Here is a 555,119-nt window from a genome sequence, read left to right on the forward strand (position 1 = left end):
GCTTCTGTATTGGACTGCTTTTATAGCTGTACCATGTGTCATGTTTCTTCTGGAAGCTATCCACTGGTTCATTATTAATGATTATTATTACTAATAATGGACGTGAAACCCCCAAATATGGCACCTTCACATTTGAGAAAACCCACAAAATCAGGAAGGTTACTATCTGACCTCCTCCTGCCCTTTCCCCCGAAGCGGGTCATAACACCCTTATTTGAGAGGTTTCCTTTCTATACTGAGAGGAAAGAAATACCCTTATTTCTGAAGACACAGGGACACAGAGAAGAATCTCACAAAAAGGCCTTGCAAAGTCCCCCCCAGCTTATCATCATTAGATCATACCTCCTGTGTCTAATCATACTCCTCGACTACTTACCTCTTCATCAAACCTAGCATAAAAATTACAGGTTTACCCTTTTCTTTGAGTCTTCACTTCCTTATGACGGCCCCTGCATTACATAAAACTTTCATTAAATAAACTTGCATGCTTTTCTCTTGTTAATCTGTCTTTTATTCAAGGTGCCTCAGCCATGAACCTAAGATGGGAAGGAAAGAGATTTCTTTTTCCCTACACTGTTAGCTTATTATAAAATACTTCCATTTTATCCTTCCTTTCTGTTAGCTTTGGGTATGTATATTGTTTGATTTTCTGTATTAGTGGTGCAGGTAACTTTACACCAGGTGTGGGGAACACTGTGCCTTCAGGTACCCGCATGGCTCTTTCCCATGCCACCTCTCAAATGTCCTTCTTCTTCAACATCCTCTCTGGCCACCTATTTAGCTCTTCCTGCCTCCATTTCCAGAACCCCCAGGCCCCTAAACCTGCACAATATGTTTCCTTTTCTCAGGGCATTTATCATCCTCTAACAAAATATACAACTGGCTTGTTTATTGTTCACTGCTCCTCCTACTAGAATGAAAGTCCCACAAGGGCAGGGACTGTCTTTGGTCACTGACATTTCACCTGCCTGGACTTTCTGGCACATAGAAGGTGCTTAGGTAGTGCCGCCAATTGATTGCACACATGGGTCTGTGAAGTTCATTTTAGGACTGTGAAGGGGGCTGCACTAGATCAAGGGGGTTCCAAACTCTGGGTCAGCTTCTGATAAATTTTTCTCTGGACCCTATCGACATGTGAAAAAATAACAAGTTTGAGGGTAGAGGAATCTCAGCCACCAGCAAAGGGACACCCATAAAGTGTCTTTCCTTCCTTGCTGGAGGGAGTTCTGCTGCTGTTGTAAAGACCTAAGTGCTTACGGTTCTGCCTCCACACACCTCCCAGGGAGCCCAGAGACACCACTGGCCCATCGGAAAACTTTTCCTTCCTGCCCCTGGACCTCCTCCCTTCCTACATCAACTCCAACCCTGAGCCCCTCCCCACATCCTCACTAAGTAAAGACCATCCATCCCCTCTCCATCTCCCTGGGACGATCCAGTTTTAATCCCCTTTCCTGCCAAGAGCTGAATCTTAACAAAGGCCAAGATTCCCCCAGGGGAACTGCTCAGAGCTAAAAACCAGCTGTTCAATAACACAAAGGACGAGTAGCCCTTTCTGAGAGGAGGTAGGGAAAATCACCCTCTTGGCTCTTATTGCAGACACCAGAAAGCTGTGGGCAATGGCTACATTAAATTTTTATTATGATCCCATGCATGTTTGCCCATTTGTATGTGTGTAGGAGTGTCCAGTTGCCACGTGTGCTTTCTTGAGAAGTATTGCTTTATTCTGATGTGTTATCATTCTTACTTTTTCACCTTAAAATGTCCTGTTTGCAGAGAGAGGTGATTAGGAGCCAGACAGCCTGGGTTCAAAAGCTGGCTCTGCCATTCATTAGCTGTATGACCTAGGGCAAGTTACTAAGCCTCTCTGTACTGCTGTTTCCTCTTTTATCAAATGATTCTAAGAATATCATCTACTTCTTTTAAAAAAAATTATCCAATGACACTTGTTAAAGCATGGTAAGGCAGACTTTATTCAGAACCATCACCATATGTATAGGGACCATGGCCATGGTATTTTGCAGTGGGGAGAGAGATTGAGCTTAACTCTGAATACAAGATGGACAGGAGAGAATTTATAACTAAGAGCAAGGTGGGTTCAGTGGATGGAAAATAACAGAGAGGAAACATCAGGGATAAGGGAGATTCTGGATAAATTGACCTAACAGAATTCTTGCTGAAGGCAGGCCAGTGTGATCAGACATCACCTGGAGATGATGGAAGATGAGGAACCTGATACTGAGATATTGAGGTTGATCATATATCAAGATGGGGGTTTATGAGTCCATTTCTGTTGCTTATAACAAAATACCTGAAACTGGGTAGTTTATAAAGAAAATGAAATTTATTTCTTACAGTTTTGGAGGATGGGAAGTCAAAGGTCCAAGGAAAACTTCTGATGAGGGCCTTGTTCTGGATGGGAACTCTCTACAGGGTCACATGGCAACCAGGGTGTCGCATGGTGAGAATGGGTTGAGCAAGAGAGAGCTAATCTTCTCACTCTCTCTCCTTATGAGGCTATCAGATCCACGCCCACTAAACCATCAACATGAATGGATCAATCCATTCATGAGGGCACAGTCCTCATGATCTAATCACCTCTTAAAGGCCCCAACTTCTATCACCATACTGGGGTCAAATCCAACATGAGCTTGGGGGATCATTCAAACCACAGCTCTTGCTAAACTAACTTAGTGGGGTTCTTCACTAAAATTGAATTTTTCAAAGAACTGCATAGTTGGGTCTAAGGGAACTTTCAGGGGCCTGACTAAAGTTTGGCCAAGCAAAGAATTTTTGTCACCTCCAACTCAGGCCTGGGACTACAGTAGGAGAGGCAGGGCACCCAGGATGCAACATGTCATAAGACTCTCACTCTCAGGGTTTTGCAAGGGCAGGGTTCTTAAATGTAACATCCTGGGCACCAGCCCACCACCCTTTTCCCCTTCCCCTCTTATCTCACCCTGGCCCTTGCCCAGCTTTTAGGGTTGTTAGGAGAACATAATGAGGTCATCTTTTAAAGCATTTTGGGCAGTGCTTGGAATATAAATATTTGTCAGATACATTAATTTTAAAAATTGAATGTTTGTGTTAGTAAATGGTAATGTTTTCTTGTTCTTTTCATATAATTTTCCTAATGTTGGCCACATAAAAAAAATTGGGGAGAGTAACATCAGCAAGATGGCAGACTAAAAGACGCTACTGCTCCTCTCTCCCACAAAGGCAGACAAAACAATGAACAAATTACATTTAGATGAAAATAACTAAAGGAGAGTACTGGAGTATGTCAAAAGTGCATCAGAAATGATAGTGAGCACAGAAACTCAGGATAGCCACATAGAGAATGGGAAGAAACACATGGCTTTCACCACCCTGTTCCCCAGACAGGAGCAGCAGAGAACCAGGAGGAACTTCTCCCTGTAGGGAAAAGGTAAGTGAGAGGACCCTAGCAGCCCCCATCAATATCTTGGGCACTTACCCCTGTGGACCCCAGTAGTCCTCACAGGCACTAAGCCCAGCTGAGGAGACTGCTTCAAGTTCACAGCTGTGCTCTCCCAGAGGAGCCGACACTGTGCCCTGCCTTGCATGGTCTATGCAGCTACTGCTCTATGTCATCTTGGAACTGGAAGTGCTACTGGAGGTTGTCTTGCCTCTCATCCCAGAATCTAAGCCATCATTGAACCACCTCCACCAGTGGCACAACATTTCCAAGCTGACCACCTGTTATACCTTGCCCTGAGGGGCTGAGTGGCCCAGTTAGAGCTGTGCCCTGCTCCCTCAGGACTGAGTTGAAGCAGCATATCACCAGCTGGGAAATTGTCACCTTGGCTGAGAGCTACTTGGCCAAGCTTAGCAGCTGCACATCCTGGGACTGAGTTGACATGATACCCAAAGTCCTAGGGAAACAGAGCAGTGACTGAGCTAAGACAACCTACCCTACAGGCCAAACAACTCTAGTACCTTGCTTTCCCGGAGCTGGACTAGCTCTCTGGAGACTAAGATACCAAGACATCCCTTTCCATGGGGAGTGGAGTCAGCACTGTGTTGTTCCAGGACACAAATAACAACTGTGCCTCACCATTCTGGGTTCTTACTGCTGCTGCACTTGGCCCCACAGAGACTGAGATATTCCCAAATGCCACTGTCTGGGGGGCTAGAGTCATCACTACATGGTGTGTCACCCTCTGGGAACCAAGTGACAACTGAGCCCCGTTAGCTCTGGATCCCAAATTGCAGTCCTACTATGCTCCCTGGGCCAAACCTCCAGAGCAACCCTTCTCCCCCAGAGTTGAGACAGTGCTGTGTCCTGTCCCCCAGGTACAAAATCACAGCTACAACCCAGCCCACTGGATATCCACATGGCTCTCTCCCATGCTCTCACCAGGGGGCCTCAGAGTCACAGATCCTGGCACTGTGGGCAATCTACATCAAACCCTGCCACAGAGAGTGAACCTGCATGCCATGACCTAGTGCCACAATAGGTTTACAAGACCCTGAGCTCAGGCTCCTGTCTCCTCAGCAGTTCTGAGCACCTGTGCATGGAACCTAGCGCTGCTACAATTGCTTGTAGGTTGGGTAAAACCTGACACCAAGAGAAATCCCCTTGGTAAAGTCTCCTCGTTGTGAGAAAAATGAGAATAGGGGGATCCCCAAAGTCCTTGCCACCAAAGACCTTAACAATGTATGCTACCACTGCCACTGACAAAATCTTCTACAGCATAAGTCACTGAGGCACCCACAGTTATCAGTGACAATGATTGCAGCTGAAGAAGTTGCCCAGAGATTCTACCATTGCATTTATGAGGAACAAGAATCACCACACCCTTCCCAACAAGCGCACTAAGACCCAACTGCAGGTGAAAGACTGTCTATAAAAGCCACTCTGTAAAGTTTGGAAGGGGTGGTTATTTCACCAAATGCACACACATCAACACAGGGATACAAGAAACATGAAAAAACAAAAACTATGACACCACCAAAGGAACACAATGATATGCCAGTAACAGACCCCTTAGAAAAGGAAGTCTATGAACTGGCAGAAAAGTAATTCAAAATAATGATCTTAAGAAAACTCAATGAGATACATGAGAATACAGATAGGTAATTCAATGAAAAGAGGAAAACAATCCATAATTTGAATGAGAAATTTAACAAAGAGATAGATATAATTAAAAAAGAACCAAGCAGAAATCTTTCAGAACTCAATGTATGGAATTTTTAAAATACAAAAGAGAGCTTCAACAGCAGACTACAGCAAGCAGAAGAAAGAATCTCTGAACTCAAAGATAGGTCATTTGAAATCACCAGTCAGAGAAAAAATGAAGAAACAGAAATACAATATAAAAAGAGTTAAAAGAGCTGGCTAGTTAGCTCAGTTGGTTAGAGCATGGAGTTATAAAACCAAGGTCAAGGGCTCAGACCCCCTACTGACCAGCTGCAAAAAACAAAAAAACCAAAAACAAACAAAAAAACAAAAAGAAAAAAAGAGTGAAGAAAGTCTACAGGAATTATAGGACTCTAATAAGCAAACAAATATTCAAATTACAGGTGTTCCTGAAGGAGAAAATAAGGCAAAAGTCATTTGAAACCTACTTAATGAAATAATAGCTGAAAACTTTCAAAGTCTTGGGAAAGATATGGACATCCAAACCCAGGAAGCTCAAAGGGCCACAAATAGATCCAACTCAAAAAGGTCCACTGCAGGGCACATTATAGTAAAAATGTCAAAAGTCAAAGACAAAGAGAGAATTCTAAAAACATCAAGAAAAAAGCATCACATGTAAGGGAATTTCTACTAGACTAACAGAAAATTTCTCAGCAGAAACCTTACAGGTCAGTAGAGAATAAGGTGATATTTTTAAAGTGCTAAAAAAAAAAAAAGCCAGCCAAGAATACTATACCCAGTTAAGCTATCCTTCAGAAAGAAAAGAAGAAATAAAGTCTTCCACAGACAAGCAAAAACTGAGGGAATTAATCATCATTATACCAGCCTCACAAGAAATACTCAAGGGAGTTTTATATCTAGAAGTGAAAGGACAATAACTATCATTAGGAAAACATGCAAAGGGACAAATCTCACTGGTAAAGCAGATACGCAAAAGGGAAGAGAAAGGAATCAAACCTTATCACTACAGAAAACCACCAAACTGCAATGATAAATGATAAGAGAGGAAGAAAGGGACAATAGATATACAAAACCAGAAAATAACCAATGAAATGATAGGAGTCAATCCTCACCTGTCAATAATAACCATGAATGTAAATGGAGTATACCCCCCCTTATAGAAGATATAGACTAGCTGAATGAATTAAAAACAAAGAACAAAACAAACAAACAACACAAACAAAAAACACAAAAAACAAGACCCCACTGTATGTTGCATACAAGAAATTCACTTCATCTGTAAAGACACACATAGACTGAAAGTGAAGGAATGGAAAAATATATTCCATAAAAATGGAAACCAAAAATGAGAAGGAGTAGGTATACTTACTTCAGATAATATAGACTTTAAGTAAAAAACTGTAGAAAGAGATAAAGAAGATCATTATACAATATTAAAGAGGTCAAGTCAGCAAGAGTATATAACAATTGTAAATATATATGCACCCAACATTCAATCACCAGATATATTAAACAAATATTAGTATATCTAAAGAGAGAGATAGACTCCAATACAACAATAATTAGGCACTTCCACACCACACTTAGCATTGGACAGATCATCTAGACAAAAAATAATTTTTTAAATTTCTTGAAACAAATGAAAGCAGAATCACAGTATACCAAAACCTGTGGGCTATAGTCAAAGCAGTACTAAGAGGGAAGTTTATAGCAGTAAACATCTACATCAAAAAAGTAAACATCTACATTACATCATCTACATCTACATCATCTACATCAAATAAACAATCTCATGATGCATTTGAAAGAACTATAAAAACAAGATAAACCTAACCCAAAATTAGTAGAAAGAAAGAAATAATAAAGATCAGAGCAGAAATAAACAAAAGTGAGACTAAAAAATAGTACAAAAGATCAATAAAGCAAAATGTTGTTTTTAAGAGATGAAATCAACAAACCATTAGTTAGACTAACCAAGAAAGAAAGAGAATAAAATAAAATCAGAATAAAATTGGACATGAAAAAGGTATCATTACAACTGATATCACAGAAATGAAAAGGATTATTAGAGATTATTATTAACAACTATGTGCCAACAAATTAGAAAACCGAGAGGAAATGGATAAATTCTTGGACATTCACAGTCTACGAAGATTGAACCAAAAAGAAATTGAAAACCTGAACAGACCAATGACAAGTAGTATGATTGAATCAGTAATAAAAAGTCTTCCATTAAAGAAAAGCTCCGGACCTGATGGCTTCACTGCTGAATTCTACCAAACATTTAAAGAATAATTAATACCAATTCTTCTCAAACTCTTCCAAAAAACTGAAGAGGAGGGAGTTCTTAACCCTTGGCTTGGTGTTGTCAGCACCACACTCAGCCAGTGAGCGAACGGGCCATCCGTATATGGGATCCGAACCCGGGGCCTTGGTGTTATCAGCACTGCACTCTACCGAGTGAGCCACGGGCCAGCCCCAGAGGAGGGAGTTCTATGAAACTCATTCTATGAGGTCAGCATTATGCTGATACCAAAACCAGACAAGGACACAACAAAAAAAGAAAACTATAGCCCAATACCCCCGATGAACATAGATGCAAAAATCCTCAGCAAAATACTAGCAAACCAAATGCAGCAGCATATTAAAGAGATCATTCACCATGATCAATTTATGTATGATTTATCCCAGGGAAGCAAAGTTTGTTCAACATACACAAATTAATAAACATAATACATCACATCAACAGAATGAAGCACAAAAACCATACGATCATCTCAATTGATGCAGAAAAAGCATTTGATAAAATTCAACATCACTCCATGATAAAAACCCTTAACAAATTACATACAGAAGGAACGTACCTCAGCACAATAAAATCCATATATGACCACTAACATCATACTGAACAAGGAACAGCTAAAAGCAATTCCTCTAAGAACTGAAACAAGACAAAGGTGTTCTCTCTCTCCACTCAATATACCATTCCAATACCATTGAATATATCAGTCTAGAACCATTTAACCTAGTACTGGAAGTTCTACCCAGAGCAATCAGGCAAGAGAAATAAATAAAGGCATCCACACTGGAAAGAGGAAAGTCAAACTGTCCCTGTTTGTAGATGTCATAATCTCATATATAGAAAACCTAAAAGCTCCACCAAAAAATTATTAGAATTCATAAAGGAATTCAGTAAAGTTGAAGCATACAAAAATCGATGTACAAAAATCTGTAGTGTTTCTATACACCAATAATGAGCAAGATGAAAAATAAATCAAGAAAGTAACCCCATTTACAATAGCTACAAAAAAACAAAAAACAAAAAACAAAAAAACCTAGGAATAAATTTATCCAAGGAGGTGAAAGATCGCTACAAGGAAAACTATAAAACACTGATGAAAATAATTAAGGAGGAAACAAAGAAATGGAAAGACATCCCATATTCATAAATTAGAAGAATTAATAGAGTGAAAATGACCATACTACCAAAAGCAATCTACAAATTCAATGCAATCCCTATCAAAATACCAATGTCATTCACAGAAATAGAAAATACAATCCTAAAATTCATATGGAACCCAGAAGACCCCGAATAGTCAAAGCAATCCTGAACAAAAAGAACAAAGCTGGAGGCATCACATTCTGTGACTTCAAAATATACTACAAAGCTATAGCAACCAAAACATCATGGTACTGGCATAAAAACAGACACACAGACCAGTGGAACAGAATAAAGAACCCAGAAATAAAGCAATGTATTTACAGTCAACTGATTTTTGACAAAGGTGCCTAGAGTATTCATTGGGGAAAGGACAGTCTCTCCAATAAATGGTGCTGGGAAAACTGGACATCCATATGCAGAAGAATGAAACTAAACCCCTATCTCTCATCATATAAAAAGAAAATCACCTCTGTGGATTAAAGACCTTAACATAAGACCCCAAACCATAAAACTACTAGAGGAAACCATAGAGGTAATGCTTCAAGTCACTAGACTGGGCAGACTTAATAAAAAGGACTCAAAAGCACAGGCAACAAAAGCAAAAATAGACAAATGGGATTATATGAAACTAAAAAGCTTCTGCACAGCAAAGGAAATAATCAACAGAGTGAAGAGACAATCTGCAGAATGGGAGAAACTATTTGCAAGCTATTCATCTGACAAGGGATGAATATCCAGAATATACAAAGAACTCAAACAGCTCAACAGCAAAAAACCAAATAATCTGATTAAAAAATGGGCAAATAGACTTTTCTCAAACAAACAAACAAACAAACAAAAAACCAACCAAACAAAAAACATACAGTTAGCCAGTAGTGCTCAACATCACTAATCATCAGGGAAATGCAAATCAGAACCACAATGAGATGTTGTCTCATTCCAGTTAGAATGGCTATTATCAAAAATTCAGAAAAAAAAAAATGCTGTCAAGTATGAGAGAAAGGGGAACTCATATGTTGTTAGTGGGAATGTAAATTAGTACAGTCGTTATGGAAAACAGCATGGAGGTTTCTCAAACAACTACAGCTAGAACTACCATGTGATCCAGCAATCCCACTACTGGGTATAAATCCAAAGGAAAGAAAAATCAGTACATCAAAAAGTATGTCTGATTCCAAGGTGGCTCATGCACATGGCTGTTGGCAGGAGGCCTCAGTTCCTCCTACATAGGCCTCTCCACAGGGCTGCTTGTGCATCCTCACAACATGGCATCTGGCTTCTCCCAGAGTGCGTAATTCAAGAGAGAGAAAGAAAAACGCAGAAGCAGCAGTGTCTCTTATGACCTAGCTTTGGAAGTCATATACCATCATTTCTACAATAACCTATTGGTTACACAGATTGGCTCTACTCAGTGTGGGAGGGGGGAATACACAGTGGCATAAATACCAGTGGGTGAGGACCATTGATGGTCATCTTGGGGGCTGGCTACCACAAGTACCAAACTCAAAGGGTTGCTGGGGCGATTAAAAGCATTAATATATGGAAAGGATTCCAGACCAATGCCCTGTATACAGTAAGTGATCATAGATATTATCTTTTGTTAATATTGGCCCACAAGGTAGGAGTTTCACTATTTATCCCCGTCATCATTTTTAAGGTAAAAATCCTTCCATCTTCCATCTAGGATGCCCCTCAGAATCACCTGTGGAATTTTCAGTTGAATACTGCCTTTTAAAACAATTTTAAATGGTTTTTGAATTTATGAAAATTGTAATGCTTGTTCAAACTTTACAAAAATATGTATAAATATAATTGTTTCTAATGACACAGAAACAAGAAGAATAAAAAATAACATTTCTCTTCATTACCCTGTCCTGCTCCCCTTTCCAGAGGTAATCACTTTTAAGTATATTCTTCTGACTTCTTTATCTTAATTTATAGACATGTTTTACTAGTATTAAGTAAATGGGATTATTATGTATATAAGGGTCAATGATTTAAAACTGTTTGAAGTTTATCTTGGAATCATGCATGTTATATCAAGGCATTTAGATGACAGCCCCCTCCAACTCCCCATGTCACAACCATTATGATGGATTTTTTTCTAGGGCATAGGGGAAATTTTCATCATTTGTGATTCCACGTAGGATGGACTAGTGGAATCACGGCATAGACTGATGCCCAGGTAGGTCAGCTGGCTTGACTCCATTTCAAATCTACAATGCAATATTGGGGAAAGTGTTTGGACACTGAAGTTAAGACAGGCCTGGATTTGAATGCTCGTTCTGATGCTTACTAGTGGGATGCTATGGGTAAATGTTTCCCTCAAAAGTTCATGTACTGGAAATTTAATTCCCACTGTAACAGTGTTAAGAGAGTAGGAAATCCAATTATTGTATTTGAAAAGTGTGGCCTTTTAAGAGGTGATTGTATTATGAGGACTGCCCTGGTAAATGGATTGGTCCATTCATGAAGTAATGGACGGGGTTCTGATGGTTTTACAAGGAGAGCCAGTAAGAAATTTAGCTCTCTCTTGCTCAGCTCATTCTCACAATGTGATGCCCCGCGTCACTGTAGAAGAAGGCACACGCGTCCCGTGGACCATGGACTTCCCAGTTTCCCACACCATAAGAAATTAATTTCATTTCCTTGTAAATTACCCAGTTTCAGTTATTCTGCTATAAGCAACAGAAATGGACTAACACGTGGGGTGACCTACGGCAAGTTTCGTTTTTCTTTGTATCTCTTTATCTCTCGGTTCCCATATTTGCAAAGCCACCTTATGGAGATGTTAAATGAGGTCACACAAGATGTCAAGTGCGGGGGGGGGGGGGGAACTCCTAGCCTGAGGCGCTTAGTCTAGGTTAGCTCCCTCTTCCTTAGTCTAGATTAGCCACCGCATCTTCTGAAAAGATTGCGGATCTTCCCACAAGGGGGCGCAGGTGAACAGGTGTGAATGCTTACAGCTGAATCAGAGCATGTCCCTGCCCTCGGAGGCTCAGAAGCCACCTTTGTATCTCTGCAGTGTGTAAACACCATCCTCTCAGGAGATGGCAGAATAAAATTGTGTCTTGGTTATAACGAGATCTCCAGGGGTTGGCCACAGCTTTGCTCTGCCTCTGAGGAGCCTGCCTTCTGGTTACTATGGAATTTTCATAGCCACTTTCTTCCCGAAAGCACTAAGTCAAATCCCTTTTGTGACCAGGAGTCACCACCTTTAAAATAGATACTTCCTAGTCTTTCTCTATCAGGTTCACTGAAGAAATTTGGGCACAGTCAGTGACCATTCAAAAAATACTTGAATGAACACAAAGTAACATGCTTACATTTTAAAAATTTATTTTCTTAAACCAGCTAATCATGACATTCCAGATCTTATTCAATGCTCAGAACCACCCTATGAGGTAGGTACTATTATTATCCCCATTTGATAAATGAGAAAATGGAGACCCAGAGAGGGCTAGCAACTTTCCCAGCGTCACACAGTTAGGAAGTGTTAGAGGCAAGTTTCAAAGTCTACTCTGTCCAAACTACACAACTTTTGTGCTAACCACTGCACATACAGCCTTTCTGCATGAAGTAAAGACGACTGGACTTAGAAACAAAAGACATGGTTGAATCACAGTTTTTTTTTTTTACCGCTGAGTAAATTGATCCCGGGCAAGTCCTCTGGTTTTATGTTTCTCCATCAAAAATTGGGGTCTGGGGAGAGTATGAATCTTAACTCTACTAATATCTCTCTCATGAGGTTGTGTAGGTGTCAATGTGATAACAGGTGTGAAAGTGCTTTGCAAACTGTAAAGCGGTGCACACACATGTAAAGGGTGTGCAACAAGGTTGAAGCTGCTGATGATGGTGAGGAACCAATTAGTCAGGGGCTGGAGGGTCCTCACTGCATTTGTCGATTGGTTTATGTCCTTCTTTCTTACTCTTAGACCCAGTGACTGTATTCATTCGACAGATTTTGAGCACCTACTATGTGCCAGGCACTGTCCTAGGCACTGGGGATTCAACAGCCAGAGGACAGAACAGAAAAAGCCCCTGCCCTCATAGAGCTTCCGTTCTAGTGGAGGGAGGAAGACAGGACCCACATGCACCTATGATATGTCAGGGGGGATGAGGGCTCTGGGAGAAAATAAAACAGGAAGGAGATGGGAGAACCCGGGCTGGGGGCAGGGTGCAGATGTAGCTGGAGTGATGAGGAAGACCTCACTGAAAGGTGATATTTGAGTCAGACATGAAAGAGATAGGGAGTGGGTTATGCAGATTCAGTGAAAGAGATAAGGGAGTGGGTTATGCAGATTTTAGAGGGAATGGCAAGTGCAAAAGCCCTGAAGCAGGACTATGCCCAGAGCGCTCTAGAACAAGAAAAGTCAGTGTGGTGGAGATGACTGTGTGGGGAATATGGGGGATGGGTTCAGAGGAGTAATGTGGACAGAGCATGGAGGGACTCGCAGGCCATTGTAGGGACTTTGGCTCTTACTCTGAATCAGGTGGGAGCCACTGGAGGGATTTGAGCAGAGGAGGGGCAGTATCTGAGTGATAACATCAGCATCACAAATAGCATCACGCTGGCTGCTGGGTTGAGAATATACTGTGGAGGGACAAGGACGGATGCAGGGAAACCAGAAAGAAACCAGTGCAGCAATCAAGAGACGATGGTGGCCTGAACCAGAGAAGTGGTGGTGGACATGGTGAGAAGGGGTTAGATCTGGACATAATTTGAAGACTGAACCATCAGGATCTGCCGACAGAGCAGATGTGAGGTATAAAAATAGGAGAGGCAATAAGGATTTCTTTAAGATTTCTGAGATGAGCAACCAGCTGGAAGAATGCAGCTGCCATTTTCTGAGTGGGTAGATTGTGGAAAAGCAGGTTAGAAGAGGAACTCTTGGGAGTCAATTTTAGCCTTGTTAGTTTTGGGATGCACCCTACTTTTAAGTAGGAGGATGGATTCTGATTCTGCAAGGTCAATGCAAAAAAAGTGTGCTTATAGAAATGGGAGGAATTTATGGCCATTTTGCAATATATCATAGCCTGTAAGGAGGTCACAGTTATTAGCATGTAATTAAGTTTTATTTTATTAACAAGCACTGCATATATAATATTACTCATTACATATGCTACTCCTTAGAGCCTCACAGCAGCCCAATGCAGTAGTCCTATTACTGTCCTCCTTTTACAGATGAATAAACTGAATCCCAGAGATTAAGTAATTTGCCCGAGATTGTAAAACTAGTAAGGATAAGCAGAACTGTAATTCAAAGTAGTCCAGCTTCAGAATCCCTGCACTTGACCACTACATTAAGTAATCAACTAATGGAATTATTCTTCAGTACATCTTGGCTGTTACTGTCAATCACTGTCATCAATTCTATTCATAAAGCAGAAAAGCTGGGTAGAGAACTGCACTATATAAAATAGATTCAAACTTGCCCTGTCACCTGCTGCCCGAGGGCCTTTGCACGGGCTGCTTCCCTCCCCGGCTCACTTGTTTAACTCTGACTCAGATGGTCACTGAAGCATCATTTCCTTAGGGAAACCTTCCCTGACACTCAGGAAATCCCCCCAATTATAAATTCTTACAGCCACCTACCCCTCCTTGGCTGCAGTAATGACAATTACATTTACGTCATCATACATTTTTAAAATTGTGGTTAAAAAACACATAACATTAAACATCTTAGTCATCTTTAAGTGTGCAGTTCAGTGCAACAGCTCTCCATGTCTATTAAACGCTAAGTCTCTCTTCCCCTTCTCCCAAGCAGTTGACAATCACCTTTCTATTTTCTGTTTCTATGATTTTGACTGCTTTAAGATACTGTATATGAATAGAATCATACAGTACTTGTCCTTCTGTCACTGGTTGATTTCACTAAGCATAATGTCCTTGAGGTTCATCCATGTCGTGGCATGTGTCAGGATTTCCTTCTTTTTGAAGACTGCATGATATTCCATTGTGTGTATGGACCACATCTTCTTTACCCATTCATCTGTCGATGGATATTTGGGTTGCTTCTAACTCTTGCCTATTGTGAATAATGCTTCAATAAACATGAGTGTGCAAATACCATTTTGAGATCCTGCTTTGAAATTTTTGGACATATACCCAGAAGTGGGATGGCTGGATCAAATGGTGATTCTATTTTCAATGTTTTGAGGAAACTTCCTACTGTTTCCTACAGTGGCTGCCCCAATTTTTCATCCCCACCATCAGTGCATAATTTCTCTGAGTTCTCACCAACACTTATTTTCTGCTCTTTTGATAGTGGCCACTCTAATAGGTGTGAGGTGACATCTCATTGTGGTTTTGATTTGCATTGATCTTATGATTAGTGATAATCATAAGATAATTTGCATTTCTCTTACGATTAGATGATATGGTTAGTGGCCGATGTTTTGAAAAGCGCAGCCCTGGCCGGGGCGCCTTCTGGGTCCTCTGGGTGCCCGGAGCACCCAAGCCGACATCGGCATCTGGTGGGCGCAGAATGGAAAGAAAGAATGAATGCAGACTCCTGGCAGTGAACAGAGGTCTCGGATGCCAGCAGGCGTCCTAACCCAGCACTCGACGGAACTCGGCTCAGTTCCAAGAAGAAAGCGATCGGCCCTCCAGGCAGGAAGTCCGGCTCCAGTGCCAGGGCGCGCCGCCTGCGGGCTGCCCCAGCCCATGTCGCCGATGCGACCCGCCGGCGAGCAGACGCGGCAGCGGCGGGAGCACCAGGAGCAGGGGACGGAGCTCGGGCTGGGAGGTGAGGTGGGTCCGCCAGGACTCGGGGCCAGCGCTGGGACTGTCAACCGGGAAGGGGCATCTTGGGGGAGCCCCCTTCCGGGCTCCGAGAGGGGATCGACGGGAAGAACAGGGCGCCCGGGCGGGGTGTGTCCCCATCGCGGGGCAAAGCGGGGTGGCTAGATGTGGCAGCTGTGGCGGGGGAGCAGGGAGCCAGCGGGGTGGGGTACGAGAATGCGGGGAGAACCACTCCGGACGGGAATCCGGGAGCGGGTGGGCGCGGCGGTGGTTCCAGCCACAGACTGCAAGCGCAGACTGTCTGCGTTAAGAAAGCTACTGAGGAATGCACACAACCCTCCCCTCAGCCCCACTCCTCACCCCTCACCTCCCACCAATGCAGCCCGTCCCACAGGTGCAGGAAGGAAAGAAAAATTGCACTCGCTAACCCTGTGCCTGCAGCGACGTGGGTCAGAGCGCCGGCTTTGGAATTGCACTGTTTATATGCTGTGCACCTCGGGGCAGATTACTGATATTGTGAGGCACCTTCCCACAAGAAATGCACTTACAGGCCACTCATGCAGAAAAGGGCAGTTTACTCACTCCAGCTGGCCAGCGTCTGTCTCCCACGGGGCAACCAAGGAAGAGCGGCATCGGGCCTTGGTCTTGTGGGGTTTTTAAAGGCAAAAACTACATCCCGTTGGCACACGGGTTTGTTCAGGTGCACAAAGCAAGCTAGGAAGCTAGGTCACAGAAGCCAAGAATGAGCGTCCGAGCAATCAAGCGTACAACTTTTCATTGTGTATGTTCCCAAGTAATAGTTCACTGTGTATGGTTCCTGTTCCCATGTAATCGTTTACTGTGTGTGGCTCCTGTTTCTATGCAATTGTTTTTGTTTCTATGAGAAGGTCAATGGGGTAGTCTGTAGGTCAGACAGCGGGTAAAATGGAGTTACTTAGGTTAAGCAAGCAATTCTACAGAAGCAGATAGCGTAGGTTATGAGGGTGGGGGGGGCTCTATTTCACTTACCCTCTCTGGGCTCCAATTTCCACCTCTGTAAAAAAGGGCTAAAAGTAGGACTTCCCTCAAAGGGTTTCTGTGAGCATTCTGTGTGCTGGGGGCCCAAGAATTGCTTCCTAAATGTTTGATGTTGTTATTTCCCCTGGGGTAGTTTCCTGAGACAGGGTTTGTTCTCCTAGTCTCATTTTACCCATCAGGAGGTTCCGGGCTCAGACAGTGTATTAGTCCGTTTCTGTTGCTTTTAACAAAATACCCAGAACTGGGTGATTTACAAAGAAAACAAAATTTATTTGCTTACAGTTTCTGAGGCTGGGAAATCCAAAGTCCATCTGGTGGTGGTGACGGTGACCCAGGGGTCTCACATTGCAAGTTGGAGGAAGCAGAGAAAGAGAGACAGATTCTCCTCTTTTTTAAAAGCCCTCAGAACCATACCACTGACCACCACTATTAATCCATTCACTATTGCACAGTCCTACAATCCAATCACCTCTTCAAGTCTCCACCTTTCAATTACCATAACAGGATTTCCCTCCCTCTTAACAGTCACCGTGGGGGCTAAGTTTTTAATGCATAAAATTTGGGAGGCATCATTCAACCTTCAGGGAGTTTTGGGGGGACATTGTTCAATCTACCACAAACAGGCTAAGTAACATGCACATAGCAATTAAATGGAAACAACAGGATTTGAACTGGGAAAGTCAAACTCCCGACACCGGAGGTTAACGTTTAATCCAGATCCCATCATTTCCTGGAAAGATGAATGTGGTTGATAAGCATCTGCTGCTGCTGCTTCTTTTTTCCTTTCTTTCTTTTTTTTTTTTTTTATTAATCGTGGTGGCTAAACCCCTTTTCCTTTCTGTGAAACAGGTACAATAACACTAGCTAACCTAGAGTGTTGATGTGAGGATTGACTGAGCTAATACACCTAAGTGCCTCCTTACTAGTGTGTGGGTACCACAAAAGAAGGATTTCTTTATGTTTTGTTTGCAGATACATCCCCAGTACCTTGCACATAGTAGATACTTAGTGAAGACTTGTTGAATGAATAAGGGGCACATACTACTTTTTATTCTTAACAACGAGCCCTGCTAGTCCCAGACTACTGATGAGGAGACTGAGGTTTAGAGACGTGGGATAACTTGCCCTTTGTTACATGGGTGGTCCACAGAGAAGTCAAGCTTTGAACCAAGGTCTATTTGATCAGAAGTCTGCATGGTCTTGACATACAATTCAAGTTCCATCATCTCCTAGCAGGGTGAATGTGGCAGTTCTTTAACTCCTCTGTGCCTCAGTTTCCTTTTCTCTGAAATGGGGACAACAGTGGTACCTGCCCCATATGGGTTTTGGGAGATTAAATAAAGAGGAAGCACTCAGAACACTGCCTGGCACTAAGCAGGTCAGTAAACATGAGCTACAGTAAATGCTGTCCTCCACACACGAGTGAGGGATGGCGCAGCAGCGTGTCCATTTAGAGCAGGCAGAGGAAAGCGTGGGGATAGCAGGGGGCAGAGGTGACCAAGAAGCTTTCCTGCCTTCTGAGTAGTCCACAGAACTAGGCTCCTATTTGTTCTCTGGGAACTTCCTGAGAAGCCCCCCATGCTCACTGCATTGGGAGGGGTGTCACCCCATATCCCTGCTCTCCATCTAGGGCACCAGGACCCACCACTTTCTGTTATACAAAGAGAGCACAATGTCCTCTCCACTTCAGTTCATTCCCAATTGCAGCAGATGAGGCTTTGGGGGCAGGATTTCAGGTGAGGGGAACAGTTGTGCAGTGGTTTTTCTACCTAGGCCTGGGTTCAAATAGTATTTCTCAATAATTAATATTTCTAGGACTTTAGCAAGTTGCCTTCTTTTTTTATTTTTTAACATATTTATTTATTATTATTATCTTTTTTTTTTAACATTCTAAGATGTTGTTGTGGAGGAGTTGGGAGGGAGGAGGAGAGGGGAGAGGGGAGGGGGAGGATGTGGGGGAGGCGTGTGTGGTTGAGGCCCTTGGCACTCCCCTCGTTCTGGCAGGAGGCTTCTGGTGGTGGCTCTGTTGTGGCCGGGCTTGATGCAGGCAAATTGCCTTCTGAGCCTCAGTCTTCTCAACTGTAGAAGGGGGACAATAAAGGACCTCATAGGGTTGTTGGAGGAATAATCTGAATTTATGTCTAGAAAGCATTTAGCACAGTGTCTGGCACATAATGTGACAGCTATTATTATCACTCATATTATTTGATGCTTGACATTCCTTTCCATTCCCTTTCTTTGAACCTCTTCTCATCTACAGAGTCTCACTTTGCCTGTCAAATCCTTGGAGAGTTTTTGTTCTGATAGGACAGGTGCTGCCCTTATATGTGCCAGGGCAGTTTCTGGGGACAGTGAAACTGGCATGTGATGGGAAGAACACTGTGCTCTCTGCTTAGTGTACTTTAATGTGGGCACTGGGTGGGGGAGGGATCCTAGCTTTTTAATATAATCATAGTCATTTACATCTGTTCTGCTTACTATGTGCCAGGCATTGTGCTAAACCCCAGCTCTAGTGATCTATAGAACTTGGCCTCCAGAGCCAGACTGCCTGGGTTCAAATCCTGCCTCTGTCACTTCCTAGCTGTGTGACCTTGTGCCAAGTTACTTAATCTCTCTGAGCTTTAAATGACTCATCTGTAAACTGGGATGATTATAACAGTACCTAACTCCCAGGGCTGCTGTGAAGATTAAATATGATCAACACATATATGGTTATAAGAACAATGTACGAGTGATAAATGTTGGTCATTTATATATATTATAATTAAGCCCATTTTACTGCTGAGAAAACTGAGGGAGGTTCAGGGAAATTAATAGCCTGCCACACAGTTATCATTTCTTCTCTTGCATCTGCCTATTTCTTTCCATTTCCACTGCCAGCATCTTATTTCATTCCTCCCTCATTCTGCACCTGGATTCCCTCATCAGGCCCTATCTAGAATTCCTGCTTCCTGTGTCTGGGACATCCAGTATCTGCTGCTTCTAGAAAGTTCTCTCTCCTTCACTTCCAAAGCTTTGGAAGTTCCCCAGTGACCTTGGAAATGGTTCCCTCCTTTTAACTTTTCCTATGCTTTTATCTGACTACCAACATAAATACAAGTTATTTTAAAATTTTATTTATAACATTATTTGCATAGGAGGTGAAAAACTCTGTGAATCTATCCCTTGGTGATAGAGTTTCATTGTATGTTGCTCCAGGTTTTTCCCCTACTCCTAGATATAGCAAGAGAGATGATTTTTACTTTAACAAAAATGGGATTATACTATTCAAACTGTGTGCAACTCACAGGAGAAAATTTTTAAGATTTAATTTATTTTTTGAAAAAGTTACACTGCCACATGGTATAAAAATACAAAAGATGTCTAAGCAAATATTAAAAAATCTCTCCCTTCATATCTATCCCCAGCCACTCAATTCCTCACTCCAGAAGCAACCTCTGTTGCCCATTTACAGTCCACCTGCAGGCAAAGCAAGAAAAGTGTAATTACAGTTTCTAGGGCAGAATATATGTGACATAAACTGAAATATGTAAAAATATTGTGTCATTTCTAGAAAGGAAGAAAACTCTATTACAGAAAATATTGAGGTGTTAATTTCCTTGTCTTATGCAATGGGGCATCAGGAGATACTGACCAAAGTTCACGGAACTTTATATCCTTGATAGCAGTGGTTCACAGCTGGGGACAATTTTGCCTTCCAGGGGACATTTGCACACTCCTGAAGACATTTTTGGTTGTCACAGCATGCTAGGGGAAAGGGGGATGTATGGGGTTAGGGGTGCGCTACTGGCATGTAATGGGGAGAAGCCAGGAATGCTGCTAAATATCCTACAATGCACAGGACAGTCCCCCACAACAGACAGTTGTCTGGTCAAAATGTCAGTAGTGCCAAGGTTCAGAAATCCCGACATATAATTATAAAAAGATCAGAATTACGGCTTTGTCCTTTTGGCTCAGGCTCCAGGTGGACTCAGCTCCACGTGATCTGGTGGGTAGAACTTTTCTATCCGGTGCTCTGGGAGCCCCACACTGCCGGGTAATTTATAACTCAAGTCTCTGTCACAGGAGAAAATTCCATTTCTCCTTTGGAAAGCCACTATTTTACATTTATTAGGAAGTCTAACATGAGGGTACTTCAAAAGGTTCACGCAAAGATACATACCATCTTTTAATCCTATTCTTTCACGAACTTTTTGAGGTAACTTTGAATGTCAAAAGTTGGGGATAGTAACTACAGGCCCCCAATTCTTCTTGTGAATTACAAAATAGCATTTTCTTTTTTTCTTTTAAATGATACTCAGATTCAAAAGCCATAGGAAGTGGAGCTTGTTTGTTCTGGAATTTGTACAAATGTGGAAATATTATTTTTCTCTGTCAGTGTTTCTTTCCCTATGAATTCCTTTGCAGAAATGACCCTCCCGGATGATGAGCATGTCAGCAGCTGGGATTTTACCCCTGGGAACATGAGTCTTAGGTGGCTAGAAATAACCTGAATGGTAAAAATAGTTCAGCCTTTTTCAAACGTTAGTCCAAGGAGTCCTTACCAACACTCTGAGGAGGTAGAGTACATTGTGCCCATTTTGCAGCTGGGGGAGGGAAATTGAGGCTCAGAGGGGTTGAGGCATTAGAGTCTTAGAGTGCTAAAGTCATGATTTGAATTCAAGTAGGCCTGCCTTGAAATGTGGACTGGTTTCTCACTGCCTGTCCTTTATCTCTGGAATGGAAGAGACGTGCCCTTGGTGATCCTAATTACTGAATTGAACGCATCTGGTCAGAATGTTGCCCCAGGGTATGTATCTGTAGAACAAAGTGGGGGTATCTAGTAGAACATCACGTTCCAGAAGAATGCTTTGTTGGATAAATGGATTCGGGGAGTCTCTTTCCACATGGCCTCACTCTCTGGGGTAAAAAAAAAATCAAAAAACAAATTATTGATTTCCTTATGGTGACTGAGAAACAAAATAATCTCTAGAAAAGACTTTGCTCTTTTTATTACACTGATGCTAAAAGAATTTCAATACAGGGAGGTGCTGGGCTTGAGCCAGAAAGAAATACATTATCTGGGACCCAAGTTAGGGCTTCATCTTTGCAAACTCAGTGCACAGAGGTCCTAGGTGCAGCTGTGATGTTGGGTGGGGGGCGGGGAGGAAGACTGATTTGCATTTTAACCAGGTGAGACCTGGTTATTCATTGGCCAGAGAGGAAAGAGATGATGACCAGAATGGCATAAAACTGCCACCAGCTGTGTCAACAATCCTTCCCCTGGAGCTGGGTGATGTCCAGTCCAGCTGTGTGACCAGCAAGGAGTGTCGTGTTTAGCAAAAAAAAGATAAAAAGGATCCGCTGTCTGTCTTCCTGACTTTGGACCACGGAGTGGAGAGGACATTCCTACAGGACTGAGGGCAGGTAAGATAGGATGTTTCAAAAGAGTGGGGAGGTCACAGAAATAGTGGAGAATGCTTGGGAATGTGTCACGGGAGAACACGGCTGCTGTCCTGTTGCTTATTGCAGGATGCAGGTACAGAACAGTGGCACAGTGAGTATTTGTTAGAGGAAAGAAAGACTGAAAGGAAGTGGGAGCCAAGAGAGAGCATATTGGCTATGAGAACAAGCTCTAGAGCTCTTTGCTTGAGCTGGGATCTGGGCTACCTCGGGTCCTAACTGTGAGACTCCGGCTGAGTTATTGCACCTTTCTGGCCTCAGTTTTCTCGTCTGTAGCATGGATGGTATGCTGCAAGCTCCCGCCTCCAAAGGTGGATATCAGCACTAATGAGAAAATATGGTGTGCTGTAAGTACTTAATAAATGTCACCTCTATGTCCTTCTCCTCCTTCTTGTTCTTCTCACCCTCCTCTTCCTCTGATAACAGTGATGTTGACGACGATGATGATCAGAGTTCAGGGTCTACAGTTAGGTACAGGTTTGAATCCCATTCTGCCTCTGTGTAGCTGGGTGACCTTGGCAAATGACTTAATGTCTCTGGGCATCAATGTAGTCTTCATAAAATGGGAATAATAAAACCTCCCTATAAAGTTGATTGAGGATTCGATTTCTAATGATGTGAAGAGCATAGCACTTTGCCTGGCACACACATAAGCACTCCGTAAATGGGGCTGTCTTTATGCTTATTATTATGATTGTTATTGTTGTTGTTTGACTAGATTCCTTCTGCACTGGAGAGGGGAAGAGGAGCCCAGTGGAGCTGGAAGTCAAAAGTGAGGTTTATAGTTATGTTTTGCCAGGAAAGGTTCTTCCTGCAGGAGACAGGGTCAGGCCAAAGGTTTGACTTCATAAAAGTTCAGCTAATCACTTGGTGAATTATGTCTGATTTCCCAGAATGGGATGGCAAAATGGGGTAATTATATTTTTGCTGCGGTTATTTTCAGCCACCTGAGGTTCAATGTTCCCAAAGATAAATCCCAGCTGTTGGAATGCTAATCATCTGGGAGGGTCATTTCTGCGAAGGAATTCACAGGGAAAGAAATATTCATAGGGAAAGAAATAATATTTCTGTATTTGTATGAATGCCAGAACAAAGAAGTCCTGCTTTTGGTGGCATTTAAATCCGAGTGAGTATTATTTAAAAGAAAAAAAGAAAATGCTATTTCTGTAATTCACAAGAACTGGGGCCCTTAGTTACTGTTCCCAACTTTTGATGGATTAGCACACCCAGTAAATGCAAAATAGTGGCTTTCCTAAGGAGAAATGGAATTTTCTTCTGTGGCAGAGACTTGAGTTATAAATTGAGTGATCAGAGGAAAGTCCATAAAATGTGAGGAGGTGAGTAGTGGTCTCAAGAAGATGGTTCAGTTGCCCCAAGAACTGTCATTTCTGGGGTGAGATGATGGCAACTGGCATCGTGAGCCTCTCAGGACATACGGATTGCAAGGTTCTGCCTGCCAATCATTGTGCAGCCGAGCCAAACTGGAGCGAGAGCCAAAAGGACAAAGCATTAATTCTGATCCCGTCTTTACTGACAGTGTTGATATTTTATCCATTATTCTTTTGCATTTGTTTTTATTCTTTAAAATGTTGCGTTAAAATATTATTTATCTTGATTGCTGGGATTTTTTGCCCCTTTTAAATTTGCATCCAGGCCAGTTCCTATCTTATTCTCCATCCTACTCTGCTGGCCCTGCTGCGAATAGCACTGGATCTAGAAATTTCCCAAGCTTGACGTCATACATACCAGCATGCGCAAAAAGGCAGCAGAATGCGAGAAGTGAATGTTGAACAAATCGGAGTTGAAAAAGGGATAATTCACTTCCCTGAGGGGGATTAAAGGCGGGATATTGTATTCCAAACGAAACACCAGTACACCGCTTCCAAACCACTATCCCGCTGTCCCCGTTTACTCATGAGCCGTGATTGCTCAGAAACCTCCATCTGTCATTTTTCATATTTTTAAGTCCTTACTTAATTTGTGTTTTTTATTTGGACATCACATTTTTTATTTTCAAGAAGCCGTAAGTAAGATATATATGTGTCAAAAAATATTTCAAATGATGCAAAACAATAGAAATAAAAGTTAAGTACGGGACTGGTCGGTTAGATCGGCTGGTTAGAGGCCAGTTTCGTGGTCATGGGTTCAGATCCCCACACCAGCCAGCCGAGGGAAACAACAACAACAAAAAAAAAATTTAAGTGTTTCCTTCTCCCGTCTCTTACATACCAAATCTCACACTGCGGAGGTAACCGCTTCTAATCATTTCTGGTTTTAGTTCTTTCACTTGTAACCACCAACAATCTAAATCATTTCTTGCTTTGTCATTTGTAGAAAGCATGTGATGACTCTGTTATATGAATGCTCCGGAATTTAGCTCACTTACACTTTCTCCCCTGTCCTTTCTCTTCTCTTCCTTTTTCTGTTTTTGGTCCCTTCTTGTTTTGTTTATTATTATTATTATTTTATTTGTTCCTTTTGTAGCTACAACAAATCAGGATATCTTAACTTTTGCACAATTGTAATGTTGGATATATTGTCATTTTATTGTGGGGGGATTGTCCTGTGCATTGTAGGATGTTTAGCAGCATCCCTGGCCTCTACCCACCAGATGTCAGTAAATGCCCCAGTTGTGACAACCAAAAATTTGCCAGACTTTGTGAAATGTCCCCTAGGAGGCAAAATCGCCCCCAGTTGAGAGCCACTGCCAAAGAAAATATACTTAGAGTTCTAGAAACTTGGACAGCATCTCCTGACTCCCCACCTTATTATAAACTATAATGACATGTTTCCTGCATTGTAGGTTTGAATATTAGGAAAAAGCAAACTGTTTTCTCCTTCTATACTCTCAACAGAAAACACTTCTCTGATCAGACATGTGGGTTTTTTCCACACTGACCAATTCTCCAACACCAGTGGGGTGCTCCACAATTTAATTCAATTCTGACACTCTCAACCTGGAGTTAGCATCAGACCTCATGGGTTAAGGACTCAGTGTCACAAGACTGCCTCTTCTTCAGATGCCAACCGCAAGTCCTGGCCTCCAGAACTTCTGACCAACCAGCGATAAAGTAGAGGTTTCCATGACTCCTTGGGTTCAGTCGTTTGCTAGAATGACTCACACAACTCAGAGAAACACTTATGTTTACCCATTTATTATAAAGGATATGATAAGGGATACAGGTGAACAGCCAGATGAAGAGGTACATAGGACATGCTCCAGAGGGTCCCAAAATGTAGGTGCTTCTGTCCCCTAGAAGTTGGGGTGTGGACGTATTCACCAACTTGGAAGCTCCTTGAACCCTGTAGTTTAGGTATTTTTAAGTAGTCTTCCTCAATAGGTATGATCAATTATTAACTCGATCTCTAGCCCCTCTCCCCTCCCTGGAGGATGGGACGTTGAGTTAAGCAGAAAGTTCCAACCTTCTAATCATGGCTTTGGTCTTTCTGATGACCAGTCCCACATCAAGACTCATCTCATTAAAACAAATGACACTCTTATCGCTCAGGAAGTTCCGAAGGATTGGGGACTTTATGTCAGGAACAGGGGTCAAAGACCAAATATTAGAATGTAAGGTTGTCCTAGTACCCCTATCAATCAGGAAATTACAAGGGTTTTAGGAGCTCTGTGCCAGGAACCAGGGACAAAGACCATATGTATATTTCTTATTATAAATTACAATATCACATAGGTGGATTGTAAAACTTGAACAGTAATATACCTGGCTACAAGGCTATGGTTATGTGCCTTATAAGGAAGTTGGACCCACAGAAAAGGACATTTAACTCTTTGTTACTTAATCTGAACCACTGAAAGAAGCTGATTCTAAGGTCCAGGTGAATTGAGTTTTCTTTTCCTGAGCTTCCTGAAATACTCACAGTCAGGTCGAAGTTCACTTTGTTCATATCTGGATCTGACTTTCTTTACAGTTTTCAGAGGATTGCTTGTTTGTGAGTTTCTGTTTGTCTTTAATTTTTGTTGTTGACAGAGAAAACATACAAAGCCTTGGCCACTTCTGCGAGGTCACCCCGGTTCTCCCTTATCCTCTCTGTTGGGTGGCATAATTTGGATGGATTGCTTTCTAGGCCCGGGGCACAGCTGTTATGCTGGGATTTCTTTCCATCGTCTTATGAATGTTATCCCTTCCTTTTTCTCCAGTTTCTTCTTTGTCTTGCTTTAGCTCATCCTTAAGCAATTTTTAAAGAACAAGCACATGTTAATTTTCTTATGCTTTAAGCATCTGCTAATGTCTCTGTTTTGTCTTCAAACTTGCTTTGTGGTTTTGCTGGGCACAGGATTTCAGGGTGAGGTCATTTTCCTTAAGTACTTTGAGGGGACAACCCCATGGACAGTAGTATCCATTGATATTGATGTGATGTCTGATGCCAGTCTGACTTATTCATTTGTAGGTAAAATCATTTTATTTCTGAACACTTCCAGGATTTCCTCTTCACTTGTGAAGTGTGATGATTTACGAGGATGTGTTTAAGTATGGGTGTTTCTCATCAGTTCTTATCCACGAGATCTCTGTTGGATAAGACTAAATTCTTTACTACATGGTGTCCATCCTAAAATCAAAGGGCACCCTGTAGGCACCAGGATGAAAGCGGCTTGCTTGTTCTTTAGCAAGCCCTGCTTCACAGACTGCTCCAGTTGTCCCCACCTGCCTGCTCCGAACTTGGTGCCTTCCTGCACTCCGCTGAGTGGAACCTTCCAGCTCTGCCCATCTTTCTATGGTGCCTGTTTTGGTCTATGGTTTTCCCCTCCCTGGCTTATCCATCAATGATTCATCCATTTACTTTCTGTCTTCTGGAAATTCATCATCACTGGTCCGATGGTTTCCCCTCTCTTGCCTTGTTTTTTACATTATTACACCTTCTCTGTAACTTCACTGGACCTATGAAGGGAGGAAAGTCCAGCCTGTGGACTTAGTCTGCCACCTTGAATCAGAATACAATTTCTTTTGTTATGTGCTAAACATGCTTTGATATTTAACATTTTGCTGCTTCATCCTGAGCCACTTCAAGGAATTTGTCATGTGACCAATTAAAGACAAATCAACTTTGTCACGTGGCTCAATGAAGGTACCCAGAACCTGGGGTTTGGTAGACCCAGGTTCTGGCCCTGATTATGGACAAGTTATTTAACTTCAGTCAAGTCACTTCATATCTTTGGAAACTGTAAAGCACAGGGGTGCCAGTTTGGGAATCAGACTGCCTTGGTATATATCGAAGTTCCACCCCTTACTGGCTGTGTTTCCAGGCCAAGTTGTTTAACCTCTCTGTGCCTCAGTTTCTTTCTCAGTAAAATAAAGATAATAATAGCACCTATTCCTAAGGGTATGATAAGGTTTTAACGGATTAATGCCTGTAGGTTCTTATAACAGTGTCCGGTACATACATATTAGTTATTTTGTTATCACTGGCTTTTGTTTCTGTTTTCCTCCCTGCAAATCTGGAACAAAATTGGGTTGCATTATATAATGTTTGTTTAAGTGGGCATTATAGTCCCAAAAGGAGGATCCCTAGCTATAGGGGGCATTAAGCTTTATAATTTTTCACTGCTCGCTCCTGGGAGAATTCAGAGCACACTGACAATGGGGAAGGGGAAGAGGATGGGTTTTGTTAGCCCACAGGTCTCCAGGAAGCAGAGGTTCCTTGTTGGGGAGCAGAGGAGCCCACTCCTAGCAGGTCTCAGCTGGTGCAAAAGTTGGGATGTGCACCTTGAGTTATTCCTGGCTCTCCCAGACAGGGGGATCCTTGTTCTTCTGGGACAATCCAGCTAAGCAAGAAGGAGCCGAGCTGCCGAGGCACAAGCAACCCATGAATCCACTTTTCTACTCCTGCCTCTCTGCCTGCTCCTTCCTGGCTGATCTGCAGGGATTCTCAAACTTTGGTGCATAGAAGAGTCACTTGGGAAACCCAATAAAAAGGCAAATTCCCAGGTCCCACCTTGGACTTACTGAATTAAAACTTCAGGGAATGGGACCTGGGCTAGGATGGTTTTCCTGGGACTGAGGGGGCTCCCAGGATACAAAACATCTACTGCTAACCCTGGAGAAGTCCTGGACAAATGGGGATGTGTAGGTCACCTGACAATCCATGGGCCCTCATCTCTGGTAAGCTCCCAAGTGACTCTGAGGGAGCACCCAAGCCTGATGCTCCCTTATGCACCCCGATTAATGATGCTTTAAGTGTTGGAGTTCTTTTAGGTTCTATCCCACACTGTCTTTACCTCCCCAAGGACTGCACTGTCCACTGTGGAAGCCCCACAGCCACTTGTGGCTATTTAATTAAGTTAATTGAAATTAAATAAAATTAAACATTTAGTTGTTCAGTTGCACTAGCTACATTTTAAATATTCCATATTTACATGTGGCTGGTGGCTGCCATATTGGACAGTGCAGGTAAAGATGATTCCACTGTCACAGAAAGTTCTATTGGACAGCATTCCTCTAGACTGAGATTTCTCATCTTCAGCACTATTGAAATTTGGGGCCAGACAATTCTCTGTTGTAGGGGGCTGTTCTACATGTTGTAGGATGTTTAGCAGTATCCCTGGTCTACATACTAGATGCCAATATCACACTCCCTGCCCCAATATCTGGAGACATTTTTGGTTGTCACCAATATTGTCCAGATATTGCCAAATGTACTCTCAGAGGCAACATGGCTTCTGGTTGAGAACTACTGCTCTAGATTCATGGCATTCATCAGTCTCTCTCTAAATCAAAGTAAAAGCCAACTCCACACCCTGCACTTCAAACAGAGCATTGCACCTGAATGCAAACCCTGTATTGTGATTCAATCAGACAAGCCAGCTTTACATCTTAAGGCCTGTGAACTTCCCTTGCTTGGGAACAGTCTTACATCCAAGAAAGTTTTGTTACACAGTGGCATTTGCATAGGAAGGGCTTCGAGTTATAGTGAGGGTAAGACCCCCAGGAGGGGCTTAGTCCATGGATTTCCTTCCAAGATAGGATTCTAGTAAGAGAGGCAGTATCTCAGCTGATGGAATGAGATTTGTAGGGCTTTAAAATAACCCTGTGAGAGTCTTCCCATTCATTCCAGCTTTTTCTTGAATTTTACTTGTGGAAATTAATTGGTGACTCTTACCAACTCTTTCATCTCAAATTTTCCAATTCTTATTTTAAAAATATATTAGAATGCATCTTAATCCAGTATTATAAGAAGCATTTGATACTTCAGTGTTAAATGCTACACATTAGAGCATTTTTTTGATGGATTTTTGCCATGTCCAAGTGATGCCTTTCGTGAGATTAAAATTCCTTTTCATTTTCTAGCTTCTGACTCTTTTTTACTTAACAAGCTAAAATATCTTATATTCTCTTTGCATTCACAAGATATAATTATCTTCTCTCAGGAGTTAAATAAATGTCTTGAAAATAGTGTATTCCTCGGAGAAGGGAAAACATAAAAAAAGAACTGAGAAGACGTAACTATTTTGCTATATTTATATTTTCCTCTCCTATTCATTGCTTTGATATTTGCTGTGTTGAAGTCATAGACCTTATTCTCCAAAGGATCCAAACGCATGGCTGTAATGTGCCTGACCCCAAGACAGAAACTCTCTCTGAAAAGCCCCATGGGTCTCACACTTACAAGTGTTTAGTTACAGGAAAAGCTTTTGTTGAATGATTGAAGGTGTTGCCCTCGCATGCTTTTTACCTTACCTTTATTTCCTGGTTCTAAACGTGACACAGATGAAGGAATTCCAAGGCATTTATTTGCATTGGCATCGAGGCTAATAGTCAAAGTAATCGTTAGGCTATCATGGCAAGCCCGGGAAGAACAGTAAAGTACAAGCAGACAAGCAAAATCAGCGTCTTCACTGAAATGTGCATGTGTCTGTGCGATGAATGGCCTGTTGCCTGGGCAACCGCTTGCGGAGGTATGGCGGCCATCACCTTTAGGTTGAAATTGTCTTTCCAAGATCAGGTGCCTGCAAAGAAATTGAAGCTTCCAGAACCACTAGTGTGAAAGTTTGGTTGAAATGAGATGCCTGGGAATGAGCGATTTTCTTCTTTTTAAATTCTTTTTCTTCCGCTTTCAATAATTTTTAGAATTACAGACTGGTATTCTGCGTGTGCATGGAGGGGATGGGAGGATGATACAATTATATTATTGTATAATGTTCATTGTATCCCAAACTTTATTCATTTTTGACCCTCTTCTTACTGTGCATACTGTTATTTATCAATTTTTTTTTACTTAATAGATTTATTATAAAAGGAAACATGTCACTATTGTCAATAGAAAACTTGTATCGCTTGCTTATATAAACAACAGTACTTCCAAAAGTTCATGGACAAATGAAATTAAAAGGTATACAAATCTTTCCATGAACTTTTTGAAGTACTCTAGGATAAGTGACTGTATATTTATATACATACATCCATTCAGGGAAAACAAAACCATGTTATTGCATTCCAGCTAGATTATGCTGAGTGAAAGAAGCCTGTCTCCAAAGGTTACAGACTGTGTTGTTCTATTTCTATGACATTTGGGAAAAGGCAAAACTATAGGGAGAACAGATTGGTGGTGGGCTAAGGGTGGGAGGGGAGGTTGACTGCAGAGGGCTATGGCACGAGGGAATTCTTGGGGTGATGGAACTGTTCTGTGTGCTGATTGTGGTGTTGGTTACCCAACTCGCCATACATGTATTAAAATGCATAGAACTATACACCAAAAAATTTATAGTGTGTGCTCATTTAAAAATAAAATGATTAATTTCTAGTCATAAGTTGTGGCCTTGTGAAAGTTCTGAGCTTGGAGCTTTGCTCTGTCTTTGTTGAAAAAGAGACCATGGCAGATTTAGAGAGGTGTCGAAGACCTGTTAGCACCAACTGAGGCTTTAGTTGTTGATTAGAAATATTGAATGGGAATTAAAAAGGAAGGAAATATCACTGGGAGAGTCCTTGTTATTTTCCATGAAGAAAATTATTCTTTTAAGAATTCCTGAACTAAATGGAAATCATCATGTTGAAGAAATACCTGCACTCCCATGTTTATTGCAGCTCTGTTTACAATAGCCAAGAGTTAGAACCAACCAAAATGTTCATCAATGGACGACTGGATAAAGAAAATGTTTTATGTATACACAATGGAATACTATTCAGCCATAAAAAAGAATGAAATTCTACCAATGGCAGCAACAAGGATAAGTGTGGAGAAAATTATGTTAAGTGAAATAAGCCAGACACAAAAAAGAGAAATCCTACATGTTCTCACTCATAAATGGGAAGAAAGAAAGAAAGAAAGAGAAGAAAGGGAAGAAAGGAAGAAAACAATAATATGTTGAACTTTCAGAAAGAGAGAACAGAACTGTGGTTATTAGAGGGGGAAGGGGCAGGGGGAGAGGGTTAGGGAGAAATTGGCTAATGGACACAAAGAATGAGTACATTTTGTAATGACAAATATGCCACCTATCCTGATTTGATCATCACATATTGTACACAAATACTTATAGTCAACTCTGTACCTCATGAATATGTATAATCAATTATGTTTCACTAAAAAAAGTACATAAACCTCCAAAAAGGAAAAAAATAATTCTGAAATAATTTCAAACCCTCAATTTATAAACAGCATGTGTTTAAAGGGAAGGAAATATTCTTCCCGTGCCAAATATGAACACAGGCATGAGAAGTGACAGTCTGCACAGGACCCCTGTCCCAATGGCTGAGGGTAGCAGCTACCAAGAGGGACACCAGGTGATGGATGAGATGATTGAGAACTTTGTGTGGCACCAATCATTCATTTATTCACTTATTCATTCAACAGATATTCATTGAGAGCCTCCAACTTGCCAGGCATGGTGCTAAATGCTGGAGATAGAGTGAGCAGATAGAGTAACCCCTGCCCTCACAGAGCTGTCAGTCTAGTGGAGGACAGATAGAGAATAATAAACACACAATATTCATATATAATTGCAAAGCAGTATGTCCTATAGGAAAAAGGACAGGATACTAGAGAGACACTCTCAAAGGGAACAATTTGGATATGGAGGAATAAAGAAAGCCTCTCTGTGAAAGTAAACATTTAAGTTGAGACCTTAGGGCCGGCCTGTGGCTCATTCGGGAGAGTATGGTGCTGATAACACCAAGGCCACAGGTTCGGATCCCGTATAGGTATGGCCAGTTCACTCATTGGGTGAGCGTGGTGCTGACAACACCAAGTCAAGGGTTAAGATCCCCTTACCGGTCATCTTTAAAAAAAAAAAAAATAAGTTGAGACCTTAAAGGAGTTAACCAGGCAGAGGGGAGGGAAAAGCAGTCTAAGCAGAGGGAACAGTGTGTGCAAAGCCCATGACCCAGGACAACAGGCCAGCATGTTTGGTACAGGGGTCAGCAAAGCTCAACCCAAAGTGCAAATGCAGCCTATGAGCTAAGAATTGGTTTTATATTTTTAAATAGTTGAAAAACCCAAAAGACTGATAGTATTTCATGACACATGAAAAGTATATGACATTCAAACTTTAGTTTCATTGGAACACAGACACACCTATTCAATTACATGTCATCTATGGCTGCTTTCACCCCACAACAGCAGAGTTGAGTAGTTGCAACAGAGACGGTCTGGCTCACAGAGCTTAAAATATTTACTCTTTGGTCCTTTCCAGGAAAAGTGTTTTGACCTCTGATTTACAGCAGAATGAACAAGGGAAGAGGTAGGCAGGGGCCAGCTCATGGAGTACTTTTTGGACCATCATAAGGAGTTTAGATGTTATACTAAATTCAGTGAAAAAAATTGAAGACTTTTTAAGCTGGATTGAAATGGAGGCAGGAGAATTACTGAGTCTTTTTTTTTTTTTTTTTAACTATGCCCTACAGTCTAGTTTTTCTGGAGCCCCTGAGAAGTACCTTCTTCTGGATCAGTAAGGGAATCCTCTTTGCTGTCTTTTTATTTATTGATTTATTTTTTGGTTGCTGGTTGGTCTGGAGATCCAAACCCTCAATCTTGGTGTTACGACACTACACTCTAACCAACTGAGCTAACTGGCCAGCCCCCTCTTTGCTGTCTTTTAAAACCCCATGTTTTGTCTCCCCTTTGCTCCTTGGCACCCTGGTAGAAGAGGTAGGCACGAAAATATCACATGTCAGCTGTCTTTATCGGGTAGAGGTGGGGTTTGAAATGTGCTAAGGGATATTTGTGTTTTTTAAAAATTTCCCTTTCTTGCTATGGTGAATGTCTATCCAACAGTTTAATGACAATTTTATTATGCTGGCTTTCATGCTTTAAATAAATAGTACAATTCAAAAACTCAATAAACTTTCTAGCCAATTTTGATTTATTTTAAAGCTTCCATAGCTTATTTGGAGTTTTGGGGAAAAAGTATTCACAAAGTCAGTTTATTCCAGCTTTTTTTCTCCTCTTTTCCCCTCCACAAAACACTTTAGTGTTTGACTCTTTTTAAAAAACTGGTTTTCATTTTGAAGGACCATATGATCATCTCTATAGATGCTGAAAAAGCATTTGATAAAGTTCAGCACTCATTCATGACAAAGACCCTCTATAAGTTAGGTATAGAGGGAAAGTATCTCAACATAATTAAAGCCATATATGACAAACCCACTGCCAGTATCATCCTGAATGGGGAAAAGCTGAAAGCTTTTCCTTTAAGAACAGGAACTAGACAAGGATGCCCACTCTCACCACTCCTATTCAACATAGTGTTGGAAGTACTAGCCAGAGCAATCAGAGAAGAGAAGGAAATAAAGGGCATCCAGATTGGAAAAGATGAAGTCAAACTGTCCCTGTTTGCAGATGACATGATCCTATATATCGAACAGCCTAAAACCTCTACAAAAAAACTGTTGGAATTGATAAATGATTTCAGCACAGTAGCAGGATACAAAATCAACACACAAAAATCAGTAGCATTTCTTTTCTCCAATAGTGAACATGCAGAAGGAGAAATCAAGAAAGCCTGCCCATTTACAATAGCCACCAAAAAAATAAAATACTTAGGAATTGAGTTAACCAAGGAGGTGAAAAATCTCTATAATGAGAACTACAAACCACTGCTGAGAGAAATTAGAGAGGATACAAGAAGATGGAAAGATATTCCATGCTCTTGGATTGGAAGAATCAACATAGTGAAAATGTCCATACTACCCAAAGTGATATACAAATTCAATGCAATCCCCATCAAAATTCCAAAGACATTTTTCTCAGAAATGGAAAAAACTATTCAGACATTTATATGGAACAATAAAAGACCACGAATAGCCAAAGCAATGCTCAGCAAAAAAAATAAAGCTGGAGGCATAACACTACCTGACTTTAAGCTATACTACAAAGCTATAATAACCAAAACAGTATGGTACTGGCATAAAAACAGACACACTGACCAATGGAATAGAATAGAGAATCCAGAAATCAACCCACACACTTACTGCCATCTGATCTTTGACAAAGGCACCAAGCCTATTCACTGGGGAAGGGACTGCCTCTTCAGCAAGTGGTGTTGGGATAACTGGATATCGATATGCAGGAGAATGAAACTAGATCCATACCTCTCACCGTATACTAAAATCAACTCAAAATGGATTAAGGATTTAAATATACACCCTGAGACAATAAAACTTCTTAAAGAAAACATAGGGGAAACACTTCAGGAAATAGGACTGGGCACAGACTTCATGAATACAACCCCAAAAGCACGGGCAACCAAAGGAAAAATAAACAAATGGGATTATATCAAACTAAAAAGCTTCTGCACAGCAAAAGAAACAATTAAAAGAGTTAAAAGACAACCAACAGAGTGGGAGAAAATATTTGCAAAATATACATCTGACAAAGGATTAATATCCAGAATATATAAGGAACTCAAACAACTTTACAAGAAGAAAACAAGCAACCCAATTAAAAAATGGGCAAAAGAGCTAAGTAGGCATTTCTCTAAGGAAGATATCCAAATGGCCAACAGACATATGAAAAAATGCTCAACATCACTCAGCATCCGGGAAATGCAAATCAAAACCACATTGAGATACCATCTAACCCCAGTTAGGATGGCTAAAATCCAAAAGACTCTGAACGATAAATGCTGGTGAGGTTGTGGAGAAAAAGGAACTCTCATACATTGTTGGTGGGACTGCAAAATGGTGCAGCCTCTATGGAAAATGGTATGGAGGTTCCTTAAACAATTGCAAATAGATCTACCATACGACCCAGCCATCCCACTGTTGGGAATATACCCAGAGGAATGGAAATCATCAAGTTGAAGGTATACCTGTTCCCCAATGTTCATCGCAGCCCTCTTTACAATAGCCAAGAGTTGGAACCAGCCCAAATGCCCATCATCAGATGAGTGGATACGGAAAATGTGGTACATCTACACAATGGAATACTACTCAGCTATAAAAACGAATGAAATACTGCCATTTGCAACAACATGGATGGACCTTGAGAGAATTATATTAAGTGAAACAAGTCAGGCACAGAAAAATACCACATGTTCTCACTTATTGGAGGGAGCTAAACATTAATATATAAATTCACACACACACATACACACACACACACAAACCGGGGGGGGGGGAGGGAAGAAGATATAACAACCACAATTATTTGAAGTTGATACAACAAGCAAACAGAAAGGACATTGTTGGGGGGGAGGGGGGGAGGGAGAAGGGAGGGAGGTTTTGGTGATGGGGAGCATTAATCAGCTACAATGTATATCGACAAAATAAAATTAAAAAAAAAAAAAAAAAACTGGTTTTCATTTTGAAATGACTGTGGTTTGGGGAAATTCTTGCCTCTTTCCTCAGTTTTGTTCATTGTTTTCCTTTCTGTAAAGAAGGCTTCTTTTTACCGGACCCAGACTTGTTTTTTTTGTTTGTTTGTTTTCTATCTTTAATACGGGAAAACCTCTCTTCCTATTTCTCCTTTCTTCATTGATTTTTTAAAATAAAGAAGTAAATTAAATAGTCAGTCAGTTAGTCCACATGGGAAATGGATGAGCGTAGTTAAGAATCCATTTGGCTTATCAGGGCAGTGGGGGACAGAGGGCCTCAGCCACACCCCCACCCCCCCTCTGGACACCTGCACCCATCCCAGTGACGACCACCAAGTCACAGCAGGAAGCACCCCGGCCTCTGGAGCCAGGTGGTGGGAGGGCCAAGGGCTTAGGCCACACCCCTCTGACATCTGCATTCAGCCCAGCAATGACCAAGCCAGCACTGGAAGTCCCTTGGTCTCCCCTGCAGGAATGAGGGGGAGCCATGGGCCTCAGCCACACCCCCCTCCTTCCTCCTTCTCCCACCCTATTTCCTTCCCCCTTCCCACCCAACCACTCTGCAACAACATCTTAGAATGTGAAAACAGATGGAGCCAGGGACCGACCCTCCCTCCCACAACCAGGCAAGCAAGGAGCATGCCAAAAACACCACTTCCATGTGACCACAGCCACCACAATAGCCATGGCCACTGCAAAAGCGGCTGGATACCACAACCACTGTGCAGATGGCCCGCCAGCCACTCCAGTGCGTTGACACAAGGAGAGTCACCAGCAGAGACCAAAGAAAAGAAGAGGATGTCTCTCTCCACAAAGCCCATTCCAGAGTGACAGAAGCAGCATCTGCTCTATGATAATACTGGGGGACCTGAGCACACCTCTCTCAGCATTGGACAGATCATCTAGGCAACAAATCAACAGAGTAACCATTACTCTCTCAGAGGGAGAGAAGAAATCTAGGGTTATCAGTGGTGGGAGGGGGGAGGGAGAGAGGGATAGGAAGAGATTGGACGAGGGGCATAAAGAATAAGCACAATTTGTAATAACGTATATGCTAATAATATTGCTGTGATCAACATATGTCAATGTTGAACACCCAAAATATGTATAATCAATTATGATTCAATTAAAAAAAAAAGAATTTATTTGGCTTGTGTGTAAGTCGCTCTGCCCACTTACCATTTGTGAGAACGCAGAAGAGTTATGGAATCCTTTAAAGCCTCAGTGTCCTCCTCTGTAAAATGGAAACACCAAGCCTCCTCAACTTCTGAACATGACGTGACAATTAAGTGAGGGTACGGCTGGCTCAGCATAGGCCGTGGCAGTTGTTATGTCTCAGAAGTACACATTTTCTCACTTCATCTATTTCACTTCCTAATCCTGGTTTTACTTTCATCTAAAATGTCCACTGCTTTTCCTTTAATGAAAAGGTCTCCCCTCGGCTTTGCTACCTTTTTCTTTTTTCCTATACATTTTTCTTAACACCATGACTTGGAGAGTTGGAAAAGTCCTTTTAGGTCTTTGCGTGTTAATCTCAGCTTAACTCAACCATTCTCACAATTAGAAATGGGAGTGGTGATTTTGTCCCCAGAGGACATTTGACAATGCCTGAGACATATTTTGGTTACAACTTGGAGTGGATGCTACTGGCATCTAGTGGGTAGAGGCCAGGGATGTTGCCAAACTTCTTACAATGCACAGGACAGTCCCCACCACCCAGAATTATCCAGCCCACAGTGTCAATAGCGCTGAGAATGAAAAAACCTAGTTTCACTGAGGCTAATCCTGGAATTCTTGTTTTTCTATGTTAGCTTCTTGCACTGCCTACTTGCAAGCAACATATGTGACTGGGGATAACCCAGGGAAAAGGAAGAAATACCAATTTGGGAGAATATTCCTGGTTGTCCTTCTGCAATGACGATGTGAAAATGAACAGGATACTCACCTGCAGGTGGTGGAAATTAGTACAGCTACTTGGGGGAGCAACTGGGCCACCTCCAGTGAAACTGAAAGCACCCCAACCGAACAGCCCAGCACAACCACTTCCAGTCCTCTTCCTTAAAGGACTTTCCACAAGTGGGTACAAGGAGACTCAGATGGGATGCACATTTATCACTGTTTGTAAAAGTGGAAAACGGGAAACATCCTCAATGTCCAGGAGCAGGAGAAGGAAGTATGATGTATGTAGTAGGGTTATATAATGGAACAGTAGACAACTGCTAAGATGAATGAACATCTAGATTGATGTGTGGACACTAGCTATGGTTACTAGAACTACCAACATGGATTGATTTCAAAACCAATTTTATGTTTAAAAAAAGTAAGTTGCAGAAACTATATAGCATATGATATTATACATATACACACACACACAACACACATAAGTTATATATAAAATATATATTTTATATTTTAAACACTACATGTATTATACATTATAGAAAAATTATATATTAATATATAAAATATATATATTATATACATAATATATGTTATAATATATATAAAATATATATAGGGATGGCTGGTTAGCTCAGCTAGTTAGCTGGTTAGCTTAGATAGTTGGTTAGAGTGCAGTCTTATAACCCAAGGTCAGGGGTTTGGATCCCCATACCAGCCAGCTGCCAAAAAAAAAAAAAAAAAAAAAAGATACATATATATATATAACTTTTATGCATGAAACTATAGTGTTGTCACTTATTGATACTCATATACGTGGTTGTGCTAGTTTCTTAAGGCTGCTGTAGCAAGATACCACAAACTGAATGGCTTAAACAACAGAGGCCAGAATTGTCTCACAATTCTGGAGGCCAGATGTCCAAAATCAAGGTGTCAGCAGGGTAGCAGTTCCCCTGAAACCTGAAGGGGAAGGATCCTCACTGGCCTCTCCCAACTTCTGATAGCCCCAGACCTTCCTTCCCTTGTGGCAGGATAACACCAGTCTTCACTAGGTCTTCTTCCCTCTGTATGGGGGTACTTCCAAAAGTTCATGGAAAGATTTGTATTATCTTTTAATTTTATTTTTCCATGAACTTTTTGAAGTGCTCTCATAAGTGTCTGTGTCCACACCAGTCATACTGGATTAGGGCCCACCCTACACATCTCATTTTAACTTGATTCCCTTTGCAAAGAACCTACTTATAAATAAGGTCGTATTCTGAGTTACTGGGGACTAGGACTTCAACATACCCTTCTGGGGGGACACAGTTTGACTCATAACAGTGGTCAAAATCTAAACAACATGATAGTGGTGGCTTCTGGACAAGGAAGAGGGGGGAAATGGTGGGAAATTGGATTAGGCAGAGGTATTAGAGAGCTTTAGCTTTACCAGTAATGTTTTATTTCCTTGATAAAATAAACACAAGTCTGGAATTAACATGAAAAAGTTTAGTATTTGTTAATATTTGTTTGATTGCTCTCTATACTTCACTGTGTCTGTTTCTTTCAAGTTATTAAGAGGGAAGAAAATAAGAAAGCATTTGAGCCAGTGTTTCCCACTTGCAAATGCACCTGACAGGTTTGTAGAGTAATGAGATCATTTTTCATATAAGTCAAAGTCATCTGTCTTCCAGTTTTTAGGACTCTGCTGCAACCAGAGGCTTGAAATACTATATTCACACTCCAGACCAGCACCAGAAATTGTAACCTTCCATAAATGGTCCATAGCCCCACTCCTATTCAAAGCCAGCCTGAGAGAAGACCCAAAGACTTGTGACCCCAGCGGTACCTAGTAGCATCTGCAGACCGAGTTGGTTTGTGCAAAGATTGCAACTATTTGGGACAAAGTGAGAAAAATGGGGGTAAAGAAGAAAGTTATCATGGAGCTAAATTTATTCAATTAAATAGACGGTCCTTCCTTTTGAGATCAGACCCCTCTCTCTTTTTTAAATGTTGTAAAATGTTTTATGCGGTGGTTGTAGTCAATTGTGATAGCTGTCATTGCTTTTAATGCCCTTATTTGGCAAAATAAAATGTTAGTATCCCTAGATTCTTTCCTCCCCACCCCCAAAATTTAAAAAAATTTTCGTTTGGTCTATTTTAAGTTAAACGAATGGAACTAGTTAAGAGTTTCTATAGAATCACTTTCATAATTTTGACAGGGTCTTAATGTATGTATATTATATCATTTACAGGATTGTCACTAGCATAAAGAGCGTTGATTTCATTTAGGTGAAAGGTTTACCTTGTCATGTGTTGGCATGACAAAATTCACCCCACCTGCTTTTTTTTTTGCCACTGGCCGGTGTGGGGATCCCAACCCTTGACCTTGGTGTTATAACACCATGCTCTAACCAACTGAGCTAACCAGCCAGCCCTTTTCCTCCTTTACAAGATAAAACATACAGTTGAAATGAGAGGCTGGGATCTCCCTTTGTCCCTTATGGGGCGACTTCCTGCATTTGGTGCTGGTGACGTTTGATGTTTTACAAGGCCTTGACCTCTCTTTCCTGTCTTTCAGGTAATAAATGTCCACAATTAGCAAAATTAACCTCTGGACAGTTCACAGTCTGCATGGCCTCAATGTTCTAGCCTGGGCCTGGGACAGGAGATGGGAAAAGGAGATTAGAGACAAGACTGCACATAGATTTAAAGTGTTCTTTTTGACAGCTCCATGATAGTTCATTGTGCAGATGTCCTGTGACTGATTTGGCCCATTCTCTGTTGATGGGTTTTTGGATTGTTTCTAATTTTTTGTTGTTGCACACAAAGCTTGGCCCAATACCCCTTAGGGATTCCGAGTCCCTATGCTTTGTGAGAAGGCTTTGGCCTTGTAGAACAGAGCCGGTGGGTGTCTGGCTTTGGCTTACATTGACTATAGTCTGGGCGAATTAAGAGGCAATAGAGAGCCAGATAAATAGCTTGAATGCGATGTTATCCAGATCCTAGGATGTAATTTACCTCCTGAAGATTCCTGGACTAGCTGAGTGCCAGACACGAGATTGTTAGGATGACCTATTCAAACCAGGAGCCGTGAAACATCAAATAAGGAATCCCCGAAAACAGCCTTAGAGGACATGTCATTACTTGGAAATGTGATTGAAAACCATGAAAACAGTAAGAATCCCTAAATGGGATATCCAAAGGGGGACTCCAATAGATGGCTCAATAACCCATACCGGGGAGGTGCTAGGGAAACAAAAACCAGGAAGAAAAAAAAAGATAGTACACTTCTTGTGCTTGTTTCAAGGCAACAAGCAAAATTATCATTTCTTTGAACAGGCAGAATATTTCATTTATCCCTCTAACAGTTAACAGGAAGCTCAGAGTAAGCTTCTTAGAAGGCCACTCCCGCTACATTTGACCATCAATACTAGTTCCTTGTAATCATTTCCTTCTCTCTCTCTTGCTCAACTCTTTTCTGTAAACTTGGCCTTTTGTTTGTTTAGGAATCTGTTCCATTTCAGGTGGTAGTGATTAGAACATCATTTGTGCCCAGATTATAAAAATGACATACAATATTCAAGCCCTTGTGAAATGACAATAGAACAGAGAGTTCTACCATCACGTATAAACTGTCTGTCTAATCTATTTATCCGTCTATATAATCTACCTGTCCATCTATCTGTCTATGCATCTGTCTATCCATTTAATTTAGCCATCCACCTGTCTATTCTATCTATCCATCTATCTACTCTATCTGTCCATCTGTTTATCTAATCTGTCTGTCCATCTAGCCATCTAATCTATCCACCTATCTATCTAATCTATCTATTCATCTATCCATCTAATCTATGTGTGTGTGTGTTATATGATGTATATACATATATATTATATATGTAGATATACAAGGGTACTTCAAAGTTTGTGGAAAAATAGAATTGAAAGACTATGAATCTTTCCATGAAATTTTGGAAGTACCCTTGTATAATATATTTATATATATATGAGTAAATATATACATGCAATGTATGTGTATACGTAATATTTGTGTGTCTGTATACAAGTGTATTTCAAAAAGTTCACAGAAAGATTAGTATATCTTTCAATTCTATTTTCCACAAACTTTCTGAAGTACCTGTGTGTGTGTGTGTGTGTGTGTGTGTGTGTGTGTGTATTTGTCAAAGATTCAAAACAAAGACCAAAATGATTTGCATCGGTCAGGCTGGGCTAAGCTCTGCAGCATCAAACAAACAAACTCAAAATCTCAATGGCTTAACACATTAAAGTCTGTTTCTTGCTCATGAAAAGATGTGGGTTGGAAGGGGCTGGGGTGGGCTGCGCTCTATGTAGTCATGCAGCAACCCAGGCTGGTGAATGGGTCCCCATCTGGCATGTCACTGGTTGCCACGGCAGGAGAAAAGGGAGCTAGATGGTCATGTTTGGCTTTTAAATAGTTTGGCTGGGAAGTGACATAGTCACTTATGCTCACAGCCCATTGCCTTACTGAAAGGGGCTGCTCATCTCCCCACAATGACCTGGAGGGGACCCCAGGGTCTCTTCGCCACTCTACTTCTGCAGCTCATTGTGGAGTTGTTACAGCTTCTGAGCACTTTGTTTGCTGGTGACCCTGAGCCCTGGCTTCATTGTGGTGTTATCTGATCCCTTTGGAAGGGCTCTCATGATAAATTCTTTGCAGACATTGATCCTGGGAAGAAGTGCGGCCCTCTGGAAAAACTGGTATTATTTTCTCTTTTTCACAAAGAATAGAAGTATTATTAGATAACCGTCATGACTCCCTTTTAATCTGGACTAATAAGTAGCTCACAGCAAAATTAAGTTCTCAGTTACAGTCACTATGTCAATGTAGAAATTTTATAGGATCGCTCCTTCCTCTACCTGACTATAAGACATTTCCTATTTCTTTAATCATGTCCTGCATGAATATATGATTTTTATTCTCCACCAACTCCTATCTCTTTTGAAAGTTGCCAGGGTTTATATTATACATAAACAAAAGTAGTGATAAATAATAGCTTCTGTTCAGTGAATGTTTCCTTGATGCCAGCTGTTTTATATGCCTTATCTCATTCATTCCTTGCAATAACCCCATGAGATGTTATTGTCAGTATTGTAGGAGTGATGAAACAGTCTTAGAGAGGTTAAGTGACTTGCCCAAGTTCACACAGATAGCAGATGGAAACTAAACTCAGTTCTACCTGATGCCAAGGGCTGGATTCCTAACCACTTTTATTTTACAGTGTCACATAGACAGATGATCCAATTCAGGTAATATGTCCTGTCTTAACCTAGTTTTTGTTTCCATTAATTCAAATTTTCTGTGATCTCTATATAAGAAAATTGGAAATATTTGTGAGCCCAAACCTATGTTTTTTTAAACTGGTATAAATGGTCCCTTAGAAAAATGGAAGGTTTTATGTTATGGCTTCTGGTTTAGGTCTTTTTCACTTCTATTTTCTTTTTAAAATGTAGGAGTAATATATTTACAGAGAAGTGCACAACTCTTAAAGTATACAACCTGATGAATTTTTACACACACACACACTATTTACTTATTGTGATGTTGAATGACATTTGGGTTGTTTTCAATTTTTGGCTCTTATTTAAAAAGTTTCTGGCAACATTCTTGTTGTCTAATGGTAGATATTCCTACTTCTCTTTGGCTGGTATAGTTGTATCTGTTTTCAATTTCTTGAATTTACTAAGCATCCTTTAGCATGTTAGATGTCACAGCTTGGGTTTTGGTAGGTCATGGAAGTTCCTAGCACATAAATATATTAATTTCTAGTCTTATAATACAAGTAGACAAATGGGTTCAATTTCTGTGTTATGGAAAAATTATTTGCAGGCAGTAAAAAGTAACTAAATAAATAGATAAAAAGAAAAAAATTGCAATAAAACATAGCATTTAGTCTTCATAGCACTACAGTTTGTATAGATGTTTTTGTTTGCAAAACTTGGCCTATTAGTCAGAACGCTTCCCTTTCATTAACAAATGACAGAAACTGAACTCAAACTAACTTAAGTAACAAAAGAGAATGTAAAGACTCAGGTATCCAGTAGTTGGCTGCCTTCAGGTATGGCTGGATTCAGGCACTTCAATGATGTCATTGGCATCTGGTCCTTCTTTCTGTCTGTCTCTGGGCTCTGTTCTCCTCTCCGTTGGCATTGGTCTTAGGCAAACCTTCTCCACCGGTGACAACTGGCAGTTTCAGGCTTCTAACTTCCTAACTCCAAGTTCAGCAGAAAGAGAGAGCTCCTCTCTTTCCTACACTTCTGACAAAACTCCCAGAATTGAGTCTCACTGGCTCTGACTGGGTTGTATGTCCTGACCCAATCTCTGTAGCCAGGAAGAAAGCAATTCTGATGCCCACACCTGGCCCACAGGGACTAAGAGCAGGGGAAAGGTGTTACTAAAAAAAAAGAAATGTTACCACACAAGAGAGAAATAGACACTGATGAGGGACAAAATAAAGAAAAACAGACTTCCATTATGTTGAGAAATTGGCATTGAGTTGGCAAATGAACATTCTGAGACTATAGGTGATGGCAGAAAGTTAATATTGTCTTTACCTCTGATTACTGGGATTATGTTGTTTACATAGAGATAAACTTGTGAAAATTGGCTGAGCTTCAAAAATGTTCCACTTCCTTCTTCCTTCAAAGATATCACCATTTATCTAATTATGCTGGCTTGAAACTGTGGGGATAGGTTGGTCTTTTATTTTCCTTAATTCTCACCGTTCCAGTATTGGATCAGCCAGCAAATCCTACGGATTTTTCCTTCAAATTTTCTTTTTTCTTTTTTTTTTTTGTCTGTTGGCTGGCATATTAATCTGTTTCTGTTGCTTATAACAAAATACCTGGAGTTGGGTAATCTGTAAGAAAACAAAATTTATTGCTTACAGTTTCTGAGGCCGGGAAGTGCAGAGTCCAGGGAACATATCTGGTGAAGGCCTTGGTGGTGGCGACAGTGACCTAGGAATCTCACATGGCAGAAAATAGTGGAGCAAAAAGAGAGAGGCTCTCATGTGCTCTCCTTTTAAAGCCCTCAGAACCACACCCCAACCATCATTATTAATCCATTCACTAGGGCATGATCCTACAATCCAATCACCTCTTCAAGGCCCCACTTTCAATTACCATAATAGGATTTCCCACCATCTTAACATTGTCACAGTGGGGATCAAGTTTTGAGGGGACACTCAATCCAAGACAGCCAGTACAGTGACTGAACCTTTGACCTTGGTGCTGTCAGCACCATGCTCTTACCAAGCTAACCAGCCAGCCCTAAATTTTCTTCTCTACTTGTTATTTTCTACCCTATTCCCACTGACACTACACGAGAAGCTCCAGGATTACCTTCTATCCCCTAAGGAAATAAGAGCACCTCTTTCCCAGTAAGTCTAGTCCAGGTCCTGGAGGGACTGACTTGGCTTATGTGCCCATTCCTGAGCCAATCCCTGTGGCCAGGGGGATGGTGGACAGTGATTGGCCAGGCCTGGGTCATGTGACCATCTTGGAGCCAGGCAGGAATGTAATCAGCCCTCCCTGTATCACCTGGACCAAGAGTGGGGGAGGGGACGATGCCCAGAGGAAAATCAGGGCATTGATGCCGGAAAAAGTGGTAATGAGTAATAGATAAGTAAAAACAACACTCAGCTCACTTAGAAAATAAAACCCCATCACTTACGATTTGAAAGTATGCTGTGTCTATAGATTAGAGCTCATGGAACCCATAAAACTGTATTTTCAAACTGGAAGTGGTCATAGCAATTCTCTCCTTACCCAAGTCCCCTAGTTTCCATTAACAGTTCTTCTTTTGTGTACACATACTGATTTATGCTTTGAATCCTAGAACCACAAGTACCATCAAAATGCTCAGAAAGCCCTTGTTCCTTCCAATCCTTCATTCATTGCTCCCTGTATTGGTCCATTTCTGTTGCTTATAACAGCATACCTGAAACTGGGTAATTGAAAAGGAAATCGGTAATTGGTAAAGAAATGAAATTTATTTCTTACAGTTTGGAGGCTGGGAAGTCCAAGGTCCTGGGAACACATCTGGTGAGGGCCTTACTCTGCAGCAGCTCAGGGTATCACATGGCAAGAAAGGGCTGAGCAAGACAGCTTACCTCCTCACTTGCCCTCCTTTTGAAGCCATCATAACCACGCCCATTACTCCATGAATGGACAGTCCATTCATGAGGGCACCATCCTCACAATCTAATCACCTCTTAAAGGCCCCACTTTTCAAATACCATAGTTGGATTTTCCACCCTCTTAACACTGTTACAATGGGAGTCAAGTTTCCAATACAGGAACTTCTGGGGGACACATTTAGTCCATCACACTCCTCTCCCCCATAACTGAGGGAATGTACTGTTCAAGGTATAAGATAGGCTATATATGTGAAAGACTCCAAAAAACAATGTTTTAAACAAGATAAAAGTTTATTTCTCCTTACATACTAGTCTGGGCTTATATGATGACTCTGTTCTGTGAAGTCACCAGCAACCCAGGCTCCTTCCATCTGTCGTGCTATGGTGGGTGCATGGCCCATTATTTCCACATTCCAGCCCACAGGAAGTAAGAAGATAGCAAAAGGAAGGGACAACCCCTTTCCTTTAACAGCACAACCTGGAAGTGTCTATATCATTTCTGCTCACATACCATTGACCACTCTTGTGTCCATGTCTAGGTGCAAGGGAGGCTGAGAAACATAGTCTTTATTCCGGGCAGCTGTGTATCCAACTATGAAAGAAAGAAGAACAGATACTGGAAGAGAACCAGCAATCTCTACAGGGACGAAAAGAAAAAAAATCTGACTTTTTCCTTCCTTTTTATCTTTCAGGTTATAAAAAGGTCCCTGAGTAACTGCAAATGCAGGAATGTTTTAACGCTTCAGGATAAAGAGTCTGTACCAACATGTCTGCCTACTACAGGAATAATGGGTATGAGGGAGATCCAGATTACCCTGACTATTCGGGGTCTTGGAACAATATGCAGGGGTATTCAAAAACTCAGAATTATCCAGATTTTCCAGGTCCTCTGGACAAGCCAGACTACCCCCACACCAGGAACAATCCATACTCTGCAGGATCCAGAACAAGTTCAGACTATTCCAGTTTGCTAGCAGAACCAGACTATCCTGGATCTCCCAGTAATCCAGACTATCCTAGCACCAGGAACCATCCATATTCTGCAGCCTCCAGAACAAGTCCAGACTATGGCAGATCTCTGCCAGAGCCAGATTATATTGAATTTCAGAGCAATCCACACCACTCAGGATCATCCAGAGAGCCAGGATACCATGGATCTCCAGAAAATCCTGATTTTGCAAGTTCCAGAAGAAGTGGAAACTTTGCAGTATTCAGAAAAAATTCAGATTCTTTTGGCTCCTTGGGAGAACCAGACTACACTGGAGCTCAGATCAACCCTAACCATCTTGTCCCCAGAGCCAATTCCGACAATCCAGGCTCCAGAAAGGATCTAGAGTATGCTGGTTCCAGAATCAATTTATTCACAGACTCTTGGGGAAAGCCTGATTATCCAGGTGCTGAGAATCAACCTAACTCTCCATATTTGGAGGGGGAACCAGACTATCCTAATGCTGAGAACTATCAGAACCCTCCGAAGTTTTTGGGGAAACCTGCTTACCCAGATGCTGAAAATTGTCATGATTATGGCTCTTCTGAGACCCTGGAAATGACCAGGGGGTAAGTTCAGGTATATCCTTTCTTTGAGGGTGGGGGTTGAGTGCTAGATCATCAAGTCAATGGATCCTGCCTGGTTGGTGTGGTTTAGATTAGGGACACATATGTTTCTATGACCTGAAGTTGTGGTGAAAGTCTCATATCTACCTGTAGACCTCACCTAAGCCATAGACTCATCCTGAGGCTTCAAGCCCTTACCTGGACTTAATCTTTCATCGTTTCTTTCTTGGATTACCTCTCTGCTTTCCCACCTCTTCCTCATCCAATCCCTATAAGACATCTAGATCTCCAGCATTTTGACTACATTCCCACTACATTGCCAATCAGGGTTAAGACTTGATAGTCATGAATCCAAACATCTTAACCAGAATTACATCAACAGTAATGAATTTCTATCACAAAAATCTTTTGAAGATCTAACTCTATAAAGTCAATTTAACTGCTCATTAGTTTTTTTACAAAAGATGTTTGGGCCACTCTGAATTTTTTTCACTTTTATTTTTATTTTACTGAAATCATTTTTGTCAGAATTGATTACTTTTCATTTGAACTTTATGGCAGATTTGATTCATTGATCTTCTCCATTGTTATTTTCATCAAATTTGATTGATTATAGTTTTCACCATTGTCACTATTCCCTTAAGGCCAATTTTAAACATTGAGTCCAATTTTTCCTGGTTCAGATTCTATAGATCTAAATTTTGTCTAAAAGATTTTAATCTTCTGTCAATTTTTGGTCACTGACAAATTCTACCAGGTGTGGTTGTGGACATTAACAGCATTAGTTTGGGTAACTTAGTTCTACCAAATTCAGTTTTTCCTGAGGTAGTTTTTTCAGTGCTCATATTGCTAACAAGATGTGATTTTTTACTCAGTTTTTTGCTTAATCTATAACATATTTTACCATGTGAATTTTTAACCAATATGAGTCTTATTTTGCATTTATTATTCCTCCTTGTAATATTTATGAATTTGATAAAAACTGATAGCTTGTATTTATCTCTAGGAACAAGGATATAGGATTTGGGTGTGAAGCAGTCAAAATCCTTTTAGGAACTAAATAGTAGGGACAACAGGACCAGGTCAAAATGTCCTCCTTGGTCTTATCTCCCATTGCTTTATTTATCATTCCAAAATATACCTTAGTTCCTGCCACTCCTCTCCTTTTCATCTTCCATGGGAACTCATAACTCAGAGAGAAATGTCACCTGCTTCACTTATAGAACATTTATGAATGAAGATACGCTGTGCTAAGGTAAGACGCCAGCCAAAGACCAGTCTGACAGATCTCCTATCTCCTCCTTGCAGTATTAGTACATTTTTGTTGCTTATAACAAAATACATAGGACTGGGTATTTTATAAAGAAAAGCAAAATTTATTGCTTACAGTTTCTGAGGCTGGGAAGTCCAAAGTCCATCTGGTAGTGGCAATAGTGACCCAGGGGTCTCACAATGCAAGATGGTGGAAACAGAGAGAGCAGAGAGAGACAGACTCTCTTCTCCTTTTAAAGCCTTCAGAACCGTGCCCCTGACAACCATTTTTAATCCAATCACAACTGCATGGTCCTACAATTCAATCACCCCTTCAAGGCTCCACCTTTCAATGACCATAATAGGATTTCCCACCCTCTTAAAAATCACAGTAGGGGCCAAGTTTCTAACGCATAAAACTTGGGGGACACAATTCAAGCTTTAGGGAGTTTGGGGGGGACATAATTCAATCCATTACACCTGCCTTAACCCTATACTCTAGGGCAGTGGTTCTTGACCTTGGCTGACCCTTTGAATGTCTTGATTACCTGGGGAACTTTAAAAATAATACAGATGCGTGGGTCCAACCTTCAGGGCTTCTGTTTTAATTGTCTGGAACAGGGCTTGGACATTGGTATACTGTATATGTAAAACAGAGAACCATCACTCCAGGTTAATTGATTTTTATAGCATTTGCTTTATATATTCAGCACTTTCTGGCCTTACGTATTTACTTATGCTGTTCTTCATCCTTAGAAAGCCCTCCCCCAACTATATATGAATTTATCCTTCCAATCCCTGCTCACATGATTCTTTTCCATGTAGATTACCTCCAAAACTCCCAGCCAGAATTCTTCTCTCCTTCCTCCAAACCCCTTGGGCCTATCTTCTGATACTCATCAGTTTCTACTTGTATTATAGTAGCCGTGTCTAAGAAGCTGTACTGGATTGAACTGGGAGCTTCTTGAGGGCAGATGCCCACCCCATGTATCCTCACTTCCTAGACCACACCTAATGCATAGCTGGCATCTAGTCAGCATTTGCAGAATGGATGGACGGATGGTTGGACAGATGGATGGATGGGGAACTGCCCTCACAACACTACTGAATGGATAGTGATCCATCATTTGGGATTTCAGGGTGCTTGGCAGAAAATCTTCAATCCAGCCCTCATTTCATCTCAGGGGCGACGGCCCCTTGGGCTTCCTTGGGAGAGAGAATGAAGATTACCCCAAAAGCATTGAAATGACATCCATGGAGATGGTAAATCCATACAGCTGGTCTCTATCAGGTGTTCCTGGAAATGGCTATGGTAAGCATTTGTTAAGATAAGGATCATATTCTGGGGAGAAAGTAAAATCCAGTGGACTTAAGAGTGCAGTCATTAAGGAGTCATAGCAATAGAACAATTGGCTTATCCTTGCCCCCCTAAACATCCTTCTTAAGTACAAGAGTTGAGAACTTAGTGTCTAGAGAAGCCAAGTGTCATCAATTATCAAAGCAGGCCAGGTAAGAGGTGTGGAAAATGGGGACCTGCATACCCTGTCCCTACCCGAATGGCTGATGTTCAAGTCCCACCCATTGTGTTATGTGGGAATGTGGGCTTAGTGTGGTGAGACCCTCAGGATTTTCAAAAGAAGCCAGAGATTTAGTTTTTTACACGAAACCTTCTGATTTGTACATGCTCCACAATAACTTATGAAAATTAAAAACACTGTGTTGGGCAAACTAAATCACTTTTGTGTGGGCTGCCAGCAGCCACCTTTAGTGCAGCACATCCTACAGGTGTTTGCACAATCAGCGCTCGTGTACTCCAAACCAAAGGAAGGTAGCAAGCAGACTATCAATATGTAAAAAGTCATGCTATCTTCAGAATCTGTTGTGTGTAAAGGTAAGATGCTTAGATCCAGGAGGCAAAGGAATTCCAAACAGTTCTCACCTTCCAGGAGGAAAAAGAGACTTGTTACCTTTTGTAGGAGAAACAAAAACAAAAAAAATTCCAGGCAATATATAGGAATTTAGAGCCTATAGAGGTCAGAAAAGGGAGGGAGAGTTCAGCCAAGAATAGGAGGGACCCAGTGCTGGGGATGCAGATGGGGAGTCGACCAGCCTTGAGGGATCAGGTGGGGGAGGTTTAGAAGAAGGCAGAGAGGAGGGGACAGGATGCTAGTGTCCTGTGCTAGTGAAAACCACTGACTGTTATACATTTGCACAGAAAATATTTATTCGGGAGCCCAAACATCAGTTGTTTAGCCCAGGGCTATTTTAAACCTGTATTCCATGCATTCTCAATAGGGGGCAATAGCTATCTCAAGGGGGGAGTATTAAAATTTTGTAGGGGAGGATAATGAGGAAAAATTTCTTAAAAGACTCTTTAGGGGGCTGATAATGAAAATAAGATTGAGAAGCACTGTCCTACCCCAACACAAGCAGAACTAATAATGCCGAACAAGTTTGAAGTATCTCCTATGCCCTGGAGACACTGGTGAGCTCTTTACTTATATTATCTTGTTTAATCTGCACAATCACCTTTCAGAAAGACACTGCCACTTTCCTTGTTTTAACAGATGGGAAAACTGAGGCTCAGAAAGAAATGTGCTCAAGGTTACCCAGCTACTAAATCGATAGTCAGGATCAGAATCCGTCTCTCTGACCCAAAGTCTGACCTCTTATTTACCCTGCGTTACTGCTGGGTTGAATCAGGGCAAATACAAACAGGTTCCTGACTGCCAAGCTCTAAAGAACACTGGAAATTAAAATGCTTTAAAAAAAAACCAGTCAAGTGTGGCTTCCTTCTTTGGGCTCTGGGCTCCTTTGTAGGACAGAGGTTGTAGCCCTCTGCAATCAATTGTCCAGTGTCACCCCATCCTGATAAACAATTAATTCCTTAAGAAGAACATATATATATGTTTGTGTTCTAAGGCTCAGTTCTAAGCTCAGTTCTAACCAACTGAGCTAACCAGCCAGCCCAGAAGAACCCATATTAGTCTATGTATCCTCCAAGGCTCTAGGTGATTTTCTTAGTGTCACAGTGTCTAGTACTACAGTGTCCAGGTAGTATATAGTAGGTGCTTGAGAAATGCTAACTGAATTCAAAGCAACAACTATAAGAGTTGTATCAGTTAGCTAGTGCCATAGGAATGCTGCATAACCAACAACTCGAAAAACCCAGAGTCATGCAATAAACAAGCATTTATTTCTCACTCACACATCTGCAGGATTGGTTGGGGATTGGCTGAACTAGTCTGAATTTGGCTGTGCTTGGCTCCAGGATGTGAGTTCTGCTTAGGTCTAGTGTCTTTCTTCTTGAATCAGTGAGCTACCTGAGGCATTTTCTTCCCATGGCATAAGCTGGAAGTGCTTGAAGTAGCAAGCAAAAACACACAATGTCATTAAAAGCCTTGGTTTGGAACTGGCATGCTGTCATTTCTGCCATATTCCATTGGTAAAAGCAAGTCATGTGACCCAGCCCAACATCAATGGAGATGGCCGTGGTGGGGGAGGTCTAATATTTGCTGAACAACAATTAATCCACCACAGTAGTTAGTATATATTAAAGGTTTACTATGTTCCAGGATTATTGAATCACTTTACATGTATTAACTGATTTGATTCCTCCAACAATCCTATGTGAAGTTCCTATTATTACTCCTATTTAAGATATTGGAGCTCAGAGATGTTAAGTAACATGCCCAGGGAACGTACAGCTAGAGATTAACAGGGCTGGGAATTATTCCCAGGCAAGAAGTTCTAAAACCTCATGTGATGTAATTTTGTTCACATCAAAATGTGCTCCATTTTCTCTGTTGAGGAGTTTACCTTTAATGTCTATCATGAGTTGAATGGAAATATATTGGTATGTGGCACCATTGTGTAGATGCTGAGACTGGACTGTGTCTTAAGGCAATCATGCCATATTTCAAATTTACTCATGTGTCATCATAAAATGCTAGAGCTGGGAGGAACCTCTGTATTCACCTAGACAAGTGGTTTTCAAACTTTGTGTTGTAACTCATTAACAAGTTGTAAAGTGAATTTTTGAAAATGAAATAGAAAAAATGGAATGGAATAAGAATATGTCAGAGTGCAGTTTATGCATTCAAGCAAAGGATTGTTTTATGAAACTTTTTCAGTTGTATATGTATACATGTGTACTGGATCTCAGCATATAAATTATTTTTAACCATGACTTATAGTCAAACAAAAACCATTGATCCAAAGAATAAAAATAAATAAAGAAAACAAACAAAAGAAACCCATTGATCCAAGCTGATTATATTTAACAGCACTGTTTTTGTATTTTCATCCCATTTTCCACTGAAGTTCTTAATCATTAATCTACTAGAGCTTAGTCTCAGTGCTTACTAACCATCACTAACCATTATGGGCACATTACAACTATTACATGCTCAGGAATACCTTGTGTGGAGGGATTAATTTACAATGTCTCTCCCCTCTTCATTCCAGTGAACCCTGCTTATGTTGGTGAAAGTAGCCCTGTCTCTGCTTGTGTAAACACCTATTTGTCTGAATGTGATTGGCACAAGTCACCCCAAGGTAAGGCTTAATGGGCAGTGACCAAAAAGTCAGCTCTGGAGAAGAAAAACGTTGAAGGCAGTCCAGACATGGTCATTTCCTTTTGGCCTCTGGTGTGCTAACTGATGCAGTACTTGCTTAATTTATCATAATAGGGTTTTCTTTGAGACATACAGTTTTCTTCTCTTCTGGGCATCAAGTTGTCTTCATTAGGAATCTCTGGTTGTAAGTGACAGAAACTCAACTCAAATGGGCATTATTAGCCCAAAGGGAATTTATTGGCTCATGTGGTGGGAAGGGTATGGGGGAAACCTAAAGAAATGAAGGTAGAATTACCTTCCAGCACCTAGTACATTGCCTGGCACGTAGTAGTTATTTTAGAGATGTTTGTTGGATTAATTTGCTGAATGAGTTACAAAAATCAGGGCCACAGAGTCTGAAGCCAGAGGTTCAATGCCCACCATTTTGTTTTTAGTTCATTTTTCATCTGTACTTGATTCAGCTTCTCTTTAAGCTTGACCTCATCCATCTCCATCACAGTCAGGCCTTTTCCATGGGCCAGAGATCATGACCAATGGCAGGCCCACATACACAGCCCTCAGCTTAGCAACCTCATTAGAAAGTCTTTTTTTTCTCCCTGGGTCTGTCCGTCAGTCATGGGGAAAGACTCTGACCAGCTCTGTTTGGAGCACATGCCCACACTGGGACCAATCATTTTTATCATAGAGGACATGATTGGGTTACCTGAGTATCCTGTGGCTAATGTCCGTGTTGGTCGGGACAAGGTGCATTGATCAGAATTTTTCTGAATTAATCATACAATTATGATGGCAGAGTATGGAAGCAAGTGGATTGGGAAAAGACAGAAGGGTTTGAAATCCTTTAGGAATCTCTCTAAGGTTCTCCATGTGCAGGGATGAAGGTCTGATCAGAGGCAGAGACCAAGAAATAAAAATGAAGCAACAGAGGAGAAAGGCTAGGAAATGCTGGAGCCAAAGAGAAAGTGTGTGAATAACAAGAAATACACTAATGGGGTACTCTATATAACAATGCAAATTGAGGGACCACATGACTTAAAATTCTCTCTCACCTTCCAGCCCCATAGCCTATAAAATAATCATTAGCCTCACCATTCGAGAGCCTTCTCAAGGAGGTGTATATCATTCATAAGAGTTGGGTACTACTACTTGGGAGGAAAACAGTGGGGATATCAATGATTACACTCTCCATGTGGTTCCCACTGGAGCAGAGAATGGCTTTAACTATCAAGGAGAAGAACTGCCTTTGAACTTCCCAAGACTGCTCTGCCTAGCCAACATGAGGTTTGGGGACCCTAGCAGAAGAGTCTCCAAAAAGCAGAGAGAAGTAAAGAAAGAGAGGACGCAGAGATGATCCCGGCTTTCCTCATTTTGCTTTGTGTTGGTTCTGATTCTCAAGCCATGGGCAATTAATTGATGGACAGCCTCTTGATAAAGTGTAGCTTTGATGGATTATGCTGTGCATCTAGGAAGGATCTGGCACATAGTAGGAATTCATAAACATTCACGAATGAATGACATATCAGCATCTTGTTACAGGAAGTGATTAAGATCTTGTGCTTTGGCTTCAGACTAACCTGGGTTTGACCCCGCAGATCTACTGCTTGCTTAGTTTTGTGACCTTAAGCAAATTACCTCATTGAACTTTAGCTATAAAATGGGGTTGATTTTAGTTCCTACTTCTCAGGGCGATTGTGAAAATTAAATGATATTCTCTATTTAAAGTACTTGTCCTGAGTAATGGCAGGCGTCATTATTGTTAACTATTAACAATAGTTATTGGGGAAAAGGAGTACAGTACTTGAGTTCTAGTCCAATCCTGCCATTTAATGAGAGCGTGATGTGGGAGGTGGGGAGGAAGTTGTTCAGTTCATCTCTCTGCACCTCAGTTTCTCCAACTATTAAACAAGCAACTTGGCCTAAGTGATTTCTTTTTTTTTTGGCAACTGGCTAGTACGGGGAACCAAACCCATGACCTTGGTGTTATAAGCCTGCGCCAACCAGCCAGCCTTGCCTAGATGATTTCTAAATCAGGTCTATTGGATAGAAATTGTGTTCAGGTGCCTGGCATTGAAATGGAAAAGTGACTTAGCAATAAAGGGATTATTTTTTTTTCTCATGTAACCGAAGTGTGGAGGATATAAGTCCAAAGTTTGTACAGCAGCTCTACCCACGAAGTCCTCAAGGACCAAGCCTCCTTCTGTAGCTTCATTCTTGACCATCCTTAGCAGGTGAATGTTCATGTTCTTGTTTTCGAAATGGCTGTGTCCAGGCACAAAGGAGGAGGAATGGTAGAGGGCAAAAGGTGAACCCAGGTAAACCGTCCCCTTTTAAAGAGCATTCCTGGAAGTCTCATAACTCATTGGCTAAACCCGGGTCACAGGTTCACCTTTAGCTGCAAAGGAAGCTGGGAGAATTTTAACAGAGCGCAGTGCCTGCACAGAAATGGGGTTTCTGCTGGTGTTAGTAAAAGGGAGAACGGATATTGGGAGCTAAACAATAGCCGTGTCCACCACCCCAGGCAGTCAGGAGATAATGACTGAATCATTGTAAACCCATCCGAACTGATGTAGGTATATAAAACTATAAATATAAAATATACCCCTTACTGGCCAGCCGCCAAGAAAGTACAATATAATAAAATGTTCTAGGCCAGAGGCCTTAAATTAAAAAGAAAATCTTTCCCTTTGATTATGAGTCATTTAGAAGGATCTCTGCCTTCTGTTTCTAGAATTCCATTGTCTTTAATGGAGAATTCTGCTTCCGATTTCTTAGCTGCCAAGACAGAATTCTCTGCAGAAAAATGCAACTCGTCCCGAGGAGACCTCTCTGGGGGTAGATGTGGGAGTTATGTTGTGATTTGCATGGGGCTGACTTTGGTGATCTCATCTTGGCATTTGTAAAAAACGTGAATGGTGCGTCCCTTTGTGACTGCCATCACTTTTCCGTGGGGAGCCCTGACCGTGCTGGTGTGACTGCTGTATGAGGTCTTTGGAAGCCCAGCCCAGTGGAGGATAAGACTTGCAGGGGACAAGAGATGCTATCCGAAGGGCAAGTGAATGAAATCATTATAGAGATTGAGAATGCTCCATCTGGTGTCCAAAGCCATTCATCCTCAAATCAGACTTCTCAAGAAAAGACCCTGGTAGACTCAAGCTTTAGCATAGCTTCATCAATATCTGACATCGATGCCAGAGACTCTCAGATTTTCAGCAAGAGGAATGACAAAAAGGGCAACTGGTTGTTACCATTTTCAACATCTTTGAATGAGTCGCTTTCTCAGACCCTTCATAGCCCAGAATGCACGGGTGTAGATACTCCTTGTACTTCCTATGAAACCATTCAAGGTAGTAAAACACTGGGGAACAGGAGTTAGGGAGGTGGCTAAGAAGGGTTCCAAATTGTCCACAGGGTTTTTTACTTATAAGACATCAAGTAATGTTGAAGGTTTGCTAGGTGAACTAAGGATGCTCAGGACAAAGGAAGGGATCGCTTTGAGACCTCCCTACTAACAAGAGCTGACCCTGATCAAGCTTATTTTTGTGTCTGATGCTCTGCTGAATGCCTCCTTTATGTTACCCATTGAATTTAGTTTTGTTTACTTCCCACATTCCACCCCTTTGAGGCAAGCATTTCTATTTGCTTGATGAGGAAACAGGTTCAGAGAAATTCAGTGACCTGGCAGATCTGGGATCCACATGCAGGTCTTCCTGAGTCCTTAACCATTGGAATGTCCCTTCTTGGTCCCATACCTCCCCACCATCCTTCAAATAGGATGCCTTTTAATGCCAAATCCATCATGAAGCCAGGTCTTAGCAGAGACCTCCCAGCATCTCTGCTTCCGAGGCCAACAGAGCAGCTGTTCCTGCTTTACCCCATAATACTGCACCATGAAGTCTAGCAGCTCTAGTTAGAGTACTGTGTTGATAACACCAGGATCAAGGGTTCAGATCCCTGTACCAGCCAGCTGCCAAAAAGTGAATAAGAAAGCCTAGCAGCTCTCAGTGATTTCTGTGAGCAGAAAAAATTCAGTCACACCAAAGCATTTTGTGGATTTAGCCCTTTATTGAAGATTGGGGTGTCATAGGTCACGCACTGTCTTGCTGCATCTCTGTGTTTTCCCCTTTTCCCCTGTTCTCCTTTCTTTCTCTCCATCTATTCTTTTTTCCAGCTCAGGAGAGACACAAATTCCTCATCTTCCACAGTGTGATTTGGTGGCCTTCTTTGGGGGACTCTCCCTCTACCTCAACTATATGGTTAAAGTGAACAGGGCACTTCATGAAGAGTTCCAGCTCAGGGATGTGACCAAGGAGCCTGCTCCCTCTGCCTCTCAGCCATCTCCAGCTCATCTTTGCCCCAGCCAGTCCCCCACTGGTTTCCCTCACTGGGACAAGATGGTGATGGCTGTTTCACGCATCATGTGCAGACCCAGTATTCAGAGGAAAAAGGAGCTGTCTTGTTTTTTGCTTTTTGGGGGAGAAGGAAGAAACCTTTTCCAATAAACTTTCCAGCAGACCACCCCTCAGAAAACATTGGCCAGCACTGTGTCACACACCTATGCTGAAACCAGTCACCTGCAAGGGGGATGGGACTGATGGGATTGGCTTAGACTCAACGAGACCTGCCCCTTGTGCCTGGAGATGACCTTCCCTGAGGAAGCTCATGGCCTGTGAGGCAGGTGGGGAAGATTTCAAAACACAATCAGGATTCTATTAACAAGGGGAGGAATGAATGACTTTGGGGTAGGCGACCAACAGCATCTGCCACACTAACCAGAAATGTGAATTCGTGAAGGAAGTCCTTTCAGAAAGGTAGAAGAGCGTAGGACAATAGTCAAGGAATGTGCAGAAGGCACTTGACCTGGAGTTCAGGGGCAAAAGGAAGTAAGCTGGGGTATTAAAGAGAGAAGAGACAGACCCACCAAGAATGCAGGATCTTGCTGGCTTTGCTAAATGTTTTTGTCATGGGAAAGAGAAAAACACTGCATCGGAATAGAGTACAAATGTTACCATTTGCTTTGGCTTTGAGCTTTAACACATGTATATTTTCTTGATGTCTCTCTTGGTGATCTTTGGAATCCCCAGGTTCATATATTTTTCTTTTCTTGTGCTTTTATAAAAACATGCTCTTACTTTGACGCCATATTTTAAAATGTTATGATTCTGTTCAAGAAAAAGAAATGAAACTTGGTTTATTTTCTTCCACAGCACAAAAGTTAATTGCATCTCTGATACCCATGACATCTAGAGACAGAATTAAAGCCATCAGGAACCAGCCAAGGACGATGGAAGAGAAGAGGACCCTTAGGTATGAATCAAAGGCTTTTCTTTTTCCCCAGATATCACAGGAAACTCCATCTCCTTTTGTCCCATCTTGAAAAGATAAGAAATTAATAAATGCAAAAGAAGAGACAGATCTTTCTGAATAATCTCTGTAGGATTACATAGACACTCCTCTGTCTAGGAGCGGGAGCTTAACTCCCACCCCCTCGGCTGGAGTATGGGCTATGCTTGGTGACTTGCTTCAAGACAGTAGAGGGTGGAAAGGGGGGGAAGTAACTTTCTAGTGGGTAAGTCTCGCTAGCACTACCTTGGCCAGGTGCTCGAGGTTAATATGCCCCCCCCTTGATAAGTCATCCCTCGATAAGTCCAGTAACGAGAAGGGCATGTCCGCTCTGTGGTACTCTCTCCTAAAACCTATAACCCGAGTCTAACCAGAGAAAAACATCAGGCAAATCCCAACTGAGGCACATTCTACAAAATACCCAACCAGTACCCCTTGAAACTGTCGAGGTCATCAAAAACAAGGGAAGTCCAAGATACTGTCATAGACTAGATGATTCTAAAGAGGCGTGACAACTAAATGCAATACAGTATCCTGGATGGGATCCTGGAATATAAAATGGACATCAGTGGAAAAACTAGTAAAATCTGAATAGTCTGGAGTTTAGGGAATAGTAATGTACCAATGTTGGTTTCTTCATTTTGACAAACCTACCATGGAGATGTAACATGTTAATGAGGGAAACTGGTGAGTGGTATATGGGAGCTCTCTGTACTGTTTTTGCAACTTTACTGTAAATCTCAAACTACTCTAAAATTAAAGGTTTACTTTTTAAAAAAAGGAAGACCTTAGGGGCTTTCTAACCCCAGGAATTAAAAAACAACAGTGAGGGCATTTTAGACTTCAGACTTCATATTTATTAGTTCTTGATCTTTTTTTCTTTTAGCAATTTATAATACATAGTTGGCAAAAACTAATAGAGTGGATGTAATGATTGCTAATAAGTAATTCAATGGTTCTGTTTTTCTGAGGTTGCAAAGATAAATTTCAAAGCCTGGCAGGAGAAATAGATATATCAACAAGCGACTTGTAAAAACCTGAAAGGAATGATACAGTCTGCTGGGGCAAAATGGGGAGGTGGGGGTATTTGAACTCAGCCTTGACATGGGGGTGGGCATTTGAGGTGGACCAAAGAAAGCCAGGAAAGTACCAGAACAAAATAGATGTGGTGAGTTCATGGAAGTATAAAAAGACCAACTGTGATTATCTCTCTCAAAACACTTTCATTTCACACTCTGAATTGCTCCCTCTCTCATGGAAGCACCCCAAAGACCTTTCAGCAGGATTTCTTGACCTCAGTGCAAATGACATTTGGGGGCTGGATCATTCTTTGTTGTGGGGGCTATCCGGTTCATTGTAGGGTATTTAGCAGTATCCTTGGTTGGCCTCTACCTGGTAGATGCCAGTAACACGCACTCCTCTCCCCCTCCCCTGTCTGACAACCAAAAAGTCTCCAGACATTGCTAAGTGTCCCCTGAGGGGGAAAATCACCCCAGGTTGAGAACCACAGACTTATAGGAACACCCCCAACCCCGTGCTATCACCTGTCCTCCTCCCTTCCCTTTGCTTATTTCTTTCCAGCCACCCTGGCCTCCTCACTGTTCTGTCCCCCCCTTGGGGCTTTGTGTGGGCTGTTCCCTATACATGGGCCATCCCCTTATCCAGACAACTAACTTCAAACAGTGTGATGCTCAGGTATCACCTATTGCAAATTGTAATATGTTCCCCACCCCAGCATTTCCCTTCTCTTTACCCTGCTCTGTTTTTTCTTTTTCTTTCCCGTAGTACAAATCACCTTCTAATACACTACATGGTTTACCCATTTTATTATTATATTTATTGTTTATTGTCTTTCTCTTCCAACTAGGATGTCACCTCCACGAGCCGGGGAGATTGGTTTCTTTTGCTTATAGCCTGGGACCATGCCTGGCACATTGCAGGCATTCAGTTACTATTTCTTGAATAAATGTATGACAGCACTGGTGTCTCTCATTTTCTCCTGCCATTCCCCACAGGAAAATAGTTGACAAAGAGAAAAGTAAACAGTCCCATCGTATCCTTGAGCTTGACTGCTGTGCTCAGTGTCTGAACTCTGTTTTACGGGTAAGTCAGCCTTTATTGCAGTCAGTAAAATGGGCACAGCAAGTGGGTAAAAACCAGGAAGGCGGAGAGTGAGGGTGAAAGGGGACCCAAGGGGAAGAAGAACCAAAATTCAGGGCTGTTTTGTTGGCAAGAGCCATTGGGTTAGTTTAGATGTGGGGAAGTGAGGTGGGTGTGAGGAAGGTCTAAGAGGTCACTGAGTTAGTTAGCCAGTGTGGCCATTGTGAACGTCACCTTCTTCAACAGCAAACCTGGGAAGGTAATAATAGAACTGCCTTGGAGTGTGGTTGTGAGGATTACATGAGATAACCTTTGTAAAGGTACTTAGCATGGTGCCTGGCACATCATGCTGTTCTAGAAATGGTGGCCGTTCTTGCTATCATGGCGCCTGATCAGGAGGTATTTATTGAGTGAATATCAAGCCACCCACTTTGCGTCCTGACCCCAGGCTTACCGGAGATCCAAGAACAGCCTGTCAGAATTCCTAAGTTACATCAGCCCGTGGCAGAAGACCCTGAAGGTCATCGGAGGCAAGTTCGGAACCAGCGTCCTCTCCTATTTCAACTTTCTCAGGTGGCTTTTGAAGTTCAACATTTTCTCATTCATCGTGAACTTCAGCTTCATTGTAATCCCTCAGCTTACCGTGGCTGAAAGGAACACCCTCCAGTTCACTGGATGGGAGTTTTTAACTGGGACGGTAAGTTCCTCATTTCCCTGACCCCAAGTTCAGCACCTCGGAAACTGAGGGACAGACATTGCTGCTCACCTACCCAGACCTCTCCTTTTGCCTGCAGGTTAACTGATGGGGAAAATGGGTGTTTAAAATGTTTTTTCCTCCCAAAGTAACATACACGCAACATAATGGAATTTCTGTCTCCAGAAGTAACCACCACTAACAGTTTGTGTTGTACACAATCTTTTCTGCACATCTGTGGACACAACTATTCATGCACATAGGCATTCTTTTCTTTTTTTCTTATAAAAGTTGAATTATTGTCTATGACTTTTTTTTGCACCTAAGAATATGTGGTTTGACATCTCCTTTTGGTGTTCATAGACCTATGTTTTCTTTATTTTTAATTTTTACTTCTACAAAATACAACGGTCCTTTTAGAAAATTCCTACTACAGAAGAGGACTAAGAGAAAGTCCATTTTACTTTTTTCCCCTCGTCTCACTCCCCAGTTCAGGGTGAATCTTTGTAGACTGTTTTTTCTTCCTATATAAACATCTATCGATGTATTAATTGATAGATGAATAAATAGATGAAAGATAAATAGGAAGATGATAGGTATGGAAATAATCATTCTTTTAAAAATAAAAAGAGGGACTGGCCGATTAGCTCAGTTGGCTAGAGCATGGTGTCATAACACCAAGGTCAAGGGGTTCCGATCCCTGTACTGGCCAGTCACCAAAAAAAAAAAAAAAGAAGAAGAAAAAAAAAAAAACAAAAACCCAAAACATAAAAAATAAGAAGAGGATAGGATTGTAGTTCAAGTCTTGTTTAACAACTTTTTTTGATTACTATATATCTTGGACATTTTTATAAATCTAAATTATTCTTTCTAACAGCAACCGTAGTTTATTTACCCAGCTCTCTACTGAAGCATGTAATCCCTGCTTGTGAGTTTACCTTCTTGAAAGGCTGTCTGCCATTGGGATTCTGTAGAGCAGAGACACACAAACTACAGCCTGAGGGCTAGACACAGCTTGCCACGTGTTTTTGTGCCTCCTGCAAACTGAGATTTGTTTTTATATTTTTAAATGGTTGAAAAAGAATCAAAAGAAGGATAACATTTTGTGAAACGTGAAAATGATATGAAACTCAGAGCTGGCAGATTAGCTCAGTTGATTAGATCATGGTACTGATAACACCAAGGTTCAGGATCTGATTTCTGTACCCGCCAGCTGCAAAAAAAAAAAAAAAAAAAAAAACAAAATCCGAAATTCACATTTCGGTGTCTGTAAGTAAAGTTCTTTGGGAACATGGCCACATGCATTCCTTTATCTGTGGTCTATGCTACTTTCATGCTCCAACTGCAGAACTGAGGAGCTGTCGGAAGGGCCATACGACTTACAAAACCAAAAATATTTATTATCTAGCCCTTTACAGAAAAAGTCTACCAACACCTGCAGAAGAATGTTCAAAGTAAGGTTCTTCCGTTTGTCTATTTTTTTTCTTTTTTCATTAAAAATTTTCTTTGGGTAGATGCATTAGTATCGAATTCTTGTGTAAATTTCTCCTGCATTTTTCTCATTACTAAGTATGTTTTGTATATTTGTATATAGGGAACATTTTATTATGAAAAATTTTAAACATATAGAAAAATAAAGAGTAGCATAATAAACACCCATATACCAGCTATGTAGATTTAAAATTGCCGTATTTGTTTTATCTTGTTATTTTTGGAAGTATTTTAAAGTAAATTATAGACATCAGGACATTTCACTGTGAAATTCTTCAGCATGTATCTCTGAAAAATAAGCACACTTTCCTGCAGCCACAATATCACTATCACACCTAATAAAATTAAAAATTAATGTCATCTAAAATCCAGACCATATTTCAATTTTCCCCAAAATGTCTTTTATAGCCTGTTTGTTCAGACCAGGATTTAATCAAAGACCAGACTTTGCATTCTGTTGTTCTTTTCCTTTAAATCTCAATTAATCTAAAATAAGCTCTCCAGCCCCAGCTCCCCTTTTTCTTGACATTGACTTGTTGCAGAAACATAACCAGTTGTCATACAGGTTCCAGAGTCCTACCTTCTGGTATTGTCTGATTATTTTCTCATGGTTGCTCTAATTTGTTTCTCTGGCTTCTTATTTCTTGAAAACTGAAATGTAGACCTAAAACCTTGATTTGTTTCCTATTAGACATGTTTGATCATAACACCTAACAGGTGACAGAGATACATAATGCCTGGCAGTCCTGCTCTTGGTGAAGTTTCACTTGGTCGCTGGATACAGGTGGTGAGGGCTGGATCCTTCCGTGGTAAAGTTATGTAGGTTTGGGATTTCTTTCCAGCTCTGAGAGCCTAGTGATAAAATGTTTATATTCCCAGTGGCCTCAGGTATCTCTTTCCTGGCAAACTAAATGTCCAACTGGCAAAGATTCTTGCAGGCAGAACAGGTCACCTCTGCTGACCATAGTCATTGTTCACCTTTTTCTCGAGAGGTGCACCTGACTTAGGGTTTATTGTCCCTTTCAGGATTATTTTAGGGACACAGTGATGTTCTATGGCTTTTACACTAATGCCACCATCCAGCACGGGAGCAGTGGAGCCGCCTACAACATGCAGCTGGCCTACATCTTCACGATTGGAGTGAGCTTCGTCATCTGCTTTTTCAGTTTGCTGTTCAGGTACACAGTCTCTGCATTTCCTGATTCTGAGGTTCATTTTAGATTTTGACAAAATCCAAGAAACTCAAAAATTACCCAGGAAACAGTTTCTCTACAATTTTGACTTTCTATGGCTGTCTGATCATTCCTTGTTCTGCAACATCAAATATGATGTTTTTGTGCGCTTTTAAAGAAATTGGTCAGTCTGAAAATGAGAATGTGATGATCCAAGTGATTATATGGACAGAATAGGACAGGAATGGATGGTCGTCAAAGAGGAGATACAGATGGAAGACATGCACGTGAAAAAGTGTCCAACGTCTGTCTTAGTTTTCTAGGGCTGCCATAGCAAAGTACCACAGACTGGGTGGCTTAAACAATAGAAATGTATTTTTTCATAGTTCTGGAGGTCAGAAGTTCAAGGTCAAGGCTCTGCAGGGTTGGTTTCTCCTGAGGCCTCTCCTTGGCTTGCAGGTGGGCATCTTCTCACTCTATTTTCATGTGGTCTTCCCTCTGTGCGTGTCTGTGTCCTGATCTCTTCTCATAAGAACACCATTTATATCGGATTAGGACCCACACTAATGACCTCATTTTAATTTAATTACTGCTTTAGAGATCCTGTCTCCAAATACAATCACATTATGAGATACTGGGGTTTAGGACTTCAGTGTATGAAATTTGGGGAGATACAATTCATCCCATAACAACCTCACTGCCAGCACAGTAATTTACACTAAAGTCAGGTCTCATTTTGTCCTTTCCAACTAATTAGCGTTTCTTAAGTTGCTATTACTGAGTGGTGGCAAATTCCAGAAAGGCAGTGCCCATTTTACTCAGCATTTATTACATGCCAGCCTCAGTGCTAAGTGCTTGCTGGGCCTGATACACCTCCCATGATAATAACAGCTGCCTTTATTTATTTATTTACTTACTTATTTTGGGGGGCAGCTGGCTGCAGCTGCCTTTACTGAGTGCTTATGCTCTAGGCTGTGAACGGGCTCTTGTCTTGGGCTGTATAATGCCCCCTCACCCTCCAAAGATGTCCATGTCCTAATCCCCAGAACCTGTAAATGTGTTACTTTATATGGCAAAAGGGATCTGGCAGATGTGATTAAATTAAGGGTCTTAAAATGGAAAAATTATCCTGGATTATCCAAGTGGGTCCTGTGGAATCACAAGCATCATTATAAGAGGGAGGTAGGAGATCAGAGAGGGAGAGAAAGGAAAGATGCTGCTCTGCTGGCTTTGAAGGTGGAGGAAGGGGCCACGAGCCAAGGAATGAGGGCTGCCTCTACAAGGCCGAAAAGGCAAGGAAATGGATTCTCCCCTAAATCTTCCAGAAGGAACACAGCCCTGCCAGCACCTTGATTTTAGCCCCGTAAGACCCGTTTTTTGACTTCTGACTTCTGGAAATATAAGATAATAAATTTGTGTTGTTTTAAGCCACTAAGTTTGTGTTAATTTGTTACAGCAGCAATAGGAAACTAATACAACTTTCATAATAACTCTGTGATTTGGGTACTGTTATTATCCCCATTATACAGATGTAGAAACTGAGGCTCAGAACAGAAAATAAGACAAAGATCTCACAGTTGGCAAATCCAGAATTGTAAGCCAGGCCTGTCTGTTCCCAAAGCCAGTGTTGTTAACCATGATGTTTGTGATCATGCTGTTCCAGGCAAAGAGCTTGGGGCTAACTTTTCCATGTTACCTTTCACCATTAATGATAGGACTGTCCTTTGTTTAATCCACACACTTCCCGATGCTTGTCATAATAACCCTCGGGTATTTTGGTTTCTTCCTTCCCTAGCATGGCAAAGTATTTCCGGAACAACTTCATTAGCCCCCACATTTACTCCCGAGGGATCGCTAAACTTATCTTTTGCTGGGACTTCACTGTCACTCATGAAAGAGCTGTGAAGCTAAAACAGAAGAATCTTAGCACTGAGATAAGGGTAAGACAAGCTCACTTTACACAACATCTTCCTGCAGCCAATCTCCTTCCCTACTTCAGTATGTCTGTAACTTTTCTTAAAGTAATGATTAGTTATTTTTTTTTATTGCCCACAAGATTGGCAAAAAAAATTTAAAATATTCATAATGCCTAGTGCTGGTGATGATGTAGGGAAATGGGCATTTTCACATGACATGGTGGCTTTGCAATTGTTACGACCTTACTGGAGGCCAATTTAGCAATTTATATCAACATGTTAAATGTATACACTTCTTGACCCCACAGTTCCAGGTTTAAAATTTTATCCTAGGGCAGTGGTTTTCAACTCACAGTAACTTTGCCTTTCAGGGGCACATTTGGGAAAGTCTGAAGACTTTTTTTGGTTGTTATAATGGGGAGGTGTGCTACTGGCATCTAGTGGGTAGAGGCCAGGGATATTGCTAAACATCCTGCAATGCACAGGACAGTCCCCACAGCACAGAATTATCCAGCCCCAAATGCCAGTACTGCAGAGGTTGAGAAACCCTCATCTATAGAAACAAACTCATTAAAAAGAAAGAGCACACAGACTTTGTAAATAATGGGGCTTTGACCACAGGGTTGCAGATGTTAACTTCTTCCTTAGTGTGGATACCCAGACTTATTCTTCAAGCAAGAACTCTGTGACCTCAATGTACTTTCCTCAAGAGCATGGTTCCAATCTACCAGTCCCATCTGTTCCTCTAAGATGGAAATGTTTGATGCAGTGATGGGGGTTCTTGGCCCATTTGAGATTCTCCCATGGGCCTTCTATAGGTATTATTTCCCCTCCTTCTCACCTGTGGATCTGGACTGGGTTTGCACCTCTGGCTGCAGCAAGTGTTCACCTGGGAATCTTTGCTAACCTTGAAGGTGGAATCTATGGGTCGACTTGACTTTCTTGCATTTCTAGGAAAACCTGTCCGAGATCTGTCAGGAGAATGCCAAGTCGACGTTCAGTCAGCAGCTGACCCGCTTCTCTGCCCGCATGGCAACCTGGATTGTCTCTACTGGAGTGGCCATTGCCTGCTGTGTAGCTGTTTATTATCTGGCTGAGCACAACTCAGAGGTGACCCGAGAGGCAGGAACACCAGGGTCCAGAGCAAAGAACCAGCTTGGGATGTGGGAGGGGGATTTGTGGCCAGCATCAGCACCAGAAGGAAGCTTAAGAAAATGCAGAACATCCCTTCCTTCCCCAGCCCAGGCACTCAGAATCTGTATCTTAACAAGATCCCCAGGTTGGGTGTGCATACCACAGAGCAAGAACGAGAAGCTTTGGGCTAGTGGACAGGTGGAAACTTTGGCCACAGACCTGGGATCAGGTTCTAATTTCTTCCTTTATTATTATATCTTTTTTTTTGGTAGCTGGCCAGTACAGGGGTCTGAATCCATGACCTTTGTGTTACAGGGCTGTGCTCTAACCAACTTAGCTAACCAGTCAGCCCCTTATTATTATATTCTTAATGCCTCCTGCAGCACCTGGCACAGAGTAAACACTCAATAATTACCGTGAACTGATGGCCCTGGCAATTGATTTAATCTCTCCAAGTCCCAGATTCCTCATCTGTCAAGCAGGAATGATCCTACTTGCCTTTGCAGGTGTAGGGTCAGGACTAGAGAAAAGTTACGTGCAGGGTCTACCCAGTGGCTGGTACCATGGGTGATAAAGGAATGTCATGATTTGAGCTCTGAGAATAATTAGCAGGTGGCCTGGGCAAAGTATTGTTTTTCGGTAGGTATCAGCTTTCTCCTCTGGAAAATGGAACTAATTGTGTCCAGTTTGCCGACCTCTAGAATTCTGGTACAGCTTGGTCTGATTGTGTCATTTTCTCTAATAGCTTCCCATTACACTCAAAATAAAATCTATCCTCCACAGTGCAGCTAACAGATCTTTTATGATCTGACCCCTGCCTTGCATCTCTAGCCTTAAAACCCCACAACCTCCCATATTCTACACCAACAATGCTGAATGGTGTTTGTTCATCTTGAGGTGAGAAACATGCAGTCCATTCTCCACCCCTACTTCCCTTCAGGGGGCAAACTCCTCCCCCTCCTCTAGACCTTAGCATGCATGTCACCTCCTCGAGGAAGCCTTCCCTTACGACCACCACCACCCTCACTAGGCCGAGTTGGGTGCTGCAGATTCTGCAGGCTTCTCCTGTGTGCTTGTCGCACACAGCTTTGAAAATACCTCTTTATGCATCTGTTTCTTCTGGGCCCCCGGCCTTAAATCTAGTACAGAGAGTAGGTGCTTAACCCAATGGATGAATAAGTGAGTGAAAAACCAGCCAAAAAAATGGGTGCAGGATTATACAAACTGAAGAGTTCGCAACTAGCCATATTAAGGTCTGCCTTGAAAGAAGGGAAATCGAGTCACAGTCCTCAGGGGCCTGGCATTGCCTACTTAGGGTGGAAGCCATGTCCAGGCAGCTGTTTGAAGAGGACTTCTGAGTTTCCTTTTCACATTGAAGGTTTTCTCATGCCTACCTGAAGTGGAGGCGGCAGCTAAGGAAGAGAGGAGGTAGAGGTGGGATAATTCACGTTGTTTGAAATCTGCTGTATGCCAGTCAGTGTCAACCTTTTGCACAACTCCAGTGGTTGCCTTTCATTGGTGACTACAATTCCACATGAATGGTGTCCCGGCTGTGTTGTTTAGCAGCCCTGGTCCAGACGTTGCCTTATTTGATCTGATTTGACTTTATTAGATTTAATTCTTGCAATGTCTCTATAGGTTCTGTGATCATCTCTCCATTTTGCAGATGGGGAAAAGAGGCTCAGAGAAGCTAAGCATCTGACCCTAGACCTTGTAGCTTTTTAAGTGTGGGGAGGGGGGCAGCATTTGAACCCAGGTTACTCTGGCTCCAAAGATATTACCAAAAGTGTGGGTGGTGGTTTCACACCATCCAGAGGTAGACGGAGGCAGGGTCAGGCCTTGGTGGGGGGAAGGGGTGAATCAGCAGGTAATTCCACTGGAATCTCTTACCCTAAGACCCGTGGAGGAAGGGGTCCTTTCCCAACCTCATGCAAAGGTGCAGCGTGGGCTAGCAGAGGTGCCCCCTTCCCCCTAATTTGATACTCAAGGACAGGGGAAGCCTGATGAAAATGAAGCCCACACAGGAGAGGGCAGGAGAAATTCCAGGTGGTCAACACCCTTGTGCTGTAGCTCCAGTAGACCCAAGTTTTTGCTTCAACAGTGAGGGAGCAGCTCCTCATTGCCCCAGGCATCTTGGTAAAGAAAGTCAAGTCACAGAATGAGTGAGCTCGGGTCCCTGAGTCAGACACACCTAGGTTCAGATCTGCCACCTCCTTGCTGGGTGACACTGAGCAAGCGTCTTCACCTCTCTGAACCTGAGCTAGCATGGCACAGGCTAAATGCTAAATAAATGATAGCTTAATAGCTCCTCCCCAGAGGAGCTACTTCTGGGGTTTTCTCATGGTGTGGGTCTTCTGAGTGAGGTACAGAGGGGTCCAGCGTGTGCTCAGCATCTCAGTTCTCTCCTCCATCCCCTGCAGTTCCTGAGGAAGCACCCGAACCACGGGGCGGTAGTGTTACTGCCTTTCCTCGTGTCCTGCATCAACCTGGCCGTGCCCCGCTTCTACTCCATGTTCGGGCTGGTGGAGAGGTACAAGACGCCGCGGCACGAAGTCTACATCGTACTGATCCGGTAGGTGTGTGTGTCCCGCCCAGTGCCAACCTCCATTTCCAAGGGTTATGCTTGAGTATCAGAGTTCTGTTCTCCAAAGGAAGGAATTCCCAGAGCGTGTTTGTGCGGTGTGGGCTCATAGCCGTAAAATCTGAAGAGCCCTGAGAAAATACAGTTACCGAGTGCATATGCTTTTTGCTCAAAGTAATGGCTTACCTTTTGCAATTGCTACCAGCCTGAGGATTAATGTAGTTTTCAAGTATGAGATGTCCAGAGGCACAGGCTGTGCACTGCACAAATGTTCCTGACTGAGGAGTTGTGCGGGGACTGAAATCAACCAGTGTTACCCTTAAACTGTGAGTCCTGGCATGGGCTGGGAGGAAGAGGTGCATTTTTGTAACTCAGCCACCCAGAGGTGGGAGAGTGCTTTTGGCAATTCATTGGCTCAGAGGGGGGACCTTTTTGTGATTCCCACAAAGGCATCATAAGTGCTAAAGGTGACCCCAGGGGGTTGATAAACAAAGCCTAAAACTACCCAGATATTGTTCTTACAGCTTCTCCTGGCTAGTTCCTTGACTCGTTTCTGGTTATGGTGGTGTTTATAAGAATGGGTCTCTACAATGCAGATTGGGCTTCTTTACTGATCAAGCCTAGAGCCCTGGCTTTACATGGCCTCTGAGGTCTGGCCGCTGACCAGCTCTCCAGCCTCATTTCCCACCTCTCTCCTTCTTGCCCACTGTCCCTCTCCGTCACTGGCCTCCTAAGTGTTCACAGACACATCAGACTATAGACCCACCTCTGAGCCTTTGCACTGGCTGTTCCATTCTTGCTGTCTGGAACACCCTTCCCACAGACAGCCGTGTGGCTTGCTTCCTGGCTTTATTCTGGCTTCTGCTCAAACATCACCCTCTCAGAGAACTCTTACCTGGCCACCTGTTAAAAGTAACAGCTCCTCACCACCCTTTCTCTCCTGCGTTATTGTTTTCTTACCACTTCCTGAGATATATATATATTTTTTTTAAATTTATTATTTTCCTCCCCCACAGTTTATGGGGGAATCTTCGCCTTATTATCAGTGCCTGGGACGCAATAGGTGTTCAAGAATAATTGGCCAATGAATGAATGAGCAAATCAATCAGTCAGTCAATGATATTCAATTCATATTATGAAAACTCCAACCTTAGGGTATGGGTGATGCCTATACCTTCATTATTCCCCCACATCCTACCCACTGGTCCAGGGTGCCACTTTCTTAGGTATAGAGGGGGAAATATTAGGTCTCATTGTTATGGCACAACCTTGCATACTGGGTAAGATAAGCATTAAATACCATCTACCTAATGATGGAGTTGTAAAGATTAAGGTGTGTGTCATGGGAGCCCCAAATCTGAAAGGGCACTCGTGTGGTGTTTGCGTACTCCAAAGAAACTCACCCAATATTGCAATAGGTAGAGACATTGGTTTATTAGACTTACGAGAGGTGCTGATGGCAGCCAGTCAACTAGAAATCCATGCCACCATGGGGTACATACAACAGTTATATAGTGAACAGATCAAAGGAGAGGTGTAAATCGCCTGCTTATGTGTAGACCTTCACCCAACTCAGAGACGCAAGAGATCTGGCTGAGTAGACAAGTTCACCCCTCCTGGCACCAGAGTAGTTAACACTAGTGTTCTAACCCCATTTACATGCTAATTAATTTACTCCAGCTGCTTCCTATGGTCTTGGTCTTCCATTTGTTCTTAAAGGAGATGTGCCTTTCCTTGGGTAAACTACCTTGGCCAGGGGTGGTTTCCCAGGGAGGAGGGGGAACTCTGGTGTGCAACGAAGGGGGGATACAAGTCTACATCCAGTATTTACCTTACAAGGGGTGATTCAATAAAGTACCTTTGGTCAACACCCAATGAATATTATGTACATTTACTATTGTTATAACGGGAAGTGAAATCAAATGTTTGGAGATGAAACAAAAGAGAGTGTATGGGTCAGAATAAACTAGATTATGCTGCAGTAACAAACAACCTCTGAAACCTCAGTGGCTTAGAGCACAAAGGTTTATTCCTTGCTCATGTTACATGTGCTTTGTGGATGGGCAGGAGGGATGCAGGCTGAGAGAGCAGGGAGCGAATGTGTTGAATGTTGCTGAGTGCCGTTCCAAAAGGAAGACGGTGAATTCTGGAGGGTCGCACACTGGCATTAAGTACTCCTGCTTGGAAGTGACTCAACGTGAAACACATCACTTCTGCTCTCCATTCTTTTGCCAGAACTAACCAGATAGCCCCGCCCAACCCCAGGGTGGGGTAGGAATTTCTAACCTACCATGTGACCAACTGGTAAACAGCACAAAAGACTGCCATGGAGGCTAATGACAGTTGTTTTCTCTTCTGTTATTTAGCAACATCTTGCTGAAAATATCAATCATTGGAATTCTTTGCTACTACTGGCTTAACATCGTAGCCCTGTCTGGTGAAGAGGTGAGATTTCTATGCTGTTCTGCCTTAAGTTTAGTGGCCTTTGACCACCAGGGAGGATGTTTCTCAAGAGCCATCACTCCCTCTATTTGGCACTAATCCCTTGTGGGAAGAGAACAGAAGCCAGTCTGGAAGGCGACATGAGGCAGGAGGGGTCTCAACAAAAAAGCTCAAGTTCTAGAGTCAGGAAGATCTGATTGACCAGCTGTGTCATCTGCAGCATCACTTAATCTATTAAGCTTCAATTTTCTCATTTGTAAAATGGGGATTAAATGATATCATGTATGTATAAGTACAGTGCTCAGCATGTGATGGGCATGGAACAGATGGTAGTAATTGTGACATAATCTGTCCTAACAGCCTTGGGGTTTTGGACAGGATCCTATTTGATCCATGATGTTCCATTTTTCCTGTGATATCCTGGCTTTACCGATCTGCAAGCATGTAAGTGCTGGCATAACAATTATGTCCTAACCCTGATGATTCCTGGCTCTCCATCATGTGACGACAGCTTCTCTATCTTCCCTTGTCTCAGAGGATGGGTGCCTGATCCCTACTCTGAGAGTGGTGTCTCATGTGGATCCAGGAACAAGCTACCCTCTCTGGACTTCTCATTGGGGTTCCTCTGCCCTCATAACTAGTTCCCCCATGAGAATGGGCCTTCACATCACACAGTCATCCTTAGCTGATGGCCCTCCTGTGCCCTCAGGTACCTGGGATGCCCTGGGGTTGGAAGTGGAGTGAGGGAAGCAGGGGACTCTCCAACTCTCTGTCATCCTTTGTCCTTGAGCTGTAAAATAGCGCTGCTGTGTCCAGGCTCAAACCATTTTACACGAACATGGCACCCTCAGCTTCTCTCCCTAATTATTAAAGAGGTTCAAAACCAGCCCTCCACGTTGGTCTGGTTAGAGCAGACACTAAGTTATTCTTCCATCCATCCAACTATTCATCCATCCATGTATCCATCCATGCATCCATCCAATCAACTTTCCATCCATCCATCCAGTCATTTATCTCCCTATCCACCCCGTAACTTCCCATCCATTCATCCATGCTCCATTTATTCACCTGTTCATCTGTGTATCCCTCCATCTATCCATCCATTTACCCATCCTTGGACTGTGCACCCAAAACTTCCTTCTCCTCTTCCAGCCAAATCTAATAGGTCTATGAGCTTATAGCACTTGACTTCCTGCAGAGGTTACTTACCACCAGTTTCATAAACTAATTCAAACTTTCAGTTCACACCAGCTTGCTGAACCTCTAAACCACTTTCTTCATTAAGCAGATAATAACTGATTTTTCATAAGGTCAATAAGCTAAAAGAGTGGAGGCATTCTTGGCCATTGATGCTTCCTATTCTACTGAAGAAACTGATTAGCCCTGGCTGAGAAACGGGGTCCAGAGGGTATTGGTCAGAGATGAAAAGTTTTAAGAGGAGAGATCACGAGAAGGGAAAGTTTTGTTACATGTAGAGGGCAAGCTGTAATGGGGGATGATGGAGCACAGAAAGAGAATACACGCCCCAGAAAAGAAACCTGGTTGCTTTTTTGCAGATGAAGAGTGGGTCTGATTTTCTGGGTACACAGGACTCTTGAGCCACCAGCCATGTCCTGAGTACATGGAGCCAGGAACAGATGAGAACTGAGCTGCAGCAGCAAACAGCTGTTTCCTACAACCTCACTCTTGTTTTCCTTCCAGTGCTGGGAAACTCTCATCGGCCAGGAAATTTACCGGCTCCTTCTGATGGATTTTGTGTTCTCTTTAGCTGATTCCTTCCTGGGGGAATTTCTGAGGAGGTAAATATTTGTCAGTCATGAGTAATTAGTACCTGTTGCTATAAACAGAACCTGATTCCTGGCTGAGCGGGAAGGACAGATTCCTTATGGACTCAAAGTATGCCTTGTTCTAAGTTTGCCTATTGTCCTTTGGGATGTCACTCTCTCCTAAATTAACTGAAATTTCACTTTAACCTGACAGTCCTGTTGTCATAGTTCATTTGGTTCAGCTGAACTTTTACAACCTTCTCTTAAAAAGACAAAAAATTCTAGAAATAAAACAGACACTGAACCATTTGAAATCTTATCCAGTGTAGGTAATTTTAATATTCTAATGTATATTCCTCCAGATTTTTCCATGCACACATTGCTCTGTGTGGTGTATATTATACAATACTAAATAATTTTCCAAAACAAAAATGAGATCACACTGCAAAATCATTGTGGAGTTTGCTTTTGTGAATTTATCACTATGCGTTAGCATCTTTCCATGTCAGTACCTATAGATTTATCTCATTGTTTTGATTTAATTTAATTGATGTACTAATTTTTATTTTAGATAGCAGGTGTACAGAGTTGAGGCCATCATTGGCCAAGTGTGGTTCTTTTTTATTTGTTCATTTTTTTTTTTAATAACATGATGAGCATCTTTTTCCTTATAGACATTTAAGTATTTTTGCAAGCTCTTTGGGTGACAAGATGGCATGACACAGTGCCGGTTCTTTCCTCAGTGGGGAGATTGAATGCCAAATTTCCCCACTCAGTCCTGCCAAAACTCACTTTTATTCCAGCCTCTGTCCAGGGCCTGGACATAAAGGTAAAAAAGGATTTTTTGACAGTACTTTTTTTATTGATAACTCCTCCTTATGAAGAAATCAGTAAGGTCTCAAGTTTCCCCAGAGTAATTGGAGACTTTGGTTTCTTCCTTGTGGATTTACCAAACAGGGAAACACTGTTAATTTGATAGCAATACTTGGATTGGGAGGTGCTGAGTTTATCTGGTTCATGAAAAATGGTGTAATAAGCAAAGAGTGGTATAAATAATAGGTAGAATAATTTAAATAATCATGGTAACAGATGTTCTCTAGAATTTTTTAAACCACTTTAGCAGTATCCCTCTTGACTGCATCATGTAATTTCCATTTTCCCTCAATTCCCTCAATTATTTCTCCAAATTACATACTTGGAACTTTTTAAAAATTTGTAAAGAAACGTATGACTTTATTCCAAACTGGCAAGGGTCTCTTTGGTGATTGTCCTAGTCTGTGAGGAATCTTTTGAAGGAGGGAGTTACGGTTTGGGTACTAAACTTAGTATGTTTTCACAGAATCATTGGGATGCAATTTATCACAAGTCTTGGCCTACAGGAATTTGACATTGCCAGGAACGTTCTAGAACTGATCTATGCACAAACTCTGGTGTGGTAAGTTTTGAGACTCTGCAGGATGCCCAGTGGTTCCCACCTGCCTGTGGACGTGGAGTTTCAGTGGAAAGGCCTTAAATCTGTTTTTTTACAAAGCTGTGTGGATGGTGCCAAATCCAGCCAGTCTGAGAGCCATGAATGTAACATGTAGACTGTTCTTTTGCTTTATGAGACCCTGAGGACTTCAGACAAGAATAAGCATTGAGCAGGGATCCCAATCTAGAGATCTGCAGGTGGTGTGGAGCCTGCAGGTGTGTTGTGCTTGTCCCACACACAGCTTTTTCTAAACATCTGAATTAACCACTGCTGTAGTCTGAATGTTTGTGTTCCCTCAAAATTCATATGTTGAAACTTAATCACTAATGTGATGGTGTTAGGAGGTGGGGCCCTTGGGAGGTGATTAGGTTATGAGAGCAGAGTTCTCATGAATGAGATTAGAGCCCTTATGGAAGAGACCCCAGAGACATTCCTTGTCCTTTCCACCACCTGAGGACGCGGTGAGAAGGCACCGTGTATGAACCAGAAAGCAGGCCCTCACCAGACACTGATTCTGCAAGCACCCTGATCTCAGACTTCCCAGCCTCCAGAACTGTGAGAAATAAATTTCTGTTGTTGATGAGCTACCTGATTTATGGTATTTTTGTGATGGCAGCCCAAATGGACAAAGACAACCACCAATATTTAAAAATCAGAAGATTTCACATAAAATTTTTATTTCTGGCTTCTCTTCAGAAAGATCTAGCCCATCTCCCATCCTGGTAACATGTGTCTGGGCCTTGGACTGGGGTGAATATTTCTAGTTCGCCACAGTCTCAACCTTGAACTGTTGTCTCCCTAGCACTGATTTGCCATTTCTCATTGTCCTTATGCCGTTAGTTTTGTTGTGGTAGAAAATGGTACTTTGCATCCATTTCTCAACAGCAGTGGGAGAATACAGAAAGGCAGAGAGGTCTGTGCATTCCTTATACTTGGCCTGCTTGACTGATATACCATCCAGAAAAAAAAATTTTTTTTGGCAGTTTGCTGATTAGGGGATCCAAATCCTTAATCTTGGTGTCATCAGCACCATGCTCTAACCAACTGAGCTAACTGTCCAACCCTCAAAAAAAATTTTTTACAAGCTCACCCAGAAACTTTAAACCAATAACCAGTAACTATTTTTCCCTTACTAATTTTAACATGATGGATTTAATACCAGAATTCTGCATGGTGTATCACATTCCCAGGTTCCATCTGCTGGGAAATTGCTAACTTGAAAGTAATGGATTTGGAGTTGGATAAACCTGGATCCTGGAGCTAGGTCTGCCACTTACTGAGGTCACTGAGCTTTTCCGAGGCTCAGTCTCCTCATCTATAAAATGCACATAATAATAGCTGCCTCCAAATTGTGTTGAGGGTTAGATGCCATAACAGACAAAAACTGCTTTGCAAACTCCATTTTGCCATATCACTGGAAAGTGTTTTATCTTCTGACTCTTTAAAGTTGTCCTGAATAATTTTCCTGTCCTCAAATAACTGACTAATGTCAATGAATTTGATTTTTAGAGATAGTGAGGACTTCTCTTCGGTAGTTTAGGTGATATACTTCCACACTGTCCCGTCTTCCTCTGGCAATTTGGCAGCTTACAAAGGACTTTCACTACATTATTTCAAATAACAGAATGCCTTTGGACAAGTTACAACTCTCTCTAAACCTTAGTTTTTTAATCTTTCAATGATAGAGGTAATAGTAATGTTTAATAAGTATGGATATTATAACTGTTATTATCCTTATGAACACTCCTTTTTTTTAGTTATAGTAAAAAAAATGCATAATGAATATACTCACATTGTTGTGCACCCAACCTTCTGCAAAACTGAAACTCTAAACCCATTAAACAACTTTTTTTTTTTTTTTTTTTTTGGCAGCTGGCCGGTACTGGGATCTGAACCCATGACCTTAGTGTTATAAGGCTGGGCTCTAACCAACTGAGCTAACCAGCCAGATCTCTCATTAAACAATTTCTCATTTCTTCCACCCCCACTTTTGGCCCCCACCATTCTACTTTCTGTTTCTATGAGTCTGACTCATCTATCTACCCTCATATAAGAAGAATCATACAGTATTGGATTTTTGTGACAGACTTATTTCATATATCATAATGACCTCAAGGTTCATCCATGTTGTAGCATTTCCTTTATAAGGCTGGACAATATCCCATTGTATGTATATCCTGTACCATATTTTGTTTATCCATTCATTTGTCCAGGGACACTTGGGTTACTGCCACCTTTTGGCTATTATGAATAATGCTGCTATAAACATAGGTGTGCAAATATCTCTTTGAGATCCTGTTTTCAATTCTTTTGGATATACAGTTGATCCCTGAAGAACAGGAGTTTGAACTGCACTGGTCTACTTATACGTGGATTTTTTCCAATAAATATGCTGAAAAATTTATTTTGTGACAGTTTTCCTTACGATTTTCTTAATAAGATTTTTTCTGTAGCTTACCTTATTGTAAGAATACAGTATATAATACATATAACATACAAAATATTTGTTAATTGACTCTTTATGTTATCAATAAGACTTCCCGTCAACAGCAAGCTATTAGCAGTTGAGTTTTGGGGAAGTTAAAAGTTATACATGGATTTTTGACTGTATGGGGAGTTGGCGCTCCTAACCCCTGTGTCATTCAGGGGTCAACTGTGTACCCAGAAATGGAACTGCTGGATCACATAGTACTTATGAGCACTGTTAAGATTTTTATTTTTAAAAAAATAATGTGGATACATTATATGACACAGGATAATAATAATATAGCTCCTTTTATTGAGTGCTTACTTTGGCCAGGTTTTTAAATCCTAGAGCCTGAGCCCTCATATTATGGACCATTTGATGGAGGTTCCTAAGGGAAATGTCAGTATTAAGGGGGGAGAATTTACAATCAAAAATGACCATTATTACTTCTGTTCCTCTGAGGTTTTTGTTAATAAATCATGACTAAGCATAACCAAAAACAAACATATCTTTTCCTTTCTCTGTGGCAATTATAGATTTAACCTCTGTGGGTTTTAGGAGACTATTGCCTTTGATGATGGGTTTTAAAAGTAGATAATATAATGGTAAAAAAAGGAGTGTATGTTAGGGACGATGACAGAGACAAGGAAAGGAATGTGTTTTCCAAACTTTAATCTTTTCCACAGCAGCCTTTTTTTTTTTTGGCAATCTACATGTCACCTGTACTATTATCCATTTAATCTTTTCTTTTAAATTGTTTGCCTTTTTAAAAATTCAAATATGCTTTTAAAGGAGTCTTTCTTTTACAGTCACAAACAGAAAATTAGTGCCATTTGACAGCAATCACAAGTAACTGGAAAGGTAAAAGCAATCCCATCCCAGACAGTCATTACATTCTGGCTGGATGCTGCTATCTGCCAAAGCTCTCAGTCTAAAGCTTTCTCCTTTTTTTAAGAAATGGGAGATTGGCAAGTGTTAGGAGATAAAGACAATCTAGCACAAACTGAGATTTTTTTTCTGGCACGGAGGAGCACTGAAGGAGAGTTGGAAAGGATACGCTGTTCTCATTTGTAACTCGATGCAGCTTAATGCCTTATCCCTATGGGACCTCAGACCTTCTTGAATGCCACGGGGCCATAGAGAGGAAGGATGGGGCTGTGAGCAGTAGGGTATGTCACACATTTGGGGCATGGTACGTTCGGGCATTAGGAAGGCTGAAGATGGTTTAGTGGCTGTGTGGATGGGTTTTTTTGCAAAATCTTTGTAGTGCTGGGAACAGAGCAGATGTGGATACTAGATATGGCGAGAATTTGCCTGGCTGGCTGTGATGGAAGCAGTCTTCTGTATTCCTTTGCTTGGGCTGCCACAACATAGTACCACAGATGGTATGGCTTAAACAATGGCAATTCATTGTCTCACAGCTCTAGAGGCTAGAAGTCTGAAATCAAGGTGTGGGCAGGGTTGGTTCTTTCTAAGCCTCTGTCCTTCGCTTGTAGATGGCTGAACCTGGATCTTCATATCTTTCTGTGTGTATCTGTGTCCTAATCTCCTCTTCCTTTAAGGACTTCAATCATATCAGAATAGGACCCACCACAATGACCTCATTTTACCTTAGTTATCTCTTAAAGACACTGTCTCCAAATACAGTCATGTTCTGAGTTACTGGGGGTTAGGACTTTGACATACGAATTTTGGGGGGACACAATCCAGCCAATAATACCCTCTTTCCCTTCCCTCTACACCCCTATATCTGCCCTCATGCCCCAGGTCTCCCCGGTCTCTAACACTCACCCTCTATCCTTCACAGGATTGGAATCTTCTTCTGCCCTCTGCTGCCCTTTATCCAAATGATTGCTCTTTTCATCATGTTTTACGCCAAAAATGTGAGTCAGCCCCAAATTGCAACCAATCAGCTTTGCTCAGTCACATATGACCTGGTGGTGGTTGGAGCTGGGGAAGGGGCACTGGGACGGTATCAGAGGCTGGTGCTTGGGGCAGGGGGGTCCCTCTGGCTGCTCCTCTGGCTGCAGATGGAAGGTGGCTGCTTCTCTCTCTTCAGATCAGCCTGATGATGAATTTCCAGCCTCCGAGCAAAGCCTGGAGGGCCTCACAGATGATGACTTTCTTCATCCTCTTGCTCTTTTTCCCGTCCTTCACCGGTGTCCTGTGCACCCTGGGCATCACCATCTGGAGGTAAGAATTGGTGGTGTTGGGCGAGGTTTTAGAGACTGGGTGGGTGTTTGTTTTAAAATGAAGGTTTTATTAATATTCAGGTAGGGTGAGTCGAATAGAACAGGAGACAATTGTTATTGAAAAAACAGTTTGTTATTAGTAATTCCCAAGAGCAGAGGGCTCTCCATGTAGGACCACGTGGGGAAGCACCAGCATTGGTCAGGAGGCAGAAGGAGCGAGGGGAAAACTTGGCAGGACGCTTTATTGTGGTTTCTGTGGTAAGGAACGTGCAAGGCAGGTTAAGCAGGCTTAGGATTGGTTAGTGTGAATAACTGCAGAAGGTTCTGGAGTGTGAGAGCTGTCCTGAGATGCCTCTTGCCTGGCCTTGGGGTGACCAGGGCCAGGAATCTAGGGGCCTAGAGTGTAAGAGCCTGATAAAAAAGATGATTTGGGGTGTGAGCTCTGGATTGGTTGACTTGCATATTTAAGGCATGATTTACAGGCTAGCCCTGGGAAGGACAGTCTCCCCAGGGTCAGTAAGACCCCAGATGCCAGAACATCAGAGGAGAAAGACTTACTTAATACAGTGCTTAATCCAAGTTCCCTTGGTAACCAACAGATGCTGAAATCAAGGGAGGGAATAAATCCTAGTTTGGTCATCATCCATTAAGTGCCTATAATCAGGAATAGTTTCATCACTTCTGTCAAGTACTAAAGCTTCCCAGAATGGGGGAGGCCAGTTCCTCCACACCCAGAACAGAACTTCATCTAAGTTAACTGGAAGGCCCTGTCTGATCCAGCTCCCTCTTACCTCTCCAACCTCTCCTCTCTTTGGCTCCTCTGTGCTCCAGCTCCACGGCTCTTGCTCCATTCCTAGCAGCCAGCAATCCCTCATCCCCCATGGGAAGGGTCTTCTGTTTGAAGTGCTCTTTCTGTCCACCCAGATTTTCAGCTCCGAGGTCATCTCCAAGATCTGATCTTCACAGCCATCCTCGTCTACTTTTCTCCCTCAGGGCTGAGTTTCTTTCCTTCTTTTCATCATTCACAGTCAGAAACACCTTTGTTTGAGTCTTTGTTTAATTGTTTCCTCATTGATTGTCCATCTTTCCCACTAAAATGTAAGCCCAAGAGGACAGAGACTATGTGTCTTGTTTAATATGGAATCCCCAGGGCCTACCTCAAACAGTGCTTGGTAGAAGGGCGGGCAATAAACCTTGGTAGAATGAATGAATGAATGAATGAATGAATGAACAAGGGAGTTGACTATTAGGATACATATGGAACTGGAGACATCCAAAACTCAAGCAGTTTCAGGACAGGCCACTCTGTTTCAAAATGTTCTTGCTTCTTTTGTCATATTTCTTTCTTCCTAACTAATTCCATCTTGCCCTCTAGTTTTTGCCCATTCCTAAAAATTGATTGTACGTGATCATCATTGCCATGACTCTAGCTTCTATAGCTAACAAGCTTCCCTCTTGATGTTTCTTAATTCAAATTCCCAAGAAATAGAATCTGACTGCCCCCATTCATTTCTTCAAGCCAAGATACCACAGAGGTCACTGCCTAGCCTTTGGATTGGCCACTGTTGTATCAGGTGATACATCTGGTCCAAGAGCTGGTCCTCAGAGTACAGGTCAGGTCAGCAGGGCTGTGAGTGAGAGGGTTTCTTTTGGAAGGGGGATGTAGTTGGAGCAGGCAAGAATTGCTGTTTCCAGGCCCAAAACTTGGAAAGGACACCCAATTCTAGAGTAACTATATTAGTCTCTTGCTAGAGATGTTTTTTCATCCCTTGTTTTACCAGGTTAAAACCTTCAGCTGACTGTGGCCCATTTCGAGGTCTGCCTTTCTTCATTAACACCATCTACAGCTGGATCGACACTCTAAGTAGAAAGCCTACCTACCTGTGGGTTGTTTGGATTTATCGGAACCTCATTGGAAGTGTGCACTTCTTTTTTATTCTCACCCTCATTGTGTTGTAAGTGGGAAACTAGTGGGGGAAATCCAAGAGCTCTTGAGGGACACTCTATTAATATGAGATGTGGTCTGCCCTCAGGATGTTTGGTTGGAAAACAAAGGACTAGAGCACAGCTCAGTGTTCTGGATAATCCTGACTCTACCCTTGAATATGTGGTTTTTTTAAAAAGTTATTTAATATCTTCTTGCTGTTTTTTTTTTTTTTTTTTTTTTATTCTATGAAGAAAGCAATACCTGCTTTGTCCCTCTTAAGAGATGACATGAGAATAACATGAAAAAGTGTATGTGGGAATGCTTAGAAAATTTATGTGTGATTCTTTCTGAAACTGTGGTATGTTAAAGTGGTTTGAGCATTATTGATACGCAAGATATTGTGCTTTAATTTTCAAATTTAAAAAGATCAATTTCTGACTTCTTGTGAAAGAGTAGATTTGCTGACACTAGGCCTGTTTTCCTACATGGAACAATTGGTTGACTGACATAGGGTTGTCTCTCTTTAGAAGCTTAGCTCTGCTGGCATTTGAGATTGCAGCTCCTCATGTAGAGAGACACAACTCAAAAGTACAGACTATTGGAATTGGTTGATGTAGATTGTAGAGCAACATCTAAATTTTATAGGTGGGAGTGATAAGATTACAAGGATAGGATGACTTGCTGAGACAGGTTCCAGGCTGCAGAGCCTGTTAATGGCAGAGGAGGCTAGAACCTGGGTCTCCTGGCTCTCAGTAATGCCCACCCTCTCTTCCTGACACCAAGCTATCAATGGCCTCCTTAGAATACTGAGTTCTCCTGGTGGCTTGCTCCTTCAAATTTCTAATTCATTGATCTGCTCTGTTTTGACTCACACTTGTCAGAATGTTTCAAAATGTGTGAGGCTTTTTTTTTTTTTTTTTTCTCACACTAATCAATTTTCCAACACTTTGGGCACCCTGGGGGTCCTACAATTTAATTCAGTTCTGACACCATCTACCTAGTATTAGCATTAGATCCCACAAGGGCTCAGTCCCACAAGGCTGCCTCCACTTCAGATACCAGTTGCAAGTGCCAGGTCATCATCTGTACTTCTTACCTACCAGCTATATAAATATGAGGGTTTTTACAACCCTTTCCTCAGGTTTGATAATTTTCTAAAATGACTCATAGAACTTAGGAAGGCATTTTACTATTACTGGGTTATTATAAAGGATACAACACAGAAAGAGTGAAATGGAACAGATACTAGGGCAAGAAATGGGGGAGGAGTGGTGTGGAGCTTCAGTGCCCTTTCCTAAGTAGGCATGATTGAGTAAATCAATGGCCACTGATGATTAATTCAATTTCCATCTCCTCTTTCCTCCCCAAGATTATAAGGGGGAGAGGGACTGAAAAGCCCAACTCCTCTAATTTATACCTAGGTCTTTCTGGTGACTAGCCCCCAGCCTGCAGATACTTAGGTGTCCTAAGCCACCAGGCATCTGATTAGCATTCAAAAGACACTTACACTCTGGAGGTTCCAAGGGTTTTAGAGAGCTGTGTTCCAGGAACCGGGGATAAAGACCAAATTTATGTATTTATTACACTTGGAGCTTGTTATAAATGCAGAATACCAAGTTCTACCCCAGACCTACTAAATCAAAATCCACCTTTGAACAGAATCCCAGGAAATCCGTATTACATTGAAATTTGAACTACACTGTCCAAATTCACAAACTGGCTGCACATTAGAATCATGAGCATGTTTTAAATGCTGATATCTAGCCCCATGCACAGAGTTGCTTGATTAATTGGTCTGAAGAGGAGCCATGGTATGGGTCTTATTTTTATCTTCCAGGTGATTCCATGTGCAGACAGGTTGAGAATCATTGCTCTAGTGTAGTTAACCTATAACTCGCCCTGACACAACTTTTCAGGAACACATTTAGGCCAAAATCAATATGCAAGCAAATATTGCAGTTCCTTTGCACCCAACCAAAATTCAGAGCCTACAAAGCATTGATAAGAATGTCTGTCATTCTTTCTTTTCTTCCCTTCTAGAATCATTACCTATCTTTACTGGCAGATCATAGAAGGAAGGAAGATTATGATCAGGCTGCTCCATGAACAGATCATTAATGTAAGTCCCATCGGACCCCTCCCACCTTCTTTTTAATACTTTGTAATGGAAATTTCCAAACATGCAGTCGGCCCTCTGTATCCATGGGTTCCACATCCATGGATTCAACCAACCATGGATCGAAAATATTTGAAAAAAATTGCATCTCTACTGAACATTTGAAGACTATTTTCTTGTCATTATTCTCTAAACAATACAGTATAACACTATTTGTATGGTATTTACATTGTATTGGGTATTATAAGTAATCTATGGATGATTTAAAGTATATGGGAGGATGCTCATAGGTTATTTGCAAATACTTGGCCATTTTATATCAGGGACTTCAGAGATTTTGGTATCCATGGTAGGTCCTGGAACCAATCCTGCACAGATACTGAGGGATGACTATACTCCAAAACAGAGTGGTACAATGAAGCCCCATATCCCCCCCACCCAGCCCCAACAACTATCAACATTTGTATACTCTTATTTCATCTACACTCTCTCTTCCCTGCAAATCTCTGGATTCTGTTAAAGCAAACTTATGCTTTATAAATTTTTTTATCTATTAAAACTTTTATATGCATATCTATGTCATAAAGACTTTTTAAAAACATAAGAACAATATCACCATTACACCTAAAAGAAAACTTACCAATAATTAATTACTATCATTTACTATCTGGTCAATGTTCAAATTTCCCCAAGTGTCTTTTTATGGTAGAGTTGTTTAAATCAGGATCTGAAAAAAGGTCACATATTGCATTTGGTTGATATGCCTAATTTTCTTTTAGTCTATAACTAATCACTACTGCCCACTTTCTCTTGCCTTTCTCTTATTAAGAATCCAGGTAGTCTTATATTTCCCACATTCTGCATATATCTGATTTGCAATCTTGGGGTGTTGTTTAGTATGGCTTTTCTCTCTTTTTTTTCTTTGTTTTTTCTGTAAACTTGTGGTGAGATCTAGGGACCCAATTAGATCCAACTTTTTAGGTAGAATACTTCATAGGTGATGCTATGCCCTTCTGTGACATCGTCTAGAGACAGATGATGTCTGATTATCTCTTTTTCTGTGATGTTAAAGTGATCAGTGAGTCCAAGCTTTGTTCTCCTCATCTATCTGCCATAGAGCTCCCATTGGCCTTCCACCTAATGGCTTTAGCAGCCTTCAATGAGTAACGTCTAGAAGATCCATTTATCTCATTACGGATTACAACATAGTAATACTCTAATTCTATAATTCTTCCTGCATTTATTAGCTGGAATTCTATTTTTTTTAAAAAGAATTTCTGCTCATTAGTAATTTGATTGCCTTGAAATGCAGTTCATATAGAAAAGGCAGAGTAAATGTGTGGTTATTTCCCTTTATAGCAAACCCTTGAATAACACAGACTTGAATTGCACATGTCCACTTATATATGGATTTTTTTTCTCAATAAATATATTGGAAAAGTTTTGGTCAGGCTACTTAACTGTTTGGTTAGGTATGTCATTCCTAACCAAACAGTTAAGTAGCCTAACTAACAATTGGCTATGAGTAGTTAAGTAGTTATATACTTAACTACTTAACTAGTCCTTAAGTAACAGCAGGGCACCCACCACCCCATGGGACTTGAAGCAGTGTGTTGCAGCTGTGACCCAAGGGAAAGCAAGCACACTAAATAGTAGTTAAAGTAGTTAAGTAGTTAAGTTTTGGGGGAGTCAAAAGTTATGTGTGTATTTTCAACTGCACAGGGGTTGGCATCCTAACTCCTGATTTGTTCAAGGGTCAACTGTGTTTACTGGTTTTCAAAATGATAAATCAGTGTCCTAATGTATTAGTTTGCTAAAGCTGCTGTAACAAATTTCCACAAACTTAGTGGCTTAAAACAGCAGAGACTTATCTCACAGTTCTAGAGGTTAGAAGTCCAAGATCAAGGTGTCAGTGGGGCTGGTTTCTTTTGAGGCACTGAAGGAGAATCTGATCCAGGCCTCTCTCCTGGCTTGTGGGTACTGCTGGCAACCATTGGTGTTCCTGGGCTTGGAGCTTCATAACTTCAGTCTCTGCCTCTGTCTTCACAAATCCTTTTCTCTTTCTCTGTTTCTCCTTCTCTTCTCTTCTAAAGATTTGTCATTGGACTTAGGGTTCACCCTAATCTAGGATGATCTCATCCCAAGATCCTTAACTTAATCACATCCGCAAAGACCCTATTTCCAAATATGGCCATATCCACAGGTCCTGGGGTTCGACTTGGACTTTTCTTTTTAAAAGGGGGACACTATTCAACCCTCTACACCTAGTAACCTCCAAATATAGCCAATGAAGATTTTAAAATTATAATAAATTCGTGGTTTAAATATATTTTGATATCTTTGAATTAGTCATTTTTTAAATGCTCAAATAGCTTTATCCTTTGCTAGTGGAAACCCTTTGAATTAGTTTCTGGGTTTTTTGACATAACTCTAGAAGTCTTTGATAGCTTCATTATTTTCTGGAAGGACAAGATATTCCAGGCTCATCTTTGTTCATTTCCTGTCCCAGAACAGGAATCAGCCATTTCTTCAAGGAGTCCTAGTGAAATGGTATTTAGAGACCAAAGTCTGGGCACAAGGATGCTCATTACCACCGAGATGGTTCCCTTTTCTTCTAAGTACCCACATAACTATGACATGAGAGCTTGTGTCAAAGAGCACAGGAAAGAAGCAGAACTCCCCAGTCTTTGGGGTTCTTTTGGAATGTAAAGAAAGGGCATAGATTACTTATGCTCTTTTTCTTCATTGTCTTCAGAAACATCAGCAGCATTTTTCTCACCCAGAGCTCTGTATGGTTTGGGCAAGTACTATGAAGATCTCAACACAGGAGGGATTTTATTCTAAAGCCTTGGGTTGTAAGGACAGTGCCAGGTAAACTGGGGAGATATTTGGATGGCATCTTTGAAGGCACAATAGGCATCACCATAGCATTATCCTGTCTACTTGGGAGTCTTGCCCAGAGGATGGACCACATAGTCAGGGACATTGTCTCCAAAAGAACTCAGACAAAAAGGCTGGGAATAGGCTCTGCAACACCCCTTTTCCACATGTGATCACCTACATCAAACATACCTGGATGCTTGTTTAAAAATGAAAATTCCTATCGCTTCTCAGCCTTTTGGCTAAGATCAAGTGTAGTAAAAATGAAAATTCCTGCTACCCCTTCACCCAACCACTAATGGCAACAGATAACATTTGTTGAGCACTTTCATGATGCCTGGCATTATTCTAAGTGCTAAACAAAAATTCTTATTTAATTTTAACTACTCTGGGGCACATACAGTTCTTTAAACTTCTATTTTAAAATTAAGAAACTGAGACTTACAGAGTGAAGTGACAGAACTAGTAAATGGTGGGATTTGAAGCAAGCTGCTCCAAAGCTTGCACTCTTAACTACAATACAGTTTTGCCTCTCTACATAAAAATCTGTTGCGTAAATCATAGGAGATGGCATTTTTGCACACTCTCTAGGTAATTCAAATTCATGTTAGAGTGTGGAAACAGCTGCTATGCACCAGAGATTTCTAAACAAGTTGGCTACATCCAAGATAGTTGGGAGACTCATTAAAAATACCAGCTCCCAAGGACAGCTCTTTCTTACAGAAGAATTCCAAATAATAAATGTAGAAGGAATGAGGAAATAGAAAATCTTCTTGAGGCAAGCACCACAGTAATAACCATGATAAGCAAGATCCACCAGTGGATGCTAAAATTAGCGGATGAAAGTTTGAGAAACAGAGTCATGGGGATGAGACCACCATGATTGATTTAGACTGGACAGACAACCAAAGGTGCTTGCTCACCCACCTAAACACACAAGTGGAATATTCTACTCTCTTATTTGCAGTAGGGGTTCACAGGAAAGTGATTAAACCCTCCTGGGGGAAGACATGCCTCCTTCGCTTCTTTTCCCAATTTGGAATTATTTATCTCCATCAACAGAGATAACTTTGCCAAATGAAACACACTTGATGTCCTTAGGGGCAGAGGTCTAGGCTCTGGCATTTTCAGAAGGACAGGGCTGATCCAGGCTCAGAACGGGCTGGGAATATGCTAAGAAGTTGCTTCTAGCAGCAGGCTAGAGAAGGCTCCTGTTCAAGCCTGCTAGGAAAATTGCTTTGCAGGAGAATATTACAATGCAGGACGGTTCTGGGGGATAATTTGGCTTTGCTATGAAATGTTTCATTTCTTTCATCAAGAGAAAACATGGTAGCAATCTCCATCCAACTTCTGGGACCCTACCTGCCCAAAAGTCAACCTTCTTTTCATCAATTGCTTCTCAACCCCACACCATCATTCATCTGTGTTTTTGTTTATGCTTTATTTCTTGGCAGGAAGGCAAAGATAAAATGTTCCTGATAGAAAAGTTGATCAAGCTGCAGGATGTGGAGAAAAGAGCAAACCCCAGGTCACTCATACTGGAAGGGAGGGAGACGGAGGTGAGGCTGGGGGCTGTTTTGGGAACTCCTGGGACATGGATTGCCCCCTTGTGAAAAGTACATCAGGGAACTAGAGACCAGGCTCTTGGGATCACATAAGAGCCCTTCACTTTCTGTGTTTAAGTGTTTCTGTGTTGTTTTTTTTTTAAAACAATACTCACTCACTCAACACTTTCCATGCCTGGACTTGTTTGAGGAGCTGGGGTTGGGTGAACAAAACAAAGCCCCTGACCTCACGGAGCTCACATGCTTGTTTTATAGACCCCAATAATACAGAAGTATATCCCACTGAGATGAAAACGTGCCCTGAAATCTCATCCCACTATTAATGCTTCCGTGCATATTCTTCCAGATCTTTTCCCCTAGGGATCTGTGAACATACCTGTGTCTACTAACACTTTAATGAATTTATATGTTACAAAATGGGGCTATATTACACAAACAGTATTATAATCCCCCCACACACTTAATGCCATATCTAGGCCAATGTTTCGTTCTGTACATACTTGGATATTTGGGTTGTTTCCAGGTTTTTAAAAATTTTTTATTAGCATATTCATCATTAAAAATCAAATCATACTAATTCTTTATGCCCCTTATCCAATCTCTCCCTTTGCTCCTTCCCTCATGTTTCCAGGTTTTTTAAATACTAAATACAGTATGTAAGGAAACATTTTTGTTGTAATTATTTTACGTGAATATTTCTGCCACAGGGAAGAAATATCACTATCTGCATGATAATGTGAATAAGACACTGCTTTATCAATCTTTTAAAAAGATTTTACTAATTTCATTCCTACCAAGAGGATAATAAAGATGCCTGAAACCCTGCTCTAATTCCAAAGCCCTTGCTGGCTGCGTTGGTGTCCTGGAAAATATGAGTAAACAGCAAACTCACCTTAATTCAAATGTCACTAATTTTGGAAGTTGCGACCTTGGCAAAAGTGATGGCCATGTAATTTACTATCTGTACGAATTAGTGCTGTCATCACGATTTAGGTGGAGAATCTAGAGGCCCAACTCTAAATTCTCTGAGGGCAGGGACCACGTCTGTATCCTTGTCACCCCAGATCCTAGTATATTACCTGGCATATTGTAAATGCTCAATGTATGTCTGTGGAGTAAATGAACGAATGAATGAATGAATGAATGGAATCTGTCATTAAAAAGTGAAACATGTTTGATATCTATGGCTGAGGCTTGGTCTTAATCTGTCCCCCCTTAATTTGAAAATGGTGGGGGGGCTCACAAGTTGTACCAACGATGCAACAAGACCCAAGGTCTACATTCTCTTCCAGTGATGTGGCTGCTCGTTTTCTTCCTTTTCAGCAAAAAGGCCCTCTGCATTTGGGGGAACATGATGCTATGCCTGGTGAGTAACCTAACTGGCACAGAATGAAACACTAATTTGTCCAGGTAATCTATCCCAAGGTAGAGGGTTAGAATTGCTCCCTTATCACGTTGCTCTTTCAATTGCAAACTCAACCCAAACTGGTTTAAGCAAAAATCCAAGAATAATTCTTAGTTAAGGCATGGCCTAAAGCAGGAGCTCACGATGTCACCAGAAGCTGGTCTCTTTTTGTTCACTTCTTTTCCATGTTAGTTCCTTTTGCAAATAGGCTCTTGCTAATAATTGCAAGACAGCTTTATCAACTTCCTGTATCTTCTCAGATTCAATCTGGTGGGAAGGGAGTGGCAGGCACAGAGTTGTCACAGTGTTTCATTGGATCTGAATGGGTGGTGTAGACACACATGAATCAGTTGCTATGGCCATGAAAATGTGACGATTGCCTTGGACAGATATGAGTCACATGCCACATCTGTGGATACAGGTGGTGCAATAGTTCAGACCACAGGGACTGATCGTAGGGCAGGGTGACTTCCCAAAGAAAAGTGGGATGATGCCAGAAGGGAAGCGAATGCTGGGGAGGAAACAAACAAACCCATTTGTCTTTCGGGTAGCATCTACTGATGATGTCTAATTATGGGTATGCAAGTGGGGGATTACAGAAACTAAAAAGGAGGAGGGAAGGTGTGAGAAGCAAGGTGTGAGAAGCTGTGGGATCTTGAAGGCCACTTTGGTTTTTTGCTTGTGGAGATAGGGCAGTGTGTGTCTGCATTAACTTCTTCCTGTGTCCAACCCAGACCTGCGATTTAGGCGATCGGTTCAAGAAGATAATTCAAAGGTCTGATGACTGTTGTGGTAGCCAGACACCAATCAAATAAGGAAAGAAGATAAAAATGGAACAACTTCTTCCATGCCAGCTGGGCTTTGAGGAACTTCCCAGAAGAGGAATCCAAGCCGTTAGCCAGGAGTGGAAACTTATCACAGTGTAAATACCGAAGTAAAGTTATGCATTCCCTGCTATTTCTTATACCTGGATTGCTGACTTTTCAAGACTAAATATTTGGAATTTTCCAATAAAGACTGTTGTAATATTGAAACTAGCCCACAAAAACCTGGAAAGAGATAACCTGGGAATGGTTTATTTTATGTTTAAGAAATGTGTGTATGAATGATTGGTCTTTAGGAATCTCTTTTCCCAGACCTCCCAGACCTGGCAAAAGTTTAGAAACTCGTGCTAAGAAAAGTGGACCAGCCTGAATAAAAAATGATCCTCAAACAGGAGTGAAGCCTTTGAATTGTGGAATCTGCATTTGTTTGTGACTTTGAGCTAAAAACATCCCCATGTCACACAAATGTAAAATACAGAGGTCTCATCTCTGAAATTTATTGCACGTCAAGTAGATGATACATCACCATCAAAGTCTTGTGTTGAACCAAATATGAAATCAGTGGTGATGTGTGGAATATGTGTGTGTGCATATGTTATGAATTTGTGTGTGTATATAATTTTTTTTGCAGATTTGACAAATGACTCACAAGGCTATTCCTAAAGCTGAAGGGTCCAGCAGAAAGGTGCAATTACCGAATCACACAGGGGAGAGGAGACTCCTCTGAAGTAACCGCTCTGATGAGATCTAATTGAAATTGGATTTAGAAAGCATTTAAGATACACGCGAAACAAAAGCAACCAATCAGTGCTGTCATTGATTCACTTTTTTATTCACGTATTTATTCTTTAATTCACTTCATCAACAATTAATTTCTTTTTGTATCCTCTTTAGTAGTGGTTGCTAGTAGTGTTCATTCATTCATTCATTCAACAAATAGGCCAGATGGTGGTTGAACAACATGGTGAACAAGTCTTGGTGCTTCCTGTCTAGCAGATTAATTTAGACATGAACTTAACACTTAAACAATAATTAGTTGTAATTGTGATAGGTGTTCTGAAGGAGAAGCACAGGGGTTTAGGGAGAAATGTCTGTGGGATTGGTAAAGGTAGCTCGTGGAATTGATGTTTGAAGTGATTTTTTTTCCCTCTGGGTCATCTTAATGCTATTTGTGCTGCTTTGGCTTCTACACTGCAATGCAAACTCGCTCTGGAAGCATCACTTCTGCTTACCATGGGCTAAGTGCTTCTATCTGGAACACATCTCCATTCACCTCCACCCTTTGTCTCCACTTCAGTGCAGCCCTGCTTCTCCTGGAGATGTAAACGCAGTGGAAAGATCTAGTCTGTAGGTCTCATGTACACATTGGATGGGAGAAAGATGTTTTTTCAACACTTGGCCTTGAGAGATGTATTCATTTGCTAGGGCTGCCATGACAAAATACCCCAGACTAGGTGGCTTAAACAACAAAAATTTATTTTCTTTTGATTGTGGAGGCTGGAAGTCCAAGATCAAGGTGTTGGCAGGGTTGATTTCATTCTGACGCCTCTCTCCTTGGCTTGCAGGTGGCCACCTTCTTGCTGTGTCCTCACATGGCCTTTCCTCTGTTTACAAACCTCTCAGGTGTCTCTTTCTGTCCAAATTTTCTTTCTTATAAAGACACCAGTCAGACTGAATTAGGACCCACCCTAATGGCTTCATTTTAACTTGATTATCTCTTTAAAGACCTTATCTCCAAATACAGTTACATTCTGAAGTACTGGGGATTAGGACTTCAGCATATGAACTTTGGTGGGAGGACACACCAACTCTAATCACTGGGAATCTTGCTGTAATGCAGATTTTAATTCCTGAGGTCAGAGATGGGGCCTGAGAGTCTGCATTTCTAGCAAGTGCTGAAGGTCTGAGGATCACACTGAGTAGTATGGTTTTACAGTACTTCCACATTTTAAAATTTTATCTTCGTAACAATAATATTACACTGTTAACATGTTTTTCAAAACATTATCACTTTTTTTTTTTTTCTCATTTGAACCTCATCACATTATCAGCGTAAGACAATTAGGGCAAATACTCGTATTTTGATTACCACTTGACAGATGATGAAAATTTAGGCACTCATAGGTTAAGTGATTTGTCTAAGGTCTCATAGCTAGTTAGTGACAGAATTGAGGACTTTGGGTATCCTGGAAGCCCGTTTTGGGTCTGTTTCTCTACATGAGCAGTTCTCAGACTTGAGTGTACATCAGAACCACATGGAGGGCTTGTTAAAACACAGATCACGGGCCGGCCCGTGGCTCACTCAGGAGAGTGCGGTGCTGATAGCACCAGGGCCATTGGTTCGGATCCCATGTAGTGATGGCCGGTTAGCTCACTGGGTGAGCATGGTGCTGACAACACCAAGTCAAAGGTTAAGATCCCCTTACCGGTCATCTTTTAAAATAAATAAATAAATAAATAAAAATAAAACACAGATCACTGAGCCTCAACCAGAGTTTCTAATTTGATAGTTCTGGTGTGGGATTTGAGAATTTGCATTTTCAACAAGTTCCCCATAATGTTGGTGTTGAATTAATATCTGAAAAGACAGCATCTTTTGAGAACCACTGAGCCTGGGTGATACACAACGTCGTCTTAATATTTGATGTTCTGATTGTTGGATTTTGAGCATAATTTAAAGTTTGGCAATAGAACAAATGAGGTCATTAATCTGCAGTATCTATGATCATAGAATTCACATAAGCTTACCCTACAGTAAACATCATTCCATGCTAACACAGGTCTAAGTAATTGTGAGGCAGGACAAAACAGACACACACCCCAGGGAGGCTGCTCATGAATATTCAGTCTGGATTGGCATTAGCCACCTCGTTTTGCAGTTAATGAACCCATAATGAGCTCACAACAGCTTAACCACGCTACCAATCAGCATGCTACACCTAGAACTTTGCAGTTTTTGAACAGAAACTTAAAACCACCAAAACCTGCACACTAGGAAGAACAAAAGTGCAGACTAAACCAAGGACAAAGTTAAGGGAAAAGTGACCCCACAGCACATGACCAAAACCTTCAGAAACTCAGGAATTCAGGACAGGAAGCTGATACAACTTTGCATCAGCCCATTAGGGCTTAATTACCCTAGATCCTCCTCCATGGCCAAATATTCCTCCCGTGAGTTAGGAGAGAGGAACACTTCCATCTCAGAACAACAGATAAGCCCTCCCCTTAAGAATCCACGGTGTGTTCTTCCCTTGCAAAGATGCCCATGCACTCTCCCGTGCGTACTTTTGCTTTGCAATAAAGCCCTATTGTTTGTTTCAACTGTCTGTCCCTCTTCCTTTCATTGTACTGGTAGGTGCTCCCCACAATGAGGGCTCCTCTTGGTCCTTTTCTTCACAATTTGACCAAGAACCTGGGACTGCTGACTGGTATCAGTTGGACACTTCACTAACCTATACCCTTCCTTGTTCTCAAAGCTGTGGTTTATTGTCCTGTTGAAGCCCTATCCCTACTTTAGGAAATGGTAGGTGTAATTTTATTGAGAAATTTGTATTCAATAACAATACTTACAGGCTGGCCAGTTAGCTCAGTTGGTTAGAGTGTGGTGCTGATCATGCCAAGGTCTGGGGTTCATCTCTGTACCAACCAACCAAAAAAAAAAAAAAATTACAAAATACTTACATCTTGGTTTGATTCTTGTTGAAACAGGATTGCAGACACCCATCTCCAAATAAAAATGAATATTGTATAATCAAGAAGCAGTGGATTCCTTAAGCCTTTTGAGGTAGCCCTTTGTTGTCATCTATGTCTCTGACATCCTGAGGCACAGAGGGGCAGTCCAATGAAAGCAGAGTATGTGATTTTAATCTATATTGATATTCTCAGAAAGAATACTATCATGACTTTGGCTAGCCCCTCGATGCTGCTGAATCCTGAATCATTTATCTACAGTCCTAAATTTTCATCTCACTCTAGGTCTAACTTGTTTCCTCAAGGAAGTTTCCACTTGGATATCCCATAATTAATTCCTTCAACAAACATTTATTGAGCATCTACTATGTGACTGGCACTGTAATAGGTGTTGGAAATAATTAAGATGTTTCTCATTATTGAGTCCTTGCTATGGGCCAGACATGATGATAAACAAGGGTTAAGCATGGGCTCTGGAACCAGATCACCTGGGTCTGAATCTTTTTTCTATCACTGCTGTGTGACTATTTTTTTGTGGCTGGCTGGTATGGGGATCTGAACCCTTAACCTTGGTGTTACAACACAGCATTCTAACCAATTGAGCTAAACAGCCAGCTCTACTATGTGACTTTAGGCAAGTTACTTAACTTCCCTGTGTTTTGGTTTCCTTTACTATAAAATGGAATTATAGTGGTACCTACATTATAGTGTTGTTGCAAAGAGTAAATACATGAAAAGCATTTACAACAGTGTCTAGTACATGGTAGTCAGTCAGTAAATGTTAATTAACATGCATTTTACATGCACTCTTCCATTTAATCACAGTCACCCCATGAGGTGGTACTAATACTACCTCTATTTTATAGATAAATTAAGCAAGTTGCCCAAGGTCATATAGCTAGTAAATTGCTGATCAGGAATTCAGACTTAGCTTTCTCTGATCCCAAATCCTAAGTTCTATTAAGCCTTCCAAGGAAACGCTTAATAGTACTTATTAACACCTTCTTTCTTCACCCAAACTTTCCACTCTTTGAGGCCCTGACCACCTTAGCCTAGAACCTAAATCCATAATTGGGCCTGGATAAGTCAAGGGCAAAATGGATTTGGGACAGAAGTTGAGACACAGAGCACCTAGCTCTCTAGAAGCGAAGAGACACAACGGAAGGGATATTATTAACTCCACATTGCCCCCAAGAGAAAGCCTTCCCTGTCAGTTGCTGTGCATCCTCAGTAGTTACCCCAGGTTGCATTCAGTCCACAGACATGTTTTCTTTGGTCACTTTTTCCTCCCTCCAGTCACTCGAGTCATAACATGCCATGGAGGTACATGCAATTTAGACATTTGTTGCATTGATGGAATAAATCTTTGTTGTTAATTTTAAAATACCAGAAAATTCTTTGCAAATGTTGATTGAAAACATTCCAAGTCCTAGGTATCATGCCCCTGCCAACACTAACTGTAGCAAAAATCAGTTTGCTTCTTCCACCTAGCTGTGTGGACTGGGGACCTCCCAAAACTCATACTGCCTGGCTGCAGCAAGTGTGAGGCTGGTGACCGATCAGAGGGATTGCAGGAGGGAAGCCATGGCTGAGTTGTGGCCTCTGATAAAGGTCACAGACGGGGTTGAAAGGTGGGAGGGGGTGAACTAGAGGAGAGAGACAGCTGTGCCATTTTTTAAAAATTCAACTTCATTTTAAATATTGCTACTTAAGTTCACAATAAAACTACTGAAGTTCACATGGGAAAGAGCAGAGTTGGGACAAAGGGCTGTACATGAGAAAGGCAGACATGGTGAGTAGTTAGAGCAATGGCTCTGGAGTCAGACTGACCTGGATTTGAATACCAATTGTATCACAGACTCGGAGACCCTGGGTAAGTGACTTTAACTCCGCAGTGCCTTGGTTTCCTCATCAGTAAAAAGAGAATGATAACACCTTTCTAAGATTTTTGTGAGGGCTGAATAAAATAACGCATATTAAACCCCTTGTACATTTCCTGGCCAACAGTAAACAAGAAATCTTAGTTATCAAGAGATCAGGCTCTGCTACATCCCCAGCTGTGTGATTTTTAGCCAGTTCCTTTCCTTCCACAGGTTTTAGTTTTCTCATTTGTAAAATAAGGATAAACCTAGATGTTCTTGGAAGTTTCTTCCAGTTCTAATTGTCTACGATCATCTGTTGTCGAGCTTCCTAAAAAGCCTGGAAAAGTGCAACTCTGCCCCCTGGTGGTTTGTAGCTCTTATTGCAAGATGCTGTAAAAAATTCCTCAGATGGGTTTCAACACTTCCCTACCATTTTGGTTGCTGCACATTGAGGCCTCACTGGATGGTACATAGTGGCTTCCCCAAATTCCTTACGCCTTAGTATATGATGCCTGCCACACAGTTTTCCTTTAGTGCTCCCTTTTAATGATTTTATTAGTATAGTCACAAGTTTGACATCTACAGTACTCTGTTAACACAGCTGAATACAAATATCTGAAATAAGTGAATTACTTAAGTGTGGCCAGTTTTAAAATGTCAGCTCTGAGTGATCGTGCATGTCCCATGCATTTAAATCTGCATCCCCAAATTGTACAACTCGGTCTACGCCTATCCTCACTGGGTCTTGGTGTATGCCTCCACCAGGATGGGGCAGGAGCTGCTGTGCCATTTTTCAGACCCAGATTTTCAAGAGCAACAGTGTTGAACGCAGGAATTCCATGGAGTGCTGTGGCCACACTGGGCTTTGCTTTGGTTCAAGTAAAAATGCAATTACCAACTATTGCTTATGTGAGCAACCAAATCCCCCTGGGCTTGGGCTAGCACAAAGGGCATTTTCATATCCCTACATGAGGCCAGCAGGCATTTTCTAAACCTGGGTTTCTTCCCCAACGTAAATGTCTAGAACTGAGGTGCGCAGTCTTCCAACATGCTGTCGGTGATGTAGCTGGAACCAAGATGGGATTCATAGTAACTCTTTTCATCAAAGGTATTAACAGTCCAACCAACAACCTGGATTCCTTTAGCTGACCACTTCTTCAAGTAGTTCCTGGAGAAAGAGGAAAAAACAATCCTGTTAGAATAATGACCAAGTGTCCCTGGAATCTATAATGCTACTAAATACGATGTTCACTGAGTACCAAGAGTGCTTAGAAATTGCCTCCTAACTAGCCCCCACACTGCAGTCACAGGGAGTGTTCCAAAACCCAGCATGCCGTGAACCTCCTCCACATTGTCCCAGCTTAAAACACTTCAGCGGCTTGCTAATGACCCCCATCCACCCACAATGCCCTTGACACAGACCACTGAAATCATGCGTGGCTTAGCCCCTGTCTCTTTGGCCTCATCTCACACAACAGTCCCCCTTTTCTTTTCTGTGCTGCAGAAAGACCCATGCTCCTTCCTGACACGATACTTGTTTTTGCACGTATTTTTTCCCTCTGTTCAGATCCCCCCCAGTTCCTACTCACCCTCCAGATCTTCCTTGAAGATGCTTTCCCTGACTACACAGACTCGGTTAGATTACATAGTCTATGCACACTGTTCTCTCCCACACAGCATGTATCTTAGCTGAAATTTTATATTTATTGGATTTTTACTTGATTAGCATCTCTCTCTCCCACTCAACTATAAACTTTGTGAGGGCAGAGACCATGGCTTTGTTTCTTCACCACTGCATCTTGAGCTTCTTAGTACAGTATCTTGTAACACTATAGGCACTCACCAAATATTTACTGAATGCCTGAAATAATATGAAACTTACAACGCTAATTAGCTGAAATATACAGTTATAAAACTGCCCGAAGAAAGATTCGGAGATTGCTAGCAGTTGGGGAACAGAAAGTTTCTTGGAAGAGATGGAGCCAAGCCTAGGATGTACAGGAGAGTAGCAGGAAAAATGGCAGGGGTCAGGTTGTTGCCCATGGGATGTCTTCACTGTGGCTCTGCCCCAGATCCTGTGCTGGCTTTCAAAAGGAGGCAATCACAAGAACTGAAATCCTTCTCTCACCATAGTTTGTTAAGTTCGTTTTTTCTATGAAATGCACTAAAAAACTAAGAATATCTGATCAATCTGTTTTGGAAACAGTCAAATATGCCTGAACTCTTCCCATCTAAGAAGCTAGTGGCATTCCAAGGCCACGTGGGCTTTATAGGTCAGAACCAATTCAGGCTGTCCACTTTGTGAATCCTTCTTTTCCAAAAAGAGCATTCAGGAAATGTGTCAGGAGAAGATTTTAAAAACCTTCCAACTTACGGGGATACAAAATCCTTTTGTATGAGGAAAGCTGAAATTCCACACAGGTACCACAAGATATTATGCAGGCTCCAATCAAGCAAAATGTCCATTATCACAAACATAGAATGTTTCCAGACAGCATCATAGCGTGGTTTCCCATCTCCTGTATGGCTAAGACTCCATGGTCTGTGAGTTAAAGCTGTTATTACATTCTGATCTGTTTGCCTCATCTGAAAAAGAATTTTGGAAAATAAAATAATTGTCATATTTTAAGACTAATATTTTTCAATAGCATAGATTTAGCCAGAGGGCTCATTCTGATGTAGGGGTCATTTTTGGTACCTTCTTCCCACGTCTACTAAGTAAGTCCTCTATCATAAACCCTTTGAGAAAATAATGTAATGGATGTAAAGTGTTTAATATGTTGTGTAACTGAGAACACCTTTTTTCTCACAATCCTAAAAGAATGGCAATCCTATCTTTAAAATGAGAATATGCTCCACCCTCACTGTAAACATTTTAAACGTATGCTCTGTTGGTCACTGTTGAAGAACGCTACAGAACCAATGCATTATTTTAGAACCAACTCATTATTTTTGGTAAACGGAAAGATTAAGCATTTATCCTGCCTACTGGGTAACTAAATAGTAGAGAGGGAGAAGTTTCTTTTTATACATGTATTCTAGCTAATATATAAAGAAGAAATGATAGAATTAAAATATCATCTTTTTACAACCTTGTAGTAAATTCACAGATCTGTTCATTGAACATCAACAGCAGCTAACTAACAACAATGATAAAAAAGTCAACCAGATGTTGTGTGCCTCCTGATGGAAAATCACTCTCACCTATAAAATTATCTTGCCAAGAATAATCAACCCTAATCTGATTAAGCCTCTAGCTCTCAATACCAATTTTCGGGAAATAAAGAAAAGAAGAAATTGTTAAACTATGTCACGGCATGATCAGCAAAATCCATACTTGGGGTAAACCCTACAAAACAATCTGGTTTCTTCAACAAATATATCACAAGAGGGAAGAAAAAGACAGAGAACTTGCAGATTTCAAAACTTAAAATTATAACATGCAGACCTTATTTGGGTCCTGATTCAAATGAACAATTCATAAAAAACAAACAAAAAACCATTTATGACATTTCTGAGACAAGTGAAAATTTCTTTCTTTCTTTCTTTTTTTTTTTTTGTCTTTTTCGTGACTGGCACTCAGCCAGTGAGTGCACCGGCCATTCCTATATAGGATCTGAACCCGCGGTGGGAGCGTCTCCGCATTCCCAGCGCCGCACTCTCCCGAGTGCACCATGGGCTCGGCCCGACAAGTGAAAATTTATACATTGACTAGATATTTGAAATTAAAGACTTACTGTTAATAGCTTTTAGATAAGCCAAATCCATTGTGACTATGTTTTAAAAAGGCATCACTTTTTAAAGATACTTAATGTAAATTTTATGGGTAAAAGGATTTGCTTCAAAATAACATTAGGGAAGATAAATATGGGTATGGATAAAACAAGCTGGATCATGGTTAAAGAGGAGTTCATTGTACTATTCTTTTTATGCATATTTTAAATTCTCCATAATAAAGAGTGTTATTACTGCTGTTACTTAGTAGGGCTACATAATTCTTTTCTGTTTTGAAAATGTTTTCCAAAGTAATTGGAATGAGCCTATAAGCAAGATAAAAGAAGGGGCTAAAGAGGAATCATGGCATTTTAAAATGGGATATGAATACATTTCTCTTTTTGAATTTCTCTTGTTAATTTAAAATGAGGGCTTCTTGGGCGGGCCAGTTAGCTCACTTGGTAGAGCATGGTGCTGGTAACACCAAGTTCAAGGGTTCGGATTCACTTATTGGCCAGCTGCCAAAAAAAAAAAGAGGAAGACCTTCTTAACTGTGACCTTTATTCAGTTCAATTTAGCAAGTATCTATCTTATGTAGCCCATTGCTATTATCACCACCAACTAACCTAACATTATGTTCAAGAAAAATCCCGAATTTTACCTTGTAAATAACATCTGGCAAGAAAGAACAAACCATACTGTTATTGTACAGTTGAGGAAATTCCATATATATTTTCTTTAGTGCATTAGTAGCCTGTAAAACAGAGAGATTCATATATTTAAAATCTACTGAAATGTGACAGTCCTAACCAACAACTATTACATATTAAGCACAACCCTATCAAATAAAGCAGAAGATTACTAATGAATGGGAATGTTCAAAGAATTGGGAGACTTCATTATCCACTGGGATACATTTTAAACAAGTAGTAAACAGGGAAGAAGCTGGAGTCCTGCTGCTTTCCTGCCTTGTGGAAAGGCTTGCTTCTTCTGTCATGCTTTTGGAAAGTAAGGCAGGCTGTTGGCCAGAAGCAAAATTTTAAAATCCTTTCACTATACCCTACTTTAATCACTAGGAAAAGTGCTTTCATACCCATAACTCTATCACCTTCTGCCTTTCCTAGATGAAGCATAAGCCAAACAGCCCGGGAACTTCAGAGGGGAGATTTTCTCAGTCAAAGGGACTGAGAATATACATCAGACACCAGTGAGGGAGAAGCAATGGGACGAGGTGGGAAACTGGGAGGAGTTAGGAGTCTCCCAATTCTTCCCCAAATGAACAGAAGTTTCTCTTTGTAGGAGTCCAGCTAACAATGAAGAAGAAATGATAGAATTTAAATACTGACATTTTATAACCCCTAGTGAATTAACATCAATAGCAGCTAACAACAACAACAACAACAACAACAACAAAACTCAATCAGACATTATGTGGAACACAATGCTGCTGTGTCATAATCCTTGAAATACCACTCGTTTTTGGAATGTCACACACACCCATAACCAAATATAAGCTTCAAAATGCATTCCCCTCAAAATAAAAAAGAACACATCTTCACCTACATTACTTATTTAATTCTCACAACAACCCTATGTAGTAGTTTCTTTTATCATCCCCATTTTGCCCACGAGGAAACTGAAAGTTATCAAAGTTAAGGTTACCCTGTAGTAAGTGACACAGCTCAGTCAAGGTCTGTTGGACTCCAAAGCCCATGATCTTGGCTACTGTGCTCCAATAGCTCCAATCTGTTGCCAATGTTTGCCCCTCTATCCTACCATCTTGGTGAATTAGGTCACCATGTTCTACCCAATCTTGGCTGAACACCTGTGAGCATCCATCCAGAAAACTCAAATAGCTAGATGTTTTTTTTAAACATTTCTTCTTCTTTTTTCTTACTCTAAGAGAATAAGCATGAAGGTCAGTACATCACGGGTGAAATGGAGGACCTATCAGTGTTCCCAAATGTGGGCCAGCCACATCATGGAAAACTTGAGGTGCTCATTAAAAATACATGTCCCTTGACCCCTAAACATTTCCAGAATCTTTTCTCTGGGTAGTATGGTCCAGGAATTTGTATTTTTAAACAGGATTCAGGTGATTATGATGCAGACCTATTGAAAAACCTAGATGTATACAATTATCAGCTTATCAGAATAATAAATTAGTTACCATTCTCCTCTTTTTTCAAAAATAGGAGTTTATGTAACAAAATTAGAGTACATAGGCTCACATTTCAGGTTTTAACAACTGGTTTCAACTATATCCTGCAATTAATACAAAAAATTGGCATCATCAGAATTCTTAACCAGTAGATGGTCATTACTAATTATAAATATTGCCTGGGGAAAACTACTTAAGTTGCCCAACTGAGGAAATAAGTATTTGTATTCGAAAAGCTGGTTGTAAGAGAACAAATGTAAGATGAACCATATTTTCCCACTGATTTACATTGTAATAATATGTCTTTATGCATACGTATATGTTCTAAAATTTAAGCAAAATTTTATTTAGGAATGTCATATGTATTTGAAGAAAATATAGTAATTTTCTGATAAAAATATAACTACTCAAATCACTGAATAACGAAACTATACATAAGAAATAGAAATCATCCAGAGGGATAAATCTATGTAGGAAACATATATTCTGTAGCTCTTAAAAGCTTTAAATACAGGAATTATCTTTCAGTGCAGTCCATAGTTGTTCATCTAAAAAGTCCTTAATTATTAGCCAGATGCAACTGTTCTTGTGTACAACTCCTGAATTTCTTTTTATGTGGTTACTTGAGTGGTTTGTTCCAGAAGTGCCTCTTTGCTGTTTATGTAATATATTTTATAAATGCTTTATGCAAATAAAAGAAACTTGACTCTTCCATTTTGTGTTGGTTGTAGAATATCAGGAGTTGTTAAAAGGCCCATAAGAGGTTAAAAGGTTAAAAAGTTCCATATTTACTATTTCCTTAAAGATGTGGATTTTTGCATTGTACACTTCCATTAAGCAAATATAATTTGTAAAAGTAATTTAAGAAAAAAAAATAACAAAATATAAAGTTAATTTTGGAAATGACTAGCAATTAAATGTCTTTTTAACAAAGTGGTATAAACTATACCTTATTTGCATGGCCTTTGACATCAAAGAAGATTGTGAGGTTATAATTTAGGCACTCTGCAACAGCTTCCCTCAGGGTAGGGATCTTTTCATTAGGGAAATCATTCCTATAAGAGAGGAAAGAGAAATAGAACATTGTAGGAAAAAGAGAAAAAGATAAAAGTTTAGTGAAAGACATTTTGCAAATGGAAAAAAGGAGATTTCCTTTCTTTAACCATATCAAAGTCCAAGGATAATTTACTATAGGTACTTAAACCAAATCACAGATATGCATGATCATAGAAAAGCAAAGAACAAAGATCAACAAAAATCATTTAATTTTTAGGAAATCACTGAATTTCCACTGAATTAATAACATAATTAGTAACCTTACTCGCCAAAGAGCAGAGTATATTAACATCTTTGGAGAACTCAAGAGATTTAATTTCAAGACTGTAATTTTCCTAATAGAACTCTATGCTGGAGAAATTTCTAGGAATACATAAATCTGTTAATTGGATTGTTGTGCCTTTAAGTGCAACTGTTGAAAATAAGTGATTTTCTGATAAAGAAAATGGATATTAAGTGCCTGATACATAAGAAATCAGTTTTTCCCTCATAATGAAATTTCACTCTACATGACTTACCATCTACTAATTCAACTATATTATTTCAACTGTAAGATATTGGTTTAAAAAAAGGATAAGGATATTTAAATGTTACAGGCAATTCTGCCAGCCGTTCTAGTCAATGAGAGTGCAAGATGGGAGACCCGAATCTGCTGTTTCTTTGGCCAATCTTAGTTTCCATGCCTCCCTTGGGATGAGCATCTCACTACACTAGGTAGAATTCTACAGAAAATACTTATTTTTCCTCTAACATGGTCTCTAAACACAAGTCAATTACTTCATTTGGTGTTCAAAGAAAGCACAACCTGATCCACCCGTGGAGCAGACTGGTTGTGTTAAAGATTAAAACGGTACACTGACTCCGACATGGTGCCTTCTTATAGAATTTTTTAAGGATGACCCTAAGCATTTTTTGCTTTAACTATAAACTTTGAACCTGACATCTTATTAGCTACAATGTTATTGTAATATTAAAACCAGTCTTTCCCTTGAATACAGCAGAGCAATGAAACATTGTTCTGTAATGAACCATTCCACCAGCCTGGACTCAGAACTTTCAAGTGTTATCAATATTCTTTCCAGCCTACAGTATGATTTTCTGTGGCTGACTTTCATTTCTTTCAGATCCTAGGAAAATAAGGTCTGAATCATCTTTGAGGGAGACCTATAATTAAATTCCTGGGTCAAACACTCAAGGAGAATGATCAGTGTCCAGGGAATTGATATTACATGAATAACAGTGATAATACATTTTTTAGTATTAGAAAGAAGAGGAGAACTTAAAATTCTGAAGTATATTACCAGTGTACCAATTCTAAGAGTGTTTATAGCTGTTAATGAGGGGAAGGGTGTAGGTCCTGGGGTCATAGAAATTGGAGAAATGCTAAGTTAAAGGTAAAAATTGATTGATGTGGACTGTTTAAACCCAAGAGGAGTATCCAGAGTATAGTGTTTGATCTTATTTGATCATAGAACCCTCTTCTTTTGGAACATCTTATAGGACTAGCTCTGGTATATATACTTTGGAAGCTACTCATATAGTTATAACTACATGAGGAGGGATTAGATTAGACATCTGTAAGAACTTTCACTCTTACAGGGTTGAGGGACACTGGAGGCAACCAGAAATTGGATGGTATGGTGGACATTTCTTTGGACTGAAAATTGGGATATCTAGATACTAATTTTGCCATCTTTAGCACTAGTCATTTGCCCTTATTTAACTTTTCTGGGATTATCCCTAATGGCAGAATTGATCTAGATCTATAGTGTCCACTATGATAGCCACATATATCTACTTAAGTTTAAATTTACATTTATTAAATTAAAAATTCAGTTCCTCAGTTGCACTAGTTACATTTCAAGTGCTCAACAGCCATGTGTAGCTGCCATATTGGACAGCACAGAATATTTCCGTCATTGCAGAAAGTTCTATTGGACTGTGCTATTCTAGATGATTTTTAGGATATTTCTATTTCTAGAATTTTACTATTCCTTAGAAGTTTGTTATAAAAATCTGAAGAGTTAAAAGGGCTAGGTTAAAAGGTGGTATTATTACTTGGAGATTTTAAAGAACATATAATTTGTTTCACGGTGCACCTGAACGCAAGAAGTTTGACAAGCAATTGCTTCCAGTCTCACAATTCTATAATTTAAATGACAGTAGAAAGTAATTGTCATGTTAGTGACTAGACAGAGTATTTAAAAAAAAAATTTTTTTTTTTTTAGACAGAGTATTATCTTGAGAATAATTCCAAGGCCAAATTTGGCCTCAGCGGGAAAGATTAAAAACATACATACCATATTTCTGTTGTTCCTGGTACCTGCTCGTTACTTGGGAAACCTGTCTATTGTTCAAAACAAAACAAAACAAAACAAAACAACTCTCCTGGAGCAGAAGATGTAATTAGAAGGTGCCAGTGTCTACCTGTGATCTCCAATAAAAGCGAAAAGATAGGTCTAAGCGACAATGAACTACTTACCTGAGTCTGTGATTTGCCGCAGGATTAAGCTTCCTAATTTGCTCAAATGTCAAATCACACAATCGGCCAGTTCCATCAGTCGTCCTGTCTACTGTGTTATCATGCATCAGGACAGGGATCCCATCAGAAGTAAACTCAATGTCCAACTCCACACCTGTTGCTCCATTCTTAGCTGCCTTAACAAAAACATCAACAATATTGTCAAATGGCCACAAACATCATTTTGCATTTAAACACTCAAGATGAACAAGGCTGGCTAAATAGACAGCTGCTCTTCCTGATTCCTTTTGCTTCCCCTACCAAACAGCAACCCTGGCCTGTCTCTGTTTTCCATAGATGTTAACCTTGCCTCAACTCCTACACTTATGGACTCCTTAGAAACTTCAATTTCCCCAGTCTTCCTACTCTCACATCAGCAGATGGGGAGACTTAAGGAAATTAAGTTTTTTCTAGATACTTTAACTACTTGGGTCATCAATGGCTGACAAATATTTAGACAAATTCCACTGTTTACCTATACTCTCTGTTGGCATAGCACCTCTGATGATTCCCCTGTCTGATGATTAGTCATATATTTCACTACTTTGGCATAAACAATACGAGTCAGGTTTTGTTGGTTTAACTCCATCGGCTATAATAGACACACAAAGCCTGCTTCTAAGGCTTTGTGTGAGCAGCACTGGCTGTTGGCCAACAAGTTAGTGAAGTATATTAGAATTTATCTGCAAAGAGAATTTGATCATTAAATTTTATGAGCCATGCTCCTCTGAGACACACTGTTTAATGTTTGTTTCCTTCGCTTCCTCTCCCAATGAAGATGTAAAATGCTCATTACGATCAAGATTTTTAATTTTTTTTTTTTTCAAGATTTTTAATTAAAAAAAGTTTTTTTAAGTCATCGGCCATTGCAAACATACATAGTATACAGTAAAAAAACACATACCAATTGTTAACATTTTGTCCTATTTGCCCCCCCCCAAAAAAACTGTATTATTTACTGAGCTTTTTCTATTTGCCAGGCACTATTCTCAGCACCACACTCTCCCAAGTGAGCCACGTGGGCCGGCCCCCTTGCCAGGCACTATTCTAAGTGCTTTAAATGTACTAACTCATTTGATACTCACATTCCTGTAGCAGGTACTATTAATATTCCCATTTTACAGAAGAGGAAACTGAGGCAAGGAAAGATTAAGAAACTTGCCCAGGGTTACACAAGCTAGGATGTGCTATAGGCAGGCTGCACTCTTGACCATTATAACTTTACTATCAATGCTACAGAAATAGCTAAAATTCTCCCTTTCATTCTCCTCCGTTCTTCTCCAGGTGTAATGACCATCTTAAAGTTGCTGTGTATCATTTCCATATCTCTCCCTCATAGGTTTTTATATATTTACTACACACTTAAGTACCCACAAACAACATACCGCACTGCACTAGTGCATGGTAAGCATTCAATAAATATTAGCCATTGTTATTTATTGTGTCCTTTTAAATACATTTTTAAAGGTAATATAGTCAAATTTATCAATCGTGTCCTTTACGGGTGGAGATTTTTCTCATTTAATCTTTTCCTACCCTCATATTATAAAGATATACAACTATATTTTCTTCTAAGCTTTTATTTTCACATATATGACCAAAATATCCGACCCCTCCCCACAAATCCCAATTCCATCACTAACTGGCTATGTCATCTAGATGAATTATTTATCCACACTAGCCTCAGTTTCATCATTTTTCAGATGAGACTTCTTAAATGATCCTGAGAGTTGTTAGGAGGATTTAGAAATAAGGCATGTAAATTACCAAGCTTGGAACCTGGCTCAGAGTTGGCACTTCATATAAGCTATTACGATTAAAAAAACAAGTGTAGTGAAAAAGTTATTACAATAATTCTTACATCTATGCTCGTTGAAAGGTTTTTACAAGGTTAAAATGTATATATTTTCTAAGTTAAAGATGGAATCATGTAGTGGTAAATCAACATGAGTAACAGATTTTATAACATAAAATAAAATCATATTTTCAGTATACATAGTGCATCTCTCTCACTATAACAGAAATGTTAGTTATCCTATTCCTTGATGCCAGCTCTATATTTAGGTTCAATTATATTTTTATTCATTAGGGGCATCTTCATTTGGCTACAACACAAAAAATAACAATAGTGAGACATGGTATTTTAGCAAGAATACTAAAAGTAATCAATAGATTATTTTTCTTTTCTGAGTAGTTTATTAAGGCTCTCAATAAAACACAAAACAGGGCCGGCCCCCTGGCTCACTTGGGAGAGTGCGGCGCTGGTAGCGCCGAGGCCCTGGGTTCGGATCCTATATAGGGATGGCCGGTGCGCTCACTGGCTGAGCGTGGTGCAGACAACACCATGCTCAGAGTTGCAATCCCCTTATCAGTCCAAAAAAAAAAAAAGGCAAAACAAAAGTTCTATGAAAGAAACACTACATTAGAGTTTCTTAGACCAGATCCTTGAATGATTGCATTTAACTTTCTTTACCAATACTTCTATGTTATTCCAGTTATTGAGACAAAAAAATGAACCCCTGGTTCTAATTCACATATTGATATATATTTCATACTAATATTTTCACCTATTTAAAAAAATTATCTAATAATATTTTTTCTTCTAAACACACAAATTTAACACAATCAAGTTTACATAAATGTCATGATTTTCTTAAATTTTTATTTCAAATGCTTGAAACTATAGTAATATGGTTTAATTATAATATAGTAATAGTTCAATAACAGAATAGTATAGTGGAGTATAGTAATAGAAATCTGATCAATGGTTGGCTTGGGGCAGAGGCAGGGGTGGGGGTTGAGAAGGAATTTTTTTAGGAAATGGGTTGAGGTGGTAGTTACCCAGGTATATATATTTATCAAGTACACTTAAAATGTGTATCTTTTATTATACATGAATTATACTTTGATAAAGTTGATAAATGAGAATGTTTGCCTTAACAATTCATTATATTTAAATAGCCTTAAAATATTTCATTGAAAAGTATCTTTTAAATATCCATCCCTATAACTTGATACACAGAAAGAACTTAATTAGTGTTTACTGACCATGAAGAAAATCACAGATTCCACTGCCAGAATACAGAGTGGCACAGGGCTTCTTACAGAGATTTTTTTCTAACCTGACCACGTTCAGAATCACAATCCTTCTTTATTTTTTAACTTTGAGATGTAATTCACATGCCATTCAATTCACCCACTTAAAGTGAACAATTCAACGATTTTTTTTAGTACATTTACAGAGCTGTGCAACCATCATCACAATCAATTTTTGAACATTTTCATCACCCCCCAAAAGAAACCCCATACTCATTAGCAGTCAGTATGAATTTCTCCTTCCCTAGCCCCCAACTAGCAACCACTAATCTTTCTGTCTCCATGGATTTGCCTATTCTGGACATCTTATTTAATGGAATTATATAATATGTAGTCTTTTGTGACTGGCTTCTTTCACTCAGCATGATGTTTTCAAAGTTCATCCATGCTGTAGCATGTATCAGGACTTCATTCTTTTTTGGCTGTATAATATTCCATTGTGTGGATATACCACATTTTATTTATCCATTCATCAGCTCACAACCACTTGTGCTGTTTCCACTTTCCGGCTATTATGAATAACACTATTATGAACATTCATATACAAGTTTTTGCACAGATGCATGTTTTCAATTTTCTTGGATACATACCTAGAAGTTGAATTACTGCATCATACAGTAACTCTATGTTTAACCTTTTAAGGAACTGCCAGATGGTTTTCCCACTGACAGTGTATGAAGGTTCTAATTTCTCCACATCCTTGTCAACAGTTGTTCTCTTCTTTTTGATTATGGCCATTCTAGCAGATAGAAAGTGGTATTTCATTGTGGTTTTGATTTGTATTTCCCTGATGGCTAGTAAAGTTGAGTATCTTTCCTCAATGGACTTACTGGCTATTTATCATCAAAATCCTTCCAACAAGTAGGCAGTGAGTGCCTGTTATGTACCAGGCACTGTTCTAAGCAGTGAGATAGTGATGCGGAAGAGAGAAAAAGATCAAGGGTCTTACATTTTAGTGGGGAGAAACAGATTACAAACATGTTACAGGTAAATTACAATAGTGATAAACATTTTTTTTCCTATAGTAATTACCACCTTTCTTTCCATGACAATACTATCTCCTGTATGTTACCTCATCTGACCTCTCTGAGTTTAAGTTAAAAATGTAAAACACATTCTTCAATATCTTTAGATTTATTTTTAAATAGGAGACTAGAAAACGTGCTCTTATTGTCTCCCTTCCATCACAAAGAATCAAGAGGAGAGAAGCTTAAAAGTTTATCTTGGCTACACACAAAAATTCACGTGCCTTCCACTAACTCAAAAGGTGCTCTCCTGACCTACTTCCTTCTTAAGACTTAAATTTTTTACCTTTACACTGAGATGATTTTAAAGAATTAAGCCATGTTTAGATTCTTGACATAAATAGCTTCCATTTGCCGAGGTCTTACCAGGCCTTACTTTATGTGGATTAGTTCATTGAATCCTCACAACCTATTTGGTAGATACCATTATTATTCCCATTTTACAGATGGGGAAACTGAGGTCAGGGCTGAGACTCAGGTGAGGAGAGGTGCCCTTGCTTGCAGCACCCTAGTCATGACCCTGACTGGGCCACAGGAAGCTTAAGTAACTTACTTATTACAAAATACTGTCTGTCCCTAGCTGAACAAAGAAACAACAGGCAGTCCAAGTTTCTACATCTTGGAACATATTCTAATCTATGACAAAGAGCACTGGGACTTAGCATCAGAAGGCTAAATTCTATAAGGAGCTATGTGCATTTGAGTTAGAGTTTTTCCACTCATTCAATGTTAAAACGTCTCAAAGAAATGAGAGGATAAGATATATTTACACAGATGCAAAAGTACCTAATCCACTAAAAAGTTCTCTTACTATGCGTGTTGACATGAAGTCAGGAGACTGCCAAGAGCTAGGAGTTATCAACTAAGTGCCTTGTGAAAAAAAGGGAGGTGAAAATTTATCATGAGTCTGGCTGCCAGAGTTGTGTGGGTGTGAATGTGTATTTTGGGGCGGGGGGAGTGATAAGGAGGTGACTCAAGTAATTTAGAGGACAAGCAAAGACATCTGTGAAGTGTGATCCACTTAGAACGACCTCAATTACTGATCAAGACCTTCCCTGACCTGGCCCATTTCCTACTTCATTCACACACCAGCCTCTGTTCTGTTCCTTGAAGTCAGGCCACATACTGCTTCTTCTGTTACCTGAACATCCCCACCCAAAGAATTTGGCGTTTCCTTTTCCTGGAACACTTTTCCCCCAGAACCCATGGCGGGCTCCTCATAATTGCGGTTTCCGTTCAAATGTCATTTCTTCAGAGACGATTCCACTGACTACTCTGTCTAAAATAGCATACTCCGCCCCCGTCATTCTTTATCACGTCATCCTATTTCTTCATTGCACTTTTCACTGTCTTTGTCTCTTATGTTTATTTGTTTAAAGCCTGTCTCCCCCCTCCAATGCCAGCTCTGTAAAGCGCGAACTCTTTCTGTCTTGTTCGTGGCTGTAACCTCAGTGCCTGGCACGTAGCAGTTAAGGAAATACCGGTTGTATTCTATAGGTAGCTGAAATAGGGAGATTCCTATCACTGCGAGCGATCAAGGATCACCGGAATGTATTCCTTCGGACGAATGGAGAGCTGGGAAGGCAGGCTATCTATCGGGGGAAGGCCGCGGGACCTTTCGAAGGACAGCAGAAGTCCGAGCTCCCAGGAGGACCAAGGGGCACGAGGCGTGGGGGACTCACCTGCCGAATGGCCGCCAGCGTATTCTCGGGCGCGTCGTGGCTGCCGCCGCGGTGGGCGATGGCGGATATGCGGTCCCGGGGCTTGAGCACCTGCAGGGCCCTGCGCGAGGGCACCGGCTCAAAGCTGAAGACGCGCAGCAGGACGTAGAGGCTGCCGGTGAAGAGGCAGGCATTGAAGGGGCTGCGCGTCACCAGCAGCAGCAGCAGCAGCAGGAAGGAGAAGGGGCCCAGGAGGCCCCCCTGGTCCTCCCACAGCCACATGCCGGCGCCCGCACCGGCACGGACGGGAGTCCCGGGCCCGCCGGGCTCCCAGGACAGAAGAGCGAGAAGCGAGGGAGGAGCCCAAGGAAGTGGCCGTAGCTGGCACCCTCCGAGGGGACCAGCGCCGCACTATGGCGGCAGCGGACACATCCCGAGAGGAGCTGACCGTCCAGCCAATCAGGGCCCGGCTCTCCAGCGCTAGGGGGCGGAGCTGATGTCATGGCAACGGGGGGGGGGGCCAGGCCCCAGGCTCCTGTTCCAAAGCGGCTTTGGGTGATAGGGGGTCGCGACATTATCCACGGCGTTCAGACTCCGTAGAGGAGAAGGGGAAGGGGACGAGGCGTCTTACGGCTGAAAGCTGGAAGGGATCTTAGTGACTCCTATATCTGCCCTTTATGTTCAAAGGAAATTGAAGTCCAGGGAATCTTGAAGGGGCAGGACGCTTAGACTATTTATTCAACTCAATTCATGATGTGTCAAACACTGGTCCAGGTGCTCGGGACGCAGCAGTGAACGGGGTGTCTGCTCTTGTGGGACTTAATTCTCGTGTGGGCAAATAACAATGTTAGCAAGTACAGCTAACATTTACAGAGCACATACCATGCCCCTGGTACTGTGCCAGCAAACACTTTATATGTATATCTTATTTATTCTCACAACGGCCTCAGTAGGTAAGTATTACCTCAAGGAGACTGGTTTCTGTCGACTTTAGGACTTTCTAGATTCTGAAGGAATGAAAGAACATAGCAAAGGAGGCACAATTGAATTATAAAACTGAAAGGGATTTTAATGATTCCCTCATTTTATAGACGACGAAACTGCGGAAAGGTGAGGAGGACTGAGCAATTAATGGCAGGATTAGGACTGACATCAAGCCACTCCAGTGGCTTATGACATTTTCACTGCTATTCATCTTCCTCATCTTCTTCTGCGGGGTTATGTACCAGGCCCTGTGCAAGATTTATCTCAATTGTGCCTCTCAACCATCCTTTTGATAAGCACTTTTAAAACCCCATTTTACATATGCAAAAATAGACACTGGCAAGAGGATCAGTAAGAGAGACAGAAGGTAAAGCTGAGTTAGGGAATGGAAAAGAACCACTAGATCATATTTTGGAAAGTTGGTAACATGTTATTTAGATAGGGAACTTTGGCAAAAGAGTCAGGGCTTTTTCTGCCATCTTGAACCTGTTATCTTTTTCCCCTGGAGTAATTTCCCACTGATTTGCAAAAGGGTACGGACGTCTTAAGGCTTCTTTCCAGTTGCCATCTAGGAGTCAGCAATATTTTATCTACAGAGAAAAAAAATTGGTAAATATTTTATGTTTCCCAACAACCACACAGAAAGAGATTATCTCTATACAGATAAACAAAAAATGGCAACTTCAAGGAACACTTCACGGGGCTTCAGACCCTGAGCATAGTTCTATAATAAAGTATAATTGTACAGTTGCTGGCTTGCAGTGAAGACTACATTCCCAGCGTGCACCGCGCTTCCGTAAGTACTACGTCCTCTATAGCGGGAGCGCAATGCACCTCGGGGACTGTAGTTTTCTGGAGGTGCAACCGTTGCAACTGCCCGGGAAAGCGACCACCGGAAGTACCGGCCCTGAGAGGTGGAGTCTGGGAGGTGGCGGCGGCGGCGGTTGCCAGGAGCCCGCTTTGCAGCCTGAGACCCGTAATATGGCGGGGAGAAGGAGAAGGCGGCGGCGGACCGAGCTGCGCTCTGTCGGTACCATTTGAGCCGTTTGCTTCCTGGCAAGGCCCGTGGCGAGGGGAGAAAAGCTGACGGGGCCGTGGGGTATCAGGTGTGTGCATGAGGAGGGGACTCGACCCTTAGCGGATCCGGGCTGAGAGGCGACCTGGCGACGCGGAATTGGCGCCCTGAGAAACTGAGAGCGGGCTGGGTGCTGGGCCCCCGGGCCGCGAGCCCCTGGACGGGCGCCGGGTATGGGGAGGCTGGTGCCCGGGGCCGGCGGCTCCGGGAGCTGAGATGATGCTGGGATGCTGGCACCGCCCGGTGGGCCCTGGGATGGAGCCTTGTCATCAGAGGAGGTGGGCGTGGGGCGCTGGGGTGAGGACAGAGGTTGCCCGGCGAATAAACTCTGGCCGGAGCCGCAGAATCCCCAGAATCCTGGTAGTAAAACTGTTGGGGGCGGTTTTCTTTTCCCTTGCCCGGTGCTGGAGAGGGAGGCGACCCCGGGGCGTGCACTGGCCATTTCGGAATCTCGGTTACCAAACCAAAGCCCCTAGGAGCGCTTTTTACTCCGCCTTTGCGACTCTGGGGCATAGGCGTGAGGATAATAAAGCGTGTTCTCCTGATCGCCCCTGCTGCTGCTAAGTGGTTCTCACCCTTCGCTTCTCCTATCTGGTTTTAATCCCAGTCCCCTAGCCCCAGTTTGGGCAAACGGCAGCCGCCTAGAGATTGATTTGATGGGGAGGGGTCTGGAGACAGCGAAATGAAGAAGTTGTTCCCCTTCCCATGTTTGCTTTTGTTTTTTTTTTTTTTTTTTTCCGTTTGTGTTTTTTGTTTGTTTTTTGGCAGCTGGCCGGTCCGGGCCTCTTTCCGTGATTTTAAGTTATATCTAATCTTACTAGAAACCAAACACTGTTGCTGCCCGCCTGGAGTTCATAGTCTGATGATAAAAATCATCATTATCCTCTTGGTAAAAAAAACTAGTCCCCATTTATTGTTGCTTTCTGCATGTTCTGCAGTATGCTAATTGCCATACATGCATTAGCTCATTGAATTCTCGCAAAATCCCTTTCAGACAGATACCGTGATGATCCCTGTTTTACAGATGAGGGAACAGAGACCAAGAACATACAGCTAGTATGGACCTGAATAAGAAATCTTACCCTTTAGTGTTTCTATAAGAAGTTTATGTTTTGAGGGGAATGATGGGCAAGGAACCAGCTAGGATCTGAAAACATAGCAGAATCTGTTTTGTGTTACTTTTGCCGTTTCCTTCAGTGACATTTCTGGCACAGCAGTGGTAGGAAGCGGATAGGACCATGAGTTTGTGGGGTTTGCAAACAGGCTCATTTGGAAAAGGGTCAGTAGTACTCTATGGTATAAATGGAGAAGACAAGGCATGTCTGAACCTGTTGCAGCTGACAGATTATTAATGGAAGTGGACCAGTACTGCCTGATGGTCAAGTATGGGGCAGTAGATTTGTGGTTGGGGTGGCCTTTTAGTCAAGGCTCCCTTAAAATAAAACCTTGCTGACAGTGGTAATTGTGGTGTGAGAAACATACTGCCCTCTTGCTTAATCATGGGATGTGGACTGCTCACTTTTTAAATGGTTACCTTTGCAGTTTAGAGTACCGGTTTCTCTGGGAATAGGGTCATCTGTGAAACTACTGTTCTGTAAATTTCAGTCTTCTTTGCTAGCTTCTTTTTTCTCCTGGTTTACATTATTGTTTGAGCTAATTACCCTAATTCATTTATTCAATACTTTTATCAAGTGCCTACTGTGTGTTGCACACTGTTCTGTGTAATGGGGACTCAGTAAGCAAGACTGAGAAGAGAAGGTCCCTGTGCTTATGGAGCTTACGTTTTGGTGGAGGAAGACAGACAAAAACCAAGGAAATAAACAAGATAATTTCAGTTACTGGTAAGTGCATGGAACAGCAGGGTAATGTGATAGTGACTTAGGCAGGGTTAATTTAGATGGGGTAATCAGGAATGGCCTCTTTGGGGAGAGGACATTCAAGCTGAGACTGAAGGATAAGAAGGATCCAGTCATGCCCCAGGATCATTAGGTAATTTCCATAATCTTCATATTATTACTTGTATCTGTATGGTTAATGCATTGTCAAATGCTGTAAATTATGCTGTAATAATAACATATTACTGTACATCTGCAGGATGTAGGATGTACATGTACTATTTAAGGGATGTGAATAACTTTCTTAAATAGTGAGGCATATCTCTATGATGTTGAAAGAATAATAAAACTATTGCCATAAAGGTATTTCCTTAAATTTCCCAGACCTTTAAAATTGAATTTCATACTTTGCTTGTGTATACATAGAAAGTACATTACATTATTTGTATGAATAACCTATTCACATTCCCTGAAATGCCATATGCATGGGTTGTATTAAACAAAATACTTTGAAATATTTTAGTAGAAATGAGTTCATTAGAATTTCTCTTACGTCTTAGCTACTGCATATTGTGCTTGTTAAGATATCATGTCAGTTGAAACTAGACCAAAAAATGGTTATGAAGTAAGGTGTTTTGTTGTTTTTTTACCTTTGCCTTTTTTATAAATATAAACTTGCAGAATAATCTTATTCACAATCTAGAGAACCATTTTTTTTGAGATTAAACTCTCACTTTGCATAGGCTGAACATAGAACTGATTACAATTGGTGGAAGGGTAAGAAGAAATATTGCTACTAAGAAAACTACCAGTTGGTCAAATGTAGCATATATCTTTTTTTTTCTCTAATCTGATCATAATTTTGAATATGCTTTTTCTTCATTTGTAATTGCAATATAATTTGTCTCTAACACTTTAGTGTACTGAATTTTTAAGTACTTTGAGGCCTAGGACAGTATACTATTCTATCTTATTTCATCTTTGCACATCCCACACCATGAGTTGAATTTCCCTGCCCTCTCTTTTGTTAAGTAGTTAATTGTTTTAAAATGAACACTTAAAGGAACATTATTGTATTAGGTTTTCTGTTTTCATAATTCAAACCCTTTCTGGTTATGATTCTGATGATGTCTCTCTTTTTATTTTCCCTTGCTTATTTAAAGGAAACAGTGCTACACATAATGCTATGCAAACAGGCAATCGATAAATATTAAACACTTGCTAAACGAATTAATATGTGGGCTAATCCTTCCTGGTTACCTTGTATTTTCATAACCACCATCACTATTTCTCAGAAATTATGAAATTACTGTGCTGATTGTTTTGTAGTTTGGTGATGGCTCCACTTTTCAACAATAAGATACAATTAATGCCAGAGCCAATAGATCTTTTGTTTTTCATCTCTGAGTTGGCTGGTGCCCATGGAGTCAAAATACAGTCTGAAAATATGCAATTAATAGCCTCGGAACTTCATAATAGAAATTAAATGTAAATATTTTCTTTTATTTATATAGCCCCCTTTTTTCTTTTTGCTACAAAAGCATTTCTACCTTTGACAGAGTTTTTCTCGTGCTGTGTAGATAAGTCCTGTTAAAGAAAATATAATATCCTATTTTACAGTCTGAAGTTGGTAAAGTGGTACAGAATTTTGTTTCCTTTAAGAAGATTTCACTGTGAGTTCCTAGTACTTTTCTAAACTAGTCACATTTAAAGATTGATTTATGTGCAAAATGTTCAGAAATATTTAATATATGAAGCAAGTCTTAACTGGACAGGGTCTAAAGGTGTTTTCCTGTACCCAAGAATTAGCTTCTGATCAGTGAAACAATTCTGAGAAGGCCAGTTCTCGAAATTGCGAATTCTAGGAATATTTTGTGCTCTCAAAATTTGCCAGATTATTAAGATCTCTTTTTCTCAGCACATTAAAAATAACACTTTTTTCTCTTGTAGTGTTATTGTGGGAAAATGGAGGAATATGAGAAGTTCTGTGAAAAAAGTCTTGCCAGAATCCAAGAAGCTTCTCTTCCCACAGAGAGCTTTCTACCTGCCCAGTCTGAAAGTATCTCACTTATTCGCTTCCATGGAGTGGCTGTGCTTTCTCCATTGGTAAACTTTCTGTGTTTTTGAATAATTTTTTTTCTGTAGTGAACCACTAAGACAGTTCACGGAAAAACAAAAGAAAGGCTTATAAACGTTTGAAAAGATGCCTAAATCCTTATGCATAATTAGAGAAATAAAAATGAATTAGTGTTTTTTACCTAATCTTGCAAATCTTTGTCAGATTTGCAAAAATCTGACAAGACCTACTGTTTCTTAGGTTGGGGGGAAAATGCACTTTCAATGCACTTTTGCTGAAATTGTCAGTTCATTCCGTTTTTGGGTGAATAGTTTCATAGTGTTTATCAGAATCTAAAAGTGTACACAACCTCTGACTTTGCAGTTATATTTTGGGGAATATCCTACAATTACACTCATGTGTGCCCAAAAGAAATATGTACAAGATTATAGTAACATTGTTTACGATAGCAAAAGATTAATGAACAACCTAAAGGCCCATCAGTAGTGGACTAGTATAATTGTGTTCCGTTTTATAGAATCTCATACATGCCATTAAAATAAGCAAGGTTATAATAAAAAAAGAAAAAAATGTACAAAAAAAAAGAGAACAGAAAAAAATTTAAAAAATAAAATAAAATAAAATGAGCAAGGTAGATCTAAATGTGCAGGCATGGAAGGATCTCCATGATCTATTACAAATTACTGCATGCAACATGCTATCAGAGGCAGTGTAGAGTAGTGGTTAAAAGCCCAGGCTCTGGAGCCTTCTGGCCTGGGTTCAAATCATTGCATTGCCATCTACCTGCTGGGTGAACTTGTGGTCCATTATTTGTTAAATGGGATAAAAATAGTGCCTACCTCATAAAGCTGTTTTGAGGATTAAATGAATTAATACATGTAAAATGCTTAGACTACTACTTGAATCATAGGAGGTACTCAATATGTTAATCGTTTGGGTTTTTAAAAGGATGGCATATTCTTTCTCTGAAGAGAGGTAAGAGAAGATAGGATAGTAGGGAAGACACACTTCTCATTGTATACCCTTTGATACTAACTGAATGTTTTTTAAATGCATGTGACTTTATTGTAAGTCAGAAAATTAATATTACTGGAAAAAAGTGAGTTTAAAATTTTTCTTTGTATAACAGGAGTTAAAAGACCAATATTTTAGGTTAAGTTTTTATGTAATTTCAAATATACAGAAAAGTTGAAGTATAGTTCAAGGACTACCCAAATATCTATCACTTAGATTCAACATTTTTGCCATCTTTGTTTTATAGTGTTTATCAGAATTTGTGTTTGTGATTTTTATATATGTATGTGTGTGTGTATACATACATACATTTTAAAAAATTGCCTAGCCATTTGAAAATTGCATACATATGACACTTCTCTCCTAAATATTTTAGTGTATATCTCCTAAAAATAAGGACATTCTCCTTTATAAAACCAATACCATTACCACACCTGAAGAAAATTAATAATAAATTTTAACAGCATGTAATATTCTATTCATATTCAAGTTTCTCCATTTGTGCTCAAATGTCTTTTATAGCTTCTTTAATCTCTTTTATTCTAGAACAGTCCTTCTACTTCCTTAAAAAAGTTTTTTTTAATGATATTGAATTTTTGAAGAGACCAGACCAATTGTCTTGTAGAATGCCTTATATTTTAGATTTGTATAATTGTTTCCCCATGGTAATGCTTAATTTGTTCCTCTAGGCCCTGTATTTCCTATAAACTGGAAGTTAAGTCTAAAATTTTGATTAGAGTCAGGTGAAACATTTTTGGCAAGAATTCTTTGGAGGTGATAACATGAACTTCATATTAAATTGAATCAGAAGTTATGTAATGTTTACTTGTCTCTATTAGTGATGTTTAGTTTAACACTTGCTTACAGTGGTGACTGTGAGATGGCTCTTTAAAAGTATGCATTTTCCCCTTTTAGATTAGCAAGTAAACTGTGTAATGATTTTTGGTACCATGCAAATAGGAAAAAATTTTAAAACAACATGTTTATCAGCTATTTGATGACACATTGCTTGATTTAATGTGGACCAAAACGTCCGAGGCTTGTGTATGGTCAATGACTCCATTAGTTACTTACTTATAAGCAAAATCTGATGTTTATGGATCCAATCCACACTTTCATGTTTTTGGGGGTTTTATTTTGCAGCTGGCCGGTATAGGGATTTAACACTGGACCTTGGTGTTATAAAGCACCATGCTCTAACCAACTGAGCTACCGACCATCCCTATATTGTATTTGATAGATGAATATCGCAACATTGGAATAATTTTTTTATGACATGTTTTCCATTTGTACAAGTCCAAAATAAGTCTTGACTCTTAACACAGTGACTAAGCTTCCTAAGACTTAATAATTAAGATTTAAATCCACTATAAAAAGATGTAATGCTTGGAAGCCTTCAATTTTTTAGGTACATTATATTTTTTATTGGAGAGTACAGTGAGGTGGAATAAAAATGTGTTCTGATTTTGTAGGCAAATAAAACATTATCTATTTCTTTCTCTTTTTTTTTGGCAGCTGGCTAGTATGGGGATCCCAGCCCTTCACCTTGGTGTTACCAACACTGCTATTTCTTTTATCATTAAACTTTTGGACATTTTCTTGAGGCAGCCATGAGGTAAAATGTGCACAGATTAGAAGATTAAAAGCTGAAGGATCTAATTGACCCAGTAAAGTAAGATTTTACCAAATGAAAAGCTCAGCAGTGGCCAAAAGGGCTAATTTTATCTCTTTCATTTTAGAGCATTTGATAAATGAACAGGTATTTTTTTTTCTTTAACTTTTTTTTCAATTGAGAATAATTTACATACAATAAAATGCATACAGTTATATGCCTGTATAACTCAAACCCATGTAGGTCTCGCTGGCCCCATCCCAGTCAATACCCCCAGTCACTGTTTGGATTTCTTTTGCTATAGGTTAGTTTTGCCTGTTGCACATATTTTTAGTCATTCTGATTCATAATTTCCTGATTTTATGATATTTTTATCACTGAGAAATAATTACACATTTATGATGTTTTACAGCTTAACATTGAGAAAAGAAAGGAAATGCAACAAGAAAAGGAGAAAGCACTCGATGTAGAAGCGAGAAAGCAAATTAATAGGAAGAAAGCTTTACTGAATCGTGTTCAGGAGATTCTTGAAAGTGTTCAGGTGTGTAATTTCAGCTCTTTTAGATTATAATCATAAGGTAAGCACTGAAGATAATTTTTCAGAAATATATTTGTACTTAACTAGGTAATTACCAATATACTTTCACTATTATGTTTGAGAAACATCATAGTTTGTGATATTCCATTTTAGTTACTCCAAAGAGAATTCACTTGCTTGTCAGTGATGTCTGGTACTTGAATCAGAGGGTACTTAGACAATGGAGCCATACACTGAATATAATTACTTTTTGTTTGCATCTTATGACCCTAAAAACATCAAATTCTCAGTGACAAAATGGTAGAATTGGCCATTGTAGTTTACCTCTGAACTAATCAGGCTATTGACTAAGTGCCCTTGTTCTCATTCTCTGCTAAATAAATAACTGCCCTCAATTTTTGTGTGTGTGAAAATTCTGCTCTTAGATACACAAAATGCAATTTAGATTAGATCAATAGAATTGCCTAGATACATCCTACATCCAAATTGAAACACATCCATACCATTTGCAATTATTTTTTTTAGATTAATTTAAATTTATATAAACAATTTGTTTTAAGGTCTGGATCATTTCATGCTAAAAAGAGAAACATGAATTAGATTGAACACATAATTCATGCCATATATAGTACTGTTTCGCTGGTTGCATCTTTTTGTTTTCTCATAATCTTAGGTATTTGTGGTTTGTCTGTGTAATTCATACTAGATGATCACACATGTATAATGAATTTTAGGGTATTTCCCACTAATCACTACCTTCATTTCTCTGTGGGTAGTATGAAGTGTGTGTAGTAGTTTTCAATTTGCATAATTAAAATTACTGTCCATATTAAGCTTAAAAAATATAATGTGTAGTGCTAATTTAATAGTAAGAGGTAGGTTTTTTCTTACTAGATAGTTCCTATTATTGAAACAAAAATGGCATATTATCCTTGGTCCTTTGAGGGAAAATATCAAATATACTACTAATAAAATTATTGTTGAGTCTGACTTTCTGTTTAAAAGAGCATGTACAGTGTTGAACTGTAATGAATTAATTATTCAGATAGAGAAATTCTGTATAATACAAATAGATTTCTAAGGTCTGCTTTACCTGTAAAACCTATGATTCTATGTTAGTTTTTTTTTTGGTTTTTTTTAAACTTGTCTTGTTTGAGTGGTATGCAAAAAACATAGCTGCTGAATATCACAAATGTGAAATTTGAAATATTTTATATAAGGAAATAATCTGTTTTGCTTAAACCTATGAGCATATTCATGGATTTCGTGAATCTATATGTCCCTTTCAGCTTATTTTGTTCCAGAGGTTGTGACTAAGTATGCCTCGTTGTACTGTTTATTGCATAGTACCTGGAAACCGTTACATGTCTTGGGATTTGTAAGGTAAAACAGGAGGGCCATATGGTCTAGGAAAAAAACAAGCACATACAAAACAGACTAAAAATCTTTTAATATTCAGGATTTTGGAGTCTGTGTTCATATGATAACATGATAATGATTTCTGCTAGTTACAAAATTATATACTTATATAATCCTTAGAAACCATCCTTGTTCACTTTTCTTTTGCAAAATCGGATATTTAGATACAGAATATAATTTTATTTTTCCTCTTGGGTCTCATGTGTAAACAGTTGTTCTCTTATTAATGTCAATTTTTACCTATTTTGCTTGTTCCAAAACATTAACAGTTTGCTGTGAACTCAACAATTAGTTAATCTAATTGAATTTTGTCTTAATAAACTGAGTTTTAAGTTGAAATATTTCTTATTTCTAAGTAATTTAAGCTACATGTCTGAGCTATTATTTACTACAAATTTGCCTTATTTTATGGAGGAGTTTTAATTAGACTTTGGAGTAATTAAGTGGGAGGTAGGAATCTTATTACTGAATTATTTTTGCACAATCAATGTCCTGGAAAAGTTTGTCTTTTTTAGAAAAGGAATCATCTACGTAAGATTTTTAATTGCTTGCTATTTATTGCATATATTATTATCCTTACATGACATCTATCCTACTAGGAACAACTGGTGATGTTTAAAACATGTATCCAGAAGAATGATAAGGAAAATGCTTCCATTCAGAGATTAAATTGTACATGGATATATGAACATGTATATATTTCATATTTGTATCAGATTTGGTAATTTTCTTTTTTTGTTTTAATAAATAGTCTGGGATAATCAATAGATGTTTTTAATAGTAATTTGAGCCCATGTGATAGAGGATACCATAGAAACCAGTCATCTTTGTTTTTGTGTTTTCAAATGTGAGTTCTGAATCTTCAATTTCAGTTTTATTTTAGAAAACAATGAAATCAAAGGCTTTTTGTGCAATCAGGAAATATTAATTATTAAATTTCCCTTTTCAGGCTAGAAAAGCACCTGATGCCAGTGATTTTGATCAGTGGGAGATTGAAGCAGTTTACTCTAATTCAGAAGTCAGAAACATGAATGTTCCTGCTACATTTACAAACAACTTGCCAAGCCCTACTGAACACTCTACAGTAGCAAAGCTTGAAAAGATAACTGAAATTTTGTCACTGGAAAATGAGGACCAATGTAAAACTAATGGGGTAGACTTAGCTAGAGATTCAGAAGGATTTAATTCTTTGAAGCAATGTGATAATTCAGATATTAGACACACAGAAGATGAAGCTTCTCCAAAGACCTCAAAAACTCCACAAGAGACTCTTATTTCTGATGGTCTTTTCTCAGCAAATGAAGAACAGGATCCATCACTTCTGGCAGAAGTCACCCCGGATCCCTACATAATGAGTCTTCAGAACCTGATGAAAAAGTCAAAGGAATATATAGAAAGAGAACAATCTAGACGCAGTCTGAGAAGCAGTATAAAAAGGAGTGTTAATGAAAGTCATTCAGACAAAGAAAATGAAGCCGTTAAGGTGACTGATTATGTAAAAGAGAAGGCCCAGTTGATAGGCAAACACTGTGGCTCAATTATTCCTGACAAACCAAGCCTTAATAAATCAAATGTTCTTCTCCAAGGTGCTTCCACTCAAGCATGCAGCACGAATATGTCAGTTTTAGCTAGCTTTTCTAAAGTGGACATACCTATACCAACTGGCCATTCCACTGTTCTAGATTCTGATTCTGATTTTAAAGCTATTCCTACTTTTGTTACTGAAAATAATATTATCAAAAGTCATACAGGTTCATATGCCAGATTACCTAGTCCAGAGCCAAGTATGAGTCCTAAAATGCATCGAAGGCATTCCAGGCCATCATCAGCATGTCATATACTTATAAATAACCCAATAAATGCCTGTGAATTAAGTCCTAAAGGGAAAGAACAGGCAGTGGATATAATTGTTCAAGATACTGACGAAAAAACAAATGTACCTGAAACCGTGCCAAAGTTACCAACTGATTTAACAGGAGTTTGTGCAAGCAAGGTTTATGTCAGCAAAAATATGCCTGAAGCCATTGAGGATATGGTTTTAGGTAAATCAAATCAGGTATGTCAATCTTCAGGAAATCAGTTAGAAAATAAAGTTACTCATGGACTTTCTGCTGTGGAAGATCAATTAATATCTGATGAGAGAGGAGCACACAAAATGAACAGTACTTGTACTGCGGTGTCAAAATTGCATGAACCTTATGCTACCAGTCAGTGTATAGCAAGTCAAAACTTTGGAACTGTGAGTGGACTCAAGTCAACCAGTATGTTAGAGAAAAACTCCTGCAATTTACAAATGGAACTGAATAAGTCTTATGATGTAAAAAACCCATCCCCTTTACTAATGCAAAACCAGAATACCAGACAGCAGATGGACATACCTATGGTGTCCTGTGGAAATGAACACTTTTTGGATAACAGTTTTGAGAAAGCTAAACGGAGACTTGATTTAGATATTGATAGTTTGCAAAAAGAAAACTGCCCTTATGTCATAACTGGAATAGCAGAACAGGAAAGGCAACATTTGCCAGAAAAAAGATACCCTAAGGGATCTGTTTACATCAACAAAAATAAAATGTTAGAAAGTAGTTCCAAAGGTAAGGAAACTGAAGTGTTTGATACCTACTGTACAGAAGATAATTTTATTTTAATACTTTTAATTGACATTTTACAAAAGAAAAAATTGTCTTCATCTGTTCCTAAGGGCACTTAATTTCATTTATCTTGTTAGAGGGTATATAATTAGCTACAGTTTATTGCCATTTGATAGCCTTTCTTAAAGAATTTTATTTGAATGATGAAGCTTTCATAGTCTACTTGGTGTTATAAAGACTATTAGTAATGACTGTAGGCAACAGTTTTTGCATGAAAAAATCTTTCATAGTTTTAATAACAGTGTATTGCTATGAGGTCTTCCTTTTGGACTTCAGTTTCTAATGTTTTTGTGAGTTTGCTCATTCATTTATAATGAGATCTTCATGTACTTGGCCCTTCAGTAAACCCTTTAACATCAAATTAGAGAAGGTATCAAGAATGGTTCTTTATTGATAAAAAGTATTATTTCAGGTTTCTCTTGCATACAGTGTTAGCCACACCATGTCTTTCTTCTTCATTAGTCTTTGTTGTCATGGTTTACAATTCATTACTGATACAGAAGACATAAATCAAATAAATTAACTTCTTAGGGCTTACGGGAAAATAAGGGTTGGGGCAGACCACTTAACCTGGGCAACTTTCTAAGAGCTATAATAAAAGTAACAATTAGTACTTGGGGATCCAACTTGGATCCTCCCAGTAGACAACACAGTATGGCTAGAGGTTGCCTCAGTGAATGTCAAAAGTACACAAAAACAATGGAGTGGCAAGTCTGGCAGTACCTTAGTAAGCATGCGCAATGAAGCCAGTCACCGAGGTGGCCGGAGTAGCTGTCAAAGCAGGCAGGGGAAGCAGTGCAGTGCGCAGTGTGCCTCACCGCTTCCTAGTGAGTAACCGTGCGTAGGCACAATGATTCTTCTTAATACATGTTTTAGTTATTACCTAAAATATCTGGACTTTTAATATCCTATCTTTTTTGGAACCGCAAGCTGAGAAAGCTTTACACCGTCAAAGGGACATTTACTTTAAAAATCAAAACGAAGCAAAACCACAAGCTACAATACCAGAGATCCTAGAGAAGGATAAGAATCAAAAGAATAAATAGCAGTGAGATGCAGTTGAGGACCACATCTTGGAAGTTAATTATGAGTCAGGAGAATGTTGCCTAAACATAGAGTCTTGGCTTCATCAGTTCAGATCTTGATGGGCTGTGGTGAATGAGTGGGGAAAGGTGATGAGACACAGGCCTTTCTTTGTTGCGTAGCAGGAAATAAGAGTGGCAAATGATAATGTGGTTCAAAGTGGAGACCTGGCTATCGTGACTGTGTTATGGCAGATCCAGGAATACTTTCTGGTCAGAAGCATAATTTAAATTGATGGTATAAAATATCAGATATTAGACTTGTAGTGAATTTTCTAAACTTGAAGGGGACATGTTTCTTTTCAGAAGGCGAGGAGATACTAAAAAGCAGGATGTTAGCTTTTGAAGAAATGCGGAAGAGACTAGAAGAACAGCACGCCCAGCAGTTATCACTACTCATCACTGAGCAGGAAAGAGAACAGGAAAGATTACAAAAGGTGAGGAATTAAAATGTAGGGGGATAGGACTGGTAAGTGAAATTTAGCCAAGGATACTTATGAATTTTGGTCATATATAAAATACTTGTAATTTTTCCCCATGTGTATCTTAATCTAAGGGGTCATTGATTTTGATACATGGATAGTATTTTTATTGTCAAAATATGAGATTTAATATTTAGATGCTTACCTAAAAGTAATTGCATAATTTATCAAAAGGAAACTTTACTGATCCTTGATTCAAAACTTTTAATATTTTTAAAAGGTATCTTACAGATGCTGAAATACACATTCTGCAAGAGCTATTATCATAAAGACACTTGTTATAAGGTTATTATAGTTAGTATCACACTTGAAAATCAATTAAATGAATTTTCAAATTCAAATAATTTTATTTGACGGAGGAAAAGTTGAAATAAATAATAATTTGCTGATAATTGCACATATTTTGGCTAAGCCTAAAAGATACTATTTTGGGATAATTAAACAAAAGATCTAGCATGTTGTAATAAACTATTAATTTACAGGAAATAGAAGAACAGGAGAAAATGTTAAAAGAGAAGAAGGTGATTACAGCCGAAGCCTCTGAATTGGATATTAACAATACGGTGGAGTTAGAATGGAGAAAAATAAATGACTCTAGTTTGCTAGAAACAATGCTATCTCAAGTGGATTCCCTCCATACTTCAAATTCAAATAGTTCTGGTAAATATTTAAAAATCCTTTTCCATTTGAAAAAATTATCCTGCATAAGGATAATTATTCTAAAATAAGACATTTTATTTGGCATACTTTAAATTCTAGCTCCTTTCTTTAAGTAATTCCATGTCCAACCCACTGCTGTTTCCCACTTGCTTAGTAACCAGTGAAAAATGAAATGATAGCAGGTCAAGGACTGGTGAGCAGGTGTTCGCGAGAAAAGACGACCTTAGCAAGGAAAATATCAGGAAATTCGGCTCAGAGCCCAGTCTTTGTTCATTCATGCAGCAGGTGATATGCTTCGAGTGAAAACAGTTTGCTATCTCCCGAGTGATCTTGAATTACCTCTAATTCCCCAGTCCCTGTGAGAGCTTATCTTCACATCTTCAATTATCCTGAGATGCTGTTTGTGTTGAAAAGATCCATCTGTTACATAAGCTTAATGTCCATAAAATTTTAAGTTTGCATGTGGATCAGTTTCAGAGGCATTGTTATTCTTAATGAATGTCACAAGTGTTTATTTGGATGTTCTGAATATTCTGATTGTATGACATCAAGTATAACACTATGTGTATATTTCTCTAGGTTTCACAAATTCTGCCCTACAATATAGCTTTGGTTCTGCAAATGAAGCACCATTCTACCTCTGGGGATCATCAACTAGTGGCTTGACCAAACTCTCAGTAACAAGGCCTTTTGGAAGGGCCAAAACTAGATGGTCTCAGGTGGGCAAACTTAGTGATATATGTCTGTCTGTGTCTGTTTATATTTTTTTAAGAGCTACATTATCTTAGGCTGTACAAGTAAGCATCAGTATTTTTGCCATACATCAAATAGCTTAGCTTTTAGTAGAGGTGATACTACACAGAGCAAACATGGTAGAGGAATTTAGTTCACTGTAAGAGATTAAGAAAAACAATTGAGTGTAATGCTTGCATTCTTAAAACATTGTATCTGTCTTGTTTCTCCTAGGTTTTTAGTCCGGAAGTACAGGCAAAATTTAACAAAGTAACTGCAGTGGCAAAAGGATTTCTTACTCGTAGGCTTATGCAGACAGATAAGCTGAAGCAACTTCAACAAACTGTAAAAGTAAGATTGTCGTAAATTGTATTTCACTTTTGTCTTAGTTTCTATCAGTCTTGTGATAGCTGAGCTGACAGCATAGTTCAGAATTTGGGCAGATCAAACATTTTTTTAGTCACTGTAATATAGGTAATTTCATAAGTCTGATTATAAATATTACTTAGATACTCTTAAAAATAATATGTAAATGAAGTTGTTTGTGTGTTTTTGTTTCACTTTAAAGTGAGTACTATTTGACTTTTAATAAGTAATAGTTTTATGTTCTTAGTAATTTAGTATTGAGCAAGAAGAAGAACAAAAGGAAACTCCAGTGATCAAAAATCTTTCTAAAGAAATGTTTGTGAAGGAGCATTTTTTTTTTCCAGGATACTATGGAATTCATAAGGAATTTTCAGTCAGAAGCACCATTAAGGAGAGGTGGTGTTTCAGCACAAGATGCTTCACTTCAGGAAAGAGTGTTAGCTCAGGTAAGTGTACACATCCCAAAGGCTTTTAAGAAATGGAAATGTTGTATATCTCTCTCTCATTTAATCACTGAAAATAGGTTTTAATGAAAACTACTTCAACCTTTTCCCCTAAATAAAAGAAGTATACATAGTATTACTGAATTCTAACCTTATCTTTTAAATGCATACAATATTTTCTTCTTTGGAACCTAGTTACGAGCTGCCCTGTATGGTATTCATGACATATTCTTTGTAATGGATGCAGCTGAAAGAATGTCTATTCTACATCATGATCGAGAAGCTCGCAAAGAGAAAATGCTTAGGCAAATGGTATGTTATGTGATTTTCTAATGGATAAGGGTCTTCTGGGCTTTGGGTAATTGATACTAAATGTCATTCTTTATTGACTTTAGCACTTTTCCAGCAATTCTTGAGCATAGCTTATTCCTAGGATTACCAGCAGCATTTAAACCTGTAGGCAAATTTGAAAGATTATATAATGAAAGAATTACATATTGTTTTGTGATTGGATTTTGGAGTTCGGGTTTCAAATATTTTGCTTGGATGGCTTATGAAAAACTATCAGCTACTCTTGATTGAATTTCCTTGAAACTATCATATGGATTTTGTCTTTTCTGAAATCAGAGTTAGAAAACAGACTACAAATTAATTTGCAGTATATCAGAATGTGGCGGTCTCTGGTTTGAATCAATGATCTTAGTGTGTTTGGCAAAAGAAAAACCAACAAAATTTATTGGGAGTAATAATTATTTAAATTTTAGAATTGGACTGCTTCAATTGTGAAAGAAGAGTACGTTAAAGTTAAGATGTTAGTAAAGAGAGGCCTTCCCATGAAATTTGGGATCATTCTATTTTATAATATAGTAGTATTTATTGGTACTAGTAGGGTTTTATGTTACTTTTATATTTTAAAGGATAAAATGAAAAGTCCACGAGTGGCTCTTTCAGCTGCAACACAGAAATCTCTTGATAGGAAGAAGTACATGAAGTAAGTTTTGTCCTATCTTGTCACATTAATTATTATAAAACCAATTAATTTTAGTAATCTATTGGTCTATTTGCATATTCAAATTAGAAATAAAGAACAGTTAACTTTTCTGCAGTTGAACTGATAGAAATCCCTTTTTCATATAGAGATTTATAAATTAGGTGGTAAAATCTGATTTCATCTTTAGATAAACGTTTTAATTACTAAATTTGTCAACATTCAACTTGTGTAATTGATAGCCAATCAGCCATTCTTAAAAATAGTTAATCCTTATATCCAATGTTTAATCTTATAATTTTTAAATATATTCTTTTTATGATATCCTAAAGATTTCCTGGGAAGAAAAACTTAAAGGAAAGATTGTCCCAATTATCTTTTTAATATTCTTCTTTCTTAAAAGTAGACTTTAATGTACTTATTACAGGTCTTTCAGTAGTACACCAACTTCTAGATGATAATTTGTTTCTGTCATCCCGTATCACATTTGTAAGCATGTATTTTCTCTTCTCTAAATACATTGTTTGTGTCCTTATTTTTATATTGTGTTAGAGCTGCTGAAATGGGAATGCCAAATAAGAAATTTCTGGTTAAACAAAGTCCTTCTGAAACAAGGTGAGAAAAATCAATCTTAGTGAGAAGCTTTTTTTTTTTAAAGAAAAAATTTTATAAATCCCAAACTTCCTTTTTGTTGTCTCTAGTCTGTTTTACATCAGTAGAACACTCCTTGATGAGTTGGAAGACCTCAGGTGCTCAGGATTTATATTAATACCTAGTCACATGTCAGACCAGATGTTCCTGGAGATTTTTGTAGTACATGCTATCTCTGGTGGAAATTTGAACTTGGTATGTCTTGAGTTCAGTCCACATTCCAGGGGATCTTTGATACTTATTTTAAAACCTAGAAAGCTAACAATATTTCTGAGCTGTTTTCTACTTTTGTAAAATGAGAGTGATATTTTCTTCTCTCACATGTTTGAAAGGAAAAGTTGGCTTTTGTAAAGTATATATGTAAATTATTTAAAGCACAAGAGTTAATGCATATGTTGGACATCTCTTTTCTGATATAAACCTAAGGTTTGGGTTCTTGGTGAGCAAAATATAAGTACCATATTAATGTGCTTTGATCAATTTGCTTTGCTTTGTGGTAATTATAGGCCATATCATTGCATGGATGACTTTCACCTCACTGTCATCATCTTTCATCCATTGAAAGAAAGTGGGAAAAACAGAGTTTATCCTTTTGAATTAATTTTTTATTTAATTTGTCAACAGAGTCCTTCAGCCAAACCAAGGACAGAACGCACCTGTTCATAGGCTACTTAGTAGACAAGGGTAAGAATGCCACGAACACACACATGGGTATTTAAAAATATTTAAATCAAGATTAGCTTTGAGAGGGAAGAAAAAAGAGGGAAAAATATAGTGTTTTTTATATAAAGGATAACTATTTTTCAAACGTGATTTTTTTTTTTTATAGCATTGGGAAGATCTTTAAAAGTTTTGTCTTGAAAGATAACCCTCTTGGTGTACTGTTGTATATTTAATTATCATCTTATGTTGGCATGTTTTTATTTTTCACTTCATACCATCTTACTCATTAAATATCTTAAACATCCATATAGTAAGTTCAGCATCACCAAGGTGATTCTCCAACAAAGTATAAGCCATGGTTACAGTCTCTGCTGAAGCAAAAGTATAGCTTTCCTTACTGTGTGCATGCATGAGACTTAAATTTTTTTAAGCTGGTTTGTGCTTTGAACAGTTGATTCAATGTGGTTGCTTAATTTGAATTTTGAACATTTAGACCTTCATGCAAGTGACTTATTAATTTTTTTATATTCGATTAGAACCCCTAAGACATCAGTGAAGGGGGTTGTGCAAAATAGACAGAAGTCTTCACAGAGCAGAGTGCCTAACAGAGCGCCTGTTTCAGGTGTGTAGAAAATGAATTCCTGAAGCCCATTCAATAGAGAGAAGTGCACAAGCTGCCCCATAACTCAGGCAACACAAGTGGAATACATTGTCTTTCTTTGCCACCATAATTTTGGCATATTCCTGGTCATTCCTATTGTGTTAGTATTTTGTGGCAATCAGGAAATCTTAGTAAAACCGTGTTTCCAGTCTTGATTTCTGTAATAATTCTATGGAAAACACTATGTATTTTTTATTCTGGAAAATTTATAGAATTTTCCATGCTAAATTCAGAAAACCTGTTTATAGATGAGTAAAAGATAATCATCTGATGTCTAAATTGATGCATGTCTGTTCAGCTTTAGGGAAGTGTGTCACCCAAAAATATTCATATCTATGCCTTAGGGGATGAAAAATTTCTCCTGACCACAAGATCACATGTGAATATGCCAGGTGGGAGGAGGTCTTAATCTTTTGCTCAGTAAGAAGTTTGAGCTAAATTTCTCCTTATGAAATTTCATTATTTCAGGACTATTTAAGGGCAAAACTAAAAACCGTATTTTAAAATTTTATTTATGGTGGCAAGAAGACAAATTCAGTGTTCAGCTAAAGCAAAGCTCCTAACCAAATGCTTTAATATTTTTTAGGTATCTTTGTTAAGACACTTTGATTAAGCTCACTAAAAATGATGTGATCCATTAAAAATACTTTCAAAATGCTGTGCTTTAATTATACTGCTTCCTAAAGATTAAAAGAAACTTAATTACGAGGCAATGAAGATTAAACCTGTAATCAATTCTAATATTTACATCAGTATACAATAGGCAAATTTTAGTGCTTTTATTACTAAGTAATTTTCTCTAAATTAGGAGGGAACAAGCAGCATAAGCAATTTTTTGTTATTTGTTCATGTAAGTTCAGAGGGAACGGGCTATTGATCATAACTTTGAACTGATCGCTGACCTTTTACGTGTATGGAGTGAATATAATTCATAAGGTCACATATATATATATAGGAAAATTTAAAAGGTCATATTTTGGAAATCACTATGACAATCAATGGAGTTTTTAAAAAGAGGATTACGTAGTTGAAGATCCTGCTTACTCTAGTCAGAATCAGCTAGTTTGGAAGAACCCAGACCAAATACAAGATCTGTTGCTTATAAAGTCATGTGGAATTTTAAGACATTGTCCATTTTTCCCATGTTAGTGTTATATATTGTGACAAATCTTACCTAGTTGGAAAATCATTGAGGAATTACTGTTGTTGTTTTGCCTAATATCAGTTTGCCCAAGTGGCTGCTCTCCATGTTCTTTTCTCATGCATTTCATCTCCACTCTTTGTCATTTGTGAACTTATAAGCAAAGTAGAAATTACTGTTTCTGTTCAGTAATACTCAACAGTATAAACGATGAACAGGCAGTCAGTATAGTTAATAACATACAATAAAGTTCCACATTTAGAACTATTAAGGTTTAATTGCATTGCAACATAATTATTAATACAAATGAACTTAACCCTTGAATTAAATATACAAAAATTAATACGTATCTTAAAAGTACAAAAATTCTTTCCCGTTTTTTCTAAAGATTTATTATACATGAGTGCATATTCAGACAAGTGAAAGAGGCTCAAAAATTCTATTCTTTTACATAAACTAAGAATTTAGGATATTAACTGATTAAAATGTTAACTATGAATCTGAACATTCACAGTTGCTCTTAAAAAGACTACTCTTTCCTGCTTAGATTTTTAATGACCTGGATTATGTTTCAGATAAATTGGAAATTATGCTTTGATTTGATCTACATGGATACAAACCCTTTATTAAGCAATTTTAAGAAAACTTATTTTTGTTAGGTCAATATCATACTCTTCTAGTCTGAAGTAGAATTCTAAAGTGTTAAAGTATACTGCAAAGGATTTAAAGTTATTCATAAGTTTTTACAAACTAAATTGCAGTCTCTGATGTCATGTTTTAAAACATATTTCCTCATTTGATGTATTGTGCTTGACTAAAGAGTTTATGCTGAAATTCAGAATCCATTAATCAAAGCAGAGTAGGAGGTGGTTATGCAAAATAACAAATCAGGTGGAATTGGGTTCTCAGAGTGTCCACTTCTAGCTGTTACTTTAGGCAGGTACTCTCCTATGCCTCAGTTTTATTATCCTTCTAATGGTAGTTACAATTTCTACCTCAGGATTATTACATTTCAGGATCAAATATGATAATATATATTGCTTAGCTCAGTTCCTAGTATATAATAAGTACTCATTAAATGGTAACATTATAGAAAAACTAACATTGAGAAATAATGTTAGTTTTGCTCTATTTTTAGGAGTATATGCAGGAAAAACCCAAAGAAGGCGGCCAAATGTTGCGACAATTTAAGAAGACAACATTCATTAGGATAAAAAAGGGGGAGAATTATTATCCATATCATTTTCCTGGCTCAAGACTTTGTATTTAACCCTGACTCTGTTTACACAGGCAAAGTGACATCAAAGGGCTCAGCAATTATCTGGATAATTTAGTCAGTCTGGCCAATTCCTGCCCCACACCCCCATTTTCCTCTTAATATTAGGTTTGGGTGAAGACAAAAATGTGTTTAGTAATTGCCTCATCTCTATGCTTAACCTATAAAACATAAGTTTGTTTTATGTGCTCAGATGTCTACAGAGACCCTTTTTGTAAACTTAAAGGACATTTGGATTTATTTTTACAAAATATTGAAGTGATATGACAAATTATAAATAAGTTGTAAAACAAATTTCATTCATTTCTGCCTACTGATTGCTGAATTTGATAAACAAACTAGACACTTCTATTCAAGGGGGAATTATTGTAGGAGAATGTTTTTCTCTGGTTTTATAACTTTAAAAACTAGGATTAGTCTCTCAGTGTCCATATTCTTCAATTTACATGCAGTATAACCACTTACCTGCTGATTCTGGTCCACCTAAAATCTGCTACTAAAGTAGCTGTGGGTCCTGTCAACAACTAATTGTCTTACAGAAATGTTAGGTTTCACAGATGTAACCCTAGTACCATTTGAAACATTTGTACTAGATAAGATCTTTTTATGGAGGGTAACAAATTTGGGGAAGATAGCACAATCTTCATGAATGTAGCACTTAATGCATTATTACATCCATTTCTGTAAAATAAGAATAATGTGTTGCATGCAGTTATATTTTCTATTTAGTCTGTACATTTTGTTTCTTCATAGTATGCTTTTTCTGGCATGCTTGATTTAGGAGAGAATAAAGGGCTACAGAATATAATAATAAATCTGTATTTCAAATGGAATAGTAATATTGCCTAGTTAAAATTCTGCATTACTTAAAGGCACTGATGGTTAAGGTTTTTCATCATTAACATATTCATTTAAAGTATCAACCAAAAAATGTTACCAAGAGAACATGATTTTATGAAAGAGAATGTCACTGTTAATTTATCATGCCATTTCCAAAAAGGTCTTTGTGCATCTCACATAAAATTGGGACTATGTATATTTAATCTTTCTAACTTGAGTTTTAAAGAGATACTGGTATTTTGAAAATGCAGCGTATTTATATTCTTAATATCCTTTTAAGAATATGGAGATAAAGATTGTTTCTTTGATTTTCTGTTCCATTTAAAATTTAACTTTTACATTGAGTTGTAGACAGAAAATAACCTACTCTGGCTGTAAACTTGATTTTCTTTATTGAGATGTATCATTTATTGAATGAGTGAACTACAAAATTAGAAGACAGTCAAAAAAATCTGAGTTACCAATTTTTTATTTGTAGGCAACATATATCAAATTATTATCTTCTTAATATGATAAACTGTTTTATCATTCTGAAAACTCAGGATACATCTTACTTATATAACAAAGATAGACGCTAAAAGTTGTGTGTATACTAATGCAAATTAGTTAAAACAAATAGCATGTTTTGGAGAAAGTTAAAACTAGTTTTAGATTAAGGATGAGAAACTTTAGTGTGTTTTTAATTTAAAGGTAAAAGTGTGTGTGTTTTACACATTTTAAATTTTTCACAGGTTTTTCTCATAAAAGTGCCAGACACTTTTGCTTTTGATGGATTTTTATTTATATACATTATTTTTATTATTATTATTTTTACTTTGAGTGGAATGTCCTTTAATGTAAATTGTATTTATTTTTATACTTTAATTTTCACTAGTTTTGCTTCTAGGCAAAAGGCAAAATAAACTTTTCATCTCAAAGGAAATCCAGTTTGATCTTTTTTATTAATCAAGGAAAGGAATATTAAGGAATAGTTATTGAAAAGTATCTGGCCCAAACAATATTGTAAAATGATCATGTTTTACAATTAAAAGTCCCACAAAAGGTATATACCTGTACTTAATATGTGACCTTTACCAGTGTTTAGTTCAGCATTTCTGTTTGTTTGCGGGTTTCTTTGTATTTCTTTGTTTTATTTTTGTGTTTCTCAGTTCAGCATTTGAGTTTGCATGAGGTGGACTTTTCAAAAGGCAAAAGTTCACTAGAGCTGGAAATGTCTTAGCTTATTAAGAGCTAGAAGCCTACTAAGGAGTGAATGGGGAAGTAGAGGCAGAAGAGAGCATGCCAGGGTTGAAGCTCACATCAAAGCTGCTAACTTGCACAGCTTTAAGAATCCTGATCTTGTTACTACCTAATCATCTAATGCTAGCATAGTGACATGCTTATTTTCACCTGTTACTGAGGAGATCTTCCATTTGATAATCTTCAAGGCCATGTGGGAAGAGTCCCTCACTGTCCTCTGGCCATCCTTAAACTCTTGTTCACTTCATACATCGGGAATAGTGGATATGACTGGAAACTCCTTATTACTCATACTGAGCTGAAAACTGAAGGACCCATTCTGGAGATAAAGATCCTTTTCTTCCCTCAGAAGTCATTGTCCCATGAACAACCACAGACTACCACCCCTGAATAAAAAGTAACAGTTATAAAAACATAAGAAAATGGAGTTGGAATGCTTCATCCCTCAGGGACCATAGTGGGTATCTATGTAGTTTATAAAAAGTAATTTTAAAAAACAGAAGAGACCTATAGTCATTGAATACAGCAAGTCAAACTGGGTTACGGTACGGTAGAATCACTTCCGTGGTGAGGTTCAACAATAGCTCTGAGGGCAAAAATCATGTCTTTCAAAAATTATACTTGACAATAAAATATTACCTTTTCACTTATTTATCTATTCTCTTCCTTCTTTGGTCAGTGGTTCTCTATGGCCATCAGTTGGTTTCTCAGTTTCTTGAGGATGTTGACAAAGGTGCTTCCAGAACCATGGTTTTGCTTTACGGTGGGGAAAATCCCTTAGTTGTTCATACTTTCCATAAATTTAACAACCTGTTTCAGGATTACTTCTGTTACTGTTTCATATACATGATATAGCAGGGGTTTGCTTGAATATGCCTAAGAGCACATGACACTGCCTCTGCTCTACTGCTTCCTGAATTCTGTGGCACTCTTCCACCACCCACAATTGGTACAGTCCCTCATATCCAAAGGGACCACCTGCAGCAGTGCCACCTGGGAACTTATCAGAAATGCAGAAGCCCAGGCCTGGCCCCAGATCTACTGCCCCGGAGCCTGCATTTTAATACCATCCCCTAGGTAAATGGTGTACACATTCAAGCGTGAGAAGCACGCTTTATGATAGATTGCACAGCACGTTGTCACGGTGAGAAGCACTCTGAAAACCCAAAGATCACAGAAGTACAATATGCTGCTTTCGCTGGCCTCATAAAGTACAGCTTCTGTTGGGTGCTGACCACGTGCCAGGCATTTTATAATCGTCTCCCTTCACCTTAAAGTCAGAGTTATCCTAATGTCACAGATGAAAAAACTAGGACTGGGTGGAAAACTACATATTCCATCAGATTTGAAAGTACATTCTAATTGCCTTTTCCAGAGGAACCGTTTTGACAATGTAGTTTTCTGACCTGTCAGAAAAGACACTTGAGAAAAAGGAAAAAAGCGAGGATCAAATACTGCTTTGGGATTGACCAGCCGTCTCTTCCATTACTCTGGTTTGGAGTTAGAGTTCAAATCTTGGTTCAGGCACTAAGAAGCTTTGGGCAATTCACTTTTTGTTTGTTTCAGTTTTCCCCCAAATAATGGTATTTATTTCAGAGGTTTGTAGTGAGGAAAGGATGAAGAGTGCATGCAAAGTGCTCAGCACAGTGCCTGACACAAGCAGTGAGCATTCCGTAAATGGTAGCTGTTTTGAAAATATCCTGTGATTTATCCACTTTGTAAAAAAGCACCTAAATTCTGTGGCCGAAATAGATATCCATCTTCACAGAAACCTACAGCTTTGCTAAGTGGGGTGAAATGCTAATCCCAATTTCCCCATTTGGCCTACCTCTAGTTAAGTTCCATTTAATCCTATTTGGATCTAGGGCAACCCTTACACACCTAGGTTGTTGGTTGTGGAAGGGGGATACTGGAAGTCCCAACTCCCACAAAGCACAGAGGGAAAAGCGGAGGCCTAGAGAAGGGCGCGGCTTATCCCGCCGAACAGCGCATCAGCCGCAAAGCCACGCGCCGGCTGAACCCGAGAGCTTCCTATCCGCAGCAGTGGGTTGTGTCTTCGCTCCACCGGTGTCTGGAGTCTTCTCCTCCCCTAGAGGGCGCAGGTGGGCTGGGCAGCCGACAGCACAGTCGTGCCCCTCCCCATCATGGCGCTGGTGGGCGGGTTGTCCACCGGAGCGGTCAGCTGTCCCTTACGACCGTGGCGCAAGGAAGTTCTGCGGCCCTCACAATCATGGCGCCGGCGGACGGCGCAGCCCGGGATCTGCGGGGCTGGCAGCTGCCCCTCACAATCATGGCGGCCGGGGCGGCGCGGGGCGGGGTCTGGACGGGAGAAGTGGGTCTGCCAGCCCCAGAGTGAGCGGTCATGTGACCGGGAAGATGGCCGCCTTTCCCTGGTAAGGAAGACGCGGCAGGTGGGCTTTGGGGAGGGGCTGTCTTTAGTTGTCCTTGGCGTCTCTCTGTCTCTATGAGCACTGGCCTCTCTGTTGGGTCTTGGTGGCCTCCCACCCCACCCCGAGTCGTCTGGACCACAGAATCCCCGGCCGCTGCCGCGGTCCAGAGCAACCTGAAGCCGGACCGGTGGGTTCTTGGTTCTCTCCGAGTCTGTCCCTTCCCCGCGCCTTCCACGGCCCCCTCTCCATTCATTCCCTAAAGAAAACTCAAGTTTCCAGGCTTCCGTTTCCCGAGAAGTCCCGCGGGCTCTGGCGGCGCTGGATGAGGAGAATGGTGGACTCAGCTCTTGAGTCTGGACGACTCGGGAGACCTGGCTGTTGGTCTGTTTCCTGAGATACTCAGTTTCTCTGTTGGAGACTTTCTTTTCTCATCTGTGGAATAGCCGCCATTCATCCTACTCTGCGCGGAGCCGTCAGACGTGTTGCTTGGCCTCAGGAGCTGACAGTATAACGGAGCAAACACTCAGTAGAGGAAAGACCAAAGAAGGCACTCGGACGAGGGACCCCCCTGGGGACTCGGAGAAAGCTTCAGAAAGGAAGTCTTAAATTGGGTCTTGAAGGATGAATAGGAGCTCCCCATGCAAGAGGGAGTGGCGTATGCCGAGGTTGACAGGCCTGTGGGGCTCTAGTGGCTGGAGTAGTGTCAACTTAACTAAACAGATTCTCCAAATATATTGAGTTTATTCGGGAGTGCGCGAGGGATTTGCAGATCCGGGCTTTGCAGGCTATGGGGACCATAGGCATATCCAAAAAGGTTGAGGCAAGGGAAAGCTTTTAAAGGCAAAAAAGAAGAGTACATGTGATTTGTTTTGAAACAAGGAGAACATTAGTTACAGGGGCTTATCGCAGGAGTTGATAGCAGTTCACTAGTGGGCTAGGCAAGTGTTCTCGTGCATCCGGCTAGCTGTCCTTGTAACTAATGTAGTAAGCTCAGCTTAGAAAGTCTTTGGCAAAAGTTCTGGTTACAGGCATATGTGCCTAAGAGCCCTTCCGAGAATTTTGTCATAGGTATGCCCTCCCTTCTGAGCCTCCCGGTTATATTTATTTTTGTTAGAGTTTGACACAAGTGACACTATTTTGATTCTGACAACTATCACAGTAGCTAGGGAGTGACTCCCGCGGGTGACAGGTGTGCATGAAGAACTGGAGCAAGTTGTGATGCTGATGGTGGGATTATTGGGGGACGAAGGATCTCTCTTGCCTCTCAAAAAGGGAGACAATTTTCTGATCTTTCTCTGAATGTTGTGAAGTATCTTATTGAATGAATGAGTGAGTGAGCAAATGAAAGAATGTACAGCTTTAGATCTTAGAAGTCAGGTACAACTTTCCGGTTTTATACTGTTTACTCCGTATTCCTTCAGTTGTCTACTTAAGAGCCCACTTTTTTGACACTAAATCAGCATTAGATACGTCTGAGCTTTTCCATGCCTTGAGGTTTTTTTTGGCCTAGTCATGCTGGCTTGACCAAAAGACTAAGCATTGTTTTGAGACTCAGTAAGGCTAAAGGACTGAAAACAAGAGAAACGTTTGGTTTCAATGAATTTGTCTGGAATTTGTAATCAGAACATCCAGGACGATGCTGTCTTAATCTCTGCATCCCAGTATCTTTGGTATTTTTATTTTAAGTCACACAGAGAGAGGTGTCATAAATCTTAGTGTCTAGGGTCTCTGTAGTTCCTTATCTGGCTATGCTCTAAACATTTCTCGGTGTGGTAGCTCATGGTCATCTTTCCGTTTCCCCACTAGACTCCTTAAAAGTTAAAAGGACTGAGTTTTGTCCATCATTGTATCCCCGGTGCCTAGAACAATGATTGAAGGTTCTCCATAATGTTTATAATGAATGAGGAAACTGAGGAGGACCACAGAGGAGAATGTGTTTCTGTCATTAAGTTTACATTTATCAAGTCCTTATTCTGTATCGGACACTAGGATAAGTGCTTAACATGCAACATCTCATTTAATCCTCATAACCCCATTTTTCAAATGAGGAAACAGAGGCAGAGAGATTAAGCAGTTTACTTAAAGTCATACAGCCCACCGGAGAGCTACTCATTATTGTCAGCTGGACCCCAAATCTAGATCCTAGGCTGAGGATTCTGGGTTGCAAGACTCCCCAAGTCCCACTTCATTGTCATGAGTCATCCCAAAATGCCTCTTTTTACCCACACTTTTTGATATCCCTGATATATTTTGGCCTGGCCTCAGATCTGACGTCCTGTAATACTCTAGATCACATTTCCTATTCAATCTTGTGGTGACAGCACACTTGAAAATACCCGCCTTTGGAGTTGGAATTTCTCCATCATTTTAAGCGTTTTGGGTGAGGGAAGAGTAATATTGTGACTGTTGGAGAAAAAGCTGTGTGGTCAGATCAGATTATGTAGTTAGTAACTGAAAAATGAATTGAGAATTAAAATTGTTGGCAAAAAGCATTTAGTGGATTTTGGTGTTTTTCCAGTATAAAGAGATTAATTTAGTAAATCAATGGAATTTCTACGTATTTGTATTATCGGAGTTAAATGATTTAAAAATACAGAGTTGTCAACCATTAATGTGCATATAAATCACTTTGGGATTTGTTACAGTGCACATTGATTCTGTAGGTCTGGGGAGTTTCAACACTGCCCAACTGATACCATTGCTAATGATCTGTGGACCACACTTTGAGTAGCCAAGGGCTAGACCCAGCCAAGAGTGGAGGTGTGAAATGATGGTCTTTTTTCCTGTAGCAGCTGCCAGGGAGCCAGAGGAGCCCCTTGCATTGCTGGGGGTTGAGGTTATGGGGAATTTTTACCAGCTACGTCTGCTATAGTAGCAGGAAAAAGAAAAGTAAAGATTTTTGAGAAAATGCCCACTAGAGGTCACTGTTGGCCTTACCAAAGACCTAGGAATTGAATAGGATGCTTTAATATCTTAAACTACAGGAATGCTAAGGATCAGAGAGCACATTTGAGGAAATAATGGAAGAAGTGATAGAAAATCAAAATGTAGTGATTTGCCACAGGCTTTCAGAAAGGGAAAACGTTTTCTTTCCCTTTTTTTAAAAAGATTTATTTTTAGAAGCAGTATTTTTTTCCAAGAAATCCTTCTCACAACTTTTCTTCTTTTTTTTAAATAAAATTATTCCCAAGCTTGATCCTTTTAAGAAAAGTAGACAATTTTTGAAGTTTTCAAGATGACCTATAGATAATCTATAGAACTATTGAATCCATCTCTGTGAGGCTTCCTGAAAGTTCTTTTGGCTGCTTTGCTCAGCCTTTTGTCTCACACCAAGAATTCACAAATACACTGAGAGAGAAGGCTGGGCAAGGAGAGTTGGATTCACCTCAGTGAGTCTCCCTTGGTCCTGGTGTCTGGCCTTACAAGTCCAGTGTGGTTTGGTAGTTCTTTATACCTTCAAAGAGATTTAAAAAAAAATTTTTTTTTTAAATTTAGTGTTTCTTGTTCTTGTTAGGAATATTGTTCTAATATCGTCTAAACCACCCCATCATCCAGAAGTCACAGCAAAAGTGTTTAGTTGTTTTAAGCACCCCCATCAACTAAGTGGTTTCTGTTTTTTATGTTTACCAGGCATTCCAGGAATAGGAACTACAAAGCTGAATTTGCATCATGCCGATTGGAGGCTGTACCATTGGAGTTTGGGGACTATCACCCACTGAAACCTATAACTGTAAGTTTTGTCAAGGATCTCTCTAAATGATATTCTTATCCCTGAGTCTTTTCTGTTTTGCCAGTGGTAGCTACATTTGCATATTTAAATCGATCATTTCTTCTCTGCCCCCCTTTTTTTGTGATGTTGACCTTGCCTGCCACCATTTTTATTCCCCTTTCTTCTCTTAGTGAGATTGTCATGGGAATGGGATGACCTTGTTCCTGATTTGGATGTGTCAACTAAATATATCTTGCTTCCTGAGTTTCCTATTTGAAATATAAAGAATCACTCTAATTACCAGTGTAGGGTGCTGTTCTGAATAGCATTTTAGTTCACCTTTGAGTTTATTTAAAGAACAATGAAAGCAGGCAAGAGACATAGATGGCCCCTCTCGGCTGAGTTAGTACTCTTTTATTAGCAAGTAATAGAAATTACGAGGAGATGTGATTGACATCTGGACACAGAGGACGTAAAGTTCCTTAATGGCAGAGGACCTGAGAATGCATGGAGATGATTACATAATACAGAAGATCACAAGACTGAAGTTTGGTCTGCTGGGGCCCCTCAAACCCCCATGTTCTTGAGTAGCTGTGGCTGACCCCACCAGTGAGTTGGTTCTATTTTCAGGAACTCATTCCCCATGTGGTGACAGACTAGCTGCAGCATCTCCAAGCTTATCCTGCTAGCTTAGCAACATCAACAGCAGGGCGATTCTCTTCTGGAGCAAGTTTCATTGGCCTGGTTGTGTTACATGTCATTTCCTGAACTGACCTTGGTGACCTAGGGTATAGAATATGCTGATTGATTGGGTTAGGTCTAATGCCTACCCTGGGAACTGGGATCAGAGTCTACCCCACCAGTCATGCAGGAACCGAGAGTGGAGGAGGGCTGCTTTCCCAAAGACAGTTTGGAGTGTTGAGCCTGGTAGGTGGAGGAATGGGTGCCACGCAGACAAAACCAACTAATGTGCACCAATGGGAGGTGCTTCTCTCCCTGCTGTACTAGAGTTCAACTCAACTCAAATGCCAATTGCCCGGAGTCAGTGTCAGACTCCACAGGTTCAAGGGCAAGGTCCTCGATAAGACTCCCATCACTGTAGATTCCAGCTGCAAATTCGGGGCCACCCGCACTTCTGACCAATTGGCTACAAATCCAGGTTTCCCATGACACACTCTCAGGTTTGATAATTTACTGGAATGACTCACAGAACTCAGAAGAGTGCTGTACTTATGACTGCAATTTTATTATAAAGTGTACAGTGCAGGACCAGGCAAATGAAGAGACGCACAGGCGAGGTTGGGAGGAAACGCAGCGCTTTCAGAATCACCCACGTCACCTGGGAAGCTCCACTGGGGAGCTTACACAGGCGTGACTGACTGATTCTTTGCCATGTTATTGAACTTGATTTCTGCTCCCCAGAAGGCAGGCTGATATCACCTGGCTCAAAACCTCAACCCTCTAATCACATGGTTGGTCTTTCTGGTGACCAGCCCCTGTGCTGAGTCATCTTTTTGGCATAAACTCAGGTGTGATCTAAGGGGCTCATGAATAACAAAGACACTCTAATTACTCATGAAATTCCAAGGATTTAGAGTCTTCTTTCTGGGAACCAGGGACAAAGGCCAGTCTATTTCTTTAATTATACAACAGTCTCTCCCCTTTATTCCTTACGTCCTATCCTTTTCCCTTTCTCTTTGAAGGTTAGTTTTCTCTCCTTCCCTGTGGATACATGTCCACAGTGGCCATCATCCCCTGGCCCCTGAGTTGTCATAACTTCTTCATTTAAAAAACAGTGGGGCCTAACTATCCCTTTTAGATGTCGATCCTAAATTTTCTGCAGAGACCGATTCTGCTTGGATCCACTCACCTGAAGGTTGTATCTGGTGCAGTCGTCTGCAGTCGGGGAGGGATGGGAACCAGTGGAACAGAAACATGGCTTCAGGCCCCACCATCCCCACCGCCCTCCACACATACACCAAGAGGTGTTGGGAGTTCTCCAGAAAGGAAAGAGTTGGGTATTCAGTCCTTCTCAGTGACTGTGCAAGCCATCCAGACTGTCTTCAGCATGCAAATTTGACCTTCACCTAGGTCATTGCTGCCAGGTGAGTCACCTGATGATCCTGTTAAAATGCAAATTCTGATGCAGTAAGTAGGCCTGGGGTGGAGCCTGAGGTTTTCTCTCTTCTATGAGCCTCCTGGTGATGTGGATGCTGCTTGTCTGGGGACCACACATTGAGTATTAGGCCCTACAGGAATGCAGTCATATCACTGGAAAGGAAAACTTCTGTATTCTCAACACTTCTGTCACCAAATGTGTGGCATTTTCCCTCACAATAAAGAATTCACCAACGACTCCAATCAGGTATCCTTCAATTAGTTTCTGATACTGTTAGAGATAGGAAAAGCCAAAGCATTGTTCCTCTGTACTCACAGCCAACACAGAACAGTTCTGTGACCCCAGATGTGTGGGGTGTTTTCCCTACACACCAAGCAAGCAGTTCTCCAGCAGACACCAGCTGGGTGTCCTCCAATTCAGTTCAATCCTGACAGTACCTATCTGGAGATAGTGTCAGATTCCACAGGTTGAGAGCCCAGTCCCACAAGACCATCCCCACTTCAGATGCTAATCGCAGGTCCAGATTGTCACCTACAGTTCAGACCAACTGGCTATAAATTGGGGTTCTCATGACCCCCTCTTCAGGTTTGATCAATTTGCTAGAGTGGCTCACAGAGCTTGGGAACACCTTACTTTCATTTACTGGTTTTTTATAAAGTGTATTACAAAGAATATGCATGGCTCTGCACCCTGTCCTTTTAGGTTTTTATGAAGGTTATATTATGTTACACTTTTCTCTGTGTAACTGAGACAAAAAAAAGAAAGAATCACTCAAAGTACCAAGAATGAGGCCTGGAGGGACTGCAGCCCATCAGGGGAGCAGCAGCTGCGATTCAAAATCAGCCTTTCTTTTTATTGACAAGACAAGGAAGTTTCATAAGAAAAATCAGTTGATTCAATCGTCAAAGAAGGACATAAAAACAGCCAGTGTTATAGAACTAAATTATGGCTAAGTATAGCTTTAAACAACTGAAACTAGTAACAGCAGTAAAATTAACAATGTGACATTCCAGAATGCAATTTGTAAAAGGCTAAGTCCATACACCAAACAGCTTGTCCTTAGCAAACATTTTCTTTTCCACATATTTCCCTACAGTGATTTCCTTAGCACGTTTAAACAGCATTCAAGCAGTTTCCTTAGCATATCTTAAGAACAATCAGTAGGTTAGATAGTCAATAGTCCTTCGAGCTGGAATCAAACCAGCGACCTAAAACAGTCAAAGTACACAGTCCCATTCCTAAACAGTGATTAGAATTGATTAGATGGCTTTTGCCAAACTTATCTGTGGATTATTGTCCCCTGCTCGAGGGCTATAGCGCCATGCATGCATTTACCTAAAAATCCTATTCTAAGATCAAAGGAGAAACAAGATTTCTAACCCCTCAACACCATTACGTAGGCACAATGAGGTCATTGGCCATTGGTGATTGAATTCAAGACTTTGGCTCCACTCCCCTCCCTGAAGGTTGAAGGGTGTGGCTGAACGTCCCTACCTTCTAATTATACTTTGGTCTTTCTCCCCCATCCTGATACTGTCTAGGGTCACGAGTTATCTCATTAGCATAGAAAAGGCACTGTCACTTCAGAGATTGCAAGGGTTTTAGGAGCTGTACATCAGGAACAGACAAGACCAAATACAATCATGAGTCACTTACAGGGATACATTCTGAGAAATGTGAGGTTAGGTGATTGTGTTGTTGTGTGGACATCATAGACTGCACTTACACAAACCTAGATGTATAACCTACTACACACCTAAGCTATGTGGTATAGCCTATGGCTTCTAGGCTACACACCTGTACAGCATGTTTCTGTACTGAATACCGTAAGCAGTTGTAACACAGTGGTATTTGTATATCTAAACATAGGAAAGATACAGTAAAAATATGGTACTAAAATTTTAGGGGACCACCATCGTATTTGTGACTAACTGAAACTTCATCATTGACTGAAACTTTATGCAACATGTGACTATGTATTTCACAATATCACAGATACTAACTACTTGGAGTTAGTGCAGACCCCACAGGTTAAGGGCTCAGTCTCACAAGACTGCTCCCACTTCAGATGCCAATCACAAGTAGTGGATCCCCAGGTTACCCACAACTTCCATCCAACTTGGCTACAAATTGGGGCTTTCTCAGTTTGACATTTGCTATAACACCTCATAGAACTCAGGGAAACGTTTACTTATATTTACCAGTTTCTTATAAGGGATGTTACCAAGGATACAGATGAGCAGCCAGATGAAGAGGTACATAGAGTGAGGTCTGGGGGTGGGACACAGAGCTTTCATGTCTTCTCCAGGTGTGCCAGCACCTTGATGTGTACTTGTTCACCAACCCAGAAGCTCTCCCACCCTGTCTTTTAGGGATTTTTAAGGAGTCTTCCTCACATAGGCATGGTCGATTATTAACCCTCTCGCTTTCCTGAATGGTGGGCAGTGAAGTCAAATGTTCCCAGCTTCTAATCATGGCTGGTCTTTTTGGTGACCAGCCCCCATTCTGAAGCTATCCTGGGGCCCATCAGGAGTTGCCTCATCATAACAGAAGACGTTCCTGTCATTAGAAGGAAATTCTAAGGGATTTAGGGGCTCTGTGTCAGGAACCAGAGTCAAAGACCAAATATTAGAACAAAAGATGCTCTTAGCAAGCCTGTCATTCAGGAAATCACAAGGGTTTTAGGAGTTCTGTGTCAAATATGTATTTCTTATTATGTTATAATCACCTAAATCATAATAGCCCCATTCCTTCCTTCTGTTGAAAGATAGGCACATTAAAATTTTATGTGCTCAAATAAACAAGTTTATTTGAGCTTTCAGCAATTCGTGAGTTGGGCAGCACCAGACCACAAGCAGTTCAGGGATCCAACAAAGGGCTATGAGGGGAAAACATAAGGTGTCCTCTGAAGCAAGACAAAGAAAATATTTGATTGGTTAAAGTGGAAATTCCCTACTTAGAGGTTAGTTGGTGGTTTCTGATTCATTGAGCTTTCATTTAACGCTTTACCTTGAGTTGGGTTTTGGTTTGCTTACATGGGAACCCAAGGTACTGGAGTCATCTTGGTCCAATGGCCTCTCAGTTAATTTTTTTTAACACTTCCTAACCGCACTTCCTACCTTCCCTTTCTTGACAGCTGTGATTCCGAGGCATGCCAATTTTTCACAAAACATAAGCATCCTGGCAGATTGATAAATCTCTGCTACAAATGAACATCTATTCAGCTATCAGAATGACAGAGAAGAACCCATGTGAGTGTGTTTCACTGGGGAAAGTCATAGGACACCTGCATTTAACCTCCACAAATTTTCTCTGCAGGTCACAGAGACAAAGACAAAGAGGGTGAGCCGGAAGGGAAGCACTTCTTCCACATCCTCCTCCTCCTCCAGCTCCATGGTGGACCCACTGAGCAGCGTCCTCGATGGGACTGACCCCCTGTCCATGTTTGCTGCCACTGCAGACCCGGCAACCATGGCAGCTTCCTTGGTAACATTTCCCAGCTGCATTGTCCAGCTGGGGGGTCGGTTTTGCAGGTGCAGGGGTGGGTGCTTTTCTGCTCCTTGTTGTTTGTAAGTTGCACAGGGATTGCAGGGGTGCATTCTGTTGGTAGCAATTCAAATCATCCAGTCGTCCCCAAGGTACCACTTAAAGAGGAGGACATTGCCGGTAAGAGGTGGGTGTAGATATGGGAAGTCTTTTTCTTTCTTTGAAAACATCTTAAAATTTATTCTTTATTTCACTTTCATTCTTTTTGTAATTCTTTTTTACAAAATGACATGAATAATTTGCGATTTTTTTTTTTTTTTTTTTTTTTGAATGGTTGCCCAGTACAGGAATCTGAACCCTTGACCATGATGTTATCAGCACTGGGCTCTAACAAAGTGTATTAGTCCGTTTCTGTTGCTTATAACAAAATACACAGAACTGGGTAATTTTTAAAGAAAATGAAATTTATTTCTTACAGTTTCTGAGGCTGGGAAATCCAAAGTCCAGGGAACACATCTGGTGAGAGCCTTGGTGGTGGTGACAGTGATGGCAGAATATCACATTGTGAAATGGTGGAGCAGAGAGACTGACAGACTCTTGTCTCTCTTCTTTTAAAGCCTTCAGAACCATGCCCCTGACTACCATTTTTAATCTGTTCACTGTGGCACGGTCCTACAATCTAATCACCTCTTCAAGGCCCTACCTTTCAGTTACCATGATAGGATTTCCCACCCTCTTCATAGTCGCAGTGGGGGCCATGTTTCTAAGACATGAAACTTGGGGGAAACAATTCAAGCTTCATTGAGTTTTGGGGGGACATAATTCAATCCACTATACCAAGTGAGCTAGCCTAATTCTCTAATTTTTGATGTAATAGTCAAACACTACAGCTGAAGTCCTTGTATTAGTCCGTTTTGTGTTGCTTATAACAAAATATGTGGAACTGGGTAATTTGTAAGAAAGCAAAATTTATTGCTTACAGTTTCTGAGGCTGAGAAGTCCAAAGTCCATCTGGTGGTGGCAACAGTGACCCAGGGGTCTCCCACTGCAAGATGGTGGAAGCAGAGAGAGCAGAAAGAGAGACAGACTCTCCCCTTCCTTTAAAGCCCTCAGAACCACGCCCCTGACCACCATTTTTAATCCATTCACTATTGTATAATCTTACAATCCAATCACCTCTTCAAGGCTCCACCTTTCAATTATCATAATAGGATTTCTCACCCTCTTAACAGTCACAGTGGGGGCTAAGTTTCTAATACATAAAACTTGGGGGTCAGGATTCAAGCTTCAGGGAGTTTTGGGGGAAAATAATTCAATACATTACAGTCCTGTAGACCAATCCCCTTTGTTTCATTCTCCACCCTGGAAGTTATGGTGTTATCAATGTAATGAATATTCTTCTTTAGCCTTTTCTTTGTATTTTCATAAATAATTATAACAGCAGTTTCTGAGCATTCCCATACATACTCATATATAAATAATAACAACAGTAATAATAATTGTGTCAGCTTACAGCACAGCAGGCATTTTCTAAGTGCATTTCGTGTTTAGTTACAGACTGCCCTTTGAGAGGCATTGTATAGAGGCTGTCGTGGAGGGTTGGAAATGTTAAGTCACATCCAGGCTGGGGTTCAAACCCGGCCAGTCTGATTCAGAATCCATTCTTTCAGCTCTCATCCTGTGCTGCATTCCATACATTTATTTACCATTTTTACATAAATTGAACCGTTTCTCTGCAACTTTTTTTTTTTTTTTTTTTTGGCTTGATAATAAGTCTTGGAGAACTTCTTATTAGTATGTTTAGAACAACCTTGTTATTTTGAGCAGTTGCTTGGTAGTCTCAGCACCTGCTCTAACAAAGTGAGCTAAGTGGCTGGCCTTCTATTCTAAAGAATAAGTGTGACATGTTTTAATTCGCCTTTCCTCTACTGCTGTACACATAGATGATTTCTGGTTTTTGCTGGTATAAACAGTGGGGTAGGTACCATGTTCCTTGAACACGCACACATCTTGGTGTGTGTGTGCAAGGATCTCTGCAGGATAGATTCCTAGAAGTTTGTTACTGGGTTAAGGCAACACGTATTTAAGGTTTTGATGGCACCAAATTGTTCTCCAAAAGGGCTTTACCAGTCTATATTCCCACCACACATTTTCCTGTGTCCCTGCCAACCTAGATATTATCAATCATTTTAACTCTCTGCCTTTCTGATACTTGAAAATGGTCTCATTCAGTATGCCTTTCCTTGATTCTTAATGAGTTCGAGCATTTTTTGATATGTTTATTGGCCATTTGTGATGAAATGACCTGAAATTTTTTTAATCATAGTAAACCTTTATTTATTTATTTTTTTCTGGCAGCTGGCTGATATGGGGAACTCAGCCCTTGACGTTGGCATTGTTACAAGGCTGAGCTCTAACCAGTTGAGCTAACAGCCAGCCCCCATAGTAAACCTTTAGACAGATCTATTTTATTTCACAGTGAGGGACTATCTGCCTTCTGCTTATACTTTTTTTTTTTTTTGAAGATTAAAATGATATTGCTGCTGAAGAGATTTTCTTGCCTTTCCTTAGGATAGCTCCAGAAAGAAACGTGATAGAGATGATAACTCCTTCGTGGGATCGGATTTTGAGCCTTGGGCCAACAAACGGGGTGAAATCCTTGCCCGGTACACGACTACAGAAAAGCTCTCTATCGTGAGTACCAGGAGACTTTCTCACAGGCTCTCTATAAGTTTCTCTATCTATGTCAATGGTAGATGAGAGAAAATGTGCTGATTGGGTTTTAAAAAAAAGAGGTATTAAGAATTAGAGATGTGGCACAGTTCGGAGGAAGCATTGGAACAACAGAGTCTTATCTTTGGGGGAGATTTGAGCTATGAAGTGAGGAGAGCGCCATGCTGGAGAAGGACAGTGTTGCCCAGTAAGTCCTGGTTTTCTCCCAGAGCTGAAGGTTCACTATTTCTTTGGGTGGCCACTAGGTGAAGTCATTGGCTTATGCCTGAGGACAGGTATGAAGTGAGAGGTTTACCCTCTACTTGGCAAGTTTCTCCCATAAGGAAAGGTTTGGGAGAGCTGAGACCAACCAAGGGAAAGCAGGTTATTTAGGATTAGGTTCAGTTGCTTATAACGAGAGTCCTCCCTAATGACATAAACAAGAGTGATGCATCTCTCTCCTTATACCAGGAAGAAGTCTGGAGGTGGGTAGTGCAGGGCTGGTACAGTAGCTCCAAGGCCATCAGGGTGTCGGCTCTTTCTGTCTTGCTGCTCTGCCACGTTTAGTGTCATCTCATGTCCAAGTTGGTAGACAGAAGGAAGAAAGGGAAAGAAAGACGTATCCCCTCCCATTTAAGGAGACTTTCTGGAGTCCACCTCAACACTTCCAGTTGCATTTGTCTTGAAAGTAGTCGGAGGCTGCACGTAGATGCAGGGGAAGTTGTGAAATGTAACAGTGCCCATGTAAAAATCGGGGCTGTGACTAGGCGGGAGGGGATGACCTGAGTGGGCCACTAAGGCTTTGCCACACACCTCTCCTCTCCCTCTTTATCCCAGGGCCTGTACTCGTTAAGCAGAATGAGAGACCGAATTGGTGGACTATTTAAATCTTTTCTTACTGTTTTCTGAATGCATAGACTTAATTTAGAGCAGTGATTCTCAGCCAGGAGTAATTTTATCCCCCAGGAGTCATTTGGCAATGTCTGGAGACATTTTTGGTTGTCACAACTCTGGTGGTGCTACTGGCATCTAGTGGGTGGAGGCCGGAGATGCTGTTCAACACCCTACAGTGCACAGAACCATCCCCCACGAAAGTGAGTTACCTGGCCCCAAATGGCAGTAGTGTGGAGGGTGAGAAGCCCTGATTTAGGGTAAGTTAAAAATAGTTCGATTGTATGACTCCGCTGTTGTATCAAGAATTTTAGTATTTGTTGGCTCACTTTGAGAGCCTTAGATTGAGTAGAAATTTGAATCTCCAGTGGTTTTTAGTGACCCATATTTTCCTTCTTTGAATATATATTTGTCTTTCATTTGGATAAGTAGATGTCTTTGTTGGAAAATGATGGCTATATTGCCTTAGATTTTAGAAATATTAATGAATTTTATATCTTTGCAGAATCTGTTTATGGGATCTGAAAAAGGTAAGATGAATTTTTTATTGTTGTTTTGATGAGAAAATTCTGCCATTACCTTTAGTTTAATCTTACAAAGGAAAAGGAAAGCTTGTGTTTTGCAATCCTGATGTTTAATTCAGTTGAAGCTGTTATTTTTTAGATTTGTATAGTCATAGACTGAAAATACATATTTTTGTTTTCTCTTTATTGTGTTTTTGTTTTGGCAGCTGGCCAGTATGGGGATACTAACCCTTAACCTTGGTGTTAAAACTCTATGCTGTAACCAACTGAGCTAACTGGCCAGCTCCTTAAAATACATATTTAGAGGATGAATTAAAAAAAGACCAAAGAAGAGGGCTGGCCAGTTAGCTCAGTTGTATAGAGCACAGCCTTTGTAACATGGAGATCAAGGGTTCAGATCCCCTTACCACCCAGCTGCAAAAAAAAGGCCAAAGAGGTTACTAGGAGTAAAACAAAAGCTCACTGTTTGATTTTAGAGTTACAAAGGTGTAGTCTCCCCCTCATAGTGCTTCCTCCTCGTGCTGGGGAATTGCTTTAGAGGTCCTTTCCTTTGCCTTAAGTCTTTGTCATTGTGAAAATGCAGATATGCTGGGGAGGGGGTCAGCACACTGTGTCATACCCACCACTGGTCCTTGAACACAGCAGTTTTCAATTTCCTCTGCCAGGACACACAGTCTGAAGCTCTGGACCTGGGTGTCTCCATCTGCTGTGCAGCAGGATTACCTGAGGAACTTTGATGTAAATACAGATCACTGGTCCCGACTTGTTGCATTAATTTTATAGGATGGGACCCTGAAATTCCTTTTTTTGAAGCTCCCAGGTGATTCTGGAGCAACTGACCTAGGTCACATACTGCTGGGGTGCAGATCGCTGGCAGGGCAGCTGCAGCTCTCCCCTATTTCCTGCAGGTTGAGACTGTATATTAGAAATCAAGAGGGTGGGAGCATCTTTGTCATGGTTATGACTTTGACCCCAGGCCATAAAAGGTAAATCATACCATCGCATATCCACATATCACTTTGGAAAGACTAAGTAGATTGACAATACCAAGTGCTGGTGAGAATGTAGAGCAGTAGGAACTCTCATACAATGCTGGTGGGAATGTAAAATGACACAACCACTTTGTGGGACGCTTTTGCTTTGTTTGTTAAATTTGAAGATGAGTGCTGTGGTCTGAATGTTTGTGTTCCCCCCAAATTCATATGTTGAAATCATAACCCCCAAAGTGATGATATTGGGAGATGAGCCCTTTTGGGAAGTGATTAGGTCATGAGGGTGGTATCCTCATGAATGGGATTAGTGCCCTTATAAAATACGCCCAAGGGAGCTCATTCGCCCCTTCTAACCATGTGAGGACACAGCAAGAAGGTACCATCTGTGAACCAGAAAACAAGCCCTCACCAGACACTGAATCTGCCAGCACCTTGATCTTGGCCTCCAGAACTGTGAGAAATGAATTTCTGTTGTTTATATGCTACCCAGTTTATGGTATTTTGTTATAGTAGCCAGAACAGATTTTAGACAATGAACCAACCCTTTAATCCAGCAGTTCTGCTATTAGGGTATCCCCTAGGTCATGGGTTGGTAAACTATGTCCTGCAGGCCAAGTCTGGCCCACTGTCTATTTTTGAAAAATAAAGTTTTATTAGAACACTGTCTTACCAATTTGTTTACATATATCTGTGCCTGCTTCTGTGCTATAATAGCAGAGGTAAGTAGTTGCAGTAGAGATTGCATGACTCACAAAGCCTAAAATATTTGTGTCAGGTCCTTTACAGAAAGAGTTTTCCAACCCTGCCTTAGATTATAGATATTTCTTAACCATCTCTGTGGCTCAAGGACCAGCAACAGTGATGTTACTTGGGAGCTCATTAGAAACATGGAATCTTAGGCCCTGTCGCAGACCTACTGAGTCAGAATCTGCATTTGAACAAATCCTTAAGTGATTCTTGTACAAGTTTGAGAAGCACCGCCCTGCAAAATTCATGCATATTTGAACCAGGAGGCGTGCACAGAAGTATTCATAGCAGCATTGTTTGTAATAGCCCAAACATTGAGAGTAGAATGAAGAAGAAAATTGGGTTGTGTTCACACAATCAAAAGTACTAAACAGCAAAAAAGAGTGAACTACAGCTATATGCCACAGGCATGGATAAGTAGGTAAATGTCATGAACCAATGACTATAAATGAAAGCAGCAAGGCAATATAAGGCCTGGGTGGTGGTTATAAAGGTTTTATAATTATTTGTTAAAATGTTCATATACATACTTTTCATATGTGTTATATTTCAGAATGAAAGTGAAAGTAGAAACAAGGTACAAAAAGGCAACTTATTTGGAAACTTCATTACTGTTGTAGTTGTCAGTAATTAAATAATTGCACCATGCTGTCAGCTGATCATAGACTTAAACGTGCATCAGCACCAGAGCTGTGAAATCAGTGCCTTAAAAGAGAATAAACTTTAGTTCCTACGTGTGGGTTTGGTAGGGAGGAGCCATGTGGACCTCAGAACTAGAGCAGCAGTCCCCTTAAGATGGAGGGTTCTGGAATAGGAGGCAGTGGAAGACATCAGCCTGCTGGCCAAATCACCTTGCCCTGAGGCTGGCTTGTGACCTGGAGTCCTTTTCTTCATTGCTGTCCCCTAGTCCCTGCTGATGGCAAGAACTATGCTGACATGCTGGAAGGAGGCATAGCCCGTCCTGCTTGTAGGAAGAGAGGGCTTTGAAGCCCTGGCGTTTCCACCCCTGGGCAGACAGTGAGATGGTTGTTTTGTTAGTATAAGGGCACAACAGTTCTGCACTGTGAGGATGAGTCTGAGAGGGCCTTTTGTTTGAGGAAAACAAATGATGGATTTTTGGCATCTTTATCTGGACCGCCTTTCTTTAGGAATAAACAGATGGTACAGTGCAAAGTTTGTAAATATCGAAGGTAGTATTTAACCTTTTCAAGCCTGGCCCTGCTGTGCTCCCAGAGGCAGCTTCTAAGTGGCAAATGTTTCTGATGGAACTTTGGTGACATGAGGAAGTTGCTTTCAAAATATCAGAGTTTTCTGTAATAAAATTGTTTTCTGGCATCTTTATTCATGATGAAGTGTAGAGTGAAAGATGCCTTTCATCAGGGAGAAGAGGGGTATTGGTACAAGAGAAATGCCACCTCTGTGACATGAATCCATTCTATTTAGGCAAAGCTGGGACTGCCACATCGGCAATGTCGGAGAAGGTTCGGACCCGCTTGGAGGAGCTAGATGATTTTGAGGAGGTGAGCAAGACATTCGTTGAGTGCAGGGAGTGGAAGGTGCTTTCATTCCTCTGCCAAGTAAGAGCAATCTCAGTGGCTGCTCTTGGATGAATTCTGGAGCTGCACGTTATACTCTATCCCCCTGAGGCACTGACTCCATCCAGGGAAAGATGCCAGTTGCACATTTGGCCGTGCTCATGGGGACCTGACTTGGGCTGGTTTTCAGAAGGTGTCTTTTCTCGTTGTGATGCCTGAGGAAGCCCAGGTCATCTGGGGACAGTGTCTAACAGTAAAAACCAACTGGAGTCACTCCCCTGCAAAGCAGCCTTGTGCAGTATAAAGACCATACGTTGCAACAGAGGCTACATATGGCCGCTCTGCTGGTTGGATATGGCCCATAGGAATCATTTAATTGGCCTACATGTACTTTGAAAAAATGTGAAAAACTTGCCAAGTCTTAAAAATTGGTACATTTAATAGACAAATGCAGATTTCTGGCTTTTCCTGCACAATTCCACCTGACAGCTGTGGGCCCATATTTTTGCATTTGACCAGGTCATGCTCCATGTCGGTTAACACAGTCCTGCCTGTCCTGATTCGCTTGCACGCATTACTAGCCTGGCCCCTGGAGACAGTTGAGTTGTGTCCTCTAGAATATTATTTTGAGAAGCAGCATGGCAAGGTGGGTAAGAGGACAGACTGTGGAGCCAGACTGCTTAGGTTTGAATCCCAGCTCCACCCTTTGGTAATTCTGTGATTTTGGACGAGGTGTTTAACTGCTCCATGCCTCCGTTTACTTGTCAGTAAAATGGGAATGATAAACAGTATCTACCCAGAGGGTTGTTACAGGGATTAAATGAGTTAATGTGTATGAAGTGCTTAGAACGGCACCCAACATGCAGCCTTTGCTGTGCACGTTTAGCTGCTGTTGCCATTGTTTTCCTGAGTCTAGAGGCTGTGGCTAGACTGCTTACTAACAGGGTGGTCTTGGGACTTCACCTGTCCTGTACCTGTTCCTTCATCTAGAAAATGAGGAGGAAGGATGGTTGGATGGTTGTGTGGATTGAATGAGAGTGCTTTGAAACCACAAAAGGCCATGTCATGGCAGTTGCCACTGCCCTGTTCTGCCTCTTGCCCCTTGGTGCTGGGTCCTCCCAGCTCTGAGACCAGAGTGCTGTGTGTTCAGTAGAGTCCAGTAGTCTGATATCTTATTTCCTAAGTCAGAAATGACACATTTTGAGTTGGAGTGCTCAAGAGCCTCAGTGTGCACATCATCAGCCAACCTTGGCTGGTAGTCAGGACATTGCTGAGGGCTTTCATCAAAGCTCTTTAGTCTGTGAGTATCTGAACGTCACTGGAGCTGGCTTAAGTTGAAAATGGGGGCTGTATGGGGAGGAGACAGGAGCACTGCCCCTAACCCAAGGGCACTGGCCTGGAACCAGGAACTGAAGAGCTACCCTCTGGGCTCTGGCATGGCAGCTGTCCTCTCTCTCAGTTCTGTGTAGCTCCTTGTTGCTGATTCTCTCTCTAGTTCTCCTTCATTTTTTTTTTTTTTTTCACTTGCTCTCAACCAAAAGGCCCAGAAGCAATTCATTTTTTTTTCTGCAGACTGGCTTCCATGCTTCTCCCTGTACACAGCAATAGTTGCCTGCCCTATGGCTTCCAGGTTAATATATGTTAGTAAGGATAAGGCTAAGTTATGTTGTAGTAACATATAAATTCCCAAATCTCAGTGGCTTAATATGATATAGATTTGTTTCTTGCTCACATAACACACCAGGTACAGGTGACACCCATGGCACCCTCTTGTGATGCTGCCATATCGACATTTGGCTTCCAAGGTTGTCACAGCAGGGACTGAAGGGAGGGTAATTTTTCCCTCTGTGAATGGACACGTGTCACTGTGCTCACAGTCCATTCAGCCAAATTCATCACATGGTTCCTCCTACTGCAAAGGGGCAGGGAAGTCCCTACCTCATAGTTTAAGTGACCAGTTGGGATCAGTCCAAATTCCTTGAACCTTCTACTCTTATTTCTTTAAGAGTTCTTCACTTTGGATTCCAGGAAATGCACATATAAGAAGGTTTGGTTCCTGGTCCCTCAGGTGTGTTAGCATGACCCTCACTCCTGTGAGCTGTGTGAATAGCCTTTTAACCATAGCTGAGGATTAAGCAGCACTTTCTGTGGGCCAGAGACTGTGCCAAGTCTTAACCTACATTGTCATTTCAGCCATGGGATGATCTTGCTCTCTTCTTCTTGCCATGGGGTGTTGCTGTGGTCTTCCCTCTGTCCTGAATATTCTCTCCCTGGTTTAGTTACCACCACCCCCGTGTCTAGTTAACACCTATACTCCACTGAAAGTGTGTCTCAAGCACCACTTCCTCCAACTAGCCATTCCTGACCACCCAGTCTACAGTCCATTCCTTTGTTACCGTATTTCTTTCATTCTGAGATGAATTTTTCCCCTCAGGTTTGAATATCTCTGAAATAGAGGTGTTTCTCTCAACTGGTGCAGGTCAGTGATCAGCGTATTTTTTAGTGGCACGTGGAACAGTTGTACTTCTTTCAGTGGACACCTCAGATTCAATGAACTATATGTGTCCTCATAGAATTGTGTTTCCTCTTGGGCATTTACATCAGTTTGTGGTCATGTCCATCTCTTCCTCAGTACCTTAAGTTTCATTAGTGCAGAAATAATGTCTGTTTGCTTGAGCATCTTGAACAAAAGTGTCTTTGTCTTGGGCAGCTGGTACCATGCCTGGCACACGGTAAGGAGGTAAGTACTGCTATCCCCATTCACATATGAGGCTAGGGAGGAAAGCGGCTCACCCAGAATCCCACAGCCATTGAGTGGCTGAGCTGAGAGGTAGCTTGGGTCTGACTTGCCTCTAAGGCCAGTCTCTCAACCACTGCACTCTGCCCATCTTTTGCAGAAAATTCAAAGAACCTCTTTGATTGCAAAACAAAACTGTCAATCCTGGTGGGGAGATGAGGAGTATTTGGAGACTGAAGCTCAGCCAATACTCAGTATTCTTCATAGGAGTGGTGGTCGAACAATGTTTTTTCTTCTGTGTCTACACCGTCTACTTTCTTCCCACAGGGATCCCAAAAGGAGTTGTTGAATTTGACTCAGCAGGATTATGTGAACCGCATAGAGGAGCTCAACCAGTCGCTGAAGGATGCCTGGGCCTCGGACCAGAAAGTGAAGGCTCTGAAAATAGTAATACAGGTCAGGCTAGTGATTTCCAAACCCCCCAAAAATTTTCTATGTAAAAGTCCTTTGTTTGTAATTAGGTTTTCCAAGGCCTGCCTTCAGGGTCTCACCCTCATTTTTTCATCTCTTGCATTTTCACATCCTCTGAAGGGCTAGGACTATGAATCTGTGTTTTTATGAAATGGCTAATCCCAGGACCACCATGTGCAGCAGCACAGGTTGCACACTACACAATTCCAGGAAGCACTTTTCCCCCTAGATTACAGAATTAGTGATACTCCCTGGGTTGTGCAGTACATTGACCTTGGTACAACCCCTGACACATTTATGATTTGTACACACTAAAGATTGAGCAACTGTCTTTTGGGTTTCCTTGACCAGATTGGCTTGGTGTCTTTGGAATTAATGGTTATGTGTCTCTGATGTATGTATTTTTAAGACATACTCTGCATAATTATTTGATAAAGAAAACACATTTACAGTATTACATGTGGTACATTTGTTGAATCCTTTTTTTTTTTTTTTTTTTTGATGAGTTTATTGATCCAATGACAACTATTGGATCACAAGAGCAATTCCTGTAAGGAAAACAGCTTACTCTGTTTCTTGGCCCTAAAGATCATCCTGTCTTGAAAACACATGCTCAGAAGTACACTGTAAAAACAATAACACATGCTTGATAATTTTCAGAGCAGAGTTGAAGGATTTCTGAACAGCCATTTGAGTTCAAAAGGACAAATCCCATTCCTCTTTGATGTCATGATAATGTGACACTTGTTTTCTCACCTGTTTCTTGTGAGAGATGGTTAGGAGAGTCTGGGAGTCTTTATACAGGACACTTGAAGTCTTTTAAGATGACTCCTTGTATGGCAGGGGTGATTTTTTTCAGTGTTTTCTGACAGGAGGCAAACCCAAGCCCATTGCTCTTCAATCACTGCTGTTAGTTTACAAAGTAAATACTCCTGAAGAATGGTCCTCTCATCCTAGATGCACGTGATGGGATTGCTCGCTGAGTGGCTCAAGTGAGAAGCTATCTGAACTAACAGATGCCTCTTCAAAATGTTTTCATTGGCAGCATCTCCCCATAGATTATTATAGTATAGAACTGTGACTTTTAAGAGTTTTACATCTGGAGGAGATTTGATTCATGTTTTCTCAAACAAAATCACAAGAGTGTTTAATTAACTCCATATCTGGTTAATAGTAATGATTCTAAAATACTTTAAAGACTGCCTTCTTTACCCAAAAAAATAATCAAGGTATAGAGTATGGAGAAATGAGCACAGTTTATCTTATTCTGCAGTGAAGTTTTTTGGGGGGATGGGGTTTGGCTGCTTTATTGAGGTATATTTTGCATATAAAGTCCACCCATTGTAAGTATATAATTCAGTGATTTTTAGTAAATTTATAGAGTTGTGCAACTATCATGCAACCTACTTTTAGAACATTTTCATAACTCCCCCAAATTCCCTCGAGCCTGTTTGTGGTCAAACCCCACTGCCACACCCAGCTCTAGAAAACTACTGATCCGCTTTCCGACTATAAATCTGCCTTTCCTAGATGTTTCATATAAAAGGGATCATTAAATATGTAATCTTTTGCATCTGGCTTCTTTCAGTTAGCATAGTGTTTTTGAGGTTCCTCCATGTTGTAGCATGTGTCTGCAGTCAGCTCCCCCATCTGTGGATTCTACATCTGTGGATTCAACCAACTGCAGATTGAAATATTTGGGGGGAAAAATTACATCTGTACTGAACATGTACAGACTCTTTTCTTGTCATATTCCCTAAACAATGTAGTATAACAACTATTTACCTAGCATTTACATTGAATTAGGTATTATAACCTAGAGATGATTTAAAGGACACAGGAGGATGTGCATAGGTTATATGCAAATGCTATGGCATTTTATATCAGGGACTTGAGCATTTGCAGATTTTGGTATTTGAGGAAAGTTCTGGATCCAATCTCACACAGATACTAAGGGACGACTATGTTTTGTTCCTTTTTACTGCTGAATAGTATTTCATTGTGTGGATAACCACATTTTGTTTGTCCATTGACAAGTTGATGGACATTTGGGTTGTTTCCACTCTCTGGCTCTTTCTGTGTAATGCCGCTATGAACATTTACGTACGAGTCTTTGTGTGGACTTATGTTTCCATTTCTCTTGGGTAAATTCCTAGGAATGGAATTGCTGGATCATATGGTAAGTTTAAGTTTAACTTGTTGAGAAACTGCCAAACAGCTTTCTAAAATGACTGTACCATTTACATTCCAACCAGCAGTTTGTGAGCATTCCAGTTCCTCCACGTCCTCTCCAACACTCATTGTTGTCTGTCTTTTTGATTATAACCATCCTAGTGGGTTTGAAGTGGTTGTTGTGGTTTTAATTTATATATCCCTAATAATTAATGATGTTGAACATTTTTTCATATGTATATTGGCCATCTGTATATTTTCAGTGAAATATCTATTCAAGGCCCACCCATTTTTTTAAAATTGTGTTATCTTCTTGTTGAGTTGTAGTAATTCTTTATATATTCTTGATATAGGTTCTTTATCAAGTATATGATCTCCCAGGCTGTGTCTTGTCTTTTAATTCTCATAATGCTGTCTTTTGAAGTGCAGCAGTTTTTAATTTTAACAAAGTCTCATTCATCAATTTTCTCGTTTTAGCTCATGTTTTTGAAGTTGTATCTGAGAACTCTTTGACCAACTCAAGGTCATGAGAATTTTCTCCTATGTTTTCATTTAGAAATTTTATAGTTTTAGCACTTATATTTAGGTTTAGGGTCTATTTTGAATTAATTTTTGTGTATGATATGAGGTAAGGGTCTAAGTTTAATTTTTTCTATGTGTGTGCAGTTCCAGCAGGCTGAAAACTATCATTTTCCCTATTGAAGTATCTTGGTACTTTTATCAAAAATAAATTGACCATAAATGTAAGGGTTTATTTGTGAATTCTCAATGTTTATTCCATTGATCTATAATCTATCCTTATGCCAGTTCCACACTGTCTTGATTACTGTATCATTATAGTAAGCCTCGAAACTGGTTAGTATATAAGTCCTTTAACTTTGTTGTCCTTTTTCAAAATTGTTTTGGCTATTCTGGGTCCTTTACATTTCTGTATGAATTTTAGGACCAGTTTGTCAATTTCTATAAGAAAAACCCTTCGGGGATTTTGACAGGGATTGCATTGAGTATAAAATAGTCTTCTGATGCATAAATTATCCCATCTGTAAATCGGTTCTTTCATTTTCTTTTTTTATTATTATGAAAGGTGTTGCTGTGAACACTCTTGGACATGTCTGCTGGTGCCCATGTAAAGCATTTCTCTAATTAAGGGCACATACCTAAGAGTGGAATTGTTTGGTCTCAGGCTGTGTGCCTTTTCAGTTTTACCAGATAATGTTAGCCTATGTTCCATAGTAGCTGTGGCAATGGGAGAATGAAAATCTGTGCTATTCAACATTCTGCCACCATTTGGTATGAGCAGACTTTCTATTTTAATTTTCCAGTTTAGGAGGTAATAAGATCATATTTTATTGTGGTTTTAATTTGCAGTTCCCTGATTACTAATAAAATTGAACATCTTTTCACATGTTTGTAGGACATTGGGATTTCCTTTTCTGTAAAATGCCTTTTCTGTAAAATGCCTTTTTCTTTTGCTCATTTTTACATTATGTTATTTGTATTTTTCTTACTGAGTTTTAGGATTTTTAAAATATATTCTGGATAGTAATGGTCTCCTTCCTTCCCTCCTTTCTTCCTTAGAACTCAGCCACAGGTCATCTTTTAATTTATCCATTTGTTCTGGTTATTCAAATACATCTTTCTTAAAATCTTAATTTTAGAAACTACTAGTGTTCTAGAATTTTGCTAATTGGAAGCAAATGAGAAACACTCAATTGGTATTTTTCCACCAATGTTAGTAATAACACATTAGTTTGATAGCATGTATTTCAGGTATAGTAATTTATCAGTCAGTTGTTTAGTAAATGTTTATAGCAATGATTCTCAACCTTGGCTGTACGTTAGAATCATTTGGGAGCTTTAAAAAATCCCACTGTCCAAGCTGCACCCCAGACCAGTTTAATCAGAGTCTAGGGGGTGGGACCCAGACCCAGTAATGGGACCCAGGCACCATTACTTTTAAAAGTTCCTCAGATGATTCCAAAGTTGAGAACAGTTAATTTATCGGATGCTTATTCCATTCAGAGCTACAGATTTTGTGTGATATATGAACCCAGTGTTTCTAACCTAGTTTGTGCATAGCAATCACCCAAAGCCCTTGTTAAAAATACTGATTCCCTGCTGCTTCCGACTAGAGATTTTGACCAGTAGGTTTGGTGTGGAGCAGAGAATTTGTATTTTAACACATACTATTAGACAAGTTTAGGAAACTGTATCAGGGCTTTAAAAATGGTGGCATCCTCAAAATAGTGATTTAAAAGATAATTTCAATTCATAAGATTATTATGGCTTTAACAGGATTAAAAAGAATTCTGGTTCCCGTTGTCCTTTATAAGATATATGTACTGTAAAGCCAGCTTGGGAGAAAATCAATGCACAGATGTTGGGGAAGCTCCAGCTGTGTTTAATTTGAAATCTTCTGTTTGAATTTGCTCTCTTGCCTCAGCAGCAGGCAGTAACTCATCTCTGAGTGGCTCTGCATGCGAGGTTGTGAGTAGGGACCCAGGAGATGTCACATCCCTAGGAACTGAGAGTTGTGTATTGCAAACAGTCTCTAGGATCCAGAGTTGGTTGTTTTTCCAGTCCTGAAATCTTATGGGACAATTGTTTAAATTGGAACTCTCATAAAGGGCATACAAAAATCACAAAGTGAGGCATCAGGAAATGGAATTTCCATGTGCATCCAAATGCCACGTTTGGTGTCAGCACCATTGTTTTAACAGCTTACATCTTTTCTCCCCAAATAACATCTGGGCTGAAAGAGGATGTTTCACAAATCAGACACATTGTTTACTTTTAGGCGTGTAATGCTAACGAGAAACTTGGTGAGTCCAACAATTTAGATATTGGGTAACAACGCCAAACTGAAAACACATGTCAGCCTAACTCTTGACATGGTGACTGTTCTAACCATTCTCTGCATATTGGGTATGCATATTGGAGGACCCTTTTTAAATATCCAAAAATGTTTTATTTTTAACTGACATTTTGCTAACTGAGTGTCAGCCATTGGAATGATAAAATATAGCAAAGTTATTTAATTCCTCATGTTGACTTTTGAATGTGTGAAGACTTTAGGGCATTACATTTAGTTATTCAATGTAAAGGTAGCTTTTTTGTTTCTGATTATAACAGATGACATAATCTGGGGTGTTTGGAGCCATGTTGTGTGGTGGCCATCTTCCCTTAAGAGTCTCGAACATGTCAGTGGCCCTGTGGCATGGGTGAGAGTGTAGGGATTGACCAATTTCCTGCGAAGCTGAAATGTTCCCAGTGTTGAAGATCATTCCAGGGTAGCATGTACTCTTTGAAGCTTGCCATGCTTCCTCTTAGAGGGAAATTCAGGAGTGAGTATACATAATCTAGTTAAGTTTAAGAAGCATTGGAGATTTACTTATGAGGCCATGTTATAGGAAAGAACATTTAAGAATCCAGACAACCCTGAGAGAGACCAGAAGAAGCCAGGCTGGAAAGCAGTTGGAACAAAAGTTGGGTCACCTGAGAGGACTGTGACAGGAGAGTTGTCATTCACTGTGTCTTTGAGTGCTGGTTCTGGTTCAGTGTTATGAGCGGGACCCTTCTGGATAAGATTTCCTCGGTCCTGTGGCCTTCCTGAAGCAAGGTGATAGTGGCTTTCCTTAAGAGACTATGTTGTGAGAAGAGCTGGGCCTCCTTTGTCAAAAGCACATGGTTTTGGGCTGACCCCGTGGCGCACTCGGAAGAGTGCGGTGCTGGGAGTGCAGCAGTGCTCCCGCCGCGGGTTCGGATCCTATATAGGGATGGCCGGTGAGCTCACTGGCTGAGCGCAGTGCGGCCGGTCACAAAAAGACAAAAAAAACCCCCCAAAAAACCACATGGTTTTGCTTATCATTATATACCAGTGCCTAGCACATTCTTAACTTGTTTATAGAAATCATTAATTTTCCAGTTCTGGAGTGTCCCAACCAAGTCAGACCTGCCAGAGTGAATTTTCTTTTTTCTCTCTTTCTAGTGTTCAAAGCTTCTTTCAGACACCAGCGTTATTCAGTTCTACCCAAGCAAATTTGTCCTCATCACCGACATACTTGATACATTTGGTAAGTACCAGTCATACTCGTCTTAGATCTAGGAAATGTGTCTGTTTGTCAGGAGCTGGGTGGTAGAGTTGCTTTAAAATAGGTTCTGCCGTGGTTTAAGTAATTCAGTAAGTCGTGAGGGAGAGCAAACCATCCCCCCACGCCCGTGAACAAGGGTGCTGTTTTTGAAAGAATCTTAAATTTTTTTTTTCTAATCTTCTGATAGGCTAGGCAAGTGAGCGGGGCAAGTTATGGAGCTGCTCAGCTCCTGTCTAAACCAGCTCCCTCATGATGTCCATGTCCTGGGCATCTGACACTCCCTCTATTCAGAGCTGAACTCGGCATCTCTTCCCGTGCTTTCCCTACTCCCATGGGGTTCTGTCTCAGGAAATGGCACTGCTATGTACCCAGTTGCCCAGGCTGGAAACCTGAGAGTGTTCTCCCTTATGCCCATATCCAGTAACCAAGTTCTTCAGCCTCTTAAGTCTCTCCCCACTGTGTCCATTTTTCTCTGTCTTCACTTAATCCTAGCTACAGTCCTCTCCTGCCTGGGTGACAGCTGCTGTCACTATGAGGTCTTCCTCCACCACTGGGGCTGCCCCTAGTCCCACACTCCACACCACAGGCAGAATGATATTTTGGAGCCTGGTAGAAAGGTCTAGACTGAAGAGAATAACCTGGAAGAGCAGGAGGCCCTTATGCTACTTGGCAATGGTCATTGGCCAGAACATGCCGCTAACAGTTTGCCTAAACCATGCAGCTCTCTGATCTGTACGTGGCGTTCAGCAGCGAGGTGCCCCACAAGATCTAGGAAACGGTCGCTTTCAGAGAGCTGAACACATAGGAGATCAAAACAGACATTCACTGTCTTACCAAGGAGAGAACAGTGGGCTCTCAACCGAGCAAGTCTTGTCTGTAACCTCTTGAAAGATTTAATGTGTCAGAAAACAAAACATCAGTCAGAGAAACCCATTCAGTCCTGTTCAGGAGATGGGGACCTGAGTGTACTAGCTAAAACAGAAAATCTAAATAGTTTGGAAAAGGGGGTATTTATTGGCTTATGCTGAAAAGTCCACAGGTAGTTTCTGGCTTCAGGTACTGCTGGATCCAGGAACTCAAATATTGTCATCAGGACCTGTCTCTCTCTAGTACTTTCCCTCAGGCTGGCTTCATTCTCAAACTTTACAGGGCACTCTCAGCTTCTGTCAGCTTTACTGCTGGTGGTCCCAGTGCAAGGAAAGAGCTTCTTTCTCCAAGCATTCCAACCGAAGTCCCAGAATTCCATCTCACTGGCTCTGCTTGGGTCACATGTCAGTTCCTGATCCAGTTGTGATATTTGGGGGATGAAATACACTGATTATCCAGCCCTGGGTCACCCCAAAAGGAAAGAGGTAATGCAGTTACCAGAAGAAAGGGGAGTGAGTGCTAACTGGGCAAGAAGAAATGTCACAGCTGAAAGATAGGACCTGCTGGGTTCAGATGACCTGGAGAGGTAGCATCAGGCACTCTGCTGGGCAGTGGGGATATACCAGCAAATTGACGAGATAGAAGTCACTGCCTTTGTGGTGCTTATGTTCCAGTAAAAGATAGAGAATTGACAGAACAACTAAGTCTACCCAAGTGTATGTTAGGTGATGGTCAGTGCTATGGAGAACAAACAAACAGGGTGGGGTGAATGGGAGCGGAGGGAACTGGGTGAGGGACCCAGGGGTGTAAAGAACTGTGAAGAGGCCAGGGTAGCTGGAGTGGGTGAGCAGGTGAGGAGAAGGGCAGGAGCTGACATGGCCAGAGACATAGAGGGACTCTGGGCCGCTGGAAAGACTCTGAGGGCTTGAGGAGCCACTGGAGGGGGTTGAGCAGAGGAGGGAGGTGATTTGATCTGGGTTTTAGCAGACTCCCTCTGGCTGCTGTGTTGAGACTAGACTGTAGGGACAGGGTGGAGGAGGCAGCATGGCTAGGACTTCAGGTGAGAGGTGAATGTGGCATGGCCCCAGGAAGGCCATGGAGACACAAGGAGCTGTCCAGAACGGATGGGCAGGCTCTCAGGATGGAGGTCAAGTCATACACTACTCGAGCACACAAACTACCTGTAGGGAGCAAGGACATCAATCAGCTATGTCTGGTTCTCCCGTCAGTCCAGTTTATCCTGCTGAATTAGCACTTTGGCCTTCTGGTTTCCCTCACCTGCCTCCTGCAAATTTCTTTTGCATGAGTCAGCATACTGGCTCGAGACTAGCTCTGGGACATGGTGAGATACAGTTTCCACCCTGCAAGGTTGGCCAGACCCAATCAGTGCATTCACCTTGCGAGAACTTTGGATGGCTACTCTGCTTCTCCCCACTACCCCTGCTGGTGGCACCCAGCCCCACACCTCAGCAAGCAGGTCGTAGTGCAGATGTCTGCCATCCTTGGGCCGCACTGTTCTAGGTGCTTTACAGATGTTAAGTCACGTAGTCTACCTAACAGCCCAATGTGGTAGGGCCTGGTGTTATCTACATTTTATAGATGAGGAGCCTGAGGCACAGAGAAGTAATGTATCTTGCCCAAGGTCACTTGTTTAATGAGTGGCAGAGCTGGGACTCAAACTTGGCTCTTTCCGCAGTCAAAGCACCTGCTTTATTTCTTTTGTACACTGACATTGCTCATGGGGAATGTTCCGCATTCCACAAAAACTAAGAATTCATATCCCTTCGACCCAGCAATTTCACCTCTGGGAATTCATCTTATTTGTAATAGTAAAAGATTGGAAACAACCCAAGTGGCCATCAGTAGGAAAACAGTTGAATAAATTATGGTGTATCTACATAATGTGTAGGAATGAATGAGAAATGAGGAAGGGAACGCCCTGCAGGTGTATTGTCAAGTGGGAGAGTCAGGATACAGAACTGCTATGGAGTGTGTTACTTTTTGTGTAAAAAATTCACAAATATAAGGTCATATTCACTGTGTTAGCCTAAAGGAACGTTAGAAACTACCCAAGAAACTAACAGAAGTGGTTGCTCTCGGGGGGGTAGTCAGGGCAATGAGGTGGATGGGATTAGAAACTTCACTCGTACCTTCGTTGTGAGTTTTTGTGAATTTTGAACTGTGGACATGTTTTACCTATTCAAGACCAAATGTTCTAACAAAGGACCTGCTTTCAGCAATCCCTAAAGTCCCCTGTCCTTCCTGTCCACTTCGGAGCAGTGTTCTCAGGGGTGCTGTTGTCTGGATCTGTTGTGAACAATATTCCTCAGGACTATTGAGGCAGCCTGCATCGACAGGTGCTCAAGCAGACTTTGTTGTGCTCTGGGGCTAACTAGTTTTCACTTTTAACAAAAGGAGCATAAGCCTGCCTTGCCTGGGTGGCAATCTGGAGTCCTGAGGTCAGTCTTTTCATGCACTGTCATCACTCTCTGCTCATAAGAAGATACATGTCAGTTCAGGGGCAGGTGCTTAATGGTTGTCGTCACCATAGACAGAGGGTCGGGGCATCTTGCTGTGCAGGGACACAGGATGCAGCCTGGGCACTCACGGGGTGACATGCACAATGGGAAACGTGTGCCTGGTATTGGTTGGGTTTTCACTAGAGGCAGCAGGCACAGATGTGGGCTTCCGGCTTCTGTGCTTGTCTCTCCTTCTTTCAGGGTTGTGGGAACTTCAGCCTCAGTTTCTTCACCCTATGAAATGGGATTATCATAGACCCTGCCTCCAAGGGCTTCTGGAGGGAATTAAATGAGAGTATGCGTAGGAAGCCTGCAGTGGTTTTCCCCTTCTAAGAGCTTACTGGCAGGATCAGAGTAAACATCTTTGAATAGTTCCTGGGACAAAAAAGTGCTCAGAAAATGGTAGCTGTTATCACTGTTGTTTATCTATTTTAGTGTCCCTGATTTATAAGAAAGTGAATCAAGAAAGGAAATAAATCTAGGATCGGGTATTATTTCTTAAGACAGTTGTTCACTAGCTTAACAAAAGAAAAATAGCTTGTTTGGGCAAAAATGATTTTGTAGTTAAAGGTCTCTTAGAATATGAAGGTGAAATATAAAAATTATATATATATATTTTCTTAAAGAAGTCTAGAGAGATGGCAAGCTTTTTGTGTAGGAAGTAAAGGTATTTTGTGCTAAGTCCATTCCCTGCACCATAGGGGTGAGAAATTACTCAGCTGTCCAGCGTGGCTTGTTCTGTCATAATCTGAGGTAAAACTGCACACAGCCCCAATGCTAGGGTATTGCAGGCATCACAGGGAAGGCCTCTTTGCACCAGGTGTGGCTGCTGTGTGGAGCCCATGGCCCCAGGTAACAAAAACATGTCCTGGCAGAAGGAAAAAGGCGGGTGGCTTTGAGAACTGGGGCTGGTTCTCTAAGGCTTCCTGGAGCTTCTAAGTGGAACTGATGGTTTGGAGCAGCACTTCTCATCCTTGGCTGCACGTTGAAGTCACCTGGGGAGCTTTAAAAACATTCCCAGTGTCCCAGCTGCACCCCAGACCCTTTATATCAGAACTTCTGAGGACAGACACAGACATTCACATATTTTCACGAGCCCCAGATGCTCTGAGTGCACCAACAGGTTTGAGAAACACTGTTTTAGAGGAAGGAGGGAGGCTTATTGCTGTTTCTGGAGATCCTAGATCCCAGGCAAGTTTTAGTTCAGAGGTGTACTGGCATCTGCCTAAATCAGTGGTTCTCACACTACAGCATGTATAAAGATTTCACAGGGAGGTTATTCAAAATTCGTATTCCTAGACCTCACTCTCTAAAATAATCCTTTTCAGAAGCTCTAAAGTGGGCCTCAGTAATGTTAATTTTCAACAAGTCTTTGGGTGATTTTAATGCAGGTAGTCCACACTGGGAGAGGCACCTAGGTGGTACCTCTTAGCATGGCTGGCTTCCTGCACTTAATCCTAACCTTGTGTCATCTTGTGGTGAGATCATTTGTTCCCATGTTCTTTGACCAGAAATGATCCTTGTAACTTTCCTGTCTCTTCTTCCATGTATGGGCAGGATTTGTTGTTGTTTATTGCCCTCAATGATGGGGTTATGGAAAAATTAACAGAAAAAATTAACAGAAGAAAATACTTTTAAATTGAAGGTGAATTAGGAGCATTCGGTAGATGGATAAGAACTGTAATTTTTACCCCCTCTATATTGGTAACATTTTCCAAAATACATGCACAGAATAAATAAAGCTTTTTGTACTACTTTAGGGCTCCAGACTACCTACCTGTTTTATGGAACATAGCCATCTCCATTCGTTTACATATTGTCTATGGCTGCTTTTATGCTACAGTGGCGAAGTTGAGTAGTTGCAACAGTGACCTATGACCTACAAAAGCTAACATGTTCATTCACTTATCCAAAACATATTGAGTACCCAGTATATGCTAAGCATTGATCAGATACTGGGGATATGTCAGTGAATAAAACAGGCACAAATCTCTGCCCTCATGGAGCTTGCATTCCAGTTGGATCTCAAGTTCTCATGCTTCCAGGCACCAGGCAGGTCATATCAATGAGTAAAGCATGCTGATGATGAGGGACAATAGGGGGCAGTGGAGACTGGCAAATGGGGTACTGTATATGTCATTTCACAAGGCAGCTCCTAATCCGCACTAGCTGTGTGTTACCCTGTAGGGATATGAGCACATTTTTGGCACATCTTATGTAAAGAATCAGGAAATCTGGTTTTTCATGTGCATTCGCCCAGTTTTTACCTATTGATAACTCATTCAGAAAATGTTAAAACACTTTGTGGTTCAAACAAAACTGGTCCAGCCTCTGGGCTGCCCATTTTCACCTCTGTTGAGAGAATGGAGATTCTTGAGGCTCCTTTGGCCTTTCAGTTAAGACTCCAGAGGGTAACATGGTCACTTTCCTGCCTCTTTCAGAAAGTAAAATCCCCTATTTCCTTTAAAATAAATAAATAAATTTTTTTAAAAAAGAAGTGTTGCTTAAAATTTGTCCCACTAGGTGGCAGCATACTATCACAAGTAAAAGCGTGCCTGGGAGATATCTCTTGTCCCTAATTAACAAATGTTTATTTAGTGTTTGCTCCTGAAGAGTGTGGTCCTAACACCATCTGTCCTTCTCCCTGCAGGAAAACTTGTGTATGAGCGCATCTTTTCCATGTGTATGGACAACCGCAGTGTCTTACCAGGTAATGTCATAGCCATTCTGTGATGTCATTCTGCCCTGCAGTCAGGATTAGAAGGTTTTTATCAAGTCAAGATGCATTGAGACCTGATAAGTTTTTAATTTTTGGTGTATTAAAAGTAAAAGAAACACCTTTGAAGATTTCTGATCATCTCAGTCTTCTAAAAATATTAGGTTTTCATATGGGCCTGTCTAGGAATTTGGGCAAGTAATTTGAGTCTGCAAGAATGAAAAAGTACCACAGTTAGATTCTGCTGAATTTTCAGACCAACTGACTTTCTTCTGCTGCTTGACATTTTAATGTTTTCTCTACACATCTTTCTTAAGAAGCAAATTTTTTAAAAAAACTTTATATATATTAAAAAACAAAAATTTTAAAGAAACAACTATATATAGTTATATATATTAAAAAACAACTTTATATATATTAAATCAATAGCAACAGCTGCCTTGACTCTACAATTTATTCTCAAGTTCTGTTTGCATTAAATTTATTGCCCATCAATTTTAAGTTCTCAGGAGGTTATAATGGAACAAGTGGATGATGAATTTCATTTGCCATATAAATGACAATGATGATGTGACTGGCAATGCAGGACTCTCTGCGGCAGTTTCCTTTTCCTTTCCCTTCTTTTAACTTGCAAGCACTGCTGTAAGGAGACATCCTCATCCGTATGGGCTAGAGGGACCAGCCTGTTCCATCCTCACTCTACCTCATCTCCTCCTGGTGGTGGTACTTCCCCAAGAGATGAAGAGAAGGGGTCAGTGACAATAACCCATAATTTAACCTTCCTTCACTGACTATATGAGTACAAACAACGTTTTAGGGCCCATTAAGGAAAAATTACTAATAACTGACTCCCTACCTAAACTCTAGAAGTTCAAAATAAAAGGCTGTTTTCATATTCACTTCCAGTCCTTGTCTAAATATATTAATTTGCCCTTTTATCACTGAAATTCTTCCCTTCCCAAATATCTATTTTTTTTCCCTTGAGCAATGCAAATCAGGCTTTTGTTTTTTTTGCAGATGATTTCATCATTATTTCTTTTCTTTCAAGGGCTGACCGGTTGGTTAGAGCACAGTGTTACAACACCAAGGTCAAGGGTTTGATCCCCATCCCTGTCACAGCCAGCTGCCAAAAAAAAAACAAAAAAAACAAAACCAGTTAAAATCTTTATCTGCATGTGTTTTTTCTGGTTCCAAAAACCTGAAAAGGAAAGGGGCAGACTTTTCTCAAGATGTTGGTGATCTGGGGAATGACTCTTAACTATAATTATGTAGAAAGCTTTTGAAATCTACTGTACAGAATTCTGCCTAGAGAAGTTATGTATAAAGAGAAATTCATGACATTTGTTCCCATTCTTTCCATTCGAATCAAGTTCTGACTAGTGAATTTAATACTTGAGCTCGTTGCCTTCAGGAGTTTTAACTAAGGTATAGTTCTTATGAGTTCAGAAAGATAGCAGTGTCTTTTGGGGTCATAAAGAGTGTGCACTACCAGATGTGGTCATTTCTTCCCAACCTTTCTTAATCCAGCATATATGCGAAGAGCCCATCTACTCTGAGTGATAGAATCATTTTATTTTGAGCTTGGGAGAAACCATTTGGGTTCTCATCATCATCATCTCAGCATTCCCATCTTTGGCTCTTCCCTATAACTGACGTGGGCCCATCAGGATAAGCAGTGGCCTTAACTGGCCTGGCCTTTCAGGCATATGCTAAGACAATGTCGCATCCCTATAAGCACTGTTATGTAAAGAGACCTCTCACTGCCAGGACAGAGACTTGGCAAATAAATGAAAGAGAACTAGACTCATTGGTCTCCTGCCGCCTCCTAAAATATCCGCAGAAGTTCAGGGTTGAAAAAAGAAGCACCATAAAATAAAAATAAGTGGGGACAAGAAGGAAAATCTTTGCTCTTTGTTACGTCGCAGTCCCTTCTGAATTAATTTCCAAATTCTGAATTCATTCCGCGTGTAGCAGCCCCATTCTAATTATGGCATTCCTCTGCTCAAAACCCTTCAGGGAGTTTCCATTGCACTTAGACAAACTCTGAAACCCCTCACCAAGGCTGCACCCCTGCATAGGCTGGCTTGTGATGCCTACTCGTCATTGGCTTGCTTTCTGTTCTTTGACCATGCCAAGGTCTTACCTACCTCAGTGCCTTTGCACATGCAGCTTTCTCTCCCTGGAATACATTTCCCCCATATTAAGTATACCTGGCTCCCTTTTGTACTTCAGGGTCCAGCTCAAACGTTGTATCTGTAGGTAGGTGCCTTCTCTGATCACCCTATCTAGTGAGCACCCCCACCTCTCACTCAAGTTGCTCTCTATTCCAATACCTAGTTTTGTAGCTTTCATAGTACTGACTGGTATTGGACCTTATTATGTCAGATAATATATAATATTCACCTGCTTATTCTTTTTCCTGTTTATTCGTCTTCCCTTACTGGAATGTAAGCTTTATGAAGGCAGGATCTGCCTCATGCACTGTAACACTTCCTTCAGTTGGCTCCTAAGGCATTTGTGTTGAGCAAATGAAGAAAGGAATGTAATATTTAGTTTGCTGTAAGACTATAAATTTCTGCAGAACATAATCCTTTCCCTAAATTATTTCTTAAGCTGGAAGGAAAGCCTAAAGACTTTGTGTCGGTATCTGCTGATTGATGGATAGCTTGAAGTCAGTGTGTGTATACGAGGCAACTTGCCTTTAGTGAGTTTATAGATCACGCCAGAGACCTATTTCTGCTTTTGGATTTCAAGGCACATGATACAGTAATATGAAGGGAAATTAACCCTGCCCTCTCCCAAAAGACAAGGCTGATAAGTGAATTTAAGGATAACCCTTATCTTTTCCTGTATGGATCTCCTGAAACTCAAGAAAAAAGTTACTTTATGTGTATGGGTTCAGCCCAGGAAGGAGAAAATGGTGATCTCCCGTGCTTTTGAACGTAGTAAGTGAATAGTTCTCGAATGAATGAAACATGCCAGACATCCAAAAATAGATAAATACTTGAGATTTGCAGTTTCAGCATATCTGCAGTTGTGATTAGTGACTGTTTTCTGCTAGAGGAGTACCTAGAGGTTTATCTTTTTTGATGATTCCACATGAATTTTGATCACCTTAATCATATACCACCACGTGGCAGAATCAGGGATGAAAAATGACTCATTGCAAAACAGCATGAGAGCTGACAAGCTAAGAATTATTTGCTGTGTTCTAAAGTAGTTAACTTCTCCCTTTTTGATTGAATCCTAAAAATATAAAACACACCCAGTGGTGGGATGGGGCTCCAGGCTTTGCTGAAATCATTTAGAAGAGATCATTTTCATGTGAGAGTTCAGCAGTGGGCTTTGATGGTGTTAAGTTTTGTTTTTTCCTTCATTTTCCATACTCTCTTCCATTCCTTATTAAGATGTATGTCATGTCCAGAACTGTGAGAAATACGTTTCTGTTGGTTTTTGTAAGAAAATGTATGTCAAGATTAGGCTTGGGTGCCAGTACCAGAAAACTCAAAATAATAATATCGAGGTCAGGGCTGTTGGGGCAGCTAGCCCATGGTGCCCTAGATCCTCACTGCCTCTCTCCTGTGCCCTCATGGTTCAGGATGCCACAGAGGTTCCAGTTATTGCATCTGTATTCCAATCAGCAGGCAGGAAGAAGGAGTGAGGCAGGGCAAGCCCTTCCCTGCAAGATATTTCTCAGAAGTTGCACCTCTGTTTACATCCTGGGACCAGAACTTGGTCACATGACCACATCTAGCTGCAAGGATGGCCATATGCCCAGCTGAAAAATGAGAGTTCTATTATTAAAGAGGAAGAGAATAGATAATGGGGTGAACTGGCAGTTTCTCCACAAGGTGACTTGAGTCTTGGAGCCAGGATTGAGCTGGCAGCCTCACTCTGGCCAGTGTCTCATCTCAGGCCTTGCCTTCATGTCTGGCCCATGCGATGCTTAGAGCAAAGCTAAGATCACATTTCACATTACAGTTGAGGACCCTAAAGCATCTGGAATTCTCAACAATGCTGTCAGAGTGTCTTAGTCCGTTTCTGTTGCCTGTAACAGAATACCTGAAAGTGGGTAATTTATAAAGAAATGAAATTTATTTCTTACAGTTTTGGAGGCTGGGAAGTCTAAGGTCCAAGCAGCACACCTAGTGAGGGCCTTCTGGGTGAAAACTTTCTACAGGGTCCTGAGGTGACCAGGGTGTCACGGGGCAAGAATAGGCTGAGCCAGAGAGCTAAACTTCTCACTCACTCTCCTTATAAAGCCATCAGAACCACACCCATGACAACCCATTAAACCATCAACCCTTTCCTCCATTCGTTCAGAGGGAACAGTCCTCACAATCTAATCACCTCTTAAAGTCCCCACCTTTGAAATACCTTAATCAGATTTCCCACCCTCTTAGCACTGTTATGATGGGAGTCAAGCTTCAATGAGTTTTGAGGGGATATTCAGTCCGGAGCACAGAATTACTGGTGGGTACACCAAGAACCTGTGGATTATATTAGAGACAGTGGCTAAGCATGTAGGCTGTGGAGCCAGATTGCCTGGACTGAAATCCAGCCCATACACTTGCTTGCTGTGTGCCCTGGACAAGTTGCTAAACTTCTCTGTGCCTTGGTCTTTGCATGTGTACAGGAGGAAAGTAAAGTACATACCTCTGAGGGCTGTTGTGGGGATTAGGTGAGCTAATGTCAGTAAAGTGCTCTGAACAGCACCTGGCACTTAGAAAGCCTGGGTGTTATGTACACTATTGTCGACATCAGTTATTTTCTAATAATGATATTTGGAAGGAAAGACACGGAGGAACTGAGTATGCTGCCCCCTTTCCTGCTCCATGGTACCGTTTTCCTATCCCAGAACTCATAGCAGCAGCAAAAGATGCTAAGATTCAGGAAGGCTGACGGGTACTGCTTCTGTGTTACAGATCACTTTTCTCCCGAGAATGTAAATGACACGGCCAAGGAGACATGCCTCAATTGGTTCTTCAAGATTGCTTCCATCAGAGAACTCATTCCAAGATTGTATCCTTTTTGTGTCTGATGATTTTAAAGATAGGCTAAAAGGGTTGCACTGTTAATAGAAGGCATATTGTGGGATACCCTGAAATTCCTGTTGAAAATCTGGTCCCATTATGGTTGTAAGTCTGAGAATGGGCAGGCCACGTGGTAGAAGCTTTTGGACCTGTGCTGTCTCCAAACAGTGTTTTGTTTTTCACTTTGAATAAGATGCCAAGTATTAGGCTTTTCTTTCCTTGAGGAACATTCTCCCATTAATTCTCTCAATTAAAATGCTTCATCGTTATGTGGTTTCTCTAGTTTCAAGAACTTGAAAGGAACAGCGTTTTTGGAACAAATGCCAATATTGAAGAACAGAGAATGTGACCTATACCCAAATTATATCTTAGTTATCTAAAGTTCATTCTTTCCCCTTTAAGCCTTGATTTGAAATGCTCAAAACCCCGTTTAAATTACAGCACACAACCATGAATCAACACATAACATTCTCCGAAATGTATTTTAAACAAGTATGAAACCTTGAGAACTGTATATAGAAACCACAAGCCACTAGCTCACTTCATTCTCTGGTTTGTGGAGGTCCATGAGGGCCCCTCTCCTAAGACCTGCCTAGGTCTGTCTGTTCATGAATAGTTTAGCCTTTTCTCCTAAGGAAACAGGCTGTCTGGAAAATGTCTTTCTTAACGGAATGTTTTTGTAGTTATGTGGAAGCATCCATCCTGAAGTGTAACAAGTTCCTCTCCAAAACGTAAGGCTCTTCTTTAATGTCTAGAACCACAAAATTTCTAAAAATCTCTCTTTCTTTCTTACACACACACACACACACACACACACACACACACACACACACACACACACACACACACACACACACACACACACGCTAATGGCAATGTAACAGGAGCTATCATTCATTGATTGCTTAGTGTGAGGCAGATCTGCTGCTAAGCTCCATCTGTGCATTTTCTCATTTAATCCAAATGAAAACTTAATGAAGTAGAGACACTGTAACACTAGGTGACCACACTAGTTGTCGCGGCTCTATTACCTGCCGGTAATCCTGCGCTGATTGGGCCAATGGTTAAGCTACAACTGGGTCTGGAGCTCCCAGACCCCTCAAGCCCATTCATAGACTGGGTCACAAACCCTTCACACACCAGGCTGGGTCACCAAGACCCCTTCACGCAGTTCTATAAGCTAGGCAACTGGCCATATGGTCCTTGGAAGCTGCAGGTCTGGAAAAACATGGCTGTGCAGGGTGGGCGCCCGAGGCAGTAAACACTAGCCAAAGCGGCGCCATGCGGGCCTACTTACTCCACCCACACTCGGTGTTTACCGAACGACCCTAAACTGGTTCCGAGGTGAGGGGAGCCTGACCAAATTGTTCCATTTGCCCAACAATCCACCCCTTCAGGGTCCCTCGCTGTACAATCTATGAGTTCAGAATCTTCCACAATGTTCCCTTAGCAAGGGTAAATGACCCTTACATTTACATAACCTGTTGTCCATTCAATATGCCTTAAGGTTTGCAGTTCTGTCCTTTTAACTGTCAGCTGCATGTGTGTTTAGTAGTCACCATTGGTGTGATCCTCCATGCAAATCCTGCAGTCATACCGATGGGCAGTTCTATGCATATTCAGCAGGCTGCCACATTGATTACGTGACTCTGGTGCTGTGCCTGCAGCCAGAACACTACGGGCGAAAAGACAGAAGAGTTATTGGTACCAGTAGGGGAAGTTCTCGCCCCTCTGGTAAGATACATGCCAGTTTGCCATCCTGAGAAAGGATGGTTGCAGGAATAGGTATCTTACCTGGCTTATGATACCATACTTTATCTGCTAACACTATTGGATATGTAGGTTCTACATGTAACAGTATAGGGGAACTCATAATTGGCCATAATGGTAATACAAATGTGCCCTTTGGAATAGAGCACTCATCTGTTCTAGGCCGTGTCACCTTTACTTGAGGAGGCCAGGTACCTGTCACCCAAAGTAAAACTTGTAAGCCTTCCTCTAATCCTTTTCCCCAAGGCCCTGTTAAACCTACCCAGCGTATACGGGGGGCTTTTATTCTCCAAGGCCATTCCCATTGTGCTGTCTGTCCCTGTTTCAGACAGGTTGGGGCTGGTAAGAGAATATTTCCATTTTTACCATATTCTGGCTTCAAAAGCTTATTTTTAGTAGTGATTTGCAGCTGTATAGGTGCTATAGCCCTATGCAACAGAGCTTCCACTGGAGAGGGTATGCCCTTGTGGGGTCTCATTTGGAATTGTCAGCCATAATCGCCATGCTCACCCCTTCAGGGATGGGGGTTGGGTAGATAGCCTTAGTCCCTTTTTTAAAAGGCCATTGTACCATTCATCACTTTCTATAACTATAGGCCGACCATACATAGCTGTAAGGCTATTCAGTGCCTTCACAGTGTTTACTTGGTCTGGGACCTTACAAGACCATACAAACAGAAGACCAGTAGCCGTATCAACAGCTGTGAAGATGTATCTGAAATTCTCTGACCTTGACAGTGGTCTGACAAAGTACACTTGCCATCGAGTCAGGGGCACCCTTCCTCGAGTTGTTTGTCCATCTGTATGGGGCACCTGCTGGGGGTGTGGACTCCTTTGAGCACACACTGGACAAACACAACAGGCATTCATTACATCTTCCCATTTTATAGGCAAGGCCCATCTCTGAGCCGCCATCCACATGGTTTTACTGCCAGCATGCAGCATTCATTGATGTAACCACTGGGCTACATCAGTATCTGGGGCTCTCTCCAGCCATCTTACCTTAGCCAAGGCATCAGCTTCATCATTTCCTGGACTGGCTAAGGGGAAGTGTCCTGTGACATGGAAAAGAGTTACTTCTTTCTCATGCCCCAATTCCCATAACTCTTGCCACATGGCTTGTCCCCACAGGGGACAGTGGCCTACCATCCACTGTTGATATTTCCAAGTAGAAATCCAAAGGGTTAAACCTTTGTACACAGCCCAGCTGTCAGTACAGATGGTTAATGGCCTAGGCTCATTTTTTATCGCCATCCATACTGCTCTCAATTCAGTCCAGTGACTACTTTGCTCTGTACCATTTTCAAACCACATGATATCTGTTTAAGGCTGGACAGCAACAGCTGTCCATGATGCTGAAGGTCCCATGCTAGAGCCATCTGTATACCAAGCTTGCTTTGTGATAGGTACCTGTCCCTCATGGACAGGTGTAGCCTCCACCTCCATGGGTAACAGTTGTGTCAGAGTTTCCTCCACAACCTCTACTGGGCCTAGCACAGTTTGCGATTCTTTGGACAGAGGACTCGTTGATACAGTGCTCCTTTGTTCTAGATATGCTCCCCATTTAGACAGAGTGGGAGTCTGAGCTACACCTGTTCTAGGGCTGGTTCCCCATGTGCACAGCCAACTTATTGTGGGGTATGTCGTCCTTACTAGTACTTTGGCAGTTCCTGTGATAGCTTCAATGGCTATCAAGGCAGAATACACAGCTTCTAACTGCTTTTCTATTAGAGTGTAGCGCATTTCAGCACCCTTCCAGAGCTGAGACCAGAATCCTACAGGTGTGCGGAATCAGTCTTGTTTCTGCCACAAACCCCATCCTAACCCCTCTTGGGTTATATGTATGTCTAACTCAGATGGCTGAGTGGGGTCAGCCACTTGTAAAGCTTGTACTTGCTGTATTGCCCTTTTCGTAGCCTGATAAGCTTGTTCTACTTCCTCACTCTAATCCCGGAGGGCTCCTTTCTTTGTCAGTGCATATAGTGGGAGTGCCATTTGGGCCATATGGGGTACAAAAGCTCTCCAATACCCCAAAAGTCCCAAATATGTTGATAGCTGAGCTACCGCTGTGGGTCGAGGGTATGCCTGTGTCTTATCTATAATAGCTTCTGGGATGAGCCTTACCCGACCAGACCACTCCCAGGAATTTGACTGACAGTCTAGGTCCTTGCACTTTGGCTGTGTTCGCCGCCCACCCACATTGTTCCAAATGGCTCAGCATAGTTGGAGCTGCCTGGGTTAAATCTGCAAGAGAATCAGAGGTTAGTAACACATCATCAGTGTAGTGAAACATTGTAACTATGCTGGGCCTAGTCCACTTGGCTAGGTCCCCAGCCACCAAACCATGACAGATGGTTGGGCTATGCAGATAACCTTGGGGCAGTACTTGAAAGGTCCACTGTCTTCCTTCCCATGTGAAGGCAAACTGATCTTGGCTATCAGCTGAGATTGAAATGGAGAAAAAAACATTTGCAAGGTCCAGTACATAATGATGTAAGTCCCCAGCTGAGTCATCAGCTGATCCATCAAGTCATGAATTGAAGGCACAGCTGCATGCAAAGGAGGCACTACTTTGTTCAGTTCTCGATAATCTACAGTCATTCTCCAGGTACCATCAGTCTTTTTCACTGGCCATACCGGAGCATTAAATGGGCTCTGAGCCGGACAAATAATGCTAACTTTCTCTAACTCCAATATAGTGGCACTTACCTCCACATGTCCTCCTGGTAGGCAATACTGCTTTACATTAACTACATGTCTTGGCTTGGTAACACCTGTGATGCTTAGCAATCCTCATAACACAGGCTTTACTGTCCGTATTCGCACCTGAAACTGTCCACCTGTTGTTTGCAGGTGTAAACCATAAAGTACCTCCATACCCGAGATGTATTCAGCTACAGGGGATATATATATACAGTTTATACATGAGGGGGTAATCTTCCTATGCCCAGTGGCAGTGACACGGCTTTGACCTCAACAGTATGTCCTCCATAGCCATCTTTACAAACTGTGGCCCCTGGAAACTTATCTGGATTGCCATATATCAGGCTACATTCTGCACCTGTATCCTCCAAAGCCAAAACACGCTGCACATTTGTCCTCAACCAGTGTATTGCCAGTTCAACATGAGGCCTCCGGTCCTCGCCTGCCCCCAAAAGACGAGCACCTTGGCCTGCTCCCTAATCAGAATGGAACAGTTCATCCACCTCCTTGGGAGCAACCAAAAAATCCTTTGAACCCGCTGAGGGTACCTTGCTACCTGTTTCCCGATATTTGGTGAAATGCTGTTCAGGGCACAATTGTTGCCACAAGGCAAACAGAACTGCATTTGGCTGCCGGTCAATTTTCTTTTTATCAACCCCTGCTGCAAGCAAGTCAAGCCACATCTGCTTACGGCTAGTCTTGCTTGGTCCCTTTGGGATAAAATCCCAAGCATTTCTTAGGGTTTGGTCTTAGCCACCTTTCAGACCCCTTTTGCTTGTCTGCTGTCCTCTACTTCACCCAAGCTGGCTATCATGGTTGTTACCTCATATATAGGACGACCAATGTATGGGGCCAGTATGGCCATCAGTGACCCAAAGGACATTGACGGGGCATTCTGCAGCACTGTGTCTCTCATGCTGCCTGTAAAGTTCTCATTGTCAGGGCCATGAGTGTTCACATTAAACATGGATTGCCTCATCCTCAGCTCTTGAATGATTTGGACCAGCTCATCATACGTTTGCCTTTTACTAACAATCTTGGGCAGTTCTCCAGCATTTGCCCACACAGTTCAGGCAGCTGCATTCACCCAGTCCATCAAGGAGTGATTACCTGGCCCGGGTGCATATCTGCGGCTATTTTGCAGCCATTGCCTAAGGGACGGGTGCGCGGTGATGGAGGCCAGTTTCTCCATCTCCTCACCAGAGCATATCACACTATCCACCCCTAGGTCAACTGCAACAGTCAAGCAGCCAGGGTCTCCCCATGTTTCTTCCTGAATTGTCTCCCCAAGTGAACCAGTTCAACCTGGGTATACGGTACACAGGTAGTGAACTGGGTCACCTGTGGATCACCCACTGGTTGTTCGTCTGGTCCCATAGGCTGCTTGTGCCTCAATTTCTCGTGCACAACAGGTTGTGCCTGGTGTGAGTGGCCAGTTGCCACACATTGTCCTCTGGGACATTTATCCGTGCTTCCAACGACTCTGCTTTCTGCCTTGGATCTGCCAGTTGCACATCATCCACCAGCAGCTCTGCTTTCCTCTTCAAATCTTGATCAACTTGCAGCAGAGTGAGCAGCAGCCAGGCTCCAGTCAGCAGAAAAGTGGCCACTGGGCACCACACACTCAAAGACAGCCACATTTCCTCCCCCTCCCAAGGAATTTTCTGCCATAGTACCTGGCCTTTGCTGCCTTGCAGTACAGTGTGCAGCAACCAGGTCCCGGTCAACAGAAAGGTGGCCATAGGGCACAGCATATTCACAAATAGCCACATTTCCTCCTTCTTCCAAGGGCTTTTAGCTTCTGTACCATCTCAGAGTCCTGTTGTAGGCTATACCAAATGTGGCGTAATCCTGCCCGACTACACCAATTTGTCTGGCTTCTGCTAAGTTATGGCTAAGGCCTGGTATCCTCACGGAGCCAATTATCTAGCTCTTAATCGTGTTCGTGACACCAATTGTAAAGCTAGGCCACCATGCTAGTTGTCGCAGCTCTTTTACCTGCAGGTAATCCTGTACTGACTGAGCCGATGGTTGAGCTAGGGCTGGGTCTGGAGCTCCCAGGCCCCTCGAGCCCATTCACAGACTGGGTCACAACCCCTTCACACGTCAGGCCGGGTCACCAGACCCCTCCACACCAGGCTGGGTCACCAGACCGCTTCATGCAGGTGTATAAGCTAGGCAACCTGCCACACGGTCCTTGGAAGCTGCAGGTCTGGAAAAACATGGCCACGCAGGGCGGGCACCCAAAGCAGTAAACACCAGCCAAAGCTGCACTGTGCGGGCGCACTTACTTCACCCACACATGGTGTTTACTGAATGACCCTGAACCGGCTCTGAGGTGAGGGGAGCCTGATCAAATTGTTCCATTTTCCCAGCAGGCACCATTTTAATCCCCATATCACAGAGTGGAAAACTCAAGCTAGAAGAGGTGGGATGAACAGCTCTTGGAAGATCGGCCCAAGTGGATTTGAATCCTGGCTGTGCTGTTAGTGGCTATGTGGTCTTGAGCAAATTTTTTAGTGTCTCTGAGCCTGAGTCTCTTCTCCTGTGAATGTGGCCCTGAGAAGAGGTCTGTGAGGGTCCTCTGAGCTGCACGTGAACACCAAGAGTTACATGTGACACATAGCAGCCCACGCTCCACGTGCTGGCTGTTGCTGTTGCAGATGGCGATGATTAAAATCTTATTGTCAGAAGCAACAGCCTTTGCCCTCAGGGGCTTAGGCCTCATGCTGTCCTGGTTCATCACAGGCGCTGTTTTGAGTTTACAGAGTTTGGGGAAACCAGATCTGCTTTCTGCAGAGCTGGTGAAATGCTGAGTCATGTTGGATAGCTAGGTAATAAACTCTTTGAAGCCTGGGACTGACTCATGGTGCTCCCAGATAACTATTTTGATTTGATTTAGAATTTATCCTAAATGTGTTTGATTTAGATCTAGGGATGCCAGGGACAGTTTGGGGGGATAACATGGGTGCTGAAGAAAACACCATTTTGCTTTACCAGTTAGGAGAGGATAATTCCTTAGGCAGAGGGAAGTCCTGTGTCACTGGAGAAATAACTCATGATTCACATTGATGGGGGGTATGTCTAATGCTAGCCTGAGTTACTAGGAAGGGACAGGGCACAGGATAGTAAATCAGGGCCAAAGGAATGTAGATATGGAGAGACGACCAGTGGATGCAAAATAATTGGGGGATAAAAACTGTTAAAATTAGCAAAATAAATGTGACCTTGAGCAGGAGAAAAAGTGAAGGTTGGCCTCCAGAACTGAGCAAATGATAAAAATGAAAGAAATCATTCAGTGCATGAATTGTATCAGGAGAAAATGACTGTTGTTACATTGCATCAGAACTCTGAAGCTTGGACCTTGGTTTGTCCCTGAAACTCGATTTTCCCCTCCCCTAAATTTAGGAAGTTTAGCTTTATCTTAATTTTGAAAATAAAAGAACAGCGAGTTCTCACGTGGATGTAACACTGCTCTCTTTTTATCTCTAACAGGGGAATTTCAGAGTGCCTGCCTCGATTGACGTGCATGATTAGGGGCATCGGGGACCCCCTGGTATCGGTGTACGCCCGAGCCTACCTGTGCCGGGTAGGTCTTGCTTGAGTCACCTCGTGCACAGATGTGGCTGCCTCCTGTCTCCTTACGGTCACCTAGTGCTTCTCCCTCCCCATCCCCTCACAAGGCATTGAAAGGAGGACTTTATTAGCTGCTAATTTTAGAACACGGCTCTTCCACAGAAAGTAGAGCTGTAGGATTTCTTTTAAAAATTAATTTTAAAGTAGACCAACTTGACTGTAACTCTAATTAGGGGGCATTTAAGGTCATCTTCTTGCAAGTGAACTGGTTTTCAGAATTAATTGTCTCTCAGTTCTTGCTGGGAAGGAGGCTCCCAAGGCCTTTCAGATGATAGGTTGCCTTTCATTGACTTGAGACATGCTTTCCTTTTGTCTTGAATTTGATTGTTTTATTAGTTTTTTGTCTTCCTATCAAAGAGTTGGTTCAGAGTGTGAGTTGGTGAGGACCCTGTGTCCCATGCAAGGGCAGGCCTCAGGGTCTGGCTGCAGAGTCCGTAGCCTGGCCTGGGAGTGCTGCAGGCCTGACTTAGGCAGCTGCTCTGATGGGTATTGCGGGGGCATTGCTGATTGTAAATCACTTGGCCTTTCTCTCCTGTAGAGCATCATGAGGCTTCAACTTAAAACTGTTCAGGTTTTTGTTTATGAAAAATAAAACCCATGGAGAGTATACGGTCATTTTTCTTCAGCCCACTGGGGGATTTGCCTCTGCCAGGGCTTTCCTAGCAGTGTGCATCTTGCCTGCTTGTCCCACCAGCATTGTGTACCTTTAGAGAGGGCTTGTTGTCCCTGATGAGCCCCAGACTTCCTTGAGGACAAAGCTACCCCTCTGAGTGGTTATGCATGTTATTAAATCAGAAGGTGAGAACACGTAGCCTGGGATTTGTGTCTTCTACATGAGATGTAGCAAATAGCAGAAGCCCTGTGGTCTGAAGTATCAGAAAAAATTCAAACAGCCCTGTAGAGCTAGGGCTGGGTCTGGAGCTCACAGACCCCACAAGCCTGTTGTCCAGACTGGGTCACAAACCCTTCACATGCAGGTCTCTGAGCTAGGTGACCGGAAGAAAGGTCCTTGGAGCCTTGGTTGAAGAAAGAGTAGTCTTTATTTCTGCACACACACATCTCAGAGCTAGGCAGTCCAAAGAGAAACTCAGAAACTCAGCTACTGCTGGCAAAGTCTGAAGAAAAACTGAGCAGCTGCCAGCAAAGTAAACATGCTCTCTTTTTAGACGTGAGCTCTCTGCCAGCCAGCAGTTCATGGCTGCTGCTCCACACACTCTCTAACACACAGTAGCAACAAAACTAAAAAGATACATTGGTGCGCATGCACACTAACTCCACCCCCCCCACACACAATTTATTTACAAAGAATGTGCTGCACCACACCCAACCAGACCTAAGGTGAGGCGGGGGGGGGCCTGACTAAACTATTCTGTTTTCCCAACAAGCCCCTGCCCTCAGAATGAACTGTAGACATCCATTATGAAGGACACTTTTTAAAGGTCTGCTTCTTGGGCCGGCCCCGTGGCTCACTCAGGAGAGTGCAGCGCTGGGAGGGCAGCAGGCTCCCGCTGTGGGTTCGGATCCTATATAGGGATGGGCGGTGCGCTCACTGGCTGAGCATGGTGCGGACGACACCAAGCCAAGGGTTGCGATCCCCTTACCGGTCACAAAAAAAACAAAAAACAAACACACACAAAAAATAAAATAAAGGTCTGCTTCTTGATACGGAGAATGAAAGAAAAGTCTGTTTAAGGGCACCCGACTCCCCTCTTGTAGCAGAGGCCAGAGTGTGTATGCATCGCCCCTGCTTGAAACTTGGGGTGGATTCTTCATCCAGGAATATCAGCTGTGTTTCTAAGAGCTTCAACTTTTGAATGCATTGACACTCGAATACTCTTCGTAAGTCAGTGTTTGCTGAGAGCTTGTTGCATGCAAAACTCTGCTGGATTGTATGGGAAAGATGAGAGGATGTCATTGTTGGCATATTTGGAGTCTGCTCCCTTTTGCCTCGAAGAACATCATAAATTCTCTGAACTCACCTTGACATCAGTTGGATAATAGGATAATAAAGACTGGAATCATACTATGTCTTAGGATGATGATTCTGGTTACTAAAGAGAAATCAGTTTTAAAACTTGAAGGTGCATGAGCCAGGGAAAAGGTAATGTTTGTTGCATATAAAGTGCCCATGAATGGCACATGCAACTTGAAATGACAGTGGCAATGAGGAGAAGATGAAGAGGACAAAGCAGACCCATCTGAGAAAGACTAGTAATGGAATACGCTCATCTGGTGATGTCATTTTTGTCAATCCAGGCAGTGCGTCAGCTCCCCTGGGTGGACAGTTACTAAAAGTCTTTTGACATAAAAAGAATGAGAGACAGCCTGTGCATTCATTAGTAAGGATTCTTTCAGTTGTAAGTGGCAAAAACCCGATTGATACTACTTAAAGCAAAAAGGGGGATGTATTAGCTTGTGTATCTGAAGAGTCCAGGGATAGTGCAGGCAGGGCTAGATCCAGGGCCTCAGGGAACACTGTCAGCAGTCAGCCTCTCCCTCTATCGCTCAGCCCTGCTTTCCTCTGGGTTGGCCTCATTCTGCTCTTTCCATATGGTGGCCCATAGCAACTGAAGGCTTCTGTCCTACCAACTGAGGAACCCCATTGGAAAGAGAGTGTCTTTTCCCCAGAAGATCCAGCCAGAATCTCAGGGCCAGTTCTCAACAGACCACCCTGGGTCACTTCCCATCTCTAGACCAGTGGCTGTGGCCATGAGATGGGATGTGCTTACCCACCAGGCCTGGGACATGTGCTCATTCCCTGGAATTCTGGGTGAGGTGGGCCCAGCTCCACCACAAACTTCATGGTCTAAGAGGAAGTTTTGATTCCCAAAAGACAAATCCAATTTGCTCCGACCAGAAACAGAGGGAGTGGATACCAGGCAGGCAGAAACAGCAGATGGAAATCATGAGCAACTTACCCTTGCTGCTCTGGCAGAAATCTTTAGACCCAAGCAGATTTCCAAGCTGCTCTTTTGGCTTGATGCGAAGAGATAAACAAAACACAAAAGCAGCGAGTGGGCAGAGTGTGGGGGGAGATTGAAGCTGTTTATTAAAGGAAAGTATGATTAACTCCTCTTTGAAGTCACAGCCCCTTCAACATGTCTCCATTGCTTGTGCACCAGGCCAGCCTCTGCTGTCGCCTAACAGATAATTAATGCCTTTTCTATGATATGGTTAAGTGGAAGGAAAGACAGTAGAATCAGAACAAAGTAGAACTGGATCTGATGTTTGTTGTTAGTATTTTTTTTTTTTTTAATCTATGTGTTTGTTCTTGGAAGCATCACTTTTTGTACCCAAGAGCCTTAGAACTGCTCTTGAAATTTTACACCCTGGTGGTTCTCGAACAATTCTTCCCAAAGGAATCGATCACCACCATCTGAATAAAATCATTATTGTTAACTGTCCTGATCTCTGGGTAGAGGGAGGTGAGTGGGAGAAATCTGTCCCCATTCGAAGAAATTGAGTCCCAAGAGAGCAACTTTCCTTATGAAGTTGCTCTTATAGTTAAGCAGCAATTTGGAATTAAGGCATCTCTGAGGAGCTCAGTTTAAGGAATATTATGATGTTTTGTTTTCAACACGAGCTCCTCTCCATGGCTCTTACCCTCACTTTTCCATCCAGCTCCTTCTCTGGCCACCTTCTCTGTGATTAGCAAATTTAGCTAGGAGTGTTACTATCTGTTTTTTAAACAATGAACTCAGGAGCCCCAATGGATTACAGCATTGCTATGCCTCTTGCTATCTTATATAAAATTGCTTAAAATATATTAAAATTTACATCTGTTTCCATGACTGTCTTAGCAAAGAATGAATCATGCAGCTTTTAACAATGCAGCAGTGGCCACACAACCTCTAAAATTCAAGCTGACTCTTACATGTTGTAATCTTTTTGCTTTATCTGATAAGTACAACCACATGTGTGTTTATCATTTTTTTGAGAGGAAGAGAATATTGTATATACATAATCTTGAGAGTACATTGCTTCTTAGTGCTGGATTGATTTATTCGCTTGGTCATCTCTTCAGAAATACATTCATTATCTTTGGGAAATTGAAAAGAGGATTATTGCAAATATTGCCTGTTTTTCATTAAAAATAGCTGCTTTATATATATATATATATATATATATGTATATGCAATACATGTTTTTTGAATAAGAAAACAAATAAGCAAAAATAATAAAAGTTAACTTTCCAGGTTTTTCTTCTGTCTGTACATAGGCGTATATATATTTTTTAATTGACCAAAATGGCATCATACTGTACATATTATTTGCAACCCAGTTTTCCATTGTCAAGGTAATATTTTGTTTGGCTGCAGGTGGGAATGGAAGTGGCTCCACATCTCAAAGAAAGCCTAAATAAGAACTTTTTTGACTTCCTCCTTACATTCAAACAGGTAAGAGAACACCATCAGAACAGCTAATTGATATAACAGTTATATGATAGCAAGTTCACAAAACCCAGTTGGTTTTCCAAGCTGGAAATGCATTAAAGCTCTGTAAATGTGCAAATTCTGGAAAATTACAACTGGTGGCTGTTGGAGAAAATTAAAATGTGTTGATTGTACTGAACAAGCAGAGAGAATTAATATGCATGTGTTAACAGAAATGTGTCCAGTTGATCACTCTTTCTTAGTGTCTGCTGGCTCCATTTTTATCAGGTTTCTTCTTTCCACAGTGCACATTCTCAAACCAGCTCCGCTTGGTGACCTGGGAAACTTTGTGTGTTTTTTCTAGTTTGAAAAAACAACTGAGAAACCAGGCTGTTTCTCTTGGGGCTGTCCACATACTTACAAGTGTGCCCAATCAGTAAGTTACACACTCTTTGTCGTATGATTTCCCCCCTCCTTTTCTAAGTGTTTATTTGGTCTCCTGTAGATTCATGGGGATACGGTCCAGAACCAGCTGGTGGTCCAGGGAGTGGAGCTCTCATCCTACCTGCCCTTGTACTCGCCTGCCATGGACTGGATCTTCCAGTGCATTTCCTACCACGCACCCGAGGTAACTGCCAGATAGCTTCAGTGGAAGGTCACCTCCAAGGATGAACACCAGGGCTCCTTTCCTCTTTCTTGTGAAGACCCCTGCACTGTGTGCCCTGTGATGTTAACAGAATGACCACAGCATTGTCAGCCCCAGCCTGCCTTTATGGAGGGCTCACCATTGTGTCTGGTTCTGTGCTAAGTCTTATCCCTAGATTGTCTCGGTTAGTAACTCTGGGAGGGGGATGTGGCCACTCAGAGAGGCCAAATACCTGCATAAGGTCACACAGCCAGACAGTGGTGGGAACTGGACGCAAACCCTGGAATCTGCCTCCAGGGCCAACAAGGTTTATTGCCTCTTGAGTTACCTTAATGTGCCCCTTTAATGCAATAAATAATGCAATAATGATGCAATAAAGTCAGTACATAAGGTAATATTTTCTCCATTTACAGAAGGAAAGTAAAACTCAGACACTTAATTGGTTTTATAAGATTCCTTTTTTTTCTTTGTTCCTTTTTTCTTTTCTTTTTCTTTTTTCTTGCCAGTTGAAATATTGTCAGGAATTAAAGTGACGTCAGAATCGTAGCAGAAATATTATTTTTTTCTTCCCTGGTATTGAGAGGCAGTTTCAGTAGAACACCAGTTGAAATTGTCATAACTGTAATAGATGAAGCTTTCATTGTGTTCCCTTTGGTGGTTGGGAATTCTGCAGGAAAAAAGGGAAAGAGGACTTGCTACAAACAAGCATACACAGAGCAAAGCAAAACTCAAAGCCATCTGCCTTTTCCTAGATGCTGCCAACACATACTGCAAACCCCAGAAGGAGAAAAAAAGGACATGGCTGAATAAACAATCCCTCTTTTAAGAATTTATTCTGTAGAAATAATTAGATGAGTATATAAACATTTAACTTATACACACACACAGAATTGCTCATGGTAGTGCAAAATCGAAGGCAACCATCAGGGGATTGATTGGTTAAGGTATGGTATATACATTCAGTGGAATGTTATGGGCCATTTAAAATGATGGAGACCCATGAAGATCAGTATGTACTGACATCACAGTGTTCATAATGTATTGCAGAGTGGAAAAAGGCAGTTATACACATTGCTAGGTGTGTTGTAAGTGGCAGTGTGGCCTGGTCTTCAGATGTGGGCTCTGGAGTCTCGGGGTGCCTGGGTTTCCGTTACGGCTCTGTTACAACTCTTGTGATAAAGTAGTGGCCGAGTAACTTATTCCTAACCACTCTGAGGCTTCTTTCTTCATCTGTAAAATGGGACCAATAATAATCACTCCTGTTTTCTAGTCTGTTGCATGGATCAAACAAGACTGCATTTATGGTGCTCAGCATAGTACCCCACGCCTAGTACTTACAAACATGATTTTTATTTCTGCACGAGAGAGTTGGGAAGGAGATATGACCAAATATCACTGGAGGGTGAGATTTTGGATCTTAACTTATTTTTCTTTGCCCATCTGTGTTTTCTAACCTTTCAGTGAATATGCACTGCTTATATTTTTATTTTTTCAAATTCTAAAGTATGAGGAGAAAAACAGGGACATCTTATATTTCAGGTGAATTTTCTTACATTAATTAAATTGATTTTAAAGAAAGCCAGTATAAAGCAAAGATTGTTTGAAAATTTGCTGCCCTTTCTCTATGATCCTCAGCATAGTTTAAGAAACCACATGCTGGCCCTCCTTTTCCCCAGGGAAGAGGTACCATGAACTTGACTGTAGCAAGCAAGCTGCCCTAGCTGTTCCACTGAGTGACTGAAACATACAAGCAGGACTGACGTGTTGAAAATGAGAACGCTTATTTTTTCTCCTTATTTTAATAAAAGGCAAAATCAGATTTAAAACAAAAGGTACGTGTCATAAGCCATTGTTCTTTTTATTTTAAGCTCCAGTAATCTTAAAGGATGGCAGAAGCTGAGAATAGAGCTTTCCTGGGGAGTAAAGCTCTAGGAAATCATTATTGCACTAGACTAAGTGATTAAAAAATCAGGTCACCTGAATAATAATAAACCGATTCTTGGGGCACTTAAATAAGGGACTTGCAGTGTCTTGTTAAAAAAATTCTGTCATTTTCAAGATGCAGAAGAATTGACACCGGTATGGAAGGTGGTGTTGAAGATGCGTGTAACAATTTGACACCTAAAAGCTCTTTGTCAGTGGCTGGATACACACGAGTAGAGCCGTGTGTATTTTTAAGAGGCCAAGCCTCCAAAGTAGTAGATTGTAAAGTCTAGCAGAAGCAGTTGGTAATATACAAGGCAGGCTGGAGAGAGAGAAAGAGGAAAAACACCTTCGGTTGTGAATATCCGATATACAAAATTACAAATTGAAATTGAAAATTGAAAAAAAAAATTGGAGTATGTGTTAGTCTATTCATATTGCTGTAACAAAGTGCCACAGACTGAGTAGCTTATAAACAACAGAAGTTTATTTCTCACAGTTCTGGAAGTTGTTAGTGCAAGATCAGGGTGCCAGCAGAGTTGGTGTCTGATACAGGCCCTCTTCTCTCTGTATCCTCACATGATGGAAAGACAGCTAGCCAGCTTTCTGGCTTCTTCTAAGGGTACTGATCTTATTTGTGAGGGCTCCTCCACTTTCATGACCTAGTTACGATACCTCCCAAAGGTGTCAGCTTGTAATGCCATCACACTGGGCATTTGAATTTTGAGGGGTTACCAACATTCAGTCCATAGCTGGAAGTCATTATTCAAAAATGCCTTTTTATTATTTGAAGACAGGAATATTTTCCCTCATACAATTAAAATAAAATTATAATAGACAAAAATGGATTTTTGCACCCAATTTCAGGCACATTCTGTACAGAAAGAAGCAACCATTTCATAAAACCTGCTTTTAGGCAGTAGAAACAGATCCCTTGAAAAGCTCCTCATTATTGTCACCCAATAGCTATTTGTTTGTTGGTGGTGAGGTGTAGAGGAAAAAAAGCCTGACCCCTGACACCAGGGTGTGGAAGGTGTGGAATCCTGTGACCCCTGGCTGAGCTGTCAGTAGAGGCTGGGCCAGGCAGCTGGGCAGACCTGAGTTCAAACAATGGCTGTGTCGCCTTAGGCTACTTTAGTTCCCTTTGCCTCAGTTTTGCCAACTATAAAATGGGTCTAATAATAGAACATTCCTGTAAGGGCTGTTTTGATGGTGACTGTGATAATGCACATCAGAACGCAGCCAGGGCCTAGCATGGTGTAGGCACCAGCTATATGGGGGTGGCATTGTAGTTATATGTCACTTGGGGGAAGCTGGGTGGTGGGTACCAGGACCTCTCTCTACTATTTTTGCAGTTGCTTATATGTCTATAATTAGTTCAATATAAAAACGTTTAAAACAATCCATCAATTAAGGGCAGTTCGAAAAATGATGTTATATCCATGGTGTGAATTCTTCAGTCATTAAAAGGAGTGAGGTAGGTTTGTGTGTACTAACATGGGAGGAGAGAAGCCTATCCTAGATTCTTGAGTAAAAAAGGCAAGGTGCATCTTAATATGTACAAGATTATCCTATTTTTGTAAAATTAAAATACCCCCCTCCCAGGCTTTTTCAATAACAATTATATATTCAGAGGTCATAGGCAAAGTTCTAGAAACATAAACACCAAACTGTTGACAGTGCTGATTACATCTTTCTTGATGCATGTCAATATTGTTTGAACTTTTGTACATAACCATTTCTTATTTTTATAATTTTGATAAAAACAATGAAATGTTACATAAATAAATGACATGTCAGGACAACAACAGCAATAACAAAAGCCTAACACAAAGATAAGTGCCCTAAATAAATGCCTGCCTTATGCATCTTCTGAAACTTCATGTTCTGATGTGCATGAAAACTAAATACTCTGAGCTGCAAGTTTTTCATTGGTTTGTCCCAGCCAAAAAGACTTGTTTCAATCTCAGTCTGCTTTGAACTGTTGTTCATCTTGTTCTTGCCAAAGACAATCAATCCTGTCACTTCTCAGAAAAAAAAAAAAATTAATAACCTCGAACAATTCTGCTGAGATTTATAACATTTGGCTCCTTGGACCACTTGTGGTGTCCCTATATGATGACAGAGCCCTTTTATTTTTTTAAAGTTATGTTCTTGGATGTGTTTGTAATGCACTCATCTTTTCTAAAAAAGAGAACTTTTTAAGCATTTGTCTCATCTTAATGGCCAGAATCTTTTGTCCATATGTTGGCATTTGCCCTAGTTCATGTTTTTGGAAATGGTAGGCCAAGATACCTATTTGTGAGTGTGTATGTGTGCACACACGTATGTATATGAGAGAGAGGATAAGCCTCACGAGGGCACAGGTTTCTGTCCATTTTCCTCACGATCCTATCTCCAGTTCCTAGAATAGAGACTAGTATATTAAAGTTGCTCCTTAGGTAGATGCAGAATGATTATTTGTGCATTTTGGGAAGTATCAGTGTGATAATTATATAACATATCTCATTTCCTTTCCCAGAAAGCACTTTGGTATTGGTCTTCAAGAATGACTGTTAGATGTAAATACCTTATGAGTGTGTTAGGGAAGCTATTTGTGGTATCATCAATTTTATCATCAGCTAGGATGTTTCTGGCTGCAAAGAACTAACACCTACCTAGCCCAGCCTGCAGTATAATTCTGTGTCCTCTCCCATACCAAGGCCAGGCCCTGGACCAGGCTGTTCCAGTCCATCTTTTTGCTCTGCCATCCCTAGCTAGTAGCAAGGTGGCTGCAGCTGCTCCAGATATCACATCCAGATGTGACAGCAGCCAAAGGCAGAAGGACTGGAAGTACTCAATTCCTTGGGTTCCTGTTTATCAGTGGAGAAAGCTTTCCTCAAAGTCCCTGGAAGATTTCCTGTCCCGTCTCAGTAGCCAGAAATGGGTCAAGTACCCATCTTAAAACCCACCACAGGCAAGGGGCATGAGACTACCATGAGTGGTTTGGACCTATATTAGTCTGCTCAGGCTCCCATAACAAAGTACCACCCATACTTAAATGACAGACATTTATTTCTCACAGTTCTGGAGGCTGAAAGTCCAGGATCAAGGTGATGGCAAAGTTTGGTTCCTGGTGAGGCCTCTCTCCTTGGCTTGCCAAGGGCTGCCTTCTGGCTGTGTCCTCACGTGGCCTTTCCTCTGTGCAGGGGCATCCCTGCTGTCTCTTCCTCTTTTTATAAGGACACCAGTCCTGTTGGATTAGGACCCCAACCTTATGACCTCATTTATCCTTAATACCAGCTTAAAGGCCATATCTCCATGTACAGTCATGCTGAGGGTTAGGGCTTCAACTTTTGAATTTGGGGGGAATTTAATTCAGTCCCTAACAGGAGCCAACCTGATTGATGTGGGTCAGAGAGAGAAATCTGGATGCAATCAGGGTTCTGGTTTGGGGATACCAACAGTATCTCCACAGTCAGCTGTCACTTTAATTATTCAGGCAACAACCTACACGCAGAGGGACATGGCCGGAAAGGGTGGAACTGCAGTAAAGAAGGCTCATGTTTTATATGTTGACTTTGAGGCCAGACTTGGATACAAAACTCATTTCTACCACTTACGGAGAAGTGGCTTAACCTTTCTGAACTTTGGTTTCCTCATCTGTAAAATGGGGATAATATTACCCAGGTATCACAAGACTGTTGTGAAGAGATTGTGAGAAAAGAGAAGTAACACACTTAGTCTGGCACCTGGGGCATGGTCAGCGCTCAGTGTCATAGCTGCTATCCTTTTATTAGCTCTTTTGTCTCAGGGTTGACCTTGTCTGTGCCATTCAATACCTTCCCCAAACCACTGCCCTAAAGGATACTTCTTCCATTGATTTTTTTAAAAACAGGAGCTCTTTTAAAGCTATGTAATTGCCTTAAGATAGCTCCAAAACCATTAACAGTATTCCAGTGAGCAAAACACCTCCTTCCTTTGGGGGAAAAATATGCTTCAAAATGCATGGAGAGGAAACGAGGTGAAGAGCATGGCCTTTGACGCCAGTCTGCTCGTGTTCCTGTCTCGCTGGGTCTCTCGCTGTGTGAACTTGGGCAGACCACGTTGCTCTTCCGTGGCTCAGTTCCTCATCTGTGAAATGGGAGGATAGAGCACCTTGCTCGTGGGTGGTTAGGAAAGAGAGGCGAGATCATGAGTGCCGAGTGCCTCACAACAGGACCAGCAGGCAATGAGCTCAGGCCCAGTGTGTGCTGCTTGTGTCACCAAGTGCACACCTCTTGCAGAGGGGAAGACCATGGAGTTGGGGGAGAGGTGGGGATTAAAGTGCTTTCCATTCTTGCTTGTCCCCTGGGGTGCAGGAGGTGCCTCTCTCACCGTCCTGTAGTGACCTTACAGCATGAAGTGACGGGGTGATGCCACTTTTATCCTCCATCTGAGGACAAGCAGACCCGAGCTTGGCAAAATCAGTGTTGGCCCAAAGACTCGCCAAGGGTAGTTGGTGAGGCTGGATTTGAACCAAAGTGTGCCCTACCCCAGGACCTCAGCTTATATACATTACACTAAATGCCACAAAAGTGGATTTTTTTCCTCCCCCACCCTCCCCATCCCTACCAGGCACTGCAAATTATGTAAATGGACATGTGAATTCATTTAATTTAGGGTATTACTTTTTTAGAAATGTTGCTTTAGATCCTTCAACCTGATTTCTTTGAAATTATTTTTAACTTATTAGGCTCTGCTGACTGAGATGATGGAGAGATGTAAGAAACTAGGAAACAAGTAAGTATTTTAAGACTCAAAAAGCATGAGTTTGAAAATAGAGTCTGCTGCTTTTTTTTTTTTTTTTTTGAGCTTGGCATGCTTATGTGGACGAGAGAGCTGACAGGCAGAGTAGATAGCGTGGAGGTTTAGAATGCCAGAGTTAAACTGCCTGGCCTCAGATCTTGGCTCTATTCTGTCTTAGCTTTGTGACCTTGGGCCATTTTCTTGACCTCGGTGACTCAGTCTCCTCATCTGTAAAATGGGGGTAATAATAGTCCTTCCCCCAGGGATGAACTTGATCTTCTCATCCTCTCTGCTCTTCTTTTGGTGGCAGATGTGTAAGCAGCCTTGAGTGGGTTTTGTTCACCACTGTGTCCCTAGTGCATAGAACAGTGCTTTTCATAAGATATGTGGATATACAAGGTACTTCAAAAAGTTCATGGAAAGATGTGTATTTTAACTTTCTCCATGAACTTTTTGAGGTACCCTCACAGCATAGGGATCAATATTCTTACTTAATGTTTAGTTTTATTAGGGCACCTGCTTGTTGAAATCTCACTCTTCTGTTTAAATGGATTGGATCAAGACCGCAGTGGTGTGTCAGACTTGCAGAAGGAAAGAACATACCTAGGGATACAAAATGGAGTGGGGAAACGGGGATAGGGAGGGAGGTTGGGACTAATTAGGGGGATAATTAGGTAGGGAACACGAGGTATAATCACAATTTGTGGTAATGGGCATGCTGCCAGTATTACATCTTAGGCATGAATGGTGACAATTTGCCTTGTACCCTATGAATATTCATAACCAATTAAAAAAAATGTATCTAATAGGGGAATTAAAAATAATAAAATAGCAAAAAAGAAAAAAAAGGAAAGAAAAAGAAATGGATTGGATTGCTTTCTGGTTACCTTTTCATTTACTACCCACCCATCCACCTACCAACCCATCTATCTCCCCATCCATCCACCCACCTATCTACCCATCCATCTGTCTACCTACTCGTCCACTTTCTCATCCACCCACCCAGTTAATTCAATATTTATCAAGTTCCAAATGTGTATGTAACACTGTGTTAGTCTCTGGAAATTACCTTTTTACGCCAGTCTTTTTTCACCCTTACCACTAAAAGGCTATCAGTCCATCCCAGCAATATACATCCTAAAATTAAAGCAACTTCCATAAAGAGGAAGCTAGTTGACTTGGGGCATCCGTGTCTTGTAGTGCCTTGCTGTTGAATTCTGTGATGTCAGCCTTTCGGGCCGAGTTCATTGCCACAAGGTCTATGGATTTCATTGGCATGATTAAAGAGTGCGATGAGTCTGGTTTCCCCAAGGTAAGCTCTTGATTTCATGCTCAGTGAGACAATGAACAAGCAGTGTCCCATCTGATAGCTCTCAAGGGAGGGCATCCAGCTTTGGGGGTAGTGTGGCCAACAGGAGAACAAGGGAACGCTCTGTTTCTGAAGAACGCCATGGAGGATGAGTTAGAGATAGGGATTGTTAGACATTGTAATTGCTGTGAGAGAGGCCGCTGTGAGGTCCAAATCCATCAAATTAGCTCACCATGAGTATCTAAAAAAGACTTTGGTCTTACACCTTCACTCACTCTTTATGAAAAACTTTGTCCAGTGGAATATTATGACCCACAAACTAGTCCAGTACATAGAGCCAACTCTTTATTTTGAGATTCTCAGTGTAACTTGGGTAGATCTGTAGTAGATTTTCCAGAAGAGGTGGCTAGAAGACTAACCCTGAGCTGGATTAAATACATTTTCTTTCTTTCTTTTTTTTTTTTTAAGCCTCAACTTACTTTGATTTAAAATCTCCAGTAACATAATGGTTTAAATTTTTCTTAGCATCTCCTTTTTCGCTCACTGGGGTTAAACTTGACCTTGGCTGATCCTCCTGAGAGCGATCGACTGCAGATTCTCAATGAAGCTTGGAAAGTTATCACTAAATTGAAGAATCCACAGGTGGGTGACCATTTAGACCTTAGATGGACTGCTTGTTGTCCAAATTATGTAGTATACTCTTTCTTTAAAAAAAAAAAAAATCTTTTAACTAATCATACTTCTGGGGTTTTTTTAAAAAGAAATCTTTTAATTATATTATTTGTTAGTCTATAATGGTGAACCGATACCAAAGATGTATTTCTGTTTTTTGTATCCCAATTATGTCTCATTCTTGAGGCCTTAAGGTACGCTAAAAGTATAAAATTACAAATATTTGAAACTTTAAAAGACCTATGACTGTGCAAAGAACATACAAAATGCAACTGTCTATAGTATCTTGATTTGAAAGTACCGACTTAGTAGGATGTCCCTAAATTGGAGATGAACATTCGAGCCAGTATTTAGCAAAATGGAATTCCAATTTCTGGCCCTAAGCTGAAGTATACTCCAGGTGTTGGAAATGTTGGAATGATAGACCAGCTGACCTTACTGTAATGCATGTAGTGATGGCCATCAAATTCCAGATGTGGGTATCATGGCTACCCATCCTTTTAGGCAACATGTCAGTAATTGCTGTAGCTGCCAGTAGGGAAAAAAGGTACTGGTTGTCTTCGCGGCTGCAGGAACAACTGGACAAACTTCATCGCACCCTGCACTGTCCTTCTCCTTCTGGCAGCAAACAACTGAATATGGATATGTAGCATTGGAAACAGTCACTTATCAAGAAGGAAAGAGTAAAGTGGGCACAGATTTAAACCCCTTGCTAGTCGCCACATTTACAGTAGTAGTGCACTAATAATAGTGATATAACTTAGAAAAACTAGAAACTTATTTACAAAATTATATACCTGTGGGTAGTTTAGCAAAATCACTAAACTTCAGCTGTTAAATTCTCTGTCTAACTTGGATTGGCTAACTAAAACAGCTTATTTAGAAGTTTAGCAGATCTATTGTACAGCATGGTGACAGTAGTTAATGCATTGCGTACTTAAAAATTGCTAAGAGAGTAGATTTTAGGTATTCTCGCCACAAAAAATTAAGTATGTGAGGTAATACATATGTTAATTAGCTTGATTTAGCCATTCTGCAATGTATACATATTTTAAAACATGATGTTGTATGCCATAAATATGTATAATCTTTATTGGTCAAAAAAGAAACCCAGCTTATTCAGGATCTTTAAGTGAAAAGCCTCTGGGCCGGTGGTGCCTGTACTTCGTGCTTCCAAGCAGCCTTGCTCCAAAAGGCAGTAATTTGTGGTTTTCTCCAATCTTTATAAGTTTACCTTCTTAGAATTTCAATTAGATCTTGGATGTTCCTGGCTTTTCCTGTGTTAATGGAACTACTATTTTCTTCTCTCCGTATTTCTTCTTTCTTTTCCTGAAAGTGTTAGAACAGAAGAGGTATACTTGCTGGCTTCATTTTTCCTTGACCTCTATTTTCCCAGTTGGGTGTTTTCCTGGGCAGGCAGACTGGCTCAGGTGGTCACTGTCATTTCCATAGCTGTCCCATCATCTATGCGTGGGGCCCTCTCCTACTTGAATCTAACACGTAACTTCTTACTTAATATCTTTAATGCTTTCCTAACCTTTTTACAACATCTGCATCACTCTCTGCAGGACAAGTGGTTTATTTTTTAAAGGCAACAAGCCAGTTTTTTCTCAGAACTTGCAAAAATCACATTTTAAGCAAAGTTTGAGTCTTCAGTCAGATCTCCCATCAGTTCCTCTACTGAGGTGTGGTGAGGGCTCCCACTGTTATCCACAAAGTACTGTCCTTTAATTTTTTAAATTCTCTAAGCATGGTAGAACTTCCCAGATTTCCATCTTGGCCCAAGACTGGAATGAGAGCCTAATTAGTTTCAGGCAACTTAAATTTTTCTGTAAGTTGCTTCTTATGGTGAAATATATCAGTGGCCCAGACTTTTCTGTAGATGAACCACTTTTGTAATTCTTGTCCCTTGTCATTTAATTGTCAAAGCCCTTGAAGGGATTTGTACATGATGAACTTTTGCCATACAATAAACTGTATTGTGCTTATTGTAAAAACATTTTTACTTTTTCTTTGTAGGACTACATTAATTGTGCTGAAGTGTGGGTAGAATACACCTGCAAGCATTTCACGGTATTTGGGGCTGTGGGCTTGCTTTTGAAAGAATTGTATTTTTTCCATGTGTATAATAGTGAATGAATCTAGTTTAGGCATTTTACAATGGCAATTGTACTTATAATTTATAAAAATTACATTCTTTATAATAAAGTGTGATGGAGTATTAATGTGTATAATACTACAGAAGTGTTCTATGCTCCCAAATTTCCATGTAGATTTAGGAAATGGTGCATTAGACAAAGTTAAACAGTTTTTTCCACCATATGATGCCTTAGAAGCTTAAATGCTGAAGTGCGTTGTAGCTTTCCATGGGGGTCTAGTAATCAGCATTTCCTAAACATATTTGACTTGCATGTAATTTTTTTCCTAAGCATTTAGGAACATTTCCTTCCCTAGGCACAGACTAGAACCACAGTTTGGTGAATATGGGGCTTGTCAAAGAGCAGAGACTTTAGACTGGGTTCAGATCCTGTTGCCAGGGTTATTTATGTTAACCAACTTTTAAAAATTGAAGTATGGCACTGCTGTGGTCTGAATGTTTTTGTCATCCCAACATTCAGATGTTAAAACCTAATCCCTAGTGTGACAGTATTAAGAGATGATTATATCATGAGGGTGGAGCCCTCATGAATGGGATTAGTGCCCTTATAAAAGAGGCCCAAGGGGGCTCTTTTGCCCCAACCACCATGTGAAGACACAAAGAGAAGGCACTGTCTATGAGGAACGGGCCTTCACCAGACCCCAAATCTGCTGGTGCGTTGATCTTGGACTTCTCAGCATCCAGAACTATGAGAAATAAATTTCTGTTGTTTACAAGCCATGCAGGCTATGGTGTTTGGTTATAGCAGCTCAGATGAACTAAGGTGAGCACCAAAAATTGCACATTATAAGTTTGTGGCTCACTGAGTTTTCACAAAGTACACCCGTATAATGACGTCTAGATCATGACATGGGAAACAGCTTCCTCCTTAGAAGTCCTCAGCTCTCCTCCCAACCACAGCTCCCATCCTTTTGGGGAGTTGGAGACAACCCCTGTCCATTACATAGGCCCATTATGTAGACCAAAGGTCAGCACACTTTTTGTGTAGAGGGTCAGATAGTAAATGAGGCTTTGCAGACCATACAATCCCTGTCACGACCTTCAACTCAGCTGTTGTAGCACAAAAGCAGCCACATACAGTATGTAAGTGAGCCTGGCTGGGTTCCAATACCCTTTATTTATGCACACTGAAATTTGAATCTTGTATAATGTTCACTGTAATGAAATACTATTCTTCTGGTTTGAATGTAAAAACTTACATTCAAAAACATTCTTAGCTCACGGGCCATATGAAACAGGTACTGGGCTGGATTGGGCTCTAGCTGGCTGACCCCTGATATAGGTGACAAAAGGGAACAGTGAGCAGCTGGGTCAGACAGCTGTTAGTGGCGAGGCTATGCTCTACCCACAGTGCCTCACTGCTCTCTCTGGGTGTCTGAGAGAGGGGCCTGGGACAGACAGGCAGAAGGTAGCATGGCTGATTTTACCACCACTCAGGGAAGGCAGGAACTATTTAAAGCCCCAGAACCTTTTAGAACAGTGTCTAGTCCTGACTTGGTGAAGATGTGGCCATCTTTAGGGCCGTTGTACTACTAGACCAGGTGATATGGGTGGGATTTCTCCCCTCATATTATTTTCAGCAGAATATTTGAAACTGTTTCCTGGAAGATGTGTGATATATTTAGTCTTTCCCCCAGGAAAATGGTCAGTTGCCATTCAGTGTCTAATACAGGTTTGATTTATTTTCCCCACTTAGAAACGAGAGGTGAACACTGTTTTAGCTGATGTCATCAAGCACATGACTCCAGATCGCGCGTTTGAAGATTCCTACCCTCAGGTAACAGATTTGTGTTTCTCATTTCAACACTGTTAGGTATTTTGTTCTGTTGAATTAAATAGTCGATTGCATGGGTCAGGCCAGAAAGTCAGATAATCCTTTGTTTGAATCTTAGCTCTGCCAGATCCTAGCCATGTGCCCTTTGATCAGTTACTTTGTTGTACCTTAGTTTTCTTACCTGTGAAATGGGGATAATAATAGTCCTACCCCCAGAGTTGTTGTGAGGATTTGGTGAGATGTGATAAGGGAAGCCCTGACACAGGTGCTTGGCACATGGTAAATGCTGAATAAGCATCGTCATCATCATTGTCACTAGCAAGTAAGGTACCTATGTTTTTCAGTTAAATTGACTTTTTATTTGGAAATAAATTTAAGCTTATAGGAAGGTCGAAAGAATAGCTCCCAGTATTCTTTACTCAGATTCACTAACTATTAACATTTTGACACGTTTGTTTTACCATTGTTGTTAAATGCATGTGTGTGCACATGTATGCACACATATACATATATATATGTCTGTATGTATGTAAATTTTTTGTGACTCATTTTAGAATACATTGCATACATCATGCCACATCTTTACTTTTAGAGTATAGTGAGTTTTTTCTAAGAACAAGGACATTCTCCTACATAACCATAGTTCCAGTATCAACTTCAGGGAATCTAACATTAATACAGTACTGTTATTTACTCCACAGTCCCTACGCTGGTTTTGTCAGGTGTCTCAGTGTCCTTTATGGCAGGTTTTTTTCCCCCTGCCAGTATAGAATCCAACTCAGGATCACTTAGTATTCCCTTGATCTTGACATAATTATGATTTCCTTTTTTATTTAATAACGTGATCTTCTGGTACTGCTGCCTGAGATTGATTTTGAACTGCACTTAGTATAACGCAATTACATATTCTTGTAAGAATTTTAATATTTTGCTAATTGAAGAATTTTTCAGCATTTGCTAATTAAAATGGTTCATTATAACAACATATTGAGCAGCCACTGACTCCTGACATTTTTCCGGGTGTGATGAAACATCATATGGCTATGTGTGGTGCCTGGAGCATACTAAATAAATATGATTGAACAAATAAAGTGTGTAGAGGAGATGGGTTATCGAACCCTCTTAGATTGTCAAGACTTCACAGGAAAACTGAAGTGCATTAGAATTTTTGTTGAGGAATTTGCAGAAGACCTTGACTGCTAGGGATCCAGTTAATTGAAAACTTCAAATAGCGTGACTATTTTAAAGCAGTTTGTTCTGAAAGAGGGGAATTTTACTGTAGTATAATTCTGTCATATCTAAAAGCAACTTACCAAAGATGCCCTAGGGTCACCCCAAATTCAGAACAGCCACCCATATCAGCAGTGGGCCCCTTGTGTGAAAAGCAGGCCACGTCAAGAAAAGTAAAACTTCAGGGGTCTGTGGAGAACTGGTTTATTCCAGCTCTAAGACAGGGAAGTACAAGATGAGCCTGGGACATTTTTGTGTGTGTCAGAAAGTAAGGAAGTGATCAGAAAACTGATGGCAACATGTAAATAGGATACAGGAGCAGCTTAAAGGGGCTCTCATAGGGTCCCAGTTTGAGCCTCACAAGACATTAGGACAGTAATGGATTATAACCCATTGAATAAAATATGAATCCAGGAATCCATTCTTATGATGAATAGACAAATAAATAGACAAGGGGAGAGATGGACAGGAGGTGCCAATTGAGCAATGTGGAAGAAATGGTAGAGTTGGAAATTCACTATTTTGCAACCATCGTGGTAAAGACAGGAATCGTTAACCTTCAGTGCACGCTAGACCCGAGGGGAGTAGTTTGAAGAGCAGCCAGATATTTGCATATCTCAAAGGGTCTTTTCATAGTGAGTATTAATTGCAAGGGGGAAAATAGTGACTGTACTACACAGAAATTGAACAATTCTTGACCAACTAGTTAACATTCATATCATCAATGAGAAGCAGATGGCCATCATGCACCTGTGGATGTGCTACCCTGAGATAGACAGTGTCACCTATGTAGCATTTTAGTCGAGAATGCATAAGCTGAATCTAATCATGACGGAGCATCAGACATACCCAAATTGAGGAGCATTCTATAATTCTTCAAAAATATTGCCCTGAATGGCAAAGACAGGCTGAGGAAGTGTTCCTAAATAATACAGACCACAGAGACATGAAAAGGAAATGATGTTCACAATCCCAGACCAGATACTGCAGAGAAGGGAGGAAAAATAATGCCGTAAAGGACTCATTGAGATAATTGGCAAGATTGGAATATGGATGATAGATTGAAGTATTTTGGTTATATCAGTGTTAACTTTCCAGGATTCGCTAACAGCAAAGGGAAAATGTCAGAGAGTATGATATTCTCAGGATGCAAAATAAAGTACTAAGTGGAGAGGGACATGATTCATGCAATCCACTTTCATATGGTTCAGGAAGAAAATAGTATGTCTTACACAGAGAGAACAATAAAGCACATTTGGCAAAATATTAAACTGGTGGTTTTGGGTAAAGAATATATGGGAATTCTTTGTATTATTTTTGTAGCATTTTTGTAAGTTGGAAATTATTTCAAAATGAAAAGTTAAAAATGTTCATGGAGAGCATGTCTACAAATTCTACCATTAGATGGATGGATAGGTGAGGAGATACAGCAAATGTTGTCTTTTGTGGAATCAGGTGATGAATAAATTAGTGTTTGTTGTATAATTCTTACAATTTTCTTTATGTTTGAGCACTTTCATAATGAAATATTGAAGGATGAATCACAGTTAAAAAATGTTACTTTATTATTTTTAAAAAAAATCTTGTTGTAAAGGGGTTACTTGCTTAGTGTTTCCAAAACTATTTTATATTTTAACCAGACAATATTGCATTATCTTATAATGCTGTTCCTTAGAACATTGTTGATGATGAAGTTTAGAAGTCCTTTATTAATGTCTTTTGCTTGACTGACCTAGTAAACTGCCTAATTACAAAATGGACTCATAATACATCTTCATATTCTATGTCTTTAGAAAATGAGAGATTTTCTTTGCACATAATTTAAACAGCAATTTTTCAGTGTAAATAAAGTATTTGTCAGTAAATTTTCTTCATAGCAACTGGGGCAGGGAGTTATATTTTATTGAGAAACAGTATCTCCTTGGTTCTCCTGGACCAAGTCCCTGTCATCCTTTTGGTCAAGACTGTGTGCATCTTGTGTGGGGTGCAATGAACATCAGTACCTAGGCATTTCTGAAGCAGACTTCATATATGGTGCCACCAACCTTGGGAACACCATGGCCTTTGACGTCACTGGCAAACTTGGTCCAAATCCTATCTACTGAAGTAGTCAAGAAATACAGGGCCATGATGGACTAGACAAGGGGTCAGCAAACTATGGCCTATAGGCTGTATGTAGCCTACCAACAGTTTTTGTGAATAAAGTTTTATTGGCACACAGCCATACCCATTCTTTTACATGTTGTCTATGGCTGCTTTTGTGCTACAGTAGCAGTGTTGATAGTGATTGAATGTAGGCCCTTTATATGTAAGCTTGCCCACTCCTCAAATAATAACAATAGCTGATGTTAATGGAGAGCTTTCTAAGGGCATGGGATGTTCTGAGCACTTTACATGAACCTCCCATTTAACCCATACAGGTATTGATTTGATCTCAGTTTTACAGATGAGAAAGCTGAGGCCAAGGCAAAGTTGCTTCCACAAGACTGCAGAGTAGGATGTACAGAGGAAGACAGGCAAACTCAGCCTGAGACAGGGCCTAACCTAACCTTAATTCCCATTCTTTGAACAATCCGGGCATACCTTTTTATAATTGTAATTGCAAGTTATGAAAGATAGCTGCTTTTTAAGAAAATATCCAAGTTGTATTAAATAAGATGTGTTTTTTTGTTTTGTTTTGCAGCTTCAGTTAATCATCAAGAAAGTTATCAACCACTTCCATGATTTCTCAGTTCTTTTCTCAGTGGTAAGTAACATTTCTTAATTATCTTTGGAAATTTTTATCTGGGTCAGAGATTCTCTTAATGTCTCAGTAATGTTTTCGTAGCTCCCCAGGCCAAAGAAATACTCAACAGTTTCTTTCATAAAGTTGTTAGGTCTAATCAACTTAATAAGTATTTATGTCCTAACAACTTAAACATCCTTTGAAAAAATAATATACATAAACTGGAAGAAAACTATCTTTCTGTTTTATTCGTTACTTGCTAATGAGATGTGTGCACCTGTTGGGTGCTACACAACTTGTCAAACCTTGAAACCACATTGGACATCCTCATCTTCATTTCCTCTTGGACAATGGTTCTCACATGGGACTTGCTTTTTATCACGCAATCTAATGTTGAAACTGCAGTATATCAAGCAAGTAGTTGTCTTAGTGTCTAACAGTGTTGAGATTTACTGTTTCCCTCCAAAATTTATAATATTCTACAACGTCTCTTGAGTTTGCCACAGTGCCCTGGGCAAGTAGGAATATAGGTGATTCTCTGATTAGTAACTTTCTCTGTCCCTTCCCTTAGTGTCCTTCTTCCAGGTTCCAAGTTTTTTGTTTATTTTTAAATAATAGAAGGTGGGCTGGCTGGTTAGCTTGGTTAGAGTGCAGTTTTATAACACCAAGGTGAAGGGTTCAGATCCCCTTACTGGCCAGCCACCAAAATGAATGAATGAATGATGAATAAATAAATAAATCTAGGCCGGCCCGTGGCTCACTCGGGAGAGTGTGGTGCTGATAAATAAATCTAATACTTATTGGATGTGTAACCATACTCCAAGCATTGTGCTGAAACCCACAAATTCCTTCCAGTAACTTAAATTACATGTAGAGTGTTTTCTTTATTTTTTAGGAAAAATTCCTGCCATTTTTGGACATGTTCCAAAAAGAGAGCGTGCGGGTAGAGGTTTGCAAATGCATCATGGAAGCCTTTATCAAGTGAGTGCAACACGGGGTAATGGAAGCTTTATTCCCAGTGCCCTTGTGCAACCTTGTGATGAGAAATTAGTTCACATGCTCTGAGGCCTAATAATGTGTATGTATTTCATACTAGAAGCAACATTAGAAAGAAAGCCACGTCAAGAGCAGCAGTCATGATAAAAGTTGGTAATTAGTGCTTGAGAAGACAAACTAGAAAGTATTATAGCATGAGCCTGGCCAGCAGGTACATTTTACTTAGATATGTTTTTGGAAGGAGCAGTGTTTTGATGAACTGCCTTGAGAGTAAAATGTGAAAGGATAAAATTAAAGGCACACTTACAAAGGTACCAGTGCTGGAAAGCTTTTCATCCTTATTGTTACTAATTTGTGATCAGTTTTCAAATTTAGTTTCTTTAATTTTATTAAGTCTATGTTTGCCCAAACTGCCTACTGCTGGTAATACGTAAAATAATTTTAAGGGAGTGCATGGAAGAAAGGTTTTTATTTTAAAAGTTATGTATTGATTTTAAACTTACTAGACAGAATGTAACTAATTTATTTAATCAGTGATTTCAGGTATGTTATTTTTTATGAACAGGTTAAATAAAAAAAGTAAAAGTTGTTTAAAATGTTAAGTATGTAGATATGGTTCAGTTTGGAAAATTGAGTTTTATGTTGCTCGAATATGTTTTAAGCTTTTCTCGTTATCTTTTTAAAAGATTAATTCCTTCCTAAATAATAAAAGTAGTTAATTCATAATTGACATGCTTGGAACAAATATACCTACTTTACTTACATGGAGATTTGTTATGAGTTTGTCCTTCAGATTGTTTGGAGAACCAAATTAATAATTTTGCCTGGCACTTAACACAGTTCCATACAGGTAGTATACAACTTCAGAAGGTGTAAGAAACATAGTAAGAAAACAGGTTTGCCCTTGCCTGGCTTGGGAAGAGTAGCAGTTTCACTGTGATTTTGCGGTTAGGAAAAGTTATGATATGTGTGGAAGAACAAACTTATTAATTAAAGAAGAATTAAGAGAAAACCAGAACATTTCCCGTTGCTGGTAAACTGGGCCGTGTGAAATGCCAGCCAGATAATTTGCTGTTTCTCAAAATATATACAGTAGGTAAGAACTAAATCCATGTTCTCATTGCTGTCAGTGGATAGAACTTTTACCACTGTCTTTAAATGTCTCCTAGGCATCAGCAGGAGCCCACCAAGGACCCCGTCATCCTGAATGCCCTTTTGCATGTTTGCAAGACCATGCATGACTCTGTGAAGTAAGACATGCCTGAAGATGAAACATAACATAGGTTGGGTCTTAATACCATGTAACAGAACATTAGGGATTGACTGCTCTAAACTGTCACTGTGAATGATATTACTTCACTGAGTCTATTAAGATTCTTGCTAATGAGGACATTGCAGGCCAGGAGAGGAAGGATGCTGAGGGGTGACATTCTTGAGAAAATGAGATGGCAGATGTTTTGACAAAAAGATTTCTGTTGGGGAAAAAAGGCCGATTTCATCCAAGTAAACTCAAACTCCATGTCTACTGGAGATTTCTGCCAGCAGCAGATAGTATAATAATGAGCTCACTCATCCAGTAACATAGCCTTTTCATTTTATCTCATCATTAGCTAATTATTTGAAATTGAAATGAAATTAGTTATGTTTCTTACAAGAAGGAGGCTCAGACCTATCCACGGACCTTACCTTTTTGTTAAAGGCTCTGTTATCACTCCTTTGCTTTCTAGTTTTTAGTTTTTTGGTTTTTTAAGCATGTTTCCATTTGACTGTGCTTAAGATAGTTCCTGCTTATTTGTGGCTGAACTTTTAGTCCCCAAAGAATTTTTAAACACAGCAGCTTGATTTACTGGGAAACATTACAAGAATTGAGAAAATTGTTTTGGAACTTAACCGTCAACAAGATGAATTGTATTTCTTTTCTTTTTTCTCTTTTTCCTTACTTTTGGAATCTTTATTTCCATGACTCTTTGTGCTTTCAAATTTATGGGTAGTTATAAAAATCAAAATATCAAGACTTTTTATAAAAAATTAAACCAGTAGAATTTAGTTGGACAAAAATAGAAATAAAGGCACAGCAAACATCCAGAAAGGCACTTATATTCGTTGGATATTGGTTTTGGGCTTAAGTCAAATAGAAGGCTTATTTCTCGTTTACTTAAAGTGTGACTAGGTAGAGAGACTAGAAGGTCGGGTAGGGAACCCCTTCTTTTGAACATCATCCAGGATGCAGGTTTCTTCTGCTCTGCTGTTCCTTTGGGGTGTTGTCCTTGTCTCTCTGCTAGAAGCTGGCCTACCTCGACCAGCCTGTGGACATTGGAGGACAGCAGCTTTCTTTTAGGGACAAACTTAGAAGGCTCACACATCACTCACAGTTATATCCCATTGTCCAGGACACATCCCATTGGCCATACCTCGCTCTGAAGGAGGCTGGGGAATGTCTCAAAGAACAAAGGGGACATTGCATATTACAAGACAGTATGCAATCTTTGCCAAAACTTATTTTCCCCTAGAACAAATCAACAAACAAAAACTTTGATTCCTGTTTTCTCTGAGCTCTTACATTAAAACAATAAATAAATTTGGGGAACTATTTGTAGGCTTTCACATGTATATCAAAACTATAAAGACTTGACATTTTCTTACTTATATTTACATTGAACTTTCTATTAAATAGAAGCAACTGAGATGGTGATTTGCTTTAAGATGCATCCAAGAATTGAGGTGGATGGATGGATGGAGAGGGGAGTGGATAGTTATGTGATAAAACAAATTTTGTAAAATAGTAATGGTAGGATCTCGATGGTGGGTATATGAGTGTTCACTGGAAAGTTCTTTCAACTTGGCTGTATGTTGGAAGCTTTTTATAATAATGTATTGAACAAAACTCTGAAATACAAAATTTGGTATTAGACCATACTGCCTAAATTCCAAAGAAGAGAAAGCTACCTTCTGTTTTCCTGTTAATCATGACAATGGCATCTTTGAAGGAGATGAGAAACACATTTAAATTATGTCGATTTTGTGTATATATTTTTATCAAAAGAAAAATATACAGCCTACAGGGAGATTTTTAAATCTAGAAAATGCAAAACGTTCTTAACTGTTAAACTGCTTACCTCTCGTGTATTTTTTCTTTTAGAGACTTTCGTTTATTACCTCTATGTTAATTATGTACGATCATTGATTTTAGTGCACTCACTCTTGAGGATGAGAAAAGAATGCTGGCATATTTGATTAATGGATTTATAAAAATGGTAAGTATTGGGGAAGAAGTTTCAGTGCACTTGGAAATGTGATGTAATTGTTTGTCCTTGTTCCGGTGAGAGCAGTTACTGTTATGTTCCCTGGTGCTTTTCATTTTTATTGAGATAAGGTGAAATTAGAAAACATTTTACATTAGCCAGGACTCCCCTGGGGGCAAAAAGAGCCAAGACAAACTGACTTAAGGAGAAAAAGGTGGGGAGGGATGGAGGAGGAGATCTATTGGCTCATGTGACACAAAGTCCAGAGACGGGACTCTCTGAAGGTATTCGTGATGTCAGGACCTGCCATTGGTGTCTGTCTTGGGCTTGCACTCTGCTCTGTTGGCTTCCCTCTGAGACAGGCTTGCTCCCCACCAGAGCTGCAGCTTGACACTCCCAGCTCTGTAGCCCAGCAGGAGGGACTCCAGCAGAAGTCTTGGGATTGAGTCTCTTTGGTTGCACTTGGGACATGGGCCCAAATATACCGACTGGCTAGACCTGGGAGACATGCACACCTGGGTGACCCTAATCATGTGGACTGAGAGTGGAGGTGAAAACTTTGCTGGGTGGGCAAAAGGCCAGATGACCACTCTCCATCTGTTTTAGTTCTCTGTCACTGTGTTATTGCTGCATAACAACTCACCCCAAAACATGCTAGCTTAAGTGTTTTATTAGTTCTTACAATGCTGTGAGTTGGCTGGGTAGCCAGGCTGCCCATGTGGTGTTGACTGGTATGGCAAGATTGGACTGGAGGATCCAGGATGGCCTGCCTCTCGAGTCTAGGGCCTTGGCCTCTGCTGTTGGCTAGGGCATCTCAGTTTCCTTACACATGGCCTGCTTCTCTGCACTGTCCTCTCTTCATTTGGGAGTCTCAGTTGAGGTCTCTTACACAGTGCTGGCATCTCTGAGGGCACAGACAAAAAGCTGCAAAGCCTTTTAATTTTAAGGCTGTGGCTTGGAAAACAAGCAGTGACCCTCAGGTCATTCTGCTGCATTCTATTGATCAGAGCAATTCACAGGGCCAGCCTGTGGAGGGGAGGGGAAGAGCCCCTGCCTCTTGATGGGAAAAGTCCAAAGGGACATTGCAAAAGGATAAGCAGAGTGGGAGGGATTACTGCAGCCTTCTTCAGAAACATCCAAACATTACACCATCCCAGGCCAAACAATCTTTGCCTTAATTTTCACCAACTGCTCCCAGCATCTTCTGTTTTAGTAGAAATGTCTGGACCAAAACTGACCAAGCTGAGAATGATGAGATCACTTTGAAAATAACCTTGAAAATGTGACTTGTTCAACAACGAGGGTTGATTGAACTGTCCACCTGACTCTTTGGGTCAAATATCAATTTTGATGAAAATTTAGGATTAGCCTTTTGATTCCCATGTTAGAAAATGGACCTATGGATTTTACTGGGTGACTCTCCTTTGCCCTTGGTTTATGTACTGATCATGTGGTATTTATCCTTTTATGGTTTTTCCTGAAAGTCACTGAATTATAATGGAAAAGAATATAAGGAAATAAGATGCGAAACCTGATAGCTATAATGGAAATAGCAAAGTTAAACCTCCTTTGGACAAAAATGATTGATATAGCCATAAAGTTTCTCCTATTAACCAGCTGTTCATAAATTTGAAGAAATAGGACAAGTGGGGATTTTTAATGGTGGAGAAACTTCCTTCCCTGGCTCCAGCAGCCACCAGGAAGCTGCTGAGATTGGATCTCCATCCGGATGCAGAAAGGTTTGGCTCTTATTAGGGAAAGCCCCCTGACAAAGACTCCCAGTAACCAAGTTTATGTTCCGTGAAAAGGCCGCACTACCGCAGCTGGCAAACAAAATTCCATCATTCCCTTTCCAGTGGTTTCCTTCTAAGCATGGAAAATCCTACTTACATTTTGAGCTTCTGTTTTATATTCTTGGGCTTTTTATGTTCTAGTCCAATGCCCATGTCATAAAGATGAGATGGTAAAAGTAATATTTCAGTTATACGCTGGTTGAGATCAAGCCTTTCTAGTTAGAGTATATTCCAGTGTGTGTTATGTGCATGTTTGCTTGTGTCCCTCTGAAGATAATATTGTCCCTTTCAGCACCTTTCTCCTTGATTCTAGGTTTCCTTTGGCCGTGATTTTGAACAGCAGCTAAGTTTTTATGTTGAGTCCAGGTCGATGTTTTGCAATCTGGAACCCGTTCTTGTTCAGTTGATTCACGTAAGGATTTTCACTTGTTTGTTCTCTCAGTAAATCTATATTGACCATCTATATGCCACCCAATCTTAATCTGGGATTCTTCTGGCCCATATTGCTGTTTTCTAGGGTACAAGAGGGTGTTTCTCAAAGGTTAATAAAATCTACAACTTTGCTTAAGTCTTTGGATGGTTTTATTGACCTTTTTTCCCCCTTAAATTTGCATATTCTCATTTCTGCATGGCAACAGCAAAGAGTTAAGTGATTTATACTGATTAATTATAGAAATACTAACCTGGAGTCTCTTGTTGCCTAACCAGAGGTTCTCAGTTTTCTTCAGTCATGGCATCTCTCTTTTCATGGTGCCCCCAGACCAGAAGAAACAGTAAAGTTCTATTAAGAAGTTGGTTTAGATAACTTTAGTTATTATGCCCTAAAAACTTGATAACCACTTAAAAAAATAATATACATAAATAAAAAAATATATATTATTTTTATTTCATTCTCCAATAACCATAATCACTGATGAGGTATGTGTACCTATTGAGCGCTGCATAACTTCTCAAACCTTGGAAACAGATTGGACACTGCTACCCTTATTTCCTGTTTTCCATTGATTTTTTTTCCACTTTTTTTTTTTTTTTTTGGCTGGCTGGTATAGGGATCTGAACCCTTGACCTTGGTGGTATAACACCAGGCTCTAACCAGCTGAGCTAACCAGCCAGCCCCCTCTTCACATTGCTTTTCACACAGTACTTGCTATTTATCACAGCTGCCACCAAAACCCAACTTTCACAAAGGTGTGATGTGGCCACAAGAGATGTAATGCAGCCCAGTGTCACATCTGTGAGCAACTTCACACCAGTGCTTTGCACAATGTTCAACAATTGGGTATTGCTGTGTTTCCCTAAAATATGTGGTGAGTTTGCTGCAGCACCCTGGGGTGCCATGGTACACAGTTTGGGAACCATAGGTTCAAACTTTCCTTATCTTTGAAAAGGTTCCCTAAGGCTCTTTAATTGCTTCATGTCTATTCAAGGAGAACAGCCTTTTAATGAATTCATTTGCTGGTTAGCAGATTACATAGCACAACCAAGCTTAAGACCTAAATATAGAATACCTCATCTGTACAATCAGGGTGGGTACTGATACCCGCCTCATAGGGTTGTGAGGATTAAATGACTTAATGAATGTGAAGCTCTTAGAATAGCATCTGGTACACTGTACGTGATGATGTGGCCCCTGTTACTGTTGTTTTTAATGTTAGTATTGCATAGCTAAATTGTATGGTCTGCTCTCAAATTTGGAGGTTTCTCTTAAGATCTCTAAAATCTTAAGCTTAGAGTGTGGGATTTCTGGAAATGGATTAAGTGAACCCTGGCTATTCATAATCCCTGGTGATTTATAATGCTGATTGATAGGCATGACTAACTTGGCAAGTGCCTTTTGTGCTACCTTCTTGGAGATATTTGTTCATGCCAAGACTGAATCGGGCCTGATGACCCCTTTGGCATTTCCGGGTTCAGTGCTAGGCGGTCATGGTTCCAGTTAGCTTGTTCTCATTGACTTGTGTGTTGTTAACATTCAGATCTCTATGGAAGATGTTAATCTGAACCACCCATCATTTCACTTCCATTTCTATTTTATTTATACAAATCCAGAGTGTGAACCGGTTGGCAATGGAAACAAGAAAAGTAATGAAAGGAAATCATTCCAGAAAGACAGCTGCCTTTGTTCGGGTATGTTCTAAAGATAAGTACTCAGATTTTGAACTCCAGTGGGTTGTTTAGTTTGCAGGTTACTAAATTGCTATTCCAGAAAAAGACAAGTATGTCATCATAAGGGTGGTTTAGTATTGAGTTTTCACATTAATTTTTTCCTAGGATAATCAATTTTCTTAATGTTTTCAAAAGAAGCAATCATGGCCAGCCACCAAAAAACAAGAAAAGAAAAGATCAGAGGAGTCTGAATTTTAATATATGTTTTGGGGAATTGGTTGAGAGATGGATTTGTATTTTTGTCTGCCAGCTGAATGACCTCTAATTTTCTCTAACATAATAATATGTTGTTATAATATGAAATATTTATCTAATATAATAATAATATAATATTACATAAAATAATATTTTGGCTGTAACTGGAAGGCTTGGTATCTTTTTTTTCCTCTTACAAGAGTTATGCTCAAGTTTGAAAAAAATTTTCAGCCTCTTGAGTCTGCAGCTCAGAATTTAAACAAACCAATACTTATCTATGTCTTTAAAAATGAAATCAGAATGAAACTGTTACAACAAATACTAAGCCTCCTGGCCCTGCCTTTTCTCACCTCTTGAATCTTTTTAGCAACATTATTTCCTGACTACTTCCATATTCTTAAGTAATTGGTTAAAATGGCTGCTGCTATTTTTATCAATATTGGGTATTATCAATTTATGTCACACGATGATGAATGAGGTTGCATATTTCATATGCCATCGTGCCCCTCCCCTCCCCATCCTCCCAAAGAGTTGTCAGTTATAAGAGAGTTGAGAGGGGAACATTGGGGCCCAAAATGGGGGGACTAGTTATTGAAGTGTTTTTACTTGGAAGTACATGATGGGACAAAACAGGAGCATTAATCTGCGAAGATGGCCTTGCCAACCTCACGGGCTGCGGTCCTCCCCTTCTTTCTAGGCCTGTGTTGCCTACTGCTTCATCACCATTCCCTCCCTGGCAGGGATCTTCACACGGCTCAACCTCTACCTGCATTCTGGCCAGGTTGCCTTGGCCAACCAGTGCCTCTCCCAAGGTAAGCCCACCATTCTCCCATCTCAGGCACGCCCTTGCTGCTTAGGAAAGCTGGCTCAGCCGCACGCGTGCGTGCGTGCGTGCGTGTGTGTGTGTGGAGAGAGAGAGAGCAATTCCTTTAAGGAGAAAAGAGAAAAAAGTGGTCAGTAAATGATGAGTTTTCAATCTGTTGCTCTTGTAGGAAGCACACCAGACACACACACGTTTACAGAGTCAGACAGACTATAGAGCATAGATACCTTCCTGTAAGAACCTTCTTAAATCTCAGGCTGGGTCAGGCAGCTCAGACATCCTGGGCTAAGTATGCGTACAGAATTTAAGAAGTTAGGACTGCTTAACCATAGCAGATTCATGTTTATTTTTTGTTTTTTGTTGATATTTGTGTGTTTGAAACCCCAGGGACACACGAGTAGATTCTAATCTGTGTAGAATGAATACCCAACAGCTTGCTGTTACGGATGAAAAGTCTGCTCAAGATGAATTTTTCTGTGCTAGGCACGCATGGAAGCCGACACTGAGGCCAGGATGCACGGGGGTATTTATTTGGGTGGAGGAGATCCCAGCGAGTATCAGAAGGGCGGTGGGAGCTGAGACGGGAAGATAAGTAAAAGTGCACTTGCAAGCAGGTTACTGCTGTAGGCAGCTGAGCTTCAGGCCCATTTGGGAGATGGTGTCAAATACACCTCAGTGTGACCCCACCTGAGTGGGGAGGAAGACAGGTATTTACCCTTCACTCCCATCTGTCATCGGCTGAGTGCTCCTTCTGGAACATTAATTCCCTGGCACTCTGGCCTGCTGCACACTTGAGCCATGAGAATGCCCTCAAGCAGGGAGTCCCAAGTGTTTGCCGCAGTCCACCCTGGTCACCGACTGCAACGGTTTGTGCCAAGAGCGTGTGGGCAGAGCCCCAGCAGGTTGGTGGCCAGGGATTCATCCAGCAGGCCATAACACAAAGCATCAAAGAAATCTTGGTGCGCCATTTATGTAACATTTGTTATGCGGCACGGAGTGCCTGATTCCATCCTCCTAACGGCCACATGAGGCCGGTCCTGTGGTTGGGGCCTCATAGCCCAGATGAGAAATGGAGGCAGGGAATGGCCAAGTAGCTTGCCCGAGTATGTCCACTCGTGAGTCACTGAGCCAACATTCAGCTCCGGATCTGCCTAACACAAGGTCACCATTAAGTAGACTGGATGTCTTCAGTGCAAACAATCGGGAAGCTTGCATGAATATCGGGGCACCATATGAGGTAGACTGATGTTTTCAGTGGTGGTTCACCCCTGCCCCTACCTTGCAGATTACGCTGGAGCAGTGCTTTTCTACTTGCTGCTGTTGGCTCTGGAGGATATTCTGGGCCAATTTGGAGAGTGGTCACTCATTCCCCTGTTCTTTTGACCCTGAGCATGGTGTTTCTGGTGGTCATCTATATCTGGATTCAACTGGGGCCTCTGGGCACAGAAGTCTTCAAACATGGTTGCTGTACATATATTCATCCCTTTAAACTCTGCTTGGTTTTGCTTTCTGCTCCTGGAGGACTCCTATAGTTTCCCAGCAGCATGTTTGAAGTTAAACCAAACACCATGCCTCTGAGTCCCCACAGGACCCTGCTGCCTTCTGTCCCCATCTCCCACCATGCTTTAGCCATACAGGCTTTTTTCTGTTCTTGGAACATATTAAGCTGTCTCCCAATTCAGTCTTTGCACTTACTGTTCCCTCTTTCTAGAATGATCTTTACCTAGATATTTGCTTTTTTATTTTAATTACAAAGCAGATGGTGAGAATCAAGCCAGAGCTCCTTACGGAGGCCATTTCTGACCACTCTAGCTAAAGTGTCCACCCCTCCTCAGTCTATCCCATTCTGTGCCGTCATCCTCATTGTCATCATTGTGCATACCACAAGCTTACATTTTCTTACTATGCCTCCTTGTTTACTTGTTTGAGACACCCCCTGTCCCCACTAAAATAGGCACCAGTCCTCATTGTGTGCTGGTAAATGCGGAACTTTTTCCGAGTGCCTGCTTTGGTGAGGATGGTAGATTAGCAAGAAATAAAATAAAACAAAAATGAAACAGCCACCACCAAAAATCTGATGACATGCAAAATGAAAATTAGAAGACACTTTCTTGGATGTTAGAAATTTTAAATCTTTTTATAAACTTGTTCCCTTTCAGAAAGCTCCAGAATAGTAGACCCAGGTGGGAACACCTGAGTTTGGTTTCAACTGCAACATTAGAAACAGATTGTGAGCTGCAGATACCAGAGCTGTGGACTGCGAGTGGAGGCTCTGAAGCCTAGATCGTTCTTCTTCCAGCTTTATAAAATCAGGACCATGATTTTGAATGTTGTAGATCTTATGACTGGATCTTCTATATAGCTTCATGCCATTTATTTAAAAAAAAAAAAAAGTAACTAAATAAAGGCTCCCCCCTCAACAAAGATTTGCTGCTCTCAAGAGCTTTTGGAGGAGATCTGTGAATGACTTTCTCCCTCTTGGGCTGCCCCAAAATGCCCTTGGTCTTCACCAAGGGATAAGCCGTGTAACAACAGCCCCAAATACTGTGCACAGATCAAGATGGTGCCCTTATTGTCAGAAGAGAGTTCCTCGTCAGCTTCACCCCTCACTTTAAGCTACGGCAGGGGAGCAGGAATGTGGTATCCACTTCAAGTTTAATAATTTATCTGATGATTTTTGCTCGAGTCTCTAAATGCTGTGGCACTAAACCTTAAAAGCCTATTATTGTTCTTTTGAAAGCCACACGCAGCAGTTGCTGGCCAAAATAAATAATGCATTCAATTACTGAGAATGGGAAGGCTAAATATAAATTAAATGAAGCTTGTGGAAATGGGCTGCTCTTGTCTGCCTCCCTAGACATTCTCCCTTTTCAATTGGTTATAAAATATCCCCCTGCCCCCAATTCATTTTCTTGCCTGTCTCAATCCAGCCTTGATTGTATCTTCTTTACCAGGCTGTGGCTTTGCCAGGGCTTAGTCCAGCCAAAATCAGCTCCTGTTGAACCCTTAGTCAGGCCAGTGCAGGACGCCGACAAAGGCTTATTACAGGGGAGGCCCAGTTCTGTTCTTCTGTGCACGCTGGTGCTGTGTGTAGCATGGATCGTGCAGGGATTTGTCATTAAATACTCTTGCCCCTCGCCCCAGAGTATTTAGGAGAAACAAAGGACTTGCAAATCAGGTGTTTGGCCATATACTTCTCATATGATCTAGAGGTGTCCTCAAAATGCCTGTTTATCTTTTCTTTTAGCCCTTTCACTAGATAACTTCTCACCCTTGTTTGTCAGTAGCTCTTTCTGGAAGGTTTTTACCAAGCCACAGCAAGAGCAAATTCTTTTGCCCTTTATTTTTACCTTAGTTCTTTTATCTTCACAGTTTCTAATCTTAAAAAGGGGAGTATTTTATAATGGATGGAATATTTAAGGTGGGTCTTAAAAGAGGAACATATGTTTATGGGAAGGGACAAGGAAGGAACAGTTGGCATTCCAGGTAGAGTCAGTGGCCTGAGCGGAGGTGTGGAGATGCAGAACAACATGGTATATTTGGCTGAGAGCAGGATGTTGATTTGAGGCCCTGATTGATGGTGACTTTCAAGTCCCCCAACTGCAATGGTCACAATCCTGAATCTACCACTTATGAGTTGAATCCCTTGGACAAATCAGCCTTTCTGTGCCTCAGTTTTCCCATGTGTACAGTGGAGATGATAATAGTGGTCCCTATCTGTTGAGGATTAAATGATATAATGGCCTTAGAGCACTTGGCCCACTGGCACACAGTCGCTGCTCAGTGAGCTCTATCTTAGTATAATATCTCTCAAATAATGAAAGTATGCCATGCAGTTTGGGGAGCTAACTATATACATTGGCAGCTCTGTAGTTTCAGAGTTTTGAAAGCCAACTTATTTCTCATATGCAGAACTTTGAGGTATCTATGGGAAAGCTAATCTTCGTTTCAAGTTTAAACTGCTAAACGACATTGGAAATAAATGATCTGCAGTTCCTCCAAAGCTAAAACAGAATAGAGAGAAAAATTAAAGCAAAAGAGTGATAAAAAGAAGGACTTTCATTATTATCATTAATATTAATGCTGTCCCCTCCCTCTAAAGAGTTCTCTTCCCTTCTTTTAAATCTCACTTCCTTTTTTTTTTTTTTTTTTGATGTTATTACTTATATATTTGAGGTTATTTATTTATTTATTTTTTTTTTACATTTTATTTTGTCGATATACATTGTGGCTGATTATTGCTCCCCATCACCAAAACCTCCCTCCCTTCTCCCTCCCCCCCGTCCCCCCCAACAATGTCCTTTCTGTTTGCTTGTCGTATTAACTTCAAATAATTGTGGTTGTTATATCTTCTTCCTCCCCCCGGTTTTTTTTTTTTTTGTGTGTGTGTGTGTGTGTGAATTTATATATTAATTTTTAGCTCCCACCAATAAGTGAGAACATGTGGTATTTCTCTTTCTGTGCCTGACTTGTTTCACTTAATATAATTCTCTCAAGGTCCATCCATGTTGTTGCAAATGGCAGTATTTCATTCGTTTTTATAGCTGAGTAGTATTCCATTGTGTAGATGTACCACATTTTCCGTATCCACTCATCCGATGATGGGCATTTGGGCTGGTTCCAACTCTTGGCTATTGTAAAGAGTGCTGCGATGAACATTGGGGAACAGGTATACCTTCGACTTGATGATTTCCATTCCTCTGGGTATATTCCCAACAGTGGGATAGCTGGGTCGTATGGTAGATCTATTTGCAATTGTTTGAGGAACCTCCATACCATTTTCCATAGAGGCTGCACCATTTTGCAGTCCCACCAACAATGTATGAGAGTTCCTTTTTCTCCGCAGCCTCGCCAGCATTTATCGTTCATAGTCTTTTGGATTTTAGCCATCCTAACTGGGGTTAGATGGTATCTCAATGTGGTTTTGATTTGCATTTCCCGGATGCTGAGTGATGTTGAGCATTTTTTCATATGTCTGTTGGCCATTTGGATATCTTCCTTAGAGAAATGCCTATTTAGCTCTTTTGCCCATTTTTTAATTGGGTTGCTTGTTTTCTTCTTGTAAAGTTGTTTGAGTTCCTTATATATTCTGGATATTAATCCTTTGTCAGATATATATTTTGCAAATATTTTCTCCCACTCTGTTGGTTGTCTTTTAACTCTTTTTAATTGTTTCTTTTGCTGTGCAGAAGCTTTTTAGTTTGATATAATCCCATTTGTTTATTTTTCCTTTGGTTGCCCGTGCTTTTGGGGTCGTATTCATGAAGTCTGTGCCCAGTCCTATTTCCTGAAGTGTTTCTCCTATGTTTTCTTTAAGAAGTTTTATTGTTTCAGTGTGTATATTTAAATCCTTAATCCATTTTGAGTTGATTTTAGTATACGGCGAGAGATATGGATCTAGTTTCATTCTCCTGCATATGGATATCCAGTTATCCCAGCACCATTTGCTGAAGAGGCAGTCCCTTCGCCTCACTTCCTTTTATTTATTTTTTGCATCTTCATCCTTCAGAGCTTAGTTCACAGGCCATGTCTTTAGGAAAACCATCCTTGCCCTCCTCAGCCCACCAGACAGACAGAAAGTCAGGCCAGGTTATCCCATAAGATGTATTGTCCTTACACCCTGTGCTTTTCCTTCATTGTACTTGTCACCATTGTTATTTAACAAGTAAATGTGCAAGTAATTGTCCGCTTTTCCGCCAGGAGAGTGTCAGCTCCAGGAGGTCTTAGACCTGTTTGGCTCACTGTGCTGTCCCTCGCTGCTGGCACGTTACCTACCACATGGGTGCCCAGTAAATGTTGAATGAGTGAATGGTGACCATATGAGAAAAGTGACATGGTAACAAACCTTTCACAGTGTGGACAACAGCTTAAGCAACAGCTACTATTCAGAAGAGAGTCCCATCCAAGCCTTCGAAGTATGTTTAAATAATTCGTTTTTATATTTATAGAAAAAAGAAAACAAATTGGGTTCAAACATATGCTCAGGCTCATAGACAAATGGAATGAAGCTGTGGTGCTGGTCTGGTCATGAGGAACATGGGGAAACTCAGCATGATTGCTCGAAGTCCTGCTCTTAGGAAGACCCTGGATACCACCAACTGGAACAGCTGATGGAAGTAGCCAGGCAGTAGTGTGAAAGAGAAAAATAATCTTGTATCTCCTCTCCCTGGACAGTGAGGAGTGGCTTGTGAAGGAGAAAAATGGTTTCCATCCACTTACCCAGTCTTTGGGATTTATGTTTAAGGTCATATCTACTAGTTCTGTTAACAGAGAACATCCTCTGAAGAATATATTCTTTTGTTTGTTTTGGCAGCTGGCCTGTATGAGGATCTGAACCCTTGACTTTGGTGTTACAACACTGTGCTCTCACCAATTGAGCTAATCAGCCAGCTCAAGAATATGTCTGATGTGACTATTTGCTCAAACTTTGATGCCTCTTTGGCGAATGTGGATGAAGTAGGTTATTTTAGCTGGAACAGTTCACAAGCTTGTTACCTACATTCATATGTCTGCGTGTGATCCTTTCACCTTCAGGAGCATAAGGGCCTGGGATGGATGGCAACAAAGTGGAAACCACAGAGAAGGGGCACGGGCTGGTCTCTCTCTTAAGATATCTCACCTTTTTATCATAGCAAGCGCCTGTGATTTGCTTCCTCCTGTCGGCATTTCTTGGTCATTTGTTATAGGCAAGCCACTGTGCCAAGCACTGTGTCTGAAATAGGGACGCACTTAAAGAGACTACATGCTAGTAGGGAGGAGCAAATCTGTTTACAATTGTATGAGGCAGCATGTAACGAATGTCGTGCAACATGTACATAAAATGTGGCCAGGGAATTTTTGAGCAGAGAGAAATGACCTTTGGCTTGGAATAGCAAAAAAGCTTCGCAAAAAAGGTAGCATTGAAGAGCCTGGAAGGTAAGGGAGGATTTGGATGTGCTGAAGTGAGGCGGAGGGTATTCTCAGCTGGGGCAACAGTGCAAGCAAAGACTTGGAGACTGGAAAAATAGTACATCTGGAAGGAATGAGTAGGAGATAAGTTGGGAAGATGGAGGCTTAATTGTTGACAGATCTGAACTCTCAGCAAAACAGTTTAGTTTTATGCAGTGCATATGATTAGAGAGGTGGTTTATCTTCCTTTTACAGATGAGGAAACTGAGGCTCATGACTTGTGTAGAAGCATTCAGCTAATAAGTGGCCTTTTTTGACTTCAAGTGCTCTCCTATCCCCTGCCTCCTTGTAGTTAGATTAAGTCCTCTATACCATAGTACAAAGTTTTATTTCTAATCCCAGGGGTGTGTGGTTGCTCGAGACCAATTATAGATTGGACATCAGATAAACTTATTTAGGAAACAAAGAACCAGAATTAAGATAAAGAATACCTGATGCTTTCTGCTTAGGGAAATCCAAGCCAAATTTTCATGAAGAGACAATCACAACCTCATGTGACTACCGCAGGGATGACAGGGATGACAGAAGGTATGTCATCCCTGCAGTATCCCAGAGATAGGAGTTAGGTAACACATGGGCTGAGTGTGCTGGGCTCAGCAAGAGAGCTAGCTCTGAACAATTCAGAGATAAAAGAGAGAGAATGACCATGCAGGGGCCTCCTGATGGTACTGCTGAAACTAGGAAGTACTGTTTATGTCCCGGTGGGACTTTTCACATTAAGTGTTGGTATTCAGCTTGAAATTAAAGGGCATTCTTCAGAGACCAGGTGGCAAAATCAAGGTTCGATTAAGCTGTCATTGATAACAATTAAGCGTTAATGAATAAGGTATTTAATTGCCCCTAGGCATTCATATTTCTTTAAATTTTGCTCTATATACATGTCACTGAAATAGTGGCCCTTAATTCCTCAAACTTAACGGCTTTAATAACAATTTCTATTATAAAAATACAGTCTAGCAATAAATTGTGTTAAATCTCCATGTGTAAATTACCTGTGGATAATAACCTGGCTATTAGGACCATGAGTCTTTCCCAAAGACACTCCTATCACTTGGTAACATCATTGCAGACACAGAGCTCTCAGGAATAGGATATGTACTGATGTTGCATTTTTTATGTTAGTTTCCATTATATTGATATTGTAAGTCCAAACCTAAGCCTATATAGAGGTGGAAAATGTTGAAGACTGATAAAGATATTTTACAGTGGGGTTTGTAGGCGTTGAGAGAGAGTGAATAATTCTTATAGCCAGAATCCTGCTTTAGTAAACTACATTCAAGGGATGGGAGTCTTCAACCCTTTGGAATGTTATATTTTAAGAGATTGTGATGTTTCCATTCCTAGATTTCCCTGGACTAGGACAGCTGTCCATTTGAGTTATCTAGGGGGGCACATGGTGGACTGAAGATCTGAGAGCGGTGTGAATTACCTTTGAGGTCTTGTTTAGCCTTGGGAGTTTATGACTCTGACAAGTAGTAAAGATTTCCATTAGCGCCAACCTACTGCATTATTTAAAAATCAAAACACCATCTCTGAAGGTGGAGTAGGTTATCACTTCTTGGCTGTCTCTCATGATTCGTGTACTGAATCATATTCCACATCTCCGATGCTAAGAACACAAAAGAATGAACTTATATCTGTAGGTGGTAGTTAAATCTGAATTTATTTTACATAGATGGGAGGGTGTTTGGGGAGATTGCAACCTGTGTGTTATTTTAAATCTTAATGATTTTTATTATAAAAATTCAGAATGCTCATTTGAAAAAATTCTAACAGTACAGAAATGTAGGACTATTAAATAGTAAAAAGCGTGCTAGCTGATTAGCTCAGTTGGTTAGAGAATGGTGCTGATAACACCAAGGTCCAGGGTTCGATCCCTGTACTGGCCAGCCGCTAAAAAAATAAAATAAAAACATAAAAATAAAAAAGTAGAAAGCCCACTTAAAAAGTCTCTAATAATATGCTATGCCTCTCCCACCCCCTGCAGAAAAAAATTCATTCACTGTTAACAATTTGGACATCTTTCTGGATTTTTTTCTTCTATATATCCATTAAAAAATATTGATTCTTACATTCTGCCTTTCTATTCGGCCTTCCTTCCCCTCCTCCTTCCTTTCCAGCCCATCTATCTATATTCTCACATGTACCTATACATGCAACCCCCCCTCCTAGAAATGAGAGGGGATTCTATCTTCTACAGTGTTTTTCATAGGCTTTTTTTGCTTATCATTAAATCTTGGGCTTCCCCCCAACTCATGTCAGTACATGCAGATCCCCACCCTGTTCTTTGTAATGGCTGTTCATTACACCTATTGAAAAATATTTGGACTCTTTCCAAATTTTTGCTCTTGCAGACAATGAGCATTTTGAAGCTTTCTGACAGTTTTTCAGTTCCGAGCATTTTGAAACTTTCCGACAGTTGTCCAATTGACTGATATTTTAGTCTCTCAGAACATGGTACCTTATTGTTCAGACAGAGACGCATTTGGAGCCTCAGTACACAAACAGATACTACTGGGGTTCTTCAGGTAGACTTGCCCGTGGGAGGCCACTGTCCCCTGAGTTATCTACAGGAGCCGGAGGAGGCCCCAGAGCACAGTGTGAAAGCTTTCAAAGCCTCAGGTAGAAGAATCTTCACAAGTGGAGCTGTTGGAGAGCTTGACCCTGGAAGTAGGGCTCACTTCACGGAGGAGCTAATCAGAGGGGAACTTTCCTGGCACATTCACTGGTGGTGCAGAGCAGCACCCTGGGTGGGTCCCCACAAAGTGTGTGCCACCCTGCAGCTTAGCACTGTGCCTTCTACAAAGGGGAACCAGGGTGGGCTCTCCTTAGAACAGCAAAAGTGTTGGAGTCTGTGCAGTGTGTGGGCCCCTTCCCCACTCCCACCCCCAACTTGCCATACTCTGGTGAAGAATGAAGGGAGGGATGACCAGTTAGCTCAGTTGGTTAGAGTGCAGTGTTATAACCCCAAGGTCAAGAGTTCGGATCCCCTCACTAGCCAGGCACCAAAAAAGTGGAGCCTGACTAGCTCACTTTCTGTTTTATACATTTCTATAACTGAAAATTTTACAATAAACTTGTATTTCCTTTGTATGCTCAAGAAAAATTATTTTTAGAAATGTAAATTAAAATTTCAGAACAGGAACCTAGCAGTGAGTGAAAGGTCCCAGTCTCCTTCACCCTCATCCACCACTCCAATGTCACACTTAGCTGTTTTGTCATTCATCCCACCTGACCTTTCTGGTACAACTTTTTTTCCTTGCGAAAATAGGCTTATGCTGTATACAGCCAGCCGTATGACTTTTTGTACTTAGATGTCTTTATGCATCAAAACATATAAATCTTGTTCTCTTTATTAGCTATGTGACTTTCTCGGTGTGACAGTGCAGTACTTTCTTTAACTAGTCCTTTATTATCTGGTCATTTTCAGTTTTTTTTAACTGAGCTTAGAGTTGATATGAAGATATCTTTATCCAAACAGAACAATTGGTCCAATTATTTACAGTAGCTAGGCAGCATGGGTAATTCAAACATACAGTTCGCCTAGTACATTCAACTGAGTCCTTATTTCCAGCTTCTCTTCGCATCTCACCTTTTCCCATGGTCATTTGCTTATGACACACATTTTGGAGTCCATTCTGTAGGGTTTTACTGGCTTTGTGGTTTGTTTGTTTGGTTTTTTTCCTCTTTGTGTTTGGGTGTATTTAATTTTTCCCTGTCCTTGCAGAAGTTTCTGGAATATCATGTTCTTTTCAGTGTTCTGCAGACCCTTTGAACCTGCCCAGGGTAAAAAACAGGAGAGCCTGAAACCTCAGATGGAAAATGATCAAGTGTTCTGTGATAATCGTCTAACCAGCATCCCTGGCCTCTGCTCATTACCTGTGTGAAATGATGAGGCTGAGGTTAGCTGTGGCCAACTACTGCTGTTTGCTTCTGGCTGAATGTTTCCAGATTAAATATTTCAGAGCAGACCATTCGCCTCCTTGGAAAGCTAGCCCTGTTCTGCATTTATTTGAAGGATTTAGAACAAGTTTTTTCAAGCCTGTTTACACTTTGTAGCTATAAAAAAGAAGGAAGATGTACTTTATGTGCAATAATGGAATAATCTCTAAGATATGATGTTAAGTGGTGGGGTGGGGGTTTGCAAGATGGTGTCTATTGTATGTGATCTCTGCATAAAAAGGAAGAAAGGAAAAGGAAAGGAAAAATGTATTTGCTTAGACACATACCCAACCAGCAGAAAATATTCTTTGCCGCTGGAAAGGTGTCTTAGTTTGTTTGTGCTGCTGTAACAAAATTTATTTCTCAGTTTTGGAGGCTGGGAGTCCATGATCAAGGTGCCGGCTGGTGAGGCCCAGTCTCTCTGCTTCCAAGATTGCACCTTGTGGCTGCCTCCTCCACATGGACGAATGCTGTGTCCTCAAGTGGCAGAAGGGTGAAAAGGGAACAAGCTCCCTCTGTCAAGCCCTTTTATAGAGCACCTAGTCCTAATCACCTCCTGAAAGCGACACCTCTTAAGGCTGTTGCATTGGGGATTAAGTTTTAGCATGAATTTTGAGGGGACACATTTTGCTTTGCCTCCCACGGATTTGTTACCCCTTTTCCCCTGGGTGACATAGCCAACAAAGATTACTCAAAGCCCATCTCTTCTGAGCAGTGAGAAGCCCCAAAGGGGTTAATCTCCTGGAACCCTTAAGAGAGGCATTCCTTCCATTTGGGAAATTAACCCCAAATTGGGGTCTGTTCCCACATTTATTCTCCAGACCAGGAAGTTACAGGAAGAGAACATAGGTGGGGTTTTTGCTAAGTATAGTTTAACAAGTTTAACAATAGAAGCTGGTAACATTCATTAAAGCAAGCAAGGTGACATTCCATAATGGAATTTGCAAGAAGTTAAGTTGATCCACCAACAAAAGCTTGATCTTAGCAAACATTCTCTCTCCTAACTACAATTTCCCAGTATCTTTACATATCAATCAGTAACCTGTCTGTCTTTGAACCAGTAACCTTGCTGTGTTACAGTTCTTTATCTTACAACAGAGACTATAGCCTGGGGAAAATTTTATGTCTTTTGCAAGGTCAACATTTTACATGTACTTTTAAGAAGTTAAGCTAAACCTGAAACTGCAAGAAACTAGGCCCTGTGAAATATATTTGCTTTATAAATATTGGTGTACTGCACAGACACAAATCCTCAAACCATAGCAGAAGGGGACCCAGGTGGCTGGGGACAGGAGTGAGGAGGAAACTTCACTGCATGCTTCCTTTGGAATTTTGAATTATGTAATTATTAGTACTCAAAGATTGTCTTTTAAAAGTTAGACTTCTGGCTGTACTGTGGATACTCTGGTTCAATACATTTAGGTTGGGCCCTGGGAACCCATTTTTTAAATAATAGCTTTATTGAGATATGACTTGCGTGCCATAAAATTCATCCCTTTAACGTGTAGAATTCGGTGGTTTTTAGTATATTCTCAGAGTTATGCAGCCATCACCACTAATTCCAGAACATTTTCATCACCCCACAAGGAAATCCCATACCCTTTAAGCAGTCATTCCCCATTTCCCCTCCCCCAGGCTCCTGGCAGCCACCAATCTACTTACTGTTTCTATGGATTTGCCTAGTTTGGATATTACATATAAATGGAATCTTACAGTGTAGGCCTTTAGGACTGGCTTCTTTCATTTAGGATGATGATTTCAAGGTTAATCTGTGTTGTACCATGTATGGATATATGTAAACATCCATGTAGACTTTGGGGAACTGCTGGACTGTTTTCCAACATGGCAGCACCATGTTACATGCTCATTTGAGGACTTGGAAACCTGTATTTTTAGCAAGGACCCAGTGATACTTAGGATAAAGCAAGTTTGTAAAACAAACTGCAGGGACTCGTAGTCCCTTTTACTGTGAGTACAGGGATGGGGGCTGGGTTTGATCTGTGTGCATTGCCCCTCAGCGCCGCAAGACATGTTGATTATTAGACAGAAAGCAGCAACAGATTGCTGGTCAGAAGGGGAGCCTCTGCCCCAGGAAAGACAGGTCTCAAATAGAATGAACTGTGAGTCTGGGGTTAGCCAGGCCTGAGTGGTTTTGTTGTTGTCATTTGTTTGTTTTAAGATGGGATATGGAAAAGAAACCTGATGTCCCATGAAACCTCAGAAGATTTACATGGAGGAAGGCATAACATGTAGAAGCGGGTTTGAGTGCTTGCTGGTTTTTCCTTCACCCAGTGGAATTAGTACAATATTCTTTATGATCGAGAATCTGATTTCTCCATTTTCCATAGGTCTTTTTTTTTTTGGCAGCTGGCCGGTATGAGGATCCAACCCCCCAACTTTGGTATTACAACACCACGCTCTAATCAACTGAGCTAGCTGGCTAGCCCTGTAGGTCGTTCTTTTTTCAAAAAACGTATCTAACCCATTTCATCTTGAATTATCTTCCATGGCTTTTAATAGCCACAAAATAAAATATTATATTGGGTCATCCATGATTATTCCAAACTTTAAACTGTGAGGAAAAACTGTTTTCACATACAATAGGATTTGAGTTCTCATTTTTAAGGTAAAATTGAGAAGTATCCCAGGCAGTATTTTCTACGTGGGGCAAATATTCTGAGGATAGGAATAAAAATCTGCTTTGGAACCCTGCATGCCCCAACCCTTAAATAACTGTTTAGTTTAGCTCCCTCCTGGGGTGGTTGAGAGGAGCCAGTGCCTAGCACAAAGCTGCTCTGTCTTTAATGAGGCATAATGATAGGCACATTCTCTGGGGGCCACTTGGTAACAAACACACAAATAGAAAACAAATAAATGGTCTTTCAAGTTGCTCTGAGCAGAATTTTAGTTCTCACTGAGAAGAGTTCTTTGCCTGGTTTCATGATGTACTTAATGACTCTCCTGGAAAGCAAAGGCCGCAGAGGCGTGGGGACCCTGGGCTTTTCCCGCAGGGGGAAGACAGCCACTCTGTGGAGTCCAGGTGCCTGCCTATACTAAGTGGGTAATGTCAGGGGTATGTTCTGTCCTTTTTCTTTTTTATTGTGGTCAAGTATACAGGACATAAAATTTACCATTTTAACGATTTTAAGTGTATAATTCAGTAGCACTAAGTACATTCACAGTGTTGTGCCAATATCCATTTCTAGAACTTCTCCAGCATCTCAAACAGAATAAAACTCTGTATCCATTAAGCAACAACTCCCACCCTTCCCATCCTGCTTTCTGTTTCTATGAATTTTCCTATTCTAGATACTTCATGTAATTGGAATCATACAATATTTGTGTTTTTGTGTCTGACTTCTTTCGCTTAGCATAATGATTTCAAGAGCTCTATCCATGTTATAGCACGTGTCAGAATTTCCTTCTGTTTTAAGGCTAAATAATATTGTATGGGTATACCACCTTTTGTGTATCCATTCATCTGTTAATGGACATGGGTTATTTCCACTTTTTGGCTACTGTGAATAATGCCATCGTGACCATTGGTATACAAGTATGTTTGAGTTTCTGCTTTCAGTTCTTTTGGGTACATACCTAGAAATGGAATTGCTGGATCAGATGATCGTTCTATGGTTAACTTATTGAGGAACCACCAAAGTGTTTTCCACAGCAGCTGTACCATTTTACATTCCTGTCAGCAGTGCACAAGGGTTTTGGTTTTTCCACATCCTTGCCAACACTTTTTTTCTTTTTTAGTTGCCTTCCTAATCTTATGGGGGGTGGTCAGTTCAGCTGCTCGATGCCGTGTTGCGTGCCCTCTGCTTGAAATACGGGGGTGCTGGAAGGAGGGACCATTACACTGTAATGCTCACTAGATACTCCACCTTAAAGCCCAGCTGAGGCCATGCCTTACTCAAAAGGAGGAGAGTAGAGGTGCACTTTGGGAGCCTGAAAAGGTGGTCAACCCAGCCTACCAGGAGCTCCTAAACTGAGAATGCTGCATATTCTTAAGTACTTCTCATTTTATTTCCCAATTTATTTAAGGTGACTTTACACTAAAAAGCTTTTGACACGATGAAACCAGAAATCAGAAGCACAGATTAAGTCATGAAGGGCTAGGATTGTAGAAGAATTAAATCAGAAATGTAGGCTAAGGTGAGCTTTTCCGACCAAAGAGGAAAACTAGCTCTCAACTTCCCAGCAGTCAAAGCAAAGAGAGAAATGCAACAAACTACACAACTTTGCTAAAAGGACAAAAACTGATCAGGAAGGGCACTTTCTCTTTCTCTTGGCTTTGGCAGGCCTCGTTGCACAGAGCAGCTGTATTGAGAGAGGTGCAGAGTTTGAGCTTTGCAGTATGACCTGGCTTCAAACCCTGCCTCTCTGTTCAGTTTTCACTTGTAAAATGGGAAAACAGGACATCACAGCATTATCGTGACTATTACATGTAAGGTGAACTCTATTCGCATCTTAGCACAGTGTGGCGCATAGTCAGCTTTCATGTATTCGGTGCAGCTGCTACTTCTTATTCCACCACCTCTGTCTTGAGTGTTGCAGCCTCCCCTCTGGCCTCCCTGCCTTTGTCTCTGCCTTCTCCAATTTTCCTCCATGCTCTGCTAAGAAGCTCTGGCTTATTTCCTTTTTATTACAAAAGGTTTCCCCAGCCTAAGTGAACAGACATAATTCTTTCCCTCAATCCTCTCTGTTGTGACTTATATATATATATTTTCTTTCTTATTGTTTTCTTTTAATCGTAATAAAAAACACATAATATAAAATTTACCTTTTTAACCATTTTTAAGTATACAGTTCAGTAGTGTTAGCTGTATTCATATTGTTGTGTAACAGATCTCTAGAACTTTTTCATCTTGCAAAACTGAAACTCTATCCCTGTTAAACTACTCTTAATTTCCCCCTCCACCCAACACCTAGCAGTCACCACTCTACTTTCTGTTTCAAGATTTTTACTACTCTAGTTATTTCATATAAGTAGAATCATACAGTGTTTGTCCTTTTGTGACTGGCTTATTTCACTTAGCATAATGTCCTCCAGGTTCATCCCTGTTGTAGCACCGTGACAGGATTTCCTTCTTTTGTAAGGCCAAGTAATATTCCATTGTATGTATACAAATATATACATTTGGGTTTCTTTCGCCTCTTGGCTGTTGTGAATAATGCTGCAATGAACGTGGGTGTGCAAATACCTCTTTGAGATCCTGCTTTCAGTTCTTTTGATATATACCCATAAGTGGGATTGCTGGATCATACGATAATTCTATTTTACTTTTAGTTTTTGAGGAACCTCCAGACTTTTTCATAGTAGCTTCACCGTTTCACATTTCCATCAGCACCGCACAAGTGTTCCAATTCTCAACATCCTCATCAACATATTGTTTACTGTTCCTCTGATAGTGGCCATTCTAATGGGTGTAAGGTGATATCTCATGGTGATTTTGATGTGCATTTCTGTGATGCTTACTTATGTTGAGCATCTTTTCATATGCTTATTTGCCATTTATGTCTTCTTTGGAGAAATGTTTATTGAGGTCCTTTGCCCATTTTTCAGCTGGGTTACTTGTTTTTTTGTTTTTGAGTTGCAGGAGTTCTTTATATATTCTGGATTTTAACCTCATATCAGATACATGACTTGCAGACTTGTATTTCTTTAGAGAAACACAGATGTGATTATGTTGCTTGGCCAAATGAAAGTGGGATTGGTGGCCTTTAAATTCTGCTCAGCTCAGTCTTTTACCATGCCTGGGTGACTTTAACCTGGCCATTCACCTTTTGAGCTCATTTGCTCAGAAATGGGGGTGGAAATAATTGTACCTTTCTGTAGGACTGCTAGAAGACTAAGAAGGTGAACTACGTAAAGACAGGTTGTAGGATCTCCTATGTGTTCTGTAATCAGTGCCATTTACTACAGTTTGTCACCATGATAGAAGACTCATGGCCTCTGACTCTTTATGGAAGGTTTATTTACCAGGACCAATATCAAATGCCTTTTCCCTGAGTCCCATATTTAATCTCCCTCCCAAATAAGATTGACATCAGCTGCTTCATATCTTGCTTCGACCAAAGTACATGACACCCTCCCAGTAAATAGGTGTCAGTTAGTGTGACCTTAGTCTCATCACCACGGTTATGTTATCGACTCTTGCTCTCGCTTTCCCACCTGTGTATTCACAGTGTGCATGAGAGTACCCTGTTCACAGTTAGTACTTCATAAATTTGCTTAGGGGATTGTGGGAGAGGTGAGGGCAGGGTTCAGGAGACAGCCTGTCTAGGAAGCTTCCAGAGCAGAGCTAACTTTATATGGAAAGCTCTGTGAGGAGTGTCTTTCCATGATGTTTTTTCTTTCCCCTCTTTGAAGAAAGAAGAGAAGGTGAAAACTCACCATCCATCTCCAGGCACATACTCTTCTCGTTAGACGTAGGCCTTTGTTCCAGGGAAGTCGGCGTCTGTGGTTGTGGCCGCCCTTCTGATGCGCTGGGCAGGCCTCCAATTTAACTCAGGATGCTGTACCCCTCTGCAGCGTTCTCCCTGCTTCGCTGGAAGGTGTTTTGGGGTAGAAGTGTATTTGGACCACGAAAACTTTGATCTTGTCAGGTAGTGTAAAGTTTCATTCATCAGGTCAGTGTTTTGCCTGTTTTGACTTTGAGGCTTTTTTTAACAGTTGATACTTTGGCAGTTCAAGAAAGAAGTCTCTCCCTCTCCATCTTTCCCCTACCTCCAGTCTTTCCTCTACCTCCAGTCTTTCCTTTCTCCCCATCCTTTCCACTCTGCTTCTGTCCCTCCCACTTCCTTTCCTTCCTTTTTCCCACACTTTGAAGTCTTGTTTTTACAGATTATCTCATATCTCTTAACATATCATTTCCCAAGTGATTTTGTGGATCTACTACTCAATCAGAACTCTCTACAGCTGTGTGTGTGTGTGTGTGTGTGTGTGTGTGTGTGTGTGTGTGTGTGTGTGTGTGTGTGTGTGTGTGTGTGTGTGTGTGTGTGTGTGTTTCTTTAACAAAAATGGAGTGCACTAGAATAGATTCTGACAGACAAGGGTTTGAGCTGCAGCTCTAACACCAATGCTGGGACTTCCTGCACACACAAGAGGCTCTTGTAAGACGAATCGCTTCTCTTCCCACACCTCATTTCACATCTGTGAAGTGGGCCTGATGACAGCCCCCTCCTCACTTGGTGGACATGAGGATTCAATGAACCAGTCCACGCTGAGCTCTCAGCTCAGGCAACTGTCATTTCTAGACTTTCTATAAAAACTTGCCACCTGCTTTTTTCATTTAATAATCTAAAGGCAATTTAACTGAGTGTCTTTGAGCTGAATCACTAGTAGCCACAGCAATGCTCTCATCCGGATGTTCCACCAAGTCCATTATGGTCTGCAGAGACCCCCCTGTCATGACCTGCCCCTTTACTGGACCCTCAGTGTGGCCTGACTTCCATGTAACCCTCAGGACTGGCCTCCAGCCATCTGAAGAAAGCCAACTGTGAATTTTCCAGAATTCTCATACATATACTTGTCTTCTGTCTTGCAGCCGATGCTTTTTTCAAAGCTGCTATCAGCCTCATTCCAGAAGTTCCAAAGATGATCAATATTGATGGAAAGATGCGGCCATCGGAATCATTCCTTCTGGAATTCCTCCGTAATTTCTTTTCTACTTTATTAATAGTGCCGGTATGTTTCCACAGAAGAGCCACAGGAGATGTTTTTCTTGACTTGCCTTATAGTATATATATTCTTAGCCCTAAAAGTGTAGGAATGTTCTGTCTAACATTTATGTGTTGGTTTTCTGGTTAGATGTTTGAATTGCTCAATGAGTTTTCTATTTATGCTGTATCTGGGCTATATTACTTGATGTGTATTACTTGAGGCAAGCTCTCTGGTCTTGTGGGTAATTGATCCTCTGGAACCTAATTACCTCCCAAAGGCCCCACCTCCAAATACCAGCATAATTGGATTAGGGTTTCAATATATGAATTTGGGAGAAACACAGACATTCACTCCATTGCACTGTCTATACTGTCAGGGTAGGGGTGTTGCTTAGTGGTTATGGGTGCAGGCCTTAGGACCAAGATACCTGGGGTATAATCCCAACTTCTCCTCCTCTTAGCTCTGCAGTCCTGGATAGTCACATAATATTACTAGGCTGCTGTTTTCTCATCTAGAAAATGGGGATAAGAATAGCATCTACCTGTCTAGGGTGTTTTGAGGATTAAGTGAGTGAATACACACAATGTGGTCAGAACAGTGCCTTGGCACATAGTACTATAAAAGGTTATGGGGTGGTGAAGTTCTTTTGATGGCAAGTAATAGAAACCAAAACAAGATAGCAGAGGTCAAAAGGGACATTGTTGTAAGGATGCTGGGTTTCTTGTGGAATGTAAGAGATGAGCAGTCAGGCTTGGGAAGAAAGGAATCAAAGCCACTGTAGGGACCCAGCAATAGGAATCCTGTACCCTCTCCCTGGGAGGGGTTCTTAACCCATGTTCCACCTACCCAATGGGGACCTGGCAGAATAACCATGAATGTGGGTGAGGAAAAAAATTACATTTTTATTTTCCCAAACTGAGTGAAATTTACCTTTCACTCAATTAGGAATTACAATCAACAAGCCACAGTAGTAGTAGCAGTAGCTGGGACTTTGTCACCAAAAAATCAACAAATATGTTCATATCACTTGGCAGGTGTGAAAGATATTCCAGAAGATTGTTTATGCTCTTCCTTCCTGAAAAAGGACAGTAGTTCTTAGGCCCATTGCTAAGTCAAGAGGCAATGGATTATAATATCACAAATACATTGAAAAATATTTTGACAACTGTATTTTTGTGTAATTGGTTTCCTTTGTAGTCTTAGATATTTTATTTTTTGCATTGAAAATAGTACTCTGAGGAGTCCATAGCCTTCACCTGGCTGCCACAGGGTCCCTGGCACAAAACAGGTTAAGAATCCCTGGTGGAGCCAAATGTGCATGGGAATCACTGGACGCTTTTTAAAATGCAGATCCCTGGGGCCCGCTCCCAGAGAGTTTCACTCAGTAAGTTGAAACAGGCCCCTAAATCAGCATTTTTGAAAGCCCCCTCAGTGATTCAGGTGCAGGTGGTCCTAGGACCACACTTTGAGAAACTTCACTCTTGACTTGGGCCATAAAAGTGACTCAGCTCCCATGGGTGAGAGCTCCCTTTTGGGATGATGAAATATCCTAAAATTCATTGTGATGTTGATTGCACAACTCTGTGAATATACTAACAATCATTGAATTGTACATTTTTAAATGGGTATATTGTGAATTACATATCTCAGTAAAGCAGAGAAAAACTGATTCAGCTCCCGACTCTCCCTGTTCAAATTCCAAGTTCTCAAGAGAGAGGATCAGGAGGCCGGGCCCAGAGGCTGCAGACAGGGCTACAGGTTGGGGACCTCCCCATCCAAAGGCCCCACCTCCAAATACCAGCACAATTGGGGCAGTCCAGAGTTAGCTGGGTACAGCCACAGAGCATCTTCTAGAGGCCTTCACTGACACTTGATTTCAGTGTTTTCAAATCCCGCTATTAGTACTTTATTCAATTTCTTGCCTCTTGGATAATCTTATTTGTCAAGTGAGAGGACAGAAGAAAATCAGGGTTTCCAATGAGGAGGTTGATAGAAAGCATTGTTCATTGCTTAATTAGGATGCATTTACCTTTTGCATATAGGGTTTTCTGCATGTTAAAAATAACTGGAGTCTTTTTAAAAAGCTTTATCCTCAAGTCAGATGTTCAGTCCTGACCCGATGACTTCATAGCTCTGGGAACTTGCGAAAGTTTTGTAGCTCCTCAGCGCCTCGGTTGTCACCTTTCTAATATGTCTTCAAAATGCCCACCTCGCGGGATTGCTGGAGGGTTGAATGAAATGATAGCTTTGAAAGTGCTTTGTAAACTAGAAGCTCTGTCCCTGGGGCTACAAACTGGTGGCAGGAGGGTGAAATCCTGCCCACAGACATGCTTGCTGGCCATGTAATGGTGGCAAACATTTGAAATGAGCTTCCCGCTTTTAAAAATTGGTAGATGACAGAAAAAACCTAAATTTTTAGCTCTCCTTGAAAAATCAGGTCCTACACGGGGCAGCGGCTCCCCCAGGAGGCCAACTGGCCAGGTCACAGACAGGGGAGTTCCCTGAGAAAGTGCCGTTTGAGCTGAGATCTGAAGGAAGACTGGTGAGTAGTTAATTAGGTGCAGAAGGAAGCAGAGAGGGCATTCTGGGCGGAGGGCACAGTGTGGGGAAAGGGAAGGAGCACTGTGTAGCAGAGGGACTAGAAAAGAGTCACAGTGATTAGCACAGGGAGGATGCAGGGGACACCCAAGGAACTGGTGAGACAGACAGGGGCCTGTTGCTGCTGGAGCAGCTGGGCAGACAAGATGAAGAGTAAGCTGGTCCCTGATAGCCTGCCATCAGATGATGACCTGTGTGCTCTCATCTTCCCTTGCTGTCCCACCCCCTCCATTTCCCCAAATCCCCCTCTGAATGTCTGTGCTCAGCTGCCGTCTTTGCTGCCATTCATCTTGGCCCTCCTGGGAAGTTAGTTGCTTCTAGGGTGTTACTGCTTTTCCCAGGATATTAGGTAGAATTCCTGCAGACCAGAGACCCAGGGGATATTGCTAATGGTGGGGGGCAGGCCATGTGGGAGGAAGGTTTGAGCTCCTGCCATTGCCCCCTGGGAGCCACCTGGTCAGCATTTTTTACTCTGCCTGGGAGGTAGCCTTGCCAGGGACACCAGAGGAAACCTTTTCCCACTGGAAGTGCCATCTGAATCCAGGGTTGCTGCCTTTTAAAAAAAATCTGTGTCTGCCTTGCTTCAGTTGTTGGCAATGAACCATTTAAGTACAACTTTTTTGAAAAATGTTCCAACCACTGAAGCATGCATATGGCGTGGAAAGTTTTTCCCTTGTGCAGAAAGTTGGAAATAATCTCTCGCCTCTTTGTATGAGCGAAAGCTCACGGACATGGCTCACTCCAGACCTTTATGTCTCTACCACCCCTTGCTCCACCTCTTTGAAGGTGTGTTGAATGGTCTCCCTCAAGAGTTACGGTATTTGTGTTGAAATTAAGTTACTGGAAATTCAGACCATTGTCTATTCCCAAGGCAGATCTTTAAATAAAATATATTTTTGAACGTGCACATAGCAGAACAAAATAACCTTGTTAGGAACAGCTGTTGTGAAGGAAGACTGTAGTAATTTCCCAGCTGAGACTGACTGTAAATGGAAGGCAGACCACGGCAAGAAGTCGCCACAGCGTAAGCGACTTTGATGTGTGTGTAGTTTGAGGCATTCAGACTTTGCTGAGCATCGCATGTCCTCTTGCTTGCTCACATCCTAAGAGAAATTCCTGTAGATGTTAACGGCTTGTACAAACCATCTGCCACCTCTCCACCCCGCTTCTCACCCAGTGGAAGCATTTCTGCTGCATATACACACGTTCATGTTGGATTAGGCCACTCTTAATTCCCACCTTCCTCAGCTACAGCACTTCTCATACTCCATGCTTCTAGTCAGAATAGTTGACTATTGCATGTATATTTCACTATGTTTTCCCCAATTCTCAAGCTCTGTAAAGCCAGAGACATGCCTAGTTCATCTGTAGAGGGACAATGTAAACATAATGTCAGTAGCTAGGAATGTCCACTCTGGAGCCAGACTGTTGGGGCACGGACTTGGGTCCCCCACGTACCAGCAGTGTGAGCTTGGGCCACTTCACTTCTCTGTGTGGCTCATTCCCCATCTGTGAAATGGGGGTATATGATAATATGTTTCTGGAACATAGAAAAGCTATGGCAGCTACCATAAATCTTAGCTATTGTGACTCATTTTTGTAGTTACCTCAGTGCCTGGCACATAGGAGGTACTCAGAAAATGAAATCCACTCAGCTTTAATTACCCATTGCCTGCCACATGCTCAGCACTGTCCCTGGAGCAGGGACAGGGTTGAATTGCACATCATCAGGGGGCACCACTAACAGAATACAGTATGTAGCTGGGCAGCCTTGGCAGCATATTGACAGACACAGCAGATGAAGTACCTGTCCTCCTGGAAAGGTGATAGGCCATCATGAAAGAGAGAGAAATAGGCAAACCACGCGATACTGTTGGGCAGTTAACCAAGGGAATGAATAAAATCATTTCAGATGGTGGGAAGTGCCTTGAAGAAAATAAGCCAGGATGGTTTGTGATGAAGAGAGACTTGTGGAGGCAGTCAGGGGGCTCTGGAATGACAATCAGGAGAGGACTTGATGAGGAGCCAGCATGGAAGAGGAGGACTCAAGGCTGTTAGGGAGCTGGCCAAGCCCTGGGGGCAAAGATTCCACCCAGAGGAACAGTCAGGCAGGAGGCTAGAACATCCCGGAGGTGTGTGCCGGCCCCCTTGTGGTGTCCTTTGCCCTTCTGTCCTGCTGTGTGTGTGGGTAGGTGGGGGCTGGCTTCTGGGGACTGCATCACCTGGCCTGCCTTCCTTCTTTCCTTCCTTCTGGCTTCTAGCTCTTTCAGCCAACAAGAGGTGCTGACAGCAGAGTGGAGAGCAGGAGAAAAGTGAGGTTGGAGTATTCCTCCCCAAATGTACCTTTTTGGAACTGAATTGAAGCTGCTCTTTTTTTTTGCATCCTGACACTTCTTTTAGATGCAGCTTAGCATCTGAGAAATGCTGTTTGCTTATAAACTCTGTGACTTTCTCTTGGACTTCTCCTCTCCCAAGAGATCGTCCTCAACTTGGCTGTTAACATTACTGAACGTCCTAAAGAGCAAGGCTGTACTTAATATTGGTGCCTCGAGTGGCGACAGTGATCATTTGGGACTTACCCAGTGTAGGTGGCTTCTGCTGTTGCATCTGCCATGAGACACACAATCTTGCTTTTGTAGTCAGCAGAACAGGACTTACTTTTTTTACTGCTATGCACAGAAAAACAAGAGTATAATTTTGGAAGTAGGCCATTAAGTTGACAGGTAGCTTTGCTTTCTCAGTCCTCAGGCCGAAAAAGGGAGGCTCTCAAGCTTATTTGCCCAGATGAGTGTACTGATTAGTGGGAAAAACACTTTGTTGTTTTCCTCTGTATCATTTAACCAGGCTTATGAGTGGGCCTTGCCTTTGGAAAGTCACTGGCACTTTAACTTCTCTGCAGCTGCTAAAGGGATGGCCCTGGGTTTCTGTGTTGAGTTGGTTTTTCTCCTAGTTTCATATCTAGGATTATTTCTCCTTTTTTGGTTCTTCGCTAGGATCATCCTGAACATGGGGTCCTGTTCCTTGTCCGAGAGCTCCTCAACGTGATCCAGGACTACACCTGGGAGGACAACAGCGACGATAAAATCCACATCTACACCTGCGTCCTGCATCTACTATCCGCCATGAGCCAGGAGTCCTATCTCTACCACATAGACAAAGGTAGTGGAGGACCCTCCCTGCAGACCTCGCTGTGCTTGAATTTCATGAGAGGCAAACGGAATGTTTTCATTTTCTCTTTTGTTTGTTTTCCCCTTGCATTTTACCTTCCATGAACTTCTAGTCCAGAGTTTCACTAAATTTGCCTGATTTAAGAATTACCAGGGGCAGCTCTTTTTTTAAATCTTTTTTTTAGTTTTGGCAGCTGGCTGGGATGGGGATCTGAACCTCATGAGTACAGATTCCTGAGCGCCATCCTGCCCCTTCTAAATTAGAATCACTAAGAAGAGGCCTGAGAATGTGTATCTTTAACAAGCACTTGAGATCATTTTGACCATCAGACAAGTTTGGAGAAACACTCTTTTGGATCAAAATAATCCAGAATGATGGCTAAATATATACATGTGTGAGCTTCATCCCAGACCTGTTTCTAACCAGTGTCTGGTGGGACCCTGGCATGGGTGTTTGTAACCTGCTCTTCAGGTGATGCCAAGGCTCAGCCAGCCCTTAACTCAGGTGCTCTGGAGGAAAGAGATTACCTGCTACTGGCCTTTTGAACTTGCTGGTACAAATTTGGGAACTGCTTCTTCATGTCCTGGACATTACATGGGACAGTCCCAATTCCAGGCCTTCTTTCACTGAGCCTAACTGTCCTCTTGCTTGTAAGACCCTCAGTTCCAAGTTTTGGTTTCCAAAAAATGGCCCTATTGTTAAAAGCTGCTTTGGCCAGTAATTGTATACCCTAGAGTTTAAAAAACTGTCTCTGCACTTGGAAATTGTAGTGAATAAATTTGGCCATCTGTCATCATTCTCAGAGGCTTTCTCCAGGTGGGATTAGGAGGCTGACGATAAAGGTATAAGTTAGGGAGACTGGTTAATGTTGAGAATATGGCTACTGTGACCTGACACCTCCCACATGCCAGGCACTATCGCCCACTCTACAGGCCTTTTTCTCCTTGTAACAAGCGTTTGTGTCTCTGTTTTACACATAAGCAAGGGAAGACTCAGAGAGACAATGTGATTTACTCAAGCACTCCTGGCTAGTTAGCGATGGAAGTGGAATTCACACCCAGAGCTGCAAGACATACATTGTGCCGCTTCCTTGATTACAAATCACAATGTTTTAATTAAAGTATAACATATGACATACATATAATAAACTATAAAATTCAGTGAATGATCACAAAGTGAACACACCCAGGTAACCTCCACCCAGATCTAGGAATAGAAGACTACTAGTTCCCCAGAACTCTCCTGCATGCCCCGTTCCACTCAGCACCCCTGACTGGTGCTCCACTAACAGTACCTCCTCTCCAAAGGCTTGCCACTCTCCTGACTTCTAGCATTATCAATTAGTTTGCCAGATTTTGAATTTTATGTAAATGGAATCATTTAGCAATCATTCTTTGGTGTCTGGCTTCTTTTACTCAGTATGTCTGAGATTCATTTTTGTCATCGTGTGTAACTGTGGCTCATCCTTTTACGTTGCTGTATAGTATTCCATTGTGTGAATATACCAGAATTCATTCATTCTCTGTGGATGGACATTTGCATGTTTCTAGTTCCAGTTTACGGTTATTATGAGCAGTGCTGCTATGAACATTCTTGAACTTATTTCTTGGGATACATTCCTGTTGGCTGTCTGCCTAGGGGTGGAATTGCTGACTCATAGGATTTGCTTATATTCACCTTTTGGAGATACTGCCTCACAGTTTTCCAAAATGGTTATACCAGTTGACATGCCCACTGGGCATGAATGAGGATTCCATTTGTCCTGGGTATGGTCAGTCTTTTTTATTTCAGCCACTCTGATGAATGCAATTTGCATTTCTCTGATGGCTAATGAGGTTGAGCCCCTTTTCCTATATTTGTTTACATTTGTATTTCCCCTTTTGTGACATGTTCATTGAGGGTTCTGAACAATAGAGACAGGTTTGAGGACCAGACAGGGACATGGAGGTGGGCCTGTCAACCACAGGACCTGTCAGAGGAGCCCGTTCCACCCTGCCCTCTCCTCTCTCCACTCTTCCTCATGCAGTCAGTGAATCCTCCCTCTGAATCAGACTGCCAGAGGCAGATCGCTAGCAAAGGGAGTGAGATTATATTTGGTAGGCAGCAGTCTAGTTTTCTAGCTTTTAGAGATGAAATCAGGAGGATGGATTTTCTTTTCCTTCTTCGGAGCCCAGCTGTGTGTACTTTGGATGCACAATTGTGACCTGACAAGCATCTTAGTGGGAGAGACCCAGGGAGCTGCAGGAGGCTCTGCAGGATTTGGGGGCTCTATTTCCCACTTCCTTTCTTATTCCAGGCAGGCCTTTAGACAATGTTGTCACAGCTTAGAACTTCTGAAAAAACAGAGGATAAATAATGTTTGCATTTATGAAGGATGCCTCGGCTGCTTTCTTTACAGAGTAATAGAAAGAGAATGTTCTGACATTACCTATGGCAATAACTCCAGTGGCTTTCACTCCAGCTTGCCGAGAATGCGCGTGTTTGATGTGGCAGTGAAGAATATTCTTGGATACCGAATGTTTGTTTATTTAATGTGCAGATAGAATATACCTTTGTTGGAAGAGTATAAGCCAGGAGCTTCTGTGAGGCCATCACAGTCCCCTTCACTCTTATTCATCACCTGCCAAGCCTTCGAAGCATTCAGGTTTGTGACCCCAGGTTCAGACAGATGCAGAGACCATGAGCTATTTTTGGTGGCCCTTTGCCAAGGACATCATCTCTCCCCCTTGTGACAGCCTGGACTCACAGGCCCATTCTACACTCTGGCCTGACCAAATTACTTCTAATTCTCCAATTCCTTCTTTTCTCCTCTCTCTCTGACCACCAAGTGTTAGCATGGAGAACTCATCTCCCCGCTCCTGACCCCCTCTTACCACTTTCTCTAGTGCATTCAACCTTCAGAGCTCAACCTCTCACCGGTTTCAGAATTCCATCCCAAGCCCAGATTTTAGGATCCCATGACCCCCATATGGCCCGTCCTGGCACACAGCACACACTATTGTCATTGCTGTTTGCTTGTCTGTGTCTTCTGATAGATTGTCACCTTCCCAGCCCAGAGAGTGGCGAGGAGCAGGCCCTCCTCATTCCATGGGGGCTGTGTGTGAGCTAGCGAGATGCCTGCTGTGGACACATCTCTGCCCCTCCGGGTGATTGGCCCTCCCTTCTGCTCCAGTGCAGGGCTGGTCAGACAAGAGTAGACTCCAACCCAGAGGAAGACTGGGAATTTATGCCAGGAACTATTCTGGGCCTCAGCAGTAGATGTGAGAAATTCCTTCACCAGCTGTGGTTCTGCTGCCCTGCCAAATCAGGCGGTGGTAAATGGCTGAATCAAATTCTTTTAAGAATAACTTGCAAGAATAACTACCATCTTCTACATCAGAGGCAACACAGCAGCCAGAGCTGTCTTAGAAATCCCGGGACTAACCCCTGCATTGACTCCTGGACCCTTCACTACCAAGCTGGTGGCAGTAGGCCTGGGACAGTATCCCCAAAAGAGTCTCCATAAAAGGGCATTCAGGACTGGATTAGGTATCACCTGCAGACAGAGAAGCTGGGGATCACGGGAACCAGTTCTCCTTATTTTTAGCCAGTGTGTCTGCAACCTGCTTTCAAATGGGTCAGGTGTGTGTGTGTGTGTGTGTGTGTGTGTGTGTAGAGAGAGAGCAAATGAGACAGCTTGCACTAAAGTAGCAAAGTGTTCTCGATTGGTGATTCAAGGTGAGAAGTAGGCAAGTATTCTTAGCAGTGTTTTTTTCTACTTTTCTATAGCTTTAATATTTTTCAAATTAAAAAGCTGGGGAGGTGCTGGTTGGTTAACTCAGTTGGTTAGAGCATGGTGTTATAACACCAGGGTCAAGGGTTCGATTCCCATACCGGCCAGCCACCAAAAAAAAATATATATATATCTGGAGAAAAAGGAAAAATGACGAGTTACTATTCCTGAAATATCAACTAGAAATGAACATAAAGCATCCCTGAAATTATTTTATCAATTAGTTTATTACTATATGCTTACACCTGCTCTCTCCCCCAAAAGATTCAAGACAGATTACAGGAAATACATAAAATAATGAAATATAATTTTTAAGTTAAAAAATTTGGTTCTTAGGAAATTGTAAGTTAGGAAATATTTATAGATATAATGTCAAGGGGCTCTACGATGTATACTTTTTTTTATTAGCAATGTATTATAACTATCTTTTTGTCATAGTACATTGTAGCAATAGTAGAACTGTAGAACATGTACTTTTACACCACAGAACATTTAATCAAAACTCTGCTGATAGACAGTACGTTGCTTCTGGTCTCATTGTTATAAACACCAGTGCAGTGAACATCACATACATGCATCTTTGTGCTTCTGTTGGATTATTTTTTTAGGATAAATCTCTGCAGTGGGTTTTCCAAGTTAAAGGACCTGGACTTTTTTTTGTACTAAGACTTTATTTATTTAATTTTCTGTTGTGGTGAAATATACATAACAAAATTTACCATTAGGTGCACAATTCAGTTTAATCAAGTACATTCCCAGTGTTGTATAACCATTACCATTATCCATTTCCAGAATTTTTTCATCATCCCTAACAGAAGTGCTGTACCCAGTAAGCAGTAACTCTCCCATCCCCTCTTCCCCTGACTCCTGGGTTACCTCTGTTCTCCTTTCTGTCTCTATGAATTCGATTACTTTAGACACCTTATGTGAATGGAATCATACAGTATTTGTTCTTTTGAGTCTGGCCTGTTTCACTTAGCATGATGTTTTCACAGTTCATCCATGTTGTAGCATGTGTCAGAGTTTCCTTCCTTTTTAAGAGTGAATAATATTCCATTGTATGGATGTACCACATTGCTTATCCATTCATCTGTTGATGGACATTCGGACTGTTTCCACTTTTTGGCGATCATGAATAATGCTGTTTCATGTACGCATATCTGTTTGAGTTCCTGCTTTCAGTTCTAGAATGGGAATTGCTGGATCAGGTGGTAATTTATGTTTAACGTTTTGAAGAACCACCATGTTGTTTATTTTTCACAGCAGCTGCTCTGTTTTACATCCCCACCAGCAATGCACGAGAGTCCAATTTGTCCTTATCCTCACCAATGCTTGTTTTGTTTTGTTTCATTTTGTTAATAATAGCCACCCTAATGGGCATGAAGTGGCACTGGACATTTTTAAGGCATTTTATACTCCCGCTACTACTCCAAACTATTGTCCTCCCACCAATATAGTTTTTCCAGACCTACATCAAAATTGAGTATTATTTTTTCACCATTGCTAATATAAGTGATTTTTTAAAAACCTAAAAAGTTCTTCTGTGGCTTTAGTTTTCTGTTCTTTGATTACTAGTGAAGTCTGGTTTTTTCCCCATAAAACTATAGGCCAGCTAAATGTATTTCTGATGCATTGACTGTTGATGTGTTTGCTTATTTTCCTATTAGTAATTCCAAGAGGGATCACTTTATTAAAAGCTCAGAGGCCATCCCTGGACATCGTACCTTGGCTTTTCTTGGTCTTCATGACAAGTGTCTGTTGAACATGATCCCCCATTTCTGTAGCTCATAGCCAGTGGTCTGGTGAATATTTCTGTATAGACACTGTCAGGTGGCTGTGACTTAAACACCAAGATGGGTCTGTCTGTTGCAGCTTTTGCTCTCAGTCTTACCTGTCTGCAAATGAAACCTTGTGCCATTTGTCCTAGACTTGTACAACTTCACAGACCCTTCTGTGTTTCTCATAAATATTTTCACTTCTGAGTCGTATATATATGAGACAGTAACCTTCCCACTTGTTTCTTAGAGACAGTGCTAAATACTCTTTAAATGGGGCGAGAAAAGCACAACAAATTACATTCCAGCAGATAAGCAAGCTCGACTGAACCAGATTCATTAAAACTGTCCCTAAACTACAAAACCAGATTAGCCCGGTGCACGTGTGGCCATTTGTGCACAGCCACACCCTCCTGAGTCACAGGCGTGGCCCCTGGTTGATCAGATGTCACTTCACCTGGGACAATGGCCCTAATTGTACCAGATCAGAAGCAGCGGGAGCTGCCATGGCCATTTTCCTCCTTCTGACCACTCAGCATGGCATGGGGCTCAGATGCTGAAGCCAGTTGTTCACTCTGGGTTGAGACAACTACGCTCGGTCACGTACAAGTCAGCTGGGATGAAATCAACTAAAAACGGATCTGGAGAAAAGGAGCATAAGCTCACGTGAGTGTGCAGGGAGAGAACCAACTCTGCGAGGCAGAGGAGGTGGTTTCGTAATGGACTCTATGCTTTGTAGCAGGCTGGCCCTAGCCCAAAAAAAGAAAGAAAGAAAAGAAAAAAGAAAGTAAGCAACTTGAGTGTCCTCAGTAGGGGCCACCTAAATACATTCGGGTCCATCATGCAGTGGGATACTGTTCAGCCATGGTGAGCAAAGCAGCCGATCTGTACATGCTGATATGGAAATATCTCCAAGATTTACCATTAAGTGAAAACGGCAAAGTGCAAAGCAGCGTGATGTCCCTCCTTACCCAGAGTGGGCCATGCTTCGTGTGAGAGTCGGTTGGCAGGAGGAAAAGTAGGAGGGAGGGAAGACTCAGGCTGTCCTTGGCTGGATTGGTCTTACTGTAGGCGGTGGTTGTCATTGGAGGTGACCAGGCAGAGAATGGAGGATTTTTTGGCAAGAGACATCGTCAGAGGGATTCCAGCTTTGAGAGTAGTTGAGATAGAGAACGTTATGGCTAGTTTTGAGGACCGGGGGACAGAGCAGGCAGTTGGGTACAGAGGTTAAGAGCTTGGGCTTTGGAATCAGACCTCCCAATTTAGGATCCCAGCTGGGACTGCCTCCCAGACTCAGTTTCCGCACCCATGAACAGGAAATGTTAATATTATCTCTTTTACATCCTGGTTATGAGGACTCTGCAGTAACACGAGGAAAGCGCTTAACCCGGTGCTGGCAACTGCTCTGATGGTCACTGTGATATTGTTGTCGCCCTCTACACATGGGGGGGGGACACTTCCACACCACTGATCTCTGGCTCAGACTGTCCTGCAGGCCAGGTGTTTTCTTTGTGATTCCCAAGGCCCCAGGCCCAGTGGGAAATTTTGGCCATTTCCATTTGCCCTACCGTGATTTCCTGCCATCTGCTGACACCATGTAACACATGGCTGCCTCTCCCTGGCCAGGATGGCCGTGGGCTTGGGCCTTTCTCACTGCTCTTGTTTGTTCCATCAGTCGACTCCAATGACAGCCTCTATGGGGGAGACTCGAAGTTCCTGGCAGAAAACAACAAGCTGTGTGAGACGGTGATGGCTCAGATCCTGGAGCATCTGAAAACCCTGGCCAAGGACGAGGTAGGTGCCTACTGCACGTCCCCCACCCACCCTGGCTCTGAAAGCACGAGTTTCCAGGATAGTTTGACATTGGTTCATTCTGGATAGGAAACTGTTTCATGGGAGTAATGAGTTCATGTGCAAACCATTTACCAAATGCTTCAGGGCCTTTGCCCCTGCCCTTTTCTCTGCCTGGGACATTCTTCCCCCAGGGCTTCCCTGGGCTCTTCCTTCTCATATGCATGTCTCAGCTCAAAGTGCGTCCTTCCCAACCCCATCTCAAGTAGCCACCAGCTGCCTACATGCCTCTGATGTGTTGCCCCTATGGTGCTTGATCACTGTGAAATACTGGATATATTTGTCCACTACGAGTCCTGCCTTCCCCACTAGGACATATGCTCCATGGGCACAGGGACCTTGTGAGTCTTAAAGATGTGGCTGTGCCTGAACGACCAGCATCTCAGGCACACCTGGTCTCTGGGATCCATCTATTGACCACCATCCCATCCCCCACACCTCAGATCGAGCCTGGCATACAGCAGGTGCTCTGTCAGTGCATGGTGAGTGAGCAAGAGCATGTGCTTTCTACACCTGAGCTCTTTCAATGCCCACCACACCCTGTGAGGTATAGGAGTTATGCTTAGTCTCACTGAACAGAAAAGGAAACTGAGGCTCAGAGAAGCTTATCCAGAGCCCCTGGTGTTCGCTCTGGTTGTGATAGAACAACAGGGATTCTTGCCCAGATTCCTAAGCATGAACCCTTAACTACTACAGTGCCCTTCATACATGGCCTTCCCACTTTGAAGAACTGGCATGTGGTCCTGATCTAACAGTAGTAGGCTCTGTTTTTCCAGCCTTTCCTATACGTTAAGTGTAGTATCAAGAAGTTTTCACGCGTTATTTTATTTATTTATTTATTTATTATTTATTTATTTTTTTTAAAGATGACCGGTAAGGGGATCTTAACCCTTGACTTGGTGTTGTCAGCACCACGCTCAGCCAGTGAGCGAACCGGCCATCCGTATATGGGATCCGAACCCGGGGCCTTGGTGTTATCAGCACCGCACTCTCCCGAGTGAGCCACGGGCTGGCCCAAGTTATTTTATTTAATTCTCACAACAGTCCCTTTACACTTTACAGGTGAGGAAGTTGAATCCTAGAGTGGAATATGGTCAAAGCAATTTTCCAGAACCCCTGCTCGTATCCACAGACTGTTTTTCTTTTTATCAGATGCTGCATCTTTTGCATTTTCAGAGCATTTTATTTCTATATTTTCCATATAGACAGGTGATTGTTTTCAATGTAATATCTGTATAGCACAATCTAATTCACTACCTGGTTCCCTTCCAATATGCTGAGCATGGCTTCCATTTTTGCAGCTTTGGCCCAAACATGTGAGAGATGGATCCCAAAGACCCTCCTGTCTGAGGCTTGGCCGACAGTGTTAGTCATTCAGACTTAGGCGTGGCTTCATTATTGTGGTCAAGGCTGATTGATGTGGAGTGGTCAAGGTGAAGGCATGGGGGAGGTTGCAACCCAGGACATCTGTGTACGTATTCCAGCAAATGTTCTCCAGGGTATTCAAGCAAGTGCTGCAGAGAGTGTGATTTTTTTCTGGATTCCATTCCCCAGTGGGCTGTGGCAAGTTCAGGAGTGCTGCCTGAAGGGCCTGCCCTAGGGTTAAGCAGTCCAAAGGACAGAGGTCTAGATGCCCAACAAAAAATTCAGAACCACTGTTGCCCTGAGGGCCCTTAGCTCCTCATAGCTCCTCATAGTGCTCTCTCTAGGGAGAGGAGGGTATGTGAGTGAGTCCCACTGATCCTCAGTGAGTGGACCCACTGCAGGGGCAGATTAAAGAATGGAGCACACTTAGCTGTCTGTGGAAGCAGCAGCACTGGAACCCCAGTTTCTTCTTCAGAAAAACTAGTTTATTAAACCAGTGAGTATCAGAAGAGGCACTTCCCCTCCCCTGCCTGCAAGGCCTTTTTACAAACATGTGCAAACTCTCCATGAGGGCTGTGAATCATGCTTCTCTGTCTCTGCTTAGGTGGTTTTCAGAAGGGTGCCCTTTCTACCGTCCATGAGAAATGGAAGCCCATCACCTTCAGTTTGCAGTTGTTACACTAACCAGATCCTCCTGCCTACCCCCTTGAAAAATTCTTATCATCTCCCCTGATTTCTTAAAACCATTGGCTCTGGCTCCATCTTGTAGTCCAGGAACCTCTTAGAGCAATGATGTAGGTTTGTCAAGCTGTACCCACAAAAAACTTGCCACCTGGTTTGGAAATTAATTTCTTCACTCTGTGGCAGCAGGCTGCGTTTAATCAGAGGTGGCCACTGACAGCATAAATGACCGTAGCCTGGAATCCCCAAGCTCAGAAAAGAAATAGAGCCAAGAACCATGTAATTTGCAACTATTTTTATTTAGCATTTATGTGGCTTTTTCTCTTGATGGTGATAACAGCTCTGAAACAATTCTGAAAGAATAGCAAAGCTGGAATGTGTCTGAAGAACATTTCACCTTGTGTACTTCATTGAAATTGTCCATATATGCACATTCATTTCACCTTGTGTACTTTCATTGAAATTGTCCATATATGCACATTCATTAGAAAAATGTGGGTGTACGAAGCTGAAAGTGAACACGTCATCATTTTAACAGTGTGATGTGACGTTCAGCACAGGCATCCACATTGGGGTTCTCTGGAGTCTGCTGATCTCGAGTGCGTAAAACTTGGTGCCCAGCCTATTCCAGGTGGGAGATCCGGGTTGGGTTCTGTCCACTTGGCAGAGAGAGCACCAGTGATGGTGCTGTTCCTGAGCGCCTCATCTCTCAGTGCTGGTAGCAACCCTCCTTCCAAAACTGCCCTCTCCGTCCATGTGAAGGAGCCAACCTTGTTTTTATCATGAGCTCTGTGAAGTTGTTTGGGTGTGGTGGAGCTGGGAACCATGCCAGACCCTTAGAGCTTCCTGGAAATGACGATTCTCATAGGAAAAGAATGAGAAAAAATGCTCTTTTCTATTTAAAACCTCTGTGCAGAGAGGAGGTGGCTCAGGTCCCTGATTTGGTTCTCTTACAGCATGCTCGGGTTTTTCTAGGTCTTTGAGTATTTGAATATTGAGGGATGCTTTCCCATCCCTCAGACCCATCTCTAATGATTTCATTTTTAGATGGGCTGTGGCATATAAAACCCATACAAATTGAGCTTTTTAAAGTAACATGCTTATTGAGAAGATATGGAACAGAGAAATTAGCCAGTTCGATATTGTGTTCCTTATTTGACTTTTTAAATAATCTCTCCTATTTCAGTGAAATGTAGTTAAAGGGCTTCTCTCAGATGAGACTCTTTTAGTTGGATTTGAAGTAGAATTTTCTTTTAGCTTGATCTTCTAGATCTAAGCAGAAAACGGGCCCTCCTGTTCTCCCAGGTGTCAGATGAAGACCAGTTTAAAAGGGAAGCAGAATAGGCTCAGGTTCCTGCTTGGGGCAGAACCACATTATCTGATGAAACAAACGAAGCCAGGCAGGCAGTTGCCAGCCAGTTAGCAGGGCTGTGCCCAGTAGGTGCTGGCACTATCACTCTTTGCCAAGGTGCTCTCCCTGGGCCTGTGGGCTTGGGCAACACCTGCTCCCCAAGGATTAGGCTCTTCGTGGTCGGCTGAGCTGCTCCTGTGACTGTCACCCGGTCTAGGCTCTTGCCAAATCAGGTCAGTTGGGGGAACCCAAGTTTCTTGTCACTCAGCCACCCCCACCCAACTGTATTTGAAGCTGCTCCTGGGCTCTTTTATCTTTTTACTAAAAAGTCTTTCACTTCTTACCTGGGAGAGGATGGCAGGAGAGGGGAATAAGTTGGCTCTGCAGTTAGCACAGAGTCTGACACTCTGGAAGCTCCACATGAAATATCTGCCGAAGGATGACAGATAGGTGGTTGATAGGTTGGTTTTATCCACCTAGAGTAGTTGAGAAGCAGGAAAAAGTGTTTTGGTCTAAGCCAGATCAAGCCATTCCTACTCCCTGGGTGAAGCTGAGTAGCTGAACTTGGCAGGCAGCATTGGGCAAGTCTCTTAGGCCCTTCTGAATCTGGATTTCTAACATGATGCTAACCACTCCAGGTGGAGCTGGACACCTGGAGCTCAAATCTCCCTTCTGTACATAGTAGCTGTGGTCCTTGAGCAAGTTCCTAAACCTTTCTGAGCTTCAGGTGCTTCATCTGCAAAATGGGAGTGTATGAGTTCCCTATTGCTGCCATAACCAATTGCCACAAATACAGCATCTTAAAACAATATCCATTTGTGACCTCACCGTTTGGTAGGTCAGAAGTTGGTGCTGCCTGGGCTGGTGTCTCTGTTCCAAGTTTCGCAAGGCCAAAGTCAAGGTGTTGCTGGCTGGACCTTCCCAGGAGGCACTGGGAAGAATCCACATCCATGTTCATTCAGGCTGTTGGCAGACTTCAGTTCCATGCAGTTGTAGGACCAAGGTCTTTTTCCTTGCTGGTTGCCAGCTGAGGGTCCTTCGCAGCTTCTAGAAGCTGCCTGCATTCTGTGGCTCCTGACCCCCTTCTTCCCTCTTGAAAGCCAGCCTCGGTGGGTCGAGCCCTCGTAATGCTTCAAATCTCTCTGACCTCCTTTCTGCCTCATCTTTCTTCTGCTTTCTCTTCCTCTGCTTGCCTCTGACTCCGGCCTGGGAAATTTCTCTGCTTTTCAGGGCTCAGGTGATTAGATTGGGTCCACCCAGATAATCCAGGATAATCTCCCTACCTTAATTCCATCTGCAAAGTCCCTTCGCAGCAGCGCCTGGATTCGTATTTGAATAACCAGGGGATGGGAATGTTAGAGAACAGCTCTAGACTTCTGCCTACCATGGGGGGTTATAAACCTGCCTGCCACAGTGAGTTGTGAAGATTAAATCAGGCGAGTTGTATAAAGCCCAGAGCAGAATTGCTGGCACACTGTCAGGGCTCCATATGCACTAGCTGCCAGGGAGCAAAGCAGGTGTGCGGGGCTCCCGGAAGCACTGACGTTCTGCCAGGCAGGACCACAGAAGAAAGGCCTGGGGCATCAGTGCTCTAGCATCCAGCATAGATCTGTGGTCTCAGCTGGGCCATGGGCTTCCTGAAACAGCAAATGCCCACGTGTTGACTTGACTTTCCCAGGTTGCCCTTTTGCCTCTGGGAAGTTGTATCCTTTCTCCTAGGCCTGTTATATTTTGGAGATTTATTTTCCCTTTTGTCTCTACCATTCAACACTGGGGTTCAAGTTTGGTCTACCCTGGTATTTTGGTCAGACTATTTTTGGTAAGGCACCTCTTACATCAGTCAGATTACTGAGCAGGAGAGGAAAGATCTGGTATTAGGGTGTAAAATAGTTCTTATAAAAGCTGGACGTGGGCAACTAGTGGTGGGGAGCTGTTTGTGGGGAGCCATTATTTGGTCTTTTTTATCAGCATCCAAGGGGCAGCACTAGAGACTGCAGCTTTGGGCAGTTTGAGGTCACCTCCAAAAGAGACATGCTAAAGCCCTCGTTTTAAATTGTCCTTGCACAAAGCAAGGCTTCTCACTGCAGGGTTGTGTTTCATTCCTTGGCCCCACTGACAGCTGAGTCTCTTCCAGTTTGTGAGTAATGACCATGTGTGAGGCCCAGAGCTAAGCACTTAACATGCATCAGCCCGTTTAACCCTCATTTACCTGATGGGGGAGAGACCGTGCTCTTCTGTTACGGATGAAGCAGCTGGGACTCTAGGAGGTTAAGCAGCTTGCCCTACAGCACGTATGTGGCAGGGTTGGCACTGGAACTGGGCACGACCTACCCTAGAGTCAGCACAGTCCAGGGCATCTCTGGTGGGCCCAGCCTGAGCCCCAGTGCAAGGCAGTAACTCCCTTTTCTATTTCAGGCCCTGAAGCGCCAGAGCTCCTTGGGCCTTTCCTTCTTTAACAGCATCTTGGCCCACGGGGACCTGCGTAACAACAAGCTGAACCAGCTCTCTGTCAACCTGTGGCACCTGGCGCAGAGGCACGGCTGTGCGGACACCAGGACCATGGTGAGACACACAGAGGGCCCCTCACCAAGCCCGTGAAGCACAAGATGGACAGAGCACAAGTGGCCTCGACACGGCGTTGAGGCCTGGACCTCAAACAGCCTAAATCTCCCCTTTTAGAAAAGCCCCAGGCCCGGGAATTCTGCTGGATCACTTCCTAGCACTAAAAAGTATAGCATTAAAAGTTTATTCCCTCTGAATAAAAACCACACATATAAATTCATCAGCCATTCTTCGTCATAAGTTGCAATCAAGGAAGTTTTATTTTAAAGACTTTGTTTTCTTCCCTTCCCTCGTCCTTCAAGACTCCCTATTCTCTCCTAAGAAGCATTAGCTTGCATGATGGCTGATTCGTTGGAACCCTGCGCTCCGAGGGTAGAGATTTATGAACCAGAAAGGAGATGAATCTTTCTTTTTCTTTCAGGTGAAAACTCTGGAATACATCAAGAAGCAAAGCAAACAACCAGACATGAGTCATCTGACTGAGCTGGCCCTTAGACTCCCTCTGCAAACGAGGACTTGACCCCTAAGCCCATCCCCCAGGACCCAGGGGGTTGTGGTGCCAAGTCCAGAAAGACCTGATTTGCTGCCCTGAACTCTTATTGGAAGTTAAGTTTTTTGTTATTTTACTTTTACATATACATACATTGGTATAAGCTTTGGCCTCTACCCAGGTTCTTCTGGGTAGTGAAGAAGCAGGAGTTGTCACAGCATTAAAATCTAATCTTGTTCGCCAAGCAGCACTGTCTTAGTGTTTCTTTGCACAAGTGGCCTTGAGGGTCTCAGTAAGCCCCAGAGAAGTACCCAATGGGCGTTGAGCAAGAAACAAAAGCAAGCAAGTATCATATTTTCAGGAAAGGCGGTTTTTTCCCCGTAGTTCAGAAAAAGAACTGTGCCACTGTTGCAGACACATTTAATTCCAGCCTTTGTACCCTCAAGTTAGAGTGTGCCCAAAGTCTGGAATTGAATGTTGCGTAAACCATCTTGGAGGATTTATAAAAGGCAGATGTATCGCTCAATTAACTCTCTTTTCCTAGCAAAAGAAGCTCTTGATTGGACTTAGAATTGTTGGTGGATCAAAGGAGGAAAGTGAAGTCAAATTTGAGATTTACTGTGGCTTCAGTGGAAAGTATACTGTAACTAAATAAATGTCCTGAAGGAACATTCATGTTTTTGATGGTTCGTCTAATTCCTTCTGGCTCTCATCCTCCAGAAGAAAGAGAATTTGTCAAAACATATTAGCCTGGTTTACTTTGCAGCCATAATTCTAAACAGCATGGATTCTGGCTACTTTTCTACCACCAGTTTGGGGACCCTGATTCTCCCGTGACTGCTGGTGAGCTTCCACCGACATTCTATTTTGAATCAGTAGGAGCATTAATACTGACTGGCGATGCACAACCTAGAACCCATTGCCCATGAAAGTGCATCCACATTGTGGATTAAAAGTGCTCCAAACTGTTGTGCTTCTGCGGGGTATACACTGGACACAGATTACATTTCATCTTTACTCTGAAACACAGGGTTACAGTTAACACACAGTTAACCTCAGAAAGTAAAAGCGGCTAAAATATTTTTTAAAGATAAATTTATATAAACTCATGGATAGTTTAGGGCCAAGAATAATGCTGTGGATTTTCTGGCCAACTTGATGACAATCACCCCACCCCAGCCAAGGAATTCTGTTGAGAAAACAGCCTCCGTAAAGAACAGCAGACACTAAAGGATGCCTCTTTTCCTCCTCTTTAATAAACAAAACATACAGAAACTCCAAAAGCATTGTGGTATTGCTCCAATACTCCCAAGTGGCCTTTGTTTAACAAATTCCATTAAAACCATTTTATATACTACTTTTACTCTATGATGCTATTTAAATGTAAAACAGTTGGCAAATTCATAGATTGTGCTCTTCAAGTTGTTTCCACTTAGAGCTGTACACGTTGGACAGCATTAGTTCCCAATGCTGGGCCAGTGAATTCTTATTGCTTTTACGTTAACCTGAACTTGAACTTTCACATTAGGTCAAGTACACATTACACCAGAATCATATCGCCTTGCCCACACAGAGACTTAGATTTTATGTTCTTGTGTGCAGTTTTCCCCAGCTCATTACTAAACCAATAAGCCAGTCTCTGAATACCACAGTCTACACAAGATGAAGTCTACTATTAGGAAGGACAGCGCAATAAAAAAATCCAAGCAAGAATTTTAAGAAATGAAAGAAACTTCTAAGTGAGACCTGTGTTAGTTTTCTGTTGCTACTTTGACAAATTATCACAAATTTAGTGGCTTAAAACAACACAACTTTATCTTACAGTTCTGTTGATCAAAGTCCAACTGGTCTCAATGGGCTAAAAATTGTCAGCTGGGCTGCATTCCTTTCTGGAGGCTCTAGGGGAAAGTTTTCTTGCCTTTTCTGGCTTCTAGAGGCCACCCACATTCCTTGGCTTGTGGCCCCTTCCTTCCCACCTTCAAAACCAGCAATGGCTGATCAACTTTCTTACAAGTCTCTTCACTAACTCTTGCTCTCTACTACATTTAAGGACCCTTATAATTACACTGGACCCACCCAGACAATCCAGGATAATCTCCCTATTTTAAGGTCAGCTCATTAGCAACCGTAGTTCCCTTTTATTTTGTAACCTAACATATTCACAGGTTCCACAACTATCTTCAGGGGGCAGGGGGCTTTATTCTACCTACTGCAATTCTGAACAGTTCTAATAGTTCACAGAGCTGAATACACAACTTCTTTTAGGAGAGAACTGAGCCCATTTGGCAAAGACTTTGGTGGGCCAGACTAGTTGTAGGAAGGTGGTCCCAGGGCAGGGCCTGGTGGGCTAAGGCAGACAGAACAAGAATCAGACTAAGACAGACAGCTGGAGAAGGGCAACTGTAAGGAGGAAAGGACCTTGCCATAGAAAAAGGTTCAGTGAGGGGGCTGACTGGCTAGCTCAGTTGGTTAGAGCATGGTGTTGTAACGCCAAGGTCAAGGGTTCAGATCCCCATATTGGCCAGCCACCGAAAAAAAAAAAAAAGTTCAGTGAGAAATCCCCAAGGGGCCAACAGCCAAGTTTGAGATCAGGGCTAGGAAAATATTTACTAAGGTCTTGGCTGTGCCGTCTGCCAGACCTCCCCAGCCTCCATCTCCCCCAAATTCCCATGCCTTGGAGACAGGCTGTGTTCTACACAGTGTCAAGACATGAAGGAGAACATGGGAAATCACACTAAAAACTTTGACAGCTTGGGGATGGCACTGGACACAGGAAAGGGAGGGGCAGGGATAGCTCAAACCAGTGTTAGTTCACAAAGGATGCGATCCCAGCAAACATCAGAAGCACAGAGTGATTCTTCCAAGCCCCGCAGAATGCCCCAGGACCAGGACCTACTCATCTGAGTGAAAAGCAAAGAGAAAAGGCTAAGTTCATTCTGAGGACACTCAGCATCTTGTCTTGGCTGCCCAACCTTCTCTGGATACAGACTTTACGTTCTCATCTACATAGAAAAGCAACAACCCTTCCCCTGAGCAAAGAAACTCATAAGCCAATGGCGATATGTTGAATTAAAAAGTCCAACCCAATTACACAGACTATTGACACTTGGACAAAGGCCTGACCTGACTATCTCACCTCAGTGAGAGCTGTCAAGTCACCAAGGATTGGATGGAGGCAGGACAGTGGAAGATCAATCATCTATTCTCCAGAATCACACAAGAGATGGCTGAGCGCAATCATTTTTGAGGAGCTAAGTTACACCCAAACTGTAGTGTGACCTCTCAAGATAAAAACTATCAGAGTAGAAAAGGCTGATCCCTTTTACACCGAGCGAATTCCTATAGTGTTACGGTCAGGAGATGTGTTCCTGTCGGGGGAGGAGGTGCTAAGGAGGAGATAGCTCAGATGCAGAACGCTACCTTCTAAGCACTGAGGTGGCCTCTTCCATCATGAAAGGCCAAGTTCATGTTCTGAGGGAAGGGGCCCAAACGGGTCCTTGCTAGCACCCACTTGTAGGACTATTGACCTGGCCAACACTTGTGGGTCAGGGGTCAGAGGTCAGAGCCCAGGTAAGACCAGTTGTCTAAAGTGCCAGTAGTCCGGGCAGTAGTGGACACCATGCTTATCTCTCCAGCATCAGCTTCTCACTCTTCTTGACTTTCCCTCCCATGTCAGGGGCTGGTGCAGGAATGGGCATATGAAACAAGGTCCCTTGAGGGCCTTCTGGAATTTTCCTTGAACCAAAAAAAGAAGTTTTTCTTTTTCCTCTGGAACGTTCTAGGGAACCGATAGCCTGGAATTGCTACTGTCATCCTTCTACCAGTCTGAAGCTAACACAGGACAATGGAACAGAGAGAAAACGAATGTTTCCTTGGTGAGCTGCTGAATCAGCCCCCTCCATCAGGACCTCCTGCCACTGAGATTTTGGATTTCCTGGCTGGTAAGGCCTCCTACCTGGGCTGGGATGTCCTACAGGAGGTGTTCAGGCCAAGTAATGTGAAAGTGTCCCCATCAGAACCTGTATTTGGGGATGCAAAAAGCTGGGAGAATGGAAAGAAGGTGGTCACATGTCACTTGGATAACTATACCTGGAACTGTCCGAGGCTTGCTGTGGAATCCAGGCTTGGAAACACTGTCCCTGCTGTTACTGCTGAGGCAACTTCATGTGCTACCCCCCATGGGTCCTGTGCCTCCTTGCATTCATCCTCCACCACAGAAGTCACCTGGATTCTCTTGCTTGTGACCCAAAGGAATCTAATAGAACACAACCTGGGAACTTGCCATTGGTTTATTTGCAGGACTAACTGCTCTCTAAAATAATATGCCTTATTCAGGATCTAGTTAAAGCACAAAAAGTCCAATCCAAACTTAGCACTTAGGATCGAAGGATGGCAGCTGGAAAAGGCAAGACTGGCTTAGAGGCACATTTCCCAGCACCAGAGGCGGCTCAGCCACATCTGCTTGGTGCCCACTCAGACCCCTCTTTGCCTGCAGCTACTCCAAAATGGGGCAAAGGAAAATGAGCTTTCCAGTCATTGTTTTTCATTAATTAATTCCACTTCCTGTTTGAGATTTAGACATGTCATAAAATTTGTTTCCTCAATCAGAAGACATTTTAATCCCCAACGAGTGTTCTGGGTGAGATTCCCAAGGAGGGATATTCCGAGTAATGAATAGTGACTTGGGGTCGAGGTATAGAAGTATAGCACTTGGCACTCACTGGCTGGGTGACCCCAGGCGATTTTACTACTTTATCCGTGAACTTCAGTTGCCTCATCTATAAGATGGGGATAATAACAGCACCCATTTCATAATTATGAAGATTAAATACATTAATGCAAGGAAAACATGCCAGTATGTGCCTGGCACATGCTGAACACCCAACAAGTGTTACCTACCATCATTTACACACGCCAGTGTCTTCGGATAGGGATGGAATGTTTAACATGGACAATAGTAGGTTTTAGACACTCACTTGCTCTCTTGGCTCCTGAAACATGAGCTGTCCCCCACCCCAGTTTGTCCAAGCCCATCAAGATAGTTGTCCTTAATCTTTGCAGGTGTGTGATTTGAGACAATAGTCAGAGGGCTGTCATCTGCAAGACTGAACAATGAAAGGAATTTTGGCTGTTGTGGGGGACAGGACACTAGAGTTTAATCTTCCAACTTGATTGACTTGGAAGCATTCCTGTCGATATAAAAGATTTTGTTTGGGGCAGTAGAGAAGCCGAGGCCGGCCCCTCGGTTGTACTTCCAGCTCATGGCCCGGTCATAGTCCTGCTGCAGGTTCTGCTGCAGAGTGTCAGCTGCCTTCTTGCTGAGGGCCATGTTGGGCCTTCCAGTCGTGCGAGGAGGGTGGCTGAATGAAGGGGAGAGATTTTTAAAGCCACCCATAAGTTTGAGAAATTTCAGTTTCTGTTGATCGTCTTCAAAACTAGCAGTGTCCCACTGGCCAAATCGGGTTCCCTGCAATAAGAGGAAAAAGGTGGTTATTTTCCTTGATTCCAAAATCCTTTCCTTCCCCTGACCCCAGCCTTCCCAGGCAGGACTCAGCTGACTAAATGTTTGCTATGAACCAGGCACAGCGCTAGTAAGTTTTATTAATCCTAACAAGAGCCCTATGAGGAATACTGTTATCCCCATCGGACTGATGAGGAAATGAGGTGGCAGCTTAACTAGAGACACACAATAATTAGTAACCTGCCGGACTCCAACTCAGGTCTGGCCAACACCAGAGCCCACATTTGCACACTGAGCTGCCTTTCTGTTTTACTCCTTCTTCCCTAACTCCCCTCACCTCACCTCAGCGCACGCCTCACCACACAGCACACCTCACTACAGAGCACACTTCGCCCAGAACACAAGGCACTGCACCTCCCCCACAACACGGGCACTTCATCTCAACTCAGCACAACACAGCACACTTCACCCATGACATGGGACACCTCACCTCACCTCACCACAACACAGCACACCTCACCCACAACATGGGGCACCTCACCAGCTGTCCGCTCATCTGTCAGTCTACCATTTCGATCAGTTGGAAGGTGGAGAAGGGCAAGTGTGGATCTGAAGTGCATTTCTCCTCTCAGAGGCCTGCATTTTACATCTGCATTTACATTTTACATCACTGAGGTGAAGGGTCACACAGCTAAGTCAGAGGCTGAACCAGCCTAAGAACTTGGAGGTTCCAATTCCAGCCAGAGTGCTCCACCATCCCTGCACAAATCCCCCAGGTACAAGAAAATGCAAGGGAGCCCCTCCAGACCCCTACCTTCCCATCTGTGAGAAAGGCAAGAAACCCAGCTCCTCCAGAAGACCGTAAGAAATCACACAGACCAGGGGTGAAGCCCGACCTGTGTGACCCTGATCAAGTCATCTAACTCCTCTGAGCCTCAATATCCTCATCTATAATATGGGGGTGTGACATACCCCTCCTAGGGCTTCAGTTGGGCTTAAGTCAGATTTTTATGGAAAACCCAGTGCATAACACTTGGTATATTTTAAGTCCTTGATAACCAGTTAGTCTATCCCGCCCTGCTGAACTCCACACTGCCTGGGAACTTTCCACTTGCAGGCCAAACGCCAGCCTAGCACTTATTTCTAGGTCGGCTTTGGTAGGACAAAAAGAACCAGTCATCACTACAGCTGCCCCGAATGAGCAGGTGACACTCGTCCCAACTGGTGGCCCAGTTGCAGGAATAGTTACAGCTTCCCCAGCCTGCAATTTCTAGAGCAGAAGCCACCTGTGACAGCTCCACACCGGGTCTGAGGAGAGCGCAGCCAAGAGGCCACTGGGCCTGGGTGGGCTACTCTCCCGAGAGCTGCTGACCCACCCACGGGGGCACCTAGTCAGTCTGGAGTCCCTGCCACATGCCTCAGTGATCAAGTGGCCATAGGTCCTGAGAGGCAGTGCCACTGCAAGCGTTCCCAGCAGGCCTCAGCCCCTGTGTCCCAGGATCACTCTCCTACCACCAGGTCCTTCCAGGTACAGCCAGAGGCTACTGGCTCTGAATGATACTGACCCATTTCTTGCCTTCCTTAATCAAGGTGTCCCATCAGCTCTGCTCAGCTGGAGAGGGTGGAGAGAATGGAGGCGCCCAGAGAAAGACACATAACAGAGGCCCACTCCAAACCTGTGGGCCAGGGTATGAGTCCCATTTTACCAGTGTGGAAACTGAGGCTCAAGAGGGAAGGGACTTGCCTAGTCTCACAACCAGCAAGTGGCAGAGCCAGTAACTGCTCTGAGATCTTTTGATCGAAACCAACTATTCTTTTCTGCACATTGTGAAGGCAAAAGACAGAGCATGAGGGCAAGCCTTCCCGCTTTCCTTCCCTCCCAAGTCCAACCTGTTCACAAGTCCTGCTGGCAGTGCTCCGAGGTCAATCATGAAGCTGTTTTCTCTCTGTACCCCCTGCCACCATCCCCAGCCTCCTAACTGGGCTCCCCACCTCTCCTGTGCAAATGCCCTCCAGCGGCTTCCGCTGCTGGGCAAATGCCCTTCTCACCCGTGTTTAGCTGCTGGGTCGCCTTCCTGGCCTTCTCCACAGACCACTCCAAGCCCTCTTCTGCCTCTGGGCTCTGCACTGGTTGTGGCCCCCACTGGAACACTCCTCCCTGCCTTCTCAGGGCTAGAACCTCCACATTCTTAAAGTCTTTAGACAAGTGTCACCTTCTCTGGCACCCCACCCCCGGCCTCTCTCTAGCTCACTTTTCTGTCTTCTTTCTCCCTGGCACTATGACTGTCTGAAACAATCTTCCTTTGTCTATTGTCCATTTTCCCACTATACCATTCCCTCCACCAGCCACTAGACTATGAGCGTGACAATGAAGGCTCACATCTGCCTCTGTGGCCAGCATCTAGCACACAGTAGGAGCCCAGAAACAGGATGAAGTTATTCAGTAGAATGACTGGGAGCCAGAGCCACCTGTCGAGGCCCAGCATGCCAACCTAAGCAGCTGGGCTGTGTGGTCCTCACACTGTCCTCCTGCCTGTTCTAGCTTCTCAGGCCTGGTTTGGAAATTTCCCATTCAAACTGGATCTTGAAGCCAGTCTTAAGAGAGGCCTACCACGGCCCCTCTCTCACCTTTGCCTCCTACCCCTTTTCCTGGCAGCCCTCTGAGGACACAGTGCACTGCTGGAAAAGAGTAGGTCACAATGTGTCCTCAGGAATTAATCCGTGGGACACCCACCAACCCAGGGTCAAGACAGAGGTTTGGGTGGCTTACCTTGCTTGGCCAGCTCTCCAAGAGGGAGGCAAGCAACCCTTTCAGAAGGAAAGAAATGAGCTTGGGACAAACTGCTGCAAAGGGAGCCAGCAGCGGGTTGGGGCTACCTCTGGGGCTTGGCTGGACTTGGTCTTCCCACTCCTCTGATCATGCTGCGGGGTGAGGGGAAGGGCAGGCCACCACGCATGGCCCCGGCACCAGACTTACTGTCCACTTCCTGCTTTCAGAAGCCTCTGTTTTGCCCGACTCGCGATCGATCTCTTCTTGCAAGGCCTTTCGCCTCACCTGAGCAAGAAAAAACAACAAAAGAGTAAGATGAGACACAGAAGTTTTCCTCTGAACTTGAAACCCAGGACAGAGAACAGGCCAGGGGGGAGGGAGGGGGGCAGGGGTATGCAGCTTTACTCTGCTACAAACGACGTGGGAGGCTTTTGTCAAAAGTATCCTCTAAGCACCCTGAGGGTCACAGTCCCTTGGCCTAAAATAGATAGGCCTCATTTATCCTCCTTAGCCAGGGTTTCTTGAGAACAAATTTTCCTAGAAATGGAAGCTTACCCATCTTCACCATTAAAACATGTTTTATGTGTAATAGCCATTTGAGGTGGAAACTTTCTGGAAACACAATGCCAAAGCCCTGTCTTCTTCTGCACAGGATATTGTAGTTAACTTTCACGAGCCAGGCAAAGGCTAGTCTGAATCTCAGCACAACCATTAACTAGCTGTGTGGCCTTAGGTAAGTCATTTAACATTGGTCTATTTATCCACAACAGACAGAAGTATCACCTTGCTTGGAGGGTAAATGGAAGAAATAGAAATATCTACGTAAAGAATCTAGTAGCTGGGTGGGCCACTAGCTCAGTTGGGTAACGCACAGTCTTATAACACCAACATCATGGGTTTGGATCCCCATACTGGCCAGCCAAAAAAGAGCCTAGCAGGGTGCCAAGCACACAGTTGGTCTATCTTATACATGACTGCTAGTATGGCTAAGGCCACCAGTGGAGCACCCTGCTATTCGAAATATAAGCTTCCAGGCCTTATCCTCCCTCCCAAGGGTTCAGGTGCAACTTTGGCTGCCCCAGTTTGTGCCTTTTCATCTGCCACAGGCTGTGAAATGGGGTGACCATTTATGTAGTTTAAAACTACATAAAACAAGAGTCAAACTGACAGCAACTAGATGAAAAGGAAAATGAAGGAACATCCCTGCAGTGGAATCATGTGACAGATGTGCAATGATGACAGATGTGCATTTGCCGAAATGGAAAGCAGTTCACAGTTAAAGGATAAAAGTTAAAAGAACAGTACACATAGTCTTAAAATTACACATACGTAGTTATAAGGGAAAAATCTGGAAGCATACAACATAGTTAACAGAAATTATCCCTAGGTGGTAGGATTTCAGGTGGGAGTTTTTTCCCCAAGTATATTTCCCATTTTTTAACATAATAAACTTTTAGTATCTTACGGGAAAAACAGAGGGAGGGGTTCACATACACTGAGGCCATCTCAGTCATTCCAAATGGTTAGAAATTTTCTTAGAAATTATATTCAATAGGCACAAATAAATACAAAGCACAGGCAGGCCTTGCCCATACGAAATGCACGGGCACTGTGGCTGTTCTGGGGCCTAGGAAAGGAGCTGAGGAAGGGCCCAGGGCCTGGATGAGTCAGGGCCTGTCTCTGGCCTCTGCACGTGGCCACCCGGTCACATTCCAGCAGTGCTGCCCTGGCAAGCCAAGTATGACTACGACCTGCGGAAAGGCTGGTAGGCTTCCGTTTCTGGGGGCCAGCACTTTGTGCCAGGCCCTGGATGGAGGCTCAGTCACTGATCTCCTTGGCCTCACTATGAGGTCTCCTCCAGACCTGGGCTTGAAGTCTTCTCCAGGAAGAGTCCCCCAGTGCCCTAAAGCAGGTTTGGCACTTCGGTATTTCTAGGTCTCTCTCCTCATGCTCAGCCCACTTCTAAATGCTTGCTCCATTTTCTCTCTCTCTCCCAGAGCACAAGGGCCACGGGACAGGGGCCATCTGGGCCTCACACCCTCACACTCTGCAGCTTCTCTCACAACACTGACTCAGCTCTCAGCAATTCCTTGCTGATGAAACATGAGGACGGCAGTCAAGGTAACGCCGCTGTCTATTAAGCACAGATACGAGGCCTTCCAAACACGACCTCATGTGGTCTTCACAGCAACCCGTGCAGCATGTACTGCCATGATTCCTACCCCAGAGGGGAGAAGTGAGGGTCAGTGAGCTTAGTACCTGGCCAGGTCCCCTGTTTAGTCATGGTCCAACACCAGGCCTATGCTAGGCCTCTGTCTTGCCAAGCCTTGGGGTCCAGGGTCATAAAAATACCCCACTTCCAGAAAGTCCATTTCCACATAGGACAAATTTGCAAGGGGATCTGGGCACGACGAAAGTTGGTTCACAACAGAACAACTTCTCCTCTACATGTTCCTGAATTAGCCCAGGAGGTGGCAACCTGAGGGCCTGGCTGAGCATGTGTCCCCCACCCCAGCTGCAGGGTCTGAGGGACATGCCCCCCACCCCACTGTGGGTTACAGGGAATGACTAGGTGGGCCAGGCAGCTGGAGGGGTCTCCTGGCATGAAGTATGGGAGGGTGTGAGTTCCCTGCTCTGGAGGTGTGCCACTGAAGCTGGCCAAGTGGACTTTGGAGTCCCTGGTGTCGCTGAGACCAAGATCTTGCAGCCTGGTAGGTGACAAGCATACCTCTGGTGGGAGAGGGGGGAGTAGTGGGCAAGAGGCACGGGAGGGGCACAAGGAAGACCTGGGCCATACCTGATCTATGTGCATCTCGTCCATGTTGCCTTTCTTTTCCAACACCACCTCTAAGTCTGTGTCTGGCTCCTGCGCGAGAGGGCAGAGGTGGGTAAGGTTCCAGCATACAAGGAACAGCCTCAGCCTCAGCAGCCCAGTGGGGGCCAGATCTCGACAAATCGCAGAAAAGACCCCAGACCACAGTATCACCCCAACCCTAGCCACCTAGGCAACATCTCCCAGTCGACAAAGCCCTTCCCATCCTTTCTCTTCCATGATTCTCCAGCCCAAAATGGTGACAGAATGAAGAAACTGAGGCTCAGGAGAGGTAAAGTAACCACAACAAGGTCACCCCATGGCTCAGGGACAGGGCTGATTCTCCTGACTCTGGGCTTGGTGTTACCTGTCAGAGGAGAAAGGCCAAGGGCCTGGCTGATAGCAGGGGGGTGGGGCTGGCAGGCCCAGGGAATGCAGGGCTGGCTCAGGAATCTGCCAACAAACCAACCACTCGATCCCACCCAATGCTCTCCTCCACACTGCCACCACCAGGTCATGGTCACCACATTCTCTCCTGTGTGGACAACGATGACACTCTCCAACTTCTGTTTCCCTACCGCCACCCCTGGTCCAATCTACACTGCCATTCAATGCGCTGTAACAGCTCAAACAAATCATGTCCCCTCCCTCCCGCAAGCCCACTAGGACTCCCATCTTGTTCATATGAAAATCCAGGCTCCCTATCACTTGGCCCCTGTCCACCTCAACTCTACCATTGCCCAGTTCACCCAGCGCCCTCTGCCAGGCTGCTGCATCCCTCCAGGCCTCTGCGCTTGCCACTCCCTCCCAGGGAAGGCCAAGGCCCACGCAGGTGTCAGCTCCTGTGCTGTGTCCTCACTGGGCCTACCCTGACCATCAGCTCTCAAGACATCCTCCAACAGCAAGACCTCAGGCCAGACACTTTCCCCTGGTCCCTTGGTAATGACATCTGCTGATATTTCACGCATCCTTCCTTTAAGTGTGCCCTGCGGGGCACCTGGTATCACACAAGTGATGATCCACAGGTGACTCTCTTGGTTCGCATCACCTGTGCAGACCCGAGAGACGTGTGCATCTGCCTGACTCTGCAAACTGCTCTGGCAGCTCAGAAAGTCCCCACCATGGGAGATGGTATGCAGAAGGGACTACATTTCTTTGGGCTCCAGAAAGGGACTCTAGATTCTGATGGGGGTTGACCTCCAAAGCCTCTAGGGTTCCTCCTAGCCCCGAGTTTCTGAATGAAGGAGGATACTGGTGACAAAAGTCTAATGGACTAGCACAAAGCTGGGGTAAATCCAGCAACCAGAGCTAACTCCTGTCGACTCCCAACATGGAGGCCACCCCTGCCCTCCCCAACCCTCACTGGCCACAGACACCCTCCTGATGACCCAGCTCCAGTGGGCTCATCCCTTCAGTCGGTATTAATGAGCCCCTTCCTCGTGCCAGGCCCACCCGTCAGCCATCATTACTACACTGCTTAAGGGCAACAGGACAGTGGCTGGTCTGAGGTCACCCAGCTGGTTGGTGCAGAGTTGGGAAGGGAACCCAGAGCTTGTTCTAATGGAAGACAGTCATTTCTTGGGCTATAATAACACTGGCTTCTGTGAAAGGTTCCATAGGGATGTATGTAACCCCAAGCTCAGAAGCCAGACTGTGTGGGCTTGAATCCCAGCTCCTCCTCTTACCAGCAGGGTGACCTTATTTAGCTCGCTTGAGATTCAGTTTTCTAGTCTGTTAAATGGGGATAACCACAGCAGCCAGCTCAACCAGACTGGTATGAGCATGAAACAGGTCAATACGTGACGAGCACTCAGCACAGTGCCATGCATACAGTAAGCACTCAAGAAACATGAGCCACCAGCCACTCTGATGGGCCAGTCATCTGCTTGGAGGACATCTGCCACGAAAGCAGACATATACCATGCAATAGGACACACACCATCCTGTTTCTGCACACATGTCCATGTGCACACTCTGAGGACAGAAATGGTGGCCTGGACCTATGGAGGCACAGCTGGGAAAGGCTGGGGGTCTCCACCCTCCCCTCCTCCACTCAAGGAAACCTGTCAGGATGGAGAAAGGGGGTCTCTGTGGTTTTCACCAGGCCATCTCCCATTCCCTTACTCCTGGGAACAGGATCCCACTTCTCCTTTCAGAAACTGCCTCCCCATCACCTCAGATGGTGCACTTTAGGTGGGACTGACACCCTCAGCCCCTCAACCCTGGTTTCAGATCAGGGCTTCTGGCTGGAGTGACCCAATTGAGGCCTATGAGAACAGCCCTGGGGCTTTTCCTGTAATCATTCTAGAGGGACCACTCTTCTTCCTTTTGGCGGTGACTGAGCTACTGGGATGAAAGTCTGGAGCTCCTGGGGACACCTTGCCATTGGGTGGGGGGTGGGGAGTGGGGAGGAAAACTTGGAGTAAAGCCAGGATAGAAAAAAATACAAAGCCCAGAGCCAAGGAAAGCCATACAGGCATCTCGTGACATCCCAATCTATGTGTTTCCTAAAGTGCATATACCGAGCTCAAATAGTAAGCTCAGATGGCTACAGGTACAATGTTATCTCAAACTATTTGGACCCTGAGTTATGGATAGCAAGTGGCAAGAGTTCAGAAAGCAAGGGATTCATCTGAAAAAGTGTCCCAATTTATTCAAATCCTGAGTGGAGACAGTAAAAACTTGAGTAGGGTTTTGATAGCAAAGGATACCTGTATTAGTGATGCTATTACACAAGCCCCTGGATCCAGCCATGCCTGAAGTTAGCTTCCAATGACATGTGTCCATTAACCCCCTTTTCTGGCTGAACTCAATTTAACCAGGGTTCTGGCAGCTAAAAGCATGAGTGCCCATGCATGTGCAAACATGCACACACACACCCCCAACTCCCACCCTCATTCTTCCAATTCAGAGTCATTTCTGAAGGAAAACCTACCTCCTTCCAAGGGTCTCCTGCCACCCTGCTCTCTTTCTTCTTCTTTTTCTTCCTTTTTAGAGGCAACTCCTCAATGACCGGCTGCTCTCCCTTTTTCTTGGACTTCATCTTCTTTATTGGGGCCTCATGGCCATCTCCAATTGGGATGTATTCTGGAGCCTCAACTTTGACTGGCTTCTTTTTACTTCCTTTCCTAGGGCTGCTGTTCACAGAACTAGAGAGCTTGGAGGAGACTAGGAGGGTGTCTCTCTCCTGGTGGATTTTTTTTTTCTTCTTCATCTTCCCACTGTGATCCCTGGGGGTCCCCTGCTTCCGTTTCTGCCCCAGGGCTGCCTGGTCCTCACCCTCCTTCCCCACTGGGCAAGCAGACAGAGCATCCTTGGCCTCACAGAACAAAGGGTCCCGGACAGAAAAGGCTGCAGTGTCCTGGGCCTTTTTTTCCTTCTTGCGTTTTTTGAGCTCCTTGCCAGCTCTGGCCACCTCCTCACTCTGTCTGGGGTCTGGGGAAGTCTTCATGCCTGAGCCATGGGACACGGCTGGAGATAACAAGGACTGCCTCTTCTTTTTCTTCTCCCCAGTGAGGTACTCCAAGTGACCGAGGGCCTGCTTCCTGGGGCTGGGTGACTTCTCTGTCTGTCTGATACACAGTGTAGTCTCAGATTCTAGGTGCTCCTCATAAAGGGTGCTGTGGCCCTTCTTTTTCTTCCTTTTCTTCACTAGAAGGATCTCAGGTGCCTGCCCTTGGGCTACATTCTTAGAGGGGGATGTGGCTCTTACAGGACAAGCATCAGCGAAATAATCGTTATTTTTTAAAATTGAGTATTGAGTCTCTGGTTCTTTGACTACCTTCTTCTTTTTTTTTTCCAGGAGCCCAAGGCCCAGGTCTACTTTGTGGGTCCTGGTGATCATTTCTAAAAAAGAAATGGTACAAGTTATGCCCATACCAAGCCACTCTGTGTTGAATTCTACTAAGCACTGCCAAGAGTCACGCTTCTTTGAGTAGGTGGTCTGAAATATTAGGGGGAAATGGTCATGATTCCTTATGAAGCAAAAGGAAATATGATAGAAGTAGCACCAAGTTTAAATTCAGACAGTGCTAGGTTCAAATCCAAATCCCGGTCTCACCTTGAATCAATCACCTTACCTCCTTGAGCCTCAATTTCCCCCTCTTTAACCTCAGAGTCCAGAGGGTCCACACTGGAAATGGCTCTCTCTTAGCAACTTCAAAGAGCCAGGCCAGGCCTGGACTACAGCTCAAGTTCATTCACAACCCCCTCCAGGAGCACCTGGAGAGTCACAGTAGTAACTATACTCATTCATTCATTCTTGTCTATCCTGTTTCCTGATGTGTTCCCAGAGCCTGGCTCGGTGCCTGGCACATAACAGGTGCTCAATACTCACTGAACAACTGACTGAATGAATGAATACCAGAGCTACAGAAATGAACAAGGTAAAACACCAGCCACCAAGAAGCAGGTAGTATAACAGCTTATAAGGATACAGATGATAAGAACAAGAACAGCAGTAAGGTCCATGTGATGGAAGTCATGTAACCTGCCCTACCAGTTGTCAGAAAAGTTTCTGAAGAACAGGTTTCCAGCTTGGGTGATGCAGGATGGTGGTGTTAATCCTTGAGACAAAGGAACTGAAGGTGGGGTGGTTGGAGGACGGAGGAGACAGGCTGGGTTGGACATATCCAAGTAGAAATGTTCACTGGTGAACAGGTAGTCACCTTTCTGAGGCTCAGGGGCGACTGTGCTGACATGAGTGACATAAAAAATATATGGATGGTAACTAAGCCTTGAACAGAAAGAGCTGGAGACAAGACCTCAAGAAACGCTGACATTTAAATAGGTGAGCAGTGGAAAAGAGGCTTGCAAAGGACAGGGAGAAGGTGCAAACCTAGAGAGGGTTGAGTCAAGGAAGCCCACAGTGCTTCAGGATGGGGGAGTGGCCAAGACGTGTGATAAGAACAAAGAAGCCAAGGGGAGGTGGGAGGTCAGTTTCATCTCCTTCTCTCCCCATCTTTGCCATTCAGGACACTGCAGTTCCCCCTTCTTCAGCCCTGCAACTCCAAATGTATTCACTCAAGGAAAAGGGAAGAGGAAGTGAACCTTACAGAGCATCTCCTGCAAACGATTTCTCCAAAAGCGCTTTTAAATTCCCGCGATAGCCTCGTGATGATCAGTGTGAATATTCCACCTCCGAAGCTTTACAGATTTTAATTCACTTGCTCAGTGTCCTAAGTCAGCAAGTGGCAAAGCTGGGATTCGAACTCCAGCCCACAGGATTTCAAGAGACCGTGCAGCAACACCCCACTCCCACCGCAGGATCACTAGCTGGACGCAGGGGAGCCAGGAACTAAGATCCGTCCCTTCCAGGGCTAGGCTGCGCCAAAGCTGCAGCAGAAACACAGCGAAGGATTACGCGGGTCCCCGGGCCGGGCTCCGAGGAGGGAGAACTTCCTGGAGGCGGCTGCTTCAGGGCTGCGGCGGGAGAACACCGACTACTGGGGGCGGGGGTGGAGGCTGCAGGTCGCCCGCTTTTTCCCCCTCTTCACCGCTCAAATACCCAGGCCCAATCTCCAGACTCCGCGCCGACCCTCCCGCTTGGCTCCCCCCACCACTCACCCGCAGGCCAAAAGTCCCCGCTTCCACGTGAGAGCCCGCTCCGCCGTGACCCGGAAGTCAATTTCGAGTCCCTGACCCACCCCCGCGAGTTCCGGCTTTTTCCGGGTCGCGGCCGCGCGGCGAACGCGGTTGCCGTAGAAACCGCGGCCATGGCGGCGCCGCCACAGGAGCCGAGGGGCTCCGCAGACTCGTCGGTCACCACCCGGACGCCAGTGCCCACTGTGTCGTCCGTATCCCATGAGCTGCCTGTCTCGCCGGGGCAGGTCGCCGAGCCTCCGGGCAAGAGCCTGTGGGAGCAGATCTGCGAGGGTAGGCAGCACGGACTGGCCGAGAGGAGCGGGACCCGGGTGGCCGGCCGGGGGCCGCGTTTTCTGGGCGCCCACTGTGCGCCAGACGGCTGACGTCAGCCTCGCCCCAGACCCACCGGCCTCCGCGTCTTACGCACGGGTAAACTGAGGCTCGGAGAGGCCGGCCCGAGGTAGCGCAGCGTGGCCTCCAACCTCTATCCGTTGTCAGGTCGACGGCAAGGGAAAGCAGAATAAAGAAAGCCGTGTGGTGTGGACCAGGGGCTCTTAACCTTTGTTTAGTGAGCAGAAAAAAGTAGCTGGGGCGGAGACAGGGACCTTGTTAAAAACGTTCCCAGGCCCCGCTCACAGAGCTTCAAATGAGATCTAGGGAAAACGCACTTTTAACGAGCATCCTAGGTGACTAATGGAGGTAGTAGGTGGCCCACATGTTGAGTAACCACGGTGTAGACAAACAGGTTTTAATCCCTTCTTGCTTCTAACCTTTAACACCCCCAAATGGCGGTTAAGCTCACCTTCCTCTGTAGACCTACGCGTATGTTGATCATGAGGCCCTACAGTACTCTTCACTTTCACTGGGTAAGCTATGTAACTTGCTATGCTTTCTGTAAAGTGGACATAATAATGGCACCTGTTTCATGGTGATAGGCGGACGGAACCAGATAGTCACAGAAAGTGCTTAGCAAACTGCCTCATTTACAGCAGGAGCTGAATAAGTGTTAGTTCCTTTTTTTTTTTTTTTTTTTTAAAGATGACCAGTAAGGGGATCTTAACCCTTGACTTGGTGTTGTCAGCACCACGCTCACCCAGTGAGCTAACCGGCCATCCCTATATAGGATCCGAACCCGTGGCCTTGGTGTTATCAGCACCACACTCTCCCAAGTGAGCCACAGGCCGGCCCCAGTGTTAGTTCTTAATGAATAGTGTTGGGTGGTGGTTTTTTTTCTTCCCCCTCCACTAGGCTGTAAGCTTCTCAAGGTCAAGGACTTAGAGTGTTCATTCTTGTGACCACCATCACTATCTCAGTTATCTGAAACATTGCTGTCCAATAGAACTTTCAGTTATCTGTGCCGTCAGATATGGTAGCCATTAGCTATGTTTAGTTATTGAGCATTTAAACATGGCTAGTGCAGCTGAGGAACTGAATTTCTTATTTTACTTAATTTTAATAAATTTAAATAGCCACATGTGGCTAGTGCCTACTGTATTGGACAGTACAGATTAGTAAATATTTATTGAATGGGAAAAAAGATGAATGCACCAGTATATGAAGGAGCAAGAGCAATGAGTTGAAAGAAATGGAGAATACCGAGGAGTAAGAGAATGGTGGAAAAACTATTTTAACCCCCAGTCAGTGCTTAAATTCCTTCTCTAGAATTACATTGCACTAGAAGAATCTGTTTTATTTTGAATGTTCTTGTAATTTCCACCTTACCCCTTACTCCTTACTCCTTGGTACTCTGACCCAAGGAGCTAATCACTCTACCACAAAGAATCCACTCAAATATTTAAAGGTAATGACTGTGGCTGTCTTTTTTCCCAGATCTTTTACTTCTCCAAGCCAAACAGTTCTTCATAGCACAATTCACTGGTGGGGTGTTATCAGGGAAGTTGCTCAGCCTTATCTGTAAGAGGCAGATAATTGGTGTACCTACCTCACAGGGCTGTTGTGAGGATTACATAAGATAATGTATGTGAATGTGCTTAGCACCGATTCCAGCATTTAGAAAGTACTCCATAAATGTTCATGATTGTCAACAAAGAAACATGCTTTGTGTTGTGTTTCAGAATCAGAGTTTATTTGGGTGAAACAGGCCTGTAGGGAGAAAGCCAAGATGAAGGGTTTTGGTGCTCTCTGAAAAGCAAGTGAATTGATGCTTTTTTATTGATTGATTATAAAGTGATAGAGATACCAAATGAAGTCAAAGATGGCAAATTACACACATGGGCATTGTGATGATGATTATAACCAAGATGAATAAATCCAATTCTTAAAATAAACATTTAACTAATTTTCTTTAACAAACAGAATGAGTAAATTCGGTTTCTCACAACAAACATGAAAAACAAGCTGTGTGGTAATCCTATCTTTGAGGTTAAGTATTACATTCTGTTCTGATATCTCCATTTAAAAAACAAATTATCGCAGCAAAAGACCAGTCAGAAAAACTTAATTTCATGAAGACAATATGGGTAAATATCTAACTTAAACAGATCGTCCTACCTGGCTAATGCTCTTCTGTGAGCGTGCATGCCTGCCTCTGTAATTTATTTGTGTTATTCAGTTTTCTCTCTAATATTTCCAGTGGCAACTAAGGGCTTTGTATTCTCAAAAGCAATTGTATTAGTATCAATAAACTTCTTTCCTGCCAGGTCTTCTAATTAAATCGTATAGTGGCTTGTGACTTACAATGTTAATCTATGGTTTTAGCTAAGACTGAATCAAAGTATTTGGGGCTTCCAGTTTTCTGTTTTGCTGTTGCTGTGATTACTCTCATCAACACCTTTATTATTTTCTTTCATTCACCACTTACACATTCGCTGGCTTCAGCTCTCAGTGCTGTTATAAAATCTGGTCCCTCATCCCACCTGCCCAATACCAACATGAGTCAGTTCTGAATTAATACTCTAGCACAGTAGCTAAGCAAGCCAGAGAAAAATGACACCAACTTGCTCTCAGCACTCACTGCTTATTAATCAACATCCACCACTGCCTTCTCCCATCACCCACATCTACTAGTCCAAGCTTGTAACTCCCTTCTGAAATGTTCTGTGACACCACTTAGTATAGGAAGCATTCACCGAGAAGAGGCAGGCAATCAGGAGTGGGGAGGGAATCCTCCAACTTCTTTCCACCAACAAACACGTTTGCATCTGTACACACGGAAGAAATATTCACCCTGCTGCTCACCACTCAGCCCTCCATCTGTGCTTTGGTACCACCCTCTTGCTATCCCAGGATCTTGCTCTATCACTCACCTCCTCTACTACATCTTTAACTTCTCTGCTGGCTTTTCCCTCCAAACACTCTGGTTTCTCATCACAGGAAAAACCCCTACCTTGACCCCATATCCTCTTGGCTCCTATCAGCCTCTCTTCCCCTCCCAACCAAGCTTCTGGAAAGAGCACACTACCCTTGTTCACGCTATTTTCATTCACTTTCTTTTATCAACCCAGTGCAGAAAAGCGTCTACTTCATTTCTCCAAAGAAAGTATTCTCATACATTCAGCCAACATCTATCTACTAGTGCTGGGAACTGTTTTAAATGCTGGGCTGGGCATGACTCCAGGCTTTATTCTAGATACCAGCAACCTATTCTTTACCATTGTGTGTACTCAGCTGCCCAGTCCAGAAAGAGGACTCATCTTACACGCTTCCCTTTCACTTCCTACTATCCTCATGCTTGTTCGCCATCCTGTAGATTCTGACTGCTTAACACTACCTGCCTCTGCTCCCCACCCCACCAGTCCAGGAGATCAGGCCCTTACAACTCCCTGCTTGGATTGCTACTGTTGCTTCTTAACTGGGACAAGCCTACTTCCGGACCATATTCCACACTCTGCCACAGGATCCTCTCTAAAATTCAGATCTAATCACATCATGCTATGATCTACAATGATTTTAACAGCTTTCATGATAAACTCCTTAGCTTAACGCTTAGGTCCCTTACTGATCTGATCCCTGATTATTTTTCTTGGTTCATCATGTACGATTCACCCATATCATCCTGACAACAAACATTTATTGAGCTGCTCTCTATGTTCCAGGCACTGTGCTAGGTGCATTACTTATTTAAGCCTCACAGCAATTTGGTGAGGATTTTGCCTGTTGCACAGATGAGGAAATTAGGCTTAGAGAAGTAAGGAAACTTGCCCGAAGTAAGTGGCAGATTGGGCCCAAATACAGATCTGTTTGACACTCAAGTCCAAGCCCTTCAGCAAGGTACCACTACGCTTCAAACTGGACTGGGAGCACCTACATCACAATCTCCTGGATACTTGTTAAAATGCAGATTCCTTGGCATTAAACTCCTGTCATCATTTCATTCTATTTGCAATCTTCAGTAATTGAAAGATTGTGAACATTTATAAATTTTAATATACCTGATTTTCTTAAGTGCTCCTAATGCAGAACAGAGCAGATAAACAGATTTTTCTAAGCACCGAAGCAACTCTTACAAATCTAATGAATCAAGTTGTTTTAAAAAGTTTAATACTCTTTACAAGCTTAATCAGGTTCTTTTATGCCTTTTAGTGTGTAATAGCACCGTCTGTAATCAATTATATACTTCAAATTTAAATCATAAGGCTGAACTGACAAATTCTCAAATATGCCAGATTCTCTTAAACATTACAGAAGCTTTGCTAACACATCAGATTGTCCTGAAGCTACTGTATTTTCCTGTACTTCTACATAATCATTTCAATGCTACAAGGGTGTTTCAAAGAGTTTGTGGAAAAATAGAATTAAAAGTTACTATGAATCTTTCCATTAACTTTTTGAAAACCACTCGGATATCTTTTGTGATCATATGACAAAGAAGTTTGTATCTTTTCCATCAAGTTTAAGTGAACTCCTAAGAGATTCCATTGGAAAAAATATAAATGGCAATAATAATTAAGCAAATGCGAATAAAAATTAAATATCATTTTAAATGTGTATAGAATTGATTATACCTTAGAGAATCAGGCAGTCTCACTATTAAGAGTATAAATTCTTATAAATTTTTTGGAGGAAAGTTTGGTAATTTGGCCCAAATTTTAAATTATTTTTTCCTTTGACAGAACAATTCCACATCTAAGAATTAATTCTACAAAAATATATGTATAAAGATGCTCATTGCAACATTGTTTGAAATAATGAAAAATTGAAACAACCCAAATGCCCACTAAGATGACATTTGTTAAATAAATGTAGCACATCATATAAGTACCATCATTGAAAGAGATCCAAGATCCAACACCTAGAATGGTTCCTGGCTCTCAATAAGTGAGAATGAATGAATAGGGAGTCAGAAGTTGCTTGCTATAGTGTTTGTTTTGTTCACCCATACATCATTCCTTCATTCATTCATTCAGCAATTATTCTTTGGAGATATAATGGTGAGCACAAACAGGTACTTCTCTCACAAAACATACATTCTATTAGAAAAGATAGTCATGAATTTTTACAAATTTCAAATAAGGGGAAAACTGATGTGAGTTATGCAGAAGACACAGTGCTGTGAGGTTCTGTGCTTGGGCAATTTGACCTAGTATGGGAGATTTAAAGTAAATAAACATATTTGTGTGCTATATATACATATTAGTAAATACTTTGGAAAAGATATGGTTGGATCTATGCCAAATCTAATGATGATTATAAGGTTGCAATGGAATTAGGTATGACTTTTGCTCTTAATAAGACATATCTGTATTATTCGAAATTTTCTTTCAGCATATATTGCTTTTTTAAAATTTTCATTTTTTTAATTATAATTATGAATATTCATGAGATACAAATTATCAGAAATTGCTTTTATACACCATGTCCCCACCCAATTGTCCTCCAACCACCCTCCCCCTCGCCCTCTCCCCCACCCACTCCACTTTGCAGCCCTAGTTATGTTCCCTCCTTCTGTAAGACCACTGCACTGCTGTGGTCTTTCTTCCCTTCCTTCCTTTCTCTCTTAGCTCCCACATGTGAGTAAGCACATGTGTTATTTATCCCTCTATGTTTTGCTTATTTCACTCAACTTAAGTTTCTCAAGGTTCATCCATGTTGTTGCAAATGGGACTATTTCATTCTTTTTTATGTCAGAATAGTAGATTCCTTATCCAATCATCCATCAATGGATGTTTAGGCTGGTTCCATATCTTGGCTATGTATAAATAGAGCTGCAGTGAACATGGGAGTACAGGTATCCCATCAACATGATGATTTCCATTCCTCTGGGTATGTACCCAGAAGAGGGATTGCTGGATCATATGGAAAATCTATCTGTAGTTGTTTGAGAAGCCTCCATACTGTTTTCCATAGTGGTTGTACTAATTTACAGTCCCACCAACAGTGTAGGAGTGTCCCTTCTCTCCACACCCTTGTCAGCATTTGTTATTCACTGTCTTTTTGATTTTAGCCAGTCTAACGTGGCAGAGTTGGTATCTCAATGTAGTTTTAATTTGTATTTCCCTGATGACTAGTGATGTTGAGCATTTTTTCATGTATCTGTTGGCCATTTGTATGTCTTCCTTTGAAAAATGTCTGTTTAACTCCTTTGCCCATTTTTAATTGAGTCATTAGTTTTTTTTATTGTATAATTGCTTAAGTTCTATGTATATTCTGGATATTAATCCCTTGTTGGTTGCATAGTTAGCAAATATTTTCTCCCACTCTGTAGGTTGTTGTTTCACTCTGTTGATTGTTTCCTTTGCTGTGCAGAAACTTTTTACTTTGATATAGTCCCATTTGTTTATTTTTTCTTTTGCTGCTTGTGCTTTTGGGCTCATGTTCATAAAGCCCGTGCCCAGACCTAATTGCTGAAGTGCTTCAGCTATATTTTCCCTTAGATATTTTACAGTTTCAGGTCTTATACTTAAAACTTTAATCCATTTTGAGTTGATTTTTGTGTATGGTGAGAGATGCATATCTAGTTTGATTCTTCTGCCTATCGATATCCAGTTTTCCCAGCACCACTTGTTGAAGAGGCAGTCTTTTCCCCAATGAAGATTTTTGTTGCCTTTGTCCAATATAAGATGGCTGTAAGCCTGAGGGGTGATATCTGGGTTCTCAATTCTACTCCACTGGTCTGAATGTCTGTTTTTATTCGAGTACCAAGCTGTTTTGGTTACAATAGCTTTGTAGTATAGTTTGAAGTCAGGTAGTGTTATGCCTCCGGATTTATATTTTTTTGCTCAGGATTGCTTTGGCTATTTGGGTTTTTTTGTTTTTCCATATGAAAGATAAGATTGTTTTTTCCATTTCTGTGCATAATGAATGTCATTGGTATTTTGATGGGGATTGCATTGAATCTGTAGACCGCTTTTGGTAGCATAGACATGTTCACAATGTTAATTCTTCCAATCCAGGAGCATGGAATATCTTTCCATTTTTTGTGTCTTTAATTTCTTTCAGAAGTGGTTTGTAGTTCTCATTGTAGAGTTCTTTCACCTTCTTGGTTAAATTGATCCCTAGGTATCTTATTTTTTTCATGGCAATTGTAAATGGGCTTACTTTCTTTGTTTCTGTTAATTCATTGTTTGAGTACATAAACACTACTGATCTGGGGGCATTTATTTTGTATCCTGTGACATTACTGAAGTTATTAACCAGCTCTAGGAGTTTTTTGATAGAGTCTTTAGGTTTTTCTACATATATTATCATGTCATCTGCAAATAGAGAAAGTTTGACTTCATCTTTTCCAATCTGAATTCCCTTTATTTCTTTCTCTTGCCTGATTGCTTTGGCTAGTACCTCTAATACAATGCTAAATAGAAGTGGTGAGAGTGGGCATCCTTGTCTTGTTCCTGTTCTTAAGGGAAAGGCCTTCAATTTTTCCCCATTCAGAATGATACTGGTGGTGGGCTTGTCATAAATGGCTTTTACTGTGCTGAGATATTTTCCTTCTATACCTAATTATTTGAGAGTCTTTATCATGAAGTGATGTTGAAGTTTGTCAAATGTTTTTTCTGCATCTATTGAGATAATCATATGGTCTTTATCCTTGAGTCTGTTGATGTGATGCATCATATTTATTGACTTTTGTATGTTGAACCATCCTTGCATCCCTGGGATGAATCCCACTTGATCATGGTGTATAATTTTTTAAAATATGTTGCTGTATTCTGATTGCTAATATTTTGTTGAGGGTTTTAGTATCTAGGTTCATCAAGGATATTGGCCTATAATTTTCTTTTTTTGTTATGTCTTTATCTGGTTTTGGTATCAGAGTTATGTTGGCCTCATAGAATAAGTTTGGGAGAGTAGCAACTGATTCAATTGTTTGGAATAGTTTGAAGAGAATAGGTATTCTTTAAAAGTTTGATAGAATTCAGCCATAAAACCATCCAGACATGGACTTTTTTTTGTTGGAAGATTGCTAATTACTGCTTCAATCTCATTGCTTGTTCCTGGTCTGTTGAGGTTTTCTATCTCTTCTTGGTTCAGTCTTGGTAGTTTTTATGTGTCTAGAAACTTATCCATATCTTCCAGATTTTTGTTGTCATACAGTTGTTTATAAGAGTCTCTAATAATTCTTTGTAGTTCTGTGGTATTGGTTGTAATGTCTCCCTTTTCATTTCTGATTTTTGTTATTTGGGTCTTCTCTCCTTTTTTTTTGTTAATCTAGCTAATGGTTTGTCTATTTTATTTTATTTTATTTTATTTTATTTTATTATTTTATTTTATTTTATTTCATTTTATTTTATTTTATTTTATTTTATATTTTATTTCATTTTATTTCATTTCATTTCATTTCATTTCATTTCATTTCATTTCATTTATTTTATTTATTTATTTATTTTTTATTTTATTTATTTTATTTATTTTATTTTATTTTATTTATTTTATTTTATTTTATTTTATTTTTTTATTTTATTTATTTTATTTTATTTTATTTATTTTATTTTATTTTATTTATTTTATTTTATTTTATTTTATTTTATTTATTTTATTTTATTTTATTTTATTTTATTTTATTTTATTTTATTTTATTTTATTTTATTTTATTTTATTTTATTTTATTTTATTTTTATTTATTTATTTATTTTTATTATTTTTTGTCTTTTCCATGACCGGTTCTCAGCCAGTGAGTGCACCGGCCATTCCTATATAGGATCCGAACCCGTGGCGGGAGCGTCGCCGCGCTCCCAGCCCTGCACTCTCCCGAGTGCACCACGGGCTCGGCCCGTGTCTATTTTATTTATCTTCTCAAAAGAACAACTTTTGTTGATCTTTTCTAATGTTTTTGGGGTCTCTATTTCATTTAGTTCTGCTCTGATATGAATTATTTCTTTCCATATACTACCTTTAGGTTTGGATTGTTGTTGATTTTCAAGTTCTTTGAGGTGTAGTGTTAGGTTGTTTATGTGAAGTCTTTCCATTCTTTTGATATAAGCATTTATTGCAATAAATATGCCTCTTAGCATTGTTTTTGCCATATCCCACAGGTTTTGGTATGAAGTATCTACATTTTCATTAGTTTCAATAAATTTTTTGATTTCCTGTTTAACTTCTTATAGAACCCATAGGTCATTCAGGAGCCTATTATTTAGTTTTCATGTATTCGTATAGCTTCCAGTATTTTGCTTATTGTTTATTTCCAATTTTAGTTCATTGTGGCCTGAAAAGATAGTTGGAATGATTTCAGTTTTTTAAAATTTGCTGAGGGCTGAGCCTGTGGCGCACTCGGGAGAGTGCGGCGCTGGGAGTGCGGCGCTGGGAGCGCGGCGACACTCCCGCCACGGGTTCGGATCCTATATTGGAATGGCCGGTGCACTCACTGGCTGAGCACCGGTCACAGAAAAGACAAAAAAAAAAAAAAAATTTACCGAGACTAGATTTGTGACCTAATTTGTGGTCTGTTTTGGAGAATGTACCATGAGTTGATGAGAAGAAAGTGTATTCTTTACTTGTTGGGTGAAATGTTCTGTATATATCTGCCAGGTCCAGTTGGTCTAGGGTGTAAATTGAATCCTGTGTCTCTTTGCTGACTTCTTGCCTGGAAGATCTGTCCCATACTGAGAGAGGGGTGTTCATATCACCCACTATTAATGTATTAGGTCCTATTTCTTTCTTTAGGTCTAAGAATGTTTGCTTTATATATCTGGGTGCTCTGGTATTGGGTGCATACAAGTGTATGATTGTTATGTCTTCTAGCCGGATAGATCCCTTTATCGTTATATAATGGCCTTCTTTGTCTTTTTCTATGTTTTTTGGTTTAAAGTCTATTTTGTCCGATATAAGAATAGCTACTCCTGCTCATTTTGGGTTTCCATTTGCATCGTATATCTTTTTCCATCCCTTCACTTTTAGTCTGTATGTCTCTACAGGTGAGGTGGGTCTCTTGAAGACACATACTTGGGTCTAGCTTTTTAATCCAATCAGTCAGTCTGTGTCTTTTGAATGGTGAGTTTAGTCCATTCACATTTAGAGGAGTTATTGACAAGTGTTGCTTAATTCCTGTCATTTAATTGCTTCTTGTTTAGATGGTTTAAAAATCTTTTGATCATTATTTCCTCTTTTATTTCTCTTCTTCAATGTTAGTTGGGAATTTAAGGTGGGATGATTTAACTTCTTTCTCTTTCTTCCTGGCATTTTTATTTTAAGAGTGGGCTTTGCTCTTTTTTGTGTATTTGTGATAGTCATCACCATTATTCAGATTCCAGGTGAACAACTTCCTTGAGAATTTCTTGCAGGGCTGGTTGTGTGGTGGTGAACTCCCACAACTTTTGTTTGTCTGGAACATACGCTATTTATCCCTCATTTCTGAAGGAGAGCCTTGCAGAGTAAAGAATTCTTGGCTGGCAATATTTTTCTTTTAATATTTTGAATATATCATTCCACTTTCTTCTGGCCTGTAGGTTTTCGGTTGAGAAGTCTGCTGTTAGTTTCATTGGGGTTCCCTTATAAGTGAACTGACTCTTTTCTCTTGCTGCTTGTAGAATTCTCTCTTTGTCTTTGAGTTTGCAAATTTAACTATAATGTGTCTTGGGGAGGATCTTTTTGGATTGAATCTGTTTGGGGACCTTTGAGCTTCTTAGATCTGATGGTCTGTATCTCACCCTACACCTGGAAAGTTTTCTTTTACTACTTCCTTGAGGAGGTTTTCAATACCTTTTCCTTTCTCCTCCCCTTCAGGAATACGAATTTGGATGTTAGAGCGCTTGAGGTTGTCTGCTATCTCTTAGATTTTCCTCATTATTTTTAATTCTTTTCTTCTTTTTTTGTCTGCCTGAGTTATTTCAAAAAGACCATCTTCAAGCTCTGAAATTCTTTCTTCAGCTTGCTCTACCCTGCTGCTCAGGCTCTCAGTTGTGTTTTTTATTTAGTTGAGTGAGTCTTTCATTTCTAGAAGTTCTGGTACACTCTTTTTTATGGTATTAATCTCCTTGCAGATTTTGTCCTTCATATTTTGGATGTTTTTTCTTGTTTCATTGTGTTCTCTAATTGAGTCTTGTTGCTTTGCCCCTCACGGATTTGTCACCCCTCTTCCCCTGGGTGACGGAACCACAAAGGATTACTCAAAGCCCATCTCTTCTGAGCTGTGAGAGACCCCAAATTGGTTAATCTCCTCCCGGAACCCTCAGGCGAGAGGCATCCCTTCCTTGGGAAATTAACCCCAAATTGGGGTTCTCTTCCTGCATTTATTTTCCAGACCAGGAAGTTACAGGAAGAGAACATAGGTGGGGTTATAGTTTAACAACATAGGCTGGTAACTTTCAGTGAAACAAGCCAGGTGACATTCCAGTAAGGCAATTAAGTGGTCCTATCAACAAAAGCTTGATCTTAGCAAACATTCTTTCTTACAGCAATTTCTCAGTATCTTTACATAACAATCAGTAACTAGTCTGTCCTTGAGCCAGCAACCTTGCTGTGCCACAAATCTTGATCATACACCAGAGACTTTATAGCCTGAGGAAAATTTCCAGTCCTCCACAAGGTCAATATTTGAAACTGCAAGGCTTTGGAAAACCAGGCCCTGTGAAGCACATTTGCTTTAAGAATCCTTTACGTCTCCCCTCATTTTATTTATTTAAAAGAAAAAGCAAGAGCTATAGGTCAGGTTGGCACAGTTAAGACAAAAAGCATTTTGTTAAAGCAAAGTTAGTATCATTTAGCATGGCAAGTCCTTTTAATTTACTTCAGGTGAGGACTGGTGATGTCATCGTCTCTCAGGGTGGCTACAGTGGCATCATTCCAGGTGCTGTGAATTGGGTGTAATTACCAATTGTTAAAACTCCAGAATGGGATTCTGCTCAATAAAATAGTTGATTCTGAGTCCAGAGAGTTTGTTAATGCTAAAGCTGTCCAGGACATTACTGCTTTCAGAGCATCGAGTCTTTTGTAAAATTTTTGATCAATTATAAGTCTTTTGTTTAAGAACAGGATGTCTCATCCAAGTTACAAACACCCTCTTTAAGGTGAGGAAAATTTAGAGAACTGCTTTTGCAGAGAAGACATATTTTCCCCCTTTATGATCAAGGCATACCTCATAAAAGCATTGATGATTAATATCTTGACTGAAAAGGTTTTACTTTTCTTTGTATAGATCTCTCAGTGTTGGTAAGGCTCTTTCCCAGGTGGTGATTGAAAGAAGCATCTCGGTTCACTTTCTTTGAGTGATCTGTCCCACATCAGGGGGAAAGATGAACAGCAGGATGAAGCAGCAGTTAGACCAAATTTTGGCAACATGAAAGAAAGATCAGCAACTTGGAAGTGAGACATGCTATCTTATATCCAAAGATCTAAATTGTGTCCTGTTATAAAGAGATAGAGAGTTAATTTTCATTGAACTTATAAAAATAGCCATGTGGTCGTAATAATCATAAGGATACTTAAAGTTATTAAATTTGGGGGGGATCAAATAGGGAGAAAACAAAACAAACTTCTGTTTTAAATGACATTTTACCAAACTGTTGTTAGTTATAGATAGCTTAAGAGAGAGAGAGAGAGTTTTCTTACATTTGGAAAACATCAGGAGAACCAGTAGTGTTTTAAAATAAGGAAATTGTAAAAACCCATCATTATTTTTTTAATTAGTTCACTAATTAACTTTTGTTGTCTTGACCTTTGTGAACAATTTCACAAACCTGTCAGTTTCTTTATTAGAATTTTGGAACTTCAGTTTAAAGCTATGAACTCAAAAGTTTGTCAGGAAACTGCACCTATCAGAGTTTTTTCATGAAATATTTGAAGACATAACATTTTAAAATTATAATTAAACCAAGGTTATGACCAGTAGCATTTATATCAAGACACAGATATTTAAGAACATTACAAGATTTTGGAACACATATCCATAACACCTTTAGTACTTACAGTGTTTCCCATATAGTCTAAATTATTTAATAAGCCAATTAGTTTTGATACATTTTTTATTTTTTATTTTTTTAAATTTCATTTTGTCGATATACATTGTGGCTGATTATTGCTCCCCATCACTAAAACCTCCCTCCCTTCTCCCTCCCCCCCTCCCCCCCAACAATGTCCTTTCTGCTTGCTTGTTGTATCAACTTCAAGTAATTGTGGTTGTTATATCTTCTCCCCCCCCCGGTTGTGTGTGTGTGTGTGTGTGTGTGTGTGTGTGTGTGTGTGTGTGTGTGTGTGTGTGTGTGTGTGTGAGAATTTATATATTAATTTTTAGCTCCCACCAATAAGTGAGAACATGTGGTATTTCTCTTTCTGTGCCTGACTCGTTTCACTTAATATAATTCTAGCAAGGTCCATCCATGTTGTTGCAAATGGCAGTATTTCATTTGTTTTTATACCTGAGTACTATTCCATTGTGTAGATGTACCACATTTTCCGTATCCACTCATCTGATGATGGACATTTGGGCTGGTTCCAACTCTTGGCTATTGTAAAGAGTGCTGCGATGAACATTGGGGAACAGGTATACCTTCGACTTGATGATTTCCATTCCTCTGGGTATATTCCCAACAGTGGGATAGCTGGGTCGTATGGTAGATCTATCTGCAGTTGTTTGAGGAAACTCCATACCATTTTCCATAGAGGTTGCACCATTTTGCAGTCCCACCAACAATGTATGAGAGTTCCTTTTTCTCCGCAACCTCGCCAGCATTTATCGTTCAGAGTCTTTTGGATTTTAGCCATCCTAACTGGGGTGAGATGGTATCTCAGTGTGGTTTTGATTTGCATTTCCCGGATGCTGAGTGATGCTGAGCATTTTTTCATATGTCTGTTGGCCATTTGTATATCTTCCTTAGAGAAATGCCTGCTTAGCTCTTTTGCCCATTTTTTAATTGGGTTGCTTGTTTTCTTCTTGTAAAGTTGTTTGAGTTCCTTATATATTCTGGATATTAATCCTTTGTCAGATGTATATTTTGCAAATATTTTCTCCCACTCTGTGGGTTGTCTTTTAACTCTGTTAATTGTTTCTTTTGCTGTGCAGAAGCTTTTTAGTTTGATATAATCCCATTTGTTTATTTTTCCTTTGTTTGCCCGTGCTTTTGGGGTCGTATTCATGAAGTCTGTGCCCAGTCCTATTTCCTGAAGTGTTTCTCCTATGTTTTCTTTAAGAAGTTTTATTGTTTCAGGGTGTATATTTAAATCCTTAATCCATTTTGAATTGATTTTAGTATACGGTGAGAGGTATGGATCTAGTTTCATTCTCCTGCATATGGATATCCAGTTATCCCAGCACCATTTGCTGAAGAGGCAGTCCCTTCCCCAGTGAATAGGCTTGGTGCCTTTGTCAAAGATCAGATGGCAGTAACTGTGTGGGTTGATTTCTGGATTCTCTATTCCATTGGACAGTGTGTCTGTTTTTATGCCAGTACCATCCTGTTTTGGTTATTATAGCTTTGTAGTATAGCTTAAAGTCCGGTAGTGTTATACCTCCAGCTTTATTTTTTTTGCTCAGCATTGCTTTGGCTATGCGTGGTCTTTTATTATTCCATATAAATGTCTGGAGAGTTTTTTCCATTTCTGAGAAAAATGTCTTTGGAATTTTGATGGGGATTGCATTGAATTTGTGTATCACTTTGGGTAGTATGGACATTTTCACTATGTTGATTCTTCCAATCCAAGAGCATGGGATATCTTTCCATCTTCTTGTATCCTCTCTAATTTCTCTCAGCAGTGGTTTATAGTTCTCATTATAGAGATTTTTCACCTCCTTGGTTAACTCAATTCCTAAGTATTTTATTTTTTTGGTGGCTATTGTAAATGGGCAGGCTTTCTTGATTTCTCGTTCTGCATGTTCACTATTGGAGAAAAGAAATGCTACTGATTTTTGTGTGTTGATTTTGTATCCTGCTACTGTGCTGAAATCATTTATCAATTCCAGCAGTTTTTTTGTAGAGGTTAGGCTGTTCGATGTATAGGATCATGTCATCTGCTAACAGGGACAGTTTGACTTCATCTTTTCCAATCTGGATGCCCTTTATTTCCTTCTCTTCTCTGATTGCTCTGGCTAGTACTTCCAACACTATGTTGAATAGGAGTGGTGAGAGTGGGCATCCTTGTCTAGTTCCTGTTCTTAAAGGAAAAGCTTTCAGCTTTTCCCCATTCAGGATGATATTGGCAGTGGGTTTGGCATATATGGCTTTAGTTATGTTGAGATACTTTCCCTCTATACCTAACTTATAGAGGGTCTTTGTCATGAATGAGTGCTGAACTTTATCAAATGCTTTTTCAGCATCTATAGAGATGATCATATGGTCCTTGTGTTTGAGTTTATTAATATGGTGTATCACATTTATTGATTTGTGTATGTTGAACCAACCTTGCATCCCTGGGATGAATCCCACTTGATCGTGATGAATAATTTTTCGTATGTGTTGCTGTATTCTGTTTGCTAGTATTTTAGTGAGGATTTTTGCATCTATATTCATCAAGGATATAGGCCTGTAGTTTTCTTTTTTGGTTATATCTTTACCTGGTTTTGGTATCAGGATGATGTTTGCTTCATAGAATGAGTTTGGGAGATTTGCGTCCGTTTCAATCTTTTGGAATAGTTTGTAAAGAATCGGTGTCAATTCCTCTTTGAATGTTTGGTAAAATTCTGCTGCGAATCCATCTGGTCCTGGGCTTTTCTTTGTTGGGAGCCTTCTGATAACAGCTTCAATCTCCTTTATTGTTATTGGTCTGTTCAAATTTTCTACATCTTCATGGTTCAGTTTTGGGAGCTTGTGTGTGTCCAGAAATTTATCCATTTCCTCCAGATTTTCAAATTTGTTGGCATATATTTGTTTATAGTAGTCTCGAATGATTCCTTGTATGTCAGATGAATCAGTTGTAATATCGCCTTTTTCATTTCTAATTTTGGTTATTTGAGTCTTCTCTCTTCTTTCTTTTCTTAGCCATGCTAATGGTTTGTCAATTTTATTTATCTTTTCAAAAAACCAACTTTTTGATTCGTTGATCTTTTGAATTGTTTTTTGGTTTTCAATTTCATTTAGTTCTGCTCTAATCTTAATGATTTCTTTCCGTCTGCTAACTTTAGGTTTGGATTGTTCTTGTTTTTCTAGTTCTTTAAGGTGAAGTGTTAGGTTGTTCACTTGCCATCTTTCCATTCTTCTGAAGGGAGCGTTTAATGCAATAAATTTCCCCTCAATACTGATTTTGCAGTATCCCACAGGTTTTGGTATGATGTATCATTGTTTTCATTAGTTTCAATACATTTTTTGATTTCCTGCTTGATTTCTTCTTGGACCCATATGTCATTAAGTAGAATGCTGTTTAATTTCCATGTGTTTGTATAGTTTCCAGAGTTTCGTTTGTTATTAATTTCTAGTTTTAATCCATTGTGGTCTGAGAAGATACATGGGATAATTCCAATTTTTTTGAATTTATTGAGACTTGATTTGTGACCTAATATGTGATCTATCCTGGAGAATTATCCATGTGCTGATGAGAAGAATGAATACTCTGAGGTTGTTGGGTGGAATGTTCTGTAGATATCTGCCAATTCCAATTGGTCTATAGTCTTGTTTAGATCTTGTGTTTCTCTAGTGATTCTTTGCCTAGATGATCTGTCTAATATTGACAGTGGGGTGTTCAGGTCCCCTGCTATTATGGTATTAGTGTCTATTTCCTTCTTTAGGTCTAATAGAGTTTGTTTTATAAATCTGGCTGCTCCAACATTGGGTGAGTACATATTTATGATTGTTATGTCTTCTTGATGGATCAGTCCTTTTATCATTAATTAGTGTCCATCATTGTCTCTTTTTATGGTTTTTAGTTTAAAGTCTATTTTGTCAGATATAAGAATAGCTATTCCAGCTCGTTTTTCTTTTTTGTTTGCATGGTAAATCTTTTTCCATCCTTTCACTCTTAGTCTATGTGAATCTTTATGGGTGAGGTGGGTCTCTTGTAGGCAGCATATAGTTGGGTCCTCCTTTTTGATCCAGTCAGCCAGTCTGTGTCTTTTGATTGGGGAATTTAAGCCTTTTACATTAAGAGTTGTTATTGAAAGGTGTTGATTTATTCCTAGCATTTTATTAGTTGTTTGGTTGTCTTAGGTGTCTTTTGTTCCTTGCTTTCTGATTTACTGTTTGGTTTCTGTGTTTGTTGGTTCCTTAGGTTGTAGATAGCATTTTTGTTTGCTTGTTTTCTCTTCATGAATGCCATTTTTATTATACTAGTGGGTATTGATTTTTCTTGGGTTTTTATGGCAGTGGTAGTTATTTTTCAGGAACCAAACCCAGTACTCCCTTGAGGATTTCTTGTAAGGGTGGTCTTGTGGTAGTGAACTCCCGCAGTTTTTGTTTGTCTGAGAAATATACTATTTGCCCTTCATTTCGGAAGGATAGCCTTGCAGGGTAAAGTATTCTTGGCTGGCAATCTTTGTCTTTTAGTATTTTGAAAATATCATCCCATTCCTTTCTAGCTTTTAGGGTTTGTGATGAAAAGTCTGATGTTAGCCTGATTGGGGCTCCCTTATAGGCGATTTGATGCTTCTCTCTTGCAGCTTTTAAGATTCTCTCTTTGTCTCTGAGTTTTGCCAATTTGACTATGACATGTCTTGGAGAAGGCCTTTTTGGGTTGAATACGTTTGGAGATTGTTGAGCTTCCTGGATCTGAAGATCTGTGACTTTTCCTATACCTGGGAAGTTTTCTGCCACTATTTTGTTGAATATGTTTTCAATGGAATCTCCATTTTCCTCCCCTTCTGGAATACCCATGACTCGGATATTTGAGCGCTTTAGGTTGTCTGATATCTCTCTCAGATTTTCTTCCATGTCCTTGATTCTTTTTTCTTTCTTTTTGTCTGCTTGTGTTATTTCAAACAGCCCATCTTCAAGTTCAGAGGTTCTCTCTTCAACTTCGACAAGCCTGCTGGTTAAACTCTCCGTTGTATTTTTTATTTCGCTGAATAACTTCTTCAGTTCAGCAAGTTCTGCTACATTTTTTTTTCAGGACATTGATTTCTTTGTACATTTCCTCTTTCAGATCCTGTATACTTTTCCTCATTTCATCATGATGTCTAGCTGTGTTTTCTCGTATCTCAATCAGTTTCCTTAGAATTATCAGTCGAAATTCCTTGTCAGTCATTTCAAGGGCTTCTTGTTCTATAGGATCTAGAGTTTGAGATTTATTAACTTTTGGTGGTGTACTTTCTTGATTTTTTGTATTTCTGGTATCTTTTTTTTGATGTTTATTCATTGTGGCAGGGGGTTTCACAGTCCACCGGTTTGAGACTAATGAATAACTAGGATGTTGCTGTGGTTGCCAATTTCGTATGGCTACCTCTGTGGCTGCTCAGTTGACCTCTAATGCCTTGTGTGTGTGGTTGCCTCGGGTCTTGGGCTTCTCCAGGGAGCCAACTTTCTGGTCAGCTTGGACTCTGCTGGGCTGGTGGATCACGTACCACAGGGTGTGTGATCGCTGTTGAGCTTTCACTTCCTGTGCAGGACTTCTCCCTGTTCCGTGTGCTCTGGCCCAGGCTGTTGGATCGTGCAGTGGCGACCCCACAGGGTGTGTGGTTTCTGTCGAGTCTCTGCCTCCCTGGCCTCACGTCTCCCCACTCTGTACGCACTGTGCTGGGCTGGAGCGTGTCTTCTGCACCCCTCGTCTATCAGCTGGGCCTTCAAGGCCCTGCTCGGCACCGCCTCGCCCTGGAAGTCTACCAGGTTTCTGCTAGGCACAGAGGACCGGTCGCTCTGGGTGCCTTTGTAGCACTGTGTAGATCTTTCTCTGGTCTTGTTCACCTTTGTATCCCCCCGGTATAAACCGAGTCTAGCGCCCGCCTGCAGCCAGCTCTCTGGCAGGTTCAAGCGGACCTGGGAACTCTCCTACCACACTATTCCCAATCAGAAATTGGTTAGGCTTTTTTTCCAAACTGGTGGCCGCAGAGATGGTATCTGCCTCCCAGTAACAGGAAGTTTACTGGGTGCCGGAGTTCAGGGTGCGGTGGAGTGACAGTCGGCCCGCCCGTACTTCCTTGCCCTCCCGAAACTGGCCAGGGACGCCCCACGCCACCAGCCCCGCCAGAGAACCGCAGAGCAAGTGGGAGGGGAGGCCGGTCCGCAGGCTCCAGAAAGCCCCGCGCCGGGCCAAGCAAGTGGGAGGGCTCAGTGGCGGCCAAGCCGGGCGGAGCTGACCGGAGCTGGGAAAATGGAGGCAGCCCCGGGGTGGTGAGTGGCCTGGTGGTGCAGGCGGGAGCCGGGTGGGCATCTGTCGCCCACAGGACTGGTCCAGGGGTCACTCACAGGGTTGTGCCAGGTCGGGTGCTCACTCTCTGTCTCTGGTTTGTCGCCTTTCCCGTTCTCGGCCGCCGCCGCCTCAGGCTGTTCAGTCGCGGCGTGGCTCGGGTGCTCCCAGGTATCTTCTTTAATGCCGGCCTGAAACCTCGAATCCTGAATAGCGCAGCTGGCCGCCTTCAGCGCGGCCCTGGCCTCCAGGATCCTGTCTGCATCCACAGCAGCCCTGGCGCCGTGTTCCCCGTCCTGAGACTCGCTTTTGCAGCTAAGAAACAGTTCTTTTCCTGCTCCACACTTCAAAGCTGTTGCCTGTAATTGAGGCAGCCTCTCCTGCCGAGGGCAAAGTGGCGGTCACCCCCCACAACCGGCCACCAGCTGCGGTCCTCCCTTAAGAGATGGCAAGAGGAAGGTCCACAAGTTTCCCGGCTGCCTGAGGCCCAGTGGCCGCCTTTTCCACCTCAGCTACTCCGCGCCAGCCGCCGCAGCCACCGCCATCTTGAAAGTCCGATACATTTTTTATATATCCTTTGAGAAACTCCAGGGCCCTTGGAATTCCTCAAAGTTAAAGTTAAAATGTTGAGCTTTTAGAATTTGGTTTTGGAAAGTTTTGTTAAATAACATAAGGCTTAAACCATTTAGTTGAATAAGATCACAAATTGCTACAAAAAATAAAACCAAAGTGACAAAGGGTTTTAAAGGCAGAGAGCACAAGAAATTATCACGAAATAAGTTTTTTAAACCAGTTATCTAAGGGACAAAGAAAACTTTTTACAACTTTGCATCAAGAGCAGTTAAGTGAAAAGACCTTTAGTAATCCTGTTTTATTAGTAAACCCAGGCAATGATGTGTGCTGATAAAAACATTTTTATACATTCAGGTTAGTAAATAGGTTTCCATTTATGAGAGCAAATTATACAAAGCCCAGTTTGAGTTTTAGCTATATTTACCAAATACATATTTATGGTTTCCCAGCCAAAAACTTGGTGTATTAGATCTATAGCCTTATCAGTTAATGCTAACTTGGGCCTATGCGATATTTGGCATAGGTTTCTTTTCATTAGCTATTTCAGGTCCCAGGTTTTCATGTGGCATTTGGAGCCATGTAGAGCTTAAGGCAGAGGGCAGCATATACATAAAAGATATTGTTTCTCCCAGCATAGCCAGGAGGCAGAGCTGAGATAACAAGGAGACATAATGACCTAGAGACAAATTTAGGTAAAAGGTTTGAATCAAATTTTGAAAATATATTTATCCAACTTTAGAAGATTTAAGTCACGTGAACTTGAAAAGTATACTTATTTATTTAATGAGCACGCATTAATTATAAGCTAATTTGGTACCTTGCACATAACACAATTACACAGACATGAACATATAGGCATAACGTACAGCTTATACACACATATATGCAGACATAAACAATAAGAACAAACAAGGATCTTATAGGTTTTGTTCAAGATGTAAAAAAAAAACTAATGAAAAGGACAGTCAGGTTTAGATTGCGTTTTTTTTTTTAAATGATTTATTGGTGAGGTCTCACCTTGCCTTAAAGAAAGCAAGATAACAAATTTACATTGCAAAGCAAAGTATGCAAGCCTTTTCAAGAAGATGCAGAGGTTTTTTTTTTCTTTTTAAGAAAATAGCATAGAATTCTACTATAGGATTTTGTAAAGAAATACATAAATGAGACTAGAAGAGAATTTAGAAGTCTGTTTAAGATAAACAAGTGGTTGTCACAAAATTTGAGACCATCTAGTTAAACAGGTAGATTTTAGTCTAGTTTTTGTTTCTCAAATAGGTTACTGAGCTCTAGAGCTGAGCCACCAATCAGAGATGAAAGCATCTTTGACTCTTAAGATTTTTAGGAGAAGAGCAGTAGACCCAAAAGGTGTCTGGTTGGTGCCATGGTTGCTTTTCTTCATAAAACCCCAGAGTCTTCAGCAAAAAAGAGTAGTACATGCAGTTAAGAAAAGAACCACTGCTTTTAAGAGAGGAGAGAAGCATTGTGCAGATAAGAAAGAAAAACATGCTCAGATAATACCAACACTGTAAAGAAATATTAACTTCTTTTACTTTAGATTGTCCAATTTAAAGTTCTCTCAGTCACTGGCAAAGATCAAGTTTTATCCTTTTTTGTTGAAATAAACATGTCTTAGTTTTTTGCTAAGGTCTTGGATAGATCTCAGAGCTACTTGACATAGATTCCTAGTTGTTAGGTGGGAAGCCTTAATGAGACCCATTGCATGATTAACCAGTGAGCAATTTGTTCCCAAATTTTTATGTTAAGGCCCCCTTCTTTGAGGTATCAAGGACATGGTTGTTTAATATCCACTAACAGTTTTACAAGCTGCCATTCAGTTACTTACTGCCTGCTGCTTTAAGGAGACTTTGGAGTTGTAATGTATGTTCAGTCTCCCCTTTCGTTAACAAATTATCCATATTTTAAAAGTAAAGAGAAGGAAAAATTATCTCCAGGGTTGAAAAGACCTAACTTTGACCTGCCGCAGGTGTGCAATTGCTAATTGAAAGCCACCTGTGATTCCCTTACCGGGATGCATTTCCCTTATTAGGGACTCTCTTGCCAGGATGAATTGGACGTCCTATTCCTCTCCAATGCTTGGCAGGTCAGTCTCTGATCTGTGGAGAACGTTCTCACACGGGGCACCATTTTGTTGCTTTGCCCCCCAAGGATTTGTCACCTCTCTTCCCCTGGGTGACAGAGCTGCAAGGTATTACTCAAAGCCCATCTCTTCTGAGCAGTGAGAGACCCCAAAGTGGTTAATCTCCCCCCTGAAACCTTCAAGCGAGAGGCATCCTTTCCTTGGGAAATTAACCCCGAATTGGGGTTCTCTTCCTGCATTTATTTTCCAGACCAGGAAGTTACAGGAAGAGAACACAGGTGGGGTTATAGTTTAACAGTATAGGCTGGTAACTTTCAGTGAAACAAGCCAGATGACATTCCCTTAAGGCAATTAAGTGGTCTTATCAACAAAAGCTTGATCTTAGCATAACAATCTTTACATAACAATCAGTAACTAGTCTGTCCTTGAGCCAGCGACCTTGCTGTGCCACAAATCTTTATCTTACACCAGAGACTTTATAGCCTGAGGAAAATTTCCAGTCCTCCGCAAGGTCAATATTTGAAACTTCAAGGCTTTGGAAAACCAGGCCCTGTGAAGTACATTTGCTTTAAGAATCCTCTACAGAGTCTTCCTTTATTTCTTCAAGTTCCCTTAAGATCATTGCTTGAAATTCTTTTTCAGACATTTCAAGGATTCCCTGTTCCATGGAGTCTGTTTTTGGAGCATTACTGTATTCTTTTGGTGGTGTCATTTCTTCTTGATTATTTGTACTTATAGTATTTTTTCACTGATGTCTGGTTATTTGGTAGAGGGTTTGCTTCTTCTGTTACACTGAAGTTGGCTATGGAGTGGTCCTGGTTGCCACTGTGGAGGTGAATTGTCTTTGCTTGACAGTAGGTGTGGTGGTGGTTATGTTTAACCACCTTGATTCCTGTTCCAGAATCTGTGGTCGTAGAATGAGCTCTTAGCGCCGCACAGTTCTGCTGGGCATAACTTGGTGAGACAGACCCCACAGGCTAGTGCTACCTGCCAGGAACAAGGAGGGGGGAATGAAAGGGCCGCTTCTAGCCATGTGGTGCCACTGCCGCTGCTGCCGCTGCTGGTCTCACCTCGGCATGGGTTCCAGGGAGTGGGCCCTACTCACCCCAGTTGCCACAGTGATTTCATGTAGGAACTGGCCATAAAATGGAAAACTGAAGGACAGATTCACTCTGATTCTGGGATAACTGCATCTGGCACGAGCCTCAGGCTGCTTCTACTTATGGCAGAAAAGCAGCAGGCAGCTGGCGGGTACAAGGAGATCACATGGTGAGAGGAAGAAAGAGAGAAGTATGTATTGCTTTTGTAATCAGACAAAGGCATAAACGTATATATTTTAAACCCAAATTAACAGTTTTCACACTATGCCAGTGTTTCTCAAGGCAGTGGGGGAAGCAGGATGAATTTACATGCTTGCTCAAGAGGAAAAAGAAAAGTGGTGGAGCTACGGCTATATGATAGGCAGAATTCTAGATGGCCCCCAAGATTCTCGCCCCCTAGTGCACACACCTCTCATTCAGTCAAACGCTAATGTAGGTGTTGCTGTGAAAAGATTTTCTAGTCATATTTAATGTCCTTAATCAGTTGATTTTAAATTAGGGAGATTATTGTGGTGGGCCTGACCTAATCACGTAACACTTTTAAAAAGTCAGAAGTCAGATTCAAGAAGAGACTGCTGGCCTTGAAGTAGGCACAACCATGTTGTGCATTGTCCATATCAAGGACTTGAGGGTGGCCTCTGGGAGCCTAGGGTGGTCCCCAGGTGATAGCCAACAAGATAACAGGGACTTCAGACCTACAACCACAAGAAACTGAATTCTGCCAACAACCAGTGAGCTTGGAAAAGGACCCCAACGCTTAGATAAGATCACAGCCGTACACTGCCAGCCAAAAGGAGCATGCCAAAAACATCACCTCCATGTGGGTGGCCCACCACAGCCACCACTATAACCATGGCTGCCACGATAGCAGCTAGATGCCCCAACCACCACACAGATGGTCCGCCAGCCACATTGACACAAAGAGAGTCACCAGCAGAGATAAAGAAAAGAAAAGGACATCTGTCTCCACAAAGCCCATTTCAGAGTAACAGAAGAAGTATCTGCTCTATGATAATATTCGGGGACCTGATCACACCTCTCAGCATTGGACAGATCATCTAGGGTAATTAAAAGGGGAGGAGGAGGGAGAGGGGAATGGGGAGAGATTTAACAAGGGGCATAAAGAATAATTATGATTTGTAACAATCATAATTATTCTTGTTACTAATAATTATTCTTTGTTACTAATAATTATATTAGTAACAATATGTATGCTAGTAATATTGATTAGATCAACATATCTCAATGTTGAACCCCCAAAATTTGTATAATCAATTTTGATTCAATAAAAATTAAAACAAAAAACAATAGATCACAGCCGTGGCTGATGCCTTGATTTCAGCCTAAGGAGACCATGCTCCATCCCCAGGCTCCTGACCCACAGGAACCATGAGAATAAATCCATGTTGCTCTAAATTGCTAAAGTTTTGGTAATTTGTTACACAGCAATAGAAAACTAACACAGCTGGAAGTGGGAATCAAAATCACTTATAACTGGCAGCCTGAGGTATCTATCCCCAGCCTGATACTTAGGATTTAAAAAAAGAAGTTGAGAAATGCTGTACTACCTGGTAAGTAGGTAGGTAATGGAATAAAACTTGTGTCCAGTACAGTGGTATCCCATCAATACTGTCTTGCCCAGAAATTTTATTTTTCCTTGTAAGAGAACAGGAAAGGTGGTTAAGGGAAGAAGTCACTGCAAAGACGCAATTGCTTTGAAACATTAACCTTTCCAAAAATATTTTACCCGTCTTTCCTTTAGGGACATACTAATATAGCCCATGAGCATTTCTGTCCCTCTCTCAGCAATAATTGTTCTACCCTGTAGAACCTGTGTGGAATGTTCCTTGCCTTAGTCTCTTCTCCACGTATGCTATTGGCATCTTCCCTTAACCACCCTCCCTGTTCCCTTCCTCCCTTTTTCATAACATTTGTGCAAAATCTGAAGTTGTATCCTCTCGGGAAAAGAGTCTCATGCTCTTACATAAAACCTTGATTCTTTCATATGAAAGACCAACCATCTCTTATCCATTTTAAATAAGGCAGTTCACATTAAATATTAACCTGTAATGGCCAGTTTTCTATTTCTGTAAACCATCCACCAAAATAAAATTTAAGAATGTTTTATTCAGAGAAAAGAAAATTACATCACAAACTGCAATAAAATATAAAATTGAGGATTGTTTTTCCCCTCCCTTTAGAATATGAAGCTGAGATACCTCCTTTTCCAGAAGTATATAAACAAGAAGCTGTGATTACTGTGAGTATCGCCCAGGCCTCAACCTAGATAATAGACTCTTATATGAGAATAGCACTGCAGGCCAGTGAACCTTAGACAGTGTCATGGGAGGTGGGAAAAGGAAGGATCTGGAGATAGAACCAGAAACTTGGGGCCAACCCTAGCTCTACTACTAACGGTGTGACTCAAAGAGTATCACATAACCTTTTTGAGCTTTAGTTTCTGCATCTAGTAAGTGGAATAGACAATCCTTGACTAACTCCCAGGGCCTCTGTGGGGCTCAAATGAGATTCTGGGTGAGAAAGGCCTTTATAATGGATCTAACACCATATCCATGTTGGGGACAGTTGCGGATAGAGCAGGTTTCTTTGCATGCCAGGGTGGGCAAAATGAAGGCTGGGCTGAGGACAGAGGGCCAAGGACAGGGCAGCCAGGAAGGGAGGCCCTCAGGAATTAAATAGGGACTTAACGGAGCTTAAATTTTTTTTAAAAAAGCAAGTCTCTCAGGGGCTGGCCTGTGGCTCACTCGGGAGAGTGTGGTGCTGATAACACCAAGGCCACGGGTTCGGATCCCATATAGGGATGGCCAATTAGCTCACTGGGTGAGCGTGGTGCTGACAACAACAAGTCAAGGGTTAAGATCCCCTTACCGGTCATCTTTTAAAAAAAAAAAACCAAAAAACAAAACAAAACAAAACAAAAGCAAGTCTCTCAGAGAGAACAGAACTTGAGCAAAGTCACAGGGATGGAACAAAAATCTAAGTCTTTAGACTTCCAATAACTTCCGTTACTACAGCTGCCTCTGACACAGGTTCTTGTGTCCAAAAACTCTTTGTTGTTCTGTGATTGTTTCTTTTTCATAACATCCTGTTCTTGCTTTATGGATGTAATTCTTTCTCAAATTTCTCTGCAGATACTAATTACAGTTCTCTTCCTTTAATTTTCTGTGCTTCTTCCAGGATTAGTTGATCTGCTTACAGATCTTGGTCTTTGTCTTTTATGCTGTTGATTTTCTTGATCTGTGTAGGGAGTTTTGATTGTTGATTCAAAATTTAAATTGGGGGCCTTAGTGGATTTTTCTTTATAGCTGGCATATTAGTCAGGGTTCTCCAGAGAGACATAACCAATAGGATATAGAGAGAGAAAGATAGATATATGAGAGGGGACTTGTTAGGGGCATTGGCTCACATGATTATGGAGGTTGAGAAGTCCCACAATAGGCCATCTGTCTCAGAACCAAGGAAAGTGATGAGGTAACTATCAATCTGAGACCAAGTAGCCTGGGGGCTGCTGGAGTGTGATTCCTGGAGTCCAAAGGCCAGAGAACCTGGAGATCTGAAGTCCAAGGGCAGGAGAAGAAGGCTATCCGGCTCTGGAAGAGAGAGCAAGGAGCAAGACTTTGCCCTTCTTTTACCTTTTTAATCCTTGTGGGCCCCCAGCCAATGGGATGGTGCCCACCACATTGAGTGAAGGTAGATCTTCCTTACTCAGCTCACCAACTCACACAGCTTTGCTTTCTCCTCCAGAAACACCCTCACAGACACACCTGGAAATAATGCTTTATCAGCTCTCTAGGTGTCCCTTAATCCAGTCAATTTGACACCTAAAACTAATCATCACAGCTGGTATGGTTTTCTTCTACTGCTGTACATGGGGGTTTGTTTTCTGGATAGGTCTCTTCTATGAGTAGGAAAACACTGACCAGGTGCTCATGGGGAGTGATTGTCCAATAGAAGTCTTTTCTTCAGGGTGAGCAGGCAGGGTCAGTGATTTGGGGTTGGGCAGGGGTTCTCCAAATTAATGGTTAGTTTTTTGTTTTTGTTTTTGCTTTCTTTTGGCCACCAGCATGGCACCCTAAGTAGTTCTACTCCTTTCTTCGTTTCATTTGTTTATAGAAGAGTCATTGTAGGGGTTGGGATCTGGGTATTAAATGCTGGAGTGAATGTAGCTTTGTGCAGATCGAGTGGGATGGAAGCAGGAGGAAGGAGACTGTGGGTAATAGGCCAGGGGAGGCCAGCCACATTTCCACTGAAGCCCAGGTGTATCATTCGCTTCTCATCCCCACACTCTGTAACACTTGTCAACTCTGAGCATTGAACCCCTTGGGAACTGTGGTGGAAAAATGGACTTCTGTCCTCTGGGGCAGTTTCCTCCTGTGGTTACTACGTCCCTTCTCGCTTATGAAAACAGGCTTCATCCCTGTTTCTTTCAGATATGTTTGCAAATCTCTCACCCACAAGTGGTCCTCCTATTCTTTTCTCTATTAGCTATTTTTATTCTTTGTCATTTCTAAGTGTCTCAGAAGGGAAGGGAGACAAAGATTGTGCTCAGTGTGTGCCCTTGAACCTAAAGTCTGATACAGAGTTTTATTCCTTTGTAAAGTTATTTTAAAACTGTTTATATGAGTTGACTCCCCTCCCCCACCCATCACCAGGTTGATTCACCATTCGAGGAAACAGTTTCGCATGGCGTCAATACAGAGCATTATTTTCCAGTCCCCCGTTTAACTGTGTTCTCACATGTACCCTGTCCTCAAGATAAACTGGAAACAGCTGATCCAAAAACATGTAAGTAAGGAAGTGAGATTTCATCTTCTATAGTTTTGGGCTTGTAACATTACAAAACCCCAGAGTGGGGATGGGGGTGGACAGATGGTCCTCAGGAAGACCACAAACAGAAGAAAAAATGTGTTCTTGTTTTTATTTTTAAGAGAAGAATCCTTTATTCCACTGAATTATCTTTAAGTCTGAAATGTAATAAGGAGACTAAAAACAGGCATACTTTGAGTCTTCGTTAAACACGAAGGGGGGTAGAAAGGGGTAAACAAATATAAAAAGTGGAAGAAAATATTGTGCTGCCCTTCTTTGTGTGTAGAAGCCAGAAGTAAGTGTAGGCTGCAGATCTTCCTTCCTGAGCACCAGTTCCTTGGGCCTTCCCTGGTGTGGTGCCAGGCCCTGTCCTCCTGGTTTGTTCTATGCCCTCTGCCAGTGTGCTTTGGGTCTTGGCCAACCACTGCCACCATTACTGTGGCCATAAGACCCTATCCATTATACTCCCATCCCCAATTCCTCTCTGACCTTAATTCCTACCACACTGGCCTCCTTGCTGGTACTGCCTCTGGGCCATAACAAGAGACTCAGAGGGACGGACATTTTAAATTTCTTTAGTAATACAGCCCAACTTAGTCTGGAGCAAAATGTAACATTTAAGGTCATATTGGATGAACGGTATCTTTTTTTGGTTCAGAAGTAAATGTTTCTCCCAGATTAACTTGGGTCATTTGGGATTTGCAATGGGAATGTTTTTTGTTTGTTTAGGTTCCCCCAAAGAGTATTTGGAAACTTTCATCTTTCCAGTTCTGCTTCCCGGAATGGCTAGGCTGCTTCACCAAGCAAAGAAAGAAAAATGTTTTGAGGTTAGTTGTTTGGCGGTTTTATTTTATTGGCGGCTGGCCAGCATGGGGATCCACACCCTTGACCTTAGTATTGTAACACCGTGCTCTAACCAACTGAGCTAAATGGTCAGCCCCAGGCTTCTTTATTTTTATATTCTCCGTAATTCATTTTTATCAGATGTCAGCTCATTATCTTAGTACCATCAAGTTGTTGTTCTCAAAACGACCCCTTTGGGAGGGAAAGCCTGTGTTTTGGGTCACTTACCCAACTCCAGTCACAACATCTAGTTGTGCACATATGTGAGCTGCCATATATCTGGCCACTCGGGCTCTGGAGAGGTTTTCCACCCTGCTTGGCCTACCTGCTTGCCATTCTCCTGTCCAATATGGCATCTACCAGGTTTCTTGGGTCTTCCGCTCCTGTTTACTACATATACTAATCAAAGCTCGTCTTACCTCTTATTTGGCTCTGGATTGATCTCTTCCCCTCTGGCCTCTCCATCCTCTACATCATGCCAACTGTCATGTATGTAACTTGCTTTGGTAGAGGCCTGGCATGCAGTAAGTGCTTAGTAAATGTCGGTCATTGTCACACTGCAGCCAGTTAACTCTATGAACTGACTTCTGATCCTGACACACCCCCATGCAGATACCCTTAGAGGCTCCCTCTTTTCCACAGTTTACAGGATTCTTTGGGTATATGTGTTTCCTACACAGTTTTGAATTCTAGAATTTTGGATGGCTCTCACGAAGAGACTAAAACAACAACAGTGAATACTGACCAAGCTCTTGCTCTGTGCCAGGAACTTTGTGCCAGAGTTTATCGTCCTTTATTTCAGTTAGCTTTCACAACAGCTTTATAAGGCTCCTTCTTTTATTACTGTCTGCATTTTGCAGATGAGAAAATGGAGGGACAGAGAGAGTTGAAACATGATCACGGGTGAATGGCAGAGCTAGGACTCACATCCAGATTAAATAATTCAAAATGATAATAAAAAAGTTGGCAGCAATTACGGTGCAAACCCAGTTTGACACATCCTGAGGTCTATGAAAGCATTCACAGTTAATGATATCACCAAGCAGTTGCGAAGCCTCTGTCTAAGAGGAACTGCATACTGCTCTGACGGTACTTTTATATACTGAGGAAAAGAAGTTTACCTCAGTTCTAGCAAACACTTGATTTTTCTTTAGCAATGCCTGGACATTATACTGCCCCTCCTGCCTCTTAATTACCCCATATCTTACTTCCCCCTAACTGTCCACCACTTGATCCTCTCAGCATCATGTTCCTTCTGACAGGCCTCACCACGACAGTTGTGTCTTTACTTGAGGCCGAAGTGGATTATGAGAAGTTGGTCAGAATTCGGGTAGCACATTTTTGAAGGAAGAATTTGGGGTACACCTCGGGCCACAGTACACCATTTGAGAACCATGGATCCACATAACAAAGCCAAGAGCCCTCAGCCTGGCTTTTAAGGCCCTCCTCAGTCTTTTCTTTCTTTCCTTCCTTCCTAGTCTCATCTCCCTCTGCTCTCCTTCTTGGGTCGTGTCCCCAGCCAAACTAGAGTAACTCAGAGTTCTCTGTACTAGCCCCCTGCTTCACAGCCTCTGTGCATATGTTCCTTCTTTTTTTGGAAAAAAAATCCTTGAGCTTCTCTTCTCTGCATATTTAAGTTCTTACTTTTTCAAACCCAGCTCCAGGACTTCTCTCTCAGGTTTCCAGTTTCCTGCTGGGCCCAAACTAGAAGTAATTGATCTCAGCTCTTAGATTTCAGAGTAGTTCATCTGTTCCTTATTTTATGGCAAATTAAGACACCCTTAATTAAGATATTCTTAACCCACATGTCTATCTCCTCTGATATTTTAAGTTCCATGAGGACAGATTCTCTGATTTATTTCTGCACCTCTACTCAATGCTGTAGTATACTGTAGCCAATGCCTAGCACATGGTGAACCTAAACTGGCCCTAAAGAAATGTTGGACTAATGAGTGCATGGTTGGACATCAGAGGAGCATCGATATTACTGTATCCTTAACCAGAACACAGCTCTTTTCTATCTGGGAAGTCTGTTCTATTGGACTCATCCCTGGAGGGACTCCCTGGAAGGGTAAAGGAAGAAGAAGATATTCATCTTTTTCGTGAGTATAGTCAAGGCGGGGAGAGCAGTGGGTGGCAAATGACACAGCCTGACCCCCTGCTCATATATTAATTATGCAGTTAATTAGTAAATTGGGCCTTGTTTTATAGCATAGTAGTTAAGAGCAAGACTCTGGAGTCGAATTTACCTAATTTTGAAGTCCACTTCCATCCGAGGGGGCTGCATAGCCTAGAACAAGTTATTTCGTCTTTCTGAGCCACCTCATTTCCTTGTATGTAAAATGAGGATGATCATAGCACCTGCACATAGTATTATTATGCTGATGAAATGAGGTAGCCCACACAAAGTGCTTAGGCCAGTCCCTCAATAAATAGGAAGAATTCAATAAATGTTAGCTTATTTTATCTTTAGTGCTACTGAGCTACAGGTGCTTCCCAGGTAGGGTGGGTTAACCCTGTTACCTGAGTGGCCTCTCTCTTGTTCCTTGGCTACCTGGAGGCCTGATTCGGGACTTGGTCCCAGCTCCCAGAAGAAACATGCAATTCCACAATGATTTCTCGAGGAAGGTTTCTTTTACGATTCATTTCTTGAGGAGGTATGTATATTAGTCCATTTTCTATTGTTGATAACAGAATACTTGAAACTAGGTAATTTATAAAGACAGAATTTGTTTCTTACAAGTTTTGGAAGCTGGAAAGTCCAAGGCCCAGGGGGCATACCTGGTGATGGCCATCTTTCTGTTGGGGACTCTGCAGGGCCTGAAGGTGTTAGAGGGTATCACATGGCGACAGAGCAAGAATGCGCTAACAGGCTTACTTGCTCTCCTTACAAAGCCACCAGTGCCACTCTCATGATAACCCATTATCCATGAGTCCATGAATCCATGAATGAATTAATCCATAGCCCTCACAATCTAGTCATCTCCTAAAGGCCCCCCCACCTCAACACTGCCACATTGGGGATCGAGCTTCCACATGAGATTTGGAGGGGACAAACATTTAGACCATAGCAGTGGAAAAGAAGGTTTTGTTCACATCCTACCAAGCAATACATTACTAATCCTCTCTAGAAGCATTTCTCTTCTCTCCAGACACTGCCTCCCCTCATAGCTGCTGCAGATCACTTACAGATGCTAAACAATTCAGCTCTCACCCTCAGCTTGCATGGCCCACTCAGCAAAACCAAAGCCCAGCATTCAGCTTAGTCCTCTTGAAATACAGTTCAGCCATCATCTGTAGCTCTCAGGAGTGGGAATAGGGTAAGGGCTTCACATCTCTAACCCAAACAAAGACATGATTGTAAGGCTTTCTTCATATTGCTATGTCAGAAATGGTTAGTTTTGATGCTCAGGCCTGGTGAATTCAAAACCTCAATCCCACCTCTTTCTTGTGACTTGTTACTACAAACCTAATTGTCCTGTTTGAACCAGGAAAGACCATAATGATCAGATCCTCTGTAGGGGACTATGAACAGAAAAAGCTGGTAAAATAAATGTCAGTGATTCAGGTACTGACTGCCAAATCCAGGAAATTGCTGTCCTCTCACCTGTGGTTTGCTGCTATGATAATCATCAGAAATAGTATCAAAAGTCAAAGACACTGTCTCGTTGATTAGTTGCCCACTGTGTTTCAGCACTGTTCAAAATGCTTTCCAGGCATCATTTCATTTCACCCTTACAATAACTCTCTCTCTCTTTTTTTTTTTTTTTTTTTTTAAAAGATGACCGGTAAGGGGATCTCAACCCTTGGCTTGGTGTTGTCAGCACCACGCTCAGCCAGTGAGCAAACCGGCCATCCCTATATAGGATCCGAACCCATGGCCTTGGTGTTATCAGCACCGCACTCTACCGAGTGAGCCACGGGCCGGCCCACAATAACTCTCTAAACCAAATCTTTTTCATCAACCCCGTTTTACAGAGAAGGGCCCATAGAACTCAGAGAAGTTGAACTTTCCCAAGATCACCCAACTAGTAACCAATGGAGCACATCTTCAACCAGGGCCCAGATAATCCTAGAGCGTGGGCTGTCATCCTTTCCAATAAATGGGAGTTGAAGGCTCCCTTCTAAATAGCTCCCAGAAATACTGATTTTTTTCATTCATAGCTATTTTCTGGAGAACAAGTTACAACTTGCCTTAGGTTATACATTCTAAACTGCTTCAAATTCTTATCTATTTTTTATTTGCTCATTTGGCTTCCCCTGACAACTTGATTCTTGTCCACTATTCATAACTGAACTTCCCCTCCTATATGTGGTGTTCAACAGGTGCAAAATGTTGCCAAATGGAGTGGAAGTGAGGTTGGGGGGTTCAGAGAGCAGTGTCAGATGGCTTTGTCTCTCTGGCTTTAGCTTCTGCTTCTAAGTGAGGGAGACCAGACCATCTCACAAGTCACATTTCAGTGATTGTATCTATTTTTCTTATCTCACTGTTAAGCAAGTTATATTCGGTGTGCTGTGCCTTCGATTAGATTGGGTGAGGGATGGAATATAATGATTAAATGATGAAATGAGCACATTGGAATCTCTTTGTTTACATACATGTAAAGAATATCTGCAAGCAGGTTAAGTCACCCAAGTTTAATTCTGTTCAACACACTCATTAAGCTCTACTATGTGCTGATCATGGGAGTCAGGCCTCGAGGACAAGACACAGCCCTGTCCTCCAGAAAACCACAGACTAGCAGTAAAGCCTTTGGTAGGTGAAGGATAATGATGAACTGAGGTTTTTATTTTTCTCCCCTCTGCATCTGTTCTTTTTTGCTCCTGTGAAATGAGAATGAATGAGGAGAAGAAGCAAGAGTGGATCTGATGCTGGGAATTCATTTCTGGACCTTGGGGCAGCTACATTCCATTGTGCAACCTTAACTCTAATTTATTCGACCATTATTCTTCTAATTTATACCCCTTCAGAGGGCACGAAAATCAGATAAAAGGGCAGTAATTAAGATTTTACATTGAAGGTTGCAAAGCTAATGTTTGCCCACAAATAGTTTTGTACAAGAGGGGGCTAGAAACAGTTTCCAGCCTCCAGGCAGTGATAAAATGCTTTTAAAGAATCAGAGAAATTTATATTTGTATTAGAGATTAATGAGGCATCCTTGTGCCAACTCACAATTCATCTTTGACATCCTGCAGATGAGCTGCTGCTGAGACTAAATGAAAATGGTTAGGGGGCCGAGCCCGTGGCGCAGTTGGTAGAGTGCTGCACTGGCAGCGTGGCGACGCTCCCGCCGCGGGTTCGGATCCTATATAGGACTGACCGGTGCACTCACTGGCTGAGTGCCGGTCACGAAAAAACGACAAAAAAAAAAAAAAAAAAAAAGAAATATCATGATTTATAAGAATGAATATGCTAATAAAAAAATGGTTAGGGTGCTTGAATGGAGCATTAAAGTTTTAATGTTATAATGAATGACCAAGGAATGTGGACAATGTGGGCTCTTAAAACTGTTAACCTGCAAGAAATGATAAACTTTAAAAGCGGTCAGGCACACTGAAGTTCAAGATCCTGCTCAGTCACTTCCTTGCAGTGTGGATCTAAGTAATCTGTGAGCCTCAGTTTCCTTAACTGTTAAAGGGATGGCAGAGCTGCTCCTGTTATTGGGAGGAAGAGGGCCCTATAGGTGAATCACAGCGGAGACCCTTAGGATTTTGGAGCAAGACCCTGCCATCGTCCACAGGTAACTACTCTCCTTTTGAGAAATAGCTCCTGGCCTGCTACTGGGCCGTAGTAGCAACTGAACACTTGACCATGGGCCACAAAGTTACCATGCGACCTGAGCTGCCCATCATGAACTGGGTGCTATCTGACCCAGCAAGTCATAAGGCTGGGCGTGTGCAGCGGCACTCGATCATCAAATGGAAATGGTATATACGTGATCGGGCCCAAGCACGATGGTCCTGAAGGCACAAGTAAGTTACATGAAGAAGTGGCCCAAATGCCTGTGGTTCCTACTTCTGCTACACTGCCTTCTCCCCCCCACCTCTCTCTCTCACCTGTGGCCTCATGGGGAGTTCCCTATGATCAGTTGACAGAGGAAGACAAGGCTAGAGCCTGGTTTACAGATGGTTCTGCACAATATGCAGGCACCACCCAAAAGTGGACAGCTGCAGCACTGCACCCCTTTTCTGGGACATCCCTGAAGGACAGTGGTGAGGGGAAATCTTCTCAATGGGCAGAACTTCGGGCAGGGCACTTGGTTGTGCACTTTGCTTGGAAGGAGAGATGGCCAGATGTGCAATTATATACTGATTCATCGGCTGTAGCCAATGGTTTGGCTGGATGGTCAGGGACGTGGAAAGAACATGATTGGAAAATTGGTGAGAAAGAAATTTGGGGGAAAATGTATGTGGATGGACTTCTCTGAGTGGGCAAAGGATGTGAAGATATTTGTTTCCTGTGTGAATGCTCTTCAAAGGGTGATCTCAGCAAAGGAGGACTTTAATAGTCAGGTGGACAGGATGACCCATTCTGTGGATACTAGTCAGCCTCTTTCTCCAGCCAACCCTGTTATCACCCAGTGGGCTCATGAGCAAAGTGGCCATGGTGGCAGGGATGGAGGTTACGCATGGGCTCAGCAACATGGACTTCCACTCACCAAGGCCAATCTGGCTATAGCAACTGCTGACTGCCCAATCTGCCAGCATCAGAGACCAACACTGAGCCCCCAATATGGCACCATTCCCCGGGGTGATCATCCAGCCACCTGGTGGCAGGTTGGTCACACTGGACCACTTCCATCATGGAAGGGACAATGTTTTGTCCTTACTGGAATAGACACTTACTCTGGATATGGATTTGCCTTCCCAGCACGAAATGCTTTGGCTAAAACTGCCATCCATGGACTCGCAGAATTCCTTATTCACCATCATGGCATTCCACACAGTATTGCTTCTGACCAAGGAACTCACTTCACAGCTAAAGAAGTGTGGCAGTGGGCTCATGCTCATGTAATTCATTGGTCTTACCATGTTCCCCATCATCCTGAAGCAGCTGGTCTGATAGAATGGTGGAATGGCCTTTTGAAGTCACAGAATACGCTGCAGGGCTAGGGCAAAGTTCTCCAGCAGACTGTATATACTCTAAATCAGCACCCAATATATGGTACTGTCTCTCCCATAGCCGGGAATAACGGGTCCAGGGATCAAGGGTGGAAACACAAGTGGCACCACTCAGCATTACCCCTGGACCCATTAGCAAAATTTTTGCTTCCTGTCCCCGCAACTTTATGTTCTGCTGGCCTAGAGGTTTTGGTTCCAGACAGAAGAATGCTTCCATCAGTAGACACAAAAATGATCTCATTGGACTGGAAGTTAGGGCTGCCACCTGGCCACTTTGGGCTCTTCATGCCTCTGAATCAACAGACTAAGAACGGAGTTACAATGTTAACTGGGGGGTGTTGCTATACAGATACCTGAAAATGTGGATGCAGCTGTCCAAGAATCGTTCAAATCCTGGAAGGACTTTTCCTCTTGGTTTCACATGAGACTTACGACTTTGGACTTTGGAATTTAAAGTTGGTGCTGGAGAAAGCTAAGACTTTGGGGACTGTTGGGGTGGAAAGATTTTATTTTATAAGTGAGAGGGACAAGAGTTGTGGGAGGCCAGGGGCAAAATGATGCACTTTGAATGTATTGTCCTCCCAGGACTCATGGAAATCTGAAAGGCCCCAGACAGCCAGCTCCAGCCTACCTGATGCACTGCCTGACAGAGTGGAAGCACGTGAAGCACGAGGGGAGGCACGTGAAGGATGGGAGGGTGTACCTGAAGGAGCATTTTGACGTTTCTTCCATTGTTTCCATCTCACTCTTTTGGGGGAAAAGAAATAGGCATATTCAAGGCAAAGTTTTCTACAACAACTTTTTTCTAAGTTCCTAAAATTGATCTCAAAACCAAGTAAGTTTTGACTTATTTATAGCAAAACAGATAACACTAGTCAATAAACTCAAGAGGGCTAACATCCACAAACCACATGACCCCACCATCTCCCTCACGTGTGCGTGGGCCAGCCGTTCTCTCTTTGCCACCACCGTCCTCCTATGGCCCTGCCTTCCAGTCTACAGTCCACCTTCCATTTTTGCCTCCACCATAAACCTGATCCCCCACCCTCCCTCCAAAACCCACTATCCTCTGTAGGCCCCATGACACCCCGATGGCTGCACAATAATCCTGTGTCTGCCACCATCTCTATGCTGTAGAAACGGACCCAGCAAGAAGTGACCAGTACTCAGAAGGTTGGAGACCCAAGAGTTTATTATGCTAGCAGGACCAGACAGACTAATGCTGGGCTGGCCCGTGGCTCACTCGGTAGAGTGCGGTGCTGATAACACCAAGGCCCCGGGTTCAGTTCCCATATAGGGATGGCCAGTTCGCTCACTGGCTGAGTGTGGTGCTGACAACACCAAGTCAAGGGTTAAGATCCCCTTACCGGTCATCTTTAAAAAAAAAAAAAAAAATCACTGGCTGAGTGTGGTGCAGACAGACTAATGCCTGAAAATCTGGATCCCAAGCTCAGGTCTCACAGAGTTTTTATAAGCAGATTCTTCCAAGGTCGATACATTTTTTTTTCCTCAGCATTCACTAGGCTACCCATTTGTGCAGATAAGCGAGCTCTTCTTAGAAAAGCCAAATATACAAGCAGTGATTAATAGCCAGACAAGTGGAGGAAGCCAATATACTTTCAAGGACAATATAATACTTCAAGAACAAAATAGGCTTATGAGAAAAGTATTTCTGACTTCTGGAGGAAGCAAATATACTTTCAAAGACAATATATTACTTCAAGAGTTAAACAGGCTTACGAGAAACTTATTTCAGACTAGTAGAGTGATGGAGTTTGGATGTATTGTCCTCCCAGAACTCATGGAAATCTGATCTCTAGTGTGGTAGTTTTGAGTTATTGGGCAATCCCTCATGAGTGGGTTAGTGCTGTCCCTATGTGGGGGGATTAATGAGTGAGTTCTCGCTCTATTAGTTCCTGCAAGAGCTGGTTGTTTAAAAAGACCATGGCACCTCCCCTCCCTGTTTCTCTTGCTTCCTCTTGCCTTGTAATCTGCTTGTACCTGCCGGCTGCCTGCCACTTTCCACCATGAGTAGAAGCAGCCCAAGGCCTGTGCCAGATGCAGCTGTCCCAGAATTCTAAGCCAAATAAACCTCTGTTCTTTATAAATTACCCAGTCTCAGTTATTTCTGTTATAGCTACACAAAACTGACAGAGAGGGGAAGTATTTAATGATGCTGCCAGACACCAAGGGATGTTAGCTTCTTACCCCTCTTCCTTTCAGGCTTTGCCAGGAAGCTCAGTATTTTGAATGCTTCAAATATGCAAGGTGTGTAAATTACTATTCACTTTTTTCATTTCCTGACTTAGGATTTTTTACTTAAATCTGATTCTCTCCATTTTTTCCCCTGGTCACGTAGTCTTTTCTGAATTGTGTTTGAAGTCTTAAAAATTACTTTATTGCCATCTCATCATTTGTCAGACCCAAGTGGAACTCGTGTTATCCAGATCTGCACAACGGATTTGCATTTTCTTGATTCAGCTGTTCCTCGCATATTGTCATTGGGAATAGATGCTTAGACTGAATGGTGTCCAGCCTCCAACCAAAATTAGATAACTAGAGCATTCTTATCTGTAACCCACAACTGAGTCTACATCCAAATCATTCTACAGTAGCAGCATAATTCATTGTTTATTGGGGCCATTCAAATTATATCTTGAAATGGAATTTATATTAGGTCACTCAAGAATAATTGCTGCTTTGTATTTTGCCTTTAAAATGGTGGCTTCTAGTTATTTATACTTGCTTTTGTTATTTTCTGTTTTGTTTTATGATGTAGCCCCCAAAGTGCCTGCAGCATAGTAAGGGTCCAGTAAATATTTGTTGGATGAATGAATGAATGAAAGTCAGGACCTACTTTTAAGATAGCAATTAAGTTACGAGAAGCACTCTGTGGAGGCTGGTGACCTTTTCTTCAGTTTGCTGTAACTATTTTGTGCAAGAGGTAATTTATAAATTGTACCTGCAGTGTCTGGATCTACTGCCTCTGGAGGAAGGTCAACTATGGGGGGAGGCTATCCAGGTATGTTGGGTCCTCGGAAGCAAATCCTTCCAAATTGAAAGGCCCTTAGCTAGTGGGGAGCCAGAGGGTTGAGCAAGAGGCTACAGTTCAGGAATAGTAGTTGCTAGCACTTTTAGAGCCCTTTGTGCTAGATGTCATTGTAAGCACGTTACTGGCAGGAACTCATTTAATCCTCCCAACAATCCTCAGAGGTGGGTACTATTATCACCACATTACAGATAAGGGCTGTACAGCATCAAGGTTAACCAAGAAGCTCAAGTACACAGCTAGCAAGTGGAAGAGCCAAGATTCAAACCAAGCAGTGTGGTTCCTGAGTCTGGGAGTTTTACCACACCATGCTGCTGGTTGGTCTAACAGCTTACCAGAAGCAGAGGCCAGATGAAATCTGCAGAGTGTGGAAAAGAGGAGTAAGAAGGTAGCTAGCCCTTTAGTTAGATTGTCCTGTGAGTACCATGAAACTACAAGGAAGACCAGAGGATAAGAGCATAGAGAGAGAAGGCAAGAGGTGACACTCATTGCTATGCCATAGAGCACTTGGACAGTTACACACATGCCTGGTGTTTGATGTGTGGTGTGTGTGTGCATGCGCACATGCATGTGTGTGTGCACATGAATGAGACAGCATATGGTACATGGTCCAGTGGTTCAGAAGCCATCCTCCGGAATCAGACAGACTCTGCTTCCAGCCCAGGTCTGTCCCTGACAGTATGGGCAAACTTGATTATTTGATTTTGATTTGCTAATTATCCGATTCTTTTATATATATTGTTTTTTGGTTTTTTGGTGACTGGCTGGTACAGAGATCAAACCCTGGACCTGGTTTTATCTTTAGGTCTTTTTATTTTATTTATTTTTTATTTTTATTTATTTATTTATTTATTTTTTGTCTTTTTCGTGACTGGTACTCAGCCAGTGAGTGCACCGGCCATTCCTGTATAGGATCCGAACCCGCGGCGGGAGCGTCGCTGCGCGACCCAAGCGCCGCACTCTCCCGAGTGCGCCACGGGCTCGGCTGGACCTGGTTTTATCAGCACCATGCTCTAACCAACTGAGCTAACAAGCCAGCTTTATACCTGTCATTATGGATGTTATGAATATAATAAAAATCCTAATCAGATAGTTTGTTTATCATTAGATATTTAAATCTTTTAAATGCTCAGAATAAAATTTATCTTATTTAATAAGCAGATATTTCTCTATTCCTTAAATTTTGGAGAAAATTATAATTCAGAGAATAAGCCTCAGTGTATGATTTTCGTGAATTATCTGTCTTAGAATTAGTTCAAGACCCTGCACATTTCATGACGTGAATTTAACCAGTGAAAGAGGTTTATTTAACCCTTTCCCAAATGGTTGTTTTTAACCATGTGTAAAAAGGTCATAGAGATTTTAGTGATATCTGTATGGCATTAAAGGGAAATCTATAAATAAAGTCAATGGGCCTTTTAGTTTTTCTGTGAAATTAGCTGGGTGCTACTAGTATTTTATATTGAGTTAAACAAATATATTGTGTGAAAGATAAAGAATGGAAAATGATTGCTTTGTACACGTAGCTGGTAGAAATACACCTGTGGGCTAACGATAGGTATTGTACAGATGTTTCTGTTATGTGTACTGATTTGTGCAGTATATGTAGACCAAGCCAACAGTAAGTGAATGCGGATAATAGTACCTAAATCTATCAGCCAATCAGTGAAAAATCACATGGAAGTTGGGAAAGAGATGAAAGTTTTGGGGCTTTTACTCTCCTATGTTATATGCCAGTATTTCGATAACATTTGTAATTTTTTTTTTTAAAGATGACCGGTAAGGGGATCTTAACCCTTGACTTGGTGTTGTCAGCACCACGCTCAGCCAGTGAGCAAACCGGCCATCCCTATATAGGATCCGAACCCGTGGCCTTGGTGTTATCAGCACCGCACTCTCCCGAGTGAGCCACGGGCCAGCCCAACATTTGTAATTTTTAAGATAACCATTAATCACCTTTGTAATCAGGAACACTAGAAGTTATAAATAAATATCATTTCCAAACCCATATATTTGACCCTGCTGCTCCTTCTAGACTATTTTCTCTTTCTTCACTTCATTTTCACTGACACAGTGAATAAATCACCTCACCTCCATGTTTTTACCATGCATTCTCTCTTTAAAGTGACACTCTGGCACCTCCATCCTCTGGTACAACTCTTTTCAAAATTACTTCATGACCCAGTACCGCCAGATTCAATGGCCTATTTCAAGGACAAAAAAGGAGGCCAGTATGACTGAAGCCGAGTGGGCAAAAGAGATGGGAGATGCAGTTGGCCAGGTCAGCTCGGCAGCAGCTGTATCATGTAGGCCAGTAAGGAGTATGGATTTTATTTTAAGAGCAGTGGAAAACCTTAGAGCAGTGATCTCAACCCTACTGGGCTCAATGCCTCCTTATCGTAGCATTGCATAGAGCCCTTCTTACTATCCTGAAATAAAATGGTTAGATAACAGGGCCTATTTGTCAGTTACCTGATTGCTGTGTCATATAATAAACTACCCCAAAACTTCGTGGCTTAAAATAACTGCGATTTATTATTTCTCACGATTCTGTGGGCTGACTGGGAGTTTCTTGTGTTGGTCTCACCCGGGCTCACTGATGTGGCTCCATTCACCTGGTGACTGGGCTGGGCTAGAAGGTACAAGCTGGCCTCATGACACATCTGGGGCCTTGGTGCTGGCTGTTGGCTGTTAGCTGGGGCACTTCAGTTCTCTGTGTGGCCTCTGATCTTCCAGTGGGCCAGACCAACTCCTTTACAGCATGGTGGTCTCAGGGCAGATTGCCAAGAGGCAAAGGGAGAACTGCAAAGCTCCAGAACTCCAACAGTACTTCCAGCACATTCCATTGGTCAAAGCAACTCACAAAGCAACTCATAAGCAGGTGGAAAATGGACTCCATCTTTTCATGGCTGGTGGAAGTAGTAAAGTCACATGGCAAAGGGGCAAGGACCCAAGAGGCATGATTAGTGAGGGGCCATTATAATAATCTATCACAGGGCCGAGCCCGTGGCGCCCTCGGTAGAGTGCTGCGCTGGGAGCGCGGCGACGCTCCCGCCGCGGGTTCGGATCCTATATAGGAATGGCCAGTGCACTCACTGGCTGAGTGCCGGTCACAAAAAAATGACAAAAAAAAAAAATAATAATAATAATAATAATCTATCACATCTATCTATATAACAATATCAAAAAATATATAGTGGTCATTTATATTATACTAGATTATAATATAAAGGAGAAATAAAATGAAAATAATTTATAATACAAAAAATATGTATTTCCTTTTTTAATGCTCAGGTAAAACTACATTGAAGTAGTCACTTGCTTGCACCTATATATAGAATCACCATGCCTACAATGGCTACAAAAGGCAGACTGAATTACATGTGTTGTGACAAGTCACTCGAATACTGTATGTGGTATTGCCCTTAGTGATAAGATTTTCTGAAATGGTGAAAAACTCTTAGGTGCTTAATAAAGCAAAATACAATTTTCTCTTAACATATGGGGGTACTTCAAAAAGTTCATGGAAAAATAGAATGAAAAGATAATATGAATCCTTCTATGAATTTTTTGAAGTATGCTGGTTCAATGGAAGTTGCTTTCCTGGAAAACTCAGTGCAGAAAGACCTTGTGTTCATATGTTAAATGGGGTTAAGTTCTAGGCTCAGATAATTATAAACAAGTTTTTTAAAAAAAATCAATATCCAATGAAATATTTGAAAATATTTAGAATGCAGGACAGTTTTTTATTGTGAGGGACTGTCCTGCCCATCCTAGTGTATAGAATATTTCTGGTATAGAAGTCTAAAATGGGCCTTTAGGGCTGTGTACCTTCTAGAGACTCTAGGGCAGAACTCACATCTCCTTCTCTGACTCTGATCCTCCTGCCTCCCCTATTAGGACCCTTGCGATTACATTGGGCCCTCCTGGATAGTCCAAGTTAACCCTCTCCATTTCAAGATCCTTAATTTAATCACACGTGCAAAGTTCTTTTACCATGTAAAGTAACATATTCACAGGTTCCAGGAATTGAAATGTTGACATTTTGGGGGGCCACTGTTCAGCCTACCACACACCCAGTGTATTGACACTGGATCTTAAGAGGAGAACATTCAAAGTGAAATAAACCAGTCACAAAAAAACACATCTGTATGATTCCACTTATATGACGTACCTAGAGTAGTCAAATTCATAGAGACAGAAAGTAGAATGGTGGCTACCGGGGGCTGGGGGGAGAGGGGAAGGGGGAGTCGTTTGATGCGTTTCAATTTTGCAAGATGTGTAGAGTTCCAAAGACTGGTTACACAACAACGCGGATGCACTTAACATTACTGAGCTGTGCGTTAAAAAATGGTTAAGATGGTAAATTTTATGTTACATGTATTTTACCACAATTAAAAAAAAAAGATTTTAAAAATCTACTCATTTTAAGTGGAGCAAATTTACAGAGTTGTGTGACCATCACCACAATCTAATTTTGGAACATTTTTTTCATCCCAAAAAAGATCTCGTGCCCATTTGTAACCACTCCGCATTCCCACTCCCAGCCCAAGGCTACCACTAATCTACTTCCTATGTACAGATTCACCTTTTCTGGACATTTCATATGACTAGAATCACACAATATGTGATGTTCTCAATCTGATTTATTTTACTTAGCATGGGGTTTTTGAGGTTCCATGTTGTAAATATTATCAGTACTTCACTTTTGTTACCAAATAATATTCCATTGTATTGAGACATCACATTTTGTTTTGGAGTTGCTTCCACTTTTTGGCTGTTATGAATAATGCCACTTTGAACGTTTTCATACAAATCTTTGTGTGGACATGTGTTTTCATTTCTCTGGTGCAGGTATCTAGGAGTGGAGGAAACTGGGTTTTTATCTGACCTTATTACGTTTGATTGAATATCATGGTATTTAAATGGGTCAAGACAGCAGATTCCAATTTTATATTTTGGAATTAAATGTGAATAATGGCTCAAAGTGAGGGGCTATTTCGTAATGATCTACCATTGCCAAACAGTTACCATCCAAGTCGGTGTAGGAAGGCTGACCCTACCCATCAGTGGTGATCATTTTCTAAATGACAGTCATTTGTAGAGTACTTCCTATATGGCAGGCATCGTTTCACATTGTGATTTCATTTAATCATCACAATAACCCTGTGAATGAGTGGCTTTATCTTCTTTATCTTCCCATTTTGTGATTGAGGAAACTGAGGCCCAGAGAGGCACCCACGTTCATATAGCTACTAAGAGGAAGAGGCAGGGTTTGAACCTAGGAATCTGTCTCCGGAACCTGACTTTCATTCCTATTATGTTTCATGGTGATAAGTCTGTTGATGCTGAAAATATTTCCATTGTGACTTGAAATTGCTGTCATATCCAGTTTGTAAGCCTTGTAAGAAAACCTTATTATAACTTTATAGTCATGCTTCTTTTCTTTTTCTTTTTAACAAAAGAGCATTGAGCACTTCATTCCCCAAACTTGGCTAGGAGTTGCTTATGTTTCTAAAAATCAAAGTCATCCTTAAAGGACAAGGCTTTGAAAAGAAAGTCAGCAGCCTCTGACCTGTGGGTGACCCAATGGTTCTCTTACAAAATAAAGGGCAGTGGCTTTGTGGCAGGATTTTCTTTCTCTGGTCTGAAGCTTTGTACTCTTGCTTTCGGGGACATGGCTTTGTGCCAGATGGCTGTAGTAGCAGTCTTGACTGACGGCCAAATAGGGGAACATTATCATTTGGCCATAAATTGCATTTCAGTTATTATATACTGCATCAGTTAAATTTTTGTTGCATAGCAAACTACCTCAACAGTTTGTGGCTTAAAATTACAACCATTTATTTAGCTCACTATTCTTCAGGTTAGCAATTTAGACTGGACTCAGCTGAGAGTTTCTTCTGGCCTTGGCTGGGTTCATTCATGTAGAGTGAACTCTGTTGGTGGGAGTGTAAACTAGTACAGTCATTATGGAAAACAGTATGGAGGTTCCTCAAGAAATTAAAAATAGAACTACCATATGACCTAGCAATCCCAATACTGGGTGTATACTCGAAAGAAAGGAAGTCAGTATGTCAAAGAGATGTTTGCACTCCCATGTTCATTGCAGCACAATTTACAACAGCCAAGATATGGAATCCACCTAAGTGTCCAACAGTTTATGAATGGATTTTAAAAATGTGGTATATACAATGGAATACTATTCAGCCATAAAAAGGAATGAAATCCTGCCATTTGCAGCAATACAGATGGATTCGGAAGTCATTATGTTAAATGAAATAAGCCAGGCATGTAAAGACAGATATCATATGGTCTCATATATGGAATCTCCAGAAAGGTAGATGTTATAGAGACAGAGAATATAACAGTGGTTACCAGACACTGGCGAGGGGAAGGGAAAAAGGAAAACAGGAAGAGGTTGGCCAGTGTGTACAAAATTACAATTAGATAAGAGGAATAAGTTCTCTGGTGTTCTGTTGCATGGTAAAGACTATGGCTAACAGTTAAGTTTTGTATATTACATAATAGCTAGAATTGACGGGTCTTTTGAATGTTTTCACCACAAGCAAATGATAAATGCATGAAGTGACAGATACATTAACTATCCTGACCCTATCACATTATACAACATATATATATGTATATATATCAAAACATCAGATTGTACCCCATAGGTATGTACAATTGCAATGTGTCAATTAAAATAAATAAATAAATAAAATTTAAAAAGGAATGTAGAGGGCTGTGGCAGGATACAGCAATGAAGGACAGGAGCGCTGGAGTCAGAAATGTGGGCTTGAATCCTCCCTCCAAATTTTGCTAGCTCTGGGCCCCTGGGAAGATTCCTTAAACTCTGTGAGCCTCAGTTTTCTTATCTGTTAAATGGGGAGGTTCATAATCATAGTACCCACCTCACCAGAGATTTTGGGAGGATTGAGTGAGATATTGTGTATCCATTGTTAGTAAGACTGTGCTCGAAGGAGGGACTCAGGAAATGTCAGCAGGTGAAAAGGCAGAGGGAGGAGAGATGAGTACAGGTTGACAGAGAAAAAATAAATTCAGTTTCAGGCAGGAATAGTGAGATGGATCAGGACATGTATATCACTGGAGTCTCAACCAGAAGTTTCCTTTTATACAGATCTCGACATGCCTTCTCTGATCAAGGAGCAGGCCTTGAAGGGAATACTCCAGACCCCTTGGTCTCTTGGAAACATGACTGTGAAGCTAGGTTTACAAATAATTTTGATACTGAGAAAAGAGTTTTTGTGGAAGTAGAGTTTTTATGGAGACTTGCCTTCTCCTTACTGAATCTGCCTTGACATTGACCTTCCTGATCTTCCTATTATGGTTATAGCTGCCTTCCCTGGTGCCCTGGGCTGGCCAGAGTACGTGATTTGGATGGGGAAAAATAGTTTTCAGGCAGGAAATCAAATGTACAATTGTAGAAATAGAACTTCAGCATTCTCCTTAGACTGAAGGTTGGTTAAAAAGCCAAAATACCCTTTCTGTTCTACCATAAACTGGGTTATATTCTACTGGAACGAATTAAGTTTGAGACATGTAAATGTCTCATAAAGATTCAACATTACAGTTGGGTTGATGTTCTTAAGCGATCCCTTGACATCTAGCCATGCTTTTGGATTAGCTTAATTGGAACATGAGAGATCAGAATTTAATTAGAACTTAATTGAACTGCTGTATTAAACAAAGCTGATTTAGTGGCTGCATTGTAAACTTCACTTGGAAATTCTTTCCAATGCATCTGTGAAAGTATTTCGGACATTTAGAGTAAAGTTAATGATTTTTACTGTAAGCAATTTTTGATAAAAGGTTTATATTATTAGTAGTAAAAAGCAGTGCAAACTCAAATGAGTTTATTTCAGCTGGAGAGTATTAAGTATGCAGAGCTAAGATTACTATATTTGCTGGAGTTAACTCTTTGAGGGCAGGTCCTGCAAGTGACAGAAGACCCCATTCAAATGGAGTTAAAGTAGAAGAGGTAAGTTTTTAGTGTAGACGTGAGGCCCAAAGGGAGATCATCCGGCACAGCTTGATCTGGGAGCCCGTATGATGTCTTCATGCCTTGGTTCTCTCTCTTCATGTCTTAATTTTATTTCCTCTGAGTTGCTCCCCCCTCAAATGGCCTTCCCCTTGTGGCACCAGCCTAGGCCCTGTAAGATTCAAGTGTAACAAAGAGAGGGAAAGTCTTACCCAGTTTTTCTCTAATTGAACCAACTCAGGGCAATTATCTACTCTGGAATATGTCCTTGGAATTAGGGGAATTTAGTTGACTTTTTGGCAAGGGAAAGAGCCCCACCGAAGCACATAGCTTTAGAGTTGGGGAACGGTGGATCCCCAAAAGGAACTCAGGGTGCTGTTACCTAAAGAAGGCAGAAGTGTTACTGGGCAGCTGTCTTGGTTAGGGCTCATTATGTTGCAACTAGCAGAAAACTGGCTTTAATGATAGAGGGGATTCATTGGCTCAGGAAACTAAAAGGTCCCAAGATAAAGAGGGAAGGCTTCAGGATTGGTTTGATTCAGGGGCTTAGTGATATAATTGAGCATGACCTGGTTCTCTTCTGCCTCTTTGCTTGGACTCTTACAGAGTCAGCTTTATCTTTAGCTTGGCTTCTCTCAGAGTGGCAAAAGAGCTACGACTATAGGCCTAGGCTTTGCATCCAACTACTACATCAACCAGAAGGAGAAAATGGGCAGGTTCTTTCAGAAAAGCAAAGGAAATTATTTACCAGAAGCCCCAGCACATCTCTCATATCCCATCACTCTGAAATGGGCCACTTGCCCATTCCTGATTCAGTGAATCCCTTTGACCAAGATAAATGTGGATCAGATTGGTTTAGATACAGGTAGAGGTGAGGTGGGATTATCTCCCCTGCCTTGTTAGGGTTCATACCTGGAACTGGAGCTGAAGTTAATCATCTGCACCCATTGCAGATATACCTGGGTCAGGGGCTGGGAAGGGGTGATTGCTGGATGTTGAATTAATAACCACTGTGGAGCCATGTCTTACTCAATTCTTTATCTCTAATACTTAGCACATTTGCTGAACAGGGTCAAACTGGAACAGTGTACCTTGTTTAATTTGGAAAGAAATCAGGAGTTTTGTGCATAAGTAAATTGACATCTAAAATAGATTTTATCTCAGCTTTAAATATGGATTAAGTGTGGGTCAAATGTGGAGTCTGGATAGGGGCGCTAAGACCGCCTCTTTTCCTATCCTATCCCATGCAACATAAAATTTTCCCTTTTGGTTTTTGGTTGCTCATCAAATCCACTACAATGAAGAGTATTGTAAACAATAGCTGGTATCAGGAAACTATTTCTAATGCCTGACAAGTCCTTTGATGATGTCATGCTACTAAAATTTGCCACTATGAATAATTGAGTAAAACAAACCCTTTTTTTTCTTTCCATACATTTACGGTCCTTGTTCATTTCATAGTTATTTATTATAATTGCTTTCCTTTTTTAAAATTAAATACCTGAATATCTTTTTTAAAGTACAAGAGTTCTGGTCAGTGAGTGAAGAAACTCCATTTCCTGGCCTTGACCAATAAGGGAAATTAGAAATACCATCAGCTTTTGTTTGAAGAAAAGTTTCTGAGGAATGGAAAAAATAGATTCTGGCAGGAAAGGTGTGGTAGAATTATTTTAGCATTATTCCATTTCATCAAGAGCACTTTTAGAAATGACCATGTGGCCTGGGCTGGAAATCTTGGTGAATATTTTGTGTTATTAGTGCATATTTTGAGCTTGTTTCGAGAAGTATTATTTTTCTCTAGTGAAATTCTGACTCAGTGAAGAAAATGTGAACACCTGTTCGAAGTTTGCTATGGTAAGTATTTTGACATCTGGTTATAGTGTAAGTGTTTGCCTATTTCTGGGATTGTAGTTATTCATCTGTTTGTCATGTCTGGGAATTCTTGGGTATCTTGAAGTTTATTGTGGGGCATATCAATGTGGGAAAAGAGGCTGTCATGCTCTATGTACGTGCCATGTCCATAGCCCTTAACTGCAGCTCTTTGTCCCTGTTTTGTCCCCAACACCCTGACTACAAGTAATTGAACCAGGAATATGTATCAGGCCCTTGGGCAGCCACTCTCAGATGGCGATGGCTATGAAATGGCCTGGTACAATTGCTCTACCCACAGGGATGCTCTATCCCAGGAATATCGAACCAGCCCAAGCAGATTCTCCCTTCTGGGGAGCTGGGATGTCATGCTAGACAGCAAATGGCAGACTGTAGAGTAGGTGAAAGAGGAGAGACACCTAGAGACAAGGAGAAAGCTTTAAAAGCCATGAATTAGCAGACCTTAAAAGCAGAGAGAGGAAGAGAGAGAATCAGCACAGAATAGCAAAAAAAAAAAAAAAAAAAAAGGCAACAGCAAGTAGTGGAAAAAGCCATGGCCAAGGAGCTGAGTTCCACACAGAACTAGAACTGTTCTTGGATGAGCATGGCCTCTCCTGTGCCCTGAACAGCCATGAACTGTGGTCCAGTTCTTCCTGAGACCTGCCTCTGCCATCAGAGAGATTCTTGTTTTCCTTACCACCCCATCTACCTTTAGAGTAATCCCCCATGGCAGAATATTTTGTTGTACAAAAATATTTTGGCCTTTCCCTAAGGGAAGACTGACCATGTAACTACTTTGGTTGGTGGACTGGCTGGACGTGATATGTCATTTCCAAACCGACGCTTTAAGAGTCAAAACATAGTTTGCCATATTCTTTTTGTTGGCCATATAACTGGTGATATTTCAGACAAAGGCTATTCTGTCAGTCTCAGTCCCACAGTAGAGACAACATGGAGCAGAGAGCCACAGCTGATGGAAATGGTCATGTAACATGACTGAGAAATAAGCCATTGATCACATAAGATACTGAGATTTGGAATTTGGTTGTTATTGCAGCAAAATCTCACCTAATCTGACTTAGAAAAAAAAGACAAAACAAAAAACCAGTAACCATGGTGCTTTGGTCTGAATGTTTGTTTCCCCACAAATTCATATGTTGAAACCTAACCATCAATGTGATGATATTAGAAGGCAGGGCCTTTGGGAGGTGATTAGATCATGAGGGTGGAGATTTAATGAATGGGATTAGTAACCTTATAAAAGAGGCTCCAGAGAGCTGCCTTGTTGCTTCCACCATGTGAGGACACAGTGAGAAGGTGCTGTCTATGAGGACCCATACACCAAATTTGATGTCACCTTGATCTCAGACTTCTCATCTTACAGAACTGTGACAAGTAAATATTTGTTGTTTATAAGACACCCAGTTTGTGGTATTTTTGTTACAGCAGACCAGATGGACTAAGACGTGAGGTAAACGGAGCATATTTTCTATTCCTTACAAGCCCAAAGAGTCTCATCCAACACAATGGCATAGCCAGCCACACTTCAATCCACCAAAACAGCATGTGCTTTTGACTTTTCTGGGGTGGAATTTTATTAGTCACCTGATATGCACACTAGTTGTTTCTCTTCCCAGTCTCAGTCCTTCCGTCTGTTTCCTGTACATGTATCCAACATAAAAATCGTTTCAAAATCCTATCTGGACTGAACCCCTGTTAATTTCTGCCTTTTCTCTCTTTGAAGTTTGGGTCTTTTCTGATGATGTTCTCCTCCCCTGGCAGCCTCCCCTCCCCCTGATTTTACTATAAATTTTTTGTCAAGCTTATAGAAGAACTGAAAGAATTTCAGAGTGAATACCCACATATCCACTACCTAGATTCTACCCTTACCATTTTCCTTTATCGGCTTTATTACATATCTGTTTGCCAATACAGCAACCCACCATTCTATCTACTCATCTTTTTTTTTGGTTGCATTTTGAAGTAAATTGCAGACCCACAATTACATGATGATCTCTTATCCCTCAGCACTTAGTCTTTTTCCTTTTTTTTTTTTTTTTTTTTTTGGTGTTATGGGGATTTGAACCCTTGACCTTGGTGTTACAACACAGAGCTCTAACCAACTGAGCTAACCAGCCAGCCGAAAATATTTTTTAACCTTCTTTGAGATCACTGTAACCATTTTCTCTAATTGAGCAGACCTGCACATTTTCACCCTTTAACAATCAAGAACTCTGTATTTGTCCACATTACATAAACCCTAGGCGCCCATACTCTCTTAATCTTGCTCTTTAATTTTTCTCTCTTACTTCCTCTCTTATCTCTTCACTCACCACGACTTTTCATTTGCTTTCCCTTCTCTCTTTCAGCTCCCCAGTGCATAATTTTCAAACTAAACAACAGCTGAACAATATCCCCACTGTTCTGCATGTCTGGGTATGCATAACACGTACACACTTGCCCAGAACAGAAGGAAAACACTATTTCTTCCATTTTATTTCTTTGCATCAAAAATGATTAAATCTGTCTGCATGACCTTCTTACACTAGACCATTTGGCTATTTTAAAAGTGTATTTAATAGACTAGACTAAGTCAAGCTGCATTCCCTTTGTAGAAGAAATCTTTACCACTAAATGGTGCTGTAAATGCCATGGGAACAATGCATCTTTTGTAGGACAAGAGAGAGACACTGCCATTTCACAATTGCCAGATTGTTTAAGTTATTATACAGCAATTCATGCTAGTCACATATTTGCATTGTTGTACAAGTATTTTCTTATTTTGGTTAAAGATGGCTTTCTGAAGGGAATCCTACTCTTGGAAGGCAGACTTAGAAGACCTTATTACACAGTCTAAGACATTTCATTTTTATTACCCTGGCCAGCAGTGTTTCAATTTTTTCATAAAAGTCTACCAGCAATGAGGTAAAAGACTGCAAATAATCTCCAATAACACAGGCACTACTATATTTTATTTACTAACAGCTATAATAAAGTTTTTGGTAAAAAAAAAAAAAAAAAATTTAAGAAGCACTTCCTTTTTGGTGAGCATCAATTTCTTAACAATCTTTTCAACCTTATCTAGGATTATAAAGCTGAGTTGGCTATTTCAAAATGAAGGGGGAAAAAGAAGGAAAAACATTTATAATAAAATACTGTGGGAAAAAAGTAAAGAGAAATTGTCCTGAATTATATTAGCAATTACTACTTTTCAATATCAGAATCTTTGTACATGAGATCTTTCTTACTTTGATGCTTCAGAATGGCGAATTCTTTCATTCATTTACTGAACAGTCATTGATCACCTTCTCTGTGCAATGCCGTAGTTTAAACACTGGGAATATAAGGAAAAAGAAGACATGTACCGTGTCCTCATGGAGTTTGTAATTCGGTGAGGGAGATAGACATGTGGGCTGGCAGTTGTGTTCCAGCCTGAGGTTCTATGACAGAGGCGCACACAGAAAACTAGAAGAGAGACTATCCTAAACTGAAGAGGGCGAAAAGGCTCAGAAAGGCTTCCTGGAGGCATCTTGAAGGACAAATGGGGAACTAGACAATTTAAGAAGAGAATAGTGGTTAAAATGCCTTCTGTTGCAAGTAATAAACAACCCAACACAAACTGGCTTAATAAAAAGTGGAAATATATCGGCTCATGTACCTGAACGTTCCAGGGAATTTTGGCTTTAGTCCTACAGCTGGTTCCAGGTCTAATATAATGTCAACAGGAATCTACTACTGGTGGTCTGCCCAGCAGCATCTCCCTTCCTCGTTTGCCAAGTTTATTCACTATCATTGGAGTTGTTGTGTCTTTCAGGAGTGGGTAGGCTTAACTAATTATGTCAGCAACAATCCTATTTCCACATAAGATCACATTTTGAGGAACTGGGAGTTAGGACTTTAACATATGAATGGGGGCGGGGGGGGGGGGCACAATTTAACCCATAACACTCTACCTTTCTCTTCTTCCTCTCTCTGATCTCCTGCTGGTAAATCCCATTGGCTGGACCCAACTAGAGGGTAAGGGAGCCTGGTTGATGTGAACCATAAAGTCAGCCTCTTAATGCATAGAGCAGGGTAGAGAAGGGTGGATCTGGAGGGGCAAAGAGAACTTCCAGAATTCTCTGCATAGCCTTCGTTTTTGGGAAGGATCTCTCCACATGGCAACTTACACCTCTAGACTGACTTAGCTCATAGCCCCTCCTGTCTTAAAAAGAGAGGTAGGGACCCTCTATTTTCCGGGTTCCATAACAATTCTCTAAAACGAGTTGACTGGTTTCTGTTTGGGTTACAAGAAGAGACATAAAAAGGGAAATAGAAGACAGGATGCCTGGTGCTCCACCATTGTCCTTCTCGGCATTCCTTCTCCCCCATTACTCTGGGACTTTTTTTTCCTTGTGGCTTACTAGCTATCTGCCTAGCAACTGCATTCAATTGCACGTAATGAAAACTCAAGAATGATGGTAATAAACCAGATGAAGTTTACATATCAAGATGTCCAGGGCAGGGCAGGCCCAACCTGGTGCAGTGACTTAAAGAAGTCAGCAAAGGCCCAGGCTCCTTCTGCCAGGCTCCCCATCCTTAGCGTGTGGCTTTTGGCCTCATGACTGAAAGGTACTGCTCCACTTCCAGCCTCACATCTGAGTTCCAGACTGGAAAAAGTAAGGGGGAACTTTAAGGAATTAGGGGCAGCAGAAATCAGGAAAGCAGAACTTTCTCAGAAATAGGATATGGGTATTTCCCTAACTTATGTCCATTTCTATCTCATAAGGCATGTCTGTGTCACAAAGCTTTCCCTTACTACATGGGAGACTGGGAAATGTAGTTTTTTGCTGATCTGATGGCCGTTGGGAAGGCAAGTTTTTTCTGTTAATAAGGAAGAAGGGGGGCCGAGCCCGTGGCGTACTCGGGAGAGTGCGGCGCTGGGAGTGTGGCGACGCTCCCGCCGCGGGTTCGGATCCTATATAGGAATGGCCGGTGCACTCAGTGGGGAGAGCAGATATTGGGGCAACAAGCTAGCAGGGTCAGCTACACTGGGCAATGAATGGCACCTGTGTGCTTGGCTTCCATTTTCCACCCAGACCTGACGGGCTACCGACCGATCTGAGGATTTGAGTGGACTGGGGAAAAGCAATAAATATAGTTACTGAGAAAAGAGAATCACAGTCTAGATTTAAATAATAAAATCCTTCCAAGACAATTTCAAAAGTATGTAATAAGCCCCTACCATGTGCACTGTCTTTTATTAGTCTCCTCTGTCAGAAAATGTGCTTATCCAAAGATGACTGGAGGAATGTCTTCAGAATTCTTTACATTGCTGAGTTACTGTTTGTTGAAGGACTCACATATATTGCATCTCACACAAGCAATTAATTAGCCCCTCTTCCTTTGTCCTACTCAGACATAGGCAAAGGAAGAATATAATTTAATTCTCTCTTCTCTCTTTAGAGAAAAAGGACAAAATTCATTGCCTGTGATTTTCTGACCGAATGGTTATACAAGTAAGTTGTTCATGTCTTTGAATATTCAATGACCCTAAGGATTCAATAGTGTTAATTTGCAAGCAGAATAGCAACAATTGACTTGAATTCTTGCTTATTGTTTTCTTGTCAATCAACCATGATATGGCATCGTGACCAGCCAAAATCCAAAGAGGATAGGGGAGCCATTCACAGAGTTCTTCTCCATTCCATTTGTGGAAGAGTGGCTAAAGCACTAGTAAGTAGACACAAGGCTTCGAATAATTTATTCCTAATTTTAAGATGCTGTTAATGATCGTTTTCTCCAGTCTAAGAGAACTAACTCATGTGATCCACCTGGGACACGGGGTCAGTTATACTTGTGGCTCTGGTTATTTTTAGCCTAGGCTAAGCTCAGCCTATCCATGCAGAGATTTCATTCAAGAAGCACTTCAGAAATAAAATAGGAAACTTTAAAAAGCTCTTATCCTAAGTAATTTATCTCCCGTTCTCTCTTTCTGAAGGTCAGATGTCTCAGGATATATGACTAAACTTTTCTAAATATAATTTTTTTAATGTTTTCTTTTTAAAAAAATTAATTTTTAGTTATGTGTGTCAGTTCTTCATTTACAATATTAGAAAATGACAGATAAAGTTAAAATGCTCTGTAACCATTCTAATTTGGGTCTACTCCCCTCACAGAGGTGATAAGTGCAGTCTATAGTGCATCCTTACAGAGCTCTTAAAATTAGCTAATAACTATATACAATTAGTTTATATTGTATAAAATTAGTAGTAGTATTCAGCGTGAGCTATTTTTCATCAGTGATGTAACGACAATAATGATGATGATAGCAGCTAACATTTATTGAGTGCCTGTACCACTGTTCCCAGCATTTAATACCAATGGACTAATTTGATCCTCATAACAATGCTATTACCAGCCCTGTTTTGCAGATGAGGAAATTTATGTATTATTCTACAACTTGCTTTTATTTCACTCAAATATATGCTTTTGAGATCTAGCCATGTTGACCCATTACATCGAATGCTTGCCTTTTGATGGCTTTATAGTTTATTTCTATATTTGCATAATTTATTCATTTATACAAAAATATTTATTGATTACCATGATGTGCCAAACATCATTCTAGGTGTTGGAGATAGAGCAGTAAATGAAAGTAGCCTAAAATCTCTGCCTTCATGGAATTTATATTGTAGTAGGGGGTGATAAACAATGAGCAAATAAATAAGTGGTATAGGGAAAAATAAAGCCAAGGCAGGCGTGGAGTATTGAGGAGTCTTAATTTCATTTATGATGGTCGGGAAAGACCTCACTTAGAGGACAACATTCAAGCAGTGTTCCTCTATTTTAAGCCGTAGGTGGAAGAAAAGAGAGCTCAATTTAGAGAAAATAATAAAATGTTTGCCTGTCGCTTTGAAAATGTTTCCATGCCAGCCCTTTGCAAGAACAATGTCAGGAAACTGAGGCATAAGGAAATCAAGGGAGGCTTGCGAAGTCACAAACTAAACACAGTGGAAGACCTTAAGTTATACGTTTAGCCCTCAAATGTCACATCTTTTGCTTAAATCTGCCATCCTTGAGAATGCAAAGTTGAATAGACTTTTGGCTGACTTTCTCAATTTTGAGAATTTAAAAAACCTCAGATATTATCAGTTTTTTGTTTGTTTTGGGTTTTTTTGTTTGGTGACTGGCTGATATGGGGATCCAAACCCTTGACCTTGGTGTTCTCAGCACCATGGTCTCCCAAGTGGGCCACTAGCCAGCCCAGTTTTTTTTAAAAAAGCGGAGACTACACATTGAAAAGAGAGCAATATTGGCAAACCTTGTCTCTTATATAGCTTCTAAGCCTGTGCCTAACTGTGTCTACTACAAAATGGAAGGCCCATAATTTATTGATTTGTGTATATTTTTTTGAGGCAAGAGTTTTTCAGTATCATTCTCCAAGTTGCTGCTTTGCCTTGAAAAGGAAACATTTTCCACTTGTAATAACCAATGAAAAAGAACCTTAAGCTAACGTCTCTTGACGTCTCGAGTCCCCTTGATGATGTCTGCTGGCCGCTCATATAAATATTCCGTGAAGTAGCAGTAGCAATCGTTTCAGCTGGACTCCACAGGAGCAAAAACACAAGTGCTCTTGCTTAACTGGCATTTGTATTCTCTACTTCAATTACTTTTCAAAGAGTTGTCCAGAAGCATGATAAAAATTAAAAGGATACTAATCTAATTTTTTTGATGCAATAAATGTTTACTGAACACCTACCCAGTGTAATGCATGTGGCACTGTGGACAAAACAAATGAATAAACTCTGGCTCCAGCCCTTGGGGTGAGAGATGCATTTACAACCAGCTGTAGTGTCTGCAGTGAGTGTTGTGATACAGATGTTAACAAAGCATGAAACCATCCAAAGGCTCTCCCTGGTGGGGCTGGAGCCAGCTCAGTTGGGGCACTGGTCAAGCTGGTTGGGGCCCAGATTTGGTCTTGAGAGACAAGAACTCAAGTGCTGTATTCTTCCCAAGGGTACTCTTGAGCAGGAAGAGTCAGAGAAGCAAGTGGGAACCAAAGTTCTTAAGAAGAACAAGGGTGGGAGCTAGGAAACAATATCCAATCCCGGTTTTCTCAACCTCAGCACTATTAACGTTTAGAACAGGATAATTCTTTGTTGTAGGGGGCTGGCTTGTGCATTATAAGAGGTTTAGCAGCATTTCTGGCCTCCACCTACTAGATACCAGTAGTACCCCCCTACAGTTGTAACAATCAAGAATGTCTGTAGACACTGGCATGTCCCCAAGGGTGGGGGTAGAGAATCCCCTGGTAGAGAATCTCTGATCTAATTCAGTAGTTTTCTACCCCAGCTGTACTTTAAAATCATCTGGGGAGCTTTGGAAAAATATTAGTATCTGGCATCACCCAAGACCTATTAAATCAGAATCTTCAGGTATAGCTGGAGTATAGGTATTGAAAAAAAAAAAAAAAGCTTCCTAGATGATTCTGAAGTACAGCCAGGATTGAGATCTCATCCACAGGGCAGAAGGAGTGCTGCATCTAGAAGATGATAAATCATATACATTAAGCCATTACTCCACTAAGCACTTTTTCAAACTTTTACATATATTATTTGATCTGCACAACAACACTAAGATATGGATGTTAAAACTGAGAACCTACAGCTGGGAAGTCAATAGTGAAGTGATATAGGTCTTAGGCAAATATGGTGTTTACTGGGCTGGGAATGTGAGGGATGGGCATTTTGAATAGGGCATAGGATACAGATTGGAGGAAAATGAATTTTGAGGGAAAGACTCTGTCAAGTTTTTTTAAAGGAAGAAAAATATAAACTAGAACTTCAGGCAGTACTGGGTTAGGGTTAAGGGCCTAAGCTTTAGGGACAGGCAAACCAATATTCACATCTCCACTCCACCACTTACTGATAGTATAACCTGAGGCAAGTGTTTTATTTATCTATTACTGTGTAACAAATTGCCCTAAAACTTAGTGTCTTAAAATAATAAAGATTTATTATCTTACAGTTTCTGTGCATCAGGAATTTGGTAGCAGCTTAGCTGGGTGGTTCTGGTTCAGAGTCTCCCAGGGGTTGCAGTCAAGGTGTCACAGGGCTGCTGTCATCTGAAGGCTCAACTGGGGCTGAAGATTCTGCTTTCAACATGGCTCACACACATGGTGCTGTGTGTTGGCTGGAGGTCTCAGTTTTTCCCCACATGGGCCTTTCCATGGGCTGTTTGAATATCCTCACGACATGGTGACCAGCCTCCTTCAGAGTGAAAGACTCAATCATGAAGAAGAAGCCTTTTATGATGCAGTCTTGGAAGTCAAAACCCCCATTTCCACCACATTCTGTTAGAAGCGAGTCATAAGTATCACATTCAAAGGGAGGATGATTAGGCTCCACCTCATGAAGGAAGAACCATCAAAGAATGTGTGGACATATTTTATTTGTTTTCATTTTCATTTATTCATTTTGTGGCTGGCTGGTACAGGGATCAAACACTGGATCTTGGTGTTATCAGCATCACACGCTAATCTACTGAGCTAACCAGCCAGTCACATGGACACATTTTAAAAGTACCACAGCAGGCCCCTCTCTGTGCCTCCATTCCTTATTGGTAAATGTGGTTATGAAGATACAGTGAAATGATACATCCACAAATAGGATCATGAATAAGCCAAGCCCAACTTTGGAAGGGAGATTCAACAGGAAAGGGCATTCCAGGCCAAAGGCCCAGATGTGGGGGAAAGCAAGACCTGGTCCAGGCACAGGAAACCAGCATACCTGTCTCAAAGAGCATGTGAGGATGTAGGAGGGCATGGGAGATAAGACTGGGAGGTAGTTAGGGGGAAGATTATGGTTTTCAGTAAAAGTATGAAGTTTGGGCGTCATTCCATAAGCAAGAGAGAACATTCAAAGGTTTTTGAGCAGAGGCATAATGGAATAAAATTGCTTTGGCAAGATAATTCCCAAGACAGTGCATAGAATATATGAGATTGGGGAGAGCCTGGAGTCAGGGCCACTGGTTCTGAGGTTATGGTTACAGTCCTGGAGTACTGAATTAGGATGATGGGAGTAGAAAAGAAGGTACATGGGATGGGTATAATGAGTGGATGACATGGGATAGGTTTAGGGATAGAGAAGGGGTGTGCCTGAAAAGGTGGGATTTGCCCCTGGGTGAATGGGAGGCCCATAATGGGAGCCAAGAGACCTAGCCAGAAAAGCAGGTTCAAGGGTAAAGGTGATGATTCCTGTCTGGAGCACACTGAGGTTGATGTGCCTCTAGGATATCCATACTGGAAATTTGGCCTTAAGCCTAGAAGTGGGATATGGAGAGAAACATTGATTGAGGAATTGTGATCCCAATGTCAAATGTATGGATTAAGCTGAGGTGGACAAGGACTGAACTTTGGGGTAACCCAGAATTGGTTCCAGAAGTTCAACAAAGGCACTTACTCTAAGTCATGTGGTTGGCAATGATGATCATGGCCTGTCTTGAAGTTGTGTTTGCAAAGCAAGCCATTGTTTCAATTTAGGGTCTCTGTTGATTTGAAATGACTGGTGGGGAGGGGTGAGGGTGTATTCATTTTCTATTGCTGCTGTAAGAAATCACCATAAATTTGGTAGCTTTAAAACAACACAGATTTATTAGCATACAGTTCTGGAGGTTAGAAGCCTGATGTGGGTTTCACTGGCTAAAACCAAGGTGTTGGCACAGCTGTATTCTTTTCTGGAGGCTCTAGGGAAGAATTCGTTCCTTGCCTTTTTCAGCTTCTAGAAGTTGCCTACATTCCTTGGCTCGTGGCCCCCGACTCCATTTTCCAAGACAGCAACATTACTTCTCTCTGAACTTCTTCCTTAGTCACAACTCTCTGACTCTCTTTGCCTCCATCTTCCACGTTTAAGGACTTGTGATTACAATGAGCTTAGCTGGATAATTCAGGATAATCTCCACATCTCAATATTCTTAATTTAATCACATCTGTCAGGTGACATATTCATAGGTTCTGGCAGTAGTGTACTGGATGTCTTTGGGACCCATATTCTACCTAGCACAAGGGTAATGGAGAATATGGGGAAATTGAAGGTCCCCTCCCTTCTAGGGATCACCTTCATTTTACTGGGGATCTCTTACATTTTAAAATGGTATTAAGAGTTTTGTAAAAATGATACATGCTCAGTGAAAAAATTCAAACAAAACAGAAAGTGAAAAGAAAAAAGCACAAATCATCTAAGAGCCCATCTCCCACATATAGCCATTGTTGACATTTTAGTGACCTTCTTTTCAGATACTTCTCTATCCATCTCTATACATGTATAGATACAAGAAGATGTGTATTTACTTCTCTAAGACCAGAGCTAAAAGTGAGGGACAGTTTGAGGTGGGGATGGGAGAAAAATTGAGAAAGTTCATGGTGGGTGTTGTCATGCTGGTCTTTCACGTAGGTATGATGGCATCTGCTGAGAGGGAGGCTGAGGCAAGTTCTGGAGGCATGTGGAGGAGGGGCGGGGATAGCAGCAGCTGCTATGGTGAAACTGATGGAGAATCAACTAGGGATAAATAGCGATGGCCCAGCTGATGGCCTATAATTTGTGGTGCATATAAACAGCCTGCTTATGTGACTGTCTCCGGCAATCCTCTGCAACCCTGGAAAGCGGGTGGAGGGAACAGATGGTTGGTAAAAACAGGATAGAAGACTGGCAAAGCTAATATAATAAAAGGTCTAGCTGGGGTCCAGGAGATCTTAGGTACAAGTGAAAGCATAGTTACCTTTTCTAAGAATAACATCTTACATTTTTATCATAAATTACAGTATTTTTTGAATTATGTTAATGCTTTAATAATCAATTTTTAGGAAGAGATGGAAACACTACATTATGTGTTCATATTGAAAGTGAGAAACATACCAGACTCAGAAACACTAAAATGAGGATGGGGGGGTGGTCCATCTTAAAATCAAGAAAATATGTTTTTTTAAACTTCAATGCGTGGATCTTAAATGGATCCTGATTCAAACAAACCATATAAAAAAAATTGGGAGACAATTGGAAATTCGAACACTTAATGTAAAGTAGGAAGAAAAGAGTAGAGAAGGAACCTCAGTTCTTAACCTTTTCAGTCTAGAAGGTTCTTCACCTTCTCACCTTTCCCCGTACAGCCTGGCCCCAAACTAACCACAAGGGAGGCTGGGATATTTGGTAAACACTAGCTGTCCTGTCCACAGGCATATTTCAGAGAAAGAACTGAGGCACAGAGAATTTTTTTTTTTTTTGCCCAGAGTCACAAGCCAGTAAGTAGCAAAGGCAGGATTTGAAACCAGGCAGCCTGGCTCCCACGTCCATACTGTTAAGAGCATGGTTAACTACTCTGCTGTAGTGCCTCTTCTGTCCCCGGGGACTTTAGTGATTAGTACTGAGACAGGGAGAAAACTGGCTGTGTGAGACTGCTTGAAAGATGCCTTTTCTTTATATGGGTGATTTAAGAGGTTTTAAGGGGAAGTTTTGTCTACATGTGATTTTCATCTTATGTCCTGACTTTAGAATACAACCCCTGTTTGAGATGAGACTCCTCTGTACATTATATGCTTGCTAGCACTTATTGCCTCAAAGAATCCCATCTACCAGTCTGGGGAGCCAACTGAAATGTGTTTGCGTCTTATTTTAATGTTCTTGGTAAGACAAATTCTACCAAGCCCAGCTGCCTTCAACGCTTGATGTCATTATATTGTCAGATCACAGCTGGTAGGTTGGGTTCATTTGTCACGGGTGGCTGCAGATTGCTCATCACATAAATGAGGGGCCCTTCTCCCACAGATTCCACCATAATTTAGCATACTCTACACTCCATCTACCCCTTCTTAGTTACCCATTTCTTTTCCATGACTTTTTTTTTAATAGCTACATTTTTACGTAGCCAGGAACATTGACAACTCTTAAAAAATACTCTTAGGTTTGTAAAAATAACTAAGATTTATCATGTGTAAAATATACATATTTATTAAATGAGTTATACAGTGAAAGGAGACGTTTAAAATCAAGGATCATCATGGAATAACTCTAGACCTAAAAAGTCTTTCAAATGGGTGTTTCACTCCAAATGGCAGGAACCTGGATGACTTTTATTTTCTCCTCTATATTATTTTTAAATTTTTTTTTTTTTTTTTTTTTTTGGCAGCTGGCTGGTACAGGGCTCAAACCCCTGACCTTAGTTTTATCAGCACCATGTTCTCACCAACAGAGCTAACCAGCCAGCCCTTCTATATTTTTTATAGCTTTCATATTTTCTACAGAATTACTTTAAGAATGAAAGACAGTTGCAAAACTAAAGGGTATTTATTCCATTTCTTTTTGTTTCATTTTTTTGCTTTCTGTGGTGGGCATTTATGTTTTCTGCAGCCCTGCACTGAGTTCCCCCTTCTTCTGGTTGCAGAGCTCCCTATGTCTATGTTCCTCAGAAGATCCCTCACCAGTTCTCAGTCCATGGCGTTCAGGGAACTGACTCCATCCCTGCCTCTGGGCTGGGTACATGACCGAGGCCCAGCCATTTAGAGCAGCAAATCCCCCTGACCAAAGTGGTGCTATCCAAAGTGGATCAACCAGAGATCATCTCAAGACTTTTCAAGAAACAACCAGGAAAAAGTTTCTCACTTTTCCACTAGACTTGGATCTTTGAAGTTATAACCCTTGAGCTGCTGTGAGCAACCACCTAAAGAGATTGTGCCTGAGATAACAGCAGAGCTGAGAGGTGTCAAGAGTCTGAGTCCCTGTGCTGTTCTGAGCCTCACTATCTGGTGAGGATTCTGAAATTTGCAAATGAGAGTCCTGACTGATAGGTTCTCCTGCATGGTATTGCCCCCGCCACCCTCTGGCATTCCATATTAATCCGCTTTCTCTAGGTTTTGCTGCCGTAACAAACAACCCTTAAATCTCAGTGCTCTGTAGCACCACGGGTTTATTCCTCACACTGTTACATGTTGGCTGCATGTCAGCTTTAACCCTGTCCACATCACTTTTTACTCCAGTGTGAGAAATGCGCTCACCCATTCAAGGCCAAAGGATGGACGTGGAGACATGAGGTACAGTGAAGTGAGACTTTAATTATGGCCTTGCAAGGTTTGGGTGTCTGCAGAGCAGGCACATGGAAAAGGGCTGTAGCAAGCAATTTTATCTGTAGTGCACAAGTCCCTGCCCCTGCCTCCTCATTGGTTGGGGTACACAATCCTTCTGGGTGACTTCTAAGATTACCCAGATTTATTACCCCCTTGTAAGAAATTTCTTTGTCTGAGGGCTCAGGACAAGCCTGCGGAAAAAGGCCCACCAAAACCCTGTGAAAGGAGAAACATTAGGAAATGAGAATAAAGGGCTATGCACTCATTACCACCTCAAGGAGAACTTTATCCATTTGAAGTAAACAATTAAGGGCTGGTAACTTATTACCATCTCAAGGCGAACTTTATCTATTCAGCGACCCCCAGGAATGGGCTGGACCAGTAGACAGACAACTTTCAAGCTGGGCCTGAATTATTTCTGAAAATGAATCACTTAGATTATTTTCTTACATCCAGGACCTAGGATTAAGGAGCAGCCCCTTCCCTCAGTCCCACAGCAGAGGACAACAAGGGATGGCTGAACCGTGCAATGGCAAACATTACTTCTGCTCACATTTCATTGTCCAATGCAAGTCATATGGCAAATTCAATATCAGTGTTACAGGGACGTTGATGCCTCCCACAGGGAAGAACTACAAAGTATATGGCAAAGGGTGGAGATGCACAATTCTCTTACAGGGAAGGGAGCGATAATTGGGATAAAAAATACAGTCTATTGTGTGCTCTAATTAAAGTTTGCTGAGGGTGTTTTCTTTCTCACCTTTCAGCAGTGGTGGATTATGTCATATCTCCTGTTGGCTTTACTCCTATCTGAATCCAGCTCTTTTGTAATATATAGTACTGACTCAACCAGCCAATCAGAGGAAATGAAATTATTTGCTTAGCATATCAAGAATAGGAAAAGTTTAGGTTTTTATTCTTGCTGAAAAGGATTGTCCTAGGAATTGACCAGATTCATTTGCAAAAATAAATAACTAAATAAGCACAAGGAACAAAACTGTACTGCTGCATTTCTGGTCTCATGTCCCAAGGGAGAAGGCTTGTGAAAGACAGCATTAAAACTGAGACCTTCAATGAAACAAAGATTGTGTTTTAGAAGAGAAAAGAAAAGGTTGCTTTGGTTGAAATGTCTTTTCAGCTAAGTTCTATCCTTGGACAAAAAAAAGAAGAGAAGAAATCCACGATACTTTCATGCTGGTGAAAAGTATCTTATAACCAAAAACTGAGTTGAAAATAAAAGTGTCACCGTGTCATTTAAGGACAAGATCTGTATGATGATCTATTTGTGCTGATGTTAATGGTGGGACTGAAAACACCCAGGCACAGGAAACTGCATGCATTTTGTACTAAAGATCATAATTAAATGGTGGTATGGCAGAATATTTGCTGTCATGCCCTCTTGATGGAAAAAATCCTTTTAATTTATTTCATCTTAAAGTAGATTTCTATCTCAGTAATTTCAGAAGGCAGAGAGTCTCATGAGGATAGTAAATTGTCTTTGCTCTTTATAGTCACATTCATCTTCAAATGGAGGCAGGAAGGAGAGCTGTTTCCTGAATTTGGGACATGCTGAGATGCATAAGTCCTCTGAGTGCCTCCCTCACTAGAGGTTTGACATGAGGGTGGGTGGCCCTCGCTCTGGGGCACACAGTACTTCTCTCTTTCCTTCCTGCTGTTTCTAGGTGACTATTTGGGAGGAAGCACAGAGAGCCTGTGTAAGGTATCACGGCAGATACATCTAGGTTCCAGTCTCAGCTCTGCCATTTACTAGGTGGTGTTATTAGTTTCCTATGGCTGCTATAATCAATTATTACAATCTTGGTGGCTTGAAACAGCACAAATTTATTCTCTTATATTACTGGAGGCTACAGGCCCAAATGGGTCCTTGGATGCTTTGGTAAAGAGTTTGAATTTGTCTTTTTTCTTCTGAGTGTGATGAGAAACTGTTGGAGAGTTTTGAGCAGAAAAGTTAAGTCATTTGACTTAGCTTTTAAAAAGACCACTTTGAAATGTGAGATAGAAACACTTAGGTCTAGTTTACAATCTTCTCTTGGATCCCACTTACTATCATCGTATTACTGAAGTGCAAATAGAAAATAGAGGCTTTTCAAGATGGCGGTGGCTGCGGCGGCTGGCGCGGAGTAGCTGAGGTGGAAAAGGTGGCCACTGGGCCTCAGGCAGCCGGGAGGCTTGTGGACCTTCCTCTCGCCATCTCTTAAGGGAGGACCGCTGATGCTGACCGGTCGTGGGGGGTGACCGCCACTTTGCCCCCCGGCAGGAGAGGCTTCCTCATTTACAGGCAACAGCTTTGAAGTGTGGAGCAGGAAAAGAACTGTTTCTTAGCTGCAAAAGCGAGTCTCGAAACAGGGAACACGGCGCCAGGGCTGCTGTGGATGCAGCCAGGATCCCGGAGGCCGGGGCCGCGCTGAAGGCGGCCAGCTGCGCTATTCAGGATTCGAGGTTTCAGGCCGGCATTAAAGAAGATTCCTAGGAGCGCCCAAGCCGCGCCGCAACTGAACAGCCCGAGGCGGCAGCGGCCGAGAACTGGGAAAGGCGGCAAACCAGAGAACAGAGAGCGAGCACCCGACCTGGCACAGCACTGTGAGTGATCCCTGGCACAGCTCTGTTTGGGGGGTGGATGCCCACGCGGCTCCCGCCTGCACCACCAGGCCACTCACCGCCAGGTGCTGCCTCCATTTTCCCAGGTGCGGGCAGCTCCGCCCTGCTGGGCCATCACTGAGCCCTCCCACTTGCTTGGCCTGGCGCCGGGCTTTCCGGAGCCTGCGGACCGACCTCCGCTCCAACTCCCTCCGCGGTTCTCTGGCGGGGCTGGTGGCAGGGGGTGTCCCGGGCCAGTGGCGGAAGGGCAAGGAAGTACGGGCGGGCTGACTGTCACTCCACCATACCCTGGACTCCGACCCCAGGTAAACTCCCTGTTACTGGGAGGCAGATACCATCTCTGCGGCCACCAGTTTGGAAAAAAGCCTAACAAATTTCTGGTTGGGAATAGTGTGGTAGGAGAGTTCCCAGGTCCGCTTGAACCGGCCAGAGACCAGGCTGCAGGTGGGCACTAGACTCGGTTTATACTGGGGGGATACAAAGGTGAACAAGACCCGAGAAAGATCTACATAGTGCTACAAAGGCACCCAGAGAGACCGGTCGTCTGTGCCCAGCAGAAACCTGGTAGACTTCCTGGGCGAGGCGGTGCCGAGCAGGGTCTTGAAGGCCCAGCTGATAGACGAGGGGTGCAGAAGACACGCCCCAGCCCAGCACAGTGCGCACAGAGTGGGGAGACGTGCGGCCAGGGAGGCGGAGACTCGACAGAAACCACACACCCTGTGGGGTCGCGACTGCACGATCTAACAGCCTGGGCCAGAGCACACGGAACAGGGAGAAGTCCTGCACGGGAAGTGAAAGCTCAACAGAGATCACACACCCTGTGGTACGTGATCCACCAGCCCAGCAGAGTCCAAGCTGACCAGAAAGTTGGCTCCCTGGAGAAGCCCAAGACCCGAGGCAACCACACACACAAGGCACTAGAGGCCAACTGAGCAGTCACGGAGGGAGCCATACGAAATTGGCAACCACAGCAACATCCTAGTTAGTCATTATTCTCAAACCGGTGAACTGTGAAACCCCCGGCCACAATGAATAAACACCAAAAAAAAGATACCAGAAATACAAAAAATCAAGAAAGTACACCACCAAAAGTTAATAAATCTCAAACTCTAGATCCTATAGAACAAGAAGCCCTTGAAATGACTGACAAGGAATTTCGAGTGATAATTCTAAGGAAACTGAATGAGATACAAGAAAACTCAGCTAGAAATCATGATGAAATGAGGAAAAGTATACAGGATCTGAAAGAGGAAATGTACAAGGAAATCAATGTCCTGAAAAAAAATGTAGCAGAACTTGCTGAACTGAAGAAGTTATTCAGCAAAATAAAAAACACAACGGAGAGTTTAACCAGCAGGCTTGTCGAAGTTGAAGAGAGAACCTCTGAACTTGAAGATGGGCTGTTTGAAATAACACAAGCAGACAAAAAGAAAGAAAAAAGAATCAAGGACATGGAAGAAAATCTGAGAGAGATATCAGACAACCATAAGCGATCAAATATTCGAGTCATGGGTATTCCAGAAGGGGAGGAAAATGGAGATTCCATTGAAAACATATTCAACAAAATAGTGGCAGAAAACTTCCCAGGTATAGGAAAAATCACAGATCTTCAGATCCAGGAAGCTCAACGATCTCCAAACGTATTCAACCCAAAAAGACCTTCTCCAAGACATGTCATAGTCAAATTGGCAAAACTCAGAGATAAAGAGAGAATCTTAAAAGCTGCAAGAGAGAAGCGTCAAATCACCTATAAGGGAGCCCCAATCAGGTTAACATCAGACTTCATCACAAACCCTAAAAGCTAGAAAGGAATGGGATGATATTTTCAAAATACTAAAAGACAAAGATTGCCAGCCAAGAATACTTTACCCTGCAAGGCTATCCTTCCGAAATGAGGGGCAAATAGTATATTTCTCAGACAAACAAAAACTGCGGGAGTTCACTACCACAAGACCACCCTTACAAGAAATCCTCAAGGGAGTACTGGGTTTGGTTCCTGAAAAATAACTACCACTGCCATAAAAACCCAAGAAAAATCAAAACCCGCTAGTATAATAAAAATGGCATTCATGAAGAGAAAACAAGCTAACAAAAACACTATCTACAACCTAAGGAACCAACAAACACAGAAAACAAACAGTAAATCAGAAAGCAAGGAACAAAAGACACCTAAGACAACCAAACAACCAATAAAATGCTAGGAATAAATCAACACCTTTCAATAACAACTCTTAATGTAAAAGGCTTAAATTCCCCAATTAAAAGACACAGACTGGCTGACTGGATCAAAAAGCAGGACCCAACTATATGCTGCCTACAAGAGACCCACCTCACCCATAAAGATTCACACAGACTAAGAGTGAAAGGATGGAAAAAGATTTACCATACAAACAGAAAAGAAAAACGAGCGGAGTAGCTATTCTTATATCTGACAAAATAGACTTTAAACTAAAAACCATAAAAAGAGACAATGAGGGACACTACTTAATGATAAAAGGACTGATCCATCAAGAAGACATAACAATCATATATATGTACGCACCCAATATTGGAGCAGCCAGATTTATAAAACAAACTCTATTAGACCTAAAAAAGGAAATAGACACTAATACCATAATAGCAGGGGACCTGAGCACCCCACTGTCAATATTAGACAGATCACCTAGGCAAAGAATCAGTAGAGAAACACAAGATCTAAACAAGACTCTAGACCAATTGGAATTGGCAGATATCTACAGAACATTCCACCCAACAACCTCAGAATATTCATTCTTCTCAGCAGCACATGGATCATTCTCCAGGATAGATCACATATTAGGTCACAAATCAAGTCTCAATAAATTCAAAAATATTGCAATTATCCCATGTATCTTCTCAGACCACAATGGATTAAAACTAGAAATTAATAACAAACAAAACTCTGGAAACTATACAAACGCATGGAAATTAAACAGCATTCTACTTAATGACATATGGGTCCAAGAAGAAATCAAGCAGGAAATCAAAAAATTTCTTGAAACTAATGAAAACAATGATACATCATACCAAAACCTGTGGGATACTGCAAAAGCAGTATTGAGGGGAAAATTTATTGCATTAAACACTCACTTCAGAAGAATAGAAAGATGGCAAGTGAACAACCTAACACTTCACCTTAAAGAACTAGAAAAACAAGAACAATCCAATCCTAAAGTTAGCAGACGGAAAGAAATCATTAAGATCAGAGCAGAACTGAATGAAATTGAAAACCAAAAAACAATTCAAAAGATCAACGAATCAAAAAGTTGGTTTTTTGAAAAGATAAATAAAATTGACAAACCATTAGCATGGCTAACAAAAAAAAGAAGAGAGAAGACTCAAATAACAAAAATTAGAAATGAAAAAGGCCATATTACAACTGATTCATCTGAAATACAAGGAATCATTCGAGACTACTATAAACAACTATACGCCAACAAATTTGAAAATCTGGAGGAAATGGATAAATTTCTGGACACACACAAGCTCCCAAAACTGAACCGTGAAGACGTAGAAAATTTGAACAGACCAACAACAATAAAGGAGATTGAAGCTGTTATCAGAAGGCTCCCAACAAAGAAAAGCCCAGGACCAGATGGATTCACAGCAGAATTTTACCAAACATTCGAACAGGAATTGACACCGATTCTTTACAAACTATTCCAAAAGATTGAAACGGACGCAAATCTCCCAAACTCATTCTATGAAGCAAACATCATCCTGATACCAAAACCAGGTAAAGATATAACCAAAAAAGAAAAGTACAGGCCAATATCCTTGATGAATATAGATGCAAAAATCCTTACTAAATTACTAGCAAACAGAATACAGCAACACATACGTAAAATTATTCATCACGATCAAGTGGGATTCATCCCAGGGATGCAAGGATGGTTCAACATACGCAAATCAATAAATGTGATACACCATATTAATAAACTCAAACACAAGGACCATATGATCATCTCTATAGATGCTGAAAAAGCATTTGATAAAGTTCAGCACTCATTCATGACAAAGACCCTCTATAAGTTAGGTATAGAGGGAAAGTATCTCAACATAATTAAAGCCATATATGCCAAACCCACAGCCAATATCATCCTGAATGGGGAAAAGCTGAAAGCTTTTCCTTTAAGAACAGAAACTAGACAAGGATGCCCACTCTCACCACTCTTATTCAACACAGTGTTGGAAGTACTAGCCAGAGCAATCAGAGAAGAGAAGGAAATAAAGGGCATCCAGATTGGAAAAGATGAAGTCAAACTGTCCCTGTTTGCAGATGACATGATCCTATATATCGAACAGCCTAAAACCTCTACAAAAAAACTGCTGGAATTGATAAATGATTTCAGCACAGTAGCAGGATACAAAATCAACACACAAAAATCAGTAGCATTTCTTTTCTCCAATAGTGAACATGCAGAAAGAGAAATCAAGAAAGCCTGCCCATTTACAATAGCCACCAAAAAAATAAAATACTTAGGAATTGAGTTAACCAAGGAGGTGAAAAATCTCTATAATGAGAACTACAAACCACTGCTGAGAGAAATTAGAGAGGATACAAGAAGATGGAAAGATATCCCATGCTCTTGGATTGGAAGAATCAACATAGTGAAAATGTCCATACTACCCTAAGTGATATACAAATTCAATGCAATCCCCATCAAAATTCCAAAGACATTTTTCTCAGAAATGGAAAAACTATCCAGACATTTATATGGAACAATAAAAGACCACGCATAGCCAAAGCAATGCTCAGCAAAAAAAATAAAGCTGGAGGCATAACACTACCTGACTTTAAGCTATACTACAAAGCTATAATAACCAAAACAGTATGGTACTGGCATAAAAACAGACATACTGACCAATGGAATAGAATAGAGAATCCAGAAATCAACCCACACACTTACTGTCAGCTGATCTTTGACAAAGGCACCAAGCCTATTCAGTGGCGAAGGGACTGCCTCTTCAGCAAATGGTGCTGGGATAACTGGATATCCATATACAGGAGAATGAAACTAGATCCATACCTCTCACCGTATACTAAAATCAACTCAAAATGGATTAAGGATTTAAATATACACCCTGAAACAATAAAACTTCTTAAAGAAAACATAGGAGAAACACTTCAGGAAATAGGACTGGGCACAGACTTCATGAATATGACCCCAAAAGCACGGGCAACCAAAGGAAAAATAAACAAATGGGATTATATCAAACTAAAAAGCTTCTGCACAGCAAAAGAAACAATTAAAAGAGTTAAAAGACAACCAACAGAGTGGGAGAAAATATTTGCAAAATATATATCTGACAAAAGATTAGTATCCAGAATATATAAGGAACTCAAACAACTGTACAAGAAGAAAACAAGCAACCCGATTAAAAAATGGGCAAAAGAGCTAAGTAGGCATTTCTCTAAGGAAGATATACAAATGGCCAACAGACATATGAAAAAATGCTCAACATCACTCAGCATCCGGGAAATGCAAATCAAAACCACATTGAGATACCATCTAACCCCAGTTAGGATGGCTAAAATCCAAAAGACTATGAACGATAAATGCTGGCGAGGCTGCGGAGAAAAAGGAACTCTCATACATTGTTGGTGGGACTGCAAAATGGTGCAGCCTCTATGGAAAATGGTATGGAGGTTCCTCAAACAATTGCAGATAGATCTACCATACAACCCAGCTATCCCACTGTTGGGTATATACCCAGAGGAATGGAAATCATCAAGTCGAAGGTATACCTGTTTCCCAATGTTTATCGCAGCACTGTTTACAATAGCCAAGAGTTGGAACCAGCCCAAATGCCCATCATCGGATGAGTGGATACGGAAAATGTGGTACATCTACACAATGGAATACTACTCAGCTATAAAAACGAATGAAATACTGCCATTTGCAACAACACGGATGGACCTTGAGAGAATTATATTAAGTGAAACAAGTCAGGCACAGAAAGAGAAATACCACATGTTCTCACTTATTGGTGGGAGCTAAAAATTAATATATAAATTCACACACACACACACACACACACACACACACACACACACACACACACACGGGGGGGGGGAAGAAGATATAACAACCACAATTATTTGAAGTTGATATGACAAGCAAACAGAAAGGACATTGTTGGGGGGGAGGGGGGGAGGAAGAAGGGAGGGAGGTTTTGGTAATGGGGAGCAATAATCAGCCACAATGTATATCGACAAAATAAAATTTAAAAAATAAAAAATTTAAAAATAAATAAATAAATAAATAAAAAGACCACTTTGGTGGCTAGCTGGGGAGTTGACTGGAGTCAACCTCATGGTGCAAGCGGGGAGTCCCAAGATGAGGTGACCACAGACAGGAGATGATGGCCACATGGAGTGGAGGAAGTAATAAAGATTGGATATAGAACATATTTTGAGGTTAAAACCAAGAAGACTTGTTGCTGGATTGGATGTCGGTGAGAGAAACAGAAGTCAAGGGTGAGTCGGAGATTTCAGGCCTGAGAAGCTGGCTGAATGGGAGCCATTTACTGAAACAGAGTGGGGAAAATAGGAATAGTGGTTTGGAAATGTAATGGGTTTACTGAAGAATCATAAATTATTGGGAATAAAAATATGAAAAGTTTCCCCCCCACTAACCACCCCACTGTATTATGTTGAATCCCTTTTTTCTCCAGGAAGCACCCTGTTAGTAACCTTTGGCCAAATACTGTAACTTCCTGGTCACTTTCTGGTTTTAGATAGTCTCATTTCACTAGTAGGATTCATCCTGTTTATTTTTAAATCCTTAGTCTCCAGTCTCATACTGGATGTAAAACTCATCTTTCCCCCTTTCCAAGCTCCAACCACAACTGTCTATGATTCGGAGCTTGAAAGGGGGATAAACTACCTCTTTATTTTTATTCTAACTTAGATTAAGCACCTCCTTTAATTATAATTATGGGTGACAAACCTCAGTTGTATCTGCGGTACCTGTGACTTTGACACTAATAGAAATCACAGATATTTTCATATCACATTACAGTTGTTGCAGAGATCGTGAAATATCATTTACACTTGTCACTCCTTTCAAATTACAGTAGTTAATTGGCCTGCTACTAGCTCCTGTTATTTACTGCATAATTTAGAAGCACATATGTTGCTATATCACCAGTTGTTCTTTTAATATTTTGATAACTTTAGTTCAATATAATTGGTTTGCTGTAATCCTATTTATTTACTTTTATGTTGTTAAAAACATTATTCTGAGAAGGCATCCAAACTACCAAAGAGGAAAGGGGTTCATGGCACAAAAAAGATTTCCTGTGAGAGGTATGGAAAAGGTGGGGAGGTGGTCTGCTCTCACCATACATCTCCCTTGCTTGGGCTTACCCTTTAGAGCCTGGGGAAGGACATTGAGGAAGAGACAGGTCTCCTTAAGTCACATTAGAGAAAACATATAATCAGTTACAAAGAAGCTAAATAACATCACAATCTGGGGATATTTTATCAAAAAATATCAGGTATCACAGCCTTGGTTTTTAAGATGATTATACCTGAAACCTACACAGTGAGCACGTGCTCTTGCAGGTCCTTGTTTAGTGAGCTCTGTGATCTGGACATATACACAGCTTCAATGATAGGGTTGGTAAAATGGGACTCAGTCTGTGTTTAACAAAGAGAATGATTCAGCCTGATGCTGGAGTAATAACCGCTTGTTGATCTCCTAGGATAGAGATTAGTGAGGGGGTGGAAGCAAGATCACATCTTAGTATCCAGGATTTCTAAATGTGCTTTAAGGCTCCACTGGGTTTTGGAGGTATTCCTCATGTTGTAGAAGGCTGGAATTGAAAGAATCCTATGAGATTCCATCTTAATGACTAGTCGTCATAAGTCTGGAAGTACCATTCCAGATAACGTCTATTGTACTTCTTCCAAATATTTGAAGTTCGTAAGTCAAGAATGTGATGCCTCCAACACTGAGCATTTGGGAAGCCGGTTCAGGTGGAGGGCAAGTCCTGGGTAAGGTCTCTTTTGCTGAATACGATAGAAGAACATTATCAAATATTGGGCCATGGCAAGATTTTACAATGATTGATTTAGGGCTTGTGCCATCTTCGTAAATGGCTTTACATCTGCATTGTGTTTTTGTGTTCCGAGAAAACAACTCAAACCTAATGAAAATGAACAGATTTTAGATCCTGAAATTCAATTTTCAATATCAAGCATTTATTCTGCTTAAATGTGATTTTGGCTGGTACCTCTTTAATTATCTTAGAACTGGATGAGGAAATTAATGAAGACTACCTTCTCAGATTTTCTTATTATGTATTTCGTAAGCATACTATATCTTCTTTATGTCCTGCAAATCTTTCACTTAGCATCCCAAAAAGGGGAAAGCTGTGTGTACACACACACACACACGTGTGCAAATGCATTTGTACATACACACATACACACAATCCGAAAAATTCATTTTTGTTCCTTCTCAGAATTATAGCATTGATTCTTACAGTTCAAATACATTTAAGTCACACTCGAGGAAAAAGGAGGAGGACATGACAAATGAGCATTACTAATAAAACAATTCTTGGAAGCATTCTCAACAGTCAGTACTGTCATGCCTGTTTGAACATGCAAAAACGTCTGCTTTGGGGATATCCAGTTTAAGCCCTGGAGGAGTCTCGGCTGCCTTCTTCTGTGATTGATACATTCATTTCCCCTCCCTAGTTCCCTGGTGATGAGTGGTAGTTTCTTTATTTTTATTTGTCCTGAAGCCAGTTGCACTGATATCAAAAGAAAGAAAAGGGCCTGGCACGGCTTCTATCCCTTCAAGCTGTCCTGCTGAAATGATTGATAATTCCCGGGGACTGCTCTCCAAAGAGTAAATCCTTTTCATTTGGCCTGATTTACACTGGCTTTCTCATAGGTATTCATGGTTTGGGAACTAGACAGCGTCCCATTATTTAGTCATGAAAGCAGGGATGTCACTAAAGGTGGCCTCATATTACTGCTAAAGGCCTATTAGAAATCTCATTTTGCTTTTTGGGGATGTCATTGTGATGCAAAGCAGTTCAGGGTTTCATTACTGGTGAAAGCCTTTTGTTGGGCGCACCCAGCCCGTCGTGTCCTGAGATTTGCAGTTCTCCTCCTCTACTGCTATTCTGAAACAGGAATACTGTTGCTTTGAGGATTTCATGACATCAGTAGTGAAAAACATACTTTAAGGCAAGAAAATTGCAGCTGAACAAAAAGGCACCATCAAATCTCCCACCAGATACAAATGACAAACTCCACTTTGTTTAGTTGTCCTGACATAGGATTTCCCTGGGGAGGTTCAGAAAAATAAATATCTGCCGAGTTATTACCGTAAGATTTGATGAAAAGGGCATTTTCTGTGATTATGCTCTTTCTCACCCCCACCCCCCTTTTTTTGGTCTTTTAGGCATATGACTGTGTCTTCTATTTAACACTCAACAGCTGCTAGACTCTGACTTCCCTGTTAGTGACCTGGTGAGCTGGCTCCTTCTCTCTGGGCCACTCCCCATGTTTCCTGGGCAGTTCACATTCTCAGCAGGAATGGTCAGTGACTTTGAACGAGTACCTTTAACCCTTTGTGTCTCAATTTCTTTAACTCTAAACAAAGTTAACAGTAGCTCATTGTTCATGTTGTGAAGATTTAATGAAATTGCATGTGGAAAGACTTAGTACACTGCCAGGCAGAGGCAACCGCTCATTCCACAAGTATTAATTGAGTGCCTACTATGTGTCGGATGTTGTCCTAAGTGCTGGGAATACCGAGAGGTACAAACACAGGACCACTCTCTCCCCTCTTGGAGTTTTCAGTCCAGTAGAAGATTTGGGCATTAATTAAATAAGCACATGGCTTATATCTCCAAATTGGGCCAAAGACTAGGAAGGAAAATTACTGGCAACTTCACTTGGCCCTGACCTAATCAGAGGATATTTTTCAATATATTTGAATGAGGTCAGAAGAAGAAATAAGAGTGAACCAGGAGAAAGAGGTGTCGGGTCCTCACCAGCCCTAACGTGCATTTTAGCACATTAGGAAAAGGTATTCCTACCCTAGGGCAGTTGCACACCACGTACCTCCCCGCATGGCTTAGTGAGAGGAGAATGGACTGGGTTTTAGCACTCTCTGGCCCATCCGCTGGGTACCCTTGAGCAGAGAACAACTGTGCAACTGTACAGGGTACCTCTGGCCGAGGGTGGGAGGATATTGGAGGTAGAGGAAAGCACCTTTGCAAAGGCACTGAGGTGGGAGGAAGTGTGGCACATTTGAGGAGCTGGAAAGGGCCAGCATGGCTGGAAGACAAGGAGCAAGGCTGGTGGGAGAGGAGTCCAGAAAGCTCTCAGTAAATACCAGACAGTGTTCATACATTATAGCATTATTCTCGTAAATTCACTGCCAACACATCAAGGTCTCCTTAGAAACACCGAGGTCTCTCTAGATGCCATTGAGTTTCAACTAACGAAGGGAAACTGCTTCAGAGTTCTGATTTATTGGTGTCACACAACTGAGATTTATAGGAAAAGGACAATGGATGAGGAGAGAGACATTTAACGTGGAAAGCAGAGAGCCAACATACCTCTAGTGGCAGGCCTCCTGCAAATGACAAATGCTCCATTTCAGCCCAGAAAATCAGATGTGAGGCAAGAAGAGGTGAAAACAGATACGGAACCAAAACAAAAAACAAAAAAAACAACCCCACCACACTATGCAAATAAAAATGGTATCTGAACGTTAGGGAAAGGGTACTAACAATGTTATCATTTTGAGGGTATAATAATTTCTCCAAAGAAGTGGAAGAATCTCCTTGTCTTTGTCTCTTGCAAAGGACCTGTCCCACTGGAAAACCAGAGCTTGGCAATAATAGTGCACTAGCTAGAAATGACCTTGATAACCCCCACATTCTTCCTGGCTTTGATTTCTTTCTGGAATAACTTGAAAGAGCATTCATTCATTCAAACAAATATACTGTATCAAGGTTTTCTTTTTGTTTTTGTAAGTCAACATTTAGAGGGAAATAAAAACCCCAGATGCTGGAGAATCATGCATTGTTGCAGTTAGCTTTGCACACTGTGCCGAGCTGGGCATCTGCAAGTGTTTGCCCAGTTGAGATGTGGTGTACACCACTGTGAGGGGAGCTGGGGCTTTGGGATTGGATGGGTCTGGGCTCAGATCCTGACTAGGCCACCTATAAGCTGTGTGACCTTGGGCAGGTTAGTCAACCTCTCCGCACAGTGTGAGTTACTGTAAGCTCTAGCTTGCAAAGTTATTTCTGGGATCCTGTACTGAGAACAGCTTCATGTGAACCATGTTCTTTCAGAGGTTTATTTCTTTGTACTATATCTGAAAAGTCTTGGCCCTTGCTTTTCAGAGGTAGCTGTACTCTGCTTTGGGAAACATACAGAACCAGAATTAAGACAGACTTACAAGTCTTGCCGGAATTAGTGGCTCTATTAAACTTTTGAGGGGAGGAAAGCATATGTAGTCATGATTTTTGAATGTGGTATCTATGATCAAAAATCTCATTATAATCTGAAAATTCCCACAAGAGCAGACACTATCAACTGACCCAGCACTTGAGATATTTTATTGCTTATTAAGATGTGGTAGAATACTACTCTGCCATAAAAAAAAAAAATGAAATCCTGTCATTTGTGGCAACATGGATGAGCCTGGAAGGCATTATAAGTGAAATGACAAATACAGAGGGATAAATACTACATGTTCTTATTCATATGTGGGAGCTAAAAAAAAAAAATGTTGCGCTTATAGAGGTAGAGAGTGGAATTGTGGTTACTAGAGGTTGGGAAGGGGGTTGGATAGGGAGAGGTTGGTTAATGAATATAAAATCACAGCTAGATAGGAAAAGTAAGTTCTAGTGGTCTATAGTAGTGCTAGGCATCTATAATTAACAATAATTTATTGTTCTCAAATGGCTAGAAGGGAGGTGCTCAAATGCTCTCACTACAAAGAAATGATGCATTTTTGTGATGATGAATATGCTAATTACCCTGATTTGATCATCACACATTATATACACATATTGAAATATAACTCTGTACCCTATAAATATGTACAGTCAATATGTGTCAATTAAAAAATAAATACATTTTTAAAAAGATGTAGTAGCAGAACTTAAAAATATGCTTGAATGTAAACCACATCAACCTGGAATGCACACTGATAATCAGAGATAAATTCCAATATTTTACTCTTGAGAAAGAGATGAGTTCACTTAATTTCCCTTCAAAGGAAAGTTGGAGAAAGAATCCTTTAATATGTCTCAGTCATCATGTAGTACATAAAGGCCACTTTTCCTGTCTCTTGCATTACATGCATGTGATCTTATGTCAATAACATGCAGGCTGCACCTTCAGTACTAACATGCAACTTTAGCAACCTGAGTCCTTCAAAGGAAGAGCAGGCTGACAGTGATTTAAGATTTAAGATGCTGGTTTTTTTTTTTTTTTTGAAAAAGAATTCATCCCAGGCTTAAAAATGAGAAATGCTAACTCAAGCATACACTTTTCTATCAAAAATGACATTGTTGCTTTCTGAAAATGGAGGTAGATGAGGCACTTAATCAGAGAGACCATTATGTTGTCAAAGGCATTGCCCAGGCTGGAGGATTCTCATGGGCATATGATCATTTTATTGCTTTTCAGCCCGAGGCCACCAATCCCACTCTCCCTCCTGCTGACAGAAGAGGAAGCAGCACTCTGCATTCAGTCCTTCTGGAGAGCTTATCTGGTAAGAGTCACATGCAATTGTGACATTTGGCTTGATGGGGAATTTTCGTGATGTGGAGGGCCCATGAGAAAATCCTTAGATGAATTTGAAACAGAAGATATTAGTATTCTCTGTGAAATAGGTCCTAAAGAGCAATTTAGAATTGTTACCAAAATCTATTTTGCAATTATTATTAAAAGTACTCCCCAACCTTTTAAAGTTGGGTTGACTGGCCTGTATTGCCTAAAAAATAACATGACATATATAGAGAAAGGAATACATGGCAGTATTCCTTAAATTGATCTACGGATTCAACACAATTCCTATCAGAATCCCAACTGGACTTTTTTTTTGACAAGCTGACCCTAAAATTCATATGAAAATGCAAGGGACCCCAAATAGTCAAAACAATCTTGAAAAAGAAGAACAAAGTTGGAGGACTCACACTTCCCTATTTCAAAACTTACTACAAAGTTACAGTCACCAAGACTGAGTGGTACTAGCATAGGGTAAACATACAGATCAATGGAATAGAATGAGAGTTCAGAAATAAACCCTTACATTTATGTTGACTGATTTCCAACAAGAGTGTCAAGACCATTCAATAGGGAAAGAATAGTCTTTTCAACAAATGCTGATGGACAACTGGATATCCACATGCTAAACAATGAAGTTAGACCCCTACTTCATACCGTATACAGAAATTAATTCAAATTAATTAGAGACCTGAATGAAAGTGTTAAAACTATAAAGATCTTAAAAGAAAACATAGATATAAATTTTCATGACCTTGGATTAAGCGACAAGTTTATATAACAAAAGAAATTTTGATAACAAAAAGCACAAGCAACAAAAGAAAAAAATAGATAAATTGGACTTTATCAAAATTAAAAACTCTTATGGGTCAAGGAATACCATCAAGTGAGTAAAAAGACAATCCATAGAATGGAAGAAAATATTTGCAAATCATATATTGGATAAAGTTTTAATATCTATAATATATGAAGAATTCTCACAACCCAACAACAAAAATACAAATAACCCAATTATAAAATTGGCAAAGGATTTGAATAGATGTTTCTCCAAAGAATATATACAAATGGCCAATAAGCACATGAAAAGATGCTCAATATCACTAATAATCAGAAAATACAAATCAAAACCACAGTGAGATACTACTTCATACCCACTAGCATGGCTACAATCAAAAAGACAGTAACAAGAGTTGGTGAGAATATATAGAACTTGAAACCTTCAAATACTGATGATGAGAATGTAAAATAGTACAGCCACTTTGGAAAACAGGCAGTTCCTCAAAGAGTTAAAAATAGGGTTTCCACTCTATGACCTAGTAATTCCACTCATAGGAGTATATTTCAGATAATTGAAAACATCTGTCCACACAAACACTTGTAAACAAATGTTCAGAGAAGCATTATTTATAACAGCCAAAAAGTGGGAACAATCCAAATGTCCATCAACTGATGAGTGGATAAACAGAAGGTGATTCAGCCATATGATGAAATGTTATTTAGCCATTAAAAGGAATGAAGTACTGATACATGCTGCAAAACGGATGAATCTTGGAAACATTATGCCAACTGAAAGGAGCCAAAGACAAAAGGTCACATACTGTATGATTCCATTTAAATGAAATGTCCAGAATGGGAAACGTGATAGAAAACTAGATTAGTGGTTGTCAGGGGCTGGAGGAAGGGGAAAGTGGGGAGTCACTGCTAATGGGTACAGGGCTTCTTTTGGAAGTGAAAAACTGTTCTGGAACTAGATAGTGGTGATGGTTGAACAGCTTTGTGAATATAATAAAAACCACTTAATTCTAAAATTTAAAAGGATGAATGTTATGGTAGGTGAATTATATAGAAATAAAATAAACAAGTAAATATTATAGAATAAAATATGAATCAAGCCATCATTTTATTATTCCTTCTGACCATGTGTTCTCCCGATGTGAGTTCTAGATTTTTGGCCTGGTTTTGGAACTAAACATCCTATGACTAGCAAAAGGGATGTGCAGGAATTCATGAAATTGACCCTTAGAACTCCCTTACAGCAAGCACTTTTCCAAGCTCTCCTTACCCGCTCCCTGTGGGTTTTACTACATTTGCCAGGAAGGGTTTTTGCTTTGTTTTGTTTTTTTAACGAACAAAAACCTTTACCTGTATTTTCTCAAATACCGTGAAGGAAAAACTATAGTTATTCCACAAAGTTGTTTTTTCTTCCGACATGACATAAATTTACTGTAACCATTTTTAATGTACAGTTCGGTGGTGTCGAGGATCTTGACATTGTTGTGCAGCCATCACCACCAGCCATCTCCAGAACTTCTTCATCTTTCTAAACTGAAACTCTGTACACATTAAACAACTCCACATTCCTTACTCCCCTCCAGCCCCAGCAACCACCATTCTGTTCTCTGTCTCTATGAATTTGACTATTCTAGGTACCTCATGTATATGGAATTATATAATATTTGTCCTTTTGTGACCAGCTTATTGTACTTATAATGTCCTCAGTGTTCATCCATGCTGGAACATGTGTCAGAACTTCCTCCTTTTCAAGGCTAAACAATCTTCTTGCCAAGACGTCTTAAAATCCAGAGATATGACATAGTCACTCATCTAACACAAAACTAGCCAGACATCTCATAAAAATATATTTTAATTGTCCACATTAGCAGAAATGTCATGTGATGTGAAAAGCTATTTGTAGTGAGCCATTCTTGGTAGCTGTGACTTTATAATTGGCATTGTAAGTAAGTCTCTGATATTTATTACTGATTAAGCACTTTTGTAGAAGACATTCTCTTGTTGCTTCTTTCCAAACAGTAGGCTTGCAGTTGGAAAGTCAGATTGTTTCACCATGCAAAACCGAGGTTTTTTTGTTTTTGTTTTTGTAATACATTTGAATATTGTGAATGATATCTGGTGCTCTGAAAGCATTCCTTTGCGAAATTAGATTGGGCATAAGTCACACTCTTCTGCAGCACTGGTACTCTTGTGTTTATGTAATTTCCTATGCAATTGGTAACAACTGATCGAGAAAATCTTGCTCTCTTGTGAAGTTCAAATGAGGTTTTTGTGGGCCATAATGATTAAAATTTCTTTAACGATTTAGGAGGCAGAGAGAAATCCACTGAATATTTATTTTGTAAATAAGCTTGTGGCATATTATGCCTTCTACTCATTTGTTTTTATTTTATTCTAACTCAGCCTAGACACCCAGCATGGCAGGCATTAGCAATCCCACCTCCCCCCAGCATCAACTCCCCCTCTAGGCATTGTGACAACTGAGAATCACAAAGGCCATCAATCATTACCCGTTATTTGATGAATAATACAGTGTGAGCCTGATGCAGTCGCCTCTTTGTGGCCATGCAAAGTTACAAAATAAAATAAAAGAAAGAAAGTAAAATAATGGAGATTCTGACCTCCACTTCCAGAAAACAATGACAATCTGTGCATTTATATCGTATTTATACCTTTGTCAATAGCAATTGACCTGAGATGAATGAGGGACTTCCCGAGGAGACACAGCTTAGAATAAACAAAGAGTACAAGATTTATAGTGGGACACTCCTTACCTTGGCTGCAGGGGCCTGGGGCAGCTTAGACACTGAACATCGCATCCCTCGGTCTATAGAGATTACTTCATGATGGGCAGGGGACATAAATCAGGCCAGTCAGACTTAGTGAGACTCCATTCTGAGAACCTGGGAGTTTGGGGATGGAGCAGTTCTCTTTGCACTGGGGTTACCGAGGGGCCAGGCTTACCACTGTGTGAAAGAGCCTGCTGGAGAAGTGACCACAAAGGCATAGACAGCCAAGAGACAGAGAAGAGGGGCTGGGCCCTGAAGATGGGGCGAGCACCTGGATTCAGCCATACCAATGAAGCTTCTTCACGATGCATTTCTATCACTTACAACCTAGAGTCCTGACTATACCTTTTTCAGTATAAAAGTTTCCAGACTGTTGATTACTTGCACACAAAGGGAGGATATTGGCACAAAATAAATACTGTGTCCACTCATGCAGAGCAATCATCTCAGTTTGTCTCAAGGAAAAACCGTGGCCTATATCAATCAGCTGGAGACTTGGCCGTGGCTAGAGAGGGGATGTCTACCCCAAGGAGCAGGTTTTTCTAAAACATAACTATTTTTTTTTTATTATGCAATACACATCAATTGTGGAAAAGAATAGATAATGCATATATAAGTTTTATTTTTAAAAATTATATGATGGCATTCATCTTTCCAGAATTTTTTAGTCATATAGGAAATTTTATTTTATTTTTTACAAAATTATAAAGATAAACACTGTTTTGTGCCTGCTCTCTCTCCTTAATGATATATTGGGAATATCTTTCTTTGTCAGTACACAAAGATCTACCTCACTCATTTTACGATATACATATATATGTTTTATAGCTATCTACCTATCTGTTATATAATATATATAGACAGCTATAAAACATATTTATGTATATCATGTATATAAAACATATAATAGATATCTATTAGATAGATAGGTAAGTAGAGATAGATATTTCTGTGAATACATTGAACCATAACTTATTTAGCCCTAGATGGCTGGACCTTCTAGTTTTCTCTCCTGTATAAACTATTTTATGAAAAACATTCTTGTTCATATGTCTGCACACTTGTCTGATTGTCTCAATAGAATATTATTCAGACACTGAAAATAATAAAGAGCATGATAATAAGATGGAAATTGCCCTTAGTGTACTAAGTGAAAAAAGAAGATGTCTTATATGCAGATTTTTAATAATTATATTAAAAAAACTATATGTAGAAAATAGACTAAAAAGAAATATATCATATAATATTGTGGTTGTTCAGTGGTAGGATAAGGGGTGATGTTTTTACTGTCTCTACTTTTTTCTATTTTTCAAATTATTTACAAAGAATATATATTGTTTTTTCGAAGTAATAAAAACTTTTTAAAATAAAGACTTAAATACCTACATTCAGCCATGATAACCATGATAATTTTTCTTTTCTTCTTTAGTTAAAATTTGGCATCACTAGACTATTTTTCCTGAGCCCTTTTAGGACTGTCTATGTGTGCACTCAGGTGCTCGTTTGCACATTAAAGTTACCAAAATAAAAATTGAAAGAATAATATTCAGAAAGCATTCTGTTTTACTTTAATCTAATTGTTAATGTACTCAGTTCTTTCTGAAATTTCAAAATCATTTTTTTTTCCCATAAGGGGTCTTCAAAAAGTTCATGTAAAAGTTTGTATTATCTTTTAATTCAATTTTTTCACAAACTTTTTGAAGTACCATTGTATTTTGTAGTCTTCCTGATAGTGTTTTTGGTTTTTGGTTTGAGGTGTGTGTGTGTGTGTGTGTAGACAAGAAATACTTATGCTCAAATAATACTTTCACTTGCAACGATGTTAGCTTATTTTGCTTAACTGACCACAAATCATTTGGAGGAGGATTTGATCTCATGAACAGAGAAAAGAAAGCCTTTCACATCACACGTGTTAGACTTCACTGGAAAAAACGCTTTGGATCAGCTGGAATGCAGAGCATTATGAAGACCCTAAATAAAAAGTGGTGGGTGTTCAGTGAGTTTTGATTTGATTTAACTTTATTTTATTTTTTCCTGAAAACCCACTCCTTTCTACTTAGAGGAGACCTGACCTATATGGTTAGGTAGAAAATGGATGATGGAAACAGCCCAGGATAAAAGCCAAGCAACGGTGGAGAGGCTCTCTGAACAATACAAAGAAAAGGTTTTGTAGTCCTCCCATATTTTTCTGCAGAAAGCAGAAGTTCCAACTCGATGCTCTGCACTTAGAGGAAGAGAGAGTTTTCTTCACTTCAAGCAGCTGGCTGGGCTATTAGGCATGACAATTTTTTTGAAAGGTCACTAGCTTTAACTTTCTTTTTCTTGAATGTTATGGCTGAATAGAAAGATTTGTTCTATTCTTTCAATGTAAAACATGCCCTGTTAGTAACGTGGGCTCTGCTTACAGACAGCACACAGACCTGTTTGAATCCTGGCATGTCAGGTTGATAACTTTGGCTAGGTTATTTAACTTCTGAACCACAGTTTCCTGTCTATAAAATGGGAATAATAATAGTTCTTGCTTATGAAGATTGAATCATATGGTCAGTCCATGTAAGGGGCTTAGCACAGTGCCACTGTTCTTTGGCAGGATGGTTTAAGTTAGCATGTTTGCAGAAAGTAAACAAGGAAAGCAGAGGCCTGGCACCGAGGATACTGTTACAGAGCTGCTCTTAGCCAGTCCTCCCATTGGAACAAATGAGGGAAGGGCCCCTTGTCACTGGCAAATAGCAGATGAAATGGGACGCATTTTGCAACCACATTTGACCATCTCTGAAAATACTGCCTCTGTTTGGCATGAAAAAAAAAATCTTTGTATGAAAAAGTGTTTATTAATATTTTTATAGTAAAAGAGCAGCTACTCAAAACCAAAAATCAAACCATATGGAAGTGGTCTAAAATAAAATGTGAAAATTTCCACTCCTGGCCTACCTCAAACCTGCTTCTCGGATGAAACCACTCTTTAACAGTTAGGCATGTGTCTTTTCTGTTTTTCCTTTGTGTGTATGAAAATGTATATATATTTATTATATCGCATGTTTTTTATAAATAGATTTTGTTTTTAAATAAGTATATGACAGTACTTCAAAAAGTTCATGGAAAGTATAATCTTTTAATTCTGTTTTTTCATGAACTTTTTGAAGTGCCTTTGTATAGCTATTCTGCAGCTTGTTTCATTTAGCACTGAGGGTAGCTTTCCACCTCAGCACACGTGGGTCTATTCTAAGCATTTGTATTTGAAAGAAAACACACTATTCATGCAGCTGATAGGTAGGAATTTAGCCAAACATTCCTCATTCAAAGTACTCCCAACCCAAGGTGAGTCCTGAGATGGAAGGACTGAAGAAACATTTAGGAGTTGTTCTCGATTTTTATTTCCTCATGAAGTCCCAATAGTCAGTTATTTAAGGTCCAGATTATTTTTTCCGTCTGCTTTCTCTTGCTTCCCCACATTGTTGGTCTGTTCTAAGGCTTTCCCCAGCTTCCTCTTCCTCCTTCCAGAGTGGGGTGTCTTCCGGTGCAGCTGTTCCAGGAGGGGGTGGAGGTGCATTTCCTCCTTTTGTGTGTGCTCATTAGTCATCTCCCTGGGTTTCCTGGGGACAGCCACCCAACAAGGTGAGCCAGTATCATTTAAAGCAGGACTTCCTTTCTCAGACAGGGGTTGGTTGTAGTTTATGGCTGACTTCTGAAATGGCTCAGGTGAAGAGAGATGTCACCTGAGACAGTCATATGCAACTTGGTGTGAGTCACATTTTCCTGGTGAACAATATGCTTCCTAGAACTCCTATTCAAGACAATTACTTTTTAATACTTTGCAATTTTTCAGGCTAATTTGAAGGCAATACAGAATAATGATTAAGCAAGCAGGCTCTACACTGAGATCAATTCATTCACTAGTATTTATTGAGTGCCTAATATGTAGCAGGCAGGCCTTGTTCTAGAACTGGACATACTTTGGGAAATAAAAGTCCCTGCTCTCTAGGAGCTTTCATTCTTGCAATAGACTACAGACAGATACAAATAAATAAATAGATAATATAATGTCAAGTAGTATGAGTTACCTATTGTCACAGTAATGCCACTTAACAAACCACCCCAAAACTCAGTGGCTTTCTGTATACCTTTATATTTCACCCACATGTCTGCAGGTCAGCCAAGTTTCAGCTACTGTAGGCTACGCTTGGCTCCAGGCTGTTGGGTTCTATCTAGTTTTGTTCTAGGGTCTTCATGCTTCTGAGATCGGCAGGCTACCAGGGACATGTTCTTTGCATGGCAGAAGTTGAAATCTCTCAAAAAGGTAAGCAAAAACACATGCAATGTGTCCTAAGGCTTAGGGTGGAAATTGGCACATGTCACTTCCACACATTGGCCAAAGCAAGTCACATTGGCCAATGCAAGTCACAAGCCCAAACCCTCAATGTGGCAGGGAAGTATACTCCTTGCTGAGCAAATATCTATTGCAAATAGATACCATGAAACAAAAGAAAGCAAACTAAAGGGCTAGAGAATAATTGAGCTATTATTTTAGATGGTGAGTTTGGTCAGGGAAGGCCTCTCTGAGAAGATATTATTTGAGTGGAGACCTGAACAAAATTCATTCTAGGCAGAGAGAAAAGTACATGCAAAGGCCTGCATGGGGTGGGGAAGGTGCTAGATTATTGGAGGACCAGCAAGAGGGTGAGAGCAGTTGATTAAAATGAGCTGGGTGTGAGTGGGAGGGGAGATGAGAAAGTAGTCAGGAACCAAATCCTGCAGGGTCAAATGTGAGCTTTCATCTGGATTCTGGAACTTTGAATTTTATTCTGACTCTGATGAGGAGTGATGACAAGGCTTTGAACAGAGCAATGATATGATCTGACTGACTTCTTATCAGAAAACTGTAGTAACCAATATCCACAATGACTTCTCAATAATCCCCAGCCCCTGATATTCACATTCCTGTGGAGTCCCTTTCCACATTCTACCAGGGTTGATACGTGTGACCAGTGGAATAAGACAGGGATAATGGTGTGCCACTTCCAAAATTAGGTTACAAAAGAGACACTGCAGTCTTGGCCTCATTTTCTCTCTCAGGTCATTCACTTTGGGGTAAGCCAGCTGCCATGTCTTGAGCAGCCCTATGGAAACACTCACCTGACAATAAACTGAGGTCTCCAGCCAATAGCCACGGGAGTGCACCATCTTGGAAGCAGATCCCCCAGCCCATTTGAGCCTTCAGATGACTGCAAGCCCAGCTGATATCCTAACTGAAACCTCACAAGAGACCTGAGCTGGAACCACCCAGCTAATGTGCTCCTAGATTCCTAACCCTAAGAGACTGTGTGGTTATTTTAAGCTGCCAAGTGTGGGGGGATTATTCTTTGTGCAGCAATGGAAACCAATACAATAAATCAGGCTCCTGTAGAGAGAGCAAGTTGTAGAAGGATAAAAGTAGAAGCAGGAAAACTGCTGCAATATCTACATTCTTGCTGCTCAGATTGTGGTCCATGAACTGGTGGGATCAAATGGTTGGAAATGCAGAATCTCAGGCCCCACCCCAGACCTCCTGAATCAAAATCTGCATCTTTGCATGACCACCAGGTGAGTCTTAGCATAGTTAAGCCTGAGAAGCAGGGCTGTAGGTGACAGCCTGGGTAAATGGGGTGCCATGATGCAGGTTTGAATTCTGGCTTGCCAACCCTGTGCCATTGTGTAAATTTCTTAATTTTCCTGAACTTCAATTTCATTTCCTGTAAAATGGGATGACAGTGTTGCCCTCCTAGGGTTATGTGTGAGGATATAAATGAAATGGTGCATGTCAGATGCTTAGCACAGTGCCTGGCACATAGCTAAAGCTTCATTCTGTGAGCTCTTTATTGACTTAATCTGATCTACGCATTTGCCTCCCTAAGAGATTATTCCTCATCGTTTCCTGATACTGTTCCCTAAATGGTTGGGTATTTTTTTTTTTTTTAATTGCCTGTCAAAGAATTGTTTTTTCAAAATGTCCTTGAGCTCATAAAAAAAAAAAAAAAAAACTTTTGTCTGTGCCCAGCATGACTCCAGCCATACCCCATAATGAAGGCGCCTGGTTTCCATGGTCAGTTTCCAGGTCCAGTTCTCAGGGCAATTTTCAGGGCCACCCAGCAGCCAAAATAGGCCACAGCACTATAAATAGTGGGTTTGGGCTGCTTTGGGTCCAGCTTCCCAGGCCAGTCCCTTCCCTTGCCACCTGCCTGCTCCTGTGCTTGTTTAAATATACTCTGGGTTATAATAGCTACAAGTGAGTGTTCCTTAATATGCCCAGAAAATCCTTTGCCAACCTGCCAGTCTGTCAGCAAAACCCCTCTTTTTATATGCTCAGTCATGACATGACAAAAGCTGATAAAACCAAACTCCAGGTTTAACTCGATGGTTCAGTAAGGTTCACCACACTGGGTTGGCAACAGGGCTTGGGGACTTGAGAGGCCTGAGTGCCATCCTACCTCCCTTGCCACGTGACCTTGTATTAGTATTTAATTCCTCTGAGCTTCATTTTCTTTATCTGTAAAATGTGACTGATAATAATGAATTCTAGTTCCTAGGGTTATTGTGAAGAATAAGTGAGAAAATTGCATATTAACAGGCCTGGCTGTATAATATGCAGGATACCATGTAAAATGAAAACACAGAGCCCCTCGTTCAAAGTTATTAGGAATTTCTGGATGGTGACAGCAGAGCATAAAATAAACGTGAGGCTTTTCTAAGTGTGTGTCCTGTGCAGTTGCATGAAGCCAGCCCTGCATGCAAGGCACCTAGGACCCTGCCTGGCATTAGTACCAGCCTCATTCCCAACTTTCTTAGAGTCTTCTTACCAGTTTCCCTTCAAGGCAAAGTTCATGGGTGAATTGCAGAGTTGCAATTTAGTTCCTTCTGCTGAATAACAAACCACCCTAACACCTAGTGACTTAAAACCATAGCAGTTGATTATTTTTTATGATTCTGTGGGTAAGCTGGGTAGTTTCTCTGCTGGACTCATCTGGACTCGCTGAGTTCAGCTAGAAGGTAGTCTGGCTACCATGCTTTGACAGCTGCTGGCAGAGGCATTGAGTATCCACACTTTAGTCTAGAGCAGTGACTCAATCTTGACCTACATGAGAAGCACTTGGGCAGCTATAAGAAGCCTGAAGCCATCAGTTAAATGAGAAATTGTGATGGAAAGACTCAGCATCAGTTGTTTTTTTAGAAAACCTCCTCCAAGTGACTCCAATGTGCAACTAGAATAGAGAACCACCACTTTGGAGTTGAACTACTTGGGTTCACATCCTGGCTACAATACATATAAGTTTAGGCAAGTTATTTCGCCTCCCTGTGACTCAGTTTCCTCATTGAAAATGGTGATGGCAATAGTGCCTACTTCATAGAGTTGTTCTGAGGATTAAGAGTTAATATGTGTAAAACTCCTAGAATAATAGTGCTGGCACTGTTATGCTGTGGAAGTACTGCATAAATGTCATCTCTGAGCGTTAATGGTAAGGAAGAGATCGAAGCATTGTGCAATAATATGGTGTTTGGCATAGCAAACTTTGCTGTAATTTTAATCCTGTAAATCATTGGAAAGTTCATCAAATACCTTAAATGCTTTTGCAACTTATTCATTTCCTGATTATTTGGGTAAACAAGTACCAAGAAGAGTTGGATGAACTTTATCTGAACTTTCATCACTCAGCTGTTGGGGGAAATTCAATTTTGTCCTAGTATGTATGTAATGTAATATGGCCATCTTATTAAAAAGACTAAAAAAAAAAAAAAAAAAAAAAAGAGGTGTGGCTTCCTGGAGAAGGCCTTTTCAGATCCTGCACTGCAAAGACTACCCCACCAAAAAGCAGCTGCTCTTCATGAGTCAAAGAGATCATGCCTTCCTGACCACACACTAATAGCCAGAGTGGCACTTCTTTGATTTTAAGGATTTGCAATACTCAGGGTGGCATGAGTAAGAACTGAAACAAATTTGTACAGATGTTAGGACAGTAAGTCTCATAACATTAAGTTCATTCTTAGCATTCTCTTCCATTAGAGCAGGGTTTTTCAAACTTTTCAGATCATTAGAATCACCTGGGGTTGTTGTTGAACATTCTGAAGTCTTGGCTCCCCTCACATGTACTGAATCAGAACCTACAGGGGCAAGGGCCTGGGATTCTGTTTTTAGCAAGTGCCCTAAGTGATCTCAATGTCATCAGGTAAGTTAAGGAAATAGTCTTAAATTAATAGTATTTATGTAATACATATATAGAGATGGAAGAGGCAATAAGGGAAGCTGGGGACTATAGTTTTAATGCCCGCACAAGGATGAGAGCAGCAATTGGTAAACTATAGCCTGTGAACCAAAACTGGCCCAATGCCTGTTTTATAAATAAAGTTTTACTGGAACACAGCCACACTCACTTTTTAAAACATATTGTTTCTGGCTGCTTTTGTGTTATAATGGCAGAATTGAGTTGCTATGACAGAGACCGTATGGCTGACAAAGCCAAAAATATTTACTATCTGATTCTTTACCAAAAAGTTTACTGACTCCCGGACAAGAGGCATGACCCGAGACCTGGGAAACCCCAGAGTTGGAACTAATACCCTCCGTAGTTATGAACTCATAATAAAAAAATAAACCAACAAGGAAGGGGAGAGTCAGTAAATACAACCAACTGGAAAATCCCAAGTTGCCCCAAAAGTGGCAACTTGAAACTATGAAATCAGTATGTTTAAGATGATTATAGAGATTTACCAGAAAAAAAAAATGTAAACCTTGCTGAAAGTACAAGGCAGTTTGAAAAACAAAGGTGTGTGTGTGTGTGTGTGTGTTCAGATTTGAAAAGGTACTAAGTGCAACCTCAAAAATGAAAACAGTTGAGTGAATGGGCTGAAATAGTGCTTCTCAAACTTCAGTGAGCATCAGAATCACCTGGAGAGTTTGTTAAAACACAGATTCCTGGGTCCCACTCTCTGTTAAATCCTGTACTAATAGGTCTTGGGTGGAGCCTATGAATTTGTATTTCCAAAAAGCTCCCAGGGTGATGCTGATGTTGCCAATCCATCGTCCATATTTTGGGTATGAGTTAGTTGATAGACACAGCTGGAGAAATAATTAGTAAACTGGAAGACATCTGGGAGACAGACTGCAACAGAGAGAAAGTAATGGGAAATGTGGAAAAGCAGCTAAAAGACAAGACAGAATAAGGTCCAACCTAAGTCTAATAGCAATTCCAGAGGGAAACAACAGAGTGAATGGGGGGAAAGCAATATCCACAGAGATATTGAGCGAGAATACTCCGAAGTTGAAGAAACATGAATCCTGAACCAGAAAAATAAGGACAAAACCACACCAAAATGCCACATGATGAAACTATGGAATGCCAAAAGCAAAGCAGCAGCCTTTAAGCTATCTTAAAGATTACCTACAAAGGAAAAACAATGAGACTGATTACAAACTTCTAAACAGCAGCAGTATATGCCAGAGGACACTGAAGTGTGATATCTTCTAATCTCGATGGAAAGTAACATCGAACCTAGAATTATATACGCACTAAATTATCATTCAAGACCGAGGGCTACAGATAGATACATTTTCAGATATATCTCTCACTGAAAGAACTATTAAAAGATGTTCTTGAATTAGGAGGGAATTGAACCCATAAGCTAGGAGTGGATGCAAGAAACAATAGTGAATAAGGGAGCTGGTCAATCTAAGTAGGTATTAACCAATGGGAAATAAACAAGGGGAAACCAAAATACTAGATGACAATAAGGTAAAAGTTGAGAGTGGGAAGATTGGAGTTCAAACATTCTAAAGTCCTTAGAGGACTGGACAGATTAGATTTTTATTTTAAGTTGTTTATTATTTTGTAGCAACATATTAAAGAAAATAGAATGTGAACTAACAAATCAGTAGAGAGAAATAAGTAGAATACAGAAAATCTAATGCAATAGAAAGCAGAAAAGTAATAAAAGCATGATAAATAAAAACCAGAATAAGACAGGAGAGATAAATACAAATATATCACTAGTTACAATAAATATAAATAGAATAATGTCTTCTCTGATTTTCAGATTGTATTACGAAAGAAATCTGCCTCTGTGCTAGAGGTATAGACAACACGAAATGACCCAGAATGGTTAAAGAGATAGAAAAAGATACACAACACAAATTCTAACCAAAAGAAAGGTGATTTGGCATTATAAATATCCAATAAAATAGACTTTGAGTCTTCCCCAAAATTATCAGGGATAAAGAGAGTTCTTGATGATAAAGGAATAATTTTATTTTTTATATTTTCTGTTCAATTATATTTCTGAATGCTATTCACAACCCACCTAATTGAATTTACTACACAGACTAATGTGCCACAACCTGCTGTTTGAAAAATGCTGTTCTAGAACATACTTCTAAACCTCTCTGAAAGCCCCAGGTAACTCTGAGGCGTGTTCTCATACTGCAGATGAATATCTTCAACACCTCCACAATACCAGGGAATAGATAATATCTACAGGGTTTTTTAATTAGTTCCACAGGACTATAAGGAACATTAATAACCCCTAGACTGAGAAACGAACTGTTCTTTTGTTTTGCCAAAGATCTAAGAAGGAATCATAAAGCTTCCTTACAAAGAGAAAATTGAATTCATGACAGTTATGAACTCTGAATGTTTTATTAGGTAATTGAAAGAGATTTTGCAAATATATATTTCTTTTAAGTGAAATCTGCTTTTCTTGAGTATAAAATCCTTCAGTGTAGCCATAAGTATGTCTGGTCATGGCAAAGATATAATAAGGACCTTCAGTGAGGTATCTCATGCCAAGGTGGTGTTCGTTACTTCTCTAGCATCTTTCCAGCAACTGTACTAAATACCTTCCTCCAGAGCATTTAGACAAACTCCAGGGAATCATCCAGAGAGGTAGCTGTTGCTATGTTTTTCTCTGTTTTGCCAAGAAGCAGGAAAAATGACTAGGCTAAGAGGAGTTCAGAAGTATAGATATCTAAGAAGGCTAATCTCAGAGTGCCCAGGCAACAGCCTCTCCCTATTTCCTTGCCCACCACCACCACATCACACCCCAGTATCTCTCTACCAGCTGGCTAATGCCTAACGTTATAAAATTATAAAATCATTTATGTATTCAATACTTTGTAAACCCTTGGGAGAAGGTCTTACTTTCAATTTTATGAATCATCAGCTCCTCAGCTACTTGGCTGCATGTACTGACAGCAGTTATAGGATTCAACCTCAGAGCTGAATCCAGATTATTCTCGTTACTTCATTAATTAAGAAATTGCTAACACAGTGAGAGCTTACTATGTATCAGACCCTGTTTTAGACTTTACATATACTAGCTCTGCTTGTTTTCAGCCCAATGAAATATATATTTTTATCATCTGCATATTATGGATGAGGGAATTGAGGTTCAGAGAGTTTAAGTAACTTGCTCAAGGTACCTCAGTTTGTAATTTGCAGAGCTGAGACTGAACCTCATGCTGACTGAATGAGTTAGCTTTTATAATCAATATGGTATCCTGTATTGGCTTTCACCAGAATAATATATAATTAGGAGAATTTGACAGTTTCACAGGCATTTTTTAAAAAATTGACATCCACATAAAACAGTTTTTTGTTTTGTTTTTGTCTTACCCCAAAGTCATGTACATAATGTGTATCATACTCCATGTGCCTGTCTTAGAAGAGCGAACGGATTCCACGCAGAAATTTAAAGAAGTAAAACTAGAAAACTACTGGTAAGGGAGCCTTTGTTTTACAACGAAATTGTTTATGTGTTAAACATTATACTGCACTCTGTGGTTTTTGCTGATTGGCACAACCATTGCCATTTAAATCAATTCCCTATTCATGATAATAATGCCTGGGATTAGCCAGTTCAATGGGTGCATGCTTTCCCCAGGGCGCACAAAAGCCTTCTCTAGAGATCTAGGCTTTCCTGGTAATGAGAGCTTAACTAGCAAGGCTGCTGTATACTACATGGGTAAATAGCAGTCCTCGATTCAAAATGAAGGAAATCAAGGAAAAGATGAAAAAGCTCTCTAGCCAAACAGAGAAAAACTATGCTGGTCAGCAGAACCCTATGAATAGCTGCAGACTTCCAGAATGATGGGGAAATGGATGTTTCTATTTTTTAGACATTGAGGTAATTTAGACTCAAACAACTATAGGAAAATTTCATTAATTGTTTTTAAGTCAAAGAACTCTTAGGGCCGGCCTGTGGCTCACTTGGGAGAGTGTGGTGCTGACAACACCAAGTCAAGAGTTAAGATTCCCTTACCGGTCATCTTTAAAAAAAAAAAAAAAGGATTGTGATTGTTGTGTCTTCTTCCCTCCCCCCTTTTTTTTTGGTGTGTATTTATTTATTTATTTTTAGCTCCCACAAATAAATGAGTGAACAGATATGAGGTTGTTGGGAGGGAGGGGGGAGAGGGAAAAGGGAGGGAGGTTTTGGTAATGGGCCACAATAATCAATAACATTGTATATTGACAAAATAAAATAAAATTTTTTTTAAAAAGGAAGAAAAGAAAAAAATAAATAATAAAAAATAAAAAAGGAACTCATTTGACTCTCAGCAGCCTGTTACTTAAAATTTAAACACTTGTTGTATTTGTAAAACAATATATGCTCATTGTGAACACCCCAATCAATCCAATCAAGAAAAATATGGAGTAAAAAGTGACAGGCCCCCAATTCCACTTCCTCCCTGGATGAACCTGCTTTCCTCGTATATCCGCCCAAACATTAAGAATAAGCCAACTGTTAAAGAATTTGACTAATTTGACTGTAATAAAACCTAGTCAACTTGCAGATTATAACTAGTGTTGACCTTTCTTTAATGATTCAAAATATCCCCTGTGTACACAGTGAAGAAATGTGGGGATTTCCGTTTGCTTAGATCCCAATAAACAGTAGCTTATGGGAAAGTTGTGAATAATCCGTTTCCCTGCCCCTTTCTCCTCCCCCAGAAGGTTTGGGTTTGCTGAGACCACAGCTGATGGTATGCCTGGTTGGACATGATAACCCATCCTACCCAGAACAGAGATGTCTAAGGTACCTTATCCTTACGAACGCAAGACTTACCTAACTTAACACAAGACTTATGAATACTATAAAAATATTGGTTTGTAATAAAAAAGATTTGGGGGCTTACCTTATATTCTTTGACATTAATATAGCGCTGCATTTACTCTCTTAAATTTGTACAACACAGTACTTTATATTATATACAGTTACATATATATTTATACATAAATTTTATATTTTCTTTTTTCTAAGCAAGATAATCTTCCATTTTCAAGTTCGGCTGGAAGCAACCAGTCCTCTTTATTTTTTGAAAAAAAAATTTTTCTTAAGGCAAGTAAGGTACTCCATGGCCTGGAGAGGAGAGGAAGTAACTTGAAGGACTTTATTTTTCTTGAGTTCAATAAGGCTATCTATCCAAATTCTTCTTGATGAGTAGATTGGATCGATTTGCGTAAAGAACCTAGGATTTTTCTGGGAAGAAAGGGATTGAGATCACCCCAACACCAACATTTCTCCCAAAGATTCCTAGTTATAAAAGTCCATTGGTAGACGTTTATAAAAGAAACAGGACCAGGAAGGTAAAATGTTAAAGGATGTTCATGATGGCAAGTTTGTTAAGACTGGGCTCCCCACTACTTAAACGTGGCAGTACTTGCTTTGGAACTAAGAAAGTGTTTCCATGTTTTAATAATGGTTCTGGACGGTACCTCTGTAGCTTTTGCTGTTTGTTCTTTTGTTTCAAATTCCACAAAGGCAAATCTCTTTGGATCTCCAGTAGACTTATAATGTATTATATAAAGAACATTACCGCATTTCCCAAATACTCTTTCAATCCGGTTGTGATTAACATTTTTGGAAGTAATTCACATGATAAATTAGAAGCAGTATTAAATATGTAAGAATATAATAACTATAGACTTAGCTTTATTCACAGCTCCCTTACCTTATTTAGAAAGTCAATAAATTTTAACTTAAAAAAAAACCCAAACAACAACCATACATTGTGGGAATAGAACTGAGAGTTCAGAAATAAACCCATACCTCAGTGGTCAATTGATTTTTGACAAGGGTGCAAAAACCATTCAAAGTGGCAAAGACTATAGTCTCTTCAACAAATGGTGCAGGGACACCTGGATATCCATGTGCAAAAAAAAAATTGGACCCTTAACTCACACGATATATAAAAATTAATTCAAAATGGATCAAAGAGCTAAATTTAAGAGCTAAACTACACAACTCTTAGAAGAAAACGGGAGTAAATCTATATGACCTTGTATTTGGCAATGGCTTCTTAGATATGACACCAAAAGCACAAACAACAAGAGAAAAAATAGATAAATTTGACTTAACCAAAATTACAAACCTTGTGCATCAAAGGGCACTGTCAAGAGAGTAAAAAGACAACTTACAGAATGGGAGGAACTACTTGCAAATCATGTATCTGATAGGGTGTAGTGTCCAGAATATACAAGGATACTTCAAAAAAGTTTGTGGAAATGTAGAATTAAAAGATAATATGAATCTTTTCCTGAACTTTTTGAAGTACCCTTGTATAATGAACACTTTTAACTCAATAACAAAATGACAAACAACTCAATTTAAAAAAGGGCAAAGGACTTGCATAGATATTTCTCCAAAGAAGATATAAAAATAGCCAAAAAACACATGAAAAGATGTTCAATGTCATTAGTTACTAGGGAAATGCAAATTAAAATCACAACAAAGTGCTGGCCAGTTAGCCCACTTGGTTAGAGTGTGGTGCTGATAGCACCAAGGCCAAGAATTTGGATCACCTTACCAGCCAGTTGCTGAAAAAATAGGGGAGACCACCATGAGATACCACTTTATACCCACAAGGAAGGCTATAATAAAAAAACAAATAAAAACAAAAACAGAAAATAAAAAGTGTTAGCAAGGATGTGGAGAAATTAGAACCCTCATACATTGCTGGTGAGAATGTAAAATTATGCAGCCTCCCACTTTGCCCCCGGCAGGAGAGGCTGCCTCATTTACAGGCAACAGCTTTGAAGTGTGGAGCAGGAAAAGAACTGATTCTTAGCTGCAAAAGTGAGTCTTGAAACAGGGAACACGGCGCCAGGGCTGCTGTGGATGCAGCCAGGATCCCGGAGGCTGGGGCCGCACTGAAGGCGGCCAGCTGCCCTATCCAGGATTCGAGGTTTCAGGCCGGCATTAAAGAAGACTCCTGGGAGCGCCCGAGCGGCGCCGCGACTGAACAGCCCGAGGCGGCAGCGCCGAGAACACGGAAGGCAACAAACCAGAGACAGAGCGAGCGCCCGACCTGGCACAGCACTGTGAGTGATCCCTGGCAAAGCTCTGTTCGGGGGGTGGATGCCCACGCGGCTCCCCGCCTGCACCACCAGGCCACTCACTGCCCCGGTGCTGCCTCCATTTTCCCAGGTGCGGGCAGCTCCGCCCTGCTCAGCCATCACTGAGCCCATTTGCTTGGCCTGGCGTGGGGCTTTCCGGACCCTGCGGGCCGACCTCCTCTCCCACTCCCTCCACGGTTCTCTGGCAGGGCTGGGGGTGTGGGGCGTCCCGACCAGTTTTGGGAGGGCTAGGAAGTACGGGCGGGCCGACTGTCACTCCACCACACCCTGGACTCCGGCCCCGGTAAACTTCCTGTTACTGGGAGGCAGATACCATCTCTGCGACCACCAGTTTGGAAAAAAGCCTAACGAATTTCTGGTTGGGAATAGTGTGGTAGGAGAGTTCCCAGGTCTGCTTGAACCTGCCGGAGAGCAGGCTGCAGGCGGGCACTAGACTCGGTTTATACCGGGGGGATACAAAGGTGAACAAGACCTGAGAAAGATCTACACAGTGCTACAAAGGCACCCAGAGAGACTGGTCGTCTGTGCCTAGCAGAAACCTGGTAGACTTCCTGGGCGAGGCGGTGCTGAGCAGGGTCTTGAAGGCCCAGCTGATAGACGAGGGGTGCAGAAGACCCGCCCCAACCCAGCACAGTGTGCACAGAGGGGGGAGACGTGTGGCCAGGGAGGCGGAGACTCGACAGAAACCACACACCCGGTGGGGTCGCCACTGCACGATCTAACAGCCTGGGCCAGAGCACACTGAACGGGGAGAAGTCCTGTACAGAAAGTGAAAGCTCAACAGAGATCACACACCCTGTGGTACGTGATCCACCAGCCCAGCAGAGTACAAGCTGACCAGAAAGGTGGATCCCCGGAGAAGCCCAAGACCCGAGGCAACCACACACACAAGACACTAGAGGCCAACTGAGCAGTCACGGCGGGAGCCATACCAAATTGGCAACCACAGCAACATCCTAGTTAGTCATTAGTCTTAAACCGGTGGACTGTGAAACCCCCTGCCACAATGAATAAACACCAAAAAAAAGACACCAGAAATACAAAAAATCAAGAAAGTACACCACCAAAAGTTAATAAATCTCATACTCTAGATCCTATAGAACAAGAAGCCCTTGAAATAACTGATAAGGAATTTCGAGTGATAATTCTAAGGAAACTGAATGAGATACAAGAAAACTCAGCTAGACATCATGATGAAATGAGGAAAAGTATACAGGATCTGAAAGAGGAAATATACAAGGAAATCAATGTCCTGAAAAAAAATGTAGCAGAACTTGCTGAACTGAAGAAGTTATTCAGCGAAATAAAAAACACAACGGAGAGTTTAACCAGCAGGCTTGTCGAAGTTGAAGAGAGAACCTCTGAACTTGAAGATGGGCTGTTTGAAATAACACAAGCAGACAAAAAGAAAGAAAAAAGAATCAAGGACATGGAAGAAAATCTGAGAGAGATATCAGACAACCTCAAGCGCTCAAATATCCGAGTCATGGGTATTCCAGAAGGGGAGGAAAATGGAGATTCCATTGAAAACATATTCAACAAAATAGTGGCAGAAAACTTCCCAGGTATAGGAAAAATCACAGATCTTCAGATCCAGGAAGCTCAACGATCTCCAAACGTATTCAACCCAAAAAGGCCTTCTCCAAGACATGTCATAGTCAAATTGGCAAAACTCAGAGACAAAGAGAGAATCTTAAAAGCTGCAAGAGAGAAGCGTCAAATCACCTATAAGGGAGCCCCAATCAGGTTAACATCAGACTTTTCATCACAAACCCTAAAAGCTAGAAAGGAATGGGATGATATTTTCAAAATACTAAAAGACAAAGATTGCCAGCCAAGAATACTCTACCCTGCAAGGCTATCCTTCCGAAATGAGGGGCAAATAGTATATTTCTCAGACAAACAAAAACTGCGGGAGTTCACTACCACAAGACCACCCTTACAAGAAATCCTCAAGGGAGTACTGGGTTTGGTTCCTGAAAAATAACTACCACTGCCATAAAAACCTAAGAAAAATCTAAACCCGCTAGTACAATAAAAATGGCATTCATGAAGAGAAAACAAGCTAACAAAAACACTATCTACAACCTAAGGAACCAACAAACAAAGAAACCAAACAGTAAATCAGAAAGCAAGGAACAAAAGACACTTAAGACAACCAAACAACCAATAAAATGCTAAGAATAAATCAACACCTTTCAATAACAACTCTTAATGTTAAAGGCTTAAATTCCCCAATTAAAAGACACAGACTGGCTGACTGGATCAAAAAGCAGGACCCAACTATATGCTGCCTACAAGAGACCCACCTCACCCATAAAGATTCACACAGACTAAGAGTAAAAGGATGGAAAAAGATTTACCATGCAAACAGAAAAGAAAAACGAGCTGGAGTGGCTATTCTTATATCTGACAAAATAGACTTTAAACTAAAAACCATAAAAAGAGACAATGAGGGACACTACTTAATGATAAAAGGACTGATCCATCAAGAAGACATAACAATCATAAATATGTACGCACCCAATGTTGGAGCAGCCAGATTTATAAAACAAACTCTATTAGACCTAAAGAAGGAAATAGACACTAATACCATAATAGCAGGGGACCTGAACACTCCACTGTCAATATTAGACAGATCATCTAGGCAAAGAATCAGTAGAGAAACACAAGATCTAAACAAGACTCTAGACCAATTGGAATTGGCAGATATCTACAGAACATTCCACCCAACAACCTCAGAATATTCATTCTTCTCATCAGCACATGGATCATTCTCCAAGATAGATCACATATTAGGTCACAAATCAAGTCTCAATAAATTCAAAAAAATTGGAATTATCCCATGTATCTTCTCAGACCACAATGGATTAAAACTAGAAATTAATAACAAACAAAACTCTGGAAACTATACAAACACATGGAAATTAAACAGCATTCTACTTAATGACATATGGGTCCAAGAAGAAATCAAGCAGGAAATCAAAAAGTTTATTGAAACTAATGAAAACAATGATACATCATACCAAAACCTGTGGGATACTGCAAAAGCAGTATTGAGGGGAAAATTTATTGCATTAAATGCTCACTTCAGAAGAATGGAAAGATGGCAAGTGAACAACCTAACACTTCACCTTAAAGAACTAGAAAAACAAGAACAATCCAATCCTAAAGTTAGCAGACGGAAAGAAATCATTAAGATCAGAGCAGAACTGAATGAAATTGAAAACCAAAAAACAATTCAAAAGATCAATGAATCAAAAAGTTGGTTTTTTGAAAAGATAAATAAAATTGACAAACCATTAGCATGGCTAACAAAAGAAAGAAGAGAGAAGACTCAAATAACAAAAATTAGAAATGAAAAAGGCGATATTACAACTGATTCATCTGAAATACAAGGAATCATTCGAGACTACTATAAACAACTATACGCCAACAAATTTGAAAATCTGGAGGAAATGGATAAATTTCTGGACACACACAAGCTCCCAAAACTGAACCGTGAAGACGTAGAAAATTTGAACAGACCAATAACAATAAAGGAGATTGAAGCTGTTATCAGAAGGCTCCCAACAAAGAAAAGCCCAGGACCAGATGGATTCACAGCAGAATTTTACCAAACATTCAAACAGGAATTGACACCGATTCTTTACAAACTATTCCAAAAGATTGAAACGGACGCAAATCTCCCAAACTCATTCTATGAAGCAAACATCATCCTGATACCAAAACCAGGTAAAGATATAACCAAAAAAGAAAACTACAGGCCTATATCCTTGATGAATATAGATGCAAAAATCCTCACTAAAATACTAGCAAACAGAATACAGCAACACATACGAAAAATTATTCATCACGATCAAGTGGGATTCATCCCAGGGATGCAAGGTTGGTTCAACATACGCAAATCAATAAATGTGATACACCATATTAATAAACTCAAACACAAGGACCATATGATCATCTCTATAGATGCTGAAAAAGCATTTGATAAAGTTCAGCACTCATTCATGACAAAGACCCTCTATAAGTTAGGTATAGAGGGAAAGTATCTCAACATAATTAAAGCCATATATGCCAAACCCACTGCCAATATCATCCTGAATGGGGAAAAGCTGAAAGCTTTTCCTTTAAGAACAGGAACTAGACAAGGATGCCCACTCTCACCACTCCTATTCAACATAGTGTTGGAAGTACTAGCCAGAGCAATCAGAGAAGAGAAGGAAATAAAGGGCATCCAGATTGGAAAAGATGAAGTCAAACTGTCCCTGTTTGCAGATGACATGATCCTATATATCGAACAGCCTAAAACCTCTACAAAAAAACTGTTGGAATTGATAAATGATTTCAGCACAGTAGCAGGATACAAAATCAACACACAAAAATCAGTAGCATTTCTTTTCTCCAATAGTGAACATGCAGAAGGAGAAATCAAGAAAGCCTGCCCATTTACAATAGCCACCAAAAAAATAAAATACTTAGGAATTGAGTTAACCAAGGAGGTGAAAAATCTCTATAATGAGAACTACAAACCACTGCTGAGAGAAATTAGAGAGGATACAAGAAGATGGAAAGATATCCCATGCTCTTGGATTGGAAGAATCAACATAGTGAAAATGTCCATACTACCCAAAGTGATATACAAATTCAATGCAATCCCCATCAAAATTCCAAAGACATTTTTCTCAGAAATGGAAAAAACTATTCAGACATTTATATGGAACAATAAAAGACCACGAATAGCCAAAGCAATGCTCAGCAAAAAAAATAAAGCTGGAGGCATAACACTACCTGACTTTAAGCTATACTACAAAGCTATAATAACCAAAACAGTATGGTACTGGCATAAAAACAGACACACTGACCAATGGAATAGAATAGAGAATCCAGAAATCAACCCTCACACTTACTGCCATCTGATCTTTGACAAAGGCACCAAGCCTATTCACTGGGGAAGGGACTGCCTCTTCAGCAAGTGGTGCTGGGATAACTGGATATCGTTATGCAGGAGAATGAAACTAGATCCATACCTCTCACCATATACTAAAATCAACTCAAAATGGATTAAGGATTTAAATATACACCCTGAGACAATAAAACTTCTTAAAGAAAACATAGGGGAAACACTTCAGGAAATAGGACTGGGCACAGACTTCATGAATACGACCCCAAAAGCACGGGCAACCAAAGGAAAAATAAACAAATGGGATTATATCAAACTAAAAAGCTTCTGCACAGCAAAAGAAACAATTAAAAGAGTTAAAAGACAACCAACAGAGTGGGAGAAAATATTTGCAAAATATACATCTGACAAAGGATTAATATCCAGAATATATAAGGAACTCAAACAACTTTACAAGAAGAAAACAAGCAACCCAATTAAAAAATGGGCAAAAGAGCTAAGTAGGCATTTCTCTAAGGAAGATATCCAAATGGCCAACAGACATATGAAAAAATGCTCAACATCACTCAGCATCCGGGAAATGCAAATCAAAACCACATTGAGATACCATCTAACCCCAGTTAGGATGACTAAAATCCAAAAGACTATGAACGATAAATGCTGGCGAGGCTGCGGAGAAAAAGGAACTCTCATACATTGTTGGTGGGACTGCAAAATGGTGCAGCCTCTATGGAAAATGGTATGGAGGTTCCTTAAACAATTGCAAATAGATCTACCATACGACCCAGCCATCCCACTGTTGGGAATATACCCAGAGGAATGGAAATCATCAAGTCGAAGGTATACCTGTTCCCCAATGTTCATCGCAGCACTCTTTACAATAGCCAAGAGTTGGAACCAGCCCAAATGCCCATCATCAGATGAGTGGATACGGAAAATGTGGTACATCTACACAATGGAATACTACTCAGCTATAAAAACGAATGAAATACTGCCATTTGCAACAACATGGATGGACCTCGAGAGAATTATATTAAGTGAAACAAGTCAGGCACAGAAAGAGAAATACCACATGTTCTCACTTATTGGTGGGAGCTAAAAATTAATATATAAATTCACACACACACATACACACATACACACACAAACCGGGGGGGGGGGAAGAAGATATAACAACCACAATTATTTGAAGTTGATACAACAAACAAACAGAAAGGACATGGTTGGGGGGGAGGGGGGGAGGGAGAAGGGAGGGAGGTTTTGGTGATGGGGAGCATTAATCAGCTACAATGTATATCGACAAAATAAAATTAAAAAAAAATAAAATAAATAAATAAATAAATAAAAAAATAAAATAAAATTATGCAGCCTCTGTGAAAAAGAGTTTGGTGTTTTCTCAATAAGTTGAACATACAATTACCATATGATCCAGCAATTCCACTTCTAGGCATATACTTCCCCAAATTGAAAATAAGTGTTTAAACAAAAACTCATACACAAGTGTTATAGCAGCTCTATTCGCAACAGCCAAATGGTGGAAACAACTCAAATGCGATGAGTGTGTATAAAAAAAAAAAACGTGGTATAAATATATAATATCATATTATTCAGGAATGAAGTACTGATGCATGCTACAATGTGGGTAAACCTTAAAATATTATATACTAAGTGAGGAAGAGGTAGAACAACAGGTACAAAATTACAGTTAGATGGGAGGAATAAGTTCGGATGTTCTATTGCACAGTAGGGTGACCATGATTAACAGTTAAGTTTTGTATAGTACATAATGACTGGAAGAGAGGCTTTTGAATGTTTTCACCACAAAGAAATGATAAACTTATGAGGCAATGGTTACATTTACTACTCTGACCCTATCATTAAATTACAACGTATATATGTGTCAGAACATCAGATTGTATCCCATAGCATGTACAATTACAATGTGTCAGCTGTAGTTCATCCTTCAAAACTCAGCTCTAGGAAGTGTTTCTGACCACTCCACCCTGGGTTAGTTGCCCCCCTCTGTGTTCCCTTGAACTCACCCATATCTTTACTCTTACCATATACTATTGATCTTATTCTTGGGTCTCCTATTAGGCTCTAAGTTTCTCCGGGGCAGCTGGAACCAGTCTGCCAAAGTTTGGGTCCCAGCTCCGCCACTGCCTAGCTGTATGACTTGGCAAGTTTCTTAGACTCAATTTCCTCATGTGTGAAATGCGGATATTCATTCTTGCCTTATGGGGTTGCTTTGATGATTAAAATTTATAAAAAATGTAAACAATACCTGGGACATAAATGAATGCATTGTAGTACAAATAAAATAAAAATTATTGTTATAATTACTACTAATCATTTCTTTATTCTCAATGTCTAGCACAAAGGCCAGTATAAAGTAGGCACTTAGTCAATTGTTGTTAAATGGAACTGTGGTTAATACTTTAACTGTGATTCATCTAGAACTGTGCTGTCCAATACAGTGGACACAGCTACATGTGGCTATTGAGCACTGGAAAAGCAGCTAGTCCAAATCGAGATGTGTTGTAAGGGTAAAAATGCACCATATGTTGGAGACTTAGCATGGAAAATAGAAAGTAAAATATCTCATAAATAATTTTTTATATTGATTACATGTTGAAATGGTAAGATTTTAGATATTTTAGGTTAAATAAAATATATTCTTAAAAATAATCTCACCTCATTTTTACTTTTGAAACTTCAAGGAAATTTAAAATTACACATGTGGCTACATTATATTTCTATTGGATGGGACAGATCTAGAATGTTCTCATTAGTATAGCAAATCTTCATACAAGCTCATCTGTGCTCAAATATGATGTGAGCTTTAGGAGTATAGATAATTCATTTAGAACAATGATTCATTTAGAATCAAAAGTACATCCAATTGATTTGTAAAGGATTTTTTCATGCAGAGTTAATAAGCTAATGTATAGAAATATATAGAAAACGGACTAAAGCTTGACTGGGATTTTCCAGGTTCGCTGCGACCCTGAGATTCAAGAATTACGTCAGTGGCAGAAGAAACTGCGTGAGGACAAGCACATTCACCAGCGAGTCCAAATTTTCTGGGCCAGACAAGAACAAAAAGGTCAGCTGCTTGATTCACAGTCCTTAGTTTATTCACAGAAAGCCTGATTCTCATTCCAAGCTCAAGAAGGAAGCCTTCTAAGGTTTTATAAGGTCCTTGTGTCTGCATGGAACTCAGTCACTGCTTAGGGGAAGTAGCTGTGTATTAAGATTCTGTTCTAGAATGAAAGAGGTGATATTGTATCATTTCTATGGTCGTTTCCCTCCCACGGGGACAAATTCAGTGCCACCTAGCATCTGCTGGTGTAGCTTATTTATTAAGCTATAAGACATCCAGAATAACCCATTATTTTGGAAACGCGATGTCTAAATATGATGGGTAGTTATTTTTCTAAGTTGTTGATTTAGTGTCTGAGCTTAAATGGTATTTCAGGCGCGTCTTTTCTCCTTTTGTGATGGTTGATTTTATGTGTTAACTTGACTGGGCCATGAGATTCCCAGATAGCTGGTTAAAACCATATTTTGGGTTGTGTCTGTCAGGGTCTTTCTGGAAGAGACTACCATTTGAACTGGTGGGCCGAGTAAAGCCGATGTGAGTGGGCACCATTCAGTCAGTTGAAGGTCGAAATAGAACAAAAAGAGTTAACTCTGCCTGATTGTTTGAGCTTTGACACTGGTGTTCTCCTGCCCTTGGTGCTCGTGGTTCTCAGGCCTTCAGATCTGGGCTGGAATGTACACCATCAGCTTTCCAGCTCTCAGGCCTTTGAACTTCATCACTGGCTCTCCTGGGTCTCCAGCTTGCAGATGGCAGATTGTGGAACTTCTCAGTCTTCGTTATTTCATGAGCCAATACCTTATAATAAATCTCTTCCGTATATCTATTTAAGATCCTTAAATCTTTACCTTTCTTTATACATTACAGATATACAAGTATACATTACAAATATACAATCTCCTATTGGTTCTGTTTCTCTGGAGAACCCTAATACATCTTTTTTTGAAAAACTGAAAACACACACACACAAAGAACAAAGAATACTCTAACAAGCACCTATCACCTGTCAATGCACAAGTGTCATCGTTTTGTCCTATTCGCTTTCATTCTTCTTTATTTTTAAACTTTAAGTCACCACATATTCACAATAGAAAAATTAGAAAACTGTAGCCAAAGAAAAGGGGAAAAACACAGAAATCCCACGATGTTAATGTTTCGGTGTTCATCCTGCTATACTTTTTCAGGATGAAAAGATGCATCTAAACATATATTATTAAAATGGTAGTTTATTAAAAATGGGATTATGTATACATTGTTATATAATCCACCTTTTCACTTAACATACTCTGAATGTCATTCCAGTCAACAACTAGAGAGTGGCATCATGATGTTTAATGGCTGTATGGTATGGATTTAGCATCATGTATTTAACCAACAATGTAGAAGGACATTTATGACATATTTTCAAGTGGAAAAAATGAAATTGCAGAAATGTTAAATTTTCATCCATATAAAAAATATATACATGGAAACACAGAGATGTCTAAATGGTCTGGAAGGAAACTGATGGTAGTTACCTTTGGAAATTTGGACTAGAGGGAAAGAGGTGAACTGTTGGAATCTTTTAAATAGTCATATGTGCTTCTGTGGGCTACAGACCATCCTTTGGGTCCTCTCACCTCTGCATCCTACCCTGTAGCCATCCCCCCCCAAGTAAGCTGCAGCCCCTTCAGTCTTTTTTATGTTCTTGCAGTAGGCAAATGCCTTGATCATCTTGGGACTCTATGTTCTATTCCAGTTTCTGCTGAATCCCCATCCCCAGCTCTTCTGTGACTCCTGCTTCTCATTCTTCAGGCCGCAGGCATCACCTCCTCAGAGCCTAGCCTACCTATCCAGAAGGACCAGGAACCAGTTTATTGAGAAATCTCAAGATGGTGGTGTCTAAAAAAAGTTTTATTTTCTACCCAGATACTGTCTTCAACCTTATTCTCTTGAATCTCTCTTTCCAGTCCTTTAATGGCATATTGGGTGGATTCCATGTCTTTTTGGTATGTTCTGATCTCATAAAGTCTAGTCTAGTTTAAAGTCTCAATCTCAGGTCCAATTTATTGCTTACCCACCCTCTCTGCCCTGCATCAGTGGGGTTAGGTGCAGGAGAGAGAATTGCCTACCCCTTCCTCTTCTGGGTCTCTTTGTCCTCTAGAAAGGGGCTTTCATCTCCTCACTTTCTGTTGTGATTATCTCTTGGCTGTGACTGCTTCTCTGGCTAAGACTGCTTGGCCATCCATGACCTGTGGGTGAGCATCCCCATGTTGGCCTCTGACTCGGTGTGTTTCACATGAATTCTTCCTTAGGGGAAACCATAGATTGTAGTACCCACTGTGTAACCTAGCTCTGGCTTTATCTCTTCTATCCCTGCCCCCAGATCCCACCTCTCCCAATCCACTCCAAGTCTTTTGTTGTTGGGGTCTCCTTGTCCAATGGCCAGCCCTCATGAGTGGAGCTTTGGAAAGATAGTTCAAGTTACCCCGCAGTGTAACCAAGCACTCAAAATTAATCACCAATAATGGGACAATATGACATCACGTACCTCCTGATATGGTGTGCTGAGAAGGACACAACATTACTTATACTTACGGATTATTCCTGTCAAAAATTCATAACTTGAATGTAATCATGAGGAACCATCAGAAAAACCCAAATTGAAGGGCATGTTACAAAAGGAGTGATTCTTCAAAAATGCTAGTGTCAAGAAAGACAAAGTTTAAAGGAGACCAAAGGACTGGCCATTTAGCTCAGGTGGTTAGAGCATGGTGTTTTAACACAAAGGTCAAGGGTTCGGATCCCCATACTAAGGTCAAGGGTTTGGATCCCCATACTGGCCAGCTGCAAATGAATGAATGAATGAATAAAACCAAAGAGACATGACAGTTAAATGCATTTGCATGATCCTAGATTGGATCCTGGATGGGGGAGAAAATCTATAAAAGACATTAATGAGACAGCAAACTTTGAATATGGGCTTTATATTAGATAATAGTATAAAACACTATTAAATCTCCTGATTTTGACCAATGTCTTTGAATTAGATAAGAAATCTCCTCATTCTTAAGATACGTTGTCTGGCTATGACAAGGGCTACTGCGAGGCTAATGTCTCGAATCCTGCCCACAGCGCCAATTGTCTAGCTCTTAATCCTGTTCATGACGCCAATTGTAAAGCTAGGTGACCATGCTAGTTGTCACAGCTCTTTTACCTGTCGGTAATCCTGCAACGACTGGGCCAATGGTTGAGCTAGGGCTGGGTCTGGAGCTCCCAGACCCCTCAAGCCCATTCATAGACTGGGTCACAAATCCTTCACGTTCCAGGCTGGGTCACCAGACCCCTCCACGTCAGGTTGGGTCACCAGACCCCTTCACGCAGATCTATAAGCTAGGTAACTGGCCACACAGCCCTTGGAAACTGCAGGTCTGGAAAAATATGACTGCACAGGGCTGGCGCCCGAGGCAGTAAACACCAGCCAAAGCAGCGCCATGCTGACGCACTCACTCCACCCACCCACACACAATGTTTATGGAACCGGCCCTGAGGCGAGGGGAGCCTGACCAAATTGTTCCATTTTCTCAACATACGTTCTGAAGATTTTACAAGTCAAGAAATACATGCAGCTTAGTCCCAAATGATTCAAAATAAATAATGTGTAATGCACATGCACATATATGCATATACACGTAGAGACAGATACAGAAAAGGAAAATAATAAAGCAAATATGGTGAAGTACAAAAAGTTGGTGGGTCTAGGAGTTCTTTGCACAATCATTGCAACTCTTCTGTAAATTCAAAAATTATTTCAAAATTATAAGTTTAAGAAACTCCAATACCTCACCTCCAGAGATTCTGACTTAGTTGCTTTGGAATGGGCCCCAGGCATCAGGGTTAGTGTGAAGTTTCCCAAGTCCTAATGCTCAGCCAGAATCGAGACCCTAAACAGAGGCGGGACCCTCAATTGCTTTGTGCTCTCTTTAAATCATGGATTCCACTAGGCCTTCATGTCCTCAGCTCAGGGCAACAAGACAAGTCCCTCTGATGCTTGCAAATGTGTTATTTGTTTACTTGGCAGCTATCTGTCTTCCCAACTAGAGCATAAGCTCCATGAGGACAAAGACCTTGTCTGCCTGGCTCACCTCCTACTACAGTACCTGGCATAGAGTGAACACCAAATAAATATTGGTTGAATGAATAACTGAGTCAGTGAGTGAATGAATGAATGGAGTTGTGAGGCTTGAGAAAGTGCCTGGTAGGAGTAGGAGCTCATCAAATTGGTGGTTTTGGTCTCTCCCCTATAAAAAAGCAGCTTGCACTATCTCAGCTTGGCTGCCTCAGTGCAGGCCTGTCTTCCATGCACAATTGCCAGTTCATTTCATGTCAAAATTGGAAGACAATCAGGGCTATGATCAGTTTAAAGGTCAAGGAAAGTGCAGTATGCCTGTTGGTTTCTGTTGTTCCGTACTTTTTGGAGTTGATTTGCTGTTAGTTGATGGATTGATTTGGCTTGCTATGGAGCAGTGAGAGTAGACTGGATTTAATGTGCGTTATAATATGGACTTTGGGCAAACAAGCCAATTCCAAAGACTGTCCCCAAGTCTGTGGTCAGTTAAGAAAGAAGTTAGTATGGTGTTAATGGGTAAAGGACCGGGTTTTGGATTAGCCAGATCTGCCCTTGGAATGCTAACTTCTACTTCTATCCATGTGACCCTGATCTAGTTAACTTCATAAAGCCTCAGTTTTTCCATGTGCAAAATGGGACTAATAATAGTACCTGTCTCATACAGTTGTTAAAGGATTACAAGAGATGACCTTTAGAACAGGTCCTGGCACAATGTTCCCATAAACGTTAGTTATTGTCATAATAGTATTAAAATATCTACGTGCTTTTGAACAGTTTCATGCTGGTTTCTTCTGGTGGGTTTCCATGTAGGGACCATGTTTGTCTTTTTCATCATTTTGCCCCACACCTAGCACAGAGCCTGGCACAGAACAGCTTGTTTTACAGATGAAGAAATAGAAGCCCAGGAAAGTCAAGTGACTTGCCCAAGGTCACACAGCCAGTGGAGGGCCTGGGGCTAGGACCCAAGAGTTCCTGTCTACCCAGTATTCTGACACTTCCCTGAGGAGAGACACAGAGACAAGATGCTCTCTTGGATTCTACCAGCAGACCCAAACTTCTCAGGAATCTTGAACATGACATACAGCTCAACCAATTTCTCATTATCTGGGCATCAGGATTCTTGGTGTTTGTGCTGACTGAAGCTTCCAGGTGGGGACTGAATTATAAGGAGCAGGGTACACCTGCTGCCCACCGAGCCAAGCAGAACTTTTTGTTCCCTTTGAGTGTCACTGAGCTGAATCATTTTGTTAAGCTCATGTGCTAGAATTACTTCCTATTTTAAACCTTATGAATCTGGGTAGTGTGCAGGTTTAGAAAATAAATCCTCCCAGACAAGGTGACACCATAATTAGACCCTGAAGACTTCTACTGAAGCAATTTGAAAACGATGTTAAGCACATGTTAGTTCTCCCTTAGACTTGCAATAAAAAATAATGGAGTGATTACAAATGAAAATGGTTTTTCAACTTCATTAAAAAATCCCAACTCGTCTATGTACAAATCCAGCAAATGTATCTCTTTAAGGTATTGCCATTTTATCCATATTGTGCTCTGGTATTTACAGTATAAATGAATTTTGTCAAGTTCATTTCTTGGAGCAACCTTGGTGCAGACAGGAGGTTTGAGGGAGAGTCACATCAGCTGTCATGGTAGAATTGTGGTCATATATAGACCTTCTCATGTTACACTGAGTCAAAGGCCAGCCAGTCCCAAACAGTATTTTCTTCTAGGACAGTGTAGAGTTACCCTAGAGTTTCTGTCCATTGGGACAGATGCAGGAATTATTTTAAAATGTGTATGGTAAGAATTTCAGCCAAGGTAATTCAAAAGAAGATGCCTAAGTCATTTTTGAGATGTGGTCAAAAATCCTGTCTTGATTAATAGCATATTTTCAGCTTCATATAGTCAGTAATTATTTTCAAATGTGCTTTGTAATTGGATATCCATATTTTACTTGGAAATCTGGTATGAGCAGAGAGAAAGGTACCATAGAAATTGTTCCCATAACATCAGATTACATTTCATATATATGTGTGTGTGTATGTGTATATATATATATATATATATATATATATATGCATATATACATGAGGCTATTTCAAAAAGTTCATAGCAAAATAGAATGAAAACATAATTGGAATCTTTCCATGAACTTTCTGAAATACCCTTGTGTGTATGTGTGGGTATGTGTACACACCCATACATATGTATATACAACATAACATCAGGTTAGTTTCTCACACATATCTGTGTGTGTATAGTCTTTATATATGTACAAATAATCTTTCAATGACTTTTTCATTTCTTAATATTTTGAAGGAAAGGGTGGGGGGCGGGATAGACCTGGCAAAAGAAATGGATTGTTTACTCTTTTTTGCATAACTGTTTATTCCCTGTTTCATTCCAAGAGTGGTTGTATTAGGTACAGAAATACATTAAAAATATAACATTTTTAGGTAAATGTGGTAATTAAGAAAAAATTGAATTGGGGAAAAAATAAAACCATTAAATGAAGTAAGCAAAATATTTACTCCAAGGCCTATACTTAACTAGAGATTTTTAAAAATTTTTAAATATTGGGGCCGGCCTGTGGCTCACTCAGGAGAGTGCGGTGCTGATAACACCAAGGCCACAGGTTCGGATCCCATATAGGGATGGCCGGTTTGCTCACTGGGTGAGTGTGGTGCTGACAACACCAAGTCAAGGGTTAAGATCCCCTTACTGGTCATCTTTAAAAAAAAAAAAAAAAAAAATTTTTTTAAAAAATATTTAACTGACAAAAATTGTGTATATTCAAAGTCTATAATGTCATGATTTAATATATGTACACATTGTGTGATGATTAAGCAAGTTAATTAACCCATCCATCACCACTACCCGCAGTTACTTTTGTGTTCGTGTGTGTGTGTGTGTGTGTGTGTGTGTTTGTATGGTGAGGATACTTAAAAATCTGCTGTCTTATCAAGTTTCAAGTAGACAATACATTATTATTAACTACAGTCATTATGCTCTACATTAGATTCCCAGAATTTATTTATTCATTTTATGATTGAAGGTTTGTACCCTTTGACCAACATAGAGGTTTCTTAGAGGCAAAGCAAAGAGGGAAATACAATCTGTTATATAATTCACAGTGTAAGAAAAAAGACAAACCAATTGTTTAGGGAATACTGGGTCCTTCACTAATACACTATGTAATATGAATAACAGTCTCAAAAATGTTTCTACAATAAATTGAAATACGGCTCTGAGTTTCCTAGAAGCTACAACAATAAAGGAAATAGGATCATTAATGGTTTATTGTGTCCTTGAGGTTGAAAAAGTTTCTTAGAAACATACATGTGTTCCTGGAGCTGAGGTTTGATTTTTCTCTTATAAAGAGGACACCGTGTAACGTAGTGGACACCATCCTTTCACTAAATATAGCAACAGTTGTCTTAGAACAACATTTAATTCTAGAGAGCATGGGGTAGGAGGTAGAGAGCATGGGGTAGGAGGTGGAGACCAGAGAAATTTCTTCTTCCTATTTTAAATTTAGATTATAATGACAAATCCTAACTATTAGGATTTCCCTATGGTCTAAAGGATGTTCTCAAAATAAGCACCTCATCTTGGATCTTGTGACCTTAGGATGCCACTGGAACTTAGTTCTTTCTTTCCTATACTGTGTTACTGGGTGTTTCACCGAGAGGAGAGAAGGATATCTGCAATTAAGGAGCAGCTGTAATTTATTGAGTGTTTACCATATGCCAGGTGCACTGTACTATGCACCTTGTGTTTCCATGTGGTCCTCATACCTGCTCTCTCAGAAAGATGTTATTATTTCCATTGTACAGATGAGAAAACCAGGGCTGGGAGGATACATGACTTGAACAAGGTCAAACAGCCACTGGGACCAGAGACCAGGGATTTGAACCCAGATCTGCCTGATACAAAGGGGGTTAGGGCCATCCCAGGCCATGCTGCCCAGTAACGCAAGTGCCCAGTAGGGCATGTTGGCTCAGTGCAAATATCCCATCAGGGTACCAAAGGGTGCCCAGGCTGGACAGCGGGCAGCATCTGGCCATACCCCCCACCCTGCTCTCTAACACTGCAAAGACCAAAGGCCACTGGCATAGGAGAGATTTGAGGGTAGAGGAGGCTGTGTCCCTGTCCAAAGGGTGCAAGATCTACACCTGTGTTTGGGGGAGACATTTGCATTAGAACAGGAAGCCAGGGTTAAGTGAATACAGATGAGAATGTTCTTACCTTCCTCCTTCCAAATTTCCTGCCCACCTACAGATGAGGAGCAAGAGAGAGGCTTTGACACCAAAGAGGGGACCTGGGTACAGGGAACACTCTAACCTGTGGCTCAGGAGATGGGTTCTGGCATTAGTTGAGACCCTTTGTGACTAACAAACATAATCTAACATATAACAAAAAAGGTCAACTCTTCAGTGACTCATTTTCCAGAGACAGTCACCGCTGAGTGTGTCAGCCTGTAGAGTTTTTTCATCCATCTATCAGTATACTTGTATTATTTGTGAACATGAAACCATATTATATATACTGTTTTGTAACTGGCTTCTGTCTTCACTTGACAATATATCACTGACATTTTTTCACACCAATACACACAGATCAATCTCATTATTTTTAGTGGCTCCATGAAAATGATAGCCCTGTACCATACCTTTTAAAAATCAATTTCAATGAATGGATATTATGAACAATGCTCCATAAACATTTTTGTAGATATATTTTTTGCCTTATAGAAGCATTTCTATATGATAAATTTCTGGAAGTGGAATTTTTGGGTCAAAGGACATGCATACATTAAATTTAGACAGTGATCACCATATTATCATCCAAAAATGTTGCATCACTTTATACTTAATGTCACCAACCCACTCTGGGACTTTTGATGGGTGATGTAATCTTTGTGTTTCATTTTCCATGCTTGTGAAATGAAAATTATTATGCTTCAGTAATAATTCTAAATGAGGTCATTGTTTTGATGATACCATGGCTCTTTAAGAAGAAATGTATCTGTAATTCTAAGGTGTCATTTTCATTTTCATTTTTTTTCATATCTCCTCAAACCTTAGTTCCTTCTCCATTCTAAACTGCAAAAAAAAATAAAAATTTGATTAAGAGACATGTAGTGACTTCATACCTTAGTATTACTTTCATCAGTTCTATTTTTAAGACTTGCCAGTGGGTGGGGATATTTGGATGACATCAACTTCCACACATATCTTTTTATTTAAAATTTGCAAAATTCTGCACAGCTAGGACATGCCTTCCATTGAAACGTTTGAAGGTCCCTACTGTTCTGCTGATATTAAAAAGTAAAATAAAAGATTTCCTTTCTTAATTTACCCCAAAAGTTTAAGATCCTAAATTTAAGTTTATGCAGATACACACTTCCAACCTCCTTAGCTTCATTCCTTCACCTGATTGTTTAGCATTCTTCTTTGTAGTTATACAGATGCAGACTACTTTTGTAGGATCAAGATAAATCTGCAAACCTCTGAAAGTCTCATGACCAGAGGTTCCCATTTCTCAACTGTGCAACCTTGAGCAAGTTACTTGACCTCTCTGTGACTCAGTTTGTATAAAGTGGCAATACTATATTACTAAACACCCCATAGGGTTTTTGTGAGGATTAAATGAACTGAAATAGTCCGTGGTTCATAATAAGTGATCAATAAATGGTAACTATTATTATTAAGCAAAGTATTCAACATGTGGTTAATATACGTTTTATTGAGAATGTAAGCTTTGGGGGCCTGACAGAACTGGGGTCCTGCTTCTCATCATCAATGTGGTCATGGGCAAGTTGCTTGTCCTCTCGAGGCTCGGTTTTCTCCTGTGTTAGACAGGGACAATTAGGACTTGTCACAGATGGCTCCTGTGAGAATTAAATAAGATAGATGTGTATGGTATTAAACAGATCATGGGCGCAAAGTGAATGGTCAATAAATGGTGGCTGATTTTAGTAATATTTTTAAAGCTATCAGCAAAAGTTTTTATTCCAGGTAATATACCTACAGCAGTGGTTCTCAATGCTGGCGGCAGATTAGAATCTCCTGGGGAAAATTCATAAGGCTGTGTCAGGCTAGAGTCCAGAGAAAGTGATTACATGGGTTTATTCTTAGTAGAGAATGTGTTGTAACCACATCAGCAAAGCCCTAATGCTATGGATTAGCTGCAAGATCCCAGTAATAGTTTGGATTCAAAATCTTCCTTCATGAGGCTGTTTTCACTAATGCAATTTCATTTGGATTAAAATGCAGGGATCTGAGTTCCTGGCCCAACTCTGCAATTTACCAGCTATATAGACCTTGCTTTCTGCTTTGAAAAATGGAAAAGGTGATTTAGGAAATCTCTAGAAACAACAAAACAGAATGTCCCATATGTGTTTGTTGCAGAATCTCCTGCCTTCTAGGCAAGAGGCCTGCTGTTGGGCAGCTCCAAACCTTGAAAACCTGTTGCTGTTGTCTTGGTGGTGTTTTAGTCTGTTTTGTGTTGCTATAACAGAATTACCTGAGACTGGGTAATTTATAAAGAAGAGAGGTTTATTTGGCTTACGATTCTGGGACAGCTGCATCTGGCACGGGCCTCAGGCTGCTTCTACTCATGGCAGAAAAGTGGCAGGCGGCTGGCAGGTACAAGCAGATCACATGGTGAGAGAGGAAGCAAGAGAGAGAGAGAGGAGGAGCCAGGGTCCTTTAAACAATCAGGTCTCGCGGGAACTAATAGAGTGAGAATTCACTCACTACCCCTCCTCCCCCAGGGAGAGCATTAATCCATTCATGAGGGATCTACCCCCATGACTCAATCAGTTTCCAACACTGCCACATTGGGGATCAAATTTCCACATGCGTTTTGGAGGGGACAACACATCCAAACTCCATCATTGGGTGTGAGGCTTTGATCTCAAGACTGAAGACAAGAACAATAGTGAATGTTCAGCTAACTACTGGGCTTTAGTTGGGGACAGTGGGGTGGGATCCTTGAGGGCTAGAGAGTAACTCTGAAAGTTTAGAGGTTGAGGAAGAGAAAAGGGAAGCATGGATTGGGTATATGGCAACTTAGGAGAATCTGGGGTGTAGTTTGGGGATGTTTAAAGCAGATTTTTGTGAAGCTTGGTCATATATTTGAGAGGGTGGGAAGCATAGATTCTGGAATGAGGGCCCCCTCTGTCACCACAGTTGGGTCGGTGTGACCCAGAGGTGACTCCTGAATGAAAGTTGGAGCTAATAGGGGAGGACCATGGGAAATTGTGCCTGTCATGTCGTGTCGTGTCCCAGCCTCCAGGACTCAGCTGCCAAACTTGGGTGTCTGTAGAGGCCCTTGATCCTCATAAAAGCTCTAATTTATTGAGTGCCTACTGTGTGCCAGGCACTTTACATATATTATTTGTGATCTTCGCATGAGTAAAAGTATTTTTGCCCCCATCTTTCAGGGGAGAAAACTGTGTCTCAGAGGTTAAATCATTCGCCTTTAGTCACACAGCTGTGAAATGGCACAACTGAGGAAATTTGGAACTTTCCACAACATCATGCTGCTTTACCGTTCTCACAGCCTTCCTTTCAGTCAGGCCATGGACGGGTAAACCGAGGGAGATGTCTGGAATTCCTGCTCTCTAAAAGTGCAACAGGAGTTCAGTATGGATAGGAAGGCCACACCAGGGAAAGGAATGAAGAATGACACAAGCTACAGCAGGGCTGAGCCTTGAAGACATTATGCTAAGTATGAGAAGCCACACACAAAAGGCCACCTGTTATATAGTTCCATTTATATGAAATGTCCTGAATAGGCAAATCTATAGAGATTGGAAATGGATTAGTAGTTGCCTTAGGGAGGGGATACTGGGGGAATGAGGGGTGTTAGCTAAAGAGTGCAGGGTTTCTTTTAGAGATGATGAAATGTTCTAAAATTGAGAGTGCTGATGGTTGCACAATTCTGTGAAATCACTAAAAACCATTGAATTGTACACTTTAAGTGGGTGAATTGTGTGGCATGTGAGTTATAGCTCAATAAAGCTGTTATAAAAAAAATAAAAGTTAAGGCCCAGACTTCAGTTATCCCCATGGCTAGCCCCCTCGCCTCCGTCAGGCTCTGTCGAATATCACTGTCTCAGGGAGTCCTCCCTGACCATCTAGCTCCCCCATCCCTCTACCTTGCTTGTCCCCATCTGTCATATCACCTATAGAGTGATTCAAAAAGAACTGACCACTTCCAAACTTTTATTACATCGTGCCGCTTCTGGTGGGGATCAGGAACTTGGTGTGGGTGCCACCAATTCTGCACAGCCTTGGGGAAGTAAAGACATGACATGTCATGGCTGCCCTTCCACTGCAGCTGTGATGAAGGATCTGGGTGAAGCTGACTCTGGGATGGCATGGTGCCAGGGTCCCTATACATGTTACCCGGGGCTGTCTGTCGAGCATCTGTTAGGTTGTAGAATTAACTGCATGAGCTCCTTTACAGATTGTCCTTGTCTACATGGTATAGTTAACTTAGTCACTGATTAATGATTTTTAAGTGTTTAGTTCTTTTGAATCACCCAAGAAGTTCATGATTTTGTTTATCGTCTGTGTGACCACACTGGAATATATGTTCTCTGACAGCAGGGACTGTTTTTTTCTTCCTGTTTTGTTCACTGCACTGTCCTCAGCACCTAGAACAGTGCCTGGCATATGGTCGATGTTCAAGAAATATTTGTTGGTTGAATGAATGGATCGTCTTTCACAACCTCCTTCCCAAATTATCCAGCTTGATAAATGCTCTCTGGACAAGATCAACGTAAAGTAAATAGAACTGTTTCCAAACAAACAAATAAACGGAAAGTATATGCTTACTTATAATACATAAATGGATAAAGACAAAAAGTCTTCTAGAATATAACCCCCAAAATGTTAATAGTCATTGTCTCTAAGTGGTACTAATGCAGGCAATTGATGGGTTGGTTGATTTTTGCCTGTCTTTTCCCCCTACAATAGAAATAAAGGTGGTTTTTTTTATTATCCATATTTTCTAAAATAATAACAAGGAGTGTATGCTTACCATGAGGCAAGCATTCTCCCAAGCATTACACTAGTAATAACTCAATCTTCACAACAACCCTTTGAAGTAGGTACTACTATGTGTTACAGCCGAATTTTAAGGAGACACACTCAGAAGGGAGTTTTAAAGGATTTATTCCGGCCGGGGCCACAGCAGCCAATTCAAACTGTGGCCCCGAGTCCAGGGTAACTTTTAGTTTTAAGCCCTTCGTGGTGTGCTCGTTAGCCCGCCTGATGTAGTTTAGCCAATGCAAGCAAGCCTCGAGTACATAAGCTAATTTTGCGGTTAGTCTTTAGCAGGGGCTTTCCACCCGTCCCTCCCCCTCATTATTACTTCCATGAACAAAAGCAAAATGGATGTTTCTTTATATAATATGGTGTTACTTGTGTTAACTTTAATTGGCAGCTAGTGACATCCTGTTAGGCATACAGGATGTTCTGCAAAAGCGAGCACAGCTGGCTTACAGAGGCTGAAATATGCAAGTTTCTGCAAAGCATAAAACTTCCCATAAACACATGTATTGAAGAAGCTTTTGGGTAAGGGTCTTTATCACACCTGGGTATAAGGGCAGGAAGTGTGGTTACTTGAGGAGGGGTCTTGGAAAGCTAGCCTGTTTCTCATCTGCACAAGCACAAGCTTGTGACCACAGAGCTACAGAGTACAGAAATATTTAACTATTTTTTTTGCAACTGGGACAAAGATGGGTTTTCCATGTTACTTGTAACACTATGGTCTCCATTTTATAGATGAAGAAACTGAGGCTCAGAGAGGTTGAATAGCATATTCAGGGCCAGACAGCAAGAGAGTAGCAGAGCCAAGCAGCTTGACTCCAAGAGTCCTCTCTCTTTCCTACCTCATTATGCTACAGTGCATGGATACTGTTTATGGAGTTAAAATGTTCGAGAGAAATCTGTCGGTGTTTTGTTTCATAAGAAGTCTGTCAGGATCCAACCTCTGATTGCATTGCCAAGGGCATAAAGCACGCGCTCCTTTTTATGCCTGTTAGCCTGGCTTAAAGGGTGGTGATCCCTCCCACCAAATTGTCCTGCCTTCTCTGTGAGCACCAGTCCAATGCTGTTGACGCATGGCATTCATCTTTAGGATCTAAATTTAGGATCTGAACAGCTAAAGTGTCTTGCCAATTTTTAGATTCAACTCTCATTAGTCCAGAACATGGAAAAATTTAAAGATACAGAGTGATGAAGCCTAGGTGTTAAGGACAGACCAACTCCTTTTGAAATAATTTAAAACCTGCCTCCTTATCGAAGTAATATATTCTTAAAATGAAAAACACAGAAAAGTATCAAGAGATCTAAAAACGTTACCCACCCCACTGTCACTGGTTATACTTTGGTGGCACAGGAAAACTTATAAAAAGGGCCTTATTTTGCCTCATCTGAGTAGGCGGAGATGAGTCTTTTGGTATGTCCTATTTCTGCTGTGTGCATTGGAATTGCCCTCAGTTGCTTTTCATGGCAGCCAGAGACTTATCATGTAAGAGGTTTCAAAGTGACATTTGAAGCTGTTCAGGATGAGCAGCTAATAATGGTAGGAAGAGTCCTGGGCTTGGAGTCTCAAGACCTGAATTCAAATCCTGGCTGGAAGCTTCCTGGCTGTGTGTCCTTGAGCAAGGTACTTAACCTTCCTGATCTTTTAACTACAAAATGAAATTAACACTCCTCTCCCAAAGCCCAGCTGAGAGACAGGTTTATTTGAGTTTAAAAAATCTTGATCTAATGCTCACCTACAAATTTTTACTAGCTATGTGACCTTAAATAAGTTACTTACCTTCTCTGAGCTTCATATTCTTCATCTGTGTACAATGGAAATAATAAAAGTACCTGTTTTAGTCCGTTTTGTGTTGCTATAACAGAAACACCTGAGACTGGGTAACTTATAAAGAAGAGAGGTTTATTTGGCTTATGATTCAGGGACAGCTACATCTGGCACGGGCCTCAGGCTGCTTCTACTCATGGCGGAAAGTGGCAGGCAGCTGGCAGGTACAAGCAGATCACATGGTGAGAGGAAGCAAGAGAGAGAGAGAAGGTGCCAGGGTCTTTTTAAGCAACGAGCTCGCGGGAACTAATAGAGCGAGAACTCACCTATTAATTCCTCCCCACCCCCCTGGGAGAGTATTAATCCATTCATGAGGGATCCGCCCCCATGACTTAATCAGTTTCCAACAAGGCCACAGTGGAGGTCAAATTTCCACATGAGTTTTGGAGGGGACAACACATCCAAACTCCACCAGTACCCCCCCTCACTAGATCCTAGGGAGATTCAAATGAGATAATGCATGTAACACACTTAGTCCAATGCCTTGCACACATCAGGTGCTCAATAATGATCAGAAAGTACTATTGTAAAACATACCATTTTGGAATCATCTTAGGGCAGTGTTTTTTCCACTGTGGGTGGTGAAGTCAATTAGTGGGATGCCACAAGCATTTTATAAAATAAAATAGAATAGAAAATTTAGCATGCTTTGCTTACAGTTGGGAAATATTGTTTCATGAAATTTTTATTTCAGGTGTGTGTATTTGTGTAATGTAAAAGCAATGTAAAATGTATTTCTTATTGTAGGTGGCAGTTTAAAAATATGAAAACCACTGTATTAGATCATATTATAAACTTGGTTCCCATGATCTTAGATTTTACCTGAATTTGCCAAGATAATGTGTTTTCGTCTTACAAAACCAAGGTAGCTTCAGGAATAGCCATATTAAATGTACTTCAGCATCTCTGTAAAAATGTTCTTAAGGGCAAACTCCATTAAATCCTTTCACAAAAATAAATCCTTATATGAGAAATGTCATCCAGAAAATGGTGCCAGGGAAAATGTTGCCTCCTTTGAGAAAATAGTTTGCTTCTTCCCTGACTTTCCCTTTTTGCATTGTCAGCTAAGAAGCTCAATTTCATTTATAACAACTTCTTAACTCTTATGATTAGCATATCTGAATGCTCTATTTCTCTTCAGATTTTTGTTTGTTTGCTTGTTTTTATTAACTGCCATTTGTTGTAAATTATCTCAAATGCTTTTAGGGAAGAAGCAGGATATAAATATATTAAGGAGGAATACAGGTATTTGCCTTGTTTACAACACAGAGAGGTTGTGAACCTCAGATGAGATAATGTATATGAAAGAACATTAAACACTGAGAAGCCTGATCCAGGAAGAATTGTCATTAGGGTGTAGCCGACTATTGTAGAGGTGTCAGTTTTATCAGCTTTGTAGACTAGAAGAAATACTGCAGACATCTGTTTTAACAGAATTTTAAAAAATAACTTTCTTCTTAAGTAATTATAAAAGTAATACTTGCCTTTTATAGAAAATGAAACAAAAAAGTATTCTAAGAATAATTGTAATTCTAAGTCTCAACACCCAGAGGTGATCACTATTGAAAGGTCATGTGTTTTTTTCTTAAGTTTTATTGGGATATAATTTATATATTGTTCAATTCAAAGTGTACAGTTTGATGGCTTTTTGTATATCACAGACAGCATTGAACTATCACAGAATTTGCAACCATCACTACAATCAATTTTAGCACATTTTAATCACCCACCGAAGAAATACTACACCTCTTAGCCATATCTCCCAACATTTCCATTCCTCTAAGCCCCAGATAACTACTAATATACTCTCTGGCTATATAGATATGCCTGTTCTGGATGTTTCATATAAATGGAACCATACAATATGTAGTCCTTTATGACTAGTTTCTTTCACTTGGCTCAATGTTTTCAAAGTTCATCCACTGTATTAGTCTGTTTCTATTACTTATAACAAAATATCCGAAACTGGATGATTTATAAAGAAAAACGAAACTTATTACTTACAGTTTCTGAGTGTGGGAAATCCAAAGTCCATCTGGTGGTGCTGACAGTAACCCAGGGGCCTCACACTGCAAGATAGCAGAGAGAGCAGAGAGAGAGAAAGACAGACTCTCCTCTTCTTTTAAAGCCTTCAGAACCACACCCCTGGCCACCATTTTTAATCCATTCACTACTCACGGTCCTATAATCCAATCACCTCTTCAAGGCTCCACCTTTCAATTACCATAATAGGCTTTCCCACCCTGTTAACAGTCACAGTGGGAGCCAAGTTTCTAATACATAAAACTTGGGGAAAATAATTCAAGCTTCAGGGAGTTTTGGGGGGACATAATTCAATCCACTACATCCATGTTGTATCATGTATCAGTACTTCATTCCTTTTTATGGTTTGTATTAGTCAGCTTGGGCTGCTATAACAAAATACAGTAGTTTGGTAGTTTAAACAACAGAAATTTATTTCCTCACAGTTCTGGAGGCTGTAAGGCCAATATCAGGGTTGCAGCATGGCTGGATTCTAGTGAAGGCTCTCTTCTGGGTTTCAGACAGCTGCCTTCTTACTGTGTCCTCACATGGTAGAAGGAGATTGCTGGTGTCTCTTCCTCATCTCATAAGGGCACCATCAACTCAGGGCTTCACCCTTAAGACCTCATTTAACCTTAATAACCTCCTTAAAGGCCCTGTCTCCAGGAGGGTCACATGGGGGCTTAGGGCTTCATCATATGAATTTCGGAGGGACACAACTCAATCCATAGCATGGCTATTCCATTGTATGGGTATAGCACATCTTGTTTATCCATTTTTTAGTCAAATGGGCATTTAGGTTGTTTCTACTTTTTGGCTATTATGAATAATGCTGCTATGAACATTCTTGTACAAGATTTTGTGTGGACATATGTTTTTATCTCTCTTGGGTATACACCTAGAAGTGGAATTACTGTGTCATATGAAAACTCTAGATTTAACTGTTTGAAGAACTGCCAGACAGTTTTCCAGAGTGGTTGAAACATTTTACAGTTCTACTAGCAGTGTATGAAGGTTCCAATTTCTGTGCATCTTTGCCGATACTTGTTGTTATGTCTGTTGGATGATAGCCATCCTGGTGGGTATCTCATTGTGGTTTGATTTATATTTCCCTGACGACTAATAACATTAAATATTTTTTCTTGTGCTTATTGGCCATTTGTATATCTTTGGAGAAATATCTATTTAGGTCCTTTGCCTTTTTCAATTGTATTGTTTTGTATTTTTATTATTGAGTTGTAAGAGTTCTTTACATATCCTAGACACAAATTCCTTATCGGATACATGATGTGCAGTTCTGTGAATTGTCTTTTCTCTTTGCTGATGGTGTCTTTTGAAGTGCAATAGTTTTTACTTTTGATGTTTTTCATTTATTGCCTGTAATTTTAGCATCATATCTGAGAAACCATCAACTAATCCAAGGTCACGAAACTTTAATCATTTTTTTCTAAGAGTTCTGTGGTTTTAGCATGTTCATTTAGAACTTTGACCCATTTTGAGTTAGTTTTTGTATGTGGTGTAAGGGAAAAGTCCAACTTCATCCCGACATGTGCATCTCCAGTTGTCTAGCTACGTTTGCTGAAGAGATGATTCTTTCCCCATGGAATGGTCTTGGCACCCTTGTTGAAAATCAGTTGACCATAAATACAATGGTTTACTTCTGGACTTTACTTCTTTTCCATGGATCTATATGTCTATCCTTTGCCAGTACCACACAAGTTTTAATCGGGAAATGTGAGTCCTCCTACTTTGTTCTTTCTTTCCAAGATTGTTTTGGTTATTCTGGGTCCCTGGAATTTCCAGTTGTCATCTTTCTTGTCAATTCTTTTGAAAATGCATCTCTAATTTTGTGTCAGTGAGAACATACTGTATGGCAATTATTTTCATGTGTCCGTGTTTTTTTTTTCCATCTAACTCTATATTATAAACATCTCTCCCTATGTGATAAACTTTCTTCACATATGATTGGCTACATAATTTGTTTATTTTCCTGTTGGACACTTTATTCTAAATTTTGCCTTTCTAAATATTACTGCTGCAACTGGCTTCATTTCTAAATCTTTGTATGTACTTCAGATTAGATCTTAGGATAAATTCCCTAGAAATGGCTTTAAGAGAGTTTAATTTTATTTATGTAGCTATTGAAGAAACGTTTACATATTGAAAACGTTAATCTTTCAATTCAAACTTTGACGTGATTTCCCTAAAAGCAGTAGAACAGGAAGACAAAAAAGGAGTCAGATCTCACATTTGCAAGTTAGAAAAATCACTGACCTTTCTGAGCCTCAGTTTTTTCATCTGAAAAATGGAGATAATATTGTCAGAGTTGTTTTGAAGATTAAATTGCCTAGCACAACATCTGGCATGTTGTAGGAACTCAATAAATAGTACTTCTAGTTCTAATTATTATTTTTATCATTGTTCTTATTATTGAAAGAGGCAACAGAAGTGAAGTGGTATACATGTGACGAGATAGCAGGGTGGAATTTAAGTCTCTCCCATCAGCCTGGGAACAGAAATCATAATGAGCAGACATTACATGGTTTTTCACATTAGCCAAAGAGAAGTGTTTTGATATCCAGGCATCCAACAGATGTCTTCATTCCTAAATCTTTCTGTGTATTTAATACTTGTTTCATCTTTTAATTCAAACATATGTCAGCTCCACGAGAGAAATGGCTCTGTTTGATGAGTCCACCATTTTAAGTCTAGTGTCAACAAACACACAGTAGGTGCAGACAAAGGAAGGGCAAAAGGCAAACAGGAAGGGGGTATGTCCCCCAGTTGTAGGTTGTTGCTTTTGGTTACCTCTGCGGCAGCAGCAGGGCCTAAAAGCACTTAGCCTATGAAACCAGGCAAACTGTGGTTTGAATCATGACAAGAACTGTCATCTGCCAAACCACAACAAGAACTGTCATTGTTATGCATCTTCTATAGGGATAAAGCAAATTGTTTTTCCTCTTTTATACTCTCACAACACTTCTGGTCACCACAACACAGGCAGGGAGTTTTCCCACAACCACGTAGTTCTCCAATTCTCCGCTAGTACCACATGGGTGTCCTACAATTCAACTCAATTCTGATACTAACTGGAGTTAGCACAGACCCCACAGGCTAAGAGGCTCAGTTCCACAGACTGCTCCCACTTCAGACACTAACTGCAAGCAGTAGGTCCCCAGGTTATCCACAACTTCTTTCCAACTTGGCTACAAATTGGAGGTTCTCGTGACCCCTTGTAGAGCTAGGGCTTGGTCTAGAGCTCACAGACCCCTCAAGCCCATTGTCCAGACTGTGTCACAGACCCTTCATATGCAGGTCTACAGGCTAGGTAACAGGAAAAAGGTCCTTGGAACCTTGGTGGAAGAAGGAATAGTCTTTATTCAGCACACACACATCTAAGAGTTAGGCAGTCCAAAGAGAGACTCAGAAACTCAACTGCTATGGGCAAAATCCAAAGAAAAACTGAGCAGCCGCCAGCAAAGTAAACATGCTCAATTTTAGATGCAAGCTCTCTGCTTCACAAACTGCAGAACACACAATAGCAACAAACTAAAAAGATACATTGGCCTGCATGCACACTAACTCCACCCACACACAACTTGTTTACAAAGAATGTGCTGTACCACCCCCCACCAGACCTGAGGCCAGGGGGCCTGACTAAACTATTCTAATTTCCTCACAATCCACCCCTTTAGGGACCCTCACCATACAATCCATGCATCCAGAATCCTTGGCAATGCTCCCCCAGCAAGGACAAACAACTCCCACATTCATGCAACCCACTGTCTGTTTAATACGCCCCAAGGCCCATCCCTAAGGCTTGTCCTGTAGTCCTGTCCTTTCAACTATTAGCCATACACATCTGGTCAGTAGCCATCACCAGTGTGATTCTCCATGGGAATCCCTCAGTCACACTGATGGGCAGTCCAATGCACATTCAGTAGGCCAACACACTGATCATGCAATTCTGGTGCAGTGCCTGCAGCCAGAACACCATGGGCGAAAAGACAGAAGAGTTATTGGTACCAATAGCAGAAGTTCTCGCCCCTCTGGTAAGATACATGCCAGCTTGACATCCTGAGAAAGGATGGTTGCAAGAATAGGTATTTTACCTGGTCTGGGGCCCCACAAAGCCATACAAACAGAAGACCAGTAACTCTCTGACTTTGGCAGTGGTCCCACAAGATCTACCAGCCACCGTCTCAAGGGCACTCTCACACGAGATATCTGCCCATCAGGGGCACCTGTCTGCTCATCAGGAGCATTTTTTCTCAGGTTTATATGGCACCCGGCAAGCCACTGACCATTCGGTCTTGCAGCCAGCATGCTGCATTCTCCGATGTAGCCACCCAGCCACATCTGCTGCTGGAGCTCTCTCCAGCCACCTTACCTTAGCCAGTGCATCAGCTTCATCATTGCCAACTCAACATGAGGCCTCTGGTCCTTGCCTGCCCCCAAAAGACAAGGACCTTGGCCTGCTCCCTAGTCAAAATTGAACAGTTCAACTGCCTCCTCAGGAGCAACCAAAAAGTCTTTTAAATCCACTGAGCGTACATTGGTACCTGTTTCCAGACATTTGGTGAAACATTGTTCAGGGCGCAATTGCTGCCACAAGGCAAACAGAACTGCATTTGGCTGCCAGTCAGTTTTCTTGCTATCAACCCCTGCTGCAAGTAAACCAAGCCACATCTTTTTATGGCTAGTCTTGCTTGGTCCCCTTGGAATAAAATCCCGAGCATTTCTTGGGGATTTGGTCTTAGCCACCTTTCAGACCCCTTTTGCTTGTCTGCTATCCTCTACTTCACCCAAGCTGGCTATCATGGTCGTTACCTCATGTATAGGATGACCAATGTATGGGGCCAGTATGGCCATCAGTGATCCAAAGGATATTGACAGGGCATTTTGCAGCACTCTGTCTCTCATGCTACCTGTAAAATTTTCATCATCTGGGCCATGAGTGTTCACATTAAACATTGATTGCCGCATTCCCAGCTCCTGAATGATTTGTACTAACTCTGCATGTTTGCCATTTACTAACAATCTTGGGCAGTTCTCCAGCCTTAGCCCACATGGTTCAGGCAGCTGCATTCACCCATTCCATTGAGGAGTGATTACCTGGCTCTTGTGCATATCTGCGGCTATTCTGCAGCCACTGCCTCAGGGACGGGTGCATGGTGATGGAGGCCAATTTTTCCATGTCCTTACCAGAGCATACCACACTATCCACCCCTAGGTCCCATAACCACAGCAGCCAAGCAGCCAGGGCCACCCCCTGTTTCTGCTGGAACTGTCTCCCCAAGTCAACTAACTCAACCTGGGTATATGGGTCATAGGTGGTAAATTAGGTCACCTGTGGATTGCCCACTGGTTGTCTGCCCAGTCCCATAGGCTGCTCGTGTTTCACTTTCTGATGCACAACAGGTTGTGCCTGGAGATGTACAGTCTCCCCCCAACTCATCACTGGGTTCGTTGTCCTTCCTGGTGTGAGAAGCAGGAGTGGCCAGTTCCTGCACGTCATCCTCCAGGACAATCATCTGCGCTTCCAACAACTCTGCTTTCTGCCACAAATCTTGATCAGTTTGCAACATAGTGAGCAGCAGCCAGGTTCCAGTCAGCAGAAAAGTGGTCACCGGGCACCACACCCTCAAGGACAGCCACACTTCCTCCCCCTCCCAAAGGACTCTCTGCTGTAGTCCCTGGTCTATGCTGCCTTGCAGTACAGTGAGCAGCAAATAGATCCCGGGCAACAGGAAAGTGGCCATAGGGCATAGCACATTTGAAAGTAGCCACATTTCTTCCTTCTTCCAAGGGCTTTTGGCTCCCGTACCTGCTCAGGACCCTGCTATGACTACACCAATTGCTGGGCTCTTTTTTCTGCCCATAATCCTGCTGACTATGCCAATTGTAGAGATAGGGTTGGATCTGGAGCTCACAGACCCCTCAAGCCTGTTGTCCAGACTGGGTCACAAACCCTTCACATGCAGGTCTATGAGTTAGGTTACAGGAAAAAGGTCCTTGGAGCCTTGGTGGAAGAAGGAATAGTCTTTATTCAGCACACACACGTCTAAGAGTTAGGCAGTCCAGAGAGAGACTCAGAAACTCAATTGCTACCAGCAAAGTCCAAAGAAAAACTGAACAGCTGCCAGCAAAATAAACATGCTTTATTTTTAAATGCTAGTTCTCTGCTGGCCAGCTGCTGCTTCACAAACTGCAGAACACACAATAGCAACATAAACTAAAAAGATACATTGGCACACATGCACATAAACTCCATCCCACACAACTTGTTTACAAAGAATGTGCTGCAGCACCCCCAACTGGATGGGGTGATGGTGGTGCTGATTAAATTATTCTGTTTTCCTCACACCACTTCCCAGGCTTGATCATTTGCTAGAGTGGCTCACAGAACACAGTAAAACAGTTTATTTACTAGGTTACCAGTTTATTACAAAGGCTATAACTCAGGAGCAGCCAGGTGGTAGAGATGCACAGGGTAAGGTATGTGGGAAGGGACGTGGAGTCATGCCCTCTCTGGGCCTCCTACACTTTCAGCACCTTCACGTGTTTGCAAAAGTTCTCAGTACCAAAATGGAATCACTTATGTCAAAACCAAACTAAGTGGAGCCAGGAGGTCATGAAGGGAGGGCCCTAACACATATCTGCCTGATAACAAGAACTGTGGCAAAAGACTGCCAATTCTAACCCCTTGCTAAACTACAACTTTGCAGCCAAGGCTGTTTTTGTGAAGAAATCTCTCTAGTAACAGCCAGCTACTAGGCTGTTTCTGGGAACAGCCAGTACTGCCAATGAGCAAACAGCAGGTTTTACAATGAGCTCTGTGAACAGTGATTTTTGTGTTAAAACAGCTTATTTGTACTTTTTCTTTTTGTCTTTTATTTATTTATTTATTTTTTTTTTGTCTTTTTCGTGACCGGCACTCAGCCAGTGAGTGCACCGGCCATTCCTATATAGGATCCGAACCCGCGGCGGGAGCGTCGCTGTGCTTCCAGCGCAGCACGCTACCGAGTGCGCCACGGGCTCGGCCCTCTTTTTGTCTTTTAAAAGTTTTCCCTGACCCCAAACTCTCAGAATATTAGTATGATCCATCATAGCACAAGTATCCTGGATTATACCCCCTGTTTATTCCTGAATAAACTCAATTTATTTTGAGAGCCACTCTCTTCTGTCGTTATTTTAGGTTGATATGTTCAACACCCTGGAAGCTCTCTGAGCCCATCCTTTTGGGTTTTTACATAGGCTTCGTTATGTAGGCATGACTGATTAAATCAATGGCCACTGGTGATCAATTCAACCTTCAGCCCCTCTTTCCTCCCCTGAGGTGAGGGGTGGAGCTGAAAGTTTCAGGTCTTTACTGGAAAGGTTGGTTCCCCTGGCAACCAGCCCCCATCCTGAGGCTATCCAGGAGGAGCCTCCAGCAATAAATCAACTCATTAGCATATGCAAAGACTGTATCACTTCAGCGATTCCAAAGGTTTTAGGAGCTGTGCTCCAGGAAACCAGGATGAAGATCAAAGTATATATGTATTATTACATCACAATATCACACACCTACTGTGTGCCAGGCACTCTTCTGGTGGATTTTATATGTAATTTCAGTTATTTATTTAAATATCGAGATTACCCTGTGTAATAAGATCCACGAGGAACCCAATTTTATAGGTGAGGAAAATGGAAGCTTTCAAGAACGTTAGTGACTGGGCCAAGGGCATGCTGGGAGTGAGTGCTGGTGCCTGGATCCAAACCCAGCTTCTCTGATACGAAAGTCCAGGTGTTCCCACTGAACTAGAGCACCCTTCATATTGCTGGAAAAGACATGTGTCCTTTGGACAGCCTTGAGGCAGAGAGGGCTTGGGCATTCTCAGGAAGTTAGAGGAGGGTTTTTGTTCATTGGGTCCACAAAGCTTGACTGGAGCATGTGCAGGGGACCAGACCGTGCCAGGTGCTGAGGGTGCATGGAAAACACAAGCTGGCACCTCGCGCTACTGGAAATTTGTAGTCTAGTGGGCAAGGCGGACGCTACTCCAGTGATCACACACGTACTTGATTACAAACTGTGATGAGAGCTTTGAAGAAGTTCAGGGTGCTCTGAGAGTCTTCGGGGGAGGGGGGGATTTGAATAGGTTCTTCTATTCAACAGGTAACGTGTGCCAGGAGTCAACTAGATGTGAGTGGCAGAGAGGGCTTTCCAGTATGAGGGAATGACCCTGAGTCTCAAAGAGAGACTAAAAGAAGCAGGAGAGAGCAGTGGCCTCAGGGCCTTGGTTAGGACTTTGGGGTTGATCCCAATTCCAGCTGGGCAGGGCTTTATGGAAAGACAAGTGTGGCTATTGGGGGTTGGGAGGCACTGGACCTGGTGGCAGAGAGAATGGACAGAAATGGATGGATTTAGGAGACATTTACAGGGTAAAAATGACATAGGTGAGATGATCCTTTCTAAAGATGTAGTTTGGTTTGGAGGAGGTATGTTTCTCACCACAGTGAGTGGTTGAAAACATTCACATTTCATTTCAGTGTACCAAGGGGCTGTCTGTTAGAAAGAAGTCTGTGGTTGAAACTCTTGGAATGTTAATTTCCATCCCCTTCTTTTAATGTTTGGTAAGGTTGGTTTCTTAGTTTTTGGAGTTTTTTGACTTGAGCTCTGTCGGCCCTGGGTTCGTTCTGAGTCTACCATCAAGACGAGTGAATGCTATCTTGGAATCCTTAAATACAGATTGAAATAATTTCTCAATTATTTATAAATTTGTTACACGCATAGAGGAGCTGTTTAAAAATAAACTGGAGGATTTACTTCCATTTCTCTTAAAGGCAACATTTAGCATACAGAGCTTCTGCCAGTCTGGACTGGATGAGAACTGTTTATACCTTAAGCTCATTCAGAATGCCTGGGATGTTTCTAAAGGTTCAGTCTTGGCAGCAGCAGCAGCTGAGAATGCAGAGATAAATAAAAAAGTCACAAGACACAGCTGACGGAGTTCGTCTGTGTTCATTCACACCCATGATTCACTAGGCTTTTGAAGACACAGAATTTCGAAGGACAACCTTAGTAGATGGTGGCTGTTTAAACTGTTCTGTTAAGACTCCAATCTCGATGCAATTCAGTCAATTGCTAAATGGAACTACCCTTGTGAATTGAGACGTAGAAAGAAAATACTAATAGATATATAGATACATATGAATAATACCTAAACTATAGCTTAACCAGTGATTTAAAGAAATTTTGTTTAAAAATGCTATATTTTCCAGTTTTTTGACAGTAACTGCATTACTTGCATAATGAAGAAGTAATTTTATTGAGCATTTATCATGTGCTGTGCAATGTGTACCATCTTATTTCATCCTTGCATGCTTCCAAAAGGAGGATCTTACTATCCCCATTTTATGGATGAGGGGAGCTCTGAGGCTTTCACAAGGTTGAGAGACTTGTTCAGTTGATAAATCATGGTGGGACTCAAAGTCAGATCTGTCTTCCTCCAGGAGGTACGTTCTTAGCAACTAAGCTGTGCCTGGGTGGCTCCATTTCTGGCTTTGCTCCAGTGGCTTCCTTCTCTGTAGGGGCATCCCTTTTTTGCTTCTATTAAAAACAAGCCTTTTATTAAATGTCTCCGTTTCCAGGAATCAAGATCCTTTCCAGGGTCAAAATTTGATGATCCCCTGATTCTATCCCAATATAACCCATGTTGCCACTTCCAGCACTAAACGTTCACTGCCTTCAAGGAGACTTTGCTCTGAATTAACTTTAATAACATTGAAGTCACCAACAGAAAGCCACAATTACTACACATTTAAGACTGTCAAGTTCTTCTTGAATGCCTTGTGGCTTCCAAGTTGGCTCGACTTTCCTAAAAACAACGCAACACAACATCTGGCACTGTCAAGAAATGGAGGTAAATTTACCAGACTGCTGACACTTATGCCCTGAATGTCAACATTTATTTCTTTGTAGAAAGGAAATAAATGATTTATTCTTCCAGTGTATGTATAATACCTACGTATTGCTTTTCTAATGGAAAATTTCATTTAAAAAGTTGAGTTTAGTAAAACAGGAAATAAGTAATCTTGGTATATATACAGTTGGCCCTTCATATATGCTGGCAGAACCGGTGTATATGGAGAGCTGACTAAGGGCCTTGAACATCTGTGGGTTTTGGTATCCATGGGGGTCCTGGAACCAGTCCCTTGGGGATATGGAGAGCCGACTGTATTGAATGCTTTCCTGCCTTCCTAATTGAGCCCCAATTCTTACTCCAAAGTGGTGTGACATGATGGTTGAAACCATGGGTTTTGGACTCAAACCGACCAGGGTTAGAATCTTGGCATGGCCATTTAGCTTTGGGACCTTGGGCAAGTTGCTTAGCATCTCTGAGCCTCAATTTCCCAGGAAGTAAAACAGAAATGTTGACAGCATCTACGTCCCAGGGTGGTCAGGAGGATTACATGAGATGATGAATGTGTGTAAAGCCCTGACCCTAGTGTCCAGCATCCAGTTAATGCAGATTTCCCGATGAATTCTGTGGTATTCTTAATATTATGTTGCAAGTGCATGGTTGCCCCCAGGGACTCCTGAGGTACCTAAGACTCTTTACTGTGGATCTGAATTCAAAGGTCCTTGGGGGTTTGCTGTATAGCTCAGTTGGTTAGAGCACAGCCTTGTAACAGCCAGGTCATGGGTTCTGATCCCCATATCAGCCAGCTGCTCAAAAAATAAATAAGTAAAAGGTCCTCAGATTTCTGTGTCTGTTCTTTTCCTCCCCATCTTTCCAATTTTATTTTATTCAATCTTTTGTGATTGAGGTAAAACTTATACACAGTAGGGTATACCGGTCATAGCTTACAGCTCAGTGAACTCCTATCTATGTGTGTACCAGATAACCACCACCTGGATTAAGATAAAGGACATGGCTGGCACCCCAGTGGGCTCCCTCATGCCCCACCCAGCCAGCAACCACTTCCCCCAAGGTAAACTCTATTCTGACATCCATCCCCACAGCATAGTTTTACGTCTTCTTGAACTTCACATGACTGGAAAGCACAGTATGAACTTTGTGTCTAGCTTCTTTTGATGAACATTATATCCAGGAGATTCAAGTAAGTTGTTGAGGGTAGCACCAGGTTGCTCTTTTTCATTGCTGTGTAGTATTCCTTGGTATGAATATTATCACAGTCTCTATATCCATTCATTGACTGATGGACAGTGACTTGTATCCAGCTTTTGGCTATTATGAAAAATGCTGCTACTTTGAGTGTTCTTGGATGTGTTTTTTGATGGATGAAAATACTCACTTCAGTGGCAGATTTGGAATTGCTGGGTCATAGGGTATACGTATGTTTAATTTTAGCAGATACTTCCAGTCATTTTCTAAAGTGGCTGCTCCATTTTATATTCCCAACAGTGATGCATGAGCTCTGTGTCTTTACCAGCACTGCGTGAGATGAGTCTTTCATTTTGACCATTCTGGTGGGTGTGCAGTGGCTCTCATTGTAGCTTTAATTTCCTTGATGACTAATGATGCTGCGTATCTTTTTATGTGCATATTGTTCACTGGGACACCATTTCATTCCTATATTCAGTTATGCTGTTGAGGTGATTATTATACCTATAGTTTTTTTTTTTTTTTTTTTAAAAAAGATGACCGGTAAGGGGATCTTAACCCTTGACTTGGTGTTGTCAGCACCACGCTCAGCCAGTGAGCGAACCGGCCATCCGTATATGGGATCCGAACCCGGGGCCTTGGTGTTATCAGCACCGCACTCTACTGAGTGAGCCACGATACCTATAGTTTTATTGAGGAAACTGAGGCTGCAGGTGGGGTTGGGGTGTCACCCAGCTATTAAGTGGCAGAGGCAAGATTTGAATACTTGACCCCAAAGGGTACCCTCCTGTTAGACAGCAAACTGGGGGAGGGGTATTATTTTTCTAACAATTCGCTAATCAGAAACTTTTTCTAGCAAAAACTTAATAAAGATTTCTTTGAATGGTCACCTCTGCTAAGACAACTTCACATGTGGGTGGATCTCTTTTCAGGGTCTCCAACACTGGATCTGATAATCCTGGGAGCTCAGCTTCTGCAGTTCTCCTACAGCTTCCAAATGGCCACGTGACCCCATTTCTTATCTTTCCGACCTCTCCCCATTTTTAGGCTCTGACTGCAGTAATATTGTTTAGGTGTTGATTCCCCTGAGGGTCTTTTTTTCTTTCGTCTGTTATATTTTCTGATGATTCCTTTAGAAAGAAAGTTTCCCCCAATAGTGTAGCAATACATGTATACTGTGGAACATTTGGGAAAACCAAAATTCACCTGTTTCCTTTCAATTATTTTATCTGTGTTTACTTATTTATTTTTTAAACCATAGTTAAGATGCTGGGCTATAACTTAGTTGAGGCAATGGCTGTAATTTTGGAGGTAATGCATGTAATTTTGTACAGAGCAGTCACATTCAAGGGACACACTATGAAGACCTTACCCAGGAATGAATGTAAAGTAGGAGTCATTTGTTCTAAAACAAAACCAAAAAAACTTTTTTTCCTCTTTCTTTAAGAAGGTAGGAGGAAAAAAAAAAGGCAGGGATGACTAAATGAAAGAGCCTGATTTCTGCCTAAGCTTTAAAGGCATCATCATAGCTGGCTTCCAACTCCACCAGGAGCCTTGGTGCTCCTGTGCTGTCTTGGTGTCCCTGTGCCATCCTTGTCCCTCTTGGAGACATTGCTAACTTGGTATCAAGCAATTTCAAATTTGCATCATCGAAATTTACAGGAAATGTATCCCTTTGTATTTTCCCCTTGACATTTCTCCCTGTTCTTCAAACTTTGCAAAAACTCCATGTTTTTAATGGCTTCATCATATTTCATCAAGGTTATAAATGATCAGATACCTAATCATTCCCTAATTGTTGGGTATTTAGGTTGTTCTCAAACTGTTTTTGTGGTAGATGACACAGCAGTGAACACTTTTGTCTGCATACTTTGATGTTGCATCTTGAGTACAGAAATCTTTGCCACCCTGTTGTAGGAGGCAGTTGTGAGATCTTGACCCTATAGAGGTTAAGAGCGTGAATGCAGGAGCCAGACAGGCCATGGTGTAACCTCAGGCATGTTCCATAACCTGTCTGTGCCTCAGTCTCCCTATCTGTAAAACTGGAGAAAATAATAGCACTTACCCCACTCTGACTTAATATATGTCAGGGGCTCAGTAATTACCATAGAAGTGTTCGTTTTTATCATTTACCTGGAATCCTAGAAATCAGGTGCTGCTTGGGTGAAAAATGCACAATTGAAGGTTTCTTATATATATTGCTGACTATATATATTGAGAGTGTGAAGCAGTCTCCTCTTTGCACCCCCAGACCCGAGCACTGTTATGGTCCATAGCTATGTGTGGATTGAACACTTCCTGGAGCAACTTCTCTCTGTGGGGTGTGAGCATCTCTTGGTTCTTATAACTCTCTTTATTCTTCTGCCTCCCCCTCTAGGCTGCGAGCTCCTTGAGGGCAAAGACTATGCCCTAAGGATAATAATAGTGAATCCTTATTGAGCCTTTAGTTATGGATCAGACTCAGCACTAAGCACTTTGCTTGTCTGGCTCCTTTGCTCCTCCCAGTGCCCTTACGAGGCAGGTATCTTTCTCAAACGTGGCCCTCAGGTAACAGGCACTGAATAGTACAGCACTCTTTCTCAAACTTGCCAGATCAAAAGGACCACCCAAAGCACTGAGTCCCAGCCTCACTCCTCACTTCTGGAGATTCTATCAGTCTGGGGCAGGGCCCAGGAATCTGTATTTTTGCCCCAGGTGAGCCTGTATGCTGAGGCCTTGTCTGGGCAACACTGTATGAGTGGCTGGATGACCCTGTGGTCCCTATAATACCTCACCTTGAGCTTTAGGCATCTGATCTGTCTTGTGCTGCTGGCTGGGAGGTTTTTCAGGAGTGCTCTCAGCCCAGGAGAGGAGGGCGACCAAGAGGAGGAGACATACAGAGTCTCATTAGCATGCAAGGCCCTTCTGTCGCATCGCCTTTAATTGAAGCTGACGGGCTGGCGCATCTCTCTGGAATTTTCCACTCTCCCAGCCCTTCCGGAACTGGCTGGGTACCAGCCTGCCAAGGGGGACAAGGAAGGCACAGGGGCACCAAGGCATCTGTCTGTCGGCATTGGAAGCCGACCACGATGGTGTCTCTAAACCAAGGTGGAAAGCGAGTTCTTTCAGCACCCTGCTGGCTTCTCCCACCTTCTGTTGAACCCCCACCTGAGCAGGCTGTGTTCTGCCCAGACCAGGGGGAGGAAGACCGCCAAGAGAGATTTTATGTATTTCTCAATTTTTAGCAAAGTCGACCTTGCACATGTTTCTCATGGTTCAGAAGATGTACAAGATAAAACGGAATGCCACCAGGAGGGTCCTCAGCTCTTGTCGCCCTCCTTAGCTGTTTCTGGGTGGCTACTCTGTATCTCCAGCACACTTGTACCGCAGAGAAGATTTTAGGTGTCATCTAGCACTCTCCTGCCATGAAGAGAGGGATTAGCTCACTTCCATCCCATCCTTGCCTTCCCCAAAACAGCTAAATTGCTCTTTTCCATTGACTTTGTAGTTTCAAGTAATATACTGGCATCTTTATTTGTTTTGACCTTTTGGGGGGGGGGGGTGATGAAATATACCGGAACATGCAATAGTGACTGTAAAACACATATAACTATAAAGCAAACACCCGTGTAGCCACCACCCAAGAAACAATACTGTCAACACTTTAAAAAAATCCTCCCCCCAGTGAAGCCACTTACCCTGACTTTTGTAATAATTGTTCTCTCGCTTTTCTTTAGAGTTCTTTTCATCTTTGTACGTATCCCTCAACATTTAGATTTGCTATATGTATTAATCCGTGCCTGCATCTTTCCTTTAAAGTTGTTAAGCCAGTCCAATCTGAGGCGTGTAGCTGTGGCTCATGTGTGTTCACTGCTGTATAATCACTGTTCTAATTGACCGCAGTTTGTTTCCTAGTCAGCTGTTGATGGACATTTGGGTTGTCTCCAGTTTTCTACTCTCATGAGCATCCTAATTCATGTCTCCCAGTACATTCAAGACTTTTTGCAGGGGATATGGGAGTGGAATCACCCGGGCCCATTGTCCGACTTAGTTTTACTTGATAACGCCAAAGTTTTCCAGTGTGGGTGCACCTCTGGAGATTCTGACATTATGGTGTAGAGTGGGCCTGGGTTTTGGGATTGGTCAAAGCTCCCCAGGTGATCCCAGTGTGAGGCTCCACATCCCACCTTTATTTCCAGCCCAGCAACTCCACTCTCTCGGCTCTCCACTCTGGAGGAGTCCTAGTTCATTCCTTTCCACTTTCTTCCCTCAAGATTTCTGTGTGATCTTCTGAAAGAGATAATAGGGGCCTTTCCCCAGGTAAGGTCAGAGTGTAGGGGATGGGTAAGAGAGGTTATCAGGCATGGACAGGAATTGGTTAAAATACTGGGACAGAGGTATGCAGGTGAATTCTTCCTTCAGGCAGGGCTGAGGAAAACTAAAGAAAACCCGAGGAAATTCCTCCTAGAAGCAAATCCTTCCCGGCTACTAATTGCCTCCAGCATTTGTCTGCCAAGTTGTAGGCCCGAGAACTTCAAACACCTTAAATTTTGAGACTCATAGGCAGCAAGCATGATGCTTAGAAGCCTTCACGGAGGGTCTTATAGTCACGTTTCTTTGAAGGAATTCCAACATGGCCTGATTCTCAATCCCAGCTGAACTTCAGCAACACACAGGAGCTTTGAATAAATACTGCTGCCTAGGCTCCAGGCCAATTACATCAGAATTTCTGAGTTGAGACCCAGGCACCAGTGATTTCAGAAGCTGACCACGTGATTCTTATCTGCAGCTGGAGTAGCCAACCGGTAGTCCCGGGGTCTGAAACTTTAACTAGTGTTCATCAGAATCACCTGGAGGGCTTGTTAAAATGCAGATTGCTGGGCTCCCCCCCAGTTCCTGATTCTGTAAATCTGGAATGGGGCCCTGAATTCGCATTTTGTCCCCCACCCACACTTGGAGAACCATCTCGCAGGTCTGAAGTTTCACGCATGAGTTTACCTGCGTAGCTCCCCATGCGGATCCAGAGCAGCCCGGCTCCATACAATCGTGTGCACCTCTTCCTAGCTCTGTGTTATGTAGGTAGCTTGAAAGAGGCTATGGAAATGGCAAGTGCTACAAGTCAGGACTTCCCCCCAGCCCCAGTCGATTGTTAAACATTTCCCAGCATATTATGGATCAGTGCGATACTGGGAGTTAAACATTTCCCAGCATATTATGGATCAGTGCGATACTGGGAGAGCACTTAGCAAGGTGTGGAGCATCCTTGGCTATGAAGGAATCAAAGTCGTCATTAGTAAGGTCTAGGTGCACACAGGGTTTTCGTTGTGGTTGACTGTAGAGCTTCCATATACATAAGGAATAGAAAAGGTATATAAGTGAAAAAAATTAAAAGAAAATTCCTGTGACCGCAGGCTCTAAGTATTAATAATATTTTTTCTGATTTCAGTTAGTAATACGATTATTAGTAGCACGCAAAACCAAATAATGCATTATACAGTTTGATAGTTTTTAAACATAGAAGATAAAGGAGACTCTGGGAACCCTCACCATTCCAAACTGCCTTTTAGTTTGGCACTTGGGAATTTTACACCCTGGCCAAGACAGAGACAGATAGGAAAGGAGGACCCATATAAACCTGCAACTGCATGGCCTTGCACGGCTGCTGAAGATCTAGAAGTTGATTTCCTTTGAATGAACCATGACTGAGAGCCCCCTTGGCAAGTGTACCCTCAGCTCGAAGATGCTTAGCTGGTCTGTGCTGCTGAAGACATCACCCCACTTCCATCAGGAAATAACTGCATTCCATGTGACGGTGTCCATACCTCACCTGTGCTGACATCTGGCGAGTGTAAGCCGCTAGGAGGTCAGGACCAGGAGGCAGATTCAACTGAAACTTCTGCCCACAGGATAACAACTCCCAACTCCCTGTCCACTTGAACAATGCTCTCCACAACCAGGGCCTGCGACCTTGCTCAATAACCTTTCTGGCACTTGGACACTAGAAGCAAAGAGTATTACAAAAGAGAGGGTCTTTCTAAAAGGATCCCTCCCCCAGGGGACTGGGTTTCCATATTTAAAGGGACCTTTATCTGTTTGGATTAAAGTTCCCTTACAGTGTCATGCTCTGTGTCCAGCTAACTTTATTGTTTGGCAGACTCAGGGAATCACTGGGATCACATTCTTGTCCAGACCGTGACAGAGGATAAAAGTTCCCTTTTGACCTTGTCATCGACCCCAACGATACTCAAGTTTTTCACTGTGGGTGGGTGGATGGGAAAAAGGGTGTATGCTGACAGATTGGGTTGGGTCGAATGCCTGGAATCTGTCTTCAGTCAAACTTCCTTCTTTCACTACTCTGACCCACAACTCATACTTTTGACCTTTTTCTGAACTGAATTAAGAACTGCCACGAACAGTCCAGGAAGTAGTTTTGAACATTCAGGTGTTGCCCTTAGAGCACAATGGCCCTGTGTTCTTCATGGTGGATCATGGGGCAGGACCACAGGAGGCGCCCAGTGGGTTTCGGTGCAACTGACCTTGTCCACACATCACAATTTCCGGTTTCCAAATGATAACTCTATGTACGTAAATTGATCCTTTCTCTCTCATTTCTTTGCAGTGAAATGCAAAATGGAGGACGAGGAGGCACCTGCAGCCAAGATTCCAGCACCTTAAGCACCATTGGTGTCTTTTCCTGTCTGAGTGTGAATTACTCGATGCAAAGAAAATGTCCCAGTTATGCTTCCTCTATTGTGATTTCTTTAACAAGACTGGGCACATGGGAAAATGGAATCGTTTCCATGCAAGATAGGATTTGCTGCAAACATAGTGTAGTGCACTTTATAAAAGAAAATACCAGTCTTAACATTCTGCATCATCCCCAGTTTTTATTCTTCCATCCAGATTATTTTTTCAGTGCTTCAAGAGCATCCTTCCTCACCAATCCCTATTAATATGTACAATGAACTCTAGTCCCAAGAGACGTAGACATGTTCATTACTAGTTTCCCACTTTTGGCTGCCTTTGCAAAGATCCATATTTTAATTTAAGTCACAAACCTCTGAGTTGGGTTTTAAGTTTACCTGGTGACTATTCTTTTTTTTTTTTATAAAAAAGACAATATTTTTTATAATCATTTCCAAAGGAGACAGGTCATTAACTTTTTCTTCGAACCCAACAAGATGAAGCATTTAAACCCAGACTGGAATAACAAAGGATTTTTTGTGTCTAGGCCCCAGAGTATTATAGAAAGTTCCTGCTTTTATGGGTAAATTAACTTAGTTCCCTCATTTGTTCTGTGACGTGCTGTTAAACAGGATTCTCTCCATTCAAAATGCCACACAGCCTCGGAGCAGATCCAAAAGCCTAGATGCTGTATCGGGGGTATTTTGAAAAGCTACCACACATCTTAAGTAAATAGGAAAGCCTTTATTTTTGAGTTAAGAACAGCCTTTTGAAAATAAAACCTATCTGCCCATGCTTTACAACCTTTTAAATTTGTAATGTTTATATACAGTCATTATGGTACACATTGATTGTCTTGAAATTTCTTTAACAATTTTTTTTTATAAGTATGCAACAGTCAGCCAGGGGAAGATAAAGGTACATTATAAAACACACACTGATACATTTAATAAATATATATTATCTATCAAAAATGAGCCTTAGCTCTTTATCAGTTAATTAAAAAGCACCTGCTGAGAACTCTTGTAAGCTGGTATAATCATTGCATCATTGGATTATAAAAGCCACAATGCTCCCTTTCAGCTTGGGGTTCAGCCAGAGGCACTCAACTCAGCCTTGGCCAACCGAAAAGACCACCCTGGTTTACACTTTCTCAGTGGGCCCTAACAGCATCTGTGCTTAAAAAAAAAAAAAAGCTTGGACACCCAGCATCCAACAACCAGATCTCAAACCCTGGAAACACCTGAGCCACAGAGAACTTTGTTTGTAAGTTCTCAGAGCTGACTCTGTCGCTCCCAGCCTCCATCTCCGGTGCAGAAATCCAGGACAGAACAATTTTCTATTTAAAGGGGGGACAAGAGTGGCTGTTATAGTCCCAAAGTGATTTTAATAAGCAGACATGGATAGATTTGTGCTTACAATTAGGGATTTTGATCACAGATGCTCTCCCTCCAGGTCATTTTCCCCAAACAAATTTTGTTAATATACAAACAGGTCTTAAACAGAAGTACCGGTTAATTTTGTATTTAAACCTTGCTTTGTGGAGGCAGCTGGCTAGCACAGTCTCTCGGCAAAGATGTCTTGGTATCTTCAGGTGAAGTCATTGGAAAAGTAACAGCTTTCTCCCTTCTCCCCTCACTCCCACCTCCACCCTACCGTGAGGGCATTCAGCCCAGTCTTGACCTTAAAGCCAAAATAAAACAAAACCTAGAAGCGCAATAACGTATCAGAGATTTAAAAAGGAAAAAAAGGTCTCATTAAGTAAGATTTTCCATGGCTTAAAGATGGTTCCATTTTTATGGTTGGGAAACTGTTACTTTCCACTGGTAGCCATTTATGCTGAGCTAACCTTATGTGCGTGAACAAAGAACTTAGAAACTGTTACTTTCCACTGGTAGCCATTTATGCTGAGCTAACCTTATGTGCGTGAACAAAGAACTTAGAAAACGATCCTGTGAAGTGCTCTCTTCTGCAAGGGGGGTTCTTGCAGATGAGTCACTGATGGTATCAGAAAGCTCCAAAGGACTCCAGAGAGCAGGGGTGAGCAACCCTTTCCTGGCATGAGAATTTGTAAGGCTGTTGTTTTTCACAGGACTGGATGGAAGTGTTCAGAGATTTATTTTCAGAATACTGGGTCTGCATGCAACCACCCCCAGCCCCACCCCAGGTGGTAGCTCCTTTCCCTCCCAACCCTCCACAGTACTCCAAGTTTTCAGCCCATCCACTGATGGTCCTTGAGCAGAGGATTGGAATCAAACTCTCTAGAAGCAAGCACATGCTGTGGGCAGGGGTGGGTGCTTCCCAAAGGTCAGGGAGGGGTGGCATTCTGGTGCCATGCATGGTAGGAAATGCACTAGCTGTAAGGAAAAGTCACAGGAAGGCCACACAGGAATGGCCAGATTGGGCTTATTTTCTCAAGAGCTTTGCAAGGTTGGGAAGGCGGAGAGGGGACACAGCAGAGACTAGGGCCTCAAGAAAAATCAAGTTTATTAAAATATACTCAGCTCAGATGTACTGGCTTATGAAGAGGCCAGCCCCCCACCCCCCAACACTAACCTTTTTTGTTTTCTTAAAGGTTAAAGGCTTATGGGTAGTTTTCTAGAAACTAAAGCAATGTAGTGATTAGTGTATATGCAAAAGGACCCACCCTCATTTATACATTCCATGCCATCAGGTTAAAACGCTTTGCTTTGAATCATTGCTAGCAATTATGCTGGCCAAACAGTGCAGAGAACATGGGGCTTTTAATGTTCAAGATGTTCAAAATGCCAAGTAACAAAGGAATGACTTGCTTAGGACAGATGGAAACCAGGACAGAAAACAATGGGCTTTGAAGAGAGCCATTTTCATGGAAGTTGCAGAAAACCAAGACAGAAATGTCCCACACACCCTCCCAAAGCAGCAAGAAACCCTCACGTGATCCATTCCACCCTGGAACTTTCACCATATCTAAGGAAAAGGCCCAAGTAGCCACTGCTTGCTAGGCAGCAGGATGTCATCTCTCCATCCTAGAAGGCACCCCTGGAAGCCCTGCCATGTGACATCATCGTGAAATGCTGCGGTGCCTGCCTTCCAACCTGTGTCCTAGAGGGGCTTTAAGCTGGTGGCCCCACTGGAGCTTTTGAAATGAACAAGGGAATAAATTGGGAAAGGGCTTGGAGGAGCACTCACGGATGAGGGGGTGGGTGAGGTGACCAAAGGACGAAGGGACTGCGTGGCAAGCCGGAATATTTCTATGGCTCTACAAGGGAGGGGGCGGGCTTGCTTTCTCGCCACAGGTGCTGCAACAAGAGGCCCACAGGAGGAACAGTGGTTGGTCACCACTTTCTAAATGTGATGTCACTTCAACGCCCAGAGAATCTCCTCTTCTTTGGCACATGCCAGGATCCCTCTATCACTATTGGCTATAAAGGTGACCCCACTATTTGGTTGGGCCTTGCCTTAGAAGCATACCCACAACCTCCTCAGCTCTCCTGACCCCTGTGAAATGTGAAAGTGACCAGCGAAGCTGGTGGGAAGTCCCCATTTGTCCTCCTCAACGAAATGGTCATCTCCAAGAGGCAACCTGGGGTCCAGCACTTCCTGGGGAGGGGCAAACATGGTGGGGGTCCTCCGTATCCAACCAACAACAGCCTGGCCCACCAGCTGTGAATTTGGTTCCATTCTACCCCCAGAAGATGAAACAGTCTTCCCAGCCACATTTTCCAATGAGCCTAATACTATTTGCAATTAGCTTTGCTTTAGTTTGCGGGGATCGAGGTTGGTTTTGTATTACGTGTTTGCGTGTGTGTGGCAGGGGAGGGGAGGGCAGTCAGGGTTAGCTTTTCAGTTCATCAGTGTTCACATTTACATGAAATCTCCTTGGCTAGGATTTCCAAATCTCCTGGCTGTGAGGCGGCCTTGTTCAGCTACTATTACCGATTTCTCCCTCAAGAAAGACACAGCCAGGGAATAAAATCGGTAATAAATTCTTATTCTCTGGAAATTAAAAGTCTTTCACCAGTGGTGTCTTCCAGTGTGACTTGGCGGAGCAGTTGGGATCTGGAATAACACATAAGGATAACACACTAAGAACTCTGTACTTTGCAAAGTCAACATTAGAAAATGATTCATTAACAATGTGCCAAAGATAAGTTTCCTTTGCTTTTACCTAAACAGGCTGAGTAATTCCCAAGAAAAGCAGCAACCACTGTGCTCCAGTACTTGGGAAGGCCATCCTGCTTTTTCTGTAAGTTTCCTTGTCCCAGAAACTCATTCACTTTCTAAGTCCTGGGTGTTGTTACTCACACTGGCCTCGGAGGAACCAGGGAGGCTCAAGAGTGACTGATGGGGCCTTTTCTAACCATATTGATTATTATTATGCTTGTGAGTCAGGCTTTTCTTGGCATCGGACAAGAAAACAGCCCAGTGGATGGCAGGGGGTTTTAAGAATGCAAATCTGTGATTCTATTTGTCTTTGAGCCTGTTCCAAACCAATACAAACCAATGCCTAGCACAGCATACCATACCATTCAAAGGCCAGGAAAACTTAAGTTCCCTTTAGAGATCACAGACCATCCCTGATTTACGTTAAAAAAAAAAAAAATAGGTTGAGTTATGGGATTGGAACATGACAGAAAAAATGGAAATCCAATTTACGCATGTAAACTGGCTCATGCGTTGCTTCTGAAAGAAGCATGTAGTTATGTTTGGAAATTAAATGTGGGAATGAGAGTATGTCTTTGGATTGCTGGAGAAGCAAAATGATGTCATTCCACGGAGGCAAAATGTAAACAATGACAATTCTGCTGAAGGTCTGTTTGGCACCAGACAGTAAACCTACTTTTGTGCTTGAGGGAGAGAAATGGTAATTGCTTCCATTTCTCAAGACATCTCTTAGGGAATGGGGGTGGGGGAACCTGGTGCCCAGCTGGGGCACAAAGATAGAGGGGTGGATGGGGAAATTAAACTAGGTCGATGTGAGCAAAATCTGCTTCATCATTCTGGGCTTTTCCAAAACACCACCTCCCAGGGAGAGGATTGGGACACTGTATAATGAAAGCCAAAGAATTTACTGGGCGCAAGAGCCCCAGGAAAGACGGACTCTTTCAAACGAATCCACAGATGGTTTACTAAGAATAGGTGGATTTTCTGTGCATGGAGAAGGTGGGTAGAGCAGGCAAAAAGAGACACGGAAGCTCTGCATGCATTCTAGCTACAAGGGATGTTGACCTGAGCTGCTGTTTTTGCAGGCCACACATGCAGCCTCCACAGAGCAGCGTCCCCATTGAAGCTGCCCCCCAACACTGTTCGCTCTTAGGCTTCCTGCTAAAACATCACACTTTGATACTTACAGTCCCGCCATTGAGCACAACGGCCATCTCAGTTGGCTGATACACGTTGCTTCTGAAGGGAGCGCTGGGCCTCTTTCCCAAGCTGCCGCTGGACCTTTTGCCCAGGCTGTCGCTGGATCTTTTTCCCAAGCTGCCGCTGGGTCTCTTTCCCAAGCTGCCGTTGGGATATCCTGCTGTTCGGAGAGCTGGGGAAAGGAGGGATTGATAATGCAACACCACCCAAAAAGAGACACAATTTTGTTTTCTTTCCCTACATCAAAAACGCTCCCTCCAGGCACCTCCACCCACCCCTATCCCTTTTCCCCTTTGTCATAAGCCTGATTCAAAACAAAAGTCACAAAGGGGCTTTGTTCTCAGGCTCTTTAGGAGCCTGACCCGTCTCAGTGGGGTTGGGAAGTTTGTAGAGTCCAGGGTGCAGGTCACTCTCAGGGGCAAGGGGCCCAGGGTTGAGCCTCAACCCTCCCTCAGTCCTGTGCTCTTCTCCCAGGCAGCCCCTGCAGGCCATGGGTGACATGTGCCTCTGCATCCCTGAAAAGGTCTCCTGTAACAAAAGATCTCCTCACTTCAGAATGCCATCCCCCCCCCTTTTTTTGGTGGCTGGCCAATATGGTGATCCAAACCCATGACCTTAATGTGATAAGGCTGTGCTCTAACCCACTGAGCTAACTGGCCACCCCCAGAATGCTGTTATGTAAAGTCCAACATCAAACCATTCAAAACTGTTCGCTGTTTCTGGATACACCCATGAAAACCCCTAAGAACAAGAGTATCCAGTCCACAACAGAGCTTGTCTTCATAAGAAAGTGACAGGGAGAGACCAGAGGGACTCTAACCAGACATGTAGGGTTATTTCTAGACAGGAATAAAAGGGAGATATGAAGCAAAGATGGTAAAATAGGTCCACACCTTTTACTCCTGCAAGGTGGGTAAACATGTTTCTTATTTGCTGAATTTTTAGAGATTTAAATTCCCTTCTTTTTGTAAAGAAAAAAAAAACCAGTCAACACAAAGACATGGAGGAACCTCAAATGCATATTGCTAAGTGAAAGAAGCCAGTCTATAAAAGCCACATAGAATACTCTGGTAAAGCCAAAACTATAGAGACAGAAAAAGATTAGTGGCTACCAGGGATTGGGGCAGGGAGGGATGAATGCGGGGAGCACAGGGCATTTGCATGACGGTGAAACTACACTGTGTGATGCTATATGATGGATACATGTCTATTTGTTAAAACCCATAGAACTATACGATTCAAAGAATGAACTCTGATTAAAATATGGACTTTGGCTAATAATGTATCAATTTTGATTCCTCAACTGTAATAAACATAAAACTAATGCAAGTTATCACTAAAAGGAGAAACTGTGTTTTTGTTGGGGGAGACAGCATACGGCAACTCCCTGAACTTCTTGCTCAATATTTCTGTAAACTTAAAACTGCTCTAAGAATGGCTTATTTAAAAAATAAGAGAAAGTAGAAGGATTATCAAAAATAGCAAAACGAAAGTCTTCTCAAAGATCACATCTTCATTCTCACTGAAAGTACTTACCTTGCTTTGCTAAGAAAAACCTCACTTAAAAGTCTCCCCTGAAGGGGGGCACTTTCCTGGTTAAAAAGCAGCAAAAGAGCTTGGTGTTTGTTTGTTTGTTTAATTCATGAGGCAGGGATTAAAATCACCTTAGTTTAACCTTCACAGCGTGCTGACCACAAGCCAGTACTATGAAAAGTACTTTACATATATTAACTCATTTAAAATTTTCATAGTATGATAGGTACTTTTATTATTTCCACTTTACATGGTGCACAGAGAGGTTAAGTAACCTGCCCAAGGTCGCACAGCTGGTAAGGGGCAGAACCAGCTTTCGAACCCCAGCAGAGAATCTCTGTTCTTAACTGTCACACTATACCACTCCGGATACTATGTTTTTAACCACCACACTTAGTTACTTGGAAGCAACTTGAAAAGTGACATTAGGGGCAGCTCAGCCCAGTCTGGACTGAAGAAACTGAGGCAGGGTGGTGAAGGCATGTTCCAAGACACACACATGATGACCTCTGTTTGCTTTGGCATCTCCAAGCCTTCAAGCAGCACATTAGGCATGGCGCTGGGCAAAAGTTGCACTTTCTGGGAAGTAGCAATGGGGCGTCAGGAACCAGCACAGGGCAAGTGGGAGACAGTCCATGGACGTTTACTATTCTTAATTTTGAGCCTACCTGATCAAGGAGAGGGAAGACCAAACACCACAGCTTTCTTGTAATGCAGAGTCCCAGCAGGTGTGGCCAGGGAATCTGCCTCCAAACACATTCTCCTCACTTTTTTTCTGGCAGCTGGCCAGTATGGGGATCCTAACCCTTGACCTTGGTGTTATAACACCATGCCAACCGGCCAGCCCCAAACACATTCTCCTCAAAGAAACAAAGGCTCCACTCTACCGCCCATCTGTAGGGTGCCTTAGCCCAAGGGTCCCTCTCTGCAGCGGCTACTTGTGGTTCTCCTCTGGTAAACATCCCTCCCACACTCTAGACCCCTGAGTGTTGGCTACCACTGCCTTCCTCCCTGGCCTCAGGGGTGGGAATGCGATTTAGGCCTGGCCAGCCAATTAGAGCTATCTCTGAGATTTTTGCTCAGGCATTCTGGAAAATGTTCCTCTTTTCCACTGGGACCGTGCAAGCCTGGAGCTGTGGGCTACCCATGACTCTAACAGAGCCAAGAGATGGAGACTTGCCAAATCTTGTCATCACTTGAGTCCCCTGAATCTAACCATTCCTGAAGTCTGCTCCCCAGTCCATTAGTTTGTTTTAATACTTTAGCTTATTCAGATTGGATTTTTTTATTACTTGCAATGAACTTCAAGAAGCCCGACTAACACCCAACCCCGACCTGGGCCGGATCTGAAAGCCAAGGAGGGCTCACCCATAAGGGGGTCCCCATAGGAATCAAAGCTCATAGGTTGAATGCCAACCTTTTCTTGTGTAGACCCTGCAAATGAGGCCAGGTTGGCCCTGCTCCAAAGCCAACTCAGGGCCTTCCCACAAGAATAAAAGGGTCAGTTTAAATAGCCCTTGGCCCTAATAAGATCTTAGAGCCCAAAGCTCCTAACAGAAGAAGGAACAATTTTCTTTCTTGCTCCTTTCAAAGGTGAATATTTAATGTGCCTTGTTAGCACTTTCCAAGATGTGATCCAAGGTGCTACATCCCTCAGTGTGTTTTAATCTTTCTCACATACCTCATGCCTTGATGATACTTATTAACAAGCAGCGGGCTGGTGAAGTCGCATATCTGGGGTCTCACTCGGGGGAAGGAGAGATGGGGGCAGAGGCTGCTGGGGCTTTGCAGAGCCTGGAGAATGCCCTTCCCATCTTATGAGCACGTTAGGTGCAGACTCTCAAGAGAAGAGAGCCCAATGGCTGGCAGAAAGGTTAAAAGGCAAGAGACATAGGGCCAACCAAAGCTCTTGGACACTGGCTATTCTATGAGACCCAAGGACTCAAGGGTAATGTCCCTTATGGAACCTGGTTCCTAAAATACAAGCTGACTGAGGTCAGCACCAAAGATGCCAACAGCTGTTCCCACTGTGGCAAGGGAGCATGCCCAGACAGTCTGCAGCCAGCAAAGCAAGGGTTTGTAGAACAAAGGCCATCCTAGCCAGGACTCTAGCTTAGCCTGTGTGAGCTGTCTGAGGACTGGCTTTGCCTGAAGCCTGCTCTGCCAGATCCCATGTGAATTTTGGTGGACACACATTTGGGATGATTCAAAAGAGAGCTATTAAGAGGTGGGGAAATGAGGGCCATGTGCAATTATGGGGGTGGAATGGAAACAGAAAATTAGTCTACCTTTCTGCTGCGCCATCTGGCAGCATGTATCAAAATTTAAAGTGCAGACTCTTTAATCCATACCTAGGAATTTTTTTGCAAAGAGTTAATTCATCAAAGGCACACAGATGAGTAGATAACAATGTTCATTGCAGCACTGTTTATCATGGAAAGCCGGAAGCACATAGAATAATCACCAGCTGAAGATCAGAATAATAAATTCTGGTGCCTGATGGAAAGCCCTGCATCATTAAAAAGATACTGTAGCTCTGCGGTTACCGACCTGAAAAAGCCTCCATACCTGATTTAAGCAAGCACGCTGAAGAACGCCACTTAGACTGCTGGTTTCTTTCTTTCTTTTTGGCTGGCTGGCCTGTTTGGGCATCTGAACTCTTGACCTTGGTGTTATCAGCACTGAGTTCTAAACAATTGAGCTAACCAGCCAGCCCTAGACCAGCGGTTTCAACCTAGTTACATCTTAGAATTGCTTGGAAAGCTTAAAAAAGACCTAATCCCAAACTCAGACCTACTCAATCAGATTGAGGCGGGCAGGCCTTGGTAATAATATTTTTAAGCGGCCCAGGTGATTCGAATGCACAGCCAGGTTAAGAACTACTGTTGTATTGTCCTGTGTGGGTGTGTGGGTGACAGACTGTGTGTGTACTAAGAGATGTCTGGCAAGACAGGAGCAAACCAGTCAGCAGTAGTTGCCTTTGGGCAATGGCATTTTAAACGAATTTTATTATTTTTACTTGCTGAACCTATATGATTCTTTTCTGATTTTACATGATTATTGTTGCTCCTTTGCCATCAGAAGGGAATAATATTTATTTTTGTTTGGGAAAAGAAACAAAACATGGCATGACAGAGTGTGAAACAGACAGGGGGGATGGCACCCCTCAGACCCCTCATCACCCCATGCCAGCCCTGATACTGCTGGTACCAACCTGGGTCCCAGGTCCCTTCCATTTTCTGGATCTTATGTTGATATGAAGTACTGGCTGCATTTTTACAAGAAAAGGGAGATGTAATGGGATTCAGAAAACCAATTTTTCCCTTCTGGGTGCTGCTGTGTGCTTACACTGTGAACTTCAACAAGTTGCCTGACATCCCCGGGCCTCGGTTTCCTGCGCTGTAAAATGGGTCTGATAATCTTTATCTTTCCCAATGCACAGAGTTGTCCTGACATACCAGTGAGATGAGGGACACTAAAGTGATTTAAGAAGGGGATGGTAATTCCAAGGCAGAGTGGTCAAGTGTTTGGGTTCTGGAGCCAACCTGCTTGGGTTCAAATCCTGGCTCCGCCTCTTGGGCAAGTCACTTAGCCCCTCTGTGCCTCAGTTTCCTATCTGCAAAACAGACCTCATGGGGTTATTATAGGACTTAAGTGAAATCAGCTACTAAAATGCTCAGAACAGTACCTGGTCCATGGTAAGCATCCAGTAAAGGTTCGCTATCCTTACTTTTAAAGACCCTAATACTTGGGAAGTTCTCACATCCCAGTTTTACAGTAAGGAAATAAAACCATCATTTTCAACAACACTGGTTGTTAACCTTTTGCGGGTCACAGATGGCTTTGAGAATCTGACAAAGCGGTAGACCAATTCCCTAGGAAAACATGAAAGTACAAAAGTTTGCATCCATTTCAGGAGTTACCACTACATTTGAGGCCCAAGGGGAGTCCCTGGGTCTCATAAATAGGATCCTTTCCGGGAGGAACCAGTGAAGAGGAGGCTTCACCATGACCCAGGAACTAGCCAGCCTCCTGGCCTCTGCTTACCATGTCCCCTGACGGGCCCTCTGTGCTTCCATTGGTGACCTCTGTCCTGACTGCATCTTCTCCTGACCTCCCAGGGAGCCAGCCCCCCAGCTCAGCCAAAGCTGCCATCCCTGCCAAATCTCTCAACAAACACAGGCTTGCTGGCCTGGAACTTTCTGGTAAGAAGGGAGCAGCTCTGATAAAGGCCACACCGGGACTTCTAGCCCTCACCAGAGCTGGGCACTGACATTTCCTCCTGTGGGGGTGTGGAGGAGGCTGGGTAGATCCAGGTGGGAGGGAGGGATGTGGGTGGCCTTGGAGGATGTGATGGCTTGGTGCATGTCCCCTGCCGGCAGGAGATGGATAGGCTGCACTCTGGGCCTCAGCACTCAGCCCGATAAGCCAGCTGCTGAGCATGGCCCATGTACTGGGTGGGCACCTGACTGAATGTCCCTAAAGAGGGAATCATGACAGAAATGACACCTCCCAACTGTGTGTCGTTGGGCAAGTCACTTAACTTCTTAGAGCCTCCATCTACTCACTTATAAGATGGGGATAATACTAGGGCCTATCTCATCAGGTGGTGGTGAGGACTAATGAGACAATGCAGGTTAAAGATTTAGAATAGTGCTTGGCATGTAGCTAGTGCTCGACAAATGATGACTATCCTAGGTGATAATTACTACCACTGCTACTGCTACTACTAGTTGTTATTATTATTGTTTTAGCCCCTGATGCATCTTCTGGTAACTGAGCAAAGACAATTTTATTTAATCTCAAGTGCTGGGAGCCTAGCCAACTCCTTTCAAGTAATGATCCTAAGAGACACTTCTCAAGCATCTATAGCAGGGGCGCTTGGTGCCTGTACCACACCCCCTAGGCAGGTCCTATTATGACCTCACCTCTGAGTTCCGTGGCTGCAGTGACAGACAGTGCTGGATACCCAGACAATGTCCATCTCAAGTGGCTGCCAAATCTGTCTTTCTGCCTTGGAACCAAATGGAACTCGTTCAGCCCATTCACTAGAGTTATGGGGGATGTTAACGACTGTGGGAGACAAGAGTTGCCCCACCCCCTTGTCCTTCCAGGGCCAATTCTGAGGCTCATTCGACAGGTGTCCTCAGAGGGTTCCCAGCAGGACTGAGCCCCTGTAGCCCATAGCAGTAACCAGCTCATTAATGCACTTGTGTTGGTGTTTCTGCCTTCTGGGTCTCATTCTCCCTGCCCTCTCCCTTGTGAGGTACGTTCTCTATTTGTTTTATTTCACAGATGAGAAAAACTGAGGCTCAGAGAGGTAGTGTGATTTGCTCAAAGCCACAAAACTAGAAAGTGGCAGAGACAGGATCTGAACCTAGACATCTGCCTTCAGGGCCCAAATTCATGTACTCCTGGTGACTGAGGAAGGGGAGGGGACAGAAGCAGTGCTCCTCCTGGTTTCCTCCAACCATCTAGCCCTTGGGCTGCAAACTCAAACACTTTGGGGGAGCCAGGGAATTAATGTTAGTATGTTACAGCAGCTGGATAGTGAGCAATAGGGACTGGTGGAGAGTGTGGTGAACAGAAAAGTGGATCCCAATCTGCTGCGGGTTGAATGTCCCCCCAAAACTCATTGGAAACTTAATCTACATAGTAACAGTGTTAAGAGGGTGGGAATCCTATTATGGTCATTGAAAGGTGGGGCCTTTAAGAAGTGATTAGATTGTGAGGAGTGTATCTTTGTAATGGATTAATACATTGATGGTTTAATGGGTAGTCATGAGCACGGTTATGATGGCTTTAACAGGAGAGCAAGTGAGCAGGTGAGCTCAGCCCATTCTCGCCCTGTAACACCTCGCCTCACTGTAGAGTCACCACCCACAAGAAGCCGCTCACTGGATGTGTTCCCTGGACTTTGGAGTTAGCCTCCAAAACCACAAGAAATAATTTCGTTTTCCTATAAATTACCCAGTTTCAACTATTTTGTTGGAAACAACAGAAAACCGACTAATACACCATCTAAAAGGCAGCCAAAGGCTGGCCAGTTAGCTCAGCTGGTTAGAGTGTGGCCTTGTAAAACCACAGTCAGGGGTTTGGATCCCCATACCAGCCAACCACCAAAAGACAAATAAATAAATTAAGGGCAGCCCCAACTTGGTGAGGGCTGAGAGGCAGGGCCCTGTGGTAAACACTGGCTCAAGTCAATTCCAGGCAACTGCAGCCCAGTGGCCCAGCTTGCCGGATCCAACTTTTCAAAAGAAGCCAGAAAGCTAGATTTTTATAATAAATTAGGTGGCAATTGGTAGGGGAAAAAAAGCTAAATAAAAATTCATCTCTGGGCCAGTTTCAGCACAGGGACCAATGTTTGTAGACTCATCTGCATGGACTGCCCCCATGACTGGGACCACCCATCCCCACTGATGAGAAAGAAGAGAGTTAGGACACATGCCCCAGGGCCTAACCCAGCAGGGTGACGATCACTTTACCTGCGTTGTGTTCATCCATCGAGAAGGCTTTGTTCTCCATGTAGGTCCGTGGCAGGTGCATGTCCTCCTCAAATGCTGTCTCCCGCATCCTTGGCTGTGACGTGTCGAAGTAGTTGGGTGTGTTTTCCTGCAGGGCTGGGAGAAGCATGCAGTGGATTTCAGGGATGGCGTGGAAGATGACGAAGATCCAGCCGCTGGCAACCAGTGCAATGGCTAAGGTGGGGTCATTCCAGTTTTTCATCTTCAGCTCGGTGTTGCCAAAGAGGTACATGGTCATCCAGGCCACCCAGATGAGCACAGAGAGGAAGGACGTGATCAGGATGAAGGCCCCGTTCAGCTTCCATCTCTTGAACTTGCCACACAGCGTGAAGAGGGCCAGCCCCAGGGTCATCAGCAGCAGTACCATGTCATAGATGAGCGCCATTACGAAGTCCATGGGCTCGTAGGCACAGGACGGCCTCGCGTCACGCAGCAGTGTCAGCACCAGCCACTCGACGTTGATGATGACCTGCACCAGCATCAGGCACAGAGCCAGGCCCACCAGCTGCCAGCCTGCCGGGCTCGTGCCATGACGCACCAGCCTGCGCACGCGCCACGCCTGGCTCAGCAGGCAGGAGAAGCAGAGAGCGAAGAGGACACCCCAGAGGAAGCGGCGCACCGAGCAGATAGTCTCATCCTTCTGGATGATGAAGGCAAATGTTAGCCCGAAGATGCCCAGGGTCCCCAGGAGGAAGAGGAAGTGGAGGCACACAGGCCTCTTCTTCTCCTTGTCCTTGATGAACGGCAGCCGCACCAGGAGGATGAGCATCAGGAGCAGCGTGATCAGGGCGCCCGCCCCAGCCACGGCCTCCACCACGATGCCCCAGATGGCGTCCAGGTCGCACAGGGACACGTACTGAGGGAGCAGGTCCAGCCCACAGCCCCGGGACGTGCTGGAGTTTTCAGAGGCCACGGAGGCAATCACATAGAGCAGGAGGAAGGCGAACACCTGGCGGGTTCTCATCTTTCTCTCTGACACCATGAACATTCTAGAAAAGTCAAGGGGTGGCGGGGAAGAAGAAAGAAAAGAAAGATCGATTCATTGTAAGATTCCCACTCTCCTGACTTCTTGAAGAAGACTGCACTCATTTCAAACATGCCAGACCACTTCAGGGAAAGGCACCCCTTTCTCCAGGTGGGGGGATTTCGGCTCCTTACCTGCACCCCTGGCCAGGCACAGTGAAAGACCGTGAGTCACCATCACTAGTGGTGGAGGACATGGTGGGCGGGAGCCTCACTTTCTCTGTATACCTTTTTGTATTCTTAGAATTCTCAGACTCCACCCCAAGTCTGACCTCTTCAAAAATAAGGGAATAAAATGAAACTTTAAAAAGACAGCCGTGGGCCAAGCACTGTGCTGGGAGAATGGACGCATCGCCTGGTGTCAACCTCTCAGGCTGACAGCTGACATTTACTGGCAACTCGCTCTAGGCCAGGAACTAAACACACCCCAGTCCTCACAATGCCCTGTGAGGCAGGTCCTATTTATTATGACCTCCATTTTACAGGTGACACACTTGCCCAAGGTCATACAGCCTGGCACCTAGAAGCATCCCCTCTCAGAAGCCTCCTAGCATTTCAGACTTGGTACATCCAAAAGGAGCTGTCTTCCTCCCACATCCCACACTCCTCCTCCAAAAGATCTCCTGAGTCCACCATCCAAATTCCACGCCCCCCGTCCGTCTCTCCCTGGGAAGACTGCAGGGTTCTCCCTGCCACTATCTCTTGTCCCCAGGCGAGTCTCCTCCTGCCCCTCCGGCTCCGTCTGCTTAGACATTCCCCATCCTTGAAAGGAAAGCTGCTCCTCCCCCATTGGGCTCAGTTCTGATGCCATCAGCTCAGACCTTGGCCAAGGTCACACCCCATTCTTCTCCACCAGCCTCTCGTCTGCATCTTTCTTAACTCTAATCACGTCTGTCGTTTTCTGCCTGTTTACTTTGTTTCTTCCTCCCCTTCCTCCTCTCCTCCCTTCCTGTCTTTCTCCACCACAAGGTGTGGGAGGGCAGGGACACTGTTTCTCTTGTTCATCAGTAGACCAGGCTCCTCAACCTTGGCACGATTGACATGTGGGCTGGATCATTCTTTGTTGTGGGGGACTGTCCTGTGCATTGCAAGATGTTTAGCAGTATCCCTGGCCTCTACCCACTGGATGTCCATAGCACATCCCCTCTCCCAGTTCTATCAATCCAGAATGTCTGTAGACACTGACATATGTCCCCTGGGAGAGCGAGATTGCCCAGATGAGACCCTCTGCTGTAGACTCAAGCACTAGTATACAGTGCCTGGCACAAAACAGACACTCAGTAACTACCGCATGAACAAGAAACTTATTCATCACACTGTCCTCTGTCCCACTGCCACAGCCCGCACAGCGGTGCTTGAGGCTCATTTCTGAACATCTCAAGCCAGACCTACTGCCTTAGCTTGGCCCATGTGTGGGGTTGTAACCAGTCACCCCCCTTGCCACTCCAGTGTGTCCCTGGGGCTTCCTTAAGTAAATGTGGTATTGACCACCTCTCTCTCCGCTCCTTTATGGAGATCCAGTGAGCATCTCAGATCCTGCCTTGGCTGTGAGGTCACTGACTGGTGTGAGGTCATCGACTGGCGTGGGGGCCACTGACTGGTGTAAATTATTGGTGCTGCTGAAGGAGAAGGTGCCTGGAGTTTAGGGATCATCTCCTTTGTTTACAGATGAGAAGGCAGGCTTGGAACAGAAGGCATCTGGCAACAAACACCCCAGCATCCTGCTCAGGCCAATTTAGGAGTGAGGATGCACCCCAGACATTGACGACTGGCCTACAGTCCAGTGCTGTCTGTGACCCTGTCATGTCAGTCACTGGAGTGCCACTGCAGCTATTTCTGCTTTGAGCACACACCACTGTACAGGTACTTACTGAACTAGTCACCGAGTCCTTTACATCAACCCACTTTAAAGTAAACCCAACACATTAAAATACTTAGCTCTTGAAATTTTTAAATTGCTCATTGGTATAACTCATGCTGCATACCCAGTGGACATATCCTAATATACCACCATTTGGAAAAAACATCATCCTGGACAGAACCACTTATCCTGAAGTCCTGGAAGCAAGTTGAGAATCAAAATTTAAGAACTGGATGTGTCAGAACAAAATGCCATCAGTCCCTGACATGGTGGAAGGGCCCTGGAGTGGATTTCCGTCAAGCAGCTCATCAATGGCAACCGTGATTAAGAGACTTCTCAGCAGGTCTCAGCAAGAAACACCCTATGCGGACAAACCATCCATCCCCAGGTTGGCTGGGAGGATGACAGGTGGGAACGTGCTTCTGGAGTCTTGCCCACCACCCCTCCCCCAGCGCCTCCCATCGACATACCCTTGGCCAGTGGTTCTCAACCAGGGACAATTTGGACTCCCAGGGGACATTTGACAATGTCTAGAGACATTTTTGGTTGCCACAACTGTGGAGGGGGTGCAATTGGCATCTAGCAGATAGAGACTGGGGTGCTTGCTAAATATCCTAATATGCACAGGACAGTCCCCACCACAGGGAATTATCCAGCCTAAAAGGTCAACAGCGCCAAGGCTGAGAAAACCTGGCTTAGACCCTTAAAGACAGAGGGACGGGGAAGACACCAGGAAACCAGCCAGGCCACTCAGCCTCAGGCCTGCACCCCTCGCCCCTTCCCTGCAAGCACTCGGCCTTTTGAGCTGTCTCTGCTCACTCTCTTAGGGGGGTCTCCTCTTTCCAGGCCTGGCTGCAAATGGGGACTTGGTTTCTCCACCTCCATCCTGCTTGGCCTTCCAACCACAACAGGAAACCACGGGGATGAGGAAAACACCACAACAGCGACCAAGCTTCTGAAGCTGGGCAGACTTCTCGCAGCCCTGGTCCGGGTCTCTAGGACATCTTTCGACGCAGAAATGGCTACACTCTTGCTTTCTGCTTTCATTTCTGAGGGTGGAACCTCTATTCTTTGCTGCACAGCTGTTGTTTTTGTTGCCCAGCTTCCAGTTCTCCCATTTCTGGAAGGAGCTCCTCATTTTCCTTTGGAGAGCTACCTTGAGCCCTAGCTCACAGCCAGGGCATCTGACCCAGGCCTGGCTACTCAGAGCATTTGTTGTACCCTTTGGACATAGTGCTTGGTTCATGCACAGGCACATGGCCTGAACCCGATCTGAGATTCAGCCCTAGGATTTTTGCTAGAATTAACTGGAAAGAGGTCTTTTCTTCCTGCCGGGGTTGATAAGCTGGAAGGATAGGGAGGGGCCTGAAGCTGGAGAAGGGAGTATTTGCCATCACAGGGAAAGGACCTGTCAGAGGGTAAAGCTGACCCAGAGGAAACAGCTGAGTGATGGACCAGAGTCCTAATACATTGAATGGCTGGATTCATCTATGCCTGAAGCAAACTCTGGTCTGTACAGTTCCAGCGGCCAGTTAACTTTCGTTTTTTTGGATTAAGCCAGTTTGAGCTGGGTTTCTGTCACTTACCAACAAAGAACTTCTAATACTCCTCCTACATCTTGTGGCCCCCTTCTTCTAGAAAGTCCTCCCTACCTAACATCTAAGCATGTACATACAACTGTTGGCAGCCAGGGGCTCTAGCAGGCATCTAGCTGTCTCAAGTGGGTCATTATCATTGCTAAAGACGCCACGCCATTCCACAGAACAATATTCAGGATGGTTGGAGCAGGGGGAGGTTATACCCTGTTCTGGACTGAAGTGAGGTTGGCTCATCTAGGATTTCTGGGGGATTCAGAACTGCCCTGCAGAGTTTTCTATTTCCGCCATAGTGAGGACGACAATAACTATTAACTCTGACAGTGCTTACTATGTTCCAGGCGCTCTTCTATGCACTTCACACATATTAATGTACGATAATCTGCATAACAACCAGACGAGGTAAGTACGATTCCTGTCTCCATTTTACAGATTAAACTGTGGCACAGGGAGATCAGCCGGCTTGTCCAAGGTCACACAGCTAGAAAGAGGTAGAGCCAGGAGGCAAACAACTGTACTATTGTTCCTGGGCTCTAGAAGTGTCACTGGTGAGCAGTTTGCTGGCCAGTCACCAAAATTAGGTTCTTCCCACCTTGCTATGCTTTACGCCAGTACTTTATCACTGTCTTTGTAGCATGTGCCACAATTTTCAATTATTTTATTTTATTACTCTTTTGGTCTGTTCTCCCATCCCCCAAGCCCAGGGCCTTGTCTATCTTGTTCTGCACCAATTCCCCAGTGCCTGGCACATGGGCAGGGGTCACGATCCAGTTGCTAAATGAATGAATTGATAAATACAGTCTCCAAACCTCACATAACCCCAGAAAGGCAGGTGTTCTTATTTCCATTTACAGAGGAGGAAACTGAGGGTCTGAGAGGTTTAAGTCGACGTTTGATCCCTGGACTGGCAACAGCAGCGTTGCCTGGGAGCTTGTTAGAAATGCAGACTCTCAGCGGGTGGGTTCAGCCACCTGTGTTCCCACAAACCCTGCAGGTAATGCTGGGGCACACTGAGGCTGGATGAACAAGGGGTGTCAGGATGACAGCTCTGGCTTCTTTCACCTCACCACCTCTGCTCTGCTGTGCCCCCTGCAAGGTAAGGCCCCATCCTGCAAAATTAGCCACCTGGTGCTTCCACCCCCAAAAGCTGGGCAGATCTCCAGGATCCCCAAACTGAACAATACTAGATTAGAGGTTTTGAGTCAGCCTTGAGGCAGGCTGATTGGGACTAGGCTGATTGGGATGGGATGAATATATGGCAACAAACCCGTGGGATGCAGGCAGGCAGCTCCTCAAAGGAGTAATGAATAAATGTGAACAACTATGCAAGACTCGGCTCACATACTAATTACCTTTGCTGCCAGCCAGGCTTCCAGAAATGTGACTCAGATACTCTTAAATGGACTGCATCACACACACGCATGTGCACACACACACTCCGCAGAGGGCCAGAAGCCTTTGGCAGATGCAGGAGCGGCACACCGGGGCCTGCAGAACTGAAAGAAGGTTCCCCCAGTCCTGCTCCTTGCCAAGGCTGCATGAACTTCACAGTCAGACCTCCCGGCTCTAAATCCTGCTGCTGTGCCACTAGCTAGCACCCTGTTACTCTGGACAGCTGACAAACTTTCTTGCCTCAGTTTCTTCATCTGCAAAATGGGGGTGATAATAGTGCCCATCACGTGGGATTGTGGTGAGGATTAAAATGATATTTAATGACAATAGTTAACATGGGGTAAGCACTTACATAAAGCAGCTGTTAAATAAGTAAAAAAGATCGGCAAATGCTCCTTTGTCTGAGCTGATGAACCCTTCTGGAACTGATTTTCTAGAAGGGACGGTTGCCATGGAGATGGTGTTGGGAAGGGTTTCATCCAGGTGTCTGTCCACCACTGGTGTCCAGCTTTGCCCATCACACACCAAGCAGAGAAGTCCCAGAAGTGGTATAAAGGGGAGATGCCTTTGGGGGTAGTCTGCTCTAGGGACCCCTAAATGCTTCTGCTACCCACAGCAGGTGCCCTAAGTGGGAGCCTCACTATGAAGGTAGAACTCAAGCTGGTGGACCCAAAGACAGCCTGGGTACCCTGAAACTGGGAGACTCTCTTAGGGAGTCTGAGCCAGGATACCCAGAGACCAGATACCTGCCATTCTCTTGGGAACCAGCATCCCTACCTTCCCGTGCACCACGGGAAGGAGAAATAATGTACAAAACAGCTCAGAACACACCATTCTGACCAGCCTTGCCTTGGGTGCTTCCAGCAGGACTCCAGGGAGGCCATTCATCTTTTACCCTGGGTCCCCTCCCAGTTCAGCCATGTACCCCCCTCCCAGGGACTGGCAGGTCAGAGGCATCTTAACCCCATCCTCTCTACAGATGGGGAGAGGCACTGAAATATGGAAGGGAAAGAATAAATGAGCAACTGGGCGGGGGTGGGGTGGCGTGGAGGGGGTTGCTTTCCTAGCCCTGGATATATTAATAGTTCAGTACCCGGATGAATATCTGGCACAGAGTTTACACTCCTAGTGAGGCCTCAGTGGGAAGCAAGCCAGAAGAGCGGAGCCAGACAGAACTATGAGCCACTGGGCCTTACTTAACCTCTCTGAACCTTAGTCTCGTCTGTAAAATTGGGATACTGATAGATAGTACCACCTTCAGGAGGCTGGTGTGAAACGTACACGAAAAGACTCAGCTGGGCACAAAAGAAGCACTGGATACGTGCTTGTTAAAACGACAGACCTGCTGGGACATTAAAAAGACATTGTCCTGTTGGGACAATGAAGGCAGAGAGGTCAGGCAACTTGGTCAGAGGCTTACTGAAATTCACAGGCCAAGCTGGGACGAGAGCCCATATCTCCCAGCTCTTGACCCCAAAGCCTTTCCAGTGCACCCCATATTCTGACCCCCCCGTCCGGCAGAGAACCAGGATGGGTCTGTGGAGCCAGTCTCCCCACGCACCCCAGCATTACACTCTGTCCCAACCCACTCCCCTTGGAGCCGCCTGTGCATTTCCTGCTCAGACGAGATTAAACTGTTACAAGGTTTCCTGACATTAAGCTTTTTCCCAGACCCACAAATCTCACCCTTTGATATCTTTTCCAAGTTACACAATCTCATAATCTTCATTTCCCAATGCTGACTGGCCTATTTGGGGGCTATAGAATTAATAAACCGTCATAGGCTAGTAAACAGGGTTGCAAACACTCAAGCTCTCTGATTCATGAATATTCAAAGCAAGTCCAATTCTGTAAATAAAAGCAATCATTTAAATGCAAATTGCACCCTTGGCTGCCCTGTTCCATGGTGTATGGTTCTTTTTCAGCTGTAATTCCGACAAGAAAATGTGACTAAGAGTGGAACCCTCAGCTCTGTACATAAGTGATTATGGGGCTGTGGGCTCTGGTGGGGCTGGTTAGCATAGGTAAGAACCGCTTGAATGTGGGGAGTGGATTTTAAAACCCGATCGACTCCTCCAGTTGACTCACAAGGCTGGCCTGGCTCAAACTGGTCTGCACAGGCTTTGGAAGTTCTCAGTGCCTTGCTATCCCCACAGGCAGAATGGAAGGGGCGCTACTATCCATCTCCTTTTCAGGGTCAGGGGAACTTTTAAAAGTAAGATCCTGTGGCTTCTCACCCAAAACCCTCCCAAACAGAATAAGCCCCAAACTCCTTTCCAAGGCCCAAAAAATCATGATCTGGCTGGTCCCTGCCAACCTCCCACCCCCACCCCACAAATCTACCTATAAGCTCCAGCCACACTGGCCTCTGTTCAGTTCCTCTAAGCTCAATCTCACCTCCAAGCCTTTGCACCTACCTGGTTCAGTCTTTCCCTAAGATCTCCCATTAACAGGCCCCCCATCTTGCTGGGTTCCACTCTTCTCACCTACAAACACCCTTGTCACTTTCTTATACATCATCCTGTTTTATTTCCCTGGCAGCCCTTATCCCAATTGGATGTTATATCTATTTGCTGTTTATTTGCTGTTTATTTATTTGCTTGTTTAGTGTTTGTTCATTCACTTTCCCAGCCCCCTGAGAGCAGGGGCTTGCCCATTTTGTACAAAGTAGTGCCCCAGCACCGTGTGGCTGGCACATTCGCTGAAATAACAAATTAACCAATAGAGATTTTGAGCTTATCTGCCCAACAAAACCGCATGACTTGCTGCCTGTGCCCTAAATGGCCACGCTGTCCTCCTCCCATCTTCCCTTCCCAACTCAGCTGACCCCTTTTCAGACTTAGAACAGGAAGCAGATAGGAAACTGTTCACTCCACAGTCGAGCTGCAAAACTGGTCGGGAGGAGGGCTCCTAACCAACAGATGCCAATTTGCATTCATTTACATGTCATTTGCATGCAGTTTAACTCAGGCTGGATACTCTGAAACCCCTAGTCCCCACCAAAGAAACTTCTGATTTGGGATTCCTTGGCTGAAGTGCCGGGATTTTTGTGACAGTCCCTCCCCCACTTCTATTGTCTCTGCAGGGACCCCTTAGTGGTCCCTGGGCTCTGCTCAGGTGCTCCCCATCCTGGCGCCGAAGGGCAGCCAATGTGGCGCGTGGGCTGGGGCCCCCGGCGGGGACGCCGCTGCCCGCCACGCTCCAGGGGCCTTTGTCCGCGCTCCAAGGAGCCGCCCCCTTAGCGAACAAGAGACGGGGGGGTGCCGGGGGCGGGAATTGGCTAAGCCTTGACAGAGCAAGGACGGGGGAAACGAACCCGCTGCGGGGGGCGTCCTCTGGGCCAAGGTCTGTCCCCGCCCCCCCCCTCCCAAGCTGGTTAACCGGCTTCCCCCGGCCAAGGCAGGCTCCTCTCGTGTGCTCCCTTCGGCCCAGGCGGTAGGGACCCCAGGATGTGTGGCATCCTCGGGCGGCAGAGAGCCCTTGTCCCTCAAGCAGAGGGAACACAGCACGGGGCTAGTCCTCATCCCCAGCTTGGCCGTCTCTCCCCGAGGCCCCGCGTCTGGAACGGAAACGCCACTACCCCCGCGCCATTGTACGCAGCCGTCCCTTCCTACCTCCCCCCATTTGTCGCCCAGCCTCAGGTCTCAGCTCTGCCTCTTTTCCCCCGCAGTCCCCCCTCCCCCTTGCTGGGCAGTGCGCAGCCTCCGCTGGCTGCGAGCTTGGCCCCCCAGCCCCTGCGGCAGGTGCGGCTGCTCACCCCCGAGGTCCGGACCTTGGACCCCCAATCGGTCTGACCTGTCCATGGTCAGCCACCCACCGGCTGGCCACGCGGCCCCGGGACATGCCCGCGGCTCCTCTCCCACGACGAGTCCCTAGGGCACGGCTAGACTCCTTTGCGCTCCTAGCTGCTTTTTACCTGTGGTCGCCGCCAGGCCCTCCTCAGAGACTTAGATGTCCATCTGGTCCGGGTACGGTCCCCCTCCCCCGGTAAAGGTCCCCAGCCCCTTCCCTCCCCTCCCGGCCCTGTCCTCTGCGGCTCCCCTCCCGCCGCGCTGTGGTTCCCCTTACCCGGATCTCACATCTCCCCCAGCAGATTAGCTCTTGGTGGGGGGAGGGGGGGCTCAGCAAAACGCAGGAAGCGGATCCCCCATCCTCCCAAGTCTACGGCGGGAAAAGTTTCTGGGGTCCCGCAGCGTCCTCCACCGCATGGGCTCGGCTCGCACTCACCGTCCCCCGCGTCCCCGCAGCGCCGATGCTCCCGCTGGCCCTCGGCCCGTGTCACATCTCCGCAGCTCGGCCGCGGCCCCCGCTCGGCACACGCCTGCCCGCTCCTCCGGCCTCACTGCATCGCCGCGCCGAGCCGCCGCCGCGTTAGGCGCCCCCTGGCCCGGCCCGCGCTGCTGCGGCGGCCGCGGCCCCGCCCCCTCCGGCCGGCCCCGCCCCCGGCCAGGCGCCGTCAGCGCGCACCCGGGGGCCCAAGCTCATCGCTCTTTGCCCAGAGCGCCGAGACGACCCCACCACCAACCTCCCGTGTCCCAAATTCGAGAACATTCCCTCCACATCCAAGGTGCGCCCATAAACAGTCCAGACGCACCGGGAAACTCCCCAGGTTGATCCATCTGCAGGAACATCCCCCTCCAGCCGACACACACACGGACAAATACCCGCATGCAGGTCCTAATGTAGGGGGCTTCCCCCGCCCAGGACACGCTCCGACGTGGGTTCATAAGCTGTAACTTCCCCGCAACACACCAGCACCGGGTCCAAGCGGAGAGGATCCCGCCTCGCGAGTTCCAAAGTCACCGACGCCCCCGTCTACACCTCGGCACACACGCGGCTTGACCTCCTCTAGGCGGCTCCCTTCTGGACACACTGCCTTCCCTCCTCTCCCCCCGGCCCCCTCCTGTCCTTGTTCCTTTGCTCACGCTGAGCCCAACACTCGACTCTTCGCCCACCCCAAACTCACTCGCACGTCCACACGGTGCACCCTCACGTGGCTCCGTACTCAGGATCGCCACCGCCACCAGCGCACACATCGCGCACGTACGCGCACGTCCTCGGGGACGCTCAGGGCACAGCCAGGACGCGTGCCCACGGGGCGGCCGTGAGACCTGCTCGGCAATGATTCCCCCTCCTAGTCTGCCCGGCTGTCCGAGGTTTGCATTGCTAAGACCAGGCTGGAGGGCTGTGCTTTAGCACCCCCCTCCCCCGGGCCTGGTTCCCTTGGGTGCCTTCCAGACCAGCCAAGCAGGGCCCATCTCACCCCTTCCCCCGACTCTGTTTTTTCAGGGTGAGACCCCCCAATCCCAGCCACACAAAATACGACAGGGAGATATCCCCTGCTCCCTGGGCGGGGGGCTGGGAGGGTGAGGGGGAGTTGCAGCTCCTGATCTTTGGGGACCGCGGACCTTTCAGATACTCCCATCCCTTCCCACGAGCCTCCCAGTTCCGGTCCCGCTAAGCCAGTTTTCTCCCAATCAAGCTGCGTACTCCTTGAGCACGCATCTCTGCAAATGCCTTTATTATTTTTAAGGAAAAATGGAAAGAAAAAAACCACAAGGGCAGTTTTATTTTCCTGCTGTAACCTCAGCGCCTGGAACGGTGCCTGGCAATCTAAATATTTGCGCGACGACCCTTTCCCCAGTCTGTACCTGACAAACCGCGGAATTGGAAAGTGGAGGGCACTGCCACCTGGTGGTGACTAGTGGAACTGACGCCGAGATCCTTTTGTAAAAGCGAGCAAGTTCACCTTTGGTGAGCCTCAGTGTTCTCATCTGTAAAATAGAGGTCATTTTAATAGTACGAATACATGCCTATTGGGGTTGTAGTGGAGATCAAACACATGATACACGTAATGTGCTTCACGCAGGGCCTGGAATGTGGAAAGCTCTTAGTATATGAGTCAATTAGCGTTACAGTTAAAGTCCCTTTCCCAGCTTATTTTACATGGATCCTGCTGTGATGGTCATTTTAGCTCTGGGTGATGATACTTCGGGAAGCGAGGAGTGAAAATGAAGGAAGATACTGAGTGGCAGGTGCATTCTCCCTCCTCCCCCGCCCAAGTGCAAAGACCCAAGGGTAGTAATGATAATAGCTGACTAACACATAGTGCTTACTGTGTGCCAGGAGCTGTTCTTAAGTGCTTTAAATCCTTTAACTCATTTCTTTTCTCTCTTTTTTTTTGTCATTATACAATGTAAGCGTTTTTTTTTGTGGCCCTTTACCAATTTTTCCATAACCCCCACCCCCATTCCCACCTCTCAGGTCCTCAGTTCTGTTCTCTCCTTTGTAAAAAAAAAAAAAAATTATTTTTATTTAATCAAAATTGATCATACGTATTTTTGGTTTCAACATTGAGATATGTTGATCAAATCAATATCACTAGCATATATATTATTACAAATCGTAATTTTTCTTTATGCCACTTGTCTAATCTCTCCCCATCCCTGTCTCCCTCCCCCTCTCCCCTCTAATTGCCCTAGATTTCTTCTCTCCCTCTGAAAGAGTAACGGTTACTCTGTTGATCTGTTGCCTAGATGATCTGTCCAATGCTGAGAGGTGTGATCAGTTCCCCCAATATTATCATAGAGCAGATGCTTCTTCTGTCACTCTGAAATGGGCTCTAGTGTCCTCAGTTCCATTCTCTCCTTTTGAGAGGTCTAGGAATTATTGTAATTCTCTCTCTCTCTCTCTCTCTTTCTCTCCTTTTCCAGCTTCCACAAATCCTTTAACGCATTCAATCCTCCCAGCAATCCTTTAGGACAGATACTATTGTTCTCCCTATTTTACAGATGGAGACACTGAAGCCCACAGGAGTTAAGGACTGGCCTAGGGTCATACTGTTGGCAGAGCTAGTATCCGACCCAGGCCATGTGGCTCCACAGTCCACATTCTCAACCAGTGGCTAAACTGGCATCGTTTGCTGCAAGGCCAGCCATTTTCACAGAGGAACTTCTTGTCCCTGGGGGGCTTACTCGGTCTCCAGCTTTGGAGAAAATGACTCTAGGAGGTACAGGGAGCTGTGTCAGGCTCCCAAGTGCTCAGTCCACTGTGGGCTAATAAAAAACTGTGGCTTCGGTGGTCCATTCCTCACTTTAAAAAATGGTAAGGGCATTGCTTGTGGTCTCCCATGGACAAATGTTGTAGTGTGTAATTAGGTATTTGTGTGGCTTTTTGTTTGGTGTCTATCTTCCCCAGTAGACTGTACCTCAGCCCTGTCCAATATGGTAGCCACTAGCCCTATGTGGCCACTGAGCATTTTATATATGACTAGTATGACTGTGGAATTGAACTCTCAGTTTTATTTACTTTCAATTAATTTAATTTTTAATAGCCACATGGTGCTAGTGGCTACTGTATGCCAGAGCATCTCTAAGCTCCCTGAAGGCAAGAACTGTGTCTGTTGTTTACCCTTGTGCCCAGTGCCTGGTACAAGGCATGGGTCATCACATATTTGACTAAAAAAATAATTAAATTTCAGCCTTGCTTTCCTCTTTAAAGTATGTCTATTCTGTGTCTACACCGTTCAAGATCCTCTTTTCTCTGCTAAAGTAGATCATCTCCCAAATGAATGTGCCACTCAAGGCTTTGGCGTTTTCAAATTCTGTTTCTGTGGACGATCTTGCTTTAACAGTGGAACCCTCTGAGGTAAGTGTCTGTCTCTTACATGTGACGAAACTGAGGCTTGGAAAGGTTGAGGGACTCCCCGAAAGTCTCATGGCTGGTAAGTGGCAGAGGTGGGACTCAAACCTGTCTATGGTCTTCCCACCTTACCTCACTGCCTCGCAGGTGAAATTTCTGGAAACATCAACTGAACTCCATGGAGGAGTTAGTTAGAATGGAGGGGATTAAGGTGCCTGCTAGAGTAATATTTTCAGTACCCCTCTTATTGTGTCTGGCAGATGACTGCTGAACTTGGAACTCCAATGGTGTCTACTAAGTGCCAGTCTCTGTGCCAAATTTTTTTTTTTTTTGTCGTTTTTGTGACCGTCACTCAGCCAGTGAGTGCACCGGCCATTCCTATATAGGATCCGAACCCGCAGTGGGAGCGTCACTGCGCTCCCAGCTCCGCACTCTCCTGAGTGCGCCACGGGCTCAGCCCTCTGTGCCAAATTTTGTTGAGGGATTGGCACAGAGACCACACCACTGTCTTGTGCCCATAACAGACATCACCCGTCGATCGAAGCACGCACTCCTAATTTTAATGAGATGGACACAATGTGACTCTGCTTTCAGGAAGCTCCAGGTCAGTGGAGGAGGCAGACTGTCTCAGTAGTGTTAGAGGTCATAGCACAGTGTTGTGGAAGGACCTCCTACCCAAGTCCTGGGAGCCTCTGCTTGGCAAGGCTGAGGAGCAGCTCAGGCTCCCCAGAGACTCACGCACTTGACTTCTCCTCTGGGGTGGGAATGGGGGACACTTCAGGCTGTTTGCATTTCTGAATGCATCTTTGGAGAGCCAGCAGCACTGAATAAGCAAATGTGTGACCTACCATTGTTACCACACCACTGTCTTGTGCCCATAACAGACATCACCCATCGATCAAAGCAAGCACTCCTAATTTTAATGCCCTCAATCTGTAACCTATGCCACCCATTATGTGTTAGAAGATTCAGTCACTGTTACAAAGTGCTCTTCAGTTATTTTAAGGAGTCCCCAACAGGTGCCCCAATAGGTGTCTGCAAATCAGTGTGTCAGTTGCAGTCACCATGTGGTGGCTACCTGCTCTTCCTTTCCTTCAGTGGCTCCCACAGGTCCTTGTCTGTGGTACACAGAATACTTGGAGTAGCCTCCTCATGGGCCCTGTGCTCCCCTGTAAGGACACCATGGGACACTCTCCCAATGCCTCCAAAGTTAGTGAGAAAACATTCAAGTAATGGGACAACTGTTATGACCTAAATAATAGCAATGTCTGTTATCACACAATAGTCTGTTGGGATGTGGGTGATCTCACAGTTGGTTCTTTGCTCAAAAATGTCAGTTCCCAGACTCTCTCCAGCCTTCTGCTCTGCCAATCTCAGCTTCATACCTCATGGTCACAGAATGGCTGCCACAGCATTGACCATCCAGTCTTCACTTGACAGTCTCCAATGTGGGAAGGAGAGTGTTCAGAGAAGAAAGCTCTTCTCATGAGCCTCCCTGTTGATCAGAAAATCATTTCTAGAACTGCCCCATGCCCCACCCCTACCCTCCCCAGGTGCAGTATTCCCTTCATATTTCCTTGGTCAGAACTGTGTTACCTAACCTCCCCTAGTGCAATGGAGGCTGGGAAGTGAGCACTTGGCACAAAGAGACCCAGTGAAAAAGGAAGGTGAGGGAAAGGTGTTCAAGGCAGGAACTGTCAGGGTCTGTCCCAGGTGTCCCTCCTCAGAGTGGGCAAGGAGCGAGGGCTTGATTCAGTGGCACATGTGCCCGGAGTCCCACCCAGCCACCCTTGAAAGTGGCTTCTGAGCTTCTGACTCTCTCCACTACGTGTCAGAAGGAGCAAGCCCGTTCCCAGGGCTGGACAGGAAATGTGTGGTCCTCTCCACTTCTCCCCTCCCCTGTTTCTCCTGAATAACTTTATGTCCACAGAAGTGGCTCTCTTGTCTCAATAAGTTTCTGCTTTACCATTTCACAACTAGAAGGTGACTTGCTGTGTCCCCAAAAGAAAGGAACTGTCTGCCTATAGAGGCCAATTCAAGTCTCCACCTCTATATAAAACAAAAAACTGTTTGGATTGTTGCAGTTCTGATAATTTATTTACAGGCTTCTGTGAACCTCCACAATGGTTCAGAAATCTTGGACAGTTTATCTTTACTCAGTCATCAAGCTCATAGTGGTGTGGGCTCCAAGGTTAGGAGAAGAAGCCAGAGGTGGATGGAGCCCAGCTGTGCTGATCCTTGAGCCAGGCTGTAACCATTGCCCCACCCTTCCATCTTACCCCTGGGCAGAAGTCCTGTATCAACCGCACTGTAATGTGCTCCCAAATCACCTGGGGCTCTGGTCAAAATGCAAATTCCAGTTCAGAGGAATGGGGAAGGATTCTGCATTCTAAAAAGCTCCCGGGTGGGCTGCTGGTCCCAGCACTGCATTTTGAATGACAAGGTCTTAGTTCAGTTGTTTGCAATCCTAGCTGCTCATTAGAATCACTTGAGTCACTGAAAAAAAAAGGGTGTCTGGGTCCTCCTTTGGACCAATGAAGCCAGAATCAAGGGGGATGGGGTCCAGTTATTAGTCTGAAGACCCTGAAGCAGGCTCAGACCATTGATTGGTAAACTGGGTGGGAGGGCTGAATCTTCGGAAGGCCATGCAAGCTTAGACAAGCCACTTAGCTTTTCTGTGTCTTGGCTTCTGTGTCTACTTGATGGGGGTGATCATAACAGTCCCTTCCTGTCAGAGCTGAGTGGGTGGTAGGTGGATGGGTGCGTCCCAAGGGCTTAGCATCCTGCCTTGGACAGAGCCAGTGCCCAGCAGAGCTTAGGTGCTAATGTTTTAATTTAAAAGGACTTGGAGGAGATTTGCTCCAAAGAGCAAATATGATCTCTGGTTACCCTTCCTCATTATTCCTTTGGTGAGCACAGATCAGGTGAAAACATGAAAATGTACCTGTTTCTGTCCATTTTCTCCCTTTCCTCAGTGTACCAGGTGGTTCTCAAAGTGTGGTCCGGGGAACCTCTTAGGGGGTCTGCGAGATCAAAACTGTTTTCCTAACAGCATTAAGACCTTGGTTTTCCCTTTCCGTCATCATTCTCTCACGAGTGTACAGTGGAGTTTTCCAGCGGTTTCAAGACACTAGATTTTACAACAGACTGATCACAGCGGCATATGTGTGGATCCAGCTGTCTTCCGTTAAGTCAGAGATTTATAGAGATTTTCAAAAATGCAAACTGTCACTGTGCTTCTCACTAGTTGCTTTTTCTTTTGGAAAATACACTTACTTTTCATAAAAAGGTTTTATGTTAACATGTAATGGGTTTATTATCGTTGTTTTTTGGGGGGATAAATAAATAAATATTTTAAAAATTACTTGGCTTTGGCTTAAAATCTGGTAAATATTGGTAGGCATTTACCTACCATTATTACCTCCTCCAAGTCCTTTCAAGTGAAAACGACAGCACTTACCCCCCACTGGGCACTGACGCTGTCTGAGGCAGGATGCAAACTATTGGTAGATACCTAAAGAAAAGCATTTTAGGATTTTCTATCAATTTTAGGAGTAAAGAAACATCCGAAGACCATGAAGTTTGAGAACTACCACTCCCAAAAGAACAGCAAAGTTATATAGTATCTGCAGGTTCTAAATGCTATATACACATATATTAACTTTTCTGATCTTTGTGACATTCCTATGCGGTGTAATGTATTCCCATTTAACAGAAGTGAAAGTCGAGGCACCGAGAGAGGAATTATCAGAAAGCTGCTTGTGTCCCCTGACAAGAGGCCATGGGCAGAGGTTCGTGAGCAGAAGAGGCCTCTCTAGACCTGGTTCCTGCCAGTCGAGCCTTGTCCCTGTTTAGCCCCATGCTGGGGCAGGACACGTCCTCCTCCTCCTCCTCCTCCTCTCTCTTTCCACATTTCTCATTGGAGGGCTTGGCCCAGCCGACTGTGAAAGATTGTACCAGACAGGCGAGGCTGAGGTGGGAGCTGAAAGGTGCGGCCGGGAGCCCGAGGTGACTCGGGTTACATAAGAGCCCCTGAGACAGGGGACAGTTATGTAATCAGTGGGGAGAGGAGGGCAGGGACAGCAAAGTGAGACAGAGATAGGGAAGAAAGCAGGAGCTGGAGGACAGAAAAAGAGGACAGAGAGGAGGAAATGTGTCCACTGCCAGCCAGCGTGGCTGCTGAGCAAGAGGAAGCTAGGATGGGCCCAGGCCATCCTGTCACCTCCCCCTGACAGACTCCATCCTCCACTCTGGCCCCACTGAGTATAACCTAGGGTCCAGGGGTTCCTAAACAACCAGGTGCTTGCTCCTGCTGAAAATTCCAAAACAGGAAGGGAACAGGTCACAACCCTTTGTTCTGACTTTTTGTTGTTGCAGGAGGGACAGGAAGTCATGATCCATGAAATACTAGACTGTCCTCAGATATACAGGCTGAAACTGAAATATGGGCCCCAGAGATGAACCTGCCTCATTTTAATGCTAAAATCTCTGCCCCAGGAGGAGCCAGGACTTCCACACCTATCTGTCCCTGTTTTATGTCATGGGTCAGCCTCGACAGGGAAGTCTGAATCGCCACCTGTGGACTGTAACCTGTACTAGCTGAGGGCTCAAGGTTTAGCCCATGTGACAACTTCCTGAGGTCCCGCTGTTGCCCAAAGGTCACATTCCTTTCTGGGTCCAAAGGCAAATTTGGCTTCAGAACTGATTGATGAACTAAGTCCCATGGTCAACCAATCCAAGTTGAAGCTTGTATCCTTCATTTACATGAGAGGACCCCAGTGAGAACTTGGGCAGGAAATTTAAGCGGGAACTTTGGCTGTACAAGACAACTCTCTTCCCTTGTTGGGGAGACACTGCTTTGGGAGCGATCCTCAGTGGTCTCCTTGCTTACAATTAATAACGCCTTTTCCTTCAACCTGGTCTTGGAGTAACATGAGTATAGATGATTCTGGAAGTCTTCTAATACCTATTTACCAAATTTCTTTACTGTTTAATTAACCAGAGGCAGTTTCCATTACTTGCAAACAGGAACCCTGAGTAATACGGAGCCCTTTCTTGCACAACTACTGGAATGGGTGGGGGTCTGGGAACTTCCAGACACGTGGTGGTTGGTCAGTACATACACATCAAGTGAATAAGTACACTGTAGATATTTATCCATTTCCTTGTCATAGTTCTTACTGTGATACTTTTTCTACCTGAAGACCACTTTGGAGGGCAGGCAGCTTAATGAGTTACTCTATCCATCTATTCTCTGCTGCCCACAGAAGAATGGTCCTGCTGTGGTATTCACGTAGTCACTCAACAAACGCTCCCAAGGCACTGTGCTAGGTGCCAGGGGTGCAACTGAAAACAGGATATTTGTTCTATTCCCCCCAAATTTTTCTTGCTGCATTTTGGACATGTGATAGGGTTGCACCATCAGGCTGTTTGTGAGTAGCAGGTCCCATGACCACCACTGGCCATTGAGTTACAGAGGAGGTGATGGGTGTCACTTCCACAAAAAGGATTTCATGGCTGGTGTGAGACCCTCCTGTGCTCTCTTGTCTCTGGCCAGGAGACTGGAACCATGCAAGATGATGGCTGCCCTGCCAGCCTGGGGACCCTCTCATGGGTCTGGGTACCTGGATGACTGCGGTGAGCAGAGACCCATGAGGGACTATTGCATGAGCAAGAAATATGCTTTGCTCCTTCATACTGCTGAGCATTGAAGGTGGTTTGCTTCGGCAGCATAGCCTGGCCTCTCCTGCCTGATTAAATGGTGCCAGTCATCCAGGAGCCAAGAGTCCAGCAGAGAAGGTGCACACGTGTGCTTGGTCTCTCTCTGTCACCTCAGGTCCACTCTCATTCTTTCCACACTACTCTTCACCTCCTGTGTGGATTGCCCTGATGTGCTCCCCTGCTATATTGGAAAAACAAATGCTTTTCTTCCCTTACACATCCAACCCTTCCAACATCAGATGTGGGGGGTTTTCCCTCCACACCAAGCAATTCCATGACACCACTAATTCAGTCCAATTCTGACACTCTCAACCTAGAGATAGCATTGGACTTCACAGGTGCAGGGCTCAGTCCCACAAGACTGCCCCCCACTTCCGAAGCCAATCGCAAGTCCAGGTTGTCACCTGTGCTTCTGACTGACCGGCTATAAAATGGGGGCTCCCATGACCCCAGTTTGATCATTTGCTAGAGAAGCTCACAGAACTCAGAAACACTTTGCTTATGTTTACTGGTTTATTATAAATGATATTCCAAAGAATGTAGATGAACAGCCAGATGAAGAGGTACATAGAGCAAGGTCTGGAAGGGTCCTGAGTGTAGGAGCTTCTGTCCCCATGGAGTTGGGGTGTGCCACCCTCCTGGTATGTGGTTGTGTTCACGACACTGGAAGCTTTCTGAACTTCTTCATTTAGGGTTTTTATGGAGGTTTTGTGATTAACTCAATCTCCAGTCTCTCCCCTTCCCAGAGGATGGGAGGTGGGGCTGAGTTGAAAGTTCCAAGCTTCTAATTGTGGCTTAATCTTTCTGGTGACCAGCCTTCATCCAGGAACCCTCCAAGAGTCACCTCAGTAGAACAAAGACATTCTTGTCACCCAGGAGATTCCAAGGCATCAGGAGCTCTTCGTCAGGAACCAGAGTCATCAACCAAATATATATTTCTTACTATATCATAATATCACTCCTGCCCTCTGGCTTCTGGCTGGGTTCAGCAGGAGATTGGAGAGGGAAAGGACTGAGGTCAGGGTGTCTGTTCTCCTGGTGCCTCTGGCTGGCTGCAGCCCTCAACTGAAACTCACTTCTCTTTGCGAAGCAGCCAGTTCTATGAAAATCTCTCTCATTTGGGTTCTGGTAACCACTTCTTCCCCTCAACCCTTCAGGTCTGGGGCAGTAACAGCCCAGCTGCTGCTATCTCCGGGTGACTACACTATCCTACATGGTTTCCCTATTCCTACACCTTTGTAACTATCCCCTTTGTAAGCAAACTCTCATAGTAGATTAAAAGTAGCTATAAATCCTGGCCACACCTCCTGTTAAGAGGTGGAATCTATTTCCCCTCCCCTTGAATCGGAGCCGACCCTGTGATTCTCTCTGACCAGTGGAATGTGGTGGAAGTGACATTGTGTAATATCCAAGGCTGGACCTGTAGACCTGCAGTTTCTGCTCCCACATACTTGGGACACTCCCTCTTTGAACCACACTGCCATGCTGTGAGAACCCCATGTCACACAGAGAGGCCACACGGAGGAGAACCAAGGAGAACCAAGCCAGCCATGTGAGCCACTGGGATATCCAGCCCAGCTGAGCCTTCAGATGACTGCAGCCCCAGCCGACAGCATGGAGAGCAGAAGAATTGCTAGCTGAACCCAGCCAACCCACAGAATCAGGAGAGACTTTGATGTTGGTTTAAGTCACTAGGTTTTGGGGGTCTTTGTTACCCAGCAGTATTAACCAAAACAACATTTTTGCAATGTTCTATTTTGAGAGTGTCATCTCTTCTTTGGGGACTCTGACTTACGGAACTGTAATAGACAATTATAATAGACATAGTATGAGCTCAGAGAGAGGTAGCATGGGCTGTGGGAGCTCAGAGGAGGGCTTCTTACCCCAACTTGGGAAGTCAGAGGAGGCTTTGGAGAGGCAATGACACCTAAGACAACCCCTGAAGGATGACTAGCAGTTAGCTGGATGAAAGATCAGGGAAGTGCTCCGGGTGTAGGGAACAGCCTAAGGCAAAGGCCTAGACAATGTATGAGGGACTGAAAGAAGTCCGAGGTGACTGGCACCAGAGAGCAGTCTAGTTGTGGCCCAGAGGAAGGTGGAAGGACGGGCAGGGCTGCTGCACACGGTCAGTTTGGGTCTTGTCCTGAGGGCAGTGAGGGGAGGGTGTCAAAGTGTTTTGGGCAGGGCTACACAATCTGAAGCATGTCCTTCAACTTCCACTCTGGCTGCTGGGAGGGAGATGGACTGGCGACCTGCAGAGACACATCTCTGCAGTTTGAGAGAGAACAGGAGCTGATGTCTGAATTCTAGTAAATCTCACCAGGTCCACAGTCAATCTCGGCTGCCAGGGAAGACCAACACGGCTACACAGGGACAGAGAAGGTCCTGAAGGCCAAGACCCCTGACCCCTTCACTTCTTTTTCCTTATCTTGTTTTTAGTACAATTTATGGCAAAGCAGCTCCCCTCTCCATGATGAAACTAACAAATGCTTATTGTGGAAAATCCAAAAAATATGGTAATTTTAAGTGAAACAAATCCACCACAATCCTGCCCCTCAGAAAGAACTACTGTTTTTTTTCTGTCCTATGCACACACTTTATTCAATTTATGTATTTCTTTACTTGTGACAATTTATGTATGGTTTTAAGCTTTTTAAAAAACTGTAATTGTATCTTTTTTCTTTCTTTTTAAATTTATTTGTTTGTTTATTTTTATTTATTTATTAGCTCATATAAGTGAGGACATGTGGTATTTCTCTTTCTGTGCCTGGATTGTTTCACTTAACATAATTTTCTCTAAGTTCATCCCTGTTGCTGCAAATGGCAGTATCTCATCCTGTTTTATGGCACAGTAGTATTCCATTGTATAAATATAGAACATTTTCCTTACCCACTCATTTGATGATGGGCATTTAGGTTGGTTCCAACTCTTGCCTGTTGTGAATAAGCTGCAATAAACATGGGAGTACAGGTGTCCCTTCGGTATGATGATTTCCATTATGTTCTGATTTAAACATTTTTGCACTGTATCCTGAATATCAAGGCACAAGGCTGAATGTTATTTAAAAACACTTCAATGTCTGTATCATATTCAGTTGTCAGTCTGGATAATTAACCTGACAATGTTTTCTTAAAACAAGTTTTACATGTGAAATTTTATAAAAACTTATAAGCAAGGATTTTTCTCTCCCAGGACCTGTGATTATGTAAATATTTTCTTACCGTTGTGCACTTAGATTATTTCCAAATTTACCCTGCTTATTAACAGTCCTGCAGCCAAGATACTTATTTATATGCATTTCTCAAAAGTTATTTCTTTCAGCTGGATTTCTAAAAGCACATTTTCTGTATTGTATTGTTTCTTTCTGTATAAAGACCTGAAAGGCTTCTGATCCAGAAAGTTTGTAACAATACACACTCTTTAAAATACAGTTACTGTCATTTTTTAAATTTAATTTTTGAGAGGATAATATATTCATATGGTTCAAAAACAGCATTGTAAAGAGATACCCAGTGTGAAGTCTCTCTTACTCCTTTATCCTGTGTTGGGCTCAAATAATCTCACTGTCTGTAGCAGCCCTGTCCTCTGTCCCTGTGGCCATCCACCCAGGTAATGTCCCCCACAGGTAAGCTCCCCCACAGGTAACCATGGCACTTCCATTCTTCTGCATGATTCCAGAGGTTTTTATTTTTATTTATTCAAGTACAAGCAAGAACGAGGATAGACTCCTGCCTTTTTCACTTAACAATAGATTCCTTCTGCATAAGGTTCAAAGAGTGTTATGAACTGAATATTCCTGTCCCCCATCCCCAAACTCAGATGTTGAAATCCTAACCCCCAAGATGACAGTATTAGACAGTTGGGCCTTTGGAAGGTGATTAAGGCATGAAGGTAGAGCCCTTATGAATGGGATTTATGTCCTTCTAAAGGAGACCCTGGAGAGCTCTATAGCCCTCTTTCCACCACGTGAGGACACAGCAAGAAGATGACCATCTATGAACCAGGAAGCAGCCTCTCACTAGACATGGAAGCTTGATCTTAGACGCCCCAGCCTCTAGAAGTGTGAGCAATAAGTTTCTGTTGTTTATAAATTACCCAGCCTAAGGTATCTTGTTATAGCAGCCCAGACAAAGACAAAGTGATGAGAACTTCTCCAATGTACTGGGATGCTCTCCAGTGAACTGGAGTCTAAACTTATGTCTGGGGCTCCGTGTCAGGACTGGGATTTTCCTTTAAGGGGAGGGGCTTTTCTGCCACAGTGGGTGGGTGGCTGAGGCTGGGAGCCCCTCTGGATTCAGGCCCTCTGGCTGCTGCAGTGCCTGGAAAGCAGAGGCTGGGCAGGTGAGTGTGGGTGGCACAAAGTCATGGAGGAAATAGGGCAAAGAAAGGCACTGCACATGCGTGGTGGTGGTGGTGTGCAAGGGCACCTTTTCAGATTCTCTGGTGTATTTGATGAGCTTTCTCCCTTGACCCTAAAGAAAAAAAAAAAAAAATCCCCACTGACTTGCGTCTCCTCCATTGCCCATAAGTGTTATCCTTCTTAAACCATCCCACTTCTGTTGGTTGCTGCTAAGGGAGGAGGCACTTGTATTCCACTTGGCAGAGGAAAGTGCTAGGTGAGAGAAAGACATCCTTTCCCCTAGGCTCTGCCTGAAAGCAGCCTGTGTCCCTGGGGAGAGCAGTTCATCCTCCTCTGCCCCTCTTTGGGAGGCATCGCTCTCCAGCATGGGGGTAAAGCGTGACCATGTGGGTGGATGTCTGAGCTGACTTCTAGACTCAAGAGACCCTTATGGAACAGGACAGCTACATGAGGAGGTATCTTAGTCTGCTCAGGCTGCTGTAACAAAATAACTGTAGACTAGGTGGTTTAAACAACAGAATTTATATCTCACAGTTCTGGAGGCTAGGAATTCCAAAATCAAGGTGCCAGAATGGTTGAGTTCTTGAGGGGAGGGCTCTCAATCTGGCTTGCAGACAGCTGCCTTCTTGCTGTATAGTCGCATGACAGAGAGCAAAAGAGAGAGAGCTCCAGTCACTTCCTCTTCCTGTGAGGGCACTAATTCCATCACGGGGGCTTCACCCTCATGACTTCATCTAAACCTATCACCTCCCAAAGGCCCCACCTCCTCACACCATTGCATTGGGGGTTAGGGCTTCAACATATGGATTTGGGGGAACACAAACTTTCAGTCCAGAACAGAAGGAATATCTGGGGGATCCAGGTTGAGCAGCAGGTGCTGGGCATGTGCTGTGTGAGAGGGATCGTATTCGGGTGGTGTGAAAGAGCCATCTCTGGGGCTGTTCCACCTGGACTGGGGGGATGCAGGCTGGCGTCACAGGCAGCACCCTGGGAAGCAGACTCTGAGATGGAGGTTGGCACGCAGGACGTCTTTGGAGGAGCATTGCTGGGATCAACACCTGGGGAGGAAGGAGGCTGCATTGGGCAGAGGGTGAAGCAGGGCTGGCCCCTCTGGGTTGTCCTACACTGGAGCGAGGGGGCTGGGCCTTTGCACCCCACATGGATGCTGGCTCACTGTTGACTCTGGATTGGTCTGTTCACCCTCTTCCTGAAGGGAGGAAGGGGAAAGGTCAACTCATCTACCAGCAGATATTCATTGTCTCCGTTCTCTATTATTCAGTCTAGTTCCCCTTGCCCTTGGCTGCATCCCCTGCTAGCCTCAGTGGCTTACCTGCAGACTGACCAAGACCTTCATCCCTGAGGGTTCTGAGCCTCTGGTCATCACCCCCTTCTCGGGCTGTGGCTGTTGCGTTTGACCATTTCCCAGCAAAAGTGGGCCAGAGACGCTCAGGTGGAGTCATGTGAGGGCTCACCATCTTTTCCCCTCCCCACTTTGTGTGCCCACAGCCCTACTTCCTCCTTGTGATCCTGCTCAATTCTTCCTGCTAAGACAGAGGCTCCTTTCTTTGCCTGCTCATCTCTTTCACCATGAGGACCCCAAAGGGACTAGATGGTGGTGGCAGCTTGAATTTTTTTTTTTTTTTTAAAGATGACCGGTAAGGGGATCTTAACCCTTGACTTGGTGTTGTCAGCACCACGCTCACCCAGTGAGCAACCGGCCATCCCTATATGGGATCCGAACCCGTGGCCTTGGTGTTATCAGCACCACACTCTCCCAAGTGAGCCACAGGCCGACCCGGCAGCTTGAAATTTAATGGGACATTGTGTCCCCTGGTGGAAATGTTTCTCCTCTGGGAGCCAAGACCCCAACATCCTGCAGTGCCCAGATTGCAGCCAAATGGTGGTGGCTGCCCTGATGCGTAGGGCTGTGCTTGCCTCTGTCCCCAAACCCAGCCTGCCTCTCAAATGCCCACCCCGGGAGCTCCTGGGTGTGCATCCTCGGTCTAGAGCACTACTGTTGCCCTCTGGTCACTCAGTGGTGAACTTAACCCAGCCTCCCCTTCCTCCTTTCGCATTTCCCGTTATTTCCACTAGGGGGAGACATCTCTCTTTGTCCTGACGGTGACGTTTGTCTCAGGCCAGACATCTCATTTTTTTATTCCAACAGTGTCTTTTGGGGCCCCCTGCTTTGGGTTTTGCTGTAAATGAGTTGATAGGATTGAGTGGAAAAAGTCAAAGTATTCCTGACGAGTTTTTGAACTGACAGCCTCTGCACTGCCCCAGGCTCCCCAGAAGCACACAGATCTCTGGGGTCCAAGACACGACAGGGGACACATTCTTAAAGGTGTGTGAGAATGTTTATCTTCTGAGGATTAATAATACTATTTACAATCGTATGAATATATATTTGTTTATTTATTAATTCATTCAATTATTCATTCATTCTTGGTCCTATTCTGCAAAGAACTGAGGCAAGACTATCACTCACTTATTAAATAGCCTTGTAAACTACATTGTAACAAACAAATCAGAGCATGCTTGTGGTTGAATTTGTTTGGGGTCCGAAAGGTCTAAACATTTGCTGGTGACATAAATTCACAATAGTGCTGGTCACTGTTTGAGTTGCCAGAGCGTATAATAAACAACTCCAAAATACATTGGCTTAAAATATAACCACTAATGTGCTCATGACTGTGCAATCTGGACAGGGCTCGTCTGTGCCATTCATGGCATTAGCTGTGGCTGGACGATCCAAGGTGACCTCTCATGTTCCAGGACCTTCTCTTCATGTGGACTTTCCAGTAGGGTGGATGGACTTCCGTGTGCCCTGATGGCTGGGTTCTAGGAGGGAGCGTTCCAACAGGGCAAGCCTCAAAGCAAACCTCTGCTGGTATGCTTGCTAGTGTCCTATTGGCTGAAGCATGTCACATAGCCGGGCCAAGTCAGTGTGGGAGGGGACACACAAGGGAATGATATCAGGAGGAATAGTTCATTGGGGGCCACTGGTGTCACCGCCCACTACAGTCACCTTAATCTCTTGCAGTAATGTCATGTTGGATAGATGTGGTTTGAATCTTGCTTCTGCCACATGCTAGCTTATTACCAGTTGAATTGTATTACCTCCACCCACCACTCAACAAATGTATGTGTTGAAGTCCAGGAACCTGAGATGTGTGAGAAATCTTTCTTTCCCTACAGGACCATGAGCCAAGAAATGTGGGCAGCCTCTAGAAGATAGAAAAGACAAGGAAACAGATTATTCCCTAGAGCTTCCAGAAGGAACCAGCCCTACCAACACACTTACTTTCAGCCCATTAAAACCTGCTTCAGACTTTTGACTTCCACAACTGTAAGATAATATATGTATTGTTTTAAGCCACGAAGCTTGTGGTCATTTGTTACAGCACCAGTAGGAGAGGAATACAAGCATTTTCCAGGAGGATCCTGGCATTCTTATTGCTATGCCTCGATCATTATGGTTCAAAATTGCCCACCAAACCCAAGGGAAACAGGGGAAAGAAAGGTGGGCTCAGAGCGAGCCCCACCCATTGAAGAAGACTCCCCTCTACCCCCAGTGGAACTCTTGGAGGCTCATTTTTGGAGACCATTTGCAGCAAGATTTGCTAAAGCTTGTTGGCTGAGAGCGCAGAGGGCCAGAGGATACCCAAGTGCTCTTTAGCTGTGTGTACAATAGTATGGGGTGAGGCATTCATTTTTAGAAGCAAACATTTTAGAGAAAAATAGTGTTATAAAGAATCCATGCTGACCAGAGCTGTGCTGAACAGGATATGCATGTAATTTCACCACAAACATCTGCTTCAAGCTTTCCAGTGTGTGGAACAGGAACCTGTTATTAGCTTCCTAGGGCTGCTGTAACAAAGTACCCCAAACCAGGAGGCTTAAGACAACAGAAATTTATTCTCTCACAGCTCTGGAGGCCAGAAGTCCACAATCAAAGTGTCAACAGGGATAAGCTCCTTTGGAAGTCTCTAGGGAAGAATCCTTCTTTGCTTCTTCCAGCTGCTGGTGGCTCCAGCATTCTTTGGCTTGTGGCTACATCACTCCAATCTCTGCCTCTGTCTTCATGTGCCTTCTTCCCTGTGTGCCTGTGTGTTTCTCCATGTCCTTTCCTTATCTTATAAGGACACCAGTCATTGGATTTAGGGCCCACCCTAATCCAGGATGACCTCATTTTAACTAATTCCATCTGCGAAGATCTTATTTCCAAAAAAGATCACATCTTGAGGTTCTGAATGAACATGAATCTTGGGGGGACAATTATCTGGCTCACTTCAGAGCTCATTGATTAATAACACATTTGATCTTCATTGCAATTATATGAGGCGGATAAGAAAGGAATTGTTCTTATCTTTACTCTACAGTTGAGAAAACTCAGGCTCAGAGAGTCTCAGCAGCTTGCCCCAGCCACTGAACGGTTCATTCATTTACTCAACAAATAATATGATATGGGCCAGGCACTGTCCTAGGTGTTGGGGACAGAGCAGTGAACAAGACAGACAAAAATCCCTGTCCTGTTCTGACATTCTAGTGGGGGGGGGGGGGGAGACAAGGGAAGACATGTAGTCTACGGTTCTAAAACATGTACTGCCTTAGATGGGACGAACGCAATGGAGAAAAACATCCAGTGCAGGGGGATCGAGAGTGCTGGCTACCACTTTATATAGAGTGGTGACAGAAGGACCCATCTGAGCTGAGGTCTGGAGGGGCGAGAGACAGAAACGTGTGGGTATCTGGGGATGAGTCTTCCAGGCAGAGGAACAGTCTATGCAAAGGCGGGTTGGAACTTAAAACCAGGCCTTTGCGCTTGCTGATGTACCACGCTACCCTCTCTCTTTTCTACTTTCTCTTTTCTGAATTTTGTCAACCCTCAAGGATAGAGGGAGCTCCCACTATGCCTGAAAAGCTCCCCGCCCCGCTTTCGCTTTTGAATCTGACCACACGATTGAGCCCTTGGCGGACTTCTGGCAAGTCCCTAGGGGTGGCCTGCAGTGGAGTACAGTGGCCACAGGGTGGCAGTGTTTCCCGCAGACGTGACTCCTCGCCCGGCTCCGGAGCGTGGGGTGTAAGCGGTTAACGCGGGGCTGCTTCTCTTTGTCCTTGAAAGGACAGCAACTTTGGCTCCGAAGAGCAGGCTTCTTTGTGTTTTGTGGCTCTTTGACTATCCACTTTCTGCCTCCTGAGGATGAGGAGTCGGGGGTCAGGGTGTGGGAGGAGAGTGGGACTCTCTCCCTGGAGGCTGATCAGACGATCAATCTTAGGGTTTGGGGTGGGATAAGCAACTTGGGGCTCACAGAGGGGCGGTGAGTGACCTAACGTCCCACAGCTGAGTGGTGCCAGAACTGCACCTTCTGATCCCTGGATCTGTTCATGCCCGCTATGTCCCTCCGCCGGCCGGCTTCCCCAGGCCTGGGGTGCGGGTGGCGCCATTGGCTGGGGATGGGACAAGAGGTAGGCAGAGAAGCTGAATGAAAAGCGAATTGAGGGCAGACCTCGTGGCGCACTCGGGAGAGTGCGGCGCTGGGAGCGCAGCAGCGCTTCCGCCGCGGGTTCGGATCCTATATAGGGATGGCCGGTTCGCTCACTGGCTGAGCGCAGTCACAAAAAAAAGGACAAAAAAAAAAAAAAAAAAAAAAAAAGAAAAGAAAAGCGAATTGAGAGTAGGGAGGCCTAAGCTTCATTCCCAGCTCATTAGAAGTGGAAGCAGAAAGGTGGTTTGTCCTCGCTGGTGAAGTAGACCTTGAGGCTCAGTTTTCTCATCTGTAAAATGGAACTAAGTGAATAATAATACATATTGTAGAGACCAAATGTGGGCTAGTCTTGGAGATGAGGCCTTTATTCCCACCCCCTCAAAACCTGTGTTGGAGGAAATTTTAAAATGACCCCGACTCAGGGGAATCAGGTACACCTGGCCTCAGAGCCACTTCCTAGCTGTAAAATCTTACCCTCCCTGAGCCTCGGTTTCCTTCTCTGTAAAATGGGTCTAGTAATACAAGGGTACTTCAAAAAGTTCATGGAAAAATAAAATCAAAAGGTAATACGAATCTTTCCATGAACTTTTTGAAGTACCTTCATATCATGGATTAATTGAGATAATCCAGGTAAAGAGCCCAGCCCAGTCCTTGGCATGTTATAAATGTTCACTATATACTAATAGGGGTGGAGTAGGGTGGGGAGGGGAGGGTAACTGAGGTCAGAATAGGGGTGGGGGGGCTCAGAAATATAGTCAGGTGGAAACACCTAGTCATTTCCCCGGATGGACGAGGGAAGGCTGAGAATCCTGGCTTCAAAATAGAAGTAAAGATAAAATAATAGCCACAGAAGCTACCAGTTTTTGAGTACATGCGTTATTTAATTTGTTTCTCACAGTCATTTGAGAGGTAGGAACTATGATCATCCCCATTTTACAACAGTGATGATTGAGGCTCAGAGAGGTCAGTAATTTACCTAAGGCCACATAATTGATAAATAGCAGAACCTGAACTTGAACTTGCAGATGCCAAAGCCATTGAGTTCAGCCACTGTGCTGTCATGTCCCCCAGCTTCCCTGACTTTCAGTTTCCCTAATCTGTACTGATGAGGGCTGTTGAAACGATAAAATCTACAGGGACCCACTCTGTGATGCAGATTGTAACAACCAACATCACTAGTAGTCTCCAATTCTTCTAGAAAAAAGAACAAAAACAAAACGTGAATTGTAGTTTGGCTCCACGGGGAAATGAACCAATTTTTTTTAAAAACAGTTGATCTTTAAATTTTATTAATTTTCATGTGTATGTGACTATGTAGCATGCCCATTGCCCAACCCCAACAGTTATCAGCTTTGCCCATCTTGTTTCATCTATCCCCACAGCCAAAATCAAAATTTTTTCTAAGAGGGATTTCTCAACATTTAACTTAAAAAAACAAAAAGACCAAAAAAAACCCCTCAAAAAACAAAAAACTTGTCAAATCCACCTCACTATTCCCTCCATGCACAGTTTTTGTTTGTTTGTTTGTTTGTTTTAGCTGGGAGTATTTAAAGTAAAATCTCAGGCATTATATCATTTTATGGCCTGGATCTTTTCACTTTGGTCCACCCACCCGTACTAGCCTGTTGGGCCTACCTCTACCGGTACAGACGCGTTCCACTGCAAGCAAGAGAAGACTCAGATAGTAGGGACTTAGACAATCAAGGCATTGATATACAGTAGTGCCCCCTGGTTTCACCTCCCACAGTTTCAGTGACCTGTGGCCAACGTTGGCCTGAAAACATTAAGTGGAAAATTCCAGAAAGAAACAATTCATAAGTTTTAAGTTATTTGCCCTTCTGAGTAGCGTGATGAAATCTCGCACCATCCTGCTCCATCCTGCCCCAGATGGAAATCATCTTTTTCCAGCATCTCCATGATGATGTCCACGCTACCCAGCTGTTAGTCACTTAGTAGCCATCTCAGTTATCAGATCGACTGTCGTGGTGTCACAGTGCTTGTGTTCATGTCACTTGTATTTTACTTAATAATGGTGCCAAAGCATGAGAATAGTGATACTGGCTATTTGGATATGCCAAACAGGAGCTGTAAAGTGCTTCCTTTAAATGAAAAGGTGAACATTCTCAATGTAATATAGAATAAAAGAAAAAAATTGTACTCTGAGGCTGCTAAGATCTACGGTGAGAATGAATCTTCTATCCATGGAATGTCAAGAAGAAAAAAGAAATCTGTGCTAGTTTTGCTGTCATACTTCAAACTGCAAAAGTTATGGCCACAGTGCATGATAAGTGCTCAGTTAGGATGGAAAAGGCATTATATTTGTGGGTGGAAGATATAAACAGAAACGTGTTCTGATAGCAATTGGGTTTGGTGCTGTCTGTGGTTTCAGGCATCCACTGGGGGTGCTGGAACGTATTCTCCATTGATGGAGGTCAGCAGGGGGCAGTTAGAGGGTGGGACAGTGACCTCATGATTGCTATGCACTAGGATGGTATCTCTGTGAAGTCCTGGTCTTTACCTCATGGTCTCAAGAAGGCTGCCAAAGCTCCAAGCATCACATCCTCAGATAAAGGCATTCAAAATGGAAAGGGTTTGGGTCAGGGAACAAGAGGGCCAGTTCCTTGTTTGAACCTGCAATTTTCCGCAGGAATGGCACTAACCCCAGAGGATGCTTTTGGAAATGTAACGGGACATTTTTGTTAAGAGGGTGCCAGGGACATTTAGAGTGCAGGGGCCAGAGATGTTACATACCCTGCCATGCACAGGACAGTCCCCTCGATGAAGAATGCCCCTGCCAGATATTCATGGTAATCATCTGAGCCTAGAACCTAACTCCACTTTACATATAAACATAACATGCTTCAAGGGGTTTAAAATTCCCCAGCTTTTCACAAAGTGTAACAAAGAAAGTCTGTACTTTCTGGTGTTTAGAACGTTAACAAGAGTTGCTCCCTCACCATTTCAGGAACTCACATTGTTGGTGGCAACCTGCTGGGTGGTGTTTCAAGCACCCTCAGCAGTCCTGTGCCTGTCGGGGTTTGTGGCTGTTGCTTTTATGGTGATTTTAAGCATAGCTACAAGCATCTGTCTGTTTCATCTTGATGCCTTCTGGGTAGTTGTGCCCAAACATTTATATACTGAAATACATATTATTTTTATTAGACATTCTTTTATTTTTCTTTATATTACAATCAAGTCATTATATTGATTTAACAAAATTGCATGTGTAGTTATCCTTGAGTTTCCCTTCAGGGGGAGTAACGGGGGAATTATGAACATTTTTATTACTAAAAATGGAGTCATTGGGTATGAAGGATTGTGACCCCTTAGCTTGCAAGCATCTCATAGTGTTGGGTCCATCTTCCCTGGGTGCTTGGCTACCTGATACCTGCACAAGATTGGGGACCAGGAAGGGGGAGGCGGTTGTTGGGTGGGAGACTAGTAGTGTCAATTTCCCATAGATCGTGGATACTGGAGCCTCAGCAAAGATCCCCAGGCCTCAGGATGGCTCAGAAAGAACAAAACTTCTAACAATTGAGTATGAGCGTCAGCCAAGTAGAGAGAGGCGTGGATGTGTGTGGGACAGGTGTGTAGAGCTTGTTTTGGGGCAGTGTTTTGGGCGGGGGGGACCAAGTGTATGGAGGACTTGGGCAGTCCCCTTGGAGGTGCCTGGAGGCTGGGAGATGAGCCTGGGAAGGAAGATGGGCTCAGAAGGGGTGGGCTGAGGAGAGGATTTCAGATTTAATCTCGGGGCAGCAAGGAGCCATTGGTGGGTCTGGGCCGGTGAATAAGGATATTGGCTTTGGATTTTAGTAAGACTAGGTGTGGAATACACTGGAAGGGAACAAGAGCAGGACAGCTGGAATTAGGATCACACAGTGACCTCAAGCACGTTAGAATCACAGGGAGCTTTAAAAAGTGCTGATCTCCAGGCTCCATGCCCAGATCCCTTGTGTGTGTGTGAGTGTGTGTGTGTGTGTGTGTGAGAGAGAGAGAGAGAGAGAAAATATTCTTCGATTTAGATAAGGATGGAGATAATGGAGGTTTGGATGCAAAAGTAATTATTTAGTTAGAGCACAGAAACTGTGCACAATATTCTGTGTTTCTTTGAACTGCTTCTGTAACAGATTAATATGAATCATGAGGTTGAGACTGATGGTAGTGGTAAGAAGGCAGGTGGGGTTTATAATTCCCCAGATAATGTTTCTTGAAGCCATTGTTGCCCCAGCTTCCCTGAAGATAAGACTCACTTGGGGTCCTTGTTAAATATGCACATTCCCAGGTCCCCTTCCAGCCCTGTGCTAGTGCTGCAGGTTCCTGGACCATACTTTGAGAACCGCTGGCCAACAGCAGGGGTTCTCAGCCCCTGCTGCACATTAGGATTTTCTGAGGAGCTTTAAAAAAATCCTGATGTCCCAGCCATACAAAGGCCCCCACACACCAGAATTTCTGAGAATCCAGGCATCAAAGTAAAACCAAACCAAACCACCAAAACCCCTTTCCCAGCTGATTCCAATGTGTAGGTAGGGCTGAGAACCATTATCTGAAAGCCTTCTGAAGGAAGTGTTTTTCTTTTTTCTTTTCAAGCTAGCCGCAGTATAGGGAAAATACAGCCAAAAAGTCAAGTTAAGAAACAAGGGGAACAGAGTCAAACAGGATATCTGTGGTTATGCACCTGGGCCCCGGCCCGAGGCAAAGGGCGGATAGTTCCCAGAAATAGACAAGTCAGTTAAAGTTTCAAGAGTGCCCCTCAGCTGTTTCAAGGACTCCCACTTGACCGAAGTTCACCCCTGGCTTGATTTAAACTAACCAATTACCTTGCTTCTCGCTTCTGTACCCGCGCTTTTTGCTATAAAATGAGCCCAGAAATTCCACTCGGCGCGCCAGTCTTCCAAAAGACTGAGTCGCCCGGGTACCCGTGTGATCAATAAACCTCTTGCTGTTTGCATCCGTCCTCGTGGTCTCGCTGTTCCTTGGGAGGGTCTCCAAACCAATTGACCGCCTGCTCCAGGGGTCTCTCATTTGGGGGCTCGTCCGGGATCGGAGACCCCCACCCAGGGACCACCGACCCACCAACGGGAGGTAAGCTGGCCAGCAGTCGTTCTGTGTCTCGTTTCTGTGTCTCGTCTCTGTGTCTGACTCAGTGATTTCGACTGTCCCTCAGGGTGCGCACATTTTGGTTTCGGGTTTGTTCCGGGTTGATGTGTGAGTAGCGAACAGACGTGTTCGGGGGCTCACCACCCGGTAATCCTGGGAGACGTCCCAGGATCAGGGGAGGACCAGGGACGCCTGGTGGACCCCTCGGTAGAGGATCTTTGCGTTTTGATCCCGTCGTCGCGCCTAGGGAGGCGCGCTCTGCCATCTGAGTCCTTTTCCTGCTTCTACGCAACTCGATCTCGCCGACGTTTTTGGTTTCTTTTTGTCTTATTTGTAGTAAGTCTCTCTGTTATTGTCCCTCTCTTCGAAATGGGACAAGGTACTTCCACCTCTCTCTCTCTCACTCTGGATCACTGGAAAGATGTAAAGATCAGGGCTCATAACCAATCCGTGGAGATCAAAAAAGGAAAATGGCAGACTCTCTGCTCTTCCGAATGGCCTACGTTCGGCGTAGGGTGGCCGCCAGAAGGAACCTTTAATCTCTCTGTCCTTTTTGCAGTTAAAAAGATTGTCTTTCAGGAAACCGGAGGACATCCGGACCAAGTCCCATACATCATGGTGTGGCTGGACCTCGCCCAGAGCCCTCCACCGTGGGTGCCGCCCTCCGCCAAAATCGCTGTTGTCTCTAGCCCAGAAAACACTCGAGGACCAGCCGCAAGGGGGCCATCCGCACCTCCCCGACCCCCCCTCTACCCGGAAACAGACGACTCGCTCCTTCTCTCTGAGCCCTCGCCCTACCCGGCGGCCCTGCCGCCTCCTCTGGCCCCTCAGGCGATCGGACCGGTGCCGGGCCAGGCGCCCGATAGTTCCGATCCTGAGGGACCAGCCGCTAGGACCAGGAGTCGCCGTGCCCGCAGTCCGGCAGACGACTCAGGTCCTGACTCCACTGTGATTTTACCCCTCCGAGCCATAGGACCCCCAGCCGAGCCCAACGGCCTAGTTCCTCTACAATATTGGCCTTTTTCCTCAGCAGATCTTTATAATTGGAAATCTAACCATCCTTCTTTTTCTGAAAATCCAGCAGGACTCACGGGACTCCTTGAGTCTCTTATGTTTTCTCATCAGCCCACTTGGGACGATTGCCAACAGCTCCTACAGATTCTTTTCACCACTGAGGAGCGAGAAAGGATTCTCCTAGAGGCCCGCAAAAATGTCCTTGGGGACAACGGGGCCCCCACTCAACTCGAGAACCTCATTAATGACGCCTTTCCCCTCAACCGACCTCAGTGGGATTACAACACAGCTGCAGGTAGGGAGCGTCTCCTGGTCTACCGCCGGACTCTAGTGGCAGGTCTCAAAGGGGCAGCCCGGCGCCCCACCAATTTGGCCAAGGTAAGAGAGGTCTTGCAGGGACCGGCAGAACCCCCTTCGGTTTTCTTAGAACGCCTAATGGAGGCCTATAGAAGGTACACTCCGTTTGAACCCTCTTCTGAGGGGCAGCAGGCTGCGGTCACAATGGCCTTCATCGGACAGGCAGCCCCAGATATCAAGAAAAAGTTACAGAGGCTAGAGGGGCTCCAAGATTATTCCTTACAAGATTTAGTGAGAGAGGCAGAAAAGGTGTACCACAAGAGAGAGACAGAAGAAGAAAAACAAGAAAGACAAAAAAGAGAGACAGAAGAGAGAGAGAGACAGCGCGATAGGCGCCAAGAAAAAAACTTGACTAGGATTTTGGCCGCAGTGGTAGGTGAAAGAGGGTCTAGAGATAGGCAGACAGGGAACCTGAGCAACCGGGCAAAGAAAACACCTAGGGATGGAAGACCCCCTCTAGACAAAGACCAATGCGCGTACTGTAAAGAGAAGGGTCACTGGGCAAGAGAATGTCCCCGGAAAAAGAACATCAGAGAAGCCAAGGTTCTATCCCTAGATGACTAGGGGAGTCGGGGTTCGGACCCCCTCCCCGAACCTAGGGTAACACTGACTGTGGAGGGGACCCCCATTGAGTTCCTGGTCGATACCGGGGCTGAACATTCGGTATTGACCCAACCCATGGGAAAAATAGGGCCTAGACGGACAGTTGTAGAAGGAGCGACAGGAAGCAACGTCTACCCCTGGACCACAAAGAGACTTTTAAAAGTTGGATATAAACAAGTAACCCACTCCTTTCTGGTCATACCCGAGTGCCCCGCTCCTCTGTTGGGCAGGGACCTCCTAACCAAACTAAAAGCCCAGATCCAGTTTTCTGCTAAAGGTCCACAAGTAACGTGGGATGATCGCCCTACTATGTGCCTGGTCCTAAGCTTAGAAGAAGAATACCGGCTGCATGAAAGACCAGTTCCCTCCTCTATCGACCCGTCCTGGCTCCAGCTTTTTCCCACTGTATGGGCAGAAAGGGCAGGCATGGGGCTAGCCAATCAAGTCCCACCAGTGGTAGTAGAACTGAGATCAGGTGCCTCACCGGTGGCTGTTCGACAGTATCCAATGAGCAAAGAAGCCCAGGAAGGTATCAGGCCCCACATTCAAAGGTTCTTAGACCTAGGGGTCTTGGTGCCCTGTCAGTCGCCCTGGAACACCCCTCTACTACCTGTAAAAAAGCCAGGGACCAATGACTACCGGCCAGTAGCTTATCTATCAAAGAAACTGGATCCGGTGGCCAGCGGGTGGCCAACCTGCCTGAAAGCGGTTGCAGCAGTGGCGCTCCTTCTCAAGGACGCTGATAAGTTAACCTTGGGACAAAATGTGACTGTGATTGCTTCCCATAGCCTCGAAAGCATCGTGCGGCAGCCCCCCGACCGATGGATGACCAACGCTAGAATGACTCATTACCAGAGCCTACTACTAAATGAAAAGGTAACGTTCGCTCCCCCTGCCATCCTAAACCCAGCTACCCTACTACCAGCCGAACCGGAAGTCACCCCAGTGCACAGGTGTTCCAAGATCCTCGCCGAAGAAACTGGGACTCGCCGGGACCTAAAAGACCAGCCATTGCCTGGGGTGCCAACTTGGTATACGGACGGTAGTAGTTTTATGGCGGAAGGTAGACGGCGGGCAGGGGCCGCCATCGTAGATGGCCAGCGGACGGTGTGGGCGAGCAGCTTGCCGGAAGGTACGTCAGCTCAAAGGGCCGAACTGGTGGCTTCGACCCAGGCGTTGCGCCTGGCTGAAGGAAAAAACATCAACATCTACACAGACAGCAGGTACGCTTTCGCCACTGCTCATGTTCATGGGGCAATATATAAACAAAGGGGGCTGCTCACTTCGGCTGGAAAAGACATTAAAAACAAAGAAGAAATTTTGGCCCTGCTAGAGGCCATCCACCTCCCCAAACAGGTCGCTATTATCCACTGCCCCGGCCACCAGAAGGGAAGCGACCCTGTAGCCACCGGAAACCGGAGGGCCGATGAGGCTGCAAAACAAGCCGCCCTGTCGACCAGAGTGCTGGCAGAAACTACCAAACCTCAAGAGCCAATCGAACCCGCCCAGACAAAGGCCAAGCTAGGAGAACTCACCCCTGACCAGGGAAAAGAATTCATTCAACGGCTACACCGGCTGACACACTTGGGACCAGCAAAAACTTCTCCAATTGATAAACCGCACCAGCCTCCTCATCCCAAACCTCTCGTCTGCAGTTCGCGAAGTCGCCAGTCAGTGTCAAGCTTGTGCCATGACTAATGCGGTCGCAACCTACCGAGAGACCGGGAGGAGACAACGGGGAGATCGACCCGGCGTGTTCTGGGAAGTAGACTTCACAGAGATGAAGCCTGGTCGGTATAGGAACAGGTATCTGCTGGTATTTATAGATACTTTCTCTGGATGGGTAGAAGCCTTTCCTACTAAGACTGAAACGGCCCTGACCGTCTGCAAAAAGATATTAGAAGAAATCCTACCCCGCTTCGGGATCCCTAAGGTACTCGGGTCAGATAATGGCCCAGCCTTTGTTGCTCAGGTAAGTCAGGGACTGGCCACACAACTGGGGATACAATGGAAATTACATTGTGCGTATAGACCCCAGAGCTCAGGACAGGTAGAGAGAATGAACAGGACAATCAAAGAGACCTTGACTAAATTAGCCTTAGAGACCGGTGGAAAAGATTGGGTGGCTCTCCTTCCTTTAGCGCTGCTCAGAGCCAGGAACACCCCTGGCCGGTTTGGTCTAACTCCCTATGAAATTCTCTATGGGGGACCGCCCCCTATACTTGGGTTTGGAGAGACGTTGGGTCCTGATGATAATTTCTTTCCTGTCTTATTCACTCATTTAAAGGCTTTAGAAGTTGTAAAAACCCAGATCTGGGACCAGATCAAGGAGGTATACGAGCCAGGTGCCGTGGCCATCCCTCATCCGTTCCAGGTCGGAGACCAAGTGCTTGTTAGGCGCCATCGGACCGGCAGCCTTGAGCCTCGGTGGAAAGGCCCGTACCTGGTGCTACTGACCACACCAACAGCGGTAAAAGTAGACGGCATTGCAGCCTGGGTACATGCTTCTCACCTCAAGCCTGCGCCACCCTCCGTACCAGATGAATCCTGGGAGCTGGAGAGGACTGATAATCCTCTTAAGTTGCGCATTCGGCGGCGGCGGAGCAAGCCTACCAAGTAATAACCCTAACCAGCCCAACACCCTCACCTGGCAGGTACTGTCCCAAACTGGAAAGGTTGTCTGGTTCAAGACAGAAGTCCACCCCCTTTGGACTTGGTGGCCCTCCCTTACCCCTGATATATGTGCCCTGGCGGCGGGTCTCGAGGCTTGGGATATTCCAGAAATTGATGCACCGGCCTCTAAAAGAGTCAGGCCTCCTGACTCAAACTATGAAAATGCTTATAACCAGATCAAATAACTCCCCTTGGTTGACCACCCTACTGTCAACCATCGCCGGGCCCCTATTACTCCTCCTTCTGTTGTTCACCCTTGGGCCCTGCGTCATCAATAGACTAGTCCAATTCATCAATGATAGGGTAAGTGCAGTTAAAATTCTGGTCCTTAGACAAAAATACCAAACCTTAGATGACGAAGATAACCTTTAATTCCGCTCTAAGATTAGAGCGATCCACAAGAAAAAATGGGGGAATGAAGGAAGTGTTTTTCTTTTTTCTTTTCAAGCTAGCCGCAGTATAGGGAAAATACAGCCAAAAAGTCAAGTTAAGAAACAAGGGGAACAGAGTCAAACAGGATATCTGTGGTTATGCACCTGGGCCCCGGCCCGAGGCAAAGGGCGGATAGTTCCCAGAAATAGACAAGTCAGTTAAAGTTTCAAGAGTGCCCCTCAGCTGTTTCAAGGACTCCCACTTGACCGAAGTTCACCCCTGGCTTGATTTAAACTAACCAATTACCTTGCTTCTCGCTTCTGTACCCGCGCTTTTTGCTATAAAATGAGCCCAGAAATTCCACTCGGCGCGCCAGTCTTCCAAAAGACTGAGTCGCCCGGGTACCCGTGTGATCAATAAACCTCTTGCTGTTTGCATCCGTCCTCGTGGTCTCGCTGTTCCTTGGGAGGGTCTCCAAACCAATTGACCGCCTGCTCCAGGGGTCTCTCACTTCAATCCTGAAGATTATCAAAAACACAGGGCCTTCAGCCTGGCCCCTGAACCAGAATGGCTGGGGCTGTGGATCCCCACATTTTAAACAAGCATCCCAGATGCACTGAAATATGAGAATCACTCTCTGGCCACATGGTTCCTGCCATCCCCCAAACCCCAGTGTGGTGGGGACAATGATGTGGAAATGACCCAAGACATCTAATAATACAATTAATAACAATAGTTACCATGCGCTGAGCTGGAACATTCAGAAATAGCATCTTCCAGTTCTTAGAGTAACCAGGAAAGAGAGATGGAGGTTATTAGCCCCATTTGACAGATGGGGAAACTGAGACTCAGAGAGATGAAGTGACCCGCCTGAAGTCATTCCGTTGGTAAGTGGCAGAGCCAGAATTTGACCCTGAGTCTCTCCAGCTTTGGAGCCTAGTCACATTGCTTGTGCTTGGGGTTGTCTTTGGGCAGGGGATGGGGTGGAAATTAGGGAGACCTGCAGGGGAAGTACAAATTACTTTGTATCAGTGAAGATGTAGCCTGGGCAGCCTGGCCACGGCAGCTGTTGAATCTGTGATGAGCAAGATTCACGAGCACCGGTTATCTTGCCTTTTCCCTCTGGAACTGGCTGGCTGGTACTAATGGACAAGTGGCCCTCACTGGGGCAGTTGTAATTAACACGCCAACTGCTGAGATTTTCTCAGTCTGAGTCGCTCCTGCAGGCTGTAAAGCATCGCTTAATACAGCTGATCCATTATGTTGTTCTGGGTCCCAGGTCTGGGAATGGGCTGGCCCCACACTTGGGGTGGTCAGCAGAAACGAAGGACTATTGGCATTTGCAAACAACCAGCTCAGTTTGGGCATTTAATGTTTCCCTGTCCAGCCTGACATCGACTCCAGAAGCTTAATTAGTGGGGAACGAAGGAAGAAAGACACTTAGAAAGTGAAATGGAGTTTGGATTCCTGTCCACATGAGCTGCTCAGAACTGGATAATCGAGGTTTTGGATCAGACAGCCTTGAGGTTAAATCCTCATTCTGCCTCTTTTTTTAAAAATTGAGATATAATTCGTTTACTCTAAAACTCATGATTTTAAAATGTACAATTCAATGGATTTTAGTATATTGTAAAGTTGTGCAATCATCATCACTACCTAATTCCAGAGCATGTTTATTATCCCCCAAAGAAACCCCATATCCAATGGCAGTCATTCCCAATTTCCTTCTGACTTTTATCCCTGAAAACCGCCATTCTGCTTTCTGTCTCTATGGATTTGCCTGTTCGGGACACTTCATATAAATTGCATCATACCATGTGTGGTCTTTTACGTCCAGCTTTTTTTGCTTCGCATCATGTTTTCAAGGTGCATCCATAATGAAGTATATATGAGAGCTTCATTTCTTCTTATGGCTGAACAATATTTCCTTGTGTGGCTATATCACATTTAATTCACCCATTTATCCGTCAATGGACATTTGGGTTTTCTCCACTCTTGACTATTGTGAATAGTGCTGCTGAAAACATTCATGTACAGGTTTTTGTGTGGTTCTGTGTTCTCATTTTTCTTGTGTATATACCTAGGAGTGGAATTTCTGGGTCATATAACAACTCTGTGTTTAGCTTTCTGAGGAACTATTGGACCATTTCCACGGCTTCTGCTCTGCCCCTTTGTGGAGGAAGTGACCTCATCTCGCCGAGCCTCAGTCTCCTCTTCTGTTAAATGGGGATCATTATGGTCCCAGCCTCAGGGGGTTGTCGCAATGGTGAAATAGAACGATGGAGACAAAGCCTGTCAGCACCACTCTGACATCACACCAAGCACTTAATAAATGCTAGTTCTTATTCGTATTTACTGAGATGTTTACTTATTTATGAGAGGAACACAGCCCCCAAATATATACAACCCTCACCGGGAAGAGGAATAATAAAAATAGGCTTAGAAAAATCGATGCGGATATAAATGGCGGTGGTTCCTGGAGTCCAAGTGTGGGTTTTGTTAATGTTCAGTGCGGTAAGCATTTATGCACTGGGGTGGTGCTGATTCACTCTTGGAGCCTGAGCAAAGTAGAGAGAGTGTTTGAGGCTCTAATCAGGCACCCGAGGATCTGTTAGCTCCATGGGGTGGCACTTTCTACCCTGGGAACCTCATTTCTGGTTTGTGGTTGAAGTAGGTAATCAGAAGATTGGATATATCCACAGTTGGCTGGCACTGGGGGAGGGTCCAGAAAGACACTGGGAGGAATTCTGATGGCAACAGCTACAGTAGCAACAGCTACCATTTTTTGAGCACTAGCTATGTGCGTTTGTTAGAGCCAAGGGACACAACCTTGACATTGATTATGTCACAGTTACACAAGTCTTTTTGGCCAAGATGTAATCAATTGATAATAACACGTGCTAAATATGTGTCAGGTGCTATGCTAACCTTACATGCACTGTCTTATTTCATCCACATAATACATTTATAGGTTGTTTTCATATAATTCTGGTTTTACAGGTAAGGACGTGGAGGCGCAGATGAGTTATAAGACTTGCCCACAGGCTCTCAGTTAGTACAAGGTGTAGTTGGAATATGAACTTAGGTCTGTTTGACACCAAAGCTTTGCCTGAGTGGAAGGTGTGCTGCTGGGTTTGCTGATGTGCACAGGGGGCTGGGCACTTCACCTCCCCCTGGTCCCCCGTCTCCTTTCATTGAATGTGCTCCAGCACTCTGCCTCATTTCAGTTTGTAGAACATACCAACCTCCTTCCTTCTTGGAGCCTTCCTACTTGCCGTTCCCTCTGCCTGGAACCTGCTGCTGCCAACACTTTCACGTAACTCCTGCTTATTCTCCCAGTCCATAGCAGAGGCTGCTTAGTGCCTTTCAACAATAATTTTTCCTTTTTGTTAACAGCTCTGGGCAATTCCTTAGAGACTACATGTCCCAACCTCTCCTGCAACATGTTACGTTCATGTGACCCATCGCTGGCCAATGAGATAAAAGTGGAACATTCTATGAGACTTATGGTCAGCTCCCTAAGTTCCTGTATCTCTCTAATGTTCTTGCCCTGTCCTATTGTCTGGGATGCAGATGTGGTGGCTGGAGCTCTAGCAACCATTTGGGGCCATGAGACAGCCTCGAGGATGAAAGCCACATGCAAAGCAATACAGAGCAGAGAGACAAAAGGGGGCTGGGTTTCTGATAACTGACAGAACTCCTGAATCAGTCCTGGACTGCCTATCTTCTGGTTTCCTGTGAAATGAAGGAAGAAGAAAGCTCTGTTTTCTTAGAGCTACTAAGTTGGGTCTCTGTTATGAGCAACTAAATAAAATTCCTAACTAATACCAGGCCTTGGTTTAAATAACACTTTCTCAGAATGGCTTATGTGAAACCCCAGAATAGGTACTATCTTTTGTTCTCTTTCATAACACCTGGTTCTTTGCCTTCATTTCTTTGATTCCAATTAAAGAAATATATACTGCTTCCCACTTAACTAATGGACATATGGGCAGGAGCACTCTGTATAGTTAGAAAGGTTGTGTGCTGCACAAATCCAGGAGGCACCAGTTAAATAATAGTCTATGTGAATGGCACCTTCTGAAAATGTGCAGTGCACACCCTTTGTGGCTGCATACGGTGAGCCTGTCTAAGGTAAGGAGAGATCTTGACCATGAGGTTTCTCCGTGTACTCCCAGCACTTAGCATAGTGTCTGGATCATGGTCAGTCTTCAACAAATATTGGTTGCAGGATAAATGAATGAACAAAAATGACAGAGGTTTAGAGATGCCCTGGGCTGGGTACTGAGGGCACAGAGATGGACGAGGCATGGAAATGATGTCAGCAATGTGTGGTCAGTGCTCTAACCCAGGGAGGAACAAGGGACTCTGGGAGCACAGAGAGAGGTATCCCATTGCCCTGGGAGCTGGGGGCTTTGTGCCTCAATTTTTGCTTTTCTTATTTGGTCTCAATCTTCCATCTGTAAAGTGAGAACATTGCTGCAGGCAAGAGGTTTTGTTTAACCTTTATTTTCTCTTTTATTTTATTTTACATCTTGTTTGTTTTTTTAATTAGCATATTCATTATTACAAATGTTCCCTCTGCCTGGAACCCATCCTTGAGGCTGTCTCATGGCCCAAAAGTTTCCTTTTCACTCCTAACTCCCAGAACCTAACCCCCCCCAAAAAACTACTGTTTACCACTGTAACCAGTTTTTTTTTTATGCTATATATGTGTGTACTGAACTTGAATATCTTTAAAATGGAAATTTATTTTTTAAAATTAATTAATTTATTTATTGTGGCTGGCTGGTATGGAGATCTGAAACCTTGACCTCAGTATTATAACCAAAATTGTTAATCATTTATTTTAAGTCTGAAGTTTGAGTCACGAAAATAATGATTATTAGCAATTATTAAATGATTATTACTGAAAATAATTTGGTCATGAATCACACACAGAGTTTCACACCTTATTATTATTATTCTTATTTTTCATTTAATAAAATGTTGTTTCATTGATCTGACCCCTCCTTTTATTTAAATGATTTCCTGGTATGTATTCCACAGTCTGGCTGCACTGTCATTGATTTAACTGGTCTCCTGTTGGGAAGTGGGTTATTTCTGAACTTTTGCTACCTCAGACAATGCTACGATGAATATCCTTACTTAAATCTTTTCACATGTGCGTAATTATATTGGTTGGCTAAATTCCTAGGAGTGGAACTGATGGCTCAAAGATTAACAGCGCTAGTAATTTTCTTAGACACGGCCAAATCCCCCCTAGGGGGTTATACCAATTTGCCTTCTTTCCAGCCTGTTTCCCCCAGACCTTATCAGTGAATTACCAAACTTTTGGATGCGTTGTTGTACTTAGATTTTTCTTGTTATGAATGAAGTCATCATCTTTTTATATATTTAAGAATCATTTATATTTCTTTTTCTGTCATCTCTCTTTCCATCTCCTCCTCCATTTTTCTGTTGGATTGGATTATTGGTCTTTTCATTACTCATTTATAGAAAACACTTCATCAAGTGCAGGGATTAGCCCTTCGCCTATAATGATCAAACGTTTGATTTTTCTTCGCCAATCTGACAGGTGAGGAAATAGTCTCACATTGTGCTGTCCCGGTCTGTGGGTGAGGTCGAGCATCTCGAGTCTGGAATCCAAGGGTACGGCCTTCTGCGAACTCTCTGCGGATGCTCCACAAAGCAGTGGCTCTTCACCCGGCTGGGACAACTTTGAAATACACGAACCGAGACGAGATTCCAGTTCAGTGAGAGCGCCGTCACCGATTCTGATGTGCTCCCTTGGTGATGCGTCAGGGGGCGCCCAAGAGCCCTTTTCTGCATAGAATTACCGTGGAGTGAATCCGCCGCCGTGGCAGGAAGCAGAAGGGTTATGCAGACTGGATCGATGACCATCCTCGCTGTGGGGTCCAGAGGGGTTTGCGGATGGAGCAGCTTAGGGGCTCACATGCCTCAGGTCTTGTTGCCATGGCAGCCAGTCAACACGAGGGCGCTGAGTTGGGAGTCTTGCTCTACGGTTCACGTGTGCCTGCTCTGGGGTTTATGGCCTGGTGGGGCGTGGGGATGACGGACAGCTGGGTCTTCAGGTAGGACAGGGAGGAGAAGGGATTTGGTGGGATCAGGCATTGCTCAAAGGGACCATGGTTGGAAAACTCTACATGAAGGAAAAGGTCCCCCCTACTCCTCCGTCTCTTTCACTCTGGGAGAAATCAGGGCTCTCATCATCCCCCCCGCCCCCCGAAGAAGCAGACAAGAAGAGGAGGGTTTAGGAAACTTAAAATCCCAGTAGTGCTGCTTTACCTGAAGAACAAAGCTTGAAACAAAGAGTCTGCACAGAAGAGTTAAAAGAAATTAAATTAGCAATGGCACTATTAAGCAGAGGGATTCAGCAGGTAGAATTAGATCTATTCTGTATCTCTTTGTGCTATTTGATTTAAAGTAGTTTTAATATATTGAATAAAGACGAAGTCGTATGTATAAGGATACGATCAGTACAAAGCTAATGTGCCATTGAGGGGTGCCCCTCCCCAGGCGAACACCTAGTATTTGAAACCCAAGGTAGATTATTTTTTGACACCTCCCTCCTTTGATGACAAAGTTATTTTCAATAAGGATCATTAATAGTCGGTAATAATCATAATTTTCTTGAGTCATACTTATTAGTCATAATAATAATTATTAGTCATATTGTCATTATTTTGAGTCACACTTCTTTTTAAATAGATGATTTAAAAAGAACTGTGAATTGCTATTAGACATATTATGCAGATTCAATAAAATATTTAATATGCAAATCAAAATTTGGATTTATGGAAAAACAATTTCACCTTGTAGTTCATATCATGTTGCTGCTTTAAATTTTAAACACAAATGAAAACTCCAAGTGGTCAAATAGAGTGACAGAAGTGATGAAATTCAGGGACTCTTTCTTTTTCTTGAGATCAATGTGTTATTATTATTTCCAATATGCTATTTAAATACGGGAATATTGACTATTACAGAGGTTAGAAATAATTGTACTCAAAACAAATCCAAATTAAAACTATTGTGAACTTATAATTGTAAATGAGTGACTGTTGCTGTGTCAGCTGTGTATGTAACTAGTTCTCTAAGTTAACTTCCATGTAGAGCACCATGTTATTAAAGATTGTATCAGGGACCACTCAGGAGACACAAATCACACCAGTAATTTGAATAGACAATTTTTTTTTTCAAATTTATTCATATTCATTTTTGAAGGATACAGTGTGTTGTTTCAATGTATGCATATCTTGCACAATGATTCATTTAGTGTAGACAGCATAATTTTGTCCCAATTCATTCACCCCTTATCTCCCCCACCAACCCCACCCCTCCCACCCTCTGATAACCATTATTCTATTCTCTACTTTTTTTTAACACACAAAGATTAATATCGTTATTGCAAAAAGAACTCTTAAAAATGAATTAGAAAAATCTAAGCTGAAATTTGGTGAAGGACATGAGCAGATAAGTCACACATCCAAAGAAATACATGTGGTTAATAAGTATCTTCTAGGATCTGGTTCTGGGTGGGGGCGGGGCTGTCCCAGCTTCTGTCTCTCAGGATCCTGGGAGTCAGTCTGGCTTCCCTTGCTGGCTGGCCTGGAAATGTGGTGGCAGTGGTGGCAGCCAGGACGGGGCTAGGGTCCACAGACCCTGTCTCCCAGGAACCCCTGGGCATCAGGCTGGCTTCTATAGTTGGCCTGGATGTGAATAGGCAAAATTTTATACAGAATTGTTAAGTAGTAGAGGGGATTAACTACTAAGAGAGGTTAAAAAAAACTCTGAACAATATGGAAAGAGCAGATGTAGGTAGCAGTTACTACCCCTAGGGCTAAGAGTACCCAAGTGTATTAGTTTTTATTGTTGAGAAACAAATTAGCATAAATTTAAAAGTTTAAAACAATACTTATTCAACTACTGGAAAACAGAATGGTGGTTCCTTAAAAAATTAAAATTAGGATTATCATATGATCCAGCAATTTTACTTCCGGGTGTATGCCCCAAAGAATTGAAAGCAGATACTCAGAGAGATATTTGTACACACAAGTTCATAGCAGCATTACTCACAATAGCTAATAGGTGGAAATGACTCAAGTGTCCATGGATGGTTGAATAGATAACCAAAATGTGGTGTACACATACAATAGAGTTTTATTCAGAAGGAAGGAAATTCTGACACATGCTACAGCATGGATCAATCTTGACAACATTATGCTAAGTGAAATAAGCCAGACGCGAAAGGACAAACACTGCAGGATTCCACTTCTATCAGGTGCCTTAAGCAGTCAAATTCATAGAGACAGAAAGTAGAATAGTGGTTGCCAGGGTCAAGGGGAGGGGAACATGGGGAGTTGTTTAGCTGGGACAGAGTTCCAGTTTGGAATGATAAAAGAGTTCTGGAGATGGATGTGGTGATTATTGCTCAATAATGTGAATGTACTTAATGGCGCTGAGCTTTATATTTAAAAATGATTAAAATGGTAAATTTTATGTTATGTATATTTTACCACAAAAAAGAAAAAAATTTAAAAATCCACCTATTTGTTAGCTCACAGTTCTGCAGGTCAGCAGTTCTTTGCTTGGGGCATGACAAAATTGGCATCAAGGTGTCAGCTGGACTGAGTTCTCATATGGAGGCTCTGGAGAAAAATCTGCTTCCAATCTCATTCTTGTTGTTGGCAAGGTTCAGTCTCTTGCAGTTGGTGGACCGAAGTTGCCATTTCCATGCGGGTTGTCAGCTTGGGGCCACTCTCAGCTCCTAGCCACCACCTGCTTTCCTTGCCACCTGGTCTCACCATCATCTCGAGGCCAGCAATGGCAAGTCAAATCTTTCTGTGTTTTGAATCTCTACCCTTTTCTGTCTCTAACTTCTAGACCTGGATTTAAAGGACTCATATGATTAGGATCAGACTCATCTGATAATTTCCCTCTCTTAAAGTCAGCTGTGCCATAAAACATAACCTAATCACAGGATTATAATTCATCACATTCCTAGTCTTGGGACTTATACAGGGCATGTTCACCAGAGAGCGTTTTTGGAGGCCACTTTAGATTTAGATCTATGGGAGGGAGGGCTGTGGTTCACCTCATAGTGGCAAAGTTCACTGAAATTCTGCAAGCTAGGGCTGGTGAGCAGCATCCACAGGGAAGCTGGCAAAACTCACTAAGAAGCCTCTCACTGGGGTGCTGGTGAAATTTCCAAGAAGCCACTTGCTGGCTGCCATGCCACAGGAGCAAGAAGAAAAGCACCGGAACCAGGAAGAGCAGCCCCTTCCATTATGTCCCTCCAGTGCCTTCTACTGACAGCACCTAACATTGTGCACCAGCAGGCAGTGGAGAAACGTTTACAGGGTCCAGCTCCAGTATCACAAAGCTGGACAGAGAAGCATAGATTTGAAGCTGAGAGATAAAAAATTGATAACTGGCACAAAGGATAAGCAATAGAATGTGATAATTTGAAGTTTACATGTATACATATTATATATGTGTGCATCTATATCTATATCTCAATAGTAATTGCAGCAAGTTTTAGAACTGAGACCAACAAAAAGTTTTTTTAGGGAAAGAGTAGTTTATCACAATATTGTTTAGAATTGTAGGAGCATGGTGCAAGTGAAAGTAAAAAACAGACTGATGATACTTAATTTGTCTTATGGTTTTTACATTTTTTTGTAGCAAGGCACCCTATATTGCCTCTGCCCAGAATGAATACTCTCCCATTCTAGGTCTGTCTCTCTTCTATCAAATGTCACCACTATTATGAACTTTGTGTTTATCATTCTGTTGCTTTTATTTAGTTTTGCCTAATATATTTGTAGATGTAAACAATATATTGTTTAGTTTTATGGATTTCTAAATTTATGTCAGTAGATTCAAACTGTATATCTCTTCAGCTTGCTTTCCCATTTTACACTGCAGCACAGTCACATTTGAGCACTACTCTAAGGAGGACTCAGCATTTGGGGGCTGTCCCCTCACCACTCCCTATCATTGGCTCTCAGGACATCTCTGATTTCTGCCTCCCTGATGTGGACACCTGTTCCTTTTGCCTGTCCACCTTCTCTTAGTCTGGGAATATCCCCACCTTCCTGATTTTCCTTTGGGGAACCACCTCTCTCTCATGCCTAGTTCCAAGCAGAGAGACTTGTTCTAAAACCCTGAGGAAGTAAAGAACTTGGTATGCTTGAAGTCTTTGGCTGTCCAATATGGTAGCCACTAGCCACGTACAGCTATTTAAGTTTAAATGAATTAAAATGACATAAAATTAAAAATTCTGTTCCTTGCATGCACTATCCACATTTCAAGTGCTCCATAGGCACATGTGGTAAAGGAGTACCTTGTAGAATGTTTCCATCATCACAGAAAGTTCTATTGGGTAGGGCTGCTCTAAGATGACTGGATCATAGTGATCAGGGGGGAGGGGATGGCTGGTTAGCTCCATTGGTTAGAGCACAGTGTTCATAACACTAAGGTCAAGGGTTGGGATCCCCGTACTGGCAGGCTGCCAGAAAAATAAATAAATAAAGACTACAAAAACCAAATAACATAGTGATCAAGGGGGAATGTGAGTTGGTGAGGCTGGAGAAGGAGGAGGGGCTAGATCATGCAGACCCTTGATTTACCATGCAGACCCTTGATTATAGTGTAGATCCTTGAAGGTAGAATGGATAGAACTTATGGTGAGGAGGGGAGAAAACTGTGGTGGCCATGAGAGTGGCCTTGGTGACCTTTAGGGAGTATAACTGATTCAGAGACAGACATCACTCCAAACCAGTGGCCTCTACCCTTGCTGTAACTCTGGAATCTTCCGGGAGAGTTCAAAACAATACAAGTGCTCAGGCCGCACCGCTTGAGAATCTAGTAAAATTGGGGTGGGGCCTGGACATACTTATTGTCTTCAAAATCTCCCCAGGTTACTATAATGTGCATCCAAGGTTAAGAACTACTTTTCTAAGTAAAATGGGGCACTGGGGTTCATGTGTTGGGTTCAAACACAGTAAATGGAGTGGAAGTTGAGTGATTTGGTGGCACAGTCAGGGTCTGTTATGCATCTCACTGATTCTTAAGACCAGGAGTAAAATAAAATGTCCGTAGGTAGGTAACAATGTAGCCCAAGGCATCAGTGGGTCGAGGCTTCCAGTTTCAACAGGAGACTGGCCTTTTAATTAGAAATTCTAGCACAGTTATGCATGGGAATCATCAGTGGAGATATCTTTAATAGTAATAGGTTAATGCTTTTGGCATAGCAAAAAACATCATCACAGCTAATAGGAGCAGGCAAGGCAGGAGTGGGAGATGGCCAAGCCATGAGGTCATTTATTTGATGCTGTTTTTGTCTGCCAGCATTGTTTTCTCGACAGGACCCCTCTCCTCTCCCCCTCTTTTCCTTGCAGATGGAGTTTTCAATCATGGTGCCGCACTTTGGCCATTGGCTGGGCCAATCATACTGTAGATTTCTCCTGGATTCAGTTACTGGTTCAGAGGTGGTTACATACCTCACACAGCACCAACCACAGTCCTTCTATAAAATTTTATATCTGGTTTCCATGCGAGATGATGTCATTGAATGTCTTTTGTACTAATTATCAACTGCTGTGTAACAAATTACCCCAGAACATAGTATCTCAAATAACAATAATGTTTTGTTATCTCTTACAGTTTCTGTAGGCCGGGACTTCATATAGGGCACAATGGGATGGATTGTCCTTGTTCTACGATGTGTGGGTCCTCAGGTGGAAGACTTGAAGGCTGGAGACTGGAATCATCTGAGGACTCTTCCACCCATAGATTGATCATTGATGATAGCTGTCAGGTGAGCCAAATGGGGACACTGTTATGTGTCTCTAGTTTCAGAAGGTGGCTGAGCCACAAACCAAAGTCTAATCACCCTCACACCTCTGGGAAACCAGCCCTCATTGGGCAGCGCAGGGCCAAGTTCCCCAGACCACTCCCTCAAGGTGACTTTCACGTGAACTCTGGAGTTGGTGAACAAAAAATAGATTGTGTTTTCTCACACCCAAAAGGCAGGATGTCATTCAGCCAATTGGAGAAAAAAGTTCAGCCCAAACTTAAGTGGAAACCAAATTTGTCTGCCTTTTAGCTAAAGTCTCAAGGTTGGGGAAAGATCCTGGAGGTTGGGCTGGTTTATAACACTGAACAGGTTGTTAATTACCTTGAATGGGTCCCACGTGATGCTTTTAAGCTGACAGATTTTGCCCAGGGAGGATGGAGTGGGCGTTTGGTTTGGGCCTGGAGCAGGACGTGAGCGGCGTTTATAGATCCGGTGTTCTGAGCTCATCTTTGTGCCGATGAGGCCGGTGGTGTCAGTGGGACACAGGAGGGTGAGCGTGGTCAGACCCCCCACAGTGTGTGGGATTTCTCACTCCTGTTTATTTCACTGTAACTCAGAAGCACTGCGGTGGAGCAGTGATTCCTTCCTCTGGGTATGTTTTCTCCAGATGACATTTTTTTTCAACTTCTGTTCAAGGTAAGTGGCTGTATAATTTATCATCCAAACTGGGTCACACTGTTAGTAATTATACTAGGACAACAGGTACAAATGAAGATGTTGCTGGGCAAACGAGTTGTATAGTCATCCTAGGTAATAGTGGCAACACACTTATGAAAACATACTAGAAGAAGTTGTATGAAAGCAAGAAGTGAGAGGCACATAGAGAGGGAAGTCCAGGGGCTGAGGCTTCTTTAGTGTTCTGGCTTCTGCCCCAAGTCTGTACCTCCGGATTGTAGAACCTGGCTACCCCTCTGCTCTAAGCAGCATTCTGACTACTTCCAGGCTGCTGACTAGGTTGGCTGGACTTAGGGGGATATTGCCTGAAAAGGTATGGCCATGACATTCACCACGGCTTTTAACTTTTTAATGGATCTATGATACACCTACAGTAAGGGAAAGTTACATATGTATACACTTGTGTAAACGCTAAGGTTTAGAATGTTTCTCTGGCTGGAATATTTTAATTCTTTCATCCTGCTGGGAGAAGGGGTTGTTTGTTGTATTTACTTCAGCCTCTAAATCATGCTGGGTTAGTCTCCTATGGCTGCTGTAACAATGGCCATACACTTGGTGGCTTAAAACAACACAAATGTGTTACCTGACATCAGTTCTGGAAGTCAAAAATCTGAAATGGGTCTCTCTGAGCTAAAATCAAAGTATCAGCACGGCTGTGTTCCTGGTGGAGCATCTAGGAGAGAATCTGTTTTCCTGCCTTTCCCAGCTTCTAGACACTGCCTATATTCCTTGGCTCATCTCCGCTTCCATCTGCAAAGACAGCAATGCTCAGTTGACTCTTTCTGACATTGCATTACTTTGAACTCATTTTTCTATCTCCCCTTTTCTCATTTACAGAACATGGTGATTACACTGGATTCTCCACTCATATAATCCAACCTCCCATCTCAAGATCAGCAGATTAGCAACCTGAATTCCATCTGCAGTCTTCATTGTCCCTTGTCATGCAGCATAATATAGTCATAGGTTCTGGAGATTAGAATGTGGACGTCTTTGGGGGCTATTATTCTGGCTACTATGCATGTCTATATTACCTGTGCACTAATTGAGGAAAAAAATAACTCCACCTCAACCCATAATACTGTTTTCACAGTTGAACAGTCCAGATTTCTGTGAGGGTAGAAGAGCTGGGAGGAGAGAATTTACATGTATCGAGCACCTAATGTGTGCCTGGCACATCGTCTTGTGATTTCACAAAGATCATCTCACTTCTCCTCCTTGAAGTCCTTGGTGGTGGGTGGTTAGGAATTCCTTCAGCTGCAGGGAACTTACTGCCTGACTCACAGTGGCTTCAACATCCTGGAGGTTATTTCTCTCATATAAGAAATGTGGAGGTAGGCAGCTATTGATCATGGTTCAGTACCTCAGCAGTGTGAGGGCCAGTATCTCTAAGTTCCTTCCACTTTTTCTTTTCCTTTCTTTTCTTTTCTTTTTTTTTTTTTGTGACCAGTAAGGGGATCGCAACCCTTGGCTTGGTGTCGTCCGCACTGCGCTCAGCCAGTGAGCGCACCGGCCATCCCGATGTAGGATCCGAACCCGTGGCGGGAGCGCCTCTGCACTCCCAGCACCGCACTCTCCTGAGTGAGCCACGGGGTCGCCCCTTCCTTCCACTTTTTCTAACTGCATGTTGCCTCATGGTCACAAGAAGGCTGCTCCTGCTCCAGGCATCATGTCTGTTTTCAGTGCAAGAAGGAGGGAAATAAGAGGATAGGATAGTACCAGATACAGCTCTTCCTTTTATTTGTTTTTAATCAGAAATGCAAAGTCTGTCCCAGAACTCCTTCTGTCCATCAGACATCTACCTACATATTATGATATTTGGTCATATGGACACTCCCAGCTGCAAGTGATGTTGGAAAGGTGAATATTTGTTTTCATCCCTCTTTAGTCAGAGACAGCAAGGGAGAAAGGGAGTTGGGAATGAAATTGGGCAGCTAAGCAATTGTGCTTACCATGGTGATATTTTTTCCATTTTTATAGGTCTTGCTGTGTCTCCCTTGCCTGGGGTCTGAGGTTGAAAGTGGAGGAGTGAGATTCAAATTTCTAAATCACACACATTCCACTGCCCACATTGCCTCTTGATAGCTGAAAAAAAAATACTGAACCAATTTTTTCTTTATCGAGTATAATTTACATAGAGTAGCATGCACAGATCTTTAAAGTACAGTTTGATGAGTTTTGACAAATGTATACACCCATGTAATCATCATGTAAGAAGATATCATCATGTAAGATATAGAAGACTTGCATCAGTCGAGAAAGTTCTCTCATGACTTTTTTCAGTTAATCCCCCCTACCACCCTTCCACCTCAGAGACAACCACTACTCTGATTTCCATCACTATGTCTCTGTTTTACATTTTAAAAGGATTTCATATTAGAGAAATCATACAGCTTTGTATGCTTCTGTGTTTGGCTACCTTCCCACAACATTAGGTTTTTGAGATTCACCCATGTTTTTACATGATCAACAGTTTCTTTCCTCTTATTGCTGAGATGTATTCCAGTGAATGGATATACCACAGTTTGTTTATTCTTTGTTCTGTTGGTGATGCATTGGGTTTTCCCACTTTTGGCTGTTATGAATACAGCTGCTACAAATGTTCTTGTTCAAGTCTTTTTGTGGGAATGTGCATTTGTTTCTCTTAGATGTCAGCCTATGAGCAGAATTGCTGAGTCATATGTTGGTTGCATATTTACTTTATTACAAACTCCTTGCTTGCCTCTTGAGAACGGCCCTCCTAAAAGAAGGGAAGATGGGGAATGTAGGGGGAAGAACCAGGAAGGGGAAGAGCTTCAGGAACTTCAAGCATACACATATGTCAGGGGTCACAGGCACACAGCACGTGGCAGGTTATGAAAATGCATGAAGAGGGTCAGGTAGGATCGGAGGACATCTCCTCAGCTCTGACCACTTTTGCCATACGGGACTAGGAACCCAATATTGCCAGATATTCTGATTTTAATCTATTGGTTCTCAACTATGGCCTCCCCATGGAATTACTTGGGAGCTTTAAAAAAATGCCAATGCTTGAGTTACACCCTTCAGAGATTGTGAATTCAAGGAATGGCATGTGGCCTGAGCACCTGGATTTTTTAAAAGCTCTTCTGGTAATTCTGACATGCAGGCCAGGAGTGAGAACCAGTGCTTTAAAGCAAATCTTTCTCAAACTTTAGTGCTAAAATGCATATTCTGGTCCAGAACATCTAGGGTGAGATTCTGCATTTCTTACAGGCTCCCTGTGGATGCTGACGCTACTGCTCTGTGGACCTCACGTTGAGTAGCAATGTTTAAAGAGAAAGTGCAAATATGGATTTTAAAATGGGAAATCTCCTAATTAGAAAACAAACAAACCACTGCATACGCTAAACAAGTCTGCGGGCTGGATCTCTCTATGGGCCACTTGCCTTGTGAAATCTAAGACAAGGTCCCTGACTTTCATGGACTCAGAGCTGAGTTGGCATCGAGGGATGGACAGGAAGGTGGGCGGGCTGTCGGCCTGTTTGGGGACATGGTGATCTGGAGAATGCCTCAGAACAGACTTCCCCACACCACCCTGGGGCAATCTCACTCATAATTGGTGTAACTGTTTTTCCTGCAGCTGAAAAGAGGTCCAGACAGCTCCCCATCACACCCTGGCATTAGGAGCACGCATTTCTCCTCTCCCTTTATCGGATCAAAGTCTTCCATCAAGCTGTCTGGTTCTGTCTTATTCAATTAAATTTTTAAATCCAATTTGACCCATGCATTCATCTTCTTTGAAATCTGAGAGACGACAGCATCCGCTACAAATTGAGAGTAAATGGCCAAATTAGCTTTCAGAGGGGATTCAACGAGATTGTTTCTTCCCAGAGACCAACAGGCTCTCCAGAGGCAGCTGGATCATGGGGGAAGGTGGCTGGTGGGGGGCGGAGGATGGCAGGGGGAGTTATAATCACCTTCACCTAGGGACCCTTGGAGAGATGACATGGCATAGCGATTGCAAGTTGGTGAAACTTTGTGCCTCCATTTCCCCATCAATAAGATGAGGATGATAACAACAGTACCTACTTCCTAGGGCTGTTGGGAGGATTAAATTTATCCATACATCTATGTAAAACACACAGAGTAGCACTTGGCACGTGATAAGGGCTACGTGTAAGGTTTAGCTGGTATTGTTGTTGGGTTGTGCAGTTTACCCAGCCTGTCCACACACAGCGTAGTGCAGCCACATCACACACCATCTAACTGAGTGACAATTCATATATAAACCAAGTGTTTTTAAGGTTGTTTGACTGAAGGATTGGTATTCTGTTCCTATGCTGGGAGTAAAACTATCTGGAAGAAGTAGTTACAGCAATACTCGGAACCACCTTTACTTTACGGATGATATAAGAGATTTTTTTCAAGGTGAATTTTGGACTATATATGGGTTTTGCCTTAAATATTGATTTTTCAGTTTTTCAACTGATCTTGGACTTTGCCATGTCCTATTTGATCCTGTTCAACCTAGTGAGGTAGGCAGGGTATGTAAAAGTAATACATAGCAGAACACAATTAAGACCGAGAGCTTGGGAATCAGACTGCCTGGGTTCAAATCCCACCTCTCTTCTATTGTACAGTAGGGTGACAATGGTTAATAGAAAGGAATTGTATATTGAAAAAATAGCTAGAAGAGAAGCTTTTGAATGTTCTCAGCATAAAGAAATAATAAATGCATGAGGTGAAAGAAATGCTAAATACCCTGATTTGATCATTATACAACCCATATGTATTGAAACAACAAATTGTACCCCATAAATATGTACAGTTACAACATATCAATTAACAAAAAGAAAATTTAAAAGATCCCAGCTCTGTTATTTACTCTCTAGGATACCATAGACAAATTAATCTCATTATACTTCATTTCTATATCTATAAGATGTGAAGATTATGATAATAATAAAAATAAAATAATAATAACACTCACCTCATAGGTTTGTTTCAGGATTAAATGGGTTAATATGTGTAAAATGCTTAGAACAGTGCCTCATAAATATGAGTCAAAAGTTGTAGCCACAGTAATAAAACAATGACTAGTGTCAGACCCTGTGTGATGCATTGGGTGTGTATCACTGCATTTGAACTCTGTAGGAGCCCTTTTGCAGGGCTGATGGGGTTCACCAAAGGCCCTGACACAACCTCAGCTCTGCTGCCCAGATGTGCTGTTAGCCTCAGATGGGACCCCATGAGAAATATAAAAGATGCAAACCTGTTTCCCCCGAGGACATAAAGCAGAACTGCAGATTACTGAGCCCCTGTTATGTGCCGGGCATTGTGCTAAGTGCATCATCTCATCTAATCTTCACTGTGACTCAGTAATGTAGGTGCTATCACTAGCTTCACTTTCACGTAGAGAAACTGAGGCACAGGGGCATGTGTCTGACTCATTTCTGGGGCCTCAGTACCCTCCCCGGTTCTGTTAGGTATAACTGTTTGCTGGTTAACTTCAGCTTCTGGGAGGCATGTGTGGTCTGTTTCATCCATCTAAGAAACAGGGCAAGAGCTGAGCAGGGTTTTGAGGAGGAAACACAGTGAGGAGAGCGCGCGCCAGGGCAGAGCCCTGGGGAGAAGCCAGTGGGGAACGTTGCGACATGTCATCTCGCTGTCTGTGAGTGTTCATGGGGATCTGTCTGATGGAAATCCAACCGGACAGCAATAGCGGCGATGTATGAAGCTCAGCCAGAGGGGTCTGATCTACGGAGAGCCTGGCTGGAGGAGGTCTGGGGTGTCTTCTCCCACCTGGAGATGTTGGGCTGCATGAAGGGTCGTGCGTGTGTGTGTGAAGTGTGGTGCATCAGCATGAAGAAGAGCTTGAACGGTCCCACGTGAGGTTGCTTGTGTGACCTTTGCCTGACTTTCACTTCAGCCTAGGGAGGAGATTCTCTGTGAAGCGTCTGTTGAGTTTAGATTTCACTCTGCTGGGGGGGGGATACGGAAAGGGCAAGATCTAAATGGGGTTCACGTCTGGCTAAGTCACTTCAGGCAAGTTATTTAAGCTCTCTCTGCTTCAGTGTTCTCATCTGCACAAAGAGAATAATAATCTCTCTCTCTCTCTCTGTCACCATCACAATGCCTAGAACAAGTGGGTGCCCATTAACTTGCTGTTCCCTGCCCCTCCAAAGTGGCTTATTTCTGCGGGAATCTGGAGAACCCACAATAGGCCTTGGAGACAGATAGCCTGGGCTCATTTCCAAACCCTTTCAGGCCTCAGTTGTCTCATCTGTAAAATGGGGGTGATGGCAATACCAGCCTGTTAGTGTTGTGAGCATCAAGAGACAGAATGAATGTAACACGTTTAGGAGTTAGGACTGGGAGACCACAGAAATTTCTGCTCTTCATGGCACCTTCTGCATCCCTTTTCGTTTGGCTCTTGCAAGAGCTCTGGGAGGGTGGGTAGAAGTCATCTCCACGTAACAGATAAGGAAACCAAGGCCCAGAGAGGTTAAGAAACTTACCAAGTAGTACCCAGCAAGTGAGGGTACTGCTGTGCCTAGACCCCAAGCCTCCTCACCCGCAGCCTATTTTTCTTTTAATAGTATTGGTTCTCAACTGGTTATGATTTTGACCTCAGAGGACATTTGGCAATGTCTGGAGACATTTGTGGTCATCACAAGTTGGGGTGGAAGTGTGTATTAGTCCATTTTTGCTGCTTACAACAAAATACATGGGACTGGGTAATTTATAAAGAAAATGAAACTTATTGCTTACAGTTTCTGAGGCTAGGAATTCCAAAGTCCATCTGATGGTGGCAACAGTGACCCAGGGGTCTCACATTGCAAGATGGTGGAAGCAGAGAGAGCAGAGAGACAGAGAGAGAGAGAGAGAGAGAGAGAGAGAGAGAGAGAGAGAGACTCTCCACTTCTTTTAAAGCCCTCAGAACCATGCCCCTGACACAATTTTTAATCCATTCACTACTGCACGGTTCTACAATCCAATCACCTCTTCAAGGCTCCACCTTTCAATTACCATAATAGGATTTCCCACCCTCTTAACAGTCACAGTGGGGGCTAAGTTTCTAATACATAAAACTTGGGGGACACAATTCAAGCTTCAGGGAGTTTTGGGGGGGCATAATTCAACCCATTACAGAGTGCTACTGACATCTTGCGGGTAGAGTCCAGGGAAGCTGCTAAGCACCCTGCGGTGCACAGAAGAGCTCCCACAAGAAAGAACGACCCAGCCCCAAGTGTCAATAGTAGCACAGTTGAGACATCCTGCTCTCCAGTCTCATCTAAGTCATATTGATTACTCTAGAATAATAATGCCAGTCATTTTTCAAGCATTTGCCATGTACCAGCTGCTATTTGAGCATTCTGACTTGTATAAACTGATTTAATCCTCACAACAATCCCAGAAGTAGGTCATAAAAAAAATCTCTATTTGATAGTCTAGGAAACTGTGGTACAGAGGTTAAGTTACTTGTCCAAGGTCACACAGCTAGTAAATGCCAGTGCTGGGATCTCAAGCTAGGCAGTCTTGCTCCAAAATCCAAACCATTAATCTCTATCCTTTGCTGATAACAGAGAAAGGAGGGAATTGGTTAGTAATGGACTCAGAAATAGACCTGTATCTCAGAGGACTGGAAAAATAGTACAGGCAGCATTTGCTGTTTTGTCTGCCCATTACTCCTCCTTTCTTTTGGGAATGCCTCACCTTCTCCTCACCTCCAGTGCCTACCAAATTTCCCTCAGTTGAGTTGCTTTTTCTACTGCCCTGTTCCACTCCCAGCTTGAGGTTCCTGTGCAGTTGTCAATTTCAGATCCCACCCACCTAGCCATAGTTGATTGGCCCAAGGGTAAGCACATGACCCACAGCTGGACGAATCAGAATCCTTCCCTGGGATTCTTTTTGAACTGGAAGTGGGGATAGAGCAGCAGTCCCATTCTAGGAGAAGGGGAGAGAGAAAGAGTCCAGAAGGTGTTCAAATACCTGAATCCAATTGTCCCATGTACTACCCTGCCTTTCCCAAGATTGGTGGAACCTTCTAATGTATCCTATTTTGATACATAGTCTATAATTTTTTTCTGTTTGCTTTTGAGATCTTTAAATTTAATTTTATTCATCCTGTTCAGGATTTAACTTTCTCTGGACTCTGAGGATACATGTCTTCCAAGGACCTGGAAAATTTTCAGCCATTTTTTTCCCCAAATAAATGCCTCTCTTCCATTCTCTCTAGTTTCTCCTCTTTTGAATTCCTATTAGATTTTGAAGTATCTCATTCTGTATCTATCCATCCATCCATCCGTCCATCCGTCCATCTATTGTACTTCCATCTTTTTATCTTCCTGAGCAGAAACATTCTCATGAAGAAATGGATGCAGAGATTGGATATTATTATATAGGTTATATCCTCACCTGGCTCATTTTCTTCCAGCCAAGGTGTAGGCCCTCTTCACGACACTATGGCAGCTTCTTTCTCTGCAGCTATGACTTTTCTGTCATGGAGATTTACTGTTTGCACTTGGTGGTGACCTCAGGGGCTGGTAGGGTGGGTGATGCAGCAGATCCTCACATCAGGGACTCCCAGGATTCTGGACTGATGGAGGCACCATCATGCAGCTTCAATAAACACTAATACCTCATTTTGTCTAACACATTTTCCCATATGGTTTGCTGCCTTATATGTTTACATGTATATGAGGGTTCATAGAAAGATTCATATTATCTTTTAATTCTATTTGTCCATGAACCTTTTGAAGTACCCTCCTATATCCTGTCCCCACAATTACCCTGCAAGGTATTTTTATTCTTCTTCTCCTTTTGGTTTCCTCTATGGTGCCTGGGTGCTGAGGGGCATTTAGCACATAGTGGGGGTCGTCCATGTCCTTTCTTGATCATGGGGGATGTGGGGACATGGTTGATTCGGGTGGTGTGGGATTCCAACAGGCCAGTCTCCCCTTGGAGATGCCAACCAGAGAGCAGCCTGTAAAGTGTTCGTGGTATTTTGCAGCCTTACGATCCTGTTCATCTTCATGAAGAGCTATTTTAGAGACTGCAGCAGGATTGCAGGGGCTGAGGAGTGAACAGAAGGGAGAAAATGGACATACATGTAGAATACTTTTTTTGAGAAGCTTGGCTGCAAAGGGGCAGCATGCATTGTGGTTTTAAGTTGCATTTCCCTAACCACTAATGAAGCTGAGCCCCTTTTATATGTTTTATTGGTCATTTGGATATTCCAGATGTTGCAGTTTAAAATAGGGCATGCAGGGAGAGACTCAATGAGGAAGAGACATTTGAGCAAACATTTGAAGGTGGTGAGGGAGATGATATAGGAAAAAGGGAGAGTGAGGAGAAAGGAGTCAGAATCTGGAGCACACAGGGGGATCAGTCCTACATGGGAGAAGCTGATGGGCACAAGACATGCATCAGCTCATTTAATTCTCACATACACTGGACTGAGGGGAGCATAGAGCTCAGAGAGGTTAAGTGACTTGGCTGAGATCATACAGCTAGTAGGTGACAGAGCTGGGATTTGAACCCAAAGCCATGACTGTGCAGCTTAGGCTCTTTACTCCAGGAAGTGTGGGGGAACCCACCTGGTGCCTTTCATGAGAGGCTCATTCCCACCAAGATTAATGCTCACAAACCCACTCCACACTGAGATCTGTGCTGAATGGAATTCTAAGGAGAGTAGGAGCAGGAGCCCCAAGGACCATTTATGCCAATAAATTGATTTTTTTATCTCCACATGTTGCTGGGTTACAAGAAATGAGCCAGGCCTGCTGCTGCCCAGGGAGTCCCTGGGGAGTTTTTGGGGGAGCCCCTGTTGCCAAGGCAACCCAGACATACTTTGGAAGTGCATTGTCCTGCACGTGCTCCTGACTGCCCAGTCGCAGCTGGTCGTCTGGACCTTGGCCAGCCTTTCCTGTCGTTCGTTCTTTGAGAGTGCAGCAGGAGGATTCAGGAGATCACCCATGATGGTGCTTGAGCTGGCACCTGCTCACTCCTCTTTCAAAACCCTGTAGCAGCTCCTGTCTCACCCAGGGCAAAGGATAGTCCTTGCAGTGATCCACAAGGACCTCCCATTGCTTTTCTGGACTCATCTCTTACCACTGTCCCCTCACTCCAGTCCATCATACTTGCTGGTCTTCACCACTCCAACCCCACTCCCACCCCAGGGCCTTTGCACTTGCTGTTCCTTCTGCTTGGGAGGCTCTGTCCCCAGATTTTAGCCAGGCTCATGCCATCTCCTCCTTCCACTCTTTGCTGAAATGCTAGCTTCTCAGCAAGGACTTCACTGACCACTCTATTTAAAAAAATCCCCATATTCCCTGTCTCTATTCCTAGCTATATATTTTTCCTTATATGTACTATACCTAATATAAAATACTGTTTACTTATTTTTCTGGCTTTTGTCTTGCTTCCTGTGGCAGGCAGCCTTTCTGATGGCCCCCAATGATCCCTACCTCCTGGTATTCATGCTCTTGTGAAATCCCCCTCACTGAAGAACTTGCTTCTAGCCAATAGAGTATCACAACATTGAGGGGAGGTCACTTCTATTATTAGATTGTGGCTCTGTCTTGGTAGCTGACTCTTCTATTGCCTCTTGGCTGGCATGCTTTGATGAAGCAAGTAGCCATATGGAGAGACCCACTTAGCAAGGAATTGAGAGAGGCCTCTGGCTAATACCCAGGAAGGAACTAAGGCTCTGAGTCCAACAACCTTTTTTTTTTTTTTTTGTCCTTTTCGTGACCGGCACTCAGCCAGTGAGTGCACCGGCCATCCCTATATAGGATCCGAACCAGCGGTGGGAGCGTCGCCGCTCTCCCAGTGCTGCACTCTCCCGAGTGCGCCACGGGCTTGGTCCCCAACAACCTTTGAGGAATTGAATCCTGCCAATAATCATGTGAGGTTGGAAGCAGATCTCTCCCTGGTTGAGCCTTCGGATGTGACCCCAGCTTCAGCTGACACCTTGATTGTGACTTTTGAGAGACCCTTATGCAGACGACCCAGTTAAGCCATGCCCAGACTCCCTGAGCCACAGAAACTGTGAGATAATAAATGTGTGATGTTTTAAGATGCTAAGTTTTGTGGTAATTTGTTACATGGTGATAGATATCGAATACACTCCCCTCATGGAATATAAGCTCAATACTCTTGTTAAGGTCTCCGGCGACCACAGTGGCTGGAATCCAGTGGACACTTTTCAGTCTATATTCTGCTTGGCTTGCATGAGAAGCTTGCCTCTCTAGCCCTGTCCCCTTGGATGTCTACCTGGCCACCTGCCCCCAGTAAACAGAAAAACATCTGGACACACACTCAAGCACTTGCTGGGGCCTTGCTTTCTGAGGGACCAACTGATTCATCTGGAGGGAGGCTTTGCTCGGTTGTACTACTGAAGAGTGCCCACAGGAGGTCAAAAAAGGACCAGAAAGGCAGAAGAACACGCTATCTTCTTTAAGAAAATGAAGCCCAGACCCTTCATTGGAGGAAGAGTCCCTGTTTGGGGAGAATCAGCCTTTGCTGTCCCCAACGCTTATCCTTGGAGGTTTGTCTTCACCTTGGTGGTTTCTGGAGGCTATGGCCACACTGCTGGATTCAAGGGTGACAGTGGTCCCCCTTTTAGCCTCAGACCCTATTCTTTGTTTTTTAAAACAACAGCTTTATTGAGGCACCATCTATATGCCACAAAGTGCACCCATCGTAAATGTACAATTCAATAGTTTTTTAATACATTTACAGTCAACAGTCATTATCACCATTCAGTTTTAGATCATTTCCAGCATCCTCCAAAGATCTCTCATGCCCATTTACAGTTAATACCCCTCCTCACCACCAGCTCCAGCTGCCACTCATGTACTTTCTGTCTCCATAGATCTGCCCTTGCTGGATATTTCATGTAAGTGAAGTCACCCAAAATGTGGGTTTTTGCATCTGGCTTCTTTCACTTAGCATTTCAATCTCAGTGTGTTTGAGATTCATCCATGTTGCAGCATGTAGTTCATTCAGTAGTTCATTCCTTTTTATTGGTGAGTAGTTATTTTTTCACTGTGTGTACATACATCAGTTTGTTTATCTGTTCACCACTTGATGGACATTTAGATTATTTACACTTCTTGGCAATGATGAATAATGCTGTTATAAACATTCTTGTGAAATCTTTGGGTAGATGTAAGTTTTCATTTCTGTTGAGTCATGACCTAGGAGACACTATTCCTAATAGCCTTAGTGTTGTGGCTGAGATGAGGCTGGAATATTTTGGAAAGATTTTATGAAAAGCTCAGGAACCACCATAAAGGCAGACAGAGACATGGACAGAGCTTGAGACTGACCTCGGCTTCCCTTCTTTGAGCCTGGTGCTCTCTGAAACTTGGCCTGAGCCCCCTTTCCCTCCCCGCAGGCATTGTGACATAATACTAACAGTCTGTCTGAGTTTGAATCCCATCCATGTGACCTTGGGCAAGTGACTTAATAGATTGGGCCTCTGTTTCCTCATCTGTGAAATGAGCATCTGCAATGGACTGAATGTGTCCCCTCAAAATTCGTATGTTGAAATCCTAACCCTCAATGTGATGGTATTAAAAAGTGGGGCCTTTGGGAGGTGATTAGGTCTTGAGGATGGAGCTCTCATGAATAGGATTAGTGCCCGTGTGTCCATATAAGAGACGTAAAAAAGATGATCTCTCTCTCTCTCTGTGCCATGTGAGAACACAGTAAGAAGGCAGCCATCTGTAAACCAGGAAGAGAGCCCTCACCAAAACCAGACCATGCTGGTACACTGATCTCACACTTCCAGCCTCCAGACTGTGAGACATAGATGTTTGTCGTTTAAATCACCCAGTCTATGGCATCTTGTTATAGTAGCCCAAGCAGGCTAGGACAGGCTCCTGATAATATGTCCTTCCTGGGCTTGTGAAGAGGAGACATGATTACCCATGGAGTGGGGTAAACACCTTTCACATAGTCCTCCCACTTGTGATTGGTTCACCTCCTGCCCCAGGACCTAGATCCAGAGAGGGAGGGACTCAGATGAAGCCCCACTAGCCCATGTTCCTGTAAATACTGGGGATGGGCCTGAAAGTCTACAGAAGCAGTGAATGTGGGTGAGAAGCAAGGACCAGAAGGATGGTGGGAAAGAGCCTGGGCAAGAGGCGGATGGAGCTGGGCTCTAATCCCCATACCACTTTCCAGTTATTCCTAGGATTATAATCCCTTCTTCATGGGGTTATTGTGAGGTTAGAGATGTCTGAAAGGAAGATGGCTCATCGGAGGCGGCCGATAAACTGAAACATATACTCTGGGTGTTGGAGCCAAACAGACCTGGATTTGAGTCAAATTCTGCCACTTCCCAGCTGTGTGGCCCTTTGGAAGCTTCTTTGCCTCTCTGTGCTTTAGTTTCCCCATCAATAAAATGAGAATAAGAAGATCTACTTCACAAGTATTATGGGAGATAAAATGAGATGGCACAGTTTGCCCCAAACTTACCTGTCAAAGGAATCACTGAGATATTTGTTTATTAAAATGCAGCTTCTCAGCTTTATCTCTGAGTCAATATAACTGAGGTGGGTCCCGGAACTGGTAATTTTATTTTATTTTTTGGTGGTTGGCTGGTCTGGAGTTCTGAACTAAATTGGTAATTTTCATAAGCAAACCTGGAAAACACCAAGATAAGTAAACAAAGCACTTAGCTTTCCGTATATTTATTTTCATCTTAATAATTATGGTGTGTGACATGCAGCATTACTATAGTTATTATTCTGATTCTTTTGCATTGAACAGGACCTGGCTGTGGTGGGACGTCCTCACAGTCCCCTGTGGTCTGGGTCCCCTCACCAACGTCCCCATTCCTGTTCCCATGCCTCTTCTGTCTCCCTGCCACAGCAGCTGGCAGAGGAGCAGCTTTCCATGCACGCGCCACGCATCAGCACAGGTCGAGTAACGTTGAAAGGTTCACTCTCAAAGCAAAGTGCTTTCTCTGCTAAACTCATTAGTTCTTCCGATAGAGCCAGGAAAGGATATCATTTTTAAAACCTGCTCAGGCCCAGCCAGCGATGGGTTTGCTTTTGGAGAGCAAAGGCATACTCATTGCTTCCTGGATCAGCCAGGGTCCAAGGGGAAAAAAAGAAACTAAGTTTTTGAAACTGAGGGAATGTTAGATACACATGAGGATAGGGGATTGATAACACAGGGGAAGGAAGAGCTGGGGAAGCCAAGCAGGAAGCCGCCACCATCGGTAAGGCTGAAAGGACAAAGGGAGAGAGTAGGGTTGGCAGATCCCAGAGCTTGGGGTCTTCCACAAGAAGCTGGAACCGTGGCATGTTTATGTTGTGGAGGCTGGAGTCTCAGAGAAGACAGAGCTGCTGCTGGAGAAGAGTACAAAGTCTGGGCTGCGGGAGGAAGAAATATCGTAGCTTTCTTTTTCCTTCTACCATTCAATGTTCTGCCACCCATGGCCAGACACAAACTGATTTGGGAGCCTGGAAAACACAGGCTGCAGGGATCGGCACCCCTGGGAGCAGGGGGAGGGGGAGGAGTCTCTGAGGACACACACAGCCCTGTTCCCTAAAATGTCCTAGTGCAGGGACTGGCAAACTAAAGCCCCTGGGCTAAATCCAGCCAGCTACCTGTTTTTGTCAATAAAGTTTTATTGGCACACAGCCACACCATTTGTTCATGCATTGTCTGTGGCTGCATTTGCGTGACAACAGCAGAATTGAGTAGTTGTCATAGAGCCCACATGGTCTGCAAAGTTTCAAATATTTCTTATCTGGTCCTTTACAGAAAAAGTTGGGCAATCCTGCTCTAGAAGAAGATATCTATGAGGAAAAAATGCTTCTCCATGGATGGTATCACCAGGAGCCATCAGGCCTTTCTACCAAGAGTCCTGGGGGAGAGCGTAGAGAGGGGACAAATTATGCAGTGGGAGTCCTGGGAAAATCTCTCCATCTTTTGCTGGCTCTGGCCATGGAAGAAGTGATTTGATGCAAAGAGTTTTGAGTATTCAGCTAGACTGAGAGCTCCATGAGGGTAGGGGCATGGCACTCCAGGATCCATTCATATTGGCCGATCTCTTCATTTATCATTGAGGGGAAGCAGCACAAACTCTTTCCATCATGCACCATCTGGTGACTTATTTTAACTATAGGAAGTCCTTGTTATCCAATGGTAATTTAGGCTAGGGTCAACCCACTGAAAGAATTGCCTTTAGAAGGGGACTAAAATATCATTGCAGACAGTGGGGGGGCAGGGGGAAATGAAGGGGGGAAAAAAAAAGAAAGATGGAGTTTTAAAATTGGAAAACTAACTTTCTTATCACATTTGATTCACTTAATCTAATTTTAGTTATATTAACAACTCTGTGCTAAGTCTTAGGACAAACAAATGAGTCACTTTTTCACTACATATTTTTCTAACCAAAATTAAATGACAGCCTGACATGACATTCTTCACTTCATGTTTGACTGAAAACACCATCATAAGAGTATTTTCTTCTGTTTTTGCAAAGTTTGAAAACTTCCTCAATTTTTTCCTAAGGCCCTCTCAATACTTTGATAATAAAAATCTAAATTTCAGTGTCCTGGAGCAAGTCTCACTCACCTGCTCCAAGTTATAGCTTAGTCTGGCACATGCTTGGTGCCCAACAGATATTTCAGAACAGAATCAAATCTAGAAGGAACAGAAGAAGCCAGAATTGGTGCTAATTGGTTCATCTTTTGGAAACTAAGAAGCATGAATATATTATCTGGTTGAAAGTAACAGAAACTCAACTCAAAGTTGCTGAGGACAGTAGGGAATTTATTGGCACACAGAATCCAAGCAAGGGTTGAAAAGCCATGTTGCAGGTAGCGCTGTCAGCAGCTAGGCCCGATGAACTATTGGAAACAGGACCATTGTTCTTTCATTTCTGCTTCTCTCTAAGTGTTGACAGTTCTCTCATGATGGATGTGTTTACTCCACGTGGTAGGAAACATGGTGGTCATTGATGTTGACTGTTTCAAATCGTGATCATATCAACCAGATAGAGGCCACCTGCTGCATTCTTTGGTCTCAAATAAAAATAAATTCTTAGCCTCTGGTTGGCCTGTCTTGGGCAAAGTGCCCATCCCAGAAACAATCGATTGTGACTTGAGGTCAAAGAAGAACTTGGCAGCTCTTATGGAAATCTTATGGATGGAGCCAGAAGAGAACCAACTCCTAGAAGAAGCAGGGAGTTCTGGAGGGAGACAAACAATAGATACCCCTACAACGGGCTCGTGACCATGCTCAGTTCTGCTCCTCCTACACAGATGTTGCAGCACAAGTTACTGCTTGGACTCTTGGGAGGCCTAGACTTTGGCATAGTTGACCACCAGATGTAGTCTGTGCTCTACCCGGAACTCACTTTCTGATCTTTCAGGCATTGTTTTCTCCAAGAAGGGGTCGCGATACCTCCAATCCAGAGGGAGTTGTCTGTTTTTATGCCTCAGCATTTAATTTAAACTTATATGCTTACATATCATCTCATCTACCCTGAGAACACTTTGAGGGTGGAGGTTCTGGGCACCACAGTTGCCAATGTGCACAGCATACAGCAAACACTCAATAATTATGATCTTTGCTGATTGAAGCAAGGTCTTCCAGACAGCTATCATCACTTGACAACAACACCTGGCATTGCCAGTTGTGTGAGTTTTGGGAAAAGGAGGCAGCACAAAATAGAGATTAAAAACCCAAACTTTGGAATCAGTAAATATAGATTCCAGTTCTGGTTCTGCCACTTACCAGCTGCAGCACCTTGGGTAAGTTATTTAACCCCTCTGAGCCTCAGAGGTTAAAATGGGAGTATAACAATAGCGTATTCTTCATGCAACGTTTAGCACAATGCCTTGCACATAGTAGCACTCAGTAAATGGTAGCTGTTGTATTGTAAGATGGTTAACCTGTCCTCATTTTTTCTTTTCTGTGAACTGGGGATGCTACTGTTCAGTATAATGAAGATAAAAAACTAGCGCAGGAAATTCCTCATAACCCCACAGCTTACTAGTTGAGAACCGAAGTTCTTTGGTGCAGCAGCAGTTGAATGCTATTTTAGACAGTGGCTTAGTTGGATTTTACTTTAACCACTTAAATTCTTTTATTTTTATTTATTTATTTTTTTGGCGCTGGCCAGTATGGGGATCTAAACCTTTGACCTTGGTGTTATCAGTACCATGCTCTAACCAAGTGAGCTAGCTGGCCAAGCCCACTTAAATTCTCTTAGTCTACACAGCATGTGTGTCCAGGGGAGATCAGATTTACCCAATTAGAGAAAATGAGCAACACACATTCACAAATCTAGCCCACTGAACTATAGACCTCAGTTCAACTTCTGAAGCTGCAGCTTCCCTTGTGAATAATTGATTCTATTTTCCTTTCAAGCTCCTACTTATGATTTCATTACATTTAAGATAAAGCAGATGCTTTACATAAAACTCATGTCATGTACATTTTAAGTTCTATTATTCAATGATTACAGGAGAAAACCATTCCCACCTTTGGAAGTGAGGGTCATCAATGAAGTGAATGCTGTTGGTTCCAGGGAGCTTGGGCGCCTCGACCTGCCTGCAGTGAATACTGAGGTCAGAGGGTGTCCATGCCTGTTATCCTCTCCCAATTTGCAACCTGGTACTGAGTCAGCTGAGTGCACAGGTAGGAAGGTGGTGGTTACCTGTCTGGCTTGATACTTTTCTTTTTGTACCTGCTCCCTTAGGCTCACCATTATGAAAAAGGAAGGAAGGAGCTTTGCCATAGACAGAACCCGCTTAGGGTAGCAGTTCCCAATTTACCTGGTCTAAGAATCACCTGTGTCTCTTATGGAAATACAGATTCCCAGGCTCTGCCATGGAAAGTTCTGATTCAGTAGGACTGAGGTGGGAGGGGAGGATGTAAATTTATTCACACATTGCAGGTGAATCTTATGATTAGGGAATCTTGGGAAATGATGTCTTAGGTCAGTGCTTGCCAAACTTTACTGTGTACAGGACTCACCCAGGGATCTTATTTAAGTGCGGATTCTGATTCAGCAGGTCTGGGGCAGGACCTGAGATTCTGCATTTCTAATGTGCTCCCAGGTGATGTGACGCTGTACTTTATAACCACACTTTGCGACCGCACTTAGGGAACCCCAGATGCTAAACTGTTGGGTATTTAAGAATACATTAGTTGGCATAAGTGGTTTATTGGGGGTTAGAGATTTAAGAAGATACTGGTTTGCGTAGGTTTATTGGGTGTTAGGTAATTAAGAATCCCCTTAAGAAATATTGTTTTGCATAAATTACTTATATTCAGATTTTTTTTAGGGGACCTTCATTGTTTACAGTGATGAGCTTCCAAGTGGTGACATTCTTTAGGGTGTGGGGAGAAAAATTAGGCTTCTCTTTCTCTATTTTTTATTCTGTCTTTAAAATATTCCACTTTAAAATATTGGATATAATCATCCAATATATCCATACAGTAGGACCTGCACATAATGTGTATATACATGTATGTATGTACTGGGGGGGTGCATATTCAAAGACATTTTATTAATGGGGTGTGCAATAAAAAAATTTAGAGGCCACGGCTTTGGGTTCTCATGAAAGGAATGAGTTTTATGCGGAGGAGCGGTTTCTCAAAAGATGAGGTTGTAGTTTCTGAGAGAAGAGAAGGGACTGGGAAGACATCAATCAGTGCTCATTTCCATCCAGCCAAAGGACCAGAGCAGTAGAGGTCAGACATCCGTCCAGAAGGCAGAAGGTCAAATAGTAGTGCATTCCCTGACCTTTGTTGCAAGGGTCTCTCTCTCTCTCTCATCCTTCCACTTCAGGCCCCTCCTTGGAAGGATTTTGTGGCACAAAGACAGCTTGGCGGGACAAGCTCATACCCTTTTCCTGGAGCCCAGGAGAAAGAACTCTGTGGACAGCACTTATAATTGCATCTTTCCTTGATTTACTGCTGCCCATTGTCCCCACTATCCAATTTCTTGCCTTCTCTCTTTTCCAACTCAGTGGTGCTGAAAGGTTTGACACTCATCGATGTGATGAATACACTCAGAAGAGTCAGAGAAGGTGGTGGATGCAGGCCACTGATTTATGTCTCAGGAAAGCTGAGGGTAGAGGGGTGGTGATTGGAATGGCCTGGTAATTCAAAGGGAGAGCACCAGTGACTCAGCTTAGTGCATGATCTTTGGGTACGAGATCAGTACCCACTCTCAGGGACACTATGTCTTCCAGTGGGTCCTCTAGGGCCTCAGGGCAGGGTACTAAATTAATGCAGAGACCACTGGTCAGCAGAGCAATAGAGAGTTTTACTGGGCCAAAAGTAGTCCCATGGGAGTCAAATAAGGTCTAGGACTAACATGACTCATGGCACAGTGGTGCCCTATTCTGCTCACAGTGCCTGGTATCTGGTGTGTACTAATATATGCTCATTGGATATATAGGTGGTGTTGATTCTGTTGCTTTCAGATGTTCTAGGTAACTAAATCGCCTAGTCCTCCATTCATTCATTTGACATTCAACAAATCAGTTTTGAATACCAGGTACTGCTTTAGGGGCTGGAGATATGGTATTAAACAAGACAGGCAAGGTCCTTGCCCTTTAGGAGCTCACATTCTCAGAGTCAAATAATAACCAAATAAGCAAATGAATAAAGGAGATATTTTCAGATAGTGATGAGTGTTATAAAGAAAATAAAGTATGATAATGGTCTAGAAATGGACTAAAGAATTGGCTATAGACAAGATGGATGGATCCAATTTGAGCTCAGGCTGAATGAAGACAAGCTGGCATGAATTAGTCTGGGGAAGAACCTTCCAGGCAGAGGGAACAGCAAATAAAAAGGCCTTGAAATGGGAATTAATTTGGCATATGTATTAGTTTGTTTCAGAAATACCTGAAATGGGTTATTTGTAAAGAAATAATATTTGTTGCTTACAGTTTCAGAGGCTGGGAAGTCCAAAGTCCAGGGAACACATCTGGTAAGAGCCTTGTTCTTGGTGGTGACTCTGGCAAAGTAGGGTATCACATGGCTAAATGGCAGAAGCAAGAGAGAGAGCAAGAGCAAGAGCAAGAGAGAGAGAGAGAGAGAGAAAGAGAGAGAGGGAGAGAAAGAGAGAGAGGGAGAGAATGAGCAAGCACACTTCTCATGTGCTCTCCTTTAAAAGCCATGAGAACCACACCCATGACACCATTAAATGATCAATGGATTAATCCATTCGCTGGTGCATGGTCCTCACAATCTAATCACCTCTTCAAGGCCCCACCTTTCAATGACCATGATAGGATTTCCCACCCTCTTAACACTGTCACAGTGGGAATAAAGTCTCAATGAGCTTTGGGGGGACATCCAATCCACAGCAGCCTAGTCAGAGAACAGAAAGAAGAACAATGTGGCTAGAGATGTAGTCAGATCATCTGGGCACCTGTGCGACATGGCAAAGATGTTCAATTTTAGTCTAACTGCAGTAGAAAGTCATTGGAGGGTTTTAAGCATCTAATTTTAGTTTTTAAAGGATCCCTTTGGCTGATATTTGGAGAACAAAGGGCAAGAGTAAAGGCAGAGAGATTGATATGATAAAGAGGCTGCTTTAGCAGCCCAAGTGAGAGATGATCGCAAACTGGACGAGGAAGATGAGGACCTTGGCAGAATTCTCACAGCTAGTATGTGGCAGGGCTAAGAGCTGGACCCAGGGCTCAATCAACAGAGCAAGAGTAGATGGAACATCAAGCAACCAAAGAACAAGCTTCCACCGAGAGCCTGAGTGACTTGGATCTGAATAAAGAAACCAAAAAGCAAGTCTGGGGCACTAACAATAAGAACTGACCTTAAGACTGTTCTTCAGAGGTGGAGAATCCTAATAGATTTCCTGATTAGGGCCACAACTGGACACAGAATGCACCTGGTCTGAGCCATTCAGTGAGACAAGAAAGTGCACCAGGTGAGATGGAGATGTGATACAACAGATGTCTGGCTCCCCCCAAATCTCCCGACAGTAGCCAAGCTGTTTTAGACCCACATCACCTCCTAGTGGCTGCCCTGCCATTGTCTTACTCATTTTCTCTCTCTGCAAGGGGATTGTCCCTGATGCTTCCTCCTGTTTTTGAACACAAATCTTAGTTGGTTCTACTTCTGAATTTTACTGGTGCACACAGCATATATATGTGCTCCCTTAATCTCTACTCTCTTTTCCATTTCTTTCCCAACTCTTCTCCTTTAGACAAATCTTTTCTTTCCTTTTCTTTTATTCTCTCCATTTTGCATAAAATCCCAAAATGGTCGTAATCAGGTCTGCCAAATGGCAGGGCGGTTTGGGCAATATATCTGTATTAAGGTGAAGGAAACACTCTAGTTTTGAACTGGCATTACCAGTGTCACAGAGAACCATCCTATTTACTTAAAAGTCACCAAAAGAGCCCAGGGTTGCATTCAGAATCTGTATAAATACCTACCTTGATCTTTCTGTCATCTTCTTAGTTAAATCTGCTTTTCATTCTAATCATTTTGCATATGTGTGCAGGGCATCTGCCTTCAACCTAAGTCTGTCTTTTCTTTGTTTAATATTTTAGTTACTAGCAGTCACCAGAATTGCATTCTACTATTTAAAAAATTGCAAAACTATGGAGGACTTCAGTTACTTTAGTGTCTAGTAAGCCGTTGAGAATGACTCTGGGAACTCAACCACCAGATATTCCTGCAGGATGGACTTCATTTAATTCAAGAAATATTTATGGAGCACTTGCAACATGCCGGACACTGAGCTAAATGACAGCGTTGGGTAAAATTTGGTCTCTGCCCTATAGGAGCTCACAGCATGTGTGAAAGTCAAGGATACAGGTTAAGTGTAATACAATATTTGGCAGAATAATGTATTGCTATGTTAATCTGTGTTCAGGGTACCTTTATTTTTCCCTCTTCTTGTGTCAAGCAGATTGCTAGGTCTTGCATTTCCTAACCCTTGGGGGAGTTTACAGGATTGAAAGAAAAATCTGCTTGACAGATTAAAGTCAGTGGTTCTTATCTAGTGTAAAATGCTTAAACTCACTGAAGAGATGGAGGAGGGGGAGGAAGAAGAGGAGAAGGAGGAGGGAGGACAATGTTAGGGAAAGGACATGGCCCTAGAATCTGGGAAGGTTGAGGCCTGGTAGGTCACTTGATTAGTTGGTACCCTCACCTCGCTCAAAAGCAACACCTTACAGGTGTACAATGCACCTGGGATTCTGAATCCTCCCAACCAAGTTTTCCAGCTTTTCAAAGGTTTTGATGCCCCTCCCCGGGGCAGAATCAGAGAAACACAGGAATTCAAGGAACTTGTGTTGGCTTAGACCCAGAGTCGGCAAACTGTGCGTAAAGAAAGTTTTATTCCAACACAGTCACAACCATTCACTTAAGAATTTGCCTGTAGCTGTTTTTGCAATTCAATGACAGAGCTGAATAGTTGCAACAGAGACTGTGTGGCCTGCAAAGTTGAAAATATTTGCTCTCTCACCCTTTACAAAGAATCGTTGCTGGCTGACTTGGACAAAGTAGATCTCAGTAGAGATTTTTGTGGGTGAAAAATTGCAAGTACTGCCTTAAAGAGAGTGGGCTAAGACCTCAGAACTTTCTTATGCCTCCTAGAGGTAGTGGGCAGTGCTCAAAGGTGGTCTCATAATGACTGAGGTCTACTTTCCCCCCAGTACCATGGGATGGGGACCCAGAGTTAGATTTAAGTTGATTTAAAGAAAAAAAGAAACAGGATAATTTTGCACACTGGAGATTTGTATCTGCTTTGGTAAAAATAGCAGATAATATATTACAATATATTATCCAGCACATACCACTCACTGCTCCTGGGATTTCCTGGTAGCACCATCCTTCCCACCTCAGACTGCAGCACTCCGTACTTGCTGCCATCCAGGGAAGCTGTTAGAGCAGGAACACACAGAGGATGAGAAAAAGACAACGCTCAGCTTTTCAGTTTCAAAACAGGTTTTTGAAACTCTTGGCACCTGACAACAATTTCGAAAGCCAAGGCTTTTGCTTTATAAGAGCCAGTTTTTATTTTTATGGCTTTAAAAGCTTAAGTCCTAAAAAGCTTGGGGTGCAAAGTTCATGCCATAATCAAAAAATTGGAAAGGGTAGATGAAGAGGCGGTTTTATCACCACAGAATGGTAACACCTGCCTGGGAAGAGAAAGGAATAAGGAGAGACAAGAAAATTAGGTGCTGATAAGTATTCTATCAGTTATTTATTGTTGCATAACAAGCCACTCCAACACTTCGTGGCTTAAAACAACACTCGTTTATGTTGCTCACTAATTCTGCACTTGGGCAGGGTTTGGTATAGGAGGCTCCGCTTTGCTCCAGTGTCATCAGCTGGGATAGCTCAATGGGGTGGGGGTTGCAGGGGCAGTTAGAAGAATCCATTTGGCAAGTTGGTGGAAAGTCCAGCTGCAGATATGGCCAGGGACCTTGGTTTCTCTCCACTGGCCTCTCCTTGGGCTGCTTGGACTTTTTCATAGTGTGGGGTCTGGGATCCAAGAGCATCCAAGAAAGGAAGAGGGAAATACATGGCCTTAAAATGATCTAACCTTGGAAGTCACATTATTAGCTTAGCTTTATTGGTGGAGGTACTCATATGGTTCTGCTCAAGTTCAAGGCAAGGGGACATAGACCCCATCACTCAATGGATGGCGTATCAAGGTTACATTATACGAAGAGCATGTGGGATGAGAGAGAGACATTGTTGCTTCCGTCTTTGGGAAATGCAATCTGCCATGAGTGTATTTTAGAAGGGGCCTTGTCTCCTGCCCCCTCCCCTGAATCTCCAGGAGGAAGGGGTTGAATAAACTTTAGGTAGGTTGGGGGTCCAAGAGCGTAGAGAACCTGTGCCTCAGCTGTCAGGCCTCATAGAGAAGCTCCTGCCCATCCTGGTCTGGAGGTGGCTGCATGTGTTTTCTGAGCAGACTGGTCAGATGCAAACTCACTGAGCCATCGACATCCCCAGCATCTCCCAGGGGCAAGAGAACACAATCCTCTATATTCAAGGTCAACACGGTCAGGTTGCTGAGAGCACCGCCGGGGGCATGTGGGGAAATGGCCATCCCTGGCTGGAGGCCAGAAAGAAGTCCCTGTGATGTCAACGAGGAGTAATGATGTTGGTTAAAGAAAGACAGGGCAAGACAAGGTACTTTTTGGTGGGTACCAAAGGGATACCCAAAAGCCAGAGAGCTCCCCGCCCATGCCGTGGAGCTGTATAAGCCTCTCAGAAATTAAATGCAACTTGAAGGAGAAGGCGGGACGGAGCAGACCATGAAATTAACGAACAAAACCTTGAATTTGCTGAGTTCTTTCTGAATTGTCCAAGTTTATCCTCAATTGAACAGGATTAGGTTTACAGCAGCCTGATAGAGTGGGGGCTCTGGAAAAATAATAAAATTCAGTTATAAGAAAGTAAAAAAAATGATTTTTTTGCTCACTTGGGTTTGTGACTTTTAAAATGTTATATCTGCTGCAAAGAGATATGCACTGGCTACAAAAGGCAGCAGAGAGCCAAACAAATTTGAAGAAACATTTAAGAGGTAAGGTCAGGTCTTGGCGGTGAGTGAGTTGGTAGGAGGTCCAGAAAAATGATCTTTTGGAATACCAACCTTGTAAGGTACCTGTCTTCCCTGAATCTTTGTGGAGCTGAGGGGTAGCCTGGGGACAGGCACAATTTTAATCCTCCTTCTGAAACACAAGGTGGGAGCCGAAAAAATTGAACAAAATATGATGGGCATTTTTGCATTACTGTCCAATTTGGCCAAGGCTATATCAGCTCCACAGGCAAACAAGTACTTGGCATCCCTCAGCAGGTTTTTCCTCGAGTCTCATTAGTTCCCCAAATGGAACAGCTGCTGCCAAAGCAGTTTGCTCCACCAGCCCGGTGCTCGCTCCTCCGCCCGCCCAGCTCCCCCAGCTCTGGAGGAATTAATTTCATCTGTAAGCAGAACTCAGCGGCACCACGGTGACTTCTGTTGGCGGTCAAGGGGCTCCAAACAGCCAATCTAAATAAGTGCGGGAAGTGAGCTCTGTTGTCCCAGCTGATGGCCTGCTTGCCAAGACCCCATTAGTCAAAAGCACCTCCCGGGTGCTGGGCAGGAACTCAAGGAGGCTGGACTCACAATCACATCCCAAGGGTGGGACATGCCTGCCCAGAGGGAAGCGCTGTTCAGAGCTCCTCCCCCTTATTTTCTGCATTTATGCTGACCTTGTACTTCCCCTGTTCACTGCTGTCCCTACAAGTGCTTCCTTGCACTTGAGCAGCAGGATATTCTAGTGGCAATGTCCCTTAAACTCTAATGTGCATAGGATGCCCGAGGATCTTGTTGAAAAGGTTGTCAGTCCCTGGGTTAGTCTTGGTGTGGCCTGAGAATGTGCAGTTTTGGGAAATAATTATTATTATTGTGGTAAAATATACATACCATAAAACTTACCATTTTAGCCATTTTAACGTGTACAGTTCAGTGGCTTGAAGTACTTCTTCAGAACTCTTTTTATTGTGCAAAACAAACTCTCTTCCCATTAAACAAGTCCCCCTTATCATCTCCCCCCAACTTCTAGTAACCACCATTTCACTCTCTGTCTCTATGAATTTGGCTACTCTAGGTATCTCATATCAGTGAAATCATACCGTATTTGTCTTTTTGTTCTGACTTATTTCACTTAGTGTAATTCCTCAAGGTACATTCATATTATAGCATATGACAGGATTTCCTTCCTTTTAAAGACTGAATAATAATCCATTGTCTGCATAGACCACATTTTATCCATTCATCCATCTATGGACATTTGAATTGTTTCCATCTTTTGGCTACTGTGAATAATCCTGCTATGGGTATGGATGTACAAATGAAATTCTGCATTTTAAATAAATTCCCAGGAGCTGCTGCTGCTGTTGGTTCTTGGAGCTCATTTTGAGTAGTCAGGGCCAGGTGGTTAAGAGCTTGGGCCCTGGTTCTGCCTCCCTGGGTTGTATCTTATAGTTGCAATTTATTAGTTGTGTGACACTGGGCAAATAATTTAACCTCAGTGGCCTCAGTCTCCTCCTTTGTAAAATGGAGATCATAGTGGAAGGTAACTTGTAGGGCTGGAATCAGCATTTAATGAGTTGATTACATGTTAACTGCTTAGCACAATTTTGGGCGTATGTTAGGTTGAACCATACGGAATTGCCGTTTTTATAGGTCAGAACTGGTCAAATATCAGCAATTTCATGTGGTTCAACCTAATCACAAGCTCCTAAAATGGTTTTAATAATAACATTAATGTTGACCCTCATTTCCAAACCATAGTTACTCATTTCTTCCTACAATATGGGCTGTGTCTGGGGGGGCTCCTCGAAGGAAAATGTCACCATCCCTTTACTTCTCTCCCCATCCCACCCTCACCCCAACAGCAGCCACAGATGTCACCTTGGCCTTACCTTTTGCGATATGCCCCTTCCTCAAGCCTGCTGAGGGGAAAATAACTCTCTGAGTATCCCATGGTGTTCTCTGGATTTTTCTGCCTAGGGATAATTTTTTTGTTTGCATACATCTTGCCCCTTATGAATGTACAGTTTTACTAGTGACCTGATTTTTACAGGACTCAGCCACCTTTGGAGACCAATGGGGCCCTGTGGACCAGGACAGTTCCATTTGCTGGCTCATGCCTTCACCTGGATAAGGTACCCATCCTTGAGTTTTTTCCCATCATTCTTGCAGTCCCAGGGGTGTCTCACATGTGTCTCTGTCAGTCCTCTTGTCACTAGGGACACAGGTGCGGCTGCCTGCCCCCTTTCAAAAATAAACCACTCAAAAGTCAAACAGTGAAAATGGAAGTCAGCTTTTATTCAGGAATACCGGTGACCTGAGGAGAGATATTGGGCTAACCCATCTCCCCAGTAAACTGAAGGAGAATGACCAGGCTCAAGACATCCATCCCCAAGACTCAGATTTACTGAGGGGTTTTTAAAGAGGGGATTGAGGGAATGGAACATGGGAAATGCAAAGCAGGAGGGAGGGGCACGTGAGCTGTGGGGGCTCCGTGCAAGTTCTTGCCAGGGCTCCGTCTGGTTTCCGCTCCCATCTTTGCTGTTACTTCAGGGTCTGGGTGGTATGTGTAGGTCTGCAGCTTCAGGCTGGCTGGAAAACAACTTTACATTCATGTAAATAATGTCATCTTGCCCCACAATCAAGATTTAAAATATCAAATAACCATGGGGAAAGAGGGAACTCAGAGAAATGCATGCCAAGAAAAAAACCCTGTTCTTTTAAAATCTTTTAGAGCCAATTCAGTTTTAGGTCCCAACATGGCTTCAGTCCTGCTCGCTCTGACACTCTCGGCTCCCACTCTGTTGTATGGCTGATCTTGGCCATCTGACAAGACATGAGAAGAGAAGACATTCACTGTGGCTGCTGTGTTGGTGACTCTGAAAATGCCAACTCTCTGGTTGGGGGATTTTGTCCTCCATTCCCTCAAAATAAAACTGCACCTGAGTCCACACTTGCTGTAGCCTAGTCCCAGTGTGCAGAGAAGGATTTTCTTGGCTACTCTGGGTCACATTGTATCCTGTGGACCTAAGACTGTGGTCCCTGCATGGAGACCCATGTTGAAACTGGCTCCTAAGACTGTGGTCCCTGCGCCTGAGGCCCGTGTTGAAACTGGCTCCTTTGATTGCTGCCACCAGCCTTATCTCCAAAGGTCCAGGCGGTAGGGCAGACCCCAAGTCATGTCCATCCTTCCATATATCTTTACACCGAAGGGCCCAAACCTCTCCTTCCTGGCCTCTTCTTCCATGTACGTAAAGCATAATAGCTAACTTTTACTGAGGCTATTTTAGATTTTATATTTTTCTCCCAATTATTTGCTTAACAATTAAAGGATTATATGTTCCTGCTCATTGCCATGTGCCTGAAGTGCCTCCCAGTAGGAGGAGCAACACCTCTGCCCCATTGACATTGACTTGGCCATGTGACTTGCTTGGCCAGAGTTGTGTGGGGGCATGTGATGAATTTCTGAGCAAAAGCTTTAAGCCCTTGCTCATTTCTTCCAGTTCTCTCACTCTTTTCTTCTCCCACAAGAATGGCACATCTCAGGATTTATCCCAGGTAGGGGCTGCCCTGCAGCATGAAACCAGGAAGCAAACTTGTGTGGTTATCAGCACTGACATTTTGGAGTTATTTGATATTATTACCAAGGTGACTAATACAAAGGCTTACCATGTCCTAGATGCTATTCTAAGTGCTCCACCTGTATTAATTAATTTAACTATTAAAACAATTTTATGAAATACCTACCAGTCAGGATAGGGTAGGTTTGCTGCAGTAACAAAAAAAATTCCAAATACACAGTGGCTCAGCTGGAGCTTATGTTTTACTCATGGGATGTGCTACTGAAGGTCAGCAGTAGAGTCTGCTCTTCATTGTTACTGAGGGACCAAGGATGAAGGAGGCCCCAATCTTGACCTATGGTCGCAAGATAGGAACAGGCACACAGCAAACTGTGCATTGGCTCTTCAGGTTTCTGTCTGGAAGCAATGTGCATCACTGTCCTCAAAGTAAGCCACGTGGCCAGGCCTAACTTTAAAGGGGTATCTTAATTCCACATGGCAACCCTACAGAGTAGGTAGACTTCTCTCCAGGTCGCAGATGAGGGATCTGGGGGCTCAGCAAGGTGAAGGACTTGCTCAAGGTCACACAGAGGATGGAGTTTGCATTTGAACTCAGGTCTGCTTGATTCCAAAGCCTGTCCTTTGAACTACTGAGACCCTCTGACTTGCAAAAATAGGTTTCTTTCAGTTCAGAGGACTTATGGTTTCCCCCAGGAAAAGTCGTCTGATCTTCAGACTTTAAGCTTCCTCTAGCTCAGAGATTGCAAACTGGCAGCCCCAGGGTTCGATTTGACCTTCAGAAGTAATTTGTTTGACTTGCAAAGTGTTAAAAACATTCTTAAAGATTACTTGCAGGTATTTAAAATTGAGAGATTTCACAAACACACACAAAAACTCTCCTTTTCCACATTCCTGGGAAATTGAAGATGTACTCACAATAGGACACCATCTGCATGAGTAGGGCCACCCTCTTTACATGGTGTCCACTCTCCAATTTATCATCTGCCCTTGTCTCCCAGCCAAATTCACCCATTTGCCATACCAGCCTCATCCTGGCAGGCATATAAATTTGGATCCCTGATCTAACTCTCCCCACCTCAGCTTAAAGAGTTGCCAGGTAAAAAACCCACCTGCACCCAGTCAGCAGAAGTGGGTGTGTGTGTGTCTGACTTTCTGTCCAAAGAAATGAGCAAATGGCCACCCATCAATAAAACTGTAAAACAATCATCCAGAGTGGTCTGAGCCACCAGGGCAAGCAGGCTAGACATGTAGGAGCAGGCTCAGGGACAATCAAATTCAATAAATATGAATTTTATATCAGCAAGTCTTTGCCGCCAGCTCATTAAACTGGAGTAATAAGAGTGGGGCTGAGTACCCTCTTCACACACAGCAGCCAGAAGGAGGGTAATGAGGAGCCAGGCAAAGGCCTCACTGGGGGAGTCAGTACAGGCAGCAAGAGCACATCCATCACAGCTGCCGAGAAGGCTAAGGATGCCCCACTAGGCACAAATTGCGGCCCGAGGAGGAGGAGGTGGAGGCAGAAAACAGAACATGAAGCAGTTAAGGCAGGGCAATTTGCAAGTGGTCCTGGTGAAATCGAGGGGCTCCCTACCATCACCCGGCTCCCTGTTCTCTCCTTCAGGAATGCTTTTTCCTCTCCACCCCTGCACAGGGTTGCTGCAGACAGTTGTACAAAGGCACAACTCTAGGGGTGCCATTCGCACTGTGTCTATGTGAGGATATCTGCTGGAGTTGTGCAGTGCACAGTCTGTGTAGCTGTACATGGTGGGCTAGTTCCTGCACATCCCAAGTCCCATTCATCTTTCCAAGCAGAGTTCAAATGTCACAGCCTTCCAGAAGCCTCTCCTAACCTTACCTCCTCTGCACTGCCTGTACCCTTTGCTGTCTCAGTTTGGGGGCATTTACCATTCCTCCAGAGAGTTCTTCCCTGAGCAGCCCTAGCCCCCCCTCCCTTCAACTAAATGAGTTTTCTCTTGTTATTCTCTCTCATAGCTTCATGTTCTTTCCTTTATGGCATTTAGCCCAACTTGCTATTAAATATTTATCCATGCAATTATTATTTCATGTCCCTTTCTACAGCTGGGCTCTAACCTCCCTAACAATGGAGACCAAACCTCGATTTGTCTCATTCCCAGCACATAGTAGGCGCTCAATAAATGTATAATGAATTAAAGAAAGTGCATACATATCACTGCATTTAGTACTCTACAGGCTAAGAAAGGACAAGGACTGTCTTGGTTGTGTCCCCTGAATACCTGGCAAAGGTCTAGCATGCAGTAGTTGCTCAATGAATGTTTTCTTGAGGAGTAAAGAACACGAGCACCCATGCTTAGATGAACTAAATTTGCTCTGGCTTTTCCCATAGCAAATATCCCTACCTGGACCTTCCCCATTTCCGCTACTCCTCTTTCTCCACCTTTTTATCTGAGAGGCTTTACTTTATAACAGACAAACATGGGTTCAGTCTTCCTTAGATCATTCCCCAGCTCAGGGGTTTGCAAACTACAACCCATGGGTCAAATCTTGCCCATGGCCTATTTTGTAAATAGAATGTTATTAGAACACACCCAGGCCCATTTGTTTACATACTGTCTGTGGCTGCTTTTGTGCTACGACGGCAGAGTTGAGTATTTTGACAGAGACCCTATGACTTGTAAAAGCTAAAATATTTTTTATTTGGCCATTTACAGAAAAACTTTGCTCAATTGCCTGGAGCAAATCATTTAACTTCTCTGAGCCTCGGTTTTCTTATTTGTAAAAGGGCTTATAGTACCTACTTCATAAGGTTGGTGTGAAACTTCACATATAGTAGGTATTCAATAAATGCTTGTTCTCTCTCTCTCTCTCTTTCTTTTGTAAACAGAATTCTGATCCCTCTTCCTGAACCTCAGCAGAATCCCTGTTTTTATTCACTCATTCAACAAACATTCATTGAGCATCAACTAGGTTCTAAGTATTTTGTTAGGTACTGAGGATTCAGTAGTGAACAAGACACAGACCCTGGCCTCATGGATCTCCTGGTCTATAAGGGAAGACATGATAAACAGGGAACCCAAACCCAATGTGATACGTGGTAGGAAAGTCGGAAGTCCAGGGAACAGTAGGAGCACACAGTGGGGCAGCTCATTTGGCCTCTGGAGGAAGTAACATTTCACATGAAACTAGAAGGAGTGAGGGTAAGTTAGCCAGGGGAAAAAATCTTAGAAGGACCATTCCTGGAACTACTGGTCATAACTATTGCTAAGTTTGTATTTCATGGAGAAATACTGCTGAGCAATTGCAGCAATACAACTGGAGCTGAAATTGGAGGGGTAGAGAAGTGAGCACGGAGGATGGGCAGGCAAGCAAGGGCTTTTCCTGAGGGGCTTGGAAGCCTCTTGCTCCAGGTTCATCCCCGGGAATATAAGTGCTGAGTCCCAGGGTGGCCCTGGGGCTGGGGCTATGAGATGAGAGTGTGGGAAGCCATGGCTCCTGGGGAGGAGCAATGATGGGCATGTGCTTTTAATGAAGCCCACTGGGTCACCCATGCAAAGGCTTGCAGGGCCAGCCAGAGCATGCCTGTGAGGGATGGCCAGGTGACTAAGCATGGTGGGTGAGGTGACAGCAACCCCCCCTCCCCGTCCAAAGTGGGCAGACACCACCTGGATGTATCACTGTGGGAAAATCAAGAAAATCTGGAAATCTACATTTTAATATTGATAGCTAACCTTTGTTGTGTATTTACTCTATGCCAGACACTGTTCCATCACTGAGCATCTTTAATTTTCTTATATACCTGTGAAGCATGAACTATTGTTACTCCGTTTGACATCTGAGAACACTAAGATCCAAAGTGTGCAAGTGGCACAGCTGGAGATGGGGGGGAGGAGCTGGTAGTTTGAACCCAGGTGGTCTGTGTTTAGGATTCTTTTCATAACCCTGGGTTGGAAGTCAGGGTAGGGAGACTACACAGCTAGCCAAATAGACTCGAGGCAGCCAGCTTTAGACCTCTGATTAAGGTGATGAAAATGAACTTCATAAATGTAAAATGATGATGGATTTAAAAATTTGGCTCACTAACATAAAATGGCACTCTTTCAAGAGTGGCTGCCTTGCTCTTCAAGGATCAAGATGTACCGGGCACCAAGGAGGGATGCCTGTTGCTGCTGTTCTTCAGCGTGTGTGTGCATGAGAATCTTTCTGGGGTGTTTAAGATGCAGACTCCTGATCTTTTGGTGAGAGCATCTGATTCGAAGAGCAGGGGCAGGACCCAAGAATCTGCATTTTAACACACACCCCTGTTTGACTCTGCTGCAGGTGAATCCAGGACTGCCTTTCAAGAAGCAGCGTGATGTAGGGGATCAGGAATAATCCAGTCTGCAGGTAGGTGACGAAGAGGGTGGGATGCTGCTTCTCTCTCTGGGCATCAAATCAAGGAAGAGAACTGTGCACTTACGTTCGGAAACAATGACCACATGTCTCCCAGACATATGCTCTCTTTGGGAAAGTGACCTAATTTCCCACGCCTTAGTTTCCTTATATCTGTAAAATGGGCTTAATAATATGATGAGGACCAAATTCATTAGCTCTTTAGCTGTGTGCTATTGAGAACATCACAGAATGTGAGCCTCAGTTTTCTTGTCCATAAAATGGGCAATGATAATAGTGAATATGTTAAAAGACTATTTATTGGGTAATATAATTTTTAAAAATCAGAAAAAAGACTATTGGGGAAATTAAATAGGAAAGAAAATGGACAAGTAATGAGGAGGCTGTTGATAAATGTTTCTTCTCTACTCCCTCCCACCTTTATTGGTCCAGTTAATTGCTTCCTCTGGGTGAATTTATTGCTTTGAAAGGAGAAGCTCATTTGCAGTGGGCATTTAGCTCAGTTAGTTATAACCTGGAGTTAATGAGATCCCAATTGTGGTTTGATCCCCAATGTGTTGGGGGGGTTAGTTGTTCCCATTCAGAAGCCCCCCTCTAGTCTGCAGCCACTGCCAGCCCAGCCACCTGGCAGATCAGGGCAGATGAGGGAGGTAGGGAGGGAAGAAGAGCAGCCATCCATCAGCATTACCAGCCAAACCCCTTTATAAGACACACATTCCCCTCAGCAGCAATCAGCGGTAGCATCCTTGAACGGGAGGACGGCTCGTTATGATGAGTTTATTAATGGACAGTGCAGCAGAGCTGGAAGAGCTGGTTGGGTGTCTTGGAGGGCCCAGCCAGGCCAGACTGGCAGCTAGCCCAGACATCTCAACTGGGTTTCTGGAGGACTTTGGGAACAGCGCCTGGGCCCACCTTCTCCAGCTTCTCAGGAGGACATTTATCAATCTGTACGGAACTCTGGGAAGGCCTCCCTGGCCGCTTCTTCAGACAAAGGTGACAAAGAGGAAATTTTGTATATGGAGAAAATATCAATGGGAGGGGTTACACCTGGGTGAGTCGAATTTTCCATGGAGCCTTCCTGGACCCTCTACCCACATCCAGAGGGAGCAGAGTACTTTCTGCTTTGTGCCCCCTGATACCTGAGCACCAGTATTGCTTCACTGTACCTATTAGACTATTTATTGATTAATTTCAGTTGTTGGTTACACAATACCTGACATGTTGTCCCTGTAAAAAATTGAGATTACAGATAGGTCTAAAGACCCCTTTGTCTTCCATTCTGCTTCCAGTACCCTTATTAAAGCAATCATTGCTTTTATTTTTGTGTATATCTTTCCAGACCAGTAATAGGAATAGGAATAATAATAACTACAGTATTAGTATTGATAATAGTGAACACTCATTGAGCATTTACTACGAACCAGCCTTATATGAGCTCATTTAATCCTCACAATAACCTGTGATGTATATACCATTATAATCCCCATTTTACAGATGAGGAAACTGAGGACCAAAGAGTTTCAGAAATGTTCCCAAGGTTGCACAACAAGTAAATGGCATAACCGGAAGTTGAGCCCCGGAAGTCTGAGGCCAGCATTAACCATTAAGGCCAGGATTAACCTGTCCTTAACCATTACCATAGTGTTCTCTACATACACATGTATATATCTATTGAAGATAAATGCTATTTGTGTGTGTGTGTCCATGTGTATGTGTGTGCACAGTGGATTATTTTTTAAACATAAATAGTAAGTATCATACTAAATACTTCTTTCTGACCTTGCTTTTTAAAAAAATTTCAGCCAGCAATGTGTCTTGGAATTTTTGCCATGTCAATAGATATGGACTTAATTCATTATTTTTAATGGTTGCAAAGTACTTCATAGACTTCATCGACTGCAAATATAATTGTGTTTTGAGTTTCTTTTTCTTCTTTTTTAAATTCTGTTATTCCCCCATTGGTGAACATATTTAGGTTTTTTCCTCCTACCTTATCTTAAACTAAATTTTATCTTTAAATTTTAACTAAAAATATGTACATTTTTTAACACTTAGGATATACTTTTTGACAAAGGATATTGCCATGCATATTAACCCTGCATCCTTATGCATGAATTGCACATCGTCTCTTGTGTATTTCACTCTCATTTACATGCATGTGGGATCCTGCACTAGAATGAACCACCTGAGGATACAGACCATGCCCTAGTTTGTTCTGTATCCCCACCCCTAGTATTGTGCCTAGCAAGTACTCAGGGCTCAGTGAATGTTTGAATTAATCAATGATTGAATGGTATATTAGGTATTGCTGATTAATAAATTATCACAAGACTTAGCAACTTAGACAGACACACATTTATTATTTCACAATTCTGGTGGGTTAGGAATACAGGCAGAGCTCAGTTGGGTCCTGCAGCTCAGACTGTAATCAAGGTGTTGGCTGGGGCTTGGGTCATCTCAAGGCTCAACTGGGGAAGAATCTGCTTTGCAACTCATGTGGTTGTTGGCAGGACCTAGTTCCTCATGGCATTTGGAGTGATGGCCTCGGTTTTTCTTGTCCATTGCTACATGGGCTCTCCAGCATGGCTGCTTGCCTTAGAATGTGCAAGCTGGGAAGGTAACAGAGAGAGTGTGCTAGCAAGACAGGAGCCACATTCTTTTGTAATGTAACACAGAAATGGCATCCCATCACTTTTGTTGTGTTCTGTTGATTAGAAGTGATACCAGGCAGTATCTGCTCCTGGCTGAGGCTTGCCAAATCTTGTTACTGGGCCCAAGTCTGGCTGTCTGCCCCAAGCAAAAAACCCTGGCTGGGCTTGCCAAAATCTGTTACTTCAGGGCATTTGTTTATCTATTGTCTTAACAGTTAATTGGCAACAGGTGGCTTACTCAGAGTTAGGAAGCTATGCATTAATTAGTACATCAACAATTTTAAGAACTTACATGATTCTTTGTTTAGGAACAGGATGTCTCATCCAAGTCATGAGCACCCCCTTCAAGGCTGTGAATATTTTTAGAGAACTGCTTGTGTACTGAGTCAGCAACAAGACATTATTTCCCCGGTTTTGACCAAAACATTTCTCATGAAAACACTGATGTGATCAGTGTTCTGATTGAAAAAGTCTTACTTTTCTTTTATTGATCCCTTGGTGCTGGGAAGGCTCATTCCCAGGTAGACATGTCCCATGTTGGGGGGAAAGATGAAACAGCAGTTAGGCCAAACTAGAGCACCATGAAGTGGGGTCAGGAACTTAGAAGAGACATGCTATATATCATCAGTGCTTCCAATTGTATTCTGTTATAAAGAGAGAGCAAATTCTTATTGAACTTATGCAAATAACCATAATGCCATAAAAATCATAAGGATACTCACAGTTTTAAAATTTTGCAGGAATCAAACAGAGGGAAAAAAGCAAATGTTTCCACATTTGTTCATAAAAGCATATTTTACCAAATTACTATAAGTTACAGATAGCTTAAGAGAGAAAGTTTCCTTAATCTGGAAAACAAAACATTTTAGTAAAAAACCAACAACAAAAGTCACAAAACATTATCAGTTATTTAATTTCATGTAATTCATTTTTGCTTTGCTTGATCTTGATTAGCAGTTTTATAAACCCATCAGATTTCTTATTAGAGTTCTGAAAAACTTTTATTTTATCCATTGATCTTAAAGTTATTTGAAATCTGTGTTTAAGAGTACTTGTGATAGTCTTTTCCATGAATATGATTGCAGAAACTTTTAGAGAAAATCGAAACTTCTTGCAGTCTTACTAACAGCAGATCGATTCTTCAAGAAAACCTTGTTCTGGGCCGACGCCGTGGCGCACTCAGGAGAGTGTGGCTCTGGGAGCGCAGCAGTGCTCCCGCCGCGGGGATGGCCGGTGTGCTCACTGGCGGAGCGCAGTGCGGCCGGTCACAAAAAGACAAAAAAAAAAAAAGAAAAAAGAAAACCTTGTTCTAATATGGGGGAAATTTTAATTCTATGTCAGTGTCTTTTTAATATCAAAGTTCATGTTGAGAAAGACTTAGAAATAATTTCCTTTTAATTATAGCCAAGATACACACAAAATTCTTTTATAAATTCACCCTTCACAAACCATTATTACCACTTACTCAGACATGTCCATGACATGCTTTAGACTTTCTGTCTTGTCCTATACTTCCTCTTTCCTAAATAACCAGTCATTTTGCTCTAGGACAAAAAATCACTACACAAGACGCTTTCTTACACATTATTCTCTTTTCTTTTTAACCTTCCTAACCACAATTACATCTTCATATCCATAGCTTTGCTCACATCTCCCTCTTCTCCTACTTACTTGTTCCTTTCTATCAGCAATACTAAATTAGCCTTATTTACCTAGAAATTGCATAATCAAAGCTCATTCTGTTTTAGGCTGGCTTTATAACTTTAGCTTTAAAAACCTCTAGCAGAGCAAAAAACCCTTTTTACCCTTTTATCCTCGTTAGTTTCAGTTTCAAATGAGTTTTGGGTTAACTTCTCAATGTTTACACTTAGCCAGGACTGGCTGAATTGTATAAGAAAAACAATATCTCCAAGTGGCCTTGATTCTTTCCCAATAGGCTTAGACAGTCAGTTTCTGTTTTAACACTTGTAGCACTGTGTGCACAGATACGCAAATTTTGTCCAGAGACTTAGCCAATTATAACTTCCTGGATCATAGTTTGTTTCTCAAGCTTGCCAAGAAAAACTCAGAAAAAAACCATTTTCTTTCTGATTACTGGGTCTTTAATGACCAAAAGGCACAAATTTAGTTTCTCAAATCCAAACAGACAGAGCTCTCCCAAACTAACAAAACACTGGCTTTTACATTTTTGGGTCATTTCTTACACCCAGAATGGTACCTTAACAAATAAATGGTGTAGAAAGAGGACTCCTGGTGGTACTTACATGTTCAGAATTCGTCAGCTCCTTTCTAACACTGTTTTCCTTTACCAACCAAAAGATGGGGAATTGGTGGTTAATGCTGCTGCTGGAAAATCAGGGAAAGTCCCCCAAATCCCAGAGTTGGGGCTGGCCTACCACAGGCAGCTGGCACCCACAGTTGGACCCAGTCTCACTCCCACAGTAGTAGAGAGGCTAGGATGCTCAGGGCACTCAACTCCTGTCTTGGCTTGCCAAAATCTGATACTGGCGGGCAGGCAGCCAGACTTGGGTTTGGTAACAGATTTGGGGCAGCCTTAGCCAGGAGCTGAATGCCCTGGGGTAACAGATTTTGTTGAGTCAACCCAGGGTTTTTTGTTAGGGGCAGGTAGACAGACTTGGGCCTGGTAATGAGATTCGGCAAGCCTCAGCCAGTAGCTGAGTTCCCCCTGGTAACAGAAGCACATCACAGATCTCATGCACACTCAAGGGGAGGGATTTACATAGGGACTGGAATACCAAGAAGTAGGGATCGCTGGGAGCCCTCTTAGAAGTCTGCCTATCACAAAAGAATAATTTTGATAATTACATCAAATAAAAATATTTGTACATTTCTTATAGATTACAAAGCACTTCAATGAGCATTACTTTATTGAGTAATAAAGTTCACAGCTACCCCATAAGGTAATTACCGTAAGATAACCGGGGCAAGAATTATTATCCTGTCTTCATGTTGAGGAAATTGAGACTCAGACAGTTTAAGTGACTTTCCTGGGATCACACAGCTAGCAAGAGGAAGAGTCAGGATTTCAACCTAGCAATTAGTCTATGAGTTTAAGCATTAAAATAGGCCATACAGTACTGAGGTTTGGCTTGACATATTCTCAAATACAAGGGGTACAAGTGGGTTACAAAGAGGTATCATAGTGTGGTGGAAAGAGAAAGGGACTTTGGAGGCATGACCTAAGTTTGAATTCTGGCCAGGTGACTTATGGCTATGTGACTTTGTCCTCTGTGAGCCTCAGTCTTCTCATCTGTAAATGGGTTGTTGTGAGGATTAAATGCCATAGCGAATGTATGTAAAGTGCCTCTCAGGGTGCTTGGGATGTAGTAATCTGCATCCCCGGGATGCCACTGCTGTTTTCATGGGAGCTGCTTGGGCAGTGGTATTGTTCATAAACATGTATTACGTGCTTTCAAAAGCTTCTTCAAAACCTAATTATTAATTGTTGATGGGCTGAGCCTGGGGCTCCTCTGTCTGAGGTATCACTTATGAAGGCTATTCTGTTTGTTGATTTTGCATACACAAACCCACTTGATTAAGAATTGATGAGGGAAAAATGTCATAATTCAAGCAAATAAAGGATGCTCCATGAGAGGAAGTCTTGGCAGCCGTGAAATTGGTGCTGAGTATGGTTGCCATGGTTAATTGGGACTGAATAATTGGCCTCCGTGGGAACCTGCCAAGTTAGACAATGGATATTAAAGGAATTTACCCGCTGGGGATGAGAACAGGCACTCAGAAGGCACACACTAGGTGGTGGGGGTATTAGGCAGATGGTCACCCCTGTGCTCTATGGGTTTTGGACCAACTGAGAAATTAATAGACACGGGATCAAAATAGCAAGCCTGTTGCTGGCTAATCTGGATTGGAAGACATGGCTTGGACCTGTAGTTCTAATTAGCCTCCTTAATACTCCTCCCCTGGTCTAGAACTTGATACCCTCTTAAGGGAAGAGAGAGATGGGGGAGAAAGGAAGAGAAAAAAGGGAGGGAAAAAGGAAGGGGAGGGAGAGGGAGAAGGTAACATCTTAATTCTACCCCACAAGGGAACAACGCTTAATGAAGCTCAGACTCTTGCCAATCTACCAATCAGACCCATCACTCCACCTCCCAGGGGGAGGAGTCAGTGATAAGTGAAAGAAAAGGTAAAGGCAGCTAATAATGCTGCAAGTGCATATTTAGTGAGCCAGCCTGGATACTGAGTGAGGGAGACTCTGGTTCACCCCTTTTATCAGGGAATGATGATCAGAGTTATACCAAATATTTACTGAGTTTTTACTGTGTCAGGGCATTGTGCCAAACCCTTTCAATGAATTATCTCCTTTAGTCCTCATATCAGCCCTTTGAGAGGGAGAATAAAATTAGACCCATTTTATAAATGAAGACACTGGGACTGTGACACCTTGTTTACAATCCAAGGCCACACAGCTAGTAAATGTCACACTGAGATTCAAATCCAGGTTTCTCTGCTTTCTAACCCTGTGTTTTTTAAATGCCAGTTTTCTCAAAAGGTGGCCCATGAATCAAGAAAGCTTGCCCATTTACAATAGCCACCAAAAAAATAAAATACTTAGGAATAAAGTTAGCCAAGGATGTGAAAAATCTCTATAATGAGAACTAGAAACCACTGCTGAGAGAAATTAAAGAGGACACAAGAAGATGGAAAGATATCCCATGCTCTTGGGTTGGAAGAACCAACACTGTGAAAATGTCCATACTACCCAAAGTGATCTACAAATTCAATGCAATCCCCATCAAAATTCCAAGGACGTTTTTCCTCAGACATGGAAAAAACTATTCAGACATTTATATGGAATAACAAAAGACCATGCATAGCCAAAGCAATTCTGAGCAAAATAAAATAAAATAAAATAAAGCTAGAGACATAACACTACCTGGCTTTAAGCTATACTACAAAGCTATAATAACCAAAACAGCATGGTACTGGCATAAAAACATACACACTGATCAATGGAATAGAATAGAGAATCCAGAAATCAACCCACACACCTACAGCCATCTGATCTTTGACAAAGGCACCAAGCCTATACAATGGGGAAGAGACCGATTCTTCAGCAAATAGTGCTGGGATAACTGGATATCCATATGCAGGAGAATGAAACTAGACCCATACATCTCACCATATAGTAAAATCAACTCCAAATGGATTAAAGAATTAAATATACACTCTGAAACAATAAAACTTCTTAAAGAAAACATAGGGGAAACACTCTAGGAAGTAGGACTGGGCACAGACTTCATGAATACGACCCCTAAAGCATGGGCAACCAAAGGAAAAATAAACAAATGGGATTATATCAAACTAAAGAGCTTCTGCACAGCAAAAGAAACAATTAACAGAGTTAAAAGACAACCAACAGAGTGGGAGAAAATATTTGCAAAATATACATCTGACAAAGGTTTAATATCCAGAATATACAAGGAACTCAAACAACTTTACAAGAAAAAAACAAGCAACCCAATTAAAAAATGGGCAAAAGAGCTAAGTAGGCATTTCTCTAAGGAAGATATACAAATGGCCAACAGACATATGAAAAAATGCTCAACATCACTCAGCATCCGGGAAATGCAAATCAATACTACACTGAGATACCATCTCACCCCAGTTAGGATGGCTAAAATCCAAAAGACTCTGAATGATAAATGCTGGGGAGGTTGCGGAGAAAAAGGAACTCTCATACATTGTTGGTGGGACTGCAAAATGGTGCAGCCTCTATGGAAAATGGTATGGAGGTTCCTCAAACAATTGCAGATAGATCTGCCATATGACCCAGCTATTCCACTGTTGGGAATATACCCAGAGGAATGGAAATCATCAAGTCGAAGGGATACCTGTTCCCCAGTGTTCATTGCAGCACTCTTTACAATAGCCAAGAGCTGGAACCAGCCCAAATGTCCATCATCAGATGAGTGGATATGGAAACTGTGGTATATCTATACAATGGAATACTACTCAGCTATAAAAAAGAATGTGATACTGCCATTTGCAACAATATGGATGGACCTAGAGAGAATATATTAAGTGAAACAAGTCAGGCACAGAAAGAGAAATATCACATGTTCTCACTTATTTGTGGGAGCTAAAAATAAATAAGTAAATACACAAATAAACTGGTGGGGGAGGAGGGAAGAAGACACTACAATTCCTTGAAGTTGATATGACAAACAGAAGGGACTTTGTTGGGAGGGAGGAGGGAGGGAGGTTTTGGTAATGGGCTACAATAATCAACCACACTGTATATTGACAAAATAAAATTAAATAAAAAAAAAGTAGAAGGGAAAAACTTTGATCGATAAGATAAGGCAATAAGGATTTCTTTTTCTTTCCTTTCCTGAGCCAAAGGAGTGTAATTTTACCAGGCAAATGATCACACGCCTCTTTGATGCTGCTATTTAGCCACTATCTCTGAATTCAAAATTCAAAATGGCAATAAAAAAAAAAAGGTGGTCCAAGAACTTTCTGATTCAGAATCAACTGGGATGCATTTTAAAAATGCAGATTTCCAGCATGGTTGACTCCCACCCCCAAACACTGACCCAGGAGATCTCAGGAGGGGTACAGGGATGTGCATCTTAAATAAGGACCCTGGATGAGTCTAACACACACCAAAGTTTGAGAATGATTGCATTGGAAGGATAGATTTTTCAATTCCTCTTTTGCTAATTTGCCTTTGGGACAAAAAATGGGCACTTGTTTGCAAACAAATCTTTCTTTACTAATTTTTACTAATTTATTGAATCTGGCAGCTTGCTGGGAGCTGGGTAAGCTGGACTTCCGTCACCTCAGGTATCTGAACTCCTGCAAAGTTGTAGGTGTCTCCTCTGGTACAACTTTTCTTACAGTCTTCAATCTAGAGGCTTTTCCCTTTTTTCCAGTGGTGATCCCTATATCGAGGGAAGTCATGACCAAGGGGAATTGCCTCTGAAAAGCTGGCCTCCATCTTTGCTTTTCAGGGCATGGTCCTTTACATAGATTGGCACAGCCATTTACATGTATTTGCATGTATTTGCATAGATTTGCATTCATTAGGCATGTGCTTGGATTTCTCCTATTCATTTGGCTCCATTTTTGAGTATGCTCTGTATATTGCAACTTTGCACCCTCCCATCCTCTGATATGGTTTTTAAAAAAATTTTTCCCATGGTGGACAAGTGGCTTTGGGAACATGACCTGGTTGCTGGGACAGGTCTCCACATTTACTGGCCAATGGGAGGCAGCACAGAGTAGTGCTAACAGCACAGACTCCGCAGTTTGATAGATCTGGGTCCAAATGCTGGTTTGTGCACTTACTAGCTATTTAACATTGTCTCTCAACTGCCCCCAAGGCTCTGTTTCCTCAACTATAAATGGAAATAATAATGGTACGTTCCTAATAGTGTTGCTGTGAGGATTAAATGCATAAACCGGTTAACATACTGCTTGGCACATGGCTCAGAAAATGGTGGCAATTAATATGGTCATTCTCTTGTGCTGATGATGGTCATGGTGATACAGCACTCACAAGGCTTCCCAAGCTGTGGTTCTCTTAATCCCAGAAGATAAGCACTCAGTGGGGGAGAGAAAGTATTCAGTGTTAATGTGGTTTTAAAAATATGTCCACAAATTCTTTGACACTCTTCCCTTCACAACATGGAGCTTAAGCCCTCTCCCCTTGAGTGTGAGTTTAACTTAGTGCCCAAGTTCTAATGAATAGAATGTGGCAGAAGTGATAGTGTGTCATTTCCAACATTGGGTTATAAAAAGTCTCAGCTTCTGTTTCAGATGCGTGCACTTTCTCTTTCCTGATTCACTCTCTCCGGGGGAAGTCATTTTGTGAGCAGCTCTGCAGAGAGACCCACATGGTGAGGGAGTGAAGCCTCCTGCCAACAGCTGTGTAATTGAACTTGGAAGTGGATCTTCCAGCCCTTTAGAAGCAGCTGCAACAATGGCTTGACGGTGATCTCATGAGAGACCTTGAGCCAGAACCGTGAAGCCAAGCCTCTCCACACTCCTGACCCTCCGAAGCTGTGCAATAATGAATGTTTGCTGATTAAAGTTTTGGGGTAATTCATTACACAGCAATATATAATTAGAACAGTTGGGAAGATTGTATTCCAATGTGGATGCCTCATTCTGGGGTCATAGGGATTATGGCCCTTGGCGTGAAGGCTGAATGCTCAGAGTGGTGCTAGGAGAGGTTTATGCAGAAGTGTGTTGAGGTATAGCTGGAATAATGTTGGCTTTTAACTTGCGGCTGACTGCCGTCCCCATGATTGATGACTTTACTTGCATGACATACTCACATATATATTTCTAGATTTTGAATAACTTAAACACTTCACTGATAAATAAAGCATAATTCGAGGAAACAAGATTCTTTTCTCACCCATTGCTAGGTTCATGGCTGAGGCCCCTATAACAAAAGACAGATTAACAAGAGAAAAGCATACCAATTTATTTAATATTAGTTTTACTTGACATGGGAGCTTTCAGAAATGAAGACCCAAGGAAATCTGTGAATTTTTATGCTTACATTTGATAAAGAGTGGACAGTTATGCAGAAATATGATTGGACACAGTGAGTATGATCTAATGGTAATAAACTGGGGGAAACTAAGCAAAACCTGTTTGTTCATACTCTTCTCCATGCCCTGTCTTCAGAGATGAGGATGTCCCGTGTCTTTGGGTATAGGGAGGGCACCTCTGGAATGAGGGTCTTACTAGCTACTTTATGGGAAGGTCAGAGAATTCTTTATGGCCTGCTTCAGAGGAGAAGCATGAGGAGAAGGTGAGAATGACCATCCTGCTTCTGTTTTCTCAAATGCCAATGTGTCATATATTGGGGTAATGTGTCCTGAACCCCATCAAATGACTACAGTTAGCAACAGATATGAAGGTATGTTAGTAACAGTACTCAAGAGAGACTGAAGCACAGTTGGGATAGGCTGAGGGTTACAGCCCAGTGCTAGTTGAAAGCCCACTCCCTTTCCTCCCATTCATAAAACATAGGGGGTGCTATCTGTTCATTTACAAATATTTGTTGTGTACCCACTGTGAGCTATTCACTTTGTTAGATCTAGGAGAGTCTATGGTGAATAAGGCAGTCTCTGCCACCACAGAGAACATAGTCTAGTGAGAAAATCTGGAGGTACCAGGCAATTAAACAGACAAAAATAATAGTGTGGTGAAAATTATGATAGATGCATTCATTAGAATGTTTTTCAGCTATAATGGCAAAAAATATTGATTAAAACTTGCTTAGTAATAAACTACTTAATCACACTGAGCTAGAAGTCCATATGTAGGGTGGGCTCTAAACAAGGAATGATCAGTGACTCAATGTTTTCAGAGGACCCAGATTCTTTCCATCTCTCTCCTTTGCCCTCCTGGAGCTGACTTTATCCTCGTACTCCTTGTAGGTACCAAATGGCCTCCAGTGGCAGCTGAGACTCCATGCTTCATCATTCACTTCTAGCAGGAGAGATGCTAAAATCTTCCTGCTATGCCTAGACTACATCTCTACTCTTCAACCTGATTGGCCAATTTAGATCATGTGATCTTTTCTGAACCAATAACAATTGCCAGTGGCATGTCTTATTCTGATTGGTTAAGACTAATTAGGACCTACCTTCTGAAGCTGGGTATGAGTTATCATAGTCCTAAAACAGGTGGGAGGTGTGAATGCCTGATGTGATCAGGTTCTGTTAGGAAGGAATGTTTCTGGATTGTGGGCAGGCAGCCATATATGGCTGAGAGTCCGGGAGAACTTCACTGGGGAAGTGATGTGGACATAGAGATCTGAAGAATGAGGAGACAGAGGCAGATGAAGAGAGTATTGTGTGCATGTGTGTGCATGCGTGTGTGTGTGTGTGCACATACACATTTTGAAAATTATGGCATCACACGATGCAATGTGCCAAGAACTTTGAGTGTTACTACAGAACCAATTCAATCTGCCCTAATTTATTAAAAAATATGCAATTCCCCAACTTGTGTGCTTAACAGCAACAATATTAATATACAACGTTATTTGTAGCACATTCTACCATTGATGGAATTTACAGCAACATTTCACCATGATCTCCTTGACTTTACCACTCGTTTTAAAGCTGCGACCCATTTTATCCCCTTTGTGGCAGCTTGAAGTGCTAGTGAATTAATACCCGCTCTCCAACATCTTCCACCCACCTGAAGGAACACCACTGTGGAGCATGCAAACATTCAGTTAATCGTAGGTACAGACCAAAAGTTGTGGTTCACTGTGGACTACCATGTAATTGTCTACTACTTCTCATTTTGAGGTAGGGGAGGCAGCTACCATATGCTTCCATAAGTCCAGATAATCTGGTTAGCAGAGTTCTTGGCCAAAGTCCTTCTCACACATCTGTCAGCTTCTGTAACTGTGTGTATTTTGGGCCCTGCAATATAATTAACGTGCAGTAATTTGAACTATTATTTACACCCAAGCAATCCTGGCAAGTGTGAGGTATTGATTATCTGAAGGGGCATGGTCCTCAGCTTCTGGACTATTGCACTATCTTTTAGTCTAGTTCTCTTCAGAAGCCAGAGCCAAACTTTCCTTGGGCCTTGACATGACTGGGAATTGATGATTTCTTTTCTTCTAGTAGCTTTCTCCCTTGCTATAGATTGATTGCAGAACATATAGACAAACAAAAGGAAGAAAGTGAAGATCATCTGTGGGGATCACTGGGCTGCATGTCTCAGATGCCCCTTTGAGAAAGGATTTGTTGTTGGATGTGCTATCTGTAGCCAGCCTCCAGCTGTCACCCTCTTCAGGGATTGCCTCATGTATTAGTCAGGGTTCCCCAGAGAAAGGGAACCAATAGGACACACACACACACACACACACACACACACACACGCACGCATGTGCGCACGCAGATAGATATATACATAGAAATACAGAAGGAGACTTATTATGAGGAATTGGCTCATGTGATTATGGAGGCTGAGAAGTCCTATTATCTGCTGTCTGCAAGCTGGAGGCTCAGGAAAGCTGGTGATATAATTCAGTCCACGTCCAAAGGCCAGGGGAGCCAGCGGTGTAAGTACCAGTCTGAGTCCCAATGCCTGAGATCCAGAAGTGCTGATGCCTAAGGGTAGGAGAAGATGGGTGTCCCAGCTCAATAAGAGAGAGAAAATTCACCCTTCCTTCTCCTTTTTGTTTTATTCAGGCCCTCAATGGATTGGATGATGCCCACCCACATTGGTGAGGGTGATCTTCTTTACTTAGGCTACTGATTCAAAAATGAATCTCTTCTGGAAACACCCTCACAGATATGCCCAGGAATAATGTTTTCCCAGCTATCTGGGCATCTCTTAGACCAGTCAAGCTGACACAGAAAAATAACAATCGCATCATGGTCAGTGGGCTGCCTCATCCGATGGCACACCCTTGATGGGGTGAGTCACATCCAGTAACTTATGGATCGGGGACATAAAGATCTGGCTACCTTGGGCCAACTTGAGACACTCTGAAGGACTGCTCTAGATCTGAAGCTCCCTGCATTGAAACTCAAACTTTCCCTCTGCTTCTGTCTCTCCCTTCCCATGATCCCTCCTTAATAAACATGCTTCAAGCTAAATTCTATCTCATAGGCTGCATCTGGGACCAACCTGCAACATCACCTGTTATAAATCTCAGTCTCTGGAGATGCCACTGTAAACATAGTGGCCCATATTATGGCAATGCTTTGAAAACACTCTCCCTCTTTCTACATGTAATATTTTTTTGTTTTGTTTTTACAAAAACAGTATCACACTGCACAAACTCTGCTTGATACAGTGCTGTGTGGCAGTGAAGAGTACAGCTCTGAGGACAAGTGGCCTGGGTTTAAGTCCCAGCTGTGCCATTAACTAGGCTGGCAATCTTAGACACGTTATGTGTCTCTCTCTGAGTCTCAGTTTTCTCATCTGTAAAATGGTGCATATAACAGTACCTTCTTTCTAAGGTTTTGAAGATTCAATGAGTTTATCTACATATAGCTCTTGAAACAGTAGTACAGAGTAAATAGTCAATAATTACTAGCTGCTATTGTTATTTTGTAACTGGGTTTTCTCAAGATATTGTAACATTTTCTCACGACATCAAATATTATTCTGTGTCATCATTTTTAATGGCTTGATGGTATCTTGTTGTAAGAGCATATTATAGTTTAACCAATTTCCTTTAGGGGAAAGGCATTCTTGGCAAAGAGATAAAAAGGAGTCTTCTTGGGGACACATTGGGGGTCAGCTGGACCTGGTCTGTGAGTATTTTATTCTGAGGGACAGAAGACAGGGCAGACAGCACATCACATTTGCCTCCAGAGAGGCAGCCATTGTCTGACCCCCTAACAATAACCTCACATCCTGAGAGGTGAGAATGCTGCAAGCTCTCTTAGCCCGAATATACTCCTCAAATTGAATTCCTGGAGCAGGCACACAAACCATCAGATTATTGTTAGCTGTTGTGGGCAGAGTCAATTCACTTGTGGTGAGGGATCATTAGCAAGGGTGAGGAACTCAAGTGCTGGGCCAGAGGGAAAGTGAGCTCATCGGGGGGAGGCCTTGCTTTCTTCCTCCAGGCTTGAAAACCAGTGAGCCAACAACGTTCATAAACTCTCTCTTGGACGAAAAAAAGAGAGGCTCCTGGTGTAGGCTGTTTCGGATTTTGAATTTTATGATCCTTTTATATCCTGGAGAAGGCAAGGTTGTAGGAGGAGGAGAGTGTTACCCTATGAGGTTGAGCGGGTTGGGCAATGAACAACTCATTCACATTATAGCCTATGGGACTGGCAGCCCCTAGGGCTGTGCAGCGTTCAGCTGGAATGGTTGCATGTCACAGCCCTTAGGTAAGTGCCTAGGAGAGGATCAAACTTTCAGCCAATCACTTCCAGAGCTAGAAAGGAGGCAAACGCTGGCTTTCTGGTTCTTTTCAATTGGAAAGAAAGTAGAACATCTCAAGTGTTTGCAAATGAGGCAATGTATTTATTCCTAGAAGTCTCTTTCCTAACCATTATCAATGTAACCAATTTTCTAAAGTAATGTATTTTTTATATTTGAATAAGCAACATTTCCATGTGTTTCAAAATTCAAAAGGCATGAGAAGATTTCCAATGACAAGCCTCTCTTCCATTCTTTCCCTTAGTTGCTGGGTTGCTGTCCTCTGAGGCAGCCAGGGGTCCCAGCTTTTCTTTACCGTTGGCCAACTCTTAATCCTCCTTCAAGTCTTTGAGAGACTTTCTCAACCCACCTCCTCTCTGCAGTCCACCAACATTCTTGGTGGAATCTGACATTAACTCACCAACCAACAGCCCTCCCTCCCATCCTTCCTGCTTTTGTTCTTTAGGGATCCCAGGGACCAAGGGTTGAGCTATTCATACTCCTTCTTGCCTAGTGGATTATCATCCTTCATCTGGACAAAGCTCCAGACAAATAATTTGTTTTATTACTAATTAATTAATTCCCTTTCATTCCATCCCTTTCCAGCTCCCTGTAGACAGCATTTCTAATGGGTCTAGTTTATATCCTTTTGTTTATACGTGCTCTTGTAAATGGTAAGTCATGCATGTTTTAAAAATTCAAGGAAATACTGAAATATTGGGTTAGACCTTGTGCTGGGGATTCAGGAAAGCACAAAATGGTTCAGCTGTGAAGGCGTCTCTAGGGTGGAGGTCGTTTTGGAGTTTTTCTTTGCTCTGTGTTCCTACACAAGTGACTTCTTTTGTATTTTTCACACCCCTCTATCGCCTCTCTGTGTCTATCTGTTTCTCTCTTCCTGTCTCTGTTTCCCTTTCTTGCTCAGTACTCACTCTGGGTTAGTCCCTTTACATATTTAATCTCACGAATCTTCATCCCAGCTCTGGAAGGCGGTGGACCCAGGCTTGCTGGATTGTCCAGGGGGGCTGCTGGTTTCCACCTCTCCCAAATGCCTCAGTACATCCACAAAATGTCTTTTTCTTCTTCTTCTTCTTCTTTTTTTTTTTTTTGGTGATGATTTCAGGAATACGGGGAGGGTGATTCATACTACAGAAACCTGATCAAATTCTCCATTAGAGATCTGCAGTTTTGCTCACTGAGTTTTCTTTCCAGCTGGGGGCTGGTCTTTCCCCATCTGTCTTCTCTTCTTTCCTTCTCTCCCTACTCTTCCTCTCCCATCTTGCAACCTCCAAAAGCCCCTCTGGTGTCCTGAGGAATTCAACAGTCACTCTCACTTAGCATCTTCCTTTAAGCAAGAAAAAGCTGGAGATTAGCTGTAAATCCCACTGCTTTGCAGAGGTAAGGAAGGGAATGGGGGTGGATGTGGAGATGACTTATGTGATGGGAGCATCTGGAACAGGAAATGTCTGCAGAGAATTCAAACCAAGGGTAAAACTAAGAGTGGGTGGACTTTTCATTACCATCAAGCATTGGCCAGAAGTTTTAAACAGTGTCTGTGATAAAATACCACCCCCCTTCCCACATATTACTGCCACTATGAGTTGGGTGTGGTATGGCAGAATGTTTAAGCCTGGAGTTGGACAGGCAGGTTTGAATGCCAGCTCTGATGTGTACTAGCTGTGTGACCCCAGGTGAGCTACTCTACCTCTTTGTACCTTGTTTTCCCAGCTGTAAAGTGGGGACCATATAACATCATGGCCTTGTTGGTAGGCTTATATGGATTAATGTACCTAAATGCTGGTTATTATTAGTGTCAGGAAAATTGTGAAAGACTTGTAATGAGCAAAAAAGATGATGGGATGTCCTCTCTCCGGCACCCTTGTGGGTGATCTCCACCTTTCATTGTTTTTGTGCTATTTTATAATTTCTAAGTTGTAGAGAACTGATAATAATGCAAATAACTCATGTCTATAGAAATACAAATGAATCATATCTGGTAGAATGCAATTGATTACTGCACTGTGGATATTGACCAGTATGGCATCTATTAAGCAAATATATTTCAGGAATCCTGATTACCTATATATGTGTCTTTTTTCTTTTTTTAATAAGATGACTGGTAAGGGGGTCTTAACCCTTGACTTGGTGTTGTCAGCACCACGCTCTCCCAAGTAAGCTAACCGGCCATCCCTATATAGGGATCTGAACCTGTGGCCTTGGTGTTATCAGCACCACACTCTCCCAAGTGAGCCGTGGGCCGGCCCCTGATGTGAATGTTCTTTGACTTCTCCTTTGAATCAATTGTAAACATATTTCTGGCTCTCTATTTAATTAATGAGCTAAATAAAATCTTTGACATGTGTTTATGAGAGTCATTATTTCACCTGTTCTTAAAAAAATTATCCTTTAACAGTTTGTACTATTTTTCTTCTGTCTCGTAAAGAAAGAAATCACAGCTCAACTCCACTCCCTTCATCCCAACTCTGAAAACAAAAGAAAACTCTAAGTACTGTGGTTTCAGCTGTTTACACTGAACTATGTTTCCCATACATGTTTCTGGGTAGGGTGGGCAATGAAGGAGATTCTCCTGGGAGATTTGGAGGGCAGAAGTGAAGCAGCAGCCATCTTGCAGCCCACACACATATTTGCTTAACCCCTGGCTACCTCTTTGGTGTGAGGCGATGCCCAGGTCTGAAGCTGCTCCCCTCCACTGGGTTCTCTTTCAACGTCCCCTACTCCTGAGCAGGTGTGTCTGTTTACCTCCACGGTGAGATTACCAAGGTGGGAGGCAACAAGAACTGACAAAGGCTTCAGCTCATGCTTGTGGGTTCCAGTCCATTCTTGGTCCCCCGATTTTACATCCGTCTTCCCTTCTGAATAGCCTTCCTTGTGAACTTGAAGCTCCAGAATCAGATCAAAGATAACAGCCTTCCAGAGTCTCCTTAACTTGTTCCACAAGTGTGTAAGGTCAAGTCTCTGAAACCAATTAAAACAAAAAATCTAAATCTAAACCCATATGTACATCTGCTACAGACTGAATATTTGTGACCACCCCTGCCACCCAAATTCATATGTTGAAACTTAATCCCCAATGTGATAGTATTTGGAGGTGGGACCTTTGGGAGGTAATTAGGTTTAGATGAGGTCTTGAGGGTGGCACCCTCTTGATGGGATTATTGCCTTTATAAAAGAGACCCCAAAGAGCTCCCTTGCCCCTTCTGCCATGTGAGGATGAAGGGAGAAGATGGCTGTCTACGAATCAGGAAGAGGGCCCTCACCAGAGGCCAGCTCTTCCAGTGTCTTGGTTTTGGACTTCCCAGACTCTAGAACTCTGAGAAATTTCTACTGAGTGTAAGTCACCCAGTCTATGGTATTCTGTTACAGCAGCCCGAATGGACTAAGACAACGTCCACATTCACATCCATGTCTACATCAATATCTGTGTATCTCCTAGTGGTTCTGCCTCTCTGATTGAACCCTAACTGAAACAAGTGCCCGGGTCAAAGACACAGAGCTGGTCAGTGGTGGAACTCAGGTTTGCATGGCCTCAGAGCCCACATGCTTCCCTGACCCCACTGCACTCACCAAGCGCCCACTCTCCCTGGGCTGTCTCTCTTCTCTCTGTTGGCTCCTCTGTGCTCTGCCCCAATCTGCACTTTCTTTTCCGGCTTCCCTTTCCTTTCTATCTTTCTATACCTTAACTGTTTGTACCATTAAATAAAAGAGATTCTTAATCATTATGATTATGGTGATGTAGGCTGAATCACAAAAAAATAAAAATCAGTTGGTGATTTAAAAATCAGGTGAGTTAAGAAGAGAGAAACGATAAGCTGTTAAATTGGTTCTAAGTAGGAAGTGGCTCATGATTGTGGTCCTCCTCTCCCCGCCTCACTGAGGTCCTCAATAAGGCAAAGTGCTGCACCCTAGTGCAGATCTTTCTCTGGATCCGAATCACTCAAGCTCTGTTTTAGATGTGCCTCATTTCTGCCTGGTGCAGTCTGGATTTCCACACGCAACGTGATTGTGCTCCCATCAGGAATCAGCTCTTCTCTCTCCGACTCCCTAGCTCCGAGTCCATTTTCCCCCAAAGTGTTAACAAGTCTCTTCCGTACAGTAGTTAGTTTTGCAACCCGGTGTAGGGAGATGAGATAGAAAGTTTCACTGCACACCACACAGCAGAAAATTATATTCCCTCCCATTCTTACCTCCACAGCTCCTTGCCCCAGGTAGCCACTTGTTTACCCTCCTCTTTACTCTACACAGACTCCTGGGTCCCACTTTGATTTACAGAATCAGAATCCCAAGAGGGCAGGGCCTGGGGACGTGAGTTTTAGCAAGCATGCTGGATGATTCTCATGCACAGAAAAGTTTGAGAGCCGTAGCACTGCAAGACACAGTCCCACCTTCCTAGTGCATGATGCTGGGCTCTTACTATAGTTAAAAAACCCAAGCCTTGAATGACAAGCAGCCTGAGTTTGAATTAGAGCTCAGGTACTTGCTAGCCTTGTGACTCTGGCAAGTCATTTCACCACTGTGAGCCTTAGTTTCCTCATCAGTAAAATGGGGCCGGTGTTAGTATCTGTCTCACTGGGTGATAATAAAAAATCTTCCTTCCTCTAATTCATTGATTATCCATTCATTCACTTGACAAATATTTATTGAGCACTTACTGTGTGTCAAAAACTTTTTAAGGCATTATGGAATATAGAAGAAAATGCACACACACACACACATACACGCATACACACATACAAGGGTACTTCAAAAAGCTCATGGAAAAATTTGTATTATCTTTTAATTCTATTTTTCCACAGATCTTTTGAAGTACCCCTGTATATACCTCATTGAGCTTATATTTTAGTACAAGAGTGGGTACAATTTTTCTGTAAAGGGCCAGATAGTAAATATTTTAGTCTTCGCAGGCCATAATTGATTTCAATCTCTTATTTTTCTTTGTTTTTTTCCTAAAACTCTCTACAAATGAAAAACCATTTTTAGCTTACGGGCTGTACAAAGACAAGTCACAAGCTGGATTTGGTTGACTCCTGTTGTGGTGGATTAAATGAAATAGTAGCTGTAAAGTATTTTAGCCACACGATGATGATGTAAAGTGCTTAGCACAGCTCCTGGCCCGGAGTCTGGGCTGGGTAAGTAGTTACTGGTTTTACATGCTAACCCTGAGCCGTGACACTGCTCCCTTGCAACTTATGCTTCTACCTTGGTCAATGTCCTTTGGCATCTTGTCCCATTGGCCACTGAGTCTTGCAGAAGTGAGCAAGGCCCTCCTGGCAGCTCTCTCCCTCCCCCAGGGTCATCTCGCTGCTGGTCTCTCGCCTGGCTGGGACACTCTTCTGTCCAGCTCCTCTGCCTCCCAGGGAAAATAGCCAGAACCAGCTGGGATGACTCACAATGCAGCGTCCATGCAGCTTGGCTCTCTGCAGGGCCACAGCCTCTTTGTGCCTGCTGAGGGGGTGACGGAACTGGATAGGCCACTGCTCAAGATGTCCTCTCACCACGATGGGACGGCCTGAGGGCATCTCTCCGCGGCCTCAAGCTTTCCAGACATAGAGTGAAATGTTCCAGGGCTGAGTCAGTCAGGCATCAGCTCTCACATCCTGGGGAAAATCGAGGACTGAGCTTGCGTTTGGCATTTTCAGGAGCCCTGAGCTCCCGGTCTCACTGCATTTGCTGTGTCCTGTCCTTGAGGCTTGATACCACCCTGCTGTCTTTAACTACATGGCAAAAGCTGCCCCCAGGAAGCAAACCTTCCCAAGTGTGGCTTGGATGACTGTGACAGCCTCCTAATTCATCTCCCTGCTCCTCCTCTGACCCTCCCTCTAATCCATTTTCCACGTTACACTCAGCGTGATCTTTTAAAAATGCAACTTTGATCTTGACTTTCCTGCTTTAAACACCCTTCAGTGGCTCCTCATCACTATCAGTATAAAGTGCAAAATCCTCAGCTAGATGAAGCACCAGACGTGATCTGTTGTGCCTCTCTCTTCAGCCTTGACCCCTTCATGCTGCACCCCAGCCATGCTGAATTACATATATTGGTTCCAGAAATTCCATGCATTCACAGCCCCATGGCTTTATGCTCTTTGCTTGGTATTCCCTTTCCCTCCTTGTCAGCTAGAAAAAGCTTGTTCTTTTCTATGCTACTCAGTTGTCATTTCTTCCATGGAAACTTCTCTAATCTCCCTAACTGAGTCCTTTCTTGCCTCCTCTGAGCTCCTACTTGCACTAATTTTAACCCTACCTCCTGACTGTAGGCAGGGTGCTCAAGAGCCTGGGTTTAAATTCCAGTTCAATCTATTGCTAGCTGTGTGACCTTAGGTTAATGACTCAACCTCTCTGAGCCTCAGCCTCATCTGTAAAGTGGAGCTGGTAATAGTTCCTCGTAGGGTACTTTTGCTGTGAAGACTGGGTGAGATAGTGCATGTAAATATCATCACACTGTGCATGGCCCGTAGGAAATGCTCAATGAATCCATCAAAATCAACTTTGGGTGACACTGTTAGCTGTTCGAGGGCAGAGACCACATCTTCTTCATCTCTGGAAACCTCTGGCATCTAACACAGTGCCTGGGTTATATCAGGCATTAAATTAGTTTTTTGTCTGAATGTTGTTGAGTGGAGGTCATGAAGAAAACCAGTCCATGCCTGTATCAAAATTTATCTATATGAGATTATTCATTTTAGCACTCATTTGGAGAGCAAACTATTGAAAACCCGCTGAAAGTCCAGCAGTAAATTATGGTACATCCTTAAGATGGAATACTTTGCAGAAGTTACAAAAAATGATGTCACCGATGTATACGCTGACATGGAAAAGTATCCAAGGCATATTCTGTGAAAAATTCAAGTTGATGACAGCAGGTACAGTGTGATACCATTTGCACATGCATGCATGTGTGTGTTTAAAGGACATTTATGTGTAGAAAATAACTTGAAGGATATAGAAGAAATTGTTAACAATGGATATCTCTTGGGTGGAGAGAAGGAAAAAGGGACTTCTGCTGTTTACTTTATGCCAGACCTTGGGTCAAATTCAGAGGGTGGCCTGTTTTTGTAAACACGGGTTTATTGGCGCATAGCTATGCCCATTTGTTTATGTATTGTCTGTGGCTGCTTTTGAGTTTCAAAGGTAGAGTTGAGTAGTTGTGACAGAGAAGGTATAGCAGAGATTGTTTGGCCCACAAAGTTTAATATACTTACTACCTGGCTGTTGGAAGAAAAAGTTTGATGACCTCTGCTTTGTCCTTCTCTGTCCTTCTTTGTCCTCTGTCCAAAATACATAGTATGTAGTATTTGAATTGTTATTGTTCACAGGTTAATGCAGTCTTGTTTTGTAGCCACAGGATACTGAAGGCCAGGACTACTATATTCATTATCTGCTGGCACAGTAATGCTGTAACAAATATTACCCCAAACATAGTGACCACCATTTATGGGTTATCTGGGTTCTTCTGGCCTCTGCTGGGCTTATTTATGTATCTATGGGTTATGAAGGAGGCTCTGCTGATCTTGGCTGGGCTCTCTCATGTCTTTGGCCTTGGCTGGACATCTGGGCAGCCCATCCATGTTGTCTCTTATTCTCCTGCAGGGGAGCTCGGGCTGTCCTTAAGGTGGTGGCAGTGTCTGATGACGAATGAGGAGACAGCAGGCGTCTTAAGGCTCAGCCTTGAGACTGACACACCCTCACTTCCATTGTGTCCTGTTGGCCAGAACCAGTCAAGGACCCAGCCCAGATGAAGGGTTGGGGAAGAAGACTCCGCCTTTTGATGGGAGGAGCTGCAAAGCCACATTATAAAGGGTGTGAATGCAAGAAGGGATGGACACTTTTGCAATCAATTTACTGTAATGACTTTTACCCTTACGGAGCACTGTTACCTACATCCTGCCTTGTGAGCTTCAGAATTACCCTTTAATGGTAGTTAGTCCAGGTGCTATTAATCCTATTTTATAGGCAAGAAAGCTGAGATCGTAAGAGACTTGCTCCAAATCACTCATTGGAGAAGGGTCAGCCTGGAAAGTGAACTCAAGTTTCCCGACTTCCAGCACAGGGCTCCTCCCAGCCTTGAGGCTGCTGAGCTTTTTGGGTCCCTGTTGCCATTTTCCTATTGAATGTGGGCCTTGGGAGAACAGTGAGCTTATCTTATTCATCTTTGTATTGCCAGTGCCAGGCACACACCAGGTGCTCCTTAGACACAAGGTGATAGTCGGAGACTATTTTTTAGAGAAAGCACAATGAATAGCAGCCTCCCAGACATGAACCACTTCTGTTGTTCACTGCTCACCAAGCAAACTGCTTTCCTTGTCTGAGGAATGCCCTGTCTTATGGGTCTTGGAGCTGGATGAGTTGGGCAGGTGATAATGCTTTGCTGGTCACACAACTCTCCTGGACTCCCACCCAAAGGTGGGGGTTCCCTATTGTGGTTCTGTCCTCGCCTGTCCAGTGCTGTGGTGTGATTTTGGAATTGTTCCTGCCCCAGAATCTCCATAGTTGCTTCTCCAGCCTTCATGCCTTTCTGCCACCTGCTTAATGTTCTTTAAATAATTCTTTTTTCTGTGTGAATTATGCACACTTGGTGTCTTAGTCCACTTGTGCTGCTAAAACAAAATACCTGAGATTGGGTAATTTATAAAGAACAGAAATTTATTTCTCACAGTTCTGGAGGCTGGCAAGTCCAAGATCAGGGCACCTGCAGGTTTGGTGTCTGGTGAGGGCCTGTTCCTTTGATGGAAACTTCTTGCAGTCTCATCTCTTAATACTGCCACATTGGCAATTAAGTTTCAACTCATGAGTTCTTGGGAGCATTCAGGGAATAGAAGTCGGTTTCTGTTGCTTGCACTTAAGAACTCTGAATCTTATTGGTAGCAACTATTATAGTATATCCTACCACTGTCCTAAGAGATCTTTTCTCTGCCACAGTTTCTTTATATTTAAGAGGTGAAAAAGGGATGTCCCTCAAGCTCTGGAGGGTGAAGGGGAAGTCCATGGAAAGGGAGAGAAAATTTAGTTCAGAGAAAGGGAATTTAACTGGAGCTATTTAGAATTGGATCTTACACCATATAAGTCTTACCTAATTGTTTGGAAGATTTCACATCCATATGTGAGGTAAATTGTTGTCTCGACCCCAGAAATCAGAAACATGCAGCTGCTCAAACCAAATTAAGTTCCAACCAACAACAGCATAAAGAGGCATGTGACTCTGGCCCTCTCAGCCACTTGGCTGTTGGAGAGGTGTATTAGATTTGCTATAACAAAGAACCACAAACCTGGTGGCAGAAACCAATGGAAATTTATTTTCTCATGGTTCTGGAGTCTAGAAGTCTGAATTTAAGGTGTCAGCAGGGCTTAGCTCCCTCTGAAGGCTCTAGGGGAGAATCCTTTATCTCTTCTAGCTTCTGGAGGTTGCCTGCAATCCTTGGCATTTCTTGGCTTTGAAGTGTGTCTCTGCCTCTGTAGTCACATGGGGTTCTCCCTGCATCTGTGTCTCTTCTTATAAAGACACCAGTCATTGGATGTAGAGATCACCCTAACCCAATATACCTTCATCTTAACTTAACTCTTAAATACATCTGCAAAGACCTTATTTCCAAATAGGTCATGTTGATAGATACCAAGGTTTAGGACTTGAATATATCTTTCTGGGGGACACAATTCAACCCATTATAGAAGGGAAGGAAGATCAATGTTATAGAATATTGAGTAATTTTCTATCAGAAATTGAAAACATAGGGGAAAGTGAGCAAAGACTAATTCTCAACGAGTAGAGAGCCACCTCTCAACAGAAAGTAACTTTTAGATTCCTGGCTTAAGAAACCGGGAGGTTGGTGGTACCATCTGTAAAGGTCTTTCTTTCAAAGTGATCTTTTTAAAGTAGGTAGATTCAACCTCTCCCTAAATAATTCTCCATTACAGCTACTGGTTTCCATCCACACTCATCAACCTGATCCAGATCTATGGCATCTTTTGCCTGGACCACTGAAATTGCTGTCTCACCTGCATCCCTGCAGCCACTTTTGCTCACCTGTAATCCATTCTGCATCCAGCAGTCCAAGAGAGCGAGTTTCTGACAATTTAAAATTCTCTATAGTTGATAGTGTTTAGTGGTTTAGTACCTGTTTTCCCTCTTGACTGAGAATAACAACAGAGCAGGAACCGTGCCAGTCCGGTTTGCTGCAGATCCTCAGTGCCCACACCTGGTACAGTGCCTAGCAAAATGCAGGTGCTATTTGTTGAATGAATGAATGAGCTGTTGAGTAAGCTGGGAATGAGCTGGGAAAAGTTGGTTTTAGAGGATGATGCTGCCCTTTAAATACAAAAAAGGTGCGATTGATTGGAGCAAGCTGTGATGTCAGGTGGAATATCCACTTCCTACGATTCCAGGGTCCTTGTTTCTAACTACTTCCATTACCTTTCAGCCACTGCTGAGGGTTTTGAGCCCTATTCAAGGTTTTATCCATGGAGGCTTCTTCAATCTCAGGGCCACTGCTCAATTCCAGGCTGTCATCATCTTTTGCCTTTATTCAAAGTAGAGTCAGAGCCCTCCAGTCTCTCCTCCACAAAGCCCACACAAGTGGTCTTTCTAAAATGCAAATCTATGTCCCTCTCCAACTTCAAATCCTTTAATGGCTCCTTATTGACTGTAAGATAAAATCTAAGCTTCAAATCTCCAAGATCTGACTTGACGGTTATTTCTCTCTTTTTTGCTCTTACATTTTCCTTCTTTAGCCTTTTTACTTCAATAATTCTTACTTGTTTAGGATTTCCCCCACATCCCATTTTTTGGTCTTTCCCCCTCTGCACATAAAGCCCTCTCATATCTTATCCAACAGGAACAACTTCTATTCATACTTCAAATCCCATCTTGGATATCATCTTCTCCAGGAATCTTACTTGAAAGCTTCTTTCAGTTCAGACAGTTTATTTCTCCCTTTGCTACCTCTACAAGTGTGACATGTATTTATTATTGTACTTGCCTCACAAGTACAATTTATTTGATTTTGTGACAATGTACCCTGTTAACAAGGCAGTACTGGGTAGAGTGACTAACAGTCCTAGTTTGCGCAGGACTGAGGGGTTTCCTATGAAATGAGATTTTCAGCACTAAAACTGGGACAGTTCCAGGCAGACCAGGATGATGGTTGGGCACCTTGCTGGTGGTTAAGAGCATTGGCAATAGAGCCAGACTGTCAAGCGTTTGAATCCTGATTCTGCCACTTGTTGGCTGTGTGATCCTGGGAAAGTTACTTGATCTCTCTGAGCTTCAGTTTCCCCTTCTGTAAAATGGGTAAAATAATAGCACCTAATGCAAGAGTTGCTGTGAAGATTAAATAAGTTAATGTGTTAATAGTGTAGAAAAGCTGAGTAAGAGTTTAACAAATGTTATTATTTTTATTACCTATGACTACAAATATTTGCTGAGCACTTTCTCTCTTCCAGACCCTGGACTTGAGCTCAGATACAGGGTGGTTGCAGCCATAGAAGACAACCGACATCCTGATTTACCGTATATCTCTTAGTATCCAGCCGACTGCCTGGTTCATGGAGCATGCTCAGTATATATTTGTAGAGGAAATGACACAGTTTAAATCACATTTTGTGGTGTGTTTGGTGCTGATCTGCCCCCTATGCTCTGGGCATCAGAACCTTGGAACATCTGAAAACCTCCTACATTGACCCCAGCTCTTATGAATCTGGATGAGTGTTGGTAGCTGTAGTTTATGAGACGTTCCTTGCCACCTTGCCACATAATGACTGAGAGGCCCACCGCAGGGCCTTTGCGATTGCTGTTCCTTCTGCCTGGAACATGCTACCCTCCAACTTCCTATAGTCGCCAACATGTTTTCCTTCAAGTGTCTCAGAGAGGACTTTCCTAACCAGCCTGGCTAAAGTAGGAGTCCCCATTCCCAGTCTTTCCTCTGTCCCGTCATTCTGTGTTATTTCCTTCAGAGCACTTATCCTGTGCTATATTTATCTAATTGGTATGCATGCTTACTTTCTGTCTCCCCTGCGAGAATATAAGCTCTACAAAGGCAGAGACTTAGTCTAAATTGTTCACGCATGTTTTCTGGCAGGAACTGTACATGATACATGGTAAGTGCTCAATAAATGTTTGTCCAATAAATGAATGAATGATTATAATTATAATGGTTACAATTTATCAGGTGCCTACTAAGTGCCAGGTATTGGCAGAGCACTTTAGATACATCATCTCACCCAATCCTGCAAACATTACCACCATGGGTCTCACAGCTGAGGAAAGTGGTTTTCAAAGAGTGAATGGCACCTGCCCCAAATTGCATAGCTAGTGATATTGGAGCTTGATTTGGGGCCCTGGCTCCTGCCTTTTAAAACCCTCCACTCTCCATCACCATTCCATGTATTCTGCCTTTAAGGGCATCAGGAAAATGTCTGGACTCCTCTCTCTGTCCCCAGCCTGTGAGGGCCCTTGAGAAGGGGATTAACTGCAAAACTCCAGACTGCCCCCAGCCTTGTGCAGGAAGCTGTGTTTTTGGGGTGGGAGCAGCAGTCAGGAGGGGCACTGAGGAATCTTCCAGGTCTGGCTGTATCTCAGGCCCCACAGCCCCTGAATTTGCCTGCTGCCTGTGCTGCCGCTGCCTGCATGACAGCCTTGCTGTCACGTAGCGCTGGACCGCAGGTGCTCTGCACCAGACCCTCTTTCAGGAAGAAAATGCAATTATGGCTGCACAGTTGGCAGACTTCATCTCCATTTCTGCCTTGGGAGGGGATCAAAGGGCATCATGCGGGGCTGTGTGTGCATGTGCCTGCGTGTGTACGTGTACATGTGTGTGTCTTTGGTTAACCCCTGGTGGCCTGCAAACAGCCCTCTTTCAGAATTCAGAGGGCATTGTTGGGAAGGAGGAAACTAATGCTTTTCATTTCTGCCAGTGACCATTGCCTCCTCCTTCATGAACAATATTTGCTGAGGGCTTACTCTGTCTCAAGTACTATGTTGAAGACTTTGTGTGTGTAATCTCATTTAAAACTCATAACCACTACATGAGGTTAGTGTTAGTGTCAGTCCCATGTTACAGAGGAGAAAATGGGCCCAGGGAGGCTAAGTCCACCCAGCTGGTGAGAGTCTGAGACAGGAGTTAAATCAAGTTGGTCAGATTCTAGTTACCCACCACATTGCACTCCCTTTCCAATAGCCTTGATATTGCTTTTCTGTTTTTAAATAGATTGAAAACCTATTTTTTGGATTTGATTGACATCCATGAGTAGATTCTTCTATGCAAATATTGTGTCCTACATTTCAGTTTTTAAAGGTGCCACTGCTTTGTAATTTTTTCATAGTCATCACTATGTGTTAGCCAGAATAGGCAAAGTTGTGCTGCAGTAACAAATATCCCCACAATATAGTTCCTTAACATAAGTCTATTTCTTACTAATTTAAAATTTACTGCAGATTTGGGTGATCACCCTCCATGTATTGGCTTAGATCAGCCTCTTTCAACAATTGCTTGGCAGGGAAAGAGAGCACAGATAGCCACTTAGTGGCACTTAAATGCCTCTGTCCCCAAAGTGATATATGTCACTTGTACTCAAATTTCATTGGCCAAAGAAAGTCACATGGCCATGCCTCACCTTAAGGAGTTTCATGACAGAAAGAGAAGAGAACCCAAAATCTTGGTGAATCCTAATAATGTCTCCCACAATGGTCTCTTCCCTCTCTCTTCCCCTTTTCATTTTTTGTGGCTGGTGAACTCTTCTAAAACACCCACCAAGCCCACCCAGCCTTAAGCGTGTCATATTGTTAGGCACAGTCCTATAACAGACAGATCTCCGACTTTGGGGACACATGGAGCTGGGTGAAGGTCTTGGATCCATCATCAATCTCTTGATTAGCTGAGTAATTCTGAGCAAGGTACTTGACATCTCTGAGTTTCAGTTGTCTCAATTGTAAAATGGGATCAATAAGAGGTACTGCCTCCCTCAAGGATTACTTAAGATAATCTATGTAAAGCCCCTAACACTGTGCCTGGTGCTCAGTAAGACTAGTAATAATAGCAACAGTTAATACCATTATCATCCACTGAGTGCTTATAGTAGGTGCTCAATAAATGCTATCTATGGAAATTAGTTTGACCACTCCTATTTTTAATTATATCATGGTTATTTATGAATGCTTTTGTCTCTGTTCTAGTCATTTGTCCATTTATTCAAATGATATTCATTGAGAGCCATTTATGTGCCAGGTACTGTCCTTCCCATTGGAGAAACATTGGGGAGAAAGTTATACACAGTTGCTGCCTGCATCTAGATTACAGCTCTTCTTTTTTCCCCCTTCCCCTCCCCTTTGTGCTTTCTCTCTCTGTCTCTCTCTTTCTCTCTATCTCTGTCTCTACCTATATCTCTATTTCTCCTTTCTGATTCAAGGTTCACTTTCATCAGACATTTAACAGATTTTCACTGAGTGCCTATTATGTGCCAGGACGTGGGGATATACTAGTGAACAAAGCAAGTACCACTCATGCCCAAAAGTGCAGCAGCAATTTTCTCTTAGGAAATGGGCCGTATGGGCTCTGCCCTTGGGTTTTGAATGGGTGTGGCCCCTTGGTCCTCAGAAGCTCCCACCATCTGGCTCAAGGTCCACCATGCCCTTATCACCCTCAGCTTCTTCCCCAGAGACCCCTTATGAATTCTCATCAGAGGCTGCTGGATCTGCCTGACTCTCCAGAAGGCTCTGGGTGCAGAGCAGGCACACGGCTCCCTGAGCTCTGGCTCCTGACTGGCTTCTTTGTCAGGCATGTCAGAGCCCTGCTCCACTTTCCTGAACCAAAGGCCAGAGATGCTGGATGGGGCTCCTATCTCCACCATGCTGGTTCTAGCAAGGTTCACCTCTGCAAAAAGAGACAAAAAGGGTCAGTGACAGGTTTCAGCTTTGGGCTGCACAATGCAAGTCCATGGGACCCCCTGGGTGAGAGCAAGGCCTGGCATTGGATTCCAGCTCAGCATCTAGCATGCTGTCTGATCTGGGAAAAATTCCTTTCCTTCTCTGGCATCACTCCTCCTGTGATCTGATTCTTAACATCTTCACTATTTTGCCTTATTTGCACACTACCTGGAGACTTATTTACTATTTTTCATTTAAAATAACTCACTTTAAATTTACTTTAAAAGGAAAATGTATATAATGTTTAGATCATATATTTATATCATGAATGCTAAGACAATTATTGATGGCTATAAATAGAAGACAACCATGAAAATAAGTAGGAGGAAAATAAACCCATCTTATTCAGTTCTGCTAAGATACCCTCACTGTTGGAAAGTCGGAGTCTGATTTGTCTTATGGGAAGGTGGCATGATTTAGAGAGGTGTTACAGACTTGCCAGCACCAGACAGAGACTTTCCATGTGAGGCGATCAGAAAGGTAGAGAGAGAATGGAGAAGGGTAGCATTGCGTACCATGTACATGGATATTATTTAATGTCATGTCTGGGTACCACTTAAAAACCTATCTCTACTCTCATCAGTGACCATCATCCCTCATTTTGGGAAGCCTTGATGATCTTAAGGTCTGTTCCTGCTTAGAAATTCTAGGATTCCTGAATAGCCAGATGAACTGGCTTTATTTTATTTTAACACACCACTACCTGGTGAGGCAGATGGCATTGTTCCGTTTTTAAAATGAGTTTATTAAGGTGTCAGTGTGGTTAGTCCCTAGGTCTTCTGTGTTCCTGCTCAGCTTTCTTGTCCATTGTCCATAAAGGCAATTTCCAAACTTCTCCATTCTCATGCCTCCTGACATCTACCATCCTCTTAGCAGATGATCACAGAAGCCTCAGTCAAAGGTGGGTCCTCCCTTTCCACATGGCCTCTCCTCTTTCCCTTTCCTATTGCCCAAGTGGCCTCTCACATGTTCCCTGGGGTTGTCAGGGTCTTTACTCCTTCAATTATCCAATCTCTCCAGCATTGTCAACTTCTCTCCTGTATTGAATCCTTCCCACCTACACTTACTATATAAGTATATAATAAGTATATATAAATTATAATAAAGTATATAAATTCTTCCCCTTAAAAATAGAATTTAATGGGCAATATATAAAACTCCAAGGCTGGGGCTGGCCGGTTAGCTCAGTTAGTTAGAGCGTGATGTTGATATCACCAAGGTCAAGAGTTCACATCCCCTTACCTGCCAGCTGCCCCTCCAGCCCCCAAAACAAACAAAAAACTCAAGTAACCAAGATTATTTAGCCAAATAACTCCTACTTTTTGTTTGTTTGTTTGTTTTTTGAGGAAGTTTGCCTGTCTTTTGACAAATAGTTCAATCTGCTAGAACAGGAGTCAGTAAACTACAACCCATGGCTCAGGTCTGACCACTGTCTGTTTTTGTAAATAAAGTTTTCTTGGAACACAGCCATGTTCACTCATTTGTGTATTGTCTGTGGCTGCTTTTGTGCTACAACGGCAGAGTTTAGTAGTTGTGACAAAGACCATGCAGCCTACAAAGCCAAAATTATTTACCACATGGCTTTCTGCAGAAAATTTTGCTGAATGTTATGCTAGAGAAGAACCAATCGTGTATTTCAAGGCAAAAACTGATAATGGGCTGCTTCAAATTTGTCTAAAACTATCACTTCAATAGAAATGTGGTTGTGGGCCCAACAAACCAAATTCTGAATTGCACACTGGATGTGGCAAAATTTGATCCAACCAACTCTTAGATTTTTGCTTGCATTAAAGGAGCTTGGTGATCTAGGCATTGTCTTAATGGAGTAGTGTATGTTTTTGGAGGTGCAAAACTGGGTGATGATGTTGATATTTCATGACAGAATAGATAGATCCACGCAGCATGGTAATCACAGCATAGCCGTGCCAAATAATGATCAAGTGAAAACCCCTGGAGATTCTACGCACCATCACCTTATGCCCCAGAAAATGCCTGATGCTATCAGTCCAGAGCTTGGGTCCACTCATCCCTTCCATGCAGCACACTTATCTATGTACTCCTGCCTTTTTCCTGGAAGAAACACAGCCAAATCACATTTGGTCATCACACGTTCTGGATGCTGTAGTTATCCAACAAGAGATGAAATAGATATTTTGGGATGTTAAAACTGGAGTATTCCTGCCTCAGAGTTTTGGATGAGCCCCCAAAGCTGAGAGCAGCAGAGGCCAAGGGTTTCTATACTCTGAAGTGAGGTGCTAGAGTGTTTTAGTTTTGGCAGGCCTGCAAATTGGATTTTCCAGCATTAGCCTATCCCCAGCCTCCAGACTATGGGAGAGAAGGTTAAAGATTCATTCATGAGTTGTAAATGTCATTTTCTGATAATAAAATTGATGCATATCTATTGAAAAAACATTCATCCAACCAAATATTTGTAATTTAGACAGTGCAAATCACCAGTATGCTTTATTCTCTCATGTTAACATTTGGGGTCACTCTTTCAGACATTGCTCCCATCCTACACCTACATATAAATATCCCCCCTCCCACACACATACACTATGCATTTTCTCTTTTAAAACAAGAGGGATGAATGGGATTTTATTGTACATGCTATATTTTTACTTAAAAATATACAATGTAGATCTCTTAGCCCTGAGTACATGCAGATCTAATTCATCATTCTCAAATAGCTGCATAATATTCCATTTTATGGAGGTACAAGAACTTATTTGACTAATTCCTTATTCATTGGCATTTAAGATATGTTCCAATACTTCACTGTTATGAAAAAAGGCTGCAATACCATTATTCAAATATCTTTGGTTTTTCAACAATTTAAAACATGATAAAAACATGATAAACAATTTAAAACATGATAAATGCCCACAATAAGAATTGCAGGTCAAATGGTAGATGAGCACATCTGAAATTTTAAAAGCTATTGCTTTAAAAGGGTTATATGAACTTAAACTATCACCAATAGTGTGTATTAGTGTACCCATTTTCCCACACCCTCACTCACACTGGGTCTTGGTGACATCTGGCAAGATGGAATAACTTCATGTCGTTTTAGTTCACATCTTCTTAAATAATAATAAGCTTTAGTATGTTTTTATATGTTTACTATCACTGACATTTCTTATTTTATGAACTGCCTATTTATAACCTTTGCATATTTTTACAGGTATGTTCCTTATCTTTTTCATTTGTATCTAGTCTTTATAGGTTAACAATATTAACTATTAATAATTCTTATATGTGTATATGTTTTTCACTATATGGTTATTTTAAATATATTGATGAGTCTTTTATCATGAAGAGGTTTAAACTTTTTATATGATTAAGTCTGTTAGTCTTTTCATTCCTTTTCCTCCCTGGTTTTTGGTGTCATACTAAGAAAAGCTACTGGTAAAGTAAATTAAAATGGAGAACAATCCTAAAGAATCCCTGAGCAGACAAAGCTGGTTAAGTCTCTTAAGTGACCTTAATCTTCTTTGATTTGCAATCATAAGTAAAACTTAACTTGAGCTATTTCCTGTAAATTCCTATATTACAGAAAAACAGAACTTATGCTCCACCAATCAGAAGCAGCCAGTGAACTTACAATTATATAACTAGAGGCTTTACAACAAGATAGACGAAATAACACAGTTGTATAGCTGTAACCAAACAAATATTTTCTCTGCTTTACTTCTGTTTTCTCCCTAGTCCTATAAAGCCTTGTATTCTTTCAGTGAAACTCCTGAAGCGCTTCTGGTTTGGAGCTGCCTGATTCATGAATTGCTGTTTGTGCAAATAAACTCTTTAAAACATTTTTTATTGTGACTCAGTTTACCTTAACACTACCCACATTCAAGATTATAAAAAATGACCCCCCCATTTTCTTTTGGAATTTTTTCTTTCTTATGTTTAAATCAATTTATCATGGATTTGTGATCCATTCTGATCATGTTCTAAATTCCTTTGTATACAAGAATTTGTCTAAATTCAACCCCCTCATTTTATAGATGAAGAAACTCAAGAGAGCAGGAATTTAGTGACTTTACTCAGGCTGTTAGTGGCAAGGCTACAACTGGAACTCAGGGCTTTCCCTTCTTAACCAGTGCTCTTTTCAACTTTTCCCTGTTGCCATTTTCTGACTTTATACCATATATGCCTTCTAATTTCTAGGACACTTATGTTAGTATATAATCCAGTGGTTTGTAGCTGATAAGTCAAAGAAAACTTCCTAGGTCATCCACCAACTTTCTATCAATGGGTACAATTTTATTCCAGCTACAGTTGAAGATCTGTACTGTAAAATCAATGTCTGTCAGGTGAGTGGGGCATGGAATGTGGAGTGGGCACAGCTTTCTGGAAGAAGAAGTAAGAATGTGATGTAACATCAAGCCGGTGGCAAAGGAAGATTGAACATTTACAGTGGAGTTGCATTTTATGCTGTTGGGAATCACTTTATTAAAAATTCTACAACAAGAAGATCATTAAGTGAATTGTCTATTCAAAATTCTCAAAAATAAGTAAAGTTTTATACGTTCTGAATACAATTCATCTTTAAGAAGAACCCCGCAAGCTTACTGCTGAGTCGTTTACCTCAACTGGTAAAACCTTAAAAACATGGCTCGTTTCCCACACTAATCATTATTTTCTGAGTTAGGTAATTATCTGAACAATCTTTGAAAAGCATTTTAAACAGAGAAAAGGTGTTTAATGTCCATACTATAAAAGTAAAATGTTAAATCTATTAGTGTTAGAAGAATTGTTATTTTCATTAAGAAAACTGTTACTAGCTCAATCAGCAATGCCTATTCTATCACAATGCTGCGAACATGTAAATGTTTAGAACCTGTTTACCACCCTTAAAGGAGAAATTAGTATTTCTGATTTTAATTCTCCATGAATTAAGAAAGACTTTTAGGCTCTTCTCTTGATGATTTGATTCTAAAATTACCAAGTAAGATGAAATTGAGTACAACAAAAATTGCCTTTGAACGTCCATTAAATCATTAATGAAATAATATCTGGTATACAGCAAAAGTGTCTTCTGACACTGAAACACATTGAAACAAATATTTATTCAATTGAGGATCAACTGAAGTAGTTGGCTTGTGTTTACAAGTCAAGTTGCAGGGGAAAAAAATCCATGTTTTCAGGCGTTAGATCACTCCTAGTGTACGGAGATGCTCACACCGAGAGGTATGTGGGAATCAAGATCAAATCAATCACAGACATGTGTGTCCCATTTCAGGCTCATTCTCATGTTGCAGAATGTGAAGGATAACCATTACTATGCATATGTATATTATTAATATTATCATCACTCTCTCATTTTATTTCACTCTTTTTTTCCCTTTGATTCAGTTTGTTACTAACCCAAATGTCATAAGAGTTTTACCTTGAAAATATGTAGGAAAACACAAGCAAGCCAGTGAATGTTTCTAATAAAAATACAGTTAGTGCTGAGAGACCATTGAAATGATGAGTTCAATAAATGTGGATGCTTTTGTAGAAGGGATGAGACATGACTGTTCTGTAGCAGCAATTGCATTGCAATTATTGTTGACTTTTCAAGACTTGGTTTGATTCTGTTAATCCTCTCGAGCATGTCCCTGAAAGTTCGGATATTTGAAAGTGGGCTGTAAACAACAACAGAAAACCCTGAAGAATCTCTGCTCTAAATTTATTTTAATGAATTTAACATTATCTAAATTAATCTAGATTTGTTTCCACCTGACTAAACTGTCTGTCCTTTTGTCTCAGGAAAAGTAGATAATAGAAATAAGTTACCAGCAATGAAATTATCTGTGGGCAGTAGAGAAAGCATTGGGGCTTGGAGGATATTTGGAAAGAGACACAAAGATTATTGCAGTATTTGGAGAAAAAAATGCTACAGGAAATGTAAGAGTTACTGAAATTATTTGGAATAGAGAAGAAAATGATGCAATTTAAGAACTCCCTGCTAGCTTAAAGAGGATTCTGAAATGGAGAGCGATGACTATTTTTCATTCTGTAAAAGAAGAAATGAAGAAGAAACAATTAGATGTTGATGGTTTGAGGTTGGTCTTGTTGCCTGGCAGAAATTTCAAGTTCCCAGTCCCTTTCTCCTGCTTTCCCTCCCAATTCACTCCTTAGTAATACCATTGTTAAATCTGAGTGGGATTTGAGAGCAAAATATATTGGTGCAGAAGTTTTGGGAGAGAACTGCCATAGATCCAGAGGGATCTGTTGAGATGTGGTTGATTAGGAAAGGGAGAGGGGAGGAGAGGACTCTCTTTGGGGTCTTCTGCAGCCACTTGGCAGTTGGCACATGGCTGGTCAGTTCTGAAGTCCAAAGAGAGAGCTATTGGATAAAACTGGTGAGGTTTATCCATCTCAGAAACAAAGATAATTCTCTCTCTTGAGAGAGATAAAGCCATTACGTCTAAGGGTGGCCACAGATAGAATCTCTTGTTCAGAAAAGGGTGATGGCACCATGGGGTCTAACTCTGTGCTGGATTCACTTTTTATCTGGGGTGGGAGTGGGGTGGTCCCCACTTTTAAGTCTGTGCTAGCCTTGGTTGGGGGTACATTCTTATCTGACATTTCAGTTCAACCAGGACAAGATGGACTATTTAAGCAGGACTTTGCTAAAGGTCTGGGATTCTGGCAGGAAAACAACAAAGAGAACATTATGGACAAAGTGAAATTTAAAGAAGAGCTGCCTCTGCAGGTAGACCCATCCCAGTAGTGGGGTCTCAGGAAGAGCAGCCTGTCCCAGTCCTTTATCTTCTGGCTCCAAACCCCATGTTTAGTATCTCCTCTCTAGGAAAACTATTGTAGACATCAAGACTGTCTAAGCCAAGACAAAGAGGAGCTGAGCACTTTCTCCTATATCCCCAGGCTCACTCCCTTTTTCCTCATTTGATGACTTGTCTCTTTTCCTGATGACAGATGCTATGATGACCTCACTCCTTGAGGAAGACCCTGTCCTTTCCCCCTCATGGTTGTGGCCTTTCCCTTGCAGACCTCACTGGGACAGCCATGTCAGAGTACACCACCATGCCCCAGACAATCAGATACAATAAGAGGCACACAGAGATAGCAACAGGGAGTCATGTCATTACAGCCTCTTAGGAATCAGATATCTACAAGATTAATTTACAATAACAAGAAGCCCTTGTCTCCAGCTGAGGAATATTTGTATCCTCTCCGAGAGCCCTGAAGACATACTTGACATAGTGAGGACAGGTCACCCGTATCAACCTTCACCCACCAACAGGACTATTTCCATTTTTCTCATCACTGAAGCCAAGTGATAGCAACCCTAACGAGATGGACAAGTGGCCGTTATGCAGCTGCCATCACATCATCCTGGATGGCTTCTCCAGAGATTAGCAGTAGATGAAAACTGTTTGAGAGAAAGAACTAGAATAAAACTGGGAGCCACTTTTCATGGTATTGAAATTGAATATGAAGTGACTGATAGTCTGCCTGTTTTCTTCCAAATCCTTGAGGCTCTATCTTTTTCAGGGACTGTCACTGTATGACTGCAATGAATGATATGCTTTCTCTACTTTGGAAAAAAGAGAGAGAGAGCTGGAACATGACATAGCTAAATCTTTTCTCCCTGGAAGTGACCTCATTACTCAAAGTGGACCCTATTTCTCAGAGAAATCCTGGAATATGCAATGTGCCTCTTGTCCGTATTACAGAGGACAAAATGATAATACAATTTATTAAAAAATGTATTAATAATGTTCCAGACACTTTAAAATATTGTGAGTAATTCCCACCAACCCCTTTTGAAGTCAGTGCAATTGTTATTCCTATTTTACAGATGATACACCAGAAGCTCAGAGACTGGACATGACTTGTCCAACGTCACTCAGCTGGAAAATGGTGGAGCCAGGATTTGAACCCAGCTCTTCACGATCCACATCCTCTTATAGCAGAAGCCTGCCTTCAGGTGTTGCAATGCTTTATAGGGTCTGATTTTGGCACCACCTATGTTCACTCCTAAAAGCACTATTTGACATCCTTATTTTGATCAAAGTCAATTAAAATTATTTTTGATTTCAGAGCTTTTATTTATTTATTTATTTATTTATTGGTGGCTGGCTGGTACAGGGATCAAACCCTGGACCTTGATGATATCAGAACCACACTCTAACCAACTGAGATAACCGGGCAGCCCCATGATTTCAGAGCTTTTGGAGAACTGTGTGACAGCTGGGAGAGTTGGGTAGACCAGGGCTGAGAATGTCTGTCCCTGAAAACAGACATATGCCTTTGGAGGCACCCAGCAGCCCTACTTTGAAGCCTGGGAGGCTGGAAGGATAAGGAGAATCTTTTCCTGCCTTTTTTTTGCAGTATTTTAACAGACTGTCTCCTTATGGGTTCTAAAATCCCCTGACCCATATTTGTAAAATTCTCTAGGTCATGAGGAAGTGAGTATAGGGGAACCACATGCTCTTTCCAGTAATTCTACTTCAGCCTGTTACTTAGGAACTCTTGATTCTACTCTCAGAAGTATTTGGAAGGTAGCTTCTCTCAATCCCCCTCTTTTGCTACACTCCCAATGGAGAAGGAAGGTCTTGACTGACTTATAGAATTGGGAGAAGGAATGCAGTATGTACGAAAAAGCCCGCTTCCTTCTCTATTTCTCAGACTAGCCTACCCCAAGGAGGGAGGAATTCTATCTGCACTTCCATCTTCTGTACAGTGTTGTGGTCTAGACCTGGCTTCCAGGGGAGGGTCCAGAGGTCCATTTCTGTCTTCACCAACAAGGCTTGACTTGTTTGCAACAGTCTGGATAATGGTTTTCTATGCACTCCCAGATGGACTTATGGGTGCTTGGCCCAAGATCTAAGCCAGCTGGGTAGGAAATCCATTGACCCTAGATCCAATTGAGGTTCTCCAATCCCCCTTCCAGTAATACAGCTTATAATTAATTTCCACCAGTCTATTTCTTGAATCCATTCCTCAAGTTGTTCCAAACCCAGAGTGAGGGATAGAAGACTATAATTTGTCAGCACCCTTCAGCCTCAACAGTGAAAAGTTCACACATGGTGAAGCCTCAGCCAATTGTGGAGAGTCTACATTAGTGCAATGGTCAAATGACAGATTATTTGGGAGATATATATTGTAATTTCCTGATTCTTATAGTTAACCGAGTGTTACAAAGTAGGCAAGTGGTTCTCAATCCTGGCTGTGTATCAGAGTCACTTGGGAATGTTTTTGAACAGTCTGATGCCTTGGGCCCATTCCTGGAGGTTCTGATTTAATTTAGCTGTAGATAGGGTCCAGACATAGGTTTTGTTTTATTTTTAAACAAAGGAAAAAAACAAACAAACTCCAGGTGAGTACAAAGTGTGGATAAAGTTTGGAATCACTAAAATAAAAAAGCTGCCGAAAGCTCTTTGTTTAATAGATCAGTGTTTTCCAAAGTATAATGCTTGTTAACACAGGGAGTGTGTGAGTGGGTTTAGTTAGCACATTGCTTGGCTTTGCTAATACCAAAGTATATTGTGGAAAAGTTTCTCTTTCTAATTTGCTATCAATCCTTTTGTTTAGGTTAAGGAGAAAGTCTCAATATGGTGGTAGTAAGCCCTTAGCACCTATCTTTTGTCTTTAATGAAAGAGAATGATATGAGGTTTAGACAATAAGATGTGTTGAGAATTATTGATAGTCTTTGGTCTTTTTATAAAAAAATGATTTCTATCTGTTTATGGTAGGTGATACTTATTTTCCATTTATGATAGTGACATAAAGGTTTCTTTTTAAAAAATCAGTGCTTCTCCATCTAGGATATGCATTGGAATAATCCAAGGAGCTTTAAAAAATGTTAATGTTTATATTTCATTCTGGGCATTGGAATTTTCAGAAGCTCCCAGGGGTGTAAAACCACTGTTTATAAGTGCATAAGTGAAATGCTTCTCAAACCTTAGTTCGTGTATGAATCACCCAGGGATCTTGTTAAAACTCACATTCTGGTTCCGCAGGCTGGGTTGGGGGTGGGGGAGCCTGTGATTCTACATTTCTTACAAGGTCCCAGGAGATGTAGATGATGCTGATAGCTGGACCATGATTTGAGGAGGAAGACCCTAGTGGAATTGCTTCTGTAGGAAATAGCACCTTAAATATTTTTATAAAGTAAACAATGATGCCCCAATTCTTTTTATGAGAGGGATGTAAATCTGTGTCTTCATACATAAAATTTTCTTAAAACAGATATCGCTCTTCTTGTCCAAATACAAAACGTGGTCAAATGGTTTCAGCACCTTGGACAGAAGCACAGGCAATTGTTTTAAAGGGCCACTGCTTAAGCTGGAGAAGGACCAAGAGTTAAAAATCTGTGTATAAAATCATTTGCAGAAAAATGACACTGAAAATATTATAGAAGACTGTGCAGGAATGTTTTTAAAAGCATATGTCATTTTGTGCCTTTTCTGCTAGTAGCGTCTGTATTATGTTATCTACAGTCTTGTAGGCTGATACTCTGCTCTGCCGGATTTCATCAGATACATGAATTGGGTCATGAAATAGAGCCACACAGTATTATGCCTTGATGCTTCCTGACTCCTCGTTAATGGAATTAGAGGGTGACTTTCATTTAAATATCAACCTTGGATGATGAAAAGGCTAATGGGACCAAGCTGTTAATTCAGGGGAGAGAGTGTGTGATGTCACAGAAGCATGTCAAGGTGGCCTGGTGAGGTGGCTCTTGGAACCAGACAGGACTGTGCCTAAATACCAACTCATAAATCACTTATTGTGACCTTGAGCAAGTTTAATTTAATCTCCATGAGACTCAGTTTTCTCATCTTGAAAATGGAGGTAACAACACCTTGCTTTCAGAGCTGTTGCGAGGATTAAATGAAGTAAGATCACATCAGTTTCTTGCTTAAAACTCCCCAATGGCTTCCCACTCAATTCCTCACCACGGCCCACAAAACTCTACAAGATTTGGCTTCTGCTCACCAATCCCTGCCTTTTTCCATACCACTCTTCCCCCTCGATCCCCATGCTTTAGCAATACTAGTCTTATATTTGTTCCATGAGCACTCAAGGTTATTTCCCTTTCTTGGCCTTTGTTCTTTCTGGCCCCTTTGCCTGGAATGCTCTTTATGTAATTGTCTCCTTTTTATTTGGGTCCCAATTCTATTGCATCTTCTCAAATAGGCCTTCATTGGCTGACTTTTCTAGTGTTGTTTCTGACTGACCCCAGTCCCTTACTATTACTTATTCCCAGCACTTATCACTACCTGAAATTACCTTATTTTCCTCCTTGTGTGTTATCTCTCTCATTAGAATATAAATACCACAAGGGCAGTGACTTTACATGTCTCCTTCATTAAAGAATCACTATGCCTAGAATGGATCTTGACACATAGTGTATTTTAATAAATATTATTCAAAAATAAATGACTATAAAAGTGCCTGAGACACAGTGATTGTTAAATGGGTGCCCACTCTCTTAACTCTCCTCATTTCCATCCCTAAGTATGTTGAAGTTAACAGTCTGGTCATTGGAGAAGCTAAGAATTACCATGAGAAATTTCTAACCATGAAGGTTTTAAGCAAGCTTGTGAAGGTATATAATCTATCCTGTGTTTCCAAGAAATGTTCCGGAAGATCAATGGACAGAGGACCTACTAACATCTAGGTTGTATGATCTTGAGCAAGGGGACATCTTGGGCTTTAGCTTTCGTTTTTGATATTTGAATAAAATAACCTCTAGGATTTTCTCTGGCTCTTTAATAATTCAATGACAGCAAAGAAAGAATCTAACCTTTGCTACTTACTCTTCGGTTGCTTCCTGTCTCACTTTAACCTTGATCTAGTCTTCACTGCCTTGGAGTCTGGCCACTGTGGACTGTACCTCCAGCACTCTCTTCCTGGCTGCCTTTGGTTTGAGCTTGGCCAATGGAAGGAATCTACATGATATCATAGAGAAGGTAGACAGAGATTGGAGTATTCCAGTCCCTTTCTTTCTGGCATCATATCTCTGGCAGAAATGTCAGAGATATGATGTGATGATATGATGTCTTTCTCCTTGCTGGAAGACCCTTGCCTCCAAGGCCCTGGCCCTTACTGAGCTCCAGCAACACCTCTCCTCCCATTTCTCCATTGGGGGAGGTAAGACTTCCCATTATTTCTAGTTCCTGGGTGCCTCAACAGCTCTTGTTGGTTCCCTTAATTTTGCTCAGACCATTGGTAACAGTCATTTGGTTAAATACATCTCATTGAAGTCATCTGAGTGAGATCTGGGTCCCTCTAAGATTCTGATATACAATCCATTTTGAAATCTGTCCAGGAAAGCAGATTCTAAGAATTCCCAATGAAAACCATTTGTGGAGTTACTAAACATCCCTATGATGATTTCTTCTTTAAGTTTAATTCGAATCCTTCAGACTTCAGTTTAAGTCGCACTTCCTCTGGCTTCATCTGCAGTGGAGAGGAATATCATGCTACTGCCATTCTCTAGGTAACGAAGCTGAATAGACAGGATAACTTCTCTGTTAATGAGAAGATGAGAAGGCATCTCTTTTTCCTGTGGCCCCGTTTGCTCCTTTTAAATCAGAAAGTGTGGGATTTTTTCCTTTTTTTTTTTTTTTGGCATGACAGTGACACATTCTCCCAATAAACCCAGGAAATTTGCAATATCTATTTATCCCAGTAGACACTCTTATCCCCCTTGTTGTGTCTGGCAAGTACGTGGATGAATTACACACCCTTGAAAGAAGCTGGGCCATCACATTTAGTTGAGTGCACTAATAAAGGGATTATTATTTAACAGTTCAACCTCCATCAATTTGCTTTTATCCTGCCTCTCTGAGTTGGTGAGCAAAATTAATAAGGATGCTGTAGCCATGACTGATGGCTTCTATTTGTGACACTCTCAGCAAATCCTTTGCTTTCCCATTCTTCCCCCTCTGTTTGTAAGCCATTTTCATTCTCCAAGTTGATGCAAAGATGGATTGTGACAATAGTTTGTGGGTGGCTGTAGAATTGATGGTGGTTTCTGTGGGAAAATGCATAGCAAGTTTGAGAGCTGTGGTTAGAATTCCAGATACAGCCAATTAGAAAATAGTTCTACTCACAGGGAAAGGTCAAGCTGAGTGTTTTAATTATGAGGCTGTTATAATATATCTCATGCTTGAATGATCTGGGCTTGAAGAGTTGCAAAACTATGCAATATACCCAACTCTAAAAAGGGCATAAAAATAATGTGATCTTTTGGAGAATGACTCAGAATTTTGCAGAGAAGACAGTGAAGTGGACGAGAAAGGATGAAGTGTCGAGTGACCTGGATTCCATTAGAACAAAACCATTCACCTCTTTGAGCCAAGCATCCTCACTTGTAAACTGATGTACAATTGGAGGCTTTTAAAAGTTCTGCTGCTAATAATCACCCCATGAGGTACCTACTGGAATTATGATTAGTCCCACTTTATGGAGAGGAAATTGAGACTCAGAGAGATTGAGAATATTGCCCAATATCACACAGACAGCAAAATTATAGCCTGTAATAACTGAATCTACATCTTGGGCTCCTGACCATGAGAGCTTCTACTTACCTTGAAGATAATTGAAAAAAATTAAATTGTGCACCACTTTCTAGATGAAAATAGTCTTTCAGAGGTCTTCAGGGACTTGTTCAAGGCCACACATTTAGTAAATTGTGGATCTGGGACACAAACTCATGGCTGTCTGACACCAAAGTCCAAGCTCTTAGCCATTAAGCTAGATTTCTACTTATGATTAAGGCCACACAACTGTCTCGAAGACATAGAGGAGGTGATTAGAAAAGAATTCAGATTTAAACCCAGTAAACCACCTAATTTAGGATTACAGGAAGCAGAATTCAGTGGTCTTAAATTCTAAAATATATCTGGCTAACCAGGAGGCAGGTGGGACCTTTGCCTTATTTTGGCTCCCAGCACAATGTGTAGGTAAGATTCCCATTTAAAAGTGTCAGAAAGTGTCCCATTTAATCAGTGTTCTGCAACTTCAAAGATATCATGCTAAGAGGAATAAGCCAGTCACAGAAAGACAGATACTGCATGATCTCACTTACATGTGGAACCTAAAAAAGCTGAACTCACAGAAGTAGAGAGTGGAATGTTGGTTACCAGGGCCAGGGGGAGAAGAGGAGAATGAATGGAGAGCCATTGGCCAAAGGGTATAAAGTTTCAGTTAGACAGGAGAAATACATTTTGAGATCTACTGTACAGCGGGATGATTCTAGACAATAACAGTGTTTTGTAGATTCCAAAAGAACTAAAAGAGTAAAGTACAAATGTCTCACCACGAAAAATGATAAGTAAGTGAGGTGCTGGATATGTTAAGTAGCTTGATTTAATCATCCCACATTGTATACATATATCAAAACATCACATCGTATCCCATAAATATATACAATTCTGATTTGTCAATTTAAGATAATATTAATAAAAAATCAGCATTCTGCAATTGCTTGAACATATGTGCAAATACCAAACACCAAGTGTGCACCATATTAGAATTTATTATAATACAAACAAGTCCAAACACAATATATTACCTAATTAAGAAAATATGAACATTTACTATTTTTCTATGGTAACTTTCTATTCTATTCTTCGAACTGAATAGCCAACATTCGAGTCTTTAATTCATTTCATATAGGCTCCCCACATTGAACCAGTAGGCACCAACTGTGCAGAGACATCTTTTCCAATTGCAGGCTGTTTGCAAAATTGAAGTTCATGCCTTCTCGTGGTCTGTCTTTTATGGTTTGTTTGTCATTCCCCTCATTTCCTTCCCCATGAGACATTTCAGTCTTCGAGTTGATCAATAAAAAGACACAGCATGTATGTGTGTAGCATCATTGCAATGTCCAACCAAGGACATAAATCATACAGCAAGGGAGATGCTAGTTAACAGTCTTTGAAAGAGGCACAACAAAACCCCAGTATAAGGCAGTTGCTTGAGTGCCATCATCAGCAGGCTTCCAAATTCAAGGCTTTATTTCCCAAACTGGCCTGAAAGACAAGGCTTACAATTTTTAAAATTTTAAAGTTAAAAAAACCCCTTTTCATTACTGTCCATAATTATTACTATACATAATAATAAATGAAAAGTCTTTAGACGATCTGAAATAAATTTTAGGAGATATGTATTAACCTAACCCAATGGACATTCATACACATTTTAAGCAGAAGACAGCAAATCATTGGAGTGTCTTCAAAAATCAAACCTCTTCTAAATATTATTTAGCAAAATATAAAATATATTCAGAAGGAAAAGAGACCACAATACTATGTGGTAGAGCTTCTGTGGTTAAGAGAAATAATAAATGAGTGTCTGAGGAAAACATTCCCAAAGCACACCCTGTTTTTAAACATCAACAATTAATTTTTACATCCAATTAAAAACATGGAGCAGAGAGCATTGAGATTCACATACATATTTTCCATCTTGCACACATTCTCAAAGAAATTGTTTAATCTTTAGAGATATTGCACTTTGACTCCTTAACATATAGCTCAAACTAGAATTTCTCAGAGCTACCTGTTTAAAAAGTAAACAAATAAATAAATAAATATATATATATATTCGGTGTAGGTAGCCTTTGGTCAATGTTCATTCATAAAAGGGTGTGGTGGGATCATGTCATACACACATTTATCGAACACATATTCAACTACATGTACTTGGCAAAAAAGAGAAAGAAAGAGAGAAACGTAGTTTAAAGGACGTGGGGGAATCTGTCCATCATTCCATTCAATGAGCATGCGCCCTGGAGAGTGTGTGAGGTGGGTGATACAAATCTTCTTGTCCCTCAATCAACTTCCATGAACCCCTTCCAGTGGGAGCACTTTGCTGTACCAGGGTGGTCCTAATGTACTCAGATACATTAGAATCATACAATATGGTCCCTAATTGCAAGCCAACTCAGTCTTGTCTTCAACCAAAGAAACAGCAACCTGTTCCAATGCAGGAGGAAAATTTAGCTGCGTTAGGTTTCTAAAAGGATAGAAAATGATCTCCAACATGGCTCTTTACTGAGCACTTCGCAAACATGACTTTGGCTCTGTCAAGGTTTTATTTTTTGCACTGACATTAGAATCTAGTCTTTGAGTCTGATGAGACTCTACTGCAATCAGTTAAAAGACATAGGAATTAGGGTCATCAGGACTAATATGACCTAAAATTATACTGAGTTAGTCTTGAGGGCATTGGCTGAAGTTTAGGGCTTGTGTTTCCCTGGGGGTCTCTTCTACCCCATTCATTTATTGCAAATTCCTTTAAAAAGAATAGACATGTCTTCCAATTTAGGAATAAAATGCAGTAAAAATCCAGCTTGAGGAACCAAGTGTTCCACGTGAACTATCTGCTTTCTGTTTGGTCACCAAAAATATCATGCAATTCCAAAATCATTTTGGGAGAGATGACTTCAAATACTGGGAATCTGGGAGAGAAGTAAGAAACTCCAGCATGGATTTCCCTTTCAAAACACGTTGCCAGACACATAGGGGTCTAATATAATCAAGAATGTGGGTGCATGTGTGTGTGCAATTACGAGTGGTAATTTCCAGGAAAGCCCCTACTAATTACATCCTAGAACTGTTCTTGCCTTGGACAGGCAAGGGGAGAATAAATAAATAAATTTCCATTTTATCATTTTGCAAGGATCTGGTTTAAACAGATTCACCGAGAACTGGCACCACCTTTTTGAGCCATGTGCATCAAAGGGCAGATGATCAGTCAGCCTAGGCATGTTTCTGTGTCAATTGTGTCTGTGTTTGTGGCTGAATGAATGCCAGCTGGACTGTGGGGCAGAGTGGAGAATGCCTCCTTTCATACCCGGAGAGCTACAGTTCCTGACCCTGGACTATTAAATTCAGTTCAGAAGTCAATTCAAATAAAACAATTTGGTAAGAGCTCCAGCAAGCAAGGAGGCAGGGTTGGCAACTCTACACATAAGAGGCTTCCCTAGGAAGCTTGAGCAGTATCACAAGAAGCGAATTTGAGCAGAGGGATCACGTACAGCTGACACAGGGATGGATTGAAACGATGGCAAGAGTGGGCTTATTTTTTTGTTTTTCTGGGCTCAAGAATTCCTCCTTTTCCCCCATGCACCAGGCAGGGTCTTTGTTTTGGAGGAGACAGATAAAATCTATACATAACGGCAAATAGAAAACTGCCTCTTTGACCTCAGGTCTGAGGGTCATAGTTATGTTGGTGTGGAGCCTTCCTGCAGAAGCTCTGGCCAGAGTTTGGATGGGACTCAATACTCCCCTATCCCCTATGTAGTGTCATTTTGTGGCTAGGGGTGCCAGGATCACCTCAAGAGCACAACCCTGTTTACAACAAAGGGCACCTTGGAAAAATCCCGAATCAGTCAGCATTGTTGCTTCTGGGAACAGCACAGGGAAGCAATGGATGACCTCAGCTCTCGGAAGAAGAGTGTGGACTCAGCTACATGCTATGTGGCTTGGTGTGTCACATAAATGAGCAGTTCCTAGCAACTGGATGGTGCCAGGACTAAGTCACAGACTATGTCTCTACTGCATGTTTTCACTGGTCACAGGATGATGACACTGATAATCTCCAATGGCCTCTTCAAGCCAGT

The 555,119-nt window shown here is 42.2% G+C and overlaps 7 protein-coding genes across 12 annotated transcripts; 4 read left to right on the forward strand and 3 right to left on the reverse strand.

Moving 5' to 3' along the window:
* Positions 1–46,351: 46,351 nt before the first annotated feature.
* Positions 46,352–89,595, forward strand: TMC5 (transmembrane channel like 5). Its single transcript, XM_063101099.1, has 19 exons — positions 46,352–47,142; positions 49,530–49,702; positions 52,858–52,947; positions 58,172–58,271; positions 60,323–60,410; positions 60,856–61,104; positions 63,619–63,770; positions 65,560–65,704; positions 66,635–66,790; positions 69,235–69,386; positions 71,762–71,840; positions 73,539–73,636; positions 74,943–75,038; positions 79,349–79,424; positions 79,601–79,734; positions 81,515–81,688; positions 83,701–83,779; positions 88,111–88,215; positions 89,545–89,595. Exons 1-19 carry the CDS (start codon positions 46,352–46,354, stop codon positions 89,593–89,595), a joined length of 2,988 nt encoding a protein of 995 aa, XP_062957169.1.
* A 1,671-nt stretch (positions 89,596–91,266) lies between these two features.
* GDE1 (glycerophosphodiester phosphodiesterase 1) lies at positions 91,267–111,665 on the reverse strand. 2 transcript variants are annotated; one of them, XM_063099549.1, is made up of 6 exons: positions 111,258–111,665; positions 105,416–105,591; positions 102,827–102,932; positions 100,378–100,470; positions 98,377–98,588; positions 91,267–97,170 (listed from the first exon to the last, which is right to left on the reverse strand). In XM_063099549.1, the coding sequence occupies exons 1-6, from the start codon at positions 111,516–111,518 to the stop codon at positions 97,023–97,025; spliced, it is 996 nt and encodes a 331-aa protein (XP_062955619.1). In that variant the 5' UTR covers positions 111,519–111,665; the 3' UTR covers positions 91,267–97,022. The 2 variants fall into 2 exon arrangements, with proteins under 2 accessions (XP_062955619.1, XP_062955620.1); XM_063099550.1 differs by having other exon boundaries at positions 105,416–105,587; positions 111,258–111,342.
* A 1,535-nt stretch (positions 111,666–113,200) lies between these two features.
* CCP110 (centriolar coiled-coil protein 110) lies at positions 113,201–134,672 on the forward strand. 2 transcript variants are annotated; one of them, XM_063099605.1, is made up of 16 exons: positions 113,201–113,326; positions 114,988–115,136; positions 117,081–117,236; positions 120,246–120,374; positions 122,740–124,384; positions 125,830–125,960; positions 126,488–126,665; positions 127,245–127,384; positions 127,632–127,748; positions 128,108–128,209; positions 128,402–128,518; positions 129,124–129,197; positions 129,747–129,809; positions 130,470–130,529; positions 131,045–131,130; positions 133,449–134,672. In XM_063099605.1, exons 3-16 carry the CDS (start codon positions 117,096–117,098, stop codon positions 133,499–133,501), a joined length of 3,036 nt encoding a protein of 1,011 aa, XP_062955675.1. In that variant the 5' UTR covers positions 113,201–113,326; positions 114,988–115,136; positions 117,081–117,095; the 3' UTR covers positions 133,502–134,672. The 2 variants fall into 2 exon arrangements, with proteins under 2 accessions (XP_062955675.1, XP_062955676.1); XM_063099606.1 differs by lacking the exon at positions 131,045–131,130.
* A 3,360-nt stretch (positions 134,673–138,032) lies between these two features.
* VPS35L (VPS35 endosomal protein sorting factor like) lies at positions 138,033–253,223 on the forward strand. Of its 2 annotated transcripts, none has more exons than XM_063099082.1 (31): positions 138,033–138,058; positions 141,686–141,785; positions 147,202–147,369; positions 149,941–150,063; positions 151,478–151,502; positions 154,679–154,755; positions 157,835–157,963; positions 164,139–164,223; positions 170,278–170,337; positions 175,269–175,365; positions 176,060–176,107; positions 183,344–183,437; positions 187,804–187,881; positions 188,363–188,485; positions 195,141–195,187; positions 196,394–196,505; positions 197,028–197,144; positions 199,194–199,247; positions 201,029–201,109; positions 205,020–205,082; positions 205,957–206,042; positions 207,227–207,307; positions 209,248–209,311; positions 211,406–211,504; positions 213,142–213,219; positions 214,151–214,265; positions 232,717–232,856; positions 238,424–238,589; positions 245,821–245,939; positions 251,809–251,955; positions 252,377–253,223. In XM_063099082.1, exons 1-31 carry the CDS (start codon positions 138,042–138,044, stop codon positions 252,473–252,475), a joined length of 2,892 nt encoding a protein of 963 aa, XP_062955152.1. In that variant the 5' UTR covers positions 138,033–138,041; the 3' UTR covers positions 252,476–253,223. The 2 variants fall into 2 exon arrangements, with proteins under 2 accessions (XP_062955152.1, XP_062955153.1); XM_063099083.1 differs by lacking the exon at positions 138,033–138,058 and adding an exon at positions 138,164–138,242.
* Positions 253,224–253,688: 465 nt separating this feature from the next.
* Positions 253,689–269,100, reverse strand: KNOP1 (lysine rich nucleolar protein 1). Of its 2 annotated transcripts, XM_063100650.1 has the most exons (5): positions 269,054–269,100; positions 266,424–267,334; positions 263,474–263,542; positions 260,884–260,961; positions 253,689–257,912 (listed from the first exon to the last, which is right to left on the reverse strand). In XM_063100650.1, exons 2-5 carry the CDS (start codon positions 267,330–267,332, stop codon positions 257,601–257,603), a joined length of 1,368 nt encoding a protein of 455 aa, XP_062956720.1. In that variant the 5' UTR covers positions 267,333–267,334; positions 269,054–269,100; the 3' UTR covers positions 253,689–257,600. The 2 variants fall into 2 exon arrangements, with proteins under 2 accessions (XP_062956720.1, XP_062956721.1); XM_063100651.1 differs by lacking the exon at positions 263,474–263,542.
* Positions 269,101–269,207: 107 nt separating this feature from the next.
* Positions 269,208–409,882, forward strand: IQCK (IQ motif containing K). The gene is made up of 8 exons (XM_063099893.1): positions 269,208–269,362; positions 297,115–297,247; positions 297,998–298,095; positions 323,599–323,651; positions 323,791–323,868; positions 347,562–347,646; positions 374,516–374,627; positions 409,351–409,882. The coding sequence occupies exons 1-8, from the start codon at positions 269,291–269,293 to the stop codon at positions 409,404–409,406; spliced, it is 687 nt and encodes a 228-aa protein (XP_062955963.1). The 5' UTR covers positions 269,208–269,290; the 3' UTR covers positions 409,407–409,882.
* A 262-nt stretch (positions 409,883–410,144) lies between these two features.
* GPRC5B (G protein-coupled receptor class C group 5 member B) lies at positions 410,145–433,062 on the reverse strand. Of its 2 annotated transcripts, XR_010023860.1 has the most exons (5): positions 432,920–433,003; positions 422,783–423,810; positions 414,749–414,933; positions 411,333–413,456; positions 410,145–411,264 (listed from the first exon to the last, which is right to left on the reverse strand). XR_010023860.1 is itself a non-coding variant. In XM_063099892.1 (4 exons), the coding sequence occupies exons 2-4, from the start codon at positions 423,807–423,809 to the stop codon at positions 413,412–413,414; spliced, it is 1,257 nt and encodes a 418-aa protein (XP_062955962.1). In that variant the 5' UTR covers position 423,810; positions 432,920–433,062; the 3' UTR covers positions 410,145–413,411. The 2 variants fall into 2 exon arrangements, 1 of the variants encoding a protein (XP_062955962.1); XM_063099892.1 differs by having other exon boundaries at positions 410,145–413,456; positions 432,920–433,062.
* Positions 433,063–555,119: the final 122,057 nt, after the last annotated feature.

Source organism: Cynocephalus volans, chromosome 6, assembly GCF_027409185.1.
Source record: "Cynocephalus volans isolate mCynVol1 chromosome 6, mCynVol1.pri, whole genome shotgun sequence".
Lineage (NCBI taxonomy): Eukaryota > Metazoa > Chordata > Mammalia > Dermoptera > Cynocephalidae > Cynocephalus > Cynocephalus volans.

What these genes read in the sequence shown, in the direction of transcription:
- KNOP1 (XM_063100650.1), bottom strand. Translation starts at nt 267,332, where the DNA reads ATGATCACCAGGACCCACAAAGTAGACCTGGGCCTTGGGCTCCTGGAA. An exon ending in CAGGAGACCCTTGGAAGGAG is followed by an intron (nt 263,543 to 266,423) that starts GTAGGTTTTCCT and finishes CCTCTCGCGCAG; the next exon opens with GAGCCAGACACAGACTTAGA. An exon ending in ACGAGATGCACATAGATCAG is followed by an intron (nt 260,962 to 263,473) that starts GTATGGCCCAGG and finishes TTTCTTGCTCAG; the next exon opens with GTGAGGCGAAAGGCCTTGCA.
- VPS35L (XM_063099082.1), top strand. An exon ending in ACCCACTGAAACCTATAACT is followed by an intron (nt 141,786 to 147,201) that starts GTAAGTTTTGTC and finishes TTTTCTCTGCAG; the next exon opens with GTCACAGAGACAAAGACAAA. An exon ending in TCCTCCTTACATTCAAACAG is followed by an intron (nt 187,882 to 188,362) that starts GTAAGAGAACAC and finishes GGTCTCCTGTAG; the next exon opens with ATTCATGGGGATACGGTCCA.
- IQCK (XM_063099893.1), top strand. Translation starts at nt 269,291, where the DNA reads ATGAGCTGCCTGTCTCGCCGGGGCAGGTCGCCGAGCCTCCGGGCAAGA. An exon ending in AACAGCTGATCCAAAAACAT is followed by an intron (nt 297,248 to 297,997) that starts GTAAGTAAGGAA and finishes TTGTTTGTTTAG; the next exon opens with GTTCCCCCAAAGAGTATTTG. An exon ending in CTGACCGAATGGTTATACAA is followed by an intron (nt 323,652 to 323,790) that starts GTAAGTTGTTCA and finishes CATCGTGACCAG; the next exon opens with CCAAAATCCAAAGAGGATAG.
- GPRC5B (XM_063099892.1), bottom strand. Translation starts at nt 423,809, where the DNA reads ATGTTCATGGTGTCAGAGAGAAAGATGAGAACCCGCCAGGTGTTCGCC. An exon ending in GATGGATGAACACAACGCAG is followed by an intron (nt 414,934 to 422,782) that starts GTAAAGTGATCG and finishes TCCTTTCCCCAG; the next exon opens with CTCTCCGAACAGCAGGATAT. An exon ending in TTGTGCTCAATGGCGGGACT is followed by an intron (nt 413,457 to 414,748) that starts GTAAGTATCAAA and finishes GTGTTATTCCAG; the next exon opens with ATCCCAACTGCTCCGCCAAG.
- TMC5 (XM_063101099.1), top strand. Translation starts at nt 46,352, where the DNA reads ATGTCTGCCTACTACAGGAATAATGGGTATGAGGGAGATCCAGATTAC. An exon ending in ATCTTAGCACTGAGATAAGG is followed by an intron (nt 65,705 to 66,634) that starts GTAAGACAAGCT and finishes TTGCATTTCTAG; the next exon opens with GAAAACCTGTCCGAGATCTG. An exon ending in TAGCCCTGTCTGGTGAAGAG is followed by an intron (nt 71,841 to 73,538) that starts GTGAGATTTCTA and finishes TTTTCCTTCCAG; the next exon opens with TGCTGGGAAACTCTCATCGG.
- GDE1 (XM_063099549.1), bottom strand. Translation starts at nt 111,518, where the DNA reads ATGTGGCTGTGGGAGGACCAGGGGGGCCTCCTGGGCCCCTTCTCCTTC. An exon ending in TGCCAGATGTTATTTACAAG is followed by an intron (nt 98,589 to 100,377) that starts GTAAAATTCGGG and finishes ATTCTTTTTCAG; the next exon opens with ATGAGGCAAACAGATCAGAA. An exon ending in CAAAAGGATTTTGTATCCCC is followed by an intron (nt 97,171 to 98,376) that starts GTAAGTTGGAAG and finishes CTCTTTCTCCAG; the next exon opens with GAACTACTTGAAGAAGTGGT.
- CCP110 (XM_063099605.1), top strand. Translation starts at nt 117,096, where the DNA reads ATGGAGGAATATGAGAAGTTCTGTGAAAAAAGTCTTGCCAGAATCCAA. An exon ending in AGGAAAGAGTGTTAGCTCAG is followed by an intron (nt 128,210 to 128,401) that starts GTAAGTGTACAC and finishes TTTGGAACCTAG; the next exon opens with TTACGAGCTGCCCTGTATGG. An exon ending in AGGCTACTTAGTAGACAAGG is followed by an intron (nt 130,530 to 131,044) that starts GTAAGAATGCCA and finishes ATATTCGATTAG; the next exon opens with AACCCCTAAGACATCAGTGA.